Source organism: Daphnia pulicaria, chromosome 7 (assembly GCF_021234035.1).
Source record: "Daphnia pulicaria isolate SC F1-1A chromosome 7, SC_F0-13Bv2, whole genome shotgun sequence".
Lineage (NCBI taxonomy): Eukaryota > Metazoa > Arthropoda > Branchiopoda > Diplostraca > Daphniidae > Daphnia > Daphnia pulicaria.
In genome coordinates, this window is record NC_060919.1 from 11,601,690 (window position 1) to 12,115,536 (window position 513,847).

At 39.9% G+C, this 513,847-nt stretch overlaps 25 protein-coding genes, 3 long non-coding RNA genes, 538 other non-coding genes and 1 pseudogene across 587 annotated transcripts in view; 338 read left to right on the forward strand and 229 right to left on the reverse strand.

Annotated features, from left to right (window-relative positions):
- The first annotated feature begins 3,403 nt into the window (after positions 1-3,403).
- Positions 3,404-9,944, forward strand: LOC124348722 (opsin, ultraviolet-sensitive-like). The gene is made up of 4 exons (XM_046798997.1): positions 3,404-3,480; positions 7,824-7,954; positions 8,172-8,672; positions 9,145-9,944. Exons 1-4 carry the CDS (start codon positions 3,404-3,406, stop codon positions 9,879-9,881), a joined length of 1,446 nt encoding a protein of 481 aa, XP_046654953.1. The 3' UTR covers positions 9,882-9,944.
- A 1,917-nt stretch (positions 9,945-11,861) lies between these two features.
- LOC124351014 (leucine-rich melanocyte differentiation-associated protein-like) lies at positions 11,862-13,151 on the reverse strand. Its single transcript, XM_046801764.1, has 6 exons — positions 13,041-13,151; positions 12,723-12,956; positions 12,517-12,656; positions 12,318-12,447; positions 12,156-12,234; positions 11,862-12,041 (listed from the first exon to the last, which is right to left on the reverse strand). The coding sequence occupies exons 1-6, from the start codon at positions 13,074-13,076 to the stop codon at positions 11,962-11,964; spliced, it is 699 nt and encodes a 232-aa protein (XP_046657720.1). The 5' UTR covers positions 13,077-13,151; the 3' UTR covers positions 11,862-11,961.
- Positions 13,152-13,231: 80 nt separating this feature from the next.
- Positions 13,232-17,565, forward strand: LOC124351084 (DNA mismatch repair protein Msh3-like). Of its 3 annotated transcripts, XM_046801847.1 has the most exons (16): positions 13,238-13,337; positions 13,413-13,582; positions 13,662-14,457; positions 14,522-14,825; positions 14,898-14,943; positions 15,013-15,128; positions 15,194-15,356; positions 15,420-15,672; positions 15,746-15,789; positions 15,862-15,998; positions 16,057-16,284; positions 16,358-16,636; positions 16,709-16,895; positions 16,958-17,081; positions 17,137-17,308; positions 17,372-17,565. In XM_046801847.1, exons 2-16 carry the CDS (start codon positions 13,439-13,441, stop codon positions 17,418-17,420), a joined length of 3,042 nt encoding a protein of 1,013 aa, XP_046657803.1. In that variant the 5' UTR covers positions 13,238-13,337; positions 13,413-13,438; the 3' UTR covers positions 17,421-17,565. The 3 variants fall into 3 exon arrangements, with proteins under 3 accessions (XP_046657802.1, XP_046657804.1, XP_046657803.1); XM_046801846.1 differs by having other exon boundaries at positions 13,232-13,582; XM_046801848.1 differs by having other exon boundaries at positions 13,232-13,567.
- Positions 17,566-17,568: 3 nt separating this feature from the next.
- On the reverse strand, positions 17,569-19,272 carry LOC124351087. Its single transcript, XM_046801852.1, has 3 exons — positions 18,998-19,272; positions 18,608-18,905; positions 17,569-18,211 (listed from the first exon to the last, which is right to left on the reverse strand). Exons 1-3 carry the CDS (start codon positions 19,130-19,132, stop codon positions 17,712-17,714), a joined length of 933 nt encoding a protein of 310 aa, XP_046657808.1. The 5' UTR covers positions 19,133-19,272; the 3' UTR covers positions 17,569-17,711.
- Positions 19,273-19,360: 88 nt separating this feature from the next.
- On the forward strand, positions 19,361-21,501 carry LOC124351086 (protein cereblon-like). 3 transcript variants are annotated; one of them, XM_046801849.1, is made up of 8 exons: positions 19,366-19,446; positions 19,509-19,578; positions 19,706-19,869; positions 19,965-20,164; positions 20,236-20,403; positions 20,487-20,928; positions 20,989-21,182; positions 21,260-21,501. In XM_046801849.1, exons 2-8 carry the CDS (start codon positions 19,548-19,550, stop codon positions 21,426-21,428), a joined length of 1,368 nt encoding a protein of 455 aa, XP_046657805.1. In that variant the 5' UTR covers positions 19,366-19,446; positions 19,509-19,547; the 3' UTR covers positions 21,429-21,501. The 3 variants fall into 3 exon arrangements, with proteins under 3 accessions (XP_046657807.1, XP_046657805.1, XP_046657806.1); XM_046801850.1 differs by having other exon boundaries at positions 19,388-19,446; positions 19,547-19,578; XM_046801851.1 differs by lacking the exon at positions 19,509-19,578 and having other exon boundaries at positions 19,361-19,446.
- Positions 21,502-22,166: 665 nt separating this feature from the next.
- Positions 22,167-22,869, forward strand: LOC124351172. Its single transcript, XR_006921419.1, has 2 exons — positions 22,167-22,504; positions 22,616-22,869. It is a non-coding gene; the product is annotated as an uncharacterized LOC124351172 (long non-coding RNA).
- Positions 22,870-24,058: 1,189 nt separating this feature from the next.
- On the reverse strand, positions 24,059-25,527 carry LOC124351040 (lithostathine-1-like). 3 transcript variants are annotated; one of them, XR_006921339.1, is made up of 5 exons: positions 25,444-25,527; positions 24,883-24,972; positions 24,734-24,819; positions 24,534-24,651; positions 24,059-24,455 (listed from the first exon to the last, which is right to left on the reverse strand). XR_006921339.1 is itself a non-coding variant. In XM_046801798.1 (5 exons), exons 1-5 carry the CDS (start codon positions 25,062-25,064, stop codon positions 24,211-24,213), a joined length of 549 nt encoding a protein of 182 aa, XP_046657754.1. In that variant the 5' UTR covers positions 25,065-25,218; the 3' UTR covers positions 24,059-24,210. The 3 variants fall into 3 exon arrangements, 2 of the variants coding, with proteins under 2 accessions (XP_046657754.1, XP_046657753.1); XM_046801798.1 differs by lacking the exon at positions 25,444-25,527 and adding an exon at positions 25,055-25,218; XM_046801797.1 differs by lacking the exon at positions 25,444-25,527 and having other exon boundaries at positions 24,883-25,218.
- Positions 25,528-25,754: 227 nt separating this feature from the next.
- Positions 25,755-29,453, forward strand: LOC124351039. 2 transcript variants are annotated; one of them, XM_046801795.1, is made up of 9 exons: positions 25,755-25,908; positions 25,978-26,213; positions 26,279-26,674; positions 26,732-26,872; positions 26,944-27,081; positions 27,151-27,735; positions 27,833-27,910; positions 27,981-28,228; positions 28,293-29,453. In XM_046801795.1, the coding sequence occupies exons 2-9, from the start codon at positions 25,982-25,984 to the stop codon at positions 29,010-29,012; spliced, it is 2,538 nt and encodes an 845-aa protein (XP_046657751.1). In that variant the 5' UTR covers positions 25,755-25,908; positions 25,978-25,981; the 3' UTR covers positions 29,013-29,453. The 2 variants fall into 2 exon arrangements, with proteins under 2 accessions (XP_046657751.1, XP_046657752.1); XM_046801796.1 differs by having other exon boundaries at positions 25,783-25,873.
- A 59,406-nt stretch (positions 29,454-88,859) lies between these two features.
- Positions 88,860-88,932, reverse strand: Trnar-acg. Its single transcript has one exon. It is a non-coding gene; the product is annotated as a tRNA-Arg (tRNA).
- A 179-nt stretch (positions 88,933-89,111) lies between these two features.
- On the forward strand, positions 89,112-89,184 carry Trnak-uuu. Its single transcript has one exon. It is a non-coding gene; the product is annotated as a tRNA-Lys (tRNA).
- Positions 89,185-89,313: 129 nt separating this feature from the next.
- On the forward strand, positions 89,314-89,395 carry Trnas-gcu. Its single transcript has one exon. It is a non-coding gene; the product is annotated as a tRNA-Ser (tRNA).
- A 17,113-nt stretch (positions 89,396-106,508) lies between these two features.
- Positions 106,509-107,602, forward strand: LOC124348723 (integrase/recombinase xerD homolog). Its single transcript, XM_046798998.1, has 2 exons — positions 106,509-106,631; positions 106,697-107,602. The coding sequence occupies exons 1-2, from the start codon at positions 106,509-106,511 to the stop codon at positions 107,600-107,602; spliced, it is 1,029 nt and encodes a 342-aa protein (XP_046654954.1).
- A 4,832-nt stretch (positions 107,603-112,434) lies between these two features.
- Trnam-cau lies at positions 112,435-112,507 on the reverse strand. The gene has a single exon. It is a non-coding gene; the product is annotated as a tRNA-Met (tRNA).
- Positions 112,508-112,571: 64 nt separating this feature from the next.
- Trnah-aug lies at positions 112,572-112,644 on the reverse strand. Its single transcript has one exon. It is a non-coding gene; the product is annotated as a tRNA-His (tRNA).
- A 179-nt stretch (positions 112,645-112,823) lies between these two features.
- Positions 112,824-112,896, forward strand: Trnak-uuu. Its single transcript has one exon. It is a non-coding gene; the product is annotated as a tRNA-Lys (tRNA).
- A 129-nt stretch (positions 112,897-113,025) lies between these two features.
- Positions 113,026-113,107, forward strand: Trnas-gcu. Its single transcript has one exon. It is a non-coding gene; the product is annotated as a tRNA-Ser (tRNA).
- A 119-nt stretch (positions 113,108-113,226) lies between these two features.
- Positions 113,227-113,298, forward strand: Trnaq-cug. The gene has a single exon. It is a non-coding gene; the product is annotated as a tRNA-Gln (tRNA).
- A 460-nt stretch (positions 113,299-113,758) lies between these two features.
- Trnam-cau lies at positions 113,759-113,831 on the reverse strand. Its single transcript has one exon. It is a non-coding gene; the product is annotated as a tRNA-Met (tRNA).
- A 317-nt stretch (positions 113,832-114,148) lies between these two features.
- Positions 114,149-114,221, forward strand: Trnak-uuu. Its single transcript has one exon. It is a non-coding gene; the product is annotated as a tRNA-Lys (tRNA).
- Positions 114,222-114,350: 129 nt separating this feature from the next.
- Positions 114,351-114,432, forward strand: Trnas-gcu. Its single transcript has one exon. It is a non-coding gene; the product is annotated as a tRNA-Ser (tRNA).
- Positions 114,433-115,083: 651 nt separating this feature from the next.
- Positions 115,084-115,156, reverse strand: Trnam-cau. Its single transcript has one exon. It is a non-coding gene; the product is annotated as a tRNA-Met (tRNA).
- A 520-nt stretch (positions 115,157-115,676) lies between these two features.
- Positions 115,677-115,758, forward strand: Trnas-gcu. The gene has a single exon. It is a non-coding gene; the product is annotated as a tRNA-Ser (tRNA).
- A 650-nt stretch (positions 115,759-116,408) lies between these two features.
- Trnam-cau lies at positions 116,409-116,481 on the reverse strand. The gene has a single exon. It is a non-coding gene; the product is annotated as a tRNA-Met (tRNA).
- A 520-nt stretch (positions 116,482-117,001) lies between these two features.
- Positions 117,002-117,083, forward strand: Trnas-gcu. The gene has a single exon. It is a non-coding gene; the product is annotated as a tRNA-Ser (tRNA).
- A 651-nt stretch (positions 117,084-117,734) lies between these two features.
- Positions 117,735-117,807, reverse strand: Trnam-cau. The gene has a single exon. It is a non-coding gene; the product is annotated as a tRNA-Met (tRNA).
- Positions 117,808-118,124: 317 nt separating this feature from the next.
- On the forward strand, positions 118,125-118,197 carry Trnak-uuu. Its single transcript has one exon. It is a non-coding gene; the product is annotated as a tRNA-Lys (tRNA).
- A 128-nt stretch (positions 118,198-118,325) lies between these two features.
- Positions 118,326-118,407, forward strand: Trnas-gcu. Its single transcript has one exon. It is a non-coding gene; the product is annotated as a tRNA-Ser (tRNA).
- Positions 118,408-118,526: 119 nt separating this feature from the next.
- On the forward strand, positions 118,527-118,598 carry Trnaq-cug. Its single transcript has one exon. It is a non-coding gene; the product is annotated as a tRNA-Gln (tRNA).
- Positions 118,599-119,058: 460 nt separating this feature from the next.
- Trnam-cau lies at positions 119,059-119,131 on the reverse strand. The gene has a single exon. It is a non-coding gene; the product is annotated as a tRNA-Met (tRNA).
- A 317-nt stretch (positions 119,132-119,448) lies between these two features.
- Trnak-uuu lies at positions 119,449-119,521 on the forward strand. Its single transcript has one exon. It is a non-coding gene; the product is annotated as a tRNA-Lys (tRNA).
- Positions 119,522-119,650: 129 nt separating this feature from the next.
- Trnas-gcu lies at positions 119,651-119,732 on the forward strand. Its single transcript has one exon. It is a non-coding gene; the product is annotated as a tRNA-Ser (tRNA).
- Positions 119,733-119,851: 119 nt separating this feature from the next.
- On the forward strand, positions 119,852-119,923 carry Trnaq-cug. Its single transcript has one exon. It is a non-coding gene; the product is annotated as a tRNA-Gln (tRNA).
- A 461-nt stretch (positions 119,924-120,384) lies between these two features.
- Positions 120,385-120,457, reverse strand: Trnam-cau. Its single transcript has one exon. It is a non-coding gene; the product is annotated as a tRNA-Met (tRNA).
- A 519-nt stretch (positions 120,458-120,976) lies between these two features.
- On the forward strand, positions 120,977-121,058 carry Trnas-gcu. The gene has a single exon. It is a non-coding gene; the product is annotated as a tRNA-Ser (tRNA).
- A 652-nt stretch (positions 121,059-121,710) lies between these two features.
- Trnam-cau lies at positions 121,711-121,783 on the reverse strand. The gene has a single exon. It is a non-coding gene; the product is annotated as a tRNA-Met (tRNA).
- A 519-nt stretch (positions 121,784-122,302) lies between these two features.
- Positions 122,303-122,384, forward strand: Trnas-gcu. Its single transcript has one exon. It is a non-coding gene; the product is annotated as a tRNA-Ser (tRNA).
- Positions 122,385-123,036: 652 nt separating this feature from the next.
- Positions 123,037-123,109, reverse strand: Trnam-cau. The gene has a single exon. It is a non-coding gene; the product is annotated as a tRNA-Met (tRNA).
- Positions 123,110-123,426: 317 nt separating this feature from the next.
- Trnak-uuu lies at positions 123,427-123,499 on the forward strand. The gene has a single exon. It is a non-coding gene; the product is annotated as a tRNA-Lys (tRNA).
- A 128-nt stretch (positions 123,500-123,627) lies between these two features.
- Positions 123,628-123,709, forward strand: Trnas-gcu. Its single transcript has one exon. It is a non-coding gene; the product is annotated as a tRNA-Ser (tRNA).
- Positions 123,710-123,828: 119 nt separating this feature from the next.
- Positions 123,829-123,900, forward strand: Trnaq-cug. The gene has a single exon. It is a non-coding gene; the product is annotated as a tRNA-Gln (tRNA).
- A 460-nt stretch (positions 123,901-124,360) lies between these two features.
- Trnam-cau lies at positions 124,361-124,433 on the reverse strand. The gene has a single exon. It is a non-coding gene; the product is annotated as a tRNA-Met (tRNA).
- A 317-nt stretch (positions 124,434-124,750) lies between these two features.
- On the forward strand, positions 124,751-124,823 carry Trnak-uuu. The gene has a single exon. It is a non-coding gene; the product is annotated as a tRNA-Lys (tRNA).
- A 129-nt stretch (positions 124,824-124,952) lies between these two features.
- Trnas-gcu lies at positions 124,953-125,034 on the forward strand. The gene has a single exon. It is a non-coding gene; the product is annotated as a tRNA-Ser (tRNA).
- Positions 125,035-125,686: 652 nt separating this feature from the next.
- Positions 125,687-125,759, reverse strand: Trnam-cau. The gene has a single exon. It is a non-coding gene; the product is annotated as a tRNA-Met (tRNA).
- A 317-nt stretch (positions 125,760-126,076) lies between these two features.
- Trnak-uuu lies at positions 126,077-126,149 on the forward strand. Its single transcript has one exon. It is a non-coding gene; the product is annotated as a tRNA-Lys (tRNA).
- A 128-nt stretch (positions 126,150-126,277) lies between these two features.
- On the forward strand, positions 126,278-126,359 carry Trnas-gcu. Its single transcript has one exon. It is a non-coding gene; the product is annotated as a tRNA-Ser (tRNA).
- Positions 126,360-127,010: 651 nt separating this feature from the next.
- Trnam-cau lies at positions 127,011-127,083 on the reverse strand. Its single transcript has one exon. It is a non-coding gene; the product is annotated as a tRNA-Met (tRNA).
- A 317-nt stretch (positions 127,084-127,400) lies between these two features.
- On the forward strand, positions 127,401-127,473 carry Trnak-uuu. The gene has a single exon. It is a non-coding gene; the product is annotated as a tRNA-Lys (tRNA).
- A 129-nt stretch (positions 127,474-127,602) lies between these two features.
- On the forward strand, positions 127,603-127,684 carry Trnas-gcu. The gene has a single exon. It is a non-coding gene; the product is annotated as a tRNA-Ser (tRNA).
- A 119-nt stretch (positions 127,685-127,803) lies between these two features.
- Positions 127,804-127,875, forward strand: Trnaq-cug. Its single transcript has one exon. It is a non-coding gene; the product is annotated as a tRNA-Gln (tRNA).
- A 12,138-nt stretch (positions 127,876-140,013) lies between these two features.
- LOC124348724 (pre-mRNA-processing factor 40 homolog A-like) lies at positions 140,014-142,194 on the reverse strand. Its single transcript, XM_046798999.1, has 6 exons — positions 142,095-142,194; positions 141,645-141,803; positions 141,388-141,572; positions 141,101-141,267; positions 140,751-141,049; positions 140,014-140,267 (listed from the first exon to the last, which is right to left on the reverse strand). The coding sequence occupies exons 1-6, from the start codon at positions 142,192-142,194 to the stop codon at positions 140,014-140,016; spliced, it is 1,164 nt and encodes a 387-aa protein (XP_046654955.1).
- Positions 142,195-143,603: 1,409 nt separating this feature from the next.
- On the forward strand, positions 143,604-143,676 carry Trnak-uuu. Its single transcript has one exon. It is a non-coding gene; the product is annotated as a tRNA-Lys (tRNA).
- Positions 143,677-143,805: 129 nt separating this feature from the next.
- On the forward strand, positions 143,806-143,887 carry Trnas-gcu. Its single transcript has one exon. It is a non-coding gene; the product is annotated as a tRNA-Ser (tRNA).
- A 119-nt stretch (positions 143,888-144,006) lies between these two features.
- On the forward strand, positions 144,007-144,078 carry Trnaq-cug. Its single transcript has one exon. It is a non-coding gene; the product is annotated as a tRNA-Gln (tRNA).
- A 460-nt stretch (positions 144,079-144,538) lies between these two features.
- On the reverse strand, positions 144,539-144,611 carry Trnam-cau. Its single transcript has one exon. It is a non-coding gene; the product is annotated as a tRNA-Met (tRNA).
- Positions 144,612-144,928: 317 nt separating this feature from the next.
- Positions 144,929-145,001, forward strand: Trnak-uuu. Its single transcript has one exon. It is a non-coding gene; the product is annotated as a tRNA-Lys (tRNA).
- A 322-nt stretch (positions 145,002-145,323) lies between these two features.
- Positions 145,324-145,395, forward strand: Trnaq-cug. Its single transcript has one exon. It is a non-coding gene; the product is annotated as a tRNA-Gln (tRNA).
- A 460-nt stretch (positions 145,396-145,855) lies between these two features.
- Positions 145,856-145,928, reverse strand: Trnam-cau. Its single transcript has one exon. It is a non-coding gene; the product is annotated as a tRNA-Met (tRNA).
- A 317-nt stretch (positions 145,929-146,245) lies between these two features.
- Positions 146,246-146,318, forward strand: Trnak-uuu. The gene has a single exon. It is a non-coding gene; the product is annotated as a tRNA-Lys (tRNA).
- Positions 146,319-146,448: 130 nt separating this feature from the next.
- Trnas-gcu lies at positions 146,449-146,530 on the forward strand. Its single transcript has one exon. It is a non-coding gene; the product is annotated as a tRNA-Ser (tRNA).
- Positions 146,531-146,649: 119 nt separating this feature from the next.
- On the forward strand, positions 146,650-146,721 carry Trnaq-cug. The gene has a single exon. It is a non-coding gene; the product is annotated as a tRNA-Gln (tRNA).
- Positions 146,722-147,181: 460 nt separating this feature from the next.
- Positions 147,182-147,254, reverse strand: Trnam-cau. Its single transcript has one exon. It is a non-coding gene; the product is annotated as a tRNA-Met (tRNA).
- A 317-nt stretch (positions 147,255-147,571) lies between these two features.
- On the forward strand, positions 147,572-147,644 carry Trnak-uuu. Its single transcript has one exon. It is a non-coding gene; the product is annotated as a tRNA-Lys (tRNA).
- A 130-nt stretch (positions 147,645-147,774) lies between these two features.
- Positions 147,775-147,856, forward strand: Trnas-gcu. The gene has a single exon. It is a non-coding gene; the product is annotated as a tRNA-Ser (tRNA).
- Positions 147,857-147,975: 119 nt separating this feature from the next.
- Positions 147,976-148,047, forward strand: Trnaq-cug. Its single transcript has one exon. It is a non-coding gene; the product is annotated as a tRNA-Gln (tRNA).
- A 460-nt stretch (positions 148,048-148,507) lies between these two features.
- Trnam-cau lies at positions 148,508-148,580 on the reverse strand. The gene has a single exon. It is a non-coding gene; the product is annotated as a tRNA-Met (tRNA).
- Positions 148,581-148,897: 317 nt separating this feature from the next.
- On the forward strand, positions 148,898-148,970 carry Trnak-uuu. Its single transcript has one exon. It is a non-coding gene; the product is annotated as a tRNA-Lys (tRNA).
- Positions 148,971-149,100: 130 nt separating this feature from the next.
- Trnas-gcu lies at positions 149,101-149,182 on the forward strand. Its single transcript has one exon. It is a non-coding gene; the product is annotated as a tRNA-Ser (tRNA).
- Positions 149,183-149,301: 119 nt separating this feature from the next.
- Trnaq-cug lies at positions 149,302-149,373 on the forward strand. Its single transcript has one exon. It is a non-coding gene; the product is annotated as a tRNA-Gln (tRNA).
- An 849-nt stretch (positions 149,374-150,222) lies between these two features.
- Trnak-uuu lies at positions 150,223-150,295 on the forward strand. Its single transcript has one exon. It is a non-coding gene; the product is annotated as a tRNA-Lys (tRNA).
- A 129-nt stretch (positions 150,296-150,424) lies between these two features.
- On the forward strand, positions 150,425-150,506 carry Trnas-gcu. Its single transcript has one exon. It is a non-coding gene; the product is annotated as a tRNA-Ser (tRNA).
- A 5,974-nt stretch (positions 150,507-156,480) lies between these two features.
- On the reverse strand, positions 156,481-156,553 carry Trnam-cau. Its single transcript has one exon. It is a non-coding gene; the product is annotated as a tRNA-Met (tRNA).
- Positions 156,554-156,870: 317 nt separating this feature from the next.
- On the forward strand, positions 156,871-156,943 carry Trnak-uuu. Its single transcript has one exon. It is a non-coding gene; the product is annotated as a tRNA-Lys (tRNA).
- A 5,291-nt stretch (positions 156,944-162,234) lies between these two features.
- Positions 162,235-162,306, forward strand: Trnaq-cug. The gene has a single exon. It is a non-coding gene; the product is annotated as a tRNA-Gln (tRNA).
- A 225-nt stretch (positions 162,307-162,531) lies between these two features.
- Trnak-uuu lies at positions 162,532-162,604 on the forward strand. The gene has a single exon. It is a non-coding gene; the product is annotated as a tRNA-Lys (tRNA).
- Positions 162,605-162,731: 127 nt separating this feature from the next.
- Positions 162,732-162,813, forward strand: Trnas-gcu. Its single transcript has one exon. It is a non-coding gene; the product is annotated as a tRNA-Ser (tRNA).
- Positions 162,814-163,464: 651 nt separating this feature from the next.
- On the reverse strand, positions 163,465-163,537 carry Trnam-cau. The gene has a single exon. It is a non-coding gene; the product is annotated as a tRNA-Met (tRNA).
- A 64-nt stretch (positions 163,538-163,601) lies between these two features.
- Positions 163,602-163,674, reverse strand: Trnar-acg. The gene has a single exon. It is a non-coding gene; the product is annotated as a tRNA-Arg (tRNA).
- A 380-nt stretch (positions 163,675-164,054) lies between these two features.
- Positions 164,055-164,136, forward strand: Trnas-gcu. The gene has a single exon. It is a non-coding gene; the product is annotated as a tRNA-Ser (tRNA).
- A 668-nt stretch (positions 164,137-164,804) lies between these two features.
- Trnam-cau lies at positions 164,805-164,877 on the reverse strand. Its single transcript has one exon. It is a non-coding gene; the product is annotated as a tRNA-Met (tRNA).
- Positions 164,878-164,941: 64 nt separating this feature from the next.
- Positions 164,942-165,014, reverse strand: Trnar-ucg. Its single transcript has one exon. It is a non-coding gene; the product is annotated as a tRNA-Arg (tRNA).
- Positions 165,015-165,395: 381 nt separating this feature from the next.
- Trnas-gcu lies at positions 165,396-165,477 on the forward strand. Its single transcript has one exon. It is a non-coding gene; the product is annotated as a tRNA-Ser (tRNA).
- Positions 165,478-165,596: 119 nt separating this feature from the next.
- Positions 165,597-165,668, forward strand: Trnaq-cug. The gene has a single exon. It is a non-coding gene; the product is annotated as a tRNA-Gln (tRNA).
- A 460-nt stretch (positions 165,669-166,128) lies between these two features.
- Positions 166,129-166,201, reverse strand: Trnam-cau. The gene has a single exon. It is a non-coding gene; the product is annotated as a tRNA-Met (tRNA).
- A 64-nt stretch (positions 166,202-166,265) lies between these two features.
- On the reverse strand, positions 166,266-166,338 carry Trnar-acg. The gene has a single exon. It is a non-coding gene; the product is annotated as a tRNA-Arg (tRNA).
- Positions 166,339-166,517: 179 nt separating this feature from the next.
- Positions 166,518-166,590, forward strand: Trnak-uuu. Its single transcript has one exon. It is a non-coding gene; the product is annotated as a tRNA-Lys (tRNA).
- A 129-nt stretch (positions 166,591-166,719) lies between these two features.
- Positions 166,720-166,801, forward strand: Trnas-gcu. The gene has a single exon. It is a non-coding gene; the product is annotated as a tRNA-Ser (tRNA).
- A 119-nt stretch (positions 166,802-166,920) lies between these two features.
- Positions 166,921-166,992, forward strand: Trnaq-cug. The gene has a single exon. It is a non-coding gene; the product is annotated as a tRNA-Gln (tRNA).
- Positions 166,993-167,452: 460 nt separating this feature from the next.
- On the reverse strand, positions 167,453-167,525 carry Trnam-cau. Its single transcript has one exon. It is a non-coding gene; the product is annotated as a tRNA-Met (tRNA).
- A 64-nt stretch (positions 167,526-167,589) lies between these two features.
- On the reverse strand, positions 167,590-167,662 carry Trnar-acg. Its single transcript has one exon. It is a non-coding gene; the product is annotated as a tRNA-Arg (tRNA).
- A 379-nt stretch (positions 167,663-168,041) lies between these two features.
- Trnas-gcu lies at positions 168,042-168,123 on the forward strand. Its single transcript has one exon. It is a non-coding gene; the product is annotated as a tRNA-Ser (tRNA).
- Positions 168,124-168,774: 651 nt separating this feature from the next.
- On the reverse strand, positions 168,775-168,847 carry Trnam-cau. The gene has a single exon. It is a non-coding gene; the product is annotated as a tRNA-Met (tRNA).
- Positions 168,848-168,911: 64 nt separating this feature from the next.
- Positions 168,912-168,984, reverse strand: Trnar-acg. Its single transcript has one exon. It is a non-coding gene; the product is annotated as a tRNA-Arg (tRNA).
- A 380-nt stretch (positions 168,985-169,364) lies between these two features.
- Trnas-gcu lies at positions 169,365-169,446 on the forward strand. The gene has a single exon. It is a non-coding gene; the product is annotated as a tRNA-Ser (tRNA).
- Positions 169,447-170,097: 651 nt separating this feature from the next.
- Trnam-cau lies at positions 170,098-170,170 on the reverse strand. Its single transcript has one exon. It is a non-coding gene; the product is annotated as a tRNA-Met (tRNA).
- A 64-nt stretch (positions 170,171-170,234) lies between these two features.
- Positions 170,235-170,307, reverse strand: Trnar-acg. The gene has a single exon. It is a non-coding gene; the product is annotated as a tRNA-Arg (tRNA).
- Positions 170,308-170,687: 380 nt separating this feature from the next.
- Positions 170,688-170,769, forward strand: Trnas-gcu. The gene has a single exon. It is a non-coding gene; the product is annotated as a tRNA-Ser (tRNA).
- Positions 170,770-171,420: 651 nt separating this feature from the next.
- On the reverse strand, positions 171,421-171,493 carry Trnam-cau. The gene has a single exon. It is a non-coding gene; the product is annotated as a tRNA-Met (tRNA).
- A 64-nt stretch (positions 171,494-171,557) lies between these two features.
- Trnar-acg lies at positions 171,558-171,630 on the reverse strand. Its single transcript has one exon. It is a non-coding gene; the product is annotated as a tRNA-Arg (tRNA).
- Positions 171,631-172,010: 380 nt separating this feature from the next.
- On the forward strand, positions 172,011-172,092 carry Trnas-gcu. The gene has a single exon. It is a non-coding gene; the product is annotated as a tRNA-Ser (tRNA).
- Positions 172,093-172,211: 119 nt separating this feature from the next.
- Positions 172,212-172,283, forward strand: Trnaq-cug. The gene has a single exon. It is a non-coding gene; the product is annotated as a tRNA-Gln (tRNA).
- Positions 172,284-172,743: 460 nt separating this feature from the next.
- Trnam-cau lies at positions 172,744-172,816 on the reverse strand. The gene has a single exon. It is a non-coding gene; the product is annotated as a tRNA-Met (tRNA).
- Positions 172,817-172,880: 64 nt separating this feature from the next.
- On the reverse strand, positions 172,881-172,953 carry Trnar-acg. Its single transcript has one exon. It is a non-coding gene; the product is annotated as a tRNA-Arg (tRNA).
- Positions 172,954-173,333: 380 nt separating this feature from the next.
- Trnas-gcu lies at positions 173,334-173,415 on the forward strand. Its single transcript has one exon. It is a non-coding gene; the product is annotated as a tRNA-Ser (tRNA).
- A 651-nt stretch (positions 173,416-174,066) lies between these two features.
- Trnam-cau lies at positions 174,067-174,139 on the reverse strand. The gene has a single exon. It is a non-coding gene; the product is annotated as a tRNA-Met (tRNA).
- A 64-nt stretch (positions 174,140-174,203) lies between these two features.
- Positions 174,204-174,276, reverse strand: Trnar-acg. Its single transcript has one exon. It is a non-coding gene; the product is annotated as a tRNA-Arg (tRNA).
- Positions 174,277-174,656: 380 nt separating this feature from the next.
- Trnas-gcu lies at positions 174,657-174,738 on the forward strand. Its single transcript has one exon. It is a non-coding gene; the product is annotated as a tRNA-Ser (tRNA).
- Positions 174,739-174,857: 119 nt separating this feature from the next.
- Positions 174,858-174,929, forward strand: Trnaq-cug. The gene has a single exon. It is a non-coding gene; the product is annotated as a tRNA-Gln (tRNA).
- A 460-nt stretch (positions 174,930-175,389) lies between these two features.
- Trnam-cau lies at positions 175,390-175,462 on the reverse strand. Its single transcript has one exon. It is a non-coding gene; the product is annotated as a tRNA-Met (tRNA).
- Positions 175,463-175,526: 64 nt separating this feature from the next.
- Trnar-acg lies at positions 175,527-175,599 on the reverse strand. Its single transcript has one exon. It is a non-coding gene; the product is annotated as a tRNA-Arg (tRNA).
- Positions 175,600-175,980: 381 nt separating this feature from the next.
- Trnas-gcu lies at positions 175,981-176,062 on the forward strand. The gene has a single exon. It is a non-coding gene; the product is annotated as a tRNA-Ser (tRNA).
- Positions 176,063-176,181: 119 nt separating this feature from the next.
- Trnaq-cug lies at positions 176,182-176,253 on the forward strand. The gene has a single exon. It is a non-coding gene; the product is annotated as a tRNA-Gln (tRNA).
- A 460-nt stretch (positions 176,254-176,713) lies between these two features.
- On the reverse strand, positions 176,714-176,786 carry Trnam-cau. The gene has a single exon. It is a non-coding gene; the product is annotated as a tRNA-Met (tRNA).
- A 64-nt stretch (positions 176,787-176,850) lies between these two features.
- Trnar-acg lies at positions 176,851-176,923 on the reverse strand. Its single transcript has one exon. It is a non-coding gene; the product is annotated as a tRNA-Arg (tRNA).
- A 179-nt stretch (positions 176,924-177,102) lies between these two features.
- Trnak-uuu lies at positions 177,103-177,175 on the forward strand. The gene has a single exon. It is a non-coding gene; the product is annotated as a tRNA-Lys (tRNA).
- A 129-nt stretch (positions 177,176-177,304) lies between these two features.
- Positions 177,305-177,386, forward strand: Trnas-gcu. Its single transcript has one exon. It is a non-coding gene; the product is annotated as a tRNA-Ser (tRNA).
- Positions 177,387-177,505: 119 nt separating this feature from the next.
- Trnaq-cug lies at positions 177,506-177,577 on the forward strand. Its single transcript has one exon. It is a non-coding gene; the product is annotated as a tRNA-Gln (tRNA).
- A 460-nt stretch (positions 177,578-178,037) lies between these two features.
- On the reverse strand, positions 178,038-178,110 carry Trnam-cau. The gene has a single exon. It is a non-coding gene; the product is annotated as a tRNA-Met (tRNA).
- A 316-nt stretch (positions 178,111-178,426) lies between these two features.
- Trnak-uuu lies at positions 178,427-178,499 on the forward strand. Its single transcript has one exon. It is a non-coding gene; the product is annotated as a tRNA-Lys (tRNA).
- A 129-nt stretch (positions 178,500-178,628) lies between these two features.
- On the forward strand, positions 178,629-178,710 carry Trnas-gcu. Its single transcript has one exon. It is a non-coding gene; the product is annotated as a tRNA-Ser (tRNA).
- Positions 178,711-178,829: 119 nt separating this feature from the next.
- Positions 178,830-178,901, forward strand: Trnaq-cug. Its single transcript has one exon. It is a non-coding gene; the product is annotated as a tRNA-Gln (tRNA).
- Positions 178,902-179,361: 460 nt separating this feature from the next.
- Trnam-cau lies at positions 179,362-179,434 on the reverse strand. Its single transcript has one exon. It is a non-coding gene; the product is annotated as a tRNA-Met (tRNA).
- A 64-nt stretch (positions 179,435-179,498) lies between these two features.
- On the reverse strand, positions 179,499-179,571 carry Trnar-acg. The gene has a single exon. It is a non-coding gene; the product is annotated as a tRNA-Arg (tRNA).
- Positions 179,572-179,750: 179 nt separating this feature from the next.
- Positions 179,751-179,823, forward strand: Trnak-uuu. The gene has a single exon. It is a non-coding gene; the product is annotated as a tRNA-Lys (tRNA).
- A 129-nt stretch (positions 179,824-179,952) lies between these two features.
- On the forward strand, positions 179,953-180,034 carry Trnas-gcu. The gene has a single exon. It is a non-coding gene; the product is annotated as a tRNA-Ser (tRNA).
- A 119-nt stretch (positions 180,035-180,153) lies between these two features.
- On the forward strand, positions 180,154-180,225 carry Trnaq-cug. The gene has a single exon. It is a non-coding gene; the product is annotated as a tRNA-Gln (tRNA).
- A 460-nt stretch (positions 180,226-180,685) lies between these two features.
- On the reverse strand, positions 180,686-180,758 carry Trnam-cau. The gene has a single exon. It is a non-coding gene; the product is annotated as a tRNA-Met (tRNA).
- Positions 180,759-180,822: 64 nt separating this feature from the next.
- Positions 180,823-180,895, reverse strand: Trnar-acg. Its single transcript has one exon. It is a non-coding gene; the product is annotated as a tRNA-Arg (tRNA).
- Positions 180,896-181,074: 179 nt separating this feature from the next.
- Positions 181,075-181,147, forward strand: Trnak-uuu. The gene has a single exon. It is a non-coding gene; the product is annotated as a tRNA-Lys (tRNA).
- Positions 181,148-181,266: 119 nt separating this feature from the next.
- Positions 181,267-181,348, forward strand: Trnas-gcu. Its single transcript has one exon. It is a non-coding gene; the product is annotated as a tRNA-Ser (tRNA).
- Positions 181,349-181,467: 119 nt separating this feature from the next.
- Trnaq-cug lies at positions 181,468-181,539 on the forward strand. The gene has a single exon. It is a non-coding gene; the product is annotated as a tRNA-Gln (tRNA).
- A 460-nt stretch (positions 181,540-181,999) lies between these two features.
- Trnam-cau lies at positions 182,000-182,072 on the reverse strand. The gene has a single exon. It is a non-coding gene; the product is annotated as a tRNA-Met (tRNA).
- A 64-nt stretch (positions 182,073-182,136) lies between these two features.
- On the reverse strand, positions 182,137-182,209 carry Trnar-acg. Its single transcript has one exon. It is a non-coding gene; the product is annotated as a tRNA-Arg (tRNA).
- Positions 182,210-182,588: 379 nt separating this feature from the next.
- Positions 182,589-182,670, forward strand: Trnas-gcu. The gene has a single exon. It is a non-coding gene; the product is annotated as a tRNA-Ser (tRNA).
- Positions 182,671-182,789: 119 nt separating this feature from the next.
- Positions 182,790-182,861, forward strand: Trnaq-cug. Its single transcript has one exon. It is a non-coding gene; the product is annotated as a tRNA-Gln (tRNA).
- A 1,051-nt stretch (positions 182,862-183,912) lies between these two features.
- On the forward strand, positions 183,913-183,994 carry Trnas-gcu. Its single transcript has one exon. It is a non-coding gene; the product is annotated as a tRNA-Ser (tRNA).
- Positions 183,995-184,113: 119 nt separating this feature from the next.
- On the forward strand, positions 184,114-184,185 carry Trnaq-cug. The gene has a single exon. It is a non-coding gene; the product is annotated as a tRNA-Gln (tRNA).
- A 460-nt stretch (positions 184,186-184,645) lies between these two features.
- Trnam-cau lies at positions 184,646-184,718 on the reverse strand. Its single transcript has one exon. It is a non-coding gene; the product is annotated as a tRNA-Met (tRNA).
- A 64-nt stretch (positions 184,719-184,782) lies between these two features.
- Positions 184,783-184,855, reverse strand: Trnar-acg. The gene has a single exon. It is a non-coding gene; the product is annotated as a tRNA-Arg (tRNA).
- A 179-nt stretch (positions 184,856-185,034) lies between these two features.
- Trnak-uuu lies at positions 185,035-185,107 on the forward strand. Its single transcript has one exon. It is a non-coding gene; the product is annotated as a tRNA-Lys (tRNA).
- Positions 185,108-185,236: 129 nt separating this feature from the next.
- Trnas-gcu lies at positions 185,237-185,318 on the forward strand. The gene has a single exon. It is a non-coding gene; the product is annotated as a tRNA-Ser (tRNA).
- Positions 185,319-185,437: 119 nt separating this feature from the next.
- Trnaq-cug lies at positions 185,438-185,509 on the forward strand. Its single transcript has one exon. It is a non-coding gene; the product is annotated as a tRNA-Gln (tRNA).
- A 460-nt stretch (positions 185,510-185,969) lies between these two features.
- Trnam-cau lies at positions 185,970-186,042 on the reverse strand. The gene has a single exon. It is a non-coding gene; the product is annotated as a tRNA-Met (tRNA).
- A 64-nt stretch (positions 186,043-186,106) lies between these two features.
- Positions 186,107-186,179, reverse strand: Trnar-acg. The gene has a single exon. It is a non-coding gene; the product is annotated as a tRNA-Arg (tRNA).
- Positions 186,180-186,358: 179 nt separating this feature from the next.
- Trnak-uuu lies at positions 186,359-186,431 on the forward strand. The gene has a single exon. It is a non-coding gene; the product is annotated as a tRNA-Lys (tRNA).
- A 119-nt stretch (positions 186,432-186,550) lies between these two features.
- Trnas-gcu lies at positions 186,551-186,632 on the forward strand. Its single transcript has one exon. It is a non-coding gene; the product is annotated as a tRNA-Ser (tRNA).
- A 119-nt stretch (positions 186,633-186,751) lies between these two features.
- Trnaq-cug lies at positions 186,752-186,823 on the forward strand. The gene has a single exon. It is a non-coding gene; the product is annotated as a tRNA-Gln (tRNA).
- Positions 186,824-187,283: 460 nt separating this feature from the next.
- On the reverse strand, positions 187,284-187,356 carry Trnam-cau. The gene has a single exon. It is a non-coding gene; the product is annotated as a tRNA-Met (tRNA).
- A 64-nt stretch (positions 187,357-187,420) lies between these two features.
- Positions 187,421-187,493, reverse strand: Trnar-acg. Its single transcript has one exon. It is a non-coding gene; the product is annotated as a tRNA-Arg (tRNA).
- Positions 187,494-187,873: 380 nt separating this feature from the next.
- On the forward strand, positions 187,874-187,955 carry Trnas-gcu. Its single transcript has one exon. It is a non-coding gene; the product is annotated as a tRNA-Ser (tRNA).
- Positions 187,956-188,074: 119 nt separating this feature from the next.
- On the forward strand, positions 188,075-188,146 carry Trnaq-cug. Its single transcript has one exon. It is a non-coding gene; the product is annotated as a tRNA-Gln (tRNA).
- Positions 188,147-188,606: 460 nt separating this feature from the next.
- On the reverse strand, positions 188,607-188,679 carry Trnam-cau. Its single transcript has one exon. It is a non-coding gene; the product is annotated as a tRNA-Met (tRNA).
- A 316-nt stretch (positions 188,680-188,995) lies between these two features.
- Positions 188,996-189,068, forward strand: Trnak-uuu. Its single transcript has one exon. It is a non-coding gene; the product is annotated as a tRNA-Lys (tRNA).
- A 129-nt stretch (positions 189,069-189,197) lies between these two features.
- Positions 189,198-189,279, forward strand: Trnas-gcu. Its single transcript has one exon. It is a non-coding gene; the product is annotated as a tRNA-Ser (tRNA).
- Positions 189,280-189,398: 119 nt separating this feature from the next.
- Positions 189,399-189,470, forward strand: Trnaq-cug. The gene has a single exon. It is a non-coding gene; the product is annotated as a tRNA-Gln (tRNA).
- Positions 189,471-189,930: 460 nt separating this feature from the next.
- Trnam-cau lies at positions 189,931-190,003 on the reverse strand. The gene has a single exon. It is a non-coding gene; the product is annotated as a tRNA-Met (tRNA).
- Positions 190,004-190,067: 64 nt separating this feature from the next.
- Trnar-acg lies at positions 190,068-190,140 on the reverse strand. Its single transcript has one exon. It is a non-coding gene; the product is annotated as a tRNA-Arg (tRNA).
- Positions 190,141-190,319: 179 nt separating this feature from the next.
- Trnak-uuu lies at positions 190,320-190,392 on the forward strand. The gene has a single exon. It is a non-coding gene; the product is annotated as a tRNA-Lys (tRNA).
- Positions 190,393-190,521: 129 nt separating this feature from the next.
- Trnas-gcu lies at positions 190,522-190,603 on the forward strand. Its single transcript has one exon. It is a non-coding gene; the product is annotated as a tRNA-Ser (tRNA).
- Positions 190,604-190,722: 119 nt separating this feature from the next.
- Trnaq-cug lies at positions 190,723-190,794 on the forward strand. Its single transcript has one exon. It is a non-coding gene; the product is annotated as a tRNA-Gln (tRNA).
- Positions 190,795-191,254: 460 nt separating this feature from the next.
- Positions 191,255-191,327, reverse strand: Trnam-cau. The gene has a single exon. It is a non-coding gene; the product is annotated as a tRNA-Met (tRNA).
- A 64-nt stretch (positions 191,328-191,391) lies between these two features.
- Positions 191,392-191,464, reverse strand: Trnar-acg. The gene has a single exon. It is a non-coding gene; the product is annotated as a tRNA-Arg (tRNA).
- A 179-nt stretch (positions 191,465-191,643) lies between these two features.
- On the forward strand, positions 191,644-191,716 carry Trnak-uuu. The gene has a single exon. It is a non-coding gene; the product is annotated as a tRNA-Lys (tRNA).
- A 129-nt stretch (positions 191,717-191,845) lies between these two features.
- On the forward strand, positions 191,846-191,927 carry Trnas-gcu. The gene has a single exon. It is a non-coding gene; the product is annotated as a tRNA-Ser (tRNA).
- A 119-nt stretch (positions 191,928-192,046) lies between these two features.
- Trnaq-cug lies at positions 192,047-192,118 on the forward strand. Its single transcript has one exon. It is a non-coding gene; the product is annotated as a tRNA-Gln (tRNA).
- A 460-nt stretch (positions 192,119-192,578) lies between these two features.
- On the reverse strand, positions 192,579-192,651 carry Trnam-cau. The gene has a single exon. It is a non-coding gene; the product is annotated as a tRNA-Met (tRNA).
- A 64-nt stretch (positions 192,652-192,715) lies between these two features.
- Trnar-acg lies at positions 192,716-192,788 on the reverse strand. The gene has a single exon. It is a non-coding gene; the product is annotated as a tRNA-Arg (tRNA).
- A 381-nt stretch (positions 192,789-193,169) lies between these two features.
- Trnas-gcu lies at positions 193,170-193,251 on the forward strand. The gene has a single exon. It is a non-coding gene; the product is annotated as a tRNA-Ser (tRNA).
- A 119-nt stretch (positions 193,252-193,370) lies between these two features.
- On the forward strand, positions 193,371-193,442 carry Trnaq-cug. The gene has a single exon. It is a non-coding gene; the product is annotated as a tRNA-Gln (tRNA).
- Positions 193,443-193,902: 460 nt separating this feature from the next.
- On the reverse strand, positions 193,903-193,975 carry Trnam-cau. Its single transcript has one exon. It is a non-coding gene; the product is annotated as a tRNA-Met (tRNA).
- Positions 193,976-194,039: 64 nt separating this feature from the next.
- On the reverse strand, positions 194,040-194,112 carry Trnar-acg. Its single transcript has one exon. It is a non-coding gene; the product is annotated as a tRNA-Arg (tRNA).
- Positions 194,113-194,493: 381 nt separating this feature from the next.
- Positions 194,494-194,575, forward strand: Trnas-gcu. The gene has a single exon. It is a non-coding gene; the product is annotated as a tRNA-Ser (tRNA).
- A 1,040-nt stretch (positions 194,576-195,615) lies between these two features.
- Trnak-uuu lies at positions 195,616-195,688 on the forward strand. The gene has a single exon. It is a non-coding gene; the product is annotated as a tRNA-Lys (tRNA).
- Positions 195,689-195,817: 129 nt separating this feature from the next.
- Trnas-acu lies at positions 195,818-195,899 on the forward strand. The gene has a single exon. It is a non-coding gene; the product is annotated as a tRNA-Ser (tRNA).
- A 651-nt stretch (positions 195,900-196,550) lies between these two features.
- On the reverse strand, positions 196,551-196,623 carry Trnam-cau. Its single transcript has one exon. It is a non-coding gene; the product is annotated as a tRNA-Met (tRNA).
- Positions 196,624-196,687: 64 nt separating this feature from the next.
- Positions 196,688-196,760, reverse strand: Trnar-acg. The gene has a single exon. It is a non-coding gene; the product is annotated as a tRNA-Arg (tRNA).
- A 381-nt stretch (positions 196,761-197,141) lies between these two features.
- Trnas-gcu lies at positions 197,142-197,223 on the forward strand. The gene has a single exon. It is a non-coding gene; the product is annotated as a tRNA-Ser (tRNA).
- A 119-nt stretch (positions 197,224-197,342) lies between these two features.
- Trnaq-cug lies at positions 197,343-197,414 on the forward strand. The gene has a single exon. It is a non-coding gene; the product is annotated as a tRNA-Gln (tRNA).
- Positions 197,415-198,263: 849 nt separating this feature from the next.
- Trnak-uuu lies at positions 198,264-198,336 on the forward strand. Its single transcript has one exon. It is a non-coding gene; the product is annotated as a tRNA-Lys (tRNA).
- Positions 198,337-198,465: 129 nt separating this feature from the next.
- On the forward strand, positions 198,466-198,547 carry Trnas-gcu. The gene has a single exon. It is a non-coding gene; the product is annotated as a tRNA-Ser (tRNA).
- A 119-nt stretch (positions 198,548-198,666) lies between these two features.
- Positions 198,667-198,738, forward strand: Trnaq-cug. Its single transcript has one exon. It is a non-coding gene; the product is annotated as a tRNA-Gln (tRNA).
- Positions 198,739-199,198: 460 nt separating this feature from the next.
- Positions 199,199-199,271, reverse strand: Trnam-cau. Its single transcript has one exon. It is a non-coding gene; the product is annotated as a tRNA-Met (tRNA).
- Positions 199,272-199,587: 316 nt separating this feature from the next.
- On the forward strand, positions 199,588-199,660 carry Trnak-uuu. Its single transcript has one exon. It is a non-coding gene; the product is annotated as a tRNA-Lys (tRNA).
- Positions 199,661-199,789: 129 nt separating this feature from the next.
- Positions 199,790-199,871, forward strand: Trnas-gcu. The gene has a single exon. It is a non-coding gene; the product is annotated as a tRNA-Ser (tRNA).
- A 119-nt stretch (positions 199,872-199,990) lies between these two features.
- Trnaq-cug lies at positions 199,991-200,062 on the forward strand. Its single transcript has one exon. It is a non-coding gene; the product is annotated as a tRNA-Gln (tRNA).
- A 460-nt stretch (positions 200,063-200,522) lies between these two features.
- On the reverse strand, positions 200,523-200,595 carry Trnam-cau. The gene has a single exon. It is a non-coding gene; the product is annotated as a tRNA-Met (tRNA).
- Positions 200,596-200,659: 64 nt separating this feature from the next.
- Trnar-acg lies at positions 200,660-200,732 on the reverse strand. Its single transcript has one exon. It is a non-coding gene; the product is annotated as a tRNA-Arg (tRNA).
- A 179-nt stretch (positions 200,733-200,911) lies between these two features.
- Positions 200,912-200,984, forward strand: Trnak-uuu. The gene has a single exon. It is a non-coding gene; the product is annotated as a tRNA-Lys (tRNA).
- Positions 200,985-201,113: 129 nt separating this feature from the next.
- On the forward strand, positions 201,114-201,195 carry Trnas-gcu. Its single transcript has one exon. It is a non-coding gene; the product is annotated as a tRNA-Ser (tRNA).
- Positions 201,196-201,846: 651 nt separating this feature from the next.
- On the reverse strand, positions 201,847-201,919 carry Trnam-cau. The gene has a single exon. It is a non-coding gene; the product is annotated as a tRNA-Met (tRNA).
- Positions 201,920-202,235: 316 nt separating this feature from the next.
- Positions 202,236-202,308, forward strand: Trnak-uuu. The gene has a single exon. It is a non-coding gene; the product is annotated as a tRNA-Lys (tRNA).
- A 129-nt stretch (positions 202,309-202,437) lies between these two features.
- Positions 202,438-202,519, forward strand: Trnas-gcu. The gene has a single exon. It is a non-coding gene; the product is annotated as a tRNA-Ser (tRNA).
- A 119-nt stretch (positions 202,520-202,638) lies between these two features.
- Positions 202,639-202,710, forward strand: Trnaq-cug. Its single transcript has one exon. It is a non-coding gene; the product is annotated as a tRNA-Gln (tRNA).
- A 169-nt stretch (positions 202,711-202,879) lies between these two features.
- On the forward strand, positions 202,880-202,952 carry Trnak-uuu. Its single transcript has one exon. It is a non-coding gene; the product is annotated as a tRNA-Lys (tRNA).
- An 887-nt stretch (positions 202,953-203,839) lies between these two features.
- Trnar-acg lies at positions 203,840-203,912 on the reverse strand. Its single transcript has one exon. It is a non-coding gene; the product is annotated as a tRNA-Arg (tRNA).
- Positions 203,913-204,091: 179 nt separating this feature from the next.
- Positions 204,092-204,164, forward strand: Trnak-uuu. The gene has a single exon. It is a non-coding gene; the product is annotated as a tRNA-Lys (tRNA).
- Positions 204,165-204,293: 129 nt separating this feature from the next.
- On the forward strand, positions 204,294-204,375 carry Trnas-gcu. The gene has a single exon. It is a non-coding gene; the product is annotated as a tRNA-Ser (tRNA).
- A 119-nt stretch (positions 204,376-204,494) lies between these two features.
- Trnaq-cug lies at positions 204,495-204,566 on the forward strand. Its single transcript has one exon. It is a non-coding gene; the product is annotated as a tRNA-Gln (tRNA).
- A 169-nt stretch (positions 204,567-204,735) lies between these two features.
- Trnak-uuu lies at positions 204,736-204,808 on the forward strand. Its single transcript has one exon. It is a non-coding gene; the product is annotated as a tRNA-Lys (tRNA).
- Positions 204,809-205,032: 224 nt separating this feature from the next.
- On the forward strand, positions 205,033-205,104 carry Trnaq-cug. Its single transcript has one exon. It is a non-coding gene; the product is annotated as a tRNA-Gln (tRNA).
- Positions 205,105-205,953: 849 nt separating this feature from the next.
- Trnak-uuu lies at positions 205,954-206,026 on the forward strand. The gene has a single exon. It is a non-coding gene; the product is annotated as a tRNA-Lys (tRNA).
- A 129-nt stretch (positions 206,027-206,155) lies between these two features.
- Positions 206,156-206,237, forward strand: Trnas-gcu. Its single transcript has one exon. It is a non-coding gene; the product is annotated as a tRNA-Ser (tRNA).
- Positions 206,238-206,888: 651 nt separating this feature from the next.
- Trnam-cau lies at positions 206,889-206,961 on the reverse strand. The gene has a single exon. It is a non-coding gene; the product is annotated as a tRNA-Met (tRNA).
- Positions 206,962-207,025: 64 nt separating this feature from the next.
- On the reverse strand, positions 207,026-207,098 carry Trnar-acg. The gene has a single exon. It is a non-coding gene; the product is annotated as a tRNA-Arg (tRNA).
- Positions 207,099-207,277: 179 nt separating this feature from the next.
- Positions 207,278-207,350, forward strand: Trnak-uuu. Its single transcript has one exon. It is a non-coding gene; the product is annotated as a tRNA-Lys (tRNA).
- Positions 207,351-207,479: 129 nt separating this feature from the next.
- Positions 207,480-207,561, forward strand: Trnas-gcu. Its single transcript has one exon. It is a non-coding gene; the product is annotated as a tRNA-Ser (tRNA).
- Positions 207,562-207,680: 119 nt separating this feature from the next.
- On the forward strand, positions 207,681-207,752 carry Trnaq-cug. The gene has a single exon. It is a non-coding gene; the product is annotated as a tRNA-Gln (tRNA).
- A 460-nt stretch (positions 207,753-208,212) lies between these two features.
- Positions 208,213-208,285, reverse strand: Trnam-cau. The gene has a single exon. It is a non-coding gene; the product is annotated as a tRNA-Met (tRNA).
- Positions 208,286-208,601: 316 nt separating this feature from the next.
- On the forward strand, positions 208,602-208,674 carry Trnak-uuu. The gene has a single exon. It is a non-coding gene; the product is annotated as a tRNA-Lys (tRNA).
- Positions 208,675-208,803: 129 nt separating this feature from the next.
- Trnas-gcu lies at positions 208,804-208,885 on the forward strand. The gene has a single exon. It is a non-coding gene; the product is annotated as a tRNA-Ser (tRNA).
- Positions 208,886-209,536: 651 nt separating this feature from the next.
- On the reverse strand, positions 209,537-209,609 carry Trnam-cau. The gene has a single exon. It is a non-coding gene; the product is annotated as a tRNA-Met (tRNA).
- Positions 209,610-209,673: 64 nt separating this feature from the next.
- On the reverse strand, positions 209,674-209,746 carry Trnar-acg. The gene has a single exon. It is a non-coding gene; the product is annotated as a tRNA-Arg (tRNA).
- Positions 209,747-209,925: 179 nt separating this feature from the next.
- Positions 209,926-209,998, forward strand: Trnak-uuu. Its single transcript has one exon. It is a non-coding gene; the product is annotated as a tRNA-Lys (tRNA).
- Positions 209,999-210,127: 129 nt separating this feature from the next.
- Positions 210,128-210,209, forward strand: Trnas-gcu. The gene has a single exon. It is a non-coding gene; the product is annotated as a tRNA-Ser (tRNA).
- Positions 210,210-210,328: 119 nt separating this feature from the next.
- Trnaq-cug lies at positions 210,329-210,400 on the forward strand. Its single transcript has one exon. It is a non-coding gene; the product is annotated as a tRNA-Gln (tRNA).
- A 460-nt stretch (positions 210,401-210,860) lies between these two features.
- On the reverse strand, positions 210,861-210,933 carry Trnam-cau. Its single transcript has one exon. It is a non-coding gene; the product is annotated as a tRNA-Met (tRNA).
- Positions 210,934-210,997: 64 nt separating this feature from the next.
- Trnar-acg lies at positions 210,998-211,070 on the reverse strand. Its single transcript has one exon. It is a non-coding gene; the product is annotated as a tRNA-Arg (tRNA).
- A 179-nt stretch (positions 211,071-211,249) lies between these two features.
- On the forward strand, positions 211,250-211,322 carry Trnak-uuu. Its single transcript has one exon. It is a non-coding gene; the product is annotated as a tRNA-Lys (tRNA).
- Positions 211,323-211,451: 129 nt separating this feature from the next.
- Trnas-gcu lies at positions 211,452-211,533 on the forward strand. The gene has a single exon. It is a non-coding gene; the product is annotated as a tRNA-Ser (tRNA).
- A 119-nt stretch (positions 211,534-211,652) lies between these two features.
- Positions 211,653-211,724, forward strand: Trnaq-cug. The gene has a single exon. It is a non-coding gene; the product is annotated as a tRNA-Gln (tRNA).
- A 460-nt stretch (positions 211,725-212,184) lies between these two features.
- Positions 212,185-212,257, reverse strand: Trnam-cau. The gene has a single exon. It is a non-coding gene; the product is annotated as a tRNA-Met (tRNA).
- Positions 212,258-212,321: 64 nt separating this feature from the next.
- Positions 212,322-212,394, reverse strand: Trnar-acg. Its single transcript has one exon. It is a non-coding gene; the product is annotated as a tRNA-Arg (tRNA).
- A 179-nt stretch (positions 212,395-212,573) lies between these two features.
- Trnak-uuu lies at positions 212,574-212,646 on the forward strand. The gene has a single exon. It is a non-coding gene; the product is annotated as a tRNA-Lys (tRNA).
- Positions 212,647-212,775: 129 nt separating this feature from the next.
- On the forward strand, positions 212,776-212,857 carry Trnas-gcu. Its single transcript has one exon. It is a non-coding gene; the product is annotated as a tRNA-Ser (tRNA).
- A 651-nt stretch (positions 212,858-213,508) lies between these two features.
- On the reverse strand, positions 213,509-213,581 carry Trnam-cau. The gene has a single exon. It is a non-coding gene; the product is annotated as a tRNA-Met (tRNA).
- A 64-nt stretch (positions 213,582-213,645) lies between these two features.
- On the reverse strand, positions 213,646-213,718 carry Trnar-acg. Its single transcript has one exon. It is a non-coding gene; the product is annotated as a tRNA-Arg (tRNA).
- A 179-nt stretch (positions 213,719-213,897) lies between these two features.
- Positions 213,898-213,970, forward strand: Trnak-uuu. The gene has a single exon. It is a non-coding gene; the product is annotated as a tRNA-Lys (tRNA).
- Positions 213,971-214,099: 129 nt separating this feature from the next.
- Positions 214,100-214,181, forward strand: Trnas-gcu. The gene has a single exon. It is a non-coding gene; the product is annotated as a tRNA-Ser (tRNA).
- A 651-nt stretch (positions 214,182-214,832) lies between these two features.
- Trnam-cau lies at positions 214,833-214,905 on the reverse strand. Its single transcript has one exon. It is a non-coding gene; the product is annotated as a tRNA-Met (tRNA).
- A 64-nt stretch (positions 214,906-214,969) lies between these two features.
- Trnar-acg lies at positions 214,970-215,042 on the reverse strand. Its single transcript has one exon. It is a non-coding gene; the product is annotated as a tRNA-Arg (tRNA).
- Positions 215,043-215,221: 179 nt separating this feature from the next.
- On the forward strand, positions 215,222-215,294 carry Trnak-uuu. The gene has a single exon. It is a non-coding gene; the product is annotated as a tRNA-Lys (tRNA).
- A 129-nt stretch (positions 215,295-215,423) lies between these two features.
- Positions 215,424-215,505, forward strand: Trnas-gcu. Its single transcript has one exon. It is a non-coding gene; the product is annotated as a tRNA-Ser (tRNA).
- Positions 215,506-215,624: 119 nt separating this feature from the next.
- On the forward strand, positions 215,625-215,696 carry Trnaq-cug. Its single transcript has one exon. It is a non-coding gene; the product is annotated as a tRNA-Gln (tRNA).
- Positions 215,697-216,156: 460 nt separating this feature from the next.
- Trnam-cau lies at positions 216,157-216,229 on the reverse strand. Its single transcript has one exon. It is a non-coding gene; the product is annotated as a tRNA-Met (tRNA).
- A 64-nt stretch (positions 216,230-216,293) lies between these two features.
- Positions 216,294-216,366, reverse strand: Trnar-acg. Its single transcript has one exon. It is a non-coding gene; the product is annotated as a tRNA-Arg (tRNA).
- Positions 216,367-216,545: 179 nt separating this feature from the next.
- Trnak-uuu lies at positions 216,546-216,618 on the forward strand. Its single transcript has one exon. It is a non-coding gene; the product is annotated as a tRNA-Lys (tRNA).
- Positions 216,619-216,737: 119 nt separating this feature from the next.
- Trnas-gcu lies at positions 216,738-216,819 on the forward strand. The gene has a single exon. It is a non-coding gene; the product is annotated as a tRNA-Ser (tRNA).
- Positions 216,820-216,938: 119 nt separating this feature from the next.
- Positions 216,939-217,010, forward strand: Trnaq-cug. The gene has a single exon. It is a non-coding gene; the product is annotated as a tRNA-Gln (tRNA).
- Positions 217,011-217,470: 460 nt separating this feature from the next.
- On the reverse strand, positions 217,471-217,543 carry Trnam-cau. Its single transcript has one exon. It is a non-coding gene; the product is annotated as a tRNA-Met (tRNA).
- A 64-nt stretch (positions 217,544-217,607) lies between these two features.
- On the reverse strand, positions 217,608-217,680 carry Trnar-acg. Its single transcript has one exon. It is a non-coding gene; the product is annotated as a tRNA-Arg (tRNA).
- A 179-nt stretch (positions 217,681-217,859) lies between these two features.
- Positions 217,860-217,932, forward strand: Trnak-uuu. The gene has a single exon. It is a non-coding gene; the product is annotated as a tRNA-Lys (tRNA).
- Positions 217,933-218,051: 119 nt separating this feature from the next.
- Positions 218,052-218,133, forward strand: Trnas-gcu. The gene has a single exon. It is a non-coding gene; the product is annotated as a tRNA-Ser (tRNA).
- Positions 218,134-218,252: 119 nt separating this feature from the next.
- Positions 218,253-218,324, forward strand: Trnaq-cug. The gene has a single exon. It is a non-coding gene; the product is annotated as a tRNA-Gln (tRNA).
- A 460-nt stretch (positions 218,325-218,784) lies between these two features.
- Positions 218,785-218,857, reverse strand: Trnam-cau. The gene has a single exon. It is a non-coding gene; the product is annotated as a tRNA-Met (tRNA).
- A 64-nt stretch (positions 218,858-218,921) lies between these two features.
- On the reverse strand, positions 218,922-218,994 carry Trnar-acg. Its single transcript has one exon. It is a non-coding gene; the product is annotated as a tRNA-Arg (tRNA).
- Positions 218,995-219,173: 179 nt separating this feature from the next.
- On the forward strand, positions 219,174-219,246 carry Trnak-uuu. The gene has a single exon. It is a non-coding gene; the product is annotated as a tRNA-Lys (tRNA).
- Positions 219,247-219,375: 129 nt separating this feature from the next.
- Trnas-gcu lies at positions 219,376-219,457 on the forward strand. The gene has a single exon. It is a non-coding gene; the product is annotated as a tRNA-Ser (tRNA).
- Positions 219,458-220,108: 651 nt separating this feature from the next.
- Positions 220,109-220,181, reverse strand: Trnam-cau. The gene has a single exon. It is a non-coding gene; the product is annotated as a tRNA-Met (tRNA).
- A 64-nt stretch (positions 220,182-220,245) lies between these two features.
- Trnar-acg lies at positions 220,246-220,318 on the reverse strand. The gene has a single exon. It is a non-coding gene; the product is annotated as a tRNA-Arg (tRNA).
- Positions 220,319-220,497: 179 nt separating this feature from the next.
- Trnak-uuu lies at positions 220,498-220,570 on the forward strand. Its single transcript has one exon. It is a non-coding gene; the product is annotated as a tRNA-Lys (tRNA).
- A 129-nt stretch (positions 220,571-220,699) lies between these two features.
- Trnas-gcu lies at positions 220,700-220,781 on the forward strand. The gene has a single exon. It is a non-coding gene; the product is annotated as a tRNA-Ser (tRNA).
- A 119-nt stretch (positions 220,782-220,900) lies between these two features.
- Trnaq-cug lies at positions 220,901-220,972 on the forward strand. The gene has a single exon. It is a non-coding gene; the product is annotated as a tRNA-Gln (tRNA).
- A 460-nt stretch (positions 220,973-221,432) lies between these two features.
- Positions 221,433-221,505, reverse strand: Trnam-cau. Its single transcript has one exon. It is a non-coding gene; the product is annotated as a tRNA-Met (tRNA).
- A 64-nt stretch (positions 221,506-221,569) lies between these two features.
- Trnar-acg lies at positions 221,570-221,642 on the reverse strand. The gene has a single exon. It is a non-coding gene; the product is annotated as a tRNA-Arg (tRNA).
- Positions 221,643-221,821: 179 nt separating this feature from the next.
- On the forward strand, positions 221,822-221,894 carry Trnak-uuu. Its single transcript has one exon. It is a non-coding gene; the product is annotated as a tRNA-Lys (tRNA).
- Positions 221,895-222,013: 119 nt separating this feature from the next.
- On the forward strand, positions 222,014-222,095 carry Trnas-gcu. Its single transcript has one exon. It is a non-coding gene; the product is annotated as a tRNA-Ser (tRNA).
- A 119-nt stretch (positions 222,096-222,214) lies between these two features.
- On the forward strand, positions 222,215-222,286 carry Trnaq-cug. Its single transcript has one exon. It is a non-coding gene; the product is annotated as a tRNA-Gln (tRNA).
- A 460-nt stretch (positions 222,287-222,746) lies between these two features.
- On the reverse strand, positions 222,747-222,819 carry Trnam-cau. Its single transcript has one exon. It is a non-coding gene; the product is annotated as a tRNA-Met (tRNA).
- Positions 222,820-222,883: 64 nt separating this feature from the next.
- Trnar-acg lies at positions 222,884-222,956 on the reverse strand. Its single transcript has one exon. It is a non-coding gene; the product is annotated as a tRNA-Arg (tRNA).
- Positions 222,957-223,135: 179 nt separating this feature from the next.
- Trnak-uuu lies at positions 223,136-223,208 on the forward strand. The gene has a single exon. It is a non-coding gene; the product is annotated as a tRNA-Lys (tRNA).
- Positions 223,209-223,337: 129 nt separating this feature from the next.
- On the forward strand, positions 223,338-223,419 carry Trnas-gcu. The gene has a single exon. It is a non-coding gene; the product is annotated as a tRNA-Ser (tRNA).
- Positions 223,420-224,070: 651 nt separating this feature from the next.
- Positions 224,071-224,143, reverse strand: Trnam-cau. The gene has a single exon. It is a non-coding gene; the product is annotated as a tRNA-Met (tRNA).
- Positions 224,144-224,207: 64 nt separating this feature from the next.
- On the reverse strand, positions 224,208-224,280 carry Trnar-acg. Its single transcript has one exon. It is a non-coding gene; the product is annotated as a tRNA-Arg (tRNA).
- Positions 224,281-224,459: 179 nt separating this feature from the next.
- On the forward strand, positions 224,460-224,532 carry Trnak-uuu. The gene has a single exon. It is a non-coding gene; the product is annotated as a tRNA-Lys (tRNA).
- A 129-nt stretch (positions 224,533-224,661) lies between these two features.
- Trnas-gcu lies at positions 224,662-224,743 on the forward strand. The gene has a single exon. It is a non-coding gene; the product is annotated as a tRNA-Ser (tRNA).
- A 119-nt stretch (positions 224,744-224,862) lies between these two features.
- Positions 224,863-224,934, forward strand: Trnaq-cug. The gene has a single exon. It is a non-coding gene; the product is annotated as a tRNA-Gln (tRNA).
- A 460-nt stretch (positions 224,935-225,394) lies between these two features.
- Positions 225,395-225,467, reverse strand: Trnam-cau. The gene has a single exon. It is a non-coding gene; the product is annotated as a tRNA-Met (tRNA).
- A 64-nt stretch (positions 225,468-225,531) lies between these two features.
- Trnar-acg lies at positions 225,532-225,604 on the reverse strand. Its single transcript has one exon. It is a non-coding gene; the product is annotated as a tRNA-Arg (tRNA).
- Positions 225,605-225,783: 179 nt separating this feature from the next.
- On the forward strand, positions 225,784-225,856 carry Trnak-uuu. Its single transcript has one exon. It is a non-coding gene; the product is annotated as a tRNA-Lys (tRNA).
- A 129-nt stretch (positions 225,857-225,985) lies between these two features.
- Trnas-gcu lies at positions 225,986-226,067 on the forward strand. Its single transcript has one exon. It is a non-coding gene; the product is annotated as a tRNA-Ser (tRNA).
- A 119-nt stretch (positions 226,068-226,186) lies between these two features.
- Positions 226,187-226,258, forward strand: Trnaq-cug. Its single transcript has one exon. It is a non-coding gene; the product is annotated as a tRNA-Gln (tRNA).
- A 460-nt stretch (positions 226,259-226,718) lies between these two features.
- Trnam-cau lies at positions 226,719-226,791 on the reverse strand. Its single transcript has one exon. It is a non-coding gene; the product is annotated as a tRNA-Met (tRNA).
- Positions 226,792-226,855: 64 nt separating this feature from the next.
- Positions 226,856-226,928, reverse strand: Trnar-acg. The gene has a single exon. It is a non-coding gene; the product is annotated as a tRNA-Arg (tRNA).
- A 179-nt stretch (positions 226,929-227,107) lies between these two features.
- Trnak-uuu lies at positions 227,108-227,180 on the forward strand. The gene has a single exon. It is a non-coding gene; the product is annotated as a tRNA-Lys (tRNA).
- A 130-nt stretch (positions 227,181-227,310) lies between these two features.
- Trnas-gcu lies at positions 227,311-227,392 on the forward strand. The gene has a single exon. It is a non-coding gene; the product is annotated as a tRNA-Ser (tRNA).
- Positions 227,393-227,511: 119 nt separating this feature from the next.
- Positions 227,512-227,583, forward strand: Trnaq-cug. The gene has a single exon. It is a non-coding gene; the product is annotated as a tRNA-Gln (tRNA).
- Positions 227,584-228,043: 460 nt separating this feature from the next.
- On the reverse strand, positions 228,044-228,116 carry Trnam-cau. Its single transcript has one exon. It is a non-coding gene; the product is annotated as a tRNA-Met (tRNA).
- Positions 228,117-228,180: 64 nt separating this feature from the next.
- On the reverse strand, positions 228,181-228,253 carry Trnar-acg. Its single transcript has one exon. It is a non-coding gene; the product is annotated as a tRNA-Arg (tRNA).
- A 179-nt stretch (positions 228,254-228,432) lies between these two features.
- Trnak-uuu lies at positions 228,433-228,505 on the forward strand. Its single transcript has one exon. It is a non-coding gene; the product is annotated as a tRNA-Lys (tRNA).
- Positions 228,506-228,634: 129 nt separating this feature from the next.
- Positions 228,635-228,716, forward strand: Trnas-gcu. Its single transcript has one exon. It is a non-coding gene; the product is annotated as a tRNA-Ser (tRNA).
- Positions 228,717-228,835: 119 nt separating this feature from the next.
- Positions 228,836-228,907, forward strand: Trnaq-cug. Its single transcript has one exon. It is a non-coding gene; the product is annotated as a tRNA-Gln (tRNA).
- Positions 228,908-229,367: 460 nt separating this feature from the next.
- Trnam-cau lies at positions 229,368-229,440 on the reverse strand. Its single transcript has one exon. It is a non-coding gene; the product is annotated as a tRNA-Met (tRNA).
- A 64-nt stretch (positions 229,441-229,504) lies between these two features.
- Trnar-acg lies at positions 229,505-229,577 on the reverse strand. The gene has a single exon. It is a non-coding gene; the product is annotated as a tRNA-Arg (tRNA).
- A 179-nt stretch (positions 229,578-229,756) lies between these two features.
- Positions 229,757-229,829, forward strand: Trnak-uuu. Its single transcript has one exon. It is a non-coding gene; the product is annotated as a tRNA-Lys (tRNA).
- Positions 229,830-229,958: 129 nt separating this feature from the next.
- Positions 229,959-230,040, forward strand: Trnas-gcu. The gene has a single exon. It is a non-coding gene; the product is annotated as a tRNA-Ser (tRNA).
- A 119-nt stretch (positions 230,041-230,159) lies between these two features.
- On the forward strand, positions 230,160-230,231 carry Trnaq-cug. Its single transcript has one exon. It is a non-coding gene; the product is annotated as a tRNA-Gln (tRNA).
- Positions 230,232-230,691: 460 nt separating this feature from the next.
- Positions 230,692-230,764, reverse strand: Trnam-cau. The gene has a single exon. It is a non-coding gene; the product is annotated as a tRNA-Met (tRNA).
- Positions 230,765-230,828: 64 nt separating this feature from the next.
- Positions 230,829-230,901, reverse strand: Trnar-acg. Its single transcript has one exon. It is a non-coding gene; the product is annotated as a tRNA-Arg (tRNA).
- A 476-nt stretch (positions 230,902-231,377) lies between these two features.
- On the forward strand, positions 231,378-231,449 carry Trnaq-cug. Its single transcript has one exon. It is a non-coding gene; the product is annotated as a tRNA-Gln (tRNA).
- Positions 231,450-231,909: 460 nt separating this feature from the next.
- On the reverse strand, positions 231,910-231,982 carry Trnam-cau. The gene has a single exon. It is a non-coding gene; the product is annotated as a tRNA-Met (tRNA).
- A 64-nt stretch (positions 231,983-232,046) lies between these two features.
- Trnar-acg lies at positions 232,047-232,119 on the reverse strand. The gene has a single exon. It is a non-coding gene; the product is annotated as a tRNA-Arg (tRNA).
- Positions 232,120-232,298: 179 nt separating this feature from the next.
- On the forward strand, positions 232,299-232,371 carry Trnak-uuu. Its single transcript has one exon. It is a non-coding gene; the product is annotated as a tRNA-Lys (tRNA).
- A 129-nt stretch (positions 232,372-232,500) lies between these two features.
- Positions 232,501-232,582, forward strand: Trnas-gcu. Its single transcript has one exon. It is a non-coding gene; the product is annotated as a tRNA-Ser (tRNA).
- Positions 232,583-232,701: 119 nt separating this feature from the next.
- On the forward strand, positions 232,702-232,773 carry Trnaq-cug. Its single transcript has one exon. It is a non-coding gene; the product is annotated as a tRNA-Gln (tRNA).
- A 460-nt stretch (positions 232,774-233,233) lies between these two features.
- Trnam-cau lies at positions 233,234-233,306 on the reverse strand. Its single transcript has one exon. It is a non-coding gene; the product is annotated as a tRNA-Met (tRNA).
- Positions 233,307-233,370: 64 nt separating this feature from the next.
- On the reverse strand, positions 233,371-233,443 carry Trnar-acg. The gene has a single exon. It is a non-coding gene; the product is annotated as a tRNA-Arg (tRNA).
- A 476-nt stretch (positions 233,444-233,919) lies between these two features.
- Positions 233,920-233,991, forward strand: Trnaq-cug. Its single transcript has one exon. It is a non-coding gene; the product is annotated as a tRNA-Gln (tRNA).
- Positions 233,992-234,451: 460 nt separating this feature from the next.
- On the reverse strand, positions 234,452-234,524 carry Trnam-cau. The gene has a single exon. It is a non-coding gene; the product is annotated as a tRNA-Met (tRNA).
- A 64-nt stretch (positions 234,525-234,588) lies between these two features.
- Positions 234,589-234,661, reverse strand: Trnar-acg. Its single transcript has one exon. It is a non-coding gene; the product is annotated as a tRNA-Arg (tRNA).
- Positions 234,662-234,840: 179 nt separating this feature from the next.
- Trnak-uuu lies at positions 234,841-234,913 on the forward strand. The gene has a single exon. It is a non-coding gene; the product is annotated as a tRNA-Lys (tRNA).
- A 129-nt stretch (positions 234,914-235,042) lies between these two features.
- Trnas-gcu lies at positions 235,043-235,124 on the forward strand. The gene has a single exon. It is a non-coding gene; the product is annotated as a tRNA-Ser (tRNA).
- Positions 235,125-235,243: 119 nt separating this feature from the next.
- On the forward strand, positions 235,244-235,315 carry Trnaq-cug. The gene has a single exon. It is a non-coding gene; the product is annotated as a tRNA-Gln (tRNA).
- Positions 235,316-235,775: 460 nt separating this feature from the next.
- Positions 235,776-235,848, reverse strand: Trnam-cau. The gene has a single exon. It is a non-coding gene; the product is annotated as a tRNA-Met (tRNA).
- Positions 235,849-235,912: 64 nt separating this feature from the next.
- Trnar-acg lies at positions 235,913-235,985 on the reverse strand. The gene has a single exon. It is a non-coding gene; the product is annotated as a tRNA-Arg (tRNA).
- Positions 235,986-236,164: 179 nt separating this feature from the next.
- Trnak-uuu lies at positions 236,165-236,237 on the forward strand. Its single transcript has one exon. It is a non-coding gene; the product is annotated as a tRNA-Lys (tRNA).
- A 129-nt stretch (positions 236,238-236,366) lies between these two features.
- On the forward strand, positions 236,367-236,448 carry Trnas-gcu. The gene has a single exon. It is a non-coding gene; the product is annotated as a tRNA-Ser (tRNA).
- Positions 236,449-236,567: 119 nt separating this feature from the next.
- Trnaq-cug lies at positions 236,568-236,639 on the forward strand. Its single transcript has one exon. It is a non-coding gene; the product is annotated as a tRNA-Gln (tRNA).
- Positions 236,640-237,099: 460 nt separating this feature from the next.
- Trnam-cau lies at positions 237,100-237,172 on the reverse strand. Its single transcript has one exon. It is a non-coding gene; the product is annotated as a tRNA-Met (tRNA).
- A 64-nt stretch (positions 237,173-237,236) lies between these two features.
- Positions 237,237-237,309, reverse strand: Trnar-acg. The gene has a single exon. It is a non-coding gene; the product is annotated as a tRNA-Arg (tRNA).
- Positions 237,310-237,785: 476 nt separating this feature from the next.
- Positions 237,786-237,857, forward strand: Trnaq-cug. The gene has a single exon. It is a non-coding gene; the product is annotated as a tRNA-Gln (tRNA).
- A 459-nt stretch (positions 237,858-238,316) lies between these two features.
- On the reverse strand, positions 238,317-238,389 carry Trnam-cau. Its single transcript has one exon. It is a non-coding gene; the product is annotated as a tRNA-Met (tRNA).
- A 64-nt stretch (positions 238,390-238,453) lies between these two features.
- Positions 238,454-238,526, reverse strand: Trnar-acg. The gene has a single exon. It is a non-coding gene; the product is annotated as a tRNA-Arg (tRNA).
- A 381-nt stretch (positions 238,527-238,907) lies between these two features.
- Positions 238,908-238,989, forward strand: Trnas-gcu. The gene has a single exon. It is a non-coding gene; the product is annotated as a tRNA-Ser (tRNA).
- A 119-nt stretch (positions 238,990-239,108) lies between these two features.
- On the forward strand, positions 239,109-239,180 carry Trnaq-cug. The gene has a single exon. It is a non-coding gene; the product is annotated as a tRNA-Gln (tRNA).
- Positions 239,181-239,639: 459 nt separating this feature from the next.
- Trnam-cau lies at positions 239,640-239,712 on the reverse strand. Its single transcript has one exon. It is a non-coding gene; the product is annotated as a tRNA-Met (tRNA).
- Positions 239,713-239,776: 64 nt separating this feature from the next.
- Trnar-acg lies at positions 239,777-239,849 on the reverse strand. The gene has a single exon. It is a non-coding gene; the product is annotated as a tRNA-Arg (tRNA).
- A 381-nt stretch (positions 239,850-240,230) lies between these two features.
- Trnas-gcu lies at positions 240,231-240,312 on the forward strand. The gene has a single exon. It is a non-coding gene; the product is annotated as a tRNA-Ser (tRNA).
- Positions 240,313-240,431: 119 nt separating this feature from the next.
- Positions 240,432-240,503, forward strand: Trnaq-cug. Its single transcript has one exon. It is a non-coding gene; the product is annotated as a tRNA-Gln (tRNA).
- Positions 240,504-240,962: 459 nt separating this feature from the next.
- On the reverse strand, positions 240,963-241,035 carry Trnam-cau. The gene has a single exon. It is a non-coding gene; the product is annotated as a tRNA-Met (tRNA).
- A 64-nt stretch (positions 241,036-241,099) lies between these two features.
- On the reverse strand, positions 241,100-241,172 carry Trnar-acg. The gene has a single exon. It is a non-coding gene; the product is annotated as a tRNA-Arg (tRNA).
- A 179-nt stretch (positions 241,173-241,351) lies between these two features.
- On the forward strand, positions 241,352-241,424 carry Trnan-guu. The gene has a single exon. It is a non-coding gene; the product is annotated as a tRNA-Asn (tRNA).
- A 224-nt stretch (positions 241,425-241,648) lies between these two features.
- Trnaq-cug lies at positions 241,649-241,720 on the forward strand. The gene has a single exon. It is a non-coding gene; the product is annotated as a tRNA-Gln (tRNA).
- Positions 241,721-242,179: 459 nt separating this feature from the next.
- Trnam-cau lies at positions 242,180-242,252 on the reverse strand. Its single transcript has one exon. It is a non-coding gene; the product is annotated as a tRNA-Met (tRNA).
- Positions 242,253-242,316: 64 nt separating this feature from the next.
- Positions 242,317-242,389, reverse strand: Trnar-acg. Its single transcript has one exon. It is a non-coding gene; the product is annotated as a tRNA-Arg (tRNA).
- Positions 242,390-242,770: 381 nt separating this feature from the next.
- Positions 242,771-242,852, forward strand: Trnas-gcu. Its single transcript has one exon. It is a non-coding gene; the product is annotated as a tRNA-Ser (tRNA).
- Positions 242,853-242,971: 119 nt separating this feature from the next.
- On the forward strand, positions 242,972-243,043 carry Trnaq-cug. The gene has a single exon. It is a non-coding gene; the product is annotated as a tRNA-Gln (tRNA).
- A 459-nt stretch (positions 243,044-243,502) lies between these two features.
- Trnam-cau lies at positions 243,503-243,575 on the reverse strand. Its single transcript has one exon. It is a non-coding gene; the product is annotated as a tRNA-Met (tRNA).
- A 64-nt stretch (positions 243,576-243,639) lies between these two features.
- On the reverse strand, positions 243,640-243,712 carry Trnar-acg. The gene has a single exon. It is a non-coding gene; the product is annotated as a tRNA-Arg (tRNA).
- A 381-nt stretch (positions 243,713-244,093) lies between these two features.
- Trnas-gcu lies at positions 244,094-244,175 on the forward strand. The gene has a single exon. It is a non-coding gene; the product is annotated as a tRNA-Ser (tRNA).
- Positions 244,176-244,294: 119 nt separating this feature from the next.
- Trnaq-cug lies at positions 244,295-244,366 on the forward strand. The gene has a single exon. It is a non-coding gene; the product is annotated as a tRNA-Gln (tRNA).
- A 459-nt stretch (positions 244,367-244,825) lies between these two features.
- On the reverse strand, positions 244,826-244,898 carry Trnam-cau. The gene has a single exon. It is a non-coding gene; the product is annotated as a tRNA-Met (tRNA).
- Positions 244,899-244,962: 64 nt separating this feature from the next.
- Trnar-acg lies at positions 244,963-245,035 on the reverse strand. Its single transcript has one exon. It is a non-coding gene; the product is annotated as a tRNA-Arg (tRNA).
- A 179-nt stretch (positions 245,036-245,214) lies between these two features.
- On the forward strand, positions 245,215-245,287 carry Trnak-uuu. Its single transcript has one exon. It is a non-coding gene; the product is annotated as a tRNA-Lys (tRNA).
- Positions 245,288-245,511: 224 nt separating this feature from the next.
- Positions 245,512-245,583, forward strand: Trnaq-cug. The gene has a single exon. It is a non-coding gene; the product is annotated as a tRNA-Gln (tRNA).
- A 459-nt stretch (positions 245,584-246,042) lies between these two features.
- Trnam-cau lies at positions 246,043-246,115 on the reverse strand. Its single transcript has one exon. It is a non-coding gene; the product is annotated as a tRNA-Met (tRNA).
- A 316-nt stretch (positions 246,116-246,431) lies between these two features.
- Positions 246,432-246,504, forward strand: Trnak-uuu. The gene has a single exon. It is a non-coding gene; the product is annotated as a tRNA-Lys (tRNA).
- A 128-nt stretch (positions 246,505-246,632) lies between these two features.
- Positions 246,633-246,714, forward strand: Trnas-gcu. The gene has a single exon. It is a non-coding gene; the product is annotated as a tRNA-Ser (tRNA).
- A 119-nt stretch (positions 246,715-246,833) lies between these two features.
- On the forward strand, positions 246,834-246,905 carry Trnaq-cug. The gene has a single exon. It is a non-coding gene; the product is annotated as a tRNA-Gln (tRNA).
- Positions 246,906-247,364: 459 nt separating this feature from the next.
- On the reverse strand, positions 247,365-247,437 carry Trnam-cau. Its single transcript has one exon. It is a non-coding gene; the product is annotated as a tRNA-Met (tRNA).
- Positions 247,438-247,501: 64 nt separating this feature from the next.
- Positions 247,502-247,574, reverse strand: Trnar-acg. Its single transcript has one exon. It is a non-coding gene; the product is annotated as a tRNA-Arg (tRNA).
- Positions 247,575-247,753: 179 nt separating this feature from the next.
- On the forward strand, positions 247,754-247,826 carry Trnak-uuu. The gene has a single exon. It is a non-coding gene; the product is annotated as a tRNA-Lys (tRNA).
- Positions 247,827-248,050: 224 nt separating this feature from the next.
- Positions 248,051-248,122, forward strand: Trnaq-cug. The gene has a single exon. It is a non-coding gene; the product is annotated as a tRNA-Gln (tRNA).
- A 460-nt stretch (positions 248,123-248,582) lies between these two features.
- Trnam-cau lies at positions 248,583-248,655 on the reverse strand. Its single transcript has one exon. It is a non-coding gene; the product is annotated as a tRNA-Met (tRNA).
- Positions 248,656-248,971: 316 nt separating this feature from the next.
- Trnak-uuu lies at positions 248,972-249,044 on the forward strand. Its single transcript has one exon. It is a non-coding gene; the product is annotated as a tRNA-Lys (tRNA).
- A 224-nt stretch (positions 249,045-249,268) lies between these two features.
- Positions 249,269-249,340, forward strand: Trnaq-cug. Its single transcript has one exon. It is a non-coding gene; the product is annotated as a tRNA-Gln (tRNA).
- Positions 249,341-249,800: 460 nt separating this feature from the next.
- Trnam-cau lies at positions 249,801-249,873 on the reverse strand. Its single transcript has one exon. It is a non-coding gene; the product is annotated as a tRNA-Met (tRNA).
- A 64-nt stretch (positions 249,874-249,937) lies between these two features.
- Positions 249,938-250,010, reverse strand: Trnar-acg. Its single transcript has one exon. It is a non-coding gene; the product is annotated as a tRNA-Arg (tRNA).
- A 179-nt stretch (positions 250,011-250,189) lies between these two features.
- Trnak-uuu lies at positions 250,190-250,262 on the forward strand. Its single transcript has one exon. It is a non-coding gene; the product is annotated as a tRNA-Lys (tRNA).
- Positions 250,263-250,486: 224 nt separating this feature from the next.
- Positions 250,487-250,558, forward strand: Trnaq-cug. Its single transcript has one exon. It is a non-coding gene; the product is annotated as a tRNA-Gln (tRNA).
- Positions 250,559-251,017: 459 nt separating this feature from the next.
- Trnam-cau lies at positions 251,018-251,090 on the reverse strand. The gene has a single exon. It is a non-coding gene; the product is annotated as a tRNA-Met (tRNA).
- A 108-nt stretch (positions 251,091-251,198) lies between these two features.
- On the forward strand, positions 251,199-251,270 carry Trnaq-cug. Its single transcript has one exon. It is a non-coding gene; the product is annotated as a tRNA-Gln (tRNA).
- Positions 251,271-251,730: 460 nt separating this feature from the next.
- Trnam-cau lies at positions 251,731-251,803 on the reverse strand. Its single transcript has one exon. It is a non-coding gene; the product is annotated as a tRNA-Met (tRNA).
- Positions 251,804-251,867: 64 nt separating this feature from the next.
- Trnar-acg lies at positions 251,868-251,940 on the reverse strand. Its single transcript has one exon. It is a non-coding gene; the product is annotated as a tRNA-Arg (tRNA).
- A 179-nt stretch (positions 251,941-252,119) lies between these two features.
- Positions 252,120-252,192, forward strand: Trnak-uuu. Its single transcript has one exon. It is a non-coding gene; the product is annotated as a tRNA-Lys (tRNA).
- Positions 252,193-252,321: 129 nt separating this feature from the next.
- Positions 252,322-252,403, forward strand: Trnas-gcu. Its single transcript has one exon. It is a non-coding gene; the product is annotated as a tRNA-Ser (tRNA).
- A 360-nt stretch (positions 252,404-252,763) lies between these two features.
- Trnak-uuu lies at positions 252,764-252,836 on the forward strand. Its single transcript has one exon. It is a non-coding gene; the product is annotated as a tRNA-Lys (tRNA).
- A 129-nt stretch (positions 252,837-252,965) lies between these two features.
- Trnas-gcu lies at positions 252,966-253,047 on the forward strand. The gene has a single exon. It is a non-coding gene; the product is annotated as a tRNA-Ser (tRNA).
- A 119-nt stretch (positions 253,048-253,166) lies between these two features.
- Positions 253,167-253,238, forward strand: Trnaq-cug. Its single transcript has one exon. It is a non-coding gene; the product is annotated as a tRNA-Gln (tRNA).
- Positions 253,239-253,407: 169 nt separating this feature from the next.
- On the forward strand, positions 253,408-253,480 carry Trnai-uau. Its single transcript has one exon. It is a non-coding gene; the product is annotated as a tRNA-Ile (tRNA).
- A 129-nt stretch (positions 253,481-253,609) lies between these two features.
- Positions 253,610-253,691, forward strand: Trnas-gcu. Its single transcript has one exon. It is a non-coding gene; the product is annotated as a tRNA-Ser (tRNA).
- Positions 253,692-254,342: 651 nt separating this feature from the next.
- Positions 254,343-254,415, reverse strand: Trnam-cau. Its single transcript has one exon. It is a non-coding gene; the product is annotated as a tRNA-Met (tRNA).
- A 64-nt stretch (positions 254,416-254,479) lies between these two features.
- On the reverse strand, positions 254,480-254,552 carry Trnar-acg. The gene has a single exon. It is a non-coding gene; the product is annotated as a tRNA-Arg (tRNA).
- Positions 254,553-254,731: 179 nt separating this feature from the next.
- Trnak-uuu lies at positions 254,732-254,804 on the forward strand. The gene has a single exon. It is a non-coding gene; the product is annotated as a tRNA-Lys (tRNA).
- A 119-nt stretch (positions 254,805-254,923) lies between these two features.
- On the forward strand, positions 254,924-255,005 carry Trnas-gcu. Its single transcript has one exon. It is a non-coding gene; the product is annotated as a tRNA-Ser (tRNA).
- A 119-nt stretch (positions 255,006-255,124) lies between these two features.
- Positions 255,125-255,196, forward strand: Trnaq-cug. Its single transcript has one exon. It is a non-coding gene; the product is annotated as a tRNA-Gln (tRNA).
- Positions 255,197-255,656: 460 nt separating this feature from the next.
- On the reverse strand, positions 255,657-255,729 carry Trnam-cau. Its single transcript has one exon. It is a non-coding gene; the product is annotated as a tRNA-Met (tRNA).
- Positions 255,730-255,793: 64 nt separating this feature from the next.
- Positions 255,794-255,866, reverse strand: Trnar-acg. Its single transcript has one exon. It is a non-coding gene; the product is annotated as a tRNA-Arg (tRNA).
- A 179-nt stretch (positions 255,867-256,045) lies between these two features.
- Positions 256,046-256,118, forward strand: Trnak-uuu. The gene has a single exon. It is a non-coding gene; the product is annotated as a tRNA-Lys (tRNA).
- A 119-nt stretch (positions 256,119-256,237) lies between these two features.
- On the forward strand, positions 256,238-256,319 carry Trnas-gcu. Its single transcript has one exon. It is a non-coding gene; the product is annotated as a tRNA-Ser (tRNA).
- A 119-nt stretch (positions 256,320-256,438) lies between these two features.
- On the forward strand, positions 256,439-256,510 carry Trnaq-cug. Its single transcript has one exon. It is a non-coding gene; the product is annotated as a tRNA-Gln (tRNA).
- A 460-nt stretch (positions 256,511-256,970) lies between these two features.
- Trnam-cau lies at positions 256,971-257,043 on the reverse strand. Its single transcript has one exon. It is a non-coding gene; the product is annotated as a tRNA-Met (tRNA).
- Positions 257,044-257,107: 64 nt separating this feature from the next.
- On the reverse strand, positions 257,108-257,180 carry Trnar-acg. The gene has a single exon. It is a non-coding gene; the product is annotated as a tRNA-Arg (tRNA).
- A 179-nt stretch (positions 257,181-257,359) lies between these two features.
- On the forward strand, positions 257,360-257,432 carry Trnak-uuu. The gene has a single exon. It is a non-coding gene; the product is annotated as a tRNA-Lys (tRNA).
- A 129-nt stretch (positions 257,433-257,561) lies between these two features.
- Positions 257,562-257,643, forward strand: Trnas-gcu. The gene has a single exon. It is a non-coding gene; the product is annotated as a tRNA-Ser (tRNA).
- Positions 257,644-258,294: 651 nt separating this feature from the next.
- Positions 258,295-258,367, reverse strand: Trnam-cau. The gene has a single exon. It is a non-coding gene; the product is annotated as a tRNA-Met (tRNA).
- Positions 258,368-258,431: 64 nt separating this feature from the next.
- Trnar-acg lies at positions 258,432-258,504 on the reverse strand. The gene has a single exon. It is a non-coding gene; the product is annotated as a tRNA-Arg (tRNA).
- A 179-nt stretch (positions 258,505-258,683) lies between these two features.
- Positions 258,684-258,756, forward strand: Trnak-uuu. The gene has a single exon. It is a non-coding gene; the product is annotated as a tRNA-Lys (tRNA).
- Positions 258,757-258,885: 129 nt separating this feature from the next.
- Trnas-gcu lies at positions 258,886-258,967 on the forward strand. Its single transcript has one exon. It is a non-coding gene; the product is annotated as a tRNA-Ser (tRNA).
- Positions 258,968-259,086: 119 nt separating this feature from the next.
- On the forward strand, positions 259,087-259,158 carry Trnaq-cug. Its single transcript has one exon. It is a non-coding gene; the product is annotated as a tRNA-Gln (tRNA).
- Positions 259,159-259,618: 460 nt separating this feature from the next.
- On the reverse strand, positions 259,619-259,691 carry Trnam-cau. The gene has a single exon. It is a non-coding gene; the product is annotated as a tRNA-Met (tRNA).
- Positions 259,692-259,755: 64 nt separating this feature from the next.
- Positions 259,756-259,828, reverse strand: Trnar-acg. The gene has a single exon. It is a non-coding gene; the product is annotated as a tRNA-Arg (tRNA).
- Positions 259,829-260,007: 179 nt separating this feature from the next.
- Trnak-uuu lies at positions 260,008-260,080 on the forward strand. The gene has a single exon. It is a non-coding gene; the product is annotated as a tRNA-Lys (tRNA).
- A 119-nt stretch (positions 260,081-260,199) lies between these two features.
- Positions 260,200-260,281, forward strand: Trnas-gcu. Its single transcript has one exon. It is a non-coding gene; the product is annotated as a tRNA-Ser (tRNA).
- Positions 260,282-260,400: 119 nt separating this feature from the next.
- Trnaq-cug lies at positions 260,401-260,472 on the forward strand. Its single transcript has one exon. It is a non-coding gene; the product is annotated as a tRNA-Gln (tRNA).
- A 460-nt stretch (positions 260,473-260,932) lies between these two features.
- Positions 260,933-261,005, reverse strand: Trnam-cau. Its single transcript has one exon. It is a non-coding gene; the product is annotated as a tRNA-Met (tRNA).
- A 64-nt stretch (positions 261,006-261,069) lies between these two features.
- Positions 261,070-261,142, reverse strand: Trnar-acg. Its single transcript has one exon. It is a non-coding gene; the product is annotated as a tRNA-Arg (tRNA).
- Positions 261,143-261,321: 179 nt separating this feature from the next.
- Positions 261,322-261,394, forward strand: Trnak-uuu. The gene has a single exon. It is a non-coding gene; the product is annotated as a tRNA-Lys (tRNA).
- A 129-nt stretch (positions 261,395-261,523) lies between these two features.
- Trnas-gcu lies at positions 261,524-261,605 on the forward strand. Its single transcript has one exon. It is a non-coding gene; the product is annotated as a tRNA-Ser (tRNA).
- Positions 261,606-262,256: 651 nt separating this feature from the next.
- Trnam-cau lies at positions 262,257-262,329 on the reverse strand. Its single transcript has one exon. It is a non-coding gene; the product is annotated as a tRNA-Met (tRNA).
- A 64-nt stretch (positions 262,330-262,393) lies between these two features.
- On the reverse strand, positions 262,394-262,466 carry Trnar-acg. The gene has a single exon. It is a non-coding gene; the product is annotated as a tRNA-Arg (tRNA).
- A 179-nt stretch (positions 262,467-262,645) lies between these two features.
- On the forward strand, positions 262,646-262,718 carry Trnak-uuu. The gene has a single exon. It is a non-coding gene; the product is annotated as a tRNA-Lys (tRNA).
- A 129-nt stretch (positions 262,719-262,847) lies between these two features.
- On the forward strand, positions 262,848-262,929 carry Trnas-gcu. The gene has a single exon. It is a non-coding gene; the product is annotated as a tRNA-Ser (tRNA).
- A 119-nt stretch (positions 262,930-263,048) lies between these two features.
- Positions 263,049-263,120, forward strand: Trnaq-cug. The gene has a single exon. It is a non-coding gene; the product is annotated as a tRNA-Gln (tRNA).
- Positions 263,121-263,580: 460 nt separating this feature from the next.
- On the reverse strand, positions 263,581-263,653 carry Trnam-cau. Its single transcript has one exon. It is a non-coding gene; the product is annotated as a tRNA-Met (tRNA).
- Positions 263,654-263,717: 64 nt separating this feature from the next.
- Positions 263,718-263,790, reverse strand: Trnar-acg. The gene has a single exon. It is a non-coding gene; the product is annotated as a tRNA-Arg (tRNA).
- Positions 263,791-263,969: 179 nt separating this feature from the next.
- On the forward strand, positions 263,970-264,042 carry Trnak-uuu. The gene has a single exon. It is a non-coding gene; the product is annotated as a tRNA-Lys (tRNA).
- Positions 264,043-264,171: 129 nt separating this feature from the next.
- Positions 264,172-264,253, forward strand: Trnas-gcu. The gene has a single exon. It is a non-coding gene; the product is annotated as a tRNA-Ser (tRNA).
- Positions 264,254-264,372: 119 nt separating this feature from the next.
- Trnaq-cug lies at positions 264,373-264,444 on the forward strand. The gene has a single exon. It is a non-coding gene; the product is annotated as a tRNA-Gln (tRNA).
- A 460-nt stretch (positions 264,445-264,904) lies between these two features.
- Trnam-cau lies at positions 264,905-264,977 on the reverse strand. Its single transcript has one exon. It is a non-coding gene; the product is annotated as a tRNA-Met (tRNA).
- A 64-nt stretch (positions 264,978-265,041) lies between these two features.
- Trnar-acg lies at positions 265,042-265,114 on the reverse strand. Its single transcript has one exon. It is a non-coding gene; the product is annotated as a tRNA-Arg (tRNA).
- A 179-nt stretch (positions 265,115-265,293) lies between these two features.
- On the forward strand, positions 265,294-265,366 carry Trnak-uuu. Its single transcript has one exon. It is a non-coding gene; the product is annotated as a tRNA-Lys (tRNA).
- Positions 265,367-265,485: 119 nt separating this feature from the next.
- On the forward strand, positions 265,486-265,567 carry Trnas-gcu. Its single transcript has one exon. It is a non-coding gene; the product is annotated as a tRNA-Ser (tRNA).
- A 119-nt stretch (positions 265,568-265,686) lies between these two features.
- Trnaq-cug lies at positions 265,687-265,758 on the forward strand. The gene has a single exon. It is a non-coding gene; the product is annotated as a tRNA-Gln (tRNA).
- Positions 265,759-266,218: 460 nt separating this feature from the next.
- Positions 266,219-266,291, reverse strand: Trnam-cau. Its single transcript has one exon. It is a non-coding gene; the product is annotated as a tRNA-Met (tRNA).
- Positions 266,292-266,355: 64 nt separating this feature from the next.
- Trnar-acg lies at positions 266,356-266,428 on the reverse strand. The gene has a single exon. It is a non-coding gene; the product is annotated as a tRNA-Arg (tRNA).
- Positions 266,429-266,607: 179 nt separating this feature from the next.
- On the forward strand, positions 266,608-266,680 carry Trnak-uuu. The gene has a single exon. It is a non-coding gene; the product is annotated as a tRNA-Lys (tRNA).
- A 129-nt stretch (positions 266,681-266,809) lies between these two features.
- Positions 266,810-266,891, forward strand: Trnas-gcu. Its single transcript has one exon. It is a non-coding gene; the product is annotated as a tRNA-Ser (tRNA).
- Positions 266,892-267,542: 651 nt separating this feature from the next.
- Positions 267,543-267,615, reverse strand: Trnam-cau. The gene has a single exon. It is a non-coding gene; the product is annotated as a tRNA-Met (tRNA).
- Positions 267,616-267,679: 64 nt separating this feature from the next.
- Trnar-acg lies at positions 267,680-267,752 on the reverse strand. The gene has a single exon. It is a non-coding gene; the product is annotated as a tRNA-Arg (tRNA).
- A 179-nt stretch (positions 267,753-267,931) lies between these two features.
- Trnak-uuu lies at positions 267,932-268,004 on the forward strand. The gene has a single exon. It is a non-coding gene; the product is annotated as a tRNA-Lys (tRNA).
- Positions 268,005-268,133: 129 nt separating this feature from the next.
- Trnas-gcu lies at positions 268,134-268,215 on the forward strand. The gene has a single exon. It is a non-coding gene; the product is annotated as a tRNA-Ser (tRNA).
- Positions 268,216-268,334: 119 nt separating this feature from the next.
- On the forward strand, positions 268,335-268,406 carry Trnaq-cug. Its single transcript has one exon. It is a non-coding gene; the product is annotated as a tRNA-Gln (tRNA).
- A 460-nt stretch (positions 268,407-268,866) lies between these two features.
- Positions 268,867-268,939, reverse strand: Trnam-cau. The gene has a single exon. It is a non-coding gene; the product is annotated as a tRNA-Met (tRNA).
- Positions 268,940-269,003: 64 nt separating this feature from the next.
- Positions 269,004-269,076, reverse strand: Trnar-acg. Its single transcript has one exon. It is a non-coding gene; the product is annotated as a tRNA-Arg (tRNA).
- A 179-nt stretch (positions 269,077-269,255) lies between these two features.
- Positions 269,256-269,328, forward strand: Trnak-uuu. The gene has a single exon. It is a non-coding gene; the product is annotated as a tRNA-Lys (tRNA).
- A 129-nt stretch (positions 269,329-269,457) lies between these two features.
- On the forward strand, positions 269,458-269,539 carry Trnas-gcu. Its single transcript has one exon. It is a non-coding gene; the product is annotated as a tRNA-Ser (tRNA).
- Positions 269,540-269,658: 119 nt separating this feature from the next.
- On the forward strand, positions 269,659-269,730 carry Trnaq-cug. The gene has a single exon. It is a non-coding gene; the product is annotated as a tRNA-Gln (tRNA).
- Positions 269,731-270,190: 460 nt separating this feature from the next.
- Trnam-cau lies at positions 270,191-270,263 on the reverse strand. Its single transcript has one exon. It is a non-coding gene; the product is annotated as a tRNA-Met (tRNA).
- Positions 270,264-270,327: 64 nt separating this feature from the next.
- On the reverse strand, positions 270,328-270,400 carry Trnar-acg. Its single transcript has one exon. It is a non-coding gene; the product is annotated as a tRNA-Arg (tRNA).
- A 179-nt stretch (positions 270,401-270,579) lies between these two features.
- On the forward strand, positions 270,580-270,652 carry Trnak-uuu. The gene has a single exon. It is a non-coding gene; the product is annotated as a tRNA-Lys (tRNA).
- Positions 270,653-270,785: 133 nt separating this feature from the next.
- Positions 270,786-270,867, forward strand: Trnas-gcu. The gene has a single exon. It is a non-coding gene; the product is annotated as a tRNA-Ser (tRNA).
- A 119-nt stretch (positions 270,868-270,986) lies between these two features.
- Trnaq-cug lies at positions 270,987-271,058 on the forward strand. Its single transcript has one exon. It is a non-coding gene; the product is annotated as a tRNA-Gln (tRNA).
- Positions 271,059-271,518: 460 nt separating this feature from the next.
- Positions 271,519-271,591, reverse strand: Trnam-cau. Its single transcript has one exon. It is a non-coding gene; the product is annotated as a tRNA-Met (tRNA).
- A 64-nt stretch (positions 271,592-271,655) lies between these two features.
- Positions 271,656-271,728, reverse strand: Trnar-acg. The gene has a single exon. It is a non-coding gene; the product is annotated as a tRNA-Arg (tRNA).
- A 381-nt stretch (positions 271,729-272,109) lies between these two features.
- Trnas-gcu lies at positions 272,110-272,191 on the forward strand. Its single transcript has one exon. It is a non-coding gene; the product is annotated as a tRNA-Ser (tRNA).
- A 119-nt stretch (positions 272,192-272,310) lies between these two features.
- Trnaq-cug lies at positions 272,311-272,382 on the forward strand. The gene has a single exon. It is a non-coding gene; the product is annotated as a tRNA-Gln (tRNA).
- Positions 272,383-272,842: 460 nt separating this feature from the next.
- Positions 272,843-272,915, reverse strand: Trnam-cau. The gene has a single exon. It is a non-coding gene; the product is annotated as a tRNA-Met (tRNA).
- A 64-nt stretch (positions 272,916-272,979) lies between these two features.
- On the reverse strand, positions 272,980-273,052 carry Trnar-acg. Its single transcript has one exon. It is a non-coding gene; the product is annotated as a tRNA-Arg (tRNA).
- Positions 273,053-273,433: 381 nt separating this feature from the next.
- Trnas-gcu lies at positions 273,434-273,515 on the forward strand. Its single transcript has one exon. It is a non-coding gene; the product is annotated as a tRNA-Ser (tRNA).
- Positions 273,516-273,634: 119 nt separating this feature from the next.
- On the forward strand, positions 273,635-273,706 carry Trnaq-cug. The gene has a single exon. It is a non-coding gene; the product is annotated as a tRNA-Gln (tRNA).
- A 460-nt stretch (positions 273,707-274,166) lies between these two features.
- Trnam-cau lies at positions 274,167-274,239 on the reverse strand. The gene has a single exon. It is a non-coding gene; the product is annotated as a tRNA-Met (tRNA).
- A 316-nt stretch (positions 274,240-274,555) lies between these two features.
- Positions 274,556-274,628, forward strand: Trnak-uuu. Its single transcript has one exon. It is a non-coding gene; the product is annotated as a tRNA-Lys (tRNA).
- A 743-nt stretch (positions 274,629-275,371) lies between these two features.
- Trnam-cau lies at positions 275,372-275,444 on the reverse strand. Its single transcript has one exon. It is a non-coding gene; the product is annotated as a tRNA-Met (tRNA).
- A 64-nt stretch (positions 275,445-275,508) lies between these two features.
- Positions 275,509-275,581, reverse strand: Trnar-acg. The gene has a single exon. It is a non-coding gene; the product is annotated as a tRNA-Arg (tRNA).
- A 381-nt stretch (positions 275,582-275,962) lies between these two features.
- Positions 275,963-276,044, forward strand: Trnas-gcu. The gene has a single exon. It is a non-coding gene; the product is annotated as a tRNA-Ser (tRNA).
- Positions 276,045-276,163: 119 nt separating this feature from the next.
- Positions 276,164-276,235, forward strand: Trnaq-cug. The gene has a single exon. It is a non-coding gene; the product is annotated as a tRNA-Gln (tRNA).
- A 459-nt stretch (positions 276,236-276,694) lies between these two features.
- Positions 276,695-276,767, reverse strand: Trnam-cau. Its single transcript has one exon. It is a non-coding gene; the product is annotated as a tRNA-Met (tRNA).
- A 64-nt stretch (positions 276,768-276,831) lies between these two features.
- Trnar-acg lies at positions 276,832-276,904 on the reverse strand. The gene has a single exon. It is a non-coding gene; the product is annotated as a tRNA-Arg (tRNA).
- A 381-nt stretch (positions 276,905-277,285) lies between these two features.
- Trnas-gcu lies at positions 277,286-277,367 on the forward strand. Its single transcript has one exon. It is a non-coding gene; the product is annotated as a tRNA-Ser (tRNA).
- A 119-nt stretch (positions 277,368-277,486) lies between these two features.
- Positions 277,487-277,558, forward strand: Trnaq-cug. The gene has a single exon. It is a non-coding gene; the product is annotated as a tRNA-Gln (tRNA).
- A 459-nt stretch (positions 277,559-278,017) lies between these two features.
- Positions 278,018-278,090, reverse strand: Trnam-cau. The gene has a single exon. It is a non-coding gene; the product is annotated as a tRNA-Met (tRNA).
- A 64-nt stretch (positions 278,091-278,154) lies between these two features.
- Trnar-acg lies at positions 278,155-278,227 on the reverse strand. The gene has a single exon. It is a non-coding gene; the product is annotated as a tRNA-Arg (tRNA).
- Positions 278,228-278,608: 381 nt separating this feature from the next.
- Trnas-gcu lies at positions 278,609-278,690 on the forward strand. Its single transcript has one exon. It is a non-coding gene; the product is annotated as a tRNA-Ser (tRNA).
- A 119-nt stretch (positions 278,691-278,809) lies between these two features.
- Trnaq-cug lies at positions 278,810-278,881 on the forward strand. Its single transcript has one exon. It is a non-coding gene; the product is annotated as a tRNA-Gln (tRNA).
- Positions 278,882-279,340: 459 nt separating this feature from the next.
- On the reverse strand, positions 279,341-279,413 carry Trnam-cau. Its single transcript has one exon. It is a non-coding gene; the product is annotated as a tRNA-Met (tRNA).
- Positions 279,414-279,477: 64 nt separating this feature from the next.
- Positions 279,478-279,550, reverse strand: Trnar-acg. The gene has a single exon. It is a non-coding gene; the product is annotated as a tRNA-Arg (tRNA).
- A 381-nt stretch (positions 279,551-279,931) lies between these two features.
- On the forward strand, positions 279,932-280,013 carry Trnas-gcu. The gene has a single exon. It is a non-coding gene; the product is annotated as a tRNA-Ser (tRNA).
- A 119-nt stretch (positions 280,014-280,132) lies between these two features.
- Positions 280,133-280,204, forward strand: Trnaq-cug. The gene has a single exon. It is a non-coding gene; the product is annotated as a tRNA-Gln (tRNA).
- A 459-nt stretch (positions 280,205-280,663) lies between these two features.
- Trnam-cau lies at positions 280,664-280,736 on the reverse strand. Its single transcript has one exon. It is a non-coding gene; the product is annotated as a tRNA-Met (tRNA).
- A 518-nt stretch (positions 280,737-281,254) lies between these two features.
- Positions 281,255-281,336, forward strand: Trnas-gcu. The gene has a single exon. It is a non-coding gene; the product is annotated as a tRNA-Ser (tRNA).
- A 119-nt stretch (positions 281,337-281,455) lies between these two features.
- On the forward strand, positions 281,456-281,527 carry Trnaq-cug. The gene has a single exon. It is a non-coding gene; the product is annotated as a tRNA-Gln (tRNA).
- A 459-nt stretch (positions 281,528-281,986) lies between these two features.
- Trnam-cau lies at positions 281,987-282,059 on the reverse strand. Its single transcript has one exon. It is a non-coding gene; the product is annotated as a tRNA-Met (tRNA).
- A 316-nt stretch (positions 282,060-282,375) lies between these two features.
- Positions 282,376-282,448, forward strand: Trnak-uuu. The gene has a single exon. It is a non-coding gene; the product is annotated as a tRNA-Lys (tRNA).
- A 128-nt stretch (positions 282,449-282,576) lies between these two features.
- On the forward strand, positions 282,577-282,658 carry Trnas-gcu. The gene has a single exon. It is a non-coding gene; the product is annotated as a tRNA-Ser (tRNA).
- A 119-nt stretch (positions 282,659-282,777) lies between these two features.
- Trnaq-cug lies at positions 282,778-282,849 on the forward strand. The gene has a single exon. It is a non-coding gene; the product is annotated as a tRNA-Gln (tRNA).
- A 460-nt stretch (positions 282,850-283,309) lies between these two features.
- Trnam-cau lies at positions 283,310-283,382 on the reverse strand. Its single transcript has one exon. It is a non-coding gene; the product is annotated as a tRNA-Met (tRNA).
- A 64-nt stretch (positions 283,383-283,446) lies between these two features.
- Positions 283,447-283,519, reverse strand: Trnar-acg. The gene has a single exon. It is a non-coding gene; the product is annotated as a tRNA-Arg (tRNA).
- A 179-nt stretch (positions 283,520-283,698) lies between these two features.
- Trnak-uuu lies at positions 283,699-283,771 on the forward strand. The gene has a single exon. It is a non-coding gene; the product is annotated as a tRNA-Lys (tRNA).
- Positions 283,772-283,995: 224 nt separating this feature from the next.
- Positions 283,996-284,067, forward strand: Trnaq-cug. The gene has a single exon. It is a non-coding gene; the product is annotated as a tRNA-Gln (tRNA).
- Positions 284,068-284,527: 460 nt separating this feature from the next.
- On the reverse strand, positions 284,528-284,600 carry Trnam-cau. The gene has a single exon. It is a non-coding gene; the product is annotated as a tRNA-Met (tRNA).
- A 64-nt stretch (positions 284,601-284,664) lies between these two features.
- On the reverse strand, positions 284,665-284,737 carry Trnar-acg. Its single transcript has one exon. It is a non-coding gene; the product is annotated as a tRNA-Arg (tRNA).
- A 179-nt stretch (positions 284,738-284,916) lies between these two features.
- Positions 284,917-284,989, forward strand: Trnak-uuu. Its single transcript has one exon. It is a non-coding gene; the product is annotated as a tRNA-Lys (tRNA).
- A 224-nt stretch (positions 284,990-285,213) lies between these two features.
- Positions 285,214-285,285, forward strand: Trnaq-cug. The gene has a single exon. It is a non-coding gene; the product is annotated as a tRNA-Gln (tRNA).
- Positions 285,286-285,745: 460 nt separating this feature from the next.
- Positions 285,746-285,818, reverse strand: Trnam-cau. Its single transcript has one exon. It is a non-coding gene; the product is annotated as a tRNA-Met (tRNA).
- A 64-nt stretch (positions 285,819-285,882) lies between these two features.
- Trnar-acg lies at positions 285,883-285,955 on the reverse strand. The gene has a single exon. It is a non-coding gene; the product is annotated as a tRNA-Arg (tRNA).
- Positions 285,956-286,134: 179 nt separating this feature from the next.
- Positions 286,135-286,207, forward strand: Trnak-uuu. Its single transcript has one exon. It is a non-coding gene; the product is annotated as a tRNA-Lys (tRNA).
- Positions 286,208-286,431: 224 nt separating this feature from the next.
- Positions 286,432-286,503, forward strand: Trnaq-cug. Its single transcript has one exon. It is a non-coding gene; the product is annotated as a tRNA-Gln (tRNA).
- A 460-nt stretch (positions 286,504-286,963) lies between these two features.
- Positions 286,964-287,036, reverse strand: Trnam-cau. The gene has a single exon. It is a non-coding gene; the product is annotated as a tRNA-Met (tRNA).
- Positions 287,037-287,100: 64 nt separating this feature from the next.
- Trnar-acg lies at positions 287,101-287,173 on the reverse strand. Its single transcript has one exon. It is a non-coding gene; the product is annotated as a tRNA-Arg (tRNA).
- A 179-nt stretch (positions 287,174-287,352) lies between these two features.
- On the forward strand, positions 287,353-287,425 carry Trnak-uuu. Its single transcript has one exon. It is a non-coding gene; the product is annotated as a tRNA-Lys (tRNA).
- Positions 287,426-287,649: 224 nt separating this feature from the next.
- On the forward strand, positions 287,650-287,721 carry Trnaq-cug. The gene has a single exon. It is a non-coding gene; the product is annotated as a tRNA-Gln (tRNA).
- A 460-nt stretch (positions 287,722-288,181) lies between these two features.
- Positions 288,182-288,254, reverse strand: Trnam-cau. The gene has a single exon. It is a non-coding gene; the product is annotated as a tRNA-Met (tRNA).
- A 64-nt stretch (positions 288,255-288,318) lies between these two features.
- Trnar-acg lies at positions 288,319-288,391 on the reverse strand. The gene has a single exon. It is a non-coding gene; the product is annotated as a tRNA-Arg (tRNA).
- A 179-nt stretch (positions 288,392-288,570) lies between these two features.
- On the forward strand, positions 288,571-288,643 carry Trnak-uuu. The gene has a single exon. It is a non-coding gene; the product is annotated as a tRNA-Lys (tRNA).
- A 224-nt stretch (positions 288,644-288,867) lies between these two features.
- Trnaq-cug lies at positions 288,868-288,939 on the forward strand. Its single transcript has one exon. It is a non-coding gene; the product is annotated as a tRNA-Gln (tRNA).
- A 460-nt stretch (positions 288,940-289,399) lies between these two features.
- On the reverse strand, positions 289,400-289,472 carry Trnam-cau. Its single transcript has one exon. It is a non-coding gene; the product is annotated as a tRNA-Met (tRNA).
- Positions 289,473-289,536: 64 nt separating this feature from the next.
- On the reverse strand, positions 289,537-289,609 carry Trnar-acg. Its single transcript has one exon. It is a non-coding gene; the product is annotated as a tRNA-Arg (tRNA).
- Positions 289,610-289,788: 179 nt separating this feature from the next.
- Trnak-uuu lies at positions 289,789-289,861 on the forward strand. Its single transcript has one exon. It is a non-coding gene; the product is annotated as a tRNA-Lys (tRNA).
- A 224-nt stretch (positions 289,862-290,085) lies between these two features.
- On the forward strand, positions 290,086-290,157 carry Trnaq-cug. The gene has a single exon. It is a non-coding gene; the product is annotated as a tRNA-Gln (tRNA).
- A 459-nt stretch (positions 290,158-290,616) lies between these two features.
- Trnam-cau lies at positions 290,617-290,689 on the reverse strand. The gene has a single exon. It is a non-coding gene; the product is annotated as a tRNA-Met (tRNA).
- A 64-nt stretch (positions 290,690-290,753) lies between these two features.
- Trnar-acg lies at positions 290,754-290,826 on the reverse strand. The gene has a single exon. It is a non-coding gene; the product is annotated as a tRNA-Arg (tRNA).
- Positions 290,827-291,005: 179 nt separating this feature from the next.
- Trnak-uuu lies at positions 291,006-291,078 on the forward strand. The gene has a single exon. It is a non-coding gene; the product is annotated as a tRNA-Lys (tRNA).
- A 224-nt stretch (positions 291,079-291,302) lies between these two features.
- Trnaq-cug lies at positions 291,303-291,374 on the forward strand. The gene has a single exon. It is a non-coding gene; the product is annotated as a tRNA-Gln (tRNA).
- A 459-nt stretch (positions 291,375-291,833) lies between these two features.
- Positions 291,834-291,906, reverse strand: Trnam-cau. The gene has a single exon. It is a non-coding gene; the product is annotated as a tRNA-Met (tRNA).
- A 517-nt stretch (positions 291,907-292,423) lies between these two features.
- Trnas-gcu lies at positions 292,424-292,505 on the forward strand. The gene has a single exon. It is a non-coding gene; the product is annotated as a tRNA-Ser (tRNA).
- Positions 292,506-292,624: 119 nt separating this feature from the next.
- On the forward strand, positions 292,625-292,696 carry Trnaq-cug. The gene has a single exon. It is a non-coding gene; the product is annotated as a tRNA-Gln (tRNA).
- A 460-nt stretch (positions 292,697-293,156) lies between these two features.
- Trnam-cau lies at positions 293,157-293,232 on the reverse strand. Its single transcript has one exon. It is a non-coding gene; the product is annotated as a tRNA-Met (tRNA).
- Positions 293,233-293,293: 61 nt separating this feature from the next.
- On the reverse strand, positions 293,294-293,366 carry Trnar-acg. The gene has a single exon. It is a non-coding gene; the product is annotated as a tRNA-Arg (tRNA).
- A 179-nt stretch (positions 293,367-293,545) lies between these two features.
- On the forward strand, positions 293,546-293,618 carry Trnak-uuu. The gene has a single exon. It is a non-coding gene; the product is annotated as a tRNA-Lys (tRNA).
- A 224-nt stretch (positions 293,619-293,842) lies between these two features.
- Positions 293,843-293,914, forward strand: Trnaq-cug. The gene has a single exon. It is a non-coding gene; the product is annotated as a tRNA-Gln (tRNA).
- An 843-nt stretch (positions 293,915-294,757) lies between these two features.
- Positions 294,758-294,830, forward strand: Trnak-uuu. Its single transcript has one exon. It is a non-coding gene; the product is annotated as a tRNA-Lys (tRNA).
- Positions 294,831-294,959: 129 nt separating this feature from the next.
- On the forward strand, positions 294,960-295,041 carry Trnas-gcu. The gene has a single exon. It is a non-coding gene; the product is annotated as a tRNA-Ser (tRNA).
- A 119-nt stretch (positions 295,042-295,160) lies between these two features.
- Trnaq-cug lies at positions 295,161-295,232 on the forward strand. Its single transcript has one exon. It is a non-coding gene; the product is annotated as a tRNA-Gln (tRNA).
- Positions 295,233-295,823: 591 nt separating this feature from the next.
- Trnar-acg lies at positions 295,824-295,896 on the reverse strand. The gene has a single exon. It is a non-coding gene; the product is annotated as a tRNA-Arg (tRNA).
- A 380-nt stretch (positions 295,897-296,276) lies between these two features.
- Positions 296,277-296,358, forward strand: Trnas-gcu. Its single transcript has one exon. It is a non-coding gene; the product is annotated as a tRNA-Ser (tRNA).
- Positions 296,359-296,477: 119 nt separating this feature from the next.
- On the forward strand, positions 296,478-296,549 carry Trnaq-cug. The gene has a single exon. It is a non-coding gene; the product is annotated as a tRNA-Gln (tRNA).
- A 460-nt stretch (positions 296,550-297,009) lies between these two features.
- Positions 297,010-297,082, reverse strand: Trnam-cau. The gene has a single exon. It is a non-coding gene; the product is annotated as a tRNA-Met (tRNA).
- Positions 297,083-297,398: 316 nt separating this feature from the next.
- Positions 297,399-297,471, forward strand: Trnak-uuu. Its single transcript has one exon. It is a non-coding gene; the product is annotated as a tRNA-Lys (tRNA).
- Positions 297,472-297,600: 129 nt separating this feature from the next.
- Positions 297,601-297,682, forward strand: Trnas-gcu. Its single transcript has one exon. It is a non-coding gene; the product is annotated as a tRNA-Ser (tRNA).
- A 119-nt stretch (positions 297,683-297,801) lies between these two features.
- Positions 297,802-297,873, forward strand: Trnaq-cug. Its single transcript has one exon. It is a non-coding gene; the product is annotated as a tRNA-Gln (tRNA).
- A 460-nt stretch (positions 297,874-298,333) lies between these two features.
- On the reverse strand, positions 298,334-298,406 carry Trnam-cau. The gene has a single exon. It is a non-coding gene; the product is annotated as a tRNA-Met (tRNA).
- A 613-nt stretch (positions 298,407-299,019) lies between these two features.
- On the forward strand, positions 299,020-299,091 carry Trnaq-cug. Its single transcript has one exon. It is a non-coding gene; the product is annotated as a tRNA-Gln (tRNA).
- Positions 299,092-299,934: 843 nt separating this feature from the next.
- Positions 299,935-300,007, forward strand: Trnak-uuu. Its single transcript has one exon. It is a non-coding gene; the product is annotated as a tRNA-Lys (tRNA).
- Positions 300,008-300,136: 129 nt separating this feature from the next.
- Trnas-gcu lies at positions 300,137-300,218 on the forward strand. Its single transcript has one exon. It is a non-coding gene; the product is annotated as a tRNA-Ser (tRNA).
- Positions 300,219-300,337: 119 nt separating this feature from the next.
- Trnaq-cug lies at positions 300,338-300,409 on the forward strand. Its single transcript has one exon. It is a non-coding gene; the product is annotated as a tRNA-Gln (tRNA).
- Positions 300,410-301,000: 591 nt separating this feature from the next.
- On the reverse strand, positions 301,001-301,073 carry Trnar-acg. The gene has a single exon. It is a non-coding gene; the product is annotated as a tRNA-Arg (tRNA).
- Positions 301,074-301,453: 380 nt separating this feature from the next.
- Trnas-gcu lies at positions 301,454-301,535 on the forward strand. The gene has a single exon. It is a non-coding gene; the product is annotated as a tRNA-Ser (tRNA).
- A 119-nt stretch (positions 301,536-301,654) lies between these two features.
- Positions 301,655-301,726, forward strand: Trnaq-cug. The gene has a single exon. It is a non-coding gene; the product is annotated as a tRNA-Gln (tRNA).
- A 460-nt stretch (positions 301,727-302,186) lies between these two features.
- Trnam-cau lies at positions 302,187-302,259 on the reverse strand. The gene has a single exon. It is a non-coding gene; the product is annotated as a tRNA-Met (tRNA).
- A 316-nt stretch (positions 302,260-302,575) lies between these two features.
- Trnak-uuu lies at positions 302,576-302,648 on the forward strand. Its single transcript has one exon. It is a non-coding gene; the product is annotated as a tRNA-Lys (tRNA).
- Positions 302,649-302,777: 129 nt separating this feature from the next.
- On the forward strand, positions 302,778-302,859 carry Trnas-gcu. The gene has a single exon. It is a non-coding gene; the product is annotated as a tRNA-Ser (tRNA).
- A 119-nt stretch (positions 302,860-302,978) lies between these two features.
- Positions 302,979-303,050, forward strand: Trnaq-cug. Its single transcript has one exon. It is a non-coding gene; the product is annotated as a tRNA-Gln (tRNA).
- Positions 303,051-303,510: 460 nt separating this feature from the next.
- On the reverse strand, positions 303,511-303,583 carry Trnam-cau. Its single transcript has one exon. It is a non-coding gene; the product is annotated as a tRNA-Met (tRNA).
- A 316-nt stretch (positions 303,584-303,899) lies between these two features.
- Trnak-uuu lies at positions 303,900-303,972 on the forward strand. Its single transcript has one exon. It is a non-coding gene; the product is annotated as a tRNA-Lys (tRNA).
- Positions 303,973-304,100: 128 nt separating this feature from the next.
- On the forward strand, positions 304,101-304,182 carry Trnas-gcu. The gene has a single exon. It is a non-coding gene; the product is annotated as a tRNA-Ser (tRNA).
- A 119-nt stretch (positions 304,183-304,301) lies between these two features.
- Positions 304,302-304,373, forward strand: Trnaq-cug. Its single transcript has one exon. It is a non-coding gene; the product is annotated as a tRNA-Gln (tRNA).
- Positions 304,374-304,832: 459 nt separating this feature from the next.
- Trnam-cau lies at positions 304,833-304,905 on the reverse strand. The gene has a single exon. It is a non-coding gene; the product is annotated as a tRNA-Met (tRNA).
- A 316-nt stretch (positions 304,906-305,221) lies between these two features.
- Positions 305,222-305,294, forward strand: Trnak-uuu. The gene has a single exon. It is a non-coding gene; the product is annotated as a tRNA-Lys (tRNA).
- Positions 305,295-305,422: 128 nt separating this feature from the next.
- Trnas-gcu lies at positions 305,423-305,504 on the forward strand. The gene has a single exon. It is a non-coding gene; the product is annotated as a tRNA-Ser (tRNA).
- Positions 305,505-305,623: 119 nt separating this feature from the next.
- On the forward strand, positions 305,624-305,695 carry Trnaq-cug. Its single transcript has one exon. It is a non-coding gene; the product is annotated as a tRNA-Gln (tRNA).
- Positions 305,696-306,154: 459 nt separating this feature from the next.
- Positions 306,155-306,227, reverse strand: Trnam-cau. The gene has a single exon. It is a non-coding gene; the product is annotated as a tRNA-Met (tRNA).
- Positions 306,228-306,291: 64 nt separating this feature from the next.
- Trnar-acg lies at positions 306,292-306,364 on the reverse strand. The gene has a single exon. It is a non-coding gene; the product is annotated as a tRNA-Arg (tRNA).
- Positions 306,365-306,543: 179 nt separating this feature from the next.
- On the forward strand, positions 306,544-306,616 carry Trnak-uuu. The gene has a single exon. It is a non-coding gene; the product is annotated as a tRNA-Lys (tRNA).
- A 128-nt stretch (positions 306,617-306,744) lies between these two features.
- Positions 306,745-306,826, forward strand: Trnas-gcu. Its single transcript has one exon. It is a non-coding gene; the product is annotated as a tRNA-Ser (tRNA).
- A 119-nt stretch (positions 306,827-306,945) lies between these two features.
- On the forward strand, positions 306,946-307,017 carry Trnaq-cug. Its single transcript has one exon. It is a non-coding gene; the product is annotated as a tRNA-Gln (tRNA).
- A 460-nt stretch (positions 307,018-307,477) lies between these two features.
- Trnam-cau lies at positions 307,478-307,550 on the reverse strand. The gene has a single exon. It is a non-coding gene; the product is annotated as a tRNA-Met (tRNA).
- Positions 307,551-307,866: 316 nt separating this feature from the next.
- On the forward strand, positions 307,867-307,939 carry Trnak-uuu. Its single transcript has one exon. It is a non-coding gene; the product is annotated as a tRNA-Lys (tRNA).
- A 128-nt stretch (positions 307,940-308,067) lies between these two features.
- On the forward strand, positions 308,068-308,149 carry Trnas-gcu. Its single transcript has one exon. It is a non-coding gene; the product is annotated as a tRNA-Ser (tRNA).
- Positions 308,150-308,268: 119 nt separating this feature from the next.
- On the forward strand, positions 308,269-308,340 carry Trnaq-cug. The gene has a single exon. It is a non-coding gene; the product is annotated as a tRNA-Gln (tRNA).
- A 459-nt stretch (positions 308,341-308,799) lies between these two features.
- On the reverse strand, positions 308,800-308,872 carry Trnam-cau. The gene has a single exon. It is a non-coding gene; the product is annotated as a tRNA-Met (tRNA).
- A 316-nt stretch (positions 308,873-309,188) lies between these two features.
- Trnak-uuu lies at positions 309,189-309,261 on the forward strand. The gene has a single exon. It is a non-coding gene; the product is annotated as a tRNA-Lys (tRNA).
- A 128-nt stretch (positions 309,262-309,389) lies between these two features.
- Trnas-gcu lies at positions 309,390-309,471 on the forward strand. Its single transcript has one exon. It is a non-coding gene; the product is annotated as a tRNA-Ser (tRNA).
- A 119-nt stretch (positions 309,472-309,590) lies between these two features.
- Trnaq-cug lies at positions 309,591-309,662 on the forward strand. The gene has a single exon. It is a non-coding gene; the product is annotated as a tRNA-Gln (tRNA).
- A 459-nt stretch (positions 309,663-310,121) lies between these two features.
- Positions 310,122-310,194, reverse strand: Trnam-cau. Its single transcript has one exon. It is a non-coding gene; the product is annotated as a tRNA-Met (tRNA).
- Positions 310,195-310,258: 64 nt separating this feature from the next.
- On the reverse strand, positions 310,259-310,331 carry Trnar-acg. Its single transcript has one exon. It is a non-coding gene; the product is annotated as a tRNA-Arg (tRNA).
- A 179-nt stretch (positions 310,332-310,510) lies between these two features.
- Trnak-uuu lies at positions 310,511-310,583 on the forward strand. Its single transcript has one exon. It is a non-coding gene; the product is annotated as a tRNA-Lys (tRNA).
- Positions 310,584-310,807: 224 nt separating this feature from the next.
- Trnaq-cug lies at positions 310,808-310,879 on the forward strand. The gene has a single exon. It is a non-coding gene; the product is annotated as a tRNA-Gln (tRNA).
- Positions 310,880-311,470: 591 nt separating this feature from the next.
- Trnar-acg lies at positions 311,471-311,543 on the reverse strand. The gene has a single exon. It is a non-coding gene; the product is annotated as a tRNA-Arg (tRNA).
- A 179-nt stretch (positions 311,544-311,722) lies between these two features.
- Trnak-uuu lies at positions 311,723-311,795 on the forward strand. Its single transcript has one exon. It is a non-coding gene; the product is annotated as a tRNA-Lys (tRNA).
- Positions 311,796-312,019: 224 nt separating this feature from the next.
- On the forward strand, positions 312,020-312,091 carry Trnaq-cug. The gene has a single exon. It is a non-coding gene; the product is annotated as a tRNA-Gln (tRNA).
- Positions 312,092-312,682: 591 nt separating this feature from the next.
- Trnar-acg lies at positions 312,683-312,755 on the reverse strand. Its single transcript has one exon. It is a non-coding gene; the product is annotated as a tRNA-Arg (tRNA).
- Positions 312,756-312,934: 179 nt separating this feature from the next.
- On the forward strand, positions 312,935-313,007 carry Trnak-uuu. Its single transcript has one exon. It is a non-coding gene; the product is annotated as a tRNA-Lys (tRNA).
- A 224-nt stretch (positions 313,008-313,231) lies between these two features.
- On the forward strand, positions 313,232-313,303 carry Trnaq-cug. Its single transcript has one exon. It is a non-coding gene; the product is annotated as a tRNA-Gln (tRNA).
- Positions 313,304-314,146: 843 nt separating this feature from the next.
- Trnak-uuu lies at positions 314,147-314,219 on the forward strand. Its single transcript has one exon. It is a non-coding gene; the product is annotated as a tRNA-Lys (tRNA).
- Positions 314,220-314,975: 756 nt separating this feature from the next.
- On the reverse strand, positions 314,976-315,048 carry Trnam-cau. Its single transcript has one exon. It is a non-coding gene; the product is annotated as a tRNA-Met (tRNA).
- Positions 315,049-315,112: 64 nt separating this feature from the next.
- On the reverse strand, positions 315,113-315,185 carry Trnar-acg. The gene has a single exon. It is a non-coding gene; the product is annotated as a tRNA-Arg (tRNA).
- Positions 315,186-315,364: 179 nt separating this feature from the next.
- Positions 315,365-315,437, forward strand: Trnak-uuu. Its single transcript has one exon. It is a non-coding gene; the product is annotated as a tRNA-Lys (tRNA).
- A 128-nt stretch (positions 315,438-315,565) lies between these two features.
- On the forward strand, positions 315,566-315,647 carry Trnas-gcu. Its single transcript has one exon. It is a non-coding gene; the product is annotated as a tRNA-Ser (tRNA).
- Positions 315,648-320,651: 5,004 nt separating this feature from the next.
- Positions 320,652-324,728, forward strand: LOC124348590. The gene is made up of 2 exons (XM_046798807.1): positions 320,652-321,596; positions 324,642-324,728. The coding sequence occupies exons 1-2, from the start codon at positions 320,665-320,667 to the stop codon at positions 324,652-324,654; spliced, it is 945 nt and encodes a 314-aa protein (XP_046654763.1). The 5' UTR covers positions 320,652-320,664; the 3' UTR covers positions 324,655-324,728.
- Positions 324,729-329,996: 5,268 nt separating this feature from the next.
- On the reverse strand, positions 329,997-332,901 carry LOC124351041 (orcokinin peptides type A-like). Of its 2 annotated transcripts, XR_006921341.1 has the most exons (5): positions 332,652-332,901; positions 331,741-331,858; positions 330,494-330,584; positions 330,197-330,413; positions 329,997-330,101 (listed from the first exon to the last, which is right to left on the reverse strand). XR_006921341.1 is itself a non-coding variant. In XM_046801799.1 (4 exons), exons 1-4 carry the CDS (start codon positions 332,724-332,726, stop codon positions 330,248-330,250), a joined length of 450 nt encoding a protein of 149 aa, XP_046657755.1. In that variant the 5' UTR covers positions 332,727-332,901; the 3' UTR covers positions 329,997-330,247. The 2 variants fall into 2 exon arrangements, 1 of the variants encoding a protein (XP_046657755.1); XM_046801799.1 differs by having other exon boundaries at positions 329,997-330,413.
- A 3,068-nt stretch (positions 332,902-335,969) lies between these two features.
- Positions 335,970-348,273, reverse strand: LOC124351009 (low-density lipoprotein receptor-related protein 4-like). 4 transcript variants are annotated; one of them, XM_046801758.1, is made up of 18 exons: positions 347,693-348,273; positions 345,678-345,952; positions 344,455-344,553; positions 344,188-344,371; positions 343,219-343,591; positions 343,032-343,130; positions 342,440-342,593; positions 342,116-342,347; positions 341,095-341,998; positions 340,675-341,006; positions 340,373-340,480; positions 338,853-340,127; positions 338,572-338,756; positions 337,949-338,502; positions 337,379-337,881; positions 337,030-337,281; positions 336,788-336,963; positions 335,970-336,708 (listed from the first exon to the last, which is right to left on the reverse strand). In XM_046801758.1, the coding sequence occupies exons 1-18, from the start codon at positions 347,811-347,813 to the stop codon at positions 336,535-336,537; spliced, it is 6,000 nt and encodes a 1,999-aa protein (XP_046657714.1). In that variant the 5' UTR covers positions 347,814-348,273; the 3' UTR covers positions 335,970-336,534. The 4 variants fall into 4 exon arrangements, with proteins under 4 accessions (XP_046657714.1, XP_046657713.1, XP_046657715.1 ...); XM_046801757.1 differs by having other exon boundaries at positions 344,455-344,556; XM_046801759.1 differs by having other exon boundaries at positions 336,788-336,945; positions 344,455-344,559.
- Positions 348,274-354,013: 5,740 nt separating this feature from the next.
- Positions 354,014-358,779, forward strand: LOC124348340 (kinesin-like protein KIF2A). Of its 2 annotated transcripts, none has more exons than XM_046798521.1 (17): positions 354,014-354,315; positions 354,535-354,629; positions 354,729-354,824; positions 354,891-355,029; positions 355,096-355,221; positions 355,290-355,429; positions 355,495-355,523; positions 355,709-355,889; positions 355,959-356,156; positions 356,242-356,376; positions 356,448-356,624; positions 356,694-356,826; positions 356,907-357,061; positions 357,130-357,333; positions 357,398-357,572; positions 357,650-357,845; positions 358,239-358,779. In XM_046798521.1, exons 1-16 carry the CDS (start codon positions 354,255-354,257, stop codon positions 357,808-357,810), a joined length of 2,205 nt encoding a protein of 734 aa, XP_046654477.1. In that variant the 5' UTR covers positions 354,014-354,254; the 3' UTR covers positions 357,811-357,845; positions 358,239-358,779. The 2 variants fall into 2 exon arrangements, with proteins under 2 accessions (XP_046654477.1, XP_046654475.1); XM_046798519.1 differs by having other exon boundaries at positions 354,015-354,315; positions 356,239-356,376.
- Positions 358,780-359,193: 414 nt separating this feature from the next.
- On the forward strand, positions 359,194-362,429 carry LOC124351045 (fibroblast growth factor receptor 1-like). The gene is made up of 8 exons (XM_046801803.1): positions 359,194-360,072; positions 360,181-360,349; positions 360,436-360,800; positions 360,875-361,069; positions 361,167-361,366; positions 361,674-361,806; positions 361,899-362,028; positions 362,089-362,429. The coding sequence occupies exons 1-8, from the start codon at positions 359,964-359,966 to the stop codon at positions 362,102-362,104; spliced, it is 1,317 nt and encodes a 438-aa protein (XP_046657759.1). The 5' UTR covers positions 359,194-359,963; the 3' UTR covers positions 362,105-362,429.
- Positions 362,430-363,212: 783 nt separating this feature from the next.
- LOC124351018 (immunoglobulin domain-containing protein oig-4-like) lies at positions 363,213-365,110 on the reverse strand. Its single transcript, XM_046801768.1, has 4 exons — positions 364,868-365,110; positions 364,298-364,431; positions 364,061-364,210; positions 363,213-363,892 (listed from the first exon to the last, which is right to left on the reverse strand). The coding sequence occupies exons 1-4, from the start codon at positions 364,980-364,982 to the stop codon at positions 363,734-363,736; spliced, it is 558 nt and encodes a 185-aa protein (XP_046657724.1). The 5' UTR covers positions 364,983-365,110; the 3' UTR covers positions 363,213-363,733.
- Positions 365,111-365,983: 873 nt separating this feature from the next.
- Positions 365,984-370,966, reverse strand: LOC124348356. Its single transcript, XM_046798546.1, has 11 exons — positions 369,960-370,966; positions 369,717-369,873; positions 369,308-369,642; positions 368,739-369,249; positions 368,548-368,676; positions 368,352-368,479; positions 368,084-368,287; positions 367,914-368,020; positions 367,684-367,851; positions 367,508-367,615; positions 365,984-367,419 (listed from the first exon to the last, which is right to left on the reverse strand). The coding sequence occupies exons 1-11, from the start codon at positions 370,856-370,858 to the stop codon at positions 366,080-366,082; spliced, it is 4,086 nt and encodes a 1,361-aa protein (XP_046654502.1). The 5' UTR covers positions 370,859-370,966; the 3' UTR covers positions 365,984-366,079.
- Positions 370,967-371,553: 587 nt separating this feature from the next.
- On the forward strand, positions 371,554-374,704 carry LOC124348659 (ATP synthase subunit alpha, mitochondrial-like). The gene is made up of 9 exons (XM_046798927.1): positions 371,554-371,706; positions 372,173-372,295; positions 372,347-372,460; positions 372,522-372,718; positions 372,776-372,919; positions 373,092-373,330; positions 373,396-373,625; positions 373,788-374,097; positions 374,271-374,704. The coding sequence occupies exons 1-9, from the start codon at positions 371,647-371,649 to the stop codon at positions 374,501-374,503; spliced, it is 1,650 nt and encodes a 549-aa protein (XP_046654883.1). The 5' UTR covers positions 371,554-371,646; the 3' UTR covers positions 374,504-374,704.
- Positions 374,705-376,373: 1,669 nt separating this feature from the next.
- LOC124348663 lies at positions 376,374-376,921 on the reverse strand. The gene is made up of 3 exons (XR_006920082.1): positions 376,798-376,921; positions 376,561-376,739; positions 376,374-376,503 (listed from the first exon to the last, which is right to left on the reverse strand). It is a non-coding gene; the product is annotated as an uncharacterized LOC124348663 (long non-coding RNA).
- A 1,039-nt stretch (positions 376,922-377,960) lies between these two features.
- Positions 377,961-382,262, forward strand: LOC124348658 (integrin beta-PS-like). The gene is made up of 20 exons (XM_046798926.1): positions 377,961-378,164; positions 378,223-378,412; positions 378,491-378,631; positions 378,703-378,759; positions 378,825-378,843; positions 378,953-379,049; positions 379,141-379,311; positions 379,398-379,664; positions 379,741-379,893; positions 379,968-380,099; positions 380,209-380,304; positions 380,387-380,475; positions 380,553-380,598; positions 380,673-380,775; positions 380,840-380,905; positions 380,976-381,070; positions 381,169-381,307; positions 381,380-381,535; positions 381,603-381,730; positions 381,788-382,262. The coding sequence occupies exons 1-20, from the start codon at positions 378,012-378,014 to the stop codon at positions 381,848-381,850; spliced, it is 2,361 nt and encodes a 786-aa protein (XP_046654882.1). The 5' UTR covers positions 377,961-378,011; the 3' UTR covers positions 381,851-382,262.
- LOC124348662 (troponin C, isoallergen Bla g 6.0101-like) lies at positions 382,045-383,433 on the reverse strand. Its single transcript, XM_046798932.1, has 6 exons — positions 383,272-383,433; positions 383,156-383,183; positions 382,940-383,083; positions 382,641-382,760; positions 382,421-382,552; positions 382,045-382,345 (listed from the first exon to the last, which is right to left on the reverse strand). Exons 1-6 carry the CDS (start codon positions 383,272-383,274, stop codon positions 382,317-382,319), a joined length of 456 nt encoding a protein of 151 aa, XP_046654888.1. The 5' UTR covers positions 383,275-383,433; the 3' UTR covers positions 382,045-382,316.
- Positions 383,434-385,464: 2,031 nt separating this feature from the next.
- LOC124348661 (serine/threonine-protein phosphatase PGAM5, mitochondrial-like) lies at positions 385,465-386,937 on the reverse strand. Of its 2 annotated transcripts, none has more exons than XM_046798931.1 (5): positions 386,622-386,937; positions 386,397-386,560; positions 386,128-386,342; positions 385,926-386,056; positions 385,465-385,853 (listed from the first exon to the last, which is right to left on the reverse strand). In XM_046798931.1, the coding sequence occupies exons 1-5, from the start codon at positions 386,795-386,797 to the stop codon at positions 385,703-385,705; spliced, it is 837 nt and encodes a 278-aa protein (XP_046654887.1). In that variant the 5' UTR covers positions 386,798-386,937; the 3' UTR covers positions 385,465-385,702. The 2 variants fall into 2 exon arrangements, with proteins under 2 accessions (XP_046654887.1, XP_046654886.1); XM_046798930.1 differs by having other exon boundaries at positions 385,926-386,059.
- Positions 386,938-387,038: 101 nt separating this feature from the next.
- LOC124348660 (protein ABHD15-like) lies at positions 387,039-391,028 on the reverse strand. The gene is made up of 2 exons (XM_046798929.1): positions 390,587-391,028; positions 387,039-388,797 (listed from the first exon to the last, which is right to left on the reverse strand). The coding sequence occupies exon 2, from the start codon at positions 388,712-388,714 to the stop codon at positions 387,470-387,472; it is 1,245 nt and encodes a 414-aa protein (XP_046654885.1). The 5' UTR covers positions 388,715-388,797; positions 390,587-391,028; the 3' UTR covers positions 387,039-387,469.
- A 15,517-nt stretch (positions 391,029-406,545) lies between these two features.
- LOC124351090 lies at positions 406,546-409,334 on the forward strand. Its single transcript, XM_046801856.1, has 5 exons — positions 406,546-406,718; positions 406,910-407,205; positions 407,305-407,453; positions 407,552-407,699; positions 408,180-409,334. Exons 2-5 carry the CDS (start codon positions 406,943-406,945, stop codon positions 408,298-408,300), a joined length of 681 nt encoding a protein of 226 aa, XP_046657812.1. The 5' UTR covers positions 406,546-406,718; positions 406,910-406,942; the 3' UTR covers positions 408,301-409,334.
- A 2,230-nt stretch (positions 409,335-411,564) lies between these two features.
- On the reverse strand, positions 411,565-418,523 carry LOC124351021 (protein tramtrack, beta isoform-like). Of its 4 annotated transcripts, XM_046801773.1 has the most exons (7): positions 418,441-418,514; positions 418,324-418,358; positions 417,915-418,118; positions 417,212-417,833; positions 417,045-417,137; positions 414,946-415,105; positions 413,089-414,364 (listed from the first exon to the last, which is right to left on the reverse strand). In XM_046801773.1, the coding sequence occupies exons 3-7, from the start codon at positions 418,095-418,097 to the stop codon at positions 414,172-414,174; spliced, it is 1,251 nt and encodes a 416-aa protein (XP_046657729.1). In that variant the 5' UTR covers positions 418,098-418,118; positions 418,324-418,358; positions 418,441-418,514; the 3' UTR covers positions 413,089-414,171. The 4 variants fall into 4 exon arrangements, with proteins under 4 accessions (XP_046657730.1, XP_046657729.1, XP_046657728.1 ...); XM_046801774.1 differs by lacking the exons at positions 413,089-414,364; positions 414,946-415,105 and adding exons at positions 411,565-412,560; positions 412,750-412,916 and having other exon boundaries at positions 418,324-418,521; XM_046801772.1 differs by having other exon boundaries at positions 418,324-418,523.
- Positions 418,524-419,258: 735 nt separating this feature from the next.
- On the forward strand, positions 419,259-421,092 carry LOC124348426 (senecionine N-oxygenase-like). 6 transcript variants are annotated; one of them, XM_046798637.1, is made up of 4 exons: positions 419,259-419,467; positions 419,531-419,554; positions 419,621-419,834; positions 419,908-421,092. In XM_046798637.1, the coding sequence occupies exons 3-4, from the start codon at positions 419,638-419,640 to the stop codon at positions 421,061-421,063; spliced, it is 1,353 nt and encodes a 450-aa protein (XP_046654593.1). In that variant the 5' UTR covers positions 419,259-419,467; positions 419,531-419,554; positions 419,621-419,637; the 3' UTR covers positions 421,064-421,092. The 6 variants fall into 6 exon arrangements, with proteins under 6 accessions (XP_046654593.1, XP_046654592.1, XP_046654591.1 ...); XM_046798636.1 differs by having other exon boundaries at positions 419,392-419,467; positions 419,539-419,557; positions 419,622-419,834; XM_046798638.1 differs by having other exon boundaries at positions 419,424-419,467; positions 419,531-419,557; positions 419,622-419,834.
- A 97-nt stretch (positions 421,093-421,189) lies between these two features.
- Positions 421,190-423,474, reverse strand: LOC124348428 (oocyte zinc finger protein XlCOF6.1-like). The gene is made up of 9 exons (XM_046798639.1): positions 423,283-423,474; positions 423,099-423,169; positions 422,494-423,022; positions 422,366-422,434; positions 422,157-422,271; positions 421,872-422,080; positions 421,734-421,776; positions 421,561-421,670; positions 421,190-421,485 (listed from the first exon to the last, which is right to left on the reverse strand). The coding sequence occupies exons 2-9, from the start codon at positions 423,156-423,158 to the stop codon at positions 421,394-421,396; spliced, it is 1,227 nt and encodes a 408-aa protein (XP_046654595.1). The 5' UTR covers positions 423,159-423,169; positions 423,283-423,474; the 3' UTR covers positions 421,190-421,393.
- Positions 423,475-434,219: 10,745 nt separating this feature from the next.
- On the reverse strand, positions 434,220-436,786 carry LOC124348725 (annotated as a pseudogene).
- A 72,981-nt stretch (positions 436,787-509,767) lies between these two features.
- LOC124348373 overlaps positions 509,768-513,847 on the reverse strand; it is a 5,137-nt gene continuing 1,057 nt past the window's right edge. Inside the window, exons 2-4 of the long non-coding RNA XR_006919956.1 lie at positions 512,635-512,831; positions 509,884-510,036; positions 509,768-509,820 (exon numbers count right to left, since the gene is read on the reverse strand). This is a non-coding gene — a long non-coding RNA (uncharacterized LOC124348373). The remainder of the gene's footprint in view (positions 509,821-509,883; positions 510,037-512,634; positions 512,832-513,847) is intronic.

The following is a 513,847-nucleotide window of genomic DNA, read 5'->3' on the forward strand; positions in this document are numbered from 1 at the left end:
ATGTCTTTTTTCGATCTTTTTTTGTCGTTTACCTGGCAACAGATGGCTGTACAGTATCCTAAAAAAATCCGAACAGGGATTTTTTTTCAAACAGCCACCTATCCATATTGCGGGGAACTGTGTTTGTCTTTTAGATTGAATTTATATGCCCCGAATCGCCCCCCCCCCCCTCCGAAATAAAGAATAAGACAGGTTGGCTGGAATAGCCTAGGGCTCACTGTCAATTTTCGGATAAGTGACGAGAAAACCAAAAAGCTGCCAAATCTTATCTCATGAAGCGGGAAAAATTCAAAGGAATCGCTTTAAGTCATTTCTCCAATAATCGATAAGGAGCTTTTGCGATTTTGCGTGCTATTAAAATTCTAAACAGCCTGTCTGATTTCATTTTTTATTTAGAGGGGGGTGGGGGATTGAAATAGCCAGTGGCTAATTATTCCTTGTTCTTTCTTCCCACCTTTCGCTTTCTTCCATGGCCCCCAAATTTAGCTAAAAGACAAAAACAGTTCCCCATAATATACATAGGGGGCTTTTTGAAAGAAAATCGCTGTTCGGATTTTTTTGTAGGGTAGTGTACCATTTTACCCGGACCCAAACAACATCAAATAAACTAAATTATCATATACTTAGAAACAAATTTTTTATAAAATAAAAATACCAACTAAAACTAGAAAAAAAACCCTATCGAATACCTATCTGGGTTTTATAAAAATATTTATAGAAGTATCAAAAAAATGAAAAACTAAACGTCAAAAAATTTTTCCGATTCCAATTTTTTGTTTTTCCCACAAAACTCGACCAGAAATTCAGAAAAAAAAAGAATAAATAAAACATCATTAAAAAATACGCTGTATTTATTTCATAATTTTTAAACAAATTGCACTGATTAAAATTGTCATGTACATTTTAGCCCCGTGTCCCACATAGCCCCAGTCTCTCCTAACCCTTGTCGATCGTTTTCTGTACTGCTTATCAGTAATCTGCTTCTAACGCCGCATCTCTGCTAAACCGCCTCAATAAACCGCCGAGTCGTTGATGGACCATCTGTCGGTTGCACACTTGGCTGGGCTCTCAAGCTTTTCAGGTGATTATTCTTATCTAAGATCTAGGCGCTTCGTTTCTGTTTCCAAGATGGCTATTTCCGGTCATCGGCTGACATACCCATTACCTTAGATTTGGTTCCAAAGTTTTCCGTATCACAAAAGCGATGTAATTCTAAAGCAATTTCGTCAAGTTAGGTAGAGCTAGGGACGGTATGGATGTGAACGGCAGTGACGGTGGCGCCACCTTGCACGACGCCATGGATGAACCATCCCAGACGACTCCTGATACCAGTCCGTCATTCCAGGCAAGCCAATCTTGCAGTTGTAGTCTAAGGCTGATATTCTTCATAAGATCCGGGGAGGTTGTTGTCACAATACTCTAAGGACCTTTCGGAATATGACTGGAGGTCCGTCTTCATCGACGAACGTGAACTGCTTCCTACATCAGGTTTCAGATCAACCGGATGCATAACGGTCGATCCAGTCATATGAAGCTACTGGTACTTTCGGCAAATTGGGCTGACGTTGTCGCCTCATCCAATCGTCTACAAGTGGAATGTTAGGTGACGTCGACTGACGTCTACTAACTGAATTACTCTGATCTTCATCGAAATTCAGTTGTTGAATTACGTGTTGTGCTGTCTCTGCTTCTTGTTGTTTGGGCCTGCTCAACGCGTCCAGCGTTTTCGTCGGTTCTTGACTGAGCTGATAAGAGTGCTTCTTGACGACGATTGGCTTCGGATGAGAAAATCGAATTTTCTTCTTCTGTTTCATCCGTCTCTCTGATGACAGATGCTGCCTCTTCATCTAGGCTACAGAAGTAGTCCTTTGAATCTTGTGAAATCATTCCAGCCTTCTCAACACAAGCCAAATGGACGCTGTCTTGTAGTTCATATTCTTTCTCATCTTCAATGGTTATCAGTTTTGTCTGCAGGCGAGAAGCTTGAACTAGTAGATCATGAATACGAGTTAAAAGCCCCACGATGACTCCTGCTTCCCGCGAATCCTTTGACTGGACGTGGGTATCAATTTTATTTCAATCTTTTGTTGGCTGTTGACGAAGAAACGTTCTTTTGGTTGGCAGCGCCTGTAAATTACCAGATCCATTTCCTCGATCCGCAGCATCCACAATCCTGTTGCAAAAAAGTTGTTGTTAGTGGATGAGTAGATTATTTGCCAGCTCCAAACTGGAAAGGCTTCGGTTCAAAGGCCCAAAATATCTTGACGCTTGAGAAATTTAGAAGAGAGCCTTGGTGTTCCACTCAAAAGCTGTTTAAGCAGCTCTAGTTCTGTATTAGATACTCGGGTGGTAAGTAAATAATCTGCTCTTTCTAATATGAGATAAAGACTCGTAGTACCGTTGGGAACCAATTCTAATTTTTAGGAAATTGTTCTATGTACTGTGGAACAGTTGGGATCTTTCAAATAGAAATAATCTGTTGTAAAATTGCTGTAATGGCGTCGTGACCAAATTTTAAATTGTGGTCCTATGATGTAAATTAGTTGCCCTGTGGCTCAGAAAGCAAAGCGCCTACCCGCCCGTTTAAGTCTCGTTGGGACCTGAAAGAATTATGAATTGTTTTTATAATTATTATGGGTTTCTTGGTTTCAGAAGAAAAATTCTAACTGATAGTTCAAACTCATATTAAGAGTGAATTTGTGTAATTGCTGTAGAATAGGTTATTCCACACTCATTCATGAATGAATCGTTGTGCACAACGATAATGTCCTTTATATGTAAAAGGAAATGTTTCCAGTACGATTTTCTTTTATTTTGATGTGTCGAAAGAAAATATTGGAATCATCCAAAATCGAGTTTGTTCCTGATGCACAGAATCTTTATTTCGCCATTTAGTGACAACGTGATATCTGACTAAAACAAAAGAGAGTGAAGACACACAATTTGGTACATTTTTTTAGACAAGATAACAGAGACTTATTGCGGGCATGAGAAGAGGAAGAGAGATTCATGGCAAGGTGATGAAGGGACAGGAAGAAAGATTTTTATGGCTTAGGTTATGGTGTGAAGTCAATAGGGGAAGGTCTTTCTATTTGGCGAATGTGATTAGAGATAATTCGTACGGACCCACGGATAGCCATGAGCCGACACTTGCGTCGTAGGGCAGTCCTGGCACCAGGACGGATTGCCAGGGCAGCAGCGATGGAGTTGTTGGACGGGAGCCACGAGCCAAGAGCCCCTATCACGAATGGAAGAGTTGGACCCAACTGACCATATTTTTTCACCTTACGGCTGTAGCCAGCTGCGAGGGATTTGTCAAAGGGTATGGTTAGGTCGATTATGGTAGGTGGCGTGGTGGAGGAGATGATGGACGGAGAAATGAGTCACGGATTACCTGATTGACATGGATTACGTGGCCAGCCTTCCGGATGGTGCCCACAATTTCTTCCAATACTTCTTCATGATAGCGGCCGATGGATGGTAGGTTGACGCGACAGTAGCTGGTGACGTGAGCAGTTTTCTCGACGTCCTCTTTGCATCGATGGCATCTTTGGTCACTGGGAGCAATATCAGGGGCACCCAGAAGAGGAAGGATACCAAGTCGGCTCTGGTGAATGAGTTTCCACTCATCGGAGGAGAGAGAAGTTTGTCTGGATTTAAGTCTCACCATATCATTGAACGAGTTCAGCAGGATTCCTTGGACGACTCTTCCTTGGTGCGGTGCACTGGCAAGTGAGGCAGTCCGAAGAGACTGAATGGCCGAGTGGAGGCCCCGGGCTGCTTTGGCTGAGGAACAAGAGATTTCGTCAGCAACCACTTGTGCAGACGATTCGAGGCCAGATACGTCAATCCTGACATTCAGGCTTCGGGCAACTCTCCTAGCCCTTGACTTGGTGTTAGGGCCGCACTTGTAGAATCGGGTGTCGTAAAGACCCCCACGCGTAGAGGCATATAAGAAGTCAGATAAGGGTAGAGGTTCCACACATGAGCTCCCAAGGCCTTTCGAGATATGTTGCTCCAATTGAGAGTGGGCAAAAAGGCGGACGACCGGGTCCTGACTGTCTAGTAGCTGGGTGGCACGGGCGATAATCCAACGTCCGCATCCATCTTGAGCTGGGAAGCCCCAAGTCCACCCACCCACCTGTCAGCGAAGAGAAATGCCGAGTGAGCCGTGTAAGGTACGTTGGCTATATGGCGGAAAAATTCAACGCATCACTAGTCGATTTCGTCAAGGAATCCTCGCTGGACGCGGCTGGTAGCGAGATGGTGAGACAATAAGGGCAGCAGGTGGGCACAGAAAACCTCCAATTTTTGACAGAGGGCAGATCGGAGTCGGCAACCAAGGTGAGCTTGCCAGGAGGGAAAGAAGCTGGGCAGAATGTGGGCAATTGCCAATGGGAACTCCGAGATAGTCTTCGTTCTCCCCCTCATCCAGAGACCGAACCACAACTCCACGGATGTGCAGGCTGGCCGCGGGGTTTGCCATTTCCTTGGAAATCATGAGAGAGGAGCACTTGCCCGCGTTAAAATGGAGACCGAGAGCAGCCGTGACCACCAGCATGACGTCAAGAGTAGGTTGGAGGTCTTCAGGGCAGGAGCCGACGAATGAAATGTCGTCCTCATATGCGGTGGCTTTGATGTAGAAACAGTAAGCAAGAGAACAACTCTTCTCTTTCTCTGCTGTAATACACAGATCATCTCGTACCGACGACTCTAAGTTTGTATTTAACGAGAGTTCACTCGTTACACTTTAAAGGGGGATAACTATGGAACGGATTAAGCTAGAAAGACGCGGAAAACTCTGAAATGAAGAACTTTACAAAGTCAACAACAGTCTTCATTTTTAGATTTTTCGCGACATATTTAATGTATTCAATTGTAAATTGAAAACAGATTTTATTTTGTTGCCCGTTTTAGTACCTTTCTCAACCTCCCCCCCCCCCATTTCCACCCCGCGCGTCTTTTTCTCTGTTAAACAGAGAAAACACTTGATACGATCTCAGCTATTCTTTTCTCCAGCACGGATCACGTCATCTCTCCTCCTGATTTTCAAAAAAGCAAGGGAGATCTACTATTCTTCTGGCCATTAATTTTTTTTTTCGAGCTACAATTATCGATAGCCAACCAGGCCCAGCAGTTTTACATCGATTCCATTCCTTTCAAAATCATTCAATCATTCAAAAATTAATGGCCAGAAGAATAGATCTCCCTTGCTTTTTTAAAAATCGGCCGCTAGATGGCGTGGCGAAATGACGTCTGTCAATGGCGAAAATCTTTAGAAAATGACGAAAAATTCTCAAGATTTTCAATTGCCAATATCTCTGCTAATAACCGTTTAAAATAAAAACGGGGCAAGATGCCTCTGGAAGGAGGCAATATCTTTCATTCTGAATAATTATATTTTTTTTTAAAGGTCTGGTTTGCCCGAAAACTGATGTCAAAAATCGGAAAAAACACTACAATTTCTGGGGGGGTCCCTTAGTTTTTATTAAATAACTTAAAAACTATACTAGCTAGAACATTGCGGATTTCACCATTTGGTTTTCCGTAAAATTTTGCACAAAATGGTTTATACGGGGACTGGCTGCGATGCCTTTGTCACCCTTTTCCAAAAATTGTAAACCCCCAAAACCCCCAATTTTGGCCTCTTTGATTGGTGGACTCAGTGTTAACACGGCGGCTTACGGGCCAAAGTGTTCTCCTTTTTTTCGCGTTTACTCACGTTTGAGTTACCGCAAAGAAAAACTAAAACAATCCTCTTGTAAAGGGAATGAGAGGTTTTCACCATGATTTTTTTGACATTTTTGTGAATAGTTTCTTTACCCGCAAATCCATAGATTTAAAGTTTGGAAGCATTGGCGCTTCCGCCATATGTTTTGGTACTTAAAAAACTCACCAAAAATTGAAATTTGTCAGTTGTTACTTGAAACTAGCTCAAACAGTAGATGACATACAGTGGGTACCGAAAGTATCCGTACGGCTGAGAGGATCAGTAGGGAAAACGCGTTTTTCAAAACGCTCCCAAAAATAGAATTCTCGGTGGAATTCAATAAAAAAATTTTCAAAGGTTAACATTAAGGCGGGGTATCATGTGATTTTTTTGGGGAATTTTTCAACAACGCGATAGGTGGTTTTTATCGCGTTGCGTAAGTATCCGTACGGCCGAGAGGCCCAGTAGGGAATGGGCTTACTTTGGAGGCCTGTTATTCAGTAACTACGTAATATTATAGGGTGGGAAATTTCTTTAAAAAAAGAGCTGCATTAGCTCTATCTGTGGTCATAAGATCACATTTTTTAAGTTTCATTTATAGTAATGCAATCAAAAATGAAAACACGAATTATAAGTTTTCCGTTTTCTTCCCCTCGATTCCCCATCACCAGTGTTGCCATATCAAAAAATATTTACCCTTTCTCTTTCTCCCTCTTCCGTCCAAGGGAAGAAAGAGATTTTGGGATATGGCAAAGTTTTTCATCTATGAATCTGTTGAATCATTTATTCGTGATCGTCGAATAACACCACCAGCACGTGGTTTAAAAAAGCGGGAAAAAAAAGATCGATAGACTATTTCTTAAATTTACATAGCATTGCTTTCATGACCACGATTTTTTCCGTATATGCTCAGTGTATGCTATTTCTTATAAATAAATGGCAAAATAATAATTTTTTTTTTAAGTCGATGGTTACTTTAGATAGATACGTGGATACTTTTCACTAGCCTACATTCCTCTCAGTTCCTCATAATCTTGTATATTTGCACGGGTATCAACGGTATAAATCGGTATCGATATTGAGGATATTACAAAAAGTAATGAGAAACCTAAATCTGATTGGACAGCGATAGCATGTAAGATGTAGCATTTCTCATGATGTATGATTGATTACATATAGATGTAATTGATGCTCCTAATAAGTCGGGGGTTGGGGGCTGAGACTATAGTATTGGAGATTAAAAACGAATCCTTCCCATCCTCAAATGTTTAGGACTTATTGATTCGATCAAGAAAAAGATTTGAATAGAAAATGTTAAAATCACATAGAATTGCCCTGATCACAGAATCACAGACTAATACTAATTCTATTCATATTAATGCATATAACTATGAGTATTATAGGGCTGTATGGCCACAGATTTGTCTTCCAAAAATATTTATTGATTAATTGTGTTTGAACCTACATCAAGACGATGTGACTGAATAACACGGCCGGTAGGCCGCAGAGAATGCAAGGCCCTAACTTGTTTCTTATAGGGCAAATTGGCCCAAATAATACCATGACTCCATTTGCCCTGACAAGTTAGCTAGGGCTTAACTAAAACTACTAAAAGACCATATACATATCCGCATCATTAAGTCGAACTCAAATTAATGAATGAACCTTTTTGTTAAATTAAATGAGCACAATCTTCCCATTTTCGTGTAATAACGTTTATAATATCTTCCCGGTCGATACGAAACCGAATAACGGCGAGCTCTGACGAGGAAGCGGAATGATTGCGAGTGTATATCACATATACGTACATTCTTGCCTTATTATACATATAGGGCCTATAGTAATGTTGTATTGTATTGTTGTATTATCTTTCTGGCATTGGCTTTAGCTTATTACGTGACATTTGCCGCATTTCTTTAAGGAAAAATTTCCTTAGCAGAAGTTACTTTTAGCGTGCTTTTAGTACGTGAGGCAGTCTGGGTTTTCGCTTTACCTCGCAGACGGCATACGGTAATTTAGTCAACTTATATTTATGTATAATTGTATTACTTTAATCTTACTTTACATTAAATACTTTACTTCACTTAAAAACTTTTTCATCGTTCTTGCGCAGTTCGAAAAAGTTGCTCACTCCAGCCAACATTCTCCTAGTAAACCTAGCGATCAGCGACCTGTTGATCATATCAATGATTCCGATCTTCTTGTACAACAGTTTTCTTCAAGGACCAGCCATCGGTGGCCTCGGTATGATTGAAAACATTTCATTTTTAGATTTATTATTTTTTTTTTATCACGTTTATAACATTTTGGATTTCATCTTCAATGCTATTTAGAATTGTTCGCACCAGTTATTATAGGCTAAAGCCACCCTCCAGTTGTTTATCAGTTTCACAAGTGACTGATGTTTTATGCAGACCACTATATATCTTTTAATACGTACACGATGAATTATTTATACCAGGTTGCAAAGTGTATGGATTTCTAAGCGGCTTTTCTGGGACTTCTACGATTTTAACGTTGGCAGCCATAGCAATCGATCGCTACCTTGTCATTAGCCGTCCGTTAGACCTAGCCAAAAAGCCGACTCGTACGTGGGCATACGCTACCATCGCAATTACATGGCTTTATTCGGCCACCTTTGCTTCGCTGCCGTTTCTGGGTGCCGGCAAGTACGTGCCAGAAGGCTACCTCACGAGTTGTAGCTTTGACTACCTCTCGGAGGATACTGGGACTCGCGTCTTTATTTTTATTTTCTTCGTCGCTGCCTGGGTCTGCCCATTGACAATAATCACGTTCTGCTATGCGGCAATCGTTCGAGCAGTCTATCGCGTCCGACAAAATGTCACCCGAGTACCGACCCAACCCATCGATAATAAGCATCTTCATCAATGTATACCATCACCCCCTTCCATCACTACAAACAGCACCACACGGAGCAAGAAAATCAATAATCAACTTCGAGGTATTCAGTAATTATAGTCGATTGACTTTGATTTTGTAACGGGTAAGCGCGGGTAATAAGTCCTCAGGCAAGATTTAATGACCTCCACTTGGTGAGCAAATTTAGGATCTGACAGCTTCTGCTGTACTTGTCAAAGTGGGAAGTAGCTCAACAATTAAGCATTTTAGCAAGAAGGTCCTTTAGAAAGTTGTGAATGGTGCTCCATCTCGATTACGAATTTACGATTTGAAAGTACTTCTTTACGCTTCTTTGAGTGTTTTTAAAATCGAGCAACTAAGTTAAGTAGCTTAGATTGTCGTGATCACAAAGGGAATACAAATCAAGCTCTAAATAATGCGGATAATACGAGTACATCAAAGGAAAAACATTCTATGTAGGATATTAGTTTTTATTGCTGATGTACCTGTAATCGGATTTTGAATTAGAATGGGTCATTGTCAAATGATTATTTTTGCATTGATCCCTTAAACAGGTATCAACCAGCCCAACGTTGAAATAGCAATCGCAAAAATTGTTGCTGGATTGGTTCTGAGTTGGATAATAGCGTGGACTCCATATTCCCTGATTTCTCTGCTGGGCATTTCGGGTCACACCGACCTTTTGACTCCACTCAGTTCGATGCTACCAGCCTTGTTCGCCAAGACTGCCGCGTGCGTTGACCCATTCATATATTCCCTCAATCATCCCAAAATTCGCCAAGAAATTATCTTCCGGTTGTACAAATGTTTTATCCAATCTGCCGGGCGTCGTGATGCATCTTTCAATTCAGACATTCCTGAATGGAAGATGAGTGGCTCGGCGCGGAGCACTCGACAGCAGCTGATCCATCAGAGCAATGCCCAACACGGACGCGTAGCTGTTTCTTTGGTTTCCTCCCGCCGAGTATACAAGAGCCAACAAGGCGCCCTGTCTGGCGCGATTGGAGGAGGAGGCTGCAGCACTTGTGGAAATGAAGAAAAGCGACGGAACATCAGCGAGCTGTCCAACCGTGAAAGCCATTCGGTTAACGCGGAACGATTAGTTTCAGCAGACATTATCACTTGCATGATGAATTGTAACCAAGATTGCCATTCGGGGAAATTCCGCCGTCTCCCGTCAGATAGTACGGAAATGAGTTGCAAGTCCCAAATTTCAACAGCTTTGGCTCAGATTCACTCACCAATTAAACCAAATGTTAAAACTCCATGTTTAATGTCTACGCAACTTTAATGAGCTTTATTGTCGACGTCCTTTAATCTAGGATCATATTCTATTTACTTGTAGTCTATTTATACTGAGTGCGTAGTATGCAAGTAATCACTTTAGATGTTCTGTGTCTATTGTGTATACTTTTGTTTGCAACGTTTGCAATAAGCGACAGGTTGGAATACATTAAATTATTTAAACTGCTAATATTTTTGGATGGACATATTTCTTTTTCATTTATTCTTTACTACAAACTATAATTGGCTTCTTTTGTTTGCAACTTGCATCAACTACGGGTTAATCTTGTGTACTTTGAACAAGTAGAAATAAATAAATATGTATCAAAAGCAGCAAACGCAGTTTAGCCGCTTGCTTTGACCGCTCGTAGGCCTACTTGGAAACGATAGAAAACCAGGAACAGGTGTGGTGGTCAGTTATCTCAAAAATATTACTCGTCATCATCCTTCTACTTTGATTTCATTTCATTACATATTAAAACTCTTGTCCATATCGATTACAACAAGACCGCCGTAGATGCCCTCTTGCCCCGCCCCCCGTACATTATTAACTGTCCACGCAGCGCACAATTCCTCGAAGCACTTTAGTCATTCAACTGTTCCTCGTCCCTACATGTAGCACACTCGTTCTAAATCCACTAATTCCCAATTTCGTTTTATGAAACCGTATGAAACTAAGAACTTTTCACTCTTTACAGCAATTAAGGTTATCTAGAAGTTTCGATCGTTATCCGATTGTCAAACCGCAATCGAACATTTGAATACAAATGAGAAATGACTCACTCTTCTAAGTACTCATTCAAACCATATTATTGGCAATCTGTAATTGAATAATTTAGGCTATAGTAAATTGAATTAGATTGATGGAATAGCCTAGTATATGACCAGTTAAAACAAACAGATTTTTAAAAAATGCTTTTCAGGTCCGCAACAGTTCAGAGGCCTCATATTAGGCCACATCATCATCATCTTTTTCTTGCACCATGCCACCATCCTTGCCTGTGGCTCAAAAATCTAATTTCTCGAAGGCCAAGATTCTTCTTATCAAAGTCTAATCTCATTTTTGCTAAGGTATTTGTCACAATTTGTTAATACTTTCCGTTACGATTCCTGCGTGCAAAAAGTACATAATTTGTTGTAAACTAAATTTTAAGACGCATGCGCCCGACATGCGCCCTGGGGAATAAAACTACTTGTGGTCTGTCATCACGAAAGAAAAAATGGTGTTGAAATATTAATAATTATTGTTATGTGTTATAATTACGTATCTGTAATTACGTTAATACTAATTAATGTGAATTATTCTGTCATTGTTATGTTAACAGTCACGAATAAAACACCAGGCATCGTGATGACGAGACTGCTGAAGGTGTTATATAATGTTTTTCAGATGTTTTTAAATAGTTTGATATAAATTAAACGCCACTTCAAATATTATATCTACAAATATGTTAACTAATAACACGAAACTCAACTCTTTCGAGCAAGCTTCAAACTGAGAGAAGACAAGAACTATAAACAAAAACAAATAAAGTTAAATTAATTCCAAGCTTCGAATGTACGTACAGTAAGGAGCTGATGGGTTGAGAACTATTACGATTACTTCGAAGACAAAAACATGATGATCCCTACCTCAATGTGAAATACGCAAATCCAAAGCAAAAAAAACAAACAAAAAAACAAAAAAAAAATGCAATAAAATAAATATTTAAACTTTAACTTTCGTCCCAATCGAGAGTAATTAACTTTGCAACACCAACGTTTTAATGTAAAAAGTAAGCTTAAAATGCACTGAAACTTTAGACGCCACTTTATCTAAAAGAAAAAAGAAAAGAATATTGCTGTCTGTCTAACGTCGAAAGAAGTTATAAAATAGGACACTTTGATAGGGACTTCTGCGTAGTTGTGTAAAAAAAAGAAATCTTGCGTTGTGTAAAAAGGAAATCTAAGAGCGATTGCTCTACGAAAACAAAAGGATGGGTCAAAATACGAGGGAGTCGTGTATTGTCGTTAAGGTCTGAAAAATATTTTTGGTTAAAAAAGTGGAAAACAAAACATATCTATTGTAATAGATTATCAAGTGATTTTTAGAGGTCATGGTTACGGATAAAACGATTTCCTTCAGAATTTTTCCCAGTGTAACGGTACCTGCAAGCTCCATAAATACCTAAGCGTTTATTTTCGCCGCACACATACAATATGGAATGAATTATACTTCGTTTTCGGAAAGCATCTGCTTTAAAAAAATATATTTAAATTAAAAAATATCATTATATGTTACCTTTATGTAAAGCTAAATTTAACTTTGCAGGGGGCAATGGGATTAAGTCTTTTCGATCTTGCCTCATAGACTTTGTTTGCTGTGAACATAACAAATTTACAACATAAATCATTCAAATTTCAAAACAATACAAACAAATAACTGATTTAAAGAAGGCCTTACTATTTTAAGTGTGATTGGTTTCACAACTTGGAAAAATTTCCCCCTCAATGCTGCTTCTTCTCTTTCACCCCTAGTAACAGGAGTGGAGTCTAAAAATTTTAAAGTCGGCAAGCAGTAAATGACATAGCATCTATACAAACAAAAATGTTTTCAAAAATCAAGAAAAATTAGTAACAACAACTAGATTCAAAAATAGTACCTGTAGCGATGATAGTCACTATCATCATAGTTTAAACCCATCAATTGATGTGGGCAAGCACAATTCCCAAGAAGACTAAGGAAACGAAGTTTTGGTGCCATTCTCTTTAGGTTTAGTAGCAAATGATCCAAGTCAGCAATCTACTTATGCACTCATTTGATTTTATACATTTCAAGACTCACAAAATAATATAAAATAGAATATACTTGATTTTTATTTAACGAGATTGTAGTCAGAGATTGACAACATGGAAATTCAACGTCATCACCAATACGATTGCAATCAAGGATCAACGTTTCTAAGGAAGAATATGATTCTATTCCATCTAATGTCGATATCTTGTTATAGCTTAAATCCATATACTTTATTATTTGACCAGTATCTGATCCTAGGTCTGTTGGTTGAGGCAATTTTCTTAAATTTTGACCAGAACATCTCAGCTTAAAATATAACAAAAACAGTTATTCAAAGTAAACTAACGTTAATAATTTGTAATGCAAATGTCAAATGTCAGCAACTTGTACCTCAACTTCAGTCATCGTATAAAATACACCTTCCATTGTCGTGTTCTGCTTTAGAGAGAGGCTGACCTTGGACTGAATGATTTACGTGATACGCGTACAACTGATATGACCTAGCTTTAAAGGAAATGCCCTAGGCGGATAGGCTTTGCCCATCTGGTGACCTGCCAACACACTACACAGCCCGGACAACGGGACAAGTTCGAAGTCCGGACATATTTGTTTTGAAAAGTGATTCAATTTGGATCTCGTTTTCGCTTAGATTCTTGCTTCCTCGTTAAAACGACGATCACGTGTGACGTAAAATTGTTTTCTCACCATTTTCGTTATTTCTATTGCTCTGGTTATCCTGTTTGCTATTGTTTTATTCAATAGTGAATTCAAAATAAATTAGACTGAAAATGAAGAGACGACGGTCTGTGGAGCCAAAGAAAAGTACCAGCAATAATCAACTAAAGATTTCGAAGTTTTTTCATGCCAATCCCAGCATTCAAAATGATGCAATCGTGGAAACTAGTACTATTAAATCCGTAAAATCCTTTAAGGTATTTGATATTTATAAACAATGCTGCTAGATTTAATTATTAGTGTGTGCACATGTATATTCTTTATTTTTGTCTATAGGTTGGTATTCCTTTTGGAATTGATGTTTTGCAGAATGAATCGCCTATTGCTGAAAAAAACAATGAAAGAGTACCATCGAGTGGCATATTGAAGCTTACAAAATTTGTTCATTCTGATGACAATAATTTGAATGAAGAAACTCAAGAAAACATGGACACAGCAGCAATGTGTTCATCAGAAGTTAATTTTTCACCATCCAAAGTCCATGGAGACTTACCAAAAACCATCAGTAGCAGCCTATTAGATCACAAAGAATTAAATTTGAAATTGACCCCTCTGGAACAACAAATAGTTGCACTGAAGGAGAAATATCCTGAACTTCTCCTTGTGGTTGAGTGTGGCTATAAATTCCAAATATTTGGAGAAGATGCAGACAAAGCTGGAACTATATTGAACATGGCTACTTACAAGAAAAACAATTTTTTTAGCTGTAGTTTTCCTCTTCATCGTTTGATGGTTCACGTCAAGAAACTAGTTACACATGGATGCAAAGTTGGAATCGTTCGCCAGAAAGAAACGACTGCTCTGAAAGCGGTAGGAGCCTCTAAGCATGCCCCTTTCAAAAGGGAACTAGAGATTGTTTACACTAAAGCAACGTTAATTGTTGACGATGATTGCGACGGCGTCATCGACGTCCAATGTGTAGACATTCCGCTGTGTATCATTTTCGTCGCAGAAGCCTACGCCAAGACCGATGGGTCAACAGCCCAAATTGGAATTTTGGCATTTTTCACTCAAGACGCAAAATGTATTTTTGACCATTTTCAAGATGATTGCGCTCGAAGTCGCTTGGACAGTAATTTATTAGAATCTTGTACTAATGCGCACGTTCCATGTTCTAATATAAATTTTTTAATTAGGTTTATTGACACACCTGCAGCCGGCAGAGATAGTATTGCCCGATCAAGGAATCACTAATCGAACACTTGATCTTGTCAAGCAATTTGCTCTGTATAAACTGTCTAACGGAGATTGCATTCGAACGGAATTTACCTCACATTTCCATTGGGCCATTGCCTCGGAAATGCTTTCGAAAGTTTATGGTGATGATGCTGATATGATGGACAAATTGAAAGATATCCCACCCGTAATTCACTGTTGTATTGCTATGGCTCACGAACACTTAAAACAATTTAAATTGGAGCAAATGGTTAAAATGATTAAGTAAGGAATTTCTAAAATGTAGACAATTCAGTGTTGTAACACCTTTTAATGATTTCGTTTTTATTTTAATAGCGATGTGAAACCCTACGAAGCTTTCGATGACAACGTTTTACAAATGGTATGCCAAATTTGTTTAATTTGAATTGCTAAACTAACATTCTGAAATGAAATATCTGTATTTAATCAGGATGGAAACTGCGTGCGGAATTTAAATTTGGTACCCTTAACCAATGAAACTGGTCCACAGCTTATAGGTTCAGTTTATCATGTTCTCAATCAAACGAGGACGAAACCTGGCGCTAGGTACGTTCAACGAAATAATATTTGGTAACACGGAATTGTTGTAAATTAATTTGTTACATTTTCAGGCTTTTGCGTTCATGGCTTTTACGTCCGTTGGCTTGCCGTGATTTAATCGAATCAAGACTCGAAGCCGTAGGATTTTTCGTTGACCACTTCGAAGATCCTGAACTAGCACCATTTAAAAAGTTTCTTAAATCTCTTCCAGATTTAGAAAAACAATTAACTGCGGTATATTCTTATTATTGATGTCATTCAAGTTTACTTGTTTAATTAATGTTACTTTGAATGTAGGTTCTTCACTCCAGATCAAGGCCAAAGGAGTTTCATGGACTGTGCAAGTCTTGGGAACAACTCACAATTTTATGTGTTGAACTTCAATCTCACTACAAAAATGTCTTACCGTTATCTGTTGCACTTTTGATCAATTCGGCTGTAGATTCTTTGAAAATGGCGCCTTTCTATGCTGAACAATTGAGTGACGTTGCTATTTCCTCTGGTGAAAAAACGAAATTATTTAATCGTCTCGAGGATTATCCAGAAATGAGTAACAGCTTATTAATATTTCATATCTTATGTTTAAGTATTTATTTTAATCGAATTAAATTGTAAATTAACAGAAATGTTGTTTGAAAAGATTCAGCAAACAGAAAGCAAAATTCAAGTAAATAGTTTAGTTCGAAATATGGAGTCCCGCAACCCTTGTGTTAAAATGTTTACTTCATTTTTATTTTAGGCACTGAAACCCTCCATTTGTAAAAGCATTGGCTTGCTAGCATTGAATTACGTAACCGTATCTGGCGACGAATATCTAATTGAGGTTAAAAACGCTTTGATTCGTGCGGTCCCCTCATCGTGGATCAAAATTAGCGCGTAAGTAATTTTCCTTGCGATGAATACTTTCACCAATTCAGAATGTTAATCACTGTAGGACGAAGCAATGTTGTCGCTATCGAAGCCCTGAAGTCCAGCAACTTTTCGGGGAATTGTGTTGCCTGAGAGAATTGTTAAAAATTTCTGCAGACGAGGCTTGGTTACAATTTCAACGTCAAGTGTCCACGACATCGTATTTCACTTTTAGGAGAGCTAATAATGCAATTGCTACATTAGATTGTCTTATTGCTCTTTCCGACGTGGCAAAATCCGAAAATTACGTTAGGTAGGATATTCTTTCATATGTGTAGCCTACTCCTGAATATTTAAAAATTTTATTATTTCATCATTTGCTTTAGACCAACGTTCGTAGATGAAGCTGGAGTATTGAATATCTCACAAGGACGCCATCCTGTTTTAAGTCGTATACTCCAGCAAACTTCCAGCGCTGAATATATCCCAAATGACACAAAATTGAATACCGATGGCGTCCGTTGTATGATTATCACAGGACCTAATATGGGCGGAAAATCCTGCCTGCTTTCACAAGTAGGAATTCTAGTCGTCCTGGCTCAAATTGGTTCTTTCGTTCCAGCAGTAGAGACAACTCTTAGTGTCTTCAAATCCATTTTTATCAGGTAATGTGTCATTTTTATTTGATATTTTAGCTAGTCCTTTTGTTCAAAATACATTTTTTTTTCCAATGTTAGAATGGGACTGCATGACGAAATATATGCAGGAAGAAGTACCTTTTTTATAGAAATGATGGAAACGTCCGCCATTCTGAAGAGTTGTACTTCTCGCTCTTTGGTGATTATCGATGAGCTCGGTCGAGGAACAGGAACACATGACGGTAGTGCTATTGCGTATGCAGCTCTTAAATACCTTGTGAAACAGGTATCTGTTCCTTTTTTTTGTATGACTGACTTACGTTCACTCATTTCTACGTTTTCAAACAGACGAAATGTATCACGCTCTTTGTAACGCACTACCCAGTAATTGTGCAATTGGAGGACGAATTCCCAGGTCACGTGGCTAATTATCACATGGGTTATATTTTAGAGTCAGAGAAAGCCGACAATGGTAAAGTAAAATATTCATTATTATTTTATAACCATTTAAGTAATTATTTCTTTAGTGCAAGCTAAATGCGATGAGGAGGCCTTGGTTTTCCTATATACACTCACTCCCAGAAATAGCCCTAAAAGTTTTGCATTAAATGTTGCCCGTCTTGCCGGAATTCCGTCGTCCATTACTGATAGGGCCAAATTGAAGTCGGAATCATTCTTTACTGTAGCGGAATCACAGCGGTATTATGAGATAAACAACTTAAGACTTTTTATTATTATTTTGTTCTTCTCTCTGAATTATAGAACCAAAATTGCGGAATTCAAACGCATATTTTACAAAAATCATGAATAATCTTCTTGGTACCCTACATATTTATTTTATATTTTTTCTTTTTCTCATTTGTTGCAGTTGGCAGATTTTCTTTAAATTTGATATGCAAAGTGTATGAAAATATTCCAAAACTGATTATACCAAGATTACTCACCACATGCGACCACATGTGAGCAGCAGCTCTTCTGGCGTGTAACACTGTAAACATTGCTGGACGGTGAGGTGCGGTACTTATTATTTCCATGTTAATAAGTAGAAGCACGCGTATTTTTATAACAACGCAAACGATTAGTTTTCTTTATTTAAATCTGTTCATTGAGAAGAACAAGTAGACATTAAATGAACACACAATCTTTTAGCACTGACATTACTGTCGCAACTCTCTGTCAAGCACTCTGTTATACACGGGAAATGGTTAATCATTTTAACAACAGATTTACGGTGAGTAAGCCAGAGCTGAAGTAACTCGTTAATTAATTTAGAATAATGTGAATCTTTTAGAGCTGTCGCAATCATTATTGGAGTCATTACACAGAGCAATGCGCATGCTTGTTCATGACTAGGATAAGGCAAAATGTTATCACATCGACAAACGGATTCTACAAATTTGGGTAGAAAAGCTGGATACTGTTTTATCAAGTTTTCACACAACTTTCCATAAAGCTGAGGACTCCCAGAACAGACCTTGATTATCCATGAGACATGAAGATCTTTCTCCGACTTTCTATTTAATACTTCGCAACAGGTGTCCAGTAGCTTAGGGTGGAACTTGAACATGGTTTCGATGGTTGTGGGTTCAAGATCAATATATCCTGTATAATAGAAAAAATGTACAGTGATCACATCAAACAATAATAATCACAACAGGGGTTTCTTGTGATTTTTGAAAATTTTGTTTGAGGGTATCATATCTTAAATTCACCTAAACGTATGCTCATAGCAAAGAGTACTCAGAGTAGTATCAACCTTAGCCATATTTAGTTACAATTAAAATTTAAAAAAAAAATGTACGTAAGGATGATTGTGTCCAGAAATGTCCTAATAAAGTAGTTAACAAAGGGATGTGCTAAGAACTGGTACAGACCAAGAAACTTATTCTGTCAGTGACTGCTTCTTTGGTCAAACTAGCATATGACATTTTAAATTTCCATATGTGTTATAGCAAGCAATTTAACCATTTTTACTATAAGTAGGAGTGTTATTGTTACCGAGTTCAGATTTTAGAAAGAGTTTCCTTAATGAACTGTAAGAATCTTCGAGAGGCATGATTTTTTGTAGAAGCTGGTTGAAAAGTTGAGTATTGTTTGGATTATCAATCCTTTTTTCAAGTGCTATGTTAAACATAAAGATCAGTTCCTTGTTTGAAAGTTGATCAATCTTGTTGTTAAATTTTGCAAGTCCAATGCTGAATGCATTTAGAGAAGAGTTTATTGATATTTGGCCTAACCATTTATCTTGGTAAGATAACTGTAACTTGTTAAACCCGGCAGCATGCAAAAATGATTGCTAAAAAAGTAATAACAACAATAAAAACAATCAGTTAGATGGACAGTTGAATAAAACACATAATAGACTTTCGAATTTGTGAGATGTTATACCAACTGAAATTTTGCTCCAAATGGAATGTTTTCTTGCATTGAATTGTTGTCGAGTGAGTAAATTTCACGACTGAGATCCTCTACCACTACGGCTGACTTCTTCGATGTTTTCTTGGAAAGGCTATTGTTAAACATTTGCTACTCTGTTGTATTTCTCTTTAAATAACAATTTAAAAAATTAGAATCAGCGGTTTCTAGTTTTCTACTGTGAAGCAGAGTAACTATGGTTCAAGGATCAAGGCAAGACAGGCAAGATTCAGATTGTTGTTTTTCGTTTTTTCAAATCAGCAGCAGCCAGCAGACGACAACAATACATGATGAATCGGAAAAAAAACCCAATAGATGGCGGGCATTTTATAAATAAGTAAAAGGAAAAAACAACATAAACTTAGACTTGCGAGTAGCAATATCTCGCTTGAATCTCGATCGACGTACATAGATGTTAACTGGTAATAGATTTAATTTGAAGTTATACCTTTAAACTACTTTAGTGCACTTCCTAAATTTCCAGTTTTAGACTAATTTGTGGTCTTTCCGAAATTTTACAAGAATGGAAAATAATGAAGTTGAACACACTGATGGTACTAAATTGTTTATTAAAATTACATATGTCATGTTATATTACATCATAAGATTCCACCACTTTACAATTTGTAAATTTTATTTTTAACAACATTCCTTTAAATTTTGATTTTCACAAATATACAGATGAAGATAGTAGTGCGTCATATCATGACCTGTCAGATCATGAAGAAGATGAATCTACTGATTTATCTGGTGATGAATTGGAAATTAATAATCCCGAAGATATTCCAATAGGCCTACCAGAGCAATATAATCCGCAAGATCAAGATCTAGTGGGGGATCATCTTGTAAGTTATTAATGATTGATTATTGACTATTGAGACACAGTGGTAATCAAAACAAACTTTACATACTGTCTATTGATACATGTTACTGTTATTAGTATCTAGGAGCCATGGAAGAAGTAAGGGGAAGAACTCTCTTAGATGAAGACAGCATTATTGAGATGCCTGTTGTGGTCCAAGAAGGACTTATCTGTGTTCCTGGGCAAACCCTTCCTTTAACTATTTCTCATCCTCACATAATGGCAATGATGAGGCGAGTGATTGAAGGGAATCACATATTTGGCATTCTTTCTTTTAGGTTAGAATACCCTTTTTTAAAAAATTATTTTTCAAATTAAATAGATAATTCTTGTGTTGGTACTTTTATAGGCCCTTTGAGCCACACATTAATAACGCAAAGTACAAGATAGGAGCGACAGCCGAAATATATGAATATGGAGAAGAAGTAGAAGGGTTAGAGTCTGGTTTCGGCTTCAGGATAAAGGCAAGAATTCGACAACGCATCAAAGTCATCCAAGCTCGAAGACAAATTGATGGGTTCGCAAAATTCTGTTAATTGTGTCAATGTATTGATTTTTTGCCCCCGTCGTCTTAATGTTGATATTTATTGCTTGTTTCAGGATTACTATTGCTCGAGTTCAGATTTTACCTGAATTAGAAGTGTCAGACTCATTATACCAGTGCCGATCCTATAGCCTTGATAAACATCGTTTATCAACAGCAACTTCATCGGACATTTCCGTCGCTTCGCTGTTATCGAAGAAACGAATTTACGACAAACAGTACAAAATTCCTTTCTCCGTCTGGCCCTCTTGGATTCATCGTTCGTATGACCTGCAATTTATAGCTCAACGCGTTATGTTAGAACTGAGCACATCGATTTTCGTCGGCTCGTCGGCCTTTGCCGACGTCGGATCCAGATCGATTGTCCCTCGAAATCCGGTTGATCTTTCCTATTGGGTTATACAAAATTTACCACTCGATGATGAGCTAAGACTTGAGCTACTAAGCATTAACAACCCCAACCAGAGATTACGAGCTGAACTCTCCATCCTCCAAAGAGTAATATTGAGAAGCCAAGAAATAAGAAATACGTTTTGATTTGACTTGTGTATCTTGCAGTGCGAATCTCTCTGTTGTCGAGAGTGCGACTATGCGATTGCTCGCCAAACAGACGTTTTCGCTATGTCCAAAATAGGTCCGCAAGGTGTCTACGTCAATCCGTTCGGCCACGTCCACGAGACCATTACAGTTCATCGTGTGGATGGATTGTCTGTCACTACACCACCCTCCACCGAATTCAGCTGGTTCCCTGGGTAAATTCGAGGCGTATACATTTTATTATAACGTGTTAACTTCGATTAACTTAAAACCATATTGATTTCTTTTACAGCTATGCGTGGTCAATCGTGAATTGCTCCTACTGCCGCAGCCACATTGGTTGGCTGTTTACGGCAAACGATCGGCACTTGCAACCAGCAAGCTTTTGGGGATTGAGTCGACAGTCACTCAAGCCACGACTCAAAGTGAACGACGAGAGCGAGTTCATCGCAGTCATGTGAATTCTAAAATGTACACTTGCCCAGTTGCCCCCCTACAAATTCAAGAATACAAATAAATCAATTGGACCATTAACTTAAAACAAACTTAAAAAAGACAAAACTTAAAGTTTACTTTTTCTACCATCGCGTAGCAACCATATTAGATTTAGAAACCATTTGTGAAAAGAATGGGATATTTTTAGATTTTGTAAAGTTCAGTTCAACTCGAATTGGCAAAATCGATTCAACTTGATTTGTGATATTAAGGTGCATTTTCATTTCGACTATTGTGAATATTCAATGTATTTTCCATGTCGGAATTCCTGTTCCTACAAAGAGGTGGGAGTGATCAAAATGTTTGTATCAAAGGAAATGCGCATTTCTTATGCGCATTTCTTATTGCGCGTCGAAGAAAAAATGCGGATTGTTATGAACTTATTATGCGTTGCAAAAATTTACACAATTAGTTTATCACGTGAATGGTCTAAATACTTATAATAATGCTTTTCAGTAATATTTTACTTACAAAAAATTGTAATAAGAGATAAGACTCAAGCTTAAAGCTTTAGCGCGTGCGCCGCGACGCGCATTTTCGTTCCACTCCAGCGTTGCGCTCAAAAAATAATAAAAACAAAAATTGACGCGCATTTGTTTACTTTTACCGAAAACAAAAAATACTGAGCGCTACACAAATAACACACAATACCAGTGATGCTAGTTATTTTTACGCATAAAAGTAAATGCACTTGGACGTGCATTTTACGATTTTAGTGAGTTCGCGCGAATTACAGTTATTTGTATTTGACCACTGCCTGCCAGCGGTTGACAGGCCCAAGTTTCACAAAAAATGCTGCATAAAAGAAAAGTGGGGCATATTTGCCTTTGGGGGCACAAGCTAAAACGCAGGGTTGAGAGTGAGACTAAAGTCAGCAGTAAACTCATAGAGAGGCGATAAGGTGGACTAACGGAACGGAAGTTGCAAACAACCGACGGCAACAAAGAATTCGAGCAGACGAAAATTCTATAGCATTTTTCTTTTTTTCTCTCTCTCTAAAGAATTCAATCAGAGTATCAAAAACTTTCCACTTATTTTACGGGTAAGCTGTTTTCATTTAAATAATAAGTGTTATCCTGGTATCAAATCTCTGTTTCTGATTTCATTTATGGCATTTTTTTACAACAGTTTTAAAAATTATCGTTTTCAACAGACTAAATTCAGCAAGTCCATCGAAGTAATGGAAAACGACATGAAGACTGATGCAGTGCTGATTCAGCTGAAAATCCCTTGTCTCCCACAAACCAGCAATTCTATGTTTGTTACTTCGTATTTGGATACAGTGAATTGTTCCATAATTTTAAACTCTTATACACATGTTGCTAATTATGTGTGAGCCTCAATCAACATTCTGTGTCTAAATACAGATTGTTCATTCAAACAAAACATTTTTTTGTATTCTTTTAAATTATTATTGTATGGTTTTAGAAAGAATTAATAAGGTTTAGGCGAGGGTTTAGGCCAGACAGTGGAAGAAAAATAAAATAGGCCTACCTGATCAAAATTCAATATTAAAAAAAAATCGAGTTTTTCATCCTTGATTATTGAGTCAATTATTTTATATTCTTAAAAAATATTTCCTGACCACAATCAAACCAATAAATATAGTATTCATATCGTTGCACGCATTCTCTGTATTTACCCGTATTTTTATAGAAAAAAATTTTTAATAACAATTTGGGGTTGATCTCTTTCTCCCCTCCCCTCCCCCCCCCCCCCCCCCCCCATTTTGGTGCCGTTAAAAAGCAATGAGCGGATGAACAATTTTAAATATTCCTAAACCTGCGATACCATATGTGGTGGCTTTAAGCGATTGTTTACATGATTCACTGCGTAGGAACGAGATGCTGAAAAATTTGAATGATAAGTCAGCATTTTAAATGGGTTCGGCCTGATTTTCTTCTGCTGATCCTATAATATAAACATTGATGAAATGACATGAATTTTTGCGAGATGGGTAATAGTGGCTGCAAAATCCAGCACGAAATCTCTACCGGATCAAGTACGAAGTTCATTAATACGTTGTTATCGTCTGGAAAAAAAAAGAGAAAACATGACCTGAAGGCACAGACAATATCAGTTTCGTACTTGTTGCACTCCGTGGACAAAGAGATTATTCAATATCGAAAAATGAAAACCCCCACAAATTTTCAGCCATCGACATCTTTGCGAAAAAAAAGCCATAGATAATAAACGCTTGCTTGAAATGCCTGGAGAAGGGGATTTTGTATCTAGAATAAATTAGCTTGAATTTTAATTCAGTAAGCGAAAAATCGTGTGATATTCGGGTGTCATCATATGTTTATTACTAAAATCTAAAAAAAGGATTTGCAGACTGCATCATCGATTTTTCGCTAAACTCTACAAATCGGTGTGTGCATTTTGCTTCTCTTTATATCACACACACACTCCGCAAAAAAACAAAATCATCCTAATCTGCTGACTGAGTTGTGAACTCGTTAAATAGAATAATCTTTAAAGTGCAAATAAACAATAAAAAAAAAAAAAACATCAACTGCGCATTCGTCATGTAGACGAAATAAGGTCAGTGCAGTGTAAAATTGGGCATCAAATGAAATTTTTTAAATAATCACAATTTCTGGTTCAAAAATATATTTGAACTATTTATTTTACAACGCAAATGCGCCCATCAACCTTGAATCCGAAATTAATGAACTATCGCTACACTATTTATGTATGGTCACACATTGCATTGCTTGACTGCGCTTTTCATTTTTCAAAGATCAATTAAATAAAAGTTGAATTTCCTTCGCATATAAAATAATTTGTAAAATCGCAAGGAAAGTCCACCCATGCACCTTGAAAAGTGCTGTAATTGATTTCAGTGCAGTAACCATTCATGTTGTAAATTGGCCTTGTTGAGGCCCAATTTGAATAACTAAAAGGTTCACCAGGAAGGGGGCTTGTAGACCATTTCCACTGATCCTCACTGTATGTTCCTGAAGTCCAAAACCATGGCAGCTCGGAAAGTACTATAATATGTCATTTTTCAAACAAGCGGGTAATTATAATCACGAAAATCATTAGAAAAAATTTAAATCACAAAATACATTCGGTGGTTTCGATATGTTGATGTATCAGATCATCTTCCGTTTTTGTCTCCAGACTTATCAAAGTATAATTGTTAAGTCGACAATAATATTTAGCGTCATTCCACGCCATCAGAAACTATAACAGCAAATAAATGATATAATTTTTTTATTTTATGGCGGTGAGTTATTGAAGAAAATTTTTTGATTTTTTGTCCTACCATTTGTGTTGAGAAACAATAGCATTTTTCTCCCAAGAAAAAGCAAGGAACACGGACGTCATTGCGATAATATTCCGGGCAGCTTTCTAATAAAATTTTAGTTATAAAGAAGAATCTTCGTCAGTTTACAAAATATCTTTATAAGTTACTTGTTGACCCGGAAAAAAATCCATCAGCGTTGTCTTCTGTTGACAGGGCGGTTGTTGTCAAAACGAAAAAGAGGGATAGCAAAAAACAATCTGAAAATAAAATGTTTTTTAATATTGGCATTTTTCTACCAAACCAAGTCTCGTTTTTATTATAAATATTCAAACAGATTACACAAATTCATGACTGAGCTAGTTACAGTCTGTGCCAGAAACCCGTCAATATTCTTATCTTATTATCAGATAAAGAAATTTAATATCACATGATCAATGACATGAACTATAAACAAGTGTTTGTTTCAAATACAGTCTGTGTATTACATTCAAGCATAGTTTTAAATGCCCTATACTTGCCAAAATACAGATCTGCCAGTTCAAACAGGACACAGAAAACTATCCTAATTAAAAATACTATACGCTAGATTTTTACATAAATAAGTTAACGCTTTGGAAACCAAAGTAAGAAACGCAAAACTATCTGATGTCAACTATATTTTTCGTGCGCCTAAGGTATGCGAATGCGTGAAGAAATAAAAAAAGCACTGTTATTCTACTTTCGGACACCTTGAACGGCTTCTATGAATATGAGGACACGTGACGACGACGAAACGAAGTAAACAAAGGAACGCAACCTACTCTATACGAGTCGTACTCAGTCTACTAAAAGAGGTTAGTCATCGATTGGATAGTTTCTGCTCATGCAAAATAAAAGACAGCAGTTGAATAGCAGATAGTAAATTTCCCTAGAGAAGGGACAATAGCCGTTGCGTTTTCTGCGTGTTTCAGAGTCTAGGCCGCAGAGGTCACCCTCGCCCATCCACTACAAAATCCTTGCGTCATTTCTCGCGCGTTCCCTCAGATGTTTAAATGAGTATGACCAGGGTACGACTGTTTTGGTTTGCTGCGTAAATATTAGAAAGTAAACGTGATCAGACGTTGTTGGGGATACCAGTGGGATTGTTTTGTTTGCAGCACTCCTCTCAGCTGATTGCTGGTAACACATAGAATTCTTTTGAATTAGGATTAAAGGTGATATACTGTAGTATAGTTGCAGTTTTAATGTAATCCATATTATCTAACATTTATAATATTCTTTAGAACAATGGAAGAAGACATCAGTAAGTCTCTGAAAAGTGCATTAGAAGATGTGCTAACTGAAGATGAAGCAATAGAGAATAACTGGACATTTGTCCTCACTGAAAATGTTTCTCTTACGAAGAATAATGGTGCAGACATGTCTGACAACTACAGTGAACAAGGGAGTGATTCAGGCAGCTCAATTGTAGTTATTGATTCCCCAGTCCTGCCTTCCTGCGATTTACATCCAGTTTTGGGTACAGTTTATATATGTTGCTATGCATCTAATAACTGTTGTTACTATAGTACAACATTTTTTCAGGTGACACAGTCAATCAACAGTTATTAAAAAATGTTGAGGGGCAATCAGAAGGTTTTGATTTGTCTGATAACATCTCCTGCTCTTCCCATCAATCAAGTAACAATGGATTTTTAAAAGAATGCAGCCCCTATGAAGAAATGGAACAGCCAGATACTTGGGACTGTGACCATGAAGCTGATCAGCCTGATGGTGAAGAATCTAAAACATCAAACAATTCATTAGCAAATAGTCAGTTGCTTGTTGAAGACATAGAAGCCCTTGTGGTCCCAACTGAAAATGATGTGGAAACAAACACAAATCTTGAATTTGTTCAAAATGAGAAAACCATATTAAAAGAATTTCTTGTTGCTGAGAATTCACCATTAACAAATGATGTCACCTGTCAAGAAGATCAAAGTATTTTTGCACAATATTTAGTATTTATTACAAATCATTATATTTTACATTTTATAGGCGTTTCTGAGATTGAATCCGGCGATAGTTTCGTATGTGGCATCGTCCTTGAAATAATTCAAACAGAAGAAATTAGAGTGAAAGATTTTGCTGATCACCAACAGATAGACAATTTAATCGCATGTGTAGAAAAACAGCAAAGTATATTTTTCTCTATAAAAAATATTTATTTTCAGTTTTGTTTTAATAATTAATATTAATTTTGAATTTAGTTCTTTCTGAACCGGAAGTTAGTGGTTTAGAAAATGACGTCAATCCTGAAGTATCTCGAAATGAAGATGCTGTAATATTGAGTGACTCCTCTAAGAGCGAAAGAGATGATGAAATCGCTTGCGTCGGTGAGCAACAAGGTAAATTTATTTACACTGCCGTAAAATTTCAAAATTTACATTTAACTTTATTTACTTGGGTTTTTTAAGTGGAAGTTAGTTTTAATACCGATCTAACTGATTCGGTCGCCTATATTGAAGACAATATAAACTCCACTGAAACGCCAGAAGATACCAAAGCAGCTCAATCTATTGATGCGCCTGTTTCTGAAAGAAAAGTCGATTTCGACGAGGATACCGAATCTTCCAATCATGATCCTACTCAACCTGATGATCAGTCCAGCTATTCTGTGGACGATGAATCAGAGGATGAAACTTGGGATTTAAGTTTAGAAGCGGTAGTGAACGCTAATTCACTGGCTTCGTCCGTTTCGAGTCTTGTACAGCCTCCATTTTCTCCATCGCCCATGGTGATTCCAGCAGACGGGTATCAACGAAGTCATACGATGTTGAAACCTGATCTCTTGGAAGAAGCAAATCGAATTGAAGAACTAGACCTAATGGACTATTCTGCTGTGACTAATCCAGACCTTCCAGCTGATATAGTTGTAGCTAACATCGTTCCAGATCGACACTATGTGCACCGTCCCAATCAGCGTCTCAACGAAAAGCTAAGTTTCGTTATGGCTTTCGCATTGGCTGCAGTTTTCGGATTCGCCATAGGCCATTTAATAGGTATGCGAGGGTTTATAAAACTATGTAATCGATAAGATTTACCAAAACCAGCCAAATGCTATAATCGTTGCTTTATTTTATTTTATTTTTCTTTCAGGACTATCGGATAACTTTCCCTCTCGTTGCAGCCTACGAGAGGAGCAGATGAAGCACGACGGCTCTCGTTCATATGAAGGTTTGCATGCAATATATATTTATAAATATAAACGAAATACAAAGTAAACAAATATCTACATTAAATTAAGGATGGACTGAAGAAGATTGGCTAGTTGAAGTCAAGCGTCTGGCATCTTATAATGAAGAGTTAAGCCGGACACTGAAGGAACTCTCTGGCCAGGACTCGACAAGTTGTCGCTTTGATTTTCAAGTTAACGAACTAATGACAGAAAACTGGGACCTAAAGCAGTCTATTGGACGAATTCGCTATGGCAAACCTACTCGATCAGTAGAAGACCGTGACACTATCAACCGTCTTCAAACAGAAAATCAAGATGTAATCCACTTAACAAGTTTTATTGTAGTAAAACAAAATTTTAAATAATGTGAAAACTTTATAGCTCCGCGCTATCGTCGGTAAATTACGCTATCGCTGTGGTGTGCAACCCATTTCGAGTCCAGAGCAACAGGATCAAGCGATCTCAACTCCATCAGAGACCTTCGTTCCGCGGCCGTCTGCAGCCGAACCACTCTGGAATACGTTTGGAGTCAATCTGACAAGCAATTGGAATCGTTTGATCAACAATGGCCACAATCGTTCTATAGAGGATCAGCTAAATGCAGTGAAGGAATCTGCTATAGATTTTATTCGTTTAATTGGGCTGCGACAAGATGAGTTGATTAATCTAACTAGAGAGAACAACAATAAGGTCACAGAAAAAATGGAAGCCAGATTTAAAAAATCTGTAAAGAAAACGGCCGATTTGTTAGAACGCGTGAATAAAGAACACGAATCTTTCACCTCCTTATTGGAAGAAGTCGAAAATCGTTTGGAGAAACTTCGCTCCAAGTTGGAATTCCATTGGTCAAATCTATTACAATCCTATTCCGGTGCTGGCAATAGATTTGTGACTTCAGAAAATACCAAGCCTTTGAATTCCGACTGGTTCCTTTCGATGGGGAAACAACGTGACAAAATGCGACGCAGCGAGAAGCAAAGCGAGTGGATGTTCGATCGAGCCAAAAACCGCGAACTAGAACGCAGATCCCGAAAATTCCAAACAAAACAAAAGAAGCAGAAAACCTTCCAGGGAAATTCCTGGAACCATTATTCGTCTTGAGCCCTTATTTTTAATTTTATTCTTCAATTGGAAGTGTGTTAATTGTAAATGTAATGTGAGCCTTTCGAATTAGGCAATTTTATTTTTATTTGATAACGTTCAAAATTAACTATCTTTCCTTATTCGAAATAATCGTTCAATATTATTTTTCTGTCTTTCCCTACCCGCTGTTAGTTCAAGTTTCTTCTACCAGTGCTCGATCAGTTTTCAGTGACTGCAATATAAAGCTTTAGTTGGGGATAATTCGCCATTCTGGTTTGAAAACTTCGCAATCGAAGAGTTCCCGTAAATCATAGAAGTGGCGGACGGGTCCATCTTCCGTTGCTGGGACCTTTGATGTCTGATTCTGATCCAAATTCTATATTTTTTTCTTTGCATTAGAACTCTCAATTGTGAATGTAATAACGATATTTAGGGAAATAAATAAAGTGTGTACGCGGATTGAAACAAAAAATATAAACGTAGTTTATAAGCTTTTTTTTTTTAATTTTGCGTATCGGGTTACACTTCAGTTTAATGATGTCCTACTGACGATAGTGCCATTAGTATGATTAAAATAGCAAATTTTGGACTAAATTTCTAGTAAGTAATGTTCACCAGAAATGCAACTAAGAGGGGAAAAGACGACGCAACCTGCTATTTTCACTCGATCCGGGCCCACTCCCACTCAAAACGTTCCTCCCTGCCACCCTCTGCTCTACGGTGTCGCCCCTACCGACCACTGCCCGCAACATTTTCGGCCACGGCGACTGCCGTTGAATTGCAGCGCCTATAGAGTCTTTCACAATTTTTATCGAATGAGTAGAATTGGGACAGAAGTGCAACATGGTCTCACCACTTACCGTACGGTCGTACCACTTAGTCCATAATCACGGCTCAACATGGTCTCACTCCATATGTACCACCAGGGGAATGGAGAGGTGGTTCTCAATGACAGTGTTAAATTTCCCATAACGGGAAGCTACTTTTTCCTAGTGAGTTTGTATGGAGCTGATAGGGAGTTTGTAGTGAGTAAGATCTAGGCTGTTGCGACATATAGACATTCCACTACAACCTTATAGTAAAATGAGCAGATGACCCCTTACGGGAAATTTAACATGGAGACTGGCAACCACCTCTACAGAGCCATTTACTATGGTTACGCGTCTCTTATGGCGGAAGATTCTCTCGGAGATGGCGACGTCTTGATTGGTCCTCTACGGGCATACCTCCTTCAAACTCAGTTCCGCCCCCTCGAATTCCTATCAACTGGTCCCGCCACTAGCGGCGATAGTCTCCACTTATTTCAGAAAACGGCAAAATCATCAAAATCTTACGAACCCATTGTAGCAAAATGCTTTCAATTTCAATAGAAAGTAGCACAGTGGTAAGAGCCACAAAGAACGGAGTCAAAGATCATAGGTTCGGTTCTAGCGAAGGCCAAAACGTTTTTTTTGTAATTTTACCTAAATTCAATTAGCTTGCAAAATATTGAGAGGAAACCAATTAAGACAATAAGCCAAACCTATAAAGACTAAGTAGTAAAGCAATAGTTTCCCAAAACGTATTGTTAGAACTTAGAAATTTCAAATGGTAGTAACGTGGCACCTGGCACTATTCTAATTACATCAATCGGTTGTCACAGTGGTTAGAGTCTCGAGCTACGATATTAAGATATGAACTTTCAAAATCCAGTTTCGGCAATTCCTTTTTTTTTTAAATTTTTTTGGTCTATTAATTTTTAAAATAATTAAAGCTGGAAAAATAATACTTAATTACTGTCATTGACTAATTTTTTACGCTTTTATAGCTTTATAAGTACACAAGCAATGTGCAATCGGACTTAGAAAATTTTCAAACCGTTGAGAACTCTTAGTTCACCCAATTGTCCACCAGGCAGCGCTGATCATAGACCACCACTGGCTTCGGCCGAGAAAGCCGATTCCAACAATAAGTTCCCCCACCATACTAATACACCATGCCACGCTGCATAGGCAACTTTACCAAGTGCGAACATATTTCTTTACGTTTATTTATATGTTTTTGGCAACACTGTAAGATTAGAGAGTCAATCAGAATGCTGGGAACACTGGTGAAAGTGTAGCCGCGATTATGGTACATTATTGAGATTTCCCTCCAGTTGGGACATTCTTGACACCATCAGAAACCTTGTTGTGTCCAAAATTAAATTTTACTTTTTCCGTGTCTCACGAAAAAAATGAACCCTTCTGAGTATTTAAGAACGGGGAAAGGGAAAAGAGAAATGATCTAAAACAAGGAATTGCGTTAATAAAAAACAAACAGAGTTAAGTTGCTTCAAGTTTTACCCGAGAACTTCTTCTATTTCCTTGGAGGTTGCAGAATCGTCTAGACGAATGTCAAGTGATCCTAACCCCATCTCATCTAACAACACCATCTCTCGTTCATCTTGAAGTTCGATATCTTTTTGAACTTCCTTTCTGAGACAAACAAATTCTCTGGTGAGGCTTTATCGTTTCTTGATCTTAGTTTTCCAATCTAAAAAGAAATTCATGTCACTTAAAGTTAAAATTAATTTAAAAACTATTTATAAAAAAACTATCTACCTGAATAAGGCTTGAAACACGATTTAACTTCTGTTTTTGATGAGGTTAGTTTCCTCCGCATTTTACTCAGTAAAAATACAATTAGATTTAGATGAGGAGCTTCTACGGTGTCTTTTATCGCGAGATTGGAATTCTTTGATTCGCCCGAATACTATCTCTCTTATTGTGGAACTGGACGATCGTCTACCAATTTTTGTCTTGAAGGGCGATAGCACTTTTTGTTCCATCTTCCATTTGACGTTGAACGACTACGATCTCTTTCTTGAGAGCTGGAATATTTCTAATAAGTCTCTGATCTTTTTTCGAGAGATGGTCGGTTTCTCCTTCCAGACTTCTCTGTTTCTTGTGTCACAACTGTATTGCCTTGAAATAGGTCTTGCCGTCTTAGGAACTGGTGATCGAGATCCACGGTTTCTCCTTCCACCAGACTTTGAGCGACTCCTTCTGTCTCTTTTGTCACAACTGGAGGGCTGTGTACTAATAGTTCTTGCTCTTTTACAAATTAGTGATTCAGATTCTATGTAGATAATAGAATTATAGATTGTAGATATCAATAATCCAAATTGTACATGCAAAACTACCTTTGTTGCATGAGGAGTGATCTTGGTGTTGGTAGAGCGACTCAGACCCATCAAGTCTTTCATGGTATCAAAACATGACTATGAATTTGGCTGTACCATAGGATACATTGAGGACTTTGCAGATAAAGCATATCGTAAAGCCTGCAACGAAAAAAGTGATATAGTTTGTCAAATATTGAAATCAAGAAATTTACCTCAGCATTTACCTTTGCAAATGCTTGTAAAAATCATTAATATGTCTCTCCATGTGGATGAAAACTTCGTCAAGTTTCTAAATAAATAAATTCTTGAACATACTAATAGAGCACAATGAGTTAAATGGTTATAAAGTTACTTCTCGTAAACCGCCATCACAAAACGAACTCAACACGAGCTATGAAATAAATGTTCTACTGATCAGGTGGTGATAAGCAGGAATGGCCAAAAGTCTAATAGCCTACACCAATAACAATAAATAAATACGCAGACAAATATAATAATTACAGCTACATAAATTAGTAAAAAACTCTAACAATTATTCCAGTTATTAAAAGTGATATTTTAAGTCATCGAAAATAGGCGGGGCCCGACATACGCCCCCTTTTTTATGCGACACAAGGACCTAAAAAAAGACGACACACGGGCCTAAAGGAGCTTTGCCGTCATTGGTATTTTCTCAGCCTCGTCTTCTATCTTGAGGATGAAAGTGACGAGACTGATAGATGAAGGCCCTAGAATAAAAATTATAATGAGAAAAAAGATAATGGGATATAAATGCCAGCCCTATTAATTTGATGTGCCGATAAAAGGACTAGGTCAAATGGAAGGAGCAGCCCACTTGCTTGACCACAGGAAATACTTCCTTGCATGCCTATACAAGAATAGTTTAAAGAATAATAGTTACAAGATGCAAGAAAAATAAACGAAATAATTCGCATACTTCTTCATCGCTTTCTCCTTGATGTGCCAGACAGGCTCATCATAATCGGATGACTCGAGATCATCATCTCTATTATCGACATTCTGGATGACTAACTCTCTTGTTTCCAGAATGAAAAAAGTGTACTTGGACGCAATTCACTGTTATCTAAACAGTCCTGGTTGCGAAAGGAGTCGAACTCAAGACAACCGAGTGAGAATAAACTACCGACTGACCCAAGTGATGTTTAAACAATATTTGTATTTATGTTCGATATTGAAAAATACACATAAATATGAATAAAAAAAACTTGTGCCCGTATTCGAAGGGTGAGAGACAACTAATGAAACTTTGGTTTGATTTCGGCGAGTTTTGCTATTCGCACTTCTTGCCCTCAACTGCTCTGAAAATGAAAACACTGCAGTTTAATTGAAAAACATTTCACTGGTTTAACCGTTGCTGCTCAATGCAAAAGAACCGCTTGCGTCAGAATGTACAGTATCTTTCATAAAATTCCGAATGCTTCCGTCACTATTTTTATTTTTAAAAAATATTTTGGCATTTTATGCTTAATTTTAAAACATGAACTTTGTAAAGTAATCCATTCTACACATTATGTAAAATTTTGGAAGTTAAAAAAAATAATTAACATTAAATTAAGCTATTTGAAAAAAATCGTTTTCGGATTTTTTTTAAAGATACTGTACGTAGTTTGTGGCTGGTAACAACAGTCCGTTCACCCCTTTTGGTGGCGTCTCCAACCATGATTTTACCCTAAAAATGTGAAGGGGGCAAACTTTGGTGTACAAGGAAGGGTTATTCCACTGTAGGTTTGATTGAATAAGCCAAAACGTCGGAGCATTTAACCGTAATATTAGCTCGTCAACAAGTTAAGCTAAAGTGACGTCTTTATCATTTCAGAGCGGGGGGGGGGATCAAAGGGGAGCGATGTGGCCAAGTTTGAATAGAGGAGGTGGTGGCGTTACTAAATCACAACAGCTACTATCTTCTAATATTGGTATTATAATTAGATTTTTGTTTTATAACTATGGCCCAACAGTTCATGACCATGCACTTTCACCAAGTTTGCCTATCAGAGACGAAATTTCAACGGCAGTATAGAGATACGTAGGGGAAACTGGAGTATGCCGGGACACCAGGTCAAGAGGGACAGTGAGGGGAAAAATCGAAAATATCAATTAATTTGAAATTTGTTTTAGTGTAACATGTAAAAACATGTTATCTAATCGGGGTTGAAGTTTGGTGTGATTTTGTCAATAACTGTGGGAGTTATTGACAAAATAAAAAAACGGCTTTTTGATGGAAACATTTTTCGCCGCCATAAAAGGTATTACGGAAAAAATACAAAAAAAAATTCAGAATATATTTATATGGGAAGAAACTTTGTTCATTTCTTTATCGTTTAAGAAGAAAATTGGAATTTTAGGCCCATTATTTTAGGAAATATGGACATTTTTAAAAAAGAGAGATTACCGGGAATTTGGGTCAGCAAATTTTACTGCAGTTGAGATAGGCAGGGAGCTTCGCCCTCAAATCGGGCGTAGCTAACCTATTTTTTTTCATAAAATGTAAATCTCAATTTACACGATAATTCATAAATTTTTTTACAGAGATATAGAATTGATATAGGGAAACACGATTTCATTTTTTTTTTATTTTTAACAAATTTTAAGGCTTATAAATCAAATGTCCCACCCCACCCACCCTAGTGTCCTCATTTACCCCCCAAAATAGGCACCTCCCACAAATTTTTGAAAACTTTAGTCGTTTCCTACCGGTAAACGGTTTACTCTAAAATTAAATAAAAAATATGGGGGGTACCTCTACATGTTAAATATATAAAAATGTAAAAAAAATAAAATAGGGTGATTATATTGGGAGATATGGGGGGGAAACGAAAACCGTCCCGGATTACTCCAGTCTCCCCTACAGAAAACCAGATTGGGCTTTCTTCATTAAAGATTTGTATTTTGAAATGGCCCTTGCGTTGAATTACAATTTCAGAAATTGTTCAAAACGTTGTGTTATCTTTAACGTAGATTTAACAGCCCATGCTCATGCAGCTTCATCAAGTATACGTCATAGACCAACTTTCAACAGCAGGTTCGAGTTGTGTGAAAAAACTTGAATGTGAAAATCAGATAACTTTTATTACATTAAGGGGCAATCCAAGGATTGCATTGCCAGAAGAAATAGTCCACAATGGGTCCCAATTCATGCAAAGACACAATTAACTGTTCAAACTTTTTCGATTAAGGTACCGTTCAATTCGAATGAAAAAAAAACAATGAATATATTGAAGAAAAACTACCCAAACTTCCATTTCTATCAATGGAAAACATCATGTCTTTGGAAAAAGAATACAAAAAAACTTCTAAACTAATTTTATAAGATTAAGTATATTTTTTTATTAATTGATTTATCTTATTATTTGATTTTTATAAGGTTCGCTACCTTAGTTCGTTAGGCGGTGTTGCAGACGGTCCGTCTCCTCACCCCCATCTATGTATGAGTATTTGTGTTCCCTGATGGCCTGTGTAGTTGCGGCCGAGTGAGGGCGTGACGGCCGTAAGCCGGCCAGCTAACGAACATGCGTGTCAGTTGTCTCACGGTTGTCTTCTTGTCGTGTCCTGTCTTGTCTACTGTGTGAGACGTACGTATTTGTGTGTGTAACACACTGTAAGACTCTTACGTTCATTTGAGTAGTCTAAGAAAGGGTTGTGGCGTTTGCCTGGCCACTTCCGCGTAGTTTTAATATATGTGAGTAAACCCCTATGTGTTATTTTCGTTTAATTATTTATTTGTTAAGTTCAAGTGTTCAGCCGAATCCGCTCGCCGGTTGAACACATTGTAACATTTGGTGTCAGAAGTCGGACACGGGCCATCCCCCACCAGTAGCGCCACCAGGAGCTCCACCAGTAGCTCCGCCAGTAGCTTCGCCAGCAGTTACACCCGGAACAAAGACTTCACCTCCTGTTCCTGATTTAAACGCCACTCTTGCAGCATTCGGCAACCAGCTGGTTAATCAACTGACTGCACAGTTCAACAAGATGGCGATTGGAAGTCGTGGTGCCGGAAGCGGAGGAGGCGGAGGTGATCGTGGTGGAGGAGGCGGAGGTGATCGTGGTGGAAGAAGCGGAGGTGATCGCGGCGGAGGAGGATGGATCGACCCTAGAAAACGAAAATGCTACAACTGTGGAGTGATTGGCCACATCTCCCGTCATTGTCCAACGAAAACGGAAAAAGGTCCAACCGGAAGTTAGGAGCAAGGCCTATGCTCACCGGTCATGCATATCTCCCTTGCCGTCTCCCGCTCCCGTTTTTTAAGGTATTTATAGAGAATGTAGGTGAAGTGGTCGGACTGGTTGACACAGGTGCTAGTGTGTCGGCCATAATACTTAGTGTTGTAAGAAAAATTCTCAATCCTAGTTTTGTAAAATCTTTGTTAAAATTAACGGGTGTAGATGGTAACAAAGTAATAGTAGACTCTTTTTGTTCATTAAACGTAAAGTAGGAAAATCAAATAGTGGAATTAGAAAATGTAGCCGTAGTAAAATCTTGTCCGTTTGGATTGATTCTTGGAGCAGATTGGATTGTAAAAAGTAATACAAATTTGATTGTTGAGGATGATAAAATTATTGTAAAATTAAAAGAACCGAGCAAGCCAAAAGTAAAGAAAGTCCGGTTTGCTGGTATTGATGATGAAATTGTTAGTGGTGAGGTGTGTAATGAGTGTCCTTTGATAGTGAAAGATGAATTGATTGAGACACTCGAGAAAGATGGAGCAAAGAGACGCAATTCTACTTGCGGTATGGAAGTGAAAATAGTAGAGTCAACCGTTATACCAGCCGAATCTCTGTGTTTTATTAAAGCTAAAATATCTAAAAATTTTCTGGTAATGTAGTGGTGAGACCAAACATGTGTTCTCATCTGGGTTTAGAGTGGATTATTCCATCCTGTATAGTTAAGGTGACAGCAGGAAAACTTAAAATTCCTGTTTTGAATATGAAGGAATCGGTGCTTAATTTACGTCGTAAAGATTTATTAGCTTTTGTAGACCCTGATTTTGATCACAGCGTGGTTATCGTTGGCCACGAAGACCAGCCAGATGATCCAGCCTGCCCGCTCATCAGTGAAAGTGAACAACCGAGCTAGAACGCTTTAGAAGACGCTCGGATTGGTGAAAATTTATCTACGGAAGAGAGGAGCGCAGTGCTGGCCCTGTACAGAAGGCGTTTTTGATGTTTCCCGACAGCAGACGGAAATTTGGGACACACGAACATGGCTGAACATGCCATCGGCACGGAAAGCGCACATCCAATCAGCTGCGTCCCCTATCGAGTATCTGCTCCCGAAAGAAGAATTATCATGGAGAAAATTGCTGAAATGTTGCGGCAAGGCATCATCCGTCCGTCAGTTAGCCCCTGGGCTTCACCGGTAGTTTTAGTTAAGAAAAAATCTGGTGATTATCGTTTTTGCATTGATTACAGGCGGCTGAATGCCGTAACGAAAAGAGATGTGTATCCGTTGCCGCGTATGGATGATGTTTTTGATCGAATTTCTGGCGCAAAATTCTTTTCAAGCCTGGATTTAATGAGTGGATACTGGCAGGTACCCGCTGCTGAAGCTGATAGGAGCAAGACAGCTTTTATCACGCCCGACGGTTTGTACGAGTTTCTGAGATTGCCTTTTGGTTTAAATAACACGCCGTCTACGTTTCAAAGATTGATGGATATAGTACTGACCCGTCTCAAGTGGCAAATGTGTCTAGTTTATCTGGATGACGTGCTAGTCTTTGGAAAGACATTTGAAGAGCATCAAAAGAAACTTAAATGTGTGTTGATTGCTTTGGAGAAGGCCGGTTTGACGCTGAATGTATCTAAATGTATTTTTGCGACCAATAGAATCTTTCATCTAGGTCACATCATCGATGAGAATGGAATTCGGCCCGACCCAGAAAAGATCAGCGACCTTGTTAATTTTAAGATTAATAACAATTGGTTAAGTCTCTGAGAGGCTTCCTTGGCCTCGCTTCTTTCTATCGTCGTTTCGTCCCAGATTTTGCCGCAGTAGCTCATCCATTACATGCCTTGTTAAAGAAGAATTCCGCATGGAGTTGGAAGGAAGATCAAGATTTAGCCAAAACTTAACTTGTCAACCGCTTGGTGTCGGCTCCCGTGCTGGCTCACTTTGATGAAAATATTGATGTATGTGTACAAACAGACGCTGGCCAAGTAGGCATTGGAGCCGTTTTAAATCAAGATTCCGGCGAATGACCTCGTCCAATTGCATACATCAGCCGAAGGTTAACTGAAACAGAGAGTAAGTACCAGGCAAATGAGTTAGAGTGTTTAGCGATCGTGTGGGCCTTGAGAAAATTACGAAATTATGTGGGTGGTCGACGTTTTCCAATTTGTACCGACAGTTCTGCTGTTCGGTGGCTATGGTCAAAGAAAGAAGTAACTGGCAAATTTGCCAGGTGGATTTTGTCTCTTCAAGAATTTGATTTTTAAATTCGCCACGTTAAAGGTGTAAATAATTGTGTGGCTGATGCCTTATCGCGTAACCCTGATACATCCTGTATTGGACCCAGTGGCTCCGCGATCGGTCATGTAGTTTGTGTTTTTTATAGTAGAAGGCCAGTAGGCATGAGTAACGCAGAGTTGGCATTTCAACAGCAAATGGCATTTCAACAGCAGTTGGATGGCCAATTGCGACCAATCATCATTACCTCTTTGAATTCCGTAGTGCCGGGAAAATTTTCTGAAGAATTTAAAATTCATGGGAAAGTTTTATATAGAAGGAATCCCTCCCAGGGTCGTAAATTTTTGTTGTGTGCCCCATCAATTTTAAGAAGAAAAATAATTGCGTTTTGTCATGATGATCCCTCCTCTAGCTATATGGGAATAGATAAAATGGTTGCACGGGCCTCTGAACGATATTAGTGGCCAAAGTTTCGGGCCAGCGTTCGAAAATATGTATCTTCTTGTAGTTATTGCCAATTCATAAATGTATTCCTGGTTTCCCCGCTAGCCAACTTCAACCAATTCCAACCCCTGATCGTCCGTTTCACACCATTGGTATGGATCATCTTGGCCCATTCAAAGTAACATCCGACGTTCCGTCGGATGATAATCAAGCACATCTTGATGGCGATCGATTATTTGACAAAGTATGTCGAAGCAGTCGCGGTGAAAGACACTTCAAGCGCGTTAGTAGCTGAATTCGTCAAAGATCAAATCAACTTTCGTCATGGTGGCACGACTAGAATCATCAGTGACCAAGGTACGGCGTTCTCATCCCATCTGATGGGAGCTGCGGTAAAATGAGAGAAATTCGAATAGGTACGAATATTAGGGTTTGTGACTGTCAGTTTATTTAAAAAAAAAAAAAAACATAAACAAAAACGACTAGAAGTCTAAAAAAATCTTCAAAATCACATTTAAATTCAGGTTTGATTGCTGTATATGATCTGTGGAATGCACATAAATCAGCTATTAATATTATTACGCCATCTGTTCCTTTAGCCAACTTATAGTTTACAGTGTTTGGATCAGTTTTGACAGGAATAGGTAGAGAGATCTCTATAGGGCCCTGAGGTTTTCTATCTATGTGTTGTGTATTTTTCTCTAGTTCCAATTTAAGGGCTATGATCATGGGATGTTCGACTGTCATAGTTTTTTTGGAAATAGCAGATGCAAATAAACCTTGTATGTCAAACATAACTTGAGGCCAGGTGTACGTAATGGTAGCAAACGTCGTTGCGGGCCCAGTGACATCAAGAGTGAAGCGGATATCAGTGACAACACTAGGAAGCGTGACACAGATAGAGATTATCTCGGCTAAAGACTGATCCTTATAAACTGCTATCAGGACCGACTGGTTCTGGTGAATTAACCTGCTATCCAAATCTTCTATTTCCTCGTTTAAGTCAGACTCTTGATATTCACGGAGGTGTTTGCGAGAAACGACAAGAGAGCTGGTACTACTAGAGTTGGCCGAGTCCTCCAAACAACTCAGAGCAGACGATGAGTTTTTTTCGGAAATTTTTACTTTTACAAAATATCTGAAAATATAATAATTGCTAAACGAATAGAGAATTATAAAATGTACATACATTCGAGGCCATGCAATTGCTTAAGCTGCTTGTTGTTGTAAAAGACTAAGTTAGCTGCAAGTTGTTGTAAAAGACAGGCTTGTTAAACTTGGAAAATTCTGGGTGAAACGAGAAAGCAGCTTTTGCAGTGGTTGCTGGATCAATTTTTCCGTTTTCGAACATTTGACTACGAATAGTGTGGGCTTTACACGGAGGATTGTGTGTCCACTTCGGCATTTTTTGCTCATATTAAGCTTGAAATTTGCTTTTGAAGAAATGAACACTGAGTGTGGAAAATGACGTGACTTTCTTAAGCGAAAATTATCGTCTGCTTTGTCGTGACAAGGTTGAACGATTTGTATTATTGAGAAATTTTTTGAAGTTTTAAAACGGTTTAATTAATAAATAATGGTTGTCGAAATTTTTTTTTATTCAATATGTAATTGACTTCGTGAAATTAGCTTTAAATTAAGTGTTCATATGGAATAACTTTGAAAAAAGGAAGTTGAGCAGGACATTTGAAAAGTTTAAAAGATTAAAAAAGTTGAGATTTTCGGGATCTTTAAGATGCTAATTTGTCTTCAATACTGTTAAATGAGTAGACATTTCTTCTTAAAGCTGTTTTTAGACCTGAATCTGCGGCTATGTGCCGTGAAAAAAAACTAATAAACCTTCTTTGGGGTGAAAAAATGAGTGGATTGAATGTTCGCAGATTTGAAGAAAAGCTCAAATATTTGAACCCGCTAAACTGTACCTGTCTCTTTGTGCCCTTTCCCCCCAGTTTTGACTATGGTTATCTGTCAGACACAAAACGTAATTAACTGTAAATTGAGAAACATATAAGCATCATCGACACGCTACTTGCACTGTGGCCGTGATTGTTTACTTTAGAAAGGAGAAAGGAAAAACAACAGTCATAAAAGAAATGAGAGAGAACGAGACACATTGACTCGAGTCAACCAAATTCTGCCCTACGAGCTACGACAAGTATTTAGACGAATTTATTAAGGTTTTTTTTCCTTGCCCTTTCCCCGTTTTTCCCGCCCAACCAGACTTTTGGCAAAGGACAGACTACAGAAAATAGGAAAAGACAAAAGACTACAAGGTAAAGGCGTACTGGCTCGCTTGTATCTTCCGCAGACCATCTTGTCTCTACGCGTAGCTTGTCTCTTCCAAAATTCTAGTTCCAATTCCCGAATATGGTCGGTTTCTGTGTTGAAAAAACCAACACAAGCCGGTTGTGACAATTGTTAATTTGTTACGTATCAAATTTTAATTAGCTTCATTTCTATATTCTTGTGATTCATTTTTAATAATTGAAATTATTCATTTATAAATCTTGGTCTGTCATATAGATGGAGTTTGCGTTATAAAAGATCGAATTAACCGATTAACCTGTGTCAGTGTCACGGTAATAAAATAAAATCTGGTTATATCTGCTGCACTTATTTAACAAATATATAAACTACGCTTACGATTAGTGATGGAAGATTTAGTGACTTATTATCAGAAAATTGCAGTGCTTTAATTTGTTGGAATTTGAAAGATAAATATTGGTGGTTGCACAACCCCAGCGTTGGCGTTCCCAACAGTTGTCTGCTAGGAGAACATATTCTCCCGCCGAATAGGAGTGGCTGCGTGTTGATGATGGCTCCATAGAGGGGACGTCTGATTTTATGCGCCAGTACGATGGTAGACATAGACCTTATTGTGGTGGGAGACTGGTTACTTTAACACTTTGGACATCACACTGGACAGGGCTGGATATTATATTTATTGGGGATGTCTGGTTTGGGTACAAGCTTTCTACACCTACTCAAGTTACTACCTGTTATACAGATTTTTCGGAAAATCAAATCGAAAAATTCTTGGCTTCCGTTCGGCGTCCACCATCCCTCCTTCTCCATTTTGCACATATACACAACAGCCCCGGCTCCTAGTCGTCATTCTCTCTCTTGACGTCACACGCGCACATAAATACACGACGGCCTCATTAGTTTGTTGAGACAGCGAGATATTCTTCTTGTACACAAACTGGGAGGGGGGGGGAGGTGCGAGAGGGATCAAGTGGGGTTTTTCTTTCGTTTGAGTATGCATATAAGAAGATGAGGATTTTTGGACCTTTCTCGTTTTTCTCTCGGGCTGGTGGCAGATATGGCAAGCAGGTTTTTTAATTTATCTTTTTTCGTTTTTTTTCGGGAAGGATTCTTCCGCTTCATACTTCCGGAAGTAGCTTTCATCTTCCGGTCTGTCTCCCAATTTTTCAACAATATCAAGTGAGGGGTGGCTGAGTAAGGAGAAAAGGATCAATAGTTAAAAAAAGAAAGAAGAAACAGACTGTGCCACTTTTGCTTTAAGCCCCGGAATAAAAATGGTTCACCCCCCCCCCCTCCGGCTGGACCAGACTTATCCGTATTACATATGAAAGTAGCCTAGTCTACTACTATGTAGAACTAAGTAAGCTACTACTGTTGCAACTTCTTTACCGGTTGGTGTAAAAATTGAGATTTATTGCATTTTAAACCGATAATTTTCAATGCGCTGTGCATTCACTAACGTATGATGTAACTAATAAAACATGGATATAGACGTGATGGAAGATTAATTCGACAGTAGCGTTGACCTGGGGAAACGCGATGTCGCCCGACCAATAGAGATGACCACACTTTGAAATTACGAATTATTATTACGATCAATCTGTTGCGGTAATAAAACATCAAAAATAAATAAATAATCCAACCCGGAATTGTTTGTCTATGCATGTAACTTTACGGCTTGCTAAGTCTAGTCAACCTCTAGTTTCTCTAATTCTTCTCTATTTATGAAGTGCACACAATCTGTTGGTCACTTAAAACAATTTTTATTCACTTTTTTTTCAACTTCACAGTGTCGCATAGCCTTGGCAACAAATATGTCATTAGCCTATAACTTAAAAATAATTGTTATGCTTGTTTGAACCAATGGAGTTTTTTGCTGCATTGCTAATCGGCGCGTTAGTAGTGGAGCATTTTTTAGTTGGTTTCGCTGGTTGAAGTGTGCTGCTATGGACGAGAAATATGATCTCGACGATAAGACCAATCATCATCATTTTTTTCGACTTCCATCCTTTCTCGTTGTGTTCTTGGTTGCAACGCAATTCCAATTTTTAAAATTCTACCTGTAATTTTGCCTAAAAATCAATCCAAATTATTAGAATGAATTAAACTTTTTTTTTAAATTTTACCTTCATTATGAGATTTAGCATTCCTTGAAATTTCTCTAGCCCAATCATGTCATGTGAAACATTATTCGAAGCTTTTCGGAAGTTTCGGTCGTTCATCTCGGTTGCCATATATCATGTGGAAATTCTAAATAATATTATTCATAAAATTATATTCATTAGTTCTTATATTCTTATATTCTTCTAGTCGCAGAATTCCCCATGTGACCCCTGAAAAAGAATGATGCATCTATGTTCAAGGGCACTCGCTGTCCGGATTACTAGTGCGCGACAATCAATCAGTAGTTGATAAGCTGAGCGTTTCCTTTTTCTACCATTACCATTCTTTTCGCAATGTCGAATCGTTCCCATTTCTCTGCCCAAGGTGACTTCGTCATTAGATTATTAGGTAATTTATTATCTTTTCATCTGACACCGTTTCTCAGAGCAGGGATATTTCCGGAGCATCGGCTGGTCTGAGCTTGTGTGATTGCCGGTCCGGTTGGGGAAGAGTGCTGCCTCGGCGGACTGAGTCCACATGATATCCTGTGGTGACGTCGAGGAGTGACGTCAGGCGGTGCCGTGGGTGTGACGTCAGGGAGTGACGTCCACGGCGGCGGCCATTCTCAGAGGGCGGGGCTACCACGGGGCATTACATTGGGCCGTTGGGTAACTGCCCCTTTGTCTTCGAGCGAAACGAATGCCACCATGATGTCTTGGCCTCAGTGCTAGTTCAAGCTTGAAGGGACTTAGATGATTCTGGGCGATTGGAATCAATCCGATCAGCAGATTTTCTGGAAATTTTCTGTGCTTTTGCTTCGTCTCGTTGATGGATCTTTTGCAAGTCTTCACTATCAGGCTGGCGGCGATAACGGCTGGACAAATTTCACATTCACATATACTTAACGAATTTGATTCAAGAGATAAATTGAGGCAATAGTGTGGGGAGATAGGATAGCGCGTATTGTGATAAAAGACCCCGGCCAATACTATAATTTTGCCTGGCTTTTAGTTTTAGTTTGGGTTTACGGGCCAAAATTATTTTATAAGTTCAAATTTAAAGTTCGAAGGACCATGTTTGGAATAGTTATCGTGTCAAGATTAACGTACATAATTTGATGTAGAATGATGAAGATGACACAAGTTTAAGATGATTGTGGCTCGATTGTATTATACGTCTGGAGAGTATAAATCAGTTCAACGTACATGTAAAGATTAACGGCTCGCCAACCCCCAAAGATCTTAGGTTAACATAGGGGAAGGGGGACACAAAGAGATAGAAAAAATCAATCGGTTATTACAAGGGGCTACCTATCGGGGCCCCGGAGTCATATTCCTGAGCAGGGAGGCTGGTGGTACGGCCAGATCTCGTCGTCGGCCGTTAGGAACGGGTTTCGTTTCTAACAAGGTATGCGATGCAAGGCAAGATATGAAGAAGAATAAATTCTTAAAGTGAGAAACAAATGAAGACTAATATCAAGCTAGCAAAAAAGAAATCTCTCAAATGACCTCCTTATAATTCAAAAAGATCTCAAGATGGAATACAGTATTTCCAAATACGTCAGTGACATCAAAACTGTTAGGTATCCTTTAATTTATCTGAAAAGACAAATACGTTGAAAAAAATGTCAAACGAGGAGTAAGCCTAAACTGAAGAACGGAATATTAATTTCTGATAACGCTGTTTTTGGTAAAAATCAGAAAATAAGTTGTATTGTTAACCTTCCCTAAGATTACTATTTTAGAACTAGCTCGAAGTAATAAGATAGACTTCCTGTTACTAAAGAAACACTCCACAACCGATTGTCAGCGGTATCAAAAAATATTTAGTAACAAAAGTGGTCGCCCAACAAAACACCCCAAAACGTCAGAGGTATATTAAGTTCAACGATTTTAAATACGATCATTTAGTTTCAATTGGAAATTTTCACTGGAATTTTACTTGCCATAAGTACAGAAAGCAAGAAATTCAACTCGGCCTTCTATAAAGTACTATTCCTGATTTTTATTAGTTGCAATCGATTTATACAAGCAATAAGTTGATGACTTTTTTATGTGTGTCACTGTCTCTAGATGGCTGTGAACTGAAATTCACCATACTGACTTTTTTTCAGAATAATTGTCACTGAATAAATGCGAATAAAGTTTTTTATAGTGTGGTTATTTAAGAATATAAAATATTGTAATATGGTTATGTAACTAAATAGTATAGTGCACTTAAAGTGACCGGCCTTTACCTTTCTGATATGTATTATTATGTTCGATTATGTATTAAGCTCGACTGCAGCTGACATCTTTTTGGGAGTCAATGTCACAGGATGATTAAGCACAGTAGTACATTATAGTTGTGAAACATAAAATAAAGTAATATGATTACCCTGAGCCTGTACATGTTTCGGTACAGTTTTTTGGTTTTCCAGTACCAAAAAAGGGTTTTTAAATCGGGATTTTACCGCGGCATTATTTTTTGGTGGATAGGAAACGGTGGTAAGAGTATAATTTATGTTTTCCGGCAGATAAATAACCGGAATACCTGAGATCAGATGGCCCGTCTGCATCGTAGAAGGTTCCGTCGGCCGACCTGAAGCTCAAAATGTTCTGCCAGCTGTTGTCCTCCTAGCGGTTTTTTTGTGAGATTGGGGCATTGGGAGATGCCATGGAGTCATAATAACTGGTGGACTCGTAAAGATCTTGGCTCTCAGTTATTGATTACATTGATTGCCACTTACGTTTGGGCACAGGAATGCGCAAAGGGTAAGGAGATACACGCGATGTTTCTGTAGATGTTGATGGGCTTGTGTCAATGATGACAGTTGGAGCAACCATTCGTGTTGACATATCTGATGAGAGGGGAGTGTGTGATGTTTTAAGTTCGACAGTTACATCGAATTCCACTTCAGCCTGAGGCATTACACCTCATTCTTCGTGGTTGTTAGAGAACTGGCTTTTTCTTCATGGTCGAAATAAAATTCCCAAAGGATTAGCTTTTTCATGATTGGATAGGATAGTTGGAACGTGGTGAAGCTGTTCCTCAAAGATGACGTCTTGGTTTATCTTGATCCTTCTGCTAACAGGATCACAAAATCTGTATTCCTTTTGGGTGAGAGAATACCCAACGAAAAAAGATTTAAGGTTTTTTAAGTCCAACTTCCTCCTCTCAGATTTCGAAACATGAATGAAATATATGGTCCCAAAGATCCGCAGGTGCGAAACTTTGGCTTTTCATGATGAGTCATAGATGAAATTCTGTTTTCGAGACGGATTAACCTGTAAACTGCATTGGCTACTGCTTCTCCCCAAAGCTCAAGGGGGAGATGTTTTGCATCTAAGAGACACCTACCTGCTTCGACGACAGCCCGATTGGCCTTTTTAGACACACAAATTTGTTTCAGCGTGTGTGGGGCAGAAGACTCAAGACGAATTTCTTTGCTGAAGAGCCAATTCTTGAATGAGTGGCTGGTGAACTCTCCCTCATTGTCGGACCTCAGAGTGTGGATCAGGTGGCCAGTTTCACTGCGGAGCATGCCCATGTATTCCTTGAAGATCTCTGCTACCCCAGACTTTTGCTTAAGAAAGTAGACGCAGCGCCATCCGCTGTAGTCGTCGGTGAAGAGTACGAAGAATCGCGATCCCCTTGGTATTAATACGTGCATCGGGCCACATCCGAATGAATCAGCTGTTTGATTTCATTGGCCCTTGTCCGACCGACTTGAAAAGGAGATCGCTGTATCTTTCTGCTCACACATCCGAGGCATGGTTGTATTGTTGTGGTTTCGTCTTTGGGAAGAGTGAGGCCACCTACCACGCGTTTCCTGAACATTTTGGAGATGGTCTTGTGGCTGGTGTGTGCCAAACGCTGATGCCGGCCAGCAATTGATGGAGCTGATGGTATCACCAGGCATGCCAAATCCTTAATTGAGTTGACAGCAGAAAGCCTTGGGTGAATTGCCAGATGATATAGGCTCTATCCTATACGCTCACCAACCATGATGACAGCTTGACCCTTTGCAAAGGTAGCTCGCGTTTCTATAAAATGAACTGATAGGCCAACATTAGTAACAGCCGCGATCAATATTAAGTTTTTTCCTAAACCAGGTACGTATAGGACTCTTTCCTATACAGTCCCCTCACAAAGTTTGGAAACACGGCGAGTGTTTCCGCGCTTCTAACACGGCGGCTTACGGGCCAAAGTGTCTCCCTTTTTTTGCGATAACTCACGTTTGAGTTATTGCAAAGCAAATTAAAAAAAATCATCTTGGTGAGGAAAGAATTTCCTTTCACCATGATTTTTTTCAGATTTTAGTAAATTGAAGTTTATCCCCAAAGTGCTAGACATAAAGTTTTGAAACATCGGCGCGCTCGCCATATGTTTCCACGCTAAAGTATGTGCTAGTTAAAAAATTGAAATTAATCAATTTTTACTTGAAACTTGCACCAACGGTAGACGACAGGTTCGTCTACATTTGGACAAAGTTTCAAATTTTTAAAATGAAAAGCTGATTTTTGCCGATTTTTTTATTAAATGTTGATTTTTCTTCTCACGTCGCGTGGTGCGTATCCTGCCCCGAGGGAAGAATAGAAGAGGGAAAACCACCGGACCCCTTTGTTCTCTCAAAATTAATCGGCATTTTTTCAGGCCCACTTTTATTGGGCCTGAACTTCGCAATAATTGGGCTTGAAAGACGGACTTGAATGTCATTTAGGCCCAATATAATTTTTTATATTTTTCACAGTTGAATGACACACAGTTAAATATGGAAATACTTTTCATACCTCTTTCTCAAGCAGACAGGTAAAAGCTGTTTTACACTAAGAAGGAGGAGGGAGTTGAAAATTTTTTGAAAGGGAAGGGAAAAAAAGTGAAAAGGCTGTTAGCACGAATTGTTTCGTTTTCTTTTGTGTTCAGGGGGTGCCACCTTCCAATAAGTTTTATCTTCGAGTTTTGAAAGATCATTATAAATAAATTTTTTTAAATTATTCTAGCTTTTAAATATTATTTTTAGATTTAATGCTTCAGTTACGGCCACGGAGCACAGATTCCTTCTGTGTCTGTGCAGAACATGGAATTGGAATCCGCAATCCACAATGCTTTTCACCTAGTTAGGATTGCCGCTGGCAGCTTAGAGTGTGTGGGTGGTTCGACTCATTTTAGGACACAGAGGGAATCTGTGCTCCTTGGCCGTAACTGAAGAAGGCGTTTTTTTTTAAAACTTACATGATGGAATACGATGAAACATTCATCGAAAGAAATGTCCATCTCAAAGGCCACTCCACTGTTGGTTACTTCAGGGTTGTTTAAGGTTACATTTCTTCCCCTAAAGCAAGAAGTGACATCCATCCTCTCTCTAAATTCTGCTTTCAGCTTAGGGTCAGCCAACCTTTCACGATAAATTTTCCAGAGTGAAGGGCGGGTGGGGCCGTGATCTTCTTCCCAACCAGGATCCGTCAACACCAGAGTTAGAACCTAATATTATGGGGAGGTTAGGTTGGAATGGATGGAATGGACGAAAACGTAGAAACTTACCTATTTGTATTTCTCCAGATTATGAATCACATCGCAGCAGAAAGCATACTGGGGCGATTCTCTCATGCCCAACTCTCTGAGAAGATCTCTGTCAACATCACATTGTTGCACTAGTCCAGATGAATTGCGTATTGGAAAGAGTTCCCAAACCCTTGGGCTTGATTTTTTTCAACATACTCCACGATAACTTTCCATTGTTTTTGTGTTAACGCCATGTTTCATTGGACTAAAGCTAGATAATAAAGATCACTGTATAAGGTTACTGTAAATTTCCTAGCTGAAAGCAAGATAAGGGGACTTTCAAAATAACATTCAAATACTTGTTTTCCCAGTTCATTTCGATCATCCTTACCCAAATATTTTTGCTTATTTTTGTTTAAAACAATATTTGTAGATATTACTTATCAATTTGACGTTAATTTAACTTCTTTCAAAAGAAATATCGATCTACAAGCTCACTACATTAATTTCTCTGTTTTTACTGCTTCATCCAACTCAAACTGGACCAATCTTGTACGTTAAGAAAACACTGGGTCTATTTGGATTTTGTACTCCTGGTTTAGCTTAGTCCAGTAATCTTAATCAATATATATATATATATATCAACACAGAGTCAGTTGGGCCATAGTGTTAATCCTAACCGTGATCCTTTCAAACTAGATGTAAAGCCTAAAAAGATAGGTTAGGTTTGACCAGGTAATTCATTTTACTAAAGAAACATACCTGCGTATACTTCTCCAGGTTGTGAACCACATCACAGAAAAACGCGAACGAAGGGGACTCTTTAATCGCCAATTCCCTGTCTGAAAATCTGAAAGAGAAAAATAGTTACAAGGCGTGATTATAAAACACTTTTAATCACGCTATTACGTTAGAGAACGTAATTGAAAAGTATGCTTTTCATAAGGTGTAACAACCTTTGAAAAGAATGAATTTAACGTCCTTACATTTCAAATCTCATTCTATTCTTGTGAACAAATATACATCAATTTTACAAATTGCTTGAAATTTCTGTACTCGTAAGAATATTGGGAGGAAACGAGGGACGGAGGGACTATCCGACAATGGAGGTCGCGTTGTTTCTTTCCTCGATGCCCTAAAACAACATCATTGGCGTCCATGATGTCCATGACACCTTTCACAGTAAGGACGCACATTTCAACGAACCCAAGAAAGAAAGACAAAAAGCAATAACAACGGGCGTTTGGTTCAATATCGATGACAATCAGACTAATGATGAAACACAAAACAATTTCAAGGGAGAGCAAAGTGGCGTAACTGATGCAGGGGAAAGATCCGAAGCTGCAAAATCATAAATCACCTTCATCAATGCTCCGAAAGCTTTAGCCATGGTGGCTGCTGCGCCAACCGTGACAGCCAAGTTGTGACGAATCAGTTCAGCCTAAAGAAAAAAATAGTTAAAAGTTGAATTTTTGTAGTAAAACTAATTTTGGGGTACTTACCATTCTGAAAATAAATGTTGGAAGAGAATAGACGGATGACTTTTTTTACTTGGAGACAAGTAGTTCTGCGTAGGAGCTTTCGACTTTCAGACCTTCGACTTTACAAGAAAATGAGGTAATGAGGTTGAGGAAGCTTGTGCTGAACTCGCGTGCCCCTTTTCTCGAATTTTCTCGGCGCCGTTCGTTTACTCTTCTCGGCTCTCGGATTGGCTCTTTTCAACAGGCTTCTTTGCCACGTAATTTTTCCAAGAGTCGTCTGCTATTCTTGCATCATTTGTTTTCGTTCTTTCCTGTGCATGTTGTCACTCAGTTTTTTTGAAAAGTCTGCTAGAAAAATGTTGTAGCAACACTTTGTTATCATCATTTAGTTGTATCTTTAGTTGTATCTATAATGAATCGGATCCAGACAGATTGGTACCTTACAGTGGAGCCCTGATATAAAGAAACTAATTGACTCCTTGGGATATGATGGAAAACTTTATGGTGAACATTCCGGAAAAATAGATGGAGTGACAACGGCAGCAGCTCATGGGGAAACCGAAAAACAACTCAAACCTCTTGGATTCTGGCCATCCAATGTGATGCCCGCACAATATGTAGATCTTTCGATTTCAAGTCGTTTATCAATGTCAGAGTTGTTGGAGAAAAATTTACATGATAAAAACATCGTCTGATGTGGATCTCCTTTTGTTTGTGCAATAAAATTAAACAAAGCATTGCCTAAAAACTGTTTCCATATTTTTTTATATTTGATCATCGAACAGAATTTAACACTGTAGACGTGAGTCAAAATGTAGCTGAAGGAAATCAAATTTCGATCGCCCAGAGAATGGAAAGCGCGTATTATGAAAGGCCTACTGTTTTTTTTTAATTAAACGGCAACTAAAGACGGCTTCTCCGCTTCTGTCGTCAAAAATTTCTACGCAATAATCTGTCATTTGGGTACGAATAATACCCCAGTCATTCTCGAGATCTTCAATTTCCTAATAATCCTGGTGATCCCTTGAGCGGTTAGGCAGATCCAAGCGACTTCTTCGTCCCAAGAATGCGTAAAAGCGTCGATACCTGATGTATTAGGGCAAAAGAAATTGCAGTAGAATTTTTTGCATTTTGAATTACGATTGGAAGCGAATAAATCGATTGTGAAGTTGTATTTTCCTTTGTTCCTTTGGAAAGTTTCTTCGTCGACCTGCAAGTCGTCCGTGTCAATGGTTTTCGGGCCATAGTCTGCTATCTTGATTCGGGTTCGGGGTTAGTTTCGTAGCAAATGAATTGGAATTATTCTGATGTTGAGCCTCTTGCATCGAATCATGTTTTGGAAAACCTTCTTCTGAATATGACTTTATCCTGATCCTTTTGTTATATAAGTCACAAAAGTTTTGGCTATCAGAGAGCCAATATATATCGGTAGCTCTGCTTGTAATCTGCCAATATTTCTCGGTGCCCGGATAGCATTCTCTCATCTTTGCTTTAACGTTCCACGAAAATAAAGATGATTTCCTTTTATGGAATAGGCACATGTCACGTATCCTGAAGCATCACTTGCCCAAATCTTCTCGTCGTCCATGCGCACGTGATTAGTGACAAAACTAGACTTTATGAATCAAATTGGCGGTCCCATTATGGATAGAACAGAAATTTCTGTAGCAGCTGATCGAATGAGTGAATTGTCAAATTTTGAACAATTATCGACGAAAAATTTCAAACCATCATGAGCTTCCTGACTCATTACAAACGTCTTATTCCATCCTTTCTGTCGCGTTTTCTAATAACTGCATAAGAGGCCTTTGCTACCATGATCACTATTGGCCCAAGAACTGGTTCTGTGGCTATTATTTTCCCAAAAATCCCGGCCGATTGTTTGCAGGAATCGGCTTTGATCCGTGTGATATCGTCTGCAAGACTTGTTGCATTGTACGTCATTTATTTGGTTTCTTGGAGACGAACTGTCATGCTATGTGTGTCAATAATGAAACCGAGCTATTCCTTGTAATGTTTAGTATCTCTTTATCAGATTTCTCCACTTCCAGAATACATCCTGAATTCTTCAGAGTTTTGTAGACAAATGTACGACAGATTACATTTCTGCAATGATTCTACCGTCGTCTAGATAAATGGAATGTCTGATTCCTTTTTCATGAATATAAACATTCATCGGTTAAAAATCTCGGTAGACAATGGACCGCAGAAGACAATTCAAAGGGAAGATACAAGACAACTAAATACTGTGTAACACCGTCTGGTTTTGGTATAGCAGCACCCAAATATTTGGTCTGTGACGGGTGGATTTGGACATGATGGTAAGCCGCCTTGAGATCGTAGGTCACTTGAAAATCGTATTTTCTTGTAATCTCCAACGCTCGCTGAAAATCATCAATAAGAATCCCTTTCCATTCTTCATCATTATTGGGATTTTTCTGTTACTAGTCGTCATCAGAACGTTCCACGTCAAGCAAACACACACATTAAATTATCAACAGGTACGTTTCAACCCAATGTCTCATTTGCGTTCCAAAGCCTAACACAAAATGGTCTAATGCTGCCTGTCTTTATTTTACGGGGGGGCAGTGATGCGAACGTCACCGGAATTTTAGTGACGTATTAAATTACGTCAAAGTCATACGTAATTTGAAACTAATACGTAATAAGTCAAAAAAATTACGTCAACGTAACTCACTTTTTTTCAAACGTCAAACGTCTGACGTTACGTCATCAATACATCACCTATTTTATTTATAATTTTCGAAAATTGATATTATACACCAAGGGCAATTTTTAAAAGAATTTAAATGCATGCATAAAAATTTTTAAAAGCATGATTGACGAATTTTCAGACGCAACAACATAGTTGCCCAATTTAATAATTACGTATTCGAAAATGCTGGAAAAAATTTGTTCACGTCAAACGTATACTTTAAAAGTCAGAGAAAAATTTCAAATACGTCAAAGTCACCGTAAACGTCAAAAAACGGAACAAATGACGTAACGTACGACGTAACGTCAAAATTTGACGTAAGTCAGTAAATGACGTTGTATACACCCCCGGGGGGTGTATACAATCTCCAACAGATCTGATGAACTTGACAGCCGTTGCTAAAACAGCTCTCGAAACAAATATGAATGCCTGTAGAGATGAGAAGAAAGACATGGCCACTTTGTTGGACGCCGAGAAAGAAAATCAACGGAAAGTCAAGTAAAAGTATATGGAAAATATTAAAATAATTTAAACCTGATTTATTTGGAACATTTCACTATCCAACATTCAACAAATTTCTAGTTGAAATAGTTCTATCGGTTGGAGATTTGCACTCTTCACTAGAACACGGACGTCACATTCCGTGTAATATACATTTACTTCGTGCCATTTGGAATTAAAATCAACTAACCTAAATTTTCGATGACAAGATTCTAACGGGACAATAGGATTGAACGAATCTTGTTCACAGAAGATAGCAGTACCTTTATTCCGTGGGTGCATCCCATCCAACAACTACAATCAACTTTGGTACTTGGTAAACAATCAAACAAATGAACAGGCGAAATAATATTTTTTTAAAATGAAATTTATTGAAATCAACTGAAAGAACAGTGACGAATACTATCAAAAAGAAAACAAAAAACCAAACACTAACACAATAACTTCCATCGGAATGTGATTAATGTCACTGAATGAATGTTCATAGAGTGGGTGGAACCTTTTCTGCATCGTCGAATGGAATTACACTTTGGCGTAAGACTTTAGTAGCCAAACAGCGTAGAGGTAGTGGCAGAGCGCTGTTGATGAGGGATTGGAGGTAAGGATCGGGATCGCCCTGACTGGCGTGGTCTCTTTGCCATTTCTGAAAGAGCATCAACGGGGTTGACCTTGGAGTGCACAACTTTCCGGAGTTTGATGAATAGATTTACGCTTCTGGTTCCATCCTTACAAATTCTATTCTTGATTTTACCGTCTCTGTCAAATTTTTTGGACATCGTCAATGGAGCCGATTTGTCGCTGCCCTCTTCGTAAACTGGAGGATTTTCTAAAAATGGAATGATGTATGTATGTAATACGCCCATGGCCCATTACCCAGCATTTTATTCCGTTCGCCAAAATTCTCTGACGGCTTCCGAATGAATCGAGACAGGATAATATTCAGTCATAATAGCGTTTTCCTGTTGAACACCGTCCTCAGTCTATCTAATTCAGCAACATCTAGTGCAGTACCAATATTATCAAGGTTTACCTGATCCCTATAGTAGTTGATTGAAATAAAATTTTAAAAATTCCTTATGAGTCTCATATAAAACACATTTTATTCTTTGTATGGTTCAGTAATATTGGCATCATCATGGTTACCTTTTTGTTGGATATTGTTTGAAAAAATGAGCCGGTTCGCCATAAAGATGATATTTTGGTTCTGGTTCGGGTCGTTATCCACCTCTGAAACTTCCGCCTCGGCTGCTGTGTCGGAAACCACCGCATACGCCAGCATGATAGAATCCGTGATCTGATGTATCCGGTCTGAAATCACCGCGATATGACGAGTGTTTTGATTGATTGCCGAATTTCTCTTTCACGCTTCTCACGATTCATTTTCTTTTCTCGTTCTTCAAAATTTTTTGACATTTCGGAATCAAAATATTCGCCAACCTTTCTTCGTGCAAGCTTGTTTGCCGTTTGCTGGCCAAATTTGCGCCACACTTGCAATACGAAAGGGCGATGGCGCATGGACTCCTCAGATTTCCGTAACTCGGCTAAAATACCTCCGGCTTCTCCTGTTATGGGATCAGAAGGGAGTTTGGAAATAAGAGCCGCAGATGCCAGAATTCATTTTTTGAGGGGCAATAGAGCCTTTTGTGTAGCTTCCAATTGTTAGAAAGAAACAAACGATACAATTTACTGTAATCTTTCGTTTAAGCGATTAAACAACTAGATTATACTGAAAACTATGCTCATGACTGGAAACATTCAGCAAAAAATAAGGAATGATGTAATGGTCATAGTCATAGCCTATGACTGTTTATACATGCGGTCGAACCCTGACTCATGTATGGTTACATGCAGCAGAACTTTCTAAGAAGAATCTGATGGAAAAATACACCATCCGAGAGATTTTTTTCTAAAACCATGGTTGTGCACATGCGGTCGGATCCTTACTCGTGTCTGGTTACATGCAGTCCAGTTTTGTGAACTAAGTTGGTGTAAACACAATTTTGGTTGTTAATTTCCACAAATACAAGTAAACGATTAACAACTAGATTATACTGAAAACCATGCTCATGTCTGGTTACATGCAGCTTAGTTCGGATGTAATTTAAATTAACGCATGTTCAAAAGTTATTTCACTAGATTTTCGTGAAATGTAGTTAAATGGCTGGCTGTAGCTCATGGCTGGTTACATTTTTTTTTAAATGAGGTGTGTATTCGACGAAGGCGAATGTTACCAACTGGATGGTTACATGTAGCTAAAAATAAGGGGTGAAGTGGATGAGAAAAAACACCGTAAAAAGTTTTTTGCTACTTTCCTAACTCATTACTGTTTATACATGCGGTTGGATCCTGACTCATGTCTGGTTACATGCAGTTCAGGTTTGTGAACGAAATTGGTGTAAACACAATCAATTTTGGTTGTAGATTTCCACAAGTTTACGTATTTGCATTTATGACGGTTATCACTATCTTAATAACAGATGGGAGGAGTTCACAAGATTTTGTGATTTTGCCTTAAATTCGTATGCATCCGCGCGTGGTGATAAAATATGCCCGATCCTGTTCATCAACCTCGACTTGCCAATATCCTACCAGCAAATCCAATATGGAAAAATAACGCCATCCATCGATTCCACTAATACCGTCGTCAATTCCTGGAAAGGGTAAACGTCTTTTGATGTTATTGTTTTTAATCAGCTGTAGTCGACGCAATATCGCCATTTCCCATCCTTTTTTCTTGAATAATACAACCGGCGAAGACCACGAGCTGTTGGAGGGAACAATAAAGTTTTCTCTCAGCATAGTTTTAGTTTGATGATGATAGATTATGTTGATTATTGATGATATGATAATTTTAGCTTGATTTGATGATTCGCCTACTCGTTTGCCACGCACTCTCGGGGGACTGATGGAAAGGAGACTGATGGAGAGGTAAATAGTCCCGGAATCGTTTTTGTGTCAACCGAATTCGAGAGACCCAACTCATGAGATGATGTAGCGATAGCGTAATGGTTCTTTCTTGGTACTCATCCACTATATCTTTCTCTCTTTAATTGTGTATAAATTAATTGCAAACCTTTGCGCTTTGGCTACCTGACTTCACTTTATTTTTCCAACTTTACTCTTCAAAATTAAAGATGAGGTTTTCATTAAATATTTTAAAGACTAATGCTTAAGAATATATATATTTATACATATTTATAGGTGGCCCGTTGTCATGTGACGAAAAGAAGTTTACCACAAACATGTGAAGAAATCTTTGAAAAGGCACTAAGTGATGTTCTTCCTGGTGTTCATTTAATAAAAAAGGCTGCACAGAGGATTACAGGCTCAGTACGGATTGGGCATATCTACTGTTGGAAGATACATCATGGATGTGGACGTTTAGTTCCACCAACAGTGAAATCAGTAAAGTAGGCTACTTAAGGACAATATTACCCGCCAATGCGGAACTAGAGTTGGTTAGTTATATGAGAAGCTGCGCATTACTTAACCATGGTCCTACAACCAATGAAACTCACCAGCTTGCTTTCTCATTCGTGACTACGAATGGTATCAATTCCATCAAATTGGAAGCAGGGAAAAAAAGCTTCAATAAAATGGTTGCATTCTTTTATGAAACCACACAAAACCCTTTCAATTCGAAAAGTTGAGCCCACTAGCCTGGCCTGAGAAGTTGCATTCAACAAGCCAGTTTTTGTTTTAAGTCGTAAGTTAAGATAATAATTTAAGCCCAATCAAGTCTACAAATTTAGGTGAAACAAGCAATCCCACAGTTGTGCTACTATCCAAAATGTTATTGCACAAAAAGGGACGAAGCAGATAATAAATTGTTTGTGTCCTCTTTAAAAATATGCCATACATAAGTTTATTAACTTAATTATTTCAGGTCCAGCAGACGGTTTCAGGTGAAATACGGGATAATGTTTCAATGTTCGCCTTCATATGTGCCGACGGATAATCACTTCCGCCTATATTCATCTACCCTCGAAAAAGGAAGAAGCCCAAATTTTATGATAAGGGACCAATTGGATGCTTGGGATTCGGCAATAACACAGGTAACACTTTGTAAAGTTTGAATCTTCTTTCTATTGACTGCAATATTTAATTATTCATTTCTGGATAACTAGGGGGAATTTTTTGAGTCCTAACAACACTTTCATGGTGATGTCAAATCTACAGTTAATAATCCTTAACAATGGATAATCTCGCAACTCACCTCTTTTGTCCAGCCTTTAAGTTTGCAAAGAAAAAAAGGAATAGTTTTGTTATAATTTTTTTCACATTGTTCTTCTGAATTTTTCCCTTTTCCATAATATGGATAGTGTACATTGATCGGAAGCTTCGCAGGGAAATGTTTCTCATCGATCAAATTACGAACCCTTTTTGTGATTGATGGTTCTATCAAATCACCGCTCAGTTTTCGTTGATCGATCAGGTGATTGGAGCAGATATTGAGCGTGTCCTGTTCAACCTTGCGCTGAACCAGCGGTGGAGCCACAGAATCCACGATCGGAAAGCGCCGAACCTAGTGACCTAGCAAGGAGTCATTTTTTGGTTTGTCATATTACAGCTGACCTAACTACGAATGTGACCTTCGCAGTGCACAATGGGAAAGCAATAACACAACGCGTGAAATTTAGTAAGAAAACACAAAAAAATATAGGCCTAGTAGAAACAAAAGTGCAAATTGCCAGTTTGAAGTATGAGGTACATTCTATCAGCGGGAGGGGGGTAGCCAAACGACATCAGAGTAATCGATGGACTTCGAAGATTAAAAAATTTCAGCAAGGAGTGAAAGTGAAGCTTACCCTTAAATTGTGTGGCAGGTATACGAGCTGGAAAAAAGGGGATGCGGGGTAGAATGGGGCGAATCATTCAATAACCAAATACGTTCTAGACAAGTAACGGTATAGAGCAAACCAACAACTTGTACCCAAGCTACGGCATCAACCCTCTCGTCGGGCATATTTGGGATCGCGTCATTTTTGTACTGTGTTTATTTCATCGGGGTTTTCGAGGGTTTCTTTTAGATCATAGCCTGTAGTTTTATTCCAGTTCGTAATAGAAAAAACTGTTAAGGTAATAAAAAAGTATTTGAACGGGTGTTTTTTATGTGTTAAAATAAAATAATACGAAGTTTCTCTGTTTTATTTGCGTATAACAAACGGTTACTTTTTTTCTAAATCAATTTTTATTGTATGATTTTTGGTTTATTTGTCTTTTGTAGTAATCTATATTTTTTATTTTTATTATTTTTTATATTATTTTTTTTTTATTAAGGGGGAATTCCTTTTAAGAATGTTACTCCACACGGGTTTTAACATAGGACACCCATATAGCCCCTCTGCTCCATATAGCCCCACAAATATTACCAACCTACATCTTTACTGCATTTATTTTTTTAAAAGCTAAACTTCTGTTATCGTCCCAACCGATTATAATCAATTCAGGAAAGGTAACAATGCTTCTTTACAAAAAATGTTTCCTTTAAGCCCTAGTTGCCAAGTTTTCAAAATTATGAGACTCGAGACTTTTCAAGTCAGCCAATAACACATGCCACAGTTGTAACTTGAAAACTAGTAGCTAGCTGATTCGGCTGTTTTATAGTACACAAAAGCTAGTTACCCTAACTTTCTTCTGCTAAGGCCGTGACCGAGTGCAACACATTTTGAAAATTAGACATAGGAAGGGTAAATTGAGGAGGTGCGACTTACCGTCCGTTTTCCCTATCACTGACGATGGATTTTTTTCTCTCGAAACGTTCCGTCTGGTGGTTGGTTGGAACTAGTGATTTTGATTTAAGCCATGTTCACGCCCGCTCAGTAGACCCTTTTCAAAGTTTCTACTGTTTCACAGATTTTTATGTGCTTTTTATACTAGCCTGTTGATCTGCTGAGCTAGTTGGAGCCACTTGTAGTGCGTGGTAAGCAACGCAAGCAGGGCACTTGGTGTCTACGTTGAACCAAATTCTCGCTTACAATCCCAGTTACCATGCCGCTACAATGCGCATTAGTTGAGAAGCCGCACGACTTTTGGCTCTGCGGAGCCGTAGAAACTTCAAAGGGACTAAAATGAAAAAAGGCGACGTTGCCGAATGAGAATATAAGTGGCAAGTTTTGAAATTTATAATTGGCGATGGCATTGCTGTATTTCCTGCTGTATTTCAGTTAATGGGACGACACTGTCGTCATTAGATAGAGCTAACTGTTAATAAAATAATATGAAAAATTATAAAGAATTCAAAAATATCGGGTAACTTTAGTAGTAGAACCTAAATATAGGGAAGAATTTTGTATATTTCTCAAATGTCTCCAAATGTTACTGAATGAGAAATGTTTATACAGTATTACATATTTGAAAATGTTACACATTTTCGATCATCTACAAGTGATTTCTTATTCTTTGTGAATAAAAAATTTGTTTTTCCACTTTCTTTTTATCTTCAATCATTTATCTCGCCTAGTCCGTGGGCTCTTAAAGAAATTATCCGAAAGATATGTCTTCATTGCCCAAAGAAGAATTCTGCCCAAGCCTACTCGCAAGACTAAGCTGCGCATTAAGTTGAAGTGTCCCTTCTGGTGTGTTTCAGTTGTGTTCTCCAATATAATTCTTGATTCTAAATATCATTTTTTCCAACTGTACTTTGACAACTGTGCATGATTCAATCCTTTAAGATTTGGTCAACCCTGCTGAGATTGTTGACAAGAGAACTCGCATCAGGTTGGATGCTACACGCTTGATCAAGGTCCATACGGACAAGAATCAGCAGACCAACATTGAACACAAAGATGAGACATTTGCTGCTATCGAAAATTAGGTGAGAAATTTTGAATTTTCTGAAGCCTATCTGTTAAAATTTATTGGCTTCTTCCGTAGCTATGAATATTTTCGTCTCATTCCAAATCTTAATCATCTCAATTTTTAAATTGAATTGTCCGCGAAGTACTAAAAGTGAAGGCCACTGATTTGTCTCTGCCTGCGTTGTGTTGGCCAGCATTCCCGTAGCTTTTATCAACATGTACATACACTTCTGTTACTAAACCTAACCTGGTAATGAGTTTTTGAATGCTGATCTGAATATAGTAGATGTTTAATTCTTGTTTAATGCGAAGAGTGCTTAAGAAACAAGGAAAATGACAATTCAAACAAAACATGAAAGAAAAGAACAAAGAGAGAAAGAGAAAAGAAAAAAAGGAGACGAGAAAAAAAGACATTCATTTTGATTTTGAGGGGAAGAAAGTTGGGCAACTTAGTTCCGAGGAGCAAAACAGATTTTTTCCCTTATCATGGACCCGGTCACCCCAGAAAAAAATTTATCAATTGACGTAAAGAGAATTAAAATTGTGGCAAGGGGTAGACATTTCTTTTGGTGTTTCTGCACATCAATGTCAATCAAGGTGCTGTAGGCACAGATCCCCATCTGAAACAGCAAGAAAGAGCAATGAAAGATGCTGATGCCCAGCCCCCAGCCAGTCAGTCCCCGGATTATGTTGAGAATAGCATAAGTCAAAGCCTCGCATGACTTGCCAAAGGCAGCTACAGCCATCATGCTTTAGGCTGTATTGTAGCTCCATGGAGATTCAGGATTGTTCTATTGATAAAAATAAAAGTAACTCACCACTCTCTCGAGGTCAGTTCTGGCAGGGGGAGATGGTCCAGTATTAGAAGAATCAGAAGCCTAAATAAAAAAAAATTAAGAATTATCCTTTCTAATGTACAGATTGTCTTTAACTTACAAATAGCTTGTCTTCCTTGGTTTCAGTACCACCTGCCATGATGGAAACGGATACGAAAGTATTAGTGTCATGTAAGACTACGAAATCGTGCCGCTCGTGCGAGACTCGTGCACAGCAAAATGCTCGAGCGCGTAGTAGCAGATGCTCCACACACGTGCTGAAAAACAAAAGACTGCTGTGAGGTGTACCCTTATCCCCGGCCGAGCCCTATGATTGGCTAGTTGTCTGTTAATAGCAGATTGGCTTTGACTGGCTAGTTGTCTGCACGGGAATATTTATTAAACAAAATTTTTCTTTGTAAGGTTACGGAAATCGTGATGGTATCGAAGCTTACCAAACGGGTTTCATGTTAGCCCAAACAACAATCCGGTGCGAATCGAGGTGCTTTGCTGCCAAAGTGTTTTTGCGTCCCGCGCAAATGCGAGAAAACCTTCACATCGTAATGCATTCACACGTCACGCAAATTCTTATCGATTCTCGGACTCGTAAGCCTACGCTGTCAAATTCAAAAGCAAACGAAAAATCTACATAATCCAGGCTACAAAAGAAATTGTTTTATCTGCTGGTTTCACACCCCGCAACTTCTCATGTTAAGTGGAATTGGCCAGGCTGAACACTTGAAAGGGTTAAATTTTCCCGTCATCGCGGACTTGCGTATCGGAGACAATCTACAAGATTACATTGTCGCTGCCGGCATGGTCTTCACCTTGGAACAGCCCGTTTCTATGGTTCAGATTCACTTAAAAAACCTGACCAGCATTTTACGCTGCGGCTTGTTCTATTCGGGTCCGTTGACGGTTTCGGGTGGTGTCGAGGGACTTGCTTGGGCCAACACTAAATACGCCCCCGTTCCCGCGTTCACAGACGTTTTCTCCGATAAAAAGAAAAGATTATAAAAACCCATGCATTGTTGTACGACGACTTTTTAAAAATAAATTTCCCTTGCGCGTGATTTAGTTTTCGCCCGAAAAGGTTAAAAATAACAGAGCGTATAGATAATATAGTTACCTAGCAGATGTGAAGAGAGCAATAAAAAATATCCCAGGGAAGTGGCTCTATGAATTAAAATCACGAAAAATTCACGATTTTTCATGTTTTTTTTCGATGCGCGTTATCTAAATATTTTTTAAACTAATTCTAAATTTCAGGATATTTTTTAAATACGAAATCGCATCCAAAAAAAAGTCGAAAAATTAAACAGACTAGGCTACCTACATTCAGTCATGCATTCCCGTTTTGCTGCGTACCAGAAACATTCCACTATAAAAATGAAGCAGGACAAGTTTTGAGTCAGCCTACAGTAACCTGGAGCCCATGTAATATCCAGCAACCTCAAATTCAAGTCCCAACAGGTATTAACACATCTGACCAGTGGACAACAGGAATAGACGATATTTCTCCAGGAACAGAGGGAGAAATATAGTCATGTTGTGTGAAGCTGAAGAAGGGGATGGCATGTCTGAAATTTTCCATTATAATTTCCACACAACTTACAATAAAAAACTTCCACATTCAAAATTAATTTTATGACGTTTATTTCCAGATCCAAAACAGCATCAAGCTACTTATTGTCTAATAGAACCCTCGTCAGATGCATCATATGGCTTAAAGCTTTGAATCAGAAGCTGTATGTAGATAATTTAGCTTATCTACTTTGGGACATTTATGGCATTGAAAACAAAATTGTACAACACAGGGTAACAAATGTTTTTATTCACGTTTCAGGCAATTTCTTTACTTAAAGTTTACATAGGAATTGGAAGAGCCAGAAGCTAAGGCTGATGTAGATGATACTGGGTCAGTATTGGAAGACTGTGATCCAGAAGACGACGATGAATGTGGTGGGGAATGCGTTATTTGCATGTCCGAACCGCGAGATACCCTCATTCTTCCTTATCGAAACTTGTGCCTTTGTCAACTATGCGCCGACAGTCTGCGGTATCAATCCAAAAACTATTTGTCGTGCCCCATTTCGTGCACTCTTGCAAATTAGAGCCTTGCGCAAGGTTCAGGGACCACCTAAGGAAGTGGTAGGGCTTGCACAGAGCCTGGTCTGGCTTGAATGGCAGCCAGTCCAGCCTAGAAGAGCGCTGACCCAGCAATCCCAACAATATATAAACCATCGTTCCCTCTCCCTTATGTCTTTCTCGCCCGGCACTCTCTATCTTGTACTCCTCTCTAACTGTCATTGCAGTAGTTAAGACACCCACTGCATTTGGTGAACGTGCCTACCGACACCTGGTGTGGTCAGTACCTAGGATCTCCCGGTAAGACGGATTATTCCAATTTAAAAGAATTTGTTAGTAAATTGGTACATATGTAAGATGGATCGATTTTTACAATCGAACATGCGCCTCAACTTAATATTGGTAAAAAATATACAGTAATGTAGTACCGTTAAAGTTATCAACAAGTAATACATATTTTTTGTCAATTTTTGCTATTTTTCTTTTTGATCAATTCGATTATATATGTTGCTCATGCGTTTCAAAGAAGACTTTCCATTAGTGCTACGCAGGATTATTTCTGTATTAGATTGAAATTAGAGGTAAACCTGCAATAAAATGGACTAGAAAGATAATTGGATTATAATAGGATAGTAACGATATTCTTCGTAGTAAATGCGGCGTCAATATGATGTATTGGATTTAATTATGAGATTAATAAGGAATGTCAGAATTTGTTAATATATATACATAGATTTGAAATACCAGTAGGTCTATTGGCTTAACAAAACAATTTTTTTTCCTTTCTAAAACTTAACTCATTTAGCACATTAGGCATCGATTTCAGTACTAAAAAGGTGCTTGTCCTGAATAAAAACCCGTCGAACATCTTATACAATTTAAGTTAACAATGTTTAATTAAAGAAAATGTTCGGGGACAGTGACTACCTTGTAAAAGAATAACGACGTCATATCGTAGACAATGTACGTCATATTTTTTTATTATTTTTCATGTAGATTAAAAATCCATAGTGGTAGACCAGGAATTCTCGTTACACCTTGTCCAAGTTATTATTTTTACTAACACAAATTCACTAGTTTTTCATCCCCACGCCGTGTTTTCAAACACCGACAAAAATTAAAACTGTTTTCAATTTACAATTGACAACATTTCAAAAATCTGAAAACGAATATTTTTGATCAGCTTATGAAGATTAATCATTTCAGAGTTTCCCACGTTGTCCTACCTTAACTTTTTCTGTAGTTATCTCCCTTCAAAGTACCCTAATTTGCATATAGCTCTACGGAGTGTTCCCAAACTTAGAGCTTGATGAAAAACTTACATTTCCCCTGATCAGAAAAATTTAAAAAACAATTAACTTGTCCTAACCATGATGGCTACGGCCAAAAAAAACGTCTCTTTTCGACGAAAATTGGATTTAGGGAACTCCGAGTAAAACGCCTTTCTCTCGCGCGTTTCTAAACTTTAGGTAGCTACTGTATCCGAAAGAAAGATCATAGCACTTAATTTAGTGACGAATGGAGCGTAAAAAGATTAGATGGCTACAAGTCTTTGGCAGATAAATAATCCTAGTAATCTTCAATTTAATTGAAAAAGGAATAAGAAAAACATGATCAAATTTTAAGAGCTATCTCAACGTTTCAGAAATTCAGAAAGCAGTCTCGGTGACTCAAGAGTTGTAAAAGTGCAACCTGAAAGACAAAGAGAAATCAGAAAATAGAACGGAATAGAATAAAAGATAAAAAGTAATACCTGGGAAGGCACGACTAAAACATGGGTTGCCTGCCACCACCACCCAGACCGATGATTACACAAAAGACAACAGAAAATGACGAGTATAATATGTTTCACAATAAACAGAATAAATAATTACCAAGTGAGATGGACAGTCTAAAGCAGTGAATACACCGGATCCGACAAGAAAGATATCAGTAAAACTCGGAGTCAAAGTAAAAAAGGAGTCCTCTTGATGAGAGCTCAAATCAATCTTGATCAAGCTCAAGTACAGTCCCTTCTGTCCCAATCGCTAGCGGATCAACAGGTGGTTCGGCAAAGATATCCGCAGGCCGAAGAATTGAAAATCTATTCAATGAATCAGGCAAAGACGACGTCTCAGGCCTACGACAGTTGATTACAGTGAAACCGGAGCTACGTCAGGACTCAGGAAATTGAAGCGTTACTTTATTCAAAGAAGTTCAAGGAAGTAGTCGAAGAAGCAATTGGACTTGTAAGTGAAGATTTCAGATTATCTAATTGGAAAACATTATTAAATAGTACCAAAAAAATTGTAATTATGACGATAGTTATTACGATGTTGATACCAGTAATTTGGCTAAACAAAATATTAATTTTTAATAGTATTGATAAAATTAAATTTTTTCAAGATGTAAAATCAATAATGGATAAATCTGTTATTAACAATCTTTGGTGTTATGGGACATCAAATACTGGAAAATGTTTGGTCACCAATAGCATTGTGTAAACAGCTAGATTCTATTGTAATATTGTGGACTTCGACGAACGAACCTCTTTCCCATAAAATGATGCTCCGGGTAAACGGGTTATTGTAATAATTAACGAGCCAGATATTAGAGATAGACGAATTGAACTAGTTGAAAACATAATGGAAGGGCAAGATGCAGCTATAAATGTTCAAAATCAACGAGGAGTAACTTTACCGCGTACTCCATTAATCTTTTGTTCGAATAAATTATCGCATCATTTTTGAATGCAAGAAGCTGCTACAATCTAAATACTTTGCTATTACAAATTTAGACTTAACTAGTAAACCCTTTGATACTGTGCATTTGTCTGTTAAACCATCTTGTGAATTGTGTGAACTTTCAGAGAAAATTATTCAACTGTATGATCCAGTCGGTGATGCAAGTAAATGTATATCTTGTGGTTTTCCAACACAATATGTATTTTGTACACAATGCATAGATCAAATACACAATTAAGCATCACTATGAGAAACAGTACTAAGAATAATGTGGTCTTTGTCACCGTATACTTTAAAAATTGCAGGTATCCAAGTAGTAGTGGTAACATTTTCTTCGGTAGTAGTTGACTTTTCAGCTTTATCCAATAAATCAGCTTTAATGTATTGTCCTACACCAGCAATCCATTGTACTCTATTCTGAGAAAAAGTTTTTAGACCATATCCACCAAAGAGACAAGCTCGAGCATCAACACAATCATCCCAAATTTCACCGAGTGCTCCTGATGCCGTTTGTTTTTGAACGTCCTTAGGGCATGTAAAATTCATTTCAAATGTACCTCTAACAACTACATCACAAGCAATTGCAGAACAATTAGATTTTCCATCATATAAGGGTAATGGAGGAACATGAATCATAGCACAATGAGAAGAAGTATTGGGGTCTGCTTTAGAATATGCTGCAACACTGTGCTTATATGGAGCAGAATGCATAAGCCAAAATTTTGATGCCGATGTCCAATTTTCTCCACTTAATTTCGATTCTCTTAATTCATGATTTAATACCCATACTTCTTTCATGGTAGGGTAGTTGAGTCCTAAAAAATATATATCTGCAACTTCTTCTGCGGCATAATTTGCTGTTTTTGGTGTACATAAATCATTAAATGCAATGTCTCTTGTAGAATTTCTTACATAATACGGCCATCCCATCATAGGAAATTCAAGGGGACCCGAACTCAATGCATGATGACTCATAGATTCATACCATCCTTCTCCGTTTATTGATCCTATTCCATTTTCTCCTATATCTGTAGTCAATTTGCAGAATTGAGGAAAGAATTTTTTCAAGCCATTCTTATTCCAAGCTGTAATAGCTTATCCCAAACGAATTTTACGTCTGTCTTCTGTTTTCTCAGTTAAAAGGTCAGCATTATAGTCATCTCAATTAAATCGCTACCAGCTTGTAAATCAGTAATTGGAGTAGTGGTAGCTATGGATGTTATGGAGTTGCTTCGTAAATCCAATTATAGTCTCTTTATCTATCATGGCTAAATTTTACACGTAATTTTTCTGTCAACATTATTCATACGAGGATCACCATCAGTATATGCAAGTCGTGATTGATTAACTAATTGATTCTCTTTGTGTCTCATAGCATGAACTGCTAAATTTCCTCCTAAGAACTTATTTTGTCCCAAGGCATATTTGCTAAATCATATCTAGCTCTATGATTCAAACACATAAAAGGAATATCAAGTGGGATACATTGTGCAGCTACTCTTTTCCCTTTCGTAAATCCATGCAATACACTGAAAAAGCCCCACTTGTCGCATTATAAGTAATTGGAGTTCGATCCACCCAACCTCCTTCAAAAACTGATGAACCGCATGCATAATCCAATAAATGAAAGTCTCGTATATAATAACATCGCAAGTGAATGTTTGTCTCTTAAGACTAATCAATGATCGTGGTGGTCATAAATTCATGGAAACTCCACCAACGAGTTGCCCAGACTCTGTTGTATTTTTATTTGGCATTTCTTCTGTTAAATTCAATTCAGTACCATCTGGTAGTACAACTATTTCTTTTTTAACTTCAGTTACAGTTTCCTGTTTAACTTCAAATGTTTCAGGCTTTGTTTCAACAAACTCTTCTTTGTCTATTATAATTTTTTTTTATTCAGCCTCGTCCAATTCTTCTATTAATGAAACTTCTGCAAGATGTTTTATACTTTCTGTATTGTCTTCTGGAACAACAACTGGTGACTGACCCAATTCCTTGGCTAAATAAGCTTGATATTCTGTATTCTCCTTAAATATCTCAAATATGTACATTTTGACCGGTGAAATCATCATGTATAGCCCAAAATTTATGAATAGGTTTTAAATTTACATTTGCTAATATTCCAGTTCCTGGTTTTTGAAAGAGCCGTCAGGTTGTAATCCACGATCTTCTTCTTGATATTTAATAGATTCTATATTTCATTTAATATAATTTGGAATAAAAACCTGTTCTCTTCCAATATTTACATATGTTATAATTTGTGAATTTGCTGATGACAATAGGAAAACGAGCTGATGTGTCACTAGAGTGATCTTCTGTTAAAATAATTGGATATATTCTATCTTATTCTCCAACGTATCCCCAAACGAAATAACCAAGCCCTTCTAACTTCGGATCTGGTATATATTGGAATCTTGACAAACCAAACTCCTAGTTTTGTGTTTTGTTAATTGATAGTGGACTATTAAACCATTGAGATCTAGATTCTGGATGTCTTCCATTTTGAGCTCTAAACTCTCTTTCTAATTCAGTCAAATCTTTACTTGATTGTTTTGATGCATTATGTTCTGCAAATTGACTACTCAGAACTTATTCTCGAACATATTTCTGAATAGCTTCGATTTGTTTAGCTGCTTCGTATCTTGAATAACGCATCAATTTATGATGAATTTCGTCGTTTGTAAATAAAGGATTCTTATATCCTGATACTATTTTTTTACTATTCATGGAGTCAACATTCTGTTCCAAAGGTTTTTTTTTCAGTGAAATGATGAGTCCTGTCTTTAGTTGTCATTAGTCCTTATAGTGTAGGTATTAAGAAATATTTTTCATAATGAGTTGGACCACTCCATCCATCACCAGCTGATGCTTTTCCCCATTCTGTCCACATTGTTAACAATTGTCTAACATCGTAATGTTCTGAAGTTTAAGTTCGTAGACCATATGAATAGTCATGCAGTTGTGAAACGGCATCAACAAATGATACTGGTATAATATCCAAAGTAAGTTCGTTTCCGAGACCTACAAAGTTATATCCCGGCCATAACACTCACCCAGTAACGTCGGATAAACCTCGTTTTTTATGTCTGTGTTTATATTTTCTTTCCAATTGTATTTTTAATTCATTCCACTTAGTATCTCCTGGATTAATATTCGACGAAAAAGAATTAAACTAATTTAATATATAATAAATTGCCCAATCGACATCTGCCGCTTCATATTCCTTCCGGTAAGTAATAAATTTCCATTCAGAATTTCCACTCGGCAATTTTGCTGAAATCATACGTATTTCATCTCGTTCTCCAAATACAAATTTGGTTAATTCAACCTTTTTTTATATGTCAGAGTCATGAGGTATCTTTCAAATGTAATTCCAGGAGGTAAAACTGTTAAGTGTTTTAAATTTTTATGAATTAATGGTGATGCTACTTGAGGTTTTGCCACAAAAATTGCACAAATGAATTTGATTTGAGCATTTTTTGGGTCGAACTAATCTGGCCTTTCGTAATAAGGTTAAGGTAATTTGTCCTCGGGTTTCGATTTTACTGCAGATACAATTTGCAATTCTGGACCATATGACATCTCAAGGGTGAATTCTGAAGGTCAACGTGACGGTTGAAAAGGGATATAGCTCTTTCTTTGTGTTGGTTTTTAAAGTAAGGAAATATTAGTTTGATCAATTACGGATACAATTGTCACATTAACGAACCTGATAGTAACAGAGGACAGAATTACGGTGTTCGTTTCGTGAGAGCACAATTTCAACTAGCGTGGTTTGCACAAAAAACAGAAGAAGAGTAGAAGACGAAATGATGCATTCATTCATTACATAATTCGGTGTTCCTTTGCGGAAAAAATTTTACAGGTAATTGCTCTTTCCCGTATGTTTACCAGATTGTTTTAATAAAATCTTTATTTCCAAACAACTCACACCTTCCCATTTCTAAATCTTGTTTTGATGAAACTAAAAACGAATTAAAAAAATCACATTGCATTTTTTAAAATGGACAAATTCGACAACTTCCAATCGAACTATGTCGTCGTACCCTGCAAACTAATAATCTACGACAATCAAATCTGTTTGTAATGGGACAGAAAGACCAGACAAAGTGATTGAAGTTGTACCACCCAACATCACAATGACTGTGAGTGAGCACCATTTGATGATTTCTCAGAATTCCCCTCGCTGCGTAAAAATACTCACATTCACACTGATGCCTAAATGTTTAAAATTGTTCTTATACTGGAACACAACATTCAATGTGTTTGTGTTTTAAATCATTGCGATTGTGATGCCATTCTATAATATCTGGCAATAAGGAATTATTGCCTCGTCGCAGCAGTAAGGAATGACAGAGGAAACACAATGATACACAACATTCACAATGATAATTGTAAGTGTTGAAGAAAAACCACAAATACTGCCCAAATGTATGCCCTACAAAATTTGAAATCTTGCTGGAGAACTTTCCTATAATACTTTTACCTTAATATTAATGTTAAACTCTTGACTTTGCTTTAAAATATTCATTTTCATCAACAATATTTTTATCACTATCTCACGAACTCGCTCTCTCATCCTCTGTCATTCCTTATTGCAGTGACGTGTCATTCCGCATTGCTCCTACCCTAGGTTCATTTATGGAGATCTAACCAAATCTCTTTTTGCACTTGCAATGCTGAGAAATTTGGATTTTAATATAAAAATCTGATTTTCTATTGAAATCGTTTGCTTTGTGTTTTTGTTCTCGTTAATCAGCGTCGCATCAACACTTAAGGTGGAAGACATCATTAAAGTTTATGATGCATTTTTCTTTTTGTCAAATGTATCAGTTTAAAAAGTAATTTAGCATATCAACCAAAAGAACCGAAGGCCATTTAAATGAACGAAAAACAGGAATTAATGGTACAACTTGTGTTGTAATCACGTATTATTATAATAAACTAATTATAATAAAAAATATTTAATGTCAATGAGGAATGAATGCTTATTTGCAGTTTCTAAACTTTGGCTGAATTTTTCAGATATAACAAATTTAAATTAAGTAGAAGTTTTTTGCTGTTGTCATTCATGCATTATTCATACTTTAAGTTTTTTCTTTAAGATGTACGCAGCTTATATGAATCTTGAAGTTTCCCGTACGAAAATTTTAGCTTAAATTTCGAACTGTTAGCTAATAACCGCTGATAACAGCTCACGCGGTGCTAGGCTAAAAAATCCAACCTTGTATCATGCTGCAATTACCTAAAATTTTTTCACCTCAACATAATTCCACTATTTTGCAGCGGGTATCAGCTTTTATTTTCTAAGCTAGGGTTTTTCTTATCTTGCTTGAAAAACTTAACCTTAAAACCAGCTTGAATTTTTACCCCTAAATATATTTCCTAACTGTAAGCTAATTCCAGTATGGAAGTTTCAATCTAGGGTTTCGCTCCACTTTTTTTAGCATGATATCAGCTTTTATTTTCCAAGCTACGAAGCTAGGGCGTTTTCTGATCTAGATTGAAATAGTTAAGCTTAAAATCAGCTCGAATTCTTCCCCCTTTTTATATTTCCTAACTGTTTCAGCTAATTCTAGTATGGAATTTTTAATCTAGGGTTTCGCTTTAATTTGATCGCGAAATAAATCGTGATATACAAATAGGTTTAAAAAAAATCGGCATATGGGGTGATCCTAGACACAAAATAGGCCTACAGATTTTTCTATGTATAACCACCATGTTATAACCTACAAATAGTATAATAGGTATGGGCAATAGGTAAAATTTAGAAAATATATTTTTTAAAATTGTTTATTTTTATTATTTTATATAAGTTTTCAATAGTTTTATAATTAGAACTAGTCTATGTGAAGAATTTCCTCACAAGTATAATAGGATCAAATATTTATTAAATTTATATAAAACAGAAGATGCCAGAGCCGGAGAACAAGCGACCATAACTAAGTAAGTGCAGCAAATATGTCTTGAGAAGTTGTGGATGGGTGACCCTGCAAACTATGGGAGAGCGCGCGTAGAAAATCTTTTCCTGCTCCATCCATCCTGCTGTAGCGAGAAAATTTCAAGCTACCTTCAATCTAAGATTTCTAGCTAGAAAAATAAAGCTAAAACTAACCCTAAATTCCCAATATGAAATTTAAAAATTTTAGACTGAAAATTACTAGCTATATACCCCTAACTTCGTAGCTATTTCTAGTAAAGAACTAGCTAAAAGTTTCGTACGGGTTTTCAAAGTGATGATCGCCATTAATGAAAGTTCAGCATATTTTCTTATCAACTTCAAAGTCTGTAGAAGAAGAATTTTCACACGAAACATACTTTGTACGTCTAGGTATTGTTCCATTAAAACAACAAAAATATTTAGACCATATCATTGAGTTTTTACTTATGAAAACTATTTCATTAGTTATACGTTTTATCTTATTTTTAAAACGACGTTTGCCTGTACCGCAACGGGATTAATATGAAAAAAGCGCGAAAAAACACACTTAACCTAACTATTATATAATTTAATGTAGTAAACGTATTTCCCCCTTAACTAATTTGCCCTCGGAAAGAAAATGTTTTACTTACGAAATTTTTTAATCAATTTGTTACGTTACTTTTGTTGTTAACGAAATAATACTTTTGCTAAATATTAAATAAATAATTTTCTCAATAGCAAGTAAATCTTATTTCAGGCAAGCATTTTCCAAACCCTTTTCTTTTCCCTAAAACTCTTAAGCTTCCTAAAAGATAATAAGATTAAATATATAAGTAATTGGAATTCTACTGAGAATACATACAAATTAGACTGGAATAAAATATTTTCATCTGCAACTGGCAAGTGGGGAAAAAATTGGAACTGCCATTTCCATTCACGATTGTCATCATCTCCGTCGATTGCAGGTTATTGTGACATTTTTTAAGTACTCTGAAAATTTCTTGGATGAAAAAATCACCTGTACCAAAAAATAAACCCAAATACAGACTGCAAAGATGATGGGGATTCACAAGGGAGACAGAGGGAGACAACAGAGGGAGTAAAGAAAACTATAGGGAAAAGGGAATAACCGGCCCGCGTAACACAAAACGAGGATCGTGAGGATGGGGGGGGGGGTGGAAGATTTATTTTTCATTAGATCATCAACAATTTACCTTTTCTATCTTTCTGTATTTTAGATGCACTCACCGCTGCTTGGAAATCACTTTTCAACCTTTTTTATGTGACAGTTACTGTATTTTTACTCATTTCAAAGCTAAAACCTTTTTATGAAATTCCAGTTTCCGTGAAACGCAGGAGAATCATGACTAATAACCCCAGAGTGAAGGCAGCACATCTAACCTGTACCCATAAACCTTATAATAATAGACTGATGTGTTGGTGAATATATTTTCAGACTCCATCTGCTAATTGTTTGGGACGTAGACCTCTGACATTCAAAAGTGATTGCTGAATAGACACGTAATTTTTCTCTCATCATATAATAATGTAAAACGCAAGCGAAATGAACAAGTTTTCAATTCATAAAACAAATGATTTCAGATTTTGTCTGAGTACGAGATAAACTTTGAAATCGGGAAAGAATTCAATGTTCTTTGTCATCCCATTTTGGGAGTCGACTGTGATACAAATCTAACGGTAAGTGTTTAGAGAGAAAAACGTGATTGATCACTTTATTCTGTACGAAAGGGACAACTGAGCCTGAAAAGTACGTAATTATACACAAAGTAACACCCCCACTGCTTATTAAAAGAAATAAGACACTGCTGAAAGCTACAATAAGGGCAAAGTAATAGGCCTAAATGAATTCGTTAAGCGCTAAAAGAACCCCAAGACTATCAAGAGAATGAATCTTAAGATGTGCTACAGGCAGAGAAGAGAATGACGTCACAAGTACACCTTGTCACGCTGTGCCGAATGTACTACCGTAGCGTTTCTCACACACGCATTGCACACTAAAATGGTGTAGTTGCTTCGTCAACTAAAATTGTCAAACGAAATATTTCCTTATTCATTTTTCAATGGAAATAAAAAGCTCTTTCAGACTTCCTCCGGTATCATGTGGATCTGTCTAGGAATGTTTTTAAAATAAAAAGTAAATTGAAACTAATTATCCGCGTTTCAACTGTTAATCTAGTACTAAAATTTGTACTAGAATGTGGAAACGTATATACTTGGAGAGAAGTGAATCAGAGACACTCAATCCGAAGTGATTTTGTCCAGACCGTCCTTAATTTGGTCGAACAGGAAATTGAGCTCAAAAACTGATATGAAGGATGGTAGAGCGACGCTGTATCCCCCGATATTACATTTCCTACGTGGGTCAACGTTATATCCTCCCCATTTACAACACGAGACATCATTCCATTCCATTCACACAAAACTAAAACAGGGTAGACACGACACGTCGAAAACGAAGATTTGTAAGCTACTATAAAATTTCCACAATTCTGGCTTCTTTCACTTTCCCTTCTTTATTTCCTTAAAGATGGGAATCCTATGTGGGTATTTTTATGGTATTGCCATTTGTTTCATATAATTACATACATCATTACATAGGGAAATATAATTGTGGAAAAAGAGTTGATGGTGTATGGGTTTTTGGTGGAGTGGAAAGAGGAACTGGAAGGTGTTTTCTATTGGTTGTTCAAAATCGCACTGCAACCACTTTGCTAGCTTTCATTAAAGAATGGATTAAGCCTGGAACCACCATAATTTCAGACTGTTGGAAGTCATATGACATGACAACATCAAGTAATTTTTATTTATTTTATAATTGATCTTAATCATGTTTTGAACTATATTAATTTATACTATGCTAAATTATACTATAATAATACTTTACTTTACTTACTAGGGATCATAATGACTACAAACACCTCACAGTAAATCATAGCATTAATTTTAATGACCCAATTACTGGTACTCATACGAATCAAATAGAGGGTATTATCATTATTAATTTCGTAATAGAAAATAAATTAAGCCATTTTCCATTAGGACTATGGAATTTAGCAAAGAAAGGTTTTCTGGTTATCTGGCCTCATTCATGTTGCACAGTAAGTGGAAAAAGGGGATAGATATTCCTTGTTTATGAAAAACGTAGCAAAACTATACTCCAAAGATGAAGAAGATGTTATTGAAGGTAGTAGGACAATGGCTTAACGTGCAAAAACACTGTAATATATTCTAATAACATGTATGCTTCGATAATATTGTTTGTTAATATTACTTTACTTCACTTAACTTCAGTAATGTAAACTTCAGCAATGTTTCTTTTGATTGGCCGAGGCAAAAGTTGATTGTGTTGTGCTGCTTATATAAAGTGTTGTATGCTTATGTAAACTATTGGACTCGTAAACAGGCATAGAAGCTAGACACAGAGTTATGGCGTCTGGAGGGTTTTTACGGCTTACACCACTTCATGGACAACCAGAAGTAATCGCGGAAAAGCATATCATCAGGTGCAACCCATCCAATCGCAAGTTTTTCTATATTATTTCTTTTGCTGATTTGAAGATGTAGTTTCCAATACATTTATTATAAACTTTTGCAATTAAAACATTTTTATTATTTTTGAGTAATGAAATCAAAAGATTCTTGTCACCTTTCATTCCCCGGAAATTCCATCACCAGAAAACCCGTTTCCTTCCATTAATTCCATCCCCCGTCCCGGAGGATGTGGGATGAAATTGCCATATAATTGAAAAGAAAAATTTGATTATTATGTTATAAGTTTTTCCCTTTGCAATTATCAAATGGGAATTTTATCTTTCCTAACCACGATCAAGTCAAGCTTAAAAAAAAAACAGAGGGACGAAAAGCGTGACTGCTCGGTGGCGCAGAAAAAAAAAGATACCGAGAGAAAACCCCCAGAAAAGAGGGGTTTTCTGGGCTTGTTCGAGAACAAAGGATTAGAGTGGAAGCCAGTAACAAAACTTGCACCCTGTAGTGTGAGGGAGGGTTTGAGACATTGACAGGTCTAGAGGGCGTCAAAATTCAGCTTAAGCTTTGCTTATGCGGCGTTGCCTGGCACACGAAAACGTTACTTGCGCAGTTTCACCTAATTCTCAGTTTGACACCTAGCGAACTTCTAGTGTTGTTTACCAGTTGTCTAAATGTTAAAAAAGAAAGAAATAGCGGTTCTAATGAGGATTTTTATGCCAAAGCCTACATACAAGCACATTATTTAAACAGCAATTACAATAAACTCACAACAAACGCACGACAGAGAAAGCCGAATACAGACTTTCGTATGTTAGGCAACGTAAATTTTTACCGTTGACGGTAGCCATTCGGTCTTCACCCTTCTCCTCACTAAAGGCTAAGTACGATAAATGGGACAACATTATAGAAAGGAATATATTATATTGGTGATGAATATATATATTTCCCAACTCTTATGACTGTCGTTTACATTTACAAACATGAAGTATACATGAGCCCGTCGAACTTCTAAACTAGTGATGAGCAATTTTCTTCTTCACACGTGAAATTATTCTGGCTTTACAATCATTTGAAAGAAGATCCCCCCCCCCTCCAGTTAAAAATTTTAGGCGTAGTTTATGTGGTGTTTTACATGTATTACTACATAATTAAAACAAATACATGTAATACATAAAGCTATATGTTCACGTGATATGCAGCACTGTATCTAACAAAAAATGATTGTTCACCCATCTGATTACTGATATTTGTGTGTGAAACTGCGCCATTTGACAATTACGCTTCAATTATTATGTAAATAACGCCACTGCAAGGCCTGCCTTCCGTATTTATGAGGGAGTTTGTAAATTCGTATTATTAGTGTCTTTTGGGTTGTATTTCCATTGAATTGTTAGCAAGCTATTCGTGTATGTCGTTGTCTGTTTTAGGTACCTTTTCTCTCGCGAGACATTTAATTATCTAACGAGTTCTTAATTTTTGGGTCACTGATATTTCCGTTGTTTTGTCGAGAGCAAATCTGACAAGCTCTTCTGTATCATTGTGTGTTATTTGAAGAATGATGATCTATTTTTTTAATGCTTTTTTCGGAAATCACTAAAGTTGAATAGGTTTGGTTGCTGTTTTTTGTTGGTTAGAGCTGGCAGTGTCCAGAATTCTAGACCCTTTCCCTGTTTTGTTGGGGTTTTCCTAGGGATTTCCCAAGTCCCACAACGCGAATTATTCCTACCGACTGCTAAATGTCACTCCCCCTTTCGCGACCGATCGTTTTCTTCACCCGCTTTAATAGTCTAATCCCTACTAGCACACTTACATAATTAGAATGTAACATGTATGTACATGAATGGATGTGCGACATAGATTTCTTACGTTTTCTTAACATTACAGAAACATCCAATTTACCCCTCCGTTCGATGTGGGCTGCGTACGTTCTATGTATGTAGTAAGAAGAACTAAGATTATATGGATAAATTGGCCATAAACGTACGTCAATGTACATCGGATTCCTATATGAATGGGATGTACATTGAATCAAACGGAACACACCCTTTGGATCCAAAGGGTATGTACCGTTTTACATACCAGGTATATACAGATTGGGATTCAAAATAAATATTGGATTTTTAGGATATTCGGATGTAATTTTATGCTTCAATATTGGTGCACACGGTGCATCAAATGTGTATGTAATATTGATACCGAAATTGCTTTAGAAATAAAAAATCCAAACGCTGATTAAATCTGGTTAAAAAACTTTATTGTTTAAGAACCGACACACGTGAAACATATAAAGTTAAACTAGGGGTTTCGGGATGGCACGGCACGGCACACCGGCGCGCAAACTTGACATGAGTTTGTTCTCTGGACATAGAAGTATGTCTAGACTCTTGGTTTGGATTTCAAATAATCCATGAGAAGGAGTAATTCTTGATTTAACAATGTTTAAATTTAATTGGAGCACGAGGCCAAAGGCATGATTGTCCTTCACACATCAACTACACCGACATTATTCAATCCAAAACACCAGTGGGACGTCCAGGGGTGCTTGCTGAGCGCTTTCTCTTAATGCGAACTTTTTCAGGAGCAGGAAGGAACAGTTTTTTAGTCTCAAAATCAAACACCGCATCTGTGAGATTTTTGTGGGTACGTTCATTTTGATTCCCTCTGTAACGATAAACAAAATGAATATAAAAAAGCGAAAAAGTGTATAACAACGCTTACTGAAAACGGCATCCGTGACTGATGATAGTTCGAGTCCATGTTTTTGGTGATTCCCTCTTTTTACACCCTTTCAGTTACAGGCTGTGATTGGCAAAAAGGACTTTTGGGTTACGACAAACCTACTGAAACAAACATGTAGAAAACATAACAAAAATGAATCTGTACAAGGTTTTACCAGTATTGGAAAAGATGCTATATCGCTTTAATATTTCCACACTGCCTGCTGTACTGATTGGCCAAAAGCACTAACTTTTTTGTTATAACAAACCTACTGAAACAAAAATTTAGAAAACATAACAAGAAATGAATCTGCACAAGGGTTTACCAGTAATGGAAAAGATGCTGTGTCGCTTTAATATTTCCACACTGCCTGCTGTACTGATTGGCCAAAAGCACTAACTTTTTGGTTACGACAAACCTACTGAAACAAACATTTAATAAACTTTACAAAAACTATCAAAACTACATACTGATGTGTATGTACACTAAATATTCGATCCCTGTCCTAAACAGGATTAAGGCTTTCATGGTGCTGTTTCGGCACTGGTCGTTCGATCAAACTCCCTTCTTGATTGTGGACAGAAGAAAGGACAATTAATATTTCGTGAAAAGGTTATTAAATTCTGTAGGTAGAATTTTGAGAAATCAACTTCAATCGGAAGGATTTTCACTGATTTCTAATCTCGCGTGTCTGTGGGCCTGCTCTCGCTAGACCCAGATGAAAAACTGTCGAAATAAATTGACTAGACAGTCGAGGGTTAGGAGAAACGGAACAAGAGAAGGTGGCATGTGCTTTCGAGCATTTACGACAGACAACAGTTGTTGGCCTACAGAAGTGATGTATGTGACCATACTTTTGACACCTCGAGCAATTTCAACCTGTTTGAGTCTGATTCAACAATCCTGTGAGTTTAGGTGCCGACTAAAAGGATTCTTCCTTCTTTCATCAGTTTGTCAGAGTTGATCAGAAATGCATTTTTGGCTTTGTTCTTGTCAAAAAGGTCTTGTGCTTATCACGTGAGGCAATAACATCTAAAAAGGACAGAAAAACTTTCTCATAAAGTTTTTGACACTTTGCACAACGGGTCCATCTCCATCAAGGTCGAAAATTTTGACGAATTTTCATTCGTGATTTAATTCATAGGTATACATGTTTCCCCCTACGTGTTCTATCAGTACTTGTCTCATTTGTGCATCAGATCACAACTTCGGGGATAGAGGGGCAGAAAAAAATTTGAAGAGGGAGGAACCAAGAACGATTTGTTAGCAGACTTTGTGGAATTTTGCAGCTAAAAAAGCCGAATGTCATTGCCTACTAGTGAATAGTGAAAGTTTGGTGATTACGAGATATGTTTTGGCAAACTACAGATCAATAGGGAGAATGATTCTATTTGCAATGTCTTTTTCTATCTTGTAAATTTTCTCAGTAATAAGTGCCTTTTCAACTTTGAAGGAGATTGCATTTTCCTCGAATTTAGCAAAGAACGTCTTCAATTTACTAATTAGGGATGGGTGATCATTTCGAAGTGTTCATCGATCGCTATCCGCCACAGTTCACCATTTTGGTAGAGAGCAATCAACAAATTCTTGAACCTGTTGTGTTGGCTTGGATTGTTGAGTTCATTACACAATTTTTCAGGTGTGAAAACCAAGAATTTTACACCTATAAAAAGTACTGCAATCAGAAATCTTTATTGCAATAAACATTTATAACTTGACTGGAGAATTACCAATATCGCGACGAGTGTTGTTCATAAAGGATTCCATCACTAAACCTTCATTTTAAAAAGGTTCACAAGTTGCTTTAATCTTAAAAATAATAAGCAATATTGGAAACTACATTAATTGAATTAGATACACTATTTAAATTACTCCAAGTGAAACCAAAGAATTGATTTGATCGGCAATCAATGCATTCAAAGGATAAAACACGATTGTAACTCCGCTTTGTAGTAGACCCAGAATGAAATAACTCGCGGATTTTCCGCCGCCGGTACGCATGACTGCAAGGCAATCTTTGCCAAGTAATACAGCATCAATCACTTTCGCCAGTGTGGCTTCACATTTCTAAATCACCAATAACCAAGGCTAGAAAGTTAATGTGATCACATATTTTTTTTGAAATATTTTTTTTATCCAATTGAGCTGAAACTTTGGTTCTCAACGTTTCGTCGATGGTGGAAGCAAAATCCGTTGAGTTTTTTTTTAGATAAACACATATATGACTTTAAAATGGGTTTTTTGAAAAATAAACACATCAACCCGATTTTTCGCGGTTTTCGAAAAAATTTCGGACAAAATTCGACACCAACAAAGAAAATCTCCACCACACTCCCAAATTTTTGAGTTCCAAAGTCAACCTTGACTTTGAAAAAAACTCAGTTGTCTGGACTTGCCTCGACCAAATTCACTTTTTATTTCATTCTTGTTACCAGGTTGTTAGTTGTTTTGCTCCAGTTCATATTTTTAGCTTAAAAATGCCAAAAGTAACTAAAACTAAGGCAAAACTAAATCAGGAATACATTTCTGAGTTTGGAAGTGAAATGTTTCAGACTGATGGTCCGGTGCTACGCTTTATTCCGTGTGATTCACCCGCACAAACTAATCAGCCTTCACAAGTGACTTAACATCTTGCCACGAAGATGCACGCTAAAAACATTGAAATACAACAGAAACGCGTCCAACAGCTTTTCATCACGGCGTCGTTTGAAAATCAAGGAAAACTGAGTCAACGTTCACTCGAAATGTGTGCAGCTTTTAACGCTGCAGACATTCCTTTGTCTAAGCTTGCAAATCCTGTTTTTCGCGCTTGGCTAGAGAGAGAAACAAATCATTCCGCCCCGCACAAATCTACTCTGCGCAAACAGTATCTCAATATTGTCTAAGAAAACACCATGTCAGTCATTCGTGAAACTGTTAAGAATTGCAAAATCTGGATCAGCATTGACGAGACCATTGATGCAACTGGAATAAAAGTCGCCAACGTTATCGTCGGAATTCTCCTGTTTGATAGACCTGGAGAGAAATTTTTGCTAACCAGTGAAGAACTCTTAAAGTGTGCCACAGAATCAATAGCTCGTTTTTTCCACGATTCATTTAAACTGCTTGGCGAAGACTTCAACTCGGATTCCGTCCTTTTGTTGGTGACTGACGGAGTTGCCTACATGGTGAAAGCTGGTAACTTAACTACATGGTTCACTGCAATAGTTATACAAATTAATACTGTTCGCTTTTAATTTTAATTTTAGGAATGGCATTGAAATTGATCTTTCGGGAAATGATTCACATCACTTGTACTGCTCATGGAGAGCATCGTGTGGCAGAAACTGTGCGGTCATTTTATCCAAACATTGACGGACTTATTGCCAACGGAAAGAAAAGTCAACGGCGTCTTTGAAGACGCCGCAGACTCTTGCGGTCGTGAAATAGCACTGCCTCCAAAACCATGCACTACTCGTTGGGGTACTTGGTTAGAAGCTGTTCGCTACTACACTATCAATCTGCCATTCTTTGATGAAGTAATCACCTTGACGACACCGACGCTGCTTCTATTAAAGCCTGTCAAAAGGTACTGGAAGAGTACGATGATCTGGAGGCCGATCTTATATATTTGGATTCTAATTTCGTGGGTTTGAAGTTCGCAATCAAATCTTTAGAAAAAGATGGTCTTCCTCCGATTGATGCTTTGAAATGCATTGACGAAGCCAAAGACAATCTTCCATTTGGAACTCCTGGATATGCTGCAATGAAAATCTACTCTAGAAGTCGTATGAACTGGAGAAAAACGAGGGTCTCTAGACTCTCCGTGCTGTTTCAATCGTTTTGACTACTGACAACACAGAAGATCGTGTCGTAGCTTGAGCTCTAAACAAAGAACCCCTTTCAAGCGAAGAATTGACTTATTTTAAATTTGCTCCTCCAACCTCTTGTTCGGTGGAACGTTTTTTTTCCGTCTACAAAACGTTGTTGAACCCCAATAGGCAGAGTTTTGAGTTTCACAACATGAGGAAAGTATTTGTTGCACGGTGCAACGCTAAATTAATTTTCTTTTTGAGGCAGGCAGTTTAATACAATATATGATTTGAGCATATTTTTAACCACTTTTTGTCCCATATTTAAAATTTTAGACCACATAAAATACATTTTTTAGCACATATTTAGGGTTTTAAGCATATATTTTCATTATTTATGTGTCATATTCTAGTGGTTTCAACCACATAAACTTCCTAGCCTTGCCAATAACATATGTAAATCTCAATTCACAAATCATAATTAAGATTAATTGATGTGTCAAACAATTACCTGTACCCAAAAAGTTCAAGTAGTGTTGCCAAAGTATAATGTGGCTCGGGTTACTTCTCGTTGAAATACAAGAGACATTCCTCTACTGAAAGCAACTCTTCTTCGAAACACCATTATAAAAACATCTAGCATTTAAAATGAAGTTACTATTCAGTACATGTTTTGTATGAGCAATGAAATTAGGCAGCAAATTCACCCACTGTCGTCGTTTTAATTTTAATGGTTGCATCTCTTACGTTCATTCACTTCTGCATCAACTGGTTCAGCAAAATAGCAGCTGGTTCGTGTTTATCCAATTTCGAAGGACAAAGTGGATAAATTGAAATCATCACTGCATCATCCAACATGGTCTCCACGTTCGTACGGGCATGTCCGTACCAAAAAACAGTCGCATTTCTAGCCTTCTCATTGGCTCACAGGCTTCAGAGGGACGGGCAATTGTTTTTTTTGTTTTGTTTTTCTTTCTCGGTTTTTAATGGCCGCCTGCTTTCATTAAAAATGGATGGAAACGTCATTTTTTAAAAGGGGCCTACTGCTCGCGAGTTAAGAAGAAATGCACGCAGAAGAGAAACAACTAAAAAAAGAAAGGAAGATAAAGACAAAGACAAAGCCGTGAAAGCCCAGGGTGAACCCTCGTCAAGAACTCGTTGTTTGGGTGCTTTGCGTTCACCAGAAAAAAGTGAATCTACAAAAAGAAAGAAAACAGCTTAATCATTAGCTACAAAGAAACCTTGCATGGGTAATCCTGATAATAGTGTTAGTTCTCCTTCTGCAAATGTGTTTTAAACTGCATTGGAAAGTGATATTACCCAACTTGATGATAGGTTTGATGTTTCCCGTCAAGAAAAGCTTGCACAAAGTGAGTTTTAAGTTATCTGATTTGTTATCCCTCGTATTCTTTTTAAATTTGTTTTTATTCTTGTGCACAGGTGGTGAACAGTTGTTGAAAATGATTGTTGATGTAGCAACTATTTTTAATGATATTCCTCAAGCTGCTACCCAGAAAATGAAAACGCAAAGGGTGCTTCTTGGGCAGAAAGAATGGAAAACATGGATTCTTTGTGGGAGGGAGTCAGAGAATCTGTTCACATCAATTTTCTTTCAAAGCAGGCTTATCCATTGGTCATTCAGTGTGATAACTGCTCGCAGTCACTTTCTGGAGGGAGAGCTATCAGGTGTTTGACATTCAAAAAACATTATTGTGGGGACTGTGATTTTTCCTTTCATGCCCAGAAACCATTTCATAATCGATGGTTAGTTTCCAGCAATAGTTGGTACTCCTTGAAAACGATGGAATTTGTGGATTACACTGGGAAACTCGTAGAGAAAGGTACAACAGTATTTTCTCACCTTATTGCTTTTAAATTATTATTTATTATTTTGTTTCAGATGTTCCAGTCCCCTGTTTTGACTATGCAAGATTTTGAACGAGGTTATTTTCCTTGGCTTCTTGTAGAAGGTAAACTTGACATGTATATACATTGCGCAATATTGTATTAATGTGTAAATGTATTTCTTGTACGTTAAAGGTTCGTGGCGGGAAGAGATTTCTTTCTATGAAAGTAGGTTACAAGACAGTATTTTTGAATAAGTGTAGATGTTGACACTGTGGTGCGCAATAATGAGAATAACGAGAAACAAGATGAATATCAGGAGAGTTTGAAGACCATGAACAAAGCAAGTGAAATATTACTTGGCTTTATTAACAACCGCTCAGCATTAACTCTCACCCATGCTGACGTGTTAGTAGGAATCTTCCCTTGGAATAAGCCAGAAAGTATAACAAACACAAATCCTGACATTCGTGCATTTATTTTGACTTCATCAATTTTATTTTCAATCTCAAGTTAGTTTCATGGAGAAATTCAATATTGTTGACACATGGAAGCTCTGGCAGCGGTCCCAGGAGGAAAAAGTGCAGTCGGAAAAAGAAATGACGCAATTTATGAAATCGTTGTACGATATGCGAATCAAATAGCAAGAGGATCGACAGATGTATCTTCAAGCTTTGTCTGGATCATCATTGCAACAACTTGAATTACAGTCAAAAGCCAATATTGTCTTATTGAAGATTAATCGTCTTGCTAATACTTTGGAGAATGCCATTTCCTCTTTCAGAAGAGAGTCTAGCTTATCTGTAATAATCGATGCCTGTGCGAATCTTGAAAATGACAAAGAATCAGTAATTCAATACAATGAGTTAGAAGAAGAAGACGACGAATCTGATTATGAGTCTTCATCAGTAGATGAGGACGATTAATTTTGTATGTTGTCATTGTAAACCCAATAAATTACTTGAAGAGTCATTTTTTTGTTATTTCTATATATTTGGATAATTTGTAAAATACAAATCTTCATGAGGTGCACAATACACTAAATATCAACCTATTGCTGATGATTATTCACTACGAAGTTTAATGACTTCGGTTTATAATAATTTAAATTCTCGCGCTGGTGAAGGTGTTGGTATTTAAGGAGACAAGACTTATCCGGGCGAATGGATGGAAAATTCATTTTCGCATAAGGCACCTATAGTTTTAAGCGATATAGACTAGTTTTCAGCCGAAAGAAATGTGTTTTATTTTATGACAGTAATTTACTCCCTTGTACGGAACTGTCTATTTTTGTAAATGATTTATTTGAAGCTATAATACATCTAAAAATGCGTAAAACATCGCGAAATTTGATAGTTCTTAAGGAGATCTATCTAAATATATAATATTTATTTAAAAAATGTAAAAAGTATAAGTTTCTCACACAAAAGTTCCTCCTCTTCTGTCTACAGAGTCGCCTACAGAACTGGGTCGCTATAAAAGTATTAGTAAAAAATCAGTTTTAAGGGGATTTCGATATTATTGACATTTTTAAATAAATTTTATATGAATAGATAGATCTCATCAAGAGCTATCGAATTATGTAAAGTTTTAGGCTTTTTGAGATATATTTAAGCTGTAAATAAATTTTTGAAAAAGACAGTTCCGTACTAGTGAGTAATTTACTACCATAACTTAAAATTTTAATTTACAACTTATGAAATTGATTTACCCATTATATATTCACAGAAAAATACGTATCCGATTAAGAGCTTTCATAGGATATAAATTTCAATTGAATCAAAGCTGTTAAAACTTTGAACCCAACTGATTTGATGCCAGAAGTTGAAGCCGGTTTCTTGAACGCAAATATATTAATTTCTGGTGTATCAGGCTGATCGGAACCTTCGCTTTCATTCATTTTTAAATAAATTAAAACAATAACCTAATCTCGCCTAATCTCTTTTTGCAGTGCAGGAAATTAATATCCGATGCAGACGAATGTAAAACAAATCTGTGTTAAGTAGACCAAGACACGTGTTATAAACGTGAATAAACAAATATTTCACAGTTGATTCTGGAAAAATTATTATATGTTTGCGATGCAATGAAATAAAGTTAATGTAAGCTGGCTACAATCGTAAAAATGAAAATTAAACTGTGTAAGAGTTTACGCCACTACTGCCTAGTGCCTAGTGCCTACAGCACAATAACCTTTACAACAATACGTCAATACCTAAGTTGAAATACCCTAAAATGGATGGTGGATGTTTATGCTTTGCCAAAAGGACATCAATAACAGCACTTGGATGCATTAAATAGTTGACACCGAGTATGAAATAGTGACATAATAGTACACTTGCACGCAAAAAAGCTTTTCCGAAGACATTTTATTTAATGGCAATCAGCACATCGAAAGAAGCGGCTCAAAACTCCGACAAAAATGTAATGGTACTTAAATGTGGATATTAACAGACAAGACGATATGAAATGAAGCACCCTGCAGTTTCACTAGGTCGAATTATTTCCACAACCTGTAAGGTAACTTTTTCTGTAATGGTAGAATTCATTAAATTTGTCGTTTCTTTGTACAAACCTCACTTGTACGTGTTTTTCAAGGCACGATATTCAGTGCTTAACTTAACCTTAATTGCATTTCTAACGGGACAGTTTTTTTTCTGGAAGAACGTCGCCGTAAATCTCTTCCCAAGTATTCTTAACAAACCTTGGAACAAATTTGAACCATATTTAATAAGACACGCCATTGAACAAGTAGATTAAAAGATTAAAGTCAATGCTTACGAATAATATCATCCAGGTCATTTTTGGGAAGACCTGGCTTGACCGTCTGATTTGGATGGGTAGACATTTTTTTCTTGGCAGCAACAACCAACACTTCTTCCAGCTCCGATTTCTCGATTTCCACAGTCGATGCGTGTAGTAAAGGAACCTTGAAATTTACATGAATGAAAATAGGAAAATAAATGTTTGACAACTATCTTACCAATAAATGACTTGTTCTTGGTCTCTTAGCATTCACTTTATTGTAATCTGCAATCTTATTTTCCATATCGTAAATTTTTCTGTAAAGGGACCTGTTTTCAATCTCCAACACTTGAATTCTTCTTCAAAGAAATGCAACCTGAAAAATCAAACAAACATATATAATCAAATCATGTCACTGTTTGTAATAGGTTACTTCATTGTCTTCGAAATCTTCACTCGTCTAATTTGAAGAACATGAGTTGGCAAAACCATCGGCCAATGATGAGCCTTCTTCATCCGAGACTTTATATCAAGAGGGAGAGGGTAGATTATTAATCACTATTAAAAAACATAACACGCGGACATAACAATCAATTACCTGTTGCATTAAACATATCAGGGGACATTGGGAAATACTCTTTGCATAATTTCAGACGGGATTTTGAAGCACTTTGTTGTGGAGTACATTCCATGAGAGGAGATTAAATTTGAGGTGAGAATTGCAATTTGAGAATTGCAATTTGAGAATTGTAATGTGAGAATTGAAATTTGAGAATTGAAATGTGAGAATTTGAATTTGAATTTAAATTGTAATTATCATAAATTTCTAGTATTTTGACACCTAACAGTTGCTCTTGAATAAACAGGAATGATACTAAAAAGCAACTGTGTGTGCCAGAGCGAAGCGGCCATTAAAAACCGAGAAAGAAAAACAAAACAAAAAAACAATTGCCCGTCACTCTGAAGCCTGTGAGCCAATGAGAAGGCTAGAAATGCGACGGTTTTTTGGTACGGACATGCCCGTACGTACGTGGAGACCATGTTGGCATCATCGGTATGTATGGGCATACATGGCATCCATCCGTATCTGCCGACCTAGAGATCTACGATGGAAAGGCCCTCAACTGGTTTTCATGGATCGACGTGTTTAAGGTGCTCGTTCATGACACAACAAAATCTCCCTGTGAGAAGCTCGCGCTTTTGACGCGGTATTTACATGGTGACTTGTCTTGATGTCATCTACAGCCTAGGAGGAGGAGAATCCGCCTACGTGGAAGCACTGGTCCGACTAAAGCAAACTTTTCGACGCCAGGACGTCATGCGTGCTGCACACATTATTCAAGCAATGGAGAAATTCGAATTCAAACAAAACCTGTCATCGTTCAAGAGATTTGCAGAATGAATCCGTACACAATTCTTCCATCTCAACAAAATAGGCGAGTATTCGGCAGCAGACTTAATCGAAAGAGTTTTTCAAAGGTAGTCACTACATGATTGGATCACCTGGAATGAAGGCAATTGGGGTCAATTGGAACATCGCAGACTTAATGACTTCGACAGCTGGCTTTGTCAACGCGCCTCAGCCTATCAAAACGCGCACAGTATTGCAGCAGAACTGACAGAGGCAACCACGAAGACAGTTAGCTTCAATCAGCGACGTTCCGCCCGAACTAATCAAGACGAACACTTGGGATTCCAGTACGCAACACCTAACGTTCTGCTTCAAATGTGAAGGAGACCACCGTTTGACGGACTGCTACCAGTTTAAGGAGCTGTCCATTGGGGAGAGAGTGACCTTTTGTGTTCGTCACCGTTCATTCTGCTTCTTCTGTTTCAGCTCGAGACAATCGGTCCAGAATTGTGCAAGTAAGAAGTCGTGCAAGCAGAAGGACTACCATTATTCCCATAATGAACTTCTTCAAGACTTCGCAAAGCTTCCAATGACGAAGGTGAAGCTGGTCGACAACGATTATGATGCGTCTTGAAATTAAATCCGCCAACGGCAGATCGTCTGTTCAAGTTAATCTGTTTATTGATGAAGGAAGTGATTCTACTCTCATATCCAGCTCTTGTGCGTAAAGATTGAAGCTGTGCGGAGATTACAAATAGACGGCGTCGGAGGGGAAATTCGGCGACAAGCGTCGAAGAGAGTTAAGTTCATGCTGCGTTCAGAGTTTGAAGAGCTGCTTCCAATTGAGGCGTCAACGATAAAGAAATTGGCTAATCGGGTTCCCGTCGTCGACTGCGTTGCTTCGACTGCCTTACAGTTGTAGGATATTTAACAAGATTCTATGACGTTATGATTAGCATTTCCGAACCAACTGTCTTCCTTGAAACGCAAGTAAATCGAGCTTACCAGGAGTCGAACCTGGAATCTCCTGATCCGTAGTCAGGCGCGTTATCCATTGCGCCACAAACCCACGTTAACCGACGAACATTACTAAATTTAAGAAATAACTATTTGTTTTGGACAGAAAGTGATCAGGTTTGAATCGTGTCTTTACTAGTGAAGTCATGTTTTTAAGCCTTTAATATGAATTGGATTTATTATTACTGTTCATACGATTTTCAGTGAATTGTTGATAAGGAGAATAAAACAGCCCGGTTAGCTCAGACGGTAGAGCGCGGGACTTTTAATCCTGAGGTCGAGGGTTCAAGTCCCTCATCGGGCGTGAAACGTAGGTTGTGTACTAGATATGTGGTGATGTTCGATACGGTATAATTATCCTGTAATTAGATGGAGCAGATAAACTGAGATAATCTGACTTTACATGATAAACGTTAACAGGGGAAAAATTTCCGAAGAGTTGACCGAGCGGTTAAGGTGATGGACTGCTAATCCATTGTGCATTGCACGCATGGGTTCGAATCCCATCCTCGTCGAAAGGAGTAGTTAGGGATATTGGCAACTGTAACGCACTCCAATTGCTATGCAGTAATCAGGGGTTTCGGCATATCAATGTAGAAACTTAGTGTTCAAGCCACGGTAAGATATTTATCAAGGTACCATGGTGTAATGGTTAGCACTTCAGACCCTGACTCTGACAATCTGAGTTCAAATCTCAGTAGAACCTATTTTAACAGATAGCGAGATCGTTGCAACAAAGGCCACTCAAGACTTTTTCCCACAGTGCAACCCTTTCTTTTAGAGTTTATGCATTGCGTTGCTGATGGATTAGGGTACTTGGTTATGATGAGTTTTTCTACAACAGTACATTATTACGCCAGGCTGTCGGAGGGTGCTGTACATGTTCGTTGCAAATCGTTATTTCTTCATGTCATCGCCATTGCCACTTCAAAGTATGTCTGTTTAAATCCATCCCCAAATACATCCGAAGGACACTATATCTTGCAAACAGCCTACAATTAGATAACAACATTTTCGTAGTGGCGAGCACAACCCCATCGAAGTAAAAATCATAATCGACGTAAACACAGCAACCCTTTCTATCGTTTTCAAAACGAAGCACAGTTTAGTATTTTGCTCCGTCTAAAGTTGGACTTGAATTTTTACAAGAGGTAAAATGACATAAATGCCCCGAGTGAGGTTCGAACTCACGAACTCGAGATTATGAGACTCGCGCGCTGCCTACGAATAGAGAAGAAAGGGAAGAGAATAGGGGAGAACAAAGGGGTCCGGTGGTTTTCCCTCTTCTATTCTTCCCCCGGGCTAGGATTTCGTCCCTGCGCCACCAAAATTAATCGGAATTGTTTTTTAAAAAATCGGGAAAAATCAGAGTTTCATTAGAAAAATTTGAAACTTTGTCCAAATGTAGACGACTATGTCGTCTACCGTTGGTAAAAGTTTCAAGTAAAAATTGATTAATTTTAATTTTTTATGATTTTTTAACTAGCATACACTTTAGCTTGGAAACATATGGCGAGCGCGCCGATGTTTCCAAACTTTATGTCTAGCTTTTTGGGGATAAAGTTCAATTTACTAAAATCTGAAAAAAATCATGGTGAAAGAAAATTCTTTCCTCACCAAGAAGATTTTTTAAAATTTGCTTTGCGATAACTCAAACGTGAGTTAAAGCGAAAAAAGGGAGACACATTGGCCCGTAAGCCGCCGTGTTAGAAGCGCGGAAACACTCGCCGTGTTTCCAAATTTTGTGAGGGTACTGTATATAGTGTCATAAAAGATAAAAGTACGCCTAAAGTTAATATAGCGAAAAGGGAAAGGGAATAGTAAAAAGGGAAAGGGATTGGGCGAGTTGGCGGCAGAGATGGGGCGAGTTGGCGGCAGATTCAAATGGTAGCAGCCTCCTCTGGTATGAGATGGAGAATAGCGGAAGCGACATCTAGTAGTCGACGTTAGAGATTGTCTTGTAGAAAGGGAAAGTAACAAGGGAAAGGGTTGGGGCAAGTTGGCGGCAAAGATGGGGCGAGTTGGCGGCAGATTCAAATGGTAGCAGCCTCCTGTGGTATGAGATGAAGTATAGCGAAAGCGACATCTAGTAGTCGAAGTTAGAGATTGTCTTGTAGAAAGGGAAAGTAACAGAAAACGGGAGTCGACCGAGCGTTCTGTTACATCGCTCCCGGCCCTATGAGATTACGTCACGGAATCTAAACAGCAGACGGATCGTATTTGGAATGATTCTGATCATCTTCCAAATAGTAAGATCCTTTGAAGTGGTCAAATTTTTCTCTTAAATATTGCAGCAGTCTCGAGGCTCCACAACAATTTGTAGCGATGCAAAGTGCCACGCCGAAAATAAGGGCACAAATTAGAGTGACGAATCGTCACTCTAATTTGTGCCCTTATTATCGTCACTCTAATTATTGTGCCTTCTTATCGTCACTGACGATAAGAAGGAAGAGACGGAAATTCCCAAAAGCTGTGTTGGTTTTTTCAATCGCCGTAACAATGATGTTGGATGCACCAATGGTAGTATCTTGTGTTGTGGTAGTATCTGTTTGTGTATCTTGTTTTGCAGAATGTTCGTTAATTGAGACCGTCAGGTCGGCTATGATATCCATTGGGCTGGTCTGTGAGTCAGCATACGCAGGATTTGAACGTTGATGATATTCGAAGAAAGTAACATCAGTATAGCGAAAAGCGTCTGCCAAATCACGTTGAGGAACGACGAGAGAAGTCTCAACCGGCTCCCAAGTATTATTGCGGAAGACGTGGAGACGATCATTAAAATTCACGGTCCCGCTAGTCCAATAGCAGGGAGTGAAATTTGTCAGTTCCCATCCGGTCCGGCTGACAGTGAAATTTTTGTAGCGAGGCTGTGCGCCACAAATAGTGATTTCAGAAGTAGAGTTGACAGGAATGGGTGTGCACTGAATAGCCGAGACACTATTTCCAGCAGCTGTTAATTTAATGCATTCACGTAGGCCGAGTTGTGATGCGGCCAACCATCCATTATATTGTGCTGTTGATACAGCTTGCGCATGTTTTATGCGGCGTTGCTCACATTGTACACTTTGGATGATACGAATTAATTCGTTTTCGTGACGAACAGCTGAGTCGGTTAAGAATTGAATTGCAAAATGTTGATGGTCGTTCATGAGTTCTGCGTTTATCCAATAGTTCTTTGAAGAATAATATGTCGGCTTTGGTGGTGCGGTTGGGGCTGGGCCAATCAACGATTTAATGATAAACAGATGAGCGTTGCTTACTACCGTCCAAGTGGGAATTGTCTTGTCGCATTTCACATTCTGACAAGGGGGAGTAGTTGCACATGAAAGTCTAATTGGTTTTCATTGTCTTGAAGGATCCAGGTGCCCTTGGTAGATGATTCATACCAGCTTCCAACACCTTTCTCCAGTTCACGTAAAACAATATCTGTTGGTTTAGCGTACGTGTCAATCCAAAATAAGGTCATATGGTTGTGTGAAATAAATCGTTGAGTAATGTTGGCTTTGCCAAGTGGGGTGATAATAAAATCGCTTTCGTCTTCGTGAGCGATACTTATTTCTTCGAACAGACAATTCACTTTTTCGACTGTCACTGTCCGGAGCCAATATCCAACAGCTTCGGGCTCCTCGATGTAAGTCCATTTGTTGTCGGATTTGATCATTGGGTCATCTCCGCATCGCAGAGATTGTCTCATGATGTCGCATTGAATCTGGGAAGTGTCCAATGCAATGCGTTCAAGAACAACAATTATTTGTCCGAAAAAATCTTTTGTGACGTGTTTAGTATTTCGCCAACGCGAACATAAAAATCCAGGAAAATTGTAGGCTGCTTTCCGGTCAGTCATGACCTGGTAGTTCACCCGTGTTTTTCCTATTTTTGTGGCCGGCTCGCAAATGCCGTCGGAAAAGGTCAGTAGGCCTATTCCTGTCGGTTTGGAGCAGTCACAAATAGTTGTCTCGAAACTATGAGCTGTCGAGACGACCAGGCTGATGAAGATGAAGAGCAGCATTATCTGGAAGTATTTGTATACATGTACATGAAATATATGGTACAAGATTCCTTCGGTAACGTCCTTCGGTAATTTTTTTAAACGTTAAAGAGACAGAAAATCAAGGTTATAGTAGATTAATATATACTATAACGTTTGGAAAATTCTGTTTCCCTTTTTTATCTTCCATAATTGATTCTTTATAACTAATTGAAAAATAATCTGTAATATTATGAGTGGTGCGAATTATGAATGGCGGAGGATTCGCCCCGCCACCCCACGTCGCACTTCATGTTTAGATTAAGTTATAGCAATATTTATTACTATAGTAACATGGAATTAGAAAAATTATTAGTTACATATTAACTACAAAGAAATGGATGTGCTCTTATAGCAGTTAGATTAAACCACCGCTGAAAAAATCTTTATAATTAAGGCATATAACCTAAGTGTTTTACGACCGGTTCCGAAATCGATACCGATGGTAGCGTCGCTAGCGATATTACCATTGCTTTACTTCGACTTTTGTTACATTATTTGGTGTACTCACCAACCGGGCCAAGCATTCCCTTATATAAAAATGTCAATGTTGGTCTAATGGTTAGCAACTCGGGCTGCCACTCGTATTGTTTAGGGTAAGAATCTCGATCTCGAAAAATAAATTTGTAATTTTTGAAAAATTACACTTAAAAAGCTTTCGGAGGTAAATGGAAGTGGAAGATCGGTGGTAACTCTTCACGACCACCAGAAGATCTGGATGACTGTGAAGAGGACAAGGGAAGAAGTGAGAGATGACCCAGAGCTTCAAAATGAGTATAATCAAACATTTTTAAATGTTCCCCAACTTCTTGGTTGATGACTAACTGTTAAAAAAAGGAGGAATAGAAATTTTACTTGATCAAAAAATTTATTAAAATCAAGACAAAAAACAGTAAAGAAAAAGAGGTGATAATAAAACAAAATATTTAAAAAAGTAATAATGGGAAAATACAAAGTAAAAAGAAGAATAAAGACGAAATCGAAATCGAACATAAAAACAAAATCAAATAATAAATACTCTCCACTCCCGTAGCAGAAAACTTGTCTTGCTAGGGAAGATCCAAACTTTTTTTTGTTTTTGTTTACACTGCTGAGCATGCAATGACAGTTGGAAGGTTACGCAAAAAAAGCGAATTCACTGCCTAGGATTCGGCAACCAGCTAGGTAACAAGTACGCAAATTAAATTTTTAAAACAGTAATGAAAACAAATGAAAACCCCGTTACGCCATGTATCAAATTTTGACAGAATTATGTACAAATTTGGTGACGATTGGTCATTCAGGGAAGAAACGTATAAAGGAACACTAAATGGACATTAAACCCTCTGAATTTCACTACTAGCTACTACTACCCTACCCCCTATACCCCACACCCTATATTGTTAAGGACCTTCGTATATAAATATACCTCAGGGATTAAATATAATAAATCTATGCTTAACATATGTAGCATAAACAAATGTATTTTAAGTATAGAAATAAGTAAAAAAGTAAGTTATTAATAAATAAGAGGAAGGGGAAAAAGAGAGAGACGGCGAAAAAGAGAGAGGCGGCGAAACGAACAAGGCGACAAGAAACGGACATATTTCATCATAGGGAAAAAGTGAGAGGTATAATTAACACTATGTGGAGGGCACCTGGCTGTTTCCTTTCCCCTAAAAATTTTTTCACCAAAATACGGAGGAGAAAAATAGAGAAGGTAGAAAGGCGAAGTGTCTGGGGAGTTGAAAATTTTTTACCGCGAACTTATCGGTGGAAGGGAGGGTGAAGGAAGTAAACAATAGAACGATGGGACATATCGAATTCAGTAGCTTTTCAGCTTTCGACGAGCGGAGGAGTGTGCCGAGAGATGTGGAAAAAGGTGCATATGCATATATATATATCCGCCCAAAAGATTACAAAGGGGAAAATGTTTCCAAGTTCATTGACGGGATTTGTGTGAAATAGATATGTGAATATATGTGATTGCATGGATAGTAGGGTTTTTTTGTGACAGGTATCGTTATGCATTTGTTTGTAAATGTCAAGAATGCATTTATATTTTTTTGTTGCTATACTTATTTTTTTTTCTTTTCTCCTTTTTTGTTATGATCAATACCATTTTGTTTTGTTTTGTTTTGTTTGTTTTTTTGTTTTTTCTTTAATAATTTTTTTTTCTACTGTTTCCTTTTTTGTTTGTTTGTTTGTTTTCTTTTCTTTTTTTTATAATTGAAGGTTTAAAACATGTATGCATATAAAGAACAGTTTTTTTTTTCATTTATTTCATACTAGTATTTTTTTTCAATAAACAGTACAAAATGTAGTGATTTCTTTAGTAGTGCTCCTCTCCATAACGAGCATTGACGTCCCACACCTTTTGGAAGTATCGTACGCGCAGATCCTCCTGGTCGATCACGTACCGTTGCAGCAGTTCGAGCTGCTCCAGTGCGAGGGCTGGGCAGTCCAATACTGATGGCCGCAATCGGTTTTGATTGGCCGTCAGGACGGGACGCGGAGCCGGGGCAGCGGCGGCCAATTGCTCCAAGGGTGTTTGTCCGGCGGTTGCAGCGGGTCTTGGTACCAGCGGCCGGACGGAAGGGGATACCGCCATCACTCTGCCGTTAGATTGAACGACAGAGGTGCGGGAAGGACGCGGGGTCGGCAGATTTTCTGTGTCCAATGGGTAGACGGCGTTTTGTTGTCGGGGTAGAGGCCATAAGACAACACGGCCAACCACTGGTGGGGGGTTGGGGTCGAATTCCTCGTTGGTGGAGTCGGTTGTAAGGAGAAGTCTGCCTCGACCAGCCATGATGACAGAAATTGGATGAATGGGAAGGTAAAGGAGCAATTGGGAGTAAATGTTTTTTTTTTTTGTTGAAATGTTTTTTATTTTTTATTTTCGAATGATTTTTTTTTTGTGGGTGGAGCCCAGTTAACACTTTTTTTTCTAGTGGCTGTGAATACCCGAAACTACAGGAGCAAACATTTTTTTTTCTAGGGTTTGTTTTTTTTTGCTCAGATTTTTTTTTAAATTTAACGTTTGTCGGCAACCCAGTTGTCCATTGTGTTTAGACATTTTATGCTTAGGTAAGCGAGAAAACATAATAAAAAGATGACGGTAAACATTAGAAAATATTCGCCCTTGTCGCGAACTGGAGCCCGAACTGAGTCAACTTCCACCATGTCGGCTGTAGGAACCGGTGTGTTCAATTGGCGCCGGGAGTAGCGAGGATGAGCTGGTGGTTGAGGAGAGTATATGCGCCCGTAGACTCCTCCTGGCAGCTGCAGATCACGAATGTATTGAGAAACGCTTTCTACATTTCTCCAGTTGTCGTCGTCCATGCTGTTGTGGGTCAGTTCCGGGTGGCTGCCTGCGTCAATAAAAAGTTCGTCTAAGGTATCGTCCGATATAAGTTGGAGATCCAATGTCGATGCTCGGGATGCTGTGCGGGACGGACTGTCTAACAGGAGTGTTTCGTCGTCCGTTTGGTCATCCATCACGATCGGTTCGGGAGTCGGTTGGTTTGTGAAAAGGATGTCGTTAGTAAATACGTCCTCCATCCTACCCCAGTCAGTGGCAGAGAAATAGATGCGGTGGTTTGGAAGTGTCATGTTACTGTTTTGACGGATGAAGTGGGAATGGTAGAGAAGTATATTTTTTCTGATGCTTATATACTTCTTTTTAAGTTTTTGCATGTGCAATTTATTAATTTTGCACCATTTCCGGGTCACTTGTCGATTGGGAAAAAAAATGTTGAACTGGCACAATGCTCACGGTGGCCGTTTCAGAATACACCGTTTTTCTTATCGCTCAAAGTTAACGGCGGGAGTATATAGTCACAGCTGGCACAATTGTCTTCGAGAAAAACACATTTTTTTTTCTGCACATTGATTTCCGTCGGCTAGGATTTGCGCGCAATATACGATTTCGACATTTGATTCCGCCTTTCATGCGTGCCTGTAGAATTTTTCTTATCGTTTCCGAAATTTTTGTTTTGTTTTGTGCACGTATATATTTTTCAAAATTTTAGTTTCACTTTTATTTATTATTTTTATTGTTGGTGTAGGCTTAAGACATCTGGTCTCGCGCTGAATGTAAATTGCTTGATTGTGTTTTTTTTTCACTTCATACTTTCAAAGTATGCATATTGATTTAAATTTTTTTGTGGAGGAAATATACTGAACACATCTTTCTAATAAACTTTTTTTTCTAAACTTCCGCAATTAAACGCGATTTCGGCTTGATAGCCGACCTCGGTCGTAAACGCGGACGTTCAATAGGGTTTGGAATATTTTCGTTATTCTTAATAATTGTGACGATGGGAGATAAGGGACGGGGGTGAGGTATGTTTACGGGTGGGTTATCAAATTCTATTTCGTCCTGATTGAAAAGAGGAATATCTACGTCGTCGTTTAGCTCGACTGAAATATCATTACTAGGTATATTAATTACAGGGGGATTGAAATCAAGAGCAGGTTCAGTCTCTACTGGATCAACAGAATTATTTTCCTCAATACTTTCAATATCAGATTCATCATGGGAATCCCAATCAGTCTGAGTTGCTATTTGTTTACGAAAACGTTCTCTCGGTTCGACTGTTGACTCCATGTCAGGCATGGGTTCATCAGTCCATAACATCGTTTCGAACAAAGGTTTAAGTATATTGCTATGCGCAAGTATAATTTGAAATGAACTATCAGCTATTTCGACTGTATGATTATTATTTACTTTGATAACTCTATACGGGCCCTTAAACTTGGAAGTAAATTTTTTATTATCGCCTTTTTTTACTTCCCTTATATCTAGTAAAACTCTATCGCCCGGTTTGTAATTATGAAGTAAAGCCCGTTTATTGTACTGCTCTCTTTGTCGTTCCCGCGCTTTTACATTATATTCATGCGCCCTTTGAAAACTATAGCGGAGTCTTTCCAAAAGGGAATCGACGTAATTAGAGGAGGGGACTGGTTCTGGGACCGCCCCTAAAATTTTATTAATGGGGAAGTTGACATCGCGACCAAAACACATGTAATACGGGCTCTTATTTGTAGAAGAATGTATTGATGAACGGTATGCAAAGCATACTTCACCCAACACATCCTCCCAATTTTCATGCTGCCCGTCAACTAATTCTTTTCGTAACATTGTCGTCATAGTACGATTAAAACGCTCGGTTTCCCCATTACTAGCTGGGTTATAAGATGTAGTAAAACGTTGTTCAATATTTAACTTTTGACAAAAATATTTCATTAATTTAGAAGTGAAATTTGGGCCTCGATCGGATACAAGCGCCAGAGGCGGTCCGTGCATTAAAACAATATTTTTATATATACATTCCGCAGTTGTGCGAGCCGTTTGATCAGGCAAAGCGACTGCCGTCAAGAATTTAGGTCATTACACATATACAGTTATTGCCGTTTGGCGAGATGGGGGAAATTGGGCCTAAAAAGTCTATACCAATTATCTGAAATGGAGCTTTAGCTAGCTCGTGAGGAAAAAGATAAGCTCGCAGCTTAGATTTTGAGTTGGCTATACACGTTTCGCAAGTTCTACAATATTCTTTTACATCAGGCAAAATTGTCGGCCAATAATAACTAGTTTTAATTTTTAAATAAGTGCGTAAAAATGCTAGATGACCTCCTGAAAGTGGGCTATCATGCATTTCTTTTAAAATAGTAGGCCTAAGAATGAGGGGAAGAACGACCTGTTGGCAAGGAATATTTCGCCTACTTTTTTCCGTCGACTCATCGATCCGATAGAGTATGCGATTCTTTACAAAATATAGCTCAATTTCTTTCGCCCATATAGGCCGTTTCTTGTCGTCTTTTTCCGAGAGAAATCCATTCTCAAGATAATTATTTATTGCTTGACAAAGAGGGTCAGCTGCTTGGCTAGCCCAAATATCAATTTCTGAATTTTCTTTTCGAACATGAGAAACGCGAAGGCGTGAAAGGCAATCCGCATTTTGGTGAATACGGCCAGGCCTATACTTTATTTTGTAATTAGTGCCCGCAAGCAAAATAGCCCATCTTCCCAATCTCCCATTATTTTCTTTTTGATTTTCTAGCCACTGCAAGGGTCGATGGTCACTAATGACGGTAAAAGGTTTGTCAAGCAGGTAGTGACGAAAATGTTTAATAGAAAATACGACGGCTAAAGCTTCTTTTTCTACTGTAGCATATTTTTTATCCGACGGCTTTAGCTGTCTACTAGCGTAAGCGATCGGTTTCTCAACGCCATCTTGTATTTGTGAAAGAACTGAGCCGATTCCATAATCGCATGCATCAGTAAATAATAGAAATTCAAGGTTGAAATCAGGATATGCCAAAACGGGAGGCGTGACGAGACAAGTACGCAGCGTGTCAAACGCCTTTTGGTCAATATCCTCCCAAATAAAAGAATTTTTTAACGCATCTTTATGTGTTTTTGCCGTTAAAGGTTGTGCTATTGTGCCAAAATTTGGAATAAAGCGCCTATAATAACCAGCAAGCCCTAAAAACGATCGTACTTCGTCGGCTGATACCGGCGTTTTATAATTAGCTATCTTTTCTATTTTTTCTGGATCTGGGCCTATTCCATCTCGTGAAATAATGTGACCCAAATATTTAACAGATTTTTTTATAAATTGACATTTCTTTAATTTTAATTTTAATCCCGCATTTTGTATTAATGTAAAAACTTCTCTAATATCTTCAATATGGCTTTCGAACATATCCGAGTAAATAATGACGTCATCCAAATAGACTAAAGCTTTAACTCCCGAGACGTCTCTCAGAATATAATTCATTACTCTTTGAAAGGTTGCTGGCGCATTACAAAGCCCGAAAGGCATTCTAATAAATTCATAACGGTTGTTTTCTACGATAAAAGCAGTTTTTTCTTTCGACGGGTCATCTAACTCAATCTGCCAATACCCTGAGGCAAGGTCAAGTGTAGTGAAAAATTTTTTCCCATAAAGTCTATCCAACGTACTGTCGATGCGCGGAAGAGGAAAAGAATCTTTTTTGGTTAAGCTATTTAATTTACGATAATCCATGCAAAATCTAAGTTCTCCACTTTTATTTTCAACTAAAATAACTGGCGCCGCCCACGGAGAGGTGGAGTGTTGAATAACATTCGTAGCCATCATTTCTTTAATTTGTCTCTCTAGCTCCTTCTTCTGTTTCCTCCCCGTCCGATAGGGACGAAGTCGAATAGGCCCTTTCCCTTGGGTGTCAATTGAATGTTTTATCAACCCAGTACTACCAAGTTCAGAATTTTCAGTCGCAAAAAGTTTCGGAAAATCGCGCAATAATTCAGCAATAGGTTCTTTAAATTCAGCATCTACATCTGGATCAGTCTTTGATTCTTTAATTTTAAGATCATTCTCTTGCTCGGCATCAGCTGATTGCCAGCTGGTGGAGACTTTCCCCACCATTAGACAAGAGAACTCGATAGTTCCAAGAATAAATTTCCTTGGCAATAGAATCGATCGATTATTTTTATTTTCCAGCTCTATGAGGTATTTCCCGTCTATACTAACATTATTAACGAAATTTTTGATACAAATTCCCTCCGGCAACTGTGCATTCGGAGAGAATAAAAAGATTGAGAGGGGAACTATCACATCGGATTGCCCTTGAATCTCAGCCTCCACCACCTAAGAGGTGAGGGGGGCTATCCTAACATTTCCGACCGAGGTCATTAATGTCTCGAATATTTCTTTTTCAACAGATACACAAGCCCCTTGATTAACAATAAAATGATCCTCTGATTTATCGCGGGCTAAAAATATTGTCTTTGAGCGGCCATCGAACACAAATTCGTGATTAATGGCGGCATCCGACCGATTACACATAACTCAGAAATACCGTTCGTGACGATAAATTCCTGATTTAATACATGATTATCATATACGATTGGTAAAGTAATAACCCCTTTTGTTAATAAGGGCTTATTATTGATATCGAACAAATCGACATCTGATTCGGAGCAAATTAATTGTTGGGGCGACATCGCACCTGATTCAGAGCAATTAATTTGGTCCGAAACAATTTTATTGAATACATTTATGTGGAGCAGACTTCTTTCTGCGCCCGTGTCAAACAAGGCTTTAAACGGATAATTAAAAATTTTCATAGAAATACGGGGTGCTGAATTTTTGCTGAAAGCGGTAACTTGTGCCATTAGTCTAGGTTTTTGGGGAAATTGTGGCCTAATTTCGACTGCCCTATTACAGTCGGCCCTTACGCGTTTCCCTTTGTCTGTAAAAACCCAGGCGGCGCCGGTCGAATAATATTTGGTCTATTCGGACATCCATTAGCCCTGTGGCCAGTATTCTTACAATAAAAGCAAACGTTTGCATCCAAGGCCTGCCGTTGATTACGGTAGCATGTTTCTATGTTATGATTTGTCAACCCGCAGTTTGTACATTTCATTCCACTTTGCTGTGGGCGAATTGGTTGCTGAAACGTTGGTTGGGGGGGCTGAAAAGGACGGGGCAGTTGCTGAAACCGTTGATTCGTTTGCTGGGTTGGCTGCTGAATAGCCTGAGGGAAAGTGCGGAGAGGCTGCGGAAATTGCGGAACAGGGGGTTGGAGGGAAAAGTCTAACGGTGGAAAATTTGGATTTGGATAATGGGAAGGCTGACTGTCAAAAAGATATGTTTCCCTCCCGACGGGTTGTTGAAATCTAGTGTTTGGCCGTTGCTTATTAAAATTATTTCTGGGAGCGGAGGTTTGATGATTTTGCTGATTAGATTGCCCAACGCTATTCTGATTAAGAGAATTATTTGTTTCCATGATTGCTTGCATTAGGCCTCGAAGGTCAATGATCGATTCAGTTAATCGGTCCAATCGATTATCAACATTTGAATTTTGGGCCGAATTATTATATACATTTGCCTCAGCAGGCTTATTTCCCATTTTAAGACTGGTTGCAATGGCACAAATTGTTTCGTTTTGTTTTTCTTTTGCCTGAACTATGAGAGAATCTTTCTGATCGTTAGCTGCTACTGCGTTGACAAATACTTTTTGGTCTTTGCTGTGCTGGTCTAACTGTACTCTTTTCGCATATTTCTGAATTACTGCTACAAGTTCCTCAAAAGAAAAGACTTTTTTGTAGCGTACAATATGTTGTAGCTCATGCTCTAGGCCTAAAAAACGTAGCTGAATCGCTTTTTCTTCCGCTGACTCAAGTTTGTTTGAAGGATAAGCGCGCTGATATATTGTTTTTAAACGAAACGCGTAGTTTAAAATATTTTCTTTAGGCTTTATTTGTATTTCATCGAATTTAGTCTGATAATAGTCGGAATCTTCGTCGCCATGAAAGTTTTCTTGGAAATAGGATTTTATAATACTATATTCTTGGGTGCCACTTTCCATTATATTCTGTAATAGGTCGTATGCTTCTCCTGACATTTTAGTCGATAGCATATTGACTATATCTGCGTCATTCCAATTTGACATTGCGACTACGTTGTCAAATAATTTAATCCAACGATCAAAACAAACAGCTGGACTTCCAGTATAATTTTGAATCTGATTCAACATGGTCATAGCTCCTCTTCCTTTATGAGTATCCGAAAAATTTTGGCTTGGTCTATTGGGACTACTAGCTTTTTTGGGAGAAGGGCTTCTTATTGAAGAAGAATTATTATTGCCTTTTGGTTTGAGGCTTTTAATAGTGTCACGAGATGGCTGATATTCAACGAAGAAGGTTGATTCGTCGGTATCTGATGATTGTGTGTCAGACTCTCTTGGTCTATAATCATTACTTCCTCTACCTGCCCATCCGCTGGGATTTCTTTCGTCGCTTCTTCTTTCATAGTCTCCTTCCTTTCTAGCCCTACGGGGAGGTTCATCGACTGTTCGATGTTGCTCGAAAAAGCTGGGTTTTGGGCGAGTGGAATCGGCAGCCATTTTCTCCTGGTTATATTTCCCTTTATCGATTCTTTCTTTCCCCCCGTAACTTGTATTTTTGATACTAGTTTTACTGGGCTCTGTTGGTCTATTTGATTGCTATTTCGGCCGTCTTCGTTTCCATGGGAAATGGTTTTTTTAATGGGAAATTCGATAATATCCTCAACTGATTCTTCCTCTCCCCCTACAGCGATACTATGCTTTCCCAGTTCACTTATAACGTTATCGAAATTAATATACGGTGTGTAAGTTATCGGGTTATGAATGGCCTCGATAGTCGAATTATTAAACGCTACTGGCGTAGGCAAAACTGTGGGGGGAAGATTGCGTATTAATCCACCAATACGATTAAGAATGTCAAAAAGAGTATCTTCTTCTTCAACAGCTGATTGACAATCGATGCCGTTGGCAGTCGTGATTAAATTGTGATTAGTTACTGAAATCTCCGCGTTATTTTGAATAAAAATTGTCTTATTTTCAGTATTTTTAACAGGCAAACTTGAAATTTCGTTTACAGTTAGATCTTCTGGTATTTCAATAATAGTATCGGTTGTGCCAGAAGATTTTTTAATTATACTAATTTGCCCCACACTAGTATGGTTAGACTGAACGGTCCCTGGTGATTCAATTACTGAAGGAACAGAAATAATCGGCTCAATTTCTTTTGGAGAAATGGAACGGTCAAACGCAAGCTTTTTAATCGGAGAAATAGTCGCTTCAACTTTAGATTTTTTCGGTGACGGGGAAAAAAACTAACGAATTTTTCCGCAAAAGATTTTGAAGTTCCCTTATTTACGTTTCGTTTAAACAAATATTCAGGATCGGGAATACTTTTTAGTTGGACATAATTCTTATTTGATCAAGTAGGTCTATTAATAACACGAGTGTCTATTGTTTGGCGCTTCTGAACGGTAGATGCGAGCGGAGTGGAAGTAATTGGGACAGAAAGAGGAAGTTTAGTTGGGAGAATCGGTACAGTTTTATCAGTAGAAATATCGTTTGAATCTTCCAAGTTTTTACGAAAAATACTTTTAGTCTTAGGCCTAGCACCGTACGATGACATTGTAAGTGAGTTCGAAAATCGCTGCCACCAGATGTAAAGGTCGACACAACGGAATCATTGTGTCACCAATACGAAGAACTTAAATACTATGAGGCGACTTTACTCACAATGTCAAAGTGAAGTGTCTAAGAACGACGGGAATAATTAAGGCTAAACAATGTATTGATAACGGACAGATCATACAATAAGGTGAACTAATAATATTAAATAGTGAGACGATAAATAAGTGAGACAATACTACTTGTATGGAGAAAATGTGGTAGCGGGCTGAGCGGTTAGGCTTGTCGAGAAACGGCAAGTTTCGAGGTACAGTTGGAAATGGCACTTAGCTTAAATAACAGGCACAAAGCACAAGGGAAAAATATAACTAATACAATACCAAAAGGAGAGTGCGACTGGAACACAATGGTAGTGTGAATGCCGTGGGAGAATGCAGTACAAAATAACATTTACATACAGTTTTTATACTAATTCTGGCTGCACGGTTAGCATAGGCCTAGAGAGGAAGTATAGGGAGCAGACTTGTTTAGGCCTATAGAGGATAGTATAGGGAAACGTGAGCAGACACGTTAAGACATGGCAAGAGCGGAGACGGACGAAAAGGGAGTTTGTTATTGAAAAGCGTTGAAGGAAAAAGGAAAATATATTTATATAGTGTCATAAAAGATAAAAGTACGCCTAAAGTTAATATAGCGAAAAGGGAAAGGGAATAGTAAAAAGGGAAAGGGATGGGGCGAGTTGGCGGCAGAGATGGGGCGAGTTGGCGGCAGATTCAAATGGTAGCAGCCTCCTCTGGTATGAGATGGAGAATAGCGGAAGCGACATCTAGTAGTCGACATTAGAGTTTGTCTTGTAGAAAGAGAAAGTAACAAGGGAAAGGGGTGGGGCAAGTTGGCGGCAAAGATGGGGCGAGTTGGTGGCAGATTCAAATGGTAGCAGCCTCCTCTGGTATGAGATGAAGTATAGCGAAAGCGACATCTAGTAGTCGACGTTAGAGATTGTCTTGTAGAAAGGGAAAGTAACAGAAAACGGGAGTCGACCGACGTTCTGTTACACTATATCTTGCAAACAGCCTACAATTAGATAACAACACTTTCGTAGTGTCGAGCACAACCCCATCGAAGTAAAAACCATAATCGACGTAAACACCACAACCCTTTCTATCCTTTTCAAAACGAAGCACAGTTTAGTATTTTGCTCCGTCTAAAGTTGAACTTGAATTTTTACAAGAGATAAAATGACATAAATGCCCCGAGTGAGGTTCGAACACACGACCTCGAGATTACGATACTCGCGCGCTGCCTACTGCGCTATCGAGCCATTAAACGCTATAACAAAATGCAACGGACTGTCTTCCTTGAAACGCAAGCAAATCGAGCTTGCCAGGAGCCGAACCTGGAATCTCCTGATCCGTAGTCAGGCGCGTTATCCATTGCGCCAAAAAACCCACGTTAAACTACGAACATTACTAAATTTAAGAAATAACTATTTGTTTTGGACAGAAAGTGATCAGGTTTGAATCATGTCTTTACTAGTGAAGTCATGTTTTTAAGCCTTTAACATGAATTGGATTTATTATTACTGTTCATACGATTTTCAGTGAATTGTTGATAAGGAGATTAAAAAAGCCCGGTAAGCTCAGACGGTAGAGCGCGGGACTTTTAATCCTGAGGTCGAGGGTTCAAGTCCCTCATCGGGCGTGAAACGTAGGTTGTGTACTAGATATGTGGTGATGTTCGATACGGTATAATTATCCTGTAATTGGTTGGTGCAGATAAACTGAGATAATCTGACTTTACATGAAAAACGTTAACAAGGAAACAATGCCGACGAGGTGACCGAGCGGTTAAGGTGATGGACTGCTAATCCATTGTGCTTTTCAATGTTAACACGTTTGAAAAGTACACTTTTCTCTTACGTTCACTACTGTACCTTACTGTATACTACTGTATACTCTATCAAATAATTAGGTTCCAAGCAAGCGGTTGGGTCATACAAACCCCTAACACTTCATTCCAGATACCAGGTGATTAGTACCTGTAACCCTCTGGTTCCAAGCAAGCGGTTGGGTCATACAAACCCCTAACACTTCATTCCAGATACCAGGTGATTAGTACCTGTAACCCTCTGAATTGGTTCTGTAACCCTCTAGTTCCAACACTCAGTGCGTAGCACTCCTGAGGGTGGGTGGGTGGGACAATTTCACGTGTTTCCCCGGCCGGGACTTGCTTGTGAATAGTTGTGTGCTACAGTGTTGGAAACACTGTTGCCAGATAGTCTTATATAAGACTATATGGTTACAACCATTCATTTCATAGAAAAGTGATCACTTTTCAATGTTAACACGTTTGAAAAGTACACTTTTCTCTTACGTTCACTACTGTACCTTACTGTATACTACTGTATACTCTATCAAATAATTAGGTTCCAAGCAAGTGGTTGGGTCATACAAACCCCTAACACTTCATTCCAGATACCAGGTGATTAGTACCTGTAACCCTCTGAAATAAAAGTGACAAGCAAATGGAACTAAATTGAGGCAATCGATTTGGTATGATGCCTATATGAGAATAAAAAACATATACGAGGCAACGTCGGTCTTAAAGTACCATCGGCTGCTGTTATTTCGTGAGCGGTACTGTCCAAATCTGTAGTATAGAAAATGAAGAGCCAAAGTCTAGATACCGTGTCAACTGCCCAGGGTCAGAAATCCGAGTTGTCTTTGGGTCTTGAAGCCGCTCAGCATTATCTGTCGAAATCCGTACGAAGCTCAACAAAGCAGCAGGTATTTCTTCGTTCATTACTTGCAGTGGTATGCCAGTGAAAACATGCTTCCCTTCGATCCCATAGTACGACCGCGTGTACGGAATCTGGCGTGATTTTTGCTGCCGAAACCAAGTACCAGAGTTTGGGGTTGGTCATGAGCATTTGGCCGCTTGTCTATCCCTCGTGATGATGCGGGACCAGTCCTATTCCAAGGTTGTTATGCTGAGTGCTGCCATTGCTAATGAGCATCGGATTCGTATGCTGCCGTCGCCGACAACTCATGAAACAATATCCACTTTGTTTCGTGGGTTTCGTAATGAACATCCACAGACTCGTGCTGCCAAATTGCCAATTACTGAAGAAATTCTGGACAAGATGTATGCCCACCTCTACCAAACTCAACATGGAAGAGACGGACTGCGGGCGTCTGTTGTTCTCTGGAGAACAGTATGGAGGATCTCGATGGAGTATCACACTCTCGGAAGGTTTAGTGACATCGTCAAGCTTTGTAGAAAAGACGTCAACTACGTCACGGACCCTTCGCCCCATCTGAGGATTTTATTCAAAGGTGGGAAGAACGACCAGTATACCGAGGGTGGTGAGCGTGTAGTAGCCTCAAATCCAGACGTTAAACGCTGTCCTGTTCAGCTTACGTTGAACTATTTCCGATTCCTTGGCCTTTCCTACGATGGTTATCTCGTTCCTTTGTGTACTGCCAAAAATTCCCCAAATCCTGCCAAATCTGTACCGTACAGTGGGGCTTTGACTGACCTGAAGAAGTTGATGAACTTGTTGGGTTACGACGAGAAACTCTACGGTGAGCATTCTGGAAAGAGAGGTGGAGCGACTACAGCAGCAGCTCATGGAGCTACTGACAAACAGCTGAAACGTCTGGGAGGGTGGCGTTCCGATGCAATGCCCGCCAAATATGTTGATCTCTCCATCCCAAGTCGTCTCTCTATGTCGGAGTTGTTGCAAAAGAAAGTTTGAGTTGTACAAATAATAATTAAGGCAACTGGCAGTCTTTGTCACATTCGCCGTTTCGTCATTTATTTAATCAAAACATTGTTTGGTCCTACAGACGTGAGTCAAAACAAAGTTGAAGAAATTCAAATTTGGTTTTCCCTGCAAATGGAGAATGTGGACTGTAAGTTCCTTGAATGATGAAAGGCCTACAGGTTTCCATGTAGTTAAAAGGCCACAGAAGTCTGCCTTCATTGTTAAAGATTTCCACCCAGTAATCCGCCGTTTTCCATTTCGGTACGAACAAAATTCCAGTAGTTGTTGAAGTCTTTAATCGTCTAACAATTCTGATGATCTCCTGTATTGGTGGACAGATCCAAGCCACTTCGTCATCCCACGAATGGGAAAAAGCGTCAATGCCTGACGTACCAGGGCAAAAGAAATTGGAATAGAAACGTTGGCATTTTGAATTCTGGTCGGAAGCGAATAGATCGATGGTGAATTTAAATCTTGTCCTGTTCCTTTGGAAAGTTTGGTCATCGACTTGCCAATTGTCTGTATCAGTCGTCTTTGAACCATCGTCTGCTATCTTAATTCGGGGGTCGTCTCGTAGTAGATGGATTGGGATAATTCTGGTGTTAAGTCTCTTGCAACGAATCATTATTTGAAAAACATCCTTTTGGATGTGACGTTTTCCCGATCCTTTTGTCAAAAAAGTCACCAAGTTTTGGCTGTCAGTGAGCCAATAGATGTTGGTGGCCTTGGTGGTGAACGTGCCTGTTTGTTCATAATATTCCATTGTTTTTGCGACAGCCAGTAGTTCTCGGTGACCGGAAGACAACATTCTTTCGTCTTCGTTTAAAATTCCACGGAAATAAAGGTGATCTCCTTTAATTGAGTAGGCACAGGTTGCATATCCGGACGCGTCGCTGGCCCAAATTTTTTCTTCGTTTGTGCGCACATGATTAGCGACGAAACTAGATTTCATGAATGAACTGGGCGGTCCGATGATGGACAGGACAGAAATTTCAGTAGCCGCCGATCGAATGGGGGAATTGTCAAATTCTGAGCAATTGTCGACGAAGAATTGTAAGCCGTCTTGGGCTTCTTTACTCATCACCAACGACGAATTCCATCCTCTCCGTTGTGTGGCCTCCTCTAAAACTGCGTAAGAAGCCCTGGCTGCTATTACAACTATCGGCCCTAGTGCCGGTTCCGTTGCTACTATTTTCCCGATAGTTCCGGCTAATTCTTTGGCTGGAAACGATTTCGATCCGTGTGAGATCGTCTCCGAAACTTGTTGTAGTATGCGTTGTTTCTTGGCTTCCTGAAGACGGACTGTCATGCTGGCAGTGTCGATAATGAATCCGAGGTATTCCTTGGACTGGTTAGCATCTCCGTCTTTGTCGGATTTTTCGACTTCCAGTATCCATCCCGAAGATTTTAGAACTTTGTAGACGAACGTACGTTGATGTTCTGCTTTGCACTTTGTTTCTGCGACGATTCTGCCGTCGTCCAGATAAATGGAATGTCGAATCCCTTTTTCGTGAATATAGGCGTTCACAGGTTTGAAGAGCTTTGTCAGACAGTGTACAGCTGAGGACAGTCCAAAGGGAAGGTATAAGAAGACAAAATACTGTTTACCACCGTCTGGTTTTGGTATGGCAGCACCTAAATACTTTGTTTGTGACGGGTGAATCCGGACGTGATGGTAGGCCGCCTTGAGATCGTACGTCACTTGGAAGTCCCCTTCTCTTGTTATCTCCAACGACCTCCGAAGATGGGAGAGCACAACTTTTTGTTCCTTTACATACAAGTTGACACATCTGGACCCGTCCCAACAGAGTCTGTTTTTGGTTATACCGTCTCGGCCGAATTTCTTTGATACCGTTAAAGGAGATACGCAGAGCGGCTTCTTGTCTCTGAACTCAATAACTCCACGTTTTTGAAGTTCAGCGACCGCTTGAATAACAAAAGGCATATCTTGCATAGCCGATTTGTTGTTGGCCTCCTCGTAAGCTGGAGGTGATTCAACGAAAGGGATTACATATCCCTGGGTTAATACGTCCATAACCCATTCACCGGCCTGTAGGTCATTCTGCCAGAAAGCCCTGACATCTTCTGAATGGATTGAACCAGGATAGAACTCTATCACAGGAGTGCTCTTTTGTTGAGCAAAACTCTCGTCTGGCCTCGGGCTGTCTTCCTCCGCAACATGCCGTCCCGTGTCAGAGGCACCAGTGTCTACCAGTTCACTGCAGTAGTTGAACACAAATAATAAAAAATTCCGTATAAGTCTCCTGTACAACACATTTATTGTTTATTGACTCATTAGTAGTAGACAGCGGAATGTTTACTTGTGTTGCTTTGGACATTGTTTGAAAAAATGTCCCGGTTGCCCGCAGAGATGACATTTGAATTCCGACTTGTCTGGTCGTTTTCCGTCTCTCGTGTTCCCACCTCGACCTCCGTGTCCATAGCCACCACCACCGTGTCCATGGCCACCACGTCCGGTAGATTGGTAGGGTCCATGATCCGATCGGCTTAAAGAGTAGTCGCCGTGGTAGGATGCGCCACCTTTGTAGCGTTTTGATCGGCTGCCGTGTCTCTCTTTTTCTCTCTCACGTTCACGTTTCTCGCGGTCCATCTTCTTCTCCCGCTCTTCCAACACCTTTGCCAGTTCCGGGTCCAGGAACTCACCAGCCTTTCGTCGTGCAAGCTTGTCGGCAGTTTCTTGATCGTATTTGCGCCAAACTTGTAGTACAAAGAGGCTATCTCGCATGGATTCATCTGATTTTCGGAACTCGGCAAGAGTATTCATGGCTGCTTGTTTCGTGACGCCGGCGGGCATTGTATTGATCAAGGCTATTGATGTAAGGATTCCATTTTGAAGAGGCAGCAGGGCCTTTTGTGTAGCTTCCAGTTGCTGCAATAGACAAACAAATAACAGTTGTTGTCATTGGAGAATTCCATATTTACAGTAAACAAGCATCTTATGACTAAAGATCTTGGCTATATCCTATGATCGGATAGAAACGTTTCTCAGAGATTGGATCGGTGGTGTTTCTCTCTTGGCTCATGTCTGGTTACATGCAGTCCGACTGTTGGTGTAATTCTCTCAAACCATGGCTGTGTACATGCGTTTAATTCCCGGTTCATGTCTGGTTACATGCAGCTTTAGTTTAAAAAGATCGGTTGAAAACAACGTCGAAGTATCTGTCAATTACTGTAACCCATGGCTGAATACATGCGGTCGGTCCTGGCTCATGTCTGATTACATGCAGCTCACAGGTTAAAAAAGAATCGATGGAAAACATCGTCAAAGTAATCTACAATTACTGCAACCCATGGCTGAATACATGCGGTTGAGTCTTGGCTCATGTCTATTACATGCAGCACAATTAGTGAAAGGATAAGTGGAATCATGACCACAAATTATTTGATTTTCTCAGACATAACGTTCGTTAAGCACGTTAGGTTCTGACATTTTTCGGCAACGGGCCCATGTTGGCTAATTAAAGCACCGGCGGAAAGGTAATGCTTTTCTCGATCTACATTAAAAAATTTGAATTTATTTGACGCCACTTGCCTATTCGGCGTTGGTTAAAATGAACTTAGTTGCTGAAAATAAAGGTAAAAGATACAGCAGCCAAACAAACGACAATGCAATACTCATGGCTGGGACATGCAATATGAAATATCACGTAGTCGTGTCGTCGTTGTTGGCTAAAATTTTAATAAATTTTAATTGGCTCATGACTGGTTACATGCAGCCTATCATGTCCCGTCAGTGACGTACAATTCTTCCAGGTGAACGATTTGCATTTAAAATTCTTATTACCTCACGGAGAACTTTTTCACGATCCGGAACGGCCTCGATGAATCCCGCCAATCTAGCTCTGGCAGTGGCCAAATCTTCTGCCGTGAGAGTTTCCCAGTCCTTTGGGAAAAAGGGTTTCGCCATAGTAGCACTTTTTCTTCGAGTTCAATGTCAAGTTAATCCAAGTATGTTGATTTTCACTAAATTGAAGGACTGTAACACAATTTCACGTGTTTCCCCGGCCGGGACTTGCTTGTGAATAGTTGTCTGCTACAGTGTTGGAAACACTGTTGCCAGATAGTCTTATATAAGTCTATATGGTTACAACCATTCACTTCATAGAAAAGTGATCACATTGCACGCATGGGTTCGAATCCCATCCTCGTCGAAAGGAGTAGTTAGGGATATTGGCAACTGTAACGCACTCCAATTGCTATGCAGTAATCAGGGGTTTCGGCATATCAATGTAGAAACTTAGTGTTCAAGCCACGGTAGGACATTTATCATGGTTCTATGGTGTAAAGGTTAGCACTTCAGACTCGGACTCTGACAATCTGAGTTCAAATCTCAGTAGGAGCTATTTTAACAGATGGCGAGATCGTTGCAAGAAAGGCCAGTCAAGACTTTTTCCCACAGTGCAACCCTTTCATTTAGAGTTTATGCATTGCGTTGCTGATGGATTAGGTTACTTGATTATGATGAGTTTTTCTACAACAGTACATTATTACGCCAGGCTGTCGGAGGGTGCTGTACATGTTCGTTGCAAATCGTTATTTCTTCAAGTCATCGCCATTGCCACTTCAAAGTATGTCTGTTTGCATCCATCCCCAAATACATCCGAAGGACACTATATCTTGCAAACAGCCTACAATTAGATAACAACACTTTCGTACTGGCGAGCACAACCCCATCGAAGTAAAAACCATAATCGACGTAAACACCACAACCCTTTCTATCCTTTTCAAAACGAAACACAGTTTAGTATTTTGCTCCGTCTAAATTTGGACTTGAATTTTTACAAGAGGTAAAATGACATAAATGCCCCGAGTGAGGTTCGAACTCACGACCTCGAGATTATGAGACTCGCGCGCTGCCTACTGCGCTATCGAGGCGACCGCTGTCATTGAACGCTATAACAAAATGGAACCAAGTGTCTTCCTTGAAACGCAAGTAAATCGAGCTTGCCAGGAGTCGAACCTGGAATCTCCTGATCCATAGTCAGGCGCGTTATCCATTGCGCCACAAACCCACGTTAAACTACGAACATTACTAAATTTAAGAAATAACTATTTGTTTTGGACAGAAAGTGATCAGGTTTGAATCATATCTTTACTAGTGAAGTCATGTTTTTAAGCCTTCAACATGAATTGGATTTATTATTACTGTTCATACGATTTTCAGTGAATTGTTGATAAGGAGATTAAAACAGCCCGGTTAGCTCAGACGGTAGAGCGCGGGACTTTTAATCCTGAGGTCGAGGGTTCAAGTCCCTCATCGGGCGTGAAACGTAGGTTGTGTACTAGATATGTGGTGATGTTCGATACGGTATAGTTATCCTGTAATTGGCTGGTGCAGATAAACTGAGATAATCTGACTTTACATAAAAAACGTGAACAAGGAAAAAAATGCCGACAAGGTGACCGAGCGGTTAAGGGGATGGACTGCTAATCCATTGTGCATTGCACGCATGGGTTCAAATCCCATCCTCGTCGAAAGGAGTAGTTAGGGATATTGGCAACTGTAACGCACTCCAATTGCTATGCAGTAATCAGGGGTTTCGGCATATCAATGTAGAAAATTAGTGTTCAAGCCACGGTAGGACATTTATAATGGTTCTATGGTGTAATGGTTAGCACTTCAGACTCTGACTCTGACAATCTGAGTTCAAATCTCAGTAGGACCTATTTTAACAGATGGCGAGATCGTTGCAAGAAAGGACAGTCAAGACTTTTTCCCACAGTGCAACCCTTTCATTTAGAGTTTATGCATTGCGTTGCTGATGGATTAGGGTACTTGGTTATGATGAGTTTTTCTACAACAGTACATTATTACGCCAGGCTGTCGGAGGGTGCTGTACATGTTCGTTGCAAATCGTTATTTCTTCAAGTCATCGCCATTGCCACTTCAAAGTATGTCTGTTTGCATCCATCCCCAAATACATCCGAAGGACAGTATATCTTGCAAACAGCCTACAATTAGATAACAACACTTTCGTACTGGCGAGCACAACCCCATCGAAGTAAAAACCATAATCGACGTAAACACCACAGCCCTTTCTATCCTTTTCAAAACGAAGCACAGTTTAGTATTTTGCTCCGTCTAAATTTGGACTTGAATTTTTACAAGAGGTAAAATGACATAAATGCCCCGAGTGAGGTTCGAACTCACGACCTCGAGATTATGAGACTCGCGCGCTGCCTACTGCGCTATCGAGGCGACCACTGTCATTCAACGCTATAACAAAATGGAACCAAGTGTCTTCCTTGAAACGCAAGTAAATCGAGCTTGCCAGGAGTCGAACCTGGAATCTCCTGATCCGTAGTCAGGCGCGTTATCCATTGCGCCAAAAAACCCACATTAAACTACGAACATTACTAAATTTAAGAAATAACTATTTGTTTTGGACAGAAAGTGATCAGGTTTGAATCATGTCTTTACTAGTGAAGTCATGTTTTTAAGCCTTCAACATGAATTGGATTTATTATTACTGTTCATACGATTTTCAGTGAATTGTTGATAAGGAGATTAAAACAGCCCGGTTAGCTCAGACGGTAGAGCGCGGGACTTTTAATCCTGAGGTCGAGGGTTCAAGTCCCTCATCGGGCGTGAAACGTAGGTTGTGTACTAGATATGTGGTGATGTTTGATACGGTATAATTATCCTGTAATTGGAAGGTGCAGATAAACTGAGATAATCTGACTTTACATAAAAAACGTTAACAAGGAAAAAAATGCCGACGAGGTGACCGAGCGGTTAAGGTGATGGACTGCTAATCCATTGTGCATTGCACGCATGGGTTCGAATCCCATCCTCGTCGAAAGGAGTAGTTAGGGATATTGGCAACTGTAAAGCACTCCAATTGCTATGCAGTAATCAGGGGTTTCGGCATATCAATGTAGAAACTTAGTGTTCAAGCCACGGTAGGACATTTATCATTGTTCTATGGTGTAATGGTTAGCACTTCAGACTCTGACTCTGACAATCTGAGTTCAAATCTCAGTAGGACCTATTTTAACAGATGGCGAGATCGTTGCAAGAAAGGCCAGTCAAGACTTTTTCCCACAGTGCAACCCTTTCTTTTAGAGTTCATGCATTGCGTTGCTGATGGATTAGGGTACTTGGTTATGATGAGTTTTTCTACAACAGTACATTATTACGCCAGGCTGTCGGAGGGTGCTGTACATGTTCGTTGCAAATCGTTATTTCTTCAAGTCATCGCCATTGCCACTTCAAAGTATGTCTGTTTGCATCCATCCCCAAATACATCCGAAGGACACTATATCTTGCAAACAGCCTACAATTAGATAACAACACTTTCGTACTGGCGAGCACAACCCCATCGAAGTAAAAACCATAATCGACGTAAACACCACAACCCTTTCTATCCTTTTCAAAACGAAGCACAGTTTAGTATTTTGCTCCGTCTAAATTTGGACTTGAATTTTTACAAGAGGTAAAATGACATAAATGCCCCGAGTGAGGTTCGAACTCACGACCTCGAGATTATGAGACTCGCGCGCTGCCTACTGCGCTATCGATGCGACCACTGTCTTTGAACGCTATAAATAAAATGGAACCAAGTGTCTTCCTTGAAACGCAAATAAATCGAGCTTGCCAGGAGTCGAACTTGGAATCTCCTGATCCGTAGTCAGGCGCGTTATCCATTGCGCAAAAAAACACACGTTAAACTACGAACATTACTAAATTTAAGAAATAACTATTTGTTTTGGACAGAAAGTGATCAGGTTTGAATCATGTCTTTACTAGTGAAGTCATGTTTTTAAGCCTTCAACATGAATTGGATTTATTATTACTGTTCATACGATTTTCAGTGAATTGTTGATAAGGAAATTAAAACAGCCCGGTTAGCTCAGACGGTAGAGCGCGGGACTTTAAATCCTGAGGTCGAGGGTTCAAATCCCTCATCGGGCGTGAAACGTAGGTTGTGTACTAGATATGTGGTGATGTTCGATACGGTATAATTATCCTGTAATTGGATGGTGCAGATAAACTAAGATAATCTGACTTTACATGTAAAACGTTAACAAGGAAATAAATGCCGACGAGGTGACCGAGCGGTTAAAGTGATGGACTGCTAATCCATTGTGCATTGCACGCATGGGTTCGAATCCCATCCTCGTCGAAAGGAGTAGTTAGGGATATTGGCAACTGTAACGCACTCCAATTGCTATGCAGTAATCAGGGGTTTCGGCATATCAATGTAGAAACTTAGTGTTCAAGCCACGGTAGGACATTCATCATGGCTATGGTGTAATGGTTAGCACTTCAGACTCTGACACTGACAATCTTAGTTCAAATCTCAGTAGGACCTATTTTAACAGATCGCGAGATCGTTGCAAGAAAGGCCAGTCAAGACTTTTTCCCACAGTGCAACCCTTTCTTTTAGTAAACTCTAAATTGCGTTGCTGATGGATTAGGGTACTTGGTTATGATGAGTTTTTCTACAACAGTACATTATTACGCCAGGCTGTCGGAGGGTGCTGTACATGTTCGTTGCAAATCGTTATTTCTTCAAGTCATCGCCATTGCCACTTCAAAGTATGTCTGTTTGCATCCATCCCCAAATACATCCGAAGGACACTATATCTTGCAAACAGCCTACAATTAGATAACAACACTTTCGTACTGGCGAGCACAACCCCATCGAAGTAAAAACCATAATCGACGTAAACACCACAACCCTTTCTATCCTTTTCAAAACGAAGCACAGTTTAGTATTTTGCTCCGTCTAAATTTGGACTTGAATTTTTACAAGAGGTAAAATGACATAAATGCCCCGAGTGAGGTTCGAACTCACGACCTCGAGATTATGAGACTCGCGCGCTGCCTACTGCGCTATCGAGGCGACCACTGTCATTCAACGCTATAACAAAATGGAACCAAGTGTCTTCCTTGAAACGCAAGTAAATCGAGCTTGCCAGGAGTCGAACCTGGAATCTCCTGATCCGTAGTCAGGCGCGTTATCCATTGCGCCAAAAAAACCCACGTTAAACTACGAACATTACTAAATTTAAGAAATAACTATTTGTTTTGGACAGAAAGTGATCAGGTTTGAATCATGTCTTTACTAGTGAAGTCATGTTTTTAAGCCTTCAACATGAATTGGATTTATTATTACTGTTCATACGATTTTTAGTGAATTGTTGATAAGGAGATTAAAACAGCCCGGTTAGCTCAGACGGTAGAGCGCGGGACTTTTAATCCTGAGGTCGAGGGTTCAAATCCCTCATCGGTCGTGAAACGTAGGTTGTGTACTAGATATGTGGTGATGTTCGATACGGTATAATTATCCTGTAATTGGATGGTGCAGATAAACTGAGATGATCCGACTTTACATGAAAAACGTTAACAAGGAAATAAATGCCGACGAGGTGACCGAGCGGTTAAGGTGATGGACTGCTAATCCATTGTGCATTGCACGCATGGGTTCGAATCCCATCCTCGTCGAAAGGAGTAGTTAGGGATATTGGCAACTGTAAAGCACTCCAATTGCTATGCAGTAATCAGGGGTTTCGGCATATCAATGTAGAAACTTAGTGTTCAAGCCACGGTAGGACATTTATCATTGTTCTATGGTGTAATGGTTAGCACTTCAGACTCTGACTCTGACAATCTGAGTTCAAATCTCAGTAGGACCTATTTTAACAGATGGCGAGATCGTTGCAAGAAAGGCCAGTCAAGACTTTTTCCCACAGTGCAACCCTTTCTTTTAGAGTTCATGCATTGCGTTGCTGATGGATTAGGGTACTTGGTTATGATGAGTTTTTCTACAACAGTACATTATTACGCCAGGCTGTCGGAGGGTGCTGTACATGTTCGTTGCAAATCGTTATTTCTTCAAGTCATCGCCATTGCCACTTCAAAGTATGTCTGTTTGCATCCATCCCCAAATACATCCGAAGGACACTATATCTTGCAAACAGCCTACAATTAGATAACAACACTTTCGTACTGGCGAGCACAACCCCATCGAAGTAAAAACCATAATCGACGTAAACACCACAACCCTTTCTATCCTTTTCAAAACGAAGCACAGTTTAGTATTTTGCTCCGTCTAAATTTGGACTTGAATTTTTACAAGAGGTAAAATGACATAAATGCCCCGAGTGAGGTTCGAACTCACGACCTCGAGATTATGAGACTCGCGCGCTGCCTACTGCGCTATCGATGCGACCACTGTCTTTGAACGCTATAACAAAATGGAACCAAGTGTCTTCCTTGAAACGCAAATAAATCGAGCTTGCCAGGAGTCGAACTTGGAATCTCCTGATCCGTAGTCAGGCGCGTTATCCATTGCGCCAAAAAACCCACGTTAAACTACGAACATTACTAAATTTAAGAAATAACTATTTGTTTTGGACAGAAAGTGACCAGGTTTGAATCATGTCTTTACTAGTGAAGTCATGTTTTTAAGCCTTCAACATGAATTGGATTTATTATTACTGTTCATACGATTTTGAGTGAATTGTTGATAAGGAGATTAAAACAGCCCGGTTAGCTCAGACGGTAGAGCGCGGGACTTTTAATCCTGAGGTCGAGGGTTCAAGTCCCTCATCGGGCGTGAAACGTAGGTTGTGTACTAGATATGTGGTGATGTTCGATACGGTATAATTATCCTGTAATTGGATGGTGCAGATAAACTGATATAATCTGACTTTACATGAAAAACGTTAGCAAGGAAAAAAGTCCGACGAGGTGACCGAGCGGTTAAGATGATGGACTGCTAATCCATTGTGCATTGCACGCATGGGTTCGAATCCCATCCTCGTCGAAAGGAATAGTTAGGGATATTGGAAACTGTAACGCACTCCAATTGCTATGCAGTAATCAGGGGTTTCGGCATATCAATGTAGAAACTTAGTGTTCAAGCCACGGTATGATTTCCATCAAGGTTTTATGGTGTAATGGTTAGCACTTTAGACTCTGACTCTGACAATCTGAGTTCAAATCTCAGTAGGACCTATTTTAACAGATGGCGAGATCGTTGCAAGAAAGGCCAGTCAAGACTTTTTCCCACAGTGCAACCCTTTCATTTAGAGTTTATGCATTGCGTTGCTGATGGATTAGGGTACTTGGTTATGATGAGTTTTTCTACAACAGTACATTATTACGCCAGGCTGTCGGAGGGTGCTGTACATGTTCGTTGCAAATCGTTATTTCTTCAAGTCATCGCCATTGCCACTTCAAAGTATGTCTGTTTGCATCCATCCCCAAATACATCCGAAGGACACTATATCTTGCAAACAGCCTACAATTAGATAACAACACTTTCGTACTGGCGAGCACAACCCCATCGAAGTAAAAACCATAATCGACGTAAACACCACAACCCTTTCTATCCTTTTCAAAACGAAGCACAGTTTAGTAATTTGCTCCGTCTAAATTTGGACTTGAATTTTTACAAGAGGTAAGATGACATAAATGCCCCGAGTGAAGTTCGAACTCACGACCTCGAGATTATGAGACTCGCGCGCTGCCTACTGCGCTATCGAGGCGACCACTGTCATTGAACGCTATAACAAAATGGAACCAAGTGTCTTCCTTGAAACGCAAGTAAATCGAGCTTGCCAGGAGTCGAACCTGGAATCTCCTGATCCGTAGTCAGGCGCGTTATCCATTGCGCCAAAAAACCCACGTTAAACTACGAACATTACTAAATTTAAGAAATAACTATTTGTTTTGGACAGAAAGTGATCAGGTTTGAATCATGTCTTTACTAGTGAAGTCATGTTTTTAAGCCTTCAACATGAATTGGATTTATTATAACTGTTCATACGATTTTCAGTGAATTGTTGATAAGGAGATTAAAACAGCCCAGTTAGCTCAGACGGTAGAGCGCGGGACTTTTAATCCTGAGGTCGAGGGTTCAAATCCCTCATCGGGCGTGAAACGTAGGTTGTGTACTAGATATGTGGTGATGTTCGATACGGTATAATTATCCTGTAATTGGATGGTGCAGATAAACTGAGATAATCTGACTTTACATGAAAAACGTTAACAAGGAAAAAAATGCCGACGAGGTGACCGAGCGGTTAAGGTGATGGACTGCTAATCCATTGTGCATTGCACGCATGGGTTCGAATCCCATCCTCGTCGAAAGGAGTAGTTAGGGATATTGGCAACTGTAACGCACTCCAATTGCTATGCAGTAATCAGGGGTTTCGGCATATCAATGTAGAAACTTAGTGTTCAAGCCACGGTAGGACATTTATCATGGTTCTATGGTGTAATGGTTAGCACTTCAGACTCTGACTCTGACAATCTGAGTTCAAATCTCAGTAGGACCTATTTTAACAGATGGCGAGATCGTTGCAAGAAAGGCCAGTCAAGACTTTTTCCCACAGTGCAACCCTTTCTTTTAGTAAACTCTAAATTGCGTTGCTGATGGATTAGGGTACTTGGTTATGATGAGTTTTTCTACAACAGTACATTATTACGCCAGGCTGTCGGAGGGTGCTGTACATGTTCGTTGCAAATCGTTATTTCTTCAAGTCATCGCCATTGCCACTTCAAAGTATGTCTGTTTGCATCCATCCCCAAATACATCCGAAGGACACTATATCTTGCAAACAGCCTACAATTAGATAACAACACTTTCGTACTGGCGAGCACAACCCCATCGAAGTAAAAACCATAATCGACGTAAACACCACAACCCTTTCTATCCTTTTCAAAACGAAGCACAGTTTAGTATTTTGCTCCGTCTAAATTTGGACTTGAATGTTTACAAGAGGTAAAATGACATAAATGCCCCGAGTGAGGTACGAACTCACGACCTCGAGATTATGAGACTCGCGCGCTGCCTACTGCGCTATCGAGGCGACAACTGTCTTTGAACGCTATAACAAAATGGAACCAAGTGTCTTCCTTGAAACGCAAGTAAATCAAGCTTGGCAGGAGTCGAACCTGGAATCTCCTGATCCGTAGTCAGGCGCGTTATCCATTGCGCCAAAAAACCCACGTTAAACTACGAACATTACTAAATTTAAGAAATAACTATTTGTTTTGGACAGAAAGTGACCAGGTTTGAATCATGTCTTTACTAGTGAAGTCATGTTTTTAAGCCTTCAACATGAATTGGATTTATTATTACTGTTCATACGATTTTCAGTGAATTGTTGATAAGGAGATTAAAACAGCCCGGTTAGCTCAGACGGTAGAGCGCGGGACTTTTAATCCTGAGGTCGAGGGTTCAAATCCCTCATCGGTCGTGAAACGTAGGTTGTGTACTAGATATGTGGTGATGTTCGATACGGTATAATTATCCTGTAATTGGATGGTGCAGATAAACTGAGATGATCCGACTTTACATGAAAAACGTTAACAAGGAAATAAATGCCGACGAGGTGACCGAGCGGTTAAGGTGATGGACTGCTAATCCATTGTACATTGCACGCATGGGTTCGAATCCCATCCTCGTCGAAAGGAGTAGTTAGGGATATTGGCAACTGTAAAGCACTCCAATTGCTATGCAGTAATCAGGGGTTTCGGCATATCAATGTAGAAACTTAGTGTTCAAGCCACGGTAGGACATTTATCATTGTTCTATGGTGTAATGGTTAGCACTTCAGACTCTGACACTGACAATCTTAGTTCAAATCTCAGTAGGACCTATTTTAACAGATCGCGAGATCGTTGCAAGAAAGGCCAGTCAAGACTTTTTCCCACAGTGCAACCCTTTCTTTTAGTAAACTCTAAATTGCGTTGCTGATGGATTAGGGTACTTGGTTATGATGAGTTTTTCTACAACAGTACATTATTACGCCAGGCTGTCGGAGGGTGCTGTACATGTTCGTTGCAAATCGTTATTTCTTCAACTCATCGCCATTGCCACTTCAAAGTATGTCTGTTTGCATCCATCCCCAAATACATCCGAAGGACACTATATCTTGCAAACAGCCTACAATTAGATAACAACACTTTCGTACTGGCGAGCACAACCCCATCGAAGTAAAAACCATAATCGACGTAAACACCACAACCCTTTCTATCCTTTTCAAAACGAAGCACAGTTTAGTATTTTGCTCCGTCTAAATTTGGACTTGAATGTTTACAAGAGGTAAAATGACATAAATGCCCCGAGTGAGGTACGAACTCACGACCTCGAGATTATGAGACTCGCGCGCTGCCTACTGCGCTATCGAGGCGACAACTGTCTTTGAACGCTATAACAAAATGGAACCAAGTGTCTTCCTTGAAACGCAAGTAAATCAAGCTTGGCAGGAGTCGAACCTGGAATCTCCTGATCCGTAGTCAGGCGCGTTATCCATTGCGCCAAAAAACCCACGTTAAACTACGAACATTACTAAATTTAAGAAATAACTATTTGTTTTGGACAGAAAGTGACCAGGTTTGAATCATGTCTTTACTAGTGAAGTCATGTTTTTAAGCCTTCAACATGAATTGGATTTATTATTACTGTTCATACGATTTTCAGTGAATTGTTGATAAGGAGATTAAAACAGCCCGGTTAGCTCAGACGGTAGAGCGCGGGACTTTTAATCCTGAGGTCGAGGGTTCAAATCCCTCATCGGTCGTGAAACGTAGGTTGTGTACTAGATATGTGGTGATGTTCGATACGGTATAATTATCCTGTAATTGGATGGTGCAGATAAACTGAGATGATCCGACTTTACATGAAAAACGTTAACAAGGAAATAAATGCCGACGAGGTGACCGAGCGGTTAAGGTGATGGACTGCTAATCCATTGTACATTGCACGCATGGGTTCGAATCCCATCCTCGTCGAAAGGAGTAGTTAGGGATATTGGCAACTGTAAAGCACTCCAATTGCTATGCAGTAATCAGGGGTTTCGGCATATCAATGTAGAAACTTAGTGTTCAAGCCACGGTAGGACATTTATCATTGTTCTATGGTGTAATGGTTAGCACTTCAGACTCTGACACTGACAATCTTAGTTCAAATCTCAGTAGGACCTATTTTAACAGATCGCGAGATCGTTGCAAGAAAGGCCAGTCAAGACTTTTTCCCACAGTGCAACCCTTTCTTTTAGTAAACTCTAAATTGCGTTGCTGATGGATTAGGGTACTTGGTTATGATGAGTTTTTCTACAACAGTACATTATTACGCCAGGCTGTCGGAGGGTGCTGTACATGTTCGTTGCAAATCGTTATTTCTTCAACTCATCGCCATTGCCACTTCAAAGTATGTCTGTTTGCATCCATCCCCAAATACATCCGAAGGACACTATATCTTGCAAACAGCCTACAATTAGATAACAACACTTTCGTACTGGCGAGCACAACCCCATCGAAGTAAAAACCATAATCGACGTAAACACCACAACCCTTTCTATCCTTTTCAAAACGAAGCACAGTTTAGTATTTTGCTCCGTCTAAATTTGGACTTGAATTTTTACAAGAGGTAAAATGACATAAATGCCCCGAGTGAGGTTCGAACTCACGACCTCGAGATTATGAGACTCGCGCGCTGCCTACTGCGCTATCGAGGCGACAACTGTCTTTGAACGCTATAACAAAATGGAACCAAGTGTCTTCCTTGAAACGCAAGTAAATCAAGCTTGCCAGGAGTCGAACCTGGAATCTCCTGATCCGTAGTCAGGCGCGTTATCCATTGCGCCAAAAAACCCACGTTAAACTACGAACATTACTAAATTTAAGAAATAACTATTTGTTTTGGACAGAAAGTGACCAGGTTTGAATCATGTCTTTACTAGTGAAGTCATGTTTTTAAGCCTTCAACATGAATTGGATTTATTATTACTGTTCATACGATTTTCAGTGAATTGTTGATAAGGAGATTAAAACAGCCCGGTTAGCTCAGACGGTAGAGCGCGGGACTTTTAATCCTGAGGTCGAGGGTTCAAGTCCCTCATCGGGCGTGAAACGTAGGTTGTGTACTAGATATGTGGTGATGTTCGATACGGTATAATTATCCTGTAATTGGATGGTGCAGATAAACTGATATAATCTGACTTTACATGAAAAACGTTAGCAAGGAAAAAAGTCCGACGAGGTGACCGAGCGGTTAAGGTGATGGACTGCTAATCCATTGTGCATTGCACGCATGGGTTCGAATCCCATCCTCGTCGAAAGGAATAGTTAGGGATATTGGAAACTGTAACGCACTCCAATTGCTATGCAGTAATCAGGGGTTTCGGCATATCAATGTAGAAACTTAGTGTTCAAGCCACGGTATGATTTCCATCAAGGTTTTATGGTGTAATGGTTAGCACTTTAGACTCTGACTCTGACAATCTGAGTTCAAATCTCAGTAGGACCTATTTTAACAGATGGCGAGATCGTTGCAAGAAAGGCCAGTCAAGACTTTTTCCCACAGTGCAACCCTTTCTTTTAGAGTTTATGCATTGCGTTGCTGATGGATTAGGGTACTTGGTTATGATGAGTTTTTCTACAACAGTACATTATTACGCCAGGCTGTCGGAGGGTGCTGTACATGTTCGTTGCAAATCGTTATTTCTTCAACTCATCGCCATTGCCACTTCAAAGTATGTCTGTTTGCATCCATCCCCAAATACATCCGAAGGACACTATATCTTGCAAACAGCCTACAATTAGATAACAACACTTTCGTACTGGCGAGCACAACCCCATCGAAGTAAAAACCATAATCGACGTAAACACCACAACCCTTTCTATCCTTTTCAAAACGAAGCACAGTTTAGTATTTTGCTCCGTCTAAATTTGGACTTGAATTTTTACAAGAGGTAAAATGACATAAATGCCCCGAGTGAGGTTCGAACTCACGACCTCGAGATTATGAGACTCGCGCGCTGCCTACTGCGCTATCGAGGCGACAACTGTCTTTGAACGCTATAACAAAATGGAACCAAGTGTCTTCCTTGAAACGCAAGTAAATCGAGCTTGCCAGGAGTCGAACCTGGAATCTCCTGATCCGTAGTCAGGCGCGTTATCCATTGCGCCAAAAAACCCATGTTAAACTACGAACATTACTAAATTTAAGAAATAACTATTTGTTTTGGACAGAAAGTGATCAGGTTTGAATCATGTCTTTACTAGTGAAGTCATGTTTTTAAGCCTTCAACATGAATTGGATTTATTATTACTGTTCATACGATTTTCAGTGAATTGTTGATAAGGAGATTAAAACAGCCCAGTTAGCTCAGACGGTAGAGCGCGGGACTTTTAATCCTGAGGTCGAGGGTTCAAATCCCTCATCGGGCGTGAAACGTAGGTTGTGTACTAGATATGTGGTGATGTTCGATACGGTATAATTATCCTGTAATTGGATGGTGCAGATAAACTGAGATAATCTGACTTTACATGAAAAACGTTAACAAGGAAAAAAATGCCGACGAGGTGACCGAGCGGTTAAGATGATGGACTGCTAATCCATTGTGCATTGCACGCATGGGTTCGAATCCCATCCTCGTCGAAAGGAGTAGTTAGGGATATGAGCAACTGTAACGCACTCCAATTTCTATGCAGTAATCAGGGGTTTCGGCATATCAATGTAGAAACTTAGTGTTCAAGCCACGGTAGGACATTTATCATTGTTCTATGGTGTAATGGTTAGCACTTCAGACTCTGACACTGACAATCTTAGTTCAAATCTCAGTAGGACCTATTTTAACAGATCGCGAGATCGTTGCAAGAAAGGCCAGTCAAGACTTTTTCCCACAGTGCAACCCTTTCTTTTAGTAAACTCTAAATTGCGTTGCTGATGGATTAGGGTACTTGGTTATGATGAGTTTTTCTACAACAGTACATTATTACGCCAGGCTGTCGGAGGGTGCTGTACATGTTCGTTGCAAATCGTTATTTCTTCAAGTCATCGCCATTGCCACTTCAAAGTATGTCTGTTTGCATCCATCCCCAAATACATCCGAAGGACACTATATCTTGCAAACAGCCTACAATTAGATAACAACACTTTCGTACTGGCGAGCACAACCCCATCGAAGTAAAAACCATAATCGACGTAAACACCACAACCCTTTCTATCCTTTTCAAAACGAAGCACAGTTTAGTATTTTGCTCCGTCTAAATTTGGACTTGAATTTTTACAAGAGGTAAAATGACATAAATGCCCCGAGTGAGGTTCGAACTCACGACCTCGAGATTATGAGACTCGCGCGGTGCCTACTGCGCTATCGAGGCGACAACTGTCTTTGAACGCTATAACAAAATGGAACCAAGTGTCTTCCTTGAAACGCAAGTAAATCAAGCTTGCCAGGAGTCGAACCTGGAATCTCCTGATCCGTAGTCAGGCGCGTTATCCATTGCGCCAAAAAACCCACGTTAAACTACGAACATTACTAAATTTAAGAAATAACTATTTGTTTTGGACAGAAAGTGACCAGGTTTGAATCATGTCTTTACTAGTGAAGTCATGTTTTTAAGCCTTCAACATGAATTGGATTTATTATTACTGTTCATACGATTTTCAGTGAATTGTTGATAAGGAGATTAAAACAGCCCGGTTAGCTCAGACGGTAGAGCGCGGGACTTTTAATCCTGAGGTCGAGGGTTCAAGTCCCTCATCGGGCGTGAAACGTAGGTTGTGTACTAGATATGTGGTGATGTTCGATACGGTATAATTATCCTGTAATTGGATGGTGCAGATAAACTGATATAATCTGACTTTACATGAAAAACGTTAGCAAGGAAAAAAGTCCGACGAGGTGACCGAGCGGTTAAGGTGATGGACTGCTAATCCATTGTGCATTGCACGCATGGGTTCGAATCCCATCCTCGTCGAAAGGAATAGTTAGGGATATTGGAAACTGTAACGCACTCCAATTGCTATGCAGTAATCAGGGGTTTCGGCATATCAATGTAGAAACTTAGTGTTCAAGCCACGGTATGATTTCCATCAAGGTTTTATGGTGTAATGGTTAGCACTTTAGACTCTGACTCTGACAATCTGAGTTCAAATCTCAGTAGTACCTATTTTAACAGATGGCGAGATCGTTGCAAGAAAGGCCAGTCAAGACTTTTTCCCACAGTGCAACCCTTTCTTTTAGAGTTTATGCATTGCGTTGCTGATGGATTAGGGTACTTGGTTATGATGAGTTTTTCTACAACAGTACATTATTACGCCAGGCTGTCGGAGGGTGCTGTACATGTTCGTTGCAAATCGTTATTTCTTCAAGTCATCGCCATTGCCACTTCAAAGTATGTCTGTTTGCATCCATCCCCAAATACATCCGAAGGACACTATATCTTGCAAACAGCCTACAATTAGATAACAACACTTTCGTACTGGCGAGCACAACCCCATCGAAGTAAAAACCATAATCGACGTAAACACCACAACCCTTTCTATCCTTTTCAAAACGAAGCACAGTTTAGTAATTTGCTCCGTCTAAATTTGGACTTGAATTTTTACAAGAGGTAAGATGACATAAATGCCCCGAGTGAAGTTCGAACTCACGACCTCGAGATTATGAGACTCGCGCGCTGCCTACTGCGCTATCGAGGCGACCACTGTCATTGAACGCTATAACAAAATGGAACCAAGTGTCTTCCTTGAAACGCAAGTAAATCGAGCTTGCCAGGAGTCGAACCTGGAATCTCCTGATCCGTAGTCAGGCGCGTTATCCATTGCGCCAAAAAACCCACGTTAAACTACGAACATTACTAAATTTAAGAAATAACTATTTGTTTTGGACAGAAAGTGATCAGGTTTGAATCATGTCTTTACTAGTGAAGTCATGTTTTTAAGCCTTCAACATGAATTGGATTTATTATTACTGTTCATACGATTTTCAGTGAATTGTTGATAAGGAGATTAAAACAGCCCAGTTAGCTCAGACGGTAGAGCGCGGGACTTTTAATCCTGAGGTCGAGGGTTCAAATCCCTCATCGGGCGTGAAACGTAGGTTGTGTACTAGATATGTGGTGATGTTCGATACGGTATAATTATCCTGTAATTGGATGGTGCAGATAAACTGAGATAATCTGACTTTACATGAAAAACGTTAACAAGGAAAAAAATGCCGACGAGGTGACCGAGCGGTTAAGGTGATGGACTGCTAATCCATTGTGCATTGCACGCATGGGTTCGAATCCCATCCTCGTCGAAAGGAGTAGTTAGGGATATGAGCAACTGTAACGCACTCCAATTTCTATGCAGTAATCAGGGGTTTCGGCATATCAATGTAGAAACTTAGTGTTCAAGCCACGGTAGGACATTTATCATGGTTCTATGGTGTAATGGTTAGCACTTCAGACTCTGACTCTGACAATCTGAGTTCAAATCTCAGTAGGACCTATTTTAACAGATGGCGAGATCGTTGCAAGAAAGGCCAGTCAAGACTTTTTCCCACAGTGCAACCCTTTCTTTTAGTAAACTCTAAATTGCGTTGCTGATGGATTAGGGTACTTGGTTATGATGAGTTTTTCTACAACAGTACATTATTACGCCAGGCTGTCGGAGGGTGCTGTACATGTTCGTTGCAAATCGTTATTTCTTCAAGTCATCGCCATTGCCACTTCAAAGTATGTCTGTTTGCATCCATCCCCAAATACATCCGAAGGACACTATATCTTGCAAACAGCCTACAATTAGATAACAACACTTTCGTACTGGCGAGCACAACCCCATCGAAGTAAAAATTATAATCGACGTAAACAACACAACCCTTTCTATCCTTTTCAAAACGAAGCACAGTTTAGTATTTTGCTCCGTCTAAATTTGGACTTGAATTTTTACAAGAGGTAAGATGATGACATAAATGCCTCGAGTGAGGTTCGAACTCACGACCTCGAGATTATGAGATTCCCGCGCTGCCTACTGCGCTATCGAAGGAACGCTATTACAAAATGGAACCAAGTGTCTTCCTTGAAACGCAAGTAAATCGAGCTTGCCAGGAGTCGAACCTGGAATCTCCTGATCCGTAGTCAGGCGCGTTATCCATTGCGCCAAAAAACCCACGTTAAATTACGAACATTACTAAATTTAAGAAATAACTATTTGTTTTGGACAGAAAGTGATCAGGTTTGAATCATGTGTAATAACTTACGCTGCGTGATGGCGTAAATTACTAACATAAGAATAAAAATATAAAAGAAGATTCTACTAAAGACTTGTATTTACCGCATGATTACACTATACGAGAATGCTGGACAATCGATGGTACGTCTGGTCAAATACAGTTGAGGAGAGTGGAGATAAGATGAAAGGAAGAGTCTGGTCGGTGAGAGAATTTCAGATAGGGTAGAATCAAGTAGTGTAGAGGAAGAACAGTTTAGACGGGATGAACTGGCGTAACTGAACTGCCGGACTGACTGTAACGACTGCCACGACTTTTTACTTGCTAGTTCTATTTATTACATTTTGAAATGTTGAAGAATGGGGTGCATTTTTAGTAGCGTCAGCTTTTGACCTTGGCTTTTTCATGAACAAAGAGGCATTTTTAGAAAGGCATAAGGTTTAAATTGTCCCGGAAGTTATGGGTCTAGTTTGTGTCGGTTACTCTTGGCCTTGACTCTTTTCAATAGCGAGGGTGACTTTAGAAAGTCAAGTGTCCCTTTTTTACCTGCTATGAGTCTGGCGGAATCCTTACATCACTCCCCCTCCTCTTTTGTTGCGTCCCGCAACAATTAATCTTGGCTTCCGAATTTTTTGAACATCAATTGAATGTGATTCCTTGCTTACGACTAGGGACACGATGTCATGGATACAATTTCCCATGACTGTAGACTTCGTCAGTTTCGTGCTCCCAAGTTGAACCATATAGCAGGCATTCTTTTTGGTAATCATTATGTAGTTCTAGCCTTTTAATTGGGTATTGAATGTAGACTCGCTTTTTGCATGGCCTTAACTTCCACAAGCTAGACCTTACTCTTCACATAACAGAAAAGAAAGAACGCGTCGTAGTAAAAAAATTGGGCAAAGAGTAAAAGAAAAAATTTCTAATGATATGGAAAGGAAGCACTGTTGCAAAATTATACAATGTCATGTGGATATTTTTATTGAGGTCTTGGTCGTCTGGGAATGAAAGCCTCGCCTTCTGGGCCGTATTGGGGGCGTGGTTGACGTGGTTGTCTCGGTTTCTTCCTTCTTGGGGGTACTGATGATTGTTCTGAGGCTGTTGATCGGGATGAATATGTGTCGGCAAGTGGCATGATGATTACTGGCGCAGGTGTGGCTGCTGCGGTAATGGCGGGTTGAGTTCTTTTGAAGCAGTTCATTTTTAGGATTTTTGACATGATTGGGAAGGTTTTGAGAAGGAGGGACCCGACGCTGCAGAATCTAACTGCTATTACTGAAATCATTCCGAGCCCTGAAACGGCTCCAAAGCTTTTTAACCACCCTCCCACTTTCGCGACAAAGTCTACGTGGGGGGCATCGCTATGGTGAATAAGTACGTTAGAAGTCAAGAGATCACGAGAGTTATCTTCCGCGTGATGTTCGTGAATAGTGGCCAGAATGTCTGCCATTACTGACGCATGGCTGAGGGGGCTATTTTGAGATTCTGGATGCATTTGTAAGAGGGTTGCTAATGTATTATCTGCTTCGTGTTTTTCTGTGTCAATTAATTGTCTGCCTTGTACTGGAATATTGGCAAACACCGGAGTCCATTCTCCGTTTCTTTAAGCGTGGGTTTTCCCATTAAAATTAACAAAATTAGAAAACCAGTAGCAGTCGGAAAAGGGTATGAGTTCCCAGCCTTCAATTGATATAGTGGAATTTTCGTATATCGGTTGTGGACCACACTTTGTGAATTGGGTATCAAATGTTACATTATACGCACGACATTGCATTACTGAAGCTTGCACCCTGTGAGCGATTAATTTAGTAAATCTTGGGAGATTAAGGTGAGTTGCTGCTAACCAGCCATTATATTGGGCACTAACGATTACACTGTTATGATTCATTTTCCGATTTTCGCATTGTAGACGTCTGATTTGTCGTGCAAGTCTATTCTCGTATTCTAACGCAATATCCCTGATATATTGGATATGGGCGGCTGCTTCTATTTCGGCTTTCAACGTGGGAGCGACTTGTGTCTCGTTTCTTACTGCTGTTTTATTAGTCGTTATTTCAGGTGATGCTGTTACATTACTGATTTCAAATTCTCCGGTCGGAGGAAAATTGTTAATGGAGATCAATATTTTATCCATTCCCATTACGCTTTGTAGCTGGCGTTTTCCACAATATGAGAGCATGGTGGTGTTAACTAGGTAATCCGTCTGGCTGGTTTGGTCGTGTAAACGTTTGACGATGGGATTACTAGTTTTGTATAGGTATCCGTCACCTCCTCTTACTATTTTAAGCTCACAATCTTTACGCTCTTTATAGGAATTATCCCAAACCAAAGTTACGAGATTGATGGTGGCTGAGCCGTTTAGGTGACCAGGAAGTGATCCCAGGGGTGAATTGATCGTACAATTGTCGCACTCTGTTTCAAGAGCCACTTCTTTAATTTCACAATTCCTTATCGTACCTTCAATGGTTCGCAACCATGAAGGAAATACCCATGGATGTTTCTCGAATACAAATTGATGTGGGCCTTTTTGGTACATGGTATTGCCATCGCACTTCCTTAATTCTTTCATTTCTTGGCATGCCTCTACGGTTGCACTGACTGGCCATTTGCTTTCGGTACGGTGGACCCAACCGAAAAAATCAGTGTGTAGCGTACGAACGGTGTTCCAAACGCTACATTGAAAACCCGGAAATCATTTAACTTCAGGTAAATGGGATAAGAGGGTATACACGACAGGTTTTGGGGGGGGATGGGTCGTCCGTTCCGATGAGGCAGTCCTCGTCGCCGAAATCAAGGAATCCCTTCATTTTCGACTGGCTACAGTCGCATACCGTGACGTTCATCGCCACTGCCATATGTAGACAGATGAAGAGTACTATTAAAAATATACTGGAGAAAGGAAAGAGGACAAATTGAATTTTTCGAACTGTGATACATTATGTCATGCATTTTTATAGTTAACTGTACTCCGTCAATAACTTATTGATCGGTCGCATAATATTGGAAAATAATTAATTAATAATAAAAATGGCTGCTCAGTAGCGAACGTTCCGCTCAATCTGAACGAAATAACTCGTATTTCGTTCGGGATAACAAAAATGTAAACCAAGGATGGTTTTTTCTTTTGTTTCCTCGATGCGTTTAGCCGTTCGTGAGTTATTCACGAAAAACAGATTTCTCCGCTATAACATATGTGTCGCAGTGGTGGGCGGAGCCTTAGAGCCTTCCTTTTTCCGACCAGCGCTAAATTCAAATTTTTCGGAATTTTTGTAAAAAACTCCCGCACGCACTCTCTTATCTGCACGAGACAATGTTTGTTCTGTTCGGGAATGATAATTGAGTGAGTACAGAAATTTTCACAATTTTCCTAGCACACAAAATTGTTTCGCGAAAATCGCGTTTTAACATAAGCAATGAGATACAAGGGAAATTTCAAAAAAATCGTTTTTTCTTCCGAACGCGTCATACGATCTGGGCCAAACCGAGTTCGTCCCGTTCAGAAACGTAAAATCGAACCCTTTGGGCGAGTTTTCCATTATTTTTGCCGTATTTTCAGTCGTTCGTGAGATATTCACGAAAAACCGATTCCTGCACGTATAATTGGTGCGTGGTGGGTAGAGGCTTCTAAGCTTACTATTCTCTCAACCCGCGCTAAATTCAAATTTTTTTGGAATTTTTGTTAATAACTCCCGCACGCACAATCTCACTCGAACCAGACAATGTTTGTTCTGTTCGGGAATGATAATTGAGCGTGTGTAGTAATTTTCACAATTTTCCTAGTACACAAAATTGTTTCGCGAAAATCGCGTTTTAACATAAGCAACGAGATAATGGAGAAATTTCAAAAAATAGTTTTTTCTTCTGAACGCGTCATACGTTCTGGACGAAACAGGTATTATCCCGTTCAAAATCGAAAAACGGGATCTCTGGGCGAGTTTTCTATTATTTTGGCCGTATTTCCAGTCGTTCGTGAGATATTCACGAAAAACGGATTTAGGCACGTATTATTGTTATCCGGTAGGCAGAGCTTCATTTTTTAATGTTTCAAGACGTCGTCTGCTACTGATCTGTTGATCGTGTTGTGAATTTTTGTTTACTTTCTCATTTTATAGTTTCATCATTTTTGTTTGTTTTTCTTCCCACAGCCTTTGAATTTATCTCTTTCGGGAGTTTCTTTTGCCTATTTTTTTACTTAAGCTTGTATTCAGTTTCTTAATTTGTTTTTGTTTCATTCTCTTTTTGTAGGTAGTTTGTTTACCTTGAGGTATTGGATTTATCAACAGTGTTTACCCTGTTGGCCGTAAGTTGCGAGTTAATATTTTAAATTTTTTAAAGCAGGAAGTGTGTGGTAGAGATTCCACCCCGTCCGGTCTGGTTATAAGCATTAACCGATAAAAGGCTTGGTCCCTAAATATATCAGCTCGTAAGCTCAGATCCAAGGTGATCTCTCTCCCCTTCGTGAGCGAGTGGCAAGGCCAGTGCCTCTGATCCGTTCTTGTGTCGCGGGCTTCTGCGGAAGTTAACCCAGAAACCTTTTGGTGGAGACCTTGAGGGGATCGGACTCTGGTTACTCCACTCACGCTCCGAGTGGGGATATGAGTGAACCAGCGATATTGTAGTTTAAGTTCTGACGCCGTGTTCGTCAGTTTGCCGTCCTTCCCAGTGTCGAAAAGGATTTCTACTTTGTAAAATTAAGCTTGTTTTTCGTTTCTTTGTTTTGAAAATTTGAATAAAGCTTTCATTGCCTCTGACTTGTCGTCAGATGGCATTTGTTGCTTTTTTGAAAAAATAAAAATTGGAAGTTTATTACAAAACTTTCCTCGCCTCTGATTTGTCGTCAGATTGCGTTTGTAGGGATAAAAAATAAAAATTTATAGTTGATAAAAATCTTTCTTCGCCTCTGACTTGTCGTCAGATGGCGCATGTGGGAAAGAAATAAAAATTGAAAGTTTGTTTACAAAAAATTTTCTTCGCCTCTGACTTGTCGTCAGATGGCGTATGTGAACAATAAAAATAGAGATTGAAAGTAAAAAAATTTTCTTCGCCTCTGACTTGTCGTCAGATGGCGCATGTTAAAAAATAAAAATTGAAATTGAAAGTAAAAAAAATTTTCTTCGCCTCTGACTTGTCGTCAGATGGCGCATGTTAAAAAATAAAAATTGAAATTGAAAGTAAAAAAAAATTTTCTTCGCCTCTGACTTGTCGTCAGATGGCGCATGTTAAAAAATAAAAATTGAAATTGAAAGTAAAAAAAAATTTTCTTCGCCTCTGACTTGTCGTCAGATGGCGTATGTTAAAAAAATCAAAAATAGGAATTTTGAAAGTAAAAAAAAATTTCTTCGCCTCGGACTTGTAATATGGCGATTGATTAAAATAAATCGTTTTAGTTCATTGACATTCATTGACAATCCTCCATTTTCATTTTTATTAGTTCTTTGGATAAAAATAATTTCCAGCCCCGTTGATATCTTGTGATGTATCCATCACTTTCGCTCTTCCTAGAACGAGCGAGGCCCATGGCTCTTGATCACGTGTTTCCACATTTCTCAGAATAGCCACCAGGTAGTAAAATAACGCATTTATCCACTGCTGCGGAAAGCGCGGAACAAGTGGAGGGTTAATTAGTGGCGAAGTGAGTGGAAAGGAGTAAAAAACGGAAAAAAGTAAATTGCAAGGAGGTCGATTCTGATAGTTAAAAAATTTTTTTGACGCTACTCAAATTCTTCCCTTGCCTCCGGCTTGTTGTCAGAGACGCTTCTTTTAATAAGCTCATAAATTTCTCTTTATTTATTCGTTCTTTCTTCCTTTTCGATTTTTTTTAGCTCTCTCTTTACTTCTTCTCCTGATCAAATTCCAACATTTATTTTTTTTTTCTCCTTTTATTGTTTTTACCTCAAAAGAAAAATAGATGCGATTGGCAATAATAAAAAAAACAGAAAAAACAACAAGTTTGATGGAATTACTCCTCGTCGTGAGGGTTTAAAGGGCCCGGCTGGAATTCCTCTTCTATAGGACAGTCTTTTATCTCATGGCCCCTTTGCCGACAAGAATAGCAAAGGCGTCTTTCGTTCCTGGATTGTGGCTCTTCATCGTCCCGTCGTGAACGTTTCGGCTCCGGCTCTCCTTTTTCTTCGGTTGGCGTCGGTGGTCTGCGTTGTAGTGGGTTGACGTCGAGAATCTGGTCAAACAATTCTTGGGCCGTTGCCCAATTCTCCCACTCGATCGCATGGTCCAGTTTGTGTCGGAGTCGTATGGTGTGGTTGTCTTGCACTCGCGGGTCTTGACGGTTCAGGGCCATTTTGTGGCTCTCTCCCGGTTGAATAACAATTCCCGCCGCCATGGTGTACTTCTGGTAGAATGTCCGGATGTGTGGTTGTCGGCAGGCTTCATCCGACAATTCCACCGGCATCTGGATTGTTATCCCCCGGTTGTTCAAGGTTCGGAGCCGTGACGACCGGTCCCGAACCTCTTTAAACTTGGGGATATTCACGTCGCAGTCGGGGAAGAAAAGGCTCCCGTTGAAGTCGGTAAGGCCGGCCTCCTTGCGAGCCGTCCATTCCTTGGCGTGCATGATGGTCCAAGCCATCGGGACCACTCCCGAGAAGCCGTCGGCACGCGCTTCCCAGAAGTGGCAACTGTCACAGGTGAAGATGTTACGTTCTTCTTTTTCTTCCTCTCCTTCTTCCTCTTCCTCTTGGTTTGGGAAGGAATAGAAGACTCTTTTCCCAATCTGGCGACAACTGAAGTCGTCTTCTTTCTTCTGGCCCTCGATGCAGATGACGCACTGTGTTAGTTTGTTGTACGCCATGTTGGGAGTTGTTTGTGTAGTTGCAAAATAAATTTGTGACTGGCTTTTTTATTGTTTCAGGTCCTTTATATAGTTTTTTTTGTTCTAGGGGGGACGCCTCTTTTTTGAAGCGTTGTTTTTATAAAAAGTAGAAAGTTTACTCGTCCATCAAGAAGTCTTTGAACCTATTAGGACGGCGTGTCACTCTTTTTGAACTTTTCTCTTCCTGGTTGAGTTCAGCTTTATTATTTTGTTCTAATTCGTGTTGGGCGACACACGGTTGAGTTCCAATTTCCGCGGTTTTTATTGCTTTTTGCTTGAACTGGTTTTGATTTGGCCTTTCTCTTTCTTCAAGAGTATTGTCATCAATAAAAGTTTCTGGTTCTTGACCTGCGACATCGCTCTGTCTTTTTTTATTTAAGTCCGTTATTTTTTCGTTATTTTCATTACTGATTTCATCGTTATTTTCCATCTCTTTGTCTTCTTCTTCATCTTCTTTTACCGATTCTTCTTCTTCTGATTCTTCTTCCGTTTCTTCTTCTTCCGTTTCTTCTTCTTCCGATTCTTCTTCTCCCGGTCTTGTTACTCTTAGTTCAATTTCTCTTAAGTCGTCAAAATCGACACACTCTTCGTCTCGCCAGACCATACTTTCCGTCAATGCTTTAAGACGATTGACGTGTGTCAGCTCGGTTTTCCCGCCGTTGTAGGAGCGAATTTCCACTGTGCTGTTTGAATTCACTTTGGAAATTCGATATGGCCCTTGGTATCTAGGATTGAGTTTTTTACTCGTTCCTGTCTTAGTGACTCTAACGTCCAAAAGAACTCGGTCCCCTAATTCGAATTTTGTTTCTCTAGCTCTTTTGTCATATTGAGTCTTCTGTTGGACTCTAGCGTTCAACAGATTTTGTCGGGCTAACGTAAAGCCTTCCCGTAGCCTTTTCATTGTTTGGCTTTTGTAATCTTGGGGTGTTATCTTGTCTGGGTCAGGGATCAAAAATCTATCGATTAGCATACTGGGGTCTCTAGCTGTTACAAGGAAATAAGGGCTCTCCATCGTTGAAGAGTGTACTGAATTCCTATAGGCCGAGGCCATAGGCCCCAAAACTTCCTCCCAATTTCCCAAGCCGTCGGCTATATATTTCCTAATCATTTCAACTAACGTTTTGTTAAAGCGTTCCGTCATCCCATTTGATTGCGGATGATACGCTGTAGTTGTTTTATGTTTTGTTTTTAGTTCTTTACATAAATTATTAAATAGGCGGGATGTAAAATTAGAGCCCCTATCAGTTATGATAATTTTGGGTGGGCCATGGTACAAGATTATCTTGTCCATTAGGGCACGGCAAGTCGTTTCAGCCTTTTGATTGGGCAATGCAACGACTTCCGTCCATTTTGAAAAAGCGTCAGTTATGACGAGTACGTATTTATTTCCATTCAAGGATTCGGGTTTGATTGGCCCTAGAAAATCCATGCCTATAACTTCAAATGGAGCCGTCGCAATCTCCAGTGGGTGTAGATAGGCTCTTGTAACCACTTTTCGTTGCAAAGCACAAACTTCGCACGACTTGCAATATTTCTTTACGTCCTTCAACATTTCGGGCCAGTAAAACTTATGTCTTATTCGGAAATAAGTTCGTAAGAATGCTAAATGTCCCGCTAACAGAGAATCATGGTATTCTTTAATTACATTTTTTCTTAAAGAATATGGAACTACCGTTTGCTCTTGGATAAATTTCCTTCTTTTCTTTGATGGTGGGTGGAATTCCCTTCTTAACACCCCTTTGGATATTCGGAAAGTTCCGATCTCTTTGACCCAGATGGCATTTTCAAGCTCGTCTGCCTTAGACAAGAGTCCTTCGTCCAGATAGAGAATAATTTTTGAGCATAGCTCGTCTTTCTTTTGTTCTTCAATTATATTATCCGTAAAATCCGTTCGTTCCTCAGTGGTTACGACTCGAATGCGGGAGAGGAAGTCGGCGTTAGCGTGTTCCTTTCCCGGTTTGTATCGAATTTTATACTTGACTGCCGAAAGCTCGATCGCCCATCTTCCCAATCTACTTTTTTCATCTTTGTGCGCCTCGAGCCATTGTAGTGGCCGATGGTCGCTGATAATTTCAAATTTTTCGTCCTGTAGGTAGTGACGATATCTTTTTACCCCGTATACAATAGCGAGGTCCTCCCGCTCGATAGCGGAGTTGTTCTTTTCTGCTGCATTCAAGTGTCTACTTGAGTATGCAATAACGACTTCCTCTTCGTTTTGTATCTGGCTCAATACAGCTCCGATACCATAATTACTAGCATCTGTAAAAATTAAAAAATTTTTTTCAAAATCTGGGAAAGCGACAATGGGCGGCGTAATGAGACACTCGCGGAGGGTTTCAAAAGCTTTTTGTTCTGTCTCTCCCCATTCGAAAGCGTTGTTTCCCTCTTCTTCATCTTTATTCATTTTCTTAACTAAATTATTTTGTTTATCTTTCTTTTTCTTTGTGAGCTCAATTAATGGATGAGCAATATCCGCGAAACCTTTAATGAAACGCCTGTAGTAAGATGCAAGCCCTAAAAATGATTGTATTTCTACAATTGTTGTTGGACGTTTGTAATTTTTTAATTGTTCGATTTTATCTGGGTCAGGTGTGATTCCTTTTGCTGAAATCACATGGCCTAAATATTGGACAGATTCGGACATGAATGTGCATTTTGAAAGGCCGAGTTTTAAATCAGCTTCTTTTAACAGGTCGAGAATGCGCTCTAAATTAATCAAATGTTCTTCTCTTGTTTTTGAGAAAACGATTATATCGTCTAGGTAAACTAAGCATATCTTTCCGATGACTGAACGTAGTACATAGTTCATCAATCGTTGAAAGGTTCCTGGTGCGTTAGTCAGCCCAAAAGATAGTCGATTCCATTCGTATAGATTGTTGTCAACTATAAACGCTGTTTTTTCTTTTGAACTATCATCCATTTCAATTTGCCAATAACCTGACGCTAAATCCAGAGTTGTGAAATACTTTTGCCCGTGAAGCAAATCTAAAACGTCGTCGATTCGAGGCAAAGGAAACGAGTCTTTCTTTGTTATACTATTTAATTTTCTATAATCCATGCAGAGTCTGATTCCTCCGCTTTTCTTTTTTACGAGCACTACGGGTGCCGCCCATGGGGACACGGACGGTCTGATTAATTTGTTAACTAATAATTCTTTTAAAATACTTTCTAATTCGCTCTTGTTATTCTGATGTATTCGATAGGGTCGTAATCGAATGGGTCCTTTTCCTTCCGTGTTAATGTGGTGTTTTACTAGTCCTGTTTTTCCCAATTCTCCTGTTTTAGTTGCAAACATTTTTCTTCTACTTTCTAAAAATTTAGTTATATTCTCTCTGTCTATTTCTGGCATTTCTTGAGGCAAATTGTTTTTAAAATCTAACGGGACGCTTGGTTCCTCGTCCTCGGTACAAGAATTAATATTTTGTCTTTCAACTCTGCTGAAGTCTAAAGTTCCAATCAATTCGTATTTAGGCAAGGTTATTGGTTTATTAGTCTCGTTTACTATGGCTATTGAAAAAAATGCTCCTTCATCTCCCTTACTGATAAAAGGATCTAAACGTAATCCGCTGTTGAGTCCCGGCCCTCTATTCAAATAAAACGCAAGATTGGGTGGAAGCTGTGCCCCATTCCCTTCCGATTCAACGACAGTGGCACTAAAAGGCTTAATCGTGATCTTCTTTCCCGCCATTATGGTTGGCGCAGAGTCGGGTAAAGTTGTCTTCTTGACCCTGTAAATTTTCCTCTCGCTTCCATCAATAATAAATTTATGCTCATATAAAGCATCAAGACCTAAGATACATTCCTCGCTAATTCCATCGACGACGATAAAGTCCTGCAGAAGATTATCGCCTAAAACTGAGATTTCGAGGGTTATTAATCCTCTTGTAGTCAATCTGGTGTTCTCTACACCGTATAAATCGACCGGGGCGTCAGCGTTATAATATTTGATTTCGTTTTTTATCCTATTAAATACATCAGTATTAATTAAACTTCTTCCGGCGCCACTGTCTAAAAGGCCGCTAAATTTTACGCTCCCTACTTGAATTTTAAGTCGAGGCGCTTTGTTTTTTCTACTTTCTTTTACTTGATTAACAGTCTGTCGGGATTTCGGACAAGGCCCACCTTTTTGCCCAACGTTACAATTGGTGGTCTCTAGTTTCCCCGGTTCCAAGGATTAAGCTGCCCAGCGGTATTTTGTCCTGGGGGTCTATATATCCCGTTTTGGGTATTCTGCGTTTGCGGGCAGTCACGTGCCAAATGTCCGGTTTGTTTACATTTGAAGCAAGTGGGACCTTGTGGACCGAATCCACACATTTCGGTATTATGCGTTACTGGATTGCTTGCATTGGTTTTTGCACAATAAGAGCAATATTTAGCTTCCCTAGGTGGATATCTGTTTGCTTGATTATTCGGCTGGCTGCCGTATTTGGGTGGCGGCTGTGGCCCTTGGGTATTCCTTTCCACGAACTGATTGCTGTGATTTTGGCTCTGTTGATTATTCTGATTTTGGGGTGGAAAAACTGATTGATTGGGTACTACTGCCTGAGCTTGTAATTGGCTAACTTGATTCATTAATTTTGTCGTCTCTCTAGCTTGTTGCATGCATCATGTCGCTCAATAATTTTTGATTATTTTTCGCCGTTATTTTTAATTCTTCTAGGTCGCGTTTAGTGTCGTCCATCGCTTGAACGTTAGAGTTAGTGGACACAGCATTAATAAATCCTTCCTCTCGTTTCTTCTGCTTTTTCTCTACTTTCTTTTGTAGAAGGTCGCTTAATAACTTTTGGTTCTTTTCTGAGGCCATTTTCCATCCCTCTGCTTCCTTTTTTATTTCAGACAAAGCTTGAGAATTGGAGTTGGTAGATATAGCATTAATAAATTCTACATTTCTTTTCTCCAGTTTCGCTTCGTTTAATATAGCCGCACAGTTTTCTGTAGCCTTTACTAAATCTTTTAAATTTTTAAATTCCTTGAAACTCATACGTTCCCGGAGATTTGATTTGAGCCCTCCCAAAAATCTGTCCATTATCATTAATTCCCTCATCTCGAGATCCACGGATTTCCCTGCTTTTGTTGGATAAGCAAACGAATAAAGTTTCTGTATACGACACGCATAGTCTCTGATAGACTCTCCTGGATTACGAGTACAGTTATTATATTCTGTTAAATACATTTTTCGGCTGTCTCCACCGTGAAAACGCTCATGTAGACATTGCTTTACCTTCGTAAAAGACTTTGCTTCTTTTGAGTAGCATAATTGAAAAGTCGTTATGCAGTCTTCTGCGGACCCAAAAAGCTTCGAATACAACAGTTTAATTTTTTTACCCTCCTCAAACTCAGAAGTGTCAATAACCCTTTCGAAATGTTTTATCCAATCTTCAAATTTTGTCGACCCCATTCCGTTAAAAGCGGGCACTTGGGCCAACAGCGATATAGTCATTTGCTGTTGATTCTGTAAAAGCTTCTGACTGTTATAATAACTCTGGTTTGATTTTACTCGACAATCTTTAGCTAAAATGGTTTCTTCCGATTCGACTTCGCTGTCGCAAAGGGCTTCATCGTTTAGTGGCTCTGATGCCATTAAGGCCCCGTGCTTCGCTTCTTCTTTTGGGACCCCTGCATTTCTTAAATATCGATACATTTTGTCAAAATGACTCTGATGTGATGTTACTGACTTTCTTTTAATGATAACTGTTTCGTCTTCTTCTTTCATTTTCGGAAAGGTTGTTGTTGTTTCCCACAATTCAATATCTCTCAAAGGGTTCGTTTCACTCAAACGGTCGGGGGTTATTGGCCTTACTTTAGTCTTTTTATTTGTTTCTACTTTCCCTTTTTGTTCAACCTTTCGGAAAGTATTTGTTTCCCTCAAACAGTCGGGGGTTATTGACCTTACTTTAGTCTTTTTATTTTCTTCTACTTTCCCTTTTTGTTCAACCTTTTTCCTCGGATTTGTTATTTTTACCGTTACTTGCTCTTCTTCGGAATCGCTTGTAGGCCTAGTCTCCACTTTCTCTTTCTGTTTTACTCTTTTTGTAAGATTCTTTCTGTTTACCGTTATTTCCTCTTCGTCAGATTCGCTGTCTGACGATTTTGCACTGCTCAATTCGTTGATTTTTGACAAATTGTCTTGCTCGTTAATGACAGTTTCTGTTTGATTAACAAGTACATTTATTTCAATATGTTCGTTCTCTAGTGGTGCTGGAGGCTCGCCTCTAATACGTGTACTGATACGAGTCGGTGGTTGTCCTTTGACACGCAGATTGCGATTTCTTCTGACTGGTTTGCTTGGTCCAGCTTCGTCAACAGATTCGTCGTCACCGTCCTCTGAATCAGCTCTTAAATCAGCTCCTAATCTTTGTTCGTCTTCCTCTACTTCTTCTAGATTTGGATATAGTCGTTTCGGTTGAATAGGCGTTCTAGCCAACGCTTTCCCTTACGTTAGTGCCCAGTCTTCTCTTTGTTCCTCAGAAGAACGATTATTTAAATTCTTTCTGTTTTCGTCCTCCTCCTCTTCTTCCTCCTCGTCTTCCTCCTCTTCTTCCTCCTCGTCCTCTTCCTCTTCAGAAGAGGGTTGCGAGCGGTCCACTTGGATGGCGTCAGTTGGTTGGGGCAATTTTGGTGCTCTTTTAAATTGTTTAGGCGATAATTTACTAAAAATCGACCCTATACTTTTCAAAAAGCCTGGCGTTCCTAATTTCTCCTTAGGAGTGTCGATAGTTACTCCTTCCATTCGGTTGTTAACCTTTTCTGATTGTGTGGTTAAAATCATTAACCAGATTAAAAAAGTCTATTCATCAAAATTTTACTCTGAGACGCTCGGTGGATCGATTTAATTAATGAAATTAAAGACAGAGTCGGCTGAAGACCAACAAAACTGTCATGAATTATTGTAAAAAAATTAAGCGGCAGAGTCGGCTGAATACCGACAAAACTGCTATTTGTTATATAAAAGAAAAAAGGGGCAGAGTCGGCTGAGTACCAACAAAACTGCTATGTTTTATGTAAAAAAGGCAGAGTCGGCGGAAAACCAACAAGACTGCTATGTTTTAATTTAAAAATAAATAGGCAGAGTCGGCCGACGACCAACAGAACTGCTATACGACATGTATGTTTTGCACATTATTCCCGTTTCTTAATTATTGGAGGGTTTGTTTTAAATTTTTTACTTTCTTTTTGACATAATCAATAAGAAATATTTTTGATTGACTCGTTTGAATTTTTTCTGAAAGCCAGAAAAATTCTCGTGATCAATCCCTTCTCGACTGCCAAGATCCACGCCGTGTTCCTGGTACGATCGCTAAACCTTCGACAGCCGCTTCGAATGACGTAAGACTCGTATCTTACTCATTCGGTACCCACCATACGAGGGTTCTGGGACCAAAAATACATAAACGTCGATGGCTGTGAGTTTTACATCCAATAATAAATTATTGGAGACCGCACCTGACGTGATGGTACACAGTTGCAAACATATGTGAAAAATAAGACACACGAGTTCAGATAGATCGCTGCCACCAATGTAATAACTTACGCTGCGTGATGGCGTAAATTACTAACATAAGAATAAAAATATAAAAGAAGATTCTACTAAAGACTTGTATTTACCGCATGATTACACTATACGAGAATGCTGGACAATCGATGGTACGTCTGGTCAAATACAGTTGAGGAGAGTGGAGATAAGATGAAAGGAAGAGTCTGGTCGGTGAGAGAATTTCAGATAGGGTAGAATCAAGTAGTGTAGAGGAAGAACAGTTTAGACGGGATGAACTGGCGTAACTGAACTGCCGGACTGACTGTAACGACTGCCACGACTTTTTACTTGCTAGTTCTATTTATTACATTTTGAAATGTTGAAGAATGGGGTGCATTTTTAGTAGCGTCAGCTTTTGACCTTGGCTTTTTCATGAACAAAGAGGCATTAGAAAGGCATAAGGTTTAAATTGTCCCGGAAGTTATGGGTCTAGTTTGTGTCGGTTACTCTTGGCCTTGACTCTTTTCAATAGCGAGGGTGACTTTAGAAAGTCAAGTGTCCCTTTTTTACCTGCTATGAGTCTGGCGGAATCCTTACACATGTCTTTACTAGTGAAGTCATGTTTTTAAGCCTTCAACATGAATTGGATTTATTATTACTGTTCATACGATTTTCAGTGAATTGTTGATAAGGAGATTAAAACAGCCCGGTTAGCTCAGACGGTAGAGCGCGGGACTTTTAATCCTGAGGTCGAGGGTTCAAATCCCTCATCGGGCGTGAAACGTAGGTTGTGTACTAGATATGTGGTGATGTTCGATACGGTATAATTATCCTGTAATTGGATGGTGCAGATAAACTGAGATAATCTGACTTTACATGAAAAACGTTAACAAGGAAAAAAATGCCGACGAGGTGACCGAGCGGTTAAGGTGATGGACTGCTAATCCATTGTGCATTGCACGCATGGGTTCGAATCCCATCCTCGTCGAAAGGAGTAGTTAGGGATATTGGCAACTGTAACGCAATCCAATTGCTATGCAGTAATCAGGGGTTTCGGCGTATCAATGTAGAAACTTAGTGTTCAAGCCACGGTAGGACATTTATCATGGTTCTATGGTGTAATGGTTAGCACTTCAGACTCTGACTCTGACAATCTGAGTTCAAATCTCAGTAGGACCTATTTTAACAGATGGCGAGATCGTTGCAAGAAAGGCCAGTCAAGACTTTTCCCCACAGTGCAACCCTTTCTTTTAGAGTTTATGCATTGCGTTGCTGATGGATTAGGGTGCTTGGTTATGATGAGTTTTTCTACAACAGTACATTATTACGCCAGGCTGTCGGAGGGTGCTGTACATGTTCGTTGCAAATCGTTATTTCTTCAAGTCATCGCCATTGCCACTTCAAAGTATGTCTGTTTGCATCCATCCCCAAATACATCCGAAGGACACTATATCTTGCAAACAGCCTACAATTAGATAACAACACTTTCGTACTGGCGAGCACAACCCCATCGAAGTAAAAACCATAATCGACGTAAACACCACAACCCTTTCTATCCTTTTCAAAACGAAGCACAGTTTAGTAATTTGCTCCGTCTAAATTTGGACTTGAATTTTTACAAGAGGTAAAATGACATGAATGCCCCGAGTGAAGTTCGAACTCACGACCTCGAGATTATGAGACTCGCGCGCTGCCTACTGCGCTATCGAGGCGACCACTGTCATTGAACGCTATTACAAAATGGAACCAAGTGTCTTCCTTGAAACGCAAGTAAATCGTGCTTGCCAGGAGTCTAACCTGGAATCTCCTGATCCGTAGTCTGGCGCGTTATCCATTGCGCCAAAAAACACACGTTTAACTACGAACATTACTAAATTTAAGAAATAACTATTTGTTTTGGACAGAAAGTGATCAGGTTTGAATCATGTCTTTACTAGCGAAGTCATGTTTTTAAGCCTTCAACATGAATTGGATTTATTATTACTGTTCATACGATTTTCAGTGAATTGTTGATAAGGAGATTAAAACAGCCCGGTTAGCTCAGACGGTAGAGCGCGGGACTTTTAATCCTGAGGTCGAGGGTTCAAGTCCCTCATCGGGCGTGAAACGTAGGTTGTGTACTAGATATGTGGTGATGTTCGATACGGTATAATTATCCTGTAATTGAATGGTGCAGATAAACTGAGATAATCTGACTTTACAAGAAAAACGTTAACAAGGAAAAAAAATACCGCACCGCGGTTAAGGTGATGGACTGCTAATCCATTGTGCATTGCACGCATGGGTTCGAATCCCATCCTCGTCGAAAGGAGTAGTTAGGGATATTGGCAACTGTAACGCAATCCAATTGCTATGCAGTAATCAGGGGTTTCGGCATATCAATGTAGAAACTTAGTGTTCAAGCCACGGTAGGACATTTATCATGGTTCTATGGTGTAATGGTTAGCACTTCAGACTCTGACTCTGACAATCTGAGTTCAAATCTCAGTAGGACCTATTTTAACAGATGGCGAGATCGTTGCAAGAAAGGCCAGTCAAGACTTTTCCCCACAGTGCAACCCTTTCTTTTAGAGTTTATGCATTGCGTTGCTGATGGATTAGGGTGCTTGGTTATGATGAGTTTTTCTACAACAGTACATTATTACGCCAGGCTGTCGGAGGGTGCTGTACATGTTCGTTGCAAATCGTTATTTCTTCAAGTCATCGCCATTGCCACTTCAAAGTATGTCTGTTTGCATCCATCCCCAAATACATCCGAAGGACACTATATCTTGCAAACAGCCTACAATTAGATAACAACACTTTCGTACTGGCGAGCACAACCCCATCGAAGTAAAAACCATAATCGACGTAAACACCACAACCCTTTCTATCCTTTTCAAAACGAAGCACAGTTTAGTAATTTGCTCCGTCTAAATTTGGACTTGAATTTTTACAAGAGGTAAAATGACATGAATGCCCCGAGTGAAGTTCGAACTCACGACCTCGAGATTATGAGACTCGCGCGCTGCCTACTGCGCTATCGAGGCGACCACTGTCATTGAACGCTATTACAAAATGGAACCAAGTGTCTTCCTTGAAACGCAAGTAAATCGTGCTTGCCAGGAGTCTAACCTGGAATCTCCTGATCCGTAGTCTGGCGCGTTATCCATTGCGCCAAAAAACACACGTTTAACTACGAACATTACTAAATTTAAGAAATAACTATTTGTTTTGGACAGAAAGTGATCAGGTTTGAATCATGTCTTTACTAGCGAAGTCATGTTTTTAAGCCTTCAACATGAATTGGATTTATTATTACTGTTCATACGATTTTCAGTGAATTGTTGATAAGGAGATTAAAACAGCCCGGTTAGCTCAGACGGTAGAGCGCGGGACTTTTAATCCTGAGGTCGAGGGTTCAAGTCCCTCATCGGGCGTGAAACGTAGGTTGTGTACTAGATATGTGGTGATGTTCGATACGGTATAATTATCCTGTAATTGAATGGTGCAGATAAACTGAGATAATCTGACTTTACAAGAAAAACGTTAACAAGGAAAAAAAATGCCGACGAGGTGACCGAGCGGTTAAGGTGATGGACTGCTAATCCATTGTGCATTGCACGCATGGGTTCGAATCCCATCCTCGTCGAAAGGAGTAGTTAGGGATATTGGCAACTGTAACGCAATCCAATTGCTATGCAGTAATCAGGGGTTTCGGCATATCAATGTAGAAACTTAGTGTTCAAGCCACGGTAGGACATTTATCATGGTTCTATGGTGTAATGGTTAGCACTTCAGACTCTGACTCTGACAATCTGAGTTCAAATCTCAGTAGGACCTATTTTAACAGATGGCGAGATCGTTGCAAGAAAGGCCAGTCAAGACTTTTCCCCACAGTGCAACCCTTTCTTTTAGAGTTTATGCATTGCGTTGCTGATGGATTAGGGTGCTTGGTTATGATGAGTTTTTCTACAACAGTACATTATTACGCCAGGCTGTCGGAGGGTGCTGTACATGTTCGTTGCAAATCGTTATTTCTTCAAGTCATCGCCATTGCCACTTCAAAGTATGTCTGTTTGCATCCATCCCCAAATACATCCGAAGGACACTATATCTTGCAAACAGCCTACAATTAGATAACAACACTTTCGTACTGGCGAGCACAACCCCATCGAAGTAAAAACCATAATCGACGTAAACACCACAACCCTTTCTATCCTTTTCAAAACGAAGCACAGTTTAGTAATTTGCTCCGTCTAAATTTGGACTTGAATTTTTACAAGAGGTAAAATGACATGAATGCCCCGAGTGAAGTTCGAACTCACGACCTCGAGATTATGAGACTCGCGCGCTGCCTACTGCGCTATCGAGGCGACCACTGTCATTGAACGCTATTACAAAATGGAACCAAGTGTCTTCCTTGAAACGCAAGTAAATCGTGCTTGCCAGGAGTCTAACCTGGAATCTCCTGATCCGTAGTCTGGCGCGTTATCCATTGCGCCAAAAAACACACGTTTAACTACGAACATTACTAAATTTAAGAAATAACTATTTGTTTTGGACAGAAAGTGATCAGGTTTGAATCATGTCTTTACTAGCGAAGTCATGTTTTTAAGCCTTCAACATGAATTGGATTTATTATTACTGTTCATACGATTTTCAGTGAATTGTTGATAAGGAGATTAAAACAGCCCGGTTAGCTCAGACGGTAGAGCGCGGGACTTTTAATCCTGAGGTCGAGGGTTCAAGTCCCTCATCGGGCGTGAAACGTAGGTTGTGTACTAGATATGTGGTGATGTTCGATACGGTATAATTATCCTGTAATTGAATGGTGCAGATAAACTGAGATAATCTGACTTTACAAGAAAAACGTTAACAAGGAAAAAAAATGCCGACGAGGTGACCGAGCGGTTAAGGTGATGGATTGCTAATCCATTGTGCATTGCACGCATGGGTTCGAATCCCATCCTCGTCGAAAGGAGTAGTTAGGGATATTGGCAACTGTAACGCACTCCAATTGCTATGCAGTAATCAGGGGTTTCGGCATATCAATGTAGAAACTTAGTGTTCAAGCCACGGTAGGACATTTATCATGGTTCTATGGTGTAATGGTTAGCACTTCAGACTCTGACTCTGACAATCTGAGTTCAAATCTCAGTAGGACCTATTTTAACAGATGGCGAGATCGTTGCAAGAAAGGCCAGTCAAGACTTTTTCCCACAGTGCAACCCTTTCTTTTAGAGTTTATGCATTGCGTTGCTGATGGATTAGGGTACTTGGTTATGATGAGTTTTTCTACAACAGTACATTATTACGCCAGGCTGTCGGGGGGTGCTGTACATGTTCGTTGCAAATCGTTATTTCTTCAAGTCATCGCCATTGCCACTTCAAAGTATGTCTGTTTGCATCCATCCCCAAATACATCCGAAGGACACTATATCTTGCAAACAGCCTACAATTAGATAACAACACTTTCGTACTGGCGAGCACAACCCCATCGAAGTAAAAACCATAATCGACGTAAACACCACAACCCTTTCTATCCTTTTCAAAACGAAGCACAGTTTAGTAATTTGCTCCGTCTAAATTTGGACTTGAATTTTTACAAGAGGTAAAATGACATGAATGCCCCGAGTGAAGTTCGAACTCACGACCTCGAGATTATGAGACTCGCGCGCTGCCTACTGCGCTATCGAGGCGACCACTGTCATTGAACGCTATTACAAAATGGAACCAAGTGTCTTCCTTGAAACGCAAGTAAATCGTGCTTGCCAGGAGTCTAACCTGGAATCTCCTGATCCGTAGTCTGGCGCGTTATCCATTGCGCCAAAAAACACACGTTTAACTACGAACATTACTAAATTTAAGAAATAACTATTTGTTTTGGACAGAAAGTGATCAGGTTTGAATCATGTCTTTACTAGCGAAGTCATGTTTTTAAGCCTTCAACATGAATTGGATTTATTATTACTGTTCATACGATTTTCAGTGAATTGTTGATAAGGAGATTAAAACAGCCCGGTTAGCTCAGACGGTAGAGCGCGGGACTTTTAATCCTGAGGTCGAGGGTTCAAGTCCCTCATCGGGCGTGAAACGTAGGTTGTGTACTAGATATGTGGTGATGTTCGATACGGTATAATTATCCTGTAATTGAATGGTGCAGATAAACTGAGATAATCTGACTTTACAAGAAAAACGTTAACAAGGAAAAAAAATGCCGACGAGGTGACCGAGCGGTTAAGGTGATGGATTGCTAATCCATTGTGCATTGCACGCATGGGTTCGAATCCCATCCTCGTCGAAAGGAGTAGTTAGGGATATTGGCAACTGTAACGCACTCCAATTGCTATGCAGTAATCAGGGGTTTCGGCATATCAATGTAGAAACTTAGTGTTCAAGCCACGGTAGGACATTTATCATGGTTCTATGGTGTAATGGTTAGCACTTCAGACTCTGACTCTGACAATCTGAGTTCAAATCTCAGTAGGACCTATTTTAACAGATGGCGAGATCGTTGCAAGAAAGGCCAGTCAAGACTTTTTCCCACAGTGCAACCCTTTCTTTTAGAGTTTATGCATTGCGTTGCTGATGGATTAGGGTACTTGGTTATGATGAGTTTTTCTACAACAGTACATTATTACGCCAGGCTGTCGGGGGGTGCTGTACATGTTCGTTGCAAATCGTTATTTCTTCAAGTCATCGCCATTGCCACTTCAAAGTATGTCTGTTTGCATCCATCCCCAAATACATCCGAAGGACACTATATCTTGCAAACAGCCTACAATTAGATAACAACACTTTCGTACTGGCGAGCACAACCCCATCGAAGTAAAAACCATAATCGACGTAAACACCACAACCCTTTCTATCCTTTTCAAAACGAAGCACAGTTTAGTATTTTGCTCCGTCTAAATTTGGACTTGAATTTTTAAAAGAGGTAAAATGACATGAATGCCCCGAGTGAGGTTCGAATTCACGACCTCGAGATTATGAGACTCGCGCGCTGCCTACTGCGCTAATGAGGCGACCACTGTCTTTGAACGCTATAACAAAATGGAACCAAGTGTCTTCCTTGAAACGCAAGTAAATCGAGCTTGCCAGGAGTCGAACCTGGAATCTCCTGATCCGTAGTCAGGCGCGTTATTCATTGCGTCAAAAACCCACGTTAAACTACGAACATTACTAAATTTAAGAAATAACTATTTGTTTTCGACAGAAAGTGATCAGGTTTGAATCATGTCTTTACTAGTGAAGTCATGTTTTTAAGCCTTCAACATGAATTGGATTTATTATTACTGTTCATACGATTTTCAGTGAATTGTTGATAAGGAGATTAAAACAGCCCGGTTAGCTCAGACGGTAGAGCGCGGGACTTTTAATCCTGAGGTCGAGGGTTCAAGTCCCTCATCGGGCGTGAAACGTAGGTTGTGTACTAGATATGTGGTGATGTTCGAAACGGTATAATTATCCCGTAATTGGATGGTGCAGATAAACTGAGATAATCTACCTTTACATGAAAAACGTTAACAAGGAAAAAAATGCCGACGAGGTGACCGAGCGGTTAAGGTGATGGACTGCTAATCCATTGTGCATTGCACGCATGGGTTCGAATCCCATCCTCGTCGAAAGGAGTAGTTAGGGATATTGGCAACTGTAACGCACTCCAATTGCTATGCAGTAATCAGGGGTTTCGGCATATCAATGTAGAAACTTAGTGTTCAAGCCACGGTAGGACATTTATCATGGTTCTATGGTGTAATGGTTAGCACTTCAGACTCTGACTCTGACAATCTGAGTTCAAATCTGTTAAGTTAACAATCCTCCGCTAGGGGGACTATCCTCGATTATGCACAACGACTCTCAATCGTTGTCATCTTCTTTCTGACGTTCTATTACGTGTGTGTGTCTTCTCTTTCTTATGGTGAACACTTTGTTCGTTCAGCATCCCACCTAGATTATTATCTTACAAGTGTTTCTGTATTCTGTGCTAGTGGACTGCGATCAAAGGTAATATGTTATATCAATCTACCCTCTTTACAATAAGAGATGGCAGCCCTCTTGATGTCAAGAGACGGCATGTTTCCTCAATGTTGAGATGGTAATAAACAAGATGAAAAGTAATGTCTATCCCTTGATCATAATCTAATAGGTTATGGGCCCAGAGACGCAAGTCGACTCATATCAAGATGGAATCAAATCCCTCGACAAGAGAAGGAGGCATTAAGACAGAAAGGTTCAACGGAAAGAACTTTGCCATTTGGAAATATAGCATCCAACTGCGACTCCAAGAGCATGATCTCAAAACCATAGTTAATGGATCAAGAGCTAAGCCTGCTGAGGTAATATTTAAAAAACAAACAAAAAAAAAAAAAAAAACACAATATTGGTACATACAGAAACACACTGTAATGCCATGCTATATATTTTTTCTCTCCGTCCAGGTCAAAGAAGGCACTGTGGTCACGAACAAAGCCCTTATTGACAAGTGGATGAAGGACGACAACTTGGCAAAGTACTTTTTGTTCAACACCTGTCACGAAGAGCAACAAAGATCTCTTTTGACATGTGACACAGCAAGAGATATCTGGGTCTCCATCGAGAATCAGTATCAGCAAAACTCCATTGAGAGAAGACAAGCTCTTCAACAGCAGTTTCTTAATGTCACTTTCAACAGTGAACACGGTGTCAGAGCCCACATCGAGGGAATCAAGCTCCTGGCCAAGGACCTTACAGAAGCAGGCTGTGCAACAGACGAGCTGAGCATCAGCAATCGTATCCTCACTACTCTGCCCGATCAGTTTCTCGGCTTCTTCACTGCGTGGGAGAGCACAGCAATGACAGAGAGGACCCTCGCAAATCTCACGACGAGACTCTGCAATGAAGAAGATAGAAACAAAAGACGCCATATCAACGTTCACAACAAAGATTCGGACAACAACAAAGCTCTTTACGGTCAGCCCTCGCATCACTCATCATCGCAGTATCCAGCTCCAAGTTCCTCACACCATGACGCCTCACGAGTCGATGCCGGCCCATTTAATCGAGAAGCAGCTCGATTTAATTCGAGCCTCTATCCACAGAGAGGTGGCAGAGGAGGAAGAGGAAGAGGAAATCGCGGTGGATTTCGTGGCGGCAACCGAGGTTCCGGACGTCGGGACTCTCGTTTCTCTTCATCCAACGATGGGAACAAGAGAAGAGACGGGAAATGCTGGCATTGCAACTACTACGGCCACTGGCAGAAGGAATGCCGTTTCTTAAAGGATGATCCGGCAGCATACGCCGCATACTTGCAAGAAAAAGATGACAGAGCCATCATCTTGGATCCCAGCCAACCAAGTGTCAGCATGATCGCCCACGCCGCTCAATCCTCTCTCTCGAACCATCAAGCTTCTGAAGTCTACTTGGACTCGGGCGCAACTCAACACATGTTCCACCAACAATCCAGATTCTCGAACTTCAAACCTATTCCATCAGGAAGGAAGTCGATCGAAGGAATCGGCAACAGTCGCGTGGAGATAAGAGGAATCGGTGACGTCACCTTTAACGCGTCGGTGAATGGATCAACTCAGCTCATCACATTCCACAATTCTCTTTTTGCACCCGAGCTCGGCATCAACCTCATTTCAGTCGGGGCTATCACAGCAAAAGGGGCAGCGATCCATTTCTCCGGAACCAAAGTTCACGTCAACCTGAACGGTGTTACCATTCTCTCCGGAAAACGTAACTCGGACGCTACTCTCTATCGTCTGGAGGAGACGACCAAGACCGCTCAACCAGCATGTCAATCTTTCCGAGCTCTCTCCCGTTCTAGTCACAATTCTATTGAAGAATGGCACCTTCGCCTCGCACATTTGAATTATCCAATGATGATCAAGATGTCCAAGAGCGGCGCAATCGACGGTTTCACTCTGCCAGCAGGAACCCAATCTCCTATAGAACACTGTCACGAGTGCGCAGCAGCCAAGGCAAAGCGCACTCCCTTCTACAGCAGCACCTCAGATAGGTCCTCCCGCATTGGTCAACTGATTTTCTCCGACGTCTGGGGTCCAGCTCAAGTGAAGAGCCTCGGAGGTGCCCTCTACTGCTGCACCGTGAGAGACGACTTCAGTGATTTCCGCGTCGCATACTATCTCAAGACGAAGGATCAAGTCGCGGGTGCAATTTTGGATTTCATTCGTCTCCTTCACACTCAGACAGGACAACTGGTCGAGTGCGTGCGGACCGACGGCGGCAAGGAGTACGAGTCGAACGACTTTGAACAGCGACTGAAAAAGAAGGGCATCAGGCACGAGACATCCGTTCGCCATTCGCCTCAACAAAATGGCTCAGCCGAAAGAGACAACAGGACGCTCTTCGAAGGGACTCGCGCGTTGTTGCACTCCAACAAGTCTCTTCCTCTCTCGCTCTGGGCCGAAGCAACAAATCACAAGATCTACGTTTTGAACCGATCTATCTCCACCACTTGCCCAGATGTGACACCGTACGAAGCATGGTTCAAAAAGAAGCCAAATCTTTCGACGCTCAGGGCCTTCGGAAGGGAGTTCTACGTTTTGATTCCCAAGGCAATTCGTACAGGCAAACTCGAGCCCGTTGGAAATCTGGTCTACTTCGTCGGCAACTCCGACACTCAGAAAGGAGAGAGATTCTACGATCCGTCTACCGGAAAAGTTAACACGAGCTGCGACGCTTCACCGGCTCATCACGTCTACGCTCCACGTCTCCCCTCCGTCGACTTACAGAAAGACACTCAAGTCTTCCCACAGCTTGCATCCCAACCAAAGGTTCATCCCAACACTGACGAACAAGTAACTACAATTTTCCAACCGCCTGAAGATCCTCGAGACGACACGGTGCCTACCTCTCCGCTCATCTTTCCTTTAAGCAGTCAGCCTGAGTCTCCCTCTTTTCCACCTCCAAAAAAGAAAGGAAGACTGATACGGACGCGCACGGCCTTAGAAGAAGAAAACCTAATAGACGCGCCTGCGGTTCCAGATCCCCGTCGCTCGTTGAGAATCAAGACGCCAAAAGTCATCAAGAGCATGAAGGCAGCCGACGGCACCAAGTACGCGACAGCCCGATCGACGGAGAATGAAGTACCGGATCAATATCAAGACGCCGTGGCCTCTAAACAAGCAAATGAATGGATGGGTGCCACACTGAAAGAATACAATTCACTGCAAACGACCGAGACCTACACGGAAGTCGATCGGCCGAAAGACCGTTCAGTGATCAAAACCAGGTGGACCTACAAGCTGAAGCCGGGCTTCAAAGGAAGCCCACCAATCTACAAGGCTCGTTTCGTGGCGAAAGGCTACACGCAGGAGCCCGATGTCGACTACACGTCATCCGAAACGTACGCCCCGACCCTGAAGGTCGACTCTCTTCGAGTGCTGCTCTCCATTGCTGCCGTCCACGACTTGGAACTCACACAACTTGACGTCAAGACCGCCTTTCTCTGCGGAACTCTGACCGAAGAACTGTACATTGAGTTGCCAGAAGGGTTCACTAAACCAGGAAAAGTCGGTCGGCTCAATCATCCAATCTACGGACTGATTCAGTCAGCGTACAACTTCAACGAGACCTTCGACGGCTATATTGTCAAGTACGAACTGATCCGTTCCAACTACGACCCGTGTCTCTACTATCACATTGGAAACTACCCGAATGACATCACTCTGTTCGGGATTTGGGTCGACGACGGCATCCTGGCAACAAAGACGCTAGAAAAGGCAACAGCCATCATCCAGCACCTGGAGCAGTACCTTGAGATGACCTCGAGACCAGCCGACATCTTCATCGGCCTCGAGATCACAAGGAACCGCGAAGAGAGGAAACTCTACATCTCTCAAGGCACCTACGTCCGTTTACTGCTGGAGAAATTCAGGATGACAGACTGTCATCCCCGTAACGTGCCAGCTGATCCCTGCTCTCGCCTCAGTGCCAGAGACCGCCCACAGAACAGTGGAAAACCTCCGCTCACAACGACACCTTACCGCGCTGCAGTCGGCGGCCTCATGTACGTAGCAAAGATGACACGCCCCGACGCCTTGTTCGCCGTCAACGCTTGCTCCCGGCAAAGTATCGACCCCGGAGTACCTCACTGGGAGGCAATCAAGTGGATCTTGGCCTATCTGGCAGGCACAATCGACTTTGGGATCTGCTACGGAGGGACAGGCATCACAAATCATCTTGTCGGCTACTCCGATTCTGATTTCGCAGGTTGCGAGGACACCCGGCGATACACCTCCGGTCTAATATTCATTTTGAATGGAGGCGCGATCTCTTGGACCTGTCATCTTCAGAAGCCGATCGCACTTTCAACCGCCGAAGCAGAATACTACGCAGCCGGACACGCCAGCAAAGAAATCGCGTGGCAAAGAAATCTGTTGGAGGAGATCGGATTTAAACAACAGGAGCCTACGCCTCTTCTTTGCGACAACAAAAGCGCCATCATGATGGTTCACAATCCGGTCTTCCACGCAAGGACGAAGCACATCGAGTTGAAGTACCACTACATTCGCAAGGAGTTTAAACAAAAGAACATCCGTCTTCTGTACGTCTCATCCGCAGACGAATTGGCCGACTTCCTCACGAAGCCCTTGAAGGTAGAAGCACTTCGACTGAACAGGGAACGCATCGGCGTCTGCAGCTTGCCTCGAAGCTAAAACAAAATTCAAATTTTCGTATTTTTTCTTTCTTATTATTCTCCTTACGTCTAACACTTCTCAATTCTTTCAAAATTAAACACCTTGATCAACACGCTCGGATTGAGGGGGAGTGTTAAGTTAACAATCCTCCGCTAGGGGGACTATCCTCGATTATGCACAACGACTCTCAATCGTTGTCATCGTCTTTCTGACGTTCTATTACGTGTGTGTGTCTTCTCTTTCTTATGGTGAACACTTTGTTCGTTCAGCATCCCACCTAGATTATTATCTTACAAGTGTTTCTGTATTCTGTGCTAGTGGACTGCGATCAAAGGTAATATGTTATATCAATCTACCCTCTTTACAATAAGAGATGGCAGCCCTCTTGATGTCAAGAGACGGCATGTTTCCTCAATGTTGAGATGGTAATAAACAAGATGAAAAGTAATGTCTATCCCTTGATCATAATCTAATAAAATCTCAGTAGGACCTATTTTAACAGATGGCGAGATCGTTGCAAGAAAGGCCAGTCAAGACTTTTTCCCACAGTGCAACCCTTTCTTTTAGAGTTGATGCATTGCGTTGCTGATGGATTAGGGTACTTGGTTATGATGAGTTTTTCTACAACAGTACATTATTACGCCAGGCTGTCGGAGGGTGCTGTACATGTTCGTTGCAAATCGTTATTTCTTCAAGTCATCGCCATTGCCACTTCAAAGTATGTCTGTTTGCATCCATCCCCAAATACATCCGAAGGACACTATATCTTGCAAACAGCCTACAATTAGATAACAACACTTTCGTACTGGCGAGCACAACCCCATCGAAGTAAAAACCATAATCGACGTAAACACCACAACCCTTTCTATCCTTTTCAAAACGAAGCACAGTTTAGTATTTTGCTCCGTCTAAATTTGGACTTGAATTTTTAAAAGAGGTAAAATGACATGAATGCCCCGAGTGAGGTTCGAACTCACGACCTCGAGATTATGAGACTCGCGCGCTGCCTACTGCGCTATCGAGGCGACCTTTGTCATTGAACGCTATAACAAAATGGAACCAAGTGTCTTTCTTTGAAACGCAAGTAAATCGAGCTTGCCACGAGTCGAACCTGGAATCTCCTGATCCGTAGTCAGGCGCGTTATTCATTGTGTCAAAAACCCACGTTAAACTACGAACATTACTAAATTTAAGGAATAACTATTTGTTTTGGACAGAAAGTGATCAGGTTTGAATCATGTCTTTACTAGTGAAGTCATGTTTTTAAGCCTTCAACATGAATTGGATTTATTATTACTGTTCATACGATTTTCAGTGAATTGTTGATAATGAGATTAAAACAGCCCGGTTAGCTCAGACGGTAGAGCGCGGGACTTTTAATCCTGAGGTCGAGGGTTCAAGTCCCTCATCGGGCGTGAAACGTAGGTTGTGTACTAGATATGTGGTGATGTTCGATACGGTATAATTATCCTGTAATTGGATGGTGCAGATAAACTGAGATAATCTGACTTTACATGAAAAACGTTAACAAGGAAAAAAATGCCGACGAGGTGACCGAGCGGTTAAGGTGATGGACTGCTAATCCATTGTGCATTGCACGCATGGCAAGGAGTAAAGGAGTTGGCACTCTTGTACAGCCTTATGGGACTACGAGGATGCCATGCTCGGTCCGCTTGGCCAAAATAACGCCCAAAAAATTGAATGAAAAACACCCCCTTTCTCAAGGCTTTAGAGCGGAACGCCAGATCCCTCGCCATCTGGTGGGATAGCCAATGGCAAGATCGGCAGGATGCCAAAACTAAATTTGTGTTTTCTTCAATGAGTACACAAATTTAGGTTTGGCATCCATGTGTGCGACATAAACCGGGATTTATGAAATTAAAAAAGAAAGATGGAACTTTGCTGTCAGGGGATTTTACAGTCCACTATTGTTAAACTATAATTTGCTATGATGTGAATTAAGCTTATGAGAAAATAAAGAAATGTTCTCTGCTTTAGTCACTAATTTATATTTTGGACATTTTTCGGTTTGCATGACGTTTAGCATTGCAAGATAGTCATAGATTTAGTTGCAAACAAATTTCTCATAATGCTCATCACATCCAACTCGTGGTAAATCTTGGGAGATTATCAAATTCATCACTTCTTCGAAAGACCCTTTGACAAGCACATTATCAGTTATGCAAAACGTAAATAGAGACGACTCGACCACGCTAATGAGGCGAAAGAAAGAATTAGAAGCAAGTTTGAGCTTCCCTTTACTTTTTGAAAGGGTGAGCTTCTCTTTGGTGAGAATTTCTGGCAACAAATCAAGATCCAGATTGATGCTGTCGATACAAGCTTGGCATTTCATGTTACGGTATTTGTAAACCATATACCCGCATACATGATAAAGAATATTTTCCGATAATGTGCCATTCCCAGATGTCGTTATGCCTTAAATTTAATAATGATATGAGTGTAATCCTTAGCAATAATTTGTGAAAATGTTTATACTTGTGTCATGCTGAGCTTCAAACATGATTGATCGAAGAAGACGATCTTTCACCTTTTTCTTTAACAGAAGAGCATCCTTCTTATTCTCATTATATGCTTTCATCAGGCCGTCTTTATAGGAAGTCAGGAGTCTCAATCTTTCTGCGTCGTCAACATTGGAACCAAGAATCCGCTTGGTAGGGTAATATAGGGATAGCATTCTGTAGAGTTGAAGAAATGAGGAACATGACGGTTTGTCATCTGAACCACCAGCTGTTCGTATTAATCCGAAGAAGCGCTTTTCAAAGAAAAAATTTTATTAAAATATGTAAATACAGTTAACCATATTTTGTTCTTTTGAAAAAATCCATATTTACCTCAAGACAGTCTTGATTGTATTTCCCTGTCATCACACTATCGAAACCGTTGTTCAATAGATATTCAGTGAGCTGAATTACGCTGACTAATGTTATTCGCAACATATTTATTGATGTTGGAGCGACGAAAGGCTGAACTTTGGTTTGCACCCAGGATTCTTCGGACGCATTCAGTTCCTTCAGCAACCGTTCAATAGGCTGATTCAAAAGAAAGAAATAAACCGTAAAAATAATTTTGTAAGAATAATGATGTTATTTATCACCTAAGATTACGAATGTCCCCTTTCACCCTTTCCCGCTATCCTTTGAATGAAATGAAAATGTGATCCTACTTGTTTTTGGCTTTTCCAGTTTTCCCTCGTAATTGCGGAGGATTCCGATCGACGGTTCATCGAATCAAACCCGTCATTGCATACTTGCAAGAATTCCTGTGTGGCTTCAGAATTTTCAAATTTGTCGTGGTATTCTTGTGAATTGCTATAGATTTTTAGAGCTTTTGCTACTGAATCTGATAGAACCTATTTGCACAACAAAGTCTTTATTAATAAACTAAAGTAAATTAAACTGTTAAAGATAACAATTACTTGGACAGCAGTGCTAACAGTCATCTTCTGAAAATTAGTCGGGTATATGTGATAACGCTTCAATCTACAAGCCGCTCGCAGCGACTCCGACATAGGATATTCAATATCAAACAAAGTTTTTAGGAAATTGAAATTTACGCGCTTGCCTGACATCTCCATATGAAAGTGTATAAATGGATTTATAAAAAGAAGTAAACAGGAGAATTGGATTTTTCATACCTGGACAACTTTATGGGTAAACCAATTATTCCGAATGCACTTGAAAACATGAGGTGGGTCCCATATGAAAAAAATTGGTCGCTCTGGGTCCATTGGATTCATAATGAAATTTTTAAAATGCTGATTATTTTTTCCTGAAAGCCCAAAAAGTCTCCACATGGTTTTGTTGGTTTGCGCTCCATCTCCAACAACAGCCATCACTTTCGCTCCTGCGTTTTCAAGTAGCACAATTCCCTCCCTAATAATTTTATGCAGTGCGGCACCTGGTACAGCATTTTTGGCAGAAAAAACCGCAATTGGCTGTACCCAAGACCCCACGAAAGGCCGGAACATGGGAACCAATGCGTGGTCAGCATAAGGTGTTTCATTTGTTGCTGAATCTTGAAATTGTTCGTCGTGGTTTTCTTGAGGAAGATCGCATAGGTGATCTGCGAATCCTTCAAACTGAAGAAGTGTTGCGTTGAAATATAAATCAGATGTAATGGAAATCTTATCGACCACTACGACACCTACAAATTTGGGATTTTCCATAAGAATGAATGTTTCCATAAGGTACCATTCCTAATATTAAGAAAAAAACATACCACAGCACTCTTTAAAGCCCTTTCCATTGAATTCGTTTGAAATAGACTTTAGAGAGAAGTCTTGGAAGCCAAATTTGCAAGTTAATCCTCGTATCAATCTCCGCACATGATATGGATCAGGAAGAGGCAGCATGTTACTTGTACGTAGATGTTCATAAGCGGAAGCGCTTTTAATATGAAGCAGCAAACATTCGAGTAAAAATTCAGGTCCGTACCGCATACCCTTCGAGCTTTTCTTCAGTAAAGCTTTGTGGAATATACTTTCCACCAGTATTTTATTCTGTATAATATTCAGAAATTTACTATATGATTAAGCTTATACGTTTCGTTTTTTTATATTTACCTTGGGGTGCAATTTGGAAATATATTTGTAAGCTGCCGTCCTTTCATCAATGGTTAACGTGTTCATCTTTTCGCACATATCTTTCGTCTCTGCATTTACTTTCTTATTGAAATATGAAGGAAATAGTCCCATTTATCTCCAATTGTTAAAGCTAGGAGCGAAACATGTTAAAGTCAATACCTTTAACCGTTGTTGAGTTTTTACGTTTTGGTTGCGGAGGATTTTTTTTTGTAGGCGTCTCTTTTTATGCGGGACTTCATTTCCTCATGAGACATAAATCGCAAATTCTTCCTACATTTGTTTTTTTGGCTACGTCTGCTTGCTTGCAATGTGATTTTCCTCATCCTCCCGCATGATGTGCAATAGGAACCCTTTCCTCTTGGGCCTCTGTGTATTAGGCCATCACATCTATAACAAAACAATGTTGATTATTTAGTTAATTATGACATACGTCGAAATTAAAACATTTAATGACTTACAAATTTGATCTCCACGTTTCAGCATTTTTATATCCATGTTTACTTGCCTGTAAAACTGATTGAAAATTTAGCCCTTTTAAACCTTGACAGAGCTTTGCTCTGTTGAATTCATCAAGTAGTTCCTGTAGGTGATGAAGGGATATGATATTTTTCACTGTTTTAAGCTCAACTCCACAAATTGAAAATGTCGCTTCGTGTTTTTCTAGGTCGACGTCGATACATTTTTTGATTACCATAGTGTTTTTGTCATCCCTAGCTACTGAAAAAATTGAGTAGATGTTATGTAAACTAGTTTCCCGATGCCATGTTGATGGGAAAACGAGTGACGCGGTATCAAGTTGATCAACAACTTCGTTCTGAAAATAAATGGGCGAATTGGTTGTGTAATCAACCATCGCATCAGTATTCGTTATTGTTTCTATTGAAGTCCTTGAATCTGCAAGATTCGAAATTTGAGGTTCACTCTGTTCCCAATATGATGCTGCGGGAAATGTGTGTGAGATGCCTTCGTTGTGGGATCCCGGATAAATAGGTTCGAAATCTAAATGAATCATTTGACTTGGAATCGGTCCATCGTCAACAACGTCAACATCAGCACCAGCACCAGCCTCCCCATTTACCATTTGAAAAGGCGATCCCACGTTGATGATATTATCTTGTATGAGCAGGGCATCGTCTTCAAACGGAGAAAATTTTGCTTTTTTGGCAGACGGCGCACACTCTTGAAATATAAATACAACATAAAAACGATAAAAGTAACTTGCATTTTCAAAATTTTTGGTTGAAAAAAGGTTATTTCCCCTGTAAGAGTAATCTCATAGTCGTTACACGTACCATTTTGAAGATGCAGGGTAGGAATGGCATCGGATTTTAATTTCCATCTCAATTTAGGAATGAATTCTTCAGAGCCGTCGGAGTGACGTAAAAACTCGCCTTTGATTATGGCATCATCTTCGAAGTGAAGTTCACAAACCTTACTTTTATCACTTAGCACTGTGTCTGATCGAGAAATAACATAATCCCACTTTACTCTTAATATCGGTTCTTTGGGAGCGAAAAAAAATCTTCTTTTCTCGATACAACTGTTAAGACCTGATTTACAGCCTGGAACGAAACAAACCGGCATTATTAAATTACTACCCACAATAAATTACAAAAACAAAACAAATGTAGTCGGCTTAATAAAAGTCACTTTTATTCATAGCCAGAGGCAATTATATTGTCTAATAATTAGTATTGCGCTGATTCATAAAATAACGAATTTCATTGATTAAAAAAATTTTTTTTTGGCGCAGTCCGCGTTGCCAGTATTTTGAGTAATTTTGAGCGGCATCAAAGTTTCAGTTCATACCCACCAGATAGCGAGGGATCTGGCGTTCCGCTCTAAAGCCTTGAGAAAGAGGGTGTTTTTCATTCAATTTTTTGGGCGTTTTTTGGCCAAGCGGACCGAGCATGGCATCCCTGTCTAGGTATGGAGTGCCAACTCCTTTACTCCTTGCGCATGGGTTCGAATCCCATCCTCGTCGAAAGGAGTAGTTAGGGATATTGGCAACTGTAACGCACTCCAATTGCTATGCAGTAATCAGGGGTTTCGGCATATCAATGTAGAAACTTAGTGTTCAAGCCACGGTATGATATTCATCAAGGTTCTATGGTGTAATGGTTAGCACTTCAGACTCTGACTCTGACAATCTGAGTTCAAATCTCAGTAGGACCTATTTTAACAGATGGCGAGATCGTTGCAAGAAAGGCCAGTCAAGACTTTTTCCCACAGTGCAACCCTTTCTTTTAGAGTTTATGCATTGCGTTGCTGATGGATTAGGGTACTTGGTTATGATGAGTTTTTCTGACTAAGTCATGTTTTTAAGCCTTTAACATGAATTGGATTTATTATTACTGTTCATACGATTTTCAGTGAATTGTTGATAAGGAGATTAAAACAGCCCGGTTAGCTCAGACGGTAGAGCGCGGGACTTTTAATCCTGAGGTCGAGGGTTCAAGTCCCTCATCGGGCGTGAAACGAAGGTTGTGTACTAGATATGTGGTGATGTTCGATACGGTATAATTATCCTGTAATTGGATGGTGCAGATAAACTGATATAATCTGACTTAACATGAAAAACGTTAGCAAGAAAATATGCCGACGAGGTGACCGAGCGGTTAAGGTGATGGACTGCTAATCCATTGTGCATTGCATGCATGGGTTCGAATCCCATCCTCGTCGAAAGGAATAGTTAAGGATATTGGCAACTGTAACGCACTCCAATTGCTATGCAGTAATCAGGGGTTTCGGCATATCAATGTAGAAACTTAGTGTTCAAGCCACGGTATGATATCCATCAAAGTTCGATGGTGTAATGGTTAGCACTTCAGACTCTGACTCTGACAATCTGAGTTCAAATCTCAGTAGGATCTATTTTAACAGATGGCGAGATCGTTGCAAGAAAGGCCAGTCAAGACTTTTTCCCACAGTGCAACCCTTTCATTTAGAGTTTATGCATTGCGTTGCTGATGGATTAGGGTACTTGGTTATGATGAGTTTTTCTACAACAGTACATTAATACGCCAGGCTGTCGGAGGGTGCTGTACATGTTCGTTGCAAATCGTTATTTCTTCAAGTCATCGCCATTGCCACTTCAAAGTATGTCTGTTTGCATCCATCCCCAAATACATCCGAAGGACACTATATCTTGCAAACAGCCTACAATTAGATAACAACACTTTCGTACTGGCGAGCACAACCCCATCGAAGTAAAAACCATAATCGACGTAAGCACCACAACCCTTTCTATCCTTTTCAAAACGAAGCACAGTTTAGTATTTTGCTCCGTCTAAATTTGGACTTGAATTTTTACAAGAGGTAAAATGACATAAATGCCCCGAGTGAGGTTCGAACTCACGACCTCGAGATTATGAGACTCGCGCGCTGCCTACTGCGCTATCGAGGCGACCACTGTTATTGAACGCTATAACCAAATGGAACCAAGTGTCTTCCTTGAAACGCAAGTAAATCGAGCTTGCCAGGAGTCGAACCTGGAATCTCCTGATACGTAGTCAGGCGCGTTATCCATTGCGCCACAAACCCACGTTAAACTACGAACATTACTAAATTTAAGAAATAACTATTTGTTTTCGACAGAAAGTGATCAGGTTTGAATCATGTCTTTACTAGTGAAGTCATGTTTTTAAGCCTTTAACATGAATTGGATTTATTATTACTGTTCATACGATTTTCAGTGAATTGTTGATAAGGAGAAGAAAACAGCCCGGTTAGCTCAGACGGTAGATCGCGGGACTTTAATCCTGAGGTCGAGTGTTCAAGTCCCTCATCGGGCGTGAAACGTAGGTTGTGTACTAGATATGTGGTGATGTTCGATACGGTATAATTATCCTGTAATTGGATGGTGCAGATAAACTGAGATAATCTGACTTTACATAAAAAACGTTAACAAGGAAAAATATGCCGACGAGGTGACCGAGCGGTTAAGGTGATGGACTGCTAATCCATTGTGCATTTCACGCATGGGTTCGAATCCCATCCTCGTCGAAAGGAGTAGTTAGGGATATTGGCAACTGTAACGCACTCCAATTGCTATGCAGTAATCAGGGGTTTCGGCATATCAATGTAGAAACTTAGTGTTCAAGCCACGGTAGGACATTTATCATGGTTCTATGGTGTAATGGTTAGCACTTCAGTCAGACTTCAGTGTCAGACTCTGACTCTGACAATCTGAGTTCAAATCTCAGTAGGACCTATTTTAACAGATGGCGAGATCGTTGCAAGAAAGGCCAGTCAAGACTTTTTACCACAGTGCAACCCTTTCATTTAGAGTTTATGCATTGCGTTGCTGATGGATTAGGGTACTTGGTTATGATGAGTTTTTCTACAACAGTACATTATTACGCCAGGCTGTCGGAGGGTGCTGTACATGTTCGTTGCAAATCGTTATTTCTTCAAGTCATCGCCATTGCCACTTCAAAGTATGTCTGTTTGCATCCATCCCCAAATACATCCGAAGGACACTATATCTTGCAAACAGCCTACAATTAGATAACAACACTTTCGTACTGGCGAGCACAACCCCATCGAAGTAAAAACCATAATCGACGTAAACACCACAACCCTTTCTATCCTTTTCAAAACGAAGCACAGTTTAGTATTTTGCTCCGTCTAAATTTGGACTTGAATTTTTACAAGAGGTAAAATGACATAAATGCCCCGAGTGAGGTTCGAACTCACGACCTCGAGATTATGAGACTCCCGCGCTGCCTACTGCGCTATCGAGGCGATCACTGTTATTGAACGCTATAACCAAATGGAACCAAGTGTCTTCCTTGAAACGCAAGTAAATCGAGCTTGCCAGGAGTCGAACCTGGAATCTCCTGATCCGAAGTCAGGCGCGTTATCAATTGCGCCACAAACCCACGTTAAACTACGAACATTACTAAATTTAAAAAATAACTATTTGTTTTCGACAGAAAGTGATCAGGTTTGAATCATGTCTTTACTAGTGAAGTCATGTTTTTAAGCCTTTAACATGAATTGGATTTATTATTACTGTTCATACGATTTTCAGTGAATTGTTGATAAGGAGAAGAAAACAGCCCGGTAAGCTCAGACGGTAGAGCGCGGGACTTTTAATCCTGAGGTCGAGGGTTCAAGTCCCTCATCGGGCGTGAAACGTAGGTTGTGTACTAGATATGTGGTGATGTTCGATACGGTATAATTATCCTGTAATTGGATGGTGCAGATGAACTGAGATAATCTGACTTTACATAAAAAACGTTAACAAGGAAAAATATGCCGACGAGGTGACCGAGCGGTTAAGGTGATGGACTGCTAATCCATTGTGCATTGCACGCATGGGTTCGAATCCCATCCTCGTCGAAAGGAGTAGTTAGGGATATTGGCAACTGTAACGCACTCCAATTGCTATGCAGTAATCAGGGGTTTCGGCATATCAATGTAGAAACTTAGTGTTCAAGCCACGGTAGGACATTTATCATGGTTCTATGGTGTAATGGTTAGCACTTCAGACTCTGACTCTGACAATCTGAGTTCAAATCTCAGTAGGACCTATTTTAACAGATGGCGAGATCGTTGCAAGAAAGGCCAGTCAAGACTTTTTCCCACAGTGCAACCCTTTCTTTTAGAGTTTATGCATTGCGTTGCTGATGGATTAGGGTACTTGGTTATGATGAGTTTTTCTACAACAGTACATTATTACGCCAGGCTGTCGGAGGGTGCTGTACATGTTCGTTGCAAATCGTTATTTCTTCAAGTCATCGCCATTGCCACTTCAAAGTATGTCTGTTTGCATCCATCCCCAAATACATCCGAAGGACACTATATCTTGCAAACAGCCTACAATTAGATAACAACACTTTCGTACTGGCGAGCACAACCCCATCGAAGTAAAAACCATAATCGACGTAAACACCACAACCCTTTCTATCCTTTTCAAAACGAAGCACAGTTTAGTATTTTGCTCCGTCTAAATTTGGACTTGAATTTTTACAAGAGGTAAAATGACATAAATGCCCCGAGTGAGGTTCGAACTCACGACCTCGAGATTATGAGACTCGCGCGCTGCCTACTGCGCTATCGAGGCGACCACTGTTATTGAACGCTTTAACCAAATGGAACCAAGTGTCTTCCTTGAAACGCAAGTAAATCGAGCTTGCCAGGAGTCGAACCTGGAATCTCCTGATCCGTAGTCAGGCGCGTTATCAATTGCGCCACAAACCCACGTTAAACTACGAACATTACTAAATTTAAGAAATAACTATTTGTTTTGGACAGAAAGTGATCAGGTTTGAATCATGTCTTTACTAGTGAAGTCATGTTTTTAAGCCTTTAACATGAATTGGATTTATTATTACTGTTCATACGATTTTCAGTGAATTGTTGATAAGGAGATTAAAACAGCCCGGTTAGCTCAGACGGTAGAGCGCGGGACTTTTAATCCTGAGGTCGAGGGTTCAAGTCCCTCATCGGGCGTGAAACGTAGGTTGTGTACTAGATATGTGGTGATGTTCGATACGGTATAATTATCCTGTAATTGGCTGGTGCTGATAAACTGAGATAATCTGACTTTACATGAAAAACGTTAGCAAGGAAAAAAATGCCGACGAGGTGACCGAGCGGTTAAGGTGATGGACTGCTAATCCATTGTGCATTGCACGCATGGGTTCGAATCCCATCCTCGTCGGTAGGAATAGTTAAGGATATTGGCAACTGTAACGCACTCCAATTGCTATGCAGTAATCAGGGGTTTCGGCATATCAATGTAGAAACTTAGTGTTCAAGCCACGGTATGATATTCATCAAGGTTCTATGGTGTAATGGTTAGCTCTTCAGACTCTGACTCTGACAATCTGAGTTCAAATCTCAGTAGGACCTATTTTAACAGATGGCGAGATCGTTGCAAGAAAGGCCAGTCAAGACTTTTTCCCACAGTGCAACCCTTTCATTTAGAGTTTATGCATTGCGTTGCTGATGGATTAGGGTACTTGGTTATGATGAGTTTTTCTATAACAGTACATTATTACGCCAGGCTGTCGGAGGGTGCTGTACATGTTCGTTGCAAATCGTTATTTCTTCAAGTCATCGCCATTTCCACTTCAAAGTATGTCTGTTTGCATCCATCCCCAAATACATCCGAAGGACACTATATCTTGCAAACAGCCTACAATTAGATAACAACACTTTCGTACTGGCGAGCACAACCCCATCGAAGTAAAAACCATAATCGACGTAAACACCACAACCCTTTCTATCCTTTTCAAAACGAAGCACAGTTTAGTATTTTGCTCCGTCTAAATTTGGACTTGAATTTTTACAAGAGGTAAAATGACATAAATGCCCCGAGTGAGGTTCGAACTCACGACCTCGAGATTATGAGACTCGCGCGCTGCCTACTGCGCTATCGAGGCGACCACTGTTATTGAACGCTATAACCAAATGGAACCAAGTGTCTTCCTTGAAACGCAAGTAAATCGAGCTTGCCAGGAGTCGAACCTGGAATCTCCTGATCCGTAGTCAGGCGCGTTATCCATTGCGCCACAAACCCACGTTAAACTACGAACATTACTAAATTTAAGAAACAGCTATTTGTTTTGGACAGAAAGTGATCAGGTTTGAATCATGTCTTTACTAGTGAAGTCATGTTTTTAAGCCTTTAACATGAATTGGATTTATTATTACTGTTCATACGATTTTCAGTGAATTGTTGATAAGCAGATTAAAACAGCCCGGTAAGCTCAGACGGTAGAGCGCGGGACTTTTAATCCTGAGGTCGAGGATTCAAGTCCCTCATCGGGCGTGAAACGTAGGTTGTGTACTAGATATGTGGTGATGTTCGATACGGTATAATTATCCTGTAATTGAATGGTGCAGATAAACTGATATAATCTGACTTTACATGAAAAACGTTAGCAAGAAAAAATGCCGACGAGGTGACCGAGCGGTTAAGGTGATGGACTGCTAATCCATTGTGCATTGCATGCATGGGTTCGAATCCCATCCTCGTCGAAAGGAATAGTTGAGGATATTTGCAACTGTAACGCACTCCAATTGCTATGCAGTAATCAGGGGTTTCGGCATATCAATGTAGAAACTTAGTGTTCAAGCCACGGTATGATATTCATCAAAGTTCGATGGTGTAATGGTTAGCACTTCAGACTCTGACTCTGACAATCTTAGTTCAAATCTCAGTAGGACCTATTTTAACAGATGGCGAGATTGTTGCAAGAAAGGCCAGTCAAGACTTTTTCCCACAGTGCAACCCTTTCATTTAGAGTTTATGCATTGCGTTGCTGATGGATTAGGGTACTTGGTTATGATGAGTTTTTCTACAACAGTACATTAATACGCCAGGCTGTCGGAGGGTGCTGTACATGTTCGTTGCAAATCGTTATTTCTTCAAGTCATCGCCATTGCCACTTCAAAGTATGTCTGTTTGCATCCATCCCCAAATACATCCGAAGGACACTATATCTTGCAAACAGCCTACAATTAGATAACAACACTTTCGTACTGGCGAGCACAACCCCATCGAAGTAAAAACCATAATCGACGTAAGCACCACAACCCTTTCTATCCTTTTCAAAACGAAGCACAGTTTAGTATTTTGCTCCGTCTAAATTTGGACTTGAATTTTTACAAGAGGTAAAATGACATAAATGCCCCGAGTGAGGTTCGAACTCACGACCTCGAGATTATGAGACTCGCGCGCTGCATACTGCGCTATCGAGGCGACCACTGTTATTGAACGCTATAACCAAATGGAACCAAGTGTCTTCCTTGAAACGCAAGTAAATCGAGCTTGCCAGGAGTCGAACCTGGAATCTCCTGATCCGTAGTCAGGCGCGTTATCCATTGCGCCACAAACCCACGTTAAACTACGAACATTACTAAATTTAAGAAATAACTATTTGTTTTCGACAGAAAGTGATCAGGTTTGAATCATGTCTTTACTAGTGAAATCATGTTTTTAAGCCTTTAACATGAATTGGATTTATTATTACTGTTCATACGATTTTCAGTGAATTGTTGATAAGGAGAAGAAAACAGCCCGGTTAGCTCAGACGGTAGATCGCGGGACTTTAATCCTGAGGTCGAGTGTTCAAGTCCCTCATCGGGCGTGAAACGTAGGTTGTGTACTAGATATGTGGTGATGTTCGATACGGTATAATTATCCTGTAATTGGATGGTGCAGATAAACTGAGATAATCTGACTTTACATAAAAAACGTTAACAAGGAAAAATATGCCGACGAGGTGACCGAGCGGTTAAGGTGATGGACTGCTAATCCATTGTGCATTGCACGCATGGGTTCGAATCCCATCCTCGTCGAAAGGAATAGTTAATGATATTGGCAACTGTAACGCACTCCAATTGCTATGCAGTAATCAGGGGTTTCGGCATATCAATGTAGAAACTTAGTGTTCAAGCCACGGTATGATATTCATCAAGGTTCTATGGTGTAATGGTTAGCACTTCAGACTCTGACTCTGACAATCTTAGTTCAAATCTCAGTAGGACCTATTTTAACAGATGGCGAGATTGTTGCAAGAAAGGCCAGTCAAGACTTTTTCCCACAGTGCAACCCTTTCATTTAGAGTTTATGCATTGCGTTGCTGATGGATTAGGGTACTTGGTTATGATGAGTTTTTCTACAACAGTACATTAATACGCCAGGCTGTCGGAGGGTGCTGTACATGTTCGTTGCAAATCGTTATTTCTTCAAGTCATCGCCATTGCCACTTCAAAGTATGTCTGTTTCCATCCATCCCCAAATACATCCGAAGGACACTATATCTTGCAAACAGCCTACAATTAGATAACAACACTTTCGTACTGGCGAGCACAACCCCATCGAAGTAAAAACCATAATCGACGTAAGCACCACAACCCTTTCTATCCTTTTCAAAACGAAGCACAGTTTAGTATTTTGCTCCGTCTAAATTTGGACTTGAATTTTTACAAGAGGTAAAATGACATAAATGCCCCGAGTGAGGTTCGAACTCACGACCTCGAGATTATGAGACTCGCGCGCTGCATACTGCGCTATCGAGGCGACCACTGTTATTGAACGCTATAACCAAATGGAACCAAGTGTCTTCCTTGAAACGCAAGTAAATCGAGCTTGCCAGGAGTCGAACCTGGAATCTCCTGATCCGTAGTCAGGCGCGTTATCCATTGCGCCACAAACCCACGTTAAACTACGAACATTACTAAATTTAAGAAATAACTATTTGTTTTCGACAGAAAGTGATCAGGTTTGAATCATGTCTTTACTAGTGAAATCATGTTTTTAAGCCTTTAACATGAATTGGATTTATTATTACTGTTCATACGATTTTCAGTGAATTGTTGATAAGGAGAAGAAAACAGCCCGGTTAGCTCAGACGGTAGATCGCGGGACTTTAATCCTGAGGTCGAGTGTTCAAGTCCCTCATCGGGCGTGAAACGTAGGTTGTGTACTAGATATGTGGTGATGTTCGATACGGTATAATTATCCTGTAATTGGATGGTGCAGATAAACTGAGATAATCTGACTTTACATAAAAAACGTTAACAAGGAAAAATATGCCGACGAGGTGACCGAGCGGTTAAGGTGATGGACTGCTAATCCATTGTGCATTGCACGCATGGGTTCGAATCCCATCCTCGTCGAAAGGAATAGTTAATGATATTGGCAACTGTAACGCACTCCAATTGCTATGCAGTAATCAGGGGTTTCGGCATATCAATGTAGAAACTTAGTGTTCAAGCCACGGTATGATATTCATCAAGGTTCTATGGTGTAATGGTTAGCACTTCAGACTCTGACTCTGACAATCTTAGTTCAAATCTCAGTAGGACCTATTTTAACAGATGGCGAGATTGTTGCAAGAAAGGCCAGTCAAGACTTTTTCCCACAGTGCAACCCTTTCATTTAGAGTTTATGCATTGCGTTGCTGATGGATTAGGGTACTTGGTTATGATGAGTTTTTCTACAACAGTACATTAATACGCCAGGCTGTCGGAGGGTGCTGTACATGTTCGTTGCAAATCGTTATTTCTTCAAGTCATCGCCATTGCCACTTCAAAGTATGTCTGTTTGCATCCATCCCCAAATACATCCGAAGGACACTATATCTTGCAAACAGCCTACAATTAGATAACAACACTTTCGTACTGGCGAGCACAACCCCATCGAAGTAAAAACCATAATCGACGTAAGCACCACAACCCTTTCTATCCTTTTCAAAACGAAGCACAGTTTAGTATTTTGCTCCGTCTAAATTTGGACTTGAATTTTTACAAGAGGTCAAATGACATAAATGCCCCGAGTGAGGTTCGAACTCACGACCTCGAGATTATGAGACTCGCGCGCTGCCTACTGCGCTATCGAGGCGACCACAGTTATTGAACGCTATAACCAAATGGAACCAAGTGTCTTCCTTGAAACGCAAGTAAATCGAGCTTGCCAGGAGTCGAACCTGGAATCTCCTGATCCGTAGTCAGGCGCGTTATCCATTGCGCCACAAACCCACGTTAAACTACGAACATTACTAAATTTAAGAAATAACTATTTGTTTTCGACAGAAAGTGATCAGGTTTGAATCATGTCTTTACTAGTGAAATCATGTTTTTAAGCCTTTAACATGAATTGGATTTATTATTACTGTTCATACGATTTTCAGTGAATTGTTGATAAGGAGAAGAAAACAGCCCGGTTAGCTCAGACGGTAGATCGCGGGACTTTAATCCTGAGGTCGAGTGTTCAAGTCCCTCATCGGGCGTGAAACGTAGGTTGTGTACTAGATATGTGGTGATGTTCGATACGGTATAATTATCCTGTAATTGGATGGTGCAGATAAACTGAGATAATCTGACTTTACATAAAAAACGTTAACAAGGAAAAATATGCCGACGAGGTGACCGAGCGGTTAAGGTGATGGACTGCTAATCCATTGTGCATTGCACGCATGGGTTCGAATCCCATCCTCGTCGAAAGGAATAGTTAATGATATTGGCAACTGTAACGCACTCCAATTGCTATGCAGTAATCAGGGGTTTCGGCATATCAATGTAGAAACTTAGTGTTCAAGCCACGGTATGATATTCATCAAGGTTCTATGGTGTAATGGTTAGCACTTCAGACTCTGACTCTGACAATCTGAGTTCAAATCTCAGTAGGACCTATTTTAACAGATGGCGAGATCGTTGCAAGAAAGGCCAGTCAAGACTTTTTCCCACAGTGCAACCCTTTCATTTAGAGTTTATGCATTGCGTTGCTGATGGATTAGGGTACTTGGTTATGATGAGTTTTTCTACAACAGTACATTATTACGCCAGGCTGTCGGAGGGTGCTGTACATGTTCGTTGCAAATCGTTATTTCTTCAAGTCATCGCCATTGCCACTTCAAAGTATGTCTGTTTGCATCCATCCCCAAATACATCCGAAGGACACTATATCTTGCAAACAGCCTACAATTAGATAACAACACTTTCGTACTGGCGAGCACAACCCCATCGAAGTAAAAACCATAATCGACGTAAACACCACAACCCTTTCTATCCTTTTCAAAACGAAGCACAGTTTAGTATTTTGCTCCGTCTAAATTTGGACTTGAATTTTTACAAGAGGTAAAATGACATAAATGCCCCGAGTGAGGTTCGAACTTACGACCTCGAGATTATGAGACTCGCGCGCTGCCTACTGCGCTATCGAGGCGACCACTGTTATTGAACGCTTTAACCAAATGGAACCAAGTGTCTTCCTTGAAACGCAAGTAAATCGAGCTTGCCAGGAGTCGAACCTGGAATCTCCTGATCCGTAGTCAGGCGCGTTATCAATTGCGCCACAAACCCACGTTAAACTACGAACATTACTAAATTTAAGAAATAACTATTTGTTTTCGACAGAAAGTGATCAGGTTTGAATCATGTCTTTACTAGTGAAATCATGTTTTTAAGCCTTTAACATGAATTGGATTTATTATTACTGTTCATACGATTTTCAGTGAATTGTTGATAAGGAGAAGAAAACAGCCCGGTTAGCTCAGACGGTAGATCGCGGGACTTTAATCCTGAGGTCGAGTGTTCAAGTCCCTCATCGGGCGTGAAACGTAGGTTGTGTACTAGATATGTGGTGATGTTCGATACGGTATAATTATCCTGTAATTGGATGGTGCAGATAAACTGAGATAATCTGACTTTACATAAAAAACGTTAACAAGGAAAAATATGCCGACGAGGTGACCGAGCGGTTAAGGTGATGGACTGCTAATCCATTGTGCATTGCACGCATGGGTTCGAATCCCATCATCGTCGAAAGGAATAGTTAATGATATTGGCAACTGTAACGCACTCCAATTGCTATGCAGTAATCAGGGGTTTCGGCATATCAATGTAGAAACTTAGTGTTCAAGCCACGGTATGATATTCATCAAGGTTCTATGGTGTAATGGTTAGCACTTCAGACTCTGACTCTGACAATCTTAGTTCAAATCTCAGTAGGACCTATTTTAACAGATGGCGAGATTGTTGCAAGAAAGGCCAGTCAAGACTTTTTCCCACAGTGCAACCCTTTCATTTAGAGTTTATGCATTGCGTTGCTGATGGATTAGGGTACTTGGTTATGATGAGTTTTTCTACAACAGTACATTAATACGCCAGGCTGTCGGAGGGTGCTGTACATGTTCGTTGCAAATCGTTATTTCTTCAAGTCATCGCCATTGCCACTTCAAAGTATGTCTGTTTGCATCCATCCCCAAATACATCCGAAGGACACTATATCTTGCAAACAGCCTACAATTAGATAACAACACTTTCGTACTGGCGAGCACAACCCCATCGAAGTAAAAACCATAATCGACGTAAGCACCACAACCCTTTCTATCCTTTTCAAAACGAAGCACAGTTTAGTATTTTGCTCCGTCTAAATTTGGACTTGAATTTTTACAAGAGGTAAAATGACATAAATGCCCCGAGTGAGGTTCGAACTCACGACCTCGAGATTATGAGACTCGCGCGCTGCCTACTGCGCTATCGAGGCGACCACTGTTATTGAACGCTATAACCAAATGGAACCAAGTGTCTTCCTTGAAACGCAAGTAAATCGAGCTTGCCAGGAGTCGAACCTGGAATCTCCTGATCCGTAGTCAGGCGCGTTATCCATTGCGCCACAAACCCACGTTAAACTACGAACATTACTAAATTTAAGAAATAACTATTTGTTTTCGACAGAAAGTGATCAGGTTTGAATCATGTCTTTACTAGTGAAATCATGTTTTTAAGCCTTTAACATGAATTGGATTTATTATTACTGTTCATACGATTTTCAGTGAATTGTTGATAAGGAGAAGAAAACAGCCCGGTTAGCTCAGACGGTAGATCGCGGGACTTTAATCCTGAGGTCGAGTGTTCAAGTCCCTCATCGGGCGTGAAACGTAGGTTGTGTACTAGATATGTGGTGATGTTCGATACGGTATAATTATCCTGTAATTGGATGGTGCAGATAAACTGAGATAATCTGACTTTACATAAAAAACGTTAACAAGGAAAAATATGCCGACGAGGTGACCGAGCGGTTAAGGTGATGGACTGCTAATCCATTGTGCATTGCACGCATGGGTTCGAATCCCATCCTCGTCGAAAGGAATAGTTAAGGATATTGGCAACTGTAACGCACTCCAATTGCTATGCAGTAATCAGGGGTTTCGGCATATCAATGTAGAAACTTAGTGTTCAAGCCACGGTATGATATTCATCAAGGTTCTATGGTGTAATGGTTAGCACTTCAGACTCTGACTCTGACAATCTGAGTTCAAATCTCAGTAGGACCTATTTTAACAGATGGCGAGATCGTTGCAAGAAAGGCCAGTCAAGACTTTTTCCCACAGTGCAACCCTTTCATTTAGAGTTTATGCATTGCGTTGCTGATGGATTAGGGTACTTGGTTATGATGAGTTTTTCTACAACAGTACATTATTACGCCAGGCTGTCGGAGGGTGCTGTACATGTTCGTTGCAAATCGTTATTTCTTCAAGTCATCGCCATTTCCACTTCAAAGTATGTCTGTTTGCATCCATCCCCAAATACATCCGAAGGACACTATATCTTGCAAACAGCCTACAATTAGATAACAACACTTTCGTACTGGCGAGCACAACCCCATCGAAGTAAAAACCATAATCGACGTAAACACCACAACCCTTTCTATCCTTTTCAAAACGAAGCACAGTTTAGTATTTTGCTCCGTCTAAATTTGGACTTGAATTTTTACAAGAGGTAAAATGACATAAACGCCCCGAGTGAGGTTCGAACTCACGACCTCGAGATTATGAGACTCGCGCGCTGCCTAATGCGCTATCGAGGCGACCACTGTTATTGAACGCTATAACCAAATGGAACCAAGTGTCTTCCTTGAAACGCAAGTAAATCGAGCTTGCCAGGAGTCGAACCTGGAATCTCCTGATCCGTAGTCAGGCGCGTTATCAATTGCGCCACAAACCCACGTTAAACTACGAACATTACTAAATTTTAGAAATAACTATTTGTTTTGGACAGAAAGTGATCAGGTTTGAATCATGTCTTTACTAGTGAAGTCATGTTTTTAAGCCTTTAACATGAATTGGATTTATTATTACTGTTCATACGATTTTCAGTGAATTGTTGATAAGGAGATTAAAACAGCCCGGTTAGCTCAGACGGTAGAGCGCAAGACTTTTAATCCTGAGGTCGAGGGTTCAAGTCCCTCATCGGGCGTGAAACGTAGGTTGTGTACTAAATATGTGGTAATGTTCGATACGGTATAATTATCCTGTAATTGGCTGGTGCAGATAAACTGAGATAATCTGACTTTACATGAAGAACGTTAGCAAGGAAAAAAATGCCGACGAGGTGACCGAGCGGTTAAGGTGATGGACTGCTAATCCATTGTGCATTGCACGCATGGGTTCGAATCCCATCCTCGTCGAAAGGAATAGTTAATGATATTGGCAACTGTAACGCACTCCAATTGCTATGCAGTAATCAGGGGTTTTGGCATATCAATGTAGAAACTTAGTGTTCAAGCCACGGTATGATATTCATCAAGGTTCTATGGTGTAATGGTTAGCACTTCAGACTCTGACTCTGACAATCTGAGTTCAAATCTCAGTAGGACCTATTTTAACAGATGGCGAGATCGTTGCAAGAAAGGCCAGTCAAGACTTTTTCCCACAGTGCAACCCTTTCATTTAGAGTTTATGCATTGCGTTGCTGATGGATTAGGGTACTTGGTTATGATGAGTTTTTCTACAACAGTACATTATTACGCCAGGCTGTCGGAGGGTGCTGTACATGTTCGTTGCAAATCGTTATTTCTTCAAGTCATCGCCATTGCCACTTCAAAGTATGTCTGTTTGCATCCATCCCCAAATACATCCGAAGGACACTATATCTTGCAAACAGCCTACAATTAGATAACAACACTTTCGTACTGGCGAGCACAACCCCATCGAAGTAAAAACCATAATCGACGTAAACACCACAACCCTTTCTATCCTTTTCAAAACGAAGCACAGTTTAGTATTTTGCTCCGTCTAAATTTGGACTTGAATTTTTACAAGAGGTAAAATGACATAAATGCCCCGAGTGAGGTTCGAACTCACGACCTCGAGATTATGAGACTCGCGCGCTGCCTACTGCGCTATCGAGGCGACCACTGTTATTGAACGCTATAACCAAATGGAACCAAGTGGCTTCCTTGAAACGCAAGTAAATCGAGCTTGCCAGGAGTCGAACCTGGAATCTCCTGATCCGTAGTCAGGCGCGTTATCCATTGCGCCACAAACCCACGTTAAACTACGAACATTACTAAATTTAAGAAACAACTATTTGTTTTGGACAGAAAGTGATCAGGTTTGAATCATGTCTTTACTAGTGAAGTCATGTTTTTAAGCCTTTAACATGAATTGGATTTATTATTACTGTTCATATGATTTTCATTGAATTGTTGATAAGGAGATTAAAACAGCCCGGTTAGCTCAGACGGTAGAGCGCGGGACTTTTAATCCTGAGGTCGAGGGTTCAAGTCCCTCATCGGGCGTGAAACGTAGGTTGTGTACTAGATATGTGGTGATGTTCGATACGGTATAATTATCCTGTAATTGGCTGGTGCAGATAAACTGAGATAATCTGACTTTACATGAAAAACGTTAGCAAGGAAAAAAATGCCGACGAGGTGACCGAGCGGTTAAGGTGATGGACTGCTAATCCATTGTGCATTGCACGCATGGGTTCGAATCCCATCCTCGTCGAAAGGAATAGTTAAGGATATTGGCAACTGTAACGCACTCCAATTGCTATGCAGTAATCAGGGGTTTCGGCATATCAATGTAGAAACTTAGTGTTCAAGCCACGGTATGATATTCATCAAGGTTCTATGGTGTAATGGTTAGCACTTCAGACTCTGACTCTGACAATCTGAGTTCAAATTTCAGTAGGACCTATTTTAACAGATGGCGAGATCGTTGCAAGAAAGGCCAGTCAAGACTTTTTCCCACAGTGCAACCCTTTCATTTAGAGTTTATGCATTGCGTTGCTGATGGATTAGGGTACTTGGTTATGATGAGTTTTTCTACAACAGTACATTATTACGCCAGGCTGTCGGAGGGTGCTGTACATGTTCGTTGCAAATCGTTATTTCTTCAAGTCATCGCCATTTCCACTTCAAAGTATGTCTGTTTGCATCCATCCCCAAATACATCCGAAGGACACTATATCTTGCAAACAGCCTACAATTAGATAACAACACTTTCGTACTGGCGAGCACAACCCCATCGAAGTAAAAACCATAATCGACGTAAACACCACAACCCTTTCTATCCTTTTCAAAACGAAGCACAGTTTAGTATTTTGCTCCGTCTAAATTTGGTTTTGAATTTTTACAAGAGGTAAAATGACATAAATGCCCCGAGTGAGGTTCGAACTCACGACCTCGAGATTATGAGACTCGCGCGCTGCCTACTGCGCTATCGAGGCGACCACTGTTATTGAACGCTATAACCAAATGGAACCAAGTGGCTTCCTTGAAACGCAAGTAAATCGAGCTTGCCAGGAGTCGAACCTGGAATCTCCTTATCCGTAGTCAGGCGCGTTATCCATTGCGCCACAAACCCACGTTAAACTACGAACATTACTAAATTTAAGAAATAACTATTTGTTTTCGACAGAAAGTGATCAGGTTTGAATCATGTCTTTACTAGTGAAGTCATGTTTTTAAGCCTTTAACATGAATTGGATTTATTATTACTGTTCATACGATTTTCAGTGAATTGTTGATAAGGAGATTAAAACAGCCCGGTTAGCTCAGACGGTAGAGCGCGGGACTTTTAATCCTGAGGTCGAGGGTTCAAGTCCCTCATCGGGCGTGAAACGTAGGTTGTGTACTAGATATGTGGTGATGTTCGATACGGTATAATTATCCTGTAATTGGATGGTGCAGATAAACTGAGATAATCTGACTTTACATAAAAAACGTTAGCAAGGAAAAAAATGCCGATGAGGTGACCGAGCGGTTAAGGTGATGGACTGCTGATCCATTGTGCATTGCACGCATGGGTTCGAATCCCATCCTTGTCGAAAGGAATAGTTAAGGATATTGGCAACTGTAACGCACTCCAATTGCTATGCAGTAATCAGGGGTTTCGGCATATCAATGTAGAAACTTAGTGTTCAAGCCACGGTATGATATTCATCAAGGTTCTATGGTGTAATGGTTAGCACTTCAGACTCTGACTCTGACAATCTGAGTTCAAATTTCAGTAGGACCTATTTTAACAGATGGCGAGATCGTTGCAAGAAAGGCCAGTCAAGACTTTTTCCCACAGTGCAACCCTTTCATTTAGAGTTTATGCATTGCGTTGCTGATGGATTAGGGTACTTGGTTATGATGAGTTTTTCTACAACAGTACATTATTACGCCAGGCTGTCGGAGGGTGCTGTACATGTTCGTTGCAAATCGTTATTTCTTCAAGTCATCGCCATTTCCACTTCAAAGTATGTCTGTTTGCATCCATCCCCAAATACATCCGAAGGACACTATATCTTGCAAACAGCCTACAATTAGATAACAACACTTTCGTACTGGCGAGCACAACCCCATCGAAGTAAAAACCATAATCGACGTAAACACCACAACCCTTTCTATCCTTTTCAAAACGAAGCACAATTTAGTATTTTGCTCCGTCTAAATTTGGTTTTGAATTTTTACAAGAGGTCAAATGACATAAATGCCCCGAGTGAGGTTCGAACTCACGACCTCGAGATTATGAGACTCGCGCGCTGCCTACTGCGCTATCGAGGCGACCATTGTTATTGAACGCTTTAACCAAATGGAACCAAGTGTCTTCCTTGAAACGCAAGTAAATCGAGCTTGCCAGGAGTCGAACCTGGAATCTCCTGATCCGTAGTCAGGCGCGTTATCAATTGCGCCACAAACCCACGTTAAACTACGAACATTACTAAATTTAAGAAATAACTATTTGTTTTCGACAGAAAGTGATCAGGTTTGAATCATGTCTTTACTAGTGAAGTCATGTTTTTAAGCCTTTAACATGAATTGGATTTATTATTACTGTTCATACGATTTTCAGTGGATTGTTGATAAGGAGATTAAAACAGCCCGGTTAGCTCAGACGGTAGAGCGCGGGACTTTTAATCCTGAGGTCGAGGGTTCAAGTCCCTCATCGGGCGTGAAACGTAGGTTGTGTACTAGATATGTGGTGATGTTCGATACGGTATAATTATACTGTAATTGGATGGTGCAGATAAACTGAGATAATCTGACTTTACATGAAGAACGTTAGCAAGGAAAAAAATGCCGACGAGGTGACCGAGCGGTTAAGGTGATGGACTGCTAATCCATTGTGCATTGCACGCATGGGTTCGAATCCCATCCTCGTCGAAAGGAATAGTTAAGGATATTGGCAACTGTAACGCACTCCAATTGCTATGCAGTAATCAGGGGTTTCGGCATATCAATGTAGAAACTTAGTGTTCAAGCCACGGTATGATATTCATCAAGGTTCTATGGTGTAATGGTTAGCACTTCAGACTCTGACTCTGACAATCTGAGTTCAAATTTCAGTAGGACCTATTTTAACAGATGGCGAGATCATTGCAAGAAAGGCCAGTCAAGACTTTTTCCCACAGTGCAACCCTTTCATTTAGAGTTTATGCATTGCGTTGCTGATGGATAAGGGTACTTGGTTATGATGAGTTTTTCTACAACAGTACATTATTACGCCAGGCTGTCGGAGGGTGCTGTACATGTTCGTTGCAAATCGTTATTTCTTCAAGTCATCGCCATTTCCACTTCAAAGTATGTCTGTTTGCATCCATCCCCAAATACATCCGAAGGACACTATATCTTGCAAACAGCCTACAATTAGATAACAACACTTTCGTACTGGCGAGCACAACCCCATCGAAGTAAAAACCATAATCGACGTAAACACCACAACCCTTTCTATCCTTTTCAAAACGAAGCACAATTTAGTATTTTGCTCCGTCTAAATTTGGTTTTGAATTTTTACAAGAGGTAAAATGACATAAATGCCCCGAGTGAGGTTCGAACTCACGACCTCGAGATTATGAGACTCGCGCGCTGCCTACTGCGCTATCGAGGCGACCACTGTTATTGAACGCTTTAACCAAATGGAACCAAGTGTCTCCCTTGAAACGCAAGTAAATCGAGCTTGCCAGGAGTCGAACCTGGAATCTCCTGATCCGTAGTCAGGCGCGTTATCAATTGCGCCACAAACCCACGTTAAACTACGAACATTACTAAATTTAAGAAATAACTATTTGTTTTCGACAGAAAGTGATCAGGTTTGAATCATGTCTTTACTAGTGAAGTCATGTTTTTAAGCCTTTAACATGAATTGGATTTATTATTACTGTTCATACGATTTTCAGTGAATTGTTGATAAGGAGATTAAAACAGCCCGGTTAGCTCAGACGGTAGAGCGCGGGACTTTTAATCCTGAGGTCGAGGGTTCAAGTCCCTCATCGGGCGTGAAACGTAGGTTGTGTACTAGATATGTGGTGATGTTCGATACGGTATAATTATCCTGTAATTGGATGGTGCAGATAAACTGAGATAATCTGACTTTACATGAATAACGTTAGCAAGGCGACGAGGTGACCGAGCGGTTAAGGTGATGGACTGCTAATCCATTGTGCATTGCACGCATGGGTTCGAATCCCATCCTCGTCGAAAGGAATAGTTAAGGATATTGGCAACTGTAACGCACTCCAATTGCTATGCAGTAATCAGGGGTTTCGGCATATCAATGTAGAAACTTAGTGTTCAAGCCACGGTATGATATTCATCAAGGTTCTATGGTGTAATGGTTAGCACTTCAGACTCTGACTTTGACAATCTGAGTTCAAATCTCAGTAGGACCTATTTTAACAGATGGCGAGATCGTTGCAAGAAAGGCCAGTCAAGACTTTTTCCCACAGTGCAACCCTTTCATTTAGAGTTTATGCATTGCGTTGCTGATGGATTAGGGTACTTGGTTATGATGAGTTTTTCTACAACAGTACATTATTACGCCAGGCTGTCGGAGGGTGCTGTACATGTTCGTTGCAAATCGTTATTTCTTCAAGTCATCGCCATTGCCACTTCAAAGTATGTCTGTTTGCATCCATCCCCAAATACATCCGAAGGACACTATATCTTGCAAACAGCCTACAATTAGATAACAACACTTTCGTACTGGCGAGCACAACCCCATCGAAGTAAAAACCATAATCGACGTAAGCACCACAACCCTTTCTATCCTTTTCAAAACGAAGCACAGTTTAGTATTTTGCTCCGTCTAAATTTGGACTTGAATTTTTACAAGAGGTAAAATGACATAAATGCCCCGAGTGAGGTTCGAACTCACGACCTCGAGATTATGAGACTCGCGCGCTGCCTACTGCGCTATCGAGGCGACCACTGTTATTGAACGCTATAACCAAATGGAACCAAGTGTCTTCCTTGAAACGCAAGTAAATCGAGCTTGCCAGGAGTCGAACCTGGAATCTCCTGATCCGTAGTCAGGCGCGTTATCCATTGCGCCACAAACCCACGTTAAACTACGAACATTACTAAATTTATGAAATAACTATTTGTTTTCGACAGAAAGTGATCAGGTTTAATCATGTCTTTACTAGTGAAATCATGTTTTTAAGCCTTTAACATGAATTGGATTTATTATTACTGTTCATACGATTTTCAGTGAATTTTTGATAAGGAGAAGAAAACAGCCCGGTTAGCTCAGACGGTAGATCGCGGGACTTTAATCCTGAGGTCGAGTGTTCAAGTCCCTCATCGGGCGTGAAACGTAGGTTGTGTACTAGATATGTGGTGATGTTCGATACGGTATAATTATCCTGTAATTGGATGGTGCAGATAAACTGAGATAATCTGACTTTACATAAAAAACGTTAACAAGGAAAAATATGCCGACGAGGTGACCGAGCGGTTAAGGTGATGGACTGCTAATCCATTGTGCATTGCACGCATGGGTTCGAATCCCATCCTCGTCGAAAGGAATAGTTAAGGATATTGGAAACTGTAACGCACTCCAATTGCTATGCAGTAATCAGGGGTTTCGGCATATCAATGTAGAAACTTAGTGTTCAAGCCACGGTATGATATTCATCAAGGTTCTATGGTGTAATGGTTAGCACTTCAGACTCTGACTCTGACAATCTGAGTTCAAATCTCAGTAGGACCTATTTTAACAGATGGCGAGATCGTTGCAAGAAAGGCCAGTCAAGACTTTATCCCACAGTGCAACCCTTTCATTTAGAGTTTATGCATTGCGTTGCTGATGGATTAGGGTACTTGGTTATGATGAGTTTTTCTACAACAGTACATTATTACGCCAGGCTGTCGGAGGGTGCTGTACATGTTCGTTGCAAATCGTTATTTCTTCAAGTCATCGCCATTGCCACTTCAAAGTATGTCTGTTTGCATCCATCCCCAAATACATCCGAAGGACACTATATCTTGCAAACAGCCTACAATTAGATAACAACACTTTCGTACTGGCGAGCACAACCCCATCGAAGTAAAAACCATAATCGACGTAAACACCACAACCCTTTCTATCCTTTTCAAAACGAAGCACAGTTTAGTATTTTGCTCCGTCTAAATTTGGACTTGAATTTTTACAAGAGGTAAAATGACATAAATGCCACGAGTGAGGTTCGAACTCACGACCTCGAGATTATGAGACTCGCGAGGTGCCTACTCCGCTATCGAGGCGACCATTGTTATTGAACGCTATAACCAAATGGAACCAAGTGTCTTCCTTGAAACGCAAGTAAATCGAGCTTGCCAGGAGTCGAACCTGGAATCTCCTGATCCGTAGTCAGGCGAGTTATCAATTGCGCCACAAACCCACGTTAAACTACGAACATTACTAAATTTAAGAAATAACTATTTGTATTCGACAGAAAGTGATCAGGTTTGAATCATGTCTTTACTAGTGAAGTCATGTTTTTAAGCCTTTAACATGAATTGGATTTATTATTACTGTTCATACGATTTTCATTGAATTGTTGATAAGGAGATTAAAACAGCCCGGTTAGCTCAGACGGTAGACCGCGGGACTTTTAATCCTGAGGTCGAGGGTTCAAGTCCCTCATCGGGCGTGAAACGTAGGTTGTGTACTAGATATGTGGTGATGTTCGATACGGTATAATTATCCTGTAATTGGATGGTGCAGATAAACTGAGATAATCTGACTTTACATGAAAAACGTTAGCAAGGAAAAAAATGCCGATGAGGTGACCGAGCGGTTAAGGTGATGGACTGCTGATCCATTGTGCATTGCACGCATGGGTTCGAATCCCATCCTTGTCGAAAGGAATAGTTAAGGATATTGGCAACTGTAACGCACTCCAATTGCTATGCAGTAATCAGGGGTTTCGGCATATCAATGTAGAAACTTAGTGTTCAAGCCACGGTATGATATTCATCAAGGTTCTATGGTGTAATGGTTAGCACTTCAGACTCTGACTCTGACAATCTGAGTTCAAATTTCAGTAGGACCTATTTTAACAGATGGCGAGATCGTTGCAAGAAAGGCCAGTCAAGACTTTTTCCCACAGTGCAACCCTTTCATTTAGAGTTTATGCATTGCGTTGCTGATGGATTAGGGTACTTGGTTATGATGAGTTTTTCTACAACAGTACATTATTACGCCAGGCTGTCGGAGGGTGCTGTACATGTTCGTTGCAAATCGTTATTTCTTCAAGTCATCGCCATTTCCACTTCAAAGTATGTCTGTTTGCATCCATCCCCAAATACATCCGAAGGACACTATATCTTGCAAACAGCCTACAATTAGATAACAACACTTTCGTACTGGCGAGCACAACCCCATCGAAGTAAAAACCATAATCGACGTAAACACCACAACCCTTTCTATCCTTTTCAAAACGAAGCACAATTTAGTATTTTGCTCCGTCTAAATTTGGTTTTGAATTTTTACAAGAGGTCAAATGACATAAATGCCCCGAGTGAGGTTCGAACTCACGACCTCGAGATTATGAGACTCGCGCGCTGCCTACTGCGCTATCGAGGCGACCACTGTTATTGAACGCTTTAACCAAATGGAACCAAGTGTCTTCCTTGAAACGCAAGTAAATCGAGCTTGCCAGGAGTCGAACCTGGAATCTCCTGATCCGTAGTCAGGCGCGTTATCAATTGCGCCACAAACCCACGTTAAACTACGAACATTACTAAATTTAAGAAATAACTATTTGTTTTCGACAGAAAGTGATCAGGTTTGAATCATGTCTTTACTAGTGAAGTCATGTTTTTAAGCCTTTAACATGAATTGGATTTATTATTACTGTTCATACGATTTTCAGTGGATTGTTGATAAGGAGATTAAAACAGCCCGGTTAGCTCAGACGGTAGAGCGCGGGACTTTTAATCCTGAGGTCGAGGGTTCAAGTCCCTCATCGGGCGTGAAACGTAGGTTGTGTACTAGATATGTGGTGATGTTCGATACGGTATAATTATACTGTAATTGGATGGTGCAGATAAACTGAGATAATCTGACTTTACATGAAGAACGTTAGCAAGGAAAAAAATGCCGACGAGGTGACCGAGCGGTTAAGGTGATGGACTGCTAATCCATTGTGCATTGCACGCATGGGTTCGAATCCCATCCTCATCGAAAGGAATAGTTAAGGATATTGGCAACTGTAACGCACTCCAATTGCTATGCAGTAATCAGGGGTTTCGGCATATCAATGTAGAAACTTAGTGTTCAAGCCACGGTATGATATTCATCAAGGTTCTATGGTGTAATGGTTAGCACTTCAGACTCTGACTCTGACAATCTGAGTTCAAATTTCAGTAGGACCTATTTTAACAGATGGCGAGATCGTTGCAAGAAAGGCCAGTCAAGACTTTTTCCCACAGTGCAACCCTTTCATTTAGAGTTTATGCATTGCGTTGCTGATGGATAAGGGTACTTGGTTATGATGAGTTTTTCTACAACAGTACATTATTACGCCAGGCTGTCGGAGGGTGCTGTACATGTTCGTTGCAAATCGTTATTTCTTCAAGTCATCGCCATTTCCACTTCAAAGTATGTCTGTTTGCATCCATCCCCAAATACATCCGAAGGACACTATATCTTGCAAACAGCCTACAATTAGATAACAACACTTTCGTACTGGCGAGCACAACCCCATCGAAGTAAAAACCATAATCGACGTAAACACCACAACCCTTTCTATCCTTTTCAAAACGAAGCACAATTTAGTATTTTGCTCCGTCTAAATTTGGTTTTGAATTTTTACAAGAGGTAAAATGACATAAATGCCCCGAGTGAGGTTCGAACTCACGACCTCGAGATTATGAGACTCGCGCGCTGCCTACTGCGCTATCGAGGCGACCACTGTTCTTGAACGCTTTAACCAAATGGAACCAAGTGTCTTCCTTGAAACGCAAGTAAATCGAGCTTGCCAGGAGTCGAACCTGGAATCTCCTGATCCGTAGTCAGGCGCGTTATCAATTGCGCCACAAACCCACGTTAAACTACGAACATTACTAAATTTAAGAAATAACTATTTGTTTTCGACAGAAAGTGATCAGGTTTGAATCATGTCTTTACTAGTGAAGTCATGTTTTTAAGCCTTTAACATGAATTGGATTTATTATTACTGTTCATACGATTTTCAGTGAATTGTTGATAAGGAGATTAAAACAGCCCGGTTAGCTCAGACGGTAGAGCGCGGGACTTTTAATCCTGAGGTCGAGGGTTCAAGTCCCTCATCGGGCGTGAAACGTAGGTTGTGTACTAGATATGTGGTGATGTTCGATACGGTATAATTATCCTGTAATTTGATGGTGCAGATAAACTGAGATAATCTGACTTTACATGAATAACGTTAGCAAGGCGACGAGGTGACCGAGCGGTTAAGGTGATGGACTGCTAATCCATTGTGCATTGCACGCATGGGTTCGAATCCCATCCTCGTCGAAAGGAATAGTTAAGGATATTGGCAACTGTAACGCACTCCAATTGCTATGCAGTAATCAGGGGTTTCGGCATATCAATGTAGAAACTTAGTGTTCAAGCCACGGTATGATATTCATCAAGGTTCTATGGTGTAATGGTTAGCACTTCAGACTCTGACTTTGACAATCTGAGTTCAAATCTCAGTAGGACCTATTTTAACAGATGGCGAGATCGTTGCAAGAAAGGCCAGTCAAGACTTTTTCCCACAGTGCAACCCTTTCATTTAGAGTTTATGCATTGCGTTGCTGATGGATTAGGGTACTTGGTTATGATGAGTTTTTCTACAACAGTACATTATTACGCCAGGCTGTCGGAGGGTGCTGTACATGTTCGTTGCAAATCGTTATTTCTTCAAGTCATCGCCATTGCCACTTCAAAGTATGTCTGTTTGCATCCATCCCCAAATACATCCGAAGGACACTATATCTTGCAAACAGCCTACAATTAGATAACAACACTTTCGTACTGGCGAGCACAACCCCATCGAAGTAAAAACCATAATCGACGTAAGCACCACAACCCTTTCTATCCTTTTCAAAACGAAGCACAGTTTAGTATTTTGCTCCGTCTAAATTTGGACTTGAATTTTTACAAGAGGTAAAATGACATAAATGCCCCGAGTGAGGTTCGAACTCACGACCTCGAGATTATGAGACTCGCGCGCTGCCTACTGCGCTATCGAGGCGACCACTGTTATTGAACGCTATAACCAAATGGAACCAAGTGTCTTCCTTGAAACGCAAGTAAATCGAGCTTGCCAGGAGTCGAACCTGGAATCTCCTGATCCGTAGTCAGGCGCGTTATCCATTGCGCCACAAACCCACGTTAAACTACGAACATTACTAAATTTATGAAATAACTATTTGTTTTCGACAGAAAGTGATCAGGTTTGAATCATGTCTTTACTAGTGAAATCATGTTTTTAAGCCTTTAACATGAATTGGATTTATTATTACTGTTCATACGATTTTCAGTGAATTTTTGATAAGGAGAAGAAAACAGCCCGGTTAGCTCAGACGGTAGATCGCGGGACTTTAATCCTGAGGTCGAGTGTTCAAGTCCCTCATCGGGCGTGAAACGTAGGTTGTGTACTAGATATGTGGTGATGTTCGATACGGTATAATTATCCTGTAATTGGATGGTGCAGATAAACTGAGATAATCTGACTTTACATAAAAAACGTTAACAAGGAAAAATATGCCGACGAGGTGACCGAGCGGTTAAGGTGATGGACTGCTAATCCATTGTGCATTGCACGCATGGGTTCGAATCCCATCCTCGTCGAAAGGAATAGTTAAGGATATTGGAAACTGTAACGCACTCCAATTGCTATGCAGTAATCAGGGGTTTCGGCATATCAATGTAGAAACTTAGTGTTCAAGCCACGGTATGATATTCATCAAGGTTCTATGGTGTAATGGTTAGCACTTCAGACTCTGACTCTGACAATCTGAGTTCAAATCTCAGTAGGACCTATTTTAACAGATGGCGAGATCGTTGCAAGAAAGGCCAGTCAAGACTTTTTCCCACAGTGCAACCCTTTCATTTAGAGTTTATGCATTGCGTTGCTGATGGATTAGGGTACTTGGTTATGATGAGTTTTTCTACAACAGTACATTATTACGCCAGGCTGTCGGAGGGTGCTGTACATGTTCGTTGCAAATCGTTATTTCTTCAAGTCATCGCCATTTCCACTTCAAAGTATGTCTGTTTGCATCCATCCCCAAATACATCCGAAGGACACTATATCTTGCAAACAGCCTACAATTAGATAACAACACTTTCGTACTGGCGAGCACAACCCCATCGAAGTAAAAACCATAATCGACGTAAACACCACAACCCTTTCTATCCTTTTCAAAACGAAGCACAGTTTAGTATTTTGCTCCGTCTAAATTTGGACTTGAATTTTTACAAGAGGTAAAATGACATAAACGCCACGAGTGAGGTTCGAACTCACGACCTCGAGATTATGAGACTCGCGCGCTGCCTAATGCGCTATCGAGGCGACCACTGTTATTGAACGCTATAACCAAATGGAACCAAGTGTCTTCCTTGAAACGCAAGTAAATCGAGCTTGCCAGGAGTCGAACCTGGAATCTCCTGATCCGTAGTCAGGCGCGTTATCCTTTGTGCCACAAACCCACGTTAAACTACGAACATTACTAAATTTAAGAAATAACTATTTGTTTTGGACAGAAAGTAATCAGGTTTGAATCATGTCTTTACTAGTGAAGTCATGTTTTTAAGCCTTTAACATGAATTGGATTTATTATTACTGTTCATACGATTTTCAGTGAATTGTTGATAAGGAGATTAAAATAGCCCGGTTAGCTCAGACGGTAGAGCGCGGGACTTTTAATCCTGAGGTCGAGGGTTCAAGTCCCTCATCGGGCGTGAAACGTAGGTTGTGTACTAGATATGTGGTGATGTTCGATACGGTATAATTATCCTGTAATTGGCTGGTGCAGATAAACTGAGATAATCTGACTTTACATGAAGAACGTTAGCAAGGAAAAAAATGCCGACGAGGTGACCGAGCGGTTAAGGTGATGGACTGCTAATCCATTGTGCATTGCACGCATGGGTTCGAATCCCATCCTCGTCGAAAGGAATAGTTAATGATATTGGCAACTGTAACGCACTCCAATTGCTATGCAGTAATCAGGGGTTTCGGCATATCAATGTAGAAACTTAGTGTTCAAGCCACGGTATGATATTCATCAAGGTTCTATGGTGTAATGGTTAGCACTTCAGACTCTGACTTTGACAATCTGAGTTCAAATCTCAGTAGGACCTATTTTAACAGATGGCGAGATCGTTGCAAAAAAGGCCAGTCAAGACTTTTTCCCACAGTGCAACCCTTTCATTTAGAGTTTATGCATTGCGTTGCTGATGGATTAGGGTACTTGGTTATGATGAGTTTTTCTACAACAGTACATTATTACGCCAGGCTGTCGGAGGGTGCTGTACATGTTCGTTGCAAATCGTTATTTCTTCAAGTCATCGCCATTTCCACTTCAAAGTATGTCTGTTTGCATCCATCCCCAAATACATCCGAAGGACACTATATCTTGCAAACAGCCTACAATTAGATAACAACACTTTCGTACTGGCGAGCACAACCCCATCGAAGTAAAAACCATAATCGACGTAAACACCACAACCCTTTCTATCCTTTTCAAAACCAAGCACAGTTTAGTATTTTGCTCCGTCTAAATTTGGACTTGAATTTTTACAAGAGGTAAAATGACATAAATGCCCCGAGTGAGGTTCGAACTCACGAACTCGAGATTATGAGACTCGCGCGCTGCCTACTGCGCTATCAAGGCGACCACTGTTGTTGAACGCTATAACCAAATGGAACCAAGTGTCTTCCTTGAAACGCAAGTAAATCGAGCTTGCCAGGAGTCGAACCTGGAATCTCCTGATCCGTAGTCAGGCGCGTTATCAATTGCGCCACAAACCCACGTTAAACTACGAACATTACTAAATTTAAGAAATAACTATTTGTTTTCGACAGAAAGTGATCAGGTTTGAATCATGTCTTTACTAGTGAAGTCATGTTTTTAAGCCTTTAACATGAATTGGATTTATTATTACTGTTCATACGATTTTCAGTGAATTGTTGATAAGGAGATTAAAACAGCCCGGTTAGCTCAGACGGTAGAGCGCGGGACTTTTAATCCTGAGGTCGAGGGTTCAAGTCCCTCATCGGGCGTGAAACGTAGGTTGTGTACTAGATATGTGGTGATGTTCGATACGGTATAATTATCCTGTAATTGGCTGGTGCTGATAAACTGAGATAATCTGACTTTACATGAAAAACGTTAGCAAGGAAAAAAATGCCGACGAGGTGACCGAGCGGTTAAGGTGATGGACTGCTAATCCATTGTGCATTGCACGCATGGGTTCGAATCCCATCCTCGTCGGTAGGAATAGTTAAGGATATTGGCAACTGTAACGCACTCCAATTGCTATGCAGTAATCAGGGGTTTCGGCATATCAATGTAGAAACTTTGTGTTCAAGCCACGGTATGATATTCATCAAGGTTCTATGGTGTAATGGTTAGCTCTTCAGACTCTGACTCTGACAATCTGAGTTCAAATCTCAGTAGGACCTATTTTAACAGATGGCGAGATCGTTGCAAGAAAGGCCAGTCAAGACTTTTTCCCACAGTGCAACCCTTTCATTTAGAGTTTATGCATTGCGTTGCTGATGGATTAGGGTACTTGGTTATGATGAGTTTTTCTACAACAGTACATTATTACGCCAGGCTGTCGGAGGGTGCTGTACATGTTCGTTGCAAATCGTTATTTCTTCAAGTCATCGCCATTTCCACTTCAAAGTATGTCTGTTTGCATCCATCCCCAAATACATCCGAAGGACACTATATCTTGCAAACAGCCTACAATTAGATAACAACACTTTCGTACTGGCGAGCACAACCCCATCGAAGTAAAAACCATAATCGACGTAAACACCACAACCCTTTCTATCCTTTTCAAAACGAAGCACAGTTTAGTATTTTGCTCCGTCTAAATTTGGACTTGAATTTTTACAAGAGGTAAAATGACATAAATGCCCCGAGTGAGGTTCGAACTAACGACCTCGAGATTATGAGACTCGCGCGCTGCCTACTGCGCTATCGAGGCGACCACTGTTATTGAACGCTATAACCAAATGGAACCAAGTGTCTTCCTTGAAACGCAAGTAAATCGAGCTTGCCAGGAGTCGAACCTGGAATCTCCTGATCCGTAGTCAGGCGCGTTATCCATTGCGCCACAAACCCACGTTAAACTACGAACATTAATAAATTTAAGAAATAACTATTTGTTTTCGACAGAAAGTGATCAGGTTTGAATCATGTCTTTACTAGTGAAATCATGTTTTTAAGCCTTTAACATGAATTGGATTTATTATTACTGTTCATACGATTTTCAGTGAATTGTTGATAAAGAGATCAAGACAGCCCGGTTAGCTCAGACGGTAGAGCGCGGGACTTTTAATCCTGAGGTCGAGGGTTCAAGTCCCTCATCGGGCGTGAAACGTAGGTTGTGTACTAGATATGTGGTGATGTTCGATACGGTATAATTATCCTGTAATTGAATGGTGCAGATAAACTGAGATAATCTGACTTTATATGAAAAACGTTAGCAAGGAAAAAATTGCCGACGAGGTGACCGAGCGGTTAAGGTGATGGACTGCTAATCCATTGTGCATTGCACGCATGGGTTCGAATCCCATCCTCGTCGAAAGGAATAGTTAAGGATATTGGCAACTGTAACGCACTCCAATTGCTATGCAGTAATCAGGGGTTTCGGCATATCAATGTAGAAACTTAGTGTTCAAGCCACGGTATGATATTCATCAAGGTTCTATGGTGTAATGGTTAGCACTTCAGACTCTGACTTTGACAATCTGAGTTCAAATCTCAGTAGGACCTATTTTAACAGATGGCGAGATCGTTGCAAGAAAGGCCAGTCAAGACTTTTTCCCACAGTGCAACCCTTTCATTTAGAGTTTATGCATTGCGTTGCTGATGGATTAGGGTACTTGGTTATGATGAGTTTTTCTACAACAGTACATTATTACGCCAGGCTGTCGGAGGGTGCTGTACATGTTCGTTGCAAATCGTTATTTCTTCAAGTCATCGCCATTGCCACTTCAAAGTATGTCTGTTTGCATCCATCCCCAAATACATCCGAAGGACACTATATCTTGCAAACAGCCTACAATTAGATAACAACACTTTCGTACTGGCGAGCACAACCCCATCGAAGTAAAAACCATAATCGACGTAAACACCACAACCCTTTCTATCCTTTTCAAAACGAAGCACAGTTTAGTATTTTGCTCCGTCTAAATTTGGACTTGAATTTTTACAAGAGGTAAAATGACATAAATGCCCCGAGTGAGGTTCGAACTCACGACCTCGAGATTATGAGACTCGCGCGCTGCCTACTGCGCTATCGAGGCGACCACTGTTATTGAACGCTTTAACCAAATGGAACCAAGTGTCTTCCTTGAAACGCAAGTAAATCGAGCTTGCCAGGAGTCGAACCTGGAATCTCCTGATCCGTAGTCAGGCGCGTTATCAATTGCGCCACAAACCCACGTTAAACTACGAACATTACTAAATTTAAGAAATAACTATTTGTTTTGGACAGAAAGTGATCAGGTTTGAATCATGTCTTTACTAGTGAAGTCATGTTTTTAAGCCTTTAACATGAATTGGATTTATTATTACTGTTCATACGATTTTCAGTGAATTGTTGATAAGGAGATTAAAACAGCCCGGTTAGCTCAGACGGTAGAGCGCGGGACTTTTAATCCTGAGGTCGAGGGTTCAAGTCTCTCATCGGGCGTGAAACGTAGGTTGTGTACTAGATATGTGGTGATGTTCGATACGGTATAATTATCCTGTAATTAGCTGGTGCTGATAAACTGAGATAATCTGACTTTACATGAAAAACGTTAGCAAGGAAAAAAATGCCGACGAGGTGACCGAGCGGTTAAGGTGATGGACTGCTAATCCATTGTGCATTGCACGCATGGGTTCGAATCCCATCCTCGTCGGTAGGAATAGTTAAGGATATTGGCAACTGTAACGCACTCCAATTGCTATGCAGTAATCAGGGGTTTCGGCATATCAATGTAGAAACTTAGTGTTCAAGCCACGGTATGATATTCATCAAGGTTCTATGGTGTAATGGTTAGCTCTTCAGACTCTGACTCTGACAATCTGAGTTCAAATCTCAGTAGGACCTATTTTAACAGATGGCGAGATCGTTGCAAGAAAGGCCAGTCAAGACTTTTTCCCACAGTGCAACCCTTTCATTTAGAGTTTATGCATTGCGTTGCTGATGGATTAGGGTACTTGGTTATGATGAGTTTTTCTACAACAGTACATTATTACGCCAGGCTGTCGGAGGGTGCTGTACATGTTCGTTGCAAATCGTTATTTCTTCAAGTCATCGCCATTTCCACTTCAAAGTATGTCTGTTTGCATCCATCCCCAAATACATCCGAAGGACACTATATCTTGCAAACAGCCTACAATTAGATAACAACACTTTCGTACTGGCGAGCACAACCCCATCGAAGTAAAAACCATAATCGACGTAAACACCACAACCCTTTCTATCCTTTTCAAAACCAAGCACAGTTTAGTATTTTGCTCCGTCTAAATTTGGACTTGAATTTTTACAAGAGGTAAAATGACATAAATGCCCCGAGTAAGGTTCGAACTCACGAACTCGAGATTATGAGACTCGCGCGCTGCCTACTGCGCTATCGAGGCGACCACTGTTATTGAACGCTATAACCAAATGGAACCAAGTGTCTTCCTTGAAACGCAAGTAAATCGAGCTTGCCAGGAGTCGAACCTGGAATCTCCTGATCCGTAGTCAGGCGCGTTATCAATTGCGCCACAAACCCACGTTAAACTACGAACATTACTAAATTTAAGAAATAACTATTTGTTTTCGACAGAAAGTGATCAGGTTTGAATCATGTCTTTACTAGTGAAGTCATGTTTTTAAGCCTTTAACATGAATTGGATTTATTATTACTGTTCATACGATTTTCAGTGAATTGTTGATAAGGAGATTAAAACAGCCCGGTTAGCTCAGACGGTAGAGCGCAAGACTTTTAATCCTGAGGTCGAGGGTTCAAGTCCCTCATCGGGCGTGAAACGTAGGTTGTGTACTAAATATGTGGTAATGTTCGATACGGTATAATTATCCTGTAATTGGCTGGTGCAGATAAACTGAGATAATCTGACTTTACATGAAGAACGTTAGCAAGGAAAAAAATGCCGACGAGGTGACCGAGCGGTTAAGGTGATGGACTGCTAATCCATTGTGCATTGCACGCATGGGTTCGAATCCCATCCTCGTCGAAAGGAATAGTTAAGGATATTGGCAACTGTAACGCACTCCAATTGCTATGCAGTAATCAGGGGTTTCGGCATATCAATGTAGAAACTTAGTGTTCAAGCCACGGTATGATATTCATCAAGGTTCTATGGTGTAATCGTTAGCACTTCAGACTCTGACTCTGACAATCTGAGTTCAAATTTCAGTAGGACCTATTTTAACAGATGGCGAGATCGTTGCAAGAAAGGCCAGTCAAGACTTTTTCCCACAGTGCAACCCTTTCATTTAGAGTTTATGCATTGCGTTGCTGATGGATAAGGGTACTTGGTTATGATGAGTTTTTCTACAACAGTACATTATTACGCCAGGCTGTCGGAGGGTGCTGTACATGTTCGTTGCAAATCGTTATTTCTTCAAGTCATCGCCATTGCCACTTCAAAGTATGTCTGTTTGCATCCATCCCCAAATACATCCGAAGGACACTATATCTTGCAAACAGCCTACAATTAGATAACAACACTTTCGTACTGGCGAGCACAACCCCATCGAAGTAAAAACCATAATCGACGTAAACACCACAACCCTTTCTATCCTTTTCAAAACGAAGCACAGTTTAGTATTTTGCTCCGTCTAAATTTGGACTTGAATTTTTACAAGAGGTAAAATGACATAAATGCCACGAGTGAGGTTCGAACTCACGACCTCGAGATTATGAGACTCGCGAGGTGCCTACTCCGCTATCGAGGCGACCATTGTTAATGAACGCTATAACCAAATGGAACCAAGTGTCTTCCTTGAAACGCAAGTAAATCGAGCTTGCCAGGAGTCGAACCTGGAATCTCCTGATCCGTAGTCAGGCGAGTTATCAATTGCGCCACAAACCCACGTTAAACTACGAACATTACTAAATTTAAGAAATAACTATTTGTTTTCGACAGAAAGTGATCAGGTTTGAATCATGTCTTTACTAGTGAAGTCATGTTTTTAAGCCTTTAACATGAATTGGATTTATTATTGCTGTTCATACGATTTTCAGTGAATTGTTGATAAGGAGATTAAGACAGCCCGGTTAGCTCAGACGGTAGAGCGCGGGACTTTTAATCCTGAGGTCGAGGGTTCAAGTCCCTCATCGGGCGTGAAACGTAGGTTGTGTACTAGATATGTGGTGATGTTCGATACGGTATAATTATCCTGTAATTGGATGGTGCAGATAAACTGAGATAATCTGACTTTATATGAAAAACGTTAGCAAGGAAAAAAATGCCGACGAGGTGACCGAGCGGTTAAGGTGATGGACTACTAATCCATTGTGCATTGCACGCATGGGTTCGAATCCCATCCTCGTCGAAAGGAATAGTTAAGGATATTGGCAACTGTAACGCACTCCAATTGCTATGCAGTAATCAGGGGTTTCGGCATATCAATGTAGAAACTTAGTGTTCAAGCCACGGTATGATATTCATCAAGGTTCTATGGTGTAATGGTTAGCACTTCAGACTCTGACTCTGACAATCTGAGTTTAAATTTCAGTAGGACCTATTTTAACAGATGGCGAGATCGTTGCAAGAAAGGCCAGTCAAGACTTTTTCCCACAGTGCAACCCTTTCATTTAGAGTTTATGCATTGCGTTGCTGATGGATTAGGGTACTTGGTTATGATGAGTTTTTCTACAACAGTACATTATTACGCCAGGCTGTCGGAGGGTGCTGTACATGTTCGTTGCAAATCGTTATTTCTTCAAGTCATCGCCATTGCCACTTCAAAGTATGTCTGTTTGCATCCATCCCCAAATACATCCGAAGGACACTATATCTTGCAAACAGCCTACAATTAGATAACAACACTTTCGTACTGGCGAGCACAACCCCATCGAAGTAAAAACCATAATCGACGTAAACACCACAACCCTTTCTATCCTTTTCAAAACGAAGCACAGTTTAGTATTTTGCTCCGTCTAAATTTGGATTTGAATTTTTACAAGAGGTAAAATAACATAAATGCCCCGAGTGAGATTCGAACTCACGACCTCGAGATTATGAGACTCGCGCGCTGCCTACTGCGCTATCGAGGCGACCACTGTTATTGAACGCTATAACCAAATGGAACCAAGTGGCTTCCTTGAAACGCAAGTAAATCGAGCTTGCCAGGAGTCGAACCTGGAATCTCCTGATCCGTAGTCAGGCGCGTTATCCATTGCGCCACAAACCCACGTTAAACTACGAACATTACTAAATTTAAGAAATAACTATTTGTTTTCGACAGAAAGTGATCAGGTTTGAATCATGTCTTTACTAGTGAAGTCATGTTTTTAAGCCTTTAACATGAATTGGATTTATTATTACTGTTCATACGATTTTCAGTGAATTGTTGATAAGGAGATTAAGACAGCCCGGTTAGCTCAGACGGTAGAGCGCAAGACTTTTAATCCTGAGGTCGAGGGTTCAAGTCCCTCATCGGGCGTGAAACGTAGGTTGTGTACTAAATATGTGGTAATGTTCGATACGGTATAATTATCCTGTAATTGGCTGGTGCAGATAAACTGAGATAATCTGACTTTACATGAAGAACGTTAGCAAGGAAAAAAATGCCGACGAGGTGACCGAGCGGTTAAGGTGATGGACTGCTAATCCATTGTGCATTGCACGCATGGGTTCGAATCCCATCCTCGTCGAAAGGAATAGTTAATGATATTGGCAACTGTAACGCACTCCAATTGCTATGCAGTAATCAGGGGTTTCGGCATATCAATGTAGAAACTTAGAGTTCAAGCCACGGTATGATATTCATCAAGGTTTTATGGTGTAATGGTTAGCACTTCTGACTCTGACTCTGACAATCTGAGTTCAAATCTCAGTAGGACCTATTTTAACAGATGGCGAGATCGTTGCAAGAAAGGCCAGTCAAGACTTTTTCCCACAGTGCAACCCTTTCATTTAGAGTTTATGCATTGCGTTGCTGATGGATTAGGGTACTTGGTTATGATGAGTTTTTCTACAACAGTACATTATTACGCCAGGCTGTCGGAGGGTGCTGTACATGTTCGTTGCAAATCGTTATTTCTTCAAGTCATCGCCATTGCCACTTCAAAGTATGTCTGTTTGCATCCATCCCCAAATACATCCGAAGGACACTATATCTTGCAAACAGCCTACAATTAGATAACAACACTTTCGTACTGGCGAGCACAACCCCATCGAAGTAAAAACCATAATCGACGTAAACACCACAACCCTTTCTATCCTTTTCAAAACGAAGCACAGTTTAGTATTTTGCTCCGTCTAAATTTGGACTTGAATTTTTACAAGAGGTAAAATGACATAAATGCCACGAGTGAGGTTCGAACTCACGACCTCGAGATCATGAGACTCGCGAGGTGCCTACTCCGCTATCGAGGCGACCATTGTTATTGAACGCTATAACCAAATGGAACCAAGTGTCTTCCTTGAAACGCAAGTAAATCGAGCTTGCCAGGAGTCGAACCTGGAATCTCCTGATCCGTAGTCAGGCGAGTTATCAATTGCGCCACAAACCCACGTTAAACTACGAACATTACTAAATTTAAGAAATAACTATTTGTTTTCGACAGAAAGTGATCAGGTTTGAATCATGTCTTTACTAGTGAAGTCATGTTTTTAAGCCTTTAACATGAATTGGATTTATTATTACTGTTCATACGATTTTCAGTGAATTGTTGATAAGGAGATTAAGACAGCCCGGTTAGCTCAGACGGTAGAGCGCGGGACTTTTAATCCTGAGGCCGAGGGTTCAAGTCCCTCATCGGGCGTGAAACGTAGGTTGTGTACTAGATATGTGGTGATGTTCGATACGGTATAATTATCCTGTAATTGGATGGTGCAGATAAACTGAGATAATCTGACTTTATATGAAAAACGTTAGCAAGGAAAAAAATGCCGACGAGGTGACCGAGCGGTTAAGGTGATGGACTGCTAATCCATTGTGCATTGCACGCATGGGTTCGAATCCCATCCTCGTCGAAAGGAATAGTTAAGGATATTGGCAACTGTAACGCACTCCAATTGCTATGCAGTAATCAGGGGTTTCGGCATATCAATGTAGAAACTTAGTGTTCAAGCCACGGTATGATATTCATCAAGGTTCTATGGTGTAATGGTTAGCACTTCAGACTCTGACTCTGACAATCTGAGTTCAAATCTCAGTAGGACCTATTTTAACAGATGGCGAGATCGTTGCAAGAAAGGCCAGTCAAGACTTTTTCCCACAGTGCAACCCTTTCATTTAGAGTTTATGCATTGCGTTGCTGATGGATTAGGGTACTTGGTTATGATGAGTTTTTCTACAACAGTACATTATTACGCCAGGCTGTCGGAGGGTGCTGTACATGTTCGTTGCAAATCGTTATTTCTTCAAGTCATCGCCATTTCCACTTCAAAGTATGTCTGTTTGCATCCATCCCCAAATACATCCGAAGGACACTATATCTTGCAAACAGCCTACAATTAGATAACAACACTTTCGTACTGGCGAGCACAACCCCATCGAAGTAAAAACCATAATCGACGTAAACACCACAACCCTTTCTATCCTTTTCAAAACGAAGCACAGTTTAGTATTTTGCTCCGTCTAAATTTGGACTTGAATTTTTACAAGAGGTAAAATGACATAAACGCCCCGAGTGAGGTTCGAACTCACGACCTCGAGATTATGAGACTCGCGCGCTGCCTAATGCGCTATCGAGGCGACCACTGTTATTGAACGCTATAACCAAATGGAACCAAGTGTCTTCCTTGAAACGCAAGTAAATCGAGCTTGCCAGGAGTCGAACCTGGAATCTCCTGATCCGTAGTCAGGCGCGTTATCCTTTGTGCCACAAACCCACGTTAAACTACGAACATTACTAAATTTAAGAAATAACTATTTGTTTTGGACAGAAAGTAATCAGGTTTGAATCATGTCTTTACTAGTGAAGTCATGTTTTTAAGCCTTTAACATGAATTGGATTTATTATTACTGTTCATACGATTTTCAGTGAATTGTTGATAAGGAGATTAAAATAGCCCGGTTAGCTCAGACGGTAGAGCGCGGGACTTTTAATCCTGAGGTCGAGGGTTCAAGCCCCTCATCGGGCGTGAAACGTAGGTTGTGTACTAGATATGTGGTGATGTTCGATACGGTATAATTATCCTGTAATTGGCTGGTGCAGATAAACTGAGATAATCTGACTTTACATGAAAAACGTTAGCAAGGAAAAAAATGCCGACCAGGTGACCGAGCGGTTAAGGTGATGGACTGCTAATCCATTGTGCATTGCACGCATGGGTTCGAATCCCATCCTCGTCGAAAGGAATAGTTAATGATATTGGCAACTGTAACGCACTCCAATTGCTATGCAGTAATCAGGGGTTTCGGCATATCAATGTAGAAACTTAGTGTTCAAGCCACGGTATGATATTCATCAAGGTTCTATGGTGTAATGGTTAGCACTTCAGACTCTGACTTTGACAATCTGAGTTCAAATCTCAGTAGGACCTATTTTAACAGATGGCGAGATCGTTGCAAGAAAGGCCAGTCAAGACTTTTTCCCACAGTGCAACCCTTTCATTTAGAGTTTATGCATTGCGTTGCTGATGGATTAGGGTACTTGGTTATGATGAGTTTTTCTACAACAGTACATTATTACGCCAGGCTGTCGGAGGGTGCTGTACATGTTCGTTGCAAATCGTTATTTCTTCAAGTCATCGCCATTGCCACTTCAAAGTATGTCTGTTTGCATCCATCCCCAAATACATCCGAAGGACACTATATCTTGCAAACAGCCTACAATTAGATAACAACACTTTCGTACTGGCGAGCACAACCCCATCGAAGTAAAAACCATAATCGACGTAAACACCACAACCCTTTCTATCCTTTTCAAAACCAAGCACAGTTTAGTATTTTGCTCCGTCTAAATTTGGACTTGAATTTTTACAAGAGGTAAAATGACATAAATGCCCCGAGTGAGGTTCGAACTCACGAACTCGAGATTATGAGACTCGCGCGCTGCCTACTGCGCTATAGAGGCGACCACTGTTATTGAACGCTATAACCAAATGGAACCAAGTGTCTTCCTTGAAACGCAAGTAAATCGAGCTTGCCAGGAGTCGAACCTGGAATCTCCTGATCCGTAGTCAGGCGCGTTATCAATTGCGCCACAAACCCACGTTAAACTACGAACATTACTAAATTTAAGAAATAACTATTTGTTTTCGACAGAAAGTGATCAGGTTTGAATCATGTCTTTACTAGTGAAGTCATGTTTTTAAGCCTTTAACATGAATTGGATTTATTATTACTGTTCATACGATTTTCAGTGAATTGTTGATAAGGAGATTAAAACAGCCCGGTTAGCTCAGACGGTAGAGCGCAAGACTTTTAATCCTGAGGTCGAGGGTTCAAGTCCCTCATCGGGCGTGAAACGTAGGTTGTGTACTAAATATGTGGTAATGTTCGATACGGTATAATTATCCTGTAATTGGCTGGTGCAGATAAACTGAGATAATCTGACTTTACATGAAGAACGTTAGCAAGGACAAAAATGCCGACGAGGTGACCGAGCGGTTAAGGTGATGGACTGCTAATCCATTGTGCATTGCACGCATGGGTTCGAATCCCATCCTCGTCGAAAGGAATAGTTAAGGATATTGGCAACTGTAACGCACTCCAATTGCTATGCAGTAATCAGGGGTTTCGGCATATCAATGTAGAAACTTAGTGTTCAAGCCACGGTATGATATTCATCAAGGTTCTATGGTGTAATCGTTAGCACTTCAGACTCTGACTCTGACAATCTGAGTTCAAATTTCAGTAGGACCTATTTTAACAGATGGCGAGATCGTTGCAAGAAAGGCCAGTCAAGACTTTTTCCCACAGTGCAACCCTTTCATTTAGAGTTTATGCATTGCGTTGCTGATGGATAAGGGTACTTGGTTATGATGAGTTTTTCTACAACAGTACATTATTACGCCAGGCTGTCGGAGGGTGCTGTACATGTTCGTTGCAAATCGTTATTTCTTCAAGTCATCGCCATTGCCACTTCAAAGTATGTCTGTTTGCATCCATCCCCAAATACATCCGAAGGACACTATATCTTGCAAACAGCCTACAATTAGATAACAACACTTTCGTACTGGCGAGCACAACCCCATCGAAGTAAAAACCATAATCGACGTAAACACCACAACCCTTTCTATCCTTTTCAAAACGAAGCACAGTTTAGTATTTTGCTCCGTCTAAATTTGGACTTGAATTTTTACAAGAGGTAAAATGACATAAATGCCCCGAGTGAGGTTCGAACTCACGACCTCGAGATTATGAGACTCGCGCGCTGCCTACTGCGCTATCGAGGCGACCACTGTTATTGAACGCTATAACCAAATGGAACCAAGTGGCTTCCTTGAAACGCAAGTAAATCGAGCTTGCCAGGAGTCGAACCTGGAATCTCCTGATCCGTAGTCAGGCGCGTTATCCATTGCGCCGTAAACCCACGTTAAACTACGAACATTACTAAATTTAAGAAACAACTATTTGTTTTGGACAGAAAGTGATCAGGTTTGAATCATGTCTTTACTAGTGAAGTCATGTTTTTAAGCCTTTAACATGAATTGGATTTATTATTACTGTTCATACGATTTTCAGTGAATTGTTGATAAGGAGGTTAAAACAGCCCGGTTAGCTCAGACGGTAGAGCGCGGGACTTTTAATCCTGAGGTCGAGGGTTCAAGTCCCTCATCGGGCGTGAAACGTAGGTTGTGTACTAGATATGTGGTGATGTTCGATACGGTATAATTATCCTGTGATTGGCTGGTGCAGATAAACTGAGATATTCTGACTTTACATGAAAAACGTTAGCAAGGAAAAAAATGTCGACGAGGTGACCGAGCGGTTAAGGTGATGGACTGCTAATCCATTGTGCATTGCACGCATGGGTTCGAATCCCATCCTCGTCGAAAGGAATAGTTAAGGATATTGGCAACTGTAACGCACTCCAATTGCTATGCAGTAATCAGGGGTTTCGGCATATCAATGTAGAAACTTAGTGTTCAAGCCACGGTATGATATTCATCAAGGTTCTATGGTGTAATGGTTAGCACTTCAGACTCTGACTCTGACAATCTGAGTTCAAATCTCAGTAGGACCTATTTTAACAGATGGCGAGATCGTTGCAAGAAAGGCCAGTCAAGACTTTTTCCCACAGTGCAACCCTTTCATTTAGAGTGAAGTCATGTTTTTAAGCCTTTAACATGAATTGGATTTATTATTACTGTTCATACGATTTTCAGTGAATTGTTGATAAGGAGATTAAAACAGCCCGGTTAGCTCAGACGGTAGAGCGCGGGACTTTTAATCCTGAGGTCGAGGGTTCAAGTCCCTCATCGGGCGTGAAACGTAGGTTGTGTACTAAATATGTGGTAATCTTCGATACGGTATAATTATCCTGTAATTGGATGGTGCAGATAAACTGAGATAATCTGACTTTACATGAAAAACGTTAGCAAGGAAAAAATGGGTAACTGTAACGCACTCCAATTGCTATGCAGTAATCAGGGGTTTCGGCATATCAATGTAGAAACTTAGTGTTCAAGCCACGGTATGATATTCATCAAGGTTCTATGGTGTAATGGTTAGCACTTCAGACTCTGACAATCTGAGTTCAAATCTCAGTAGGACCTATTTTAACAGATGGCGAGATCGTTGCAAGAAAGGCCAGTCAAGACTTTATCCCACAGTGCAACCCTTTCATTTAGAGTTTATGCATTGCGTTGCTGATGGATTAGGGTACTTGGTTATGATGAGTTTTTCTACAACAGTACATTATTACGCCAGGCTGTCGGAGGGTGCTGTACATGTTCGTTGCAAATCGTTATTTCTTCAAGTCATCGCCATTGCCACTTCAAAGTATGTCTGTTTGCATCCATCCCCAAATACATCCGAAGGACACTATATCTTGCAAACAGCCTACAATTAGATAACAACACTTTCGTACTGGCGAGCACAACCCCATCGAAGTAAAAACCATAATCGACGTAAACACCACAACCCTTTCTATCCTTTTCAAAACGAAGCACAGTTTAGTATTTTGCTCCGTCTAAATTTGGACTTGAATTTTTACAAGAGGTAAAATGACATAAATGCCACGAGTGAGGTTCGAACTCACGACCTCGAGATTATGAGACTCACGAGGTGCCTACTCCGCTATCGAGGCGACCACTGTTATTGAACGCTATAACCAAATGGAACCAAGTGGCTTCCTTGAAACGCAAGTAAATCGAGCTTGCCAGGAGTCGAACCTGGAATCTCCTGATCCGTAGTCAGGCGCGTTATCCATTGCGCCACAAACCCACGTTAAACTACGAACATTACTAAATTTAAGAAACAACTATTTGTTTTGGACAGAAAGTGATCAGGTTTGAATCATGTCTTTACTAGTGAAGTCATGTTTTTAAGCCTTTAACATGAATTGGATTTATTATTACTGTTCATACGATTTTCAGTGAATTGTTGATAAGGAGGTTAAAACAGCCCGGTTAGCTCAGACGGTAGAGCGCGGGACTTTTAATCCTGAGGTCGAGGGTTCAAGTCCCTCATCGGGCGTGAAACGTAGGTTGTGTACTAGATATGTGGTGATGTTCGATACGGTATAATTATCCTGTGATTGGCTGGTGCAGATAAACTGAGATATTCTGACTTTACATGAAAAACGTTAGCAAGGAAAAAAATGTCGACGAGGTGACCGAGCGGTTAAGGTGATGGACTGCTAATCCATTGTGCATTGCACGCATGGGTTCGAATCCCATCCTCGTCGAAAGGAATAGTTAAGGATATTGGCAACTGTAACGCACTCCAATTGCTATGCAGTAATCAGGGGTTTCGGCATATCAATGTAGAAACTTAGTGTTCAAGCCACGGTATGATATTCATCAAGGTTCTATGGTGTAATGGTTAGCACTTCAGACTCTGACTCTGACAATCTGAGTTCAAATCTCAGTAGGACCTATTTTAACAGATGGCGAGATCGTTGCAAGAAAGGCCAGTCAAGACTTTTTCCCACAGTGCAACCCTTTCATTTAGAGTGAAGTCATGTTTTTAAGCCTTTAACATGAATTGGATTTATTATTACTGTTCATACGATTTTCAGTGAATTGTTGATAAGGAGATTAAAACAGCCCGGTTAGCTCAGACGGTAGAGCGCGGGACTTTTAATCCTGAGGTCGAGGGTTCAAGTCCCTCATCGGGCGTGAAACGTAGGTTGTGTACTAAATATGTGGTAATGTTCGATACGGTATAATTATCCTGTAATTGGATGGTGCAGATAAACTGAGATAATCTGACTTTACATGAAAAACGTTAGCAAGGAAAAAATGGGTAACTGTAACGCACTCCAATTGCTATGCAGTAATCAGGGGTTTCGGCATATCAATGTAGAAACTTAGTGTTCAAGCCACGGTATGATATTCATCAAGGTTCTATGGTGTAATGGTTAGCACTTCAGACTCTGACTCTGACAATCTGAGTTCAAATCTCAGTAGGACCTATTTTAACAGATGGCGAGATCGTTGCAAGAAAGGCCAGTCAAGACTTTATCCCACAGTGCAACCCTTTCATTTAGAGTTTATGCATTGCGTTGCTGATGGATTAGGGTACTTGGTTATGATGAGTTTTTCTACAACAGTACATTATTACGCCAGGCTGTCGGAGGGTGCTGTACATGTTCGTTGCAAATCGTTATTTCTTCAAGTCATCGCCATTGCCACTTCAAAGTATGTCTGTTTGCATCCATCCCCAAATACATCCGAAGGACACTATATCTTGCAAACAGCCTACAATTAGATAACAACACTTTCGTACTGGCGAGCACAACCCCATCGAAGTAAAAACCATAATCGACGTAAACACCACAACCCTTTCTATCCTTTTCAAAACGAAGCACAGTTTAGTATTTTGCTCCGTCTAAATTTGGACTTGAATTTTTACAAGAGGTAAAATGACATAAATGCCACGAGTGAGGTTCGAACTCACGACCTCGAGATTATGAGACTCACGAGGTGCCTACTCCGCTATCGAGGCGACCATTGTTATTGAACGCTATAACCAAATGGAACCAAGTGTCTTCCTTGAAACGCAAGTAAATCGAGCTTGCCAGGAGTCGAACCTGGAATCTCCTGATCCGTAGTCAGGCGAGTTATCAATTGCGCCACAAACCCACGTTAAACTACGAACATTACTAAATTTAAGAAATAACTATTTGTTTTCGACAGAAAGTGATCAGGTTTGAATCATGTCTTTACTAGTGAAGTCATGTTTTTAAGCCTTTAACATGAATTGGATTTATTATTACTGTTCATACGATTTTCAGTGAATTGTTGATAAGGAGATTAAGACAGCCCGGTTAGCTCAGACGGTAGAGCGCGGGACTTTTAATCCTGAGGGCGAGGGTTCAAGTCCCTCATCGGGCGTGAAACGTAGGTTGTGTACTAGATATGTGGTGATGTTCGATACGGTATAATTATCCTGTAATTGGATGGTGCAGATAAACTGAGATAATCTGACTTTATATGAAAAACGTTAGCAAGGAAAAAAATGCCGACGAGGTGACCGAGCGGTTAAGGTGATGGACTGCTAATCCATTGTGCATTGCACGCATGGGTTCGAATCCCATCCTCGTCGAAAGGAATAGTTAAGGATATTGGCAACTGTAACGCACTCCAATTGCTATGCAGTAATCAGGGGTTTCGGCATATCAATGTAGAAACTTAGTGTTCAAGCCACGGTATGATATTCATCAAGGTTCTATGGTGTAATGGTTAGCACTTCAGACTCTGACTCTGACAATCTGAGTTTAAATTTCAGTAGGACCTATTTTAACAGATGGCGAGATCGTTGCAAGAAAGGCCAGTCAAGACTTTTTCCCACAGTGCAACCCTTTCATTTAGAGTTTATGCATTGCGTTGCTGATGGATTAGGGTACTTGGTTATGATGAGTTTTTCTACAACAGTACATTATTACGCCAGGCTGTCGGAGGGTGCTGTACATGTTCGTTGCAAATCGTTATTTCTTCAAGTCATCGCCATTGCCACTTCAAAGTATGTCTGTTTGCATCCATCCCCAAATACATCCGAAGGACACTATATCTTGCAAACAGCCTACAATTAGATAACAACACTTTCGTACTGGCGAGCACAACCCCATCGAAGTAAAAACCATAATCGACGTAAACACCACAACCCTTTCTATCCTTTTCAAAACGAAGCACAGTTTAGTATTTTGCTCCGTCTAAATTTGGACTTGAATTTTTACAAGAGGTAAAATGACATAAATGCCCCGAGTGAGATTCGAACTCACGACCTCGAGATTATGAGACTCGCGCGCTGCCTACTGCGCTATCGAGGCGACCACTGTTATTGAACGCTATAACCAAATGGAACCAAGTGGCTTCCTTGAAACGCAAGTAAATCGAGCTTGCCAGGAGTCGAACCTGGAATCTCCTGATCCGTAGTCAGGCGCGTTATCCATTGCGCCACAAACCCACGTTAAACTACGAACATTACTAAATTTAAGAAACAACTATTTGTTTTCGACAGAAAGTGATCAGGTTTGAATCATGTCTTTACTAGTGAAGTCATGTTTTTAAGCCTTTAACATGAATTGGATTTATTATTACTGTTCATATGATTTTCATTGAATTGTTGATAAGGAGATTAATACAGCCCGGTTAGCTCAGACGGTAGAGCGCGGGACTTTTAATCCTGAGGTCGAGGGTTCAAGTCCCTCATCGGGCGTGAAACGTAGGTTGTGTACTAGATATGTGGTGATGTTCGATACGGTATAATTATCCTGTAATTGGCTGGTGCAGATAAACTGAGATAATCTGACTTTACATGAAAAACGTTAGCAAGGAAAAAAATGCCGACGAGGTGACCGAGCGGTTAAGGTGATGGACTGCTAATCCATTGTGCATTGCACGCATGGGTTCGAATCCCATCCTCGTCGAAAGGAATAGTTAAGGATATTGGCAACTGTAACGCACTCCAATTGCTATGCAGTAATCAGGGGTTTCGGCATATCAATGTAGAAACTTAGTGTTCAAGCCACGGTATGATATTCATCAAGGTTCTATGGTGTAATGGTTAGCACTTCAGACTCTGACTCTGACAATCTGAGTTCAAATTTCAGTAGGACCTATTTTAACAGATGGCGAGATCGTTGCAAGAAAGGCCAGTCAAGACTTTTTCCCACAGTGCAACCCTTTCATTTAGAGTTTATGCATTGCGTTGCTGATGGATTAGGGTACTTGGTTATGATGAGTTTTTCTACAACAGTACATTATTACGCCAGGCTGTCGGAGGGTGCTGTACATGTTCGTTGCAAATCGTTATTTCTTCAAGTCATCGCCATTTCCACTTCAAAGTATGTCTGTTTGCATCCATCCCCAAATACATCCGAAGGACACTATATCTTGCAAACAGCCTACAATTAGATAACAACACTTTCGTACTGGCGAGCACAACCCCATCGAAGTAAAAACCATAATCGACGTAAACACCACAACCCTTTCTATCCTTTTCAAAACGAAGCACAGTTTAGTATTTTGCTCCGTCTAAATTTGGTTTTGAATTTTTACAAGAGGTAAAATGACATAAATGCCCCGAGTGAGGTTCGAACTCACGACCTCGAGATTATGAGACTCGCGCGCTGCCTACTGCGCTATCGAGGCGACCACTGTTATTGAACGCTATAACCAAATGGAACCAAGTGGCTTCCTTGAAACGCAAGTAAATCGAGCTTGCCAGGAGTCGAACCTGGAATCTCCTTATCCGTAGTCAGGCGCGTTATCCATTGCGCCACAAACCCACGTTAAACTACGAACATTACTAAATTTAAGAAATAACTATTTGTTTTCGACAGAAAGTGATCAGGTTTGAATCATGTCTTTACTAGTGAAGTCATGTTTTTAAGCCTTTAACATGAATTGGATTTATTATTACTGTTCATACGATTTTCAGTGAATTGTTGATAAGGAGATTAAAACAGCCCGGTTAGCTCAGACGGTAGAGCGCGGGACTTTTAATCCTGAGGTCGAGGGTTCAAGTCCCTCATCGGGCGTGAAACGTAGGTTGTGTACTAGATATGTGGTGATGTTCGATACGGTATAATTATCCTGTAATTGGATGGTGCAGATAAACTGAGATAATCTGACTTTACATGAAAAACGTTAGCAAGGAAAAATATGCCGATGAGGTGACCGAGCGGTTAAGGTGATGGACTGCTGATCCATTGTGCATTGCACGCATGGGTTCGAATCCCATCCTTGTCGAAAGGAATAGTTAAGGATATTGGCAACTGTAACGCACTCCAATTGCTATGCAGTAATCAGGGGTTTCGGCATATCAATGTAGAAACTTAGTGTTCAAGCCACGGTATGATATTCATCAAGGTTCTATGGTGTAATCGTTAGCACTTCAGACTCTGACTCTGACAATCTGAGTTCAAATTTCAGTAGGACCTATTTTAACAGATGGCGAGATCGTTGCAAGAAAGGCCAGTCAAGACTTTTTCCCACAGTGCAACCCTTTCATTTAGAGTTTATGCATTGCGTTGCTGATGGATTAGGGTACTTGGTTATGATGAGTTTTTCTACAACAGTACATTATTACGCCAGGCTGTCGGAGGGTGCTGTACATGTTCGTTGCAAATCGTTATTTCTTCAAGTCATCGCCATTTCCACTTCAAAGTATGTCTGTTTGCATCCATCCCCAAATACATCCGAAGGACACTATATCTTGCAAACAGCCTACAATTAGATAACAACACTTTCGTACTGGCGAGCACAACCCCATCGAAGTAAAAACCATAATCGACGTAAACACCACAACCCTTTCTATCCTTTTCAAAACGAAGCACAATTTAGTATTTTGCTCCGTCTAAATTTGGTTTTGAATTTTTACAAGAGGTAAAATGACATAAATGCCCCGAGTGAGGTTCGAACTCACGACCTCGAGATTATGAGACTCGCGCGCTGCCTACTGCGCTATCGAGGCGACCACTGTTATTGAACGCTTTAACCAAATGGAACCAAGTGTCTTCCTTGAAACGCAAGTAAATCGAGCTTGCCAGGAGTCGAACCTGGAATCTCCTGATCCGTAGTCAGGCGCGTTATCCATTGCGCCACAAACCCACGTTAAACTACGAACATTACTAAATTTAATAAATAACTATTTGTTTTCGACAGAAAGTGATCAGGTTTGAATCATGTCTTTACTAGTGAAGTCATGTTTTTAAGCCTTTAACATGAATTGGATTTATTATTACTGTTCATACGATTTTCAGTGAATTGTTGATAAGGAGATTAAAACAGCCCGGTTAGCTCAGACGGTAGAGCGCGGGACTTTTAATCCTGAGGTCGAGGGTTCAAGTCCCTCATCGGGCGTGAAACGTAGGTTGTGTACTAGATATGTGGTGATGTTCGATACGGTATAATTATCCTGTAATTGGCTGGTGCAGATAAACTGAGATAATCTGACTTTACATGAAAAACGTTAGCAAGGAAAAAAATGCCGACGAGGTGACCGAGCGGTTAAGGTGATGGACTGCTAATCCATTGTGCATTGCACGCATGGGTTCGAATCCCATCCTCGTCGAAAGGAATAGTTAAGGATATTGGCAACTGTAACGCACTCCAATTGCTATGCAGTAATCAGGGGTTTCGGCATATCAATGTAGAAACTTAGTGTTCAAGCCACGGTATGATATTCATCAAGGTTCTATGGTGTAATGGTTAGCACTTCAGACTCTGACTCTGACAATCTGAGTTCAAATCTCAGTAGGACCTATTTTAACAGATGGCGAGATCGTTGCAAGAAAGGCCAGTCAAGACTTTTTCCCACAGTGCAACCCTTTCATTTAGAGTTTATGCATTGCGTTGCTGATGGATTAGGGTACTTGGTTATGATGAGTTTTTCTACAACAGTACATTATTACGCCAGGCTGTCGGAGGGTGCTGTACATGTTCGTTGCAAATCGTTATTTCTTCAAGTCATCGCCATTTCCACTTCAAAGTATGTCTGTTTGCATCCATCCCCAAATACATCCGAAGGACACTATATCTTGCAAACAGCCTACAATTAGATAACAACACTTTCGTACTGGCGAGCACAACCCCATCGAAGTAAAAACCATAATCGACGTAAACACCACAACCCTTTCTATCCTTTTCAAAACGAAGCACAATTTAGTATTTTGCTCCGTCTAAATTTGGTTTTGAATTTTTACAAGAGGTAAAATGACATAAATGCCCCGAGTGAGGTTCGAACTCACGACCTCGAGATTATGAGACTCGCGCGCTGCCTACTGCGCTATCGAGGCGACCAATGTTCTTGAACGCTTTAACCAAATGGAATCAAGTGTCTTCCTTGAAACGCAAGTAAATCGAGCTTGCCAGGAGTCGAACCTGGAATCTCCTGATCCGTAGTCAGGCGCGTTATCAATTGCGCCACAAACCCACGTTAAACTACGAACATTACTAAATTTAAGAAATAACTATTTGTTTTCGACAGAAAGTGATCAGGTTTGAATCATGTCTTTACTAGTGAAGTCATGTTTTTAAGCCTTTAACATGAATTGGATTTATTATTACTGTTCATACGATTTTCAGTGAATTGTTGATAAGGAGATTAAAACAGCCCGGTTAGCTCAGACGGTAGAGCGCGGGACTTTTAATCCTGAGGTCGAGGGTTCAAGTCCCTCATCGGGCGTGAAACGTAGGTTGTGTACTAGATATGTGGTGATGTTCGATACGGTATAATTATCCTGTAATTGGATGGTGCAGATAAACTGAGATAATCTGACTTTACATGAAAAACGTTAGCAAGGAAAAAAATGCCGACGAGGTGACCGAGCGGTTAAGGTGATGGACTGCTAATCCATTGTGCATTGCACGCATGGGTTCGAATCCCATCCTCGTCGAAAGGAATAGTTAAGGATATTGGCAACTGTAACGCACTCCAATTGCTATGCAGTAATCAGGGGTTTCGGCATATCAATGTAGAAACTTAGTGTTCAAGCCACGGTATGATATTCATCAAGGTTCTATGGTGTAATCGTTAGCACTTCAGACTCTGACTCTGACAATCTGAGTTCAAATCTCAGTAGGACCTATTTTAACAGATGGCGAGATCGTTGCAAGAAAGGCCAGTCAAGACTTTTTCCCACAGTGCAACCCTTTCATTTAGAGTTTATGCATTGCGTTGCTGATGGATTAGGGTACTTGGTTATGATGAGTTTTTCTACAACAGTACATTATTACGCCAGGCTGTCGGAGGGTGCTGTACATGTTCGTTGCAAATCGTTATTTCTTCAAGTCATCGCCATTTCCACTTCAAAGTATGTCTGTTTGCATCCATCCCCAAATACATCCGAAGGACACTATATCTTGCAAACAGCCTACAATTAGATAACAACACTTTCGTACTGGCGAGCACAACCCCATCGAAGTAAAAACCATAATCGACGTAAACACCACAACCCTTTCTATCCTTTTCAAAACGAAGCACAATTTAGTATTTTGCTCCGTCTAAATTTGGTTTTGAATTTTTACAAGAGGTAAAATGACATAAATGCCCCGAGTGAGGTTCGAACTCACGACCTCGAGATTATGAGACTCGCGCGCTGCCTACTGCGCTATCGAGGCGACCAATGTTCTTGAACGCTTTAACCAAATGGAATCAAGTGTCTTCCTTGAAACGCAAGTAAATCGAGCTTGCCAGGAGTCGAACCTGGAATCTCCTGATCCGTAGTCAGGCGCGTTATCAATTGCGCCACAAACCCACGTTAAACTACGAACATTACTAAATTTAAGAAATAACTATTTGTTTTCGACAGAAAGTGATCAGGTTTGAATCATGTCTTTACTAGTGAAGTCATGTTTTTAAGCCTTTAACATGAATTGGATTTATTATTACTGTTCATACGATTTTCAGTGAATTGTTGATAAGGAGATTAAAACAGCCCGGTTAGCTCAGACGGTAGAGCGCGGGACTTTTAATCCTGAGGTCGAGGGTTCAAGTCCCTCATCGGGCGTGAAACGTAGGTTGTGTACTAGATATGTGGTGATGTTCGATACGGTATAATTATCCTGTAATTGGATGGTGCAGATAAACTGAGATAATCTGACTTTACATGAAAAACGTTAGCAAGGAAAAAAATGCCGACGAGGTGACCGAGCGGTTAAGGTGATGGACTGCTAATCCATTGTGCATTGCACGCATGGGTTCGAATCCCATCCTCGTCGAAAGGAATAGTTAAGGATATTGGCAACTGTAACGCACTCCAATTGCTATGCAGTAATCAGGGGTTTCGGCATATCAATGTAGAAACTTAGTGTTCAAGCCACGGTATGATATTCATCAAGGTTCTATGGTGTAATCGTTAGCACTTCAGACTCTGACTCTGACAATCTGAGTTCAAATTTCAGTAGGACCTATTTTAACAGATGGCGAGATCGTTGCAAGAAAAACCAGTCAAGACTTTTTCCCACAGTGCAACCCTTTCATTTAGAGTTTATGCATTGCGTTGCTGATGGATTAGGGTACTTGGTTATGATGAGTTTTTCTACAACAGTACATTATTACGCCAGGCTGTCGGAGGGTGCTGTACATGTTCGTTGCAAATCGTTATTTCTTCAAGTCATCGCCATTTCCACTTCAAAGTATGTCTGTTTGCATCCATCCCCAAATACATCCGAAGGACACTATATCTTGCAAACAGCCTACAATTAGATAACAACACTTTCGTACTGGCGAGCACAACCCCATCGAAGTAAAAACCATAATCGACGTAAACACCACAACCCTTTCTATCCTTTTCAAAACGAAGCACAATTTAGTATTTTGCTCCGTCTAAATTTGGTTTTGAATTTTTACAAGAGGTAAAATGACATAAATGCCCCGAGTGAGGTTCGAACTCACGACCTTGAGATTATGAGACTCGCGCGCTGCCTACTGCGCTATCGAGGCGACCAATGTTATTGAACGCTTTAACCAAATGGAACCAAGTGTCTTCCTTGAAACGCAAGTAAATCGAGCTTGCCAGGAGTCGAACCTGGAATCTCCTGATCCGTAGTCAGGCGCGTTATCAATTGCGCCACAAACCCACGTTAAACTACGAACATTACTAAATTTAAGAAATAACTATTTGTTTTCGACAGAAAGTGATCAGGTTTGAATCATGTCTTTACTAGTGAAGTCATGTTTTTAAGCCTTTAACATGAATTGGATTTATTATTACTGTTCATACGATTTTCAGTGAATTGTTGATAAGGAGATTAAAACAGCCCGGTTAGCTCAGACGGTAGAGCGCGGGACTTTTAATCCTGAGGTCGAGGGTTCAAGTCCCTCATCGGGCGTGAAACGTAGGTTGTGTACTAGATATGTGGTGATGTTCGATACGGTATAATTATCCTGTAATTGGATGGTGCAGATAAACTGAGATAATCTGACTTTACATGAAAAACGTTAGCAAGGAAAAAAATGCCGACGAGGTGACCGAGCGGTTAAGGTGATGGACTGCTAATCCATTGTGCATTGCACGCATGGGTTCGAATCCCATCCTCGTCGAAAGGAATAGTTAAGGATATTGGCAACTGTAACGCACTCCAATTGCTATGCATTAATCAGGGGTTTCGGCATATCAATGTAGAAACTTAGTGTTCAAGCCACGGTATGATATTCATCAAGGTTCTATGGTGTAATCGTTAGCACTTCAGACTCTGACTCTGACAATCTGAGTTCAAATTTCAGTAGGACCTATTTTAACAGATGGCGAGATCGTTGCAAGAAAGGCCAGTCAAGACTTTTTCCCACAGTGCAACCCTTTCATTTAGAGTTTATGCATTGCGTTGCTGATGGATTAGGGTACTTGGTTATGATGAGTTTTTCTACAACAGTACATTATTACGCCAGGCTGTCGGAGGGTGCTGTACATGTTCGTTGCAAATCGTTATTTCTTCAAGTCATCGCCATTTCCACTTCAAAGTATGTCTGTTTGCATCCATCCCCAAATACATCCGAAGGACACTATATCTTGCAAACAGCCTACAATTAGATAACAACACTTTCGTACTGGCGAGCACAACCCCATCGAAGTAAAAACCATAATCGACGTAAACACCACAACCCTTTCTATCCTTTTCAAAACGAAGCACAATTTAGTATTTTGCTCCGTCTAAATTTGGTTTTGAATTTTTAAAAGAGGTCAAATGACATAAATGCCCCGAGTGAGGTTCGAACTCACGACCTCGAGATTATGAGACTCGCGCGCTGCCTACTGCGCTATCGAGGCGACCACTGTTCTTGAACGCTTTAACCAAATGGAACCAAGTGTCTTCCTTGAAACGCAAGTAAATCGAGCTTGCCAGGAGTCGAACCTGGAATCTCCTGATCCGTAGTCAGGCGCGTTATCAATTGCGCCACAAACCCACGTTAAACTACGAACATTACTAAATTTAAAAAATAACTATTTGTTTTCGACAGAAAGTGATCAGGTTTGAATCATGTCTTTACTAGTGAAGTCATGTTTTTAAGCCTTTAACATGAATTGGATTTATTATTACTGTTCATACGATTTTCAGTGAATTGTTGATAAGGAGATTAAAACAGCCCGGTTAGCTCAGACGGTAGAGCGCGGGACTTTTAATCCTGAGGTCGAGGGTTCAAGTCCCTCATCGGGCGTGAAACGTAGGTTGTGTACTAGATATGTGGTGATGTTCGATACGGTATAATTATCCTGTAATTGGCTGGTGCAGATAAACTGAGATAATCTGACTTTACATGAAGAACGTTAGCAAGGAAAAAAATGCCGACGAGGTGACCGAGCGGTTAAGGTGATGGACTGCTAATCCATTGTGCATTGCACGCATGGGTTCGAATCCCATCCTCGTCGAAAGGAATAGTTAAGGATATTGGCAACTGTAACGCACTCCAATTGCTATGCATTAATCAGGGGTTTCGGCATATCAATGTAGAAACTTAGTGTTCAAGCCACGGTATGATATTCATCAAGGTTCTATGGTGTAATGGTTAGCACTTCAGACTCTGACTCTGACAATCTGAGTTCAAATTTCAGTAGGACCTATTTTAACAGATGGCGAGATCGTTGCAAGAAAGGCCAGTCAAGACTTTTTCCCACAGTGCAACCCTTTCATTTAGAGTTTATGCATTGCGTTGCTGATGGATAAGGGTACTTGGTTATGATGAGTTTTTCTACAACAGTACATTATTACGCCAGGCTGTCGGAGGGTGCTGTACATGTTCGTTGCAAATCGTTATTTCTTCAAGTCATCGCCATTGCCACTTCAAAGTATGTCTGTTTGCATCCATCCCCAAATACATCCGAAGGACACTATATCTTGCAAACAGCCTACAATTAGATAACAACACTTTCGTACTGGCGAGCACAACCCCATCGAAGTAAAAACCATAATCGACGTAAACACCACAACCCTTTCTATCCTTTTCAAAACGAAGCACAGTTTAGTATTTTGCTCCGTCTAAATTTGGTTTTGAATTTTTACAAGAGGTAAAATGACATAAATGCCCCGAGTGAGGTTCGAACTCACGACCTCGAGATTATGAGACTCGCGCGCTGCCTACTGCGCTATCGAGGCGACCAATGTTCTTGAACGCTATAACCAAATGGAACCAAGTGGCTTCCTTGAAACGCAAGTAAATCGAGCTTGCCAGGAGTCGAACCTGGAATCTCCTGATCCGTAGTCAGGCGCGTTATCAATTGCGCCACAAACCCACGTTAAACTACGAACATTACTAAATTTAAGAAATAACTATTTGTTTTCGACAGAAAGTGATCAGGTTTGAATGATGTCTTTACTAGTGAAGTCATGTTTTTAAGCCTTTAACATGAATTGGATTTATTATTACTGTTCATACGATTTTCAGTGAATTGTTGATAAGGAGATTAAAACAGCCCGGTTAGCTCAGACGGTAGAGCGCGGGACTTTTAATCCTGAGGTCGAGGGTTCAAGTCCCTCATCGGGCGTGAAACGTAGGTTGTGTACTAGATATGTGGTGATGTTCGATACGGTATAATTATCCTGTAATTTGATGGTGCAGATAAACTGAGATAATCTGACTTTACATGAAAAACATTAGCAAGGCGACGAGGTGACCGAGCGGTTAAGGTGATGGACTGCTAATCCATTGTGCATTGCACGCATGGGTTCGAATCGCATCCTCGTCGAAAGGAATAGTTAAGGATATTGGCAACTGTAACGCACTCCAATTGCTATGCAGTAATCAGGGGTTTCGGCATATCAATGTAGAAACTTAGTGTTCAAGCCACGGTATGATATTCATCAAGGTTCTATGGTGTAATGGTTAGCACTTCAGACTCTGACTCTGACAATCTGAGTTCAAATTTCAGTAGGACCTATTTTAACAGATGGCGAGATCGTTGCAAGAAAGGCCAGTCAAGACTTTTTCCCACAGTGCAACCCTTTCATTTAGAGTTTATGCATTGCGTTGCTGATGGATTAGGGTACTTGGTTATGATGAGTTTTTCTACAACAGTACATTATTACGCCAGGCTGTCGGAGGGTACTGTACATGTTCGTTGCAAATCGTTATTTCTTCAAGTCATCGCCATTTCCACTTCAAAGTATGTCTGTTTGCATCCATCCCCAAATACATCCGAAGGACACTATATCTTGCAAACAGCCTACAATTAGATAACAACACTTTCGTACTGGCGAGCACAACCCCATCGAAGTAAAAACCATAATCGACGTAAACACCACAACCCTTTCTATCCTTTTCAAAACGAAGCACAATTTAGTATTTTGCTCCGTCTAAATTTGGTTTTGAATTTTTACAAGAGGTAAAATGACATAAATGCCCCGAGTGAGGTTCGAACTCACGACCTCGAGATTATGAGACTCGCGCGCTGCCTACTGCGCTATCGAGGCGACCAATGTTCTTGAACGCTTTAACCAAATGGAACCAAGTGTCTTCCTTGAAACGCAAGTAAATCGAGCTTGCCAGGAGTCGAACCTGGAATCTCCTGATCCGTAGTCAGGCGCGTTATCAATTGCGCCACAAACCCACGTTAAACTACGAACATTACTAAATTTAAGAAATAACTATTTGTTTTCGACAGAAAGTGATCAGGTTTGAATCATGTCTTTACTAGTGAAGTCATGTTTTTAAGCCTTTAACATGAATTGGATTTATTATTACTGTTCATACGATTTTCAGTGAATTGTTGATAAGGAGATTAAAACAGCCCGGTTAGCTCAGACGGTAGAGCGCGGGACTTTTAATCCTGAGGTCGAGGGTTCAAGTCCCTCATCGGGCGTGAAACGTAGGTTGTGTACTAGATATGTGGTGATGTTCGATACGGTATAATTATCCTGTAATTTGATGGTGCAGATAAACTGAGATAATCTGACTTTACATGAAAAACATTAGCAAGGCGACGAGGTGACCGAGCGGTTAAGGTGATGGACTGCTAATCCATTGTGCATTGCACGCATGGGTTCGAATCGCATCCTCGTCGAAAGGAATAGTTAAGGATATTGGCAACTGTAACGCACTCCAATTGCTATGCAGTAATCAGGGGTTTCGGCATATCAATGTAGAAACTTAGTGTTCAAGCCACGGTATGATATTCATCAAGGTTCTATGGTGTAATGGTTAGCACTTCAGACTCTGACTCTGACAATCTGAGTTCAAATTTCAGTAGGACCTATTTTAACAGATGGCGAGATCGTTGCAAGAAAGGCCAGTCAAGACTTTTTCCCACAGTGCAACCCTTTCATTTAGAGTTTATGCATTGCGTTGCTGATGGATTAGGGTACTTGGTTATGATGAGTTTTTCTACAACAGTACATTATTACGCCAGGCTGTCGGAGGGTACTGTACATGTTCGTTGCAAATCGTTATTTCTTCAAGTCATCGCCATTTCCACTTCAAAGTATGTCTGTTTGCATCCATCCCCAAATACATCCGAAGGACACTATATCTTGCAAACAGCCTACAATTAGATAACAACACTTTCGTACTGGCGAGCACAACCCCATCGAAGTAAAAACCATAATCGACGTAAACACCACAACCCTTTCTATCCTTTTCAAAACGAAGCACAATTTAGTATTTTGCTCCGTCTAAATTTGGTTTTGAATTTTTACAAGAGGTAAAATGACATAAATGCCCCGAGTGAGGTTCGAACTCACGACCTCGAGATTATGAGACTCGCGCGCTGCCTACTGCGCTATCGAGGCGACCAATGTTCTTGAACGCTTTAACCAAATGGAACCAAGTGTCTTCCTTGAAACGCAAGTAAATCGAGCTTGCCAGGAGTCGAACCTGGAATCTCCTGATCCGTAGTCAGGCGCGTTATCAATTGCGCCACAAACCCACGTTAAACTACGAACATTACTAAATTTAAGAAATAACTATTTGTTTTCGACAGAAAGTGATCAGGTTTGAATCATGTCTTTACTAGTGAAGTCATGTTTTTAAGCCTTTAACATGAATTGGATTTATTATTACTGTTCATACGATTTTCAGTGAATTGTTGATAAGGAGATTAAAACAGCCCGGTTAGCTCAGACGGTAGAGCGCGGGACTTTTAATCCTGAGGTCGAGGGTTCAAGTCCCTCATCGGGCGTGAAACGTAGGTTGTGTACTAGATATGTGGTGATGTTCGATACGGTATAATTATCCTGTAATTGGATGGTGCAGATAAACTGAGATAATCTGACTTTACATGAAAAACGTTAGCAAGGAAAAAAATGCCGACGAGGTGACCGAGCGGTTAAGGTGATGGACTGCTAATCCATTGTGCATTGCACGCATGGGTTCGAATCCCATCCTCGTCGAAAGGAATAGTTTAGGATATTGGCAACTGTAACGCACTCCAATTGCTATGCAGTAATCAGGGGTTTCGGCATATCAATGGGGAAACTTAGTGTTCAAGCCACGGTATGATATTCATCAAGGTTCTATTGTGTAATCGTTAGCACTTCAGACTCTGACTCTGACAATCTGAGTTCAAATTTCAGTAGGACCTATTTTAACAGATGGCGAGATCGTTGCAAGAAAGGCCAGTCAAGACTTTTTCCCACAGTGCAACCCTTTCATTTAGAGTTTATGCATTGCGTTGCTGATGGATTAGGGTACTTGGTTATGATGAGTTTTTCTACAACAGTACATTATTACGCCAGGCTGTCGGAGGGTGCTGTACATGTTCGTTGCAAATCGTTATTTCTTCAAGTCATCGCCATTTCCACTTCAAAGTATGTCTGTTTGCATCCATCCCCAAATACATCCGAAGGACACTATATCTTGCAAACAGCCTACAATTAGATAACAACACTTTCGTACTGGCGAGCACAACCCCATCGAAGTAAAAACCATAATCGACGTAAACACCACAACCCTTTCTATCCTTTTCAAAACGAAGCACAATTTAGTATTTTGCTCCGTCTAAATTTGGTTTTGAATTTTTACAAGAGGTCAAATGACATAAATGCCCCGAGTGAGGTTCGAACTCACGACCTCGAGATTATGAGACTCGCGCGCTGCCTACTGCGCTATCGAGGCGACCACTGTTCTTGAACGCTTTAACCAAATGGAACCAAGTGTCTTCCTTGAAACGCAAGTAAATCGAGCTTGCCAGGAGTCGAACCTGGAATCTCCTGATCCGTAGTCAGGCGCGTTATCAATTGCGCCACAAACCCACGTTAAACTACGAACATTACTAAATTTAAGAAATAACTATTTGTTTTGGACAGAAAGTGATCAGGTTTGAATCATGTCTTTACTAGTGAAGTCATGTTTTTAAGCCTTTAACATGAATTGGATTTATTATTACTGTTCATACGATTTTCAGTGAATTGTTGATAAGGAGATTAAAACAGCCCGGTTAGCTCAGACGGTAGAGCGCGGGACTTTTAATCCTGAGGTCGAGGGTTCAAGTCCCTCATCGGGCGTGAAACGTAGGTTGTGTACTAGATATGTGGTGATGTTCGATACGGTATAATTATCCTGTAATTGGCTGGTGCAGATAAACTGAGATAATCTGACTTTACATGAAGAACGTTAGCAAGGAAAAAAATGCCGACGAGGTGACCGAGCGGTTAAGGTGATGGACTGCTAATCCATTGTGCATTGCACGCATGGGTTCGAATCCCATCCTCGTCGAAAGGAATAGTTAAGGATATTGGCAACTGTAACGCACTCCAATTGCTATGCATTAATCAGGGGTTTCGGCATATCAATGTAGAAACTTAGTGTTCAAGCCACGGTATGATATTCATCAAGGTTCTATGGTGTAATGGTTAGCACTTCAGACTCTGACTCTGACAATCTGAGTTCAAATTTCAGTAGGACCTATTTTAACAGATGGCGAGATCGTTGCAAGAAAGGCCAGTCAAGACTTTTTCCCACAGTGCAACCCTTTCATTTAGAGTTTATGCATTGCGTTGCTGATGGATAAGGGTACTTGGTTATGATGAGTTTTTCTACAACAGTACATTATTACGCCAGGCTGTCGGAGGGTGCTGTACATGTTCGTTGCAAATCGTTATTTCTTCAAGTCATCGCCATTGCCACTTCAAAGTATGTCTGTTTGCATCCATCCCCAAATACATCCGAAGGACACTATATCTTGCAAACAGCCTACAATTAGATAACAACACTTTCGTACTGGCGAGCACAACCCCATCGAAGTAAAAACCATAATCGACGTAAACACCACAACCCTTTCTATCCTTTTCAAAACGAAGCACAGTTTAGTATTTTGCTCCGTCTAAATTTGGACTTGAATTTTTACAAGAGGTAAAATGACATAAATGCCCCGAGTGAGGTTCGAACTCACGACCTCGAGATTATGAGACTCGCGCGCTGCCTACTGCGCTATCGAGGCGACCACTGTTGTTGAACGCTATAACCAAATGGAACCAAGTGGCTTCCTTGAAACGCAAGTAAATCGAGCTTGCCAGGAGTCGAACCTGGAATCTCCTGATCCGTAGTCAGGCGCGTTATCAATTGCGCCACAAACCCACGTTAAACTACGAACATTACTAAATTTAAGAAATAACTATTTGTTTTCGACAGAAAGTGATCAGGTTTGAATGATGTCTTTACTAGTGAAGTCATGTTTTTAAGCCTTTAACATGAATTGGATTTATTATTACTGTTCATACGATTTTCAGTGAATTGTTGATAAGGAGATTAAAACAGCCCGGTTAGCTCAGACGGTAGAGCGCGGGACTTTTAATCCTGAGGTCGAGGGTTCAAGTCCCTCATCGGGCGTGAAACGTAGGTTGTGTACTAGATATGTGGTGATGTTCGATACGGTATAATTATCCTGTAATTTGATGGTGCAGATAAACTGAGATAATCTGACTTTACATGAAAAACATTAGCAAGGCGACGAGGTGACCGAGCGGTTAAGGTGATGGACTGCTAATCCATTGTGCATTGCACGCATGGGTTCGAATCGCATCCTCGTCGAAAGGAATAGTTAAGGATATTGGCAACTGTAACGCACTCCAATTGCTATGCAGTAATCAGGGGTTTCGGCATATCAATGTAGAAACTTAGTGTTCAAGCCACGGTATGATATTCATCAAGGTTCTATGGTGTAATGGTTAGCACTTCAGACTCTGACTCTGACAATCTGAGTTCAAATTTCAGTAGGACCTATTTTAACAGATGGCGAGATCGTTGCAAGAAAGGCCAGTCAAGACTTTTTCCCACAGTGCAACCCTTTCATTTAGAGTTTATGCATTGCGTTGCTGATGGATTAGGGTACTTGGTTATGATGAGTTTTTCTACAACAGTACATTATTACGCCAGGCTGTCGGAGGGTACTGTACATGTTCGTTGCAAATCGTTATTTCTTCAAGTCATCGCCATTTCCACTTCAAAGTATGTCTGTTTGCATCCATCCCCAAATACATCCGAAGGACACTATATCTTGCAAACAGCCTACAATTAGATAACAACACTTTCGTACTGGCGAGCACAACCCCATCGAAGTAAAAACCATAATCGACGTAAACACCACAACCCTTTCTATCCTTTTCAAAACGAAGCACAATTTAGTATTTTGCTCCGTCTAAATTTGGTTTTGAATTTTTACAAGAGGTAAAATGACATAAATGCCCCGAGTGAGGTTCGAACTCACGACCTCGAGATTATGAGACTCGCGCGCTGCCTACTGCGCTATCGAGGCGACCAATGTTCTTGAACGCTTTAACCAAATGGAACCAAGTGTCTTCCTTGAAACGCAAGTAAATCGAGCTTGCCAGGAGTCGAACCTGGAATCTCCTGATCCGTAGTCAGGCGCGTTATCAATTGCGCCACAAACCCACGTTAAACTACGAACATTACTAAATTTAAGAAATAACTATTTGTTTTCGACAGAAAGTGATCAGGTTTGAATCATGTCTTTACTAGTGAAGTCATGTTTTTAAGCCTTTAACATGAATTGGATTTATTATTACTGTTCATACGATTTTCAGTGAATTGTTGATAAGGAGATTAAAACAGCCCGGTTAGCTCAGACGGTAGAGCGCGGGACTTTTAATCCTGAGGTCGAGGGTTCAAGTCCCTCATCGGGCGTGAAACGTAGGTTGTGTACTAGATATGTGGTGATGTTCGATACGGTATAATTATCCTGTAATTGGATGGTGCAGATAAACTGAGATAATCTGACTTTACATGAAAAACGTTAGCAAGGAAAAAAATGCCGACGAGGTGACCGAGCGGTTAAGGTGATGGACTGCTAATCCATTGTGCATTGCACGCATGGGTTCGAATCCCATCCTCGTCGAAAGGAATAGTTTAGGATATTGGCAACTGTAACGCACTCCAATTGCTATGCAGTAATCAGGGGTTTCGGCATATCAATGGCGAAACTTAGTGTTCAAGCCACGGTATGATATTCATCAAGGTTCTATTGTGTAATCGTTAGCACTTCAGACTCTGACTCTGACAATCTGAGTTCAAATTTCAGTAGGACCTATTTTAACAGATGGCGAGATCGTTGCAAGAAAGGCCAGTCAAGACTTTTTCCCACAGTGCAACCCTTTCATTTAGAGTTTATGCATTGCGTTGCTGATGGATTAGGGTACTTGGTTATGATGAGTTTTTCTACAACAGTACATTATTACGCCAGGCTGTCGGAGGGTGCTGTACATGTTCGTTGCAAATCGTTATTTCTTCAAGTCATCGCCATTTCCACTTCAAAGTATGTCTGTTTGCATCCATCCCCAAATACATCCGAAGGACACTATATCTTGCAAACAGCCTACAATTAGATAACAACACTTTCGTACTGGCGAGCACAACCCCATCGAAGTAAAAACCATAATCGACGTAAACACCACAACCCTTTCTATCCTTTTCAAAACGAAGCACAATTTAGTATTTTTCTCCGTCTAAATTTGGTTTTGAATTTTTACAAGAGGTAAAATGACATAAATGCCCCGAGTGAGGTTCGAACTCACGACCTCGAGATTATGAGACTCGCGCGCTGCCTACTGCGCTATCGAGGCGACCAATGTTATTGAACGCTTTAACCAAATGGAACCAAGTGTCTTCCTTGAAACGCAAGTAAATCGAGCTTGCCAGGAGTCGAACCTGGAATCTCCTGATCCGTAGTCAGGCGCGTTATCAATTGCGCCACAAACCCACGTTAAACTACGAACATTACTAAATTTAAGAAATAACTATTTGTTTTCGACAGAAAGTGATCAGGTTTGAATCATGTCTTTACTAGTGAAGTCATGTTTTTAAGCCTTTAACATGAATTGGATTTATTATTACTGTTCATACGACTTTCAGTGAATTGTTGATAAGGAGATTAAAACAGCCCGGTTAGCTCAGACGGTAGAGCGCGGGACTTTTAATCCTGAGGTCGAGGGTTCAAGTCCCTCATCGGGCGTGAAACGTAGGTTGTGTACTAGATATGTGGTGATGTTCGATACGGTATAATTATCCTGTAATTGGATGGTGCAGATAAACTGAGATAATCTGACTTTACATGAAGAACGTTAGCAAGGAAAAAAATGCCGACGAGGTGACCGAGCGGTTAAGGTGATGGACTGCTAATCCATTGTGCATTGCACGCATGGGTTCGAATCCCATCCTCGTCGAAAGGAATAGTTAAGGATATTGGCAACTGTAACGCACTCCAATTGCTATGCAGTAATCAGGGGTTTCGGCATATCAATGTAGAAACTTAGTGTTTAAGCCACGGTATGATATTCATCAAGGTTCTATGGTGTAATGGTTAGCACTTCAGACTCTGACTCTGACAATCTGAGTTCAAATTTCAGTAGGACCTATTTTAACAGATGGCGAGATCGTTGCAAGAAAGGCCAGTCAAGACTTTTTCCCACAGTGCAACCCTTTCATTTAGAGTTTATGCATTGCGTTGCTGATGGATTAGGGTACTTGGTTATGATGAGTTTTTCTACAACAGTACATTATTACGCCAGGCTGTCGGAGGGTGCTGTACATGTTCGTTGCAAATCGTTATTTCTTCAAGTCATCGCCATTGCCACTTCAAAGTATGTCTGTTTGCATCCATCCCCAAATACATCCGAAGGACACTATATCTTGCAAACAGCCTACAATTAGATAACAACACTTTCGTACTGGCGAGCACAACCCCATCGAAGTAAAAACCATAATCGACGTAAACACCACAACCCTTTCTATCCTTTTCAAAACGAAGCACAGTTTAGTATTTTGCTCCGTCTAAATTTGGACTTGAATTTTTACAAGAGGTAAAATGACATAAATGCCCCGAGTGAGGTTCGAACTCACGACCTCGAGATAATGAGACTCGCGCGCTGCCTACTGCGCTATCGAGGCGACCACTGTTATTGAACGCTATAACCAAATGGAACCAAGTGGCTTCCTTGAAACGCAAGTAAATCGAGCTTGCCAGGAGTCGAACCTGGAATCTCCTGATCCGTAGTCAGGCGCGTTATCAATTGCGCCACAAACCCACGTTAAACTACGAACATTACTAAATTTAAGAAACAACTATTTGTTTTGGACAGAAAGTGATCAGGTTTGAATCATGTCTTTACTAGTGAAGTCATGTTTTTAAGCCTTTAACATGAATTGGATTTATTATTACTGTTCATACGATTTTCAGTGAATTGTTGATAAGGAGATTAAAACAGCCCGGTTAGCTCAGACGGTAGAGCGCGGGACTTTTAATCCTGAGGTCGAGGGTTCAAGTCCCTCATCGGGCGTGAAACGTAGGTTGTGTACTAGATATGTGGTGATGTTCGATACGGTATAATTATCCTGTAATTGGCTGGTGCAGATAAACTGAGATAATCTGACTTTACATGAAAAACGTTAGCAAGGAAAAAAATGCCGACGAGGTGACCGAGCGGTTAAGGTGATGGACTGCTAATCCATTGTGCATTGCACGCATGGGTTCGAATCCCATCCTCGTCGAAAGGAATAGTTAAGGATATTGGCAACTGTAACGCACTCCAATTGCTATGCAGTAATCAGGGGTTTCGGCATATCAATGTAGAAACTTAGTGTTCAAGCCACGGTATGATATTCATCAAGGTTCTATGGTGTAATGGTTAGCACTTCAGACTCTGACTCTGACAATCTGAGTTCAAATTTCAGTAGGACCTATTTTAACAGATGGCGAGATCGTTGCAAGAAAGGCCAGTCAAGACTTTTTCCCACAGTGCAACCCTTTCATTTAGAGTTTATGCATTGCGTTGCTGATGGATTAGGGTACTTGGTTATGATGAGTTTTTCTACAACAGTACATTATTACGCCAGGCTGTCGGAGGGTGCTGTACATGTTCGTTGCAAATCGTTATTTCTTCAAGTCATCGCCATTGCCACTTCAAAGTATGTCTGTTTGCATCCATCCCCAAATACATCCGAAGGACACTATATCTTGCAAACAGCCTACAATTAGATAACAACACTTTCGTACTGGCGAGCACAACCCCATCGAAGTAAAAACCATAATCGACGTAAACACCACAACCCTTTCTATCCTTTTCAAAACGAAGCACAGTTTAGTATTTTGCTCCGTCTAAATTTGGACTTGAATTTTTACAAGAGGTAAAATGACATAAATGCCCCGAGTGAGGTTCGAACTCACGACCTCGAGATAATGAGACTCGCGCGCTGCCTACTGCGCTATCGAGGCGACCACTGTTATTGAACGCTATAACCAAATGGAACCAAGTGGCTTCCTTGAAACGCAAGTAAATCGAGCTTGCCAGGAGTCGAACCTGGAATCTCCTGATCCGTAGTCAGGCGCGTTATCAATTGCGCCACAAACCCACGTTAAACTACGAACATTACTAAATTTAAGAAACAACTATTTGTTTTGGACAGAAAGTGATCAGGTTTGAATCATGTCTTTACTAGTGAAGTCATGTTTTTAAGCCTTTAACATGAATTGGATTTATTATTACTGTTCATACGATTTTCAGTGAATTGTTGATAAGGAGATTAAAACAGCCCGGTTAGCTCAGACGGTAGAGCGCGGGACTTTTAATCCTGAGGTCGAGGGTTCAAGTCCCTCATCGGGCGTGAAACGTAGGTTGTGTACTAGATATGTGGTGATGTTCGATACGGTATAATTATCCTGTAATTGGCTGGTGCAGATAAACTGAGATAATCTGACTTTACATGAAAAACGTTAGCAAGGAAAAAAAATGCCGACGAGGTGACCGAGCGGTTAAGGTGATGGACTGCTAATCCATTGTGCATTGCACGCATGGGTTCGAATCCCATCCTCGTCGAAAGGAATAGTTAAGGATATTGGCAACTGTAACGCACTCCAATTGCTATGCAGTAATCAGGGGTTTCGGCATATCAATGTAGAAACTTAGTGTTCAAGCCACGGTATGATATTCATCAAGGTTCTATGGTGTAATGGTTAGCACTTCAGACTCTGACTCTGACAATCTGAGTTCAAATTTCAGTAGGACCTATTTTAACAGATGGCGAGATCGTTGCAAGAAAGGCCAGTCAAGACTTTTTCCCACAGTGCAACCCTTTCATTTAGAGTTTATGCATTGCGTTGCTGATGGATTAGGGTACTTGGTTATGATGAGTTTTTCTACAACAGTACATTATTACGCCAGGCTGTCGGAGGGTGCTGTACATGTTCGTTGCAAATCGTTATTTCTTCAAGTCATCGCCATTTCCACTTCAAAGTATGTCTGTTTGCATCCATCCCCAAATACATCCGAAGGACACTATATCTTGCAAACAGCCTACAATTAGATAACAACACTTTCGTACTGGCGAGCACAACCCCATCGAAGTAAAAACCATAATCGACGTAAACACCACAACCCTTTCTATCCTTTTCAAAACGAAGCACAGTTTAGTATTTTGCTCCGTCTAAATTTGGTTTTGAATTTTTACAAGAGGTAAAATGACATAATTGCCCCGAGTGAGGTTCGAACTCACGACCTCGAGATTATGAGACTCGCGCGCTGCCTACTGCGCTATCGAGGCGACCACTGTTATTGAACGCTTTAACCAAATGGAACCAAGTGTCTTCCTTGAAACGCAAGTAAATCGAGCTTGCCAGGAGTCGAACCTGGAATCTCCTGATCCGTAGTCAGGCGCGTTATCCATTGCGCCACAAACCCACGTTAAACTACGAACATTACTAAATTTAATAAATAACTATTTGTTTTGGACAGAAAGTGATCAGGTTTGAATCATGTCTTTACTAGTGAAGTCATGTTTTTAAGCCTTTAACATGAATTGGATTTATTATTACTGTTCATACGATTTTCAGTGAATTGTTGATAAGGAGATTAAAACAGCCCGGTTAGCTCAGACGGTAGAGCGCGGGACTTTTAATCCTGAGGTCGAGGGTTCAAGTCCCTCATCGGGCGTGAAACGTAGGTTGTGTACTAGATATGTGGTGATGTTCGATACGGTATAATTATCCTGTAATTGGCTGGTGCAGATAAACTGAGATAATCTGACTTTACATGAAAAACGTTAGCAAGGAAAAAAATGCCGACGAGGTGACCGAGCGGTTAAGGTGATGGACTGCTAATCCATTGTGCATTGCACGCATGGGTTCGAATCCCATCCTCGTCGAAAGGAATAGTTAAGGATATTGGCAACTGTAACGCACTCCAATTGCTATGCAGTAATCAGGGGTTTCGGCATATCAATGTAGAAACTTAGTGTTCAAGCCACGGTATGATATTCATCAAGGTTCTATGGTGTAATGGTTAGCACTTCAGACTCTGACTCTGACAATCTGAGTTCAAATTTCAGTAGGACCTATTTTAACAGATGGCGAGATCGTTGCAAGAAAGGCCAGTCAAGACTTTTTCCCACAGTGCAACCCTTTCATTTAGAGTTTATGCATTGCGTTGCTGATGGATTAGGGTACTTGGTTATGATGAGTTTTTCTACAACAGTACATTATTACGCCAGGCTGTCGGAGGGTGCTGTACATGTTCGTTGCAAATCGTTATTTCTTCAAGTCATCGCCATTTCCACTTCAAAGTATGTCTGTTTGCATCCATCCCCAAATACATCCGAAGGACACTATATCTTGCAAACAGCCTACAATTAGATAACAACACTTTCGTACTGGCGAGCACAACCCCATCGAAGTAAAAACCATAATCGACGTAAACACCACAACCCTTTCTATCCTTTTCAAAACGAAGCACAGTTTAGTATTTTGCTCCGTCTAAATTTGGTTTTGAATTTTTACAAGAGGTAAAATGACATAATTGCCCCGAGTGAGGTTCGAACTCACGACCTCGAGATTATGAGACTCGCGCGCTGCCTACTGCGCTATCGAGGCGACCACTGTTATTGAACGCTTTAACCAAATGGAACCAAGTGTCTTCCTTGAAACGCAAGTAAATCGAGCTTGCCAGGAGTCGAACCTGGAATCTCCTGATCCGTAGTCAGGCGCGTTATCCATTGCGCCACAAACCCACGTTAAACTACGAACATTACTAAATTTAATAAATAACTATTTGTTTTCGACAGAAAGTGATCAGGTTTGAATCATGTCTTTACTAGTGAAGTCATGTTTTTAAGCCTTTAACATGAATTGGATTTATTATTACTGTTCATACGATTTTCAGTGAATTGTTGATAAGGAGATTAAAACAGCCCGGTTAGCTCAGACGGTAGAGCGCGGGACTTTTAATCCTGAGGTCGAGGGTTCAAGTCCCTCATCGGGCGTGAAACGTAGGTTGTGTACTAGATATGTGGTGATGTTCGATACGGTATAATTATCCTGTAATTGGCTGGTGCAGATAAACTGAGATAATCTGACTTTACATGAAAAACGTTAGCAAGGAAAAAAATGCCGACGAGGTGACCGAGCGGTTAAGGTGATGGACTGCTAATCCATTGTGCATTGCACGCATGGGTTCGAATCCCATCCTCGTCGAAAGGAATAGTTAAGGATATTGGCAACTGTAACGCACTCCAATTGCTATGCAGTAATCAGGGGTTTCGGCATATCAATGTAGAAACTTAGTGTTCAAGCCACGGTATGATATTCATCAAGGTTCTATGGTGTAATGGTTAGCACTTCAGACTCTGACTCTGACAATCTGAGTTCAAATTTCAGTAGGACCTATTTTAACAGATGGCGAGATCGTTGCAAGAAAGGCCAGTCAAGACTTTTTCCCACAGTGCAACCCTTTCATTTAGAGTTTATGCATTGCGTTGCTGATGGATTAGGGTACTTGGTTATGATGAGTTTTTCTACAACAGTACATTATTACGCCAGGCTGTCGGAGGGTGCTGTACATGTTCGTTGCAAATCGTTATTTCTTCAAGTCATCGCCATTTCCACTTCAAAGTATGTCTGTTTGCATCCATCCCCAAATACATCCGAAGGACACTATATCTTGCAAACAGCCTACAATTAGATAACAACACTTTCGTACTGGCGAGCACAACCCCATCGAAGTAAAAACCATAATCGACGTAAACACCACAACCCTTTCTATCCTTTTCAAAACGAAGCTTAGTTTAGTATTTTGCTCCGTCTAAATTTGGACTTGAATTTTTACAAGAGGTAAAATGACATAAATGCCCCGAGTGAGGTTCGAACTCACGACCTCGAGATTATGAGACTCGCGCGCTGCCTACTGCGCTATCGAGGCGACCACTGTTATTGAACGCTATAACCAAATGGAACCAAGTGGCTTCCTTGAAACGCAAGTAAATCGAGCTTGCCAGGAGTTGAACCTGGAATCTCCTGATCCGTAGTCAGGCGCGTTATCCATTGCGCCACAAACCCACGTCAAACTACGAACATTACTAAATTTAAGAAATAACTATTTGTTTTGGACAGAAAGTGATCAGGTTTGAATCATGTCTTTACTAGTGAAGTCATGTTTTTAAGCCTTTAACATGAATTGGATTTATTATTACTGTTCATACGATTTTCAGTGAATTGTTGATAAGGAGATTAAAACAGCCCGGTTAGCTCAGACGGTAGAGCGCGGGACTTTTAATCCTGAGGTCGAAGGTTCAAGTCCCTCATCGGGCGTGAAACGTAGGTTGTGTACTAGATATGTGGTGATGTTCGATACGGTATAATTATCCTGTAATTGGATGGCGCAGATAAACTGAGATAATCTGACTTTACATGAAAAACGTTAGCAGGGAAAAAATGGGCAACTGTAACGCACTCCAATTGCTATGCAGTAATCAGGGGTTTCGGCATATCAATGTAGAAACTTAGTGTTCAAGCCACGGTATGATATTCATCAAGGTTCTATGGTGTAATGGTTAGCACTTCAGACTCTGACTCTGACAATCTGAGTTCAAATTTCAGTAGGACCTATTTTAACAGATGGCGAGATCGTTGCAAGAAAGGCCAGTCAAGACTTTTTCCCACAGTGCAACCCTTTCATTTAGAGTTTATGCATTGCGTTGCTGATGGATTAGGGTACTTGGTTATGATGAGTTTTTCTACAACAGTACATTATTACGCCAGGCTGTCGGAGGGTGCTGTACATGTTCGTTGCAAATCGTTATTTCTTCAAGTCATCGCCATTTCCACTTCAAAGTATGTCTGTTTGCATCCATCCCCAAATACATCCGAAGGACACTATATCTTGCAAACAGCCTACAATTAGATAACAACACTTTCGTACTGGCGAGCACAACCCCATCGAAGTAAAAACCATAATCGACGTAAACACCACAACCCTTTCTATCCTTTTCAAAACGAAGCACAGTTTAGTATTTTGCTCCGTCTAAATTTGGTTTTGAATTTTTACAAGAGGTAAAATGACATAATTGCCCCGAGTGAGGTTCGAACTCACGACCTCGAGATTATGAGACTCGCGCGCTGCCTACTGCGCTATCGAGGCGACCACTGTTATTGAACGCTTTAACCAAATGGAACCAAGTGTCTTCCTTGAAACGCAAGTAAATCGAGCTTGCCAGGAGTCGAACCTGGAATCTCCTGATCCGTAGTCAGGCGCGTTATCCATTGCGCCACAAACCCACGTTAAACTACGAACATTACTAAATTTAATAAATAACTATTTGTTTTCGACAGAAAGTGATCAGGTTTGAATCATGTCTTTACTAGTGAAGTCATGTTTTTAAGCCTTTAACATGAATTGGATTTATTATTACTGTTCATACGATTTTCAGTGAATTGTTGATAAGGAGATTAAAACAGCCCGGTTAGCTCAGACGGTAGAGCGCGGGACTTTTAATCCTGAGGTCGAGGGTTCAAGTCCCTCATCGGGCGTGAAACGTAGGTTGTGTACTAGATATGTGGTGATGTTCGATACGGTATAATTATCCTGTAATTGGCTGGTGCAGATAAACTGAGATAATCTGACTTTACATGAAAAACGTTAGCAAGGAAAAAAATGCCGACGAGGTGACCGAGCGGTTAAGGTGATGGACTGCTAATCCATTGTGCATTGCACGCATGGGTTCGAATCCCATCCTCGTCGAAAGGAATAGTTAAGGATATTGGCAACTGTAACGCACTCCAATTGCTATGCAGTAATCAGGGGTTTCGGCATATCAATGTAGAAACTTAGTGTTCAAGCCACGGTATGATATTCATCAAGGTTCTATGGTGTAATGGTTAGCACTTCAGACTCTGACTCTGACAATCTGAGTTCAAATTTCAGTAGGACCTATTTTAACAGATGGCGAGATCGTTGCAAGAAAGGCCAGTCAAGACTTTTTCCCACAGTGCAACCCTTTCATTTAGAGTTTATGCATTGCGTTGCTGATGGATTAGGGTACTTGGTTATGATGAGTTTTTCTACAACAGTACATTATTACGCCAGGCTGTCGGAGGGTGCTGTACATGTTCGTTGCAAATCGTTATTTCTTCAAGTCATCGCCATTTCCACTTCAAAGTATGTCTGTTTGCATCCATCCCCAAATACATCCGAAGGACACTATATCTTGCAAACAGCCTACAATTAGATAACAACACTTTCGTACTGGCGAGCACAACCCCATCGAAGTAAAAACCATAATCGACGTAAACACCACAACCCTTTCTATCCTTTTCAAAACGAAGCTTAGTTTAGTATTTTGCTCCGTCTAAATTTGGACTTGAATTTTTACAAGAGGTAAAATGACATAAATGCCCCGAGTGAGGTTCGAACTCACGACCTCGAGATTATGAGACTCGCGCGCTGCCTACTGCGCTATCGAGGCGACCACTGTTATTGAACGCTATAACCAAATGGAACCAAGTGGCTTCCTTGAAACGCAAGTAAATCGAGCTTGCCAGGAGTTGAACCTGGAATCTCCTGATCCGTAGTCAGGCGCGTTATCCATTGCGCCACAAACCCACGTCAAACTACGAACATTACTAAATTTAAGAAATAACTATTTGTTTTGGACAGAAAGTGATCAGGTTTGAATCATGTCTTTACTAGTGAAGTCATGTTTTTAAGCCTTTAACATGAATTGGATTTATTATTACTGTTCATACGATTTTCAGTGAATTGTTGATAAGGAGATTAAAACAGCCCGGTTAGCTCAGACGGTAGAGCGCGGGACTTTTAATCCTGAGGTCGAAGGTTCAAGTCCCTCATCGGGCGTGAAACGTAGGTTGTGTACTAGATATGTGGTGATGTTCGATACGGTATAATTATCCTGTAATTGGATGGCGCAGATAAACTGAGATAATCTGACTTTACATGAAAAACGTTAGCAGGGAAAAAATGGGCAACTGTAACGCACTCCAATTGCTATGCAGTAATCAGGGGTTTCGGCATATCAATGTAGAAACTTAGTGTTCAAGCCACGGTATGATATTCATCAAGGTTCTATGGTGTAATGGTTAGCACTTCAGACTCTGACTCTGACAATCTGAGTTCAAATTTCAGTAGGACCTATTTTAACAGATGGCGAGATCGTTGCAAGAAAGGCCAGTCAAGACTTTTTCCCACAGTGCAACCCTTTCATTTAGAGTTTATGCATTGCGTTGCTGATGGATTAGGGTACTTGGTTATGATGAGTTTTTCTACAACAGTACATTATTACGCCAGGCTGTCGGAGGGTGCTGTACATGTTCGTTGCAAATCGTTATTTCTTCAAGTCATCGCCATTTCCACTTCAAAGTATGTCTGTTTGCATCCATCCCCAAATACATCCGAAGGACACTATATCTTGCAAACAGCCTACAATTAGATAACAACACTTTCGTACTGGCGAGCACAACCCCATCGAAGTAAAAACCATAATCGACGTAAACACCACAACCCTTTCTATCCTTTTCAAAACGAAGCACAGTTTAGTATTTTGCTCCGTCTAAATTTGGTTTTGAATTTTTACAAGAGGTAAAATGACATAATTGCCCCGAGTGAGGTTCGAACTCACGACCTCGAGATTATGAGACTCGCGCGCTGCCTACTGCGCTATCGAGGCGACCACTGTTATTGAACGCTTTAACCAAATGGAACCAAGTGTCTTCCTTGAAACGCAAGTAAATCGAGCTTGCCAGGAGTCGAACCTGGAATCTCCTGATCCGTAGTCAGGCGCGTTATCCATTGCGCCACAAACCCACGTTAAACTACGAACATTACTAAATTTAATAAATAACTATTTGTTTTGGACAGAAAGTGATCAGGTTTGAATCATGTCTTTACTAGTGAAGTCATGTTTTTAAGCCTTTAACATGAATTGGATTTATTATTACTGTTCATACGATTTTCAGTGAATTGTTGATAAGGAGATTAAAACAGCCCGGTTAGCTCAGACGGTAGAGCGCGGGACTTTTAATCCTGAGGTCGAGGGTTCAAGTCCCTCATCGGGCGTGAAACGTAGGTTGTGTACTAGATATGTGGTGATGTTCGATACGGTATAATTATCCTGTAATTGGCTGGTGCAGATAAACTGAGATAATCTGACTTTACATGAAAAACGTTAGCAAGGAAAAAAATGCCGACGAGGTGACCGAGCGGTTAAGGTGATGGACTGCTAATCCATTGTGCATTGCACGCATGGGTTCGAATCCCATCCTCGTCGAAAGGAATAGTTAAGGATATTGGCAACTGTAACGCACTCCAATTGCTATGCAGTAATCAGGGGTTTCGGCATATCAATGTAGAAACTTAGTGTTCAAGCCACGGTATGATATTCATCAAGGTTCTATGGTGTAATGGTTAGCACTTCAGACTCTGACTCTGACAATCTGAGTTCAAATTTCAGTAGGACCTATTTTAACAGATGGCGAGATCGTTGCAAGAAAGGCCAGTCAAGACTTTTTCCCACAGTGCAACCCTTTCATTTAGAGTTTATGCATTGCGTTGCTGATGGATTAGGGTACTTGGTTATGATGAGTTTTTCTACAACAGTACATTATTACGCCAGGCTGTCGGAGGGTGCTGTACATGTTCGTTGCAAATCGTTATTTCTTCAAGTCATCGCCATTTCCACTTCAAAGTATGTCTGTTTGCATCCATCCCCAAATACATCCGAAGGACACTATATCTTGCAAACAGCCTACAATTAGATAACAACACTTTCGTACTGGCGAGCACAACCCCATCGAAGTAAAAACCATAATCGACGTAAACACCACAACCCTTTCTATCCTTTTCAAAACGAAGCACAGTTTAGTATTTTGCTCCGTCTAAATTTGGTTTTGAATTTTTACAAGAGGTAAAATGACATAATTGCCCCGAGTGAGGTTCGAACTCACGACCTCGAGATTATGAGACTCGCGCGCTGCCTACTGCGCTATCGAGGCGACCACTGTTATTGAACGCTTTAACCAAATGGAACCAAGTGTCTTCCTTGAAACGCAAGTAAATCGAGCTTGCCAGGAGTCAAACCTGGAATCTCCTGATCCGTAGTCAGGCGCGTTATCCATTGCGCCACAAACCCACGTTAAACTACGAACATTACTAAATTTAATAAATAACTATTTGTTTTCGACAGAAAGTGATCAGGTTTGAATCATGTCTTTACTAGTGAAGTCATGTTTTTAAGCCTTTAACATGAATTGGATTTATTATTACTGTTCATACGATTTTCAGTGAATTGTTGATAAGGAGATTAAAGCAGCCCGGTTAGCTCAGACGGTAGAGCGCGGGACTTTTAATCCTGAGGTCGAGGGTTCAAGTCCCTCATCGGGCGTGAAACGTAGGTTGTGTACTAGATATGTGGTGATGTTCGATACGGTATAATTATCCTGTAATTGGCTGGTGCAGATAAACTGAGATAATCTGACTTTACATGAAAAACGTTAGCAAGGAAAAAAATGCCGACGAGGTGACCGAGCGGTTAAGGTGATGGACTGCTAATCCATTGTGCATTGCACGCATGGGTTCGAATCCCATCCTCGTCGAAAGGAATAGTTAAGGATATTGGCAACTGTAACGCACTCCAATTGCTATGCAGTAATCAGGGGTTTCGGCATATCAATGTAGAAACTTAGTGTTCAAGCCACGGTATGATATTCATCAAGTTTCTATGGTGTAATGGTTAGCACTTCAGACTCTGACTCTGACAATCTGAGTTCAAATCTCAGTAGGACCTATTTTAACAGATGGCGAGATCGTTGCAAGAAAGGCCAGTCAAGACTTTTTCCCACAGTGCAACCCTTTCATTTAGAGTTTATGCATTGCGTTGCTGATGGATTAGGGTACTTGGTTATGATGAGTTTTTCTACAACAGTACATTATTACGCCAGGCTGTCGGAGGGTGCTGTACATGTTCGTTGCAAATCGTTATTTCTTCAAGTCATCGCCATTTCCACTTCAAAGTATGTCTGTTTGCATCCATCCCCAAATACATCCGAAGGACACTATATCTTGCAAACAGCCTACAATTAGATAACAACACTTTCGTACTGGCGAGCACAACCCCATCGAAGTAAAAACCATAATCGACGTAAACACCACAACCCTTTCTATCCTTTTCAAAACGAAGCTTAGTTTAGTATTTTGCTCCGTCTAAATTTGGACTTGAATTTTTACAAGAGGTAAAATGACATAAATGCCCCGAGTGAGGTTCGAACTCACGACCTCGAGATTATGAGACTCGCGCGCTGCCTACTGCGCTATCGAGGCGACCACTGTTATTGAACGCTATAACCAAATGGAACCAAGTGGCTTCCTTGAAACGCAAGTAAATCGAGCTTGCCAGGAGTCGAACCTGGAATCTCCTGATCCGTAGTCAGGCGCGTTATCCATTGCGCCACAAACCCACGTCAAACTACGAACATTACTAAATTTAAGAAATAACTATTTGTTTTGGACAGAAAGTGATCAGGTTTGAATCATGTCTTTACTAGTGAAGTCATGTTTTTAAGCCTTTAACATGAATTGGATTTATTATTACTGTTCATACGATTTTCAGTGAATTGTTGATAAGGAGATTAAAACAGCCCGGTTAGCTCAGACGGTAGAGCGCGGGACTTTTAATCCTGAGGTCGAAGGTTCAAGTCCCTCATCGGGCGTGAAACGTAGGTTGTGTACTAGATATGTGGTGATGTTCGATACGGTATAATTATCCTGTAATTGGATGGCGCAGATAAACTGAGATAATCTGACTTTACATGAAAAACGTTAGCAGGGAAAAAATGGGCAACTGTAACGCACTCCAATTGCTATGCAGTAATCAGGGGTTTCGGCATATCAAAGTAGAAACTTAGTGTTCAAGCCACGGTATGATATTCATCAAGGTTCTATGGTGTAATGGTTAGCACTTCAGACTCTGACTCTGACAATCTGAGTTCAAATTTCAGTAGGACCTATTTTAACAGATGGCGAGATCGTTGCAAGAAAGGCCAGTCAAGACTTTTTCCCACAGTGCAACCCTTTCATTTAGAGTTTATGCATTGCGTTGCTGATGGATTAGGGTACTTGGTTATGATGAGTTTTTCTACAACAGTACATTATTACGCCAGGCTGTCGGAGGGTGCTGTACATGTTCGTTGCAAATCGTTATTTCTTCAAGTCATCGCCATTTCCACTTCAAAGTATGTCTGTTTGCATCCATCCCCAAATACATCCGAAGGACACTATATCTTGCAAACAGCCTACAATTAGATAACAACACTTTCGTACTGGCGAGCACAACCCCATCGAAGTAAAAACCATAATCGACGTAAACACACAACCCTTTCTATCCTTTTCAAAACGAAGCACAGTTTAGTATTTTGCTCCGTCTAAATTTGGACTTGAATTTTTACAAGAGGTAAAATGACATAAATGCCCCGAGTGAGGTTCGAACTCACGACCTCGAGATTATGAGACTCGCGCGCTGCCTACTGTGCTATCGAGGCGACCAATGTTATTGAACGCTATAACCAAATGGAACCAAGTGGCTTCCTTGAAACGCAAGTAAATCGAGCTTGCCAGGAGTCGAACCTGGAATCTCCTGATCCGTAGTCAGGCGCGTTATCCATTGCGCCACAAACCCACGTTAAACTACGAACATTACTAAATTCAAGAAATAACTATTTGTTTTGGACAGAAAGTGATCAGGTTTGAATCATGTCTTTACTAGTGAAGTCATGTTTTTAAGCCTTTAACATGAACTGAATTTATTATTACTGTTCATACGATTTTCAGTGAATTGTTGATAAGGAGATTAAAATAGCCCGGTTAGCTCAGACGGTAGAGCGCGGGACTTTTAATCCTGAAGTCGAGGGTTCAAGTCCCTCATCGGGCGTGAAACGTAGGTTGTGTACTAGATATGTGGTGATGTTCGATACGGTATAATTATCCTGTAATTGGATGGCGCAGATAAACTGAGATAATCTGACTTTACATGAAAAACGTTAGCAAGGAAAAAAATGCCGACGAGGTGACCGAGCGGTTAAGGTGATGGACTGCTAATCCATTGTGCATTGCACGCATGTGTTCGAATCCCATTCTCGTCGAAAGGAATAGTTAAGGATATTGGCAACTGTAACGCACTCCAATTGCTATGCAGTAATCTGGGGTTTCGGCATATCAATGTAGAAACTTAGTGTTCAAGCCACGGTATGATATTCATCAAGGTTCTATGGTGTAATGGTTAGCACTTCAGACTCTGACTCTGACAATCTGAGTTCAAATCTCAGTAGGACCTATTTTAACAGATGGCGAGATCGTTGCAAGAAAGGCCAGTCAAGACTTTTTCCCACAGTGCAACCCTTTCATTTAGAGTTTATGCATTGCGTTGCTGATGGATTAGGGTACTTGGTTATGATGAGTTTTTCTACAACAGTACATTATTACGCCAGGCTGTCGGAGGGTGCTGTACATGTTCGTTGCAAATCGTTATTTCTTCAAGTCATCGCCATTGCCACTTCAAAGTATGTCTGTTTGCATCCATCCCCAAATACATCCGAAGGACACTATATCTTGCAAACAGCCTACAATTAGATAACAACACTTTCGTACTGGCGAGCACAACCCCATCGAAGTAAAAACCATAATCGACGTAAACACACAACCCTTTCTATCCTTTTCAAAACGAAGCACAGTTTAGTATTTTGCTCCGTCTAAATTTGGACTTGAATTTTTACAAGAGGTAAAATGACATAAATGCCCCGAGTGAGGTTCGAACTCACGACCACGAGAATATGAGACTCGCGCGCTGCCTACTGTGCTATCGAGGCGACCACTGTTGTTGAACGCTATAACCAAATGGAACCAAGTGGCTTCCTTGAAACGCAAGTAAATCGAGCTTGCCAGGAGTCGAACCTGGAATCTCCTGATCCGTAGTCAGGCGCGTTATCCATTGCGCCACAAACCCACGTTAAACTACGAACATTACTAAATTCAAGAAATAACTATTTGTTTTGGACAGAAAGTGATCAGGTTTGAATCATGTCTTTACTAGTGAAGTCATGTTTTTAAGCCTTTAACATGAACTGAATTTATTATTACTGTTCATACGATTTTCAGTGAATTGTTGATAAGGAGATTAAAATAGCCCGGTTAGCTCAGACGGTAGAGCGCGGGACTTTTAATCCTGAAGTCGAGGGTTCAAGTCCCTCATCGGGCGTGAAACGTAGGTTGTGTACTAGATATGTGGTGATGTTCGATACGGTATAATTATCCTGTAATTGGATGGCGCAGATAAACTGAGATAATCTGACTTTACATGAAAAACGTTAGCAAGGAAAAAAATGCCGACGAGGTGACCGAGCGGTTAAGGTGATGGACTGCTAATCCATTGTGCATTGCACGCATGTGTTCGAATCCCATTCTCGTCGAAAGGAATAGTTAAGGATATTGGCAACTGTAACGCACTCCAATTGCTATGCAGTAATCAGGGGTTTCGGCATATCAATGTAGAAACTTAGTGTTCAAGCCACGGTATGATATTCATCAAGGTTCTATGGTGTAATGGTTAGCACTTCAGACTCTGACTCTGACAATCTGAGTTCAAATCTCAGTAGGACCTATTTTAACAGATGGCGAGATCGTTGCAAGAAAGGCCAGTCAAGACTTTTTCCCACAGTGCAACCCTTTCATTTAGAGTTTATGCATTGCGTTGCTGATGGATTAGGGTACTTGGTTATGATGAGTTTTTCTACAACAGTACATTATTACGCCAGGCTGTCGGAGGGTGCTGTACATGTTCGTTGCAAATCGTTATTTCTTCAAGTCATCGCCATTGCCACTTCAAAGTATGTCTGTTTGCATCCATCCCCAAATACATCCGAAGGACACTATATCTTGCAAACAGCCTACAATTAGATAACAACACTTTCGTACTGGCGAGCACAACCCCATCGAAGTAAAAACCATAATCGACGTAAACACACAACCCTTTCTATCCTTTTCAAAACGAAGCACAGTTTAGTATTTTGCTCCGTCTAAATTTGGACTTGAATTTTTACAAGAGGTAAAATGACATAAATGCCCCGAGTGAGGTTCGAACTCACGACCTCGAGATTATGAGACTCGCGCGCTGCCTACTGCGCTATCGAGGCGACCACTGTTATTGAACGCTATAACCAAATGGAACCAAGTGGCTTCCTTGAAACGCAAGTAAATCGAGCTTGCCAGGAGTCGAACCTGGAATCTCCTGATCCGTAGTCAGGCGCGTTATCCATTGCGCCACAAACCCACGTTAAACTACGAACATTACTAAATTCAAGAAATAACTATTTGTTTTGGACAGAAAGTGATCAGGTTTGAATCATGTCTTTACTAGTGAAGTCATGTTTTTAAGCCTTTAACATGAACTGAATTTATTATTACTGTTCATACGATTTTCAGTGAATTGTTGATAAGGAGATTAAAACAGCCCGGTTAGCTCAGACGGTAGAGCGCGGGACTGTTAATCCTGAGGTCGAGGGTTCAAGTCCCTCATCGGGCGTGAAACGTAGGTTGTGTACTAGATATGTGGTGATGTTCGATACGGTATAATTATCCTGTAATTGGATGGCGCAGATAAACTGAGATAATCTGACTTTACATGAAAAACGTTAGCAAGGAAAAAATGGGCAACTGTAACGCACTCCAATTGCTATGCAGTAATCAGGGGTTTCGGCATATCAATGTAGAAACTTAGTGTTCAAGCCACGGTATGATATTCATCAAGGTTCTATGGTGTAATGGTTAGCACTTCAGACTCTGACTTTGACAATCTGAGTTCAAATCTCAGTAGGACCTATTTTAACAGATGGCGAGATCGTTGCAAGAAAGGCCAGTCAAGACTTTTTCCCACAGTGCAACCCTTTCATTTAGAGTTTATGCATTGCGTTGCTGATGGATTAGGGTACTTGGTTATGATGAGTTTTTCTACAACAGTACATTATTACGCCAGGCTGTCGGAGGGTGCTGTACATGTTCGTTGCAAATCGTTATTTCTTCAAGTCATCGCCATTGCCACTTCAAAGTATGTCTGTTTGCATCCATCCCCAAATACATCCGAAGGACACTATATCTTGCAAACAGCCTACAATTAGATAACAACACTTTCGTACTGGCGAGCACAACCCCATCGAAGTAAAAACCATAATCGACGTAAACACACAACCCTTTCTATCCTTTTCAAAACGAAGCACAGTTTAGTATTTTGCTCCGTCTAAATTTGGACTTGAATTTTTACAAGAGGTAAAATGACATAAATGCCCCGAGTGAGGTTCGAACTCACGACCTCGAGATTATGAGACTCGCGCGCTGCCTACTGCGCTATCGAGGCGACCACTGTTAATGAACGCTATAACCAAATGGAACCAAGTGGCTTCCTTGAAACGCAAGTAAATCGAGCTTGCCAGGAGTCGAACCTGGAATCTCCTGATCCGTAGTCAGGCGCGTTATCCATTGCGCCACAAACCCACGTTAAACTACGAACATTACTAAATTCAAGAAATAACTATTTGTTTTGGACAGAAAGTGATCAGGTTTGAATCATGTCTTTACTAGTGAAGTCATGTTTTTAAGCCTTTAACATGAACTGAATTTATTATTATTGTTCATACGATTTTCAGTGAATTGTTGATAAGGAGATTAAAACAGCCCGGTTAGCTCAGACGGTAGAGCGCGGGACTTTTAATCCTGAAGTCGAGGGTTCAAGTCCCTCATCGGGCGTGAAACGTAGGTTGTGTACTAGATATGTGGTGATGTTCGATACGGTATAATTATCCTGTAATTGGATGGCGCAGATAAACTGAGATAATCTGACTTTACATGAAAAACGTTAGCAAGGAAAAAAATGCCGACGAGGTGACCGAGCGGTTAAGGTGATGGACTGCTAATCCATTGTGCATTGCACGCATGTGTTCGAATCCCATTCTCGTCGAAAGGAATAGTTAAGGATATTGGCAACTGTAACGCACTCCAATTGCTATGCAGTAATCTGGGGTTTCGGCATATCAATGTAGAAACTTAGTGTTCAAGCCACGGTATGATATTCATCAAGGTTCTATGGTGTAATGGTTAGCACTTCAGACTCTGACTCTGACAATCTGAGTTCAAATCTCAGTAGGAACTATTTTAACAGATGGCGAGATCGTTGCAAGAAAAACCATTCAAGACTTTTTCCCACAGTGCAACCCTTTCATTTAGAGTTTATGCATTGCGTTGCTGATGGATTAGGGTACTTGGTTATGATGAGTTTTTCTACAACAGTACATTATTACGCCAGGCTGTCGGAGGGTGCTGTACATGTTCGTTGCAAATCGTTATTTCTTCAAGTCATCGCCATTTCCACTTCAAAGTATGTCTGTTTGCATCCATCCCCAAATACATCCGAAGGACACTATATCTTGCAAACAGCCTACAATTAGATAACAACACTTTCGTACTGGCGAGCACAACCCCATCGAAGTAAAAACCATAATCGACGTAAACACACAACCCTTTCTATCCTTTTCAAAACGAAACACAGTTTAGTATTTTGCTCCGTCTAAATTTGGACTTGAATTTTTACAAGAGGTAAAATGACATAAATGCCCCGAGTGAGGTTCGAACTCACGACCTCGAGATTATGAGACTCGCGCGCTGCCTACTGCGCTATCGAGGCGACCACTGTTATTGAACGCTATAACCAAATGGAACCAAGTGGCTTCCTTGAAACGCAAGTAAATCGAGCTTGCCAGGAGTCGAACCTGGAATCTCCTGATCCGTAGTCAGGCGCGTTATCCATTGCGCCACAAACCCACGTTAAACTACGAACATTACTAAATTCAATAAATAACTATTTGTTTTGGACAGAAAGTGATCAGGTTTGAATCATGTCTTTACTAGTGAAGTCATGTTTTTAAGCCTTTAACATGAACTGAATTTATTATTATTGTTCATACGATTTTCAGTGAATTGTTGATAAGGAGATTAAAACAGCCCGGTTAGCTCAGACGGTAGAGCGCGGGACTTTTAATCCTGAAGTCGAGGGTTCAAGTCCCTCATCGGGCGTGAAACGTAGGTTGTGTACTAGATATGTGGTGATGTTCGATACGGTATAATTATCCTGTAATTGGATGGCGCAGATAAACTGAGATAATCTGACTTTACATGAAAAACGTTAGCAAGGAAAAAAATGCCGACGAGGTGACCGAGCGGTTAAGGTGATGGACTGCTAATCCATTGTGCATTGCACGCATGTGTTCGAATCCCATTCTCGTCGAAAGGAATAGTTAAGGATATTGGCAACTGTAACGCACTCCAATTGCTATGCAGTAATCTGGGGTTTCGGCATATCAATGTAGAAACTTAGTGTTCAAGCCACGGTATGATATTCATCAAGGTTCTATGGTGTAATGGTTAGCACTTCAGACTCTGACTCTGACAATCTGAGTTCAAATCTCAGTAGGAACTATTTTAACAGATGGCGAGATCGTTGCAAGAAAGTCCATTCAAGACTTTTTCCCACAGTGCAACCCTTTCATTTAGAGTTTATGCATTGCGTTGCTGATGGATTAGGGTACTTGGTTATGATGAGTTTTTCTACAACAGTACATTATTACGCCAGGCTGTCGGAGGGTGCTGTACATGTTCGTTGCAAATCGTTATTTCTTCAAGTCATCGCCATTTCCACTTCAAAGTATGTCTGTTTGCATCCATCCCCAAATACATCCGAAGGACACTATATCTTGCAAACAGCCTACAATTAGATAACAACACTTTCGTACTGGCGAGCACAACCCCATCGAAGTAAAAACCATAATCGACGTAAACACACAACCCTTTCTATCCTTTTCAAAACGAAACACAGTTTAGTATTTTGCTCCGTCTAAATTTGGACTTGAATTTTTACAAGAGGTAAAATGACATAAATGCCCCGAGTGAGGTTCGAACTCACGACCTCGAGATTATGAGACTCGCGCGCTGCCTACTGCGCTATCGAGGCGACCGCTTTTATTGAACGCTATAACCAAATGGAACCAAGTGTCTTCCTTGAAACGCAAGTAAATCGAGCTTGCCAGGAGTCGAACCTGGAATCTCCTGATCCGTAGTCAGGCGCGTTATCCATTGCGCCACAAACCCACGTTAAACTACGAACATTACTAAATTTAAGAAATAACTATTTGCTTTCGACAGAAAGTGATCAGGTTTGAATCATGTCTTTACTAGTGAAGTCATGTTTTTAAGCCTTTAACATGAATTGGATTTATTATTACTGTTCATACGATTTTCAGTGAATTGTTGATAAGGAGATTAAAACAGCCCGGTTAGCTCAGACGGTAGAGCGCGGGACTTTTAATCCTGAGGTCGAGGGTTCAAGTCCCTCATCGGGCGTGAAACGTAGGTTGTGTACTAGATATGTGGTAATGTTCGATATGGTATAATTATCCTGTAATTTGATGGTGCAGATAAACTGAGATAATCTGACTTTACATGAAAAACGTTAGCAAGGAAAAAATGGGCAACTGTAACGCACTCCAATTGCTATGCAGTAATCAGGGGTTTCGGCATATCAATGTAGAAACTTAGTGTTCAAGCCACGGTATGATATTCATCAAGGTTCTATGGTGTAATGGTTAGCACTTCAGACTCTGACTTTGACAGTCTGAGTTCAAATCTCAGTAGGACCTATTTTAACAGATGGCGAGATCGTTGCAAGAAAGGCCAGTCAAGACTTTTTCCCATAGTGCAACCCTTTCATTTAGAGTTTATGCATTGCGTTGCTGATGGATTAGGGTACTTGGTTATGATGAGTTTTTCTACAACAGTACATTATTACGCCAGGCTGTCGGAGGGTGCTGTACATGTTCGTTGCAAATCGTTATTTCTTCAAGTCATCGCCATTTCCACTTCAAAGTATGTCTGTTTGCATCCATCCCCAAATACATCCGAAGGACACTATATCTTGCAAACAGCCTACAATTAGATAACAACACTTTCGTACTGGCGAGCACAACCCCATCGAAGTAAAAACCATAATCGACGTAAACACACAACCCTTTCTATCCTTTTCAAAACGAAACACAGTTTAGTATTTTGCTCCGTCTAAATTTGGACTTGAATTTTTACAAGAGGTAAAATGACATAAATGCCCCGAGTGAGGTTCGAACTCACGACCTCGAGATTATGAGACTCGCGCGCTGCCTACTGCGCTATCGAGGCGACCACTGTTAATGAACGCTATAACCAAATGGAACCAAGTGGCTTCCTTGAAACACAAGTAAATCGAGCTTGCCAGGAGTCGAACCTGGAATCTCCTGATCCGTAGTAAGGCGCGTTATCCATTGCGCCACAAACCCACGTTAAACTATGAACATTACTAAATTTAAGAAATAACTATTTGTTTTCGACAGAAAGTGATCAGGTTTGAATCATGTCTATACTAGTGAAGTCATGTTTTTAAGCCTTTAACATGAATTGGATTTATTATTACTGTTCATACGATTTTCAGTGAATTGTTGATTAGGAGATTAAAACAGCCCGGTTAGCTCAGACGGTAGAGCGCGGGACTTTTAATCCTGAGGTCGAGGGTTCAAGTCCCTCATCGGGCGTGAAACGTAGGTTTTTACTAGATACGTGGTGATGTTCGATACGGTATAATTATCCTGTAATTGGATGGTGCAGATAAACTGAGATAATCTGACTTTACATGAAAAACGTTAGCAAGGAAAAAAATGCCGACGAGGTGACCGAGCGGTTAAGGTGATGGACTGCTAATCCATTGTGCATTGCACGCATGGGTTCGAATCCCATCCTCGTCGAAAGGAATAGTTAGGGATATTGGCAACTGTAACGCACTCCAATTGCTATGCAGTAATCAGGGGTTTCGGCATATCAATGTAGAAACTTAGTGTTCAAGCCACGGTATGATATCCATCAAGGTTCTATGGTGTAATGGTTAGCACTTCAGACTCTGACTCTGACAATCTGAGTTCAAATCTCAGTGGGACCTATTTTAACAGATGGCGAGATCGTTGCAAGAAAGGCCAGTCAAGACTTTTTCCCACAGTGCAACCCTTTCATTTAGAGTTTATGCATTGCGTTGCTGATGTATAAGGGTATTTGGTTATGATGAGTTTTTCTACAACAGTACATTATTACGCCAGGCTGTCGGAGGGTGCTGTACATGTTCGTTGCAAATCGTTATTTCTTCAAGTCATCGCCATTGCCACTTCAAAGTATGTCTGTTTGCATCCATCCCCAAATACATCCGAAGGACACTATATCTTGCAAACAGCCTACAATTAGATAACAACACTTTCGTACTGGCGAGCACAACCCCATCGAAGTAAAAACCATAATCGACGTAAACACACAACCCTTTCTATCCTTTTCAAAACGAAGCACAGTTTAGTATTTTGCTCCGTCTAAATTTGGACTTGAATTTTTACAAGAGGTAAAATGACATAAATGCCCCGAGTGAGGTTCGAACTCACGACCTCGAGATTATGAGACTCGCGCGCTGCCTACTGCGCTATCGAGGCGACCACTGTTATTGAACGCTATAACCAAATGGAACCAAGTGGCTTCCTTGAAACACAAGTAAATCGAGCTTGCCAGGAGTCGAACCTGGAATCTCCTGATCCGTAGTCAGGCGCGTTATCCATTGCGCCACAAACCCACGTTTAACTACGAACATTACTAAATTTAAGAAATAACTATTTGTTTTCGACAGAAAGTGATCAGGTTTGAATCATGTCTTTACTAGTGAAGTCATGTTTTTAAGCCTTTAACATGAATTGGATTTATTATTACTGTTCATACGATTTTCAGTGAATTGTTGATAAGGAGATTAAAACAGCCCGGTTAGCTCAGACGGTAGAGCGCGGGACTTTTAATCCTGAGGTCGAGGGTTCAAGTCCCTCATCGGGCGTGAAACGTAGGTTGTGTACTAGATATGTGGTGATGTTCGATACGGTATAATTATCCTGTAATTGGATGGCGCAGATAAACTGAGATAATCTGACTTTACATGAAAAACGTTAGCAAGGAAAAAATGGGCAACTGTAACGCACTCCAATTGCTATGCAGTAATCAGGGGTTTCGGCATATCAATGTAGAAACTTAGTGTTCAAGCCACGGTATGATATTCATCAAGGTTCTATGGTGTAATGGTTAGCACTTCAGACTCTGACTTTGACAATCTGAGTTCAAATCTCAGTAGGACCTATTTTAACAGATGGCGAGATCGTTGCAAGAAAGGCCAGTCAAGACTTTTTCCCACAGTGCAACCCTTTCATTTAGAGTTTATGCATTGCGTTGCTGATGGATTAGGGTACTTGGTTATGATGAGTTTTTCTACAACAGTACATTATTACGCCAGGCTGTCGGAGGGTGCTGTACATGTTCGTTGCAAATCGTTATTTCTTCAAGTCATCGCCATTGCCACTTCAAAGTATGTCTGTTTGCATCCATCCCCAAATACATCCGAAGGACACTATATCTTGCAAACAGCCTACAATTAGATAACAACACTTTCGTAGTGGCGAGCACAACCCCATCGAAGTAAAAACCATAATCGACGTAAACACCACAACCCTTTCTATCCTTTTCAAAACGAAGCACAGTTTAGTATTTTGCTCCGTCTAAATTTGGACTTGAATTTTTACAAGAGGTAAAATGACATAAATGCCCCGAGTGAGGTTCGAACTCACGACCTCGAGATTATGAGACTCGCGCGCTGCCTACTGCGCTATCGAGGCGACCACTGTTATTGAACGCTATAACCAAATGGAACCAAGTGGCTTCCTTGAAACACAAGTAAATCGAGCTTGCCAGGAGTCGAACCTGGAATCTCCTGATCCGTAGTAAGGCGCGTTATCCATTGCGCCACAAACCCACGTTAAACTACGAACATTACTAAATTTAAGAAATAACTATTTGTTTTCGACAGAAAGTGATCAGGTTTGAATCATGTCTTTACTAGTGAAGTCATGTTTTTAAGCCTTTAACATGAATTGGATTTATTATTACTGTTCATACGATTTTCAGTGAATTGTTGATAAGGAGATTAAAACAGCCCGGTTAGCTCAGACGGTAGAGCGCGGGACTTTTAATCCTGAGGTCGAGGGTTCAAGTCCCTCATCGGGCGTGAAACGTAGGTTGTGTACTAGATATGTGGTGATGTTCGATACGGTATAATTATCCTGTAATTGGATGGCGCAGATAAACTGAGATAATCTGACTTTACATGAAAAACGTTAGCAAGGAAAAAATGGGCAACTGTAACGCACTCCAATTGCTATGCAGTAATCAGGGGTTTCGGCATATCAATGTAGAAACTTAGTGTTCAAGCCACGGTATGATATTCATCAAGGTTCTATGGTGTAATGGTTAGCACTTCAGACTCTGACTTTGACAATCTGAGTTCAAATCTCAGTAGGACCTATTTTAACAGATGGCGAGATCGTTGCAAGAAAGGCCAGTCAAGACTTTTTCCCACAGTGCAACCCTTTCATTTAGAGTTTATGCATTGCGTTGCTGATGGATTAGGGTACTTGGTTATGATGAGTTTTTCTACAACAGTACATTATTACGCCAGGCTGTCGGAGGGTGCTGTACATGTTCGTTGCAAATCGTTATTTCTTCAAGTCATCGCCATTGCCACTTCAAAGTATGTCTGTTTGCATCCATCCCCAAATACATCCGAAGGACACTATATCTTGCAAACAGCCTACAATTAGATAACAACACTTTCGTAGTGGCGAGCACAACCCCATCGAAGTAAAAACCATAATCGACGTAAACACCACAACCCTTTCTATCCTTTTCAAAACGAAGCACAGTTTAGTATTTTGCTCCGTCTAAATTTGGACTTGAATTTTTACAAGAGGTAAAATGACATAAATGCCCCGAGTGAGGTTCGAACTCACGACCTCGAGATTATGAGACTCGCGCGCTGCCTACTGCGCTATCGAGGCGACCGCTTTTATTGAACGCTATAACCAAATGGAACCAAGTGTCTTCCTTGAAACGCAAGTAAATCGAGCTTGCCAGGAGTCGAACCTGGAATCTCCTGATCCGTAGTCAGGCGCGTTATCCATTGCGCCACAAACCCACGTTAAACTACGAACATTACTAAATTTAAGAAATAACTATTTGCTTTCGACAGAAAGTGATCAGGTTTGAATCATGTCTTTACTAGTGAAGTCATGTTTTTAAGCCTTTAACATGAATTGGATTTATTATTACTGTTCATACGATTTTCAGTGAATTGTTGATAAGGAGATTAAAACAGCCCGGTTAGCTCAGACGGTAGAGCGCGGGACTTTTAATCCTGAGGTCGAGGGTTCAAGTCCCTCATCGGGCGTGAAACGTAGGTTGTGTACTAGATATGTGGTAATGTTCGATATGGTATAATTATCCTGTAATTTGATGGTGCAGATAAACTGAGATAATCTGACTTTACATGAAAAACGTTAGCAAGGAAAAAATGGGCAACTGTAACGCACTCCAATTGCTATGCAGTAATCAGGGGTTTCGGCATATCAATGTAGAAACTTAGTGTTCAAGCCACGGTATGATATTCATCAAGGTTCTATGGTGTAATGGTTAGCACTTCAGACTCTGACTTTGACAGTCTGAGTTCAAATCTCAGTAGGACCTATTTTAACAGATGGCGAGATCGTTGCAAGAAAGGCCAGTCAAGACTTTTTCCCACAGTGCAACCCTTTCATTTAGAGTTTATGCATTGCGTTGCTGATGGATTAGGGTACTTGGTTATGATGAGTTTTTCTACAACAGTACATTATTACGCCAGGCTGTCGGAGGGTGCTGTACATGTTCGTTGCAAATCGTTATTTCTTCAAGTCATCGCCATTTCCACTTCAAAGTATGTCTGTTTGCATCCATCCCCAAATACATCCGAAGGACACTATATCTTGCAAACAGCCTACAATTAGATAACAACACTTTCGTACTGGCGAGCACAACCCCATCGAAGTAAAAACCATAATCGACGTAAACACACAACCCTTTCTATCCTTTTCAAAACGAAGCACAGTTTAGTATTTTGCTCTGTCTAAATTTGGACTTGAATTTTTACAAGAGGTAAAATGACATAAATGCCCCGAGTGAGGTTCGAACTCACGACCTCGAGATTATGAGACTCGCGCGCTGCCTGCTGCGCTATCGAGGCGACCACTGTTATTGAACGCTATAACCAAATGGAACCAAGTGGCTTCCTTCCATTACTAAATATCAATGTAGAAACTTAGTGTTCAAGCCACGGTATGATATTCATCAAGGTTCTATGGTGTAATGGTTAGCACTTCAGACTCTGACTCTGACAATCTGAGTTCAAATCTCAGTAGGACCTATTTTAACAGATGGCGAGATCGTTGCAAGAAAGGCCAGTCAAGACTTTTTCCCACAGTGCAACCCTTTCATTTAGAGTTTATGCATTGCGTTGCTGATGGATTAGGGTACTTGGTTATGATGAGTTTTTCTACAACAGTACATTATTACGCCAGGCTGTCGGAGGGTGCTGTACATGTTCGTTGCAAATCGTTATTTCTTCAAGTCATCGCCATTTCCACTTCAAAGTATGTCTGTTTGCATCCATCCCCAAATACATCCGAAGGACACTATATCTTGCAAACAGCCTACAATTAGATAACAACACTTTCGTACTGGCGAGCACAACCCCATCGAAGTAAAAACCATAATCGACGTAAACACCACAACCCTTTCTATCCTTTTCAAAACGAAGCACAATTTAGTATTTTGCTCCGTCTAAATTTGGTTTTGAATTTTTACAAGAGGTAAAATGACATAAATGGCCCGAGTGAGGTTCGAACTCACGACCTCGAGATTATGAGACTCGCGCGCTGCCTACTGCGCTATCGAGGCGACCACTGTTATTGAACGCTTTAACCAAATGGAACCAAGTGTCTTCCTTGAAACGCAAGTAAATCGAGCTTGCCAGGAGTCGAACCTGGAATCTCCTGATCCGTAGTCAGGCGCGTTATCCATTGCGCCACAAACCCACGTTAAACTACGAACATTACTAAATTTAATAAATAACTATTTGTTTTCGACAGAAAGTGATCAGGTTTGAATCATGTCTTTACTAGTGAAGTCATGTTTTTAAGCCTTTAACATGAATTGGATTTATTATTACTGTTCATACGATTTTCAGTGAATTGTTGATAAGGAGATTAAAACAGCCCGGTTAGCTCAGACGGTAGAGCGCGGGACTTTTAATCCTGAGGTCGAGGGTTCAAGTCCCTCATCGGGCGTGAAACGTAGGTTGTGTACTAGATATGTGGTGATGTTCGATACGGTATAATTATCCTGTAATTGGATGGTGCAGATAAACTGAGATAATCTGACTTTACATGAAAAACGTTAGCAAGGAAAAAAATGCCGACGAGGTGACCGAGCGGTTAAGGTGATGGACTGCTAATCCATTGTGCATTGCACGCATGGGTTCGAATCCCATCCTCGTCGAAAGGAATAGTTAAGGATATTGGCAACTGTAACGCACTCCAATTGCTATGCAGTAATCAGGGGTTTCGGCATATCAATGTAGAAACTTAGTGTTCAAGCCACGGTATGATATTCATCAAGGTTCTATGGGGTAATGGTTAGCACTTCAGACTCTGACTCTGACTATCTGAGTTCAAATCTCAGTAGGACCTATTTTAACAGATGGCGAGATCGTTGCAAGAAAGGCCAGTCAAGACTTTTTCCCACAGTGCAACCCTTTCATTTAGAGTGAAGTCATGTTTTTAAGCCTTTAACATGAATTGGATTTATTATTACTGTTCATACGATTTTCAGTGAATTGTTGATAAGGAGATTAAAACAGCCCGGTTAGCTCAGACGGTAGAGCGCGGGACTTTTAATCCTGAGGTCGAGGGTTCAAGTCCCTCATCGGGCGTGAAACGTAGGTTGTGTACTAGATATGTGGTGATGTTCGATACGGTATAATTATCCTGTAATTGGCTGGTGCAGATAAACTGAGATAATCTGACTTTACATGAAAAACGTTAGCAAGGAAAAAAATGCCGACGAGGTGACCGAGCGGTTAAGGTGATGGACTGCTAATCCATTGTGCATTGCACGCATGGGTTCGAATCCCATCCTCGTCGAAAGGAATAGTTAAGGATATTGGCAACTGTAACGCACTCCAATTGCTATGCAGTAATCAGGGGTTTCGGCATATCAATGTAGAAACTTAGTGTTCAAGCCACGGTATGATATTCATCAAGGTTCTATGGTGTAATGGTTAGCACTTCAGACTCTGACTCTGACAATCTGAGTTCAAATCTCAGTAGGACCTATTTTAACAGATGGCGAGATCGTTGCAAGAAAGGCCAGTCAAGACTTTTTCCCACAGTGCAACCCTTTCATTTAGAGTGAAGTCATGTTTTTAAGCCTTTAACATGAATTGGATTTATTATTACTGTTCATACGATTTTCAGTGAATTGTTGATAAGGAGATTAAAACAGCCCGGTTAGCTCAGACGGTAGAGCGCGGGACTTATAATCCTGAGGTCGAGGGTTCAAGTCCCTCATCGGGCGTGAAACGTAGGTTGTGTACTAGATATGTGGTGATGTTCGATACGGTATAATTATCCTGTAATTGGATGGTGCAGATAAACTGAGATAATCTGACTTTACATGAAAAACGTTAGCAAGGAAAAAAATGCCGACGAGGTGACCGAGCGGTTAAGGTGATGGACTGCTAATCCATTGTGCATTGCACGCATGGGTTCGAATCCCATCCTCGTCGAAAGGAATAGTTAAGGATATTGGCAACTGTAACGCACTCCAATTGCTATGCAGTAATCAGGGGTTTCGGCATATCAATGTAGAAACTTAGTGTTCAAGCCACGGTATGATATTCATCAAGGTTCTATGGTGTAATGGTTAGCACTTCAGACTCTGACTCTGACAATCTGAGTTTAAATTTCAGTAGGACCTATTTTAACAGATGGCGAGATCGTTGCAAGAAAGGCCAGTCAAGACTTTTTCCCACAGTGCAACCCTTTCATTTAGAGTTTATGCATTGCGTTGCTGATGGATTAGGGTACTTGGTTATGATGAGTTTTTCTACAACAGTACATTATTACGCCAGGCTGTCGGAGGGTGCTGTACATGTTCGTTGCAAATCGTTATTTCTTCAAGTCATCGCCATTTCCACTTCAAAGTATGTCTGTTTGCATCCATCCCCAAATACATCCGAAGGACACTATATCTTGCAAACAGCCTACAATTAGATAACAACACTTTCGTACTGGCGAGCACAACCCCATCGAAGTAAAAACCATAATCGACGTAAACACCACAACCCTTTCTATCCTTTTCAAAACGAAGCACAATTTAGTATTTTGCTCCGTCTAAATTTGGTTTTGAATTTTTACAAGAGGTAAAATGACATAAATGCCCCGAGTGAGGTTCGAACTCACGACCTCGAGATTATGAGACTCGCGCGCTGCCTACTGCGCTATCGAGGCGACCACTGTTGTTGAACGCTTTAACCAAATGGAACCAAGTGTCTTCCTTGAAACGCAAGTAAATCGAGCTTGCCAGGAGTCGAACCTGGAATCTCCTGATCCGTAGTCAGGCGCGTTATCAATTGCGCCACAAACCCACGTTAAACTACGAACATTACTAAATTTAAAAAATAACTATTTGTTTTCGACAGAAAGTGATCAGGTTTGAATCATGTCTTTACTAGTGAAGTCATGTTTTTAAGCCTTTAACATGAATTGGATTTATTATTACTGTTCATACGATTTTCAGTGAATTGTTGATAAGGAGATTAAAACAGCCCGGTTAGCTCAGACGGTAGAGCGCAGGACTTTTAATCCTGAGGTCGAGGGTTCAAGTCCCTCATCGGGCGGGAAACGTAGGTTGTGTACTAGATATGTGGTGATGTTCGATACGGTATAATTATCCTGTAATTGGATGGCGCAGATAAACTGAGATAATCTGACTTTACATGAAAAACGTTAGCAAGGCGACGAGGTGACCGAGCGGTTAAGGTGATGGACTGCTAATCCATTGTGCATTGCACGCATGGGTTCGAATCGCATCCTCGTCGAAAGGAATAGTTAAGGATATTGGCAACTGTAACGCACTCCAATTGCTATGCAGTAATCAGGGGTTTCGGCATATCAATGTAGAAACTTAGTGTTCAAGCCACGGTATGATATTCATCAAGGTTCTATGGTGTAATGGTTAGCACTTCAGACTCTGACTCTGACAATCTGAGTTCAAATTTCAGTAGGACCTATTTTAACAGATGGCGAGATCGTTGCAAGAAAGGCCAGTCAAGACTTTTTCCCACAGTGCAACCCTTTCATTTAGAGTTTATGCATTGCGTTGCTGATGGATTAGGGTACTTGGTTATGATGAGTTTTTCTACAACAGTACATTATTACGCCAGGCTGTCGGAGGGTGCTGTACATGTTCGTTGCAAATCGTTATTTCTTCAAGTCATCGCCATTTCCACTTCAAAGTATGTCTGTTTGCATCCATCCCCAAATACATCCGAAGGACACTATATCTTGCAAACAGCCTACAATTAGATAACAACACTTTCGTACTGGCGAGCACAACCCCATCGAAGTAAAAACCATAATCGACGTAAACACCACAACCCTTTCTATCCTTTTCAAAACGAAGCACAATTTAGTATTTTGCTCCGTCTAAATTTGGTTTTGAATTTTTACAAGAGGTAAAATGACATAAATGCCCCGAGTGAGGTTCGAACTCACGACCTCGAGATTATGAGACTCGCGCGCTGCCTACTGCGCTATCGAGGCGACCACTGTTGTTGAACGCTTTAACCAAATGGAACCAAGTGTCTTCCTTGAAACGCAAGTAAATCGAGCTTGCCAGGAGTCGAACCTGGAATCTCCTGATCCGTAGTCAGGCGCGTTATCAATTGCGCCACAAACCCACGTTAAACTACGAACATTACTAAATTTAAGAAATAACTATTTGTTTTCGACAGAAAGTGATCAGGTTTGAATCATGTCTTTACTAGTGAAGTCATGTTTTTAAGCCTTTAACATGAATTGGATTTATTATTACTGTTCATACGATTTTCAGTGAATTGTTGATAAGGAGATTAAAACAGCCCGGTTAGCTCAGACGGTAGAGCGCGGGACTTTTAATCCTGAGGTCGAGGGTTCAAGTCCCTCATCGGGCGGGAAACGTAGGTTGTGTACTAGATATGTGGTGATGTTCGATACGGTATAATTATCCTGTAATTGGATGGCGCAGATAAACTGAGATAATCTGACTTTACATGAAAAACGTTAGCAAGGCGACGAGGTGACCGAGCGGTTAAGGTGATGGACTGCTAATCCATTGTGCATTGCACGCATGGGTTCGAATCGCATCCTCGTCGAAAGGAATAGTTAAGGATATTGGCAACTGTAACGCACTCCAATTGCTATGCAGTAATCAGGGGTTTCGGCATATCAATGTAGAAACTTAGTGTTCAAGCCACGGTATGATATTCATCAAGGTTCTATGGTGTAATGGTTAGCACTTCAGACTCTGACTCTGACAATCTGAGTTCAAATTTCAGTAGGACCTATTTTAACAGATGGCGAGATCGTTGCAAGAAAGGCCAGTCAAGACTTTTTCCCACAGTGCAACCCTTTCATTTAGAGTTTATGCATTGCGTTGCTGATGGATTAGGGTACTTGGTTATGATGAGTTTTTCTACAACAGTACATTATTACGCCAGGCTGTCGGAGGGTGCTGTACATGTTCGTTGCAAATCGTTATTTCTTCAAGTCATCGCCATTTCCACTTCAAAGTATGTCTGTTTGCATCCATCCCCAAATACATCCGAAGGACACTATATCTTGCAAACAGCCTACAATTAGATAACAACACTTTCGTACTGGCGAGCACAACCCCATCGAAGTAAAAACCATAATCGACGTAAACACCACAACCCTTTCTATCCTTTTCAAAACGAAGCACAATTTAGTATTTTGCTCCGTCTAAATTTGGTTTTGAATTTTTACAAGAGGTAAAATGACATAAATGCCCCGAGTGAGGTTCGAACTCACGACCTCGAGATTATGAGACTCGCGCGCTGCCTACTGCGCTATCGAGGCGACCAATGTTATTGAACGCTTTAACCAAATGGAACCAAGTGTCTTCCTTGAAACGCAAGTAAATCGAGCTTGCCAGGAGTCGAACCTGGAATCTCCTGATCCGTAGTCAGGCGCGTTATCAATTGCGCCACAAACCCACGTTAAACTACGAACATTACTAAATTTAAGAAATAACTATTTGTTTTCGACAGAAAGTGATCAGGTTTGAATCATGTCTTTACTAGTGAAGTCATGTTTTTAAGCCTTTAACATGAATTGGATTTATTATTACTGTTCATACGATTTTCAGTGAATTGTTGATAAGGAGATTAAAACAGCCCGGTTAGCTCAGACGGTAGAGCGCGGGACTTTTAATCCTGAGGTCGAGGGTTCAAGTCCCTCATCGGGCGTGAAACGTAGGTTGTGTACTAGATATGTGGTGATGTTCGATACGGTATAATTATCCTGTAATTGGATGGTGCAGATAAACTGAGATAATCTGACTTTACATGAAAAACGTTAGCAAGGAAAAAAATGCCGACGAGGTGACCGAGCGGTTAAGGTGATGGACTGCTAATCCATTGTGCATTGCACGCATGGGTTCGAATCCCATCCTCGTCGAAAGGAATAGTTAAGGATATTGGCAACTGTAACGCACTCCAATTGCTATGCATTAATCAGGGGTTTCGGCATATCAATGTAGAAACTTAGTGTTCAAGCCACGGTATGATATTCATCAAGGTTCTATGGTGTAATCGTTAGCACTTCAGACTCTGACTCTGACAATCTGAGTTCAAATTTCAGTAGGACCTATTTTAACAGATGGCGAGATCGTTGCAAGAAAGGCCAGTCAAGACTTTTTCCCACAGTGCAACCCTTTCATTTAGAGTTTATGCATTGCGTTGCTGATGGATTAGGGTACTTGGTTATGATGAGTTTTTCTACAACAGTACATTATTACGCCAGGCTGTCGGAGGGTGCTGTACATGTTCGTTGCAAATCGTTATTTCTTCAAGTCATCGCCATTTCCACTTCAAAGTATGTCTGTTTGCATCCATCCCCAAATACATCCGAAGGACACTATATCTTGCAAACAGCCTACAATTAGATAACAACACTTTCGTACTGGCGAGCACAACCCCATCGAAGTAAAAACCATAATCGACGTAAACACCACAACCCTTTCTATCCTTTTCAAAACGAAGCACAATTTAGTATTTTGCTCCGTCTAAATTTGGTTTTGAATTTTTACAAGAGGTCAAATGACATAAATGCCCCGAGTGAGGTTCGAACTCACGACCTCGAGATTATGAGACTCGCGCGCTGCCTACTGCGCTATCGAGGCGACCACTGTTCTTGAACGCTTTAACCAAATGGAACCAAGTGTCTTCCTTGAAACGCAAGTAAATCGAGCTTGCCAGGAGTCGAACCTGGAATCTCCTGATCCGTAGTCAGGCGCGTTATCAATTGCGCCACAAACCCACGTTAAACTACGAACATTACTAAATTTAAGAAATAACTATTTGTTTTCGACAGAAAGTGATCAGGTTTGAATCATGTCTTTACTAGTGAAGTCATGTTTTTAAGCCTTTAACATGAATTGGATTTATTATTACTGTTCATACGATTTTCAGTGAATTGTTGATAAGGAGATTAAAACAGCCCGGTTAGCTCAGACGGTAGAGCGCGGGACTTTTAATCCTGAGGTCGAGGGTTCAAGTCCCTCATCGGGCGTGAAACGTAGGTTGTGTACTAGATATGTGGTGATGTTCGATACGGTATAATTATCCTGTAATTGGCTGGTGCAGATAAACTGAGATAATCTGACTTTACATGAAGAACGTTAGCAAGGAAAAAAATGCCGACGAGGTGACCGAGCGGTTAAGGTGATGGACTGCTAATCCATTGTGCATTGCACGCATGGGTTCGAATCCCATCCTCGTCGAAAGGAATAGTTAAGGATATTGGCAACTGTAACGCACTCCAATTGCTATGCATTAATCAGGGGTTTCGGCATATCAATGTAGAAACTTAGTGTTCAAGCCACGGTATGATATTCATCAAGGTTCTATGGTGTAATGGTTAGCACTTCAGACTCTGACTCTGACAATCTGAGTTCAAATTTCAGTAGGACCTATTTTAACAGATGGCGAGATCGTTGCAAGAAAGGCCAGTCAAGACTTTTTCCCACAGTGCAACCCTTTCATTTAGAGTTTATGCATTGCGTTGCTGATGGATAAGGGTACTTGGATATGATGAGTTTTTCTACAACAGTACATTATTACGCCAGGCTGTCGGAGGGTGCTGTACATGTTCGTTGCAAATCGTTATTTCTTCAAGTCATCGCCATTGCCACTTCAAAGTATGTCTGTTTGCATCCATCCCCAAATACATCCGAAGGACACTATATCTTGCAAACAGCCTACAATTAGATAACAACACTTTCGTACTGGCGAGCACAACCCCATCGAAGTAAAAACCATAATCGACGTAAACACCACAACCCTTTCTATCCTTTTCAAAACGAAGCACAGTTTAGTATTTTGCTCCGTCTAAATTTGGACTTGAATTTTTACAAGAGGTAAAATGACATAAATGCCCCGAGTGAGGTTCGAACTCACGACCTCGAGATTATGAGACTCGCGCGCTGCCTACTGCGCTATCGAGGCGACCACTGTTATTGAACGCTATAACCAAATGGAACCAAGTGGCTTCCTTGAAACGCAAGTAAATCGAGCTTGCCAGGAGTCGAACCTGGAATCTCCTGATCCGTAGTCAGGCGCGTTATCAATTGCGCCACAAACCCACGTTAAACTACGAACATTACTAAATTTAAGAAATAACTATTTGTTTTCGACAGAAAGTGATCAGGTTTGAATGATGTCTTTACTAGTGAAGTCATGTTTTTAAGCCTTAAACATGAATTGGATTTATTATTACTGTTCATACGATTTTCAGTGAATTGTTGATAAGGAGATTAAAACAGCCCGGTTAGCTCAGACGGTAGAGCGCGGGACTTTTAATCCTGAGGTCGAGGGTTCAAGTCCCTCATCGGGCGTGAAACGTAGGTTGTGTACTAGATATGTGGTGATGTTCGATACGGTATAATTATCCTGTAATTTGATGGTGCAGATAAACTGAGATAATCTGACTTTACATGAAAAACATTAGCAAGGCGACGAGGTGACCGAGCGGTTAAGGTGATGGACTGCTAATCCATTGTGCATTGCACGCATGGGTTCGAATCGCATCCTCGTCGAAAGGAATAGTTAAGGATATTGGCAACTGTAACGCACTCCAATTGCTATGCAGTAATCAGGGGTTTCGGCATATCAATGTAGAAACTTAGTGTTCAAGCCACGGTATGATATTCATCAAGGTTCTATGGTGTAATGGTTAGCACTTCAGACTCTGACTCTGACAATCTGAGTTCAAATTTCAGTAGGACCTATTTTAACAGATGGCGAGATCGTTGCAAGAAAGGCCAGTCAAGACTTTTTCCCACAGTGCAACCCTTTCATTTAGAGTTTATGCATTGCGTTGCTGATGGATTAGGGTACTTGGTTATGATGAGTTTTTCTACAACAGTACATTATTACGCCAGGCTGTCGGAGGGTACTGTACATGTTCGTTGCAAATCGTTATTTCTTCAAGTCATCGCCATTTCCACTTCAAAGTATGTCTGTTTGCATCCATCCCCAAATACATCCGAAGGACACTATATCTTGCAAACAGCCTACAATTAGATAACAACACTTTCGTACTGGCGAGCACAACCCCATCGAAGTAAAAACCATAATCGACGTAAACACCACAACCCTTTCTATCCTTTTCAAAACGAAGCACAATTTAGTATTTTGCTCCGTCTAAATTTGGTTTTGAATTTTTACAAGAGGTAAAATGACATAAATGCCCCGAGTGAGGTTCGAACTCACGACCTCGAGATTATGAGACTCGCGCGCTGCCTACTGCGCTATCGAGGCGACCAATGTTCTTGAACGCTTTAACCAAATGGAACCAAGTGTCTTCCTTGAAACGCAAGTAAATCGAGCTTGCCAGGAGTCGAACCTGGAATCTCCTGATCCGTAGTCAGGCGCGTTATCAATTGCGCCACAAACCCACGTTAAACTACGAACATTACTAAATTTAAGAAATAACTATTTGTTTTCGACAGAAAGTGATCAGGTTTGAATCATGTCTTTACTAGTGAAGTCATGTTTTTAAGCCTTTAACATGAATTGGATTTATTATTACTGTTCATACGATTTTCAGTGAATTGTTGATAAGGAGATTAAAACAGCCCGGTTAGCTCAGACGGTAGAGCGCGGGACTTTTAATCCTGAGGTCGAGGGTTCAAGTCCCTCATCGGGCGTGAAACGTAGGTTGTGTACTAGATATGTGGTGATGTTCGATACGGTATAATTATCCTGTAATTGGATGGTGCAGATAAACTGAGATAATCTGACTTTACATGAAAAACGTTAGCAAGGAAAAAAATGCCGACGAGGTGACCGAGCGGTTAAGGTGATGGACTGCTAATCCATTGTGCATTGCACGCATGGGTTCGAATCCCATCCTCGTCGAAAGGAATAGTTTAGGATATTGGCAACTGTAACGCACTCCAATTGCTATGCAGTAATCAGGGGTTTCGGCATATCAATGGAGAAACTTAGTGTTCAAGCCACGGTATGATATTCATCAAGGTTCTATTGTGTAATCGTTAGCACTTCAGACTCTGACTCTGACAATCTGAGTTCAAATTTCAGTAGGACCTATTTTAACAGATGGCGAGATCGTTGCAAGAAAGGCCAGTCAAGACTTTTTCCCACAGTGCAACCCTTTCATTTAGAGTTTATGCATTGCGTTGCTGATGGATTAGGGTACTTGGTTATGATGAGTTTTTCTACAACAGTACATTATTACGCCAGGCTGTCGGAGGGTGCTGTACATGTTCGTTGCAAATCGTTATTTCTTCAAGTCATCGCCATTTCCACTTCAAAGTATGTCTGTTTGCATCCATCCCCAAATACATCCGAAGGACACTATATCTTGCAAACAGCCTACAATTAGATAACAACACTTTCGTACTGGCGAGCACAACCCCATCGAAGTAAAAACCATAATCGACGTAAACACCACAACCCTTTCTATCCTTTTCAAAACGAAGCACAATTTAGTATTTTTCTCCGTCTAAATTTGGTTTTGAATTTTTACAAGAGGTAAAATGACATAAATGCCCCGAGTGAGGTTCGAACTCACGACCTCGAGATTATGAGACTCGCGCGCTGCCTACTGCGCTATCGAGGCGACCAATGTTATTGAACGCTTTAACCAAATGGAACCAAGTGTCTTCCTTGAAACGCAAGTAAATCGAGCTTGCCAGGAGTCGAACCTGGAATCTCCTGATCCGTAGTCAGGCGCGTTATCAATTGCGCCACAAACCCACGTTAAACTACGAACATTACTAAATTTAAAAAATAACTATTTGTTTTCGACAGAAAGTGATCAGGTTTGAATCATGTCTTTACTAGTGAAGTCATGTTTTTAAGCCTTTAACATGAATTGGATTTATTATTACTGTTCATACGACTTTCAGTGAATTGTTGATAAGGAGATTAAAACAGCCCGGTTAGCTCAGACGGTAGAGCGCGGGACTTTTAATCCTGAGGTCGAGGGTTCAAGTCCCTCATCGGGCGTGAAACGTAGGTTGTGTACTAGATATGTGGTGATGTTCGATACGGTATAATTATCCTGTAATTGGATGGTGCAGATAAACTGAGATAATCTGACTTTACATGAAGAACGTTAGCAAGGAAAAAAATGCCGACGAGGTGACCGAGCGGTTAAGGTGATGGACTGCTAATCCATTGTGCATTGCACGCATGGGTTCGAATCCCATCCTCGTCGAAAGGAATAGTTAAGGATATTGGCAACTGTAACGAACTCCAATTGCTATGCAGTAATCAGGGGTTTCGGCATATCAATGTAGAAACTTAGTGTTCAAGCCACGGTATGATATTCATCAAGGTTCTATGGTGTAATGGTTAGCACTTCAGACTCTGACTCTGACAATCTGAGTTCAAATTTCAGTAGGACCTATTTTAACAGATGGCGAGATCGTTGCAAGAAAGGCCAGTCAAGACTTTTTCCCACAGTGCAACCCTTTCATTTAGAGTTTATGCATTGCGTTGCTGATGGATTAGGGTACTTGGTTATGATGAGTTTTTCTACAACAGTACATTATTACGCCAGGCTGTCGGAGGGTGCTGTACATGTTCGTTGCAAATCGTTATTTCTTCAAGTCATCGCCATTGCCACTTCAAAGTATGTCTGTTTGCATCCATCCCCAAATACATCCGAAGGACACTATATCTTGCAAACAGCCTACAATTAGATAACAACACTTTCGTACTGGCGAGCACAACCCCATCGAAGTAAAAACCATAATCGACGTAAACACCACAACCCTTTCTATCCTTTTCAAAACGAAGCACAGTTTAGTATTTTGCTCCGTCTAAATTTGGACTTGAATTTTTACAAGAGGTAAAATGACATAAATGCCCCGAGTGAGGTTCGAACTCACGACCTCGAGATTATGAGACTCGCGCGCTGCCTACTGCGCTATCGAGGCGACCACTGTTATTGAACGCTATAACCAAATGGAACCAAGTGGCTTCCTTGAAACGCAAGTAAATCGAGCTTGCCAGGAGTCGAACCTGGAATCTCCTGATCCGTAGTCAGGCGCGTTATCAATTGCGCCACAAACCCACGTTAAACTACGAACATTACTAAATTTAAGAAACAACTATTTGTTTTGGACAGAAAGTGATCAGGTTTGAATCATTTCTTTACTAGTGAAGTCATGTTTTTAAGCCTTTAACATGAATTGGATTTATTATTACTGTTCATACGATTTTCAGTGAATTGTTGATAAGGAGATTAAAACAGCCCGGTTAGCTCAGACGGTAGAGCGCGGGACTTTTAATCCTGAGGTCGAGGGTTCAAGTCCCTCATCGGGCGTGAAACGTAGGTTGTGTACTAGATATGTGGTGATGTTCGATACGGTATAATTATCCTGTAATTGGCTGGTGCAGATAAACTGAGATAATCTGACTTTACATGAAAAACGTTAGCAAGGAAAAAAATGCCGACGAGGTGACCGAGCGGTTAAGGTGATGGACTGCTAATCCATTGTGCATTGCACGCATAGATTCGAATCCCATCCTCGTCGAAAGGAATAGTTAAGGATATTGGCAACTGTAACGCACTCCAATTGCTATGCAGTAATCAGGGGTTTCGGCATATCAATGTAGAAACTTAGTGTTCAAGCCACGGTATGATATTCATCAAGGTTCTATGGTGTAATGGTTAGCACTTCAGACTCTGACTCTGACAATCTGAGTTCAAATTTCAGTAGGACCTATTTTAACAGATGGCGAGATCGTTGCAAGAAAGGCCAGTCAAGACTTTTTCCCACAGTGCAACCCTTTCATTTAGAGTTTATGCATTGCGTTGCTGATGGATTAGGGTACTTGGTTATGATGAGTTTTTCTACAACAGTACATTATTACGCCAGGCTGTCGGAGGGTGCTGTACATGTTCGTTGCAAATCGTTATTTCTTCAAGTCATCGCCATTTCCACTTCAAAGTATGTCTGTTTGCATCCATCCCCAAATACATCCGAAGGACACTATATCTTGCAAACAGCCTACAATTAGATAACAACACTTTCGTACTGGCGAGCACAACCCCATCGAAGTAAAAACCATAATCGACGTAAACACCACAACCCTTTCTATCCTTTTCAAAACGAAGCACAATTTAGTATTTTGCTCCGTCTAAATTTGGTTTTGAATTTTTACAAGAGGTAAAATGACATAAATGCCCCGAGTGAGGTTCGAACTCACGACCTCGAGATTATGAGACTCGCGCGCTGCCTACTGCGCTATCGAGGCGACCAATGTTATTGAACGCTTTAACCAAATGGAACCAAGTGTCTTCCTTGAAACGCAAGTAAATCGATCTTGCCAGGAGTCGAACCTGGAATCTCCTGATCCGTAGTCAGGCGCGTTATCAATTGCGCCACAAACCCACGTTAAACTACGAACATTACTAAATTAAAGAAATAACTATTTGTTTTCGACAGAAAGTGATCAGGTTTGAATCATGTCTTTACTAGTGAAGTCATGTTTTTAAGCCTTTAACATGAATTGGATTTATTATTACTGTTCATACGATTTTCAGTGAATTGTTGATAAGGAGATTAAAACAGCCCGGTTAGCTCAGACGGTAGAGCGCGGGACTTTTAATCCTGAGGTCGAGGGTTCAAGTCCCTCATCGGGCGTGAAACGTAGGTTGTGTACTAGATATGTGGTGATGTTCGATACGGTATAATTATCCTGTAATTTGATGGTGCAGATAAACTGAGATAATCTGACTTTACATGAAAAACATTAGCAAGGCGACGAGGTGACCGAGCGGTTAAGGTGATGGACTGCTAATCCATTGTGCATTGCACGCATGGGTTCGAATCGCATCCTCGTCGAAAGGAATAGTTAAGGATATTGGCAACTGTAACGCACTCCAATTGCTATGCAGTAATCAGGGGTTTCGGCATATCAATGTAGAAACTTAGTGTTCAAGCCACGGTATGATATTCATCAAGGTTCTATGGTGTAATGGTTAGCACTTCAGACTCTGACTCTGACAATCTGAGTTCAAATTTCAGTAGGACCTATTTTAACAGATGGCGAGATCGTTGCAAGAAAGGCCAGTCAAGACTTTTTCCCACAGTGCAACCCTTTCATTTAGAGTTTATGCATTGCGTTGCTGATGGATTAGGGTACTTGGTTATGATGAGTTTTTCTACAACAGTACATTATTACGCCAGGCTGTCGGAGGGTACTGTACATGTTCGTTGCAAATCGTTATTTCTTCAAGTCATCGCCATTTCCACTTCAAAGTATGTCTGTTTGCATCCATCCCCAAATACATCCGAAGGACACTATATCTTGCAAACAGCCTACAATTAGATAACAACACTTTCGTACTGGCGAGCACAACCCCATCGAAGTAAAAACCATAATCGACGTAAACACCACAACCCTTTCTATCCTTTTCAAAACGAAGCACAATTTAGTATTTTGCTCCGTCTAAATTTGGTTTTGAATTTTTACAAGAGGTAAAATGACATAAATGCCCCGAGTGAGGTTCGAACTCACGACCTCGAGATTATGAGACTCGCGCGCTGCCTACTGCGCTATCGAGGCGACCAATGTTCTTGAACGCTTTAACCAAATGGAACCAAGTGTCTTCCTTGAAACGCAAGTAAATCGAGCTTGCCAGGAGTCGAACCTGGAATCTCCTGATCCGTAGTCAGGCGCGTTATCAATTGCGCCACAAACCCACGTTAAACTACGAACATTACTAAATTTAAGAAATAACTATTTGTTTTCGACAGAAAGTGATCAGGTTTGAATCATGTCTTTACTAGTGAAGTCATGTTTTTAAGCCTTTAACATGAATTGGATTTATTATTACTGTTCATACGATTTTCAGTGAATTGTTGATAAGGAGATTAAAACAGCCCGGTTAGCTCAGACGGTAGAGCGCGGGACTTTTAATCCTGAGGTCGAGGGTTCAAGTCCCTCATCGGGCGTGAAACGTAGGTTGTGTACTAGATATGTGGTGATGTTCGATACGGTATAATTATCCTGTAATTGGATGGTGCAGATAAACTGAGATAATCTGACTTTACATGAAAAACGTTAGCAAGGAAAAAAATGCCGACGAGGTGACCGAGCGGTTAAGGTGATGGACTGCTAATCCATTGTGCATTGCACGCATGGGTTCGAATCCCATCCTCGTCGAAAGGAATAGTTTAGGATATTGGCAACTGTAACGCAATCCAATTGCTATGCAGTAATCAGGGGTTTCGGCATATCAATGGAGAAACTTAGTGTTCAAGCCACGGTATGATATTCATCAAGGTTCTATTGTGTAATCGTTAGCACTTCAGACTCTGACTCTGACAATCTGAGTTCAAATTTCAGTAGGACCTATTTTAACAGATGGCGAGATCGTTGCAAGAAAGGCCAGTCAAGACTTTTTCCCACAGTGCAACCCTTTCATTTAGAGTTTATGCATTGCGTTGCTGATGGATTAGGGTACTTGGTTATGATGAGTTTTTCTACAACAGTACATTATTACGCCAGGCTGTCGGAGGGTGCTGTACATGTTCGTTGCAAATCGTTATTTCTTCAAGTCATCGCCATTTCCACTTCAAAGTATGTCTGTTTGCATCCATCCCCAAATACATCCGAAGGACACTATATCTTGCAAACAGCCTACAATTAGATAACAACACTTTCGTACTGGCGAGCACAACCCCATCGAAGTAAAAACCATAATCGACGTAAACACCACAACCCTTTCTATCCTTTTCAAAACGAAGCACAATTTAGTATTTTTCTCCGTCTAAATTTGGTTTTGAATTTTTACAAGAGGTAAAATGACATAAATGCCCCGAGTGAGGTTCGAACTCACGACCTCGAGATTATGAGACTCGCGCGCTGCCTACTGCGCTATCGAGGCGACCAATGTTATTGAACGCTTTAACCAAATGGAACCAAGTGTCTTCCTTGAAACGCAAGTAAATCGAGCTTGCCAGGAGTCGAACCTGGAATCTCCTGATCCGTAGTCAGGCGCGTTATCAATTGCGCCACAAACCCACGTTAAACTACGAACATTACTAAATTTAAAAAATAACTATTTGTTTTCGACAGAAAGTGATCAGGTTTGAATCATGTCTTTACTAGTGAAGTCATGTTTTTAAGCCTTTAACATGAATTGGATTTATTATTACTGTTCATACGACTTTCAGTGAATTGTTGATAAGGAGATTAAAACAGCCCGGTTAGCTCAGACGGTAGAGCGCGGGACTTTTAATCCTGAGGTCGAGGGTTCAAGTCCCTCATCGGGCGTGAAACGTAGGTTGTGTACTAGATATGTGGTGATGTTCGATACGGTATAATTATCCTGTAATTGGATGGTGCAGATAAACTGAGATAATCTGACTTTACATGAAGAACGTTAGCAAGGAAAAAAATGCCGACGAGGTGACCGAGCGGTTAAGGTGATGGACTGCTAATCCATTGTGCATTGCACGCATGGGTTCGAATCCCATCCTCGTCGAAAGGAATAGTTAAGGATATTGGCAACTGTAACGAACTCCAATTGCTATGCAGTAATCAGGGGTTTCGGCATATCAATGTAGAAACTTAGTGTTCAAGCCACGGTATGATATTCATCAAGGTTCTATGGTGTAATGGTTAGCACTTCAGACTCTGACTCTGACAATCTGAGTTCAAATTTCAGTAGGACCTATTTTAACAGATGGCGAGATCGTTGCAAGAAAGGCCAGTCAAGACTTTTTCCCACAGTGCAACCCTTTCATTTAGAGTTTATGCATTGCGTTGCTGATGGATTAGGGTACTTGGTTATGATGAGTTTTTCTACAACAGTACATTATTACGCCAGGCTGTCGGAGGGTGCTGTACATGTTCGTTGCAAATCGTTATTTCTTCAAGTCATCGCCATTGCCACTTCAAAGTATGTCTGTTTGCATCCATCCCCAAATACATCCGAAGGACACTATATCTTGCAAACAGCCTACAATTAGATAACAACACTTTCGTACTGGCGAGCACAACCCCATCGAAGTAAAAACCATAATCGACGTAAACACCACAACCCTTTCTATCCTTTTCAAAACGAAGCACAGTTTAGTATTTTGCTCCGTCTAAATTTGGACTTGAATTTTTACAAGAGGTAAAATGACATAAATGCCCCGAGTGAGGTTCGAACTCACGACCTCGAGATTATGAGACTCGCGCGCTGCCTACTGCGCTATCGAGGCGACCACTGTTATTGAACGCTATAACCAAATGGAACCAAGTGGCTTCCTTGAAACGCAAGTAAATCGAGCTTGCCAGGAGTCGAACCTGGAATCTCCTGATCCGTAGTCAGGCGCGTTATCAATTGCGCCACAAACCCACGTTAAACTACGAACATTACTAAATTTAAGAAACAACTATTTGTTTTGGACAGAAAGTGATCAGGTTTGAATCATTTCTTTACTAGTGAAGTCATGTTTTTAAGCCTTTAACATGAATTGGATTTATTATTACTGTTCATACGATTTTCAGTGAATTGTTGATAAGGAGATTAAAACAGCCCGGTTAGCTCAGACGGTAGAGCGCGGGACTTTTAATCCTGAGGTCGAGGGTTCAAGTCCCTCATCGGGCGTGAAACGTAGGTTGTGTACTAGATATGTGGTGATGTTCGATACGGTATAATTATCCTGTAATTGGCTGGTGCAGATAAACTGAGATAATCTGACTTTACATGAAAAACGTTAGCAAGGAAAAAAATGCCGACGAGGTGACCGAGCGGTTAAGGTGATGGACTGCTAATCCATTGTGCATTGCACGCATAGATTCGAATCCCATCCTCGTCGAAAGGAATAGTTAAGGATATTGGCAACTGTAACGCACTCCAATTGCTATGCAGTAATCAGGGGTTTCGGCATATCAATGTAGAAACTTAGTGTTCAAGCCACGGTATGATATTCATCAAGGTTCTATGGTGTAATGGTTAGCACTTCAGACTCTGACTCTGACAATCTGAGTTCAAATTTCAGTAGGACCTATTTTAACAGATGGCGAGATCGTTGCAAGAAAGGCCAGTCAAGACTTTTTCCCACAGTGCAACCCTTTCATTTAGAGTTTATGCATTGCGTTGCTGATGGATTAGGGTACTTGGTTATGATGAGTTTTTCTACAACAGTACATTATTACGCCAGGCTGTCGGAGGGTGCTGTACATGTTCGTTGCAAATCGTTATTTCTTCAAGTCATCGCCATTTCCACTTCAAAGTATGTCTGTTTGCATCCATCCCCAAATACATCCGAAGGACACTATATCTTGCAAACAGCCTACAATTAGATAACAACACTTTCGTACTGGCGAGCACAACCCCATCGAAGTAAAAACCATAATCGACGTAAACACCACAACCCTTTCTATCCTTTTCAAAACGAAGCACAATTTAGTATTTTGCTCCGTCTAAATTTGGTTTTGAATTTTTACAAGAGGTAAAATGACATAAATGCCCCGAGTGAGGTTCGAACTCACGACCTCGAGATTATGAGACTCGCGCGCTGCCTACTGCGCTATCGAGGCGACCAATGTTATTGAACGCTTTAACCAAATGGAACCAAGTGTCTTCCTTGAAACGCAAGTAAATCGATCTTGCCAGGAGTCGAACCTGGAATCTCCTGATCCGTAGTCAGGCGCGTTATCAATTGCGCCACAAACCCACGTTAAACTACGAACATTACTAAATTAAAGAAATAACTATTTGTTTTCGACAGAAAGTGATCAGGTTTGAATCATGTCTTTACTAGTGAAGTCATGTTTTTAAGCCTTTAACATGAATTGGATTTATTATTACTGTTCATACGATTTTCAGTGAATTGTTGATAAGGAGATTAAAACAGCCCGGTTAGCTCAGACGGTAGAGCGCGGGACTTTTAATCCTGAGGTCGAGGGTTCAAGTCCCTCATCGGGCGTGAAACGTAGGTAGGTTGTGTACTAGATATGTGGTGATGTTCGATACGGTATAATTATCCTGTAATTGGCTGGTGCAGATAAACTGAGATAATCTGACTTTACATGAAAAACGTTAGCAAGGAAAAAAATGCCGACGAGGTGACCGAGCGGTTAAGGTGATGGACTGCTAATCCATTGTGCATTGCACGCATGGGTTCGAATCCCATCCTCGTCGAAAGGAATAGTTAAGGATATTGGCAACTGTAACGCACTCCAATTGCTATGCAGTAATCAGGGGTTTCGGCATATCAATGTAGAAACTTAGTATTCAAGCCACGGTATGATATTCATCAAGGTTCTATGGTGTAATGGTTAGCACTTCAGACTCTGACTCTGACAATCTGAGTTCAAATCTCAGTAGGACCTATTTTAACAGATGGCGAGATCGTTGCAAGAAAGGCCAGTCAAGACTTTTTCCCACAGTGCAACCCTTTCATTTAGAGTTTATGCATTGCGTTGCTGATGGATTAGGTTACTTGGTTATGATGAGTTTTTCTACAACAGTACATTATTACGCCAGGCTGTCGGAGGGTGCTGTACATGTTCGTTGCAAATCGTTATTTCTTCAAGTCATCGCCATTGCCACTTCAATGTATGTCTGTTTGCATCCATCCCCAAATACATCCGAAGGACACTATATCTTGCAAACAGCCTACAATTAGATAACAACACTTTCGTACTGGCGAGCACAACCCCATCGAAGTAAAAACCATAATCGACGTACACACCACAACCCTTTCTATCCTTTTCAAAACGAAGCACAGTTTAGTATTTTGCTCCGTCTAAATTTGGACTTGAATTTTTACAAGAGGTAAAATGACATAAATGCCCCGAGTGAGGTTCGAACTCACGACCTCGAGATTATGAGACTCGCGCGCTGCCTACTGCGCTATCGAGGCGACCACTGTTATTGAACGCTATAACCAAATGGAACCAAGTGGCTTCCTTGAAACGCAAGTAAATCGAGCTTGCCAGGAGTCGAACCTGGAATCTCCTGATCCGTAGTCAGGCACGTTATCCATTGCGCCACAAACCCACGTTAAACTACGAACATTACTAAATTTAAGAAATAACTATTTGTTTTCGACAGAAAGTGATCAGGTTTGAATCATGTCTTTACTAGTGAAGTCATGTTTTTAAGCCTTTAACATGAACTGAATTTATTATTACTGTTCATACGATTTTCAGTGAATTGTTGATAAGGAGATTAAAACAGCCCGGTTAGCTCAGACGGTAGAGCGCGGTACTTTTAATCCTGAGGTCGATGGTTCAAGTCCCTCATCGGGCGTGAAACGTAGGTTGTGTACTAGATATGTGGTGATGTTCGATACGGTATAATTATCCTGTAATTGGATGGCGCAGATAAACTGAGATAATCTGACTTTACATGAAAAACGTTAGCAAGGAAAAAAATGCCGACGAGGTGACCGAGCGGTTAAGGTGATGGACTGCTAATCCATTGTGCATTGCACGCATGGGTTCGAATCCCATTCTCGTCGAAAGGAATAGTTAAGGATATTGGCAAATGTAACGCACTCCAATTGCTATGCAGTAATCAGGGGTTTCGGCATATCAATGTAGAAACTTAGTGTTCAAGCCACGGTATGATATCCATCAAGGTTCTATGGTGTAATGGTTAGCACTTCAGACTCTGACTCTGACAATCTGAGTTCGAATCTCAGTAGGACCTATTTTAACAGATGGTGAGATCGTTGCAAGAAAGGCCAGTCAAGACTTTTTCCCACAGTGCAACCCTTTCATTTAGAGTTTATGCATTGCGTTGCTGATGGATTAGGTTACTTGGTTATGATGAGTTTTTCTACAACAGTACATTATTACGCCAGGCTGTCGGAGGGTGCTGTACATGTTCGTTGCAAATCGTTATTTCTTCAAGTCATCGCCATTGCCACTTCAATGTATGTCTGTTTGCATCCATCCCCAAATACATCCGAAGGACACTATATCTTGCAAACAGCCTACAATTAGATAACAACACTTTCGTACTGGCGAGCACAACCCCATCGAAGTAAAAACCATAATCGACGTACACACCACAACCCTTTCTATCCTTTTCAAAACGAAGCACAGTTTAGTATTTTGCTCCGTCTAAATTTGGACTTGAATTTTTACAAGAGGTAAAATGACATAAATGCCCCGAGTGAGGTTCGAACTCACGACCTCGAGATTATGAGACTCGCGCGCTGCCTACTGCGCTATCGAGGCGACCACTGTTATTGAACGCTATAACCAAATGGAACCAAGTGGCTTCCTTGAAACGCAAGTAAATCGAGCTTGCCAGGAGTCGAACCTGGAATCTCCTGATCCGTAGTCAGGCACGTTATCCATTGCGCCACAAACCCACGTTTAACTACGAACATTACTAAATTTAAGAAATAACTATTTGTTTTCGACAGAAAGTGATCAGGTTTGAATAATGTCTTTACTAGTGAAGTCATGTTTTTAAGCCTTTAACATGAACTGAATTTATTATTACTGTTCATACGATTTTCAGTGAATTGTTGATAAGGAGATTAAAACAGCCCGGTTAGCTCAGACGGTAGAGCGCGGTGCTTTTAATCCTGAGGTCGATGGTTCAAGTCCCTCATCGGGCGTGAAACGTAGGTTGTGTACTAGATATGTGGTGATGTTCGATACGGTATAATTATCCTGTAATTGGATGGCGCAGATAAACTGAGATAATCTGACTTTACATGAAAAACGTTAGCAAGGAAAAAAATGCCGACGAGGTGACCGAGCGGTTAAGGTGATGGACTGCTAATCCATTGTGCATTGCACGCATGTGTTCGAATCCCATTCTCGTCGAAAGGAATAGTTAAGGATATTGGCAACTGTAACGCACTCCAATTGCTATGCAGTAATCTGGGGTTTCGGCATATCAATGTAGAAACTTAGTGTTCAAGCCACGGTATGATATTCATCAAGGTTCTATGGTGTAATGGTTAGCACTTCAGACTCTGACTCTGACAATCTGAGTTCAAATCTCAGTAGGAACTATTTTAACAGATGGCGAGATCGTTGCAAGAAAGGCCAGTCAAGACTTTTTCCCACAGTGCAACCCTTTCATTTAGAGTTTATGCATTGCGTTGCTGATGGATTAGGGTACTTGGTTATGATGAGTTTTTCTACAACAGTACATTATTACGCCAGGCTGTCGGAGGGTGCTGTACATGTTCGTTGCAAATCGTTATTTCTTCAAGTCATCGCCATTTCCACTTCAAAGTATGTCTGTTTGCATCCATCCCCAAATACATCCGAAGGACACTATATCTTGCAAACAGCCTACAATTAGATAACAACACTTTCGTACTGGCGAGCACAACCCCATCGAAGTAAAAACCATAATCGACGTAAACACCACAACCCTTTCTATCCTTTTCAAAACGAAGCTTAGTTTAGTATTTTGCTCCGTCTAAATTTGGACTTGAATTTTTACAAGAGGTAAAATGACATAAATGCCCCGAGTGAGGTTCGAACTCACGACCTCGAGATTATGAGACTCGCGCGCTGCCTACTGCGCTATCGAGGCGACCACTGTTATTGAACGCTATAACCAAATGGAACCAAGTGGCTTCCTTGAAACACAAGTAAATCGAGCTTGCCAGGAGTCGAACCTGGAATCTCCTGATCCGTAGTAAGGCGCGTTATCCATTGCGCCACAAACCCACGTTAAACTACGAACATTACTAAATTTAAGAAATAACTATTTGTTTTCGACAGAAAGTGATCAGGTTTGAATCATGTCTTTACTAGTGAAGTCATGTTTTTAAGCCTTTAACATGAATTGGATTTATTATTACTGTTCATACGATTTTCAGTGAATTGTTGATAAGGAGATTAAAACAGCCCGGTTAGCTCAGACGGTAGAGCGCGGGACTTTTAATCCTGAGGTCGAGGGTTCAAGTCCCTCATCGGGCGTGAAACGTAGGTTGTGTACTAGATATGTGGTGATGTTCGATACGGTATAATTATCCTGTAATTGGATGGTGCAGATAAACTGAGATAATCTGACTTTACATGAAAAACGTTAGCAAGGAAAAAATGGGCAACTGTAACGCACTCCAATTGCTATGCAGTAATCAGGGGTTTCGGCATATCAATGTAGAAACTTAGTGTTCAAGCCACGGTATGATATTCATCAAGGTTCTATGGTGTAATCGTTAGCACTTCAGACTCTGACTTTGACAATCTGAGTTCAAATCTCAGTAGGACCTATTTTAACAGATGGCGAGATCGTTGCAAGAAAGGCCAGTCAAGACTTTTTCCCACAGTGCAACCCTTTCATTTAGAGTTTATGCATTGCGTTGCTGATGGATTAGGGTACTTGGTTATGATGAGTTTTTCTACAACAGTACATTATTACGCCGGTGCTGTACATGTTCGTTGCAAATCGTTATTTCTTCAAGTCATCGCCATTGCCACTTCAAAGTATGTCTGTTTGCATCCATCCCCAAATACATCCGAAGGACACTATATCTTGCAAACAGCCTACAATTAGATAACAACACTTTCGTACTGGCGAGCACAACCCCATCGAAGTAAAAACCATAATCGACGTAAACACACAACCCTTTCTATCCTTTTCAAAACGAAGCACAGTTTAGTATTTTGCTCCGTCTAAATTTGGACTTGAATTTTTACAAGAGGTAAAATGACATAAATGCCCCGAGTGAGGTTCGAATTCACGACCTCGAGATTATGAGACTCGCGCGCTGCCTACTGTGCTATCGAGGCGACCAATGTTATTGAACGCTATAACCAAATGGAACCAATTGGCTATCTTGAAACGCAAGTAAATCGAGCTTGCCAGGAGTCGAACCTGGAATCTCCTGATCCGTAGTCAGGCGCGTTATCCATTGCGCCACAAACCCACGTTAAACTACGAACATTACTAAATTCAAGAAATAACTATTTGTTTTGGACAGAAAGTGATCAGGTTTGAATCATGTCTTTACTAGTGAAGTCATGTTTTTAAGCCTTTAACATGAACTGAATTTATTATTACTGTTCATACGATTTTCAGTGAATTGTTGATAAGGAGATTAAAATAGCCCGGTTAGCTCAGACGGTAGAGCGCGGGACTTTTAATCCTGAAGTCGAGGGTTCAAGTCCCTCATCGGGCGTGAAACGTAGGTTGTGTACTAGATATGTGGTGATGTTCGATACGGTATAATTATCCTGTAATTGGATGGCGCAGATAAACTGAGATAATCTGACTTTACATGAAAAACGTTAGCAAGGAAAAAAATGCCGACGAGGTGACCGAGCGGTTAAGGTGATGGACTGCTAATCCATTGTGCATTGCACGCATGTGTTCGAATCCCATTCTCGTCGAAAGGAATAGTTAAGGATATTGGCAACTGTAACGCACTCCAATTGCTATGCAGTAATCTGGGGTTTCGGCATATCAATGTAGAAACTTAGTGTTCAAGCCACGGTATGATATTCATCAAGGTTCTATGGTGTAATGGTTAGCACTTCAGACTCTGACTCTGACAATCTGAGTTCAAATCTCAGTAGGACCTATTTTAACAGATGGCGAGATCGTTGCAAGAAAGGCCAGTCAAGACTTTTTCCCACAGTGCAACCCTTTCATTTAGAGTTTATGCATTGCGTTGCTGATGGATTAGGGTACTTGGTTATGATGAGTTTTTCTACAACAGTACATTATTACGCCAGGCTGTCGGAGGGTGCTGTACATGTTCGTTGCAAATCGTTATTTCTTCAAGTCATCGCCATTGCCACTTCAAAGTATGTCTGTTTGCATCCATCCCCAAATACATCCGAAGGACACTATATCTTGCAAACAGCCTACAATTAGATAACAACACTTTCGTACTGGCGAGCACAACCCCATCGAAGTAAAAACCATAATCGACGTAAACACACAACCCTTTCTATCCTTTTCAAAACGAAGCACAGTTTAGTATTTTGCTCCGTCTAAATTTGGACTTGAATTTTTACAAGAGGTAAAATGACATAAATGCCCCGAGTGAGGTTCGAACTCACGACCTCGAGAATATGAGACTCGCGCGCTGCCTACTGTGCTATCGAGGCGACCAATGTTATTGAACGCTATAACCAAATGGAACCAAGTGGCTTCCTTGAAACGCAAGTAAATCGAGCTTGCCAGGAGTCGAACCTGGAATCTCCTGATCCGTAGTCAGGCGCGTTATCCATTGCGCCACAAACCCACGTTAAACTACGAACATTACTAAATTCAAGAAATAACTATTTGTTTTGGACAGAAAGTGATCAGGTTTGAATCATGTCTTTACTAGTGAAGTCATGTTTTTAAGCCTTTAACATGAACTGAATTTATTATTACTGTTCATACGATTTTCAGTGAATTGTTGATAAGGAGATTAAAATAGCCCGGTTAGCTCAGACGGTAGAGCGCGGGACTTTTAATCCTGAAGTCGAGGGTTCAAGTCCCTCATCGGGCGTGAAACGTAGGTTGTGTACTAGATATGTGGTGATGTTCGATACGGTATAATTATCCTGTAATTGGATGGCGCAGATAAACTGAGATAATCTGACTTTACATGAAAAACGTTAGCAAGGAAAAAAATGCCGACGAGGTGACCGAGCGGTTAAGGTGATGGACTGCTAATCCATTGTGCATTGCAGGCATGTGTTCGAATCCCATTCTCGTCGAAAGGAATAGTTAAGGATATTGGCAACTGTAACGCACTCCAATTGCTATGCAGTAATCTGGGGTTTCGGCATATCAATGTAGAAACTTAGTGTTCAAGCCACGGTATGATATTCATCAAGGTTCTATGGTGTAATGGTTAGCACTTCAGACTCTGACTCTGACAATCTGAGTTCAAATCTCAGTAGGACCTATTTTAACAGATGGCGAGATCGTTGCAAGAAAGGCCAGTCAAGACTTTTTCCCACAGTGCAACCCTTTCATTTAGAGTTTATGCATTGCGTTGCTGATGGATTAGGGTACTTGGTTATGATGAGTTTTTCTACAACAGTACATTATTACGCCAGGCTGTCGGAGGGTGCTGTACATGTTCGTTGCAAATCGTTATTTCTTCAAGTCATCGCCATTGCCACTTCAAAGTATGTCTGTTTGCATCCATCCCCAAATACATCCGAAGGACACTATATCTTGCAAACAGCCTACAATTAGATAACAACACTTTCGTACTGGCGAGCACAACCCCATCGAAGTAAAAACCATAATCGACGTAAACACACAACCCTTTCTATCCTTTTCAAAACGAAGCACAGTTTAGTATTTTGCTCCGTCTAAATTTGGACTTGAATTTTTACAAGAGGTAAAATGACATAAATGCCCCGAGTGAGGTTCGAATTCACGACCTCGAGATTATGAGACTCGCGCGCTGCCTACTGTGCTATCGAGGCGACCAATGTTATTGAACGCTATAACCAAATGGAACCAATTGGCTTCCTTGAAACGCAAGTAAATCGAGCTTGCCAGGAGTCGAACCTGGAATCTCCTGATTCGTAGTCAGGCGCGTTATCCATTGCGCCACAAACCCACGTTAAACTACGAACATTACTAAATTCAAGAAATAACTATTTGTTTTGGACAGAAAGTGATCAGGTTTGAATCATGTCTTTACTAGTGAAGTCATGTTTTTAAGCCTTTAACATGAACTGAATTTATTATTACTGTTCATACGATTTTCAGTGAATTGTTGATAAGGAGATTAAAATAGCCCGGTTAGCTCAGACGGTAGAGCGCGGGACTTTTAATCCTGAAGTCGAGGGTTCAAGTCCCTCATCGGGCGTGAAACGTAGGTTGTGTACTAGATATGTGGTGATGTTCGATACGGTATAATTATCCTGTAATTGGATGGCGCAGATAAACTGAGATAATCTGACTTTACATGAAAAACGTTAGCAAGGAAAAAAATGCCGACGAGGTGACCGAGCGGTTAAGGTGATGGACTGCTAATCCATTGTGCATTGCACGCATGTGTTCGAATCCCATTCTCGTCGAAAGGAATAGTTAAGGATATTGGCAACTGTAACGCACTCCAATTGCTATGCAGTAATCTGGGGTTTCGGCATATCAATGTAGAAACTTAGTGTTCAAGCCACGGTATGATATTCATCAAGGTTCTATGGTGTAATGGTTAGCACTTCAGACTCTGACTCTGACAATCTGAGTTCAAATCTCAGTAGGACCTATTTTAACAGATGGCGAGATCGTTGCAAGAAAGGCCAGTCAAGACTTTTTCCCACAGTGCAACCCTTTCATTTAGAGTTTATGCATTGCGTTGCTGATGGATTAGGGTACTTGGTTATGATGAGTTTTTCTACAACAGTACATTATTACGCCAGGCTGTCGGAGGGTGCTGTACATGTTCGTTGCAAATCGTTATTTCTTCAAGTCATCGCCATTGCCACTTCAAAGTATGTCTGTTTGCATCCATCCCCAAATACATCCGAAGGACACTATATCTTGCAAACAGCCTACAATTAGATAACAACACTTTCGTACTGGCGAGCACAACCCCATCGAAGTAAAAACCATAATCGACGTAAACACACAACCCTTTCTATCCTTTTCAAAACGAAGCACAGTTTAGTATTTTGCTCCGTCTAAATTTGGACTTGAATTTTTACAAGAGGTAAAATGACATAAATGCCCCGAGTGAGGTTCGAACTCACGACCTCGAGAATATGAGACTCGAGCGCTGCCTACTGTGCTATCGAGGCGACCAATGTTATTGAACGCTATAACCAAATGGAACCAAGTGGCTTCCTTGAAACGCAAGTAAATCGAGCTTGCCAGGAGTCGAACCTGGAATCTCCTGATCCGTAGTCAGGCGCGTTATCCATTGCGCCACAAACCCACGTTAAACTACGAACATTACTAAATTCAAGAAATAACTATTTGTTTTGGACAGAAAGTGATCAGGTTTGAATCATGTCTTTACTAGTGAAGTCATGTTTTTAAGCCTTTAACATGAACTGAATTTATTATTACTGTTCATACGATTTTCAGTGAATTGTTGATAAGGAGATTAAAATAGCCCGGTTAGCTCAGACGGTAGAGCGCGGGACTTTTAATCCTGAAGTCGAGGGTTCAAGTCCCTCATCGGGCGTGAAACGTAGGTTGTGTACTAGATATGTGGTGATGTTCGATACGGTATAATTATCCTGTAATTGGATGGCGCAGATAAACTGAGATAATCTGACTTTACATGAAAAACGTTAGCAAGGAAAAAAATGCCGACGAGGTGACCGAGCGGTTAAGGTGATGGACTGCTAATCCATTGTGCATTGCAGGCATGTGTTCGAATCCCATTCTCGTCGAAAGGAATAGTTAAGGATATTGGCAACTGTAACGCACTCCAATTGCTATGCAGTAATCTGGGGTTTCGGCATATCAATGTAGAAACTTAGTGTTCAAGCCACGGTATGATATTCATCAAGGTTCTATGGTGTAATGGTTAGCACTTCAGACTCTGACTCTGACAATCTGAGTTCAAATCTCAGTAGGACCTATTTTAACAGATGGCGAGATCGTTGCAAGAAAGGCCAGTCAAGACTTTTTCCCACAGTGCAACCCTTTCATTTAGAGTTTATGCATTGCGTTGCTGATGGATTAGGGTACTTGGTTATGATGAGTTTTTCTACAACAGTACATTATTACGCCAGGCTGTCGGAGGGTGCTGTACATGTTCGTTGCAAATCGTTATTTCTTCAAGTCATCGCCATTGCCACTTCAAAGTATGTCTGTTTGCATCCATCCCCAAATACATCCGAAGGACACTATATCTTGCAAACAGCCTACAATTAGATAACAACACTTTCGTACTGGCGAGCACAACCCCATCGAAGTAAAAACCATAATCGACGTAAACACACAACCCTTTCTATCCTTTTCAAAACGAAGCACAGTTTAGTATTTTGCTCCGTCTAAATTTGGACTTGAATTTTTACAAGAGGTAAAATGACATAAATGCCCCGAGTGAGGTTCGAACTCACGACCTCGAGATTATGAGACTCGCGCGCTGCCTACTGCGCTATCGAGGCGACCACTGTTATTGAACGCTATAACCAAATGGAACCAAGTGGCTTCCTTGAAACGCAAGTAAATCGAGCTTGCCAGGAGTCGAACCTGGAATCTCCTGATCCGTAGTCATTCGCGTTATCCATTGCGCCACAAACCCACGTTAAACTACGAACATTACTAAATTCAAGAAATAACTATTTGTTTTGGACAGAAAGTGATCAGGTTTGAATCATGTCTTTACTAGTGAAGTCATGTTTTTAAGCCTTTAACATGAACTGAATTTATTATTACTGTTCATACGATTTTCAGTGAATTGTTGATAAGGAGATTAAAATAGCCCGGTTAGCTCAGACGGTAGAGCGCGGGACTTTTAATCCTGAAGTCGAGGGTTCAAGTCCCTCATCGGGCGTGAAACGTAGGTTGTGTACTAGATATGTGGTGATGTTCGATACGGTATAATTATCCTGTAATTGGATGGCGCAGATAAACTGAGATAATCTGACTTTACATGAAAAACGTTAGCAAGGAAAAAAATGCCGACGAGGTGACCGAGCGGTTAAGGTGATGGACTGCTAATCCATTGTGCATTGCACGCATGTGTTCGAATCCCATTCTCGTCGAAAGGAATAGTTAAGGATATTGGCAACTGTAACGCACTCCAATTGCTATGCAGTAATCTGGGGTTTCGGCATATCAATGTAGAAACTTAGTGTTCAAGCCACGGTATGATATTCATCAAGGTTCTATGGTGTAATGGTTAGCACTTCAGACTCTGACTCTGACAATCTGAGTTCAAATCTCAGTAGGACCTATTTTAACAGATGGCGAGATCGTTGCAAGAAAGGCCAGTCAAGACTTTTTCCCACAGTGCAACCCTTTCATTTAGAGTTTATGCATTGCGTTGCTGATGGATTAGGGTACTTGGTTATGATGAGTTTTTCTACAACAGTACATTATTACGCCAGGCTGTCGGAGGGTGCTGTACATGTTCGTTGCAAATCGTTATTTCTTCAAGTCATCGCCATTGCCACTTCAAAGTATGTCTGTTTGCATCCATCCCCAAATACATCCGAAGGACACTATATCTTGCAAACAGCCTACAATTAGATAACAACACTTTCGTACTGGCGAGCACAACCCCATCGAAGTAAAAACCATAATCGACGTAAACACACAACCCTTTCTATCCTTTTCAAAACGAAACACAGTTTAGTATTTTGCTCCGTCTAAATTTGGACTTGAATTTTTACAAGAGGTAAAATGACATAAATGCCCCGAGTGAGGTTCGAACTCACGACCTCGAGATTATGAGACTCGCGCGCTGCCTACTGCGCTATCGAGGCGACCACTGCTATTGAACGCTATAACCAAATGGAACCAAGTGGCTTCCTTGAAACACAAGTAAATCGAGCTTGCCAGGAGTCGAACCTGGAATCTCCTGATCCGTAGTAAGGCGCGTTATCCATTGCGCCACAAACCCACGTTAAACTACGAACATTACTAAATTTAAGAAATAACTATTTGTTTTCGACAGAAAGTGATCAGGTTTGAATCATGTCTATACTAGTGAAGTCATGTTTTTAAGCCTTTAACATGAATTGGATTTATTATTACTGTTCATACGATTTTCAGTGAATTGTTGATAAGGAGATTAAAACAGCCCGGTTAGCTCAGACGGTAGAGCGCGGGACTTTTAATCCTGAGGTCGAGGGTTCAAGTCCCTCATCGGGCGTGAAACGTAGGTTTTTACTAGATACGTGGTGATGTTCGATACGGTATAATTATCCTGTAATTGGATGGTGCAGATAAACTGAGATAATCTGACTTTACATGAAAAACGTTAGCAAGGAAAAAAATGCCGACGAGGTGACCGAGCGGTTAAGGTGATGGACTGCTAATCCATTGTGCATTGCACGCATGGGTTCGAATCCCATCCTCGTCGAAAGGAATAGTTAGGGATATTGGCAACTGTAACGCACTCCAATTGCTATGCAGTAATCAGGGGTTTCGGCATATCAATGTAGAAACTTAGTGTTCAAGCCACGGTATGATATCAATCAAGGTTCTATGGTGTAATGGTTAGCACTTCAGACTCTGACTCTGACAATCTGAGTTCAAATCTCAGTGGGACCTATTTTAACAGATGGCGAGATCGTTGCAAGAAAGGCCAGTCAAGACTTTTTCCCACAGTGCAACCCTTTCATTTAGAGTTTATGCATTGCGTTGCTGATGTATAAGGGTATTTGGTTATGATGAGTTTTTCTACAACAGTACATTATTACGCCAGGCTGTCGGAGGGTGCTGTACATGTTCGTTGCAAATCGTTATTTCTTCAAGTCATCGCCATTGCCACTTCAAAGTATGTCTGTTTGCATCCATCCCCAAATACATCCGAAGGACACTATATCTTGCAAACAGCCTACAATTAGATAACAACACTTTCGTACTGGCGAGCACAACCCCATCGAAGTAAAAACCATAATCGACGTAAACACCACAACCCTTTCTATCCTTTTCAAAACGAAGCACAGTTTAGTATTTTGCTCCGTCTAAATTTGGACTTGAATTTTTACAAGAGGTAAAATGACATAAATGCCCCGAGTGAGGTTCGAACTCACGACCTCGAGATTATGAGACTCGCGCGCTGCCTACTGCGCTATCGAGGCGACCACTTTTATTGAACGCTATAACCAAATGGAACCAAGTGGCTTCCTTGAAACACAAGTAAATCGAGCTTGCCAGGAGTCGAACCTGGAATCTCCTGATCCGTAGTCAGGCGCGTTATCCATTGCGCCACAAACCCACGTTTAACTACGAACATTACTAAATTTAAGAAATAACTATTTGTTTTCGACAGAAAGTGATCAGGTTTGAATCATGTCTTTACTAGTGAAGTCATGTTTTTAAGCCTTTAACATGAATTGGATTTATTATTACTGTTCATACGATTTTCAGTGAATTGTTGATAAGGAGATTAAAACAGCCCGGTTAGCTCAGACGGTAGAGCGCGGGACTTTTAATCCTGAGGTCGAGGGTTCAAGTCCCTCATCGGGCGTGAAACGTAGGTTGTGTACTAGATATGTGGTGATGTTCGATACGGTATAATTATCCTGTAATTGGATGGCGCAGATAAACTGAGATAATCTGACTTTACATGAAAAACGTTAGCAAGGAAAAAATGGGCAACTGTAACGCACTCCAATTGCTATGCAGTAATCAGGGGTTTCGGCATATCAATGTAGAAACTTAGTGTTCAAGCCACGGTATGATATTCATCAAGGTTCTATGGTGTAATGGTTAGCACTTCAGACTCTGACTTTGACAATCTGAGTTCAAATCTCAGTAGGACCTATTTTAACAGATGGCGAGATCGTTGCAAGAAAGGCCAGTCAAGACTTTTTCCCACAGTGCAACCCTTTCATTTAGAGTTTATGCATTGCGTTGCTGATGGATTAGGGTACTTGGTTATGATGAGTTTTTCTACAACAGTACATTATTACGCCAGGCTGTCGGAGGGTGCTGTACATGTTCGTTGCAAATCGTTATTTCTTCAAGTCATCGCCATTGCCACTTCAAAGTATGTCTGTTTGCATCCATCCCCAAATACATCCGAAGGACACTATATCTTGCAAACAGCCTACAATTAGATAACAACACTTTCGTAGTGGCGAGCACAACCCCATCGAAGTAAAAACCATAATCGACGTAAACACCACAACCCTTTCTATCCTTTTCAAAACGAAGCACAGTTTAGTATTTTGCTCCGTCTAAATTTGGACTTGAATTTTTACAAGAGGTAAAATGACATAAATGCCCCGAGTGAGGTTCGAACTCACGACCTCGAGATTATGAGACTCGCGCGCTGCCTACTGCGCTATCGAGGCGACCGCTTTTATTGAACGCTATAACCAAATGGAACCAAGTGTCTTCCTTGAAACGCAAGTAAATCGAGCTTGCCAGGAGTCGAACCTGGAATCTCCTGATCCGTAGTCAGGCGCGTTATCCATTGCGCCACAAACCCACGTTAAACTACGAACATTACTAAATTTAAGAAATAACTATTTGCTTTCGACAGAAAGTGATCAGGTTTGAATCATGTCTTTACTAGTGAAGTCATGTTTTTAAGCCTTTAACATGAATTGGATTTATTATTACTGTTCATACGATTTTCAGTGAATTGTTGATAAGGAGATTAAAACAGCCCGGTTAGCTCAGACGGTAGAGCGCGGGACTTTTAATCCTGAGGTCGAGGGTTCAAGTCCCTCATCGGGCGTGAAACGTAGGTTGTGTACTAGATATGTGGTAATGTTCGATATGGTATAATTATCCTGTAATTTGATGGTGCAGATAAACTGAGATAATCTGACTTTACATGAAAAACGTTAGCAAGGAAAAAATGGGCAACTGTAACGCACTCCAATTGCTATGCAGTAATCAGGGGTTTCGGCATATCAATGTAGAAACTTAGTGTTCAAGCCACGGTATGATATTCATCAAGGTTCTATGGTGTAATGGTTAGCACTTCAGACTCTGACTTTGACAATCTGAGTTCAAATCTCAGTGGGACCTATTTTAACAGATGGCGAGATCGTTGCAAGAAAGGCCAGTCAAGACTTTTTCCCACAGTGCAACCCTTTCATTTAGAGTTTATGCATTGCGTTGCTGATGTATAAGGGTATTTGGTTATGATGAGTTTTTCTACAACAGTACATTATTACGCCAGGCTGTCGGAGGGTGCTGTACATGTTCGTTGCAAATCGTTATTTCTTCAAGTCATCGCCATTGCCACTTCAAAGTATGTCTGTTTGCATCCATCCCCAAATACATCCGAAGGACACTATATCTTGCAAACAGCCTACAATTAGATAACAACACTTTCGTACTGGCGAGCACAACCCCATCGAAGTAAAAACCATAATCGACGTAAACACCACAACCCTTTCTATCCTTTTCAAAACGAAGCACAGTTTAGTATTTTGCTCCGTCTAAATTTGGACTTGAATTTTTACAAGAGGTAAAATGACATAAATGCCCCGAGTGAGGTTCGAACTCACGACCTCGAAATTATGAGACTCGCGCGCTGCCTACTGCGCTATCGAGGCGACCACTGTTATTGAACGCTATAACCAAATGGAACCAAGTGGCTTCCTTGAAACACAAGTAAATCGAGCTTGCCAGGAGTCGAACCTGGAATCTCCTGATCCGTAGTCAGGCGCGTTATCCATTGCGCCACAAACCCACGTTTAACTACGAACATTACTAAATTTAAGAAATAACTATTTGTTTTCGACAGAAAGTGATCAGGTTTGAATCATGTCTTTACTAGTGAAGTCATGTTTTTAAGCCTTTAACATGAATTGGATTTATTATTACTGTTCATACGATTTTCAGTGAATTGTTGATAAGGAGATTAAAACAGCCCGGTTAGCTCAGACGGTAGAGCGCGGGACTTTTAATCCTGAGGTCGAGGGTTCAAGTCCCTCATCGGGCGTGAAACGTAGGTTGTGTACTAGATATGTGGTGATGTTCGATACGGTATAATTATCCTGTAATTGGATGGCGCAGATAAACTGAGATAATCTGACTTTACATGAAAAACGTTAGCAAGGAAAAAATGGGCAACTGTAACGCACTCCAATTGCTATGCAGTAATCAGGGGTTTCGGCATATCAATGTAGAAACTTAGTGTTCAAGCCACGGTATGATATTCATCAAGGTTCTATGGTGTAATGGTTAGCACTTCAGACTCTGACTTTGACAATCTGAGTTCAAATCTCAGTAGGACCTATTTTAACAGATGGCGAGATCGTTGCAAGAAAGGCCAGTCAAGACTTTTTCCCACAGTGCAACCCTTTCATTTAGAGTTTATGCATTGCGTTGCTGATGGATTAGGGTACTTGGTTATGATGAGTTTTTCTACAACAGTACATTATTACGCCAGGCTGTCGGAGGGTGCTGTACATGTTCGTTGCAAATCGTTATTTCTTCAAGTCATCGCCATTGCCACTTCAAAGTATGTCTGTTTGCATCCATCCCCAAATACATCCGAAGGACACTATATCTTGCAAACAGCCTACAATTAGATAACAACACTTTCGTAGTGGCGAGCACAACCCCATCGAAGTAAAAACCATAATCGACGTAAACACCACAACCCTTTCTATCCTTTTCAAAACGAAGCACAGTTTAGTATTTTGCTCCGTCTAAATTTGGACTTGAATTTTTACAAGAGGTAAAATGACATAAATGCCCCGAGTGAGGTTCGAACTCACGACCTCGAGATTATGAGACTCGCGCGCTGCCTACTGCGCTATCGAGGCGACCACTGTTATTGAACGCTATAACCAAATGGAACCAAGTGGCTTCCTTGAAACACAAGTAAATCGAGCTTGCCAGGAGTCGAACCTGGAATCTCCTGATCCGTAGTCAGGCGCGTTATCCATTGCGCCACAAACCCACGTTAATCTACGAACATTACTAAATTTAAGAAATAACTATTTGTTTTCGACAGAAAGTGATCAGGTTTGAATCATGTCTTTACTAGTGAAGTCATGTTTTTAAGCCTTTAACATGAATTGGATTTATTATTACTGTTCATACGATTTTCAGTGAATTGTTGATAAGGAGATTAAAACAGCCCGGTTAGCTCAGACGGTAGAGCGCGGGACTTTTAATCCTGAGGTCGAGGGTTCAAGTCCCTCATCGGGCGTGAAACGTAGGTTGTGTACTAGATATGTGGTGATGTTCGATACGGTATAATTATCCTGTAATTGGATGGCGCAGATAAACTGAGATAATCTGACTTTACATGAAAAACGTTAGCAAGGAAAAAATGGGCAACTGTAACGCACTCCAATTGCTATGCAGTAATCAGGGGTTTCGGCATATCAATGTAGAAACTTAGTGTTCAAGCCACGGTATGATATTCATCAAGGTTCTATGGTGTAATGGTTAGCACTTCAGACTCTGACTTTGACAATCTGAGTTCAAATCTCAGTAGGACCTATTTTAACAGATGGCGAGATCGTTGCAAGAAAGGCCAGTCAAGACTTTTTCCCACAGTGCAACCCTTTCATTTAGAGTTTATGCATTGCGTTGCTGATGGATTAGGGTACTTGGTTATGATGAGTTTTTCTACAACAGTACATTATTACGCCAGGCTGTCGGAGGGTGCTGTACATGTTCGTTGCAAATCGTTATTTCTTCAAGTCATCGCCATTGCCACTTCAAAGTATGTCTGTTTGCATCCATCCCCAAATACATCCGAAGGACACTATATCTTGCAAACAGCCTACAATTAGATAACAACACTTTCGTAGTGGCGAGCACAACCCCATCGAAGTAAAAACCATAATCGACGTAAACACCACAACCCTTTCTATCCTTTTCAAAACGAAGCACAGTTTAGTATTTTGCTCCGTCTAAATTTGGACTTGAATTTTTACAAGAGGTAAAATGACATAAATGCCCCGAGTGAGGTTCGAACTCACGACCTCGAGATTATGAGACTCGCGCGCTGCCTACTGCGCTATCGAGGCGACCGCTTTTATTGAACGCTATAACCAAATGGAACCAAGTGTCTTCCTTGAAACGCAAGTAAATCGAGCTTGCCAGGAGTCGAACCTGGAATCTCCTGATCCGTAGTCAGGCGCGTTATCCATTGCGCCACAAACCCACGTTAAACTACGAACATTACTAAATTTAAGAAATAACTATTTGCTTTCGACAGAAAGTGATCAGGTTTGAATCATGTCTTTACTAGTGAAGTCATGTTTTTAAGCCTTTAACATGAATTGGATTTATTATTACTGTTCATACGATTTTCAGTGAATTGTTGATAAGGAGATTAAAACAGCCCGGTTAGCTCAGACGGTAGAGCGCGGGACTTTTAATCCTGAGGTCGAGGGTTCAAGTCCCTCATCGGGCGTGAAACGTAGGTTGTGTACTAGATATGTGGTAATGTTCGATATGGTATAATTATCCTGTAATTTGATGGTGCAGATAAACTGAGATAATCTGACTTTACATGAAAAACGTTAGCAAGGAAAAAATGGGCAACTGTAACGCACTCCAATTGCTATGCAGTAATCAGGGGTTTCGGCATATCAATGTAGAAACTTAGTGTTCAAGCCACGGTATGATATTCATCAAGGTTCTATGGTGTAATGGTTAGCACTTCAGACTCTGACTCTGACAATCTGAGTTCAAATCTCAGTAGGACCTATTTTAACAGATGGCGAGATCGTTGCAAGAAAGGCCAGTCAAGACTTTTTCCCACAGTGCAACCCTTTCATTTAGAGTTTATGCATTGCGTTGCTGATGGATTAGGGTACTTGGTTATGATGAGTTTTTCTACAACAGTACATTATTACGCCAGGCTGTCGGAGGGTGCTGTACATGTTCGTTGCAAATCGTTATTTCTTCAAGTCATCGCCATTTCCACTTCAAAGTATGTCTGTTTGCATCCATCCCCAAATACATCCGAAGGACACTATATCTTGCAAACAGCCTACAATTAGATAACAACACTTTCGTAGTGGCGAGCACAACCCCATCGAAGTAAAAACCATAATCGACGTAAACACCACAACCCTTTCTATCCTTTTCAAAACGAAGCACAGTTTAGTATTTTGCTCCGTCTAAATTTGGACTTGAATTTTTACAAGAGGTAAAATGACATAAATGCCCCGAGTGAGGTTCGAACTCACGACCTCGAGATTATGAGACTCGCGCGCTGCCTACTGCGCTATCGAGGCGACCGCTTTTATTGAACGCTATAACCAAATGGAACCAAGTGTCTTCCTTGAAACACAAGTAAATCGAGCTTGCCAGGAGTCGAACCTGGAATCTCCTGATCCGTAGTCAGGCGCGTTATCCATTGCGCCACAAACCCACGTTAAACTACGAACATTACTAAATTTAAGAAATAACTATTTGCTTTCGACAGAAAGTGATCAGGTTTGAATCATGTCTTTACTAGTGAAGTCATGTTTTTAAGCCTTTAACATGAATTGGATTTATTATTACTGTTCATACGATTTTCAGTGAATTGTTGATAAGGAGATTAAAACAGCCCGGTTAGCTCAGACGGTAGAGCGCGGGACTTTTAATCCTGAGGTCGAGGGTTCAAGTCCCTCATCGGGCGTGAAACGTAGGTTGTGTACTAGATATGTGGTAATGTTCGATATGGTATAATTATCCTGTAATTTGATGGTGCAGATAAACTGAGATAATCTGACTTTACATGAAAAACGTTAGCAAGGAAAAAATGGGCAACTGTAACGCACTCCAATTGCTATGCAGTAATCAGGGGTTTCGGCATATCAATGTAGAAACTTAGTGTTCAAGCCACGGTATGATATTCATCAAGGTTCTATGGTGTAATGGTTAGCACTTCAGACTCTGACTCTGACAATCTGAGTTCAAATCTCAGTAGGACCTATTTTAACAGATGGCGAGATCGTTGCAAGAAAGGCCAGTCAAGACTTTTTCCCACAGTGCAACCCTTTCATTTAGAGTTTATGCATTGCGTTGCTGATGGATTAGGGTACTTGGTTATGATGAGTTTTTCTACAACAGTACATTATTACGCCAGGCTGTCGGAGGGTGCTGTACATGTTCGTTGCAAATCGTTATTTCTTCAAGTCATCGCCATTTCCACTTCAAAGTATGTCTGTTTGCATCCATCCCCAAATACATCCGAAGGACACTATATCTTGCAAACAGCCTACAATTAGATAACAACACTTTCGTACTGGCGAGCACAACCCCATCGAAGTAAAAACCATAATCGACGTAAACACACAACCCTTTCTATCCTTTTCAAAACGAAGCACAGTTTAGTATTTTGCTCTGTCTAAATTTGGACTTGAATTTTTACAAGAGGTAAAATGACATAAATGCCCCGAGTGAGGTTCGAACTCACGACCTCGAGATTATGAGACTCGCGCGCTGCCTGCTGCGCTATCGAGGCGACCACTGTTATTGAACGCTATAACCAAATGGAACCAAGTGGCTTCCTTGAAACACAAGTAAATCGAGCTTGCCAGGAGTCGAACCTGGAATCTCCTGATCCGTAGTCAGGCGCGTTATCCATTGCGCCACAAACCCACGTTAAACTACGAACATTACTAAATTTAAGAAATAACTATTTGCTTTCGACAGAAAGTGATCAGGTTTGAATCATGTCTTTACTAGTGAAGTCATGTTTTTAAGCCTTTAACATGAATTGGATTTATTATTACTGTTCATACGATTTTCAGTGAATTGTTGATAAGGAGATTAAAACAGCCCGGTTAGCTCAGACGGTAGAGCGCGGGACTTTTAATCCTGAGGTCGAGGGTTCAAGTCCCTCATCGGGCGTGAAACGTAGGTTGTGTACTAGATATGTGGTAATGTTCGATATGGTATAATTATCCTGTAATTTGATGGTGCAGATAAACTGAGATAATCTGACTTTACATGAAAAACGTTAGCAAGGAAAAAATGGGCAACTGTAACGCACTCCAATTGCTATGCAGTAATCAGGGGTTTCGGCATATCAATGTAGAAACTTAGTGTTCAAGCCACGGTATGATATTCATCAAGGTTCTATGGTGTAATGGTTAGCACTTCAGACTCTGACTCTGACAATCTGAGTTCAAATCTCAGTAGGACCTATTTTAACAGATGGCGAGATCGTTGCAAGAAAGGCCAGTCAAGACTTTTTCCCACAGTGCAACCCTTTCATTTAGAGTTTATGCATTGCGTTGCTGATGGATTAGGGTACTTGGTTATGATGAGTTTTTCTACAACAGTACATTATTACGCCAGGCTGTCGGAGGGTGCTGTACATGTTCGTTGCAAATCGTTATTTCTTCAAGTCATCGCCATTTCCACTTCAAAGTATGTCTGTTTGCATCCATCCCCAAATACATCCGAAGGACACTATATCTTGCAAACAGCCTACAATTAGATAACAACACTTTCGTACTGGCGAGCACAACCCCATCGAAGTAAAAACCATAATCGACGTAAACACACAACCCTTTCTATCCTTTTCAAAACGAAGCACAGTTTAGTATTTTGCTCTGTCTAAATTTGGACTTGAATTTTTACAAGAGGTAAAATGACATAAATGCCCCGAGTGAGGTTCGAACTCACGACCTCGAGATTATGAGACTCGCGCGCTGCCTGCTGCGCTATCGAGGCGACCACTGTTATTGAACGCTATAACCAAATGGAACCAAGTGGCTTCCTTGAAACACAAGTAAATCGAGCTTGCCAGGAGTCGAACCTGGAATCTCCTGATCCGTAGTCAGGCGCGTTATCCATTGCTCCACAAACCCACGTTAAACTACGAACATTACTAAATTTAAGAAATAACTATTTGTTTTCGACAGAAAGTGATCAGGTTTGAATCATGTCTTTACTAGTGAAGTCATGTTTTTAAGCCTTTAACATGAATTGGATTTATTATTACTGTTCATACGATTTTCAGTGAATTGTTGATAAGGAGATTAAAACAGCCCGGTTAGCTCAGACGGTAGAGCGCGGGACTTTTAATCCTGAGGTTGAGGGTTCAAGTCCCTTATCGGGCGTGAAACGTAGGTTTTTACTAGATACGTGGTGATGTTCGATACGGTATAATTATCCTGTAATTGGATGGTGCAGATAAACTGAGATAATCTGACTTTACATTAAAAACGTTAGCAAGGAAAAAAATGCCGACGAGGTGACCGAGCGGTTAAGGTGATGGACTGCTAATCCATTGTGCATTGCACGCATGGGTTCGAATCCCATCCTCGTCGAAAGGAATAGTTAGGGATATTGGCAACTGTAACGCACTCCAATTGCTATGCAGTAATCAGGGGTTTCGGCATATCAATGTAGAAACTTAGTGTTCAAGCCACGGTATGATATTCATCAAGGTTCTATGGTGTAATGGTTAGCACTTCAGACTCTGACTCTGAAAATCTGAGTTCAAATCTCAGTGGGACCTATTTTAACAGATGGCGAGATCGTTGCAAGAAAGGCCAGTCAAGACTTTTTCCCACAGTGCAACCCTTTCATTTAGAGTTTATGCATTGCGTTGCTGATGTATTAGGGTACTTGGTTATGATGAGTTTTTCTACAACAGTACATTATTACGCCAGGCTGTCGGAGGGTGCTGTACATGTTCGTTGCAAATCGTTATTTCTTCAAGTCATCGCCATTGCCACTTCAAAGTATGTCTGTTTGCATCCATCCCCAAATACATCCGAAGGACACTATATCTTGCAAACAGCCTACAATTAGATAACAACACTTTCGTACTGGCGAGCACAACCCCATCGAAGTAAAAACCATAATCGACGTAAACACCACAACCCTTTCTATCCTTTTCAAAACGAAGCACAGTTTAGTATTTTGCTCCGTCTAAATTTGGACTTGAATTTTTACAAGAGGTAAAATGACATAAATGCCCCGAGTGAGGTTCGAACTCACGACCTCGAGATTATGAGACTCGCGCGCTGCCTACTGCGCTATCGAGTAGACCACTGTTATTGAACGCTATAACCAAATGGAACCAAGTGGCTTCCTTGAAATACAAGTAAATCGAGCTTGCCAGGAGTCGAACCTGGAATCTCCTGATCCGTAGTCAGGCGCGTTATCCATTGCGCCACAAACCCACGTTAAACTACGAACATTACTAAATTTAAGAAATAACTATTTGTTTTCGACAGAAAGTGATCAGGTTTGAATCATGTCTTTACTAGTGAAGTCATGTTTTTAAGCCTTTAACATGAATTGGATTTATTATTACTGTTCATACGATTTTCAGTGAATTGTTGATAAGGAGATTAAAACAGCCCGGTTAGCTCAGACGGTAGAGCGCGGGACTTTTAATCCTGAGGTCGAGGGTTCAAGTCCCTCATCGGGCGTGCAACGTAGGTTGTGTACTAGATATGTGGTGATGTTCGATACGGTATAATTATCCTGTAATTGGATGGTGCAGATAAACTGAGATAATCTGACTTTACATGAAAAACGTTAGCAAGGAACAAATGGGCAACTGTAACGCACTCCAATTGCTATGCAGTAATCAGGGGTTTCGGCATATCAATGTAGAAACTTAGTGTTCAAGCCACGGTATGATATTCATCAAGGTTCTATGGTGTAATGGTTAGCACTTCAGACTCTGACTCTGACAATCTGAGTTCAAATCTCAGTAGGACCTATTTTAACAGATGGCGAGATCGTTGCAAGAAAGGCCAGTCAAGACTTTTTCCCACAGTGCAACCCTTTCATTTAGAGTTTATGCATTGCGTTGCTGATGGATTAGGGTACTTGGTTATGATGAGTTTTTCTACAACAGTACATTATTACGCCAGGCTGTCGGAGGGTGCTGTACATGTTCGTTGCAAATCGTTATTTCTTCAAGTCATCGCCATTGCCACTTCAAAGTATGTCTGTTTGCATCCATCCCCAAATACATCCGAAGGACACTATATCTTGCAAACAGCCTACAATTAGATAACAACACTTTCGTACTGGCGAGCACAACCCCATCGAAGTTAAAACCATAATCGACGTAAACACCACAACCCTTTCTATCCTTTTCAAAACGAAGCACAGTTTAGTATTTTGCTCCGTCTAAATTTGGACTTGAATTTTTACAAGAGGTAAAATGACATAAATGCCCCGAGTGAGGTTCGAACTCACGACCTCGAGATTATGAGACTCGCGCGCTGCCTACTGCGCTATCGACATGAATATTGAACGCTATAACCAAATGGAACCAAGTGTCTTCCTTGAAACGCAAGTAAATCGAGCTTGCCAGGAGTCGAACCTGGAATCTCCTGATCCGTAGTAAGGCGCGTTATCCATTGCGCCACAAACCCACGTTAAACTACGAACATTACTAAATTTAAGAAATAACTATTTGTTTTCGACAGAAAGTGATCAGGTTTGAATCATGTCTTTACTAGTGAAGTCATGTTTTTAAGCCTTTAACATGAATTGGATTTATTATTACTGTTCATACGATTTTCAGTGAATTGTTGATAAGGAGATTAAAACAGCCCGGTTAGCTCAGACGGTAGAGCGCGGGACTTTTAATCCTGAGGTCGAGGGTTCAAGTCCCTCATCGGGCGTGAAACGTAGGTTGTGTGCTAGATACGTGGTGATGTTCGATACGGTATAATTATCCTGTAATTGAATGGTGCAGATAAACTGAGATAATCTGACTTTACATGAAAAACGTTAGCAAGGAAAAAAATGCCGACGAGGTGACCGAGCGGTTAAGGTGATGAACTGCTAATCCATTGTGCATTGCACGCATGGGTTCGAATCCCATCCTCGTCGAAAGGAATAGTTAGGGATATTGGCAACTGTAACGCACTCCAATTGCTATGCAGTAATCAGGGGTTTCGGCATATCAATGTAGAAACTTAGTGTTCAAGCCACGGTATGATATTCATCAAGGTTCTATGGTGTAATGGTTAGCACTTCAGACTCTGACTCTGACAATCTGAGTTCAAATCTCAGTAGGACCTATTTTAACAGATGGCGAGATCGTTGCAAGAAAGGCCAGTCAAGACTTTTTCCCACAGTGCAACCCTTTCATTTAGAGTTTATGCATTGCGTTGCTGATGGATTAGGGTACTTGGTTATGATGAGTTTTTCTACAACAGTACATTATTACGCCAGGCTGTCGGAGGGTGCTGTACATGTTCGTTGCAAATCGTTATTTCTTCAAGTCATCGCCATTGCCACTTCAAAGTATGTCTGTTTGCATCCATCCCCAAATACATCCGAAGGACACTATATCTTGCAAACAGCCTACAATTAGATAACAACACTTTCGTACTGGCGAGCACAACCCCATCGAAGTTAAAACCATAATCGACGTAAACACCACAACCCTTTCTATCCTTTTCAAAACGAAGCACAGTTTAGTATTTTGCTCCGTCTAAATTTGGACTTGAATTTTTACAAGAGGTAAAATGACATAAATGCCCCGAGTGAGGTTCGAACTCACGACCTCGAGATTATGAGACTCGCGCGCTGCCTACTGCGCTATCGACATGAATATTGAACGCTATAACCAAATAGAACCAAGTGTCTTCCTTGAAACGCAAGTAAATCGAGCTTGCCAGGAGTCGAACCTGGAATCTCCTGATCCGTAGTCAGGCGCGTTATCCATTGCGCCACAAACCCACGTTAAACTACGAACATTACTAAATTTAAGAAATAACTATTTGTTTTCGACAGAAAGTGATCAGGTTTGAATCATGTCTTTACTAGTGAAATCATGTTTTTAAGCCTTTAACATGAATTGGATTTATTATTACTGTTCATACGATTTTCAGTGAATTGTTGATAAGGAGAAGAAAACAGCCCGGTTAGCTCAGACGGTAGATCGCGGGACTTTAATCCTGAGGTCGAGTGTTCAAGTCCCTCATCGGGCGTGAAACGTAGGTTGTGTACTAGATATGTGGTGATGTTCGATACGGTATAATTATCCTGTAATTGAATGGTGCAGATAAACTGAGATAATCTGACTTTACATGAAAAACGTTAGCAAGGAAAAAAATGCCGACGAGGTGACCGAGCGGTTAAGGTGATGGACTGCTAATCCATTGTGCATTGCACGCATGGGTTCGAATCCCATCCTCGTCGAAAGGAATAGTTAGGGATATTGGCAACTGTAACGCACTCCAATTGCTATGCAGTAATCAGGGGTTTCGGCATATCAATGTAGAAACTTAGTGTTCAAGCCACGGTATGATATTCATCAAGGTTCTATGGTGTAATGGTTAGCACTTCAGACTCTGACTCTGACAATCTGAGTTCAAATCTCAGTAGGACCTATTTTAACAGATGGCGAGATCGTTGCAAGAAAGGCCAGTCAAGACTTTTTCCCACAGTGCAACCCTTTCATTTAGAGTTTATGCATTGCGTTGCTGATGGATTAGGGTACTTGGTTATGATGAGTTTTTCTACAACAGTACATTATTACGCCAGGCTGTCGGAGGGTGCTGTACATGTTCGTTGCAAATCGTTATTTCTTCAAGTCATCGCCATTGCCACTTCAAAGTATGTCTGTTTGCATCCATCCCCAAATACATCCGAAGGACACTATATCTTGCAAACAGCCTACAATTAGATAACAACACTTTCGTACTGGCGAGCACAACCCCATCGAAGTTAAAACCATAATCGACGTAAACACCACAACCCTTTCTATCCTTTTCAAAACGAAGCACAGTTTAGTATTTTGCTCCGTCTAAATTTGGACTTGAATTTTTACAAGAGGTAAAATGACATAAATGCCCCGAGTGAGGTTCGAACTCACGACCTCGAGATTATGAGACTCGCGCGCTGCCTACTGCGCTATCGAGGCGACCAATGTTATTGAACGCTATAACCAAATGGAACCAAGTGTCTTCCTTGAAACGCAAGTAAATCGAGCTTGCCAGGAGTCGAACCTGGAATCTCCTGATCCGTAGAAAGGCGCGTTATCCATTGCGCCACAAACCCACGTTAAACTACGAACATTACTGAATTTAAGAAATAACTATTTGTTTTCGACAGAAAGTGATCAGGTTTGAATCATGTCTTTACTAGTGAAGTCATGTTTTTAAGCCTTTAACATGAATTGGATTTATTATTACTGTTCATACGATTTTCAGTGAATTGTTGATAAGGAGATTAAAACAGCCCGGTTAGCTCAGACGGTAGAGCGCGGGACTTTTAATCCTGAGGTCGAGGGTTCAAGTCCCTCATCGGGCGTGAAACGTAGGTTGTGTACTAGATACGTGGTGATGTTCGATACGGTATAATTATCCTGTAATTGAATGGTGCAGATAAACTGAGATAATCTGACTTTACATGAAAAACGTTAGCAAGGAAAAAAATGCCGACGAGGTGACCGAGCGGTTAAGGTGATGGACTGCTAATCCATTGTGCATTGCACGCATGGGTTCGAATCCCATCCTCGTCGAAAGGAATAGTTAGGGATATTGGCAACTGTAACGCACTCCAATTGCTATGCAGTAATCAGGGGTTTCGGCATATCAATGTAGAAACTTAGTGTTCAAGCCACGGTATGATATTCATCAAGGTTCTATGGTGTAATGGTTAGCACTTCAGACTCTGACTCTGACAATCTGAGTTCAAATCTCAGTAGGACCTATTTTAACAGATGGCGAGATCGTTGCAAGAAAGGCCAGTCAAGACTTTTTCCCACAGTGCAACCCTTTCATTTAGAGTTTATGCATTGCGTTGCTGATGGATTAGGGTACTTGGTTATGATGAGTTTTTCTACAACAGTACATTATTACGCCAGGCTGTCGGAGGGTGCTGTACATGTTCGTTGCAAATCGTTATTTCTTCAAGTCATCGCCATTGCCACTTCAAAGTATGTCTGTTTGCATCCATCCCCAAATACATCCGAAGGACACTATATCTTGCAAACAGCCTACAATTAGATAACAACACTTTCGTACTGGCGAGCACAACCCCATCGAAGTTAAAACCATAATCGACGTAAACACCACAACCCTTTCTATCCTTTTCAAAACGAAGCACAGTTTAGTATTTTGCTCCGTCTAAATTTGGACTTGAATTTTTACAAGAGGTAAAATGACATAAATGCCCCGAGTGAGGTTAGAACTCACGACCTCGAGATTATGAGACTCGCGCGCTGCCTACTGCGCTATCGAGGCGACCACTGTTATTGAACGCTATAACCAAATGGAACCAAGTGTCTTCCTTGAAACGCAAGTAAATCGAGCTTGCCAGGAGTCGAACCTGGAATCTCCTGATCCGTAGTAAGGCGCGTTATCCATTGCGCCACAAACCCACGTTAAACTACGAACATTACTAAATTTAAGAAATAACTATTTGTTTTCGACAGAAAGTGATCAGGTTTGAATCATGTCTTTACTAGTGAAGTCATGTTTTTAAGCCTTTAACATGAATTGGATTTATTATTACTGTTCATACGATTTTCAGTGAATTGTTGATAAGGAGATTAAAACAGCCCGGTTAGCTCAGACGGTAGAGCGCGGGACTTTTAATGCTGAGGTCGAGGGTTCAAGTCCCTCATCGGGCGTGAAACGTAGGTTGTGTACTAGATATGTGGTAATGTTCGATATGGTATAATTATCCTGTAATTTGATGGTGCAGATAAACTGAGATAATCTGACTTTACATGAAAAACGTTAGCAAGGAAAAAATGGGCAACTGTAACGCACTCCAATTGCTATGCAGTAATCAGGGGTTTCGGCATATCAATGTAGAAACTTAGTGTTCAAGCCACGGTATGATATTCATTAAGGTTCTATGGTGTAATGGTTAGCACTTCAGACTCTGACTCTGACAATCTGAGTTCAAATCTCAGTAGGACCTATTTTAACAGATGGCGAGATCGTTGCAAGAAAGGCCAGTCAAGACTTTTTCCCACAGTGCAACCCTTTCATTTAGAGTTTATGCATTGCGTTGCTGATGGATTAGGGTACTTGGTTATGATGAGTTTTTCTACAACAGTACATTATTACGCCAGGCTGTCGGAGGGTGCTGTACATGTTCGTTGCAAATCGTTATTTCTTCAAGTCATCGCCATTGCCACTTCAAAGTATGTCTGTTTGCATCCATCCCCAAATACATCCGAAGGACACTATATCTTGCAAACAGCCTACAATTAGATAACAACACTTTCGTACTGGCGAGCACAACCCCATCGAAGTTAAAACCATAATCGACGTAAACACCACAACCCTTTCTATCCTTTTCAAAACGAAGCACAGTTTAGTATTTTGCTCCGTCTAAATTTGGACTTGAATTTTTACAAGAGGTAAAATGACATAAATGCCCCGAGTGAGGTTCGAACTCACGACCTCGAGATTATGAGACTCGCGCGCTGCCTACTGCGCTATCGACATGAATATTGAACGCTATAACCAAATGGAACCAAGTGTCTTCCTTGAAACGCAAGTAAATCGAGCTTGCCAGGAGTCGAACCTGGAATCTCCTGATCCGTAGTAAGGCGCGTTATCCATTGCGCCACAAACCCACGTTAAACTACGAACATTACTAAATTTAAGAAATAACTATTTGTTTTCGACAGAAAGTGATCAGGTTTGAATCATGTCTTTACTAGTGAAGTCATGTTTTTAAGCCTTTAACATGAATTGGATTTATTATTACTGTTCATACGATTTTCAGTGAATTGTTGATAAGGAGATTAAAACAGCCCGGTTAGCTCAGACGGTAGAGCGCGGGACTTTTAATCCTGAGGTCGAGGGTTCAAGTCCCTCATCGGGCGTGAAACGTAGGTTGTGTGCTAGATACGTGGTGATGTTCGATACGGTATAATTATCCTGTAATTGAATGGTGCAGATAAACTGAGATAATCTGACTTTACATGAAAAACGTTAGCAAGGAAAAAAATGCCGACGAGGTGACCGAGCGGTTAAGGTGATGAACTGCTAATCCATTGTGCATTGCACGCATGGGTTCGAATCCCATCCTCGTCGAAAGGAATAGTTAGGGATATTGGCAACTGTAACGCACTCCAATTGCTATGCAGTAATCAGGGGTTTCGGCATATCAATGTAGAAACTTAGTGTTCAAGCCACGGTATGATATTCATCAAGGTTCTATGGTGTAATGGTTAGCACTTCAGACTCTGACTCTGACAATCTGAGTTCAAATCTCAGTAGGACCTATTTTAACAGATGGCGAGATCGTTGCAAGAAAGGCCAGTCAAGACTTTTTCCCACAGTGCAACCCTTTCATTTAGAGTTTATGCATTGCGTTGCTGATGGATTAGGGTACTTGGTTATGATGAGTTTTTCTACAACAGTACATTATTACGCCAGGCTGTCGGAGGGTGCTGTACATGTTCGTTGCAAATCGTTATTTCTTCAAGTCATCGCCATTGCCACTTCAAAGTATGTCTGTTTGCATCCATCCCCAAATACATCCGAAGGACACTATATCTTGCAAACAGCCTACAATTAGATAACAACACTTTCGTACTGGCGAGCACAACCCCATCGAAGTTAAAACCATAATCGACGTAAACACCACAACCCTTTCTATCCTTTTCAAAACGAAGCACAGTTTAGTATTTTGCTCCGTCTAAATTTGGACTTGAATTTTTACAAGAGGTAAAATGACATAAATGCCCCGAGTGAGGTTCGAACTCACGACCTCGAGATTATGAGACTCGCGCGCTGCCTACTGCGCTATCGACATGAATATTGAACGCTATAACCAAATAGAACCAAGTGTCTTCCTTGAAACGCAAGTAAATCGAGCTTGCCAGGAGTCGAACCTGGAATCTCCTGATCCGTAGTCAGGCGCGTTATCCATTGCGCCACAAACCCACGTTAAACTACGAACATTACTAAATTTAAGAAATAACTATTTGTTTTCGACAGAAAGTGATCAGGTTTGAATCATGTCTTTACTAGTGAAATCATGTTTTTAAGCCTTTAACATGAATTGGATTTATTATTACTGTTCATACGATTTTCAGTGAATTGTTGATAAGGAGAAGAAAACAGCCCGGTTAGCTCAGACGGTAGATCGCGGGACTTTAATCCTGAGGTCGAGTGTTCAAGTCCCTCATCGGGCGTGAAACGTAGGTTGTGTACTAGATATGTGGTGATGTTCGATACGGTATAATTATCCTGTAATTGAATGGTGCAGATAAACTGAGATAATCTGACTTTACATGAAAAACGTTAGCAAGGAAAAAAATGCCGACGAGGTGACCGAGCGGTTAAGGTGATGGACTGCTAATCCATTGTGCATTGCACGCATGGGTTCGAATCCCATCCTCGTCGAAAGGAATAGTTAGGGATATTGGCAACTGTAACGCACTCCAATTGCTATGCAGTAATCAGGGGTTTCGGCATATCAATGTAGAAACTTAGTGTTCAAGCCACGGTATGATATTCATCAAGGTTCTATGGTGTAATGGTTAGCACTTCAGACTCTGACTCTGACAATCTGAGTTCAAATCTCAGTAGGACCTATTTTAACAGATGGCGAGATCGTTGCAAGAAAGGCCAGTCAAGACTTTTTCCCACAGTGCAACCCTTTCATTTAGAGTTTATGCATTGCGTTGCTGATGGATTAGGGTACTTGGTTATGATGAGTTTTTCTACAACAGTACATTATTACGCCAGGCTGTCGGAGGGTGCTGTACATGTTCGTTGCAAATCGTTATTTCTTCAAGTCATCGCCATTGCCACTTCAAAGTATGTCTGTTTGCATCCATCCCCAAATACATCCGAAGGACACTATATCTTGCAAACAGCCTACAATTAGATAACAACACTTTCGTACTGGCGAGCACAACCCCATCGAAGTTAAAACCATAATCGACGTAAACACCACAACCCTTTCTATCCTTTTCAAAACGAAGCACAGTTTAGTATTTTGCTCCGTCTAAATTTGGACTTGAATTTTTACAAGAGGTAAAATGACATAAATGCCCCGAGTGAGGTTCGAACTCACGACCTCTAGATTATGAGACTCGCGCGCTGCCTACTGCGCTATCGAGGCGACCAATGTTATTGAACGCTATAACCAAATGGAACCAAGTGTCTTCCTTGAAACGCAAGTAAATCGAGCTTGCCAGGAGTCGAACCTGGAATCTCCTGATCCGTAGAAAGGCGCGTTATCCATTGCGCCACAAACCCACGTTAAACTACGAACATTACTGAATTTAAGAAATAACTATTTGTTTTCGACAGAAAGTGATCAGGTTTGAATCATGTCTTTACTAGTGAAGTCATGTTTTTAAGCCTTTAACATGAATTGGATTTATTATTACTGTTCATACGATTTTCAGTGAATTGTTGATAAGGAGATTAAAACAGCCCGGTTAGCTCAGACGGTAGAGCGCGGGACTTTTAATCCTGAGGTCGAGGGTTCAAGTCCCTCATCGGGCGTGAAACGTAGGTTGTGTACTAGATACGTGGTGATGTTCGATACGGTATAATTATCCTGTAATTGAATGGTGCAGATAAACTGAGATAATCTGACTTTACATGAAAAACGTTAGCAAGGAAAAAAATGCCGACGAGGTGACCGAGCGGTTAAGGTGATGGACTGCTAATCCATTGTGCATTGCACGCATGGGTTCGAATCCCATCCTCGTCGAAAGGAATAGTTAGGGATATTGGCAACTGTAACGCACTCCAATTGCTATGCAGTAATCAGGGGTTTCGGCATATCAATGTAGAAACTTAGTGTTCAAGCCACGGTATGATATTCATCAAGGTTCTATGGTGTAATGGTTAGCACTTCAGACTCTGACTCTGACAATCTGAGTTCAAATCTCAGTAGGACCTATTTTAACAGATGGCGAGATCGTTGCAAGAAAGGCCAGTCAAGACTTTTTCCCACAGTGCAACCCTTTCATTTAGAGTTTATGCATTGCGTTGCTGATGGATTAGGGTACTTGGTTATGATGAGTTTTTCTACAACAGTACATTATTACGCCAGGCTGTCGGAGGGTGCTGTACATGTTCGTTGCAAATCGTTATTTCTTCAAGTCATCGCCATTGCCACTTCAAAGTATGTCTGTTTGCATCCATCCCCAAATACATCCGAAGGACACTATATCTTGCAAACAGCCTACAATTAGATAACAACACTTTCGTACTGGCGAGCACAACCCCATCGAAGTTAAAACCATAATCGACGTAAACACCACAACCCTTTCTATCCTTTTCAAAACGAAGCACAGTTTAGTATTTTGCTCCGTCTAAATTTGGACTTGAATTTTTACAAGAGGTAAAATGACATAAATGCCCCGAGTGAGGTTAGAACTCACGACCTCGAGATTATGAGACTCGCGCGCTGCCTACTGCGCTATCGAGGCGACCACTGTTATTGAACGCTATAACCAAATGGAACCAAGTGTCTTCCTTGAAACGCAAGTAAATCGAGCTTGCCAGGAGTCGAACCTGGAATCTCCTGATCCGTAGTAAGGCGCGTTATCCATTGCGCCACAAACCCACGTTAAACTACGAACATTACTAAATTTAAGAAATAACTATTTGTTTTCGACAGAAAGTGATCAGGTTTGAATCATGTCTTTACTAGTGAAGTCATGTTTTTAAGCCTTTAACATGAATTGGATTTATTATTACTGTTCATACGATTTTCAGTGAATTGTTGATAAGGAGATTAAAACAGCCCGGTTAGCTCAGACGGTAGAGCGCGGGACTTTTAATCCTGAGGTCGAGGGTTCAAGTCCCTCATCGGGCGTGAAACGTAGGTTTTTACTAGATACGTGGTGATGTTCGATACGGTATAATTATCCTGTAATTGAATGGTGCAGATAAACTGAGATAATCTGACTTTACATGAAAAACGTTAGCAAGGACAAAAATGCCGACGAGGTGACCGAGCGGTTAAGGTGATGGACTGCTAATCCATTGTGCATTGCACGCATGGGTTCGAATCCCATCCTCGTCGAAAGGAATAGTTAGGGATATTGGCAACTGTAACGCACTCCAATTGCTATGCAGTAATCAGGGGCTTCGGCATATCAATGTAGAAACTTAGTGTTCAAGCCACGGTATGATATCCATCAAGGTTCTATGGTGTAATGGTTAGCACTTCAGACTCTGACTCTGACAATCTGAGTTCAAATCTCAATAGGACCTATTTTAACAGATGGCGAGATCGTTGCAAGAAAGGCCAGTCAAGACTTTTTCCCACAGTGCAACCCTTTCATTTAGAGTTTATGCATTGCGTTGCTGATGGATTAGGGTACTTGGTTATGATGAGTTTTTCTACAACAGTACATTATTACGCCAGGCTGTCGGAGGGTGCTGTACATGTTCGTTGCAAATCGTTATTTCTTCAAGTCATCGCCATTTCCACTTCAAAGTATGTCTGTTTGCATCCATCCCCAAATACATCCGAAGGACACTATATCTTGCAAACAGCCTACAATTAGATAACAACACTTTCGTACTGGCGAGCACAACCCCATCGAAGTAAAAACCATAATCGACGTAAACACACAACCCTTTCTATCCTTTTCAAAACGAAGCACAGTTTAGTATTTTGCTCCGTCTAAATTTGGACTTGAATTTTTACAAGAGGTAAAATGACATAAATGCCCCGAGTGAGGTTCGAACTCACGACCTCGAGATTATGAGACTCGCGCGCTGCCTACTGCGCTATCGAGGCGAACACTGTTATTGAACGCTATAACCAAATGGAACCAAGTGTCTTCCTTGAAACGCAAGTAAATCGAGCTTGCCAGGAGTCGAACCTGGAATCTCCTGATCCGTAGTAAGGCGCGTTATCCATTGCGCCACAAACCCACGTTAAACTACGAACATTACTAAATTTAAGAAATAACTATTTGTTTTCGACAGAAAGTGATCAGGTTTGAATCATGTCTTTACTAGTGAAGTCATGTTTTTAAGCCTTTAACATGAATTGGATTTATTATTACTGTTCATACGATTTTCAGTGAATTGTTGATAAGGAGATTAAAACAGCCCGGTTAGCTCAGACGGTAGAGCGCGGGACTTTTAATCCTGAGGTCGAGGGTTCAAGTCCCTCATCGGGCGTGAAACGTAGGTTTTTACTAGATACGTGGTGATGTTCGATACGGTATAATTATCCTGTAATTGAATGGTGCAGATAAACTGAGATAATCTGACTTTACATGAAAAACGTTAGCAAGGAAAAAAATGCCGACGAGGTGACCGAGCGGTTAAGGTGATGGACTGCTAATCCATTGTGCATTGCACGCATGGGTTCGAATCCCATCCTCGTCGAAAGGAATAGTTAGGGATATTGGCAACTGTAACGCACTCCAATTGCTATGCAGTAATCAGGGGTTTCGGCATATCAATGTAGAAACTTAGTGTTCAAGCCACGGTATGATATCCATCAAGGTTCTATGGTGTAATGGTTAGCACTTCAGACTCTGACTCTGACAATCTGAGTTCAAATCTCAGTAGGACCTATTTTAACAGATGGCGAGATCGTTGCAAGAAAGGCCAGTCAAGACTTTTTCCCACAGTGCAACCCTTTCATTTAGAGTTTATGCATTGCGTTGCTGATGGATTAGGGTACTTGGTTATGATGAGTTTTTCTACAACAGTACATTATTACGCCAGGCTGTCGGAGGGTGCTGTACATGTTCGTTGCAAATCGTTATTTCTTCAAGTCATCGCCATTTCCACTTCAAAGTATGTCTGTTTGCATCCATCCCCAAATACATCCGAAGGACACTATATCTTGCAAACAGCCTACAATTAGATAACAACACTTTCGTACTGGCGAGCACAACCCCATCGAAGTAAAAACCATAATCGACGTAAACACACAACCCTTTCTATCCTTTTCAAAACGAAGCACAGTTTAGTATTTTGCTCCGTCTAAATTTGGACTTGAATTTTTACAAGAGGTAAAATGACATACATGCCCCGAGTGAGGTTCGAACTCACGACCTCGAGATTATGAGACTCGCGCGCTGCCTACTGCGCTATCGAGGCGACCACTGTTATTGAACGCTATAACCAAATGGAACCAAGTGTCTTCCTTGAAACGCAAGTAAATCGAGCTTGCCAGGAGTCGAACCTGGAATCTCCTGATCCGTAGTCAGGCGCGTTATCAATTGCGCCACAAACCCACGTTAAACTACGAACATTACTAAATTTAAGAAATAACTATTTGTTTTCGACAGAAAGTGATCAGGTTTGAATCATGTCTTTACTAGTGAAGTCATGTTTTTAAGCCTTTAACATGAATTGGATTTATTATTACTGTTCATACGATTTTCAGTGAATTGTTGATAAGGAGATTAAAACAGCCCGGTTAGCTCAGACGGTAGAGCGCGGGACTTTTAATCCTGAGGTCGAGGGTTCAAGTCCCTCATCGGGCGTGAAACGTAGGTTTTTACTAGATACGTGGTGATGTTCGATACGGTATAATTATCCTGTAATTGAATGGTGCAGATAAACTGAGATAATCTGACTTTACATGAAAAACGTTAGCAAGGAAAAAAATGCCGACGAGGTGACCGAGCGGTTAAGGTGATGGACTGCTAATCCATTGTGCATTGCACGCATGGGTTCGAATCCCATCCTCGTCGAAAGGAATAGTTAGGGATATTGGCAACTGTAACGCACTCCAATTGCTATGCAGTAATCAGGGGTTTCGGCATATCAATGTAGAAACTTAGTGTTCAAGCCACGGTATGATATTCATCAAGGTTCTATGGTGTAATGGTTAGCACTTCAGACTCTGACTCTGACAATCTGAGTTCAAATCTCAGTAGGACCTATTTTAACAGATGGCGAGATCGTTGCAAGAAAGGCCAGTCAAGACTTTTTCCCACAGTGCAACCCTTTCATTTAGAGTTTATGCATTGCGTTGCTGATGGATTAGGGTACTTGGTTATGATGAGTTTTTCTACAACAGTACATTATTACGCCAGGCTGTCGGAGGGTGCTGTACATGTTCGTTGCAAATCGTTATTTCTTCAAGTCATCGCCATTGCCACTTCAAAGTATGTCTGTTTGCATCCATCCCCAAATACATCCGAAGGACACTATATCTTGCAAACAGCCTACAATTAGATAACAACACTTTCGTACTGGCGAGCACAACCCCATCGAAGTTAAAACCATAATCGACGTAAACACCACAACCCTTTCTATCCTTTTCAAAACGAAGCACAGTTTAGTATTTTGCTCCGTCTAAATTTGGACTTGAATTTTTACAAGAGGTAAAATGACATAAATGCCCCGAGTGAGGTTAGAACTCACGACCTCGAGATTATGAGACTCGCGCGCTGCCTACTGCGCTATCGAGGCGACCACTGTTATTGAACGCTATAACCAAATGGAACCAAGTGTCTTCCTTGAAACGCAAGTAAATCGAGCTTGCCAGGAGTCGAACCTGGAATCTCCTGATCCGTAGTAAGGCGCGTTATCCATTGCGCCACAAACCCACGTTAAACTACGAACATTACTAAATTTAAGAAATAACTATTTGTTTTCGACAGAAAGTGATCAGGTTTGAATCATGTCTTTACTAGTGAAGTCATGTTTTTAAGCCTTTAACATGAATTGGATTTATTATTACTGTTCATACGATTTTCAGTGAATTGTTGATAAGGAGATTAAAACAGCCCGGTTAGCTCAGACGGTAGAGCGCGGGACTTTTAATCCTGAGGTCGAGGGTTCAAGTCCCTCATCGGGCGTGAAACGTAGGTTTTTACTAGATACGTGGTGATGTTCGATACGGTATAATTATCCTGTAATTGAATGGTGCAGATAAACTGAGATAATCTGACTTTACATGAAAAACGTTAGCAAGGACAAAAATGCCGACGAGGTGACCGAGCGGTTAAGGTGATGGACTGCTAATCCATTGTGCATTGCACGCATGGGTTCGAATCCCATCCTCGTCGAAAGGAATAGTTAGGGATATTGGCAACTGTAACGCACTCCAATTGCTATGCAGTAATCAGGGGCTTCGGCATATCAATGTAGAAACTTAGTGTTCAAGCCACGGTATGATATCCATCAAGGTTCTATGGTGTAATGGTTAGCACTTCAGACTCTGACTCTGACAATCTGAGTTCAAATCTCAATAGGACCTATTTTAACAGATGGCGAGATCGTTGCAAGAAAGGCCAGTCAAGACTTTTTCCCACAGTGCAACCCTTTCATTTAGAGTTTATGCATTGCGTTGCTGATGGATTAGGGTACTTGGTTATGATGAGTTTTTCTACAACAGTACATTATTACGCCAGGCTGTCGGAGGGTGCTGTACATGTTCGTTGCAAATCGTTATTTCTTCAAGTCATCGCCATTTCCACTTCAAAGTATGTCTGTTTGCATCCATCCCCAAATACATCCGAAGGACACTATATCTTGCAAACAGCCTACAATTAGATAACAACACTTTCGTACTGGCGAGCACAACCCCATCGAAGTAAAAACCATAATCGACGTAAACACACAACCCTTTCTATCCTTTTCAAAACGAAGCACAGTTTAGTATTTTGCTCCGTCTAAATTTGGACTTGAATTTTTACAAGAGGTAAAATGACATAAATGCCCCGAGTGAGGTTCGAACTCACGACCTCGAGATTATGAGACTCGCGCGCTGCCTACTGCGCTATCGAGGCGAACACTGTTATTGAACGCTATAACCAAATGGAACCAAGTGTCTTCCTTGAAACGCAAGTAAATCGAGCTTGCCAGGAGTCGAACCTGGAATCTCCTGATCCGTAGTAAGGCGCGTTATCCATTGCGCCACAAACCCACGTTAAACTACGAACATTACTAAATTTAAGAAATAACTATTTGTTTTCGACAGAAAGTGATCAGGTTTGAATCATGTCTTTACTAGTGAAGTCATGTTTTTAAGCCTTTAACATGAATTGGATTTATTATTACTGTTCATACGATTTTCAGTGAATTGTTGATAAGGAGATTAAAACAGCCCGGTTAGCTCAGACGGTAGAGCGCGGGACTTTTAATCCTGAGGTCGAGGGTTCAAGTCCCTCATCGGGCGTGAAACGTAGGTTTTTACTAGATACGTGGTGATGTTCGATACGGTATAATTATCCTGTAATTGAATGGTGCAGATAAACTGAGATAATCTGACTTTACATGAAAAACGTTAGCAAGGAAAAAAATGCCGACGAGGTGACCGAGCGGTTAAGGTGATGGACTGCTAATCCATTGTGCATTGCACGCATGGGTTCGAATCCCATCCTCGTCGAAAGGAATAGTTAGGGATATTGGCAACTGTAACGCACTCCAATTGCTATGCAGTAATCAGGGGTTTCGGCATATCAATGTAGAAACTTAGTGTTCAAGCCACGGTATGATATCCATCAAGGTTCTATGGTGTAATGGTTAGCACTTCAGACTCTGACTCTGACAATCTGAGTTCAAATCTCAGTAGGACCTATTTTAACAGATGGCGAGATCGTTGCAAGAAAGGCCAGTCAAGACTTTTTCCCACAGTGCAACCCTTTCATTTAGAGTTTATGCATTGCGTTGCTGATGGATTAGGGTACTTGGTTATGATGAGTTTTTCTACAACAGTACATTATTACGCCAGGCTGTCGGAGGGTGCTGTACATGTTCGTTGCAAATCGTTATTTCTTCAAGTCATCGCCATTTCCACTTCAAAGTATGTCTGTTTGCATCCATCCCCAAATACATCCGAAGGACACTATATCTTGCAAACAGCCTACAATTAGATAACAACACTTTCGTACTGGCGAGCACAACCCCATCGAAGTAAAAACCATAATCGACGTAAACACACAACCCTTTCTATCCTTTTCAAAACGAAGCACAGTTTAGTATTTTGCTCCGTCTAAATTTGGACTTGAATTTTTACAAGAGGTAAAATGACATACATGCCCCGAGTGAGGTTCGAACTCACGACCTCGAGATTATGAGACTCGCGCGTTGCCTACTGCGCTATCGAGGCGACCACTGTTATTGAACGCTATAACCAAATGGAACCAAGTGTCTTCCTTGAAACGCAAGTAAATCGAGCTTGCCAGGAGTCGAACCTGGAATCTCCTGATCCGTAGTCAGGCGCGTTATCAATTGCGCCACAAACCCACGTTAAACTACGAACATTACTAAATTTAAGAAATAACTATTTGTTTTCGACAGAAAGTGATCAGGTTTGAATCATGTCTTTACTAGTGAAGTCATGTTTTTAAGCCTTTAACATGAATTGGATTTATTATTACTGTTCATACGATTTTCAGTGAATTGTTGATAAGGAGATTAAAACAGCCCGGTTAGCTCAGACGGTAGAGCGCGGGACTTTTAATCCTGAGGTCGAGGGTTCAAGTCCCTCATCGGGCGTGAAACGTAGGTTGTGTACTAGATATGTGGTAATGTTCGATATGGTATAATTATCCTGTAATTTGATGGTGCAGATAAACTGAGATAATCTGACTTTACATGAAAAACGTTAGCAAGGAAAAAATGGGCAACTGTAACGCACTCCAATTGCTATGCAGTAATCAGGGGTTTCGGCATATCAATGTAGAAACTTAGTGTTCAAGCCACGGTATGATATTCATTAAGGTTCTATGGTGTAATGGTTAGCACTTCAGACTCTGACTCTGACAATCTGAGTTCAAATCTCAGTAGGACCTATTTTAACAGATGGCGAGATCGTTGCAAGAAAGGCCAGTCAAGACTTTTTCCCACAGTGCAACCCTTTCATTTAGAGTTTATGCATTGCGTTGCTGATGGATTAGGGTACTTGGTTATGATGAGTTTTTCTACAACAGTACATTATTACGCCAGGCTGTCGGAGGGTGCTGTACATGTTCGTTGCAAATCGTTATTTCTTCAAGTCATCGCCATTGCCACTTCAAAGTATGTCTGTTTGCATCCATCCCCAAATACATCCGAAGGACACTATATCTTGCAAACAGCCTACAATTAGATAACAACACTTTCGTACTGGCGAGCACAACCCCATCGAAGTTAAAACCATAATCGACGTAAACACCACAACCCTTTCTATCCTTTTCAAAACGAAGCACAGTTTAGTATTTTGCTCCGTCTAAATTTGGACTTGAATTTTTACAAGAGGTAAAATGACATAAATGCCCCGAGTGAGGTTCGAACTCACGACCTCGAGATTATGAGACTCGCGCGCTGCCTACTGCGCTATCGACATGAATATTGAACGCTATAACAAAATGGAACCAAGTGTCTTCCTTGAAACGCAAGTAAATCGAGCTTGCCAGGAGTCGAACCTGGAATCTCCTGATCCGTAGTCAGGCGCGTTATCAATTGCGCCACAAACCCACGTTAAACTACGAACATTACTAAATTTAAGAAATAACTATTTGTTTTCGACAGAAAGTGATCAGGTTTGAATCATGTCTTTACTAGTGAAGTCATGTTTTTAAGCCTTTAACATGAATTGGATTTATTATTACTGTTCATACGATTTTCAGTGAATTGTTGATAAGGAGATTAAAACAGCCCGGTTAGCTCAGACGGTAGAGCGCGGGACTTTTAATCCTGAGGTCGAGGGTTCAAGTCCCTCATCGGGCGTGAAACGTAGGTTGTGTACTAGATATGTGGTAATGTTCGATATGGTATAATTATCCTGTAATTTGATGGTGCAGATAAACTGAGATAATCTGACTTTACATGAAAAACGTTAGCAAGGAAAAAATGGGCAACTGTAACGCACTCCAATTGCTATGCAGTAATCAGGGGTTTCGGCATATCAATGTAGAAACTTAGTGTTCAAGCCACGGTATGATATTCATTAAGGTTCTATGGTGTAATGGTTAGCACTTCAGACTCTGACTCTGACAATCTGAGTTCAAATCTCAGTAGGACCTATTTTAACAGATGGCGAGATCGTTGCAAGAAAGGCCAGTCAAGACTTTTTCCCACAGTGCAACCCTTTCATTTAGAGTTTATGCATTGCGTTGCTGATGGATTAGGGTACTTGGTTATGATGAGTTTTTCTACAACAGTACATTATTACGCCAGGCTGTCGGAGGGTGCTGTACATGTTCGTTGCAAATCGTTATTTCTTCAAGTCATCGCCATTGCCACTTCAAAGTATGTCTGTTTGCATCCATCCCCAAATACATCCGAAGGACACTATATCTTGCAAACAGCCTACAATTAGATAACAACACTTTCGTACTGGCGAGCACAACCCCATCGAAGTTAAAACCATAATCGACGTAAACACCACAACCCTTTCTATCCTTTTCAAAACGAAGCACAGTTTAGTATTTTGCTCCGTCTAAATTTGGACTTGAATTTTTACAAGAGGTAAAATGACATAAATGCCCCGAGTGAGGTTCGAACTCACGACCTCGAGATTATGAGACTCGCGCGCTGCCTACTGCGCTATCGACATGAATATTGAACGCTATAACAAAATGGAACCAAGTGTCTTCCTTGAAACGCAAGTAAATCGAGCTTGCCAGGAGTCGAACCTGGAATCTCCTGATCCGTAGTCAGGCGCGTTATCAATTGCGCCACAAACCCACGTTAAACTACGAACATTACTAAATTTAACAAATAACTATTTGTTTTCGACAGAAAGTGATCAGGTTTGAATCATGTCTTTACTAGTGAAGTCATGTTTTTAAGCCTTTAACATGAATTGGATTTATTATTACTGTTCATACGATTTTCAGTGAATTGTTGATAAGGAGATTAAAACAGCCCGGTTAGCTCAGACGGTAGAGCGCGGGACTTTTAATCCTGAGGTCGAGGGTTCAAGTCCCTCATCGGGCGTGAAACGTAGGTTGTGTACTAGATATGTGGTAATGTTCGATATGGTATAATTATCCTGTAATTTGATGGTGCAGATAAACTGAGATAATCTGACTTTACATGAAAAACGTTAGCAAGGAAAAAATGGGCAACTGTAACGCACTCCAATTGCTATGCAGTAATCAGGGGTTTCGGCATATCAATGTAGAAACTTAGTGTTCAAGCCACGGTATGATATTCATCAAGGTTCTATGGTGTAATGGTTAGCACTTCAGACTCTGACTCTGACAATCTGAGTTCAAATCTCAGTAGGACCTATTTTAACAGATGGCGAGATCGTTGCAAGAAAGGCCAGTCAAGACTTTTTCCCACAGTGCAACCCTTTCATTTAGAGTTTATGCATTGCGTTGCTGATGGATTAGGGTACTTGGTTATGATGAGTTTTTCTACAACAGTACATTATTACGCCAGGCTGTCGGAGGGTGCTGTACATGTTCGTTGCAAATCGTTATTTCTTCAAGTCATCGCCATTGCCACTTCAAAGTATGTCTGTTTGCATCCATCCCCAAATACATCCGAAGGACACTATATCTTGCAAACAGCCTACAATTAGATAACAACACTTTCGTACTGGCGAGCACAACCCCATCGAAGTAAAAACCATAATCGACGTAAACACCACAACCCTTTCTATCCTTTTCAAAACGAAGCACAGTTTAGTATTTTGCTCCGTCTAAATTTGGACTTGAATTTTTACAAGAGGTAAAATGACATAAATGCCCCGAGTGAGGTTCGAACTCACGACCTCGAGATTATGAGACTCGCGCGCTGCCTACTGCGCTATCGACATGAATATTGAACGCTATAACAAAATGGAACCAAGTGTCTTCCTTGAAACGCAAGTAAATCGAGCTTGCCAGGAGTCGAACCTGGAATCTCCTGATCCGTAGTAAGGCGCGTTATCCATTGCGCCACAAACCCACGTTAAACTACGAACATTACTAAATTTAAGAAATAACTATTTGTTTTCGACAGAAAGTGATCAGGTTTGAATCATGTCTTTACTAGTGAAGTCATGTTTTTAAGCCTTTAACATGAATTGGATTTATTATTACTGTTCATACGATTTTCAGTGAATTGTTGATAAGGAGATTAAAACAGCCCGGTTAGCTCAGACGGTAGAGCGCGGGACTTTTAATCCTGAGGTCGAGGGTTCAAGTCCCTCATCGGGCGTGAAACGTAGGTTGTGTACTAGATATGTGGTAATGTTCGATATGGTATAATTATCCTGTAATTTGATGGTGCAGATAAACTGAGATAATCTGACTTTACATGAAAAACGTTAGCAAGGAAAAAATGGGCAACTGTAACGCACTCCAATTGCTATGCAGTAATCAGGGGTTTCGGCATATCAATGTAGAAACCTAGTGTTCAAGCCACGGTATGATATTCATCAAGGTTCTATGGTGTTATGGTTAGCACTTCAGACTCTGACTCTGACAATCTGAGTTCAAATCTCAGTAGGACCTATTTTAACAGATGGCGAGATCGTTGCAAGAAAGGCCAGTCAAGACTTTTTCCCACAGTGCAACCCTTTCATTTCGAGTTTATGCATTGCGTTGCTGATGGATTAGGGTACTTGGTTATGATGAGTTTTTCTACAACAGTACATTATTACGCCAGGCTGTCGGAGGGTGCTGTACATGTTCGTTGCAAATCGTTATTTCTTCAAGTCATCGCCATTGCCACTTCAAAGTATGTCTGTTTGCATCCATCCCCAAATACATCCGAAGGACACTATATCTTGCAAACAGCCTACAATTAGATAACAACACTTTCGTACTGGCGAGCACAACCCCATCGAAGTAAAAACCATAATCGACGTAAACACCACAACCCTTTCTATCCTTTTCAAAACGAAGCACAGTTTAGTATTTTGCTCCGTCTAAATTTGGACTTGAATTTTTACAAGAGGTAAAATGACATAAATGCCCCGAGTGAGGTTCGAACTCACGACCTCGGGATTATGAGACTCGCGCGCTGCCTACTGCGCTATCGAGGCGACCACTGTTATAGAACGCTATAACCAAATGGAACCAAGTGTCTTCCTTGAAACGCAAGTAAATCGAGCTTGCCAGGAGTCGAACCTGGAATCTCCTGATCCGTAGTCAGGCGCGTTATCCATTGCACCACAAACCCACGTTAAACTACGAACATTACTAAATTTAAGAAATAACTATTTGTTTTCGACAGAAAGTGATCAGGTTTGAATCATGTCTTTACTAGTGAAGTCATGTTTTTAAGCCTTTAACATGAATTGGATTTATTATTACTGTTCATACGATTTTCAGTGAATTGTTGATAAGGAGATTAAAACAGCCCGGTTAGCTCAGACGGTAGAGCGCGGGACTTTTAATCCTGAGGTCGAGGGTTCAAGTCCCTCATCGGGCGTGAAACGTAGGTTTTTACTAGATACGTGGTGATGTTCGATACGGTATAATTATCCTGTAATTGGATGGTGCAGATAAACTGAGATAATCTGACTTTACATGAAAAACGTTAGCAAGGAAAAAAATGCCGACGAGGTGACCGAGCGGTTAAGGTGAAGGACTGCTAATCCATTGTGCATTGCACGCATGGGTTCGAATCCCATCCTCGTCGAAAGGAGTATTTAGGCTATCGAAGTAAGCAAGAAGAAACTCCTGTGGCCACATATCGCAGATCTTCCGGTTGAAGAAGTCGGAAGAGAAATCAATTTATTAATCGGTATGGACTATGCCCATCTACTGGTAATTCAAGAATACCGATGCGGAAAAGACGGGGAGCCCATTTCTTCATGCACCCGACTCGGATGGATTATTTGAGGTGTAACAAACACACAAGTCAGGCAGAGTTCCGTCCGGAATTATCAAATCGTCAGTCATGTCACTCCAGCCACCAATCCGAACGAGTTCAGCGGATCCCGATAAAGACTAAACGCTGGAACAAGTGAAAGAAAATTTCAGCAAGTTGGAGTCGAACTGTATTCCCGATTTCCCGTAAGGTAAGACAAATTACATTTCTTACTTCGCATGCTTAATTAGGCAAGTGACGTGACAAAGTGGAGGATAACTGGGAGAAGTTACCCGAAGGGTTACTGGTCAAAGTTTCGTTTGCAGTATGGTTTACATGGGCACCCTCAGTTCTCGTAACACTACACAGATGGCTTTTTGCAGTTATCGTAACACTACATAGATGGATGCACTAGTTTTTGGCAATTATTGATTGTAATCAACAATTTTATTGCATTTCAATGGCAGTAATCGGTAGCTTACAATTTTTTACATCTATTCTGAAAATTTGGCTGCAATCGATTCAGGCATTTGATCCAACGGAGTTCTGGTTACTTTTTGACAGAATTTCAATAGCTGTTACAGCAGACGATAATACAGAGACATGTGACAGGAATATAAACGTAACGTGACAATCGACTACTATTGTATGATAGAATAGAAGTCACTGTATGTTATCACCGAACGCTATCAATCTCCAGTAACAGAAGTGCTGGTAGGTAGTTACTTAAATTTAATTTTAACAAGATCCGGTGTGACGTGGGGTGGCGGGGCGAAGCCTCCGCCGCACCAAAGTCACGCCTTACCCTTACGCCGCGCCATATCATATTAGGTTTTTTTGGAATTTAATTTTTATTTAATGTTTGGATAGAAACATGCGGAAATATTCTTTTAATCTCTTTCTCGATTTATGCTTATTACAATCTTCCGGAAACTAAGGGCATAAATTTTTTTTAATGTTATTAATTCATCTTAATAATAGGCCTACCTTTATAACCGATGCGGAAAAGACGGGGAGCCCATTTCTTCATGCACCCGACTCGGATGGATTATTTGAGGTGTAACAAACACACAAGTCAGGCAGAGTTCCGTCCGGAATTATCAAATCGTCAGTCATGTCACTCCAGCCACCAATCCGAACGAGTTCAGCGGATCCCGATAAAGACTAAACGCTGGAACAAGTGAAAGAAAATTTCAGCAAGTTGGAGTCGAACTGTATTCCCGATTTCCCGTAAGGTAAGACAAATTACATTTCTTACTTCGCATGCTTAATTAGGCAAGTGACGTGACAAAGTGGAGGATAACTGGGAGAAGTTACCCGAAGGGTTACTGGTCAAAGTTTCGTTTGCAGTATGGTTTACATGGGCACCCTCAGTTCTCGTAACACTACACAGATGGCTTTTTGCAGTTATCGTAACACTACATAGATGGATGCACTAGTTTTTGGCAATTATTGATTGTAATCAACAATTTTATTGCATTTCAATGGCAGTAATCGGTAGCTTACAATTTTTTACATCTATTCTGAAAATTTGGCTGCAATCGATTCAGGCATTTGATCCAACGGAGTTCTGGTTACTTTTTGACAGAATTTCAATAGCTGTTACAGCAGACGATAATACAGAGACATGTGACAGGAATATAAACGTAACGTGACAATCGACTACTATTGTATGATAGAATAGAAGTCACTGTATGTTATCACCGAACGCTATCAATCTCCAGTAACAGAAGTGCTGGTAGGTAGTTACTTAAATTTAATTTTAACAAGATCCGGTGTGACGTGGGGTGGCGGGGCGAAGCCTCCGCCGCACCAAAGTCACGCCTTACCCTTACGCCGCGCCATATCATATTAGGTTTTTTTGGAATTTAATTTTTATTTAATGTTTGGATAGAAACATGCGGAAATATTCTTTTAATCTCTTTCTCGATTTATGCTTATTACAATCTTCCGGAAACTAAGGGCATAATTTTTTTTTAATGTTATTAATTCATCTTAATAATAGGCCTACCTTTATAACAGAATATTTTTATTATTCTATAACTATTCTATAGCTCTGTCTTTATAAAACTATACCAATACTACTATACCAACTAGAATACCCTTAACATTCCCTTCGGGTACCTTACGGCGTACGTACGCTGCCTACAGTTTTTATGTATAGTCGAGTAGTCTTGCCGTTCGCACAAACAATTGAGCTGTGCGGGCGCACCCCTGGGAGGTGTGGCGCTCAACGTTTTACACTCTGAATTGAACCGCTTATTTCACCATGACATCTAGTGCTGAATTTTTACACCTCTTGGTGAAATGACAGAATAGGGCATATAATAAGGGATCAGGTTGAAATCAATATAATTCGAATCAGTTTTTCACGCTGATTCTCATAGTATTTTTATTTTATTTTTAAAATTATTATTTCCCCAAGTAATATCTCTTCATAGTTGAGATAAACTCCCTCCCCCCCCCCACTTAAAAACGCACCCCACTCCATTTTTGGTGGACGACGTGACCTTCATTCAAATCACCCTTTTCGTGTTCCTCCTTTAGACCCTTAGGGCAAAAGAGGGTTGTAGGCAGCACGGTTGAGAGGGGGAGAGGCTTGGTTGCACTGATTGGCTGATACGTTTAAGCGGAAGATTGAGCGTTCACGGCTCAAACTGTAGCGTTTTTTTCGGATTTTTGACATCAGTTTTTGGGCAAACCAGACCTTTAAAAAAAACTAATTGTTCAGCATGAAAGATTTTGCCCCCCTCTACAGAGATCTCGCCCCGTTTTTTTTAACCCTTATTAGCAGAGATATTGGCAATTGAAAATCTTGAAAATTTTTCGTCATTTTCTGAAGATTTTCGCCATTGACGGACGTCATTTCGCCACTCCATCTAAGGGCCGATTTAGAAAAAAGCAAGGGAGATCTATTCTTCTGGCAATTAATTTTTTTAAGAACTCCAACTTCCCTTGCTTTTTTCAAAATAAGCTTTTTTGATTATTATTATCATGACTTAAGTCATGATTTTGACGTAAGTCAGTCGGTGACGTTCCTAACACTGAGATTATACACGATAGAAATTATTATACCATACTTGCGCGGACATTTCTGCACATGTCTTCATCTGTCTTTCTAAAATCTACCACAGGAAAATATATTCTAATTTGATAACTATTGTCAATAGCATCAAATTCGAGCGATTACGCAAAACAGGTGTTGCTTCTCATAGAGTTTGAGCTAAGTGGTGCACATATACTACTAACGCCACTGGCATGGAATAAGTTAGATAGTGTCTTCTAGAGATAAAAAAGAGATCCATAATAAGCTATTTGCTTTTTTAACCAAATATGGAGAGACTAATGCTATCCGGGCAAATAAAATTGGTGGAAAGCAATCATGTAATCTTATCGTACACGGAAAGTAGTTTTTAAATGTTACATTAAAATTTATTTTTTCTGTTCTTTCGGTGATAACGTTTTCACAAGGGTAAAACATCGAAATCAAGATACACACTAGCGCAATTGGGCTCGCTAACATCTTGAATACCTTATTAAAAACCAAACATTCTTCCGGCTTGTACACTGGGAATGGAATTTCAAGCCTTCTGGCCAATGAATAATGATTCTTGATAATCTTGCGTTTCCACCCACATATTGCGCAACTATTTTTCAAGAAAAAGTACAAAACTTTGCGCAACAAGAACACTCAAATGTTGTCCATTCCACAGATTTTGATCGCAACAGTCATACGTTTTATTATGTATTTCGCGTTTTTTTTCAACTTGTTTTTTGTTGTTGTAGGGTATTACTGCTCGTCGTTCGGATTCAGAAAAAAAATGTTGAATCCTCATTTTCCATAAATTAACTGCTGGTCATCCCTTGGACTTCTAAACGAAGGAATTTTTCCTATGTTGGACTTATATGTACTAGTGTTTTAAAAAAAACTTTTGCCAGCTTGCTACTACATCACCAACTAGTAAGAAAACAAGATTGTTTCATGACTCACGATTAATCTAATCATCAATTTTAAAAACTTTTTACCAGTGATTCCATTGATGGCAGCAGTGAAAACAATAGATGCAAGATAAACCAGGTGACGCTCTTATTAGCGAACTTAGTTATCAAGGAACTAGAAAATACATAAATCGTTCTTTTAATACTGCAAGCCACAAACTGTTACGAGACATGCTTGTTCATTGGAATATTTCTAATGATATAATGACGGACCATTTTTTTCGAACACAAGTCTTTTATACGTTATACGAATATTGAATAATTTTCTGTTTCATTCTTAATGAAATTAGTATTACTTGTTATTGGTATCATTGATTTTAAAGCTGGCCGTTCAAAAATTGTATGCTTGATTTCCAAACAAATAATAGTATGATTTGAATTTCCCAACAAATGCAAAATTGAGAGGTAGCATTTGAGATTTGGTGAAAGTTTTCTTTCAGATTAGAACTAAGCTGCATTCCCCCAAAAATGACTTTGCTTCTAAGGTTATTACCCAGATAGGAATTGTTGTCCCAAGGTGGGACCAAAGCCGTGCGGCTGGTGCGGTGGGCACAGGGGAATCTTGCAGGGCACAGGTCCCATTGCGAGCCCTTATTTGAATTATATTCCTAATATTCGCTCTACCTTTAACGGTGTAGACCCTTGTTTATTCAGCTCCTTCAAAGAAAAAGTAAACATAAAAATAAATCTGGCAACGCCATCCTTTAAGGACGGCGGTGCCTTCTCCCCTTTATCCTCAGAACCTTTTCAGCTCCGTTCAAGTACAGTCACTATGACAAGTGTTTCTTCTTCTGACTCTCGTAAGCGGCAACGTGCGCTTGACTCACGTGGTCTTTTCGGTGGCCAAATGGGTGGTACTCTTTCCATCCCAAGTGATAGTCCGAAAGATATTCCTGATCAAAATCCTGACGATTTTGACGATGGTGATGATGGCGATAGTGTTGCTTCTCACCATAAGAAGAGACCTCGTTCTCGCTCCAAGTCAAACTCTCCACATCGCAAACGTGCTACTCCTGGAGTCCCAGACGGACCGTCTGCCAATGTATGTATGGTAAAGAAATCAGGTGTTGGCACGATTCGTGGCTGGATGAAACATGGCATTGAATCGAAACAAGAGGTTGTTACTCTTCGCTCTTCTTACAAGCCGTCTTTTGAAGGCAGTTTTGAGCTAATGGCTCCCGAATTGGACCCGTCGATGGTACGTAAATGGCTTCGTAATATTGGTGATACATCCGAGAAACCCAAATTAAAAGATTTCTGGGAGAAAAACCTGTTAACCCTGCAACGGGAAATTAAAGATGTATTTGAGCCTCTTATCTTTTTGTTGAATTCCGTCACGGAGTCTAATGAAGCTCATTTGCCAGCTCAAACAGCCACTCGCTTGTTAGGTCACGTGTTTGCTCACATGACTCAGATGCGTCGCTTTAATGCCATGCGCCACGTGGCTCCGAAATTCTCCAGCATGGTGATGGATCCTCTGCTTTTCTCTTCACGTGAACACCGTTATCTCTTTGGAGAAAAATTTATTACCGCTCTTGACAAGGAGGCGGAATTGGATTCCAAGATGGATAAAATTGGACGCTATGGCGGTCATTCTTCTAGCCGTAAGGGCAATTATTCAAATCGCAAAGGCGATCAACAAAGTGGCGGTTCCCGAAACAACTATTCCAACAGCTATTCCAACAACAACAACAAGGGTGGAGCCAACTGGAATTGGGGAAAACAGCAGCCTCAGCAGCCAAAAGGAAAGCAGCAGCACGGCTCATATCAAAACAACAAGTACGTTAAATTTTCTTCATCTGTTTCTGATGATTCCTTTGTCGGCGGACGACTTTCATCATTTATAGACGCTTGGCGTGTACTCACTGACGATCGATGGGTCTTAGATATCATTGAATACGGGTACAAAATTGAGTTTCACCACCCTCCGGTTCAGGACAATTGGCCATCTGAAATTGTATTAGATGCGGAAAAATCGGCCATTTGTGATGCTGAAGTTAAAGCGCTTGTCAGCAAAGGTGCAATTGTTATTGCTCCGGATGGTGGTGGATTTATTAGCAACTTTTTTATCGTCCCGAAAAAGACTAAAGGCAAATTTAGGCCTATTTTCAATCTAAAGAATCTAAACCTTTTTGTCTCCTATGAGCATTTTAAAATGGAAGGTATTGAAAACCTCAAGTATTTAATCCGTAAAAATGATTATCTAGTGAAACTTGATTTAAAAGATGCGTATTTTTTAGTTCCAGTGGTTAAAGAACACCAAAAGTTTTTAAGATTCTTCTGGAAGGGCATCTTGTATCAATATGTTTGCCTCCCATTTGGTTTGTCGTCGGCCCCTCGCGTATTTACTAAAATTTTGAAACCTCTAATTGCTCGACTACGAGCTTTGGGAATTCGTCTAATAATATATTTGGATGATATTCTTATTATGGGCTCTTCTCGTGAAGAAACGATTGATCATGTCCGTATTACTATTAATTTGTTGCAATCAGTTGGGTTTTTAATTAGCTGGGAAAAATCTGTCCTTTTCCCTTCCCAGACGATTGAATACCTCGGCCTCGATATTGATTCAAGAGTTTTAACTCTGGCTCTCCCCCCATCTAAAGTCGATTCTATTATTGGGTTGTGTGAATCGCTGCTTAAAGCAGTACAAGTTAAACTACGGGACATTGCAAAAGTTCTAGGTAATTTCTCTTGGTCGATTCACATGGTCCCTTTTGCCCAAGGTCATTCGAGACTTTTACAACAATTTTACATCCGTTCGATACATTGTTCTCGAGATTTAAATAAGTTTGTCACCCTCTCCCCCGAAGCATGTCTAGACTTGAAATGGTGGGTGAACCACCTTAGGCAATCCAACGGCAAGGCCATTCTCCCTTCATGCCCAGACTTGTCCGTTTTTTCTGACGCCTCTTTACAAGGCTGGGGTGCTGTCTGTGACGGCATTACATCAAGGGGCCCTTGGCCACAGGCGGACAAGTCACGCCACATTAATGAACTTGAGCTGCTAGGCGCCCTTTATGCATTGCAAACTTTTACTCGAGAATCAAAAGATATTACGGTTCAATTATTTTTAGACAATTCCACCGCGGTTGCGTATGTTAATAAAGGCGGTGGTACGCGCTCTCGTTCACTTTCTGCCATTGCATCTGTAATCGTTGAATGGTGCGAATCTCGCAACATTTCTATTTTAGCTTCACATTTACCGGGAGTTTTAAATTCCATTGCAGACAAGGAGTCACGTTCGACGCTCGATGCGAGCGACTGGATGTTATTGCCGGACAGGTTCAAAGCTCTGCAGCGAATTTGGCCAACGGAAGTGGATTTGTTTGCATCGGCTTGGAATCGCCAATTGCCAAAATTTGTGAGCTGGATATATCCCACAGCCAAATGCGACGGCAGTGAATGCCTTTTCTCTGAATTGGTACAATCTCCGAGCGTACGCTTTTCCACCCTTTGCCTTAATTCTCCGATGTCTGGCCAAAATCAAGAAAGAGAATGCGGATCTGGTATTAATTTGCCCGTTATGGCCTTCGCAGCCTTGGTGGCCGCTGCTATTGGAAATGGCAATAGACACGCCACGTGTCTTCCAGTCCCATCCTCTTCTTCTTCAGTCGAGCGAATCATACCCGCATCCACTACTACAGTCGGGCAAGCTCCTCTTGTCCGCCTGGATGTTATCCGGCGCCGGTTCCAAGAGCGAGGCTTTTCGCCACAAGTTATCGAATTGTTGTTGGCCAGCTCCCGTTCCTCTACAGCAAATGCCTACCAGTCCGCCTGGAACGCTTGGCTACGTTGGAATATGGCAAGGGGTTTCGATCCCTTGTCTAACTCTTAAGCTAATATTTTACAATATTTAAATGATCAATTTCACTCAGGCTTGGCGTCCCAGACAATAAATTCCCATCGTTCTATGCTATCCATGACTCTAGATCCAGTTGAAGGGCATAAAATCGGGGAGCATCCTTTGGTGGTTCAATTGTTAAAGGGGTGTTTCAATTCAAAACCACCGCGTGCGCGTTACAACAAAATGTGGGACCCTGATGTGATTCTTAATCATTTTGCTTCATTGTCAGACAATAAGGATTTGTCTTTAACCATTCTCTCTCACAAACTTACAATCTTGATTGCTTTGGCATGTTTGTTACGAGTTTCAGAATTAGCTGCTATCTCTGTTTCATCTATACATTTTTCTGACTCAGTCGCCACTTTTTCTATTCTTCGCCCCCGTAAGACGCAGCACCAGGGCCCTTTGCGCTCTTTTTCCCTTCCTCGACTTTCTGGGCCTTCTTGCCCGATCGACTGTCTTGCTGCCTATGTGGATCGAACTGCCGCTTTGCGTCAAAAAGACTCCGACGTATTGTTTATAGCCTTAAAACGTCCTCATAAGGAAGTGGGCTCTTCGACTGTCGCGAGATGGATTAAACAAGGTTTGATTTCAGCAGGCATCGACAGCGATTTTGGGGCCCATTCGACTCGGGGTTCAGCTTCTTCTAAAGCAGCGCAAGCGGGAGTCCCTGTTGATCACATTCTCAAAGCAGCTAGCTGGAAGACTGATTCGGTGTTTAATAGATTTTATTTTCGCTCGTCTAATCATAACGAAGTTGCGCAGTGTGTACTCACACAATCAACGTCTAATCTTTAAAGTCACCGTTAAAGGTAGAGCGAATATTAGGAATATAATTAAAGATTATTCGAGGGTCGCGAAGCGACCCGACGAATAATATAGATTATATGAATAATAGAAGCGAGACCTTTAACGGTCTCGTTTCTCCCACCCTCTCCTCCCTCATCTAATTAACCTATTTATTTTTTGTTATTTAGGAAGCGCAATTAACGACGCTTGCCCATTTCGTGCCTCGGCTCTTCATTGATAATCATCAAGATATTCTTCAGTTTTTTTGGTTGGACCTGATTGTGTTCATACATGTTTTTTGTGTTCAAAGGTTCTGAGGATAAAGGGGAGAAGGCACCGCCGTCCTTAAAGGATGGCGTTGCCAGATTTATTTTTATGTTTACTTTTTCTTTGAAGGAGCTGAATAAACAAGGGTCTACACCGTTAAAGGTCTCGCTTCTATTATTCATATAATCTATATTATTCGTCGGGTCGCTTCGCGACCCTCGAATAATCTTTAATACGTTACTCATTTTTCATCTTGTCGGATACGTCATTTTTTACTCCCTCTCGTATAAGTCTCTGATGCGTTCCGTTTTTATTTTTTGGCTCCTTCTCGACACTTAGAAAATTTCGGAGAAACTGTCTTTATCTTTTCGCGGCAAAGTTTGATTCTAAAATCTTATTATTACCTTTATCTTCAAAATTGTAGACATGAATTCGTGGCCCATTTGTATAGTGCTGGCTTCTCACCACGACGATCTAGGTTCGATCCCCGGTTCAGGTTCCATATTTCTTCAACAATGCTGTTAGCGTGCAGTTGATTTAAGTAGTGTGCCCGATAACCCTTTGTATACTTTGGCAAATAAACTTTTCGTCCGGATATCCGGATCAGCGTTCGTGAAAAAATGTCGGGAAGGCAAACACTCATAAGAAAAAGAAGAGGAAAGAAAAAAGGAACGAAATTCAGAGTCCAGAAAAAGATTTATCCCTGAGGTATACTTATATACGAAGGTCCTTAACAATATAGGGTGTGGGGTATAGGGGGTAGGGTAGTAGTAGCTAATAGTGAAATTCAGAGGGTTTAATGTCCATTTAGTTATCCTTAATACGTTTCTTCCCTGAATGACCAATCGTCACCAAATTTTGTACATAATTCTCTCAAAATTTGATACATTGCGTAACGGGGTTTTCATTTGTTTTTATTACTGTTTTAGAAATTTAATTTGCGTATTTGTTACCTAGCTGGTTGCCGAATCCTTACATCCTTCCTTACATTCCAGTTAGTGAATTCGCTTTTTTTGCGTAACCTTCCAACTGTCAGTGCATGCTCAGCAGTGTAAACAAAAAGAAAAAAAAAGTTTGGATCTTCCCTAGCAAGACAAGTTCTCTGCTATGGGAGTGGAGAGTATTATTATTTGATTTGGTTTTTATGTTCGATTTCGATTTCATCTTTATTCTTCTTTTTACTTTGTATTTTCCCACTCTTATTTTTTTAACCCTTTTTGTTTTATTATTACCTCTTTTTGTTTACTATTTTTTATCTTGATTTTAATAAATTTGGTTGTCCAAGTAAAATTTCTATGCCTCCTTTTTTAACAGTTAGTCATCAACCAAGAAGTTGAGGAACATTTTAAAAATGTTAGATTATCTTCATTTTGAAGCTCTGGGTCATCTCTCCCTTCTTCCTCTGTCCTCTCCTCGGTCATCAAGATCTTCTTGCGGTCGTGAAGAGTTACCACCGATCTTCCACTTCAACTTCCACCTCCGTAAGCTTATTAAGAGGAATTTTTCAAAAATTACAAACTTAGTTTTCCTTTCCGACTTGATCGAGATTTGAACCGAACCGGAAGGGAAAAAATGGGTATCATGGTAGCTCGCTATCTATTAGCCAAGACTCATGTAATGCAACATGTGACCGCATGATATAATTGTATTGTTACTATAGTAATAAGTGTTACTTTAACTTAATCTAAACATGAAGTGCGACGTGGGGTTGCGGGGCGAAGCCTCCGCCACACCTAAGTCGCACCACTCATAATATTGACAGAATATTAGTCAATTAGTTAATAAGAATCAAATCGTTTAAGAGAATAAAGGGAAACAGAATTTTCCAAACATAATAGTATGTATACTATTTACTTTCTACTATTTAACATTGATTTTCTGGCTCTTTAACGTTTAAAAAAATTCCCGAAGGACATTACCGAAGGAATCTTGTTATTAATGACTTCTTGAGATTCTTTTTCTGTCCCAAGTACGTCTAAAGTCCATCCAATGGGACGGGATAAGGACCAATATGAGATCTCGGCGAAGCGGACATTGGCCATACGTAAAAGACGTCCTAGGAATGTAAACTTGGGAATCTGCTATATGCCAAGTACATCTCAGACGTCCCAAAGTGACGTGTTTTGGACGTATATGGGACTGCACTGTGCTATCTGGGTAAGCAGATTTTTTATTTTCACTTTATTCCTGCAATTGCAAACATTTCAGGTTATCATGAGGGTTTTAGTGGTAGTGAAATAGTCTAATTTTTTTTCTATAATTTTTTTAATACTTTGAAAGAATCTTTGCATGCCATTTTGAAGCTTTTGGAAGTGCAGAATGTAATTCCAACCTCAACATGATCAAACAAGCTGCAGCCACTCATTTAACAAAGCAGCATAACATATTAGAGATATCCGAAACAAAATTCTTTTATCGTCTCATTTACAAGATTTGTTATGCAGTTTAAAAAAATAGTGGAAAAAACTGCTTAGATGAGATTCAGCCTAGGTCCAAGGTCTTTCTATAGGTATATATCACTCCACGAAACAACGCTGGGGCTCTTTTAATTATAGCTTCTGGAATTTTGTCAAAAAGCCAGACAAAATTTCCACATTTTTCCAAAAATAAAAAATAAATCAGACATTCTATAATTTTTTCTATTTTAAAATTTAAGTGTTATTCAAATATAATACTAAAGAAAACTTAGAAACAAGAAAATTTACCAGGGTTGGACACGATCACGCTTTTTTGTTGTTGCGCTCCAATCCCAGGGATTCTCTCCCTAAATTAATACCACTGCGATACCCGATCAAATATCTGGGTATGTTTTACGATGGAATCCCAAGAAACGCTCCGATCAAAATTTACGCTTAATATTTTGAAGAAAATCAACTTTTTTGCTAAATGCTAATGTTCAACGCATAGAAAAAAATGGAAATGAGAATCTTACATGCTTAATACTTTGACACATTTTTTTAGAAAAATTACTATAGAGTAGTCATTGTAGTTTATTTATTATGAATTTTTAAGTAAAAGGCATTTTGTTTTCAAAGACTATATACTGCTCCGAAGAAAGAGAACCCCGCGCCACCCCTTTGTCCCCTCTTAGTTTCTTCCTTCGTCTCTTCTTTCCATTTTTCCCTTGGGGCAGGAAATGGCGATATTTTTTCGTAAACACGGTAAGGACGGTTACAAAAAAATTCATAATAAATAAACTACAATGACTATCGAGGGGATATTTAATCTTAAAAGATTACCTGATAACTAAGGAATGTAGTTATCTAATTAAGAAGAGCAACTGAAAACGACTTAAATGGGAAAATTAAAAACTAAAACGGGCGAAACTCCATAAGCCGCCATGCCGCACTGGTTCGTGTCAAATCAATTTTTCCCAATTTCAGCGAACTGGCAACTTCGGACGTTAGACTACTCTATTTCAAATACTACCGATCAGAAAACCATTTTTCCTTTTTCGAAATAAAAATTTTTCTTACATTAAACAATAAAAATTTCCCTTCCCACAGTAGATGGTGTAAATAATTCGCATCGATTCGATCATGATCCCTTTTGGGGGTTGATGGTTCGATCAAATCACCTCTCATTGATCGCTGATTGAAAGGGTTATCGGAGCGGAAATTGAGCGCGATCTGTCCAACTCGGGAAGAGGGTGTATGAAAAAAAGAGTCCCATACTTTCCTCTTCTCCCTGTTCTTCCCTCGGGTCAATTGCTCTTTGAATTCTTGCAAAAAAATGTAAAAAACACTTCAACAATTTTTAAAAATAAACGGGAATTTAAAAAAAAAAAGGATAAATGCCTACATTTAAAAAATCCCCGTTCAAATTCTTAATTTATTACCATAACAGATTTTTTTAGTACGGACATAAATCTACAGGCCGCAATCTTAGATACATTTTAAAAAAACCATAAGAATGCACCGAGTACAAAAAAGACGTGATCCCAAATATGGCCGCCCCAAAGTTACCATGGTTAGGGTACGCGTTCTTGGTTTGCTCTATTGGGGCAAGAAGGGGATTAGGAAAAAGGAGTAGGATAGGATACAATGGCGCTCTAAGCGGATTATAGGGAATCTTCAAGGTCCAACCATTATATTCTGGCTGACGACTGCAACATGGTTTCCACGGTTGACTCCAACCCTTCGGTGGGAGTGCTGCGTGCCAGTTTTCCCCCTATCTTCTAGCGTGGAAACGCCGGACCTATGGTGCCACCGATTTTCGGAAGAACAATTACAAATTTAACTTAAATCAAAATCAATCCATCACTTATTTTTTTTATTTAAATAAAAATTAATCAATCACCGAAAAAAATGAAAAATCAATCAATCAATCATGATTTCGATTTTTGATTAAATTCGCGGGCTTTAAATCACACACAAAATTAGTTTTCATAAAATACATTTTCATACTTCGTCTGAATCTGATTCAATTATAAAATACTGAATAAAAGTAATAAAGCCCCTTGGGCGCCTTCGGAATTTAGAGTTAGTTAAATTTTAGATGTCAGTTTGTAATTTAAGATGTTGGTGGGATTGACCTAACGTTAAAAGGCCACTCTTTTTTAACCGATTCTTACAATGGCTTTTTGAGGGGTTTGATATTTACTTATGTAGCGCCATCTGTTATCACATCTTGGAAAATCACAGCCGTCAAAAAGTAAATGGCCGCTACTCACCTTTTAAATGCATCGAAAAGGTTAAAAGAATCACATAGTTTCTTTTTTTAGGCTCAGAAACATCTAATAAGCTCTATACCTAACTTTGTCATATGGGTTATAATTAAAAACTTTACCTTAAAAATACCCTAAATCATGTTTTTCGGATTTCCTCGATTCTGATTGGTCGAATTTCGACTGCTGGACTTTACATAGAGTAACCCATTTCCTTATCTCTGGTAATTTTGAATTTTGATTTGTAAACAAGTAATTTAAAATCGAAAAATCACAGAAAACTCATCGAAAGAAAAATTATATAGATCAAAATCAAAATCAGCAAAAAAAGCCAATAAGTTGATTTAAATTGTGATTTACTGATTTAAATCATTTCATATTTTTAAAAATCACCTATTGATCTTCCGAACACTGGGTGCCGCTGACCCTGTGGTGCCACCAAACGGCCAGAGTAGTGAAACCTGTATTGGTTTTCTAAACTAAGCAGGGAAATGAAAGATTGAGGCGCAATAACAATGGAATTCTGAAATCAAGTAGTTGAAACATCCATAGTTCTAGTTCTCAACAATAAAGATCCAGAAAAATCTGGCAACAGAGAATGTCAGAAAGATTTGATTGAAATATGTTTGTTTATTGAAAGGAGTCACCATAGATACACATGATGAGAAAAGAGCCGTGGTGAAAAACTGTGTAATGCCGCGTGTAGTCCTAAGTGCTGTGGGCATTGTGATTTTGTCATCAGAAATACGATGAAATGCAATTATGTACTTTTCGTTTGAAGACGGTGAGGTCTATGTTAAAGCGGCTTACATCTATTTATCTATCCATATTGGACTTCACCCAAATTATGAATTATTCTGTTTAGTGCTGCTGTTGAGAACTTTCCGCTTCCATGGTTTCTCTCTTCTTGACAAAGCGACCAAAATCACTGCGATCGATTTCGTCGAGGTTCCTCTTGGCGAATGTTCCAAAATTCGACCTATCAATTTCATCCAGGTTTCTCTTCTGACTGCCAAATCCTAGACCACTGAAAATTGTTATCAAATGAGTATTTATATTTTATAATAATTCTTACGTTGAATAATAATGAAAATTGTAAAATATTACGTCAAAGAGTCTAAGCGCTTTTCGATACCGAAAGAAGCACCACTAAGCGAGTCCAGTCCTCGATTTATCCGCAAAAAGTCGCGGGGTTTTTCTTGGTAATTAAAAAATTCGAAAAGAATAGTGTTAACACATATAAAAAAGACGAGATAAATTCATTAAAGAAAAATTATGCTCTATTTTAGAATCCTATTTTTGCTACTTTAACATCGCCCAAAAAATTCTGAAACATAAATGGACATATTTTGCCAAAACTACAATAATTATTGTTATGATCGCGTATGCGCGTTACAAGCTCAGATTCTCCTTCAGTTATTCCTTTTTCGAGACGCTTTTTGGTTTATTTTTCTTTTGTAGTTAAATGTTTAATTGTTTTTTCTTTAAATGGCTTTTTTTTTTAATTATGTTACCCCACACAGTCTTTGACATAGAACACCCTCTGCCTCATATAGCGGTTATAGCCCCACAAATGTTACCCACCCAATGCCTTTTTGCATTTTTAAAAAGCTATAGCGGGAAACTATTGAAGCTTCAATGAAATAAAAAAATGGGGATAGCAGAGAATGGGGCATTATTAAATCACTTATTTTTTAATTCGGGAAAACAGAAAACAGTTAAGCGTAAAAAACAAAAACTGGTTCAAATAACCCCACTCTCCTCTACAGGACCTATTATAGGAGGGACTTAAGCTTTATTCTGAATTCAGAAAGTACAGGAAACCAAAATGTTGTTAAACAACCAATATCTTTTTAAAAAACGATAGTTGTAGTTAAAAAAAGGCCGAATTGAATAAGCATTCGATAAAAACTGTGATTTACCACCCGCGAGTATATCTAGCTAGTTTATTATTTAAGTGGCAACTTTTCTTCCTTTTTCAGCATAGGTTAGGCACTACTATTTCAGGCACAATACCGCCTGGAAATTATTCCAAGTTATTAACTAACAAGTGCCACATTGAACTACGGTGAGCAAGGATAAGTTTCTCTTACAGCGAAATATAACTTGTACTCTATAATAGTATATGCTACAGTTGTAATAGGATGAAAGTGTGTATATGTTAAATTAGTGAGGGAAGAATGTGTATATCAATGTAGAAATATCGCGGCATGTGACATATCGTATACTTGTTCTCAATGCTATTCAAGACGAAACGGAAAAAAAAATTAGACCCCCCCCCCCTCTCAATATAGTACTTTACCTTTGAAGGTCATTGAAGGTACTATGTCAATTAATTTTAACCAGCAACGTACCTCGGTAAATTGCCCGCAGTAGATTGCTCTCTCCTATTGAATCCAGACCGCGAAGAATGTGGCCACCTCCAAGGCTATCCCGATCTCGTTCATGCTCCACTCCCACCGCCTCCTCACTCTACAAATGAGATTGAATGAGGTGAAAAGAGAGGAAACGGCTAATACAGTCAAGTATGCACGCCTTGACACGTTTTTTTTATAATATGAGGTAGTGCCGGTACAGTATAAAGTATTTGCTATTTAGTCTATCCTTAATATCAACATAAGATCTACTCACAACCTCACACCCTGAACCTGGAGAGTCTAATTTGGAAAAGGAAAGCAAATGAAGTCAAGAAAAGGAATACGGGAAGGATAAGCCTGACATGCTGCTGTTAGCCCGAATTTCCTCATTTTTCCCTGTTCCTAAATGTTATGCGATAAATTTATCACTGCACTTAAATTGCTTGTCGTACTTTTTTCATCAACTTCATCGTTTTATACTGTAGGCATTAGACCTAAATATGTATAATATGATAAACATAAATGAACATAACTAACATGCTGTACCCTACTGTCCATGCGCACAAAAATATCAAAAATAGAATTCCTGCAATATATATTGGAGGCTACTTGCTTGTTCAACAAAAGCAATATTCTTATAAAAGCTTTTTTTAAAAGCCTTAACCAGACAGTAAAAAGAATGTAAAAGAACAAATTTTAGAATTATTGTTTAGCAGAATTGTAGTAGGAATAGTGAAGAAATGTAGACTGGACTGCTACAGATTTGTTGGATTAAATAGCAGTCTTAATTCAATTAGAATAAAGTAGAAAAATCCAAACGTAAATTGTCATTCATTAGGCTTCATTAGCATTACTGCTAACGTATGATATAGTGTACATTTTATCAAAAACGGTTTTAATATTTTTACCTGGTAATTCAGAGCGGTGACCACATTGAAGATGAGAATCGCGACAGCGACAAGCCGAAATTTGAGACAATTCATTTCGAAAAAGGTAAGAAGAGAAAAAACTGCTCGAAATTTATGCTATGCTTAGCAGAAGCAAGCAAACTTTACAAATGAATAATTTTGTTGACTGCTCTACAATATCGGGAGGAGTACAACAGAGGAGGGGAGATTCTCTTTTGCGTCTCTTTACTTGCTCGCTTCTGTGCCCTACTACAGCAGCGGCCAGCCGTTTTATACTGTCGTCTCCGACTCTCCGGAAAGAGTAGGTCCAGATCTATCCAAGATGAAGCCCACACATTGACGTTTCTGGTATGCGACCGCGCCTTATCAGTCTACCAGCCTAGTGTTCAATTGGAATACACGCTATATAACGTACGTTCTTTATCAGACTTGATCAAGGTAAAGTAAGCCACTTTGTAGGTGGCTCCAATAAATAGTACTTGAATTTAAAATGTTTAAGGGGGCATACAACTGAAGTTAAATTTCTTTATGAATTTCGAATTTTCGAAGATTTGGGTTTTGAAGTTCAATTTCCGTAAATTTTAAACTTTTGTGTTTTCTTTTTTATTAAAAACATTCTGGACTAAAATGGACCACTAACTTTGAGCACCCGAAAAATAATGTAAAAAGTTATGTTTTTAAAACAATTTGCATTACGAGTTGATCATTGATTCATTGAACGAGATAGATATAGACTGGAAATAATTGAATAAACCAATTATCGGTGGTCTGGTTACTGTTGCTTAAGAGTAATAATCATGTCAGATAACAATTTAATTCTAGTGAAGCTGCTTTTAGGGTTATTTCTACCTCTGCAAAGAAAAAAAACTGAAAAAATAAATAAATTAATTATTGCAACCAAACAACCTAGAAATTTCAATTCCATTGGACCCACTTAAGCAAAAAATAGTAGAAAAATAGAAGTAAAAAAAATGATCGTTCTCAACCATTTATTTATTATTCAATTTACCAATCGAACAATATCGTAAGGTCTACCGGCGTATGCCTTATTAATAGGAGCGCGCTGCATTCGTTGATTTACGCAGTTCGCCAATACTTTCCTGGAACCAAGCGCTTAAAAGTGATTTGTTATTACTCGGCGACGTGTTTTCGTCGCATCCCAGGCGTATAAGGTTCTCTTTGATATTAATTCATTGCATGTGGCTATTTTCAACGAACAGTCCTAGTGACATTTACAAATGCCAACCTGTTTAGTGATTCTTAAGAATCCAATCGTTTTGATCAAATCATTTCCTGCTGCTTTCTATCTAGAACATGCGGTTACTATACACATTCCGAACAGTTGACAGGACACCAATAAACCCTAGATCGGTAGTGAAGGCATGAGGGCAGGAGTTCCCTTCCCCCGCTTTTCCAGAAGCGCACTCTTTCTACAAGGGCATTGCACTATGGCAAACCGTTCGTGCTGCAAAGATTTCACAGTTTTTTAATGGGTAATAGTCATCCTAACTTTAATAGCAAACAGCTGTATAATGGTTAAAGTGTAATAATTCTAATGGCAGTAAGAGCTGAGTAATGCGCAGCCGTGCGCAACTTATAACGGGTTTATAAAATTAAATAGGACCATATAATGAAACATAAAAAAGAAACGCTGCGTTAAATGGGTATCATTAAAATTGTATTTACAAATGATTTCAATCCAAGATTTAATCATCATTTAGACTAAGTGCAATGCCACAATGAGATAGCTCATTCAATTGTAGTTTTGTAGGCTAATTGCCCTACAAACCCCCCCCCCCTTGTATAATTAAACCAATAATAACTCGACGGCATATCGAAGAATCTATTGTAAAAGTAAATACTGTATAGTCTCAATCTACATTTTAGCCGATACAACATTTAAAAAAATTAAATAATAATGAAATCTTTGAATTTCTTAAAAAATATTAAACTAGTTGAACTGTGATTTCTAGTAAAAAAAGAACGTGTATTTTTTCTAAAAAATAAAAGTGCTATGCAATTATTTTAGTCGAAAATTGGTTACTTTCCAGCTCTATCAACAATCATATGATATCTCGGTAAGCCCTTGGACGTAGCCCTCTTAATACATTGGTGTACTTATTGATTAAAGGTTATTATTGATCCTATTAACCTTTGTCTTTTTAGAGCTATACTCAGCTGACGGATACCTCGTCAACTTGTGTTACAACGAATGGTCGCGCACTATCCCTCTGGCAAGTTGCGTCTTTACGGATGGTTATTATTGTAAGATGATTCTGACACCGGAAAATAACAATGCCGCACATCGGCAATCGGATACGTACATACCACATTTTCTTGGTTGAGTCATACACCGATCATTCAGGTTTATAAAAGAAGTACGGTAAACAAAACTGATGTATACATACATTTCCGAGTGTGTTCCAGTAAAGCATGTTGTGGTTCTCTTAGCTGATTAAGAAACTGGAGAAACAAGAACACATTTCCCAGGCTTCGCTTTATTAAATGTCTTTGACTAAATCAAAAAGTTTTCTCAAAGTTTGCCTTCTAAATTGAATTATTTCGAATATTCGACTCGAAAGTCAAATGTGACACGACTTCCCGCTTTTGACTTGATGCTGCGTCGCCAGGCTAAGACAAAGAAAATTGCACGTTTAACATCAGTGATGCTGGTGAATCATCAGACTGTTAAAAGATTCAGAGTCATAATGTCGGCAGATGTATTCTAATTATCTATTACTATGGATTAGTCCTGGAGTTGAAGCATAGAAAAGGAGCTAGGAGGACGATGTTCACGTTCAAAGATGGCGGAGAAAAGTGTCCCTAGCGATAATAAGCTAACGATAATAGACTTTGTTCTAAAAGAAAAATTTGTTCGTTAAAATAAACAAAAGGAAATACAAATCAGCAAAAGAAGAAAAAGCGATTGCGAATCGTTAAAATCGCAAGTTATGCGTGAAAGAATAGATTTTATCGTAATTTAAACAACAAGGAGAAAACAGCATAAATAAATTAAGATTCTTGATTTTTCTTTTATTGTATTACATCATTTTCCTTGGAATTTGGGCATGATAGTCTTTTTTTCCGCAGAGTCCGCATGAATCCTAATTAATATAAAACATGTTAATCTAATTAAAAGTAACGACAGCGTTGCAGAACGTGATGAAACAAACTTTTAGGTGGAGATATCGAAATGTTAATTCAGCAGTTGAATATGACTTGGCTGAGTATTGATCGAATTTACACACACCTGCCAAAGACGGGCCGCTTATAGACTAGACACTGCCATTGATTATTTGTTTTTTTTTTTGTTTGAAATATTTTCATGTTTCATCAATTACTTCGTATTGGCACGATTCGTCATTAACCAAAAAGAAATTAGTCGCGCAAATATTACACAGATGACAAAACGGTTATGTTTACAGCAGGATAACATCGAGATCAATCGTGTCAGAACACCAAATTCAAATAAGCCGACGTAGGCAACCATGCCGACTGTTCAAATAGAATATATTTATATGTTTAAGTGTGTTTGTGAAGATTATTAGTATGGCACACGTCGAGAGTTCAAATGAAATTTCCACATTTTCAAGCTACTCATCGGAAGGAATCGGTCACATCGAGAAAGAGAATGTTGAGTAAGACAATGTTGTGCAATCGAAATTTTTGCGTGTTGAGCCATCGTCCGCCTCCAGCATCTCAAACAATTTGTTTTGTTGTTTTTTTTGTTTTTTGTTTTTCTATGTTCCATAATCACAGCAATCTTTCTTTTCTCTCCGAATCGAGATCGTCGTGACAATCGAGATCGTCGTGACGTTTGAGACGGACGTCATTTTGCAAGATCTCGGCAGACCAAAATAAATGTCATCAAGTCGCCCAACATTTATTGCAGGCAAATCGAGTCCATTCGCTGAGGTGGAGTCGGTGGTGGGGTAGAGGATGGGCCAGACGACGACTCAATCACATCCGTTTCGGCTTCCAAATCCGTTTCCACTTCTGGCGGAGGCTGGCTGTGCGGAATCAACGAAGCTGCTTCCGTCTGACTCTGCTTCTCGTCCTGTTGTCAACGACGAATGTCACCAAATTAATTTCATGTTACGCATTTCCCTCGCAACGAAATGAGCCCGAACATTTACCTGCATGTCGTAGACGCGTTCCTGAGTTCGATCATATTTCCAGCGTTGCCAAGAGAAGCCTTTCTTTTCTGCCACGACGACGTCAGGAGCCGACGGCGAGTAATTCGGATTGGTGAATGTCAGGACGGACACTTGCTGCGGCTGGCGAGGCCCACGACCTAAGAATTCAAAGCATCCTATTTTTTATTAACAACGTGACTCGTATTACAGCCGACAATTCCTTGCGACGCTTGCGACCATACTTGAATTCCAGGGACAGTCTCGGTAGCGGCGACGCTGCCACTTGATCAATAAAACAGCCATTGCAGCTAGGAGTGCGGCCATGCCCACAACCAATAGGACAATCATGGACGGGTGGAGGACACCGGCACCAGCACTCGGGTCAAGTCGGTACGGGTTGTGAGGGTAAACGTCGCTGGTGGGTTCTAGATCGTTCTCGAATGGATCCAACGCCGGGCTCCAGTAGTCATCACTGGCCGAAATGTTGACGACAGCTAAGCAAACGAGATAATAAGGGGGAAAAATAAAAATAAAACACATTGAAATTCACGTTTCGTGACATGCAATAGGGGCAAAATATCGACAGCTTACAAGAAGTGCATGGAATATCGTCGGGAATATCTGGGCAAGCGCAGACGTAAGAAATGGCACGGAAGAGACAGAGGTGAGTACAGCCTCCATTGGCAGTGGAACAAGGATTTTTGCCCAGTTGCTTCTCCCTGGCAACGGCCCTTATCTCCATCAATCCCTCCAAGCCGTGACGCAAAACGGATCGTTGCTTGCCAGTGGCTTTGTCCACGCGTTCGATAGACTTGCTCCTCCAGTCGGTCCAGTACAGAAATCCGCCCAGCTGAGTCAAGCCAAAGGGGTGAGTGGCACCTTGTACCAGCTGAACTCTAAAACGGCCACTTAAATCGGACGTTTCGATCCGATCGAGCTGCGCGTCTGCCCAGTACAGTCGCTGACCCTCGTAGTCGATGGCCAATCCGTTTGGCCATCCCAGCTCCGAGGTAACTATAGCCACTCGATGTGATCCGTCCAAAAAGGAACGCTCGATTTTGTGACTCTGTCCCCAGTCCGTCCAGTAGAGTAACCTGCCAAAAAATAAGTGACGAATGCTAATCACAAATAATGATATCATAATCTAGAGTTTGAGATTACCCTCGCTGAGGAAAGACGGCCACAGCACGCGGTTCGTCCAAACCACTTCCGATGATAATCTTTCTGTTGGTTCCATCCAAACGAGAGGCTTCCAGCACGTTTCGACCAGCGTCCGTCCAATAGAGATTATCAGCCAGCCAGTCGACGGCCAGTCCGTCCGGTGTAGTCAAATTGCTCGAGACGAGCGTTTCGACATTTGAAACATTCCGGGCGTCGACGCTGCGGATAACATCCAAATAGACGTCGGTGTAATAGAATCGTTGCCGTCCCCAATGGAAATCCACCCCGATGGCGTTGTGGACGCCGGGCACATTGAGGGCCACGTCCCACTGATCGGCCGTGTCCAACGAAATGCTGGATAGTGTGTTGCGCGTAGCGTAGAGCAAAAATGAGTTGGGTGACGGCTGGCAAGTCGATCCGTCGGCGCTCATCAGGATTCCCGTAGGGCAGCTGCAAGAATAGCCGCGGCCCCAAGGACTCCGCAGACACAAATGGGAGCATCCGCCGTTGTTGGTTCCGCAAGGATTCTCACGGTGCGAGGAAGCGTCCATTTCCTTTTTTCAAATGCCAAATTGATCGATTAGTTTTAGTGATTTAGAAAATCAATTGACTTTTGCATTTACCTTCCAAGCTTTGATATCCATGAGGTTATCCAGACCAACTCGAATAGTGGATCGATCCAGCGCCGTGTTTTTATCAGCCCTTTGCAGAGATTTCGTCTCCCAGTCGGTCCAGTAGAGATAGGAATCAAGGACCGTTATACCGTACGGATGCGATAGTCCGGTCAAAACTTCTCGCCGATGAAGACCTATCACGGCGAAAGATATAATTCAATTAAAAGAAAGTGATGAGATGAATAACGGGGATCTCGAAAAGAAAAAAAGGAAAAAGATTTAAAAATTACCCGATAGATCACAGGATTCAATGGTTTTTTTCCGGGCGTCCGTCCAGTAGAGCATGTTGGCCGCGTAATCAATAGTCAAGGAATTGGGCCAACCGAGATCAGTGGATACCATTACTTTGCGGTTACGTCCGTCCATGTCAGCCTGCTCAATCCTCGGCTGTTTGCCCCAGTCGGCCCAGAAGAGGGTTCCGGTGGAATGACTTAGGACCAGGCCTCTGGGCTTATCCATCAACGTCCAGATTAAAACTTTTCGGTGGCCACCGTCCTCCAGTTCGGCCACTTCGAGACTAGAACGACCGGCATCAGTCCAATAAAGTTTGCGGTTGATCTCATCGACGGCCAATCCTTCCACCGTGTCCAGATTGAAAGCGATGACCTCGACGGCCGGCGCAGACAATGGGCTGCCGGGCAGAGCGCGGAATATTTTGTCTTGGGTGGTGTCCGACCAAAGCAAGTGGCCCGTCACGCGATCCACGTCCAAAGCCACGACGTTCTTCTGCGGCGGAAGGTCGAGGACGACGTCAATCAAATAGGGCATGTCCAGCGACATGCGGCGGAGGTTGGATCGCTGCGAGAAAATGAGCGAAGTCGACGGAGATTGTCGGCACGTTCGCCGGTCGGCAGACAGTTTGATCCCGGTGGGACAGGCGCACGAGTGGCCGGCTGGAAGCGGAGCCAGGAGACACAGATGGGAGCATCCGCCGTTGTGCGACTGACAGAGAGACGGGACAGAGTAGCGATTGGAATGGTAGACTCGAACGTCCATCAAGTCATCGAGACCGGAACGGATCATCGTCCGTCGCTTGGCGTTGAGTTTGTCCGTGCTGTGGATGGCCGCCGTGTCCCAATCGGACCAGAAAATTTGATTCTCGTACAGGGCCAATCCAAAGGGATGCGGCAGTTCAGCACCAATCAGCACTGTCCGGTTCTTTCCGTCCAGCGAGGCGTATTCAATGGCTTTGGTGCCTCCGTCGGCCCAGTAAAGCCGCTCGCCTTCGTGGTCGATGGCCAATCCGTTTGGCCACGTCAGGTTGCTGATGACGATGACCGAGCGCTGTGAGCCGTCCATGCCGGCCCGTTCGATTTTCGGAGTCTGACCCCAATCCGTCCAGTACATGTAGCCACCAATGGGGTCGACAACGATGTCTCTGGGCCGATCCAATCCGTCCCAGATCAGCAAACTCCGCAAAGTCCCATCCAAGTTGCTCACCTCGATGCGGTTGGTTCCGGCATCCGTCCAGTAGAGTTTCTTCGTCACCCAGTCAACAGCCAAACCTTGAAAAAGCAAAATGAAGAAGTTGGGCTCGGTAAATCATCAACTCGATGGCATATTATTATTAGAAGAGAATATCTAAAATTATAGCAGCGACGACTAGTCTGACCGGAAGTGACGAAAAGAGCATTCACACAGGAAACGTGTGAAAGGGAGGGCGGGGTGGAGAAGAAACCAGAAGAAACAGAAGCAAAAAAAAATATCCTTCTAAAACGGAAGCATAAATATAGAAAAAGGCAAGTAATACCAGCAGGCGATTCCAGATCGTTGGCGACAAGCGTCTGCTGGTTGGAACCGTTCCAGAAGGCCCGGTTGATGACATCCGACTCGACGTCGGTCCAAAAAATGGTCTGACCTGCCAAAGACGAATAAAAGATGAGTGAGAGTAGAATAAAAGAAAAGAAAAGGGAAAAAAAATATTATTCTGGAAAGCAGAAAATCGATTTCAACACGAAACACAATGTTGGATCGCTATATTGACTATAAAGTAGTAGCCGACGATATACTATCTGTGTGGGAGTTTAACTTGGGATGATAAGAGACACTTACTGGCGCCGTCCCAGTCGAGAGCGACGGCTGAACGCACTCCCGTCAACGGAAGAACATGATCGACTTCGCCGCTGACGTTGAGCGGAAAGAGTCTCAATTCCGATTTCTGGGCGAAAATCAGCAATTCGCCCGGCTGGCTTGTGCAAGTGCGGCCGTTGGGCGTGATCAGCTGCAGTCCGGGAGGGCAGGCGCACGTGTAACTCGAACGATTGGGCAAACAAAGATGGGAGCAGCCGCCGCGATTACTGCCGCACCGATTCACGTATTCCGGCTGTCTCAGTGGGTGGATGCTGTGAATGTCCATGGGGAAATGCAAATTGGTCCGCACCGTTCTACGCGTTCCAAATAGATCAAAAAGAGTCAATGCCATTCGTCTCTTCCGGCCTTTGCCCAATTATGATATTATGCACCGTCCCTTACCGGATATCATGGCCAGTGAGTTTATTGGCCTGGTGGATGCTCTTCGTGTGCCAGTCGGTCCAAAAGAGCGAATCCTCGAAGATGGTAATGGCGAACGGATGCGGCAGTCCGCGTTCCATCACTCTCCTCCGTCCGGTTCCGTCCAGCCTGACGCTTTCAATGACGTGGTGCTTCGCGTCGGCCCAGTAAATGTGGTCGACCGTGTAATCGATGGTGAGTCCATTGGGCCAAACGAGATTCTCAGTCACCAGGATCTGGCGGTTGGAGCCGTCCATGTCGGAGCGCTCGATCCGTGGCTGATGGCCCCAATCTGTCCAAATGACAGCCGCCGCTCCGGGGTGGACGGCAATGGCTCGAGGCTTCTCGACGTTCTCCCAGACGAGCGTCCGCCGCATCGTCCCGTCAAGTAGACTCACTTCAATCCTTCGAACTCCCGAGTCGGTCCAGTACAAATTGTCGTGGATCCAGTCGACAGCCACTCCGCCAGGACTTTTGAGACCCCACCAAACGGCGTCCGGCATGGCCGTGCCATTGAGATGGGCACGTTTGATGGCGTCCAAGGTGACGTCGGACCAAATGACGAGTCCTTTTTTGTAATGGAAATCGAGGGCGATGGCATTCTGAAGTCCGTCAATGACCGAAGTGTATTCCTCCTCGAAAAGGGACACCTGTCGAATGTCGACCCGATTGGCAAAGATGAGACGGACCGGCTGGCCCAGGGCTTTGCACGACGACTTGTCGGGACGCAAGACGTAGCCGTCGACGCAGCTGCAACTGAATCCGCCCACCGTATTGGTGCACAGTTGACTGCAATACGTTTCCGTGGCGCATTCATCGACGTCAACGCAGTTGACTCCGTCGCTGGTCAGCCGGAAGCCACTGCGGCATCCACAAGCCCCCGTTCCTGGAAAAAATACAACAAAATATTCAAGATGTTAGATGTATAAAAAAAACATGAAATTTGCATTTTAAATGCCTTTTGCTTATATTATTTTTTTGTTTTTTGTTTTTTAAAAGTTACCGTTGGACAAGACGAGGCAAGTGTGTTGACAGCGGCTTCCGGCGTCGCACTCCTTCTGGATGGTACAGTCGAATTCATCCTCGCCCCCGGGACAATCGCGTTCGCCGTTGCACACGCGACTGAATCCCACGCACGTATCGTTGGAGCAGGAGAACTGATCTTTCCCGCAGTGATTAGCCGGGCAGTTTTGCTCATCTTGGCCGTCGGGGCAGTCGGTTTCTCCATCACAGACCTTTGGTTTGGTTTTTGTGTCATTGCAATATAGGTGAAACTAGGGTATCAAAATGTATATATCTAGTTAGTTTGAGATGGAATGTGACTGACCCAAGACGTGGAGATGCAAGGTCCGTTTTTGCCGGTCGAAGATGAGCAGGCCATCTGGTTGGGTCCGCAAGTGTGGGCAGCCCCGCCGGCCACAGTGCTGCTGTCACAGTTTTCCTCATCAACTCCGGGCTCGCAGTCTTGTTCGCCATCGCATCTGCAACAATCAAATGAGAAAAAAGATAAAAAAACATGATTCTTTGTCGTGGTCGCGTGCAGCCGCTGTAAACGACATTGTCCGCCGAGCTGAGGCAATGATAGGAGAGAAATGAACAAAGGATGCTTTTCTGTGATTGTGCGGAACGAGTGTACAGATAGAAACTGCTACTCTCTCTACTGAACCCGCATCACATCTGGTACAAAGAATCAGTTGACAAACCGCCAACAGAGCCCAGCCGAGCACCAGAGTTGTATGAGCTACTACGTATATTGTCGGCCATTGCGACGGTGATTTATATGTATGTATACGATCCGGGTCCGGGGAAGGATAAGACACAGAAAAGAAGAGGACAAAGAAACCAAACAAAAGATTGACGAGGGAGGGAGGGAGAGAGAATAATAAATAATCAGAGTGTATTAATGTTATATAATGTACCTCCAAGCTTGGGCGATGCACTGGCCGTCTGGACAGCGGAAATCTCCTTCGACGCAACGCGGAAGTAACGAGCCGCAATCCAATTCATCACTCACGTCCCTTCATCATTGAGTCGGATGTGTCATTAGATGAACAGAAATGAGCAGCCGACAAAATCAAAGGTATCAATAAGCTACAATATATATACCTGCAATGGATTTCTCCGTCGCAACGGTAGGCGCCTTTGATGCAATGGCCGGAAGCGCATTGAAACTCGTCGGCCCCGCAGTCGCGATCGACGGCCCCATCGGCCCCGCCGTCGCCGGACTGTTGGCATCCCGTTTCGTCTGACATGTCGGAGCAGTCCGGGTCGCCGTCGCATCGCCACTCGGCCGGCAAACAGGCGCCGTTGCCGCATCGGTGCTGCGATGGAGGGCACGTCCGCGTCAGCAAAACCGAGCAGTCTCGCTCGTCGGCTCCTCCGTCGCAATCCGGATCGCCGTCGCACACCCAGACTTGCGGAATGCAATTGCCGTTGTTGGGGCACCGGAACGAGCTGGCCGTGCAATTCCGGCTGGCTTCTATAACGTCAAAACAAAAAAGGCAACACCATCAGCAAGAAATTATGCCATTTCCAGCTGCATTGGTCACCATGTCTGGACTGTGCACGGTCTGGGGACGGGATGACTATTGTTTGGCGTGCCCAGCTCATCGTTTATGCAGCAGCCCAGTCTCACTGGTAGTCGAACACAATGCGACTGATCTAATACGGTACTAGATGGAGACCATTGTCGAATGGCACGACGATGTGGTTCAGAGGCGACAATGGCAATACAAGAGATCAATACCCAACCCAACACGTGGGTGGGTGGCCCTGCACCCCCTTGACTACACCGAAAGCCCAGCGCATCGCAGCCACGGCCGATGATGCAACCGAGAAATTGGAACAGAAAATGATGAAGGAGCCATGATCAGACGTCCTCAAAGCGTCATTGCCACTCCCCCTCACTTTTTGAGTGTGGGGCGCATCTCACCCACACACTTTGATTCATCTGACTAAGCTTAAATCTAATTTAGTTTTCATGATATTGTCAGTAGATCCATGCAAGAAGAAGAAATCTGATTCAAAAGATGAACCGAGGATGAGATGAGATTGTTGATGGTGGTTTCAAATTACCGCAATGAATCTCATCGGAATTGTCGCCACAATCGTCGTCGCCATCGCAGAGCCAGTCGGGTTGAATGCATCGAGGCGTCGGGTGTCCAGCCGAGCCGCTCCGGCAACGGATGCCATGACAAACCGTTTCGCCGCAGTCGCTTTCGTCTTGGCCGCGATCGCAGTCTTGATTCCCATCGCACACCTTTCATTACGACAGGGGGGAAATGTTGAACAATTTGATTTAAAAATTCAACGTCGTCTCGGAATTTCTATATGTATACGAACCCAGGAAAGCGGAATGCAAACACAGCCTTGTTGTTGCTGGACGGCCAAGACGTTGGTGCTCTTCTGGCCGTTGGCTGTGCCGTTCAGAGTCTTTTGCTGCTGCTGCTAGAAAGAAAAGGAAAAAGAAATGGAAAAAGAAAAGGAAATTGTAAATCAAATACAGTCGAGTTAAATATGGACAGAGTCGAGTTCGACAAGTGGAGAGAGGCTTCATCTCTGCCATCTCTCTCCGTCCTTCTCTCTCTCTCTCGTCTCTCTTTTCTCTCGTCTTCTTCCATTCCAAGTCAACAGAGTTATCGATCGGAAGAAGCGGAGAAGATGGCCTGGATGAAACGGAAGAGAGAGGAAGGAAAATTCTGGATGATATCCAAGCCAATCTTTACATCTTTTTTCCTTCTCGCCCTTTTCCTTCATCGTCTGCGCTGTGTTATTGCTTGTTCGGAAATTCCGTCGCTCCATTTCTCTCTCTTACTCTCTCTATTTCATTTTATTTTATTTTGTTTTACATGTGTGTGACGGAGAAGGAGGAGGGACTTTTCTTCTAGTTCTTTTGGGAGTTTTTGGCTTTTAGCTTTTCGCGGTACTAATGAGGTTACAGGCTATCAGTGGCTGTTGCGATTCCGGTCAGCTGACCCTGCCCGTCCCGCTCAATCAAACACGGAACAATTCCTTTTCTATCGACTCTATTAACAGGGAGCAGCAGCCGCTCCTGTGCACACTAGACACACGTTGAAAAGAACAAGTAGGCCTGACTACATCTATTCTTCCCTCCCACGAAAAGAAAAAAAAAAATAATAATAATTTTTTCTTCTTCTTCCGCTTTTTATGACATGGAAGAAAAAGTCAATAAACGGGGAAAAGGGGGAATAGTCAGCGATTTGCGCCCAGCAGAAAGCTGGAAAAATCCACTCCCAGTCGATAAGCGACTGGCAGACGGGAAAAAGGTAAGTGAGTAAGAAAGAAGAAGAAGAAGATGACACATGAAAAAAAATGTGAGATAAAAAGAGAAAGGATTCCAGTGCGTGGAAGAGATGGGAGGAGTGAGGGCCGGTCTTTTGTGAACCGAGTCACGTTCACAGTTGCGGTCGCGGAAATTCGAGTCATTAAGCAGAGCCGAGAAGAAGCCTCATTGAAAGTCGAAAGAAGAAACACAAAAGAAAAAAGAAGAATAGAAGAAGAAAGAAAAACATTTAGGGCTAATGGAGGTCTAATAGTGCAACTACCTTGACAGTGAAGGACAGTTGTCCCTTACGGCGACTGTTATTAGTACCGGCTGCGCTACCGGTAGACGAAGAAGAACAGGTAAACTCTTCGGGTCGACACTTGCAGTCGGGTTTAGACGCTATTTTCATGCCGCCGCCGCCACTGTTAAGCGTCTGGGTCGTTTTGGCTCCGGCGGGAGATAACGTTGTCGTTGTCGTCGTCGTGGTAGCCAGTCGTGTTTGATTCACATTTAAACGGGCCGTTTTCAAAACAGGTCGGGACGGTTCAGACGGATCTACATCAAAATAAGATTTTTAAAAATAAATAAATAAATAAACGTTCATTTAGATTATCATACGAAAGAACAAAAAATGGTCCCGTTTTCTTCGTTATTTTCTCTCCTTCGAACGAGGAAGAAATGAGAACAAAGAAAAACGTGGGAGAGAGAGAGAGAGTATTTGTTCAAAGAGACAAATGAGCATAAACAAGTAGGTAGGCTGAGGGAATAACAGCACAGTTTTCTCGTCTGTTTTTCTTTTCTTTTTAATAGTTCTTCTGAGCCCTCGGGTAAGTCGAACAAGAGGGAAACACACACACACACACACAACAGGGGCGGGGTTGATTGTTTGAAGAGCAAAGCCGGCGCCGACCTTGGGGGATAAAGGGAGGACTGCTAGCTGCTATGCTGCTGAGACTGTTGCCTCCTCCTATTACTTACTACTACAACAATAGTAGGTATTTTATAGTTGTGTTTTATAAGGAGCCGAGCAGCAAGAAAACGTTGCAACAATGTGAAGTTGTTTTTAACAAACACGTTCCAAACTGGTACAAAGGTGTTGAAAACTTCTTCGCGGCTGGCATGGCAAAAACCCACCATCCAACCCCCTGCTGAATTTATTTTTAATGGGCAAAATCAATGACCTCACGAAAGACAAGGAAATCTGGCATTTAAACCCCCTCAAAAAAGAAAAAGAAAAAAGAAATATCAATGACGGGCCTCGTTGGGGCTTCTTTCTTTGGACAGGCCCTTCATCGTTACACACACGCACTGACCCCTACTTTGGAGACGACTAAAAGCTTTCCCTCGTCGAAGGAGATTCTCTTCTTAGCCTCTTGTCTCTAATCTCTGACGACCACTGTCTTCTTCTTCTTCTTCGCCTCTTCTTTCCTTTTTGAAGGTTGGCAAAAATATAATACTAATAAAACAAGGAAGATGAGGGCGCCATCCGGTCGCCTCCGCCCTGCCGCCGAAACCACTTAGGTTCCAACGGGCCATCACTTTTGCTTCGGTGGTGCAGTCGTGTCGCCATTTGGTCTAGTCTCTAATAAGACAACAAGAAGGAAAAGAGAAAATAAAAAGTAAGGCTAAAAATGGAATCATGAAATGAACAAAAATGTAATGGGGGGGTCATCAACAGCTGGACCAACGGCTGCGTCCAGGTGCTCTGGTCAATTACACAACACGTCGGGACTGTTGTTGTGTTGACGAAACAACTGGGGGGTTCGAAAAATGGCACCCGAGTTATAATGCACACGGTCGTGCACACGCTGTAAATGTCTGCTGAAAAATGAAAGAATAAAAGTGTAAAGACGGAGGCAGGAAGCTTGGTGAGACGTAGGGGGGGTATGGGCGAAACGAAGCCCTTGGTGCATCAGACGGTCGATCAATAAAGCCGCTCGTTCGTAGCAGTCGAGGCTCGAGCCATATCATCTATTTCAACGCGTCTCTCCATCTTCAATTCTTTTCGTTCGTCGACGAGAGGGGGTCAACTCTTCGTGGGAGAGAGGTCGACTGTTGGCAATCGATTAGAGCACACACACACAACGGGCCTCGCACAACACTATTGGCACCCATTCAAGGGTGTTGTATTTATACATTCCGAGTGCTCTAACACACAGAGAGAAAAACTGAGCAACGAGAATTGAGCCCCAGAAAATTGCCAAAGCATTCCGTCGTCGTCGTCTAGGCAAAAACACAGTCGAGTAGTGGGGCAAAGTGATTAGATCGAGGCCCAGAAAGTGAATTATCATTTACCTGGCGTCAGATTGGCGCATCCGGTAGAGTGACACAAGAGCAGCAGCAGCGGCAGCAGCAACATCAAGCCGCCCGCCATGGGAATCACGCGAGAGACGCTGACTGATGACCAGACGGACATGATGATGGATTTTTTGACGATTTTCTATCAAAATTCTTCACTTGGCTACCGCAGAAGAAGACATGGGAACAAGAAGATGATAATGACGGAAGAAAACTGGGTTCACGAGAAATTCTTGTCAGTTCTATTATTCAGAAAAAGTGAACCATCAGCCAAACACACACACCGGGATCGATAATCTAATGAGGCACTTTCAGCAACCACGACGTATTGCAACCAACATTCGTTAGACGTTCACATGGTATCTGTCTTTTTTTAATATTTTTTCTCTTTACCCCCCCCAAAACACGTTAAACTGGATGGAGGGGAGAAACTGCCAAAGCTGACTTGTCTCTAGTCGGCCACACAAAAACAAACAAAAACTGGTGAGCGGGAGCGCTTCAACTTGTGATGGCAGAAACTTGGGAATTTGGGATTCGACCTGTTACCCGACTGCTGTTACAGTGGCGACTGTCGAAGGAAGAACGGCCAACGAGATGCTCCCTTCTGCAGTCTGCAGAGCCCCGGATTTTTCGACTGCTGCCCCCTAGCGACGGATTCTATTGGCGCCAACCGTCTCCATGGAGACGACGTCAACTGCAAAAAGAAGAATTTTTGTTTGAATTCGGCTGCGCGACTTGCGTCGCCAGGTTCACTGCGGGACGCCTCTGGGGAGCTAGCGCTTTCTCTCTATACCTGTTAGTATACCTACATTATGTAACAACACATACGGCACAAGTAATAAATATCCACTTTCGTTGTTTAGATTGAAGCATAGACGGATCGCGGATCGCATCAGTCTTAGTCCGTAATGCGTCTGTCGTATGAATATTGGTAGATCAGCCTAAACCCCCCACATAAAGAAAATAAGTAAAATAGTTATCTTTTAACTTGATTGTGAATTGCAACTGGTGAACGCGCTGAAGAGAAAAAAAAAGAAGCTTTTTTGTAATTTTAAAATCTGAATTTGGCGTATTATTGAACTGAAGAAGAACTTTTAGTCGATCACATCCTGGCCTGTGGTCAGTTGGTCACATAGCTCTGCCTAGTTGCGCCTCCAGTTCGTAGGTGCGTTTTATGCCATTGATTTCTAATTGGAAAACGGGAACAGGCTCAATATATGTTTGTAAATTCGATCCTTGTTGAAGTTGCCAAGTATGCGGAACGTAAAAGAATTTGGGATGATATCGGTGGAAGAGAACGACAAACGTGACAAGATCAGTATAACGTTCAATCAAAAGAAGTTGTTTCTGTACAGAAATCGCAGTCAACTTTTCACTACGAACTATATCGTTAAAAGAACCTATGCAAATCGTTTTGGGTGTGAACTATCTCATTGAATTGCAATGATACAACAGATTTCAATTACAGGCCCTAAATCAGGAGAAGGATCACACTTGAAAAAAATTGCTTAGGAAAAAAGAATTAATTGTTCTTGTTCTATCAGAGGGGAAACTCTTTCGATCGGTCGCACCTTGTTTCTTGACCCTCGGTACTATTAGAAGTATCCTGGAAAAAGAAACAAGAAACTTTTTTATGACTGAAAACAACTAGGAAGATAATTTGATATATTTGCCCGTCTTAAAGGGGGCGCGCAATTATTTTATTGGAGCAGTGCGATGTGGATCGCGAAATGCTGAAATTGCTAAGTATGGGACGTTCAGCATCATTCGCCTTCTCGTGTGACGTAGTTCACAACTGGGAAATTTACCGAAAAGTAACCGACACTATTTTTAAATTAAATTAATTACCTAAGTCTTAACTAATCTAAATTAGCTCTCCAAGATAAATTTGATTGATCCCGGATGGAGTGATGTTTTAGGACCAACCGATTTGAATCTTAACATGATTTATAGAACACGGCTTTTGGATCCAGATTTTGCAAAAGAGCTCAAATTGAGAATGTTGCCAGCAACAGCGTCTCGTATCAAGATTGTGACCCCTGATTGTTTGATCATTCAAGAAACGGAAACTACAGCTATTGACGGACTTGTTCAAGCTTCATTTAACATTAAAGTTAATGTCAAGCAAGTAACTTTATCATTTGCAACGGTAAGTTAAAGCTATTGAAAACATTGTAACTAAAAATATTTACAATTAGTTTCACTTTAGGATCCAAAACAATGCCCATCTTTAAAAGTTCAATCTCCTCCTTCCTAGAAGTAGAATTGGAATCGCAACCATATTAACTCAAAATTCAATATCTGCTTGGCAGTTGTCAATGTCTCAACTTCTTTTCTGTATAATCTATCTCATATCTATCTAATGTATGCACCCAACGTTTATGGCCAATAAGAAATACTTAAAAACTAACTAAAGAAAAAAGACTTAAAAAAACGAGTGATTTGCAGTGATCGGCCGAATCATCATCCGATTCGAATCAACGATTCAAATCAATTTTGCCTGATTTTCCGATTTTTTATTCTTACCAAAATTTGATTCTGATTTTTGATTTTGATTTTAGTGTTTTTCAATCAAATTGATTCGAATAAATGATTCTCATATTTCGAATCAAATTTTCACATTATTTAAAATCATTCTGAAAATTATATGTCACAACGTTGTTCTGACCGGAAGCTGTCATCGATTTCTCATACTTCTAAAATTTCAGACGAAAATTCAAGCCGTCACTTAATAAACTGGACCATTACAACTTATTCATTCCTTGTTGTATTGAGATTTTTTGATTCAAATTGTGAACAGAATCAAAAATTTTGATTCTGATTCTTGATTCTTGATTCTGAATCAAACATCACTGAATGATTGTGATTTTTGATTCTTTGATTCTTTGATTGATTGATTCTATTCAGGTTTGATTCCGCTCACATTTATGATTGATTCGGCAGATCACTGCCACGGAGGGTGGGGGGGGGGGGGGGAGAGGGAGGGCCAACTAGGTGAAGGGTCACCTAGTGGCCATTGCCGCTGGCAGCTGAGGGTCGACAGTCGACACACTTTAGAACACAGAGGGCGTGGAAGTAACTGAAGTAGGCGTGTTGTATAACTTACGTGGTGGAACTCGATGAAACATTCATCAAAGGAAATTTCCATGCTAAAGGCCACTCCATTTTCAATTGCCTCAGGGTTGTTAAGAATTGCATTTCTGCCACGGAAGCAAGAAATGACATCCATTTTGTCTCTGTACTCGGCTTTTAGCTTGGGGTCAGCCAACCTTTCACGATAGATTTTCAATAGTGTAGCCTGGCTGGGACCGTGATCTTCTTCCCAACCAGGCTCCGTCAACACCAGAGTGAGGACCTAATGTTATGGGGAGGTTAGGTTGGAATGGATGAAATGGACAAAAGAATAACAACTTACCTCTTTTTACTTTTCCAAATTGTGAATCACGTCACAGTTGAAGGCATATTAGGGCGATTCCCTCATGCCAATCTCCCTCAGAAGCTCCCGATCCACGTCGCATTGTTGCACTAAAGCACTTACATTGCGAAGTGGCAAGAGGTCCCAAGCCCTTGTGCCTGGATTTTTTCTCACATGAGCAACTATTTCTTCCCATTGCTTGACCGTTACGACCATTTTTCAATTCAGAGAGAGAGTTAAGAGAGATAGAGAGAGAGTTTCACTAAAGAGATAAGGCTACGAGACGATATATTTGGTTCAATTCGGGATTCGTTGGTCCAAACTTTTCATCCCACCCTTGATCTTCCAAAACAAGGTCAAATACCTAAAATAAGTCAGGTTAATCATAATTTTATTATGATTATTATTCGAAACTTATGTACCTGTACGTAGTTTTCCAATTGGTGAATAATGTCGCAACTGAAGGGTAAAGTAGTGACTGTATAGTGACTGTGTAGTGACAACTGAAGGGTAGGAAGGGTAAATATCGCCTACTAGAGTAAAGGTGAAAATTTTCCACCTCCGAAAATGAAACAAAGGAGAAATCGCGACAACACCGCGGGGTGGGATAGAAGGGGAGAAATGGGCAAAAATGACAAATCTCATTTTCAATTTGAAATTCATTATATTAAATGAAACTCGAAAAATTTGAAAATGACACTTGTCATAGAACTAACGAAGCTCTTTATTTTGCTTTTTTTGGCGTCTTTCTAGGGTTATTTTTTCCCTAATTAGAGAGCGGCAAAGTAGCCACTTTTTAATACGCTTCTACAGCGTGTTTCCAAACTTTTAGATCCATTTTTAGATGCCCTCCCCGTCGATATAAAAATCTGAAAAAAATTCAGGAAGTAGCCAACCATTATGGCTACTTCCAAAAAAAATTTCAACACCCTCCGTCAAAAACCCGATTTTTTGGGAACGCGGCGAAAATCGGCTTTTTACATAAGCTTCTCTCCGCTCCTCTCGCGCGTTTCCAAACTTCTGGTAGGTACTGTAGATGTCTTAATGTCTAAATCAAATCTGATCTAGCTACAACCTAAATTGGATATCACATGGATACTCAATTTTCTACGGCCTTATGCTATCTTCGTATAGATGTCCTATAGATCTACGTTTCTCATACGATCACGGACATCCATTTGTGTCTAGAAATTAGACGTTTAACAGACAGACGTAACATGACGTCTGTGAGATGTCTAAATTATCTGTCTACAGGATAGATGAGGAAGACAAGGACTTTAAATTTTCATAATTTTAACTGCCAAGATTAATTTAGAGCCGTTAAACCAAATACAGTTGAAAGTATTAGAATGTGGTGAGTGGGTAGAGCACTGGAGTACCACTCCAAAGAACGTGGTTTCGCGCCCACCGAGGAACGTTTCTTTTTTATCTTTTTGCTTAAATTTAAGTCTTTTGAAGACGGCTGTAAGCCGTACCCATTTAGATGTCTTACAGCGCGACATTAGTATAGACATAGGCAATCCTATGGACGTCGGGTTAAGATATCTCACTCGGCTGAAAAGATGGGCGACGTACATCCTATAGATAGAGGCGTGCTACCAGGGTGTTTGCTTTCCAGCGTCTTCAAAACTCTTCGTCCACAATACTGGTATATTACTGTTTTGCCTTTTGCGTGTTTTTAATTTAATTGTTTATTTAATGAATTGTTTTGCTCTTAGTTTCATGCTTATTCTTTTTTCTTTCAGACTTAGTTTCATGCTGAGGTTGAGTGTTGCTCTGCTGTAAGTGAGAAAGTGGAAGTACTGCCCAGTGTTTATAAAGGTTTCTTGCAATCTAGACCCGGCGTTATGGAAGTGGAAGCCATACGTTTGATCATTGAACTCTGTCTCTTCGGTCAAATAGTAAAATATTTATTTATAAGAACCCATCTCGGCCAATATAGGCCAATTGTGTGGCACATTTGCGGAGAATGCGCAACGCAGGATGTCTAACTGAACTCCATTTGTGTTGTTTCTTTGAGTCTTTTAAAAAGTCTACAGCAGACCAAAAGATTTATGCGCATTTCGATCTACAGTATCCGATATAGACAATATTGCAATTTATTTAATTTTGCACAATTATTAGTTCAGCCATTATTAGGCTATTATCAAATTCTCTAGACACACAGTTCAAACATTTTTCTTGTATAGTTTAGCTGTCTGCTAGTGAACTAAAAAGGGCTACTGAAGTAGCTGAACAAGAAAATCCAGATTATCCAGTATTCACGAAGAATTTTCCGAGGGGAAATTGGACTAGTATATCCGGAACTAACTGAAAATTAGATAGTTAACGGTTTAAAAACGATTGATTTTCTTGTTTCAAGTAAATTTATAAAGCAGGCTATTTGTATATTACACAGGCAAGTTTTCACAAAAGTTAAAGAGAATGAGAACATAACAAGAGTCTTTAAAAAAATAAAACATTTTTTCTTCAAAATTTGTTGTTCGTCCTACCTAAATACTTAATATCTTAAACCACGATCTACTTTGAAATAACTGAAATAAGCTAGCGGCATGCACACAGTTAATGCGCGCGAGAAAAGTCAATGCACCATATTGATTTTCTACTGAAAAAAAGAGGGTTTTGTCGGTTTTATGTATTTATTTTTTTGGAACACTAGCGCCAATCACAGACAAATCTAGACTGGTCATTCAGCGAAACTTATTGAAGATTTTCCCTTGTGGTGGGTGGAGGAAGCTTGTTTTCTTTTGAAAAAATGGGGCACTTAAAATTAGGAATATGTTGGCGAGCGAGTATCATTCAAATAGAGATGGGCGTGGACTGGATAGTCTCCACTAGACGGCGCGGTTTTAAAAGTTGCCGCCGTAGACCGCCAGTGGCCAACCTATTGTTATCTATAGAGCCAACACGAGTGGCAGTTGCTATTTGCCCCGGTTGACAGGAGGGACTACATTAATACAGTTCTTGGGGTTTTGCTCCTTTATCACGATTTTTTTTTTTGAATTTCATAAAGCTGTAACAACTAACCGCCCAATCTTTGAGATCCTTGATTTGTGATCATCTTCATTCGGAAGTGATTCAGTATTTACCATTTGACAGGTTTTGTTAATTTGTCTGTGTTCGTGCTCGTTTTTCATCCCCACAATGGACGAGCTTTTCGATTTGATCAAAGTGGGTGGTTCGGTGGATATCCAGAGAACTGACGGTGGGTTATTAGAGTAAAATGTATTTATTCTCAAAACACTGAAACCTTTTGACATGAAAGATACACTGTTAACAGTTGTTCTCACTTGGTCTAAATTTCCAAGGCCATATTACTTCCTGTTTTGGTATTTTTCATAGATTTATGTGACTCATTACAATTAGTTACAAATTTATGTATCAAGTAGAATTTAATCATATTTTTTTCTTTTGTCTTTTACAGGACGAATTCACTCAGCTGTAGTATCAGGAATCAATACGACAACTCGGAGTGTTACTGTTGAATGGTTTGAAAGAGGAGAAACCAAAGGAAAAGAGGTAACTGTACACCTTGATCTTTTATCACTTGTAACTGTCATGATTTCCAGTTTTTGAATATAATGAAAATATTCTTTGTTGTGTGAACTTGTCATCCAGATTGAACTAGATGCCATTTTGGCATTGAATCCTGATTTGATACCAGCTCAACCCACTGAAAATGTCCGAACTCTTCCTTCAAAATTACCAGCACCTGTAAGATTTTACAATTGAAATTATGATTTCTATATTAAAAGCATGTTTTAATCTGTTTTATTCTAGTCCCGTCCATCAGTTGCTATTGTACCCAATAACAAGGGTGGTTCCATTTCTACGCGTTCCACGCGGCAGTCTCAAGCTGCTCACGTCCTTTTAGCTAACCAAAACAATTTGGCCTTCTCACAAAATGGACCACAGACAGGCATGACTCAATGTCAAGATTATTTCAAACTGCTGCTTGAATTTTGATTTAATCCTTTTGCTGTAGCTGTAGCCCCTCGCCCAGTTGAAAGTATGATGCCTCCTCCTGCTCCCGTTGCAGCTCAACCAGCTCCTTCTGTAGTAGCTCCTCCTGGCGGCACAGTCACTCGCCAGTCTGCTATGAATCCTCAAGGTCTAATCGAAATCTCACCTTTATATGTCTTCATTATTTGAGCATCTCCATCCGTATAATTCCTATAGGGGGTGGAGCAGCTGCTCGTCGGCGATCAAATGTTGTCAAAGAAGTGGAACGGCTAGAAAAAAATCGGGAGGAACGACGAGCACGTCAAGCTGAAATCAAAGAGGAGAAAAAAGCGCTCATGAACATGGATCCTGGCAACGTAATTCTGAATATTTAACTGATATAACGATTTCTTTTTAACCGATTTTTTCTGAAAATGTTTAGGTAAACTGGGAGTTCCTTTCGATGATTAGGTAAAGCTGTAAAAGATAAATTATTTGCGTGTGCAATTGACCTTGATGATTCATTTGGGTGTTGGCGGGATTTTCATTCAAGGGCGGTGGTGGGCTATTTGAAAACATTGCTTGGGCGTCATCTTTATGCACGCATCAGTTATCTTAAATATCAAAAACTTTTTTGTTTGCTTCCTTTTTCTCAGGGAATTTCAAGCAACGCTAGAGTTCCGACCAATTCGAGATACGGATGGAGTTGAGGATCATCAAATTACTGTGTGCGTACGTAAAAGGCCACTCAATAAGAAAGAGCTGGCGCGTAAGGAGGTGGATGTAATAACCGTACCCTCCAAGGATCGGATCATAGTCCACGAACCTAAAACCAAGGTAAACATCAGCAATTAATTTTTGTGTTGTTGTCTGAGAATAACTGATTCATTGTTTTTCGGGGAACAGGTCGATTTAACCAAGTACTTGGAAAATCAAAATTTCCGTTTTGATTATGCTTTTGACGATTCGTGCGATAACGAGAAAGTATACAAGTACTCTGCCAAGCCGTTGGTTCAGACCATTTTTGAAGGTGGCATGGCAACATGCTTTGCATACGGACAAACAGGCAGTGGCAAAACGCACACGATGGGCGGTGACTTCCAGGTAATTCAGTGGTGACATCTATCGTGACTAGATGAACAGTTCTAATTTTTTTATTTATTTTGCGCATCATACAATTTCGAAGCAGGGTAAAACTCAGGATTGTAGTACGGGCATTTATGCGAAAACAGCTCGAGATGTCTTCAAACTGCTCAAAAGTCCAAAATACCGTTCACTTGACCTGGTTGTCTCGGCTAGTTTCTTCGAAATTTACTCTGGAAAGGTTTGCTGAAATTTTTCAAATTCTCTTACCACCAGTCAAAGATTAGAAAATAATGAGTAACTGCTTTTCAGGTTTTTGATCTGTTGAACGGAAAAGCTAAGCTGCGAGTACTCGAAGATGGCAAACAGCAAGTTCAATTGGTAGGCCTTTGCGAGCGCTCCGTTGATAGTGTGGAGGAGGTTCTCAAACTGATTCAGCATGGTAATGGAGTGAGAACTTCCGGTTCGACGTCTGCAAACGCACACTCCGTAATATCATTACAAAAATACCACACGTCATTCTCAAGGAATTAATTTGATTTATTTTTGCCCTAAAAGTCTCGTTCGCACGCTGTGTTTCAAGTCATTCTCCGACCACGTGCTAGCACTCGTCTTCACGGAAAATTTTCTCTAGTGGATTTGGCTGGTAACGAGCGTGGTGCAGACACTTCGTCTGCTAATCGCCAAACTAGTAAGTAGTTTATTGAACATTTCAATTGACCTCCCATTCGCTTTATATTGTTAACTGAAATTTTTCGTTTTGCATTACAGGAATGGAAGGAGCCGAGATCAATAAATCGCTTTTGGCTTTAAAGGAATGTATTCGAGCTCTTGGTCGCAAAGGTGCGCATCTGCCATTCAGGGCGTCGAAGCTGACGCAGGTCTTGCGCGATTCTTTCATTGGCGAAAAATCGAAAACTTGCATGGTATAGTTATTGCTTATCAATTTGAAATGTTCGTCGCTAAAAGTTTTATTTATTTGATTTTGTTTTAGATCGCCATGATTAGTCCTGGGCTAATGTCTTGCGAGCACTCGTTGAATACGCTGCGATACGCAGATCGTGTCAAGGAACTTGCAGCTGATCCACTGGATGCTGGAAGCAAGGGGTCTCAAAACGCCGTTGATGTTGGCACCATTTCACCTTTAATCGAAGAAGATGGACAAGAAGATGATCTAGCACAACTTCGATCCTTGAACGTAAATGAGAAGTGCAGTATTAACCTGTCAACCTCGACCTTACTATATATTTGTAATTTGGCAGGAAGGAGAATTATCGGCTGATTTATACACATTCCACGAAGCCGTTTCACATCTTCAAGAAATGGAAGAGGACGTTTTAGATAGTCATAAACTAGTGTTAGATCAAATACCGAAGTGGCATCAGGCTTGCGCCACTCTTTTGGCAATGACCAATGAAGTTGACTACGACGTAGATGGTAAAGTACCATTTACTCTTGTATCTTTGATATTCGTTAATTTGTTGTTTTGTTTTTGTTTTTTTCGTTTTCACTAGCTTACGTTCAACAAATGGAAGACATACTAGCTGAGGCTGGTGAAGGATTCCTGCGGCTGAAATCCAAAGTATCGGTGTTTAGAGCTGAATTACAAGCAGAGGAGGAAATGTCACGTAACATCAAAGAAGCTAATCCTACTCGCAACGGACGGTTGCAGTAGTGATTTTCACAGAAATACCAGTCCAAGACAGATGAGTAAGTATCTATCACTCGTATCCCGTTTGCTGTGACCTGTGATCCATTTTTATTCATTGTTTTATTATGGGGGGGGGGGGGGGTAAAAGCGATTCCTATTGTTAAAAATTTTCTTTTACTAGCATGAATTAGAAAATTGTAACGGATGGGATGAAAACGCACCTTTGAAACAGTATTTTTAAAAATAACGGTTCGTGAACGTTACGCACATAATTGTAGTGTAGTCATATTGCAGTGGAGGGTGAATTTTGAAAGCGAGTTAAGCGTACGTTGTTGGTAAGGGGGAGAAGGGGGTTCCACTTAACCGCACCTGCTCCATTTTTCACAATACTATTTATCTTTACAAATTACGCTTGGTAAATTAGCCAGTTTAATTCTGTATTTGTTGAAAAGGTGAATAGCTGATGGAGAATTTCAGCGCAAGGCATTCCATCAACGGTCGATATTATTTGCCCTACGCCCGGTCGTGGTTTTTTTTTCCCCTCCTTTCTCTGAAAAATTGGTTTCCCCTTTTTTAGTTGAATTTAATTTCTACATCGGAACTTTCTTTCATATTTGTATGCTTCAATTGAAAAACAATGTCAAGTGCATCAGCATACTACTGTGAAACCACTACCATCTCTGCCTTGTGATAAGCTATTGACCCTCACTATCTATTTCTCCTTCGTCCCCTTAACCTTATAAACAAATGCTTGGCTGCTGAGACCAATTATGAAAAATAGTCTCTTCATATTTGTCAGTGCTTATTAACCACCGGATATGCCTTTGCTTAGCTGAATGTTCCACTCATGCACATCATGGAATAGGAAAAGGTTTTTTGTTCTTCATTAAAGAAGAATTCAACTTGTCAAGAATTTAACCAGACTGTACGGACCGATCAAACTATGCGTGAAAGACAGTAACTCCGATGATAATACACGACACATTTCATGAAGCTATAGGAGTTCACGTATGTCCCTTGAATTTATTTCCCACTTTATTCACTTAAATTATAATAATTATTTTTTTTTCTCGGTCTCGACTTAAGAATTTGCCAATTCTTCTTTTCTCGGTTAAATAGTGTGAGCCTCAGAATTTGTAGGCACTTTTGATGTGTTATTTTTATTAGTGGCCATAAAAAAGAACAAAGAACAGTTTGAACTCAAATGTCAACTATACAAGATAGACCTATTTTGTACCCCAATTGACCCGAGCGTGTAACAATGGGTCGTTAGTGACAACATATATTTTGTAAATAGTCTCACTAGAAGCTAACGCGCGTGTTGCGCTCCAAGTGCTGGGTGGCATTATTCCTGAAATTTCACACCAGACAGTTGACACCTGATGTGAGTGCTTTTTTTTTCCTGACGAAATGGCCTACGCCAGAAGCTCTAACGTAAATAAATAACAAGCCAAATTGTATGAGCAGAATGGCGAAACAGGATAGGAATATAAGCCATGGCATTATACAGTACATGGTAACAGCAGACTCAACCAGCAAGGGAAGTGTTTAAAAAGTTTGCATGCTTTTTACTTGTTGTGCAGCATTTGTTACACATCTGGACCGGTTTTTAGGAGTGGAAAATGTCGACCGCTAAAAATTCGTCTCGCAATCTGTTGGTGTTTCTGGCGCTTGACAGCAATTTACACGCCACTCGTCCGATGATTGCCCACTCAAAAGTGGACGAGGATCAGAGGAAAGCTTCAGTCTTCAATCAGAAGTCGAGTTCATCGCTCGCTAATGTGCGCTCTCAACGATCCCTCGGCAACTGTTAAACATCGTTTCCCTTCCAATTAACTCCCCCCCGCTTAGCAGTGTTAGATTTCGAATTGATAAGTGATACAATTTGGTAACCGTGAGAGATGACCCGTCTCACATATGGCAGCATTCGATTTTTAATTGGTCGAACCTGATTAGGGTTGCCTCTATACACGCACGTTTACAATTTGCTGACTTCATAATTAAATAGCTCGTGGACTCTTGGTGGTCGTGACGTGAAATCTAATTGAATCTTGAACGTGGACGAAGTAAATTATCGGAAGGACCTTTATTAGTTTTTGGATTGTGGTGATTTATTGGGTAATATAATCTTCGTTGCCAACTGACTACAACCTGGTGTTCGAAACCGAAATAGAAACATGGAAAGACTACCTAGAACCACACAGTTCGTGTCTCTTCTTCTCGTTTTGATAACCCTGGCAGCTTGGGTTTCATCGACATTAGCCCATACTGCTCATCATCGCACAGGCAAGTTCTTTAAATGTTATGTATTACTAAAATAGTCTTATTTGACTTACACTAAATACACGGAATAAAGTGGAACAAATATTAAAATTATTGATAAATCTGTTATAGGCAAACCGAGACGAATCCAGGTGTATCAGGGAGACGACGCCATGTTTCGTTGTCCAAGAAAATTAAAATTTGAAAAATCTGGCTTTAACCACTCTAGCGTTGAGTGGTATCAGAATGGCAGCCTTGTGGATAGGACCATACACGGGCGATTGCGCTTCTCTATCCGTCGGTTTGTTTCGATAAAAAATTTTAATAGGCTTAATATTATTCACTAATCATTAAAATTTCCAATTTTAACTGGTTTTTAATTTTAAGAAATACGATCTGCATAGACAACGTTCACTCCGAAGACGATGGAGTTTGGGGAGTAAGGCCTCGCTCTCGAGAACGGAACCGCAATATTAGTGCCGTTGAATCTGTTTCCAAATTCAAATCAAGAACTTGGTGCAATTTCACCCTCGAGGTATTAGAAGATCCTGAAGTTGGAGAATTACTCCCTGTGAGCGATGGACTTCAAACAGAGGGAAAACAATCACAGCAAGAATTTGTTGGCCGCTCTTCTTCTCAAACTAGACCAGTTCATTCTTTTCCGAAGTTTAGACGACTTGAACGTAAAAAGGAGCCACAGATAATAGTGAAACGTACCGGGGAAACTGTGGCGCTGAAATGCCCGACTCGTGGTAATAAAATTTACTATTGGCTAATTATAATTTCGATTTCGAAATAATAATCAGTATGATTGTTGAGAAATCAGATCATAGGCTATATTCGACGTCGGTGATCGACTGGAGGAAAAATGGAGAAGAAATTGTACAGCCAAAATTAGAAAAGAGCGGGCGATCATTAAAACTAGAAGCCATAACAAAACAAGATTCTGGAGAATACATATGTGTTATCACTGATCTCAACGACCAAAGTTTGAATTTCACCTTCCAGCTAAATGTTCTGGGTAAATATATATCTTAGCTACATAGTCAGTCAAACTTGATACCAAGCCCGCAGATTCTTCATAATAATGTGTCTCTTTTCTGTCATTAATAATAAAGACGTCCCTCTGAAGCCAAAGTTACTGGGAATGCAGAACATAACAGTTCGCATCGGGGACACTGCCCGCCTCAACTGCAGCATGGCGTCCCAGGATCATCGCCTGTCTACCGTAGAATGGTTACGTCAGGCGACTGCCAATAATAGATCTCACGGTGACTCGATGCCACTTCACAGTAGTCCATACTTTGAAGTATTAGACGTAAGCCCCTACTTAATGTTTCATTGTAATAGTTTGATTTAGAATTAGGTAATCGAGTAAATTGAATGGTCTTCTGGACTACTGGTAGACTAGTGAGCGTATAAATGTTAAATAATTGAGTGACCATTTTTATAATGAACGAACTAAAATTAGAATGAATAGCGCAAATTATTACCTCCACAGGTAAATTAATTAAGGGACTGGTCAGATCTTTTTGTCCACGAATGTGACACGGTTAAATGTAAAAAGGTAATAATTATAGCTATTTTGGTTTTATTTTTTGAAAAAAAAACGTCACACAAAATAGGTTGATTATTCCGGTGGCAAAGATAGGCGAATTCTTTCGATTGAAAACGTCACGCATGAAGATGACGGTAAATATCTTTGCTTAGTAACAAACAAATACGGGACATCCGTTCAAAGTTCCTGGCTCATTATAGGTAGGCTCCTATTTACGTAAAATTATGAATTTTGACTTAAGTTACCTTTTTTTTAATTCGGTGTTTTACTCATTATAAATAACCATACATAGATGATGGAAACCAAATGGAATCTCATCATGATTGGTTAACGGCTCAAGCTTCTACGGCGGTGGCCGTAAGTGGAGCAATCGTTATCACATGTATTGCTTCTCTATTCATTTTAATTCGGATTAATTACAGGTATTTTGCCTTTTTTCATAATGTAACATCTTGTAATTTGATTAATTATGTTTTCAAAAGGACACACGCAAGATAGAAAAGGTGCGGATCCCCTGCTCGCAAAAAAAGGTGTTTTGCCGTTTGCATTTTGCCTTAGTTACCAAATATCAAGCACAACACATTTCAAAAGGTTCTCAGTCGTCTCTCGTTGAAACCTGTCAAAACAATAGTGTTATAGAGCCCTCCCTGCTTTAATAATAAATGACGAACCAACAAAACATCGGTGGATTCGGTCGCTGCGTTACCAACGAAGAACGAGCCGTCGTTGGGTTCTTTATTCTTTCTTCTCCCGTCTGATTCCTCATGACGTCCTTGCGTATTTAAAAAGCAAACTAAAGTAAATAAAATACAAATTAATAATTTTTCTTTTTGCTGTCTTTGAGCTGACATTTATTATTATTTCAAGAAATTAGTTTTATTTAAAAACAAATTTAAGGCATACATGTGTACGTTTCAATTAATTGACAGTTTTATAGTTATTGAATAAAATCGATTTTCTGTGGTGACTTTATTAGCAACGGGGCAGATGGCTATCTCTCTTTTCCTTACTCCTAGTAGGCTTTATATACTGTGATGTGATAACAATCAAGTTTAAATTTATTCTTGTATCTCGTCTTTTGCGGGATACATAGATTCATGCGCCAGATTATAATTTTTTTTTATTTGCGAAAATGTTTAAATTGATTGTAAGCATTGTAAGTTACAATTATGCCTTTACAACATTTTTTATAAATTTGTCTGAATCTTACCAAACTGCCTACGTACCCGTATGCCGTGTTACATCGTTTCTAGGTAGAAGTTCTCGGGGCGATCGAATGCGGACCGTCATCGACTTAACCTAGATTTCTAGTATACGTATGTACATTCAATATGTTTATTCAGTTTTTACGGTATATTTTATATATTTCTTGTCGTTATTGTTCAACGCGATCACAATAATTATTCGCTGTTAGGACCCCATCGTTGCAAACCTCGCTGGATAATCCTGAACCCCCAGAAGATTTTATCGGATTTTATTAATACCCTACTGCACATTTGGTACGGGGGATTGTATTGATTCGATTCTCCCTTCTTGGCGGCCAACTTTTTGCATGCGAAAAAGTTGAAAGTTCTCTTTTTTATGTTGCGTGTCAGCGTGAGTGATGTACATGTATAGAACCGTGTGTATAATTCCAAGGACAACGTATAAAAGAGTTCAAAAGTTTCTGGTGCACATAAACTGTGTAACAACGATGAAAACAAATGGCTACGACACGAATGGTGAAAGTAAGGTTGACTCGGACGACAAATTAAACGAGTTCAGTTAGATATTGAATGACTGCCCAATTCCCGAGTGTACTTTTACTGTGGTCATCAGCAGTCAGACGGATCCACTACTGCATCCCTTGGGCTTTGATAAAAGCTATAGACGTATAGTATAGGCATAAAAGTTAGCAAAAGAAGACAGATTGGATGGCGACTTTATGTGGCTCTCGAGGGTAAAATATGTAAAAAGACAGATATTTTATAACCAGCAATAACTAGAAGATTTATAAGGTTTATCTGGAAATGAGGTGCCAATATGATGAATAAATAGTATTCGTTTTAGAAGTTATGACAAGTGTTGCAGTTGGTGTTGCAGGTAACTTGCAAAAATGCCAAATTTCAATCAAACAACACGAGTTGTTTAATAGACGTCTAGCGTGTAGTCGGTGCGAAATCCGCGTTTGTCGACGGCGTATTTATTATCAGCTTGACATTCGTAATAACCAGAGTCTCGCTGAGTAGTTGGATCGATCTCCATTTTGGACGTAATTTGGTCTTTACCCACATTGAACTCGTGGACCTGTGGAACAAAAAGAATCAACGAATGAGACAAACTCTTCCGGCTGTGGCTTTTTTAGATTAAAAATGTGCCATCTACATAATAAGTATGTATATTTCAATTTTAATCTCCTTGACAAAGAAATGAACAGTTCTCTTGAAATACGCAGATTGAAGAGAAAGAACCCACCTGGAAGAATGGATGCTCGTACAATTCGATTCCGTCTTTAAGCCAAGTGATGCGTGGGCGAGGTAATCCCTGCGCTTTACAATAGAATGACAATTTTCGACCCAAGATGTATTCAGACTCGAAATGGGAAGCGTATTTAATCGAAGCTCCCTATATAACGCACGAATTAACAATTTCATTTCGATTCGGAAAAATCAGTCATTATTAACAGCGGGTTGGAAAAAGATTCAAACTCACGTTGGGATTATTGTAATAGGCATCTCCAGCTGATGATTCTAAAAGAGATTCTTTTCCTCCCGGCCTGTTGTCTTTGCTTATTAAAATAGGCAACCCCCCGCTTTTCCTACCGCCACCCGATTTTTGTTTCATTCCTACCGTGAGCGTTCAAATATTTGTGACATTAATATTTCGTGCGAGATATACGAGATACCGTCGGATACCGTTAGGCGGGCCGTGCAATGCAATAAATCCGGTAAGCTATGTCTATTACTATATTCAGTATTAATGAAAATCGATCTAACAAAGCGCGATCCATATATTGACTAACAAACCAATTCGAGATAGCATCAACTTATTAAGTGATGGAGAAGTTGCAGAGCAATGCTTAATTAGATATTTCCAGCAATGCTGTTGCCACTCACACGGTACTAATTAAGCAACATAATTTATTTCTATTTAAAAAAAAACGTGTTCCGCACTAGAAATAAAGCATTTAGTTCTAATGTAACTTTAAAAAATGTACTCAACTGATTATTGATTACTCCATTCATTTTTTAATAATTTGTTAATGGCATTAAACGAACTTACCTCCGCGACCGCGACCTCCCGATCCAACGGCACCTTTGCCCACAGCGGCTGCATCGTATTTGCTAAAGAAGAGATTAAACAAGAGTAGACCCAAGATGAAAGAAAAAGTCTTCATTGGATGCGATTTGACTTGGAGATTTGATTGGCAATCAAGATCAAAGAATGATTGATCAGTCAAAAAAGTGGAAATTTCTTCTTGCGCCGAGAGGATGTCTTGGCTTGACGAGCACGACAGAGAGACTGTTGTCGTGTCTCTAGAAAGAGCCGAGTTTGTCGCTCACGGTCACTTTGATCAAACCGAGTCGTAAACCTATGCGTCCGCGCTTCGACCTTCCCAGCACGAAATCGATTTTTTTCTTAAATATCGCATAACCCGTCAACCGCAACTCATATTTATTATTACTGACTTTCCGACGATGTGCTTTTATATTCATGGATGACGATGCGCTTACTTCGATCCAGCTGCGTTCGCCTTTTCCTTAAATAAAACCACAATCGCCTTCCAGGTTCGCCTTAAATAGGGTAAAACAAAGCGAACGTTCCAGCAAAATGTAACGTTAAGTCCAGCAACAAGTTCATTTTTCAAAGTGTACTTTCATATCAGTTTCGTATGTGATTCCTTGTCAGTTTTGTGGGATCAATTCCGCATTGGCAAATACTTGTTGGCCTTTCTCTTCCACTCACGACTATACTACGAGGTATAAAAATAGATGTACATATGTCTATCCAAGCCAGTAACTTCCAGCCGACTTGAGTGGTATTAACCAGAATCAAATTAATTTTAAGTACCACAGTATTTCTCCAAACCAATTAGTAGCTATAAATAGCCTCACAATTAATAAGCTGCACTCGCTTCGAGTTGTACATTCAAGTCAAGTTCGAAGTAACATCCATAAACCATAAAATCGGTGAAACACTGTAACTAGAGAAGAAGAAACTTTTGATCCCGGGCTAATAGCATTCTGCATAATAAACGCACTGTACAGCACAACCAGCACAACTGAATTCGGCGCTCAGTTACACCTTTGTATAATTCAGCATATAGTTGTATTAAATAGCTTTGTTATGTTGCTAGACATACACCAACCAAAAGGTTTAAATAAAAAACTACTAAACTGAATAAGCAATTTTTCTTGTTTAATATTGTAATGAACACTTTTCGCACATACACATTCATTTTTCGAGTTCGAATTTGAAAGAAAAAAAACACAACTAAGCTAAAAATTTGGCATCAATAGAATTCAAAAGTGGAGAATTTTCTAAGTGGAATAAGCTGCCATCTTTTGGTGCTTGGAACTTACAAGTCGGTGGTGTTTTTGATTCTTCGATAGGAGAAGCATTGGGGATGATCCGCCGCCTCTTGGGAATGGGCGTTTTCTCTGCAGAGGATTGGAAAAGCTTCCTCTTGTGTGTGCTCGAATCGGCAAGGGACAAACGCTTGGGTTTTATTTCAGCCTCATCGTCAAACTGATAAGGGTCTTCAGTTACGCCGTTGTTACTCGTTCTTGAATGGTTTGGTCGAGGTTGAGCAGTACTAGTGCCATCGATGATTGGTCTTCTGTAGTCAACCACCGACCAATTGGGGTTATGTTGATAAAAATTGGTGGCTTGGTTATTTTGATAAGAAAGTGGGTAGCGAGCTGAGCGACGGAGTATCAAAGGCGAAACAATCGATTTTTCTTTTTCGGTTTTCGAAGGGGATTGAAGTTCAACCTCTTCATCAGGTCGTAAAGTGTTTTCATCCAGTCTATGGACTTGACTCTCTTCATTATTAGGCACATGGTTAGACTCGTTTGACCATTTGGTTTCTTCCGCTGAAATGTCTTCCGGTCTATCTTCTCTCTTTGCCAGGACTTCGTCTGGTTTGACAGGACTGTGAAGCTCCAATTGGTGTCGACCGGTAAAATTAGTATCATCTAAAATATGAATCACTTGGTGGGCTAGCCGATCTTGGGGACCAGATTTGCACGGCGTTCGGCTTTGCTGGGATTGAAATGACATGGGCGACTTCAGGATACTTCTGGGATCGGGGACTACTTTCGAGGAAGGGGTAGCCGGTTGAAAGCTGAAATTAAACTGCACTTGCTTGGGCGTCTTCATTGGAGTCTTTTGAGGTGTGCCTTGCACCAAAACGGAAGCACCAGTTTCAGGAAACGTTAGACGTTGACGTGACGGTGTAGAAGGAGGTAAAAGCATCGTTGAACTACCCTTTCGGGGTGTGCCGAGTGATGGCATTGGCATTAAAATGTCGGGTTCGACAATGTTCACCCTAGGACTAAAGCCTAGCTCACTGGTGTTCATTGAATCATTACGCGACAGAATTTTGGAAAAGAGAAAGCGCGCCGATTGCCCAGTTTGCTGACTGTTATCTTCCATAGGCTGGATGCTAGTATTAGCCTTGGCCTTCTCTGACCAGACTTGGCTCTCCCCCCTGGTCCAGTTCCGTGACGCCCCCTTTTCCGGGTTCACATCAGAGGTTAGCGTTGAATAAAAAGACGCTCGCCGTCGTAAAGCGATGGCAGCTTCCAATCTTCGAGGACTCCTTCGCAAAACTATAGCAAAAAAAAAAAAAAAAAAATGAAACAAAAATGACTTAGAGCCATGGCAAAAGGTCGCGAAGCGAAAATACACGAATTTTACCCTCTTGTTTAATTTCTGGGGATTCACCGACGACGTGAATTCCATCAGTTTTCTTGTTTTTGTTATCGCTGCGAAGTCGTGATGGGGTCTCTGGCGCCAAAATTTGATCTGGAAAACATAAAACAAGTAAAAACTGCGTGGCCGTGAAAGGTGAACACGAATACTGAAAAACATACCCGTTGCTTTGCTAGGTGTAGTGAATTCCGCTAATGGTTCGAACGACATGTTCAGTTTTTTTGGTGTAAAAGATACTTTAGACGGAGATTTGATTCGAGTTTTCTGAAGAGGTGCATCAATTCCTCCAAACTGCAAACTGCGTCGTACTCGTACGACCTCGTTGGGCTCTAATCGAAAAATAGCACACGAATAAGACTCAGTTGTTACGGAGATTGTAAAATGGTATTACCTTCTTTCTTGGTAACGACAGGAATCCTCTCGACTTTATTTGGAAGGGTAATCTGCTTTTTGTGCTGAAGAACAGTTAGACTTGGTTGCCTAGACAGTGTCCTCGACCTGCAATTAAGAAAATATTTATAATCACTGAAAACAAGGCGACTTTAAGTAAATCACTCTCACCTTAAATCGCGTGTGACTGATCTTTGGCTGTCCAATGTTTCGTTCTGAGAAACGGAATGAACCGACAACGTTCTGGAGCTTAATGTGGGACTAGGAGTTCGCGTTGAATTTTTCGATCGCACAATATCACTCAAGCTGGCCGGAATAGGCTGATTTAATTCTTCTCCCAAGTTAACAAGAAACTCGGGTAACATGTTTTCAAAGCTGAACAGGAAGATGACCATAAATATTGAAATGCCGTCTAAATTTTAAATTTCGATTTTCATACCTGACTACCAAACCGTCCTGGAAAAAACTTGATATAAGTTGAGGATTAGAATGGATTGCCAGCATTTGGAACAAACTAACTGTGTCTTGCAGCACTTCTTCTTCTTCTCCAATCAGCGAAGGGACAACCTTTTTATGCGCATGAGTTTCTGTTAGTTTCTGAGTTTCACAAAAGTCTTTCACAAACTGAAACTTACCCAAGATAATTCAAGGCGAAGCATAATTTGAAACTTGAATTCGTGGACTTTGTTGTCTTTTGGGGTTGAGCGATTAACTGTTCCTGGTTTTTTAAGGAAGTTTTGCCGAATTGTTTCAAATCCTTTCACCTATTGAAAAATGTTTTTCTTTAACAAGCCATGGATTTAAACCATTTTGAGCTGTTACTTACCATTGATTGATTTTCTTCCCACACATAGAGAATTGTACTAGCGATCACTTGGACTAGACAGAATAGTTGCCAGTCTTCAAGCTGTGAGCTACTTTCTTGATTTTTAAGTTTTAAACAGCGATCCAGTATCTCTTGATGAACGAATTCTACTCTGCTTGGAACTATTTCAACCTTATCTTCGCCAAATTCGATCGATGAACGCAGACTTAACAAATACATTTCAAGTTCTTTCCAGATTTTTTCCTTCCTTTCTTCGGCTATTTGTTTCTCCCGATTAATTTTTTCTCGTTCTATTTCATCGTTCTTTGCTCGAACTTCCTGACTTTTTTGCAGAAGAGTAGACGCGCGAAGGTTTTGAATTCTATTGGAACCAATTTTTTTAAGTGCACCTCCTTCACTGGCCAAATAACCTGAAAGCGTGTCGTTTTGAGGAATTGAGTTGGACAATTGATCAAAGGAATTGTTGCTGAATTCTTTTAAACATTTTTCCTGTGTTTCTTCACTCTGAAAGCTGAAAAGCAGGAAATTTAGCATAGATAATTTGTATAGATAAAATAGATTCGACTTACCAATGTTTTAGATTTTGCCAATGCGTTCCTAATTGAACTCCTTTCTTTTCAACATAATTTCCTTTGAGGTGACTGAGTAGAGACCAGTTGAGGCACTGGTTAGGAATTGAGGGTGAAAGATCTCCCGTAAATGGCGAACTACTGCGCTGATCTTCAAGAATTCTTTCGACAAAATTCCGAGTCCTTGATACCGTGGAGCTTTCTTGGTTTATTGAACCAAAAAGAATAGTGGCCCAGGATTGAAAGGAAACGCAATCGGCAGATGGGAATAGCATAAAAGCTGTACGGGAAGTAAGTGGGGAAATGCAGCAAAATCTGTCGTTCAACTGACCAATCTAATGGGGAAGATCATATTCAAACCGATTAGTTTAAATATAAATTTTTCAAACAGTAGGTTTTAACTCAATACCCATGATATTTTCTGTGAAAAAAGCTTCGGTATCGACGCACTTTTGCTGGAGAGTAGACTTGGTGATTCATACCTCAACCAGTTTAAGATTGGGACTGATGTTTTCTGTACAGTCTTGCAATTGATTACAGATTTGTTAACATTTTCGTCTTCCGAACTGTTCGGCCATGAATATGTGTAAACAAAGAAAGACAAGAATTTAATTAATTGCCTCTTATTTTAGAAAAAATAGAAAATTCATACCAAAGACTAGATTTGATGCAACTAGGGTTCCAGCACTGCAACTGAAACTCAATCTCTTGTTCATTGAGAACTAAGACAACTGTTTTGGAATCAAGTGAAAGAGACTGGCAAGAAGAACACATTTCTTTAGAGTAACCTTCTGCCAAGCATGAAGCTTGCAAAATTTGACTAAAACTAAAGGGTGAGGTAAATGACAAGGCATTAATTACTGCCCCACGTAGATTACCAGCAATTTTGCTAAATATTGCCTTTTTATCATTTGACAAATCAATGAAATTCAGACTTAGTTGAAACTCTTGGAAGCGTTTTGCCAACTCTTTAGGCAAAATGGCATCAGTAACTGATTTGACTGACAGTTCATCTTGAACACTGAATCTGCAGAATGAGCTTATTGCTTCATCACTTGGTACTTCAGTAAATATGAAAACAAGATTTTGCAAGCTCTGATCAAGTTGTTTTCCAGCTTTTTTGCCTTTTCTGGTAGGAGTTAGAGCATCAGAAGGAGTTTTCCAATCATAATCTGAAAATATATCTTGAAGAGTTCGACTGAGAACACTAGCTCCAGTCATTTGATTCAAAGTGGCTCCTTCAACGAAGACATTGTTCTGTTCAAAACTAACATTCAATGCTTCCTCAAACTCCTCCACAGTCTGAGTAGTAAGTTCCACAAAGTGAGCTTTGTTAGTTAATTGATATTTTGATGAAGAGTAGAAGCGGTAGCCCCACTGAATGTTAATTTGTTTCTCACTGAAATAGTTCAAAATGTTAAGAACGACGTGTCTTAAGAGACGGATACACTGCGAGGGGAAATCATCATCACTGTTCACTAAACTTTTACCAGACCTGACAGAAGGCAAGTCTAGATCGAAGAGAAACACTATGCTTGGTCTCGAAGCCATAATTCTGATGATAAAAAGATTTATATTACATTTATTAGTTATTACAAACTGCTCAAAAACGAAAACATTCAAACGACTTTCATTGTGAAAATTAGATGACTATGAGGCGCCTTTAGAGCAACGTTGCCAGTAGTAAATGGTAACAATAGTCAAAAGCACGTTTTATTTTTATTTTTTACTTATAGAAAATAGGAATATCTGCTCCTAAACCGTGGACAATCACACATACTCAAATAATATATCATAAATACTCAAACGTTAAGTTCCTTTACTAATCCACTAATCATTTACTTACGTTAACAATATGAAAATCAGCAGTTTTTAAATAGCCCGCCGAATGAATGCCAACGATACAAAAAGCATTGCACGATATAAGATAATTAAACAAAATTTTAAATAGATTTCAAAACGACATATTTTATTGTGATATATTCTTACTACATTTTAATTTATCAATAAGTTTTCATAAAACAAGATTTTTCTGAGCATTACGTTCAATCAACGAATTTTAATGAATCAAAATGTTGTATATTTTATCTAAGAAGATTTGTACTACTATCATTCATTAGTTACTGAAAATTTATTGATGAAAATACAATATTATTATCGATTAGAAATATATTTTCCGCGTTGGAAATATACTTTTGCATTATGGCCAATTTTCACGTAGCAGGAAATCAGTAATACGTGACAACATTCGACTTCATCCGGCTCTCACCCTCCATTTTCTTAGTCGTTCTCTACACTTCTGTTGCTCTCCAAGTGCAGATATTCCTTGAGTCGAGAAAATGCTGTCAGCACGTTTGGTCTCGTCAGTTGCGCGCCAGCTGCCTAAAAATGTCCCAAAGGTAAGTTACTAATGCATAGCCTAAACGACGATTATTAATTTGAACGTAATAGTAGATTTGTTACCTGTGGAAATTTTTTTAACCTTCGGCTATTTAAAATGGTCTTACCGGCCGGCCCGGCTCGTGATAGCCGCCATCTTGTAGAAATATTTCGCTATCGAATAACTCATTTACAACTATTATAGGCTCTTGATTTAGAACTGGAAAACACTTTCAAATTATGTGATGGAAATTACAACTATTTTATAAATTTAAACAATCATTCTACTAGTGAATAATCACTGCTCTTGAAAAATTGAAGCTGTTATATGGTAATTGTAGCTTATATGATGACACCAGGAGTTACCATTTGAACCTCTTGAAAAATGCTCCATGGCTGCATATATTGTCTGATATTCATAAAGAAATGCATATTGGACAAGTATTTAACTTTTCTTCCTTCGTTAATAAATTCTTTCTTGTTTAGGTGGCACGCAGGTCTTTGCCAGCCATCCAGACTGCTGTTCGTCAATTGCACGTAACACCAACTGCCAAGGCTGCTGAGATTTCTTCCATTTTGGAAGAGCGCATTTTGGGAGCGGCTCCCAAGGTAAATTTCTTGTTGTTGATTTATGAATTGAAATTAATCTTGTACTTGTAGGAAAACTTGGAAGAAACTGGTCGTGTACTCAGCATTGGTGATGGTATTGCTCGAGTCTATGGCCTTAAGAACATCCAGGCTGAGGAGATGGTGGAATTCTCCTCTGGGCTTAAGGTAAAGTTGTCTGTAAAAGTGTTTTGTATGCAGACTTTAATGTGTTATTTTCTTATTACAGGGAATGGCCCTTAACTTGGAGCCCGACAATGTCGGTGTCGTCGTGTTCGGTAACGACAAGCTCATCAAGGAAGGAGACATAGTAAAACGAACAGGAGCTATCGTCGATGTACCCATTGGCGCTGAGCTGCTTGGCCGAGTCGTTGATGCTTTGGGTAACCCTATTGATGGCAAAGGATCCCTGGCTGGAGCCAAACGGTATGCAATCGTCCAACCAAGTTAATGGCTTTCCATATTAATTGTTATTATCAACAGTGCTCGTGTCGGTGTTAAAGCCCCCGGTATTATTCCTCGTATCTCCGTACGCGAACCCATGCAGACCGGTATCAAGGCCGTCGATTCTCTTGTCCCCATCGGTCGTGGACAGCGAGAGCTCATCATTGGTGATCGACAGACTGGGTAAATCAAACTCAGTGTAGTTCTGCTTTTATCTTAATATGATGAAAATATTCTATATGAGACTTTGTCTTTGATCATAATTAAAGAAAGGGATTTCTGGTACTGAAAAGAATTTGTTTAATTAAAATTTAGTTGTATTTTTTATTATATTAACCAGTTAAATTGTTGACAGTAAAACCGCTATTGCCATCGATGCCATCATCAACCAAAAGCGTTTCAACGATGGTGCTGACGAGAAGAAGAAACTTTACTGCATTTACGTTGCTATTGGTCAGAAGCGTTCAACTGTTGCCCAGATCGTTAAACGTTTGACCGATTCTGATGCCATGAAGTACACCATTGTCGTGGCTGCTACTGCTTCTGATGCTGCTCCCCTTCAGTTCTTGGCACCATATTCCGGATGCGCCATGGGTAATTTATCATTCCTATTGCTTGTTCTCAACATTTAGTCTTAATGGTTATGAATGTAATTGCAGGTGAATATTTCCGTGACAACGGCAAACACGCTTTGATCATCTATGACGATTTGTCAAAGCAAGCCGTTGCTTACCGTCAGATGTCCCTGTTGTTGCGTCGTCCACCTGGTCGTGAGGCCTACCCTGGTGATGTCTTCTACTTGCATTCTCGTCTGCTCGAGCGTGCCGCTAAAATGAACGAAGTGCATGGAGGTGGTTCCCTGACTGCTTTGCCAGTTATTGAAACTCAGGTATACACCATTCTATGGTTAAGGGCATAATGGTTTAATTGATGAAATACTTAAGCTGCATTATCCGTGAGCAGTCTTACCTCTAAGAAGACCTGATAAATATTATTATGGTCATCATACACAGCTTTGTGTTGCACAAGTTAATTTCGCGTTTCATGTTAGGCTGGTGACGTATCTGCCTACATCCCGACCAACGTCATTTCCATTACTGACGGCCAAATCTTCTTGGAAACTGAGCTCTTCTACAAGGGTATCCGACCAGCCATTAACGTCGGTCTCTCCGTGTCCCGTGTCGGATCGGCTGCTCAGACTCGCGCCATGAAGCAGGTGGCTGGCTCAATGAAACTTGAGCTTGCCCAGTACCGTGAGGTTGCTGCTTTTGCCCAGTTCGGCTCTGATTTGGATGCTTCCACTCAGCAGCTTTTGAGCCGTGGTGTTCGTCTCACTGAATTGTTGAAACAAGGCCAATACGGTAAATCCATTTTTAAACCTAATGTCGGTGTTCAAAACAATGATGAAAACGAGTTACCGTTTGATACATATGAAACTAATATCTTTGGCTGTATATTATCTGAATTTAAAAATTAAGGTTAATTTTATCTCTTAAAATCTGAGTAGGTTATAACTTCTTATTTTTGTTAACAGTTCCAATGGCCATTGAAGAGCAGGTTCCCGTCATCTACTGTGGTGTTCGCGGTTATTTGGACAAACTTGACCCATCCAAGATCACCGCCTTCGAGAAGGAATTCTTGCAACACATCAAGACCACTCACGCAGATGTCCTGACGGCTATTGCCAAAGACGGAAAGATCACCGATGAGACAGACGCCAAGCTGAAGAAGATCGTTACAGAATTCTTAGCAACTTTCCAGGCTTAAAAAGGGAGGAACATTGACCCATAAACAAACTATTGGGTTTAGTAAAAAAAATCGAGGTTATCGTCATCAACACCCAATTACGTGTACATTTTTTTCCCTCATTTTTGTAGTGCACTGATAGAACTCGACCCGAGTCGAGGGAAACGTGTATGTAAAAGAGAAAATAATTAAAGTCATCAAAAGATTGGTGATAAATGGTCATTCATAGTTCTATCAGCTGATTGATTATTAATACAGAACAAATGTCCAGTGTCCGGGGTTAAAGAGAATTAATATGATAGGACACGTTGTTCCAAATAGAAAGCGTATTTACTCGGAATATTTCGTCATTCATTTTATTGGAATTCCTGTAATAACAAAACCCTAATCTATTCTTCTAGTTTCAATCTTGGGCGAGTTGTTATTGGTGTAGTAGGAAAATCCCAAATAATGCTTCATTACTTTTTTATCGGAAGGTGTAGTTGTGTTGGTTCAGCGAAAAGCAGCTTTTTATTTCCCTGCGATTTTAGTTAGCCAGAACCTTCTAAAGATTCAGTTGTGCACATTACTCTACGTTTTGAGTACTAAACGTTAAAACACAATATAGTAGCGAACTTCTGTCTCGTCGTGAAGTCGCAATTGCAAAGAAATAAGGCAAGATTATGATTTTCTAAAAAGAGAAGTCTAAAAATTATTTCAAGTTCCGTGTTTAATATAATACCACTCTCCCTAAAATATGAACAACAATGATCAAAGATAACTTCTATTACGGAAAGAAGTGCTTAAAAATCGAGTTTTGAATTAGATATGGATAGGAAATGAGACAACTTGCACAATTGCGAATCGTTAAGAGTCGGTCGAGTCAACAACCTACGAACTACGACAGTAGGCCTACAACACAATGAATTTTGAAGTTAACAAAGCGCTTAATGATTCTTCGAGCAAAGTTTAACAGACACCACTAGCATGTGGATTATATTTATATGTAACTCATCTTTAATGTTTTTCCGCTACCACTTCCAAAACCCTCCGTTTTTCCTCGCCAGCTTGGGCTTCTTGCCTTCTTCTATCCGACTATCCCGCATAGGTTGTTTAGTAAAGTTCTATCTAGTATACAATTTCAATTAAAAATGGATACCTAAGCACTTATATTACCCATATAGTATAGGTAACTAAGGTCGAAGGGAGTTTAATTTAGATCAGAACAAAATTTTGAAAAATTAGAATGGAACTCGAAAAATCGAAATCCAACATGCGATCAGTTTGATGACGTTGCAATTGTTTTTTAATTTCAAACATACAAATAGACAAATATATATAACTATGAACTAGTAATTAAATTCTAAATTTTTGAGTTGTTTCTTAACTGTCATTAACTCACAAATATTATTTGTTCGTAAAAGAAATAATAACTGAAACAAGAAAAATGACAACTCTTCTTTACCCGGTCTCCCTCTTTCTCTTTTCCACTCCCCATGTGTTCTACCGGCAGCGGAAGCAAACCAAGCTCCGCGTGGTTTGCTTATTGTTTTCTTAAATGGGCGACATTGCCCTACAGGATCACTTGACGCAGCTCAGCCGAGATGACAAGGTGTCAACATCCTGTTGCAAGTAGCCCTCAAATGTCTAGTAGGGTGCAGAAAATATGTAAGTTGGAAGATTCTCAAGTTTTTCTTAATTTTTAATGTAAACCATGCATTTGTAGGTTGATGCATGGTTTTTATTTTAGTAAATTTAAAGTATAAATTTATTATGATGACAACAGGAGTTACCATTTGATTCTCTTGAAACATGCTCCTTGGCTGCATTTCTTGTCTGAATTACATTAGTTGATGTATTAACAATATTTTTGGAAGCTTCAATTTTACTCATGTGTATGTTGACATTCTAGGAGGAAGTTTTGTCCTATATACTTGTAAAGGGTGCTTTTCACAAGAATGGTCTTCAACTTCGTTGTAAGGATTTACAAAGCTGAACTTCAAAACTCTGGTAAGCTTGGTTTTGTCCTAATGAACTTGTGCCTAATAAATATGATGAGAAATGTTGCTTATGAGTCAGAATTGTCTTTGATTATATACCAGCAATGGATTCCTGGTACTGAAAATGTTAATGTTTGTAAAATATTTTGAAAAAAATGGCTTGTATTTAAAAGTGTAATGTTTCTTAGCAGGAGCAGCCAGGTGGCGGCAATGATTCCAGTTTTTGGCTGGATTTGCTTCAGTGTTTGGGTTTCTGGTTGACAGAATGGCAGGTAAATCTATAGCAAATTGTTACTTTGTTACATTTTATGATGACAAAACTTGTGCTGCATTTACCATGAGCAGTCTACCTCTAAGAAGACCTGAATCATTGAATTTATTATTTTAAAATGTGTCGACTAGCTTGAATTAAGCTAGATTTGTTTTCTACCTTGGCAGGTCTACCCAAGTGGGAATGATGGAATCTTTGCTGCTGGAGTTATTGGTGAGTAGTTTCCCTTTATATATATGTAGGCCTATTTATCATGATGAGAAATTTTGCTTATGAGGTTAAATGTCTTTGATTAAATTTAAGCAATGGATTCCTGGTACTGAAAATCTGTGCATAAAAGTTGTTTTCACAAACTGGAGATTTCCTCTAATTAGCAACTGTGTTTTTGCAGGAAAAAAATTTGACATCTACACTTTCTTGGGGATCTGTACTTCTGCAAGTAAACCAAGGTAATTAGCAGGCTAATTTTCATCCTTTTATTGTATGATGACAAAACTTGTGCTGCATTAACCATGAGCAGTCTACCTCTAAGAAGATCTGATTAAAACAAAGTAGATTCTTACATTCTTACATAGTATCTTTACTGAAAGGTTTATTTTCTGTAGGATTCGCTTCAGCTGAGGTGCATTATGAATATGAAGTCGGCCCGTACAATGTGCTTCCTTGGGTCCGTGTGGAGGTAATTTCCGCGTAATTCACATGATAGGATGTTGACGTGATGAAAAGAGTTACCGTTTGATTTCTAATGAAACTCATACTTTGGCTGTAAATAACTGAAAAGCCAATACTGTCAGTCGTAACGTTTTTTCATTACTAGTAGATTGACAACCTTTTTTATTGCAGACCCAGTTCGCTACGATGTTCGTGTCCGCTGCAGCGATGGAAAATTGTGCAAGACTTGATAGATTCGAGTTGCGTTTACATTTTACAGTAGAATGTCTATTATTATGGATAAAATAAAACTTCAGTTTAAACTCACTATCGTGTATGTCGATTTGTTGGACTAAAAAGAGGCGAGGACAATGCAAGTGGAAAACGATGTTAGCTGTTGCTTAACCGTTAAAATGTTTCTTGTGCAGTTGAAGGCGGAAATTGCCAAATTGGTTAATGGATCAATTACAGCCTTGTTCATTATCAGTATTGAAATATATAAGATTAAGGGTCGTAAATTTGTTATCAACATTGATTGTTATCAGCGGTAGTACGCCAACGCTTGACTCCCTAGTCTACATATTCTTTGTTCTAGTGTAGTGTTCAACGCATTCTTACATCTCATTGAATGATGTATTCTGGAAACGGCATATTCTGGTTTGTCTGTGTTTTCCTATGTGTTTTCATCATTTCTCCAGGAAATTCGAGCGATCCATGTCTCCCGCTAACCACCTGTGGAGAGTGCATTCGCGTGCCAAATTGTGTTTGGTGTTCAAAAGTGGTATTAGCCTATCTATTGTCCAATAAATGATCGCACCTGAAATATTGAGCTGGTTTAGAGCACTTCGAAAAATGGAACTAATCGATGCCAACTGAGAGACCGAATGGAGTCCTGTCCTTTCGAATCGCTAATTGATCCTGTTCCAATATACAAAGTTATTGAAGATAACCCCTTGACTAGATCGAACCGTAAAAGTGAACCTATTCAACTTCACCCGCAAAGAGCTTCTCTCACTAATCTGCGTCACGGTACGCTTCTTTTACCATTTGTTATACGTCAGTCACTTATAGTTTATTGTTACTTATGCTTTATTGGGAAATGAACAGGATTGGTCTATAATATTTCCCTGCAGTACAAGGTTGTGAAAGATTACCCAGCTGATTTGTACTATTTGATGGATGTGTCACAATCGATGTTTTACGACAAGGAGAATCTCGTACGATTGACGGAATCGCTAGTGGAATCTAGTAAATCTATCAACAAACAAAATTTTAATCAATTTTCTTAAATGGTTAACAATTTTTAAACTTCCTTCCAGTGCGAAATTTAACAAAGGAGTTCAAAATAGGATTCGGCTCCTTCGTTGATAAAAACGGTATTACTTCTAAAGATTACATTTTGACCAATAATGCTTGATGATTGAATTTTCTTTTATTTCAGTTCTCCCGTTCGTTGAAAGGTGAAAATTTACAGTATCTATTATATTGATTTCTCTCACATATTACAATTTAAGTGTATGATATGATTCATCTTTAAATATCATAAATTATTATTTCCTTGCATTTAAGAATTACTGAATCTTGCGGCGGTCCTCCGATAGGCTGCGCTATAACTTATTCGTTTCAACACAAATTGTCAATGACCGACGATGTCACTAAATTTGCTGTAATAACTAAATGACACATAGTTTAATTTCTAGCACAGCTTAAATAATTTTTTTATTTTTGCCTTGATTGCTCATGTTTGCGGACGAAAGGAAACCGCAAATTCTACAAAAATCGTGTGGACTTACGACGAACCAGAAGGTGGGTTTGATGCTCTTCTTCAGGCTATGGTGTGCCACGACCAAATTGGATGGAGTCCAAGATCCCGTCGTTTGATTGTTTTTGTGACCGATGCTCATGCTCATCTCGCTGGAAATGGAAGAGTAACTAATTTATAACATGCTTAATTCTTATATAGGGGGTGATACAGTACCATAGATGAAATCGTTTGGTTTTACTTTATTTGCAGTTAGGTGGCATTGTCAAACCTAACGATGGCTTTTGCCATCTTGATCCAAATGACAACACGTACCGAGAACCTTTAAATCAGGATTATCCGTCTCTTGGTCAAATTAGTCATTTGGCAAAGAAAAATGACATCAATCTTATCTTCGCGGTGACAGATAAAGTGGCGCCTAGCTATCGGGAATTTCAAAAGGTCATTTCCGGTTCCTCGGTTGGTATCCTCAGCTCAGACTCGGAAAATATTGTCAACCTGATTAGAGACAGTTACAAAGTACAGTACACACATTTATTCAGTTTTGAGTGCACCAGACGAGTCAATATTAATTATTTGTTTCGCAATTCAATAGAATATCTCCACTTCCGTTGAGATGACCGATACAGCAGGCGCTTCGGTGAGGGTGCGCTACTACACAGCTTGCAAGGGGACTTTGGTGCAAGAAAATAGGAAATGTGATCATTTAGAAATCGGAGATGTAGTCAACTTCAATGTCAGCATTGAGGTAGCATTGGAATATGTCAATTATCTTATGTGCTTGGATTTAATTGTCCTGATTTTGATATTTTTTGTGTATAGGCGATAGAATGTCCAACCAATATTTCTGCCCGTAATCAAATCATCCAGTTCCAACCAGTCGGCGTGAACGAAGTGTTCACGTTACATCTCGAAATCGTTTGTGATTGTCCTTGTGAGAAGCCTGGAAATCCGGTAAGTACAAATTTGTAGTTTTTTCAGTGGTTTATTTTATTTTTTAAATCATCGTACACCAAATTAATATGATGATATTTATTAACTCACCATTTCCCCCATTTTACAGGGTTTCATAGCAAACGCTCCCGAGTGCAATTTCGTAGGGAATTTGAAGTGCGGCGTATGTGAGTGCGATAGCTCACACATTGGCAATAATTGTGAAGTAATGCTATCAACGTTTGTTTTTTGTCTAGTAAAATTGATGAATTATTCTCAATATAACCAATTGTTATCATTTTCAATAGTGTTCAGCAAATGTCAATATGGCTGATATGGACTCACAGTGTAAGCAGGATAACACGACAGACGTTTTGTGCAACAATCGTGGCGAGTGGTATGCATTTAGAAATAACTTGATCACCTAAATTAGGATACAAACAAAATTGAAAATGTTCTTCCTGTCACTTACAGTTTGTGTGGTACGTGCAATTGTCAGGAACGTCCCAACCCATTAGAGGTATGTAAACGTACACTTGAACGGTTGAACCGTTTTAATGCTAGGGCAATTGTTAATTTTTTTACAAAACATAGGTCATCAGCGGGAAATATTGCGAGTGTGACAATTTTTCATGCGATCGGACTGACGGAATTCTTTGTTCGGGTCGAGGCGAATGCAAATGCGGGCAGTGTTTATGTACGAAGAACCCCATTCTTTAAATCGCCATTAAATCTAATTTCTCTTTAACTTTTTCAATTAGGTAACGACGGATGGAAGGGAAATGCTTGCGACTGTATGACAACGGATGACTCTTGCATGCCCATTGGTAAATCAATCAAAGAAAAATATAGAACGTTCGTCGAATTATTTTTGTTATTTTTCCCGTGGAACAACAGGTGGGGGAGATGTATGCTCGGGTAATGGTGTCTGCAAGTGCGGCAGCTGCGATTGTTCGGGTAATTCGCAAGGGCAATACTGTCAAGACTGTCCGGTAAATAGCGCCGATATAGGCATTTTGCTTGCACTAATTTAGTTTGGTTTTTACACAATGTTTTAAACATCAGAATTTTGTTGCGTGTTCTGATTTAGACATGCCCCAGCAGATGTGACGATTTTACACCTTGCGTCCAATGTACCGTCTTCAAGACGGGACCTTATATGGCGAATAACGAGGAAGCTTGCAAAAGAGAATGCACTTACCGCATTACAGTTGAAGAGACTGTCAAAGGTAATTATAGCAAGTAGTGTATGTTTATGGAAGCACTTCTGAATGAATGAATTGATTGAATTGTTTATAAAGTGGAAGAATCGTCCGAAAGAGACTGTTCCTACGAGAACGAACAAAAGTGCACGGTGAAATTTGTTTACGGTTACGATTCCAACGGCGCTAGACAAGTCCGCGTTCAACAAGATCCCGTCTGCCCTGATCCTGTCCCAGTTTTGGCTATTGGACTAGGTAAAAACGCACATATTTTACAAAACTAAACGATGATGCCCAGCCTTCTGTAAACGTGATTGAATAGGATTACTTGGGGCCATTGTTCTGGTCGGCTTGGCTCTCTTGCTTTTGTATCGCATCTTCACCTATGTATACGACAAAAGAGAGTACGCCCGATTTCTTAATGAGAAAGAAAACGCCAAATGGAGCAGAGTAAGTCATCAAGTGAGTTACCGTTACGGTCAATTAACCAGATTTTGTTATCAACAGGAAAACAACCCTCTCTACGTCGACCCTACGAGAACTTTTAAAAATCCAGCCTATAACTCATAACGCGAGAGTGGATGCTAATCTTCTAATTTCAGGCATCATCATCTTTAATTCACAAAATCGAATACCATGGAGCAAACTAGGGAACATTTAATTAGAAATTAAAAAAAAAAAAATGAATAAATTGTTGGTTTCACTCCGTTTAATCAAATTAGTGTATTGGAACTCAACAGAAAACACGCATATGGTAGTTCTCGTTAAGTGGAAATTTTTGTATTTTTAGCGAAATAAATCAAAAGAGAAGTCCAATTTTTTTGTGAACAATACATATACCAGTGTTTGTTGACAACTTCGCACTGTATACATAAATATCGAAGAAATTCGGTGGAAATCAATCAATGTTAAAAAGCGTAGAGAGGTTTTGGCTCAACATCATGGACCAAATAAGAATTGAGTGGTTGCAAACGAAATAAAACCAATGGAGGTGCACATGGGGGTGCTGAGTTAATAATGATGTAAGATTTTCGATCTATTCGCCAGTCATCATTTCCATGAACTCTGAATTTCCAATTAAAATCAGAATTACAAATTAATCAACCACCTCGAAAAATTTTTCTTGTAATTCTGTTTTACCATCAAAATCGATGGTTCCTGAGCCGTCCTCGTCGATTTCGGCGATGATTCCGTCCAAATCGTCGGGTGTTAGCTTGTCATCAAGTTCGTGAAGAATTTCCCGCAAAACAGATGTGGTGATGTATCCGTTGCCTGTTATTATTATTTGTTTTTCCATAAAAAGATTATGAATGAAGTATTGAAGCAAATAAAACACTCGATGAAACTTTTCTATGCATACCTTCTTTGTCGTAAAGACGGAAAGCTTCCTTCAGTTCATTTTGCATTTCTTCGGCATCTTCTTCGACAAGAAATTGCGCAGCAAGCGTCACAAACTCGGAGAATTCCAATTCGCCAGAGCCTAACATTAACACGTAGAAAAATTAATGTTGAAATACTTCCATGTCCACGCGCAGCCTTTTTTCTAGTCGCCGCATATATAACGCAAGCTATATTGTTTGTTATTTCTGGTTCTTATTTTAGGACGAATATAAACTAAAGGTTGCGTTTTCTAAAAGTCTTGATCGGTTCATATTATACCGTCTGCGTCGACTTCAGCGATGATGGCCCTGAGCATCCGATCGTCGACACGGTGTCCCATGACGATGAAAATCGTTCGCACCATGGAGGAAGGAATGCTACCCTTCTTGTTGTGATCGAAGCTGTCGAACACCTTCCGCAGCACTTTAAACAAATATTCCAACATAATGATTTTGTTTTTTCAACTTTGTGATTAAAATTTTTTAAATAACTTACTGGCTAGTTGCTCCTTGTCAAGATCATCCTGCGGTAGCGGAAATAAGAAAAATGTATTTACAAATCCATGTCAAAGTGAATAAAAAGAGGTTTTGCACAGCTTCACAATTCGTTACCATGGCGAAAAATGAGTTGGAAGGTCTGATTGACACAAAACGTGTGAAGAGAAAGTCAGAGAGGAGTCGACGCCGGGCCAACGGAAAGTAGACGACTGACCGGAGAAGAGGAGGAACCTCTGGAAGGACGTCTACGATTCCGCTTCAACCTGGAAGAAGCTATAGAAGAGCACGTCCATTCATCCAATAGGGGGGGCTGATGAAGCATCTAAAATTAGCAACAGCTCCTCTAGCCCGCGTATATTGCCGTTTTCACACGGAAGAAGAAAGAGGCCGCTCGCTGTCCGTCGGGCTTCTCTATCACCGAGAACGGCAACAGCAGCAGCACGGCGAAAGCCGTAGTGATTCCGGGAGGAGCACGTTGAAAAGGCCCTTATTCCACCAGCAGCAGCTCACGAGTGCCATTGGAAACAACTGTAAAAGCGCGCCAGCATCCCGCCGCCGACCCTTTCACAGCACGACCCACTTCCTAATTAATTCTTGACAACCAACTGCAACAACCAACACGCTCATTTTTCAAAAAAAGGTCGACCTGATGGTAGACGTTCGAGACATGTTTACTCTCGCCCTCGGCATCACCTGTCAGAATCTTGTCAAGATTTCCATATCTATCCAAACGGCTTACATCTTCACAGATTGACACCTTTTTTCTCCGAAAACAGTTGTTGTTTTCAGTTGCTGATTAGAAGCGAATTGGTTTAACTTTTTGATTTAAGCGATATAGCCTTCCATTTGATTTGGTCCAATCAGATCGTCAGATTTCCAATGAGACGAATTATTTTTGAAAAGAGGCAACACAATTCTTTTTCTATATGCTCAGGCGGTTCATTTGTATTACGTGTCAGACGTGCCTTGAGACTTCAAAATTCAGCACGTCAAGCGCTTCAAGGCGAGCCATTAAAGTACCTATGGTATATGGTTTCGACGCATGGAAGATATTTCCTACCGTGGGAGACCAAGGGCGACGAACGAGTTGCAGCTGTTTGCTCCTAACTCTCCGCAGTTGCTCCTTTTTTTTCTTCCCCCTTTTTGTTTGTTTTCGTTATTTTTTCGGTAGGCGATAGAGACGAGGGAGGCCAGCGTGAATAGCACAGCGAGAAAACACAATCTATATACAAAGAGGGCGTAAGCCCAGCAGAGACAGCAACTGGTGCTACCAACAGGAATACTGAAACGGTCCAAAGCTTTTACGGTCAAAAGACAAGAAAAAGAATTTTGTATTTTTTGTTTTTTTACTTTTTTACTTTTTTTCCCCCGCCGACAGTTTACACAAGTGACGGAAATAGAATCGAGAGTATAGACTATATACATACTGTTTCGCTCTAGATTCACACTCGCGCGTACAAGCAGATGATGATGAGCCGGAGGTGGAAAGCATAATGCCCACGCACGTCCAACCCTTCTAAGTTGAGTCGACAATTACATGGTCGTTAACTCGTCATTTCTTGACGACGTCCATCGATTGAAAAGTCTATATCCCCAAGTGCAATATCCGGCCTTGTGAATTGCTACATTTCAACGAGTTATCGTCCAGATGAAAATGTGCAGTCAAGGATGTGCAGCTGAATCTACCAAAACGTGACTAATCGCGTCAAGACCATTTCAGCAAAAGTCGGAAGAGAAAAGAGCAAAGTGAAGAGATTTAATTGCATCGAGTGGTTGGGGAAACTCGTCGTCATGTTTGTTTGATTGCGGAACTTTCTCATTTCGAACGTTCATCAAATCGTTTGGAAGGGAAAAGATTCCCGCCTTTTCACGTCGGAGGGAGAAAACAAAAGGCACATCAAAGTGATAAAAATAGTTGGGGCTTTCTTCTTTCGGTTGGCCTTCCGCTAGACTTCTTGTGAACAGCAGCTAACCAAGCAATTTCTCATTTCCCGTCTCTATTGCGGCCGTCACTTTGAGCGAAACGGCGCTCGTTTACAGCACCCGATAATCCATTCATTGAAACAATTCAACTGTTTTAATGCACGGGCTGAACTTATTATATATACTACGTACGTCGAACCAAAGATTTGGGCCAGTTTTCTTCCACATAAGTGGTCTCAAGCATGGCACGCTATGAGAACCAGGTTTTCTGAAAGACGAAGGCGTGACTAGAAAGAGATTTATGGGCTACGGTCGAAGATAAATTTGGGTCCCGACTGTGACTAGCTGGTGCACGAAAACTGCCAGACGGCCAAGTCTTTTGTGTTTATGAAGAATCACGTACTTTGTATTGATTCCGAACAAACAATAACGACACATGCATCGCGATTGCTAAAGGAAAAAATAAAAATCGGGAGAAAAAAAAAAGAGGAAGACGGACAGAAATTTCTTATGACGTCACAGGAATAAATGGCAGCAAGCTGTTTGCAAATGTTGCGCGCTACCACATCCTACTCCAAAGCACTGTCCTTGGTTACATCATCAATCTTAGTGAACGCCGTCGTCACGTGGTGGTTAGTTTAGCTGGTGGGAGATGGCCGCAATCGCCGAGTGCCCGTAACACGACGCGTCCCGATGGCCGGATGGCGATCCACGTAACGCTCGCGTTGTGAAGACTCATCCGCAGCCACGCCTCAGGAGGGAACTGCAAAGCCCTAAAAATCACAAATATTCTCAGAATGAAAACATCAACATCTCAAAAGCCTATTTTGAGTGACTCTTCTGACCTGCAAACAAAGAAGCGGATAACATTGGCATGGCAAACCAAAATTTCGTAGCTGTCTTCTTTTTGAGAAGCTTCGGCTCTGTGGAAGTACTTCCGGAAAGCAGCTTCTATACGCGCTCCATCTCGATAAAACTGCTAATAGTGGGTGGACCAGTTTGAATTACGGAGCAAACATTTGACAGAATAAATGATGTATAATTTACATGCATCTCAGGCTTCCAGTGTCCCACTGGTGGCTCCGGAGGGAAAGGAGCTCCTTCTTGAAGCAAGTCACAAGTGTGAAGAGGGACATTAGGCAAGTGACCAGATATGACATTGGCTGTCTCTCTGGCCCTGCACATTGACGATTGCACTATAGATGAGTAGGGCATAGCCAACTCCTTTAAACGTTTCCCAGTATAATCTGCTTGCTCAATACCTAGAAGTACAAGACATTAGGATTGGGGTTTTACAAAAACAAAGGGACTCTTACCCAATGAGGTGAGGAAGCGTTCCTCATCACATGTTCCCTTAAGATTGTACTGGCCATGACGAATCAAGATAAGATTTCTTGTAGCAGTTGGCTTTACCTTCTCTACTTTTTCACTATCGACTGTGCCAGACTTGGAAGGTTTCACCAAATTATGTGGTTCCTGCCTAGAATGCTTAAAGTAAGGATCATTTTGGAAAATATGACTGATTATCAAAGGTGAATTACTTGTCCCAGTTAAAATCCCATTTTGATCTAGAATTGTTTTGGGAAAATAAAGAAGGATCTTCCCTGTACTTTTCTTCACTTACAACCTCTGCTGCACTCACAGTGAGATAGCTTGCCAAAACTCCACCAGCTGCTCCCGCTGCAATAATGTATTTAATCTTACGCAATAGTCGCATTTTCCTCTTAAAGTAATATCAACTGTAAATATAATCAGTATTGCAAACTACAGCTATTTTGAAGAATAAACTTTACACTTTACAGTATTACAGAACAACTTTTAACTTGACACATTGGGCAGACAGAGACGACCACACGATGCCAGATCGGAATTTGAAAATAGTTCGCACTTTTGGAGTCCTATATTTAGTAATAGTAAATTTGTATCGGATCGGTAGGATTAGGAAACTGATAAAATAATTATCTTGTTATTTCTTGTCATGTTGTAACTTCCGCTGCGATAAAATTTGTATTTTTTAAATAAAACAATTTCCACATTTGGTTGATATGACAGAGTGATAGCAAACATTTACAAAGCGACCAGAAAGCCACACATCTTCACATCATAATTGGAGCTAAAAATTCGAAATATTTTAAATTTAGAACCGACTTGAAGCCACTGAATTTAAATAACACTTCCGGCTAATATGAACTTGTACTTGTTCTACTCATCCGCGATAACGACAAGAGATCTAAAAAATGAAATGAAATGGAGAATCGAAGAAATTCGGTAACGTGAACTCTGTGAGGAAACAATAAGGGTTGCTGGAATTGTTTTTGGCACAGACTGTATACTTGAAATATGATGATGCCAAAATGTTCAACTTGCGCGTGATAACGAGATCAACACTTTAGCAGGAACTGCAGCTGGGACGGCCGTTCTTGAAATTATTTCTCTTGGTTCTTCGAGAGACGGACGAACGTGTAAGAGATCCGAGCCGATTGCGCCTTGCCGGCTGCTGCTGTTGCTGCTGCTGTGGGACGGACAAAGGCCAGCTGGTAAAAGCCAGTACCTCTTGAATAAAGTCGCCTATTATGACATCGACGAGGCGAGGCGTCGGTTGGAGTTGTCCACAGTGACCGCCCAGCGGGCACGTCACCAGAATCAATTGCGGATACAAAGTGAAGAGGTCCTTGGGCAGAGTGTCGGCCGGCACCAACGGGTCGTCGTCGTAGTGAATCACCAGCAAAGGAACGGCGATGTCGTCGGAATCGCGAAGTGGATCGGCCGATCCCGAATGGTCGATGGGTTGGCCTTTGCAAGTGGATAAAATCCATTCGATGCCGGCCGGCGGGTGCTGCCACAACGGGCTAACGGCGATGGCCGAATGAATCAACGAGCTGCTCCCGAATTCGCCCAAATAGGAAACGAGGAGGGAGGCGGCGTGACTGAATCCAACCAAGGCCAGCGGCGAGTTGGGATGTTGGGCGCTCAGGTACTGGATCACCTGGCGCAGATCACCGCAACCAGAAACCGATGACGACGAACTGAGTTGGGCCAGCGGCGTTCCGGCTTGCCCGCGTCGATTCCAGATCACCGGTTGGTGTCCCTGATCGACCAGCGAGCGACAAACGGCCTGCAGATTCCGTTTGGAATCGCAGACCCACTGTCCGGGCATGAGGAGGACGATCCAGCCAAAGTTGTTGGGCGATTTGCAGACGCTCTTGTTATCGCTGTCAAATGGGAACGTCAATCGGAGTTCCTGGACCCAGTCGAGCGAAACCAGTCCTTCGTCGTCCATCAGTAGGTATTCACGTATGAAGCGAACTTGACCTGTCCATCGTGTACAGGCTTGAGTGGCCGCCGTGGCCACCAAAATGAGAAATGCCCCCAAGCCGCTGTTGACGAGAGACCAGCAGCCGGGAACGGTGTAAGATGCCCGGAGAGCAGGTAACGTGCTGATGAGTCTCTCGGACAGAGAAGAAGGGCGATAGTGCAAGGACGGGCGAACTGGTTCGCCCACGGGTTCTAAAACGACCAGCACGAGGAGTCGCAGTAGGGCAATAGACAGGAGACAGGCCAGGAGCGTCGTCAGGATGGGCCGCAAAATTCTGTCGCTGATGTAAGGCACGACGACTTCCATCCAGGCGTCCATTTTGGGGTGGCCCAGCAGTTAAAACTGGATTTTGACGGGCCAATCAGATATGGAAGACCAGAAATTCCAATAACCTAAATGCCCTATCAATAGAAATACTCGTTAGACTTGATGCCAAGATGAATATTAACATATGTCGAGAATACACAGAAACAAGTTTTATACAAAAATAAAATTTCGGTGAAACGTCAAGAGTATAGCTCTATAGACGCACGGCCATCTTCTATTTTGTATAAATCATCTCAACGTTGAATTTCACTTTTAAATTATTCGAATTCGCTCGGATGTAAACTGTAATAAAACTTATTGAACTTTTTTTAAAGAAACGTTTAGGTTTGAGGAAACCAGAGGATAACCATGGAGCGCCTGAAAATCGAGCGTTTAAAAAGCGCCGGAAATGAAGCTATTATATATACATCAGTCAACCAATGACATAAGTTATGTATTAGAGTGGGCGGGAAAATAAGTGTACATCTTACACATGGCGGAAAAAAGGAGAAAAGACTCGGATTCGGTTGGATATACTTCTTGGAAACGTGCAACCAACTTGGTATGAAATAAAAGTTTTCTCGCGAACACTTTCAGGTCGTCGCAATTGAATTGAAGACCATTTCGCACAGGCCTTTAGGGAGCTTATAGAACTGCCACACTTTGGCAGCAAACTGACGCCTAAGCGTCTACTTGATGGCGCCTTTAATGCTCTTCTTGTTCTTGATGTGATTGCATTACATCAATCCCAACTCATGGGCTTCATTCTAGTGACATGGGGATTTCTGCAGTGCTGCGTATTATTATATACGGAATCCACTGCAAAAGACCCGGAGGATATCATAGCCTCTTATTACAACATCTAGAATCTTTATGTAACTCGTTCAAATATTTATACTTGAATCCAAGTAGGAGGTATTAAACTGTAATAATAAGCTCCGCTACTGCGTACTACCCTACTAGCCTTGCTTATATTAAATGTATTTTAGGTTGACATTATGAGGTGGATTTAAAACTTTTTTTTCCAACAAATTTCACAAGTTATCAAAGTTTTAAAAAATTTCTCGTTCAAACTTTCGTGAAAAGTAAAAGTCGAGATCAGAGATCATCTCACGACTGGATGTGATAAATGACTTTATATTGGACGATTTGTAAGAAAATTTATCTGTTGATAAAGTCTTTTACTGGCGTATGTTTATTGTTTTCGTTGTATTCCGGTGACAGTATTGTAATATTTTGCAATTCAAATTCTCTTTGGAAGTGATAGCTAATCTCCTTTTCAGGACTGCAGCATCGGAGAGAGTATCGCACTAAAAGCCTTTCTCCTTTTCCTGTCTTGCCGACTGACTTTGAATGCATAATTCAAACTATCAACTCGAAGCTAATTAACGGATTCTGACGTATATTCGACCTGTGCTGTAGAGTAGACACACATTCGTATTTACATTCTTGTGCAGTTGGCAAATGCTTTTTCTTCCCGTCTATTCTGGCTCTTGTTTATTAATAAAGTGACGGTGATCGATGGTCACTTTCGTTCAACCCAACACCAGCAAACTGACAATATCAAATTCCAACTTGTATTGTATATTTATCTCTGGCAATGCGTTCAACAGAACAGAGTGGCCATTCGGACGAGGTAGAGAACGCTTTGTAGGTGTCGTGTCCTAATCGAATTTCACAGATGTACTAGTACACAGTAGACATGGTGGATGCTGATGCGTTTAACTTATTACTTAATAACGTCGCGTGTTCATTCCTCGGAGAAAGAAATAATTCACGGCCCTGTCTCCATGATGCACAATATGATCATAATCTTTCAGTGCCAAATTAACGAATATCAGTATACTTATTTGCTATATATGCGTGCGCTACGATATCACCTACCTGTGGTCGAATGTCATGCCGGAAATCATTTCAGTCTAACGAACTCTACAGGAAATCACAGCAAGGGTCCAGCCTAGTCGAACAGCCGAGAAACAAGCGGTGGAGCGCGCACTTTTTACTTCTTTTTTTTCCCCACGTATCAAAATGATATCAGACACACACACACACACGGCAAACCGCAAAATCAATTGAAGACTTGTACCGCTCTGAACCCAAAGTCGCTGATGCGGCTTATCTCCAATGACGGTGATGTAACACTGCGGTGAGTTGGATAATAATAATAATGCATGGACGGCGCGCAGCAGGAAATCAGCCAGCAGCTCAAAACAATCAAACGGCTAGAGCTCGAAAAAATTCCCCGCAAATAATATTATCCGAAAAGGGAATAGAAAGTTTGGCAGGCCCCAATAACATGGACAATGTCGAACGGCTGCGGAGCTGCTCCTATACTGTGGAGCATCGATCTAGCAGCAGCCGGCTGAGAAAGTGAGCGATTCTCCCGAGTATAAATGCTTGGAGAAGAAGAAGAAGAAAAAAAAAAGATATTTTCTTTTCTGTTGGAGACGACCAACAAAAGCCGAGTCTGCGCCATGGAAATCATCCAGCAGCACCGACCGACAGCAGCGCTGCTTTTACAGTTATAGACGTCATCGCGCAACGAAGAAGAAGAATTTTTTTCGGGGCTGTTGTTCCAATTTCTCACACACTCCTATTACCACATATATCTGACATCAATTCGCATTCAAAGTAGATAGCCAATCATTCCACAGCAGACATTGCTGAGTATTTCATTTCTTTTTTTTCTCGCTAGAATATTGGCACAACAATGGTCCGTTGTTATATAGACTTATAGCAACTGCTGGCGCGGTATAGATCACGCAAGGCTATACACGTGTGCTCCCAAAAACTTATAGACAGTCTATGTAGCTGTATAGGCTAAACGAGCGATGAATAATCGGTGAATAGACTTTTGTTATTTTGTTTTCCCCATGAACACACCTACTATAAGTAGTGCGGCTGTAAACTGTCTCGCGTCTATATGGCTCCTGCATGGCTCCTGCATGGCTCCTGTATATTTTTATGCGCATCCACAGGATTTTATATCACCCATCGCCATCCAAAAGATGTCTTATTCTTTTATATTCATCTGATCCTCTTGCGTTTTATTCATCGAGCCATAACTTATAATAGATGTATACTGTATATATCGCTCCTTTTTCTTTCTGCCGGGATCACGTCGTCGGTCTGCGTTATTGCTATAAGGTTTCCCTTTTCTCTCCTCTTCTTCGGCTTATTTTTCTTCTTCTTCTTCTTTCTTTGTGATGAATTACCTCGAATTGTCAGCCAGCTCGAGATGGCTCCAGATATAGTCGGGTGGCTTTATATCATCGTTTTCTTTGTCCCGCGTATTATTCCCTCCCATTTTCCGCGAATTTGAACATCTCGAGTTGTATATTGTGGCCATGAAAAAAGGAGTTGGCGACTATAGATTAGTTGATTGCAAGTTGCAACATGAAAAGTGAGTAACGAGTCCGAGTATGGCTATTCTCTTTTTCTCTGTTAGACGTTCGCTTCCTTCCTTTTTCAATCCGATACAGAAAAGGAACACAACAACAACAACAGCAGAAAGATAAAACAAAATAGACATTCGCTTTGGTCTGATGTCGTTCTTTCTCCCTTCAATATATAGTATAGGAAATATAAAAAGGGAAAGGAGGCAAATAAATATAAATAAATGATGGCACGTAGCGCTGCTGTCGCGCGGCTACAGACGAACAACAGTGTAGTTCTGTAGTACATTGGTGTTTTATCTGATGGGCTTTTACATGTAATCGTCCATCTCTCTTTTTTCGCGACTGATTATAGTAGTTGTCACTGCCGATTGGTGCGGCAGTAGGCAGGAGGCCAGCGCAGCAATCAACGTCTTGTGTAGGAAATAAACCTAACGCATACAAGTTTGCAGAATGAACCCGTGTGTATGGAGAGCAAGGGCATAGTCGTAACGTTCTATTTCGATATGCGGAAAAAACAAGTGTCCGACGAGACGACACTTTGCGGTTTATTTTCCCGTCCAACCGGAAAACCAACGCAAAACACAACGCCGGAATTATAAAGTCAAAAAAAAAGAAAAACTGAAATGAGAGTTTGCCGATAATAACAATGTCACAGACACACGATCACGTGTGGTTTGGTCGTCTTTTTATTTTATTATCGTATACTTTTCATGTTTATAGGGGTGAGAAATTGGATGGCAAATGGACTGCTGACGTCACTGTATACATGTCTGACGATATGTCCAATCCAGAGACTAGTGACCGTTTCGGCCCAGTTGCATAAGGCTTTTTCTTTGTGCTTGTTGGCTGTGGCTGTGGATGTATAAGAGAACTTTGCCTTGCAGCTGATGGACGATGTCGAGTAATCGCTTGTCGATTCAATGGACGGACGGACGGTCGTCACACCGCTTCTATTCACCGCAATTGCAATCGGCTTTTGCTGGCCACAGCATCGAAAAGCCATTCGAACCAAATTAGAAAGACGACGGCAGCAGCGGTCGAACTCGATGAACTGCTGTAGATATCAAAACTCTCAAGTACAGCGCCCATTTTTTTTTTTGTTATTTTTGGACGGATGCCAGCTCAGCAGAGTCCTCAATCAACGAACTTTATCCAACATACGTCACACAACATGTTATCGTGCTCTGCGGTTTTTATTTGGCCATCATTAGACATTGTCTCTCCTTTTTTTCACTGTTAGACTTGACGATTGCGACAATTATCCGAGGGGCAAAACAGCTCGCGGTCGGAGGAATTCTACGGTCTGTACTACCGTATCATGCAATGGCGAAAGCAAAACTGACTATTTAAAATACGGTACATTTGAATCAATTCATTATGCACCCAAAAAAAATGGTTAAAATAAAAAATCACATAGACACTCTTATAGCTCTGGCCTTTGATAGGCACGTAGAGCCTTCAGCAGTTTGTAACAGGATTAACAGCGCATCGAAATATAATTATTACGGCTATACATATTAGGTAAAAGGGGCATTGCAATATAATCTCCGCCATTCTTTGATTATAGAATGGCAACGAATCTAACGATCGGAGGATATGGCGAGTTGGGCGATCATATACATTCCTTTGATGTTTGCACGAATCCGAATCACTCAAGCATCGGGGAGGGGAGGCTGTTGAGAAGTGTATACAACCGAGGAACGTACAATATATACGGCGAATACATCGAACTATAAGAAAAGCCGGCGAGCGCGAGCCATGTATGATGCAGCACATCACTTGATGGCGAGACGAGAGGGAGGGCTGGGTTATATAGACGAGAGATGAGTGCAGAGTTTGCTGCGACGCATATAAGAGTAGCTAGTACGGTCTACTATATATACAAGAGCTTTGAGGAAATAAGAAGTTGGCATCAGCATCGATGACGTCTGTGCACCACTCGTCTCGATTTGGCTTGGCTCCATAGAGAATAGAATAGCGAACCCATCAGTATATACATGCAGCCGGGCGAAGGAGAAAAATACATGTATCTACGAATACACAAATCCGGCGCCCACATGGGCCGGCAGCAACCGAGACTCGAAATGTTCCGTGGACCGTGAAATATATAAAAGACCTATTATATCGTTCAGAGAACTCTTTCCCCTTTTTCCCTCGTCAACTTGTTGACGCTGGCTGAACACTGTTGCTGCTGTGTTGCTGCTCGATTTAATAAATATAGGCGCGCGCCAGTGTCTATATCCTGCTGCAGCTATACAGGGATGCAGCGCAGCTCTGTCTATAACGTATACAACGTGAACTTATCTATGCTTTCTTATTGATTGCTTTTCTTTCTGCTCGTCTCGGGATACTCGTTAACCACCACTATATACTCCCACGTTAACTGTGGATATACCGGCTGCTGTCATCAAATTTTGATTAGAGATGGTAAGAGGCTCTCATCAGCGTCGTTATGACTCTGCATCACCGCAGCGTGAATCGATAAACGTGTTAGCCCTATTTGGAAATGTCATCAGCTCGGGGAAACATGACACACGAAACCGGTTTGGTATATAATGAAGGAAGATTAAGGAATATTCGCGAAGGACGAAGCTGACTATATAGTGAGAGATTGAATGTCATATCGTACAATTTCTGAGGACCCAACCAAAATTAGTTCCTGAATCTTCTGCAATTATTGGCTGCCGACCTTTTAGCAATTAATTTAGGCATCAACAATCGCCAAATACCGACGTGCACAATATTGCGTTTTCTCCGACATCAATCAAAACAAAATAGAAAGAAAGATATCCCAGAAATTTGGTTAATTTACTTCCATCCCGTTTGACTTGTCGAGCTGATGAAGCGAAATGGAAATCGACAATATGTCGAGGGGCGCATTCTTTTTGCGCAGTTGAGAATTTGATTCACAATATTGACCTAATAAACAAGCACTCTATACTCACAAGACGTGATTTTCATCAGCATCTGTGCATTATTATTATTAGCTAAATAGACGATACGGGGAGGGCGTCGCATATTAATCGTTACGTCTCGTTAGCTTTCGTTCTGCCCCCTGTGCGTCATTGTGCGTAGTGTTTTCTTGGCTGACGGGAAATTCAATTAGAAACCAAAGAATAAGAAAAAGCTACAGAGGTGGAACGGGGCCGATCAATCGACTTGAGCTGGGCATTAAATAAGGCATTTCGTTTACACTAGCTAGGCTGTAACCCATCAATAACCGCTGGATGTGTTCTATTTATTCAAACAACCGACGGAAATCTCACCAAAAAAACAAAATTAAATTAAAAGGAAAGAAAATAAATCATCGCGTGAATTGAATTATTTATAGATAATATGCCAGCCGAACTCAATTTGATCGTGATGCTCACACTGTATAGGCTATAGGAAGGATGAGGATATAGGGTTATATAAATAGATTGTTGTTACTTGCATCGACAGATGGCGGATCGCTGGAACGAGAGCTTGCCCAGATTTTATTGATCACGAAGCGGCGCAGCGAAATTATTCACCGATTTGACTATATCCGTGGATTCAATTGACGTCAACACTTCAACTATTTAAATTAAACAAAGAAATTCATTTTTTCTCAAATCGGGTGGTCGGACCGTTTTGGATGGGAAAACGGACGTTATAAATGCCTCTTCTATTTAATTTCTTTTTTTAAACCGTACGGTAAATATTAAAAAATAAAATAGTTTAATGGGGATCAGCAAGTCGTCAAGGGAACGGTATTTCCAGCCGAGAACGCGCGTTGTGCGCAACATATGACCATAATATTATTACTGGTTAAAGAAAAAAAAACGCATTTTGATTATTGGGTAAGTGTATATCCATATTATAGACACAGCAGTGGTGCTGTTGGGTGCGCTGCTTGCAAAGTGTTGCACTGCAACAGCGCGTCTTTTGTTACCTTGTTATTATAGTTTGAGTTTGAATTTGCCGTGGACGATGATGTGTCTGTGGTGGTGCACAGCTACTAGTGCATATATACAGTATTAGAGACGTGTGTGTTAAGGTAATGTATCGGCCACGTAATGGCGGTGCAACGAACCGACGGAGAGAATCGTTCGACGGGTGGCGTTCTGTTCTGGCGGCAGTAGCAGCAGGTGCTGGAGGAGCCGGGAGGAGCGTCGGCAGGTGCTTCTTTTTCTGTTTCGGGTAATTTTGATACCGTACAGAAAGCACGTTATAGCGTTTGGCCTGGCCATAAGTGCTGGGCAGCAGTTCATTCATTGGCTCATCATATAAGTAGATGTGAATAGACATTAAAAAACATAATAGGCCGCCCATATTAGACGTCGGTTGTGTGGAACATTTGACGAATGGAGAGAGAGCAGCCCAAAAGTCTCCTGGAGACTTTCAAGCGAAAAACCAACAAGTTGTACAGCAATAAAGAAATGCAAAACAAACGAACCTGCTGCTGCTATTGACGTAGTTTTCTCTCCGTCATGGGCATTGGGGTCACCAATTCAATTGGAAAAGCCAAAAATATACGTACAAAAACGACATATGTGTGTGGAAATGGAAAGAAAAAAGGAGAAAAAGAAAAATGTTTTTTTTTTCGGTATCCTATCCAGCGCACGTCGACGTGATCTTGTAACCTGAATCTCAAGGTCCGTCCAGGCCATCTGTTCCTGCATATATACATACTACTGGACGTTCATTGACATGACATCTTTATTTCAACAGTGCTGAATCTAATGTATTATAGATTGAATGAAGGAAATTGATGTGGCGATCCGAATAAATCATTGACATTGAATAGATTGGCCGTGACAGTTAAATCACCTGCTTAATAAGAGCGCATTTATATATAGGGAATGGATGGTTTCAAAACTAATATCGGCCGGATGTTCTCATATAATATATAAAAGGAAGCGGCAGACAATGGCCCATATTTCTCCTCACGTAATTCCATTGAGTTTGGCGATGAAAGAAAACGAAGGAAATTCGTCTATGGATACTTTCTCCGGCGAGAGATTCACTTATTAAGTATAGTCGACGGAGAAACTGTGATGTATTCGTTTCCCTCCTAATGATGTATCTGCGCGCGTCTATATATGCCTATTATATTTATGTATCTTTGCACGCACATTGTAATCAGATAATGATTGCCGATTTCCCGTTTTCCTTTTTCCCTCCAGACATTTTTCTTTTTTAGTTGCATTGTTCAAATGTTCTCGTCTTCTTTGCCCAAATGTACTCCCCTTTTAAAAAATGAAAAAAAAAAAAATATATCTCTGGTCGTCGGGAGAGAAAGGGAATAAACAAACAATAGACAAAAGAGGAGAAAATCGGCGTCGTGTGATGATGGCGAAGCTCACGGCGCACACCGACACACGACCGCAGGGGCGAAGGAGAAAGGCGATGAAACGCTCGTTTCTTTCTCTCTTATAGTTGGGCGTCTGCAAATAATGACAAGGTGATGGTGTATGTGGACGAGGAACTCGACGGCGAAACGAGGTAAAGAGAAAATGCGTCGGGGAGAAAGAAGAGAAAAGCATCAAAAGGATTTTTCAAAAATGTTAACAATACGTCGACTTTCATCCTAGACAGTCTCATTGTCTTGAGTTTTCTCACACATTTGATCTCTGTCATGAGATTTCCACGTTGAAATGCAGATGAGAGAGAAGAAAGTTTTCTAGAAATAAAATTTAAAAAAAAAGATATATGAGTCTAGATGAGTCTAGTCGGACAATTAAGAGAAAGGGCGCCCTCCATTTGAAGGTGGGCTGGTGGCATCATCTAAAGTGAAACTTTTGACGGCCGGAGAGCCTTAGCGGAAATCCGCCTCTCTCTTTCACCGCTCACGGCTAAATATACGTGTCACCTATTTTTATATTGTATACACACGGCACACATCCTTGTATAGAATTCTTCTTCTTTGAAAACTAATGGGTCGCCTTCGTTTTCTATACCCAGTGACGCGATTTACTATATAGATACTACAATGGCGGATTCAGGTTTTTGGTTGTATTATTATTTCATTGTTGTCTTCTTTCCTTATTGTCCCTGGCGGATTAGAGACTCCAATTAGAGTTAATCGCCATTGATTCGCCGATGTTGCAACAGAACGAACTGTATATAAATGTATAGGCGCCGGCTTATGTGTACAGCAGACTGGGCAGTTTGACTTTGTCCGTTACGTTTTGAGACGCCACAACAAGAATCGAAATCCGGGGCCTTACTGACCCACGTTACACTTGGCCATGGGGCCGTATCGACCGCCTTTGTTTATATCATGGCTCACGTCCAAGAGATGTGACGGGCTTTATTTGCACGTCCATACATATATATATTGCGTAGACTATATTGATATATGCAAGAGAGATTCGCGGTATGGATACACAGTTTCATTGGGCCAACGAAAATAACTGGGATGAACAAATTCGGATAATATAATCAAAGAAGTGGAAACTGGAGACGCGACAAACTCTATATTTTCAGATGATTCTCTTGAGACCGCTAGGAGCTAAGTAGCCTTTGGTGGGAAGTAGGTCAACTGCCTCCATCAGTTGTTCGCTTGTTTTTGTCTACATATCGCCAAAACAAAAATTCTATTGACGTCTCAACATCCTGGTGAAATTCGACCATCGATCGTCGAAAACTTGTTGCGAGAATAAGACCAAAAGAAATATTGAAATGTTGTTGGGTCAAACCAAAATCGAAAGCGAAATCAAATTATAGTCGAATTCATTCATTATTTTTTTAAAGTTAACTATATAGAATTCTTTAACAGGTAATAATAATAACGATTGGTGGTGCATAAAGTTCCCGGAACAAGTTCGAGTTCATGAACCATCCACCAGAAAGGCCATCGTCCCAACAACATGAATACAGGAAGAGTCGAAAGGATATGGAGACGAGTTCTTTCAGCCGTTGTTGTTGCGTTGAGGATGATGGAAAGTTTAAAAGGCAAAAGAAGACGATGACGTTGTTGGTCTTCAACTTATACACACGCATACACACACACGGAGCTGTGGAGACTTGGCTCTAACGGTACTTTTTAAAAGTTATTCGTTGTTGTGTGTTGTTTTCCCCCTTTTGTGGGCGCCCCTTTTTCTTTGGCCGTGGGCTGCTGTTGAAACGAGAAAGCCGCCCACAAGAAGCACGGACCCATATCAGGTTATCATGAAGAAGAAGAAGAAGAAGAAGAAGGACTTTGAGGAGTCTTTGGTGGCGTTGTAGGTCATTGGGTCATGGTGCAATCACCTTCCTCTTTTCTATTTACTATCCCATTCTTCCTCTTTTTGCCTTTCATCTTTTGATTCTTTTGGGGATGGAAGAAAATAAAATGGCTGCTGGCCCAGGTAAAGGTCTCCCATCTTCTTCTTCTTCTTCTTTTTTTGATGATTACTTTTCCTCATCTCAAAAATGGGAGGTAGAGCCTTGAGTCGTCGCAAGACACATTCCATCCAGCGGCGATATTATTCCGCCTGCGTTATCATCTCTCCCCTCTGTTGCCTTCTTCTTCTTCTTCTTATCGTCCTCCGTTGCCTTCTTCTTCTTCTTCTTCAGTTTCCCCTAAACTCGTGCTGGTCCTTCTTTGGGTGGTGACCTCCTGAAGGTCACAACCGTTAAAGGCAGCCGGAAACCCAAGATCCTTCTGTTTCCTTCTGTGAATGTATAGTAGTTAACTGTCTTCTTCTACTTCTACTAGGATTCTCCCCCCATAATAGTAACCCAAACGGCCTAAACCTTTTATTTTTTTTTCGAATTTAATTCTTCCTGGAACACATCTCTTGTTTATACGGACGGATCGTCAACACGCTGAATAATGCGACTTGTTTTTATATTTCTTTGGATTCTTTCCAGATTTTGTTGTTGTGGACTCTTGTCCCCTATTTGTTCACCTGGAGACAACCATCAGGCAATAACTCTCCTCCATACACACCCTCTTTTTTTCCACCAGAAAGAAAATTCATTCAAACTGAAAATTGTATAAGACTGTATATACTTTTGATTTTCTGTTATTAAAATTAGACGGAAGTCGGGGCTTGGGAACAAAGGAATTTTATAGCGGATTTGTGTGTGACCTTTTTTAAATTCTAGACATGTCGGTTGACCTTTCACACTGTGCTCACCGTCGTGCATCTATAGTAGAAGAAGAGGACAATTGTGCAATGTAATTTTAATGAATAAAAATAGAAGAAGAAAAAGAAAAAGAAAAAGAAAAAGAAGAAGAAAAAGAAGAAGAAGAGAGGGGAAGAAAAACGGAGAGAAAACCCAAGAGGGGGGCCGGCGATGAGGTAATCACCCGTTACCGTATGATGGAGATAAACTGTATGCCTTAGTCTAGAATGTCATTGCCGTGTTTGGGGTTTGAGAATCTGACCTTGACCCTGACTCCGCAGCAACGGTTTCTTCTTCTTCTTCTTTTTCTTCTTCTTGGCTCTTCCTAGTGGCCCTCACGGCCTCACCGTGTTATGTACAGGTGAGCAGAACCGGAGGTTCAGACGAGAGGGCTGAGCCCCTTCTCAGCAGAGAGAGAGGGAACTCTCATTCGATTCTTTTGTTTTGTGTTCGACCTGTTTTCTTTTTCTTTCTTCTTCTTTCTTCTTCTTTTTTCATCTTTTTACCATTTGATATCTCATTAGTATTCAGCGCCGCTTTCCACGCAACGGTACTGTTGAAGTTCATTTCTCTTTGCTGCGCTAGAGATAGAGCAACGTAGAAACCACCTCCCAGCAGAGAGGAATTCAGTTGGCTTACCTGACAAAATGTTAACAGACTCCTTTTTTCTTTTTCTTTTTTTTAAACTCGAAATCCAAAAACGATCAACGTTTTCAATCGCACAAGAAAAAAAAATCAGATGAAAAAAAAATTGACTATTTATGCGGTACGTACTGTAATATGCACGTTAGAAAGAATAAAATCTTCACCAGAACCAACGGTATAAAATCTGTTTCCGTGGAAAAATGAAAAAAAAAATCACGTTAAAAAAAAGCAACGGAACACGATGAGATCGGAGGGAAAAAAAATCTGGTGTTTACAGCAGCGAGAAACGGCTGGTGTACCGGGATATTTTTGGTCGATCACCCGACTGCTGCTGCTGTGTATATGTACATTTTTTAAAATAAAATTCCTCAAATCAATGAGGTTTTTCTCTGAAATAATAATTGATAACCGTACTTCTTTTGGCTGGACACGTCTGTATCATAGGTAACATATAGCATATAGGCTAGACATATCTGCAGGGCAATTTGTTGGGCTTATTCTTTTATATAGATAGTAGATACGTGTGTATAACTTGGTGGACCACATCGATCCGCCAAAGGGTTTTCTGCGTGCGGTTCGGCAATCTGTTGCAAATGATAGAGTGTCCAAACATCAATGTCAAAACGGGCTAGCGCTAGCCGGGCGCTTTATTGGGCCACGTTGTTGTGTCTAATACATTATAGACCCATTTCGGAAGTGAAAGACCGCACTGTATTTATAACACTATGCGCAGCTAGGCTTAATCATCCCCAAGAAACAGGTAAAGATACATACCATCTGGTCAAGAATTATTAATCAATCAAAGGAATGACACGTCGACGTTCAATAATTTACCCGCAAGTCGCTTTTTTAAATACGGTGCGATTCTGTTATTATGTGGCCGTTAAACAAAACTGAATAAATTCCAAAATCCCGGGCGGAAATTCCACACAGACGGAAAAGAGAAGCCAACCATACATTACACCGTCAATAATAAAATAATTATACACAAAAATGAAACACACCGGAATAAATTCAAGCGTGTCGCGGGTGCGCGCGTGATTGTTTTTAACACAATTTCGGCTGTGATATTCGATTATATTTTTGGTAAGGAATTTTGATTATTATTAATGGCGTCAAAATCGGTGGAAATTTCTTTTTTGGTTTCTCCAATTTTTTTGGAAAAATGTTCGAGCCTGAGGAAAACAGGCCGTTATGATAACAGTATTTCATTCATTCTCTGTTTTGACATTGGCCAGCAGTCGGTTGAATAATCAGCAAAACGTGAATGCCGGCCAAAAAAACACGTCTCGTAATTCGGACAGCGGGAAAGGATGGCGACATTCCATGGCTTCCTTTCATGTGTCCTTTGAATAATATCTTTAGCTAAAGTAGGAAGAAGTTAAACAAATGTCGAATAAGAATGCGACCCATTCTGTGCTATAGTGCTGGACCGTTGCCAGACTTTGCTGCTGGGTGATTTGCGATGATTTGTGTCTCAACTGTTTGTTTGACAAATATCAACGTCAGTCGTTCACACGGAAAAATACATTGCCAATGTAACAGCAACTGTAATCTTTCCCGGAAGAAAGAAAAAATGTGGTCGCCGGTGACTGTACATAACGTCACCGACTGAGCCGAGAGTCTCTAACGCTGATGGATCCTTGCTTGTATGAACCATCGGAGAAGGAAGTGACCGAATGTTGAAGCCACAGTATTTCGCAAAAATTTTTATTAGCCAGTATAGCCTAAAAATGTGTGGGTAGACGAACCAAGTCAGTACCCCGCATTTATGTAAAACAATTTCTTGACTGTCGACGTCATTCAATTTGATCAGTTCCTGGAATCGCTGTTGTTGTTGTGTAAGATGACGGGAGGAAACAACAAAAATACAAAAAACCTTTTTTGATATAGAAATCAGTAGGTCATTGACCATTTGTGTGAAATAATACGTTTGGCAACTTTCTTTTCGTCTCAGTGTAGGTTCACCTTCTTCGTATTGCCGACTTGCATGATTGAAACTCTTCGGCTCATACGTAAAGTTTGCGCAATAAAAATTTCCGGAAAATTCCTCCACATTTTTTTGGGCTTGTTTCCTATTGGATTCGCCAGCTCGGTAGGCAAATAAGCCAGAACGTTCACACATGCTGCCGCGTCTAAACGTATATTTCACGCGTCTTTTATTCCTTCTTGTTTGTGTTTTTTTCTTTTTTTGGGAGGAACTAACAAAAATGTTCATCTGCTGTTAATGCCCCTGTTTCTCCGCCGACGGGCAATTCGGCCAAAGTCACAAGTGACGTCAAACGAAACTGCTGCCGGCCTGGCTTGGCCTGGCCATCTGGGGACTTTGGCATCACTCACAAAACCGGGCAGCCACTTCTTTTTTTCCTTTGATGTCTTTGCTGTGTGTTTCTCGTTATACTTTCAGAGTGATGCACTACCCTCCAAAAAACATTCCGACCAAGCCAAAGAAGAAATATCTTTGGAATCGGTTACAAGTTTCAAATAAAAGCAGCGCCTATATATATATTCTTTTGACGGATATGGTATATCTCTACCATCACGTAATAATAATAATGGCCTCCATATAATCACCAGCAGGTCGTTCTTCCAATACAACCAGAGTGATATAGTATATTTATTTAAAATTTCTTTCTCTTAGATGAGCTGATGAATGTCTGACGTACGCCGGGCTCAGACTGGGGACTGGACCTGCTGCTGGCTATATACATAGTGTTGTTGAAAGGCATGTGAAAGATAGGAGCTACATATGCAAAGAGAAGTGGTGCTGATCATTAATGGGGCTTTGTATGCGCGCGGTTGACCTACAAAAACCAAAAAAAAAAAACAAAAAAAAACTAAGGTAATTGAAGTCGCCGAGAAAATACCAAAAATAAAGAAAAAAAAAGGGGCGCAAAATAAAATTTGGAATGAGAACCAAAAAGCGGAATCGAAAACAAGGCATCCGCAAACGGACCGCCATATGTTGTCTCAAGTCAATGTGACACGTTTAGAAACACATGTGGGATAATATTTAATAATAATAATAATAAGAATTACGGTAGATATTTATATATACGAAAAAGAAAATCTCAACTTGGGAACTGAACTGAACTGCTGCGCAGGGGCTATGTAACAATTGTAGAGGCGTTTTATTTCCAGACACTTTGATGACATATTGTTTCGGCCATCCAGCTGTTTTTTTTTTTCTATATTTTATTTTTCTTTCCAGTCGTTCTCTTACAACCATGTTATAGGCTCATTCTATATATTTCCAGGGTTGATGAATGACTCGGTTGAACGCTCTCATCTTTTCTCCAGTTGCGGCCGAGTGAAATCGGGATTTTGAGGTCCCCCCGTCCGGTCTTTTGCCATGTGTTCTGTATAATCATACTGTACGTCATTTTCTCTCTCTCTCTCTCCCAGCACACTCACATCAAAAATGGGTGGAGAGAGTGCCGGCCATTTGACTTGTAGCTATGTATAACGTCAAAAAAGTTAGAAAGGGAAGAATATTATGATAATGGCTCGGTAAATATCCAGCAGACGAATAAGCGCCGCTGTTTATTTGCCGATTGTTATGGTGGGGGTTTTGGTGAAAACAAGGTCATTGCCCGTAGAATCCCTCCCGGTGCAATGCAATAATACTACCGAACAAACACACCGCGAAATGTTGGCCTCTGGGCGGTGGCTTCAGAAAATAAAAAAATTCGCTCGTAATTTTCTTGTAATTTTGCTAACTATTAGCTGGCGTGCTACGCAAAACAAAGACGAAGAAATTGCTGGAATAAAAAAAATTTTTATTGCCCAGCTTTTTTGGGCTATTTATACTACTGTAAGCTGTGCCGATCGATGTGTAACGAAAAAAAAATGAAGGATGTACGAGAAATTGTGCTAGGTGGTCATTGCGGATGTTTAGAAAGAAAGAATAAGAACAAGAGGATGTGAAAATTGAAAAGAATCAAAAGCATTTTTCTCGGAATTTTGTTCAACTTTCTCCTGAACGCTCAAAACCCCTTTCAATGGGGCCACATTTCCGTAGTTTCGACACCGGCGTAAAATAACAAAAACGTAAAAGATATTATAGACAGACGCAAACGTGTTCTCGGTAACACTTTTTATTATTATTTTTTTTAACGCAATCTTTTCCAAGTTCCATTAGCCGTTGAAATGAACGAGGAACTCAAATAAGTGTCACTCGACGCTCTTTCTCTTTTTCTCTGCCTCTTAACAGATGATCAACTCTCAATCACGCCGAGAGGGTCTATTGTTTGAGCATTTCACGCGCGACTATTAACAGTGAAAGGCTCCCCTATACAACAAACCAAGTCATTGACGTCACGATAAATCTCTTCCCTTTACTTAAAAATATAGGACGAGAATTTTATATTCAAGCGTTTCGAATTCACATCAAAACGACGTGAAAAGAAACGAGTAGAAATTAAAAATTATAACATCCGCTATGTTGACTCGGCGGGCGGAGTCTTTTTTTTTTCGTGCTGTGACGCGGCAGCTGCTTATATGATGTCGCCATATGAAGTTTCTGCTGACTTGTGGCGTTCCTTAAAGAAAGAAAAAAAAGGGTCTAGGCGATGGCGAAAGAAACAACAGCAGCCGCGTACGCCACGCTGATGGTCCGAAAAAATGAAGAACGCGGAAGAAGAAGCAGAAGAAGAAGAAGAAGATGGAGAGGGTCGCTGTGGTCGGTCTCTGGGTGGACCGCAACTATGTTTCTTTTCAAACCGACTTTTTTTCGATTTAATTACAATATTCTCGACCCAAACTGTCTAGTTTTATCTATGAAAGATGATCAGCTGCTCTCACATGTTCCAATTGCAACCGAAATATAATATAACACACTTGATTATTCGGATGTATAAATCGCAATAATTTATTTTTGCATTGTGTTGTGGGTCCGAGATTAATGACTGTATTACATCTCTTTTGGTGCGGACAATAAGTCACGGTGGAAATAAATTAGACCTGCTGTATATAAATAAATCTAGATATTTATTAATATTTCTCTAATATTAATCTTATACCGTTTCTGTCTCTCTTTTTTTTTAAATTTATTTTCTGTGTTATCGAATGCACATTCTACGACTACCTGGTCGGCTCGTCCAGCTGCTGACTTGACCTACTTATCGGGGACGAAAGAACTCCTAAAGGGGACGGACATTGGTAGAAAAAGTCGAAGAAGAATAAGGGGAAGAAGAAGAAGAAGAAGAATAAGAAAGAAGGAGAAAATATACAAGGAGGAGGTGGATGGACGCTCCGAGTCTCTACATGGAGGGTGGCAAACTCGAAGCCGGACTCGCTTGATTTGGGCGGTGAGTGGCCCGATGTTGGTGGCATTCCGGGTACATTTTGGTTTTTCTTCTTCTTTTTCTTCTTCTTCTTCTTGAAGCCTCTTCCCGCCTCACCGTCTTATTCCCACCTTCCTGTGCTCACCGCAGGACCTCCTTTTTCTCCTCCTACCCACCTCCTTTTTTCTTTTTTTCTTAACCATTTCTCGTCTTCTCTTTAGATTTTCGGCCCAATGTCCAGCAATGGGTGGGTTCGTAGCTGGATGGGGAAATAAGCCCAAAAGAATCAGACGGGAGGGCCGCCGCCGCTACCGCCGCAAGGGAGAAAGAGAAAAGGTAATAGACGCGTACACACACACACACGTATGTTACACGGATAATATACACACACCCGCTTGCTGGCAGTGTGTGTGTGTGTGTACCTGTGGCTTTTTTTGAGTGGGACCTGGCCGGGTAGAAAAGCAGCCGCCCTTCTCATTCAGTTCATCAGTCGACGACGATCTACTCGTGAAGACACAGTGTGCTCTCTCAAGTCCCTCAGCTCTTTTCTCAACTCAAGCCAACCCGACTCTTGTGGATTTACTCCTCTCCGTTCTTATTTTTGACAATCAGGTAGAGTATTTAAATATAGCCATCAACCATTCACTCTATTGATTGACCATTGCCTATAATATCCCTCGCATTCCCCCCGGAGTGCTCCTCCTCAGTCCCTCCCCAAACGAAAACAAAAAACAAAACAAAAAAGACAAAAAGTTTGATTGATTGTTAATTTGGTTCTTGTTCTTCTACGGGGAAAATCGAAGCGTAAAACCCCAATCTCCAAGCAATCCGACAAGATGGCCATCTCTCGCAGTGCAGCACTCGTCGTTCTAGTGGTGATGATCGGAGCCGCGTGCGGCGCCTCGCTCAGCAGCAACACCAAGCCTTTGGGCGGCAAGCCGTCGCTGATGGCCATCGCCAAGCAGGTCTTCGCCGACCGGGAAGGAGCCGCCGTTGAGCGACAGGCCGTCGAGCAGGACAGCTACTTGGAGGCCCTCGAATACTCCCAGAACTCGGCTGCTCTCCAAGGAGAAGGTGGCGGCATTGGTGGATTCTTCCGGTAATTTTCTTTTTTTTCCCTTTTCTGCACAGCTCAATTTGACTTTTTAGATTTGATTGGTATCAATAACTTATACAAATAATTCTGATTAATCAACAGCTCCATCCAGTCTGCCGTGTCTGACGCTGGTCTGAGCCGCGCTGGAATCGCCGCCGCCGCCGTCGCCGTCCCCCTCGTCGCCATCGGTGGTCTGGCCCTTTTGAGCCCATTGGCTCTCGGCCGCAAGAAGCGTGATCTCGAAGGCGAAGGTATAATCATTTAATCAATCACACCTTATCAGCTCTATTAGATCAGATTATTTTGACGACGGCATTTCATTCATTTCTCTCCGATTCAATCTTAACAGACAGCAAACCAGATGCCGTTGATCGTCTCCGCGCCCGCGTTTCCGACATCTACACCGACGTCGTCACCTCTGACGAGTGCATCGAGCGATTGGTCTGCGAATTGGGCGGTGCTGCCAAGAACATCTACTACAAGGACTCTGTCATCCGGTAAATTTCATCTTCTTCTTATTTATTTCCCCGATCATTCTTTTTTTTCGGCTAATTTCGAAAGAACAGCCGCAGTTTTCTTGGGGGGCTCTTTTTTTTACTTCTTTTATGGCCTGATGGTAGCTCCGAGCAAGTAACAGTAAAAAAAAGGGGGATGTGTGTGTGTGTGTGTGTGAAGAGAGTACCGTAGTCCAAGTCAGGAATTTAAACAAGTGACGCATACCTTCCGGGTTGACCTCCTTTATCCGAACAGGGTCAAAGTAACGGTGCGAGAGCAACCTGTCTCGAACCGGGGCTCCTTCCTGGCACCCCTCCAAACAAATTCTTTTTTTGGGACTATACAGCCCCTTCAGGGTCTCTCTATTTAGTTTCTTTTGTTTGAGATTTTATAGGCTGGCCTATGCTCTTTGGGTCTCTATCTTTTAGATTTGCATTTCAATTTTGACTAATAAGTTTGATCATTTGTCTTTTTTCTTTTAGCGTGATGAACTACTTCGCTCCTGCTTCCTACAAGAAGTACTTGACCACATTGAAGAGCGCCGCCTACACCGGTGATGTCTCCAAGTGCAGGCTCATCAAGTGCCACCCAATCGGCTTGTAAACAACCAAAAAAAAAAAACACGCTCAGCCGAGAAAGTCGAGATCCGTCAAAAGATCCGACTCGCGGAAAAAAGGCCCCAGATGAGGGGTTGGTGCAGCGCAAGTCTTTTTAAAAATACCGCCCTTTTTTTCCTCCCACAAATTCTTCTTTTTTCTCATTTCGGATTTTTGCAATTATTTCTACTCAAACAATAATGGACTGACGATAACGACGATGACAGATGACAACGACGAAGCGTTTTTAAATTATTACGTCATGGTGGCTTGCGTTGATCATCACCCACTTGTTTAAATATCTTTTTTTCCCCCCCAATTTTTTGTTTTTCATGGCCGGTTTTGTTTTCCATCTTCCGATAGTTAACAGTTCCAGTCTCTTATATATATAGACATATTGGAGAGCTCGGCTAATTCATTCAAATGACAATTTGCTTCAAAAACCGACTCGCGGACGTCGAATTATTATTTCGCCCCCTTTTTTTTTGTTTCTTCATCCCAATTTTTGTCAATGGTTTTTCCCTCCACCCCACAGGTCATCTTTAGTCTTCACCATGACGGACAATTGTTTTTATTTTCTTCTTAGTTTTTGTTGCAATTTTTTTTGGTCCCTCCTTTTTTGACAAGGAGCGAATGGGGATGATGTGGATGATCACGACGACTTTGTAACTTTTCATTTTTTATTTATCCAATTTATATTCCTCATTATTTTCCTCTGCTCTCCGTTGACGCGACGAATTCGACGACCCGACAAGCTCATGTTATCCAATCTCCAATTCCCCCATTTATTCCTCGACTCACCTCTGCTCTCTCTCTCTCTCTCTGCTCTCTCTTTCCACCTTTTTTATATGTTCGGGATCCTGTTGTCCCGACCTACTTTGATGAGAACACGATGACCGGAGATTTATCACGTTCATCACGTGTAAGCTGCAGGCAGCATTTTTTTTTTTCAAATCCTCCTTTTCCCCCAAACCCTCCTCGAATACTTCTCATCACATTCCATTACTTGAGAATTAATATAATCTGTTTATTTAGTACAAACAAAACTCTTGGTCTTTTATTATTCTCTCCGGACAACGACAAATCGTGCAGTGAAATAACCGTGTAAATTTATTCGGATTTTCGCCAATATGGCTAGCGAATAACTGCCATTTCGCCGATTATATTGCAGCCATAAATGCAAAGCTCATAGCAAAGAAAAGAAAAAAAACTTCTATAGTAACGGTTTTTGTTGGGATTCCTCAGCTATCACTATCCCGCATCACCATATCGGGATATAGGATATTATGGACGAGAGGTCGATGCGTGGCCGTCACCTTTGTCCGAAGACGACAGCATTTCCTGCCTTTTATTTTTCCCTTGGTCGCCCTCTGTGTGTCAGTTGTTACTTGCTGGACATGTGCGCAATCTGCTGCTAGGGGGGAAATATAAGAATTGAATGCGCACAGCCTCATATCCTTTTGCAGCGAATGAGGTCTTCCCAGCGTGCCGAGCCAAGTGTTTCAGTTGGTCGATTTCTCCGACCAACAACAGCTGCTGCTGTATATTACTCCAAATAATAATAGCCTTCCTATATACCGGCAGACGCACCCGCGTATGCATTCGATGCACGCCATGACATTTTTGTCTCTCGTCTTCTTCGGACCTTATTTCGTTTCTTTTTGGATGCAGTCATACAGCTAATGCTGGAGGCGCTGCTATGATCTCGATGATTCTGGAACAAGACCAACAAAAGCATCGAAACGATAGAAATCCCAGGCCACAGAATCAAATCATCTCTATAAGAAAAATATCTTTAAAATAAAAGAAGAGACGCCAGACATGGCACACACACTCACACACCGGTTGTTTCTTTCGCGGAATCTAACGGTGCCTTCCTTCACATGTCGCGGGCCAAAAAGTGTTGGCCTCGCCAGCAGCAGACTCGCCCAGCACAAGAAACTATCATGGCAGCATATTTCGCTGTGTGTCCTATACACACGGCGTGTATTATATAGGCTACAGGTTGTATGTTTCTCTATGTATATACAGACGCCAGGGCGACGAATTTGAGAAGAAGCCAAGGCGCAGCTGGAACCGAATAGACGCCAAAAGCCCAGCAAAAGATCATCGGCATCAACAGCAGGGGACGAGTTGCGCTATTATAGCGGTAGATCGTTTCCCTCTTCGGACATTTTCACGCACGCACGTCCATGCAAGGAGGAAAAAAGAGACAGACGACGCGGACCGAATCTGTTCATAGACCTTTCCATTCCTGCCATTGCGTCTAGTTTTTTTTTCTTTTTCGTTTTTTCTTTTTTCTTTTGTTCCTTTTTTTTTCTTCTTCTTCTTTGCTATTGAACTGTTTGACGCGCTTAACATCTGGACATTGGTTTACACGAGATGCCGGCCCATGTGCGCGTGTAATGTCTGATGAATGGGAACTCTCGGCGGTTGGCGGCGGCTCGATCGCCGACCAAGCGGAAGAAAAACCGACAAAATTCGCATAGAATTTTGTTTGTGTCTTTTTTATTTATTTGTCACGGAACAAAAGATTCCGGAGAGAGAAACGGAGAGGGAAAGACAATTTCATAATTAGCCAGACTATTACAGCTCGAGGGAGTTTTTTTCTTTTCTTTTCTTTTTTGAATAGAAACAAAATTGTAACGGTTGTTTACTGTTTCTATTTTTTCCCCCTTACCAGTCCGCCATTGTTTCTCTTCATTCCATGTTCGCTCTTCCCTGCCATGTACCCAGCACTCGCAACGTTTAACTGCTGCGTTATCATCAAGCCAAATGCCTATTTTTTCGTTATTTGGTTTCAACAGCAGCCATCAAATGTGTAACAAATAACAGCTGCATAACAAATTATTAAAGAATTGACGAAAGACCCGGTGTCGCCTATCTATTCCAATTATTGCGACGTTTTAATCGGAGCAGCACAAAAGATTTATTTTTCTAGACTAATTAGAATGTCCTAATTACTGACGAACGGATCAAGTAGGGGAATAAAACGGGAAACAAACTAAACCGGTTATCTTCCGATTGATGACCAATTCAGAAATAATTTCGCAATTAAAACGGCTAATAAAGAATAGCCACGACTTGAATCCTCAAGGCAACCAGGTGATGAGGAACCACAGTTAATTCATCAATCAAGAAAAATGAATAGAGGGAAATACGCACGCACTCAAATGAACAACTGGCTGATGAAAAGTAATCCAATAACATGCAATCATGCCAGCTCGTTAATTAAACACACGCCCAAATAATGTGGACAATCGACAACAAGAAAAATATACCGAGTGTTGTATTTGGTCTTCAACGGGCGAGGGAATAACTTTACAACCATTAATTAATTATTTGCGTTTGATGTATCTCCCGTAATCGTTTTTATTCTTTGTTTATTTTTATTGGAAATGTAACTGTGTTTTTTTTTACTGCATCTATCACGGATTATTTATAATGAAAAAAAAAACAAGACAAAAAAAAAGGAAATAAATTTGAAATCGTCTTTTTTCCTGAGAAAATAACGATCGGAGGTGGTGGCGGAGTAGGCAAAAAGGGGGTTGGAGGATCAAAAGAGGCAATCTATAAAACAAGCGTGAAACCCCGGCATAGAAAGAAAAAAAAACTTTTTGTTTTAATAATATTTATCTACAGTTGTAACAAGGTCGAACTCGTCACGACAAAAATGGCAACGAGTCGTGCAACAGTAATCAGTTCACGTCATCGGTTGGAATCGATTACATGAAAAACCAAGGGAGTTGGGAGGAAGCAGGGGTGGGTTGGAATTGGACAACAGAGGCAAGATGTAACCGTAAATCCAACAGTAGCCGAACGCACACACAATGTTACAAATATTTGGGACTCCAAAATTTTAAAGGGTTATTGTCTTTGAATTTGATTTACCATTTAGAAAAAAAAAATCATGAAAAAAAAAAATTGAGGCGGAAACGAAAGAAATTTTTGCAAGCACTGGGGGGTCAGTGCAAACGACGGCACAAGAGGTTTTCTTTTTTTTCCAAATTAGCATTTGTTTTCTTTTTTGTTAATTTATTGATTGAATTGTCTATGTAATTTGCATAGTTTTTTTTTCTGTTTGAAATCATTCATCCTGTTTGATTCCGTCGCTGGCTAGAAGCATGGCGGCTGCTCCGTCCAGGATGCCGTGAATCCGTGCGATATGGCGTTGCAAATCGTCTTTGCGGCGAAAGAAACGGCCGCAGACGTGGCACGGAAATCGAGGAGGAAGTCCGCATTCGTAGCGCATGTGTCGCATCAGATTCTTCGTTTCAAATTCATTTTTCGATTTTCAAACATAAAAATAAAAAATAAATCAAAATAAATCAAAACGAAATCATTAAAAAAAACGATAAAGAAAAGCAAGTCGGAAAGATTGAAAAATCAAACGACAAAATTAAAGTTAACAAAAGAAAAAGAAGAGAAAATCAAATCAAAAACAAAAGATTTTTACATGATAGGCGGCGTAGGAGCGCCCGCATTGCGTGCAGACGTAACGGCCCTGCTCATTTGGTGCGTATTTCTTCTTCCGGGCCGTGCTGTTGCCAGTGCCGCTACTCCCTCCTCCGGCTCCTCTATCTCCAGAACGAACCACCGGCGATGACGACGACTCCTCCGACCCTATAATTCCCAGAAAACAACAGTACCAAAAAATGAGATGAGGAACCAAAGACACGAACATCCATCCGGTTTTTCCTTCCGGTTATTAGCAAACAGGGAGTGGGGATTGTGGGTCTCGTAACGGATTGGCGGATTCCAATCGTTACGGAAATAAAACAAGACTGGAAAAGTATTGGTTATCAAAGAATCACAAAGAAAGGCATCGATGTATTCGTAATTAGTTCCCTTTAGGTGGATAGCAGTCGAGTGACTGGCGTCGCCATACAAGGACGAATTATTATAACACAAAAAAACGAAAAAATGATTTAAAAAAAAAATACTACACCGTGTTTGTTTCTGTGTGTGTGTGCTGTAGAGTGCAAAAACAAGGCCCTAATCACCAGCAAATATCATTTTGAAAGCACAGTATCATCGAAGGAGGGGGAGCGGGGAATTTGGGGGCATGTCAAATGATCGATGATTAAACATATGAGATAGAAAAAGAAAAAATCTTTCATCACATTCTCCTCTTTTCCTATCTCCGAAATAACAGATTCAAAAAAAGGAGGGAAGAAGGGGGTATTTAAAAAGACAAAAATTGCAATCATCGAAAAAGGAAAAAAAAAAGGAATCAAAAGACAATTTAAAATATTGGGGCTCAACCCTCGAGTCTCACACAGAAATATCCTTTGAGGACCGATCAACAGACAACTTGGATTCGGGATTAATATATAATATTGCATCGATTAAAACCGATACCGAAAAAAAATGGGTTAGATTGCAGCCACCACGATGGCCGTTTTCTTTTATACATTTCTTATATGCGCGCGTGTGTGTGTGGAGGGGTGAGAAGGGGGGCTTCAATTCCTTCACGATAATATTACAAATATATAAAGAGAGAAAAGACACGTTATATATGTTTATAGGAGGGCACGAAATATCATCATAATCGTCATCACCGTCGTTTTTCGGTAAAGCTTTCTGTCGATCAGTAGAATCACGCCACAAAAACATTCGGTCGAAGCCGATATAGAAACACAGGGAGGAAAATCGGATACGTCTATCTTAAAAAATGGAGAAGAAGAAAAAAACTGGAAACGAAACGGAAAAGCTGCAAAGAAAACGAGAACGTGATTATGAACTTGTAGAGTGGAACTGCTTCATCTTAAAAAAACGAAAGAGTGAGGAGGGGGGAAGATTAAGTGGTTATCTGGTGAAGAGAAAAATCGTTGAATTGGACGGTAGTTTTTCTCAAATGGATTGTCTCTCGCATCTTTCAAATGTTGACGGGAGTGAGGGGCTGGCAGTTGCTGCGGACGGCGTGAGCTCGCAGATTGGAACGGCGTCGAAATAGGCGGCCGCAAAGCGTGCAGGCAAACTGGGGCGGCTGATCGCCGCAGTCGTAGCGCCAATGGCGTCGAAGGTTGCCGTACAGGTTGTAAGAGCGGCCGCATCGATGGCACTCGTACCTTTGATATCATTAGATTTCGGAGGTGTTTCAAAATCAGATCGAGAGAGTGACAAGTGGTCTATCCAACAACCCATCCGGTGACATCAACAATCCTCTTTGCCGCCCAGCACGTAATGTTTCGTAAACCGGTTTCTCAATTCTTTCAACCAATCACGGAATACGCCATCTTTTACCCAGTCACGAATCTACAGGAAGCACAAACACTCTTTCCCGAGTTCACAAAAACCTTCCATGATCAGCTCAAGGTGACTTGGCAAATATTCTACAAATGTAATTAAATAATCTAGAAAAAAAAGTTGCTAATCTAGATAGGGCGAATATCAATCAATAATTATGTTTAGGTGTTGTGTTTGGCCATTACGTTAATCAATCAATTTCCCAGATTTCATGTGCATAGATTTACTAGATTCAACCCCGAGTGGTATTCCGTCGATCACTCGACCCGACAACAAACCCACCCTGAAAATCCTGCGCTCGGAGCGACGAAACGGCGGCTGGTAGCGGCGGTAAGAGGAATTGTCAATCGACGGCGGATGGTACACCGGATAGTTTGTTTTTTTAAGGACTAATGGGTTATACCTGCCCAGCTGGTTCGGCAAAACCTTCTTTCGCGACTTGGATCGATTGGTGTTGGTGGTGGTGTTGACGTCGGCAGTGGTGGCCTCGTGCTGGTGGAGGTGGTGGGTCATGTTCGGTGGCGCGCGAACGTGCGATTGCTTCGTCCACCTGCCGACTAATCCTGCAACGAGAGAGCCAACCAGCGTCACTAAGATTTTGTTTGCCGTTTGATTTTTTTTTTGCATCGATTTTCTGTCTCTATTCTTTTTTTTTTAAATGATTACAATTCGAGCAGTTCTCGATGTGACAGCTCTTGTTTAAAAGCTTAAATTACATTTTGACTTTTATTGTTTTTAGAAATGTTTGAATTGGACTAACTTTTCATCTAGCTCTTTTTGCCCACCCACCCTCGGCCAGCTCTTCGTCGGCTGGATAGCAAGATGCAAAAGAGGGAGAGCGAGATAAGAGAGAATGAGAATGAGAGAGGAGAAAATATAAACTGTAAAAAAAAAAAAAAATCCAGTTCCACCACCACCACCTTCGCGCAAATGTCCGTTTCGTGCTTTGTGTGTCTTGTAAGGCAGTTGATAAAACGCCCAGTATGATAGCAAGAATGAGAAACCTTTCCACAGCGATCCAGGGATCGCGATTCGAGAAAATATAGAAAAGAGTTCGGAAACGGGTGCAAAAAAAGCCAATGCCACCGTCTTCTTTATGTATACAAATTTGTCTTTTGTCCGCCATCCAATTGGGGAGAGGGATCATCAAAAGTGTCAACTTAACCCTCAACCTACGACGACGATCTCGCAACAAAAAGCAAGTCTTGTAAGAGAGAGAGAGAGAGAGAGAGATTGAAAGAGAGCAAGAGTTGGGAGTTTGTTTGGGCGTTTTTTTCTTTCTCCGGCTGGCGGATCAAAAACAAAAACGAATCTGTGTAATCCAATGCAGTTTGGCATCGATTCCAGTCTCGACAACAACAAGAGGTAGTAGCTCCAGGAGAATTTCGGTATACAGTAGCAGCAAGTAAGCGGGTAACGAGGAAGTATTTTCCGGATCACACAGATATCACACATACAACCTCACTCACTTACTAACAAGAGAAACAATCATAGTCGAAACGTAAAGGTAAGTGTTACGGCCAAAAAATCAGGAGAGAGATGCCATAGAAAAGAGAGAGAGAGGCTTTTGGAGAGCCAAACAGAGTGAACCGATGTTAGTGTGACAAAGAGGAAGGATATGGAGATTCGAGAAAAATAAGAGGGTTCCTAGGGTTTTTGGTGTTTCCTCGCCAAATGGCGAGTCACGTTGTTCTTGCGCGTAAAGGACATCGAGCAGATCGGGCAGAGGAAGCGCCCTGGCTGTCCGCACTCGATCTGGTAGTGGCGATCGCGGTTGTGGCGCCGACTATAGCCGCGGCCGCATTTGGCACAACGGTAAGGCGATTTTTCCTTGGTTTCCACCACCTCCACCTCCTCCACTTCAGAATCTTCTTCCTTTGATTCTTCTTCTTCCACCTGCTCTGCAACAAGAAACCCAGAGAGAAAGAGAAAACAACAACGTGTCAGCCTCTTTCATCTCTTGCTCTACGCTTCGTCTCTCTTCTCGTCATTCTAACTCATTACTTGCATTACTTTTCTCTTGTCAAAATAATAATAAAAAAAAGGAAAAATGCGCTTCTGTTCAGGAAAAAAAAAAATATGTTTGAACGATAGTGTGCCCTATTGCAATAATGGGTCAACCAATGTTCAATCAGTAGAGTATTTAAACTTGTAGTGTTAAGGAGACGGATCGAAATAAGGCGAAGGAGAAATTGGAAACAAAAATGTAGCAAAGATATCCAAAGAGGCCGGCGGGAGGAAGGATGTTGAGGAAAATTTGAGAAAAACAAAAGCCAAGAAAGCAACTGGGAATCAACCAATGTGTCGAAATGTCCGAGCACGACGGGAGAGAAACAAATTTTTAATCCAACCCCAACAGCACACACGCAAACACGAGAAAAATGCCCCAAGTGTTGTTGGTATTCTTTTCTCTTTTGTGGGTAAGTGAAAGAAAAAAAATAACAAAACAAAACTAACTATCAAACGAAAACAAATAATGTAAATTAACCAAAATCTGCCTACCTCTTGCTGAATTGTTTAGGTCTCCATGGTCCAAATGCGATTGTCCTTCACCACTCATGTGTCCGTCAGCATCGTCATTCCAGCCTTGTTCTCCTGCATGACATACATCACATAGTTGCATATTAATTAATAAATGAGATCTTTAAGGTAACTCGACATTTTCATACCACGAGACGCATCGATTCTGGATGGGTACTCGGAATCACTCCAATCTTCTTCATCGCCGCTGCCTCCACTGTAGTCAGCTTCGAGTTCCGTTTCAATTTTGGGTTCCACAATCGAATATTCCTCGCCGTCGTCAATTTCAATATTAAGGTTGTCGGCCGCTGAATTCGAGTGCATGTCATCGTCAGGGCGACTGTCTGTTGGGGAAGGGACTGGACTGTCATTCCTATCGTTAGAGGCAGCAGTGGAAGTTGTGACAGTAGGTGGGATACGGACAAGAGAAGGCAAATTGTGTTGAGGTAGCTGAGTCTTATCAATTGGCGGGGAATCTTCTTTGGATTGCTTGCGAACGCGCTTGGGGGGCCTAGTAATCGACGACGATGATGGAGAAGAGGAGCGCATGGCTTTCTCGAGAATTCTTTTTTCATTCTTTCGATCCCTATCACCATCAGCTAACCCTTTGATTTTTAAGGCCTCTGCGGTGTTCAGAAATGCAGCTAGCTGATCCTGGGATACATTCACTTCTCCCCTGTACATGTAGTCCACCAGCGCTTGCAAGTGATCAAACTTAACATCTTTTAGAAATACCACAGCTTGCTTGTCCCAATGTAATGAGAGTAATTCCTGTTAATCAAAGAAATTGTTAATGTGGTAAAGGCAAATAAAAATATCAGTTAACAGGTTGTTAACAGGTTTAATGATTACCTGAAAGTAGTTTGAACAGGCACATAAAACCAGACGATGCACTTGAATGGACTTTCCTTCGGCAGCCAAAGTGACATCAACCAGGCTGCCCTTTTGAAGTAGAGCATCCATCACAGAGACCAATGTACTATGATGGTTGTTCCACCTTAGGCAATACTCTTGCACCCCACTGCTCGGTCCCATCTTGAAAAAATAATCCTGTATCTAAAAATTAGAACAATGTAATTAAACAACTACATTTGAATCAGTGGTAAGAAAACAAACAAAATGGTCAAGATGAACAGGGCGGTACTTTGACGTGAACAAAACAACAAGGTGTTCTACTACGCAATCGCCATTCTGCCAACTTTGACTACTAACACAGTAACACGAGTGTTCAATAATAAACGTGGGCAAATTTTTTCATTACCACTTCTTTTGAGAGGCACAGTGTTTAGCAACAAGCTGCAAACAGCAAACGAGTAGATAATCAAACTTGAAGTTTTGAGACGTGGAATGAATATTTGCTGTTGAAAGTGGAAACCACCTGCTATCAATCCGGATTATTCCGCTCAAGAAAATGGCGTCCTGTCCTGTCGACGCTCTAACTGCTTCCGGTCTTATGGAGCAGCGCCAATCCGCCGAGCGGCTGATACCGTAACTTCAATCAGTAAACAAACCAGACAACTGGAAACACGTAGACAACAAAAATGTAAATCGATTAAAGGGGAAAATACAATTAAATGACACAAAATTGTATTGATACATTTTTAAAAATTCCAGTCTAAGTTGCTAAGTATTATGAAAACCACAAAAACTTTGTTAGAAAATTGGCTGCCGCTTCACTGCGAGTCTGCGACCAGAATTATATGGACTGTTGGGTCATAATTTCGTCATCACTCCTTTGTCCGCGTCCGCGTTTACCTTTTTTTTTTTTTTTTAAATTGCATTTTCCTATACATTTAATGAAAAGAATAAGAAAATCGTTCTAAAAATATGCAATAATCTATCCCATTGAAATTAGGTCGACTTTTCTTTACAGCTCGCTAGATATCAAAAGAGACAAAGAAAAATTTATCGCTAGCGAGATAATGTTTTTCAAAATGATTTTGGAATATCTGTTTCAATGTTGTCAATTGGTTTAGCAAACTGCTGCAATGTTTTGTTATTAAACGACGCAACGTAAAAAAATTATTTCCTGTTTTTTTCCTATTTTATTCTCGCTTATATTAAAATGCTCCATACTAATGTTTTTCCACATACTGTTTCTTTGCCCAGTGATAGTAAGATTTTACAGCGGTTTCTAAGAAATGCAATACTGAAGAAAAACTTTAAAAATTGACAAGTACTACTCCTATGTTTGATCCAACGTTTGATTTCAAGCATGTGATGATTTAGAATGTTTTTACTTTCATTTTTAAAGTTTTTGTAGATCTTGTGCCATCTCTTGGGATTCAGCTTAACTCAGGGAAAAACAAATATACCCGAGTCTAGATAAAAATCAGAGAATCACTAACCTAGCGAGGAGCATTAGTCTTCTTTGTGAAGCTTCCTGAGCTGTTTCAGTTGCTAAGGTATTAAACGTATATCTTACACGCCCCTTTGTACATATTTTAATTCAATAACGTCTTATGAAGATTTCCAGGATTGAAGAACACACAGTTGAGTAATTAAATCCATCCCATTTAAAAACAGTGATTACCTTTGCTTAAAAACTATGAGAATAGGCAAACGCCTTGAAATCATGGATCATCCCGCGACCGCGAGAATCGCTATCATTGGAGCAGGTCCAAGTGGATTGTCTCAAATGAGAGCGTTCGCCTTGTTAGAGTCAAGTGGCCAGAAAATTCCGGAGATTGTTTGTTTTGAAAAGCAAAACGATTGGGGTGGGATGTGGAATTACACGTGGAGAACGGGATTCGATAAATACGGAGAACCTGTGTAAACAAATTAAATTAATATTTATCACAAATTCAAAAGTTAACTAGGCAAGACCAATTGATTTTTTTTCTAGACACGGAAGTATGTATCGCCATTTATGGTCGAACGCACCTAAAGAATGTCACGAATTTGCCGACTATAGTTTCGATCATCATTTTTCAAAATCAATCCCGTCTTTCATACCGCGGGAAGCATTCCGTGACTACATTCTTGGGAGAGCTGAAGAATCAAATATGCGACGGTGTATTCAATTCAATACCGTGGTAAGTTATGTGGAGTTTGACCGCGAGAAAGAAATTTTTCATGTCCGAAAGAAGAATCTAACTACGGGGAAAAGCAGCATCGAGGACTTTGATTATGTTATTGTTGCCGTTGGCCATTTTTCGATGCCAAATGTCCCTTACGTAGAGGGGATAGAAACGTTCCCCGGCCAAGTCATTCATAGTCACGACTTTCGCGATGCTAGACAATTTGCTGAGCAGAGCATCCTTGTTATTGGTGGAAGTCTTTCCGCCGAAGATATCGCATTGCAAACATTTAAATTTGGTGCCAAATCCATAACCATCAGTTACCGAACGAAGCCCATTGGATGCAAATGGCCGAGTAAAATCGAAGAAAAGCCACTCCTTACCAGAATGGAAGGAAGATCAGCTCATTTTCCTGATGGGAGTGAACGCGACTTTGACTCCATCATCCTTTGTACCGGCTATAAACATCATTTTCCTTTTTTGAATGACGACCTAAGGCTTGTCACTACGAATTGTTTCTACCCTAGCCAGCTCTATAAAGGTATTTTCTTCCAAGAACAGCCACGTCTGATATACCTTGGAATGCAAAATTTATACTTCAGCTTATCGCTATTCGATGCTCAGACATGGTATGTTCGGGATGTCATACTTGGCCGGATACCATTTCCAAATAAATTACAGCGCGCAGAAGACATGTTGTCGTGGAAAACTCGTGAGGAAAAAATTAAAGATAAACTAGACGCGTTAGATTTTCAAACAGCCTACTTGAAAGAACTGACTAGTGCTACTGATTATCCCCTTGATGATTTGCGTTTAAGTGGAACAGCAGCTACATTTAAAAACTTCCTGGACGATAAAGAGTCGAACATTATTAATTATCGCGACAAGCAATATACTTCATCGATTACAGGCACTAAAGCGGTAATGCACCCAACTCCATGGATGGAAGTAAACAATTACTCAAGCGTTGATTTTCTATAAACGTACTGTACATATTATTATAATACTTTACCGTTGTCAAATTTACTTCAAACTTGGTTTACTGTTAGTCAAGAAAATGTTCAAATCTTGAAAAATATACTAAACATTCCAGTTTAACGTACCGTGTGCGATCAAAAAAATTTTAATGGAAAACACTTTACTAGTAGACAATATGACATGGCTTTATAAATATTATTACAGCATTAAAATGTAGCAATTTCTAGATCACAATGATCACAATTGATTTCTCTCTTACTAATGCGTGATATTCGCAGTGAACATAATATACAAGTTTAGGAATTGTCAGAAGTAAAGTGATATCAATTCATGTTATGTGTCATTCACTTCTAAGGTTTCTGACTCGGTTGTTTTAGCGGTGTGTTTTTTCATGTGTTTTCCATAACCCGAGGCTTCTGAAAACGCTATAATAAATGAAACATTGAACAAACACATATACTTCCGTACAAAAATAGCCATTTCATGGCAATATTCAATACCTTTGTCACATATTGAGCAAACAAATGGTTTGATACCGTTGTGTCGATTTTTATGTTCGTTTAAGGTCTCCATCCGCGTAAATTTTTTCCCACATAGGTCACAGATGAAACTGCATTTACAATGAATTAAAAGCATGAAAAACTGATTAGAGTTTAAGATAAATTTATCGTACGGTCTTTCCCCGGTGTGGACGCGAGTGTGGCGCCGGAAGTCACCTTATAAAAGTAAAATTTAAAATATTCACATTTTAAGTACTTGATACATGATACCTAAGAAATAATAATAGGCTTAAAATAATAATAGCGCTTACTGCTTGTTAGGAAAGACATGGAGCATTCTTGACATGGATATTTTTTTACTTCGTCTCCTTTATGTCTGAGCAAATGTGTTTTCATTTGTGATTTTTGCCGGAATGATTTTCCACATAATTCACATAAATGACATCTTTGATCAGCATGCGAAGCCATATGAGACTGTAAAATACTCAGTTGACTAAAACGCTTGTTGCACGTTAAGCACCTGTTTAATAATAAGTCGCTCACGATAAGATTGCTGGAATAAATTAAGTATTAAAAGATGAAAAATACTAAATTACTGATATGGTTTTTCCCCAGTGTGTCTTCTCATGTGAACCAGCAATGTTTTTTTTTCAAGGAATTTTGCTCCACATTCTAAACATGTCCAAGTTTTATCACCAATATGGGACTTAACTAGAAAAAGGGGATTTTGTATCAATTTTGAAGCAAACTTAAGCTAAACATATATTGTGTAACATTCAATAATTTAAAAAAATATTAATTATACCATGTCTTTTGAGATTGCTTCCTGTGGTAAAGGTACTTCCACAATGGGTGCAATGAAATGGTCTTTCACCTGTCAACAAATTGCATTATTAAGACAAAACAAAATTTCTTCAAAGACTTGCTATTTACCTGTATGCTTTCTACCATGGTCTAACAGATGCCCTTTAGTTCTGAATGAAACTCCACATATTGTACACTCAAACTGTTTGATTTTTTCCTTATCAGCATCTGGTAGAATGTCAGAAGGAGTCAGCTCACTCCTTTCCTCAATGCTCAAAGGAAGTGTCAAAGGACACATCCCATCCATATGAATTGACTCATCATCAGCGCATTGAATGTCAGAAAAGCTGGCCAGTGAATTATCAGTCTCCATACTCTCTCTAATGGGAAACTTGTTTGATAGTTGTACATGATTATTCTCTGAGCTAAAAGGTCCTGGGTTTTCTTCTTGAGTTTGTGACTGTTTTGACGGTGGATAAAAGAAAAAATTTGGAGCTCCAACAGACGCAGGGGGCTCCTGAAATGAAAGTGCATTAATATCTGCAGCTGAACTATTCACTATTTCTTGAAGCTTCTCAGATAAAATATTCCAAAGCTGGACTGCTCTAAGTTTTTCTTCTGCAGTCATAGAAGGAACCATAGACACAGCTGCTTCAATCTAAAAACAAACCAAGCTTTACATTAATCTCAACAACATTAACTGAACACACACTAACAATTAGACCTGAACTAACCTTTTCCTTGAAATCAATCAACGAACATTCAGTAGCCATGATTGTTTCGAATAGCCCCATAAATAATGTCACTGTAAAACAAATAATTCTTATTAATAATTTGTTGTGAATATTTCAAAGGTAAAAGAAGCAGAATATCAACTTATTCATTCTTTTTGAACCAAATCGTATACAAAATACTTGCCTCCTATGAGAGTTTTCAGGGTTAATCAGCACTTCACGTCACAGATAAATTCTTTGTCAAATTCCAATAATAATTGGCTATTCAGGACGAAAAAGAACCACAATGAATTTTTGTCTTGCGTTCAGCCCGTTGACTGCCGTTGATGTCAACAATGAAATTCGTCTGAATTCCGATTGCAGATCAATTGTTAAGCTAACTATTGGATTTCAATCGATAGCTTAGAAGTTAGAACTCCTCCAAAGTCCAAAAGGAGGCAGAGAAACGAAAATTAAAAAAAAAAAAAATAAAAAAATAAAAATAAACTACAATGACTATCAAGGGGAAATCAATCTTAAAAGATTACCTGGTAACTAAGTAATGTAGTTATCCAATTAAGAATAGCAACTGAAGACGACTTAAATGGAAAATTAAAAACTAATATTAAAACGGGCGAAACTCCATAAGCCGCCATTCAAGACATTTTACTTTTACGTGTCAAATCGATTTTTCACAATTTCAGCGAACTGGCAACTTCGGACGTTAGACTACTCTATAGGGATATTTTGGGACTTTTTTCAAAATCTAGGGTGGAAAGTCTTTAATTTTTTAATCGTATTCTATTTCTAATTTTCTTCGTTGTTGGCAAATGTAGGGGGTTTTATAGGGATTTATTCAATTTTATAGGGATTTATTCGATTTTGGGTAAAAAGGAAAACAAATTGTGTTTAGGGATTTTTTGGGGGAGTTTCCATTTGTATATTAGGTTTTTTCCCTGATCTGGCAACCTCTGGGGGCTCGTATTTTCCAAAAATGGAAGCACTGCGGTCTGCGGAGGAGAGAGAGCACTAAATTTTTAGCAATAAATTTTAGAGAGCACTTAATTTGGAGCAGTTAAATTTTTGTCGCTTTGGCATTCCATACAACTACAGCTAATGTATGTTCTGCTATCATTCCAGAACTAAAAGATGAAAGAGCGTTAGGCCGTTAGAGAATGTTTATTCAATATTCAATGAGTAACGATACAAATAACAGTAAAATACTATTTAAAATGAGGTGTATGCACTAATAATAGCAATAGTTAAAGGAAGGGTAGCGTTTTGATTAAAATTGGTTTCATAAACCATTATCGTCTGGAATTATTATCAAGCAATTGGCTATTAGCTGTTGGGTTAACACTAAAAGAAAAATACGTAGTTGATAAGCTGATGTATTATACGGAAATAACACTGGAAAACAAACATTTCAATAGATAAAATGTATGCATGCAAAATGGAGGAAGAATACTGGTGTTGAACCCCCCATATCACGCGAACAAGGGGGTTGATACCAGTGTGTCAAACCAGTGTCACACTTCATACGGATGAGAAACACTGGTTCCACACCGGTTCCCACCCGATAAAACTTTTCTAGGGATACATGAAACCTTTGTTAATGAATTTCAATCGGTACCCGTAGACTACATTGACTATCGGACAAACAAGCAATATTAGAAAATTGAAAGTTTCGATTTATTTTTGCTTTTATCTACATTAGTAAAGATTACTATTCCAAGTAGTGCGATGCACAATAAGGAGGAAGAAAGCACAGCACAATAAAAAAGGCAAACCCAAATTCTGTAAGTGCCGTACAAAATATCGATGAACACGTCTTTTAATGAACGTAGGACGTCTGCTATTTGGGTTATGTTGACAGCAGTAATCGAAAGATTGATTTTTTTGCCTTTATGATTGCTTTGTAAGTGCGGCCAATTGCGATTCCGAATAGAGAATGTATTTTCGTTGAGACTCGTTGCTTGAACTGATGTTATCTGCCGTTAAAGTTGGTATTTCCAGACTCTAAATGAAATAAACATGTTTATGTTTGACATGTTTAGCTTTGAAAAAATCTACAGTGACATGCGCCTACACTACAGCCGCGACTATTGAAACTTAATTTAAACTTCTAAACCTTAATCACGCAAAACGACCGGAGAAAACCACAAAATCAAAGCAAATTAAAATCCTTGACCAAGCAAAAGAGTGATACAGAAGGATGGGACTGAGTTTGGGAAATGGGGTCGAGCCTAAGAAAAAAATCTGAAACAGTCAAGTTATTTTTGCTATTTAACCCTTTATTCATTTTAATTTAACATTTCAATTGACACTATTGACATGGTTTAATACAAATAATTTTCAGGAGAAGGCTCCTCAGTCATTTATTCGTCTTTATTCGCCGGTTCATCTTCATGTTTCCTATAAAATAAAACTAGATTAGTTTTTAAGTAGTGGTAGAAAATAAAATATGCTTATTTGACGCCACTTTCTCGTATGCGCGTTTGAAGACCTTGTTGGAAGACTGTGGCTCAGATATATCGGAAATGTAATCCTCTGACAAAATTGAAGCTGGCGTCAGTTTGGGTAAAGAGGATGGGCAAGGCAATGGACAAGAGGATGAGCAACCGCCGCCTGCCGAGCATTTGATTCCGAGTGTTGCGCTGAGAGAGGTGGCGACCCGCTTTCCAGCTACCGGACCAAAAGAGGATGTTTCAGAGCGAGGTTTGACGCCTGAGGCGGAGATGACTCTGATTTAGGTCCCATTGTATTCCACGATTTAAAGATATAACAGTTAATAAAGAAAAAATATGATCCATCGAAGGATTACTTTTTTGAAGGAATCAATTAAATATTTATGGCTGGATATTGTCTGAAACTTAGCTTCGAGGATAAAGGGTTTCGAAAAACAATTGATGTCCTATCGATAGACAGAGCTATCTTATATACAGACAGATTTCACCCTGATTAATATTGCATGATATTGCATCCATGCATATTACGCTAATTATAATATTTATCTAAAAGTTAGAATTGGGCTTTGCCTTTGATTGTGCTGTGCTTTCTTCCTCATCCTACATTTTTACTCCCTCCTACATTTCACCAATCAGGGCACTTGGCGTAGTGGACTTCAACGGCACGACACAAGAACACTTACCGTAAGCGTCGACTAAAAGTAAATAATTGAACCGGGAAAATTCAAATAGGTCAGCCGACACGAACTGGAACGCATATTATAGGATGCGAGTCGGCAATAAAGGGAACTTAGGATTTTTCGCCGGTGTTCTTGACAATTTCTGCAGCTGGCCACAGCGTTTCATACTTGGTCCTCTCAGCCAGGCCAGTACACCGTGGACTTGGCTTACACACTTTTCAAACTTCACTTTTTTAAACACTTTTCGACTAGCCGAAGTGGCCGTCATGCACTCAATCCAGCGCTTCATGGCGCAAAAACTGAAGAACCCCCAACCTGGTCCCAAAGAGAACAAAGTATTTCATTCTGCCTCCTTTGATGCGACCCATCGACAGGCCAACCATGCCAATCTTACTTCAAACCACATCGAGGAAATCGAAAGCCTTAAAAAGCTTTTGAAAGATAGGGAGGAGGTCCATGTAAAGGAGCTTGAGGATGCCAATCTTAAATATGCTTCACTTCAAAAAAACTATGAACAGGCCATGGACAATGTAAAATATATTCTTACTTTGTTTGATGACAACCGTTTCATGCTATTACCCCGTTTGTTGCATTTTCTTTGGCCTTTCGTTTTTTTAGCAGGATGTTGGAGAAGAAGGCTTTGATGACATGGTGACAAATATAAGCCTATTTAATATAGCCATTATAAACGCCGGCATTTTCTTATTACGAATTTTGGTTTTCCTGAATCTGCATGATGAAATCAAATGAAGGCAAAAATAACCTATTTTTTCCTCTGTTGGTTTCCTTTTCCAAAAAGCAAAATTGTTTCCACGGGATTTCAGTATCTCTTCAATCTTGACGACGAGAACTTTAACACATCACCAAAGATCGACACTCATCAGTTATTGGGTTTTGGATGTCATGGTTTGTTAAAATAATAAAGATGCCCCAGATTGGTATATGGTAACATGTTATTTTTTCTTCTTTCTTAAAATTATTTGTTTCCCTTTTTCCCAAAATCAAAAAGTTAATCTTCTGTTTGTTTTGATTGCATTGGAGTTAATGTTTTTAAAAATATTCTCATAGGTACATTCAAGTTTTACAGCTTACAGCCAAACACACATTTGATTCATTTTTCTTTAAAGAAGTCAATATTCCATTGAAAATTCTTCGATCAAGTCTTCCAGGTTTCAACTCTTCCAATTCCTTCTCGATTCATAGACATTTATTTTTACAACATTTGTTTGATAATTTGTTAACTGGGTCAAATGCTTTATAAGCTTGGTTATTTTTATATATGCCTGTGCTAATTTCATCAAATTGTTTTTTGTTCTTTCAAAGATCTCATAACAGCCAGATGATGCTTTGAGCTGTTTGGTGTTGCAAACTATGGGTCCACCAATTAAAAAATAATACTTAATAGCTTTGTGTAATACGGTGCATTTACAACTATTCTTGTTATTCCTGTTGTTACATCGGTAGATAGTCGCACCATCTTTGAGGCCAAACTTGTAACGGTGCTTGTGGTCTACAAGTATTGATGACAACCTATTAGTATAAAGGAAAAAAGCAAAGAATTCAACCATATCAAATCAATTGTTATTACCTACAGTACCTACCAGAAGTTTGGAAACGCGCGAGAGGAGCGGAGAGAAGCTTATGTAAAAAGCCGATTTTCGCCGCGTTCCCAAAAAATCGGGTTTTTGACGAAGGGTGTTGAAATTTTTTTTTGAAGTAGCCATAATAGTTGGCTACTTCCTGAATTTTTTCAGATTTTTATATCTAAGGGGAGGGCATCTACAAATGGATGTAAAAGTTTAGAAACACGCTGTAGAAGCGTATTAAAAAGTGGCTACTTTGCCGCTCTCTAATTAGGGAAAAAATAACCCTACAAAGACGCCAAAAAAAGCAAAATAAAGAACTTCGTTTGTTCTATGACAAGTGTCATTTTCAAATTTTTTGAGTATCATTTAATATAATGAATTTCAAATTGAAAATGAGACTTGTCATTTTAGCCCATTTCTCCCCTTCTATCCCACCCCGCGGTGTTGTCGCGATTTCTCCTTTGTTTCATTATATTATTTCAAGTATGAAAAAGGGGGGCCCATACTTTCTTCTTTTCCCTTTTCTTCCCTCGGGCCAAATAAGATGATCAGCGAGCTTAACTAAAGAACGAAATTAATCGACAGAGCCCTCGAATCGTCTTTAGAGACTCCTAAGAATATGATTGGTCATAATGCAAACTCTACGCCGTCCGACAACCTTCTCGAGACCAGCCTTCGGAATCCACCACCACGATCAGTATATAATTCCGGCAGTGGAGAGTTCAACTGGTTGTCAGCTATGCTACCGAAGATCGAAATAACGCCCTATAACGGGGATCCGAGAGCGTGGCACTCCTTTTCAAGATCCTTTAAAGAGCTCGTTCACGAAGTTTTGCCATCTAATGCCCAGCGAATTGTAGCACTAAGGAATATGCTGACACCGGACGTTCGGCAAGGATTCGAGGCGATGCTGAGAAACGCAAACAGCTACGACAGAGTCTTCGAAGAGCTGCACAGGAGATACGGAGAATCGTACCTAATTGAGCGAGGCTACCTGCACAGACTACAACGCATTAGAAACTGCAGGGTCTTCGACGGCCAGGCACTGCGCGATTTAGCTGCCCAGGTACATGACGTCACATCTGGACTTCAAGACGTAGAAGGGTCTCACATCTGCTCTGGTCCAGCTCTAGAGTTAGTCATCGATAAGCTACCTAGCGATCTCAGGAGCAAATGGGGCATTCACATGCATAGAAGAAAGCCCGCCATTATTACACTCATGGATCTCGACCGAACGCACTGTTGAAATTTATCATAATTAATCTTGTTACATGCAGCAAAATAAATTGAAATTGTATAAAGAAATTCGCACGGTTCGGGTTCGTAAGCTTGTTAGGTGGCATTCCACGGTTGATTAAATATTGTACTAACAATTTTTGGGACAAATGCCCGTGGTAAAAATTTCATTTCAAACCCTGCCTTTTCATACCGATACAATGAAAAATAAAATGTGAAGGTGGTCACATCAGTTTAATTAGTGATTGACGTGGTAAAACAAAGTTAGTTTTGATTTTCACTCAGATAATTGAGCCAGAAAACTGTTTTTCTGATGTTTTGCGAGTTCGGTATGATATTGTATCAATTTGTTAGTCCTTTGAATATAGGGATTTTGCTTCAAAAATTTTTATAGTGAATACAACTATCAACACGTAGACACGTAGCGCCATAAGGAAGCACGCAAAACGAGGGGGGTGTTCTTAATAGCTTGGTGGGAACTGTAATTAAACTTACCCCGTCATCATTTCCTACTTGTTGTTTCCGATGCTGTGAGAAATTAATCAGTTTATGATCCTTCGTTGTTTCTTGACGTGAACTAAAACTGAAATTCATGAAAGGGAAAACACAAATAATAAAGATTTTGAAAGTTTTTATTTAATCAAGATTCAATAATTCATATTGATTGTTACTGCAGCTACTGTGTCGACCTGTGAATGCTGTTGCTCCACTTTAACACAAAACTAACCACTCTAATTTTTTCTACTTTTGACGCGACCCAATGCAACCCTTTTTTAAAAAATTAGGCGCATGAAGAGAAAATTGAAGAGGTGAGTATGGTCCGTTTTCCAAATCGAGAGAAGAGAGACATCTATCAGACAGTGGATGGGTTTGCTTTTGGGTGAAAAAGTTTGAAGAAAAATTCTGCCAATCCTGCGAGAAGAACGCAAGCGGTTTCGTGTCGATCTTGCGAGAATGCAAACTTTTAATATTAAACTACTTTTGCCATTTTTTGCGCTTATTACTGAAAATTTATATTAAGAACACAAGTTCGCAAAAATTAAAGCAAAAGCTATGCACTAAGGAAAGATGTTAAAGAAGTCAATAACACCTGTTAAATTTGCTATATTGTTTATGAATAACAAAACTAGTGGCGTAAGAAGGTGCAGTCTGGGAAGTAAACTTGGTATTTTTCTTCTAAGTGAAGCAAGCAAGTAACATTCCCCTTTTAATGTGAACATTACAACAAAGGGATGTTTTTACCTTGCAAAAATAGTAGACGTTTTTTAGAATCCAAACCAACAAATTGGCTGTAAAGAACCATTTTTGTCTAAATTTGATTTGTTCATGGATTCGTAAGATTCTTTGTTATTTACAAATTCTGTGTTATTTATATTATTTCTTTTATCTGGTAGATTCTTCCTCAAACTAAATGCAATCCTGAAATCAGAATACATTTTCTTAATTTCACCCCCTGTGAACATCACTTGGGATTCTTCAGCTTTGAGCTGTATTTCTGATGAAGCGGATGCCAAATATTTGTCACGAGTTAAATGCTGTGGGAAAAATAATGTTGGATCAAAGATTACTTTTGATTTAGCATAAAATAATTGCTGTTCTATATAAAGTAGTTTGCGAAGAACTGAATTGCGATTGCACGTCTTTCGGATTTTTAGCGGAACCTTATCTCACAAATTGAAAAGCTACTGGAACCCTTCGCGCATGTCTTACTCACAGCTTGTCAGTGCGGATCTCACGCCGACTTTTTTCTCTTTAATTCCATTCGTTGAGGAGCTTAAACTTCATTTGATTGAAGTAAGATACTGATCTTTTGCATACTGCCTATTAGTAATGCCCTAAAGAAAATAACAGACTTTTACTTAGAAGATTTGTTAATTTAAATTGATTTTTTCTCTTCATTCTTTTTACACCTTTTCAAATTTTTTTAGTTACAGCGCTTGACCCAAATTTTAAATTTTTATTATCCCTGAAGGCCTGAACACCAACAAATTATTCAAAATAATTTAATTAGCATTGTGGATTAATTAGTAAATTGCAATGCATTTCAATTTAAAAATTTTAGTCGTTCAAGAAAAAATCACGTCTGTTCTTAATTTAATGAAGTCTGGATCCCACCCTCTACAAACATAAGGGACAGTAGAAGGTTCACCAAATGACGACGACATGTTGAACGAACCAAATTCTAGTTCTACTCGGGCTCAGGGTGATAGTATTACCAGTACGAAAACACTTGCAAATAACTGGATTCAAACATTTGTTCGCGAAACATTCAGCCGAAAAGACGGGATTTTTTAAGTCCCTTTCCGGATTACGATCCAAAAAGTACCTCAGGAAAAAAGGGGGTATTTTGAAAAGGTTGAGTCACGGATAGCTTGTTTAAAATGAAAAAAGGAAAAGGATTATTTTGAAAATCCAAAAATGAAACGAAAACGATATAGTACCACTTACGCAACACTAATCCGATAAGTGTTGCCGCGAAAGTTTGAGTAAGATTAGTCTAATCGTTCTTAAACTTTCTTTGTCTTCAATTTTTCTTCTGATAAATGTCCTCTACTGTATAGTCTTTCCCAGGGTATTGTTCTTGCCCCCACCCCTCTCTATATTTGCTACTCTAGACCAACCTACGGGATTGCAAAAAAAACTTGGTATTCCTATTTTTTTTTGTCGATGATTTTCACTTGTCAGTGGAGCTCTAAGTGTAATTTGAGCTAGATGGCGACCAAGTGTTTTAGTTAAGCCCCTTTCATTGAATTTTTAGACTGCATTGAGGAGTTCAGTGATTGGATGGCACACAATTGTTGTAAAATAAATAACCTAAAAACGGACTTCATGTATGTCGATCCGAAGGGCACACAAACTTTCTCCTCTGAAACTTCACGTAGGTGGAGCTGAATTTGGGCCAGTACTGAATGTTTATTCTCACCTCTCTATTGAGGAGCAGGTTAATATCATCTGTAAGGGAGCCTATTTTGAACTCTATTTCATCTGCCTTATCCACAAGCACCTGTATCTTTGAACGCCGAATATTCTTATCCATACTTTCTTTGCATCCACTATTGACTATTGCAACTCTCTATCCTTCCTGCTAAATTATTAATAAGCTTCAACTTGAAAAAAAAGCACTGCACGGCTGACCACACACTCAAACACTGAAGGACTTAATCACCCCACTGAAGGCCCAGAATCTCTATATTCGTCACACTTTTACAGGCGATCTTCTAATGTTCTTTTTACGCTTTCACTTCCCTGGTTAAAAATAGTAAAAATAATTGGTATTTTTAAATGCTTATCTAACTGCCCAAGATCAAAACCAACGCTCAATATAAAAAGTGTTTCATTGGTTATGTAGATTTGAACTAAAGAAAAGAGACTATTTATCGTAAGACTTTGATGGACCAGTGTACCAATCTTGGATTTTTATCCTTTAATAGGTGGTGTTACACGGAAGAAGACACGAACACAGAGTAAGGAGAACATCTTATATTATTTTAGGACACAAATGAAAAACATTTAATACAGTCCTGTGGAGTTTCAGCGCTTAAGTATTTAATAGGTGCTGACGTTGAGAGGGCACAGACTGGATGTAAGTTTCCAGACGATCCACATACGTGTTGATCACGTGCTAGTTGATCAAAGGTCTACTAACATCCCTCCCTTATTTAAAAAAGACGAATCCGTATCTTGAATGAGTTGAATAGATGAATTCCTTTTCGTAGCCAGATTCAAAATCCATTTTACTGTAGTAACCTTGAGGATTTGAGAAAGCTGTTCAAATGACCGGGTTTCACCTTTATATCAGCTAAACGACTTCTCAGTCTCTGTTAGAGATTTCAATCAAATGGATCGTTCGTTAACTTCCTTTCTTAATCAATATTATTTTTCATCATGTGGGATTACGTTTAAAATAGCGTTCCTTTGGTGGTCGAGATTTACGTGAATTGCGAAATTTTGTAGTCTTCGTCTTCGTCTACTTCAATAGGTTGATATAGGAAAATTTTCAAATAGCATGAGCGGTTGTCTCATGTTTATTTTCTGATTCCGATAAGGACAAGTTTAGTTTAAGCGTAAGGACAAGTTTAGTTGATGATGGCAACACCATAATAAGAGTTTCACAAACAAGTCAGTGGTCATCACTCGATTATTTTCAAATTCTCCAGCTCCAATATCGGTAAAAAAGGGAGAAATTAAAAAATTGTTAAGATGATGATGATGATGATGATGAACGCTACAGGTGATGTTTTCTTTTTTACTAAAAAAAAATGTTCGATAGAAGAGGGAAAAAGACTTTTTATTAGACTTGAATTAGTGAATATAAGTGCAAATAAGGAGTATGAAAAAAGGGTGGATGCTTGAACTAAAAGATATACGTGTGATATTTTGAAAAGGTATCTGTTCAAGTTTATGCTATGCAATGAGAATTAAATATTTTAAATTTTAAATGAGAATTCTGGTGTATTTATTGGTGATATGAAAAATTCCTTTTTTGTTGCAATTATTCCATGATTTCTTTGGCTGTTCGAGTATTGTCATGATGGATGAAATGAGAGAGAGGATAAAGTAGGATACCTGATGAGATTTTTTTGGAAACTTCGTTGCAGTAATGTGGATGAGTTTCCTACTGCGAAATGGTTGATGAATTTCTTGAAGTCTGTAAGTTCAGTTAAGTTTGCTTGTTTTTGTGTTTGCGAATGATGAAGATTAGTTCATGGTTGAAATTGCGAGTACTTGAGACGCCATGAAAAAGGCGTCAGCGATGTCGAGCAAAAAAGGGTTCTGACCGGCAGGTCTTGAATCAGAGTTGTCTCGAAGATTACTCCTGAAAGATAGTGAAATTGTCAGCTTTGCGCAGGCGAGGTCAGCAACTGTGACAGGTGGTGTTACACGGATAAGAATCAAACAAAGAGTGAGAACAGCTTGTATTGTATTTAGACACAGATTACAAACTAAACCTTAAGAAATCCTAAGATTAGCATCCACTTTTAATACTTGGCCGCCTCAGTTGTGGTTGTGTAGATCGGGACAGAGTAGTACTTACTAGTACTACCCCAAAATTAACAAACCAACATAGCAAAAAGCGAAAGAAAAATAACAAACTGTTGATCAAAAGACTGGGGTTCGGCCAGTTGATAAAATAAACGATACTGTAATTATCAAGGGGCACGAACGTTTCGTTTATCGGAATTGGGCGGTACTAATCCGCAATCCGATGCAATCCTTTCCAATTTCAGCAACGATACAAACTTGACACAAGGATCCCTTCAATGAAGGTTGGTAAATTGAACTACAAAGAGGGCACTTTTCTTCTGGTTTTCTGCGATAGATGGGCGTGTAAGTTTTAGCGCACAAGTTGAACGGGTTGTGCTCATCGTAGTGGAGCTGGACTTCATCATTTGCACCTTTATCGTAAGCCTATGGACACAAAATAAAACAAATTGAGTATGAGTTACCACATTAAACTTCCAAATGAAGTACCTGAAGGATTTTGCGAGTTTGTTGTGCGTTTTTGCAAGTGCCAGCCGATCCAACTGGTTTATCTTCATCATCGTAAACAAAATCGGCATCATCTCCCCAGCCATCAGGTTCACCGGCATCTTCCTTGGTAGCAACAGCAGATCCATAAGCAATGGTACGAGCTCCCATGGCTCCATCGAAAAATCTCTAATCCAGTTCATTTCAAATGTTAAGTTTCCCTCCCATTAAAATGTATAAAATAAACAATGGCGTACCTTGAAAACAGTCAACAATGGCCAGTTGGATTCCGCCTGAGCAATTGGAGAAGGCGGCTGCAAGAACACAGCAGATGGATTTACAGTAGGTACTGGTTGACATGCTGCTTCCAGCTGTTGTTGCAGTAGTTCAGCCTCTTCATTAAGTCCATGGGTAGCGGCAGTAAGGAAAGCCAAGCTCGTCTAGACCATGTTTAAACATTACTATCATTCAAACCTTAGTTAACTGAACTGTATTACCTGTCCGCAGTTACGAAGCACCTTGACACGTTCTTGCATATCCGCTAGCAAAAGAGCCGATTGGTATTGACCCGAAGTGTCCTTGCGAATTTCAGCAATCTTCGTCATCTTTCTTAGCTTATCGAGGTTGCCAGTAATCAGATACAAAAAGGCCAATTTGTTGAAATTCTTTGTCCTTTGATAGCACATCTCAACGACCTGGTGGTTGCCTATAGAATTCAATATAGAGTAAGTTAACATTATGAAGAACAAAAAATCACTTGCGAGAATCCTTACCTTGAAGAAGGGCAGCTTCGCCAAGTTTCTCCCGACAAAACTTGTCGTCTAAAGCCTTGGCGGCTTCAAGAGCTGCTTCAATGTTGCCACATTGGAGAGCCAGGGCAGTGGGGATCCAACTGGAACATGCGGGGGCGAGCATCACGATCCAAACAGTAGATAGCCTTGCCCTTGACACGGGTGAGGTACATGGGCAGATCTAGGGTACGGATGATGCCGTGATTGCCGTTGATCAATGAATACTTGATCTGGTGGCTAGTGGTGTATATCAGAACACCGGGAACTTCCCCGGGGGCAGTCTTGAGTCTGGGGTTCTCCTGGATGGTGCACAGCACTTCCAGTCGACGGTTGGCGGTGGTCAAGACGTGCTTGCCCAGTAATGCAACGTGACTTGTGTCCACCGACCAAACGATATGACGACATTTGGTCGTTTTAACCTGCAAAGCAAATTTTTGAATAAAGAAGTATTCTTGGAATGATCTACTTGATTTTTTTTATTATTAACTGTCCAGCACTACGTTCCTGTTGGATATCGAATAAGGTCAAGCCTTCTTTATCACGGAGCAAAACGCATCAGCATAAAAGATTTCATCACATGGAGGTGCCAAAAATTTTCTTGCTGACTTCGTTCTTTTCCTTTTTGATTATGATCTAAAAAATAAAAACTGAAATAAATTGTTGTAGAAAAACAAAATGGTGTTTTTTGTCGTAGCATACTGTATGGTTATGACTTATGATCCAAGACAGAAACGATTACGAGCGACTCAGATGGCAGTCACACCTGTTGAACATTTTCCATCGCCACCATCTTGCGGACAATCAGCTTCAACTGGAACCGAGTAGAGCTCGTAGATGCAATTTTCTAAATTGGCAGCGATTGAGAACCAGAGCAGACTGCTCGGCTAAATTGTGAAGGATGCTGTGGATCGGCGTGCTAGCGCTTCCCCTCAACTGCAGCAAACCGGTATCTTTCGACGTGGTGAGATCCAACTGACGAAGGGTACGCTCCTTTACGTAAAATAGCAGATTGCCGTGCAAGCTGTACGCAGGCCTTTATCGCTTCAGTTTGAAGATCATCATTCCGGAACTGTGCCCTGAATAAACAACACATTAAATTAATCACGTAAAATTTCAAATTGGATTACGCTAATGGGGCATTAGCGTAATCCAATTTGAAATTTTACAGAATATTAATGTACTGGCTGCAAATAGACCCAAAGTCAGATAAGCAGCCATAACCTAGAAACGGTCGTGTTAACGACGGAAAGTGTTGAGGCACGTCCTTTTCGTGAGGTCCCACACACGGATACTCTTTTCCTCCGAGTTGGAAAGGATAAGCTCTTGTTTAGGATGGAACAAGACGCAAGAAACATTGTTGTAATGGCCACGGCAAGTATCTACTCCCCATGCCTGTTGACAATTCGGAGAACCAAAAGCTATTTTCAGGAGATTAACAAATCATTTCTGTTGTGCTCTCGTCACCTTAGATTCACTCATTCGCCTATCTGTCTTAAATGTGCATTTTGAGAAAACAGAAAATCAAATTTTAATCCGCAAGAAAACACATCTGTGGATGATCTTAAGGGAATTGTCATATTTTTAAATATTTATTGCTGCATAAAAATTTCTTATGTGAAATATTTCGTTACACCTGTGAATATCCCCTCTAATGTAAAAAAAATTCTTCTCTACTTTGAAGGTCTTTATCCAGTTAGCTGATGTTTTTAAATTTTTTATTATTTCTTCATAATCAACTATTGACAGAACTATCTACTGACGACATTGTAGCCGCATTAACTGAGACGCAGGCGTAAGATAGAGCAATGCCATCGCGAAATATAAATCTCAAAACAAAACAATTATACCAATCATATTTATGTTTATTATGGCCAATTCCATTCCCATGGCCTAAGCCATTTTGTAACTTGTGAATATTAAATGGGATCACGTCAATTGTGCCCTAACCTATCGCAATGTATGAATAGAAACGGAAATTTTTTATTGTAGGTATTGTAAAGGTATACCCTAAATGTGAAAAGTAGTACACATAAAACTGCTATAAGTTTTTTGGTAGAATTACACGTTTCCTTATTATCAAATATTAACAAATCGCTATTATAAATAAGTTTTGTAACTAATGCACATGTCATGGAAAGATGTCTTTCGTACAGCACTCACATTTTCATTTTTATATGAATTGAACCAGTGATTTATTATTATCAGCATTATAACAGCATATCCTAAATAGGCGTGAGTATTACACATAAGACCATAAGTTTTATAGCAGAATTGCACATTTACTTATTATGACATATTAACAAATTACTACTAAAAATCACTTTTTTATTCGTCCACTAGACACGGGAAATTTTTTTCTGCTTACCTCTTCCAGTATACCGATTTAATCGGTAATTACTTAGTGTCACAAATTAAACAGTATACCATTAATGAGCGTAAGTACTACTCTTGAAACTGTAAATTTTATGACACAATCACAAATTTATTATTTTACGAAATATTTTGAAATCACTGGTGATAATCAGTTTTTTGAGTTCATGATTAGTACAGCGGAACATGTCGTCTTTGCGCTATCCTATCACAATGTATGACTCGAATTGGTGGTTTCTTATTACCGACATTCTATCATTACACCCTAAATATGTTTTAGTTTAATACTCTTACTATAATACTTTTGTAAGCTTTTCCAATCTTGTTTTTAAAAGGAATTCCAAACTGACGGTCGAATTTTATATTTATTGACTATCAGATATCAAGAAATCACTAGGGATAAACAGGTTTTGTAACTCGTGCATATAAAATGGGTAGGGGAGACTGGAGTAAAACGGGACGGTTTTCGTTTGCCCCCTATATCTCCCCAACTAATTCTTTAATTTCGTTAAAAATTTTTTTTTATGTATTCTTTATTGTAATGTACCCCCCATATTTTTTTTATAATTTTATAATAAACCATTTCCCCATAAAAGACCTTTAAAGTTTACTCAGATTTATGGTAGGAGCCTATTTTTTGGGGTAAGTGAGGACACTGGGGTGGGGGTCCTCCGTTTTCGCCTTAAAATTCATTAATAAAATTGAAAAAAATTGAAAAAGTGTTCCACTGCATAGACTCTTTGAGTTTATAAATGTTTCAATTAAATTATTGTGTTAATGAACCTTTTTTCTTATATATACAAAAACCCTTATGGAGCTGTAGGACATCCTGCGTTGCTAGGTCAGGAAATCGAGCCTCTTAAAAATGCTGTACGCTGATTGGTCCGTAACTGTCCCATTTTAGGCAAAAACGGCTCTCCCAAACAACCCGATTATGACTCTTTTTTTAAAAAGTTCATACCGTCTAAACAAATTGGTCTAAAATTCTAATTTTTGTTTTAAACGATCAAGAAATGAATCAGCTTCATTTCAATTTTAAATTTACATGCCATTACCGTTTATTTGTTTCTATAAACATAAAATGGCGGAGACAAAAATTTATAAATAAAAACCGTTTTTTTAGTTTTGTCAATAACTCATGCAGTTATTGACAAAAATCAACAAAATTTCATGCCGAAGTAGATTATACAGATTTACATAACATACTAAAAATTTTAAAGTTTTATTAACATCTACTATTTTTCCCCCCACTGTCCCTTTTGACCCGGTGTCCCATTTTACTCCAGTCTCCCCTACATGTCTTCTGTCCACTGAATTTTTCGTTTCTATAGATTGAACCGGTAGTTCCTTATTTTCGCAATTATAATAATACACCAAGGAGATGGAGTCAAGAAAAATTCGATATCGTTGAAAGTTAATTAAATAATAATTCCATGACAAACTGATCACTCAACAACTTTTTGAAAGAATTTCATCGAAAGAGAAGAAATATGAATGAAATATGTCGATAGAAGGCCACAATTGAAAAAAACTGCTAGCTATTGCAAATACATGCAAATCAGCATCCGATCGAGGTCTATGTTTAGGGCCCTGAATAATGAAGAAATGTACACTAGCGCTGTAGTGGCAGAGAATGACAAATTTACCGAATTCCACTATGCTTCCCTTGCCGTCAAAACAAAGTGCACACATTTCAAACACCTGTGCAAATTCCCAGTTATTAGCTCTGTGTTATCGTAGAATTTCAAAAGGGTCTATATGCAACGTTGCCGGATGAGAATATATTAATTTAAATGTTTTGAGATACATATTTGGGATTGGCATTGCTGTATATTCTGCCTTCATCTCAGTAATTTTTCGACAGCGTCGTCGTCAGTAGTCAGCTCAGTAAAAATATGACACATAAAAGAGGTTGACTGAAAAAAAAACTAATTTTTGAATTTCCTGAAGCCTATTTGTAAAGGATTCTTGGCCTTCCCTGTCTGATAGAATTTGTGCGGCCGTATTATGGGCTTCTCTGTGTCCTACTAGCGTTTGTTGGATTTCTTTCCTTAGCTCCTGGACTCTGATGTCTGGGTTAGGGCTCTAAAGAGCTGTGCTAGTTGAGCAGTAATCACCGTGATTGCCTCTCTTGGCTCGGCTGCCGTAGTAGCTAGGGCTGTGTTGGACTCTCTCTTTAACACAGCCAATGTTTTTCCGAAGGTTTCTTCGGTTGCTCTTAGCTTCTTATTCATTCACATTAATTTATTTTATTATCACACATTTGACAGGGGGAACAAGAAAGATTCTAGATTTGAGGGAGGAACAAAAACGGAGACTATCCGACAATGGAGGAGGTCGCGTTGTGACTTTCGTCACGGATTCCGTAGAAAACCCCATTGGCGTCCATGATGTCCATGACACCTCGGACAGTCAGGACGCACAACTCCACAAATCCAAGAAAGAAGAACATGACACGAAAGAAGCGTGGGTTTGGCTCGCGATCGATGTCAATGATGCTGATGATCAGGCACAAAATGATTTCAATCGCCAGCAACCTGGCGTAAATGATGTTGAGGTGGCGCGCAGCAGGTGAGAGATCCGAGGCGATGAAATCGTAGATGACTTTAATCAAAGCTCCAAACGCTTTCGCCATTGCGGCTGCTGCGCCATTCGTGACGGCCAAGTTGTTCCGAATTTCAGCCTAGAGGAGAAAAAAAAAGTTAAAAGTTGAATTTAGGGTTAAAAATTAAAATGAATTAGTTAAAACTAATTTTAGGGTTACCATTTCGAAAAAAAAACTGTTGCCCGACGAGAGAGAGACGAGACTTTAGAGAGAGACTTTAAGACGTACTTTAAGACCTTCGACTGTTCGACAGAAAATGAGGTTGAGGAAGCTTGTGCTGAACTCGCGTCAGTCGCGTGCCCCTTTTCATAAATTTTCTTCTTTCTTGATTTAAGGGAGGAACAAAAACGGAGACTATCCGACAATGGAGGAGGTCGCGTTGTGACTTTCGTCACGGATTCCGTAGAAAACCCCATTGGTGTCCATGATGTCCATGACACCTCGGACAGTTAGGACGCACAACTCCACAAATCCAAGAAAGAAGGACATGACACGAAAGAAGCATGGGTTTGGCTCGCGATCGATGTCAATGATGCTGATGATCAGGCACAAAATGATTTCAATCTGATCGTGCAAGTTTGTTAACTTCGTCCAAATAATAAAAAAAAAACTAATTGCAATAATGTGAAGGATGCTAAGTCATATCAGAAAGTAGCTCAGAACTTGAGCAATCGTGGAGACGAGCTTGGTGCAGCAGGGTTCAGGGCGGAAGCAGCATTCGCAAAACAGCCCAACGGTCCACTTGACGCCGGGCGAGCTGGTTTCGATTGATTGATTTAGTCTAAAATTGACAGACGAAATGTTCGCTGTTTTTGAATAAAATGGGATTTCAAGAATTTTCTTTTTCAAAGATACTTATTTATTCTGAAATATATTCCTCTTGTGCACACGGTGTCCACCCGTTTCGTTACTGCTTTTCAGAACTTCGATCGTGTCGTTATGCAAATGCGGCAACAATTTTTTCCCTTTTGGAACTGTACATGTCAGTTTCGGCTTCGCCACAAGTTAATTGGTGGTGGCTAGCAAGTAAAAGATGTTGAAAGCCAGACCAGCACTAGTCAATCGCCGGGTGAAATCAATCATGATCTTAATAATCGCGTTGCATGCACTCAAAAAATTTCCACCCGCCATGGAGTTTACTTGTGTGTTGTAGGTGATCTGTTTGTCAGCCAAAATGATAACTCGTTTTTGGGTCGCACGTCCACCGGCTTCTCGTTGTTGGCAGCAGGATTTTCACCAACAAGTTCACCGGCATCGGTGGCACGTTGGTTGTTAATATCTTATATTATGGTTAATAACCTAATATTAGGTACCAGCTTTCGTAAAACGTCTGTTTTAGGTGCTTTTTTGGGAAATCTCAAAATTCTCAACGAGGAACGATGATAAAAATTTAGGAAGTTGTCGAAAACTTCAAACAATTATTGAAAAACCTTTCGAATTGTGAGACGACCATTTCCAGGCTTGGTATTATCGTAAATATGGTACTATCGAACCGTTACTCGATAAAAGATGCCAGTGAAAACATTTTTTGTTTTCTTCCTCACTGCGAACAATTCTTTTTCAATAAATGAGTATTAATCGATGATCGGAAAGCCAGTAATTAATGAAATATCCAATACAGATATCTCCCTTCTAAATAGCAAGCTAAAATACAAGAACAACTTACATTACTATTAAGAAATCCCCCAAAGCCTCTTTTTACGCAATAAATATTTGAGAATGTAGAGAAAATTGAAGTGTTTTGCCTTTTAGACACGTAGAAAAAGATCACTTTCGTAAATTCATGAAAAATTTTTCAGGTACGATTCAATTAAATTATGAAAAAAAATTAAGGAACTTTAAGGAAGAAAGTATAAGCATAGTTTGTGTTGCAGTTCTATTGCGTTAAAAGAAACTGGGATTCCCAATAATACTTGAACATTTTATTTAAACAGAGCAGCTCACAAAAAAATTAAAAAATTAGAATTAATTTAGATCGATTGTTATTGAAAATAAAAAGTCTGGCTTAACGGTATAACTGCTATGTTTGTGCGTTTAAAGATTCTTAGAAAAGGTGTAAGAACAACCCTAATCTTGTTCAAGATCCATTTTATAAACTGCTTCCAGGTTTCTTTTGGTTAGGTTCCATATCTGATAAAACTATGAATTATTAATCTTATTTTTATGAATTGTTCTTTACAGGGATGAATTAAATAATTAACAGCATAAATAAAAAATTATAAAGACTAACAATTGTGAATTTTTGGATGGTGTCGCAGGATGATGCCGCGCCTTCATTCCCAGATTTTCCCAGAACCCATTCCCAGATTCCAATCTTGGTCAATCCTTACATTTAACATTAATTGGGAATGGTTTTTAATGTGTAGGTTCCTGTTTCACATTTCAACAGAAACATTTAAACTATTTGAATTGTTTGACGAATTTTAAGGAGAGCGAGGAGAGTGCTAGTACGAATTAGGTGTAATTATGACGGATATGGATGAAAAGAGTGAACCAGATAACGTTTGTCGCTTTGGTGACAGCTGGTCCGCCCAGGTTTGGAAGTTGAACGGAACTATTTCGGTGACGTCCAAAGGCTAGAAAAATTCCGATGTTGTACGGTATGGCATTACAATGGACGAAGCCAATCCCGTTACGGAAGGTTTGGACGTCGGCTCAGACGAGTCGCATGGATGTCGTCAATTCTATGGATAGTTGTGTGCTACCATGGATAAACACGATTTAGATGGACCATTATCATTGCAGCGAATGAGTCAGGATGAAGTGCCTTCAGTCTTGCTCAGAATCAAATGACCCCTGCAAAAGAATTGAGTGGATTTATAGTGGATATATTGCCACACGAAAAATATGAACCTCATTTGAACGACGATGAAAAAGTTAACGCACGGCTAGAAAAAAAAAAAACATTTTGACTTCCTTGACTACATAGGCAGAAATATAGTTTCAAGTGGTTATTTCACTATAAGTGTATTATTCCTGTAATTTCCAAGCTCAGCAACGAAGAATTGCTGAGCCGACCACAGAAATGGTTTTACAATCACGTCTGAATATGTCAATATTTTTTACAAATTGTGAAATTTTACGATGAAGACTGTTCTATTCGACCTCAAAGCGTATCTTTATATGCATATACTGTTTCTGTGTGATTGATTCCTTCCTCCCTTCCTACCACTTTATCACTCAGCTTCTGGGTAAAATTACGTGAAAGGTCTAATGATGGGTTAGCATACATTTTCCGTTTTTTTTTCCTATTTCTCAACATACTCGAGTGTCGTAGAAGTAACACTGGATGGGGATTTCTGTAGAAATTTGTCATTGCCATACTATTTTTAGGCATTGGTGGAAAGGAAATTCCCTTTTAATGTCCGACTACACGCTCCAGCCGTACCATCACCCTTCCAAACTATGTACGAGAATGAGATCGGTATTAGTAAGATAGTTGGTATTTTTAACTAGTATGTATACTTGTTGGGCCAATCCACTCAAACTCAAACTAGAAAATGGAAAGCTATCTTGGCAACGAAGTCTGTCCTCTCAGACTCACAGATTTTTTCATTTAAACACTATACGCTGTCTATCGGCTAAATATGTGTTCCTATCTGCATCCTAAATAAGTGTTTTTGAATGATGTGTGTGTGATTTTCAACAACTTTGTCTAGCCGTAATGCTATTTTTCAGCGAAACCATATGATCTCGAGACAAATTTAATTTTTTAAACGTCAAAATTAATGTCACAAGTAATAAAATTGGTTGCTACCTAAGTTTAAGTTCTTCAATATGGTTTTTATAATAGAAAACGTCAGGTGACCTTTAATATTTTGAATGGCAAGGTGACTTCTCTTACTTGTATGGAGCTCACATCAAACCAGCAGTGTATATTTTTTTTTATTTCGTTTTCACCCAATTTAGATCGCCGTTGGCGAATCCAGCAAGAATCTATTGTGGTAGCATTAGTGTATTTTCTAAGCGTATCAATTATAATTAATATTTCCTTCTTTCTTTGAATCAATTTTCAATATTATTTCTTTAAAAAACGTTGTCCATATAAAATTGAGTTGTGAACTAGATTATAGACTTATTTACCATTTCTGTTAAAAAGCCTTAATAATTAAGAAGGAAGAAGGAAACGCCATTTTCTTGGAATTTGTTGTTGCATTGTAAAGGTAAAAAAAATTCAAACTGGAACAAAATCAACTTCATTGTTAATAGCCGAATGTGAAATTTCTCAAAGGAAAGAAATACTGAATAAATCAAAATTTACTCACATTGGTACTTTTTAATTTTTGCACTAACTAACACAAGAACATAACATGACTGGGCTCATATACCAATCACAGAATGCCTGAATAGGAATTACATTTTAGTTTCTTTCCTGGTTTGCGCTCAGTTTTCTTCAGTGTCATTGAAGATACATTCCAATATTTGAATTTTTCTTATGGTACGGATATTGTATAATTGGTATATGGTGTAGATTCCATTATTGCCCCACTTTTCATCTTTGTGGCTTTTTCATATTTGCGATTCATGTTATTTGTTGCATTTTTTAGTCCCAAGTAATTGTCATCTCTGGCCTATCATTGGTTCATTATCAACGTTTTTGTTGATAGTTTTGTGATTTGGTTTGCATTTAAAAAATAGACTTCCATTTAGGGAAAAATACTACCTCTCCTACTCAAATCTCTAGGCTTGATGGCTCCATTTTGACCTCCTAATTAATTTATATCTTCTAGGTTCATTATGTAGAATTAATTAAACTTTTTAAATTTCTTTTAAGTTTTTTTTAATTTTACCATTCGTTGCCTCTTTGCACTATTGCTATTTTTTTAACGAAATTTCAAAATTTATTTAGATGTTAAGAATTATTATACAAAAAAAATTTATTCCCAGCCCCTACCACACATTAATAAAAAAAATCAAACAAAAAAAGAAGATTGCAGACGAAATAAATTTTCACATTGAGTACTGTTACAAACGAGAGAGAAGGAAAGATCCAATATTCCCAAGGAAATTTTAAAGCGCTTGAAGAATTAAAAAAAAATCCCTTTTTAGAATAATTTAATAATAAATCAGCTAGTTTTGGGATAATAATAATATGCTTGTGTACACGAAATATCGAAACAAATCTTCATATCCCTCATTTACCGAAGTAATTCATTTTGATTAATGTGACTTCAAATTCACAATTACTTCTTGTTTGTTTAAACAAACTAGAAGAAAACACCCAATAGCGTTTGAAAACTCGGTGTTGAAGAATTATAGTTTTGCAACGGAACTTGCTTTACCAACTTTTCAACAAGTTTTCCGTTCCATGCAAACCGAATAAATCGGAATTGAAAAGTTTGAAATTCTTTTGAAACCAGAGCTAACGGTTAGTACGTTAATTTAAAAAACTGTAATATAATGTTTAAAAAATAAAGGTTTTATTTCACAAATTTTTGTGCAAAATATTCAAAGCCCATCTTAGACGAGGCGTTATTAACCAAATGTGAAACTCCATTCACATTTGTTCCAATACCGGAAACAATGCAAGTTTCGCTATCTCAATCACCAGACAATATTTTAGTATTGCAACGATCGGGTTCTCAAAGGATAACATAACCAACAGCAAAAAATTATCCCTCAAGTAATGGGAGATGCGAAACACAAATTTAATGCTGAATTTTTTATTCTATTGTCCAGATTAAAAAAAAGGTTAGTAATAATTATTGCTTTTTTAATTAACGTAAAAAATTTAATTTTTTCTCTTTTTTTATCATGTCGTCAAAAGTCACCTAAGAAGCTGTAGAATTAAAAAAAAATATCGTGAAAAAGGCGGTGGAGAAAGGGGTGGACAAGGCTGTGGCCTATCCAAACCACGTCATTGAAGGGATTTTGGGGGTTGCAGTTGCCATACTGGCAAAGTTTTATAGATGGTCACAAATGAAGAAAGTGACTCAGCAGCTCTGTGGCTGGCCACCACAATAAACTAATCAGACATCTCTCATCATCACACAGCCATCAAACAGCCCGTACAGGTAGTATAGGTTTACAAAGTCCCTTACAGCTTAGGCCGCAATGGGACATGTAAATTGACCCATGACTACGCTAACTTATATAAAGTAATTTACTTTAATTTCAAATTTCAATAATTTAATGATCATAATAATTTAATCATTCTTTGTCCATTTTAGAACATTTACAGTTACAGTTACATTTAGAACATAGACCATCGTTAGAGGCGGCGTTATGTTACTACAGAAAGTAAGTTTCACTTAAATTTTCTCTTTCTCTCATCCTCTAATTGTTTCTTTTGTTTGACAGATGTCAGCCAATATCTCTCAATAGTATTAAGATGTTAGATAAGAATACTTTTGACATACAGTCCAAATTGGATGCTCGTGTCATCAAAAAAGGGCACTATAGCCTCCTCTACATCGAACTGCACAAGAAAACATTAACGGCAACAAAAAGGAGAGAATGCGAAGATATCTTCATTCCGTTGCTAGAGGAAGAACTGCAGCAAATAAGATGTAAAATACAGTAATATATATATATATATATATATGTATTTCATGTATGTGTTTTTGTAGAAGCGATGAAGAAAGTCTACCAGGGGACATATCATGGCAAAACAAACGATCGTCGTAAAAATATTGAAAACTAATTGCCTCAAAAATTTAATCATTGTAAGACAGACAGCAAAAAATGTATACGTAGGGGAGACCGCGGCGAAATGGAACAGGGGGTTAAGTTGAACAGAGGGCTTTTATAGTGAAAAACTCGTTAAAAAAATTTAATTTCTTTAGGGTATATGGGAAATAGTGTTTTTTAACCTGGGGATAAATTTTATTGGAGTAGTTGAAATAATTGGTAAGCTATTATCGAAAAGGTAAAATCACTGGTGTGGATGATTAGGAAAACTTTTTAATTTTTCTAGTTTCTAAGCATGGTTTTTCAATTAAAACTAAAATAAGATAGCCATTTTAAAGATTTTTCTTTTTTCTATTTTATGGCGTAAAAAAAAAATTAATTGCTCACTGATACACCGATAAAATGTTACTTTTAATGTAACAACTTTTACGGGGTTAAAGTGAACACATTTTTTGGGGTTAAATGGTTTGAAATTGAAATTGAAAAAAATATTGAAATTTAAGCCCTCCTTCTTTCTTGAACATAAGGGGCGGAACAGTGGCAAAAACAAATGACTAGCGGGATTAGGTGGGGTTAAGTAAGAACAACCAGAAAACAGCAAAAAAAAATTGAAGAAAAAATAGTCCCACTTTTAAACAACAAGATTCCTTCGGTAATGTCCTTCGGGAATTTTTTAAACGTTAAAGAGACAGAAAATCAAGGTTAAATAGTAGAAAGTAAATAGTATACATACTATTATGTTTGGAAAATTCTGTTTCCCTTTATTCTCTTAAATGATTTGATTCTTTTTAACTAATTGACTAATAATCTGTCAATATTATGAGTGGTGCGACTTAGTTGTGGCGGAGGCTTCGCCCCGCCACCCCACGTCGCACTTCATGTTTAGATTAAGTTAAAGTAACACTTATTACTATAGTAACAATACAATTATATCATGCGGTCACATGTTGCATTACATGAGTCTTGGCTAATAGATAGCAAGCTACCATCATACCCATTTTTTCCCTTTCAATAATATAACAATGATGGTCTAATGGTCATCAACCCAGGCTGCCGTTCGCATGGTTCGTGGTTCCAATCTCGAGCAAGTCGGAAAGGAAAACTAAGTTGTAATTTTTGAAAAATTCCTCTTAATAAGCTTTCGGAGGTAAATGGAAGTGGAAGATCGGTGGTAACTCTTCACGACCGCAAGAAGATCTTGATGACCGAGGAGAGGACAGAGGAAGAAGGGAGATATGACCCAGAGCTTCAAACTGAATATAATCTAACAATTTTTAAAATGTTCCTCAACTTTTTGGTTGATGACTAACTGTTAAAAAAGGAGGCACAGAAATTTTACTTGGACAACCAAATTTATTAAAATCAAGATAAAAAATAGTAAACAAAAAGAGGTAATAATAAAACAAAAAGGGTTAAAAAAATAAGAGTGGGAAAATACAAAGTAAAAAGAAGAATAAAGACGAAATCGAAATCGAACATAAAAACCAAATCAAATAATTAATACTCTCCACTCCCATAGCAGAAAACTTGTCTTGATAGGGAAGATCCAAACTTTTTTTTCATTTTTTGTTTAAACTGCTGAGCATGCACTGACAGTTGGAAGGGAGGCGTCAAATTTCAGCTTAAGCTTTGCTTATGCGACGTTGCCTGTTATACGAAAGTCTGTGTATTGCTGCTTTCTCTGTCGTTCTGATGGAATGGGTTCGTTGTAATTTCTCGTTAGACAATGTCATTCTTCCATCGCTATTTCTTTCTTTTTTCACATCTAGACAGGTGGTAAACAACACTTGCATTTCGTCAAGTGTCAACTTAAAAATTAGTTGAAACTCCGCAATTAACGATTTCGTGTGACAGGGCAACGCCGCATAAGCAAAGCTTAAGCTGAATTTTGACGCTCTCAAGGTTACGCAAACAAAAGCGAATTCACTGCCTAGGATTCGGCAACCAGCTAGGTAACAAATACGCAAATTAAATTTCTAAAACAGTAATAAAAACAAATGAAAACATCGTTACGCAATGTATCAAATTTTGACAGAATTATATACAAAATTTGGTGACGATTGGTCATTCAGGGAAGAAACGTATCAAGGATTACAAAATGGACATTAAACCCTCTGAATTTCACTACTAGATACTACTACCCTACCCCCTATACCCCACACCCTATATTGTTAAGGACCTTCGTATATAAATATACCTCAGGGATAATTACTCAAGAATAATTTACTTTTTTTTTTACAAAAATTGTAACAATCTTGAAGATAAATGAATATTCTATTTTTCCATGGTTTTTGCATTAAATTTTATTCAGCCGTTGCTGAGAAAAATGGCGTTCCATTTTACCCCGGGGTTTGTTCCGTTTTACCCCGTCTTTTTTCGGTCGAGTTCAGACCGAGTGAAAAAAAAACTTACTTTTGTTTCTTTAATATCTCGATTATTTTTCAATTTAAACATACAAAAAAAAATAAGTGGGTAGCCAAGATGTAACTTAACAATACAGAACAAGCAGAAATTTTAAAATGCATCTATTTTGTCAGATATCTTAACAAAGACGGCAGACAAAAAAAGTTGTTCCATTTCGCCCCGGTCTCCCCTACTTACAAAGCAATGAAAGAGAAATTGGCTAAAGAACTGGCCAAGAAATAGTATTCCTTGTCCACAGTGTTTGCCAACTTATCTTTGAAATTAATTTCTTTCTTTCAATGTTATCTGTACTAGTCATTTTACTGGAATTTTTTGTAATAAGCATGCCAATAAACGAAATCTAAAACCATTACAGTTATATTGAGTTATTAATTTATTTATAGAGTTGTACAATTATTCTAAGATATTGCGATAAGAATTTCAAAACTTAATCGGTAGCAATTAGTTTTTACTTTTTTGGACATACAGTCAAGCATTTGTGGAGAAGGTGTTGGAAACCATGTTGGATGAGATTGTGGAAACAGTGGTTGTTTTTATCTTTCTAAAGATCCCCTGCTATGAACGTTTCAAGCTTAAAGATATCATCAAACATTACACAAGAATCCAGGATCAGTTATGGAAAAAATAGTGGAAAACTTAGTTGAAGAAATTGGTTAAAAAACTGGCGCAATACAGGTTAAACAATCCCAACTGGAGCATTAAAGAGCCTTTTGGATGTGCCGTGGTCTGCCGAGTCAAGTTTTTTGGATGGTCACTGCCAAAATGCTCACCCAACAGCTCTGTGACTATCCATTAAGGAGGTAAGCCTCGCAGACTACTCTACCACTGCAGACTACTCCGCCACTGCATACTACTCCACCATCTCAATTCCTTCCAGCCACTTCACTAAGTAAGTATTTAAAAAAACATTTTTTTTTGTTTATTAAACAAAGTAAGTATTCACTACTTTTTGTTTGCAACACAAGTTCCAGCTCCACCAATTCACATCATTTTTTAAAAGAAAGAAGTTATGACGGGGAATCGGAACTTGTTGTATCGACCCTTCAAACTGAAATCAAGCGCTTGTAAAAGCTGATTGAGGAAGCGACAAAAAGGGAAGAAGATATCAAGATGGAACCTCAACCATTTGTTTTCTTCCATCTTCGCCCTCCCAAATTTATTTTTTTCTGTGTGTTTTGTATGACATTACGTATGTATGACAGGAAAATTTAAAAACATTTTTTTTTCAATAAAAAGCTATTACAGTTTTGTCTGATAAGAATATGTTTGATGCCCCAGGTTTGTGCCGTTACGATGGAAGAAGGCTTTAGAAGAAAGGGGATGATATCGCAATTGTGGTATCACTGGAAGAGTGCAGTTAAGAAGCGGATCGAGAAGTTATCCAAAACAATAAAATGTTTTTTTTTGTAAGCAAGGGGGGGGAAAGGGGTACGAATAGAAAGACAAAGCGAAGTGAAAAAAGGGGGACTAACACCTTTATTCCCTCCTGCATTCTTCACTTCCTTGACTGCTCAACGGAAAGAAAATCCCCAAATTCCCAATGCTTTGGGGTTTTCGTTGCACTAAAAGTGGGAAAATACCCATCCAAGATGGCAACCTCAAACCACTCTATAGACATTTCTTTATCGTTTGCAATTGAAATTTTAATTTTATGAGAATCATTTCGAGTCATATAAGCAGCAGGTTTAAACAATGCCGTTTTTTGGGTTGGGTGAGACAACTGAGAGGCAGCAGTGAGATAGATGTGTCCGACATGGAACAGTCGTATGTGGGACTTGTTGGGAGGATACTTGTTGTGCCATTACTATTCTTCGAGACTTTTAATTAATCGTAAATCAATTTTTGTCATCGATAATCCGAAACCATATCCCCTTGATTTTTTCCTCATCTCTGAAAAGCAGTTTCTTTAACTACAAGATGATGATGAAACGGTTCAAACATACAGAATTTCTGAATGCGGATAGTTTTAAATTTTTTATATATATTTATGATGTTTTAATAGACTTAACTGTGGCTGTCCCTTATCGCCCACCCTAGTGTCCCAATTCACCCAATGTCATATCCCTGAATTTTTAAAGAGTGAAAATCAGTACAGGTAAACCGTTTCTGCTAAAATTACCAAAACATACTGGAAATGAAAGAAAGCACAGAAAACATAAAAACAGAAAATCAATCAAATCAGTTAATTTATTTGGGAGTAATAGCCCAAAAAGAAGAAAACATTTAAAAGTTAGAAACAGTATATAAAAATATGAAGCAAGTTCAAGTTTGTAATAACTAGCCAAGAAATACTTTAACTATAACTATTCCTTTTAGTTATATAATAAGTTAGGTATAATTCCTTTTAAGGCATATTTGTGGATTGCACCCTTTTTATTCCGATCCAGTTGCAGCATGCTCTGCAGTTGATTGTAGTTAAGGCAAACAAAGCTGCATCTCGTCCATTGACACCACCAATTTATTTGACAAACTTAGCTTACTAGAATAAAAATGTTTTACTTTAATCCAAAATGAAAACTCGCAATTAGAGTTTTCGTGTATTCCCTGCCAGAATTGTAATCATCTGCAAAATAATAGATAAACTGTTATTTGAATATAAGAAAATATATAGCATAGTAAAAAAAAAAAAAACTAAAACCTCTGCGTTGAATTGCAGCCAGGATAATTTGGGCTAGGATACTATCTTTCCTTTTTTGGCTTTTCCCAGTTACGCGATTCAATGCCTTTTAGTGTTGGATAGGCGAAATACAGCTTGCCATCAAATATATACAACCAAAAGTCTGGAATTAGGGCTAAAGCGTAAAAGATGCGTAAATCACAATAAATAAGTATGATTATTTAAGAGCTCAAATTCTGTTCAAATTCATGGACAAATACAAAACATTGTTTTTTGAGATTTGAACCGGAAGTGACTGACGTGAAGTGAAGTGAGTAATCTTGCAGAATCGTCTACAAATTATAAAAAAATACACTTAGCATTTTCGGGGATACTTCAAGTGTAATGTAATGTAATCGAATCAATAATACAAAGAACAGTAGCAAGTCCACAAAACAAATAATCCGATTACAATGAGTTAGAAGGGTTTGGTTATTTCGTTTGGGGATACGTTGGAGAAGAAGATAGAATATATCCAATTATTTTAACAGAAGATCACTCTAGGGACACATCAGCTCGTTTTCCTATTGTCGCCCTATCAGCAAATTCACAAATTATAACATATGTAGATATTGGAAGAGAACAGGTGTTGATTCCAAATTATATAAAATGAAATATAGAATCTATTAAATATCAAGAAGAAGATCGTGGATTACAACCTGACGGCTCATTCAAAAACCAGGAACTGGAATATTAGCAAATGTAAATTTTAAACCTAATTCATAAATTTTGGGCTATTCATGATGATTTCACCGGTCAAAATGTATATATTTGAGAAATTTAAGGATAATACAGAATATCAAGCTCATTTAGCCAAGGAATTGGGTCAGTTACCAGTTGTTGTTCCAGAAGACAATACAGAAAGTATAAAACATCCTACAGAAGTTTCATTAATAGAAGAATTGGACGAGACTGAATTAAAAAAAAAACAAATAATAGACAAAGAAGAGTTTGTTGAAGCAAAGCCTGAAACATTTGAAGTTAAACAGGAAACTGTAACTGAAGTTAAAAAAGAAGTTGTTGTACTACCAGCTGGTACTGAATTGAATTTAACAATAGAAATGCCAAATAAAAATACAACAGAGTCTGGGCAACTCGTTGGTGGAGTTTCCATGAATTTATGACCACCACGATCATTGATTAGTCTTAAGAGACAAACATTCACTTGCGATGTTATTATATACGAGACTTTCATTTATTGGATTATGCATGCGGTTCATCAGTTTTCGAAGTAGGTTGGGTGGATCGAACTCCAATTACTTATAATGTGACAAGTAGAGCTGGGAAAATTGTATTGCATAGATTCACGAAAGGGAAAAGAGTAGCTGCACAATGTATCCCACTTGATATTCCTTTTATGTGTTTGAATCATAGAGCTAGATATGATTTAGCAAAGATGCCTTGGAACAAAATAAGTTCTTGGGAGGAAATTTAGCAGTTCATGCTATGAGACACCAAGAGAATCAATTAGTTAATCAATCACGACTTGCATTCATACTGATGGTGGTCCTCGTATGAATAATGTTGACAGAAAAATTATGTGGAAAATGTAGCTATGATAGAGAAAGAGAATATAATTGGATTTACGAAGCAACTCCATAACATCCATAGCTACCACTACTCCTATTACTGATTTACAAGCTGGTAGCGATTTTATTGAGATGACTATTATGCTGACCATTTAACTGAGAAAACAGAAGACAGACGTAAAATTCGTTTGGGATAAGCTATTACAGCTTATAATATGAATGGCTTGAAAAATTTATTTTCTCAATTCTGCAAATTTCCTTCAGATATAGGAGAAAATGGAATAGTATCAATAAACGGAGAAGGATGGTATGAATCTATGAATCATCATGCATTGAGTTCGGGTCCCCTTGAATTTCCTATGATGGGATGGCCGTATTATGTAAGAAATTCTACAAAAGACATTGCATTTAATGATTTATATACACTGTAATGTATTTCCGTGTATTTTCAACTATTGATCTTCTCCTCCCAATCGCTTTCCCTTTTCCGCAACCTCAGCTTCCCTTACCTATCTATAACTAGATATCCAAACAATCCTGACTCTGCCGAGTCAGACCCCATCGCTCACCTTCATTATTACCCATACATATAGCCGAATATACGGCTAAAAGCGATGTAGTCGGAGGGGGAGACTTTGGGTTTTCGTGATATTTCACGATTTTCAACCGTGATTATCTCGTGAACGGGAAAAGATAAAAATCCGGACTTAATTCCGTTGGAATCGCCTTGCGATTCTGAATAGAATAGACCTAGTCCGGATTTGTAAAGTCTTTTTCCAGATTACGATCCGAAAAGTACCTCCACCAAAAAGAGGGTATTTCGGTCCGGTTGAGTGGGAGATCGCTTGTTAAAGCAGACTCCAATACTTCTTCTCATTGTGCTATGATTCATGTCCCCATTACCCTTAAATGATTGAAAATCTAATTGTTCTGCAATTGCTTGTAATGTAGTTGTTAGAGGTACATTTGAAATGGATTTTACATGCCCTAAGGACGTTCAAAAACAAACGGCATCAGGAGCACTCGGTGAAATTTGGGATTATTGTGTTGATGCTGGAGCTTGTCTCTTTGGTGGATATGGTCTAAAAACTTTTTCTCAGAATAGAGTACAATGGATTGCTGGTGTAGGACAAGACATTAAAGCTGATTTATTGGATAAAGTTGAAAAGTCAACTACTACCGAAGGAAATGTTACCACTACTACTTGGACACCTGCAATTTTTAAAGTATATGGTGACAAAGACCACATTTTTCTTAGTACTGTTTCTGGTAGTGATGCTTTATTGTGTATTTGATCTATGCATTGTGTACAAAATGCATATTGTGTTGGAAAACCACAAGATATACATTTACTTGCATCACCGACTGGATCATACAGTTGAATAATTTTCTCAGAAAGTTCACACAATTCACAAGATGGTTTAACAGACAAATGCACAGTATCAAAGGGTTTACTAGTTAAGTCTAAATTTGTAATAGAAAAGTATTTAGATTGTAGCAGCTTTTTGCATACAAAAATTATGCAATAATTTATTCGAACAAAAGATTAATGGAGTACGCGGTAAAGTTACTCCTCGTTGATTTTTAACATTTATAGCTGCATCTTGCCCTTCCATTATGTTTTCAACTAGTTCAATTCGTCTATCTCTAATATCTGGCTCGTTAATTATTAGAATAACCCGTTTACCCGGAGCATCATTTAATGGGAAAGAGGTTCGTTCGTCAAAGTCCATAATATTACAATATAATCTAGGTGTTTATACAATGCTATTGGCGACCAAAATTTTTCCAGCATTAGATGTCCCATAAAACCGAAGATTGTTAATTTTAATATCAGATTTATCCATTATTGATTTTACATCTTGAAAAAATTTGATTTTATCAACCATTAAAAATTAATATTTTGTTTAGCCAAATTACTGGTATCAACATCGTAATAACTATCGTCATAATTGCAATTTATTTGGTACTATTTAATAATGTTTGCCAATTAGATGATCTAAAATCTTCACTTACAAGTCCAATTGCTTCTTCGACTACTTCCTTGAACTTCTTTGAATAAAGTAACGCTTCAAATTCCTGAGTCCTGACGTAGCTCCGGTTTCGCTGTAATCAATTGTCTTAGGCCTGAGACGTCGTCTTTGCCTGATTCAATGAAGAAGTTTGCCATTCTTTTGCCTGCGGATATCTTTGCCAAACCACCTGTTGATCCGCTAGCGATTGGGATAGAAGGGACTGTACTTGAGCTTGATCAAGATTGATTTGAGCTCTCATCAAGAGGACTCCTTTTTTACTGTGACTCCAAGTTTTACTGATATCTTTCTTGTCGGATCCTGTGTATTCACTGTAGACTGTCCATCTCACTTGGTAATTATTTATTCTGTTTATTGTGAAACATATTATACTCGTCATTTTCTGTTGTCTCTTGTGTAATCATTGGTCTGGGTGGCGGTGGCCGGCAACCCATGTTTTATTCGTGCCTTCCCAGGTATTACTTTTCATCTTTTATTCTATTCCGTTCTATTTTCTGATTTCCCTTCGTCTTTCAGGTTGCACTTTTACAACTCTTGAGTCACCGAGACTGCTTTCTGAATTTCTGAAACGTTGAAATAGCTCTTAAAATTTGATCATAAATTTGGTAAATGTTTTTCTTATTCCTTTTTCAATTAAATTGAAGATTACTATAGGATTATTTATCTGTCAAAGACTTGTTGCCGTTTAATATTTTTGCGCTTCATTCGTCACTAAATTAAGTGCTATGATCTTTCTTTCGGATACAGTAGCTACCTAAAGTTTGGAAACGCGCGAGAGAACCTTATGGAAAAAGGCGTTTTTCTCGGAGTTCCCAAAAATCCAATTTTCGTCGAAAAGTGACGATTTTTTTGGCCGTAGCCATCATGGGTAGGACAAGCTAATTGTTTTTTAAATTTTTCTGATCAGGGGAAATGTAAGTTTTTCATCGAGCTCTAAGTTTGGGAACACTCCATAGAGCTATATGCAAATTACGGTACTTTGAAGGAAGATAACTACAGAACAAGTTAATGTAGGACGACGTGGGAAACCCTGAAATGAAAATCTTCATACGCTGATCAAAAATATTTGTTTTCAGATTGTTGAAATGTTGTCAATTGTAAATTGAAAACAGTTTTAATATTTTTGTCCGTGTTTGTCCCTTTCTCCCCCCTATTTCCACCCCGCACGACTTTTTCTCTGTTAAACAGAGGAAACGCTTGCTTATGAGTGGGAGAAAACATGGCGTGGGGGATGATAAAACTAGTGATTTGTGTCTGTAAAAAAAAATAACTTGGACAAGGTGTAATGAGAATTCCTGGTCTACCACTATGGGTTTTTAATCTACAAGAAAAATAAAATAAAAATAAAAATCTGACGTACATTGTCTACGATATGACGTCGTTATTCTTTTACAAGGTAGTCACTGTCTCCGAACATTTTCGTTAATTAAACATTGTTTACTTTAATTTTATAAGATGTTCGACGGTTTTTTATTCAGGACAAGCACCTTTTTAGTACTGAAATCGATGCTTAATGTGCTAAATGAGTTAAGTTTTAGAAAGGAAAAAAAAATTGTTTTGTTAAGCCAATAGACCTAGTGGTATTTCAAATCTATGTATACATATAAAAAAATTCTGACATTGCTTATTAATCTCATAATTATATCCTATTCATCATGTTGACGCCGCATTTACTACGAAGAATATCGTTACTATCCTATTATAATCCAATTATCTTTCTAGTCCATTTTATTGTAGGTTTGCCTCTAATTTTATTCTAACACAGAAATAATCCTGCGTAGCACTAATGGAAAGTCTTCTTTGAAACGCATGAGCAACATATATTGACATTGAAAAACATATATTGAAATTGACAAAAAAGAAAAATAGCAAAAATAGACAAAAAATATGTATTACTTGTTGATAACTTTGACGGTACTAGATTACTGTCTAATTTTTACCAATATTAAGTTGAGGCGCATGTTCGATTGTAAAAATCGATCCATCTTACATATGTACCAATTTACTAACAAATTCTTTTAAATTGGAATAATCCGTCGTACCGGGAGATCCTAGGTACCGACCACACCAGGTTTCGGTAGGCACGTTCACCAAATGCAGTGGGTGTCTTAACTACTGTATTGACTTGAGTAAGAGAGAAGTACAAGATAGAGAGTGCTGGGCGAGAAAGACATAAGGGAGAGAGAGCGATGGTTTATATATTGTTGGGATTGTTGGGTCAGCGCTCTTCTAGGCTGGACTGGCTGCCATGCAAGCCAGACCAGTGAAATGATCTCGCGATGAATCTCGCGGTTTGGACATGCAAATAACGCATACCCCACCACCTTCATCGTCGTCTTCTGGATCACAGTCTTTCAATACTGACCCAGTATCATCTACATAAGCCTCAGCTTCTGGCTCTTCCAATTCCTATGTAAACTTTAAGTAAAGAAATAGCCTGAAACGTGAATAAAAACATTTGTTACCCTGTGTTGTACAAGTTTGTTTTCAATGCCATAAATGTCCCAAAGTAGATAAGCTAAATTATCTACATACAGCTTCTGATTCAAAGCTTTAAGCCCATATGATGCATCTGACGAGTGTTTTATTAGTCAATAAGTAGCTTGATGCTGTTTTGGATCTGGAAATATAAACGTCATAATATTAATTTTGAATGTGGAAGTTTTTTATTGTAAGTTTTGTGGAAATTATAATGGAACATTTCAGACATGCCATCTCCTTCTTCAGTCTCACACAACATGACTATATGTATCCCTCTGTTCCTGGAGAATTATCGTCTATTCGTGTTGTCCACTGGGCAGATGTGATAATACCTGTTGGGACTTGAATTTGAGGTAGCTGGATATTACATGGGCTCCAGGTTACTGTAGGCTGACTAAAAACTTGTCCTGCCCCATTTTTATAGTGGAATGTTTCTGGTACGCAACAAAACGGGAATGTATGACTGAATGTAGGTAGCCTAGTCTGTTTAATTTTTTGACTTTTTTTATCGGGTTTTGAGATTGGGATGCGATTTTGTATTTAAAAATATCATGAAAGTTAGAATGAGTTTTAAAAATATTTAGATCACGCGCATAAAAAAAAAACACGAAAAATCGTTTTTTAAATTTTTCGTGATTTTAATTCATAGAGCCACTTCCCTGGGATATTTTGTATTGCTCTCTTTACATCTGTTAGGTTAATATATTATCTATATGCTCTGTGTTTTTAACCTTTTTGGACAAAAACTAAATCAAGCGAAAGGGAAATTTATTTTTTAAAAGTCGTCGTACAACAATGCATGGGTTTTTAAAATCTTTTCTTTTTATTGGAGAAAACGTCTGTGAACGCGGGAACGGGGGCGTATTTATTTTTGGCCCAGGCAAATCCCTTGACATCACCCGAATCCGTCAACGGACCCGAATAGAACAAGCCGCAGCGTAAAATGCTGGTCAGGTTTTTGAAGCGAATCTGAACCATAAAAACGGGCTGTTCCAAGGTGAAGATCATGCCGGCAGTGACAATGTAATTTTGTAGATTGTCTCCGATACGCAAGTCCGTGATGGTCACAACTCTTCAATGCTGCCATTGCCGCCAATTGCCGCTGGCGGCTTAGGGTGGAATTCCCCGAATACATAGAAGGAGGGGGGAGAGGGAGACTGTGCAACACACAACAGCTGGTGACCAAGCTACGCCCGCGATCCAAGTGGCATTTTAAGGAACCTTCTAAGTCCCTTGATTAGTCTGCTGCCATGGCGTTAGTCTACCTCTCCTGTTAGACCGTGGTCAGTGCTTGAAAAATTCTAACTGAACTAGATTCTATAGGATCTATGAAATAATCTGACATCGCACCAAACATATGGCCGAAAACAGAACATCGTATTTGTCATTGATATTATTTTGACCAATAATACTTTCCTCAATTCTACAGAAAGAATTTGCCTTCGAATAAGGTTTGGTGGCAATCCAACTGAATTGTGGCATTGTGTTGCATTAAAAGATTCAACAACAAAAAAGTTAAATTCCGGAAGTCAACGAGCTACTTGGGCTAGAGGATTTTGTCCTGATCGAATAAGATATTTAAAATTGCAAGGAAAATAAAATGTTAATTAATGAATTCACGATAAATACTTAAGCCCATGTATGGTATACTGTTTTAATTTGTGATGCTAAATAATTACCGATTAAATCAGTTTACTGGAATAGGTAAGCAGAAAAAAATTATGTTCCCGTGTCAAGTAGTAATTTGTTAATATGTCATAATACGTAAATGTCTATAAAGCTTTAAAAATCCCATCTTCCCTATTCCCATTGTGTATAATTAGTAAAAACCATTTTATCATTTTCACTTACCTTTTGACTTTATGAAAAGTTGATCATATTGTTAATACAAAACCTTTGAAAGAGTTATGGAAATTTTAGTTTATTAAAGGTTATATTAGTAGCAAAATGCTACAATTGTTTTTAGAACAAATCATGTTAGTAGCACTAACATAATTGAACAGAAATAATAGTAAAAACTTAGAACTGTTGCATATCTTCTGTTCTGTTATAATAAACAATTAAAAAATAAAATAAACAATTGTTCATAGCAACTAGGGTAATTATAGCGATCGACAATCGTTTGAATCATGGACGCAATTCAGGTTTGTCGTAGTTAAGGAACAGCAAGATTACAATGTGAAAGACCTTACTTAGAATGTGAAAACCATACTTAAGAACAAAATTGATACATTAAAAATATGTTCGAGTAAAATCAAATCGTTCTTGCTATCTTTGATGACTGGTACACTCACTTCCATAAATAACTTTACAGGCAAAAGCGCGAAACAACGCACCAATGTTGGCTTTAACCAAAATTCTCTTTTCTTACATTGAGAAAAATCTAACCCTTCCCTCTCGATTACAAACAACAAAGGCTGTACACCACTGTAGCCAACACAGGTGCGTTGTTTTGCGCTTTCGCCTGTAAAGTTATTTATGGAAGTGAGTGTACTACCTTGTCAAGCCGTATTGTTTTTTTTTGTCATTTGAAACGTGGACGTCAGGATATAGACGAATTATCTGTATGGCCTATCTTCCACTTGTCCTCGGCCGATGAAATGTTGTATGAAATGTTGTCTTTCTATTGGTGCAAACGGTATTTTGAATAGCGAAGTCGTTGTCCACTTAGTGAAGGTAGGTGCAAAAGGGTCACCTTAATGAGTTTCATCCGGTGGTGGAGAAACTAGCAAACGGTTGGCCGCTGCGCTGCCGGTGTCGTGGTGGCAGTAGCAGCAGAAGAGTTGTTCTGTCAACCGATTTTCCCAAAACACAAAAAATTACTTTGTCGGAATAATAAAAATTAACAGTCACGAGTCTCGCAAAATCGCAGCAACCCAAAGTTAAAAACAAATTTGTCAATTGGGGAATATTTTCCTTCCTACCTGACTAAAAATTAATATAACATGAATCTGAATTGATTTGAAATGTGTAATTTCAAGTAATCATTCAAGACATTGCGATGTTGACCTTGATTTTTCAAGATGTTTTACAAAAACTTAAAGTCATCAGCACTCGTCTGTCAGAACTGGAAAAAGAGAAAACGACGAAGCATTTAAAAAAGTATTTCGTTAGTTTAAATGTTAAAATTAAATATCTACAACTTTAATATAATTTTTTTCTAAGGAAATAAAAATCAATGTACTTGGAGGAAAGGATCTAGCTAAAAGTTGTCGATTTTTAGCTCATTGCACTTTTTTATGTCTAAAAATACGAGCAAAATGTGGAAATCAAAGAGCTTGGTCAGAAACTAAACGTTAGCTGGAGAAGAAAAAAACAAACAACTCTATTTTTGGCACGAATTTGTAGTCTTCTTTGCATGGTTCATGGATTATTTGGATCAGTTCATTTTTTTTTACAGATGTTATCATCTTAATTTCTTTTGTGACAAATGTGAGGTGATCAAGTTCACCAAGAATGTCGTTCGGCATGCTCAAGAACAAAAAAAAAACACAAATAAAAAAACAAAGCAAGTTGTTCACTGCAATGCAAATATATTTTGTTGCAATTCATATCTTGTTTTATTCCTTCACGAAATCCATGCAAGATCTATTTAATATGCAACATTTACAGAATTCTTTGTCATCCATAAGACATCTGCATTTACAGGTACCTAGAAATCATTAGTTATCTTAGTTAACCCTACTTGTAAAAAAATCGGATACAAACATCCATCTTACGTCATTGTAGAATTTCTTCAAATTACATCCACTGAAGATTTCCATGGAAAGCTAAACCTTTCTGTCCATAGTGCATTCTAAAAATCTGCAGTTTGGCAATGGGGGGATAGCTACCCTACATCCTCACTGGATGTCTTTTGGTAAGTTAATTTACTACAATACGGCTCAGGAGAACATGCCCAATCGATGGACAGCCAATCCAAAAATTCTAACTAAAAGACGTTCATGAGACATGCTATCAGGGAAATCAAAGTCATGAAATTCCATAAAATCATTCCAATCCCATCATTGACTATTTTTCCAGATTCCTCTGCCGAATAAACTTCTCCTAAATATTGCTAATGATCTGAGAGAATAAGTTAAGAACTGCCCATAACAACAAGAACATTTTTAAACTTTGGGTGATCTATACTACCATACTTTATTTTCACTTCGATCTTTAAATGCATTATTAAATACAGTTATGACTTAACTTGGACATAAAATTATGCAAACTAGTGAATTTCTTCTATGCATACTTTTTTTGCACATTGATGAGTTTTCTTCTAGGCATACTTTATTTTCACTGCGATTTTTAAATGCATTTGTAAGTACAGTCATGACTGTACTTGGACATGAAATTATGCACACTAGTGAATTTCTTCTAGGTACCTTAAATGTCGAGAAATTTTATAAGATATGACCAATAAGTGCTTTTATTTTCTATGTTTTAAGGAGGTTGAAAGCAACACTCAATAAGGAACGATTATCTTGACAATGATTCAAAATAATAATATAGTTACATCGTAGTCGTCATTGCCATCAAAATTAGGATTACCCGTTTTTATCGTTTGGTTGTAAATCCTGGATTTCCTGGATTTCAGTTTCTCCGTGAAATTGTTGAATTGAACTTGAAATTTTAACCTGATTAGAAAATTTGTTTATGAAGTTTCTCTTCAGGCGTGACTCCTTCTGGGTGTATGTAAAGACGAAGAATAGTTATATCTACTTGGTTTTAAGTGACGTTTGAATATATTTAATCGACATTAAAATAAGAAAATTCCCGCAAACTCCCGCCATCTTCAAATGTAGGAGAAAATGTAATTGGAAGCACTGACGATTAAAAGTTTCAACACATCAATAAGAACCCCCACTTAGACCTAAAGATTTGACTGAAAACTTCGCCAGACTTTCTTTTTTACAGAACTACATTATATTCATGTATTTTATTTTTTAAATTCCAATCCAGGTTCCTTTTTGGTTTCGCGTGAATTGGTGCCTTAATTTTAAAACTCAATACTTAATGATATATTTTTTGCATTGTTTTTAACAGGTATGGATAAAATCCTTTTGGTTAAACAATTCTTCAATGAAAAATAATCATGGCCGGCAATGGATGTGAAAGCTGAAATGAAAGAGGTCGTTCTTCCTCTTTTATCTTTGGTGTTTTATTTCCATACAACACTTCGAATTTTTTTTAAGACATAAAAAATTCATTATTCCTTATTTTGACATGCAGATTAATTTTTAATTTTCTAAATCTTGGCATATTTAATTATGTTTACTTGAATCGAAAAAGTCTTTTTGATTCATTTTCCCACTGGCCTCATCCCCCTTCCACCGCAATTCTTTTCTTTGCCGTGTGCAATCAGCTCATGAAAAAGACGCTCCTGATTGGCAAATAGATTCGCGAAGGTAGGTTTTGCCTTTTTATGGGACCGCCCCCAAGGTTAGTTGTCTTACACACCGGGAAAACTTAAGTAGATTTATTTTAATTTTCTCTGCAGGTAAAATGAGACATTTTAAACATGTTATATTAATGGAGATAAATATGTATTGAAAAGTACGCTGACATGAATATCGAAAAGGGATTCAGGAATTTTTGGGAGGAAAAGAAAAATATAAAACTATACGAATAATTTCTGGTTCAATTCGCTTCTTTTGGTTCTTCTCGCCTTGCATTTTGTAATTAAAGTTGTTTTATTATTCGGGTAGTAGTAGTTGTATCTGTAATGGTGAAAACAAATTAGAATATAAATAATTCTAGTAAAGTTTTTTGTACCTTTTGTCATTCCACTTTTGAGCCCTTTGCGTTTGGTAGATTGCAGTCCGGGATTCCTTCTCTGTTGTCTCCCATGAGAAATTTCATTTTCTCCAATAACTGGTCTCCACTAAAAATCGTTAAGTTTTCCACGACTCCATATTTTCCGATTTTTACTTCATAAGATATATATACAGTCATGCGTGAAAGTTTCTTGAACAGGCAAATGGCTCTCTATGTTTTCAGTTTAATTTGACGGAAGGGATACTACGGTGCCTACCGTACCCCCGATATTTTACGCCCTTTTCTCTTTTTCTTTCGTAGGTAAAGGAAGAGAAGAATATAAAGAAAAAGAGAAAAGGGTGTAAAATATCGGGGGTACGGTAGGCACCGTAGTATCCCTTCCGTCAAATTAAACTGAAAACATAGAGAGCCATTTGCCTGTTCAAGAAACTTTCACGCATGACTGTATATTTATTATTTTTTCACGAATAACAGATCGATTACATTGATGCAAATAGTTGAGCATATAAATAGATAAATCTTATTATATAAATAAGCAGGAAGGTCACAATTATACCATGAATTCTTACATGATTTGAAATTTTTCCGGTGAGTTCTCCTGGCGAGTTGATTACAAATACAACGACGTTTTCAGTCAAGTGGAATGAGTAAACGTTCTTCATGTGCATTGTGAAACGCTGGTATTGCTAGTCCTTCCTCATCATTTCGCACGTGGCTCGTGCAATCATTAATGAGCGAAAGAATAGAACCATTTTAACCTGTTTTCCACAAAATGTCAAATTTCCCTGTAGAGATTTTTTTATTATTTGAATAACATATGAATAATGTTCTATACTTATGCTTTGTTTTTGTTGATGGTTTTGCGTAAAATTAGAAAAACTTGTGGATTGATGGCTTTTCCACTTGAGGAACGTTAAACCAGTATGATATATAGTATAACGCGAATTGGTATCAGCGGCGGAAGAGACTATTTGTTGTTAATAGATGTGAATCATGTGATTGGCGTACCAGTAGTTACCTCGATCGTGAGTTTCGGGTTCAGCGTCATGATTTCGTTGCCCAGCGTTTTCTCTCACGTCCGCAATTGGAGGGAAGTCAAGACGTCCATCACCTCCTCCTCCGCTGTTGAATGATGATCTTATTCCTTATTTGTCATCATTTAAATTATTGATCTTTCCATTATCTTTATGATGCGAGCGGAATTATTATTGATGGCCATTAATGGTTGTTTCTGAATTTTACGCATCATCTTTTGAAATGGCGGGACGAGGGGGTGGGGAAAGAAGATGGACGTGTGAATTTCTTATTATACCGGGACACCCCATAATTTTCCGAGTGAAGTATTATTTTTTGTATCACTATTTGTATCCTTCGTTTTGATAGGCTACATCCCATTTAAGTAACCTATGGTGGCCAACAGTCAGACTAGCAGCAGTGACATCTCCATTTTTCCTAGTTAAAACGGTTCTAAAAGAAGAATTGAAACTATTTCAGCACCATGAAAATCACAGTAAAATTCTTTCAAATTTGCTGTTATTCTTACGTAATCAAATCAAATAAATTGCAAAGAAAATTTAATTATAACTATTAATTTAATCAGCTGTCAGCTGTCAGTCACAAGACGAAAGTGATCGATCAAATAGTTCTGATAATCGCCGGTAGGAGACACCCCTTTTCTTTTTGAAAATTCAAAAAAATTAGAACTGAGATAGATTCAACATGTCAAGGTTGTATTGCTGTGTTATCTGCAAGGCTAGGAAGTTTATGTTTTCACATATATTTTTTGAAATATTTTTATTGTCAGATCGACCTGAAAATTTGGTTCTCAACGTTTCGTCGATAGCGGAACTGCGGAAGCGAAATCCGTTGAGTTTTTTTTTTCAAATTATCACATATTTGACCTTAAAAATGTTTTTTTTTGTAGTTTTAACACATATATTCACTAAAAAGTGCTTTTTTCCTCGATTTTCGAAATAATTTTAGACCAAATTTTAGACCAACAAAGAAAAACCCCCCACCGAACCATTTTTTCTTCAAAAGCCAACATTGAAATTTGAAAAATAAACGAAAAAAACTCAAAGTTTCTCGACTTGCGTCAACCACATTCAATTTCTTAATTTCAATTCCGTTACCAGTTCGTTTGTTTTCTTACTCCATTTCGTCTAGTATATCTTTTAACTTCAAAATGCCGAAAGTGAGGCAGCTTAATGCAATTTACGATTTAAACCAATTTTTAAGCAACATGTTAAATTTTTTGTCCCATATTGATGAATATTTCGAATTTTAAACCACATATAATACCTTTTTTATCGCATATTTAGGTTTTTTTTTAAGCACATATTTAAATTACTTATATGTCATATTCTGCTGGTTTTAACCACATAAACTTCCTAGCCTTGGTTATCCGCATTCTACATAGCCAAAATCTGCAAAAACCAAAATTGAAAAAAAAAAACTTAACAGCGTTCTTCATCAATCAAATGAGTGAAGAACAAATTTTTCTAGTTCATTTCGGTTCATTTTCAATTCGCTGGAATTGTGCATAAGCAGAATTTTCAGCGCTATTACCTCTTACGTAAAATGCTGCCTTAGGGTATACGAAACGCTAATGGTGATCCGTGGGTAGGCCCACTGCGGGTCTGTTCATTTGCAGATCCATAACACGCTTGGCGATTTTGCCGTCAGGCAGGGGCATTTACCGAACCGTAACACGACCCATACACAAGGTAGGACTGTACGTAAACACGGGATGATGTTCTGGAGAAAAGCGATCAAATTTTGTTGCGTACATGGACTCGATTATATTAGATTATATTTTTCGAATTACATTTTTGCTAATAACTCAACGTAGCCTATTTTTCTCAAATACGATTGTTTCCTATCCGTCTACACAATACTCAACGCCTATGATTTTCCTCTTCGACACTTGAAATCGCAACATATCCATATATTTTTCATGTGTCATATATTTCCTGATGACTCTGACACAAATATCACAAATATCGATCGATTCTCTTGAGCTAGTCAGGCTGCTTGTGTCTTAAAGCACATACAGGCCCCCGTAAACACGATCTCATGTGCTGGAAAGAAGCGTAGAAGTTGCATACCAAGAATGAATTCCCTTAACCAAATGTTTTCAATCACCCATGCAACTCTCAGCTATGGGTCAAACCTTGAAATAGAAAATGCAACTGAATTGGAATAAATGTTGGATTTGGTCGATGATCATTGTCGAAACTGGAAAACGAAGAAATTGGAACCTACTCGAGTGCTTTTCCTTTGCACTTACTCATTAACCTTATAGGGCCTGCTAAGACATGCAACAGAAACCTTTGGGGTGTCTGCAGAGGAACCTTCGAGAATGAACTCCCACAAGGAATGTGTCTTCAACTACCCATCAAACTACCAGCTATGGGTCAACACTGCAATGTAGCAAGAGAAACTACCTAGAAAATACTACAGAAATATAACGAATTTCCTTCTGTCTACATTGTACGTAAAGTTTACAATTTTTCTCTTCAATATTGGAACGCGAGAAGAAAACAACCAGCTCGGGTGTTTTCTCTTTGTACCTATATATTATCTACCTTAACGACCCTTTTAAGATATACAACAATAAAACTTTGGGATATTGTTTACCGTGACCAAACCGAAGTCTTTGAAGTCGAAGTCTCAAATCGGGCATACTATTCAGCCTATAAATTACTTGCCATCTCAGAAGCTGCTGTACAAAACTCTTGGTATCAAGCCCAAGGTCCGAGGAACAAAACCTTTTAAAAGATACACTCCGGGCTTATTTTCACAACATCTTATGTGTGGTGTCCCACAATTAAATCTAATTTCGAAAGTATGCACAAGCTTCTATCCAATTGACATTAACAGCACAGAGTTGGAATTGATACAGTTGTTGTTAAAGGTGAGAGCCCATCCCAATGTAGTTGACTCAAACAACTATACCCCACTTCACATACTGGCAACTAAAGAATCAAGAAATTGCCGAATTTGGTCTTATTGCATTTCAGAGCTACACCAACAAATGTTTTAAAATTTCACCAAGACGGTTGAAGTGTTTTTGGACAGCAAACAACACCACCAATTCCATGACCATCCAAACTTTGATGGTCTACTTGCATGGAAGCTCTTACGTCGGATGCAGTACCCAGATCCTGGGTTACAATGTTTTCTAACTGCCACCTTGAGAAAAGTCCCCTCTTTAACCTACAATGCTGCTTCAATAGTACGAAAGCATAATATTGGTTACGAAGACATCCCATTATTCTTCAGTCCGTTGCAATACAATTAATACGTAGTGTATTAATACGTAATACACTTCATAATCTTGGTGAATAACTTTTGTGCGGCCGACAGCCCGAAAGGGAGGCAAGTGAATTGGAATTTCTTATCCTCCCAAGAAAAACGGAGAAATTTTTGGCGCTCTTTTAGTACCGGAACGAACAGGTTAGCGTCTTTAAGGTCTATCTTAGTCATAAAGTCTCCTGGTTCTAAAAGCTGTTTGACTGCGTCGAGGCCTTCCATTTTAAAAAGGGAGTATGTGACGAAGTTTTTGAGTGCTCTTCAAGTAACAGTGGGCCTATAGCCCCCCGCCTTCTTGGGTATTACGAAAAGTGCGCTTTTTAGCGCTCTTCCGTCTGAATCGGGTGTCTTCTCAATGGCTTTCTTTTCTAATAAGCTAACGAACCGCTTCCTCGTCGCCTACCTTGGCAATTTCCACCGCCATACATATCATCGGCGGTGTGAAGGATTGGAAAGGTACGGACAAAAAATAAATGCGAAGGCCATATGAAATGATCGAAAAAAACCACGGGTCCGACGACAAACGCCTCCAGTTTGTCTGGAAATAACGTAACCTACCACCACTCAACAGGGCTGGAGGGGACATACCTTTTCCCTTGGCCACTGCTTCGATCGTTCTCGAAGAATGATTGCCCTCTACCTCTTGTCGGTTCTTAAACGTGTTACCGGGCCTGAAGCTGCTTTAGTGGGTCTGGACCTGGTGGTCCACGACGGTTTAACTTTTTGTCTTTGTCCGCTTCTTTCAGCATGGCTTCGAGGAAGCGCTTAATATTGACGAACCTGTTTGTTTGCTCGAAAAGGATTTGGGGTCCTTCAACAAGTAGTCATATCGAGGACTGTATGGTTGAGGATGTTCTGGCGTCTTCTACGAGAGATGTTGTAGGACACTGTGGCCGTTAGCTCCGAGGCAACTTTGACATTTTCTGACACCTCTTCCATGTCCATCAGGCGAACTTTCTTTGCCAATTGGTGGAGATAGACCAGCGGTCCTGCTATGTGAAGCACTTTAAGCTGGAACGAAAGCCACGTTTTCTCTGCCGCTACAGCCAGTTTGTATGCGGTGGACTCTTTTAGCCGCCTGGCTAACCAGTCCAACGTGGTGGAGCCAGGCTGAATTCTTTGGACAAAGTCTGAATTTTTTCCCACCTACTTCCTATTTTATATTCGAATTTAACAATTGCAATTAAACGTCAATATTTTGTTTCCCATGCAATTGTCGCAGCAAGAAAGGGAATCAATGGAAACATGTTTTAGGCGGTTCTCCAAAGTATCGAGAAATGAGAAATTTGCAACAACCAGCAACAAATATTTGTTGTGTTTGCAACAAAAAAAAAATTTTGTTGTACAACAGCTCTTTTCATCAGGTATTCCAGCACAATATGCAGCCGCAAAAAAACATATTTCACAAGTAAGTAATCGTCAACTTTTCCTAACGTGAGAAATAGTATACAATACCGCAATCCTTCTTGTTATGTTTATCGATAATCTCAATAATTTATTCAAGTGCTTTGACGTTCGTAGTCTTTGGTATTAAAGTCAATTTCAGATAAGTTCTCAGACAACAAATAACTGACCTAGGGACACAAAGAAATAACTATTTTGACTAAAAATTATTATTTGAAATACTATATAACTATTACACAAGGAGAATATTTAAAGAAAGAGACGACTTTATCTTGCATTGCGTGTAAGGAATGGCTGTAGCCGTCAATGCCATTATCGGAAAATTTTGGGAAAATGTTCGCAACAATTCCAACTTTCCGCAATCCTTTCTAGGAAGAAAATTACAATTACGAAAAGAAACAAGTAATTTTAATTTATATTAAATCATTTAAAATCCCAACCGACAAGTGCTTCGTCAATGATAAAGCGCTCAAAATAGCCTTTTATGTAAAGGGCATTCATAACTTGTCGCAGTCTGCTGCGTTCTCCAAAATCATTCAAAGACATTTCACATTTCTCGTGTGTTAAATTAACAATTTTTCTGAATTATGACTTTCATGTGTTCATTCACTGGATTAGTTTATTTTTGTTCTTGCGTGACCATTTCTCTCATCTTTATTTCAACTGTGGGCGTCGCAAAGAGGCAATACATCTAAACCTATAGTCTGCGAACTTAACGCCGGAAAAATTGCATTAAAAGTTCACCTTCGTGAATTTACCGCCGGAGGAAATGCGTCAAATCTTGCATTGGCTAAAAATAACCGGTGGCCATGAGATATAAAATTCAACTTTGCATTATGATCGCCTGTTTCATTTCGCTTCAACCTTTTTGCTTCTTTATTTTCTGCCCTAAAACACCATACAATTTCTTTTGGGGATTTAAAAGGGCTAATTTTTTTCCTCTTTTTTAATTAAAAAATTGAGGAAATGAAACCAAGGGTCAGATTGACGTCCAGTAAATAAACAAAAATTTATTTTTTGATTTATTATGTAGAATTCAGGGGCTGAACAAAAAGCCTAATGATAAATTTAATTCGTTACTCAGACAGACCACAAATTAAAAATTACGACGCCAGACCGAAAAAAACTGTTCATTGGAGACCTTTCCAACGAGTCAATTGAAAAAACTGTAGAAGAACGTCTTTAGTCATTTATCCCTTAATAGAGGCTCGTTATCTTATTAAAATACTTTTTTGGGACAAGAGAGAAAAAGCCCAAAATCCGGAATGCCCTTCCGATGTTTCGGATTTTTCGATTGCAGTTAGTCCCAAGTAGTACGTAAATATGTACATGAACTTACAAAAAAAGAAGTTTGCTTACAAAGAGTTGAAATACATTAATCATATGTACACAATACATTAATTACATTATTTCACAAAATATGATTTACAATTCCTACCTGAAATCTGAATACACGTGAAAAATAGCCGTGTCGCAAGTCTATTAGCATTTTCCCTTATTCCACCATGTCTACTATATAGTACTATGCAACGAAGGTCCAACGGAGTTCAAGTTCAGGTGATATCAAGCGATATCAAGGTTAAAAATTCAACGTTAACGAAAGGGGGGCTTTTTATCACTATACATACGGGAATGAAGAAAAAACTTCTTGGTGAAGTTAAAATTTTCCCAGGCTTTTAATTACAATACAGTACCACCTACGAAATTGGTACACCATACACAATTTGGTACACCGTACCAATTTCGTCCGCTTTTAACACGGCGTCTTATGGCACTACATGTCTTTAGTTTTTTATGTTTAATTAGAGAACTATAAATTTGTTCTAACAATTTTTTGGAGATAGGGTTAAAACTAAAATTTGTACATGACATAACTTTTTTCTTTTGTTTTAAATTTTATTTCCCTAACCCTTGTAAGTGGCAGCAGCTGTAAAAATTTCGCCGAGCGATTGTTGCGGGTGTTCACGGAACATTTCTTATGGTGCTTCCGAAAAAAAGGTCCTAATTTTAAAAATTATTTAAAAATCATCCTTTTAAGTTGCATCTGTGTAGTTTTTACTAAATAGTAGAGGAAGAGTCTTTGTCTATTATAAATAACATGATTAGTTATTTGTAAACTATTCGTGCAAAAAAATCGTAGTTTAAGAAGGGGATGACAATTTTCCCTCCGTAAAAATGTAGTTAGTGAAAATAACATCAGAGGCGTTGATTGTTGCTATTCATTTTTCGTATACTGTAACGATTGTTTATAATCGATTACTTGTTTTTATGATCGTTTACTTTTTTGTTCATGACATTTTAAGTATTTTTTTTATATTTCTCATCATAAGTTGTTTTTTATTTTTATTATTTCTAAAGCTGCATTCCTTTATACATAGGAACTCAACATAATCCACGAGAGTGTCGTTTATGATTTATTATTTCATTCCTTTAAACTCTATTGGTACTCACATTTCTATGTTTATTTTCATTTTTAAAATATTTTTAATCAAATATTTTTATTTCGTTTAGTTGCATATTATTGAATTGCCTGACATTGACTTCCAATTCACGAGTTATATTAAGAAGAACCCAAAACTACAGTACAAGGTTTATTGTTAACATACTTCAAGTCATAAAAATTTTAATATTCTTATATCCTTCTTCCGCAAGTGAAGAAGTAGCGGAATGCATCGATGATTCGGCGTGAAGACGTGTTGGTGTCAGAGAAGGGATACACTTGGGGCCATCGACTGAACTGGTCGGCAATAATTAAAAAATCCCTTCCGTGAAAGGTACCAAGATCGGTAAATATGAATTTGAATAATGGGTGGGAAGCCTGAACATGAGAAAGTAGGGGTTCCGACGGGTGTGAAGGGAGACGTTCGGAGCAAGTTGGACAAGATTTGAAGGCCATGACAGTATTATCGTCACTTGAAGGCCAATACACCGACTGGCGTGCGCGCTGGTGAATTTTTGTCGCACCCTAGTGCATCAAGTTGAGCCGACGTAGAACTTCTGGACGTTAGAACGCAGGGATGACGGAACGAGGACCAACAAGGATGATCTCATTGTCGACAGAAAGTTGGCTGCGGAGCTGCCAAAATGGGCGTAGCTCCCAGGGAAGGTTGCACTTATCGTTTGGGAAGCCCTGGGAATGGTGCGACGGAGAGAGATAATAAAGAATCAACGGCAGACGGCAGACGGCAGACGATGTGGACATGTTGTCGAAGGTCGCTTTATGCAGTTTTTTTTTTACATTTCAAAATTTAAATACTTTTTCTATTTAGGAGTACATCATGTGAAATTTCAAATGTCCGAAACGGAATCAGTAAAATTGCGTAGTTCGTTCTACGGTGGATTCTGTAACTTTGGTAGCTTCCAAAATGTCTTCAATTTCCTGCCAACCGTCGAATTTGGTAACTGTAATTTTTAATAAATTAAATTTACAACATTAATTCTAAATAATTGTGTTTAGATTGAAATGTTGAACGACTTTGAGGATTTTGGAATTCCAAAATCAAATGTTCACTTTGTCCTTTATGGCCACGAGACTCTTGCAGGTGAAATGTACAGTAATTCATTCACTCTAACTGGTTGTGATATGTTAAAAATCTTCAATAAGAAGCAGGTTTTGCTATATAGTAATTATAATTTTTTTAAAAATTGTAGTGACAAGTTGATGTAAACAAAATTTGATGATTTTAGAGTTTCCCTTGGACTGTCGAGGTAAGGCTTAATTGCTTTGCCAGACTGTTTATTAGTGGATTGGACTCAGGAAGAAACAAACTTATCAATGTCAACAGAAATCATTGTGCATTTTGCTAGTGGTTTCTTAGATACAACCTTCTCGTTTGGTGGCAGTGATATATAGCGTCTGAATAGACGAAGGGCAGCATCGATGGAATTGAGTCTTTTGGCAGCTATAACAATATCAAGTGAGTGATGTTTTCAGCAATTCTTAAGCGTCAACAATTGGGAGAAGAAATGGCGCTCTACTTTTAGTAACTTTTTAAAATGATGGACGCGTTCTTCATGGAAAACCGAATCTTTTATTTTTTCACATTAGTTTTTCCACTAAAACACACAGAATGTTATGTAATAATGAAAATTGGGTAGATTTAAAGGGACGAGTCTACTTGAAATGAAGAAAAACAATAAAGGGGACCATATAAATTTCGTTTTTTGTCTTGGGGCAATTCTACAATTCTTATTTTGTCTTTGGGTATTCAGCGAAGAACATGTGTCGATAAATTCAATAATAAGGTGAGGTAACATTTTGTATTTACAGAGCTTTTTAACGACGACGCTGTCGCCCCAATAAGACAATAACTGAGATGCAGACGGAATATATATCGATGCCAATAACAAATATGATTCTCAATACATTCCGCTTAATATATAGTAATTTGGCAACCTAGCTTATAACGATTCCTTTTAAAATCACTTCGGTTCCACAGAGCCAAAAGTTGTGCGACTTTTCAAGTAATGTGCACCCAGGTGGGAGTCGGCAGTAAATTGCTAAATATTTTGCTTCACCATGAGTGTCAGAAATCCAAGCCACGGTGAAGGGATAAACCGATATGAGTCGCGCCTCCTCAATTCTATCTCCATGCGTGTAATTTTCAAAGCGAGTTGCAATGGCCCAGGTTCTTAACTTTTGAGCATTTTCTGGCTTTTCCATGCTTTTTTTGCATATAAACATACATTTTATCTGTGCTGGCCCACTAGAGTGTTGTGGTTGTAGTGCACGATCGAGTAATTTGAATTGCTTTTTAAATATTCATTTCGATGTTCAATTTAAACAACCCATATTTTTCAATATTTATGGTTTTTGAAACGAAATTTATGGTACATGGTTATTAACTTTGTTATGTGTTTATATAAAGATAATAAATTTTTGTTGTTGTCTTTCAAGATTTTTGTAACTGTTAAGCCAAGATGTGTCCAGGCAGCTATAACCTTTATAAACAAAGCAACAATACCTCATTCAGTTCAATTTTTTATTTTTATTTTACGTTTTTCGGTGTATTTTGCAATCAATACAATGGTGAACAACATATTTTCAAATGGTATTAAAGTAATAATTGAACAGGCAGAGTAAGGTTAAAAATAATATTCGTTTGCGTTAAAGTATGGTGACCAAAATAAAAGAAAAACTTAATACACCAAAAAATAATGGCGTATCATTGTTAATTAAAACAATATATTTACCGAGTTATTAAGGCTTAAGGTGTCGGTCACCTGACTGGAACTTGAAAAACTAGAGTGGTCTTACGATCACATGATCTTGCGCAGAATGGCTAAGTCAGATTTGCCTAAGCGCAGACTTGGTCACGTGGTCTGAACCGACCAATGGGATAATTTCCGTTGCGTAGACCAAAATGTCAAACAAAGTAAGAAAAAATTACAAGCGGCTAAGTTGCAAATAAGTAAATTAAATAAAAATGTCTTCAATTAAGTATTATATAGTGAAAATGTGTCTTAATAATTCAAGTAGGGCAGTCGGAAAAAATTTCGTAAATGTTGAGTTCCAATATTGAATAAAGAAATCAGAAATAAATGAATGCCTGAATGTGGTAATGCTTTCATTATTTTGTTATTTTTACTAATTTTAATACTGTGATAAGACGAAGAAACAATGTTAAATGAAGATTCAACACACTTTAATGCAAAGGTTCAAGAAAAAAAATTGTTGTTACTGGAGGAGACCCATTGTTAGAAGAAAGTTCAGAAGATCCTATTGATATTCAACAACTATGTTTTTTTAACCACAACTATTTTCTTTCATCAATAATTTTATTTTTATTTTCATAAGACTTTTGCAATATGATTTTGCACATATTTCTTGTCATATTCGACTTCACTATTTGTACATCATATCTCAAATGAGGATTAGAAACACACACAGAACACATAGTCTTCTTTCTTAAAATGCCATTTACGTTCGATTTTGTGATATCAGTTTTCCAGATATTTTACTATTAACATCAATGAATTTTGGCTTTAACTTGGATGTAACCGGACATTTCATTTCTACGCGTGTGTTCTGTAAATATTTTCTTGCGATCCACTAAAAACAGGCTCATAATTAGAAAAGGAAAGTCCACAGGGCTAGAAGATCATTTAGGTTTCGTTCAGAACTTTTTAAAAAGACAAATACCAAATTTCTTCCACACATCTTGCTTTCCAATCTGTGATCTCTAAGGTACAGAATAATAAATTTATGAATCTGCCATCCTATGTTTTACATCTTGATACCTTTTAATCTTTATATATGCTGTTATAGAATAGAATCTAGTGAAGATGCATAAAATAATGAAAATGTAAATATGTTCTTAAGCCAAATTTTCTGCTTGACTTTACGTTCTTGATTCAGTTGCTCCGCAGATTTCTTGTTTTTGTTTGAATAATAGTGAGAGAAAATGCATGTGAAGGTGGTCACATCAGTTTAATTAGTGATTGACGTGGTAAAACAAAGTTAGTTTTGATTTTCACTCAGATACTTGAGCCAGAAAACTGTTTTTATAATGTTTTGTGGGTTCGGTATGATAATGTTTCGATTTGTTAGTCCGTTAGTATAGGGATTTCGCTTCAACAAATTTCATAGTGAGTACAACTGTAGATAATGTACTTTTTTCGTTATGTTTTGTTTTCTTTACATTTTTTCATTCTTTCTATGAAACCAACCAAAAACAGCAAGTTCGTGTTAACATCCTTCCGAGCATGCCTCGCAACCATTGCAGACAGTAGAAACAACTTTTGAGTTTCATAGAGACAAGTTTCAAGTTTCAAGTTTCAAAGCAACCAGAACCTCAACAGTATAGCTTTGACTGCGAACACATTGTTAGGGACAACATGCGGCTATAACCAGACAGTAATTATTCATTCTTTTTTTTTGCATATAATTAATCGCAGAATCTCCATAGGATTTGCTACTTTCTCTAGTATAATTCACGTATCTTATTTCGTGTAAACAGTTGTTCAACAAAATGCGACAAGTACAAGACATTAATATATCAAAATAAAAGGAGCGATATTCGGGCAGTCGAAACACCAACATTTTTCTTTATCTTTTTTTAGTTCAAATTTTTTTTCTGATAGGGATGTTCAATTTAATAAGGAAAATTCTCCACTGTGATGCCCGGTTGACAGGAAAGCAGAGTTTAATCATTTTGTATCGAGTTATTTTCCTGGATCACCAGTATCTACGAAAATACCTTTTTTAGTTTTTTTGATTTTTTTTTTAGATTTACTACGTCTTTGGCGTAATTTTTAATACTTGACATCAGGAACCTCGGAATCTAAGTTTTTGGATTTAATTTCGGCCATATCCGCTGATTTGGTAAGGGAAAAAAGCAAAGACAAGTAATGACTTTATCCTGCTAAAACGTTTCTTATGGAGCCATCCTAGCAAAAAACCTTTTTTAAACATTTAATCTGTCATCTTTCATCTGCTAGACGAGAATTAGAAAGAAAAGAAAAAAACAATTTTAATTATTGCATACGAATGCACAGGGAATTCCATGTCCACTTTCTTTGCACTTATGGATATCGTAAATGTATTAGAAGATTTATGGATATTGATTAGTGTTTCATTATTATCTTTAACCCTAAATAACCGTTTTTTATCCTTTTTTATGATTTTAGGTTTAATTGAAAAGCATGTTTCTAGCGAAACTGCAAGTAAAGTAAAAGATGAATTAAGGAAGTTAGACCTCCCGGCATCAAATAAGATCAGCAGCAAATATGGTAATTCGCAGTTCCTTGCAGCCAGAAAGGTTTTGATAGATGTAAGAAATTGTATGACACATGCATTGTTATGGCGGATTATGTTCACAACGTTGTTCACACAGCAATTGAAACGCGTGAAAGACAAAATTTTGGAGATTTCTTGACGGCGCGAAAGCAGAAATTAAAATGCACAATTCCTTATTAAGGATTTCATTTTCGAGTATTGGGATTTAGCGAATGCAATAAAATCACTTATGCCCCAAAACCAATATTTGACGGAAAATCTGAGGCAGTTTTTTCCCATGTCCACAGCCAAGGTTATGGCTGGTCGTCCTACCACCTTGGAAGGAAAAATATCCTCAAGGCATGGCTATCCATGAGGATAGCATACGAACATGGTGAACAAAACTTAAGAAGGGCTCGATTTTAACAGAATAGAATTATGAAAACACTGTGAAAAACGAGTTTTTCTACCCAAAGTTGTAAACAACTTGAAATATAGGCAATATTACAGTTCATCATTCCAACATCTCTAAATCCGAATCACTGTAAATGCCCTTACAAAACTTCTTTGATATGCTGATTGACTGTTCTTCCAACGTAAAAAAAGAATACTGTAACGAAAAATAAACTTAAGTTTAATTAGAAATAACCATTGCATCACTATTTGTTATTAATTATATCAAAACCTTTTCAATTGGCCAATTGATTCGAAACCTATCTTGCCATACAGTCATCGATTTTTAACAGATATTACTTCTTTCTTACCCCTTTTTTTTACTCGACTGTGGTGTTTTTTTTTACATCGGACCATTCTTATTTCTTAAGAATTATAATTTCTTTACGTGACTCTGGCAGTGGTGGATTTTGCAAGATCATCCACATCTTTTCCAAGGTGTGCACTACTCTGCAGCCAATTGCCGTCAAATCCTTCGCCTATTGGTAGTAGACTTTTATTTCACCGGTTGACATCTGCTGCCACGGTATGCCCCAAACTGTAAGTCAGTCATTTCATTGTTATTTTTTTTTATTTTGCCTAGATTGCTGTAAAATTTCTTTATATTATTCTTCCTCGTGTTGTTACTTAACAAACTCAACATAATGAGACAAGAATTTTGTTGCATTTTCCTTTTACAAGGTTGTGTTTTTGCTTGCGTTGCGTTGAAAATATTTAATATTTTTTCATTTCTTTCATTGTTAAATTACCGTCAATTTTCACCAAATACAAAATTCGAACTGAACATCCAATCTGCAGTTGCATCGTCGACTACACATTTTCATTCAACTTTATCATCTGATTGATTAGATTTGGTAATTTTAAGCTTTGATTTTCTTAGTGTAATATAGATACCAACTGTTCTTGTGTGTGATTTGCATAGTTAAATAAGAAATTTATGGGGTAAATGTAAAATTTACGCAGTGGGAATTTGTCTAATTTTTTTCGTTGTGTCAGCAATCTTCTTTAATCGTTTGAGGTCCTAGTAACAAGTATTTAAAGAAATGTATGCTATTGGAGGGGTCAGTAAATGAAATTTAGAAACATTTTACCCTCAATATTTTTGAGTAAAAATGTCTTTATAATTAATAACTTAGTAACCCAATTTTTGTATAGTCGTAACTTGACATTATTCGATGTTAATTTTTCTCCTGGGTGTATAATACGCCTTCAATTATGAGCAATATGGCGTGCATTTAATAAATATTAAATTTTTTTTTTACTCGTCATGCCAAAACACCTGCTATCATTAAGACAAACTACCACAATGGAAATTTTTATTCATAAGTTCGTGTGATAGGTAGATATGTTGTACCAAAATGTTGTTGAATGAAATGTAATTTTTTCCCCCAATTTAGGAAACACAATTTTTTCTGATTACAGCTCGGTTGACCGAAAGACAAGCCGGCATGGCTGTGCCACAATATACTTCAATCACCTTCACGGAATCGGAGCTATAACCCAAAAATACTAACAGGGTGATTTTTTTCTTGATTACTATGATATGATCCACGTGAAAAGGAATCGTGATGGTGGGTTTAGTTTACACAATGCGCAAGAAATTGTGTTAGTTGAAATTCCACGAGTAAAAAAGTTTCTTGATTTGAGCAAAAGCGGAGAGAATGGTGTATTCATTGCATTTTGGATATTTACAGGATTCGGAATACGTAAGTTTTGTTCTTGTGTCATAATTTTATATTTGATTATTTTTTATTATTACAGGTATCTCTGCGGAATCTTTTGGAAGGGAAAAGCGGATCACGAGAAATGAAGTATTTCTGAAAAATACACGAAAATTATACCAAGGTGGTTTAATTCCAAAAGTAAATAAATTCTACTTTGAACAAGCTAATCTTGAATACTTACGTAATCAAGATGAACATCATCCCATGGCAATGAATTGTGTAGATGAGGATGATGGGGTGTGAAAGAAGAAGCAGGGGCTATTGTTGTTTTGGAAGAGGAAGATAAAGCTGGTGTGAAAGAGGAAGATAGGGCTGTTGGTAGTGTGAATGAGTTAGATGTGACTGTTGGTGTTGTGAAAAGGGAAAAAGTACCTGTTGCCAAATGGTGGCCCAGCGTGACTCTTCCACGTGAATTAAAAGATACCATTTCCATTTGGGTGGACGGAGATGGTCTGCTTTACTTCGATCAACCCTCAGGCCAAGATAATGATGTATGGATGATCAACAGAGAAGTAGAGTCATCAACTGTGAACACCACACGACGCCGACGATGGCCGATTTAGAAAACTTGATTCAGGATGAGCCATGCATTGCCTTAAAAGAATTGTTTTTAAATTGATGTTGTATTTGTTACTAACGCAAGTTTGAGTGGCAGGTTCACGAATGGGATAAGGTACCGGGCCGTCTTGTCAGCCGACGACGAGGCCAAATCTACCATGCCAAGCAAGTTTTGTATCCTCTCATCAGCACCAAACTTTAAATTAACGATATATTATTATATCGGTTGGCCATTGAAAAAAAGGCCATTTCAAGCGTGTTTTATTTTATTTTTGGATCTTACCCAAACTGGACTAAATAAATATGTGGAGGAAATAATCAAAAATATTTTATTTATTTATATACCGTTGGGAAACTAAAGCTTGTATTAAATTTCTTATTCAGATTATATTAACTTTTCACTTGCACAGAATTTTATATAAATCAAATAAAAGAATGAAATATTTCAAGAATAATTATCATTAGAATGTTTAAGAAATACTATTATTCGGTGATTAAAAATTAATTAAATTTGCAGTGCATTTTCAGGGTGTTGTTGGATAGGGATTTAAAAAAATCAAATTAAATGTTTTGATGAATGAAAACAAGTTGAATGATTGAAATGTGGATATTTCGTCCGTTCAATACGGCTTATAGCAGAAAATCTTGAATACAGTATGAATGCAGCTATAAACATTATTAGCTAGCTTTCCTTCACTTTCTTATTGTAAGAAAGCTACTCAAAACAGAAAACCAAAATAGATATCTCGACACTGGGATTGCTTGCATTATGAATGGATAAATGTAAAGGACAGAGATGCTGCTGTTGCAGGTGTGTTATTGCTTATCATTCACTCAAATTATCGTTCAAATATAATGTTTTTCTTCCTTTTAACTAGAGAGTTGTAAATGGAGGACTTAAGGAGAAAATAAAGAACCTGAAATGCTAATGTGATTAAGAACATATGATAATTAAATGAATTCATCGCTGCTCTTAAGGCAAATAAGATTACTAGCTTGTTAATGAAGAACGTAGATAACAAACGTAGAAGCAAGGACAGTTAAACATTTTGAAGAAGGAATTAATTCTTGGGAACCTGCAAGTCGCAGTATGATCTGTCCTTTTATGAAAATGATTATTTACTAAATAAATTTAAAATTTTACAATCTGAACTTTCAAACAAAAATTTAAAATAGTGGATTGTTGGCACTAACGTGATAGTAATAGAGAACAGGTTGAACCATCTTTCCGACGTATTTCGCAATGTATCTATTCCGTTTTTAAAAGCACAAATGTTTTAGAGAACAAAATTAATAACCTGAAACCTGCGATCGTAAGTACGGATCCTTCTCTGTTTATTTTTATATGTTTTTTTCTGAAATAGTAAGAGATTTGCCGATTGAATGAGACATATATGTTATAATGCTATAAGATACACACATTTCTACAGAAAAGAAAAGATCTCAGAATAAGTGTTAAAATTTTAAGATGAGGAAGACCAGGACAATATCCAATAAACAAGGAGAAAGAGATGACATATGAAATTTTTTTTTTAAGTATTGGGCTCATTGATGGGATCATTGAGATTAAACAGCAACGACGAGTAATAAGCAGAACTATCCGTTACAATTATCGGAAGAGTTTTTTTTAATTAAATTTTTAAAAAAATAATTTCTTTTTAAGGATATTATGCGCCTTTAATGGGCTTCTGAAAAACAACCGTTTGTAATAAAACTCACTTAATAAAGCCCAGACACTTTAAAATACCGGATTAATATTGGCATAAAGATCAAGAGCTCGCTTAAATGCGGATGCAGAACAGGAAGATCCAAAAAGACAAGAAGAAAAAGATGAAGAAATCTAAATAAAGAAAAAGATTGTATAGATTGTCAATCCGTTTCAAAGTAAATTCAGAAACAATATATTACTTGATATTTCAGAAAATTCCTCAGGACGCTTAAGTATTGTGCTGCATAGCTACTGTGTATTTCCTTGGATCAGAGCAGCACTGCATGCCACTTCGCCACCTATGATGTAGTAGAAGCCACTCATCCTGGTGCTGTAAGTTGATAGGTCATGTATACCTTAACCTTCCACTGTCAACTTGTGTCAACTATCATCACTCCAGATATGAGTGCTTTCTCATTAGCATTATTGGGACCACCTTATTCCTGACAGTACAAGGATCAGGTATTGGCGAGGATGACAGCTCTGTAAGTGGGCTTCACAGCAGGGCATGATGCAAGATTTCAAGAAGATTGTCGCATAACGAGTTCCTGTAATGCTTAATCCTACAAATGCGTTTTGCGCACACCATGTACCACTCTGCCCTACGAGTTGGGATGGTGGTGCTCCCTATGCTAGAGAAAGACAAAAACATTTTTCCGAATAAGATCCATTAGTATACCACCTTGAAGGCAAAGAAGACCTATATAATGACCCATAACCCGTCCCTATTTTAACTTGGAAAAAACAGAAAGCAAGGCCAACCAGGTGAGCTCCTACAAGAATATTGTTTATGCTGGTCTCCTGTACTCAGAAAGTATTTAACCACGGACAAGGATCGGAAGAAATAAGAAAAGTATAATGTAGACTCAATTGCTGCCACTATAGAAAGCGAATAAAAAGAACCACCATCCAAGCAGTAGTAGACGCTAATTTCCTCCGGCCACACCGTCCTTTTTGGCTCTATGTTTCTTTAATCCTTTATTTCTTGAACGCCCAAAGTCTTGCATCTGCTGAAACTACACTTCATGTTCGATCTGGCCATGTAATTGATGAGGTATATCATATCTGCCTTAGGGAGCCCATTGTTAGATAATTGGCGCCAACCATGTAAAAATCCATTGAAAAAGGGAATTATCGGTTCTTATCGAAGTTCTTATAGGAGGCAGTGTGCTTCGCCAATGACCAGATTGGTAAGATCTCTGCATCAAAGCTTACGGATTCGCCCTTCATTGCCGTTCCTCCGGATCGTCAAGCTGCCCTTAATGAAACGAGGAATTGGAAGGAAGATGTGGATCGACAAGTGTAGGCATAAAGGAGGAACGGAGGAGGCGATATTTGAGCTTAAAACTGTCGAGATGCTGTTATTGCCGTTCGCTAATAAATGGTTTCTTTTCAGTTTTTTTACATTTTGTTTCTTAAAATTTACCAAGGGGAATTACTACGCTTAATTTGACAGATTTGATACATTAAACCACATACAACATGTAAACTAAACTTGGTATTTTTAAAATAATCTAAGCGCCAAATGTTAGGGCCATCAACTAGTAGCGAAAATAGCGGTGATCATGCAAGTTGGTTGTGTAAAGAAAGTCGGAAGAGTTTTGACTTCTGCGCTTGGCCACTTTTCTTACCGTCGTCAAATCCATGACACTTGAGCAAATAAATTTTGCAAATGATCTTCCTGTGTGTCAATTTTTAACGGACACAAATGTGGTCGTGTATGGAACCGGATATTGTTACAATGCACTATTGCTGCAGAGCCTTGACGACTAATAACTCACAAGGAATACGATTAGTAAACGAGAAGGAAACTCCCAAGAAAATTTTATTCCTTCCGGAAAACTCAATCAAACCTTCGCCACTCATAATTATATTATTCAAAAATTGATTCCGTAAACATCAAACGTTGTACGATAGCAACAAATAGTAAACAGGTTTTCTAACCCGAAATTGTTATATTCTGTGGACAAAAGGAGAATATTTTAATGTTCAACTTGCTAGTTGCGCGGAAAAACTTGAAAAAATCGCCACAGATTGAACAGAAGACTCAGTTGGAAAGCTGTGTGTCCACCAAAATCTTATATTTTGATGATAGTCGTTAAATAGACTAAAAATAAGTTGACCCAATAATAATGGCAGTTGATAATTACTTCAAAATCTAGATCCCATCGCTCGTCTTCCAGTAACACTCGAACACTTCGATGTGTCCTTTCATGGCTGCCAAGTGCTGAAGCGGAGTTCTTAAATTGTATTTGATATTCGTAGGTGAAGCCCCGTTTCCCAGCAACAGTTGAAGTACTTCTGGATGATTTATATTTTTAAGTATTAAATTATTATTCCTAACTTCTTGAAACGGTGAAGATCATCGTCGACGTCGTCCGGTTGAAGTTGATCGTTTGGTGGCGGAACGAAGCTCCGTGCTGATCCAGCACGTCCAATCTGACCGTAATGCCCCACTCCGACGTCCTAGCAATGAACTGCAACAGCAAATGACAAATCAACCACACACAATTCCGCGGAAGCGATGATGATGGAATATATTTTCTATCCAGCTCGACGAAATGGGACTTGACCATAGGGGAGGGATCTATGACCTTTTATTCTGGTCCGTCTACTAACGGCTTTGATGCTGTCGCCGGGTCAAGCGGAAACTCTGGGCGGCCGTCAAACCTCCCGCCATGGCCTCAGCTGGAAGAGCAAATTCTTGAGACCGGACCCACCAAGTGAAACCCTCCAGTAGTTGACGATGACATTGTTGGGATCATGGGCAGACACCTGGAACGAAGAGGCAACCTTATGCACGGCGGCAGCCAGAGATAGAGAGAAAAGAATATCACATCTGATTTAAAAATTTTTGGACTGAAATTTGAAATTGTATCGATTTACTTTACAGATGGAATAGATGGGATAGCCGGTGCTAGAGACTCCAATCTGAACAACACAAGATGATGTTTCATTGGAATTGCTCACCAAAGTGCCGGAGCAAGCCGTTTGCCTCTCGCTAACCTAATTTTCTGCAGCGACGTTTCATTGCAAAAATAATTCGAGACACATTAAGCATTTATTTGTAAATCGAACAGTTAAACATTGGGTTTGTCATTTAGTTTACCTCGAATGCAGTGGTGAAACACAAATCAAATTGGAAAGTACATAGATAAAACCGGGCCGAAGCGGAGCGGCAGGAGCAGAGTATTACGGAGCAGAGGATGTCAGGGTAGAATATTCCGGAGGAAAGTAGGATGGGGTGACATATGAGGCAGTCGTTGATTTAGTCTTTTCGGTGTAATCGTTGTAGTTGGCATTGGACTGAGATTGAAGAATACAAATTGCAATAAAATGAGATTTTAAAGACTGCTTAGTACTAAAAACAAAACTTACGTCTGCCTTTTTGCGTTATGGAACTGGCCTTTTCCAATGACGAATGTTTAAAGTTACAGCTACCACGATTCTCGCACACCAACGGACCGCCACCATCACTCTTTAAAATTTGGGAAATGTTATGGATGGAATTTCACCCAAATTTAACTAATAACAGCTTTTTTGTACCTTGCAGTCATTTTTTGCCCTCTTCACCTCCGGCGCAGAGAAATCCGGAATGTAAATTGAATTCGTAGCCAAGCCTTGTACGACGCAATTTGTTTTCACATTCGGAATTGCCAACTTCAGTTACGTCTACTTCCTGAAATGTCAAGACATACTTGCGTATATTTGTATTTAATATCTACAACAAATACTATTTACTATTTCCTCTTTTTACTTTTAGAATATTCTGATATGTTCGTCCAGTTTCAAATTTGTCTTTTTTCCATCCGGAAACCCAACACCGAGATCCGGAGAACTCTTGATATCTCTGAGGCACACAAATCGGAGCAATGTGCGGACTAAAAAAGACAATTTTGGTTAGATTACGAAACATAAAATTCTGTCATTTTAACTAAGTATACTTGTATCCGAAGTCAACAGCCCTTTTAATTTGATGACGACAATGTCATTGTAGAGATTGCTCGGATAGTATTCTGGATGAAAAATAAAATAGATAATGTCTCTTTAAATATGAGGATATAATTCCGACTCTCGGTTGACATCCCAGCACTCGCCCAAACGAATTTGTAAATCACGAGGAACATTACTGTTTGTGGGGGAAAAATACAGAATAATCAAATGACTTTAATTTAATCAAAATTTCAAATTATGCAAATACCCTTTGATGCAGTGAGCTACAAATTCGTTACGTGATCCTCTTCTTCATCTGACCAAGGTAAAGTCAGGAGGACGCTGATCTTTCGCATTTCCTGGCATCCTCTGAGGAGGTGCTGCATCAGTTCCACGCTATTGCGCTGCTTCCTGTTGCGTCTGATGTAACTCAGGGCGTCGCTGATGAATCCGTATGAGGATTGTCAAGTGTAGTTGTCTTCTAGTTCAAAACAGACTGGCTGGCGCAGAGTGGCGTATTTGAGAGCGTGACGACGCTTATCCTAGTAGAGAAACGAACGAAGGATGTCCATCGTGTGCACCAAAGGATCCAGCAACATGCTGAGAGAGTCGTCGAAGTTCTGGTGATCCAAATGCCAAAAAGCTTGCGTCACCTTGATCATGCTGGGCTTCAGCGAGTAGGTCGACGGGAAGGTCACCAGGTGCTGCAAAATGTTATCGAAATTGGTTCACGAACCGTAAATCCACGTCACATCCATAAAAACGTACTGCAAAAGTCGATGTTTCGTTACGTCGTCCACATCCGGTTGCAAATAAGCCGAAAGCAACGCGTACAGTGATGGAGGAGGATAAGTTTGAACCTCTTGTGGATTGACCGTTCCTCTTTCGTCCGCCCACAAGGAAATGACGGATGAAGGGACCAGTTGTGCAATCAGCAACACTTCAGCTGCTTTGACAGAAGAGCTGAGACTTTCGATTTCCATTTTTCTGCTCCGGTAGAAATGCTCAAGTTTGCGGCGTGGGTAAGGTAGAGAGTTGGTGCATTCCTCGTCTTCAACGCTATCCTCGTCCACTTCTGGCAAGAGTCCACCGTCTCTAAATGCAAACTTAGTAGGTAAATTGCTCGTGATTTGTCACGGAATTTTTCGTTGACACCAGAATTCAAGGCCCGGATGCGCTTGTCCATCACGTCGTAGAGGACTGCCAAATTGTTTAACTGATGCGTCACGTGATAAATGTATTGTCGTATTGTCGTCTTTATCTATGATTTGAATAATTTCAAAAAATTTCAAAAAACTGAACTCGGCATCATAACTAACAAGGTAAAATAAGAATCAATAATAGTAATTAAAACAATAATGCAAATAATAAGAAACGGAAAAAAGGCCGCGAAAATTTGTAGACAAATAGTAGTGTGCGCTCATTCAGAGCTATTGCATACTGATAGCACAACTCCCCCAGAGAAAATTTCCGAGAGGTTACCAGTATTACAGCTCATTCCATCAAGTCTTGGATAATTGAACCATCTTGCGTCCCATAACATCGTACTCAGTAAACAACACTGAATAAAAATGGTATGCAAGGCAGAGCAACTGATTGTCATCGATGATTTCGCTGCCAAAAACCTGGAATCTGAAGTTAACGCTAGTTATCAAGTCCACAAGGCAGCAAGGGATTTGTTGGAGCTGTGCGCTGTTAACAGAGACATGCTAAAAGAATTGGGTCTTGGTCAGTCGCCGTCATACAACTTTTGCTGCAACGTTGTTCATAATTGGGCTCGGTACCGAAAGATAAGTAACTCAATTAAATTGAATAATTTAACAAAGTCTAACTAGATTTAATTAAGCTGAAAGGATTAAGTTTGGCTGGACCCGGCTGGGATTACAATGTTGGTCCCACAGATATTATTCTTAACAAAATGTATCGACAGAGGTTTTTGGATCCCAAACTTCCACAGGAACTTAAATCCAGAATGGATGTGTTGGCAGCTTATCGCAGAAGAATGTTAAGCGCAGTCAACTTGGACCATGAGACTACATTTCTTTGTGGGATACAAGAATCCGTATTTGAGATAAATCTTAATGTCAAGAATTTGTCAATTTGCTTTGAAAATGTAAGTTCAAATTATTTTAAAAGTTTAAAACTGGGATCGTATACCATAAGTTTTCTTTTAGAATCCAATTAAAACGGGAACCTGGAAGGTCAGCCTTCAGCCAGCCAGTCAGTCGGCCAGTCAGCCAGTAGATAATTAAAGGTAGAACTGTAGAAGAAAAATTACGGACTTAAATGCCTGTAAAGACTTAAGATCTGGAAATTCCATGTTTAGTATTGTGCTCATTATTTTCGGATTTTTTTTCACAGTCATAGCTTTGTTTTTAGCTATGTTTTTCTCGTAGTCTATGTTTGTCTGAACTTCGCTACAACTGCACAAATATAAAGAAAATTGAAAACCTTTCATGTTCTACTGTACAACTCCAAAGCCTGTTAATAAAAAAAATGTTAAGTTCTGCCATGGCCTACTTAACTTCTAGGTCGGCGTTCGAGCTATATGCCCCTTAGTGTAACTGTTTACACCCCATCCCCTCTTTAAACCTGGACGGTACACAGCACTTTACTACTCTAGTGGTCAGATCATGCTTGAATTGATATTTACTTGTAAATAAATACCCTTGCTGGAAATCTGACCGCTATAATATGTATTAGTATGTAGCGGTCATTTAAAAATCGATATTTAAATCAATTATCAAGCTTAGTTCGAATTATTCGTGAATAAATTTAAACAAGACCGCAGGATTTCTAATTTGAAATCAGGCTCATACATATCTGTAGTAAAAAGGATTACATACACTCGTAGAGGGTTTGACTCGTAGACGTTTGACCAATTCAGTTTGGTCTAAGCAGTCAGTCAAGATGTTCTGCACCGAGGATCAACTGCGGAAAATTGTTCATTTTGCTAATAATAACCCGGAATCCCGTGTAAAAACACTCTTAAAAATTCGCCAAGAAGCGAATTCTTTATTGGAACAGAGCGATGTTGATCGATAAATGTTGAAAATGTGGAATATGGGGCGTTCACCCTCTTTCGCGTTCTCGTGTAACGTAGTTCACAAATGGAAAATCTACCGAGACGTAACCGAAACTATTCTTAAATTAAATTAATTACAGAAGTCTTAACTTATCTAATTAAGCTTTCTGAGATAAATTTTGTTGATCCCGGATGGAATGATTATTTTGGACCAACTGATGTGAATCTGAACAAGACTTATTGGAAACGGCTGTTGGATGTTGATTTTGCACAAGAGCTTAAACTGAGAATGGTTACTGCAACAGGGTCTCGCAGAAAGATTGTGACCCCTGATGGTTTGTTCATTCAGAAAACAGAAACAACAGGAATTGACGGGCTTGTTCAAGCTAAGTTTCACATCAAAATTAATGTCAAGCAAGCAACTTTATCATTTGCAACTGTAATTTAAAGCTATTGAAAACATTGTAACTAAAAACATTTACAATTAGTTTCTCTTTAGGATCCGAAAAAGTGCTAATATTTTGAAGTCCAATTCCTTCCTTTCCAGAAGTAGAATGGATATTGCATAAAAAATGAGCTTAAAATTCAGGTCTGCTCCTTAGCAGTGAAAATGACTTGTAAACTTCTTCAAATGTCTGTCTGCACTTTACTATACATTCATTACCTAATATGTATGCCCTATAATATGCCCTATAGGACCGGAACTGTGTCTGCGGATGCGTTCAGCAAGACCAGCCAAAAGGACATCTGTTGAGGCCGTCGGTTCAGGAGTTGTATCACGTAAAGCTGATGTCCGGGCGGATCGTCGTATTGGAGTACCCGGCGCGCTACTCCTTCCGGAATAGGTACTGTCGGACGGGCTAACTTCGCAACTGGGCGGAGCCGATGATTGTTCGGCCCAGTTCGGCCAAACCTGAATACCTCTTGCTGGTTGACTTTGGTAGAATAGTTTCAAGGAAAGCCGTTGATATTGAGACAGCTGCTTCCTCTTTGACAGAGGTGGGAGGAGCTTCGCTTATGGAAGTCGACAGGCGGGTGGATCGACGTCGAGTAATAACTTGCGAAGAAGTGCTGGGGACGGATGAACTGTGGCTCCTTGTTCTCTTCTTGGTTGTGGCGTCAAGTATATCTTCAAACGTCTGTGGTGGCTCAGAGATGACGCTTTCGGGTTTGTCTTTATGTTTGTCTGAACTTCGCTACAACTGCACAAAATATAAAGAAAATTGAAAACCTTCTTTCATGTTCTAATGTCCAACTCCAAAGCACGTTAATAAAAAAATTTTAAGTTCTGCATACGCCATAAAATTGACATACAAGAAGGTTATTTGCAAAATTTTACTCCTGGTGAATTGAAAAAAAACATCCTTAAAGCCGGTTGCGACGAATACTGTTAGAAAAAACACCATATTAACACCACCAGCAAAAAAAACAAAGGCTGTAAGAGGATGCGGTCCATCCCCCGGAGAAAAACAAGGCTCAGGTAAAAAAAGAAAGCTGTTCAACACAGAAAGATCGGATCCATCCCCTTCCCCCCGACGACAGGCAATGAGTCCATCCCCCGGAGGAAAACAAGGCTCAGGTAAAAAAGAAAGTTGTTCAACACAGAATTTTTCGGATAAATTCCCTTCCCCCCGACGACAGGCAATGAGTCTTGAATTCGCGTAAGGCCAGCCAGGACCAAGCGGACGACTATGCTAAACTTATGCTAGTGGATTTTTATTATTGCGTTCTACGGGAAGTGGAGACGCAAATTTCACCGCTTTCCTAAAACCCAAACATTATATTAGACAACCTGAATACTAGCCAATTAAAACTAGTCTGGCTTAGTCGTGACTGAGGACTTATTGAGATCTTAAATCTACAAATTTTAATTAAAATTATAGTCGAATTTCGCTTTCCTTCAACCCATTCTAATCATTTTCAGTCTTGTCGTTAATATTCGGGAAGTGGAGGCGAAAATTGCAAAATTATACTCAAATTTTTTTTTCCTCCAACCAATTATAATTATTTATCAATCTTGTCGTTAATATTCCGATATCGTTGTAACCAAGATTTTTGTTTTCATTCAATATAGACTGGCTTTATGTCTTTGTCCACTTGTTCTGGCATTCCCTTCAACTCTTCCGTAAAGGTAACTTGACCTTGCTCATCTGCGACAGGCTGCTCAACAGGATCCAGCAACAGTGACTGATGAATGCCAGGATCTATCTTGAAAGGAAGGAGAAACATTGCCAGTTTCACTTTTTACAGTCGCTTGATCTTTTTTGTGAGATGGATGTGGCCGTAAACGGCAATGTTGCCGTTTCTTTCAAACGCCCGTCAAATTAAGTGCGACCAGTTCTTTTTTGGGCCACACGAATATTACAGTATTACACGACTATTAACGAGTTTAGAACAGGAAGTAGATTTTAAAAAAAATTATCGAATTTTAACCAGTGAGCTTTGCTGGGTGAATAGTTATCGTCAGTTAACACAAAAAATGTCCACACAACAGCTGTCGATGAATATTAAAAGAGATTTGCAAAGTAACTGAAACTTACTGTTTCGACAGCTGAAAATTATAGAAAAGCCATCTAGCATTAGAAAAAAAAGTGTAGTAAGACTTCGTTTGCGCGCAAGAGGGATATTTAGGAATTATTACTCAGACAAAGAGTTTAAAGCAAGTAGGTTATTAGTAAGTAAACTAAAAAAATAAGTAAATTGTCGGTACCTGTTTACCAAAGAAAAACTTAAAAGAAAAAACGAGGAATTAGCCTTATGAGAAATTTATAGATACAACCCCTCTTCTACTACATACCCTACATACATCCCGTTCGTAGATGGTAGTTCACCACACACCCCCAAGAGGCAGCAGCGTACTCGTAGCTATCTCTGTCTCGTGGCCTTATGGACAACCGTCTTATGGAATTGACTGACCTTCCACTTAATACCTCTGAATACACCATGTTTCCTATTACTCTAACGCTATACGCTTCGTGGCAACCCAGCAGGTGTAAAAATGAAGTGCAGCCTATTCTGTTATTCATCTATTATTACTCAATAATTAAGGAAACCAAATAATTATTTTTTATTCCATTAAAAATTTGATTAATATGAAAAGATTTATTAATTTATTTATATTTTCAATCCGCCACCTGGTGTTGATGTATGGCACTCGATGCAGGTCCAGCTTGAAGTCTTGAAACCCCCTTTTGCTTTTGGCTTCTCCTGGTTTCTGCATTTTAAGACAGTTTCTCCACGTGATTAGTGGATTTAAAGCTATTATTGCAAAATCTGATATATTTTAGGATTGTCAAGCTTGAAAGAAAGAAAGCTTGAAAGCTTGCCACGTAAATTTAAATCACGACAATCTTAGTTGTAAATAGCGATTTCAATCCTTATTCTAAATCATGATTATAATCTATATCGTGTTTATAATATTTTGTGATTGATTTTGATTTGAGTTACATTTTTAAACTTCTAACGACTGCTGATTGATTGAAAAACGTAGGTTGACGTTAAATATTTGATTTTGGGAAAGTTGAAGGTTAGTTAGGATGAAGATGTTGACCACCTCACCTTTGCGTTGTAAATAGCGTCATTACTACCCACCCACCCTTTGCCACACCGGACGATGGTGATGGCATTCTACCGGTTGTTGCCTATCCTCCTGCTCCTCCTTGAAATAATGTCGTTGAGGCCCAACAATTCGCCGTCATTGCGGACGATGACGTTGGTATTCAACCGGGAGTCGATGTCTCCGATGCTTACCAACATGTTCCACAAGAGAAATGTGTAATTGCAGTGCAAAATAGTGAATTCCTTGATGATTTACTTCATTTTGTTTAGCAATAAGGGTTATTCAAAAACATTTATAATTGACTTTTATATTTGTTCAAAAAGGAAAGAATATAAGAGAATTTCGACATCATAAGGGTTGATTTTTTCCGCTGAAAGTGAGCTGATTTCAAATTTATTATTTCAGTTTGATCTCTGGCAGAAAGAAATAAACTGCCCCAAGAAAATGTGATGATTACTCTATTTCAAGCCCTTAATTGAATGACCACGACCACTCTCCTTCCCTTATTTTTATTATTTATTTATTCGTTTCTATATTTTGGTCTCCCGTCCTGCTCTCCGTGTGCGCATCGTGCCCGAAAAGAATCGGAACGCCTCTCAAAATTAGCCCAAACCGGAAGAAATCACTCGGACATATGCAATAACTTTGTGCACGGGACAGAGGGAGAAAGTGGGGGGTGGGGGGCCGGGACGAAAATTATCAGTGCGGATGTGAACGACACTTGTGTATGGCAGAAATTTGGCATTGCAGTATGGCAGCATTTCATGTGTCTGTTTTTCCCAATAAAAAGGGCAATTTTGACTGGAATCTACGCCCCTTTTGTTGTTTCAAAGAACGTTTGGTGATCAACTTATATGTGGATATACATAGGATATCGTGATTTCGCAAGCCATGTGCGTGGACATTTTGCGTGATTTGTTAGAAATTCAACAAGATGCGATCAAAACTAATAAAAGTGGACGGTTGTCTGTTTACTTTCCCAAAATTAACAACGATATTTTCAACGAGGAGCTGGCAGATTTGCACCAAAAACCGTCTCTTTTGCCTTACTCGTTACGGCCCGTCCCTCTGCGACGCTTCTGTTTGAACTAATTCAAGCTGACTTTGGTGGCCTTCATTTATTTATTTCGTAATTTCCGGCAGACATTTCCAAGTTTAGACGGATAATTTCAGCGGCTGTCATCTGGCATTCAAGGATAAAAAAACTACGACATTTTTGTGAAAAGCCTCTTGTTGTTAATGAATGCACAGCGATCTGGAAGAGTGTTTAAGTGAGAATAGAAGTGAGAACCCGCCTAGCCACTCGCCAGGTCTGAAACTGTTACCAGCCATTCGCCATTAATTAGCCTCAGAGTTGCAAAACGCCGCCAGTGTATTAGAAAAAGGCTGACGTTTGAAAAACCAAAAGATGGAAAACTATAATAAAAATAATTCGACCTTGAATTGCTTTGCTGGTATGAAACCACGTTTTGATCGAGTAATTGACCGAGTCATGGGACACTTCTAGCATAATTGCCGAGGTTGGCCACCATCGTGACTTTCTCATCAAAACAACGGTTGGCAATATTTTTAGCAAAACTGTATTTCACCAAATCAGACAAGATATAAACCGAAATCCACCCAGCCACCACTAATTATCACGCCTCAGCTGGAAGCCCCACTTCCATCAGTTTTGCGTACCTCAAAGCGAATTCGTCAACGTAAGTTAATTTTCCAGACAACTGGACACGATAACTTTTGTTTGCGCAGCATGATTCATTTTTCCTCATATTGGAATTCTCCCTTGTCCGTACGTCGTTCATTAATTATGCTCTCCACTCCTATTTCATGTTTAATTTTAATTTTTTAGATCATAAAAGCCTTTGTGAAATGTTTTCGAAAAAGGCATGTAATTACGCCATCTAGCAACGGTTTACCCCTCACCGACATAACTTAGAAAGCTAAACCAAATGAAGCTCCATTCCCTCTCTTCGTCAATGTGTAAATTCCTCCGATTCAATACAGATCGATTTCGTTTCATGACATCTTCAGTTAATTTCATCACAAACCCATTCATGGCACTGGATTTATTCTCTTCAACCTGAGTTGGCAGAAAAGTCAATAAATATAGATTGAATCCCAAGCAAGGCCTCCTGATGAGAATTAATATGTTGCATAAACCATATAATATATTTAAAAGATCTTTGAAGCACAACACAGTACACCACGTTTTTAGAGGCAAAAATCGTTTAGTGTTTGCGGCTACATGTTTTCTCTTCACCGTTTAATTAATTGTTGTTCTTAATAATTGAAATTTTCCTCTAACAATAAATTATTTTTTTTTTACTTTAACAAGTTCTTCATGAGCGATTGCTTGATGTGCAGTTGTTGCTGGTGTCAAATTCTGAAGAAATCTGCAAAGTGCACCAAAGTTCTTCATCCAATAAAATCTTTTTGCTTCCTTGATAACCAGCCTTTTTATGAAACATGGTGTTAACTATGGTGTTTAATAATAACCGGAAAGAAACGGAAATTGCATTGCAAATACCAAAACTTTGGATCCGATGGGGAAAATTATTCCACATCTTCTTGTGAGTGATATATATATGCCCGTTTGATCTGGTAGATGGGATCGGAAGATTTTTCAGTTATCGCGATTGTTCAGTTTTCTTGTGACGTACTTATAAAGAGCTGTCCCTGAAAATATTCTTTCAGTACGTTGCAATTTTTTTTATATTTCTTCGTTTAATAAGATGAAGAAAAATATTGGAGCTGAACAAAAAAGGTAGTTAATTTAAAAGTCACATTTGTCAGGAAAGAAATTAATTTAACTATCCGTTAATGGCTTAATGCTGTCAAAAGAGAAATGTAAAGTATTTTTAAATTTCTCCTGTTGTCTAATCTGTCGGAATCGATCCACATGCAGGAAAATGCAATGACAATTTTGGCCATTGTGAAGAAGAAGTGGAGGAAGTTAAGTAAGTTAGTACGTTAAGTGAGTTTTGTGTGCTAGTAAAAGCCATTTCTCATTATCCCCAATGATGATTTGGGATCTTTCTGTCTTGGCTTTTGGAAATCCCGCGCTGGGGGTTACTCACGGGGAAAACTGTTGCCCAATCCGACCCTCGAGAAAGTCTGAGACGTACCTTTTTCATTTTAGGAGAGATGCTATACAGCACAGTCGTTCGTGATCACTACAATATGTTAAGGGCAAGAAGGAATTGGAATGGAAATCGGTGTTTAGGCTGCTGCTGTCTTAAAATTCTCCATTGAACTTTGACGTTTCAAATCTAGACTTTTCTCTAGAGTTTTCCAAGAGAACTCTGGGCTTGCCTTTTGGATGTTACACGAATAAATGTGAGAAACTGTAATTCATTTACAAAACATTTGGATCGTTTTATATCTCTTCAGAGCATTTTTTCAGAAGTTCATTTTTTCCAATATGCAGTTTAGGTGGAGTTAGCGTAAAATCTCCCCTCTCTCATCATTGAAACAATGCAAGTGCCAAAAATAAAACAGAATAGTGACATTGGAGAATTAAAAACCGACAGAAATTTGAATATTTTCCCTGTTCACTGATTTTTCAGAATTTATCCATGTGAAGGTAAATGCAATGGCATTTGGGCAATGAAGAATAAGAAGTGGGGGACATTAAGCACCACCTGAGCAGTGGTAAAGTATTCGTGGTAAGTCCAAGCTGATTTAGATCATGTTGCCAGCCCCTTTCATAATTATACTACCAGACAAAAAGTTGACTTCTGTGTTAATGAGAATCTGCAAGTCAAAGCAGATTATTAATAATGTACAGGTAATGTACAGGTATAGTTAGCTACTTACTGAATGTTATTGGGGCTGCTGATTTGACTCATTATCAGTCACGTCTGTGGGAAGCTGTAATAAGGAAATTATTGGGGTATATTAAAGCATTCTGCTTTAATAATCGCTGCAGCGGCAGCGTCCATTTTCTTTGAATTCAGTCAGTTTTATTGTGTCGTTGGCTTCAAATGTATGTTTATCTTGTGAGAAGTAGAGAAAATTAATTGTGTTATTATGTGAATTTTTGCTAGCCAAAATTGCGTTGTTACTGAAGATGTGACAGATCAGTCTTCTAACATAAATCCGTTAATGCATCGATATCCTCTCAAAAAAGGAAACTATTTTCGAATTATTTGATCATTGAAGGTGAGAGGTTTGATGAGCAACAGCAAGAGGCTCAGACGACGAGCTGATCACAGTGAAGTTTTTGAAGGTGCTGGCCGTCTTTAACTGTAACAAGCCAGACTCCCCAGTGACCTTCACTGCCGACCGCACCCTCACTAGGTCGACAGGGCCCACACAGCTAACAGGGTATAACAGGAATCAGTCTCTCCATTCAGGGGTAGTTTTATATATATAGGGAAATCAAGGTGACCTTAGCTTGCTTAGCTTAGCGTTGCTGCATACGTACAGCTCGACGACAATAACACGTTATCTTACCAGAAAGAAAATACAACAAGAACAATCTGTTGAAGGACAACTTAGATGTGAATTTCCTTGGAACCGGCCTGTCACTGTTTAATATTCATTTATACTCATGTTAAACTATATGCAACATTAACTTTTTTTTCCATTAAGGTTTCATATCTAGCACCACAAACCTATGAACCGATAAATACCCTTATTTCCCTAGTAAATGAAATTTGATCCGCATTCACTGGACCCGAATTCCGGTGGACTAGTAGGCCATGCCAATGGCTGACGACGCATGCCTCACACAAACTAGGTGGTGGCGGCAGACGAGACGTTGGGAAAACTGCACCCACAACTAGAGGGCGTTTTTTTTGCTATTGAAATGATCAATTATGGGTGGGTGATGGGTAAAATAAATAAAGAGACAGCGTGGACTGTACCGGCGTAGATGCGGTATTCTCTTTTGGCTTATTGGATGAACAACGATTTCTGGCCGTCCGAGAGAGTGGGCCAAGCGCTTTGAGCATTGGCAATTAATTGTGGATAATTTATCTTCATTGACAATATGCAGTTTGTAAGGTGTTGCGATTCTCGGAATAAAAGTACCTAAACTCCCCCACGATTGAGAAAACAACGTAAATGATGAAACCAATTTGTTTATGGAGAAGGGGGAGGGGGTTATGCACACCAAAAGACTGGATTCATGGCCTAATGGTCTTTGATTTTGTTGCCAGATTCCAGGACGTCCTGGGCAATCAAGCGGTCGTGGTAATAGCGCTTGCTGATTGAGCTTTTTTATTTGTTTGTCAATGTCCTATCGATTCATCTGCTGCAAGTCGATTTTCATTTGGGCAAGGGTTTTATAGTCTCGCTTGTTCTCTTCGGTAAACGTCAGCAAGTTGGTGGAACGTAGTTTCACATTTTTGTTTACGTTTCCAGCTGCGACGTTTGTGCGAAAAGATACGAAACTGAACTCGTCGGTGATGAAACTTATCGAGCCGAATTTGTCCTTTCAAACTTCAACGTCGAGATATAGACGACTAAACTGTATGGCCTATCTTCCACTTGTCCTTGACCGATGAAATGTTGTATGAAATGTGGTCTTTCTATTGGTGCAATCGGTATTTTTCATAGCGAAGTCGTTGTCCACTTAGTGAAGGTAGGTGCAAAAGGGAGTCCCCTCTGTGAGTTTCATCCGATGGTGGAGCAGCTGGCAAACGGTCGGCCGCTGCGCTTCCGGTATCGTGGTGGCGGTAGAAGCAGCAGAGTGGTTCTGTCAACAGATTTTCCTAAAACACAAAAAATTACTTTGTTGGAACAATAAAAATTAAACGTCACGAGTCTCGCAAAATCACAGCAACCCAAAGTTAAAAACAAATTTGGCAATTGTGGAATATTTTCCTTCCTACCTGATTTAAAATTAAAATATAACATTAATCTGAATTGATTGATTTTTCAAGATGTTTTACATAAACTAAGAGTTATCAGCACTCTTCTGTCAGAACTGGAAAAAGAGAAGGGCAACATAGAAACATTAAATGACATCGCAATGCCAAAGTTCCCGCTCGACACGCTTAACGATTTTGACATTTTTAGGCTAAGTTCAACGAAGGAGCTTTTAAAAAGTATTTCGTTAGTTTTAAGGTTAAAATTAAATCTCTTCAACGTTCTTTCATATTTTTTCTGAGGAATGAAAAATCAAGGGACTAGAAGGAAAGGATCTCAAAGATATCGTTGTTTTGCTCATTGCACTTTTGTATGTCTGGAAATACGAGCAAAATTTAATAAGTGTGGAAATCCAAGAGCTTGGTGAGAAACTAAACGTTAGCTGGAGAAGTAAAAAACCAAAAACTCTATTTTTGGCACGAATTTGTAGTCTATTTTGCATATTTCATGGATTATTTGGATCAGTTCATTTTTTTTTAAGATGTGATCATCATCATTTCTTTTCTGACAAATGTGAGCTGATCAAGTTCACCAAGAATGCCGCCCGGCATGCTCCACAAACAGTGAAAGAAAAGGCAGATTAAAAAGAATGCTTAGCTTTCAATTGCTTTGCTCAGTATTTAAACAAGAACAAAAAAAAACAATGAACAAAGCAAGTTGTTCACTGCAATGCAAATATATTTTTTTGCAATTCATATCTGGTTTTATTGCTTCACGAAATCCATGCAAGCGCTATTATGAAATATTTACAGAATTCTTTGGCATCCATAAGACATCTGCATTTACATGTACCTAGACATCCATTAGTTATCTTAGTTAACCCTACTTGTATAAACATCGTATTCATACATACATCTTACGTCATTGTAGGATCTGTTCAAATTACATCCACTGAAGATTCCCATGGAAAGCTAAACGTTTCTGTCCATAGTGCATTCTAAAAATCTGCAGATTGGCAATGGGGGGGAGCTACCCTACATCCTCACTGGACGTCTTTTGGAAAGTGAATTTACGACTCAGGAGAAGATGCCCAATGGATGGAAGGCCAATAAAAAAATTCAAACTAAAAGACGTTTTAAAGACGTTTTAAAGACAAACTATTATGGAAATTAAAGTCATGCAATTCCATAAAATCATTTGGACCAATCCCACCATTGGCTATTTTGCCAGATTCTTCTGCCGAATAAACTTTTCTTAAATATTGCTAATGATCTGAGATAATAAGTTAAGAACTGTCCATCAACGAAAAGAACATTTGCAAACTTTGGGTGATCGGCTTACCATACTTTATTTTCACTTTGATCTTTAAATGCATTTGTAAGTACAGTTATTACTTTACTTGGACATAAAGTTATGCAAACTAGTAAGTTTCTTCTATGCATACTTTATTTTCACTTCGATATTTAAATGCATTGGTAAGTACAGTCATGACTGTACTTGGACATGAAATTATGCACACTGGTGAATTTATTCTAGGCACATTGTGTTTAAATGTCGAGAAATTTGAAATGATATGAACATTAAGTGCTTTTATTGTCAAGGTTTTTAAGAGTTTGAAAGCAAAACTCAATAAATGAATAATAGCTACGCTATATTATCTTGACTATGATTCAAAACAGTAATAAACTTATAGTTGCATCCTAGTCGTCATTGTCATCAAAATTAAGATTCTACGTATTTATCGTAAATCCTGGATTTTCTGGAATTCAGTTTCTCCGTGATAAATTGTTGAATTGAAGTTGAAATTTGAACCTGATTAGAAAACTTGTTGAAAACTTCGCCAGACTTTTTTGTTACAGAACTACATTATCCTCATGTATTTTATTTTTAGAATTCTTACAAGTTCCTTTTTGGTTTCGCGTGGCTAGGTGCCTTAATTTTTTTAATCAATAAATCAATCATCTATTTTTTGCATTATTGTTTTTAACAGGTATCGATTAAATCATTTTGGTTAAAAAATTATCGTGGCCGACAATGGATATGAAAGTTGAAATCAAAAAGGTCCTTCTTCCTCTTTGATCTTTGTTGTTTTATTTCCATACAACACTTAGAATTTTTTTGAAGACATAAGAAATTCATTAAACCTTATTGCAGCTTAACCTTTTACATGCAGCTTAATTTTTATTTTGTAAACCTTCGTATATTTAATTATGTTTACTGGAGTCGGAAAATTCTTTTTTATTAATTTATCCATTGTAATTCCTGGCTGCCTACCGAGATTTCCGGTAATTCGTGCTGCTGTGCGAGGTGGTGTGCTAAGTCTGTCTCTGAACGGAGTAGTACTAAGAAATGCAGACGATGAAAAGGTCAAGGAAGCATCACCTAACAAACAAAATTGATAATTATCTAATAAAGGTATTTCTACTTTGATTATGTAACCTTATTCAGAATGGAGTGGGTTGTGTGAGTTTTCGACATCACCGGTCAACATTAAAGCAGCGCCTACCGAATAATCAAATTTATTCTCAACGAACGTAGCTACTTTGGGGGGGGGGGGTATAATTGAATTGAAATACCATTAAAACGTTCAGTCGTATGTATGGTTCTTGCCACTTTATGATTTAGTCCGGCTTCTGAAAGGATAGTCCTTCTTTGATCAGAAACTGGTAATGATGTTGATGAGGTTCTCCTTGTGTTGTTGATGGATGGCACCAATCCATTTTCCATTTCATTCCCCGGTCTGACTGTTGAAGCAACACCTGAAAATATTATCAATACTGACAATAATGTTCATGAGGATATTTACAGAAATATACGTCTGGGATTAATGAAGACAATGATGCTGCATGAGCTGGTCCTTGAATTTGTGGAAAGGAAACTGGTTCTCTTGTTAATGAGGCTTTTTCTGTGTTGTTGGTGGTTGGCCCCGATTCATTCTCCGCTCTCCCTATTAATGCACCACTTGGAAATATTGTGAATATTGACAACGATAAACATGAAGCTATACAAAAGAGGTTTCACCTTGGATTAATTGAGAAAATTTATTAACTGGTTTTGAAATTTTTTGAATGGAACCTGGCACCGATGAATTTTTCTTACCAGCTGCTTTGACGACCTTTATTAGTCACAGCAGCTACTGAACCTCTCCTTTTACCTATGCCACATGATATAACATTAAACAACATTGACTTTACAGCAGTTTTTAGGATAACCGTATAATGAAAAATTCGAAAACGTGAAGTTAAATTTTTTCTTAATAGTCCTTTTTGGCCTCATGATCTAACGGTTGAAAAAATAAGTTACACATTTTGAAGACTTGAAAGATAAATTGAAAAAGGCATCAACTTTCCAATAGATTCGCGAAGGTAGGGTTTCCCTTTTATGGGACCGCTCCCAAAGTTAGTTGTCTTACACACCGGGAAAACTTTAGTGGATTTATTTTAATTGTCACTGCTAGTCAAATTAGACATTTTAAACATGTTCTATTCATGAAGATAAAAGTGCATTGAAAAGTACGCTGGTATGGTTATCGAATATGGATTTTGGAATTTTTTTGAGGAACAGAAAAAGGTAAAACTATAAAATTCCAGCGTTTACTTCATTTTATCTTTCTCTAAAACTAAGAATAATTTCTGGTTCAATTCGTTTATTTCGGTTCTTCTCGCCTTGAATTTTGTAATTAAAGTTTTTTATTAATCGGGTAGTTGTATCTGTAATGGTGAAAACAAATTAGGATGTAAGTAATTCTAGTAAGGTAAAATCTTTTGTATCTTTTGTCATTCCACTTCCACAGGAGCCCATCATGTTTGGTAGGTTGCAGTCCGGTATTCCTTCCCTGTCGTCTCCCATGAGAAATTTAATTTTCTTCAATAACTGGTCTCCACTAAAAAATGTTAAGTTTTCAAGTTTAGTTAAGCATATAAAAAATTAATCTTATTTTACAATTTAGTAGGAAGGTCACAATTATACCATGAATTCTTACTTGATTTGAAATTTTTCCGGTTTGCTCTCCTGATGAGTTCATTACAAATACAACGGCGTTTTCAGAATAGTGGAATAAGAAAACGTCCTTCATGTGGATTGTGGAACGCTTGTATTTTTAGTCCTTCTCCATCATTTCGCACGTGGATCGTGCAATCATTAATGAGTGAAAAGAACCATTTTAACCTGTTTTCCACAAAATGTGAAATTTCCCTGTAGAGATTTTTTTCATAATATTCATATTAGTTACATATGAATTATGTTCTATACTTATGCTTCGTTTTTGTTGATGGTTTTGCGTAAAATTCGAATAACTTGTGGATTGATAGCTTTTCCACTTGAGGAACGTGAAACCAGTATGATATATAGTATAACGCGAATTGGCATCAGCGGCGGAAGAGACCATTTGTTGCTAATAAATTTGATCAGCGTACCCGCAGGGACCCATGGCTGACACATTTCTTCAAGAAATAAATGTTGAAAAAACGAGCCTAGGTGTTCGTAATTTAAACAGTAACACCGCGTGATTCCTCATTGAGACAGATTTTGTTGATGATTCCATTTTTGATCATTTGAAATCCACTAGTTTTTTGTGGTAGGGGATAAGAAATTGAGTATGGATTTAATAGCATAAATGAAACAAACAATCAAATGAATGAATAAACATGTACGGCGTTACGAGCTTATATTGAGTCAATTTACGAATTCTGCAGAAATTGATCGTGTCGTCCGAATTTTTCGAATCCGAATTTGTCAAAGCCTTTTGCAAAATTGGTCGGCAGAAACAACTAATTGACACACAGTTTTTGAGCAAACTTGTCTTCTTCTTTTGGCCACAATTGATTCCATCGTAGTTAAACTGTTTCCGTCTGATGATGTCGAGTTCCAACGTTTAACTGTCACGAAAAGTAAGCTGTGACCGTAATAAAGTTATTTTTTTAAATTGTGTCTTTTTGCTTAACTCTTTTGGGTTTGCGGTCGAATCAAGGTTATGTGTTCCACACCTTAACTTTATCGTGCCGTAGAGGTTAGGGGTCCTTTAAATGGTAATACTGGGAGTTTACCACGTTCGTGCAGTGCGGCCCACGTTCCTGTAAGGTGGCCCACGTTCGTGCGAGAGAAAAATGGCCTCTCGTCACATATTCCTTTCAGATTATCAGCAATCGTGGCCAACCTTTTCACTTAAAATTAGTTGTTATTTTCATTTTCATTGCAGCAAATGGAGTAAACTAATACTGAAATACGACAAATATGGATCAAATTTGAACAACAATGAAAAAATTTGAATTCTCTGGCCTAAAATAGGCAGAAATATAGTCTCAAACGGTTATTTTGCAACGATAGCCGATTATGTATTGTGTCGGCGAATTCCGAGCTCGTCAACGACGAATTACTGAGCAAACCACATGAATGGATTTACAACTACGTCCAAACGAATCAATATTTTATACATATACAAATATTAAGATGAAGACTGGTGCACTTGACCTTGAAGTTTTTATCATCTTTCTGTGCCATGGATTCTTCGTCCTTCCCTTCCTACCACTTTGTCCCTCAGCTTCTTGGTAAAAATATCTGAAAGGTCTAACGATTGCTCGTCACACATTTTCCTGATTGAAACTAAGATAAGGAAAGTCTTCATGTCAATAAAATTGTCTAGTGTCAAGTGCGAAGAGACAACTGATGGGGTCTATGCAGACATTTGTTATTTCCATGCTTATACTAAGGCATCTTGCAAACAAGATTTGTTTGGCTGATGGGACTTTACCAGTCTTTTAAACAGCTGTGGTTAATTACTGGAACTGTTTGGGATAGGGATGGGAATAAGCAAATCAGTTCCTCTTGTACATGTTACCATGACAAAAAGAATCGGAGGAGGCCTACAATCATTATTGGTTGTTCTTACCGTCTGTCTGACGAGGATTATGTCTGTGCCTCGTTCATCGATGAACCAATAATTAAAGTTATTTTTTCTTGCCTACAATTATCCGAACTGTAAAATTTTCAAATACTATGAAAACTATTTAATCAGAAATGTTTTGTATTTTTTAGAAACGTGGTTATGGCAAAGAATAATATCAGCACAACAAATACGCACTTTATTTACAGAATGCCTAGGAATTGAATATTTTTTCAAAAAGAAAGGAAGGAAAAATCTTCTGTCAAGTTCCAACTTGGAAATTGAGGGTTCCTGCAAATCTTCTAACGATCGGTCTGGGCAATATGCCTGACCAAATGTTAAAAATGGACCGGTGAACACACACATTATGCGGCGGAATATTATCATATTTCCTCTACTATAGAAGGGGTCTCTGATGTAAGTCAGGCTTTACTCAGTACTCAAGAAAAGTGGCAGAAACTAGACCATGTTTCACGGGGCAAGATGGAGAGAGATTAACGGAGTTTGGACTAAGAAGAAAAAATCTACTCTAACATAGAAGATAATTCTCCCAATAGACTGAGAATAATTCGAGACAGACTGGTTAAAAAATTTCCGTTGACTTTTACCTCAGGTATAAGCCCAAGCATTGCCACAGTGAAGAATTGATCGATGAACAGACATTGGGAAAACCTCTACCCCAGTAAAAACTCAAGAGCCTGCAGCCTGCCCGTATGTTTTCGCCAAAAATGATTTAGAAAAATTTCTGGTCAGGTGAAATTCCCGCAGACGCCTTTCTCGTTTGTAGAGAACGTTGATAAGGTTTCGTCGCTGTAACGCTTACAAAAAACGACGGCATCAGCATCAAGCGATCGTGCCAAGAACAACCCATGCTTTAGCCTAAAATATATATGACTTAGCCATATCAAATGCTAATCGACAATTTCTTGTCTTTTTTTCAGTGGAAGGGTTCTACAGCTCAGCCTCTTCGACCTCCCATTCTTTGAGCTGCAGAAAACGTAGGCTTCAAGAGCACCCATGGCGAACCCATCCGCAAACGAGCAGAGGGCTAAGGAAGCAACCGTCAAACAACGGAAGGCCTCCCCGAACGAGTAAATAAAGGTTAAATAGATTTTTCGGCACAACGCTCTATTGTAAGATAAGTAAAAGGCTCAGGCACTTTAAGTCGAAAAATCCAAAGCCCTGGTGTTTGAGGAAGCGGCTTAGCAGACGCAAATTTGAAGTTGAACGGTGTCGCAAAGCGTTAAACGCGCGGGCAGTTCCGCCATTAGCCTTGGTAACAACGCTTCCATAATGCATGAAGAAACGAAACTCGTGAACAAATCAAACTCAGAACTGTCCCCTCCCTTCACAAGCTCGTCAAAACTTTTGGGCAGAACTGCTGAAAGCCCCTTTGTGCTGGTTCAAGACGGCAGTATCATCAGCAGTTTTTAGCCTTTTAACCCTTTCCGATTATTATTTAAGCGATCCTGTCTGAAGATGGGGAAGACGACAGCGGTAGGCCGGTACCGTTTTCAGCATCTCGAAAGGGGATGGTGGCAGGTGGCGACTGGTCTATGATGCAAAGTTTAACAAGTCGATTGAATTAAAAAAACTTTGGATTCGAAGACTCAAGTAAAGGAAAACCCCTCAACTACTCCCATTCCTGGGACAAGCGGTTCATCAAGAAAACGCAAAAAAAAATCCACTTCTAAGCACCAGCTCTTTTACCCAGACGATGACAAGCAGTACCTATATACTGTGTGAACGCAAGTGGGTGAAATTGTCAATCTAGCGGTGGAAGTCCAATGAGTGGTTTTCAGGCCCCTTCTCTTCGAAATGTCGACCCGGATGACAACACCCGCAACCCTTATTTGATTCCTTTTTCTAGAATAAATACGAAGCGGTTGTTGAAATGCCCACTATCCATCCACTATCCACATTCGGTATGCATACCGGACGCAAGGCATGTTTTTTTTTTTTAAAGAACAGTGGTTATTTGGAGGCGTGGAACGAGGCTTAAACTGATGCTTTTTGGTAAAAGTTCCAAACCGTACCCGAGTTACCATCCTTTAAATAGTTTGACAGTATATTCTTCTTGAAACAACAATCGTGCATGATTGTTGGAAAGCTGCAAAAGCAAAAGACACGCTCTCGTGAGTGTACTTGGTACGACGTCTACGTAGGATACTGTACCCAAGTTTATTATTATAGGTGCCCCCACAAATAACTGAGAAGGTTATTTTTTATTTTAAACAATTTTCAGAAAACTATTTTTCTGAACGAAATCCTCAAAAGAAATTTGAAAATCAGAAAAATGTTTACTATATAATGTAATAAAATATTAAAATAGTGTTAATAGAAATAGAAATGTAAAAAATAAGAGAAAGGCGAGCTAGTGTGGCTTAAAAAAGAATGGAATTCCAGTTCAGGATCTAGGCTTTCTTGTTCACTTTGATCTTAGTTATCGCTAATTTTTTTTCATTCGTCATGCCTTTTTCTATCTTTTCGTATCTATCTTCCGTAATATACAGTACCCACCCTAAGTTTGGGAACACGACTAGTGTTTCCGCGCTTTTAACACGGCGGCTTACGGGCCAAAGTGTACCACTTTTTTCGCGATAACTCACGTTTGAGCTATCTCAAAGAAAAACTAACAAAATCCTCTTGTAGAGAGAATAACAAGCTTTCACTAAGATTTTTTTTGAAATTTTTGTGAATAGCACTTTACCCACGAATCCAAAGATTTTAAGTTTGGAAAAACTGGCGCTTCCACCATATTTTTCCATACGAAAGGGTGTGGCACTTAAAAAATTGCCAAAAATCTAAATTTGCAAATGGTTTCTTGAAATTTGCACAAACAGTAGACGACATAGTCATCTACAATTGTGAAAACTTTAAAAAATTTGACGCTGATTTTGGTGATTTTTGTATAACATTTTTGTATTTCTTCTCGCTTCGCATATAGCGGATCCTGCCCCGAGAAGAAAATTTCTGTACCTACGACGGGTAATGAATTTAAAAACATTGTATAATGAAACTTTTAAACCAACCAAATTTTTTCCGCTTTTATTTCATTTCTTTTCGTTAAATCCCAAATTATTTTTAAAATACTTCTATCAGTATGACGGGATTCGCAATCATTAAAATTTCGTTTGCCAAACCGAGTACTGTCTGGAAAGTCTTTTTGAGTTCCATGGCTGCATTTGAATTATAGTTCAAACACACCCACGAGAGGCAGTTGAAGGAATTGTAGCTTTTTCGGATGTCACCGAAATATGGAAACATTACTTTAATTCTGTTTTCCTATTTTAAGCAATTTTGGTACAGATTTTTTCAGATGCCAAATTTTTCTTTGGAAAAGCTTCCTTTGTTTATCTCCTCATCCAAAAAGTGGACACCCCATAGCCCATAGCCTTGACGTTTGTTTCATTTGGATATTGCCTGTTACAAATTTCTACTGTCTATTCTTCCATTTTGCCTTAAATAGTAGGCTTCAAAGTTTATTTCCAAGGCTTTGGAAGGGACATGGCGCCATAGTCTCTTCCCCAAAACTTGCAACTCGCTAGTAAAATCCAACTTATAATTGAAATTTTTAGTAAGAGATGGCAGCAGAGAAAAATGTAAATAATCAAAATTAAAATTGCGAGTAATAGGAAAGAAAGAAAAAACCGTTGCCAAGGGCCAATGCTGGTTACAATGATGCTACGGTTAAAACCCACCTACCCCCCTTCGTCACACTTCCCTTAACCCCCTCCCCCCTAGGCGTGTGACGTTGTTTATGGACGGCCCTATCTGTGATGAAGCCACATCTGGCAACACGGCACCCATCCCCCCAACATGGATGTTCCTCAGTCCACGTTCACTCCTCTTAAAGTGACGGTCACGTAACTCTCCTCGTCACTCTCTTGATGAGGGACTTAAAATAAGTATGTTGGGATTTCAAAATAGAAATCATTTCTTTCTCCTTGTCATTTTGATTCTCCGCCTTTCTAAGGCTCTTCCTGAGAATCAAAATGTCGAGAGAAAAAGAAAAAGAAGCAGTTTTTGCCCTCCTTAAAAACAAAACAAAAATTAAAAAATATAGAATATCGAATATCATCTTTGCAGTCCTTTATTCCGGAGTTAAGAGAGCCAAAGCTTCTCTTTCAAGCTTTTCTTCCTTCAATATCTTCGGTGCTTTTTGTTACAAAGTCATCGATGGCAATCAGTTTTTCTGCCGTGCATACCATTCTTTACTGAGTGTTGTATGAGTGTTGTTTACTGAGTGAGACGAATGAGTATGGGACGCACGATGGTTCGATTATATTTACCGCCGGTCTTACCGAGCTTCTACGTCTGTCTCCCGTTTCTCTGGGATAGCGTTCCCTTCTAGGGTTACCGCTAGTTGATCCAACCTGTTGACTAAAACAAAGGACCATGCCTGATACCACCTGGGTCAAAAGACACTGCCATTTAAGTTGTCGCCTATTTTTTTCTTTGGTCGAATTCACGGCAAGGCACCAAACAGAAACGACAATTTTTGCCAGCGTGGCTACCAGGAGGCCGACATTCATAAACATCCCCGAGCCGGTGAGGCGAAATAAAAAGGCAAGCATGATAAACATCAAGCCACTCCAGGCGTCCATCAAATGCCCTCCGGCAATCAGGTTGAAATTGGCATTGATTCCATACTGTTGAAAAAAAAATTATTAATACATACAGGTAGAGAAATCAATAATCAATTACCCGTTGTCTTTTTCCATTGGTCGAACGGCGGCGTTGGCTGGGTCGGCTGGGCCGTCGACGAGAGCGTACGGGGCTCCTCCGCGAGCGACTTTGGCTAGCTGACGACGATCTTCTTGACGATACCGAGCTTGGAGCCTCAAATGGGACGGACGTGCCGGATTGACTAGCAGCAGCTGCGTTCGTCAGATGTAGGGGTTTGAAAGAAAATGTGTTGCACCGGTTCTTGGTTCACCGGAATGATGTAGGAAAAAAATAAATCAAAATAACGAATAAATAAAAAAGACTTTCACGTAGATACGTACACATATCGACGTACAAAGCCCTGTTCCGAGGTGGTACCCAGCCTGGCATCGGCAGAACCATCGGTTAGGATGCGCTGGTCCGGCGGGGCCGGGGGCTGGGTAATGACTGGACAATGAATTTTTCTGGTGTAGAAATTCAAGTATCTTTTGTTCTTCATTTCCTTTTTTTTCTTCCTTTTCTTCGACTACTTCTTCCATTTTTGACTCGAAAAAAGGCTGCGCTTCTGAACCATCAAAAATTACTTGGTAACCCTGTATAGGGCGGTCGCGGTACCTAATATCCGAACTTGCGAATTCAACTCCAGCAACAAGATTTTTTGTCACAGCAGGTGGACGATGGATCACAGTAGGTGCCACTCCTTTTTTCCGGAAAACAAATCCGTTGATTTTTTGGTGACGAAATAGCGTTTCATACAGCTTCATGTACGCGTCCGTGGTTGCGTTATCCTTGACGTAATCAACGACTGTTACTTCATATTCTAAAAAATAAGAAAAACGTTATTTATAATGTAGAAATGAAATAAAAATATTACTACATACTTAAACGATATGGAAGTAACACCCCCAGCGTGCATGAATACTTGGCTCCTTTAGGATTGGTATATTCCCATTTCTTCCAAAAATGGTTTTTGATTATGGTATCTAGCGCTACTTGGGCAACGTGGGGGTAAACGCCACCCCCCGGCTGCAGATGGTCATTTATGAACTTTTGGTAGGAATCAAATTTTCTTCCTGGCTCATAATCCCTAAATAATGAAAAGAAATTATAAATGAAAATTTTTTAATTTAAATTACAAATTTAAAAATAAATTACAATTTCATCACTTCTTTCTCCAAAAGAAACGTGATGTACGCCCTGATGCACATATTATATGCCGCTTCTTCATTTTCGTCCGTGTAGGTCTGGTTTCTCCATGGATTGCCTATTATTAAAAATTACAATTAAATTTAATTGTAATTTTTTAAAAAATTAATGGTTATCTTACCATATATAGTCATCAAAATTATCCATTTCTGCCCTTCTTTTCGCTGGGTCGTACGATAGCATGTTCCAAGTTTTTGGGTTAGAAAAACGAACAGCTTATGGGGGTGAGGAGGTTCCCCATCGGCCATTACTAACATTGTTAGAATTCCTCGGTCTGTAAAAAAAAGGGGAATAAACCATGTTACATCATACTATACACAGTACTTGTGTACAGCAATAAAAATAAAATGAAAAACAAAAAAACCAAGAGGGGGGTAGCACACAACGCGTTGTTCCATCTCTGATGAAGCTGGCAACATTTCAACAGGCCGATAAAATGTAATTGAAAAAAATTTACACACGACTATAAAGTAGACCACAGCTGACGCCGTTGGCAGAATCTTTACACGCCATTACCTCACACAACGAAAAAACACACACACGCGCATTTTCCACAAATTCCCACCTGCTGTGATAATATTACTAGTAAAGAAGGAAGGGGGAAAAAACTCATTAGCAGTGTGGGCGCCCTCAAATCTCATCAATTGTTTCCCTAAGTTTATTAACGCCGTCCACACAAAATTAGAGGCCAACCGAGAAAGAAAAAAATTGAGCCAACTAGTCGTCCACGTGTGCCGCATTACACAATCACACGTATATATTCCAATTCCGCATACACACACACACACAGTGCACAGGTGCGTCTGTCTAACTGTAGAAAATTTGAAGGGCAAGAGGTTGACCCTCGGGAGATATTACGCGGGCACCGGAGCACAAAATATATCAAACAGGAACCAGACGTAAATACGGAAATGTCAGCTGGGGGGAAATAGAGAGAGAGGTGGCGTGACGATAATGAGCTATTATGGAAAAGCCCATCATCACACACAGCAGCAGAAAGGAGAGAGAAGACGTCATTGTCGAAAAAACGGTCCCGAGACAAAGAAAATCTGAGAATAATATGCGCAAAAAAATTAAAAAAAAAAAATAAAATAAATAATGAAATGGATGGTGGAATCGAGAGTCCCGGTTCAACGGACTGGCGGTATTCTTTCTGAATAGATGTAAACTTTATTTCTTTCTTCTGTATGAATTAAAGCTAATTAAAAGGGAGAGAGAGAGCCGGTCCACTTATAGAGTTAACGTGTGCCCACTTGTTTGATAGATACAACTGAACTGCCTAGGCGGTGTATATTACGGTACGTGCTTTTTTTTTCTTCATTGCGACCTACTAGTAGTTTTTTCTCTCTCGACTCAACTTGACGTTTAAATAGAAATTCAAAGTCTGAAATTTTCTAAAGAATTACAATTCGTATTGTTGAATTTCCTTTTGGATAACCAAAAAATCAAAAAATCAGGAATTCAAGTGTCGATACACAAGAAAAGGGTATTCACACTGCCGGGGAAATTTTACGCGTGTACAGAAACCGAATCTGAAAATTTTCCCGCAGACCTCGAGGGCATCGGATTATACAGCAAGAAATGAAAGAAGTGATGAAAAAATATATCAAAAAATTAAACGCGCTGCCGACGATCAGATACAAGCGTAGCGGCAATGCCGAAACACAGCCGCGTCTACCTTTGGCAACAAAATTTCCGAATGGAAAAACAAATATGTGTCGCTCTGATTTACGTACTGACTACTACTACTCGACATACGTACAATCGACATCGCTAACAACTAAATCTTCAAACAGGAAAAAAATAAAAAAGCTCTTTCAGATTTTTCAGACGAGAAGAGAATGAGGGAGGGGATAGAATGCGCGACAGGATTGATTTGATGCAGCCGCACAGAATTCTGACTCAAAATTACGACAGAACGGAATCGATCGATGTGGTTATGACGGGCGACATGGAGTGTGATGAGAGTATAAACGATGGAAAATGAATCAATTTCCTTTCAATCAGTCCCTACTTTCTCATCCGGATCGGATGAACCAGAAAGATGTACACCAGAAGAATAGAAATTTATATATACAAACAAGTTCCAACAGCTAGAGCTACCCAACATTGCAGCCATCCAGCAAATCAACTTTTCTGTCATCCGTACGGTCTGCAGTAGATCAGTAATAATCTCTTGGCTCACTAGTATTTGAAAAGAAGTACATTCAATGGCGGTCGGGGAAAAAGATCACAACCTTAAATCAAATACGGAGCTCATTAATTAAGAAGAGATGAAAGACGGAATTGGAAGTCAAACAATGCGCATCATCTTTTGCTCAGCAGTACTCCTCCACGGCCCCTTACAAACATACAGCGAAGAGAAACAAGAAGCTCACCTAGACTAGGGGAGAGTGACTTTCGTTAGCCAGAACGACTATAAATATCTTCCCCGTAGACTCGCACCACAACTACAATCTCAATACAATCTCGGGACCGTCTAACACAAACATATGTTCCCACACACACACCGACATCTTTCAGCTACACACTTTAATGAAAAGGATTAATGAAAAGGAAGATTCACGAGAGACAGAAGGAGATGGGGCGACACGGCGCAGCTCTTTTCTGCAGTTTGATCAGTCCTCTCTCTGTCAGCGTCCCATTGTTATATATAAAACACCCGGCCCTGTTCCCACCCACAACAGATTCATGAACAAGCTATTTCATTTATCTAAACTTTTCCAAATGCGCCAACGCACAATAGAAGAATGTTGTTCCGAAGTTTGGTCCCAATGAATGTTACAAAAAATTGAAATCAGTCCAAATGCAATGACTAAAATTTGGGGTGTAAAGCGGATGCAGCATTGAGAAATGGGTCGCCTTTTCTTACCTTGTGGTCGATCGGGCTGTTGTTTGTGGAGTCCGTGCTTCAATGGCACCTCGCCTCTACGCTGGATGTCGCGGTACCAAAGAAGCTGCTCTTGCGGATCGGTTGCCGGAGTTGTTGGTCCAGTACCCCCTTCGACCGGATAACGCAGCCGAAAGACTAGTTGAGAGTCACTCTTGTATCCGGATTGTTTCAAAGCACTGTCATTAAAAAAATTTTTAATCATTTATTTAACTGTACACTCAAGTCATCGTGACTGAAAAAAAGATGGCGGCCAAATGAAATCACGAGTGTTATCTATCTTTTGCTTTCAACAGCGGTATCTCCATTTCAACACTTAAATTAAGCCCACCCATAACAAAGATAAGTCGATAACACGAAAATAAACAATCAAAAATTCTCCCCAATTACTAATTTACACATAGCATTTTAACATCATAAACTGATAACATAATTATGGCATATTAAACTAATTGGTGTTGAATTTGAATGGACAAACGAAGCCGCAACGCGAAGAAACGTGGTGGATTTGTCTGCAAAGTTAATGATTCAATGAAGTTAATTAATCATTAAGCTATGTTACACACACGCAACATTCAATATTGAAAAAATATGGCTGCCAACATAAAACAAAAAATAAAACGTCACCTTCTCTCTCTCTCTCTCACTCTGGTTCGACTTTGTTGTGTCATTATTAATATTTCGTGAGCCCTTCTATTTCTTATCTGCGGTACATCCACCTCTGTACAGGTTTCAATCCAAATTCAGTTGATTTAACAACCTTTCAATTCACGAACGAAAAAACAAAAACATTTCAAGCAGAGATCAATCGATACTTTCACTTTAGATCATATAGACTGAATTTAGCATAAAACGAATTTGAAAAAAATGTTTTATCGCTGGGCGCAAATCGTGCCTTGCATTTCAAGTAGATTCAGATCCGTTTGGGAAAGAAGCAAAAATTAGACACGAGAGAATTTCAGGTATGTAGGGAGGAAAACAACAACAACAACAAGCGGAATAAAAAAATAAAATAAAATAAAAAACCCATTTCCTTTTCCTCCCCCGCAATAGTTCACCCCCTATACAAGAAAAACCAAAAAAATTGTCGTTATGAAAGAAAATGAAAAACCGGAAGGGAGTTGCCGGGAAAATTTGACATCATTCCCCCCCTTTTCCATACAGCCAGAAATCTAGAAACGAAATTTTCATGTTT

What these genes read in the sequence shown, in the direction of transcription:
- LOC124351009 (XM_046801756.1), bottom strand. Translation starts at nt 347,813, where the DNA reads ATGTCCGTCTGGTCATCAGTCAGCGTCTCTCGCGTGATTCCCATGGCG. An exon ending in TGCATCGCCCAAGCTTGGAG is followed by an intron (nt 342,594 to 343,031) that starts GTACATTATATA and finishes TGATTGTTGCAG; the next exon opens with ATGCGATGGCGAACAAGACT. An exon ending in GCCGTCTTTCCTCAGCGAGG is followed by an intron (nt 337,882 to 337,948) that starts GTAATCTCAAAC and finishes ATTTTTTGGCAG; the next exon opens with GTTACTCTACTGGACGGACT.
- LOC124348428 (XM_046798639.1), bottom strand. Translation starts at nt 423,158, where the DNA reads ATGGGGCTATTCGAAACAATCATGGCTACTGAATGTTCGTTGATTGAT. An exon ending in AAGCAATCTCAAAAGACATG is followed by an intron (nt 422,272 to 422,365) that starts GTATAATTAATA and finishes CCCTTTTTCTAG; the next exon opens with TTAAGTCCCATATTGGTGAT. An exon ending in TTGCTCAATATGTGACAAAG is followed by an intron (nt 421,486 to 421,560) that starts GTATTGAATATT and finishes CATTTATTATAG; the next exon opens with CGTTTTCAGAAGCCTCGGGT.
- LOC124351045 (XM_046801803.1), top strand. Translation starts at nt 359,964, where the DNA reads ATGGAAAGACTACCTAGAACCACACAGTTCGTGTCTCTTCTTCTCGTT. An exon ending in GCTGAAATGCCCGACTCGTG is followed by an intron (nt 360,801 to 360,874) that starts GTAATAAAATTT and finishes TTGAGAAATCAG; the next exon opens with ATCATAGGCTATATTCGACG. An exon ending in AAGTTCCTGGCTCATTATAG is followed by an intron (nt 361,807 to 361,898) that starts GTAGGCTCCTAT and finishes AACCATACATAG; the next exon opens with ATGATGGAAACCAAATGGAA.
- LOC124348340 (XM_046798519.1), top strand. Translation starts at nt 354,255, where the DNA reads ATGGACGAGCTTTTCGATTTGATCAAAGTGGGTGGTTCGGTGGATATC. An exon ending in GAGAAACCAAAGGAAAAGAG is followed by an intron (nt 354,630 to 354,728) that starts GTAACTGTACAC and finishes CTTGTCATCCAG; the next exon opens with ATTGAACTAGATGCCATTTT. An exon ending in TCGAAATTTACTCTGGAAAG is followed by an intron (nt 356,377 to 356,447) that starts GTTTGCTGAAAT and finishes ACTGCTTTTCAG; the next exon opens with GTTTTTGATCTGTTGAACGG.
- LOC124348356 (XM_046798546.1), bottom strand. Translation starts at nt 370,858, where the DNA reads ATGGCTTCGAGACCAAGCATAGTGTTTCTCTTCGATCTAGACTTGCCT. An exon ending in TCAGTCACACGCGATTTAAG is followed by an intron (nt 368,021 to 368,083) that starts GTGAGAGTGATT and finishes TCTTAATTGCAG; the next exon opens with GTCGAGGACACTGTCTAGGC. An exon ending in TGTCGTTACCAAGAAAGAAG is followed by an intron (nt 367,852 to 367,913) that starts GTAATACCATTT and finishes TTTTTCGATTAG; the next exon opens with AGCCCAACGAGGTCGTACGA.
- LOC124351040 (XM_046801797.1), bottom strand. Translation starts at nt 25,003, where the DNA reads ATGCCAATATTAAAAAACATTTTATTTTCAGATTGTTTTTTGCTATCC. An exon ending in ATTGTTTCTCAACACAAATG is followed by an intron (nt 24,652 to 24,733) that starts GTAGGACAAAAA and finishes TTGCTGTTATAG; the next exon opens with TTTCTGATGGCGTGGAATGA. An exon ending in ACATATCGAAACCACCGAAT is followed by an intron (nt 24,456 to 24,533) that starts GTATTTTGTGAT and finishes GACATATTATAG; the next exon opens with TACTTTCCGAGCTGCCATGG.
- LOC124351014 (XM_046801764.1), bottom strand. Translation starts at nt 13,076, where the DNA reads ATGGAAGGTGTATTTTATACGATGACTGAAGTTGAG. An exon ending in ATACGATGACTGAAGTTGAG is followed by an intron (nt 12,957 to 13,040) that starts GTACAAGTTGCT and finishes TTATATTTTAAG; the next exon opens with CTGAGATGTTCTGGTCAAAA. An exon ending in AAATTTAGCTTTACATAAAG is followed by an intron (nt 12,042 to 12,155) that starts GTAACATATAAT and finishes ATAAACGCTTAG; the next exon opens with GTATTTATGGAGCTTGCAGG.
- LOC124351084 (XM_046801846.1), top strand. Translation starts at nt 13,439, where the DNA reads ATGAAGAGACGACGGTCTGTGGAGCCAAAGAAAAGTACCAGCAATAAT. An exon ending in TTAAATACCTTGTGAAACAG is followed by an intron (nt 16,896 to 16,957) that starts GTATCTGTTCCT and finishes GTTTTCAAACAG; the next exon opens with ACGAAATGTATCACGCTCTT. An exon ending in ACTGTAGCGGAATCACAGCG is followed by an intron (nt 17,309 to 17,371) that starts GTATTATGAGAT and finishes TCTGAATTATAG; the next exon opens with AACCAAAATTGCGGAATTCA.
- LOC124348661 (XM_046798930.1), bottom strand. Translation starts at nt 386,797, where the DNA reads ATGCGACTATTGCGTAAGATTAAATACATTATTGCAGCGGGAGCAGCT. An exon ending in ACGCTTCCTCACCTCATTGG is followed by an intron (nt 386,343 to 386,396) that starts GTAAGAGTCCCT and finishes TTGTACTTCTAG; the next exon opens with GTATTGAGCAAGCAGATTAT. An exon ending in ATCCGCTTCTTTGTTTGCAG is followed by an intron (nt 385,854 to 385,925) that starts GTCAGAAGAGTC and finishes TGTGATTTTTAG; the next exon opens with GGCTTTGCAGTTCCCTCCTG.
- LOC124348659 (XM_046798927.1), top strand. Translation starts at nt 371,647, where the DNA reads ATGCTGTCAGCACGTTTGGTCTCGTCAGTTGCGCGCCAGCTGCCTAAA. An exon ending in TGCCAGTTATTGAAACTCAG is followed by an intron (nt 373,626 to 373,787) that starts GTATACACCATT and finishes GTTTCATGTTAG; the next exon opens with GCTGGTGACGTATCTGCCTA. An exon ending in GTTGAAACAAGGCCAATACG is followed by an intron (nt 374,098 to 374,270) that starts GTAAATCCATTT and finishes TTTTGTTAACAG; the next exon opens with TTCCAATGGCCATTGAAGAG.
- LOC124348590 (XM_046798807.1), top strand. Translation starts at nt 320,665, where the DNA reads ATGGGTGGTACTCTTTCCATCCCAAGTGATAGTCCGAAAGATATTCCT.
- LOC124348723 (XM_046798998.1), top strand. Translation starts at nt 106,509, where the DNA reads ATGAAGAGCCAAAGTCTAGATACCGTGTCAACTGCCCAGGGTCAGAAA. An exon ending in GAAGCTCAACAAAGCAGCAG is followed by an intron (nt 106,632 to 106,696) that starts GTATTTCTTCGT and finishes TCGATCCCATAG; the next exon opens with TACGACCGCGTGTACGGAAT.
- LOC124348722 (XM_046798997.1), top strand. Translation starts at nt 3,404, where the DNA reads ATGGATTACGTGGCCAGCCTTCCGGATGGTGCCCACAATTTCTTCCAA. An exon ending in ATGATAGCGGCCGATGGATG is followed by an intron (nt 3,481 to 7,823) that starts GTAGGTTGACGC and finishes GTTCTTGCGCAG; the next exon opens with TTCGAAAAAGTTGCTCACTC. An exon ending in ACCAGCCATCGGTGGCCTCG is followed by an intron (nt 7,955 to 8,171) that starts GTATGATTGAAA and finishes TATTTATACCAG; the next exon opens with GTTGCAAAGTGTATGGATTT.
- LOC124351086 (XM_046801849.1), top strand. Translation starts at nt 19,548, where the DNA reads ATGGAAAATAATGAAGTTGAACACACTGATG. An exon ending in ATCTAGTGGGGGATCATCTT is followed by an intron (nt 19,870 to 19,964) that starts GTAAGTTATTAA and finishes TACTGTTATTAG; the next exon opens with TATCTAGGAGCCATGGAAGA. An exon ending in GCTCGAAGACAAATTGATGG is followed by an intron (nt 20,404 to 20,486) that starts GTTCGCAAAATT and finishes TGCTTGTTTCAG; the next exon opens with GATTACTATTGCTCGAGTTC.
- LOC124351018 (XM_046801768.1), bottom strand. Translation starts at nt 364,982, where the DNA reads ATGAAGACTTTTTCTTTCATCTTGGGTCTACTCTTGTTTAATCTCTTC. An exon ending in GGGAGGTCGCGGTCGCGGAG is followed by an intron (nt 364,432 to 364,867) that starts GTAAGTTCGTTT and finishes CGCTCACGGTAG; the next exon opens with GAATGAAACAAAAATCGGGT. An exon ending in CCTATTACAATAATCCCAAC is followed by an intron (nt 364,211 to 364,297) that starts GTGAGTTTGAAT and finishes TGCGTTATATAG; the next exon opens with GGAGCTTCGATTAAATACGC.
- LOC124351021 (XM_046801772.1), bottom strand. Translation starts at nt 418,097, where the DNA reads ATGGGACCGAGCAGTGGGGTGCAAGAGTATTGCCTAAGGTGGAACAAC. An exon ending in CCTGTTCAAACTACTTTCAG is followed by an intron (nt 417,834 to 417,914) that starts GTAATCATTAAA and finishes TTTGATTAACAG; the next exon opens with GAATTACTCTCATTACATTG. An exon ending in CCTAAACAATTCAGCAAGAG is followed by an intron (nt 415,106 to 417,044) that starts GTAGGCAGATTT and finishes CTCTCGTTGCAG; the next exon opens with GATTAGTCGGCAGGTGGACG.
- LOC124348662 (XM_046798932.1), bottom strand. An exon ending in CGCTGAAGTCGACGCAGACG is followed by an intron (nt 382,761 to 382,939) that starts GTATAATATGAA and finishes TGTTAATGTTAG; the next exon opens with GCTCTGGCGAATTGGAATTC. An exon ending in CCGTCTTTACGACAAAGAAG is followed by an intron (nt 382,553 to 382,640) that starts GTATGCATAGAA and finishes TAATAATAACAG; the next exon opens with GCAACGGATACATCACCACA.
- LOC124351090 (XM_046801856.1), top strand. Translation starts at nt 406,943, where the DNA reads ATGGCCATCTCTCGCAGTGCAGCACTCGTCGTTCTAGTGGTGATGATC. An exon ending in GCGTGATCTCGAAGGCGAAG is followed by an intron (nt 407,454 to 407,551) that starts GTATAATCATTT and finishes CAATCTTAACAG; the next exon opens with ACAGCAAACCAGATGCCGTT. An exon ending in TACAAGGACTCTGTCATCCG is followed by an intron (nt 407,700 to 408,179) that starts GTAAATTTCATC and finishes TTTTTCTTTTAG; the next exon opens with CGTGATGAACTACTTCGCTC.
- LOC124351087 (XM_046801852.1), bottom strand. Translation starts at nt 19,132, where the DNA reads ATGTTTAACAATAGCCTTTCCAAGAAAACATCGAAGAAGTCAGCCGTA. An exon ending in TTGGAGCAAAATTTCAGTTG is followed by an intron (nt 18,906 to 18,997) that starts GTATAACATCTC and finishes TTACTTTTTTAG; the next exon opens with CAATCATTTTTGCATGCTGC. An exon ending in CTTTCTAAAATCTGAACTCG is followed by an intron (nt 18,212 to 18,607) that starts GTAACAATAACA and finishes TCTATTATACAG; the next exon opens with GATATATTGATCTTGAACCC.
- LOC124351041 (XM_046801799.1), bottom strand. Translation starts at nt 332,726, where the DNA reads ATGAATTGTCTCAAATTTCGGCTTGTCGCTGTCGCGATTCTCATCTTC. An exon ending in TCACCGCTCTGAATTACCAG is followed by an intron (nt 331,859 to 332,651) that starts GTAAAAATATTA and finishes TCTCATTTGTAG; the next exon opens with AGTGAGGAGGCGGTGGGAGT. An exon ending in ACTGCGGGCAATTTACCGAG is followed by an intron (nt 330,585 to 331,740) that starts GTACGTTGCTGG and finishes TTAATTACCAAG; the next exon opens with AAAAACCCCGCGACTTTTTG.
- LOC124348724 (XM_046798999.1), bottom strand. Translation starts at nt 142,194, where the DNA reads ATGATTTTAACCACACAATCAGAAAAGGTTAACAACCGAATGGAAGGA. An exon ending in ACAGTTATCATTAAAAGAAA is followed by an intron (nt 141,050 to 141,100) that starts GTCAGTAACATC and finishes TCGATATTTAAG; the next exon opens with AAATGCAGGGGTCCCAAAAG. An exon ending in CACTTCTGAGTTTGAGGAGG is followed by an intron (nt 140,268 to 140,750) that starts GTAAAAAAATTA and finishes CCAATTCTCAAG; the next exon opens with CTTTGTCTGAAATAAAAAAG.
- LOC124351039 (XM_046801795.1), top strand. Translation starts at nt 25,982, where the DNA reads ATGGAAGAAGACATCAGTAAGTCTCTGAAAAGTGCATTAGAAGATGTG. An exon ending in TTGCGTCGGTGAGCAACAAG is followed by an intron (nt 27,082 to 27,150) that starts GTAAATTTATTT and finishes GGGTTTTTTAAG; the next exon opens with TGGAAGTTAGTTTTAATACC. An exon ending in TTCAAACAGAAAATCAAGAT is followed by an intron (nt 28,229 to 28,292) that starts GTAATCCACTTA and finishes AAAACTTTATAG; the next exon opens with CTCCGCGCTATCGTCGGTAA.
- LOC124348660 (XM_046798929.1), bottom strand. Translation starts at nt 388,714, where the DNA reads ATGGACGCCTGGATGGAAGTCGTCGTGCCTTACATCAGCGACAGAATT.
- LOC124348658 (XM_046798926.1), top strand. Translation starts at nt 378,012, where the DNA reads ATGATGTATTCTGGAAACGGCATATTCTGGTTTGTCTGTGTTTTCCTA. An exon ending in TGATTAGAGACAGTTACAAA is followed by an intron (nt 379,665 to 379,740) that starts GTACAGTACACA and finishes GCAATTCAATAG; the next exon opens with AATATCTCCACTTCCGTTGA. An exon ending in AATACTGTCAAGACTGTCCG is followed by an intron (nt 381,071 to 381,168) that starts GTAAATAGCGCC and finishes GTTCTGATTTAG; the next exon opens with ACATGCCCCAGCAGATGTGA.
- LOC124348426 (XM_046798635.1), top strand. Translation starts at nt 419,611, where the DNA reads ATGAGAATAGGCAAACGCCTTGAAATCATGGATCATCCCGCGACCGCG. An exon ending in GATAAATACGGAGAACCTGT is followed by an intron (nt 419,835 to 419,907) that starts GTAAACAAATTA and finishes TTTTTTTTCTAG; the next exon opens with ACACGGAAGTATGTATCGCC.